The 444290-nt window shown below is 39.8% G+C and overlaps 6 protein-coding genes, 1 long non-coding RNA gene and 1 pseudogene across 17 annotated transcripts in view; 4 read left to right on the forward strand and 4 right to left on the reverse strand.

Annotated features, from left to right (window-relative positions):
• CCDC73 (coiled-coil domain containing 73) overlaps positions 1-7195 on the reverse strand; it is a 163967-nt gene extending 156772 nt beyond the window's left edge. The window contains exons 1-2 of one of the 2 annotated variants that reach the window (XM_021925933.2): positions 6566-7195; positions 6300-6428 (exon numbers count right to left, since the gene is read on the reverse strand). The gene's annotated coding sequence lies outside the window, so the exon portion shown is untranslated. Of the gene's footprint in view, positions 1-6299 lie in introns of both variants that reach the window. The other variant, XM_031653394.1, reaches the window with a different exon arrangement.
• Positions 7196-24134: 16939 nt separating this feature from the next.
• Positions 24135-68616, forward strand: PRRG4 (proline rich and Gla domain 4). Of its 3 annotated transcripts, XM_003910068.4 has the most exons (7): positions 24135-24184; positions 45293-46064; positions 46394-46518; positions 53180-53343; positions 55628-55676; positions 56882-57014; positions 67558-68097. In XM_003910068.4, the coding sequence occupies exons 3-7, from the start codon at positions 46416-46418 to the stop codon at positions 67787-67789; spliced, it is 681 nt and encodes a 226-aa protein (XP_003910117.2). In that variant the 5' UTR covers positions 24135-24184; positions 45293-46064; positions 46394-46415; the 3' UTR covers positions 67790-68097. The 3 variants fall into 3 exon arrangements, with proteins under 3 accessions (XP_003910117.2, XP_009184613.2, XP_031509255.1); XM_009186349.4 differs by lacking the exon at positions 24135-24184 and having other exon boundaries at positions 45246-45368; positions 67558-68616; XM_031653395.1 differs by lacking the exon at positions 24135-24184 and having other exon boundaries at positions 45259-46064.
• Positions 68617-108576: 39960 nt separating this feature from the next.
• Positions 108577-194963, forward strand: QSER1 (glutamine and serine rich 1). 3 transcript variants are annotated; one of them, XM_021925931.2, is made up of 13 exons: positions 108577-109097; positions 146145-146257; positions 146945-147106; positions 151025-154714; positions 167338-167660; positions 169081-169197; positions 169783-169916; positions 171637-171854; positions 180035-180172; positions 182795-182892; positions 187449-187601; positions 189927-190022; positions 191022-194963. In XM_021925931.2, exons 1-13 carry the CDS (start codon positions 108895-108897, stop codon positions 191160-191162), a joined length of 5586 nt encoding a protein of 1861 aa, XP_021781623.2. In that variant the 5' UTR covers positions 108577-108894; the 3' UTR covers positions 191163-194963. The 3 variants fall into 3 exon arrangements, with proteins under 3 accessions (XP_021781623.2, XP_031509256.1, XP_031509257.1); XM_031653396.1 differs by lacking the exons at positions 108577-109097; positions 180035-180172 and having other exon boundaries at positions 144727-146257; positions 191022-191560; XM_031653397.1 differs by lacking the exons at positions 108577-109097; positions 187449-187601; positions 189927-190022; positions 191022-194963 and having other exon boundaries at positions 144727-146257; positions 180035-180200; positions 182795-182867.
• LOC108581927 lies at positions 124734-242260 on the reverse strand. Of its 2 annotated transcripts, none has more exons than XR_002517034.2 (4): positions 242179-242260; positions 236497-236647; positions 233897-233988; positions 124734-124802 (listed from the first exon to the last, which is right to left on the reverse strand). It is a non-coding gene; the product is annotated as an uncharacterized LOC108581927 (long non-coding RNA). The 2 variants fall into 2 exon arrangements; XR_001894847.3 differs by lacking the exon at positions 124734-124802 and adding an exon at positions 198270-198775.
• A 497-nt stretch (positions 242261-242757) lies between these two features.
• Positions 242758-260296, forward strand: DEPDC7 (DEP domain containing 7). The gene is made up of 9 exons (XM_017948509.2): positions 242758-242916; positions 252450-252840; positions 254429-254556; positions 255341-255530; positions 258093-258304; positions 259050-259192; positions 259383-259508; positions 259604-259682; positions 259977-260296. The coding sequence occupies exons 1-9, from the start codon at positions 242844-242846 to the stop codon at positions 260168-260170; spliced, it is 1536 nt and encodes a 511-aa protein (XP_017803998.2). The 5' UTR covers positions 242758-242843; the 3' UTR covers positions 260171-260296.
• A 4051-nt stretch (positions 260297-264347) lies between these two features.
• On the forward strand, positions 264348-317855 carry TCP11L1 (t-complex 11 like 1). Of its 4 annotated transcripts, none has more exons than XM_003910064.5 (10): positions 264348-264703; positions 267829-268015; positions 278062-278194; positions 280601-280721; positions 281398-281618; positions 282330-282466; positions 284879-285075; positions 289197-289378; positions 292060-292232; positions 295792-296647. In XM_003910064.5, the coding sequence occupies exons 2-10, from the start codon at positions 267853-267855 to the stop codon at positions 295992-295994; spliced, it is 1530 nt and encodes a 509-aa protein (XP_003910113.1). In that variant the 5' UTR covers positions 264348-264703; positions 267829-267852; the 3' UTR covers positions 295995-296647. The 4 variants fall into 4 exon arrangements, with proteins under 4 accessions (XP_003910113.1, XP_003910114.1, XP_017803994.1 ...); XM_003910065.4 differs by lacking the exon at positions 264348-264703 and adding an exon at positions 264927-265115 and having other exon boundaries at positions 295792-296860; XM_017948505.3 differs by lacking the exon at positions 264348-264703 and adding an exon at positions 264927-265314 and having other exon boundaries at positions 295792-296166.
• Positions 298768-302893, reverse strand: LOC101020399 (annotated as a pseudogene). Its single transcript, XR_001894845.3, has one exon. The product of XR_001894845.3 is annotated as a phosphatidylinositol N-acetylglucosaminyltransferase subunit C-like (transcript).
• On the reverse strand, positions 308169-386254 carry CSTF3 (cleavage stimulation factor subunit 3). Its single transcript, XM_003910063.4, has 21 exons — positions 386036-386254; positions 365852-365953; positions 365634-365729; positions 332102-332134; positions 331633-331730; positions 329684-329750; positions 329568-329602; positions 329241-329367; positions 326788-326865; positions 325862-326024; positions 323332-323441; positions 322763-322879; positions 322419-322493; positions 320550-320693; positions 320036-320138; positions 316321-316390; positions 314147-314342; positions 310577-310730; positions 309476-309570; positions 309295-309355; positions 308169-308876 (listed from the first exon to the last, which is right to left on the reverse strand). Exons 1-21 carry the CDS (start codon positions 386060-386062, stop codon positions 308674-308676), a joined length of 2154 nt encoding a protein of 717 aa, XP_003910112.1. The 5' UTR covers positions 386063-386254; the 3' UTR covers positions 308169-308673.
• Between the last annotated feature and the right edge of the window lie 58036 nt (positions 386255-444290).

The raw sequence follows: 444290 nt of genomic DNA on the forward strand, positions 1-444290 counted from the left end.
CAGATTCTATCTTGTAATAGCAAAAGTTGCCTTATCCATTATATTGCAAATTCCTTGACCAATGACCAAGTCTTACACACATTTGTATTCTCATACTGCCAGATATAATCATTTAAAAAGGTAGGAACTAAATTAATTTTTGTTGCATTGCATATTACACTGAATTGAATACACCACTCATATCCTTTGGAAAAGGCAAGAGAAGGATACTTGAAAACCATGAATCAAAGAAGGTAGCATATACAATCAGAGTGTTCCCTATAACTGTGATAGATAAACTTTTAGAAGGATATTACAAAGCTAGAAAGACCTAAAGAAGAGCAATAAAGGAAGAGTATCCATATACGGATTTTTAAAAATTAATTAGACTTCTCATACACAGGCAATAAAGAATAACAATGATGTAATTCAATAAATCTTTCTGTTTAAGGAACTACAGATGGTACAAATTTGATGGTACAAATCTTTTTTTTTTTTTTTTTTTTTTGAGACAGGGTCTCGCTCTGTCATGAAGGCTGGAGTGCAGTGGTGTGATCACAGCTCACTGTGGCCCCGACCTCCTGAGCTCATGAGATCCTCCCACCTCAGCCTCCCAAGTAGCTGGGACTGCAGGCACATGCCACAACAACCAGCTAATTTTTGTACTTTTTGTAGAGACAGAGTCTCACTATGTTTGCCCAGGCTAGTCTGGGCTCAAGCGGTCCTCCCACCTCAGCCTCCCAAAGTGCTAGGATTACAGGCATGAGCTACTGTGCTTGGCCAAGTTAATCTTAATCTCTAGGTATTTAAAATCTAGAAAAATGGATAAAGCACATATACAAATAAGTTTAACTCAAGGCATGGTAACACCAGGCATAATATAAAAGACATGGTAGATAAACAAAAAAGGGTGCTACAAGTGTTCAAAGAGTTCAAAGTCACGGTGCCCAAGCCTTATTCACTTTATCTCTAAAATAAGAATGCTAAACTAAGTTTAATTTTTGTATTGTTAATTTTTAAATATACTATCCCCTTGCAAAAACAGTCATAATTTCAACAGCAAATTAGATAAGATAATATCTAGTGCAATTCTAGCTGTCAAATTCTGATCTAATTAACCTATGGAGACTAGATTTTAGGCTACCTATAATTCCAAAAACAGTTAATGGGGAAGGAGTTTTAGAAATATAAAGATTGAACACTTAGCCTTAGGGGAAAAAAAGAGAATAATACTCCTCTCTTTCTTAGTGAGTAGAGTGAAGGATAAGGTGAAAGGGCCAAAATACAAAAATCACTGAGTTTCCAAAGAGATCAATTATAAAATCAAGTGTAAACCTGACCTTGTTAAATAAATTTCAAAATACCAGAACTAAGAAGAAACTTAAATCCTGAAAATATTAATGTAAGTAAATAAAGGAAACAAAGAAAGATGTATTTGTTCATTTAACAAATGTTTATTAGTCTCTTCTATATTCAAAATGTAATTGATTTTTTTAAAAATACAGACATCCAGGCTGGAGGTGTTGGCTCAGTTTTGTAATCCCAGCACTTTGGGTGGCTAAGGCAGGAGGATCGCTTGAGGCCAAGAGTTCGAGATCAGCCTAGACAACATAGTGAGACCCATGTCTCTACAAAAAACAGAAAAATTAGCTGGGCATGGGTGGTGCACACCTATAGTCTCAGCTACTCAGGAGGCTGAGGTGGAAGGATGGCTTGAGCCAGGGAGGTAGAGGCTACAACTAGCTATGATCGCACCAATACACTCCAGCCTGTGTGACAGAATGAGACCCTGTCTCAACAAAAAATAAACGCAGACACCTTTTTCTCAAGGAACTCTAGTAGAAAGATACAGATATACAAAATAATTATAATACAATGTGATCATGTGTGAAGTTGGACACCCAGTATGAGAAAATCAGGGGTGGCTTGGGAAGGCCAGTCAGCCTGAGGAAGGTGACTTCTGGGCTGAGACTTAAAATCTTAAAAGACAAGACATTAGTAAAATGAAAAATTAGATAACAGTATTTTAGAGGGAAAAACAGCATAAGTAAAGGCACAGATGGAAGAAACATCATTTTAAATGAAGAACTAAAAGTAGCATAGGGAGATTGAAGTCTAACAGGTAAGGCTGAGAGAAGATGAGATGAGGCTTGAGAAGCAGGCAAGTCTTAGGGGGTCTTTTATGTCATGTTAAGGAGGCTGAACTAATACCATCACATATTCTGCTCTATTATACCAAATGCCTTGTCACATATTCTCTGTTTAAACATATTTTAAAATCAGATCAAATTCCATCTCCTCTGTGAAGATTTTCTTACAAATCCCATTCACACCAATTTCTCCTTTTCTGAACTATACTTACTGTCAGATCATATGGTTAGCACTTTATTGTGTATATTGCCCCATTCTGTTATTGTCTATTCCACATAATTTTGCACTTTATTTTACCCATTTATAATACTGCCCATAAATAATGTTACTTTTTCATTAACTGCTTCATGTTTGAAGAAGGCTTATTAACCTCCAAGTAGGGAAAAACCTTGAGAGCATAGTGAATACTTGATAAACACTTTATTAAATTGATATAAATTACATAAAATTACAAAAACCACTTTTAGTTTCTTAAAATATTTACACTATTATGAGTAAAACATTCTCTATTCATACTAAAATCTTTACCAAATTGTTCCTTGTTTTAAGAAACAAAGGGAAGATTATATATATAAATTTTAGAAATTTAGAAATAAACAAAACATTAACTGTATGATATGTGTGAAGAGATTGAGAGAATTGGATATTCTGTCCACAAAGATCATTATGAAACCATAACATAAAATAAGCTACTAAATGTACTGTAAATTCAAACAATCTAAGGCAATATACTAGAGACCTTTGGATCAAGTACATAAGCACTAATTTTGGCCACCTTATAAATAAAACTTAGGAAAATTCCTTTAAGGATTTTATAAAACACTTACAACTTTTAACTAAACTAAACTCCATTTTTTTTCAAATATGAAACAAGAATTGCCAAATAGCTTAATAAAAGTTGATTCCAACACAGCTACAAATATACTGCTCATTAAACTTAACTGAAAATAAGTTTTAGTTTTATATGAAATTAATCAGTGCCAGAAAATCTCATAAAGGTTTTTCTTGTTACTAACAGAAAATTTCCACAGGTCATCAAGAAATTAAGAAAGCTGAATGACTTCCGATGTGTTTCTCTGTCATGTCAACATTAGCAAATAAATGAATTAGGAAAATGACATGAATAATTTACAATAAAAATTTTCACCTAAATGTGCATTACAACAAAAACATTTCTGCCTTAATTAGCTACATAATTATTTCCCAAAGTATGTTCTAAGGGGCACAAGGCCCACAAGATACATTTCTAAAAAAAAGTTCCACAGTCAAATAAATCTGGGAAATCCCATACACTACCCATTTCAGAGATAAGCAGTCCCATTAGCTTTGTTAGAGCCTGTTTAACTTTAATCCATATTTACCAAGTTTACCTTGACCATGAAACACTTTTTTTCATAATTCAGAAGACAAGCCAGTATTCTGGGGAACGTGTATTCCAAAGAACATACTTTGGAAAATTCTAATCTACAAAATTGTTATGTGTTCTTCCTTCATTAGTGGCCTAAACTGATTGTAAAGAATAATTTCCAATTAAAAAAACACCATTCTCAGACAGGTGTGGTGGCTCATGCCTGCAATCCCAGCACTTTGGGAAGCCGAGGCAGTGCAATTGCTTGAGCTCAGGAGCTCAAGACCAGACTGAGCAACATGGCGAAATCCTATCTCTACCAAAACGCAAAAACAAAAAGTATACGCTTGCGGTAGTGTGCTCCTGTAGTCCCAGCTATTCAGGAGGCTGAGGTGGGAAAATCACTTGAGCCCAGGAAGTGGAGGTTGCAGTAAGCCAACACTACGCCACTGCACTCCGCCTGGGCAACAGAGCCACATCCTGTCTCAAACACACACACACACACACACACACACACAATCCCCACCACTGTTCTCATTCAACTGTTACCAGGACTGATAAAAGAACATAATCCATCAACAAAGACATTTACCATTGCATCAATGACTTATTTCAACTATAGCCCTAACACAGTTTCCCAAAGTGTGTTCCATTAATAAGCACAGCACAAAAAGAGGACCCCATGGTCTAGTGCAGTAAAACTGTAGACTGTGACTCATTCATGAGTCAAAAAAATCAATAGAATGGGTCTTGACCAGAATTTTTTTTAAAGGAAAGGCTGGACTAGTAAAAAATAAAATAAAAAACATAAGTGTACACTGCTTATGGTAAAGGTAAGTATTGACTCATGTGTAAGTATTTACTCATATAGTAAAGGTAAGTATTGACTCTTAATGTCGGCTGTAATCAGAGAAGTTTAAGAACGTTCAAAAAAAGTTAGGTTAAACAAGTTCCTTTACCGCAGGACATTTTAGAGCCCTTAAATGAATTCCAAGAGTATTTCTGGCCACAAAAACCTTTGTTTATTGAAGCATCTCACAGGACCAGTGCTCCCCGGAACACAATTTAGGAAATACTGCGTTTTGGAAATGGTGTACCTCCAACTGTCTTGAGGTACACTATATAAATAACAGTGCCCACTTTTCACCTCCTTCAGAAAACACACAATCAGACTTCTCATCTTATAGCATCCTTCACAATTTGGTCAAACTTGCAATAACTTTAATTTAGTTAGCATGAAGTGGTGGTTAAGCACCTGGGTTTCAATTCTAGCTCCACCACTTGTCGGCTGTGTAATCAGCCTTGCATTGTTATTTAATCTATTTCCCATGGTTTTCTCACGAAGTGTAAGGAGAATACTGGGAATACCTACGGTACAGGGTTTGGGGTTTGTTTTCTTAGGATTAAATGAGATAATCTCCAGCCCCTGGCGTGTAATAAGCATTCCACATATGATATCTATTGCTATTAGAATAACACTATCGCCGCACCTGTACAGTTATTACGGGCCAGAGCGAAAGAAACTAAAAACACTATGCTGCCGCCTAGTGGACACTCGGAATTTTAAAATCTGTCATTCGCTTCCTTCCTGACACTACGATATGAAGTCGTATGGAAATTAAAACGTTTTCTCAAGCTGCATTAACACATTTTATAAATCATCAAAGTGGGGAATCTAGTTTTCCAAAACTAAACAACTACGCCAAGACAACCCTGAAACCAGGGAGGGTTGTAAAGACTCAAATTGGCCGAAGAAATGGCTGAGAAAAGACACCAGTGAAGGACTACAGAGGAAACTCCACCCACAGAGTATTTGCTGATTCTCAGGTTGGGGTATGTCAGTATAGGTTTTTTCTTCAAGGTATAATACAAAGACAGCCATTGGAATTTATCACAACTAAAGCAAAATAACCAATAATCACCAGTTCGAGGATCTCAGTGTAAACAGAAGACTCCGTGGAATCTTCACATTTTCTTTCTAAAAGAAGTGCAGTGACCGTAAAGGTTCCCATAACTGACTTAAGGGTTGTCACTTATTTTCAAATCAAAGTGAAGTGGAAGATTGCAGCAATGACATGAGTGATTTATTTTATTTTATTTTTTAGACAGAGTCTCGCTCTGTCGCCCAGGCTGGAGTGCAGTGGTGTGATCTCAGCTCACTGCAACCTCCGCCTCCCGGGTTCAAGCGATTTTCCTGCCTCAACCTCCCAAGGAGCTGGGATTACAGGTGCCCGCCACCTCGCCTGGCTAATGTTTGTATTTTTAGTAGAGCCGGTGTTTTGCCATGTTGACCAGGCTGGTCTCAAACTCCTGACCTGAGGAGATCTGCCCACCTCGGCCTCCCAAAGTGCTGGGACTACAGGCGTGAGCCACCGCCCCGACCAAATAATTTATATTTATAATTCAGCATTATCAGTATTAGCATGGCAGTCATCTCATTCCCAGTGAGATTCCATTTAAATTTGCTCGTGCAAGGCACTTTGGGGGAAACAAAATTACCAGCAGAATGAAGGAAAAAATCGAGAAATGTCCTTGGGAATTTACACACTTCTGCAACTGCACTAGAACTTTCGCACTATACTTAAAACATTCTGCAAAGTAAGGTTCACCAAGGAAAAACTCGAGATTCACCAATAACAGTTCCAAATGTTGCCAACTCTGAGCCGTCAGAGTTGTTTGAAAATTTGCACAAGAACAATCGACATTACTACATTGCATTCATAAGGCAAACATGAGGTTTAAAACAAAAACCACCACCACGCAAGGCACATGTACAGAAGGCGCTTCTCCACGATGAACAGACGAGACCCTCATGACTCACCCACAGTTTCAATCCTGCCCAAGCAGAGATCCAGATGGAGGCCTGAGGGTGGCTGCTTCTCCTGGGTCGGGAGCGCGGAAGATTCTAGACACAGCCCAAAAGTCAGGAGGCTCCAGGCCAAAGCAGACCCTTGGCAACGAGAGCAAGGAAGGGCAGGTTAGGCAGGTGGAGGTGCAGGGCAAACCCGTAAGTGGACCCAGGGTGAAAAGATTACGGCTGCTTCCTAAACAGCCCAACTACACACGCTTTTGACTGCTCCGAGTTACCTCAGTGAAGCGTGCCTCTAGCGCCTGTCAGCCCTTCCGGTTCACCTTTTCCCGCGCTAGGACACTTCCGGCTTGAAGGTCATGAGCCTAAGATAGGTGGGTAATCTTGAGCATCTGGGGCAAAATATGATTGATTTTATTTTCTTTTTAAATACAAGCTTCGGAAAAGATCCCTGGATATTTGATGTTTTTCCTTGTTTAAGTATAACATGTATTGGCTTATATATTCCGGTTTTGTTGTTGTTGTTGTTTGTTTGTTTTGAGACGGAGCCTTGCTCTGTCGCCCAGGCTGGAGTGCAACAGTGCGATCTTGGCTCACTGCCAGTTCCACTTCCCGGGTTTTCACACCATTCTCCTGCCTCAGCCTCCCGATATATTCGTTTTTTCAAAAAAGCCTTTGGAAAGATGAAAGAAAAACGAATAAGTGTTACCTGTGGAGAGCAACGGGAAGCATGTGCATGAGAACAGGAGAGAGAGGGAGACTTCACTGAATAGCTTTTTATACTTTTTGATGTTTGCTTCATGTGAATGTGTTATTAATTCAAAAAGTAAATATTGGCCGGGTGTGAGGGTTCACTGGCTCATGCCTGTAACCCCAACAATTTGGGAGGCTGAGGCAGGAGGATTACTTGAGGTCAGGAGTTTGATACCAGCCTGAGCAACATGGTAAGACCCCTCCCGGCCGGAGGCGGTGGCTCAAGCCTGTAATCCCAGCACTTTGGGAGGCCGAGACGGGCGGATCACGAGGTCAGGAGATCAAGACCATCCTGGGTAACACGGTGAAACCCCGTCTCTACTAAAAAGTAGCCGGGCGAGGTGGCGGGCGCCTGTAGTCCCAGCTACTCCGGAGGCTGAGGCAGGAGAATGGCGTAAACCCGGGAGGCGGAGCTTTCAGTGAGCTGAGATCCGGCCACTGCACTCCAGCCTGGGTGGCAGAGCCAGACTCCGACAAAAAAAAAAAAAAAAAAGTTGCTTAATTTTTAAAGTGAAATATTAGAAAAAAAAGCTGTAGTTCTAGTTATACTGATAATCACACCTATTTTAAGCACCTAACTAATGATATGTTTCAGTAGTTGTGTTGAATAATTATTCAATACGAATGTAATATGTTTCAGGCCCACATTGTTTTTGCATGCTGCCAAAATGTGAAAGAACTGTTCCCTACCCTCAAATTTTTTTTTTTTTTTTTTTTTTTTTTGGAGACAAAATCTCTTTCTTGTCCCCCAGGCTGGAGTGCAATGGCACAATCTCGGCTCACTGCAACCTCCACCTCCCGGGTTCAAGCGATTCTCCTGCCTCAACCTCCCGAGTAACTGGGATTATAGGTGCCTGCCTCGACGCCTGGCTAATTTTTGTATTTTTAGTAGACAGGGTTTCACCATGTTGGCCAGCCTGGTCTCAAACTCTTGACCTCAGGTGATCCGCCTGCCTCGGCCTCCCAAAGTGCTGGGATTACAGGCATGAGCCACCGCACCCAGCCCCCTGCCCTCAAATTTTTAACCATGTTTTCCAGTAAAAATCTGTCTGAAATTCTTTTTACTCTTTCCCTTTCTCCAGGCCTTTGCCCAGATGTCACCTTTTTAGGGAGAACATTCCTGACTACTCCATAGTAACACCCATGCACATCTCGTACTTTAACCCCACCTTGTTTTATTCTCTGTAGCACAATCACCATCTCATCTGGTATATTTATTAACTGTATCCTAGGACACAAGCTTCGTGAAAACAGAGATAAATTTTGTTCACTAGCTTACCAGATTCTAGCACAATGCCTGGCATGCAAATGCCAAATAAATTCAAATGACTGAGTGAACAGACTATGACCTTTCAATCTGGTATTTACTAACCATAACAGCTATACTCTAATAATAACTAATATTTATGATAATTTACTATGTGCCAGACAATGAGCTAAGTGTTTTTACATACATCATCTCCTCTTAGTCTCCACAACAATCCTATTACTATGTACTTTTTGCATATTAGAAAACTAAGGTGTAGAGAGGCTAATGAGTTGAATGTAATCACCTCTGAATGACCTTCTAACTCTATGCAGTTTCCCTAATGATCAGTGCTATGGTTTGAATGTTTTTGTCCTGTCCACAATTCATGTCGAAACTTAATCTCCAAAGCAACTGTGTTATGAGGTGTGGCCTTTAGGAGATGATTGAGTCATGAGGGGAGAATAGGATTTGATGCCCTTATAAAAGGGTTTTCAGCCAGCTGTGGTGGCTCACGCCTGTAATCCCAATACTTTAGGAGGCCAAGGTGAGTGGATCACTTGAGGTAGGGAATTCGTGACCAGCCTGGCCAACATAGAGAAACCTTGTCTATACTAAAAATGCAAAAATGAGCCAGGCATGGTGGCAAGTGCCTGTGTAATCCCAGCTGCTCAGGAGGCTGAGGCATAAGAATCACTTGAACCCAGGAGGCAGAGGTTGCAGTGAGCCAAGATCGCACCACTGCACTCCAGCCTGGGTGACAGACTGAGACAGCCTCAAAAAAAAAAAAAAAGTAACAACTTAAAAACTTAAAAAGTTAAAGGACTTAACCATTATTTTCACTTTGGGGATATCACTTTCAAGTCATGGTACATGTGAACATTTAAAGAAACCTAACTGTTTCTATCAGTAGTTAGAAACTGCATATATGAGCCAGGAATGGTGGCACACATCTATAGTCCCAGTTGCTTTGGAGGCTGAGGCAGAAGGATCACTTGAGCCCAGGAATTTGAGGCTACAGTGAGCTATGATTGCGCTACTGCACTCCAGCCTGGGTGATAGAGAGACACCTTGTCTCAAAAAACAAAAAACAAGTTTAGAACTCTGTACATCTTCCTCCACTTGCCTGGCATATCCTGACTCTGCCACAACCAGCAGTTCCCTTCACGATTCTTTGTACATGCTGCTTCCTCTGCCTGGATGCTCTTTACTGTCAGTAGGCCTATCTAAAAACACTTTCTCATCCTTTAAATTCCAGTTCACAGGTTCTCTCTTTGAAATTTCATCAACTCTCCACTCCCATCTAAGTAGAACTGATCATTCCCTGCTTGGTACAATCACTCGACTCTACATATCTTTATTGTAGTATTTATCATAGGCCCTTGCAATTGTCTGTATACACTTCCTCTCTCCTAATAGACTGTGAACTTTTTGAGGACAGGGACTTTGTCATATTTACTTTTAAATCCCCAATGGCTAGCACAGTAAATGGCACATAGCATAGAGATTAAGAGCAAATGGCTTGGTGCAAATCCTGACTCTGCCATGTACTATCTCAGGACATTGGGCAAGGCATTTGACCTCTCTGTGCCTCAAAATCCACATTGGTAAAATGGGAATAATGATACAGTATGATCATCCCTAATCCAAAAATCTGCAATCCTAAATATTCTAAAATCTGAAACTTTTTGAGCACCAACGTGATGCTACAAATGGAAAATTCCACACTGGACTTGATATGACAGACTGCCGTCAAAACTTTGTTTCATGCACAAAGTTATTAAAAATATTGCATAAAATCACCATCAGGCTATGTGCATAAGGTGCATAGGAAACATAAATGAATTTTGTGTTTAGATTTGGGTCTCTAACCCAACATATCCCATTGTGTATGTTCAAATATTTCAAAATCCCAAAACCCTGAAATCTGAAACACCAAAGCATTTTGGAGAAAGGATACCCACCTGTAGTACCTACCTCTAAGATATAAATATGACAGATAAGGTGCACAAAGTGCATAGCACTGTGCTTGGCCGATAGTAAGCATTCAAAAAGTATGAGCTGTTGTATTAATATTAGTATTTTAGAAAGGTCTTGCTCGCCACCCAGGCTGGAGTGCAGTGGCACAATCACCACTAACTGCAACCTCACCCTCCTGGGCCCCAGGGGTTCTGGGCCCCAGTGATCCCCACTTCAGTCTTCTGAGTAGCTGGGACCACAGGCGCACGCCACCATGACCAGCTATTTTGTTTGTTTGTAGAGACAGGGGTCTCCCTGTGTTGCGCAGGCTAGTCTCAAACTCGTGGGCTCAAGCGATCCTCCTGCCTTGACCTCCCAAAGTGCTGGGATTACAGGCGTGAACACTGTGCCCGACCTTATTATTATTCATTATTATTGTCATCACAATTTTTAGGAACTCAGTATGTATAAATTGGTTAAATGAATTCATGAATGAGTAAACAAAGATATTTTCAGTGGCTAATCAGGCATCTAGTTCCAAGCACAGGTAATGGGAAGTTCTTCCTCTTTCTACCACTTGCTCTCTTCTTTCCCTTTTTTCTGTCCCCATTTTCCCCTCTTAGTTAATCTAATGTAACTTTACATATATGCAAATTAAATGCTTTTTTCCACTACAAAGTCTGTGGGTTTTTGCTTTGATTTTTGCTTTTTGGGTTTTTGTTTGTTTGTTTTGTGGGGGTTTGAGACAGGGTCTCATTTTGTCACTTAGGCTGGAGTGCAGTGGTGCAATCTCGGCTCACCGCAGACTTACCTCCTGGTCTCAAGCGATCCTCCCTCCTCAGCCCCACAAGTAGCTGGGACCACAGGAGTGCACCACCACACCTGACTAATTTTTTTTTTTTTTTTTTTTTCCGAGACAGAGTTTTACTCTGTCACCCAGGCTGGAATACAGTGGCACAATCTCAGCTTACTGCAACCTCCGCCTCCCAGGTTCAAGTGATTCTCCTGCCTCAGCTTCCCATGTAGCTGGGATTACAGGCCTGTGCCACCATGCTTGGTTAATTTTTGTATTTTTAGTAGAAATGGGGTTTCAATATGTTGGCCAGGCTAGTCTCGAACTCCTGACCTCAACTGATCTGCCCACCTCACCCTCCCAAAGTGCTTGGATTACAGGCATTAGCCACCATGCCTGGCCCCATTTTTTGTATTTTTTTGTATAGACAGGGTTTTGTCATATTTCCCGGCCTAGTCTCGAACTCCTGAGCATAAACCACCATGCCCGACCTGTGAGTTTTTTTAATGAATAGAATGTGAATCTGTATTACAATTTGGAATTATTTTTACACTTAACATAGATTAAAGCCTCAGACTATCTTAATCCAGTCCTAACCATAATCATCAGAGTGAAACTATGTCATTTTTACTTGATGTAGTAAAGGGAGTAAGCACATTTACATGTCTCCCATACTAGGTTCTCTATAATCACAGTTTTCATATCCTACACTATTAGATCTAGAGCTAGTTAGAATTGGTTGTGAATAAGCACAGTGACTCCCTAGGAGAATAACATGAGATAATATCTACATCAAAGAATAACTTATATACATGACGTAAATGAATAGGTTTCTGCAGCCTACTTAAATGCTATAGTAAAAACAAGTGAGTGCTTATAACTTGTTATAGTTACAGCACTTACCACATTTCATTATAGTTATTTCTTTCCATGCTTGTGGGCAGAGAATGTATCATATTCATCTTTGTATCTATAACCTCAGCACAGTGCTTGGCACATAACATACGTTTAATAAATATTAATGCATAAATATTTATAGTCAGAGTAGCATATAACTTTAAATTTTTCATATAATAATCGGTAGCACCACAAATTGTAGTTGAAATCTTTCTGAAATTTGTTGTATGTACTGAATTTTCACTCTAGTTTTTACTTTGTATATAATATAGTAACATGTCAATTAGCTATTGAATTTTAAGTGTCAATATTAGTATGATGGATTAATCAACTACAAATAATTATCTAGAAGATGTACTACATACACCATGGGAGAGGTTTTATGTGAACTTATGATTTATTTATTTTATTTAACCTTATTTTAGATATAATGTACATGGGAGAAAAAAACGTTATTGTCGAATTCAAAGTTGCAGTGGGCTATGATCAAGCCACTGCACTTCAGCCTGGGCAACACAGTGAGACTTCATCTATATATTTTTAAAAGTTATTCTTATTATAAAATTGGGAGTACGCATACTCTTAATAAGACTTTTGCTTTTTTCCTAATAGAATAGGTTTTCTTTTGGGTTTCTAATCCAAAATTTAATGGAAAACAATGAAACAAACTCAACACATTTATAAAATTTATCTTTTTTGGCCCCCTCAATTAACTCCTCTTCTGGACCCCTTTACTTATGTTAATGATGGCACCATCCTTTCAGTTAATTAAGATGGAAACTTCAGAGTAATAGTATACTTCTCTTTCCCTCTCTGTTATTCCTCTCCTCCAAGTTGTAGGCCTAGTCAAGGATTTTGGATGAAGTAGGAGAAGAACAGTGAAGTAATGAGTCCTGGGGTTCCTACTTAAGCACTTGGGTAGATAGTATCATCATTTAATAAAATTGAGAAGGAAAGTCAACACTTTAGGGGTAAAAACTGTTATCAGGATGCCTTTGGCTGCAAGTAACAGAAATATTCAACTTAAATTGAATTGTCAACAAAGTTATTATCTCAGATACCAGGAAGTCAAGAGATGGAGGATTCCTGATGTGGTTTGTGAAATAATTTGCTCTATTCCTTAGTCTCTTTGTTTTGCCCTCCTCCAGTGTTGGCTCCATCCTCACCTAGGCAGTGAGATTGCTTTTAGTTCTGAGCATCTCATTCATACACAACAACATAAAAAGGAAAAAGAAGGCTGAGTAGTCTAGTGACTACTTAAAAGGGAGAAAAATCTTTCCAGAAACTTCCCAGCAGACATCTGCTCATATCTCATCGGCTCAACCTCATTCACATGCCTATCTTAAACCAATCACTGTCAAAAGGAATGGGATATCCATGACTGGCTTATATAAATCAAGATTTACTCCTAGAGCTGGAGACAGAGCCATCTTCCCCAATCCACATGGTGGGTAGGGGTATAGAAAACTTAACTGGCTGGGTGCAGTGGTTCACGCCTATAATCCCAGCACTTTGGGAGGCCGAGGCGGGCAGATCATGAGGTGAGGAGTTCGAGACCAGCCTGGCCAACATAGTGAAACCCCATCTCTACTAAAAATACAGAAATTAGCCAGCTGTGGTGGCACACACCTGTAGCCCAGCTACTTGGGAGGCTGAGGTAGGAGAATCGCTTGAACCTGGGAGGCAGAGGTTGTGGTAAGCAGAGATCACACCACTGCACTCCAGCCTGGGCAACAGAGCAAGACTCCATCTCAAAAACAAAAAACAAAAAAATTATAACTCTGCCAATAACAAAGAAGGAGAAAATTGAGTTAAATAGACAACCAATAGCATCTGCTACAAAAATCAGTGGTTCTATTTTTGCAGATGTCAAGTTTAAGGTATCTATGTGACATCCACATGGAAAAGTCAAAAAGGCAACTGGAAATGTTGAGTCTGAGGCTTAAAGAAGGGTCTCAGCTAGAAATACAAATTTGGAAGTGAATAACATAATGTGTTTAATCCATGGAACTAGGTTAGATCACCCAGGAAGAAAACATAGAGAAGAGGACCTTAAATTATTCATCTTTAAATCAGAGATAAAACATTATATGTTTTATTGGATTATTATGAGAGTCAGTTGAGACAATGAATATAAAGCACTAGATACACAGTGAAAATTCATTATCTGTTAATCATATGCAAATCAATATCTCTGATAGCCAAATTTCAGTCACAGTAACAGCCTATAAAAAAGATATTTTCTATCAGGTAGGTCCTTCCAAATGTCATACTTCATAGATGACTGCCTACAGCACTAACATTTGTTGTTCTCTCATTCTCTTTTTTTCTGGTATTATTACGATATGAAATGTCTAATTAATTTAAAGTTTTATTTATAAAAAGTTACTAGTATCATGAAGGCATGACCAAAAAACACAAGAAAATGTTCTTAAAATATAAAAACACACCAACCATAATTTAATCTTAGTGAATCAAAAATTTTGTTATCTTCTCATCCCTCAGAGTCTTCATTAGTATCACCAATTGTGAGAATATTGGTTAATATGACATGACACCATTTTGCTAAGATTGTACACTTCTGTAAAGTGATAGATGATCAAGGAAAAAGCTGTATATCAAAATATAAAAGCAAGTTACAAGCATCAACAAGCAATTGATGGGCTTACATATACTGTATACAGAATTCTTCCTAACAAAATCTCATCCTACATCATAATTTAAAGATTGTTCTAACAAGCAATTCCTGGTGATTATTACACTAAAGTGTGTGAACCACTCACTGATAACTATTGCTATGGAGGAGAACCTCTTGTACCTGGCTATCACAGCTTCTAATCTGAAGCTGTTTTCTGAAACTATTTACCATAATTTTTTTTTTTTTTTTGAGACAGAGTCTTGCTCTGTTGCCCAGGCTGGAGTGCAGTGGCATGATCTCAGCTCGAGTGCAGTGGCATGATCTCAGGCTCACTGAAGCCTCTGCCTCCCAGGTTCAAGCAATTCTCGTGCTTCAGCCTCCCAAGTAGCTGAGACCACAGGTGCGCACCACCATGCCCAGCTAATTTTTCTTTTTTTTTTTTTTTGGATTTTTAGTAGAGACAGAGTTGCACCATGATAGCCAGCCTGGTCTCAAATTCCTGGCTTCAAGTGATCTGCCAGCCTGGGTCTCCCAAAGTCCTGGGATTACAGGCCTGAGCCATGGTATTTACCAAGAAGGTTTTTCTGTTTGTTTTTTGTTTGTTTTGTTTTGTTTTGAGATGGAGTCTTGCTCTGTCACCCAGGTTGGAGTGCAGTAGCGTGATCTCGGCTCACTGCAAACTCCTCCTCCCAGGTTCAAACGATTCTCTTGCCTCAGCCTCCTGTAGAGCTGGGATTATAGATGCATGCCACCACATCTGGCTAATTTTTATATTTTTAGTAGACATGGGCCTTCACCATATTGGCCAGGCTGTTTTCAAACTCCTGACCTCAGGTGATCCACTTGCCTCGGCCTCCCAAAGTGCTGGTATTACAGGCGTGAGCCACCGCACCTGGCCAGTATTTACCATAATTTTTGATACTAGTTTGTCTTCACTAATAACTAATGTACTAAACAGCATGCACCTTTTATTAAATATTAACAAATCACTTATCAGTTTAGTTCATAGGATTCAATTATTTAGTCAATTCCATAAGGGAACATATAAAATTGAATTTTTATACCTATAGCTTGACTAGATCTTGAACTTTGTATAGTGCCATGAAATTGCAGCTATCCTATATTGCCATGCCGGAAATAGTATGCGTTAATCAATTATCCTAGATAGTATAATGTGACATAATGCTATAGATTTTTCTTTATATTTGAATATTAGACTGCTAATCATGTCTGGATATCTTTAACTAAATTATGATCTAAAAGGGCAGTATGTAATTATTTTGTGGGTAATTTATTAAACCTGGTTTTTTTTGTTTTGTTTTGTTTTTGTTTTTGTTTTTGTTTTTTTGAGACAGAGTCTTGCTCTGTCACCCAGGCTAGAGTCCAGTGGCACAATCTCAGCTCATTGCTACCTCCCCATCCCAGGCTCAAGCGATTCTTCTGCCTTAGCCTCCTGAATAGCTGAGACTACAGGCGTATGCCACAGCACCCAGCTAATTGGTTTTTTTTAGTAGAGACGGGGTTTCACCATGTTGACCAGGCTAGTCTCAAACTCCAGACCTCAAGTGATCCACCCACCTTGCCTCCCAAAGTGCTGGGATTACAGGCTTGAGCCACTACACCCAGCCTAAACCTGGTATTCTTGTCAATTGAAGACATCATTTCTTTTCCGTTTTTCTTTTTCTTTTTCTTTTTCTTTTTTTTTTGAGACAATATCTCACTCTGTTGCCCAGGCTGGGGTGCAGTGACACAATCACAGCTCACTGCAACCTCTGCCTCCCAAGATCAAGTGATTCTCCTGCCTCAGCCTCCTGAGTAGCTGGGACTATAGGCGCTCACCACCACACTCCGCTAATTTTTGTATTTTTAGTAGATACAGGGTTTCACCCAAGCAGGTCTCGAACTCCTGGACTCAGGTGATCTGCCTGCCTCAGCCTCCAACAGTGCTGGGATTACAGGTGTGAGCCACTGGTGCCAGCCAAAGATATAATTTCTAGTAACTTTTCATAGTCAAGAGTTTTCTTTACAAACTAGAAGTGAGTGCTTAAAACACTAGGGGTGACCAGGAGATTTGAATTAGCTCAGTTTTCACATTAATAGCCAACTGACCCTACCTTTTGCCTATTTCAAATACTGAACTATTCCTTTGTGCAATAAGACAAGTTTTTCCCAGAGATAGTGAATGGGTTGCCCTGAGCCTTCCATATTCTCTTCCTTCTTCTTATTTTCACACTGTGGTTAAAGCTGTAGTCCATTTGTTTTATGATAGTCTCTAATGTAAAAACAAACAAACAAGATTTAGTCTATAACCTCAAAACAAAGGTTTACTTAAGCTCTGTTTGGATGCTTTTGATTCAAAGTAGGAATATTCCTCATTGAGTATTTACATTGCGATTAAAAAGAGACTCCACTAATGCCAAAGTATGTAGTGAATGTTCATCCTCTGCCCAACCTTCACCTGCTTCTTCCTCTAAAATTAGTTCAGAATATAGATTAAACACTTACCTGTTCTTTCCCTGACTCAAACTGCAGAATAAAGGAGTGGGTATAGAGACAATCCACCTTAAGAGAACAGAAAAAAAGTCATCAGAAAGTAGTTCCATCTCTGCAATCATTGATACACTAATTCGAACATACAGAATCTTATATCTCAAAGAAGGCTCTTCCATTACTCAGCCTGAATAGAGTGAGTTACTAACAATAGTGTCCCAGCCTTGAGAGTGAAAAAATGAGGCAGTTTCCCAGATAATTAATTCAATTTCCCTTTCAGTTCTCTTCAATTAATGATATAGACATATCTTCCACATCTTATTTTCTGCTTTTCATGTTAATGCTATTTGAACTTTTATTTGATGTTCATAAACAAGTAATACCATTTATATACCTAAAGATTGCTTACAAACTTTCCAAGGTCACAGACTCCCTTTATTTCAATCATAGTAAATCCCTGTGACATTAATAAGCATTCCACATAAGTAAGAAAAGGATGAAAGAGCTCTTAAAACTTATACTGCTATAAAATATACTAAAATGCTTGCTGGGCCCCTTTATTCAGAGAGTTCAGTGAGTCAAGTGTAAGAAACTGTTTCCAAAATGTGGGTCTAAGTTAAACAAAAATATAAAACACAAAGCCAACTTGAGGTAATTTTCTGAAGAACATTCTTCAGATCAGATTTATCTACCATACAAATTGATATTTTGGCTAAATGCGGCTTGAAATACCCATATGAAGTCAGTTAAAAATTTCACAAGACATAGCAAGAGAGACCTAGACCAGTCTTGGGAAAGCTATGGTATTGTTTTTCAGTTAATTTCCACATATTTATGCCTCTCCCCATTGCTCCCGATCAGCCCTCTGAGCCACCAAGTGCTTCTCTGTGGAGACTCAACTGGAGCTGACCAGTGACAGGCCTATACTGAAGTATAGCATTAAAGCATTTTAGAGCCAGAAGGAAATAAAATTCTCAATCCAAACTACAATGCCAATAATTAAAGCGCAAAGATTTCAAATACTTTTTCCAAAGTTAAACAAGCTATAACTAATTCCAAATCCGTGGTTCATTTTGTGGCCTTTGCAGGATCTAAGATCCATTTTTGGAAAGTCCTCTTTTCTTGTTATGAAGTAGTAAACTAATTTGACCCAAGATAATAATAGGTTTAACTCACATTGCCCTATGTGAACTTCCTGACTAATATGTGTATAATCTTTGCTGTAAGCAGAAAACTAGTTAAAGGAGGTTAAAAATCCAAGTTTATTTCCATTATTGGTTGTAGCTATTTTTGTGAAAGCCAAACCTCTTAAAATATCACTTAGATTCCTGTTGATTTGTGTTGACACAAAGGAGACACAGGAAAAATCATGGAGAAAAAAGCTAGTCACTGGCCAGGCACGGTGGCTCACCCCTATAATCCCAGCACTTTGGGAGGCTGAGGCAGGGGGGCATCCCTTGAGCCCAGGAGTTCAAGACCTGCCTGGGCAACATGGAAACCCCATCTCTACATAAAATATAAAAATTATCCAGGCAAGGTGGTGCACACTTGTAATCCCAGCTACTCGGGAGGCTGAGGAGGGAGGATTGCTTGATCCTGGGAGGCAGAGGTTGCAGTGAGCCGAGATCATGCCACTGCACTCTATCCTGGCAGCCTGGGTGACAGACAAGACCTGTCGCAAAAAAAAAAAAAAAAAAAAGGAGAGAAAGAAAGAAAGAAGCAAGAGAAAAGTCTTCTAAGCAGCCTTTTTTCAGGTGGTTAGCCTCCCCAGGTCCAAATCACAGAGCTGGCCTTAAAGGCAAAATGGTTAGGAAATTCTTAGTCAGGATTATGCGAGGTAAAAGGCCAGCACAGTTAAGAATTCTGATCTGATAGGTCTAACATGGGCCCCAGGCAGACAGAATTTGAAAAAGCATCTGTTTGATTCTGGTACTAAGCTGCCACGGTTTGCCACAGTTACTACGGGACTGAGTGAAGGAGACGAATGCAGAAATGAAAACTTAAGACAAAATAATTTGTTTTAAAGAAGGGGTTCAGGGAAGAAAAGGACTCCCTACTTCTAGTAAGCAAGGGCAGCCACCCTGAGCTTCTACAGCCCTTTGTATTTATTGGGTAGAAAGAGCAGGCAGGAGGAGGTAACGACTGGTCAGCTGCTTGATTGATCACAAGTTCACATTATTGCTAACAGGCTTCAAATATACCTAATCACAAGAAACACTGCGCTTGGGCGTGACTGCTCTCAGCATTCCTTCTGGGCAGCGGACGCAGTTTGTCAGTTTGCCAACATCCTACATTTATGAAAACAGTTTGCTGTTTACTCATATAGCTTCCGGTGGTATACTGAGTTGATCACAACCCTCACTCTTTCGACTTGCAACACTAACCCCTGCTGATAATGAAAGGAAATAAAGGAAAATCTCTAGACCCGTGGAAAACATTCTGAAATTGAAGAGTAAGAGCTACCTAGAAATTAGGCCAAAAAAGTTTTTCTGGAAAGGGCCAGATAGTAAATATTTAGGTTTTGCATGCCATATATAAAGCTTGTCCAACCCATGGCTTGCAGGCTGCATGCGGCCCAGGACAGCTTTGAATGTGGCCCAACACAAATTCATAAACTTTCTTACAACATGATGGGATTTTTTTTTTTTTGGCAACTTTTTTTTTTAGCTCAGAAGTTATTGTTAGTGTTAGTGTATTTTATGTATGGTCCAAAACAATTCTTCTTGTTCCAGTGTGACCCAGGGAAGTCAAAAGATTGGACATCCCTGCCATATATCCTGTGTCACAACTCTGTCCTGCTTTCTGGCAAGAAAGCAACTATTGTAGCCTGAATTGTGCAAAAGTAGCCACAGGTACTATGTAAATGAATGGATGTGGCTATATTACAATAAAACTTAGTGCAAAAACAGGCAACTTTAGTTTGTCTGCCCTGACCAAGAATAATCAGAAGAATGTTTCCCTCTAAAATAAATTCACTAAAAGCATGTTTAGAGAAAAGTTTAGAAAATTTTCTGATTCTTTTTCTCAATAAGATCCAATAATAAATTGCATTTATGCGAACAAAATAAACATTTATAAAAATGAAACAATTTGAGAACAGAAAAGATTGGATTTAAACCATGATTCCCAAAATTAAAAGCATGTGTACAACAGTTGGAAGCAGAATTAGTAGATCAGAAGGCAACTCAGAAATTTAACCAAATTAAAGAAGGGATAAAGGAAAAAAACATATGAGAATAATTTTGGATGGAAGAAATTAAAATGGAAGAAAAAGTCATTGAATAAGAATTCCTAAAAGGGAAAATAATATACAGAAAAGAAGGAATAACCAATTATAAGAAAAAAAAGTCTTCCTATGCTGATAATTTAGCATGAGTAGGGAGTAGGGAACACGTTGGATAAAACAAGATAGGCCATGTGGGCCGGGCGCAGTGGCTCAAGCCTGTAATCCCAACACTTTGGGAGGCCAAGGCGAACAGATCACTTGAGATCACTTCGAGACCAGCCTGGCCAACATGGTGAAACCCAGTCTCCACTAAAAATACAAAAATTAGCCAGGCGTGGTGGCATGTGCCTGTAGTCTCAGCTATTCAGGAGGCTAAGGCAGAATTGCTTGAACCTGGGAGGCGGACGTTGCAGTGAGCCGAGATTGTGCCATCGTACTGCAGCCTAGGAGACAGAGTGAGACTCCGTCCAAAAAAAAAAAAAAAAGGCCATGAATTGATAATTGTTGAAGCCAAGCGATGAATACTATTCTTCCTGCTTTTATAAGATAAGAAATATTTTTCTACCTTTGTAAGTTTATCTAAGAAAAAAACTTCTAAAGTATTATGGTTTTCCGTAATTATGAAATAATATATGTTAATTGTTTAATGCCAAATAAAGTACACAAAACTCTAATTTATAATCCTACTACTCAGACATTACTCCTATTAATATTTTCATTATCTATTCTGCCAGTACTTTTTTCTATTCACATATAGGTCTATAAAATTGAAATCATTCTATACAAACTGCCTTGTATCTTGCTTTTTCTTGCATCATATAATAGATAGAATTCCATTTTAACCTTATTAATTAGGCCCAGTAAAAAATATGTGTTTGACATTCTCCTAAAGGCCATATTTACAGGCTCATTATGATTTTGCAGCTAAACTTCAACTAATATGGTAGAGAAACATTTAAATGTAATGCAAAACTTAAACATTATAAGCATCCAGGACAATTTAGGGATAAAATATGATGCCTTCAACAGAAGTAAGGTTAAGGGAATGTGCGTTCCTGTATGCAAGCAACTGAAATCAGCTCTGGCTAACATAAGCAGAAGAGAATTTATTGGAAGGATATTGTGAGCTCACAAAATAAGAAGGCTGGAGGAATAGATCCAGAAAATGGCAGAAGCTAAATGAGCCTGAGCAGCAAGAGCCACAACCCAGACAATAATAGAGGAAGAGTCTGGTTAGGACGCTAGGGGGCAGAGAGGGGTCACACACAGGACTGGACTGTAGACTTGCTGTCTTGAGCATTACAAGTAATTCCTGAATTCTTTCTGCATCTGTATGTCAATCCCTGGGTTGGAGTTTCCAGATCCTGGTGCCTAGATAAGGTGCCCTTACCCTTGCTGCCACAAACCAGGGAAAAGAAACATCACCACTCTTTGGTTTCAGTAGTGGAAGGCAGACCCTGCATCCCACTAGAGTTAAACACAACAGAGAATTGCCCCTAAATAGGAAAGAAGGTGGATGGGAGGAATATATACATTTCTTTGGTTCTCGTCTTAATATTCATGACAAAAGAATTACTGTGTGATCATGACCTAATCCTTGACTTTTAATCTTCTCCTTTAAATAATAAGAACAATACTTGCTCCTACTAGCTTCATTGATATGTTGTAAAGATAAATGATTTAATATCTGCTTACCATCCTGAATACCTTAGGAAAAGCATGCATCGTAGGTACAAGTTATTTTAATTAGGGAAATAATAATTAGTAAAGATCACAACATCTGCTGTGCTTCAGACATAAATAATTATAAATGTTACTTACTCAAAGATACTGGACACTGCAGATATTTTGCTCTAACTTCATTATATTGTATGTAAGCTGCAGTCTTAAAACTGTATTAATTTTTAGTTAACTTTTAAACTTTTTAATGTAAAATACAGTTCCAAAGATTGCAATTGGAGAGGGGAAGAAAGATGCATAGATTGTTCAGTTGGTTGGATCTGTTACATTAATTTCACAATCTGTGAAGGAGTGGATTGCCCCTTGAATGGTAATGGAAAATTAGTTTCTTTATTTCTTCATTAAGACTGTGGGAGGAAAATTAATACTGTCTTCAGCTTTTCCAAATTAATAGAATATATCTTTATTAAAATGATGAATGTACATGACTACTTGCTTTTTGGTTGAGAGACTCTCTAACTCATGGAATAACTGAACTTAAAGCCAAGCTTTAGAAATCATCTTTTTAGAAAACTGAGGTTCAATTAGGCTAAATTATTTACCCAAAGTCACACAATTCATTAAAAACAGAACAAAACTAGTAAATTGGGTTCCTGACTCTTAACCCAGTGCTCTTTCTAATTCAGCACTCCCTTTAAAGAGGGAAAAAATAAATTACTTTATTATCGTTTTCACTTTTAGTTTCTATGCCCTGAGGAGTAGAAACCCCTAATATAGAATAATAAGAGAAAATATGTAACTTTGCCTGATTTTCTTTTTGTGGGATTCAAGTGGAAAGAAATAGAGCCACTATCTTAGAAATGGCCAACTTTGGATACAACCCTTAAGTCAAGTCTTTCTTTAACTACCCCCTTCTCCATTTTATACTCCTACACAGCCCCAATTCCCTGTTAACTCATTCCTCTCCCAGCATCCTTCTTCATTAAAACTCTTCTGAGGCCAGGCGCAGTAGCTCACACCTATAATCCCAGCACTTGGGGAGGCTGAGGCCTGGGGATCACTTGAAATCAGGAGTTTGAGACCAGCCTGGCCAACATGGTGAAACCCCATCTCTACTAAGAATGGAAAAATTAGCTAGGCATGGTGGCACAGTGGCATGCCCCTGTAATCCCAGCTACATGGGACAGAATGACAGAGCAAGACTGTCTCAAAAAAAAAAAAAAAAAAACCTCTTCTGAGATTTTATTTACTACTTTAAGTATATGTGATGCATACACACACATGTAGATGTACCCACAACCCATTTTTTAAGGAAATAAAGCATAACATTGGAGCCTCTTCTTTATCTTTCCCTGATTACATCTTCTCTCCCTTGCTCAGAAGTTAACTAGTCACTCTCCTGTAATTTCTTTTCTATCATTTTTTTGCTTGTCCTTACAGTTTTATTACATGTGCATGCATTCCTAATCAATACATTGTTTAGTTTGTGCATGCTTTCAAACTTTACATAATATTGGCATAAACATACATGTTCTGAACTTCCATTTTCACTCAATATTTCATTTGTTAAGAATTGTTATATACATTGATGCATACTGCCTTAGCATATTTGTTTTCAGTACTGTATTGCGTGCCATTAGATGTGTGTTAGTCTGTTTGCATTGCCGTAAAGGAATACCTTAGACTGGGTAATTTATAAAGAAAAGAGGTTTCTTTGGCTCATGGTTAGGCAGGCTATCCAAACAGCATGGCACCAGCATCTGCTTCAGGTGAGGCCTCAGGAAACTTAAAATTATGTCAGAAGGCAAAGGGGCAGCCGGCATATCATGAGGCAAGAGCAAGCAGGAGAGACAGGGAGGAGGTGCTAGACTCTTTTAAACAACCAGATCTCACATGAACACATAGAATGAGAACTCATTACTATGAGGACAGCACCAAGCCATTCATGAGGGATCCACCCTCGTAACCCAAACATCTCCCACTAGGCCTACCTCCAGCATTGCAGATCACATTTTAACAAGAGGTTTGTAGGGGACAAAACATGTAAACCATATCAGATGAATCTACCAAAATATATTCTATTCTATTTCCATTCTTCTGTTGATGGTAACGGTTGACTTTTTTTTTTTTTTTTTGGTATTACAAACAATGCTGCCAGAATATTTTTGTACCTGTCTCCTACTGAAGGAGGTGTGAGTGCTCCAGTTGCTGAGTGGTAAGTTATGGGCATCTTCAAATTTGAAATCATGACAAATGGTTTTCTGGATATATTTTTAACAATTTTGCTCCACTTAGCAGTGATTTTTAGTTCCCATTGGCCTATGTCCTTGTTAATACTTGGAAGTGTCAGACTTTTTCATTTCTTCTAATCAACAGTAATTTTATTTTATTAATACATTGATCTAATGAATGGCAGGGTGCGGTGGCTCACGACTAGCACTTTGCAAGGCCAAGGTGGGAGGATCACTTGAGGCCAAGAGTTCGAGACCAGCTTGAGCAACATGGTGAAACTCCATCTCTACCAAAAATACAAAAATTAATCAGGCATGGTGGCGCATGCCTGTAGTCCCAGCTACTCAGGAGGCTAAGGTGGGAGGATTGCCTGAGCCTGCAAGTGGAGTTTGCAGTCAGCCAACGTCGTGCCACTGCACTCCAGCCTGGGCAACAGAGAAAGAGCCTGTCTCAAAAAAAGAAAAAGAAAAAAAAAAACTGTAACTGAAATTTAACAAATCTTTCACTTATGAATGTAGGCAACAAACCACAGTCGAATACCTATGGCTTTGTCACCAAAGAAAATCCCATTTAGAAAAAAGGAATAATAACATTTAGCATGTTTTTATATATTTATTGGCCATTCTGAATTTTCCTCTGAATATTTTAATTAGGTAGTTTGTCTTTTTATTGATTTGTAGTTCTTTATATATTTTGAACATCATTGTTTGCCAATTTTCTGTTTTGAAACTATTTCTTTCTTTTTGCGAATTGTCTTTTCAATTTTTTCAGTTTGTCCTTTGCTGAAAAAATATAATTTATCAATATTTTTCATTGAGAACATGTTTTTAGTGTTTTAAAAATTCCTTCTTCCCTTGATGTCATATATGAATTTATAAATATTCTTGTATATTTGTTTCTAAATGTTTTAAAGTTTTGCTTTTCACATGAAGTCTCTTTTTTTTCCTGCAGCCTCAATCTCCTGAGCTCAAGCAATCCTCCCACCTCAGCCTTCTGAGTAGCTGGGACAACAGGGGTGCACCACTACGTGCAATGAATTTTTTAATTTTTTATAGAGATGGAGTCCCACTATATTGCCCAGGCTGGTCTTGAACTCCTGGCCTCAAGCAGTCCTCCCACTTTGGCCTCCCAAAGTGCTGGAATTACAGGTATGAGTCACTGTGCTTTGGCCTACATGAGGTCTCTAAGCAGCCTAAAATTTATTTTTTTATATCATATGAGGACTGAATTTTTTCCCATATGGATAACAAATTGTCCCAGGATGATTTCTTGAACAATTCTTTAATACTTATAATTTGCAATGCCAAATCTATTCATATGTAAATTATAAATTGTCCATGTTTCTGTTACCAGCTTCTATATTCTGTTCCACTGATTATTAGTCTAATATCACACCATCTTAATCACTATAGCTTTGCAAATCATGTGATTATCTGGTAGAGCAACTCTCCCTCAACCATATTCTTCTTCAGGAGTGTCTTAGGTTATTCTTAGCCTTTCACTTTTCCAATCAATTTTAGAATTATTTTGTCAAATTTCCATGAGTAGTTCTGTTGAAATTTTGATTGTATTATACTGATTTAGATTATGTTAAGGAGAATTGAATCTTCCTATCCTTGAACATGTTATTTCCGTTCATTTATTTAGGTCTTCTTTGATCTCTTTCAGTAAAGTTTTAATAATTTTCCTCAGAAAGTTTATATGCCTGACTCCTTAGTTAGATATTTTTAGAGTACCTTATTTATTGCCCTGAGATTCAACATTGACAATTATGTCAGATGGCTTTAACCAGGAGCCTCAAATTCAGTTATCTATGGAGCCAGGTAAAAAAGATAAACATAAAAAGCAGCTCAGGTGTAAGACAGTGGAAGATGGTGAACATTGAAGGGCCCTACTGATTTCCAACCAATTGTTGCCCAATGTTACCAGAACTTCCAAATATTCCAGGTGAGCTAGAAATTTCCGGATTCTTAAAACACTGTGCAGCCTGCCAGTTTCAATCACCCTCAGATTATTTAAAATAGAGACTGAAAAGTGAAATACTAGGTTTCAACCAGCAAGTGAGGTAGGACTTCAAAGAGCAGAAAAGAAAGAAAGCCCCTGAGATGGCCACAACAACAACACAAAACAGACAATAACAAGTGTTGGCAAGGATGTGGAGAAATTAGAATCCATGGCTAATGGGAATGCAAAATCGTGCAGCCACTTTGGAAAAATAGCTCGGCAGTTCCATAAAAAGTTAAACACAGAGTTATCATATGACCTAGCAAGTCCCCTTGTAGGTATATATCCAAGAGAAATGAAAGTATACGTCCACATAAAAACTTGTAAACAAATGTCCATAATGACATTATTCATAACAGTCAAAAAATGAAAACAGCCCAAATGTCCATCAGTGATGAATGGATAGATAAGAGGTAGTATATCCGCAAAATAAAATATTATTTAGCCACATAAAGGAATGAAGTACCGATGCATGCTACAGCGTGGATGAACCTTGAAAACACCATGCTAAGTGAAAGAAGCCAATCACAAAAGACCACATATTGTATGATTTCATTTACATGAAATGTTCAGAATAGCCAAATCCCCAGAGACAGAAAGGTGATTAAAGTAGTTAATAGGGACTTCTGGAGAGAGAGAGAGAATGGTGAATGACTGCTAATGAGTGGGGGTTATATTTTGAAGATGACAAAAATGTTCTAGAATTACATAGTTGTGATAGTTTTACAACCTTATGAAAATACAAAAATCACTGAATTGTACGTGTAAAAAGATGAATTTTATGGCATATGATTTATATCTTAAATTTTTAACATAGAAAAGGAGAAGAAAAAAGAAAGCAAGTATATGTTGGGTGTTCCTCCAACGTTAAAATCTGCCAACATAAAGCCTTTGAGATTAAAAAAATTCACTCATAACTAAAAGTGAACATGTGTGGTTATATTATTTTTGCTTTTTTTTTTTTTTTTTAGACAGAGTCTCACTTTGTTGCGCAGGCTGGAGTGCAGAGGCACAATCATAACTCATTGTAACCCCAAACTCCTAGCCTCAAGTGATCCTCCTGCCTCAGCCTCCCAAAGTGCTGGGATTTACAGGCGTGAGCCACTGCGCCCAGCCTATTTTGCTTTTCTAATAGGCGCCCAGCCTATTCACAACCGTAATACTTTTGGTAATGTACATTTAGCAAGACCTATTCTTCTGGGTGAGAAGGAAAAATGTTTGTTACCTCTTTTTGCTTATTAAAACTGTGTTTTATGTTTCCTTTGGTTGGTATCATCTTTCCTTTGCTAGAATTTTGGAAAAGAGATGGTAAGTGTTTGCGCCAGAACTCTACATAGGTTCTCACCCAAACCTGCCACCTTAGCTCTTGAATCCCATCTTCTCCCATTTTCTAAGGAACATTTTTTCCAGCCTCATCTCCCTGAAACCACGTAGACTTACCAACCTTACACACCTGCAGTTTCCCCAGACAATCCATCTCTTTTAGATCTCTATGCTTTTATACATGCTATCCCTTCTGCATGGAAACTTCTTCTGGAGTGGAGTGAGGAATGGGTATGAAAAGAGGTGGATGACTGTATTTTGGAGGCAGTGCTAACAGACTTGTTAATCAGTTGGATATGGAAAGAAGTGCAAAAGAAGGAAAGAACCAAGGATGCCTACTAAGCTTCTGACTTTAGTAACTTTTCAGATGGTACTGCCATTTTCTGAGTTTGGGAAGACTGGAGGGAAGAAGATGAGGATTAGGTTTAATGCGGTAAGTTCCAGGTATCTATGAGACATCAAGTATAGATATATTAACCTAAAGTGAGGTAATATGTCTGGAACACAGAGGAAAGATTTGTGCTAGACATGTAAATTTGAAAGTTGTCAACACATTAGTCATATTTGAAACCATGGAAATGATCACAATTACTTAGGGATTCTCATGTTGCCCACGAGAGCCAAACAAGTTTTAGGTAGTAACAAGTTGTACCAAAATGTATTTAACAAATCTCTCCTCTTCTTCTAACATATAACTGTTCCCAGTGTTTTGTGAAACTCATGAGTAATTTTTATATTTTCCACAAATATTTATAATAATTTTTTCTAAAGAGAAACCAGCTTCTTTAAAAAAGAGGCCTGTTCAGAATAGACTCTGATGCCCAAAGTCAAGTGGGAAAAAGTAACTGTACAGTGAGAGAGAGAAGAAAAGAAGGATAAGGGCTAAGTACTGTGGGGAGAAGGGTCACAGCGATGAGGATTCCAGCTCAGTGCTGTGGAGAGGGAAGACACGTCTAAGGAACTTCTTCAAGTTGTGTACTGAGCACTTTTCAATGTTATTAAAGCCTGTTTTACATCTCCCCTATGTAATCTTTAGTACATTCTACATTGCTGACTAAATGGTTTTCTTTCTTCTTTATTTTATTTTATTTGAGATCGAGTTTCACTCTTGTTGCCGAGGCTGGAGTGCAATGGGGCGATCCCGGCTCACTACAACCTCTGTCTCCCAGGTTCGAGTGATTCTCCTACCTCAGCCTCCAGAGTAACTGGAACTACAGGCACCTGCCACCAAGCCTGGCTAATTTTTTGTATTTTTAGTAGAGATGGGGTTTCACCATGTTGGCCAGGTTGGTCTCGAACTCCTGACCTCAAGTGATCTGCCTGCCTCTGCCTCCCAAAGTGTTGGGATTACAGGCGTGACCCACCATGCTCAGCCCTAAATGGTTTTCATATAGTGAGTTCTCTATGGTGAATGTAAGTAATTGCCAAGTCGTGATTCAGGTCAGCAGGTGACGAGAAGAGAAACTGCACAGCCAGTATCTGAGCTACATTTATTTTTTTTAAATGGCAATGCAATCTTCAGAGCTACATCTTTGCATACATCCAGGCTTACTTCGGTAGCATAAGTTGCTAAATACTGGGTTAAAAGGACTGAATCATTTTTAAGGCTTTTTACATGTGTTGCCAAATGGCCCTCCAGAAAAGTTGAACCAATGTATCACCAGTAGACTATTTAAGTATTCATTTCCTCATACCTACATTTTAATCTTTATCAAATTAATGGGAAAAAGTGGTTGTCCCCTGTTTTGACCAGGTATCATCCACTAAATTTTTTAACATTGCCTTGAACAGTCTCTTTGTCTCCACTCATTCACTACATCAATTCATTCTGTATGCCCCTGCCAGATTAATCTTCTTACAGTAGGGCTCCTATGACACTACTCTCCTGTTTAAAAATTTTCCATGACTCCTCACTACCTACTGACTCATGTACAAATTCTTCAGTCTGTCATTTAAAACACTCTGCCATACAGCCTCACCGCATATTGCTAATCTTATTTAAGCCTCCACTTTCCCTACACATGCCCTATGATCCAGTCAAAATCATACAGTCATTGCTTTCCAAAATATGACCCACAATTTCTCATCTCCATGTCATAATAGTCCAGTGATGAAAATTCATATCATGAGTGCTACAAATCTCCCCTCCCCTGCCCATGGCAGATCTTGTTAATTAATCATCACAGACTTTCCCACTGAGCTGGCATACAGTATCTCTACATAGTGCTACTCACTGCCACTACCAATAAACTGGAACTGGCACTTACGGTGAAACTAACTTGCCAATCCTGTAATAGTCCTTTCACCTAGTTGGCCTTTACTCCAGGTCCTCTCTTCTTGAATTTGTTCCGACCAATTGAGGTTCACTTCAAATGCTCCCTCCTCTGTTGCACTTTCCACATGAAATTTTCTAAGTACATTACATGGCTCTTACAATTCTACTTCATTTGGCCTCGTTTGGTTACTTGTGTGCTGTCCTCTGCCCTTTTGGGTCATAAGTGTATTAAGGCAGTAAAAGTAGTAAAGAGTTCAGATTCTAGAGCCAGACTACATTAGCTCAAATCCTGGCTCTGTCCTAACTAGCTGTCAGCCCTTGAGCAAGTTGTTTAATATCTTTGAGCTATAGTGCCCTCATCTGTAAAATGGGCATAATAATTGGATCTACTGCAGAAAGTTGTGAGAATTCTATAAGAAAATGGGAGTCAAGTACTTAGCCAAGTGCCACACACATATTTAGTCTTAAAAATGTTACATATTTCTCAAAACATAAACATAGAGTTACCATATGGCCCAGCATTTCCTCTCCTAGGTGTATATGCTCAAGAAAATGGAAAATACAGGTTCACACAAAAACTTGTACATGAATGTTCATAGCAGCATTATTCATAATAGCCAAAAATTGGAAACAGCCCAAATGTCTATCAGCTAATGAAGGTTGAACAAAATGCCGTATATCCACACAATGGATTATTATTTAACCATAAAAAGGAGTGTGTACTGATACATGCTACAATAAAGATGAACTTTGAAAACATTATATTAAGAGAAACAAGCCAGTCACAAAAGACTACATATTGTATGATTCCATTTATATGAAATGTCCAGAATAGGCAAATCCATAGAGACAGAAAGTAGGTTAGTGGTTGACAGGGGCTGGGGGAATGGGAAATGGGGAGTGACTACTTAGTGAGTACAGGGCTTCTTTTGGGGGCCATGAAAATGTTCTATAATTAGATAGTGGTGTTGGTTGCACAACATTGTAAATATACTGTAAGTTCCTGTGTTGTACCCTTTAAAATGGTTAATATGGTAAATTTTGTTATGTAAATTTTATCTCAGTTAAAAAATGTTTTTTATATTACCATTCATTCTTATGTCCCCCAGAGCACTTAAGGAGATATCATTAGGACAGTGATTTTTTTTTTTTCAGGAAAAGATATGTAATATGGTCTTAAATGCAAAGAGGAAACATTTGAGTAACCTCTGTTATTCAAATTATCATGATTACGATTTCTATACAGGACAAACCATAGATAAAATGATTATTTTTCTGTAGAAATTCCAAGAATAGACTAGGCCCAAATAAAAACAAGAGTTTTCACAATCTTGGGATTACACTTGGCTGAAATGCAACTCAGCAAAAAACAGAAATGGGGAACTTAAAAAAAGAACTACAAATAGCCAATGAGTGTGCAAAAATATGCTAATTTAAAAAATAAGGGGTTCCTTTTTTTTTTTTTTTTGACATAGGGTCTCACTCTGTCACCGAGGCTGGAGTGCAGTGGCTGGAACACAGTTCACTGCATCCTTGACCTCCTGGACTCAAACAATCCTCCCATCTCAGCCTCCCAAGTAGCTGAGACAACAGGTGTGTGCCACCACACCTGACTAATTTTTGTATTTTGTAGAGACAGAGTTTCGTCATGTTGCCCAGGCTGGTCTTGAACATCTGGGCTCAAGTGATCCCCTTGCCTCAGCCTCCCAAAGTGCTGGGATTACAGCATGAACCACTACACATAACCAAGAGGCTATTTTTAAACCATTTTCTTAAAATGTTTATGTCCACTATTTGAAAAGGGACAATGCTTGTGATTTATCATTATATGGAGGTGGACATATACATTTATAATCCTTTCTGGAAGTTCATTTGATAACCTGTATAATACATACATATGTGTATGGATGGGAGAAGGCCTGGAATGATGTACTGCAAGCGGTGAACTAGGAAGTGGAATTAGGCATTTTTCTTCTCTTTCCTTATCTCCTAATTTTTCTATAATAAATATAAATATTGCTTTTGTAATGGAAAATAATAGAAGTATTTCTTAACTTTTCAAAAAGTCATTTGAAAGTAGAGGGGGAGTCAGTTCACTTTGTTGAAGTCAATTTGTTATTTTTTAAAAACCGAAGAATAAACTGGAACTTTTTTTGAGACAGAGTCTCACTCTGTCACTCAGGCTGGAGTGCAGTGGCGTGCGCACTCACTGCAGCCTCGATCTCCCAGGCTCAAGCAATCCTCCCACCTCAGTCTCCCAAGTAGCTGGAACTATAGGCATGTGACACCATGTCCCACTAATTTTTCTGTTTTTTTTTTGTAGAGATGACAGTCTCACTATGTTGCCTAGGTTGGTCTCGAACTCCTGGTATCAAGCAATCCTCATGCCTCAGCCTCCCAAAGTGGTGGGATTACAGGTGTGAGCCACCACACTCATCCTTAACTTTTTTGATATATGTAGAAAATGATAAGTAAAATACAGAAATAACTGAAGAGGCATTAAATATGTAATTAGAGAATGATCATGAAATATCTTTATAAATCAGCAACACAAAAGTGCAATAGTTAAGTTCCTGAAAATGGATGAGGCAATAATCTCTTAAGTTTAAGAACAGAGTCTCCACACTTATTGAAGTGAATTACTAAATTGCCTTCTAAAATGGTTATTCCGGTAGTGAGCAGAAAGTGCCCTTTTCACCATACCCTTCCCAGCACTGAATGTGTCATTATTTTTTTCTCTTTGTCAATCTAACTGACAAAACAAAACAAAACAAAACAAAAAAACTTATTTAAATTTTTATCATTTTGATTGCTAGTGAAGCTGAACATTTTCTGAGGTTTACTAATTGGCTATTTTTATTTCTTCTTTTGTGAATCATCTATGTCTTATATCTGTTTTTTAACTGATCTTTTTTCTTGTTGATTTGTTTTAGTACTTTAAAGAGTAAAGATCTCTATCCTTTATCTGTCATATATGTTGCAAATATTTTCCCAATTTGTCATTTGCTTTAATAGTGTCTTACCATGTCTGAAAATGTTTAATTTTGATAAGGTCAAATTTATCCATCTCTACATTTATAATTTTTCTTTTGCTTTTGTTATTAGAGACTTCTTCTTCACTCCAGGAGAAGATATTATCCACACATATTTTCTTCTCGTTCTTTTATAGGGTCATTTTTTCATTTAATTCTTAAAGTCATCTGGAATTTATTTTGAAGTAAGATGTGAGAGTGGCAACAAACTTTTTAAAATGTAGTTTTACAACATTACACATTATAACAGACTCTATACAAAGAAAATATTTGCAATATTAAATGTGTCCCAAAAAATCATTAACTTAATACAACAGAATTTCCTGACATAAGTATTTAAACGATTCTACAGAGTTCATTTTTAAAAGTCTTGGGCTTTGTGCAAACTTACGTTAACAGTTTTAAAAAGTCCTTTTACTTATTCTACTAATAAACTTCTATATTATTTGGATGTCTTACAAGGGTACAAATTGCACTGCTATTTAAAAATTGCAATTTTCTTTTTTAAAAAGAAAGAAAAAAGTATACCTTTTATTTCCTGAAAAGGTGATACTATATGTCAGAGTCAGATCTTGAATTTCACCTTTTCATGACTGAAAGAGAACAAAAGAATCTCTTCATAAGTCATAGGGTATGAATCATAAGTGCAGTTACTGAATGATTAAGTAAATTCAAATACTAAGGGGGTAAAGTGGAAATCCTATTGGATAGAAACCAGAAACCTCAGTTGCAATGCTCCTCCTGATTCACTTACTAAATTTCCTTGTAACTCAGGAAACCCGAAATGTTTCCTTAATTAACATATCTTTTCTTCAGAGCTCAGCTGTTATTTCAGTGTGCATAAATTCTCAAAGGCCCATTGAAGTGAGGGGAATACCAGAGGTAAATGGTTTGGGAATAACACATATGTCATTTTACTGCTAATGAGATTGAAATAGAAATGTATTTTAAGAAACTTAACCTTCCTTTCAATTTCCACAATGTCTGAACAAACTTTCTTTTCTCTTTTTCCATAGTTCAGCTTCTTGAGATGTTAACTGTATACAGAAATGCTCACAAAAAGATGCATACTCCGTAAATTGATGTTACTAACATTCATGCAAATACATACAGAATAACATTGATGTAGGTAACCACATGCTTGCTCACAAGAGTATGTATCATCAGGTTTATCTGTAGCATGTTGATGACATGAACTAACAGAATCAGGTAATCAGCACATTTAGGAAGATCATTTATGACTAAAGACTTCTGAGTCCACAGTTGGTAAGGAGCCTTTTGCCCAACGCTATCTAGGCCCTTGGGCTCTGCAATATAAATGTCCTGGAATAGTTTGACCAAAACTGATGACTAGGAGGATTTATTTATTAATTCATTCAGTAGGTATTAATTTAGCATCTGCCAGGTCCTGAGGAAAGCAATTATGTTGAACCATATGAAACTGCTGATATTTGGCTGTTTTTTTATTTACATAAGTGACAATTTCATATGATTAAACCTAAGAAAATTATAGAAACTTCTTATGGAAAGAAAACAAGAAAACGTTGAGAATCATAAGAAAAAAAAATTTGAAGTAATGACTTAGAAGAAATAAGAGGGAAGGAAAAGAGACAGAAACATAAAATTGTGAAATAGGAAAAAAAGAACATACAAACAAAAATAGAAGAAAATAAGAGAAGCATATAACGATAAAAACTGGTACCATATTAAGAATTAATTTAATTTATTCAGTATTTATTGTGTCTATATAAACAATCTCACAGTAGATTCAATACATCCCTCAAAATAAAGAAAAGACATTGTTCTCTTTAAAGATGAAAAACAGGGCTAGGCATGGTGGCTCATGTCTGTAATTCCAGCACTTTGGGAGGCCAAGTTGGGAGGATCACTTGAAGCCAGGTGTTTGAGGCCAGCCTGTCCAACATGGTGAAACCTTGTCTCTAAAAAAGAAAAAAAGAAAAAGAAAAAAGGATGAAAGACAAATCAATATTCCCCATATTTTAAGATTCTAAATCTTAAAATATTGAAGATAGGCTGGGCATAGTGCCTCATGCCTGTAATCCCAGCACTTTGGGAGGCCAAGGCGGGTGGATCACCTGAGATCAGGAATTCGAGACCAGCCTGACCAACATGGCAAAACCCCATCTCTACTAAAAATACAAAAATTAGCCAGGCATGGTGGTGGGCATCTGTAATCCCAGCTACCTGGGGGGCTAAGGCAGGAGAATCACTTGAACCCAGGAGGTGGAGGTAGCAGTGAGCCAAGATCATGCCATTACATTCCAGCCTTGACAACAGAGCGAGACTCTGTCTCAAAAATAAATAAATAAATAAATTCTGAAGATAAAGAGAAAATTAAAAAAAATTTGAGGCAGTGGCAGAGCTAAAACCGGGAAATAATAGTAGATATACTACAAGAAAGATGTATAAATTCAATACAAACCCAAGAAAAACATAGCAAAATTGGAAAGAAATAAAGTAGAAGTTCTGATAACAGAAAAATTCTGCAATAATGTCACCTGATAACACAGAAATCAAATCAAATTATCAGAGTACAGAGGCCAATTATGGTAAATCTAAATTAAAAAAAAAAAAAACCTTTTTAAAACAGAATCTTGCTCTATCGCCCAAGCTGGAGTGCAGTGGTGCAATCATAACTCAGTGCAACCCTGACCTCCTGGGCCCAAGTGATCCTCCCACCTCAGCCTCCCTGAAAATGTTTTTTTCTTTTTTTTTTTTTAGAGTAGTAGTGCATTTATTTTATAATTATTTTACAAGTGTTAGTAATTACAATAATAAACAGAAGGTATTTTAAACCATTTTATAACATTTTATGTGTATATTTATTTAAATCTCAAGCAAAGGTTCATCACACAATTTAACAAAATTCTTCTAAATTACACCCACCCCAAATTACAGCAACTTAGAAACTCAAAGGAAAAAGTAAACAAATGAGTAAACAAAATTTGAATATAAATCATACCATGCCCAGGAATATATAGAAGTTTTCAACTTACAAACATTTTAGTCCAAATTGTTGCCTTTGCAATGAGGCAATCCCATTGGAAAACAGTTTACTTTTTTATTCTAACATTTAAATTTATAAACTAATGCCTGAGTATTTATTATCTGCCCAGAACAATTATAATTATGGATGTTGCAAACCATTTAACATATTTTCTTTATTATTATTATTATTATACTTTAAGTTCTAGGGTACATGTGCACAACATGCAGGTTTTTTACATATGTATACATCTGCCATGTTGGTGTGCTGCACCCATTAATTCGTCATTTACATTAGGTATATCTCCTAATGCTATCCCTCCCCCCTCTCCCCACCCCACGTCAGGCCCCAGTGTGTGATGTTCCCCATCCTGTGTCCAAGTGTTTTCATTGTTCAGTTCCCTCCTATGAGTGAGAACATAAGGTGTTTGGTTTTCTGTCCTTGCGATAGTTTACTCAGAATGATGGTTTTCAGCTTCATTCATGTACCCACACAGGACATGAACTCATCCTTTTTTTATGACTGCATAGTATTCCATGGTGTATATGTGCCACATTTTCTTAATCCAGTCTATCATTGACGGACATTTGAGTTGGTGCCAAGTCTTTGCTATTGTGAATAGTGCCACAATAAACATAGGTGTGCATGTGTCTTTATAGCAGCATGATTTATAATCCTTTGGGTATATGTCCAGTAATGGGATGGCTGGGTCAAATGGTATTTCTTGTTCTAGATCCTTGAGGAATTGCCACACTGTCTTCCACAATGGTTGAACTAGTTTACAGATCCACCAACAGTGTAAAAGCGTTCCTATTTCTCCACATCCTCTCCAGCTCCTGCTGTTTCCTGATCTTTTAATGATTGCCATTCTAACTGGTGTGAGATGGTATCTCATTGTGGTTTTGATTTGCATTTCTCTGATGGCCAGTGATGATGAGCATTTTTTCATGTGTTTGTTGGCTGTATGAATGTCTTCTTTTGAGAAATGTCTGTTCTATCCTTTGCCCACTTTTTGATGGGGTTGTTTGATTTTTTCTTGTAAATTTGTTTAAGTTCTTTGTAGATTCTAGATATTAGCCCTTTGTCAGATGGGTAGATTGTAAAACTTTTCTCCCATTCTGTAGGTTGCCTGTTCACTCTGATGGTAGTTTCTTTTGCTGTGCAGAAGCTCTTCAGTTTAATTAGATCCCATTTGTCAATTTTGGCTTTTGTTGCCATTGTTTTTGGTGTTTTAGACATGAAGTCCTTGCCCATGCCTATGTCCTGAATGGTATTGCCTAGGTTTTCTTCTAGGGTTTTTGTGGTTTTAGGTCTAACATTTAGGTCTTTAATCCATCTTGAATTAATTTTTGTATAAGGTGTAAGGAAGGGATCCAGTTTCAGCTTTCTACATATGGCTAGCCAGTTTTCCCAGCACCATTTATTAAATAGGAATCCTTTCCCCATTTCTTGTTTTTGTCAGGTTTGTCAAAGATCAGATGGTTGTAGATGCGTGGTATTATTTCTTAGGGCTCTGTTCTGTTGCATTGGTCTTTATCTCTGTTTTGGTACCAGTACCATGCTGTTTTGGTTACTGTAGCCTTGTATTATAGTTTGAAGTCAGGTAGCGTGATGCCTCCAGCTTTGTTCTTTTTGCTTAGGATTGTTTTGCCAATGAGGGCTCTTTTTTGGTTCCACATGAACTTTAAAGTAGTTTTTCCAGTTCTGTGAAGAAAGTCATTGGTAGCTTGATGGGGATGGCACTGAATCTATAAATTACCTTGGGCAGTAAAACCATTTTCATGAGATTGATTCTTTCTATCCATGAGCATGGAATGTTCTTCCATTTGTTTGTGTCCTCTTTTATTTTGTTGAGCAGTGGTTTGTAGTTCTCCTTGAAGAGGTCCTTCACATCCCTTGTAAGTTAGATTCCTAGGTATTTTATTCTCTTTGAAGCAATTGTGAATGGGAGTTCACTCATGATTTGGCTCTCTGTTTGTCTGTTATTGGTGTATAGGAATGCTTGTGATTTTTGCACATTGATTTTGTATCCTGAGACTTTGCTGAAGTTGCTTATCAGCTTAAGGAGATTTTGGGCTGAGATGATGGGTTTTTCTAAATATGCAATCATGTCATCTGCAAACAGGGACAATTTGACTTCCTCTTTTCCTAATTGAATACCCTTTATTTCTTTCTCCTGCCTGATTGCCCTGGCCAGAACTTCCAACACTATGTTGAATAGGAGTGGTGAGAGAGGGCATCCCTGTCTTGTGCCAGTTTTCAAAGGGAATGATTCCAGTTTTTCCCCATTCAGTATGATATTGGCTGTGGGTTTGTCATAAACACCTCTTATTATTTTGAGATACGTCCCATCAATACCTAATTTATTGAGTTTTTAGCATGAAGGGCTGTGGAATTTTGTCAAAGGCATTTTCTGCATCTATTGAGATAATCATGTGGTTTTTGTCTTTGGTTCTGTTTATATGATGGCTTACGTTTATTGATTTGCATATGTTGAACCAGCCTTGCATCCCAGGGATGAAGCCCACTTGATCATGGTGGATAAGTTTTTTGATGTGCTGCTGGATTCAGTTTGCCAGTATTTTATTGAGGATTTTTGCATCGATGTTCATCAGGGATATTGGTCTAAAATTCTCTTTTTTTGTTGTGTCTCTGCCAGGCTTTGGTATCAGGATGATGCTGGCCTCATAACATGAGTTGGGGAGGATTCCCTCTTTTTCTATTGATTGGAATAGTTTCAGAAGGAATGGTACCAGCTCCTCTTTGTACCTCTGGTAGAATTCGGCTGTGAATCCATCTGGTCCTGGACTTTTTTTGGTTGGTAGGCTATAAATTATTGCCTCAATTTCCGAACCTGTTGTTGGTCTATTCAGGGATTCAGCTTCTTCCTGGTTTAGTCTTGGGAGGGTGTACGTGTCCAATAATTTATCCATTTCTTCTAGATTTTCTAGTTTATTTGCATAGAGGTGTTTATAGTATTCGCTGATGGTAGTTTGTATTTCTGTGGGATCGGTGGTGATATCCCCTTTATCATTTTTTATTGTGTCTATTTGGTTCTTCTCTCTTTTCTTCTTTATTAGTCTTGCTAGTGGTCTATCAATTTTGTTGATCTTTTTTAAAAAAAAAACAGTTCCTAGATTCATTGATTTTTTGGAAGGTGTTTTATATCTCTATCTCCTTCAGTTCTGCTGTGATCTTAGTTATTTCTTGTCTTCTGCTAGCTTTTGAATGTGTTTGCTCTTGCTTCTCTAGTTCTTTTAATTGTGATGTTAGGGTGTCAATTTTAGATCTTTCCTGCTTTCTCTTGTGGGCATTTAGTGCTATAAATTTCCATCTATACACTACTTTAAATGTGTCCCAGAGATTCCGGTACATTGTATCTTTGTTCTTATTGGTTTTAAAGAACATCTTTATTTCTGCCTTCATTTCGTTATGTGTCCAGTAGTCATTCAGGAGCAGGTTGTTCAGTTTCCATGTAGTTGAGCAGTTTTGAGTGAGTTTCTTAATCCTGAGTTCTAGTTTGATTGCACTGTGGTCTGAGAGACAGTTTGTTATAATTTCTGTTCTTTTACATTTGCTGAGGAGTGCTTTACTTCCAACTATGTGGTCAATTTTGAAATAAGTGTGATGCAATGCTGAGAAAAATGTATATTCTGTTGATTTGGGGTGGAGACTTCTGTAGACGTCTATTAGGTCCACTTGGTGCAGAGTTGAGTTCAATTCCTGGATATCCTTGTTAACTTTCTGACTCATTGATCTGTCTAATGTTGACAGTGGGGTGTTAAAGTCTCCCATTATTATTGTGTGGGAGTCTAAGTCTCTTTGTAGGTCTCTAAGGACCTGCTTTATGAATCTGGGTGCTCCTGTATTGGGTGCATATATATTTAGGATAGTTAGCTCTTCTTGTTGAATCTGAAAATTTTGTTTGTTTGTTTTTGTTTTGCTTTGTTTTGTTTTGAGACAGTCCAGCTCTGTTGCCCAGACTAGAGTGCAGCGGCGCAATCTCGGCTCACTGCAACCTCCACCTCCCAGGTTCACGTGATTCTCCTGCCTCAGCCTCCAGAGTAGCTGGGATTACAAGCATGCATTACCACGCCCAGCTAATTTTTGTATTTTTAGTGGAGATGGGGTTTCACCATTTTGACCAGTCTGGTCTCGAACTCCTGACCTCAAGTGATCCACCTGCTTCAGATTCCTAAAGTGTTAGGATTACAGGCATGAACCACCACGTCTGGCCCCTAAAAATGTTTTCATATCTCTTTTGTCACATACAGATTTCCCATCAACTTCCCATTTTATATAATTGTGAGTGAGCAATTTATAAAATATATAATTTGTGTTTAAGATAAATTCTAAAATTTTTATTTTTATATGACTGATTTCCTTTTATATAACATACAAATTATATAAAAAGCAAGTAATTCAAGACTATCCAGAGTGAGAAAGAATAATTAGAACATTACGTAAATAGAATTTTAGAACAGGAAGGAATCTTAGAGTTCATGCAGACCAAACTCACAATGTCTCAGAAGAGGCAGAGAGAATTCAGAGAAGTGACTTGTTCAAAGTCATCTAGCTAGAGAGAAGCAGACTTAGGATTAGAACTTATTTATTGTTTCATTCACTTAACAATCAGGAAGTCCTGCTACATGCCAGCCAAGTGAGGTACTAAGCAGCAAAAATACAAACATGGGTAAATTTTGCTCCTTGGCTCTCAAGGGACTGTCAGGATTGAAATGTCGACGGTGGGTAAGGAACATCCATAAACTTTACTAAAGCCATCAGTAAGCATCAGTAAAAGAAACCATGCTTTAAAATCCACATTTTATACTTCAAAAGTCAGTTAAACCTGGTGCCGTGGCTCATGCCTGTAATCCCAGCACTTTGGGAGGTCAAGGCAGGAAGATCACTTGAACCCAGGAATTCCAGACCAGCCTGAGCAACATGGCAAGACCCCTGTCTCTACAAACAATACAAAAATTAGCCAGGTGTGATGGCATATGCCTGAGGATCGTTTGAGCCCAGGAGGTTAAGGCTGCAGTGAGCCATGAAACTGCCACTGCACTCCAGCCTCGGCGATAGAGTGAGACCCTGTCTCCAAAAAAGCAAAACAAAACAAAACTCTCAGTTCACACTTCATTTGAGAGTGTCAAGCCAGGGCAGTACATAAAATAATAAAGGAGAATCCTTCACCAAAGGAGGATACACAGATCCTGGTTGGTATATTTCCTAATAGAACTTCCATGTAATGTGTGTCTTTCAGTCAGTACCAACAACATTAACACTTCATTATTGTCTTTCTCTGATGCAGATTTTTTTTTTTCCTGAGATGGAGTTTCGTTCTTGTTGCACAGGCTGGAGTGCAATGGTGCCATCTCGACTCACCACAACCTCCACCTTCCAGGTTCAAGCAATTCTCCTGCCTCAGTCTCCCAAGTAGCTGGGATTATAGGCATACGCCACCACGCCCAGCTAATTTTGTATTTTTAGTAGAGATAGGGTTTCTCCATGTTGGCCAGGATGGTCTCGAACTCCCGACCTCAGGTAATCCGCCTTCCTCTGCCTCCAAAAGTGCTGGGATTACAGGCGTGAGCTACCACGCTCGGCCTCTGATGCAGAATTAATCAATGATTCTTAAACACTGCCAATTGCATGGCTAGAAATGCATAATTTGTTTAAACTCCTTTTTCACATGTTGTGTTTGGAAAGTACGGTTTTGCAAGTGATGCCAAATAATCTTTGCTTAGAATATCATGATTACCTGAATATGAGTTTACAAAAACATAGGCCAAAAATTGTGTGGCACTCAGAAAGCAAGACTATGATGAGAAAATAAGGCTGATAAGTGTATAATAGGTGTAAAAATGCCAACATCAGTACAGAGTGACAGTTCTGTGGCCAGCCATGACACAAGTCCCTGTCATAGGTCCCTAGGGGCAGCTCCAGTGCACTCAAAGAGCTATGAAGATTACTATATTTTCAGCATGACACGTAGGCCTTATTATTACTCACAGTGTGACATGAAATCAGATGATCCCTCACAGTGTTCTTTTATTTAATTTTTTCATTGTTAACAATCATTGTTCTTAAATGGTAGAATTAAATAAAAGTTCTGTTCAAAAGTGTCCTTAAAGGGCTTTAAGCAAATGTTTAAAATAAAATTCTTAACCCCTTTACCGATTTGTTGAATCTGAAAATACCTGCATATAGATATATAATCAACCTGGAACAGTAGGAGTCTTTCATTTCTCACTTGCTGAGTATACTGAGATAAACTAAAACAGCAAACAATTGATGTTGAAATGTCAAGGCTAAAATGTCACGGAAACAGCAAGTTCAATAAAGTTGCATCTCCTGAAGAGGCTAATGATAGTCATCGATGTGTCTTTAAGGATGTGGATGTGACTTTACTTACAGAGCTTCATGGCTGCAACCTTAACATCTCCTGTCACAGTCCTTGAGTCCACCTTCATGCCCGCACAGTAAAGTGAGTTTTCATTTCATTCTTGAATTCACACAGGTAAGTGGGTGGGTATGTGCTCAAATTCAGAGATGCATTATCACATTAATCCAAGTCCATTAATCTCATTGCTCTGATTTTTTTCTTTTTTCCTCTGAAACTAAGTAAGTCTTTACCTGCTGCCCTTTATCGCTTGATAACAACTCAAAAAAAAGAAAGAAAAAGAAAAGGCACTGGAGTCAAGAACCAGGCTACTACTTGGCCGATGACTATTCATTTACTTCATGCTTCAGTATCCCTCTTTGTAAAATGAGAATTATAATATCTAGCCCAACTCCACAGGTAACCAGAATAAGAAAAACACTATCTGTGAGAACACTAAAAATGCTTTGGAAGAAAGGCATAAGAATATTATAACATTATTATTATTATTATCATTATTATTATTATTATTATTATTGAGATGGAGTTTTGTTCTTGTTGCCCAGGCTGGAGTGCAATGGCGCGATCTTGGCTCACTGCAACCTCTGCCTCCCAGGTTCAAGCGATTCTCCTGCCTCAGCCTCCCGAGTAGCTGGAATTACAGGTGCCCACCACCATGCCCGGCTAATTTTTTTGTATTTTTAGTAGAGACGGGGTTTCACTGTGTTGGCCAGGCTGGACTCGAACTCCTGACCTCATGATCTGCCCGCCTAGGCCTCCCAAAGTTCTGGGGTTACAGGTGTGAGCCACCGTGCCCAACCAAGAATATTATAACTTTAAATAGCAGATGGCACAAAATAAAATGAATACAGCAAGGAAATAATAGAAGAAATCAGCTATCTTGGGCACTGTTGTTACTGGTTTTTCTCATTTCTCTCTTTGCCATCTAACCTCAAAATATCTTGCAGCTCCATAGTGACTGAAGTTTGTGTGCATGCTGCCAAATGCTGTAACATTCTCTAGGACTCAATGTTACGGGGAAACACACAGGGATGTAATATACTACTGAGAAACAGACTTTCATTTCTCTGTCTGCCTCCCTCTCTGTCTATAAACTCTGATGTTTGATGTAAGCACAAGGCCTCATTTGTTTTGGTCCAAATATCCAGATATGTGGGCAGACTCATTCTACCAAGGAATGTCATCAAAGTTCACAACTGCTGATTCCATAGCATGAGGCATTTGACCATTGGCCTCTCCCCAAAGTAGTGGGAAATGAAGTACTTTTCTTACCTGAAAATAAATTGCTTTCTCTCCATTAAAATGTATTCAGCATGAACGACGTAGAAAGCACTCCCCTGGGTACTATGGAGGATGCAAAAATGAGTAAGTCAGTTCTTGCACTTGATGAGAATTTTACAGGCCCACATTCTCAGACACAAGTCTCAGCCAGATTAAGTTCTCCTCCATAACAGATGCTGTGGTGTCCATCTCCCCACCAGGAGGGCTCAGTGCTGTAGCTTGACTCAATGAATAAACAGGAAAATGGGTGTTCTAGTGAAAATGTTTCCTATTCTTGTGTTCAACTGCAATAAACCATGTCTGGCCTCTTCATAGTCTGATCTCAATTGCTTGAATAAGAGGGAGGGAAGAATCCATCATAGAAATAGTTTAGACCATGAGGCAGACAAATGGAAAGTGAAGAGGGAGGGATTGGAAGAAGGAAAAGGAAAAGCACTGCCTAGAAGGAATCAGTGAAAACAAAATTTCTGCAGAAAACTTAAGAATTCAGTTGATTATCAATAATCATAATAAAATAGACAATATCCTTTGGGAGGAGAAAAACAGAATTTGGTAAAAATTGAATTAGTCAAAAATTTGAGGCCAGGAATGGTGGTTCATGCCTGTAAACCCAGCACTTTGGGAGGCTGAGGTGGGCGGATCACCTGAGGTCACGAGTTTGAGAACAGCCTGGCCAACATGGTGAAACCCCCTCTCTCCTAAATGTACAAAAAATTAGCCAGGCATGGTGGTGGACGCCCGTAATCCCAGCTACTCAGGAGGCTGAGGCAGGAGAATCGGTTGAACCCAGGAGGTGGAGGTTACAGTGAGCTGAGATTGTGCCACTGTACTCCAGCCTGGGTGACAGAGCAAGACTCTCTCTCAAGAAAAAAAAAGAAAAAATTGAAGGAGGAAAAATGTTTCCCTTGGCCCCCATCAAGTGTCAGGTGACTTTGACCAAAGCATAAATAGTGTTTCAAAGAATTGTTAAGCATGTTCTTTGGATAAAGAAGGTTGTGACCGTCACCTGGCATAGGTTCTCTGTCCACCTGCTGCATTTATTACTTGATGCAGCAGTTCTTGAAGTCTTTAATCAAGACCTTTTTACACTCTTCTACATTATCGAGAACCCCAAAGAACTTTCACTTATGTGAATTGCATTTAATGATATTTATTATCTAACATTAAAACTGAGAAATTTTCAAAATATTATTTGAAATCAAGACAACATAGCATACTTTTTGTTATGTTTATGCATAGACTCAAGGAAAAGATCAAGATTTCAAGATAATTATTTGAGAAAAATGAGGTTATAGCTATCCTAGTAGATATGAACAAAGAGAACTAATCAAAGTGCAAAAGCAGTAGCCAAGAGAGTTGGTGGACACCTGTAGTTCCAGTTACTCTGGAGGATGAGACAGGAGGATCTCTTGAGCCCAGGAGTTTAAGGAGCCAGTCGGGGCAACAAAGTGAGACTCCCTACTCTGAAAAAGAAAAAAAGAAAAGAAAAAAATTAAGTTCAGAAGTACTGAGAATGAATTTTATTAATCTCTATAAATCTACATAAATCTCTATAAAATGTACATACTGATACTTTAAACATACTGCTATGGAAAATACTAGAAAATACAAGCACGCGCACTCAGGTATTCTATTAGGAGACAGAGTGATGACGTTATTACACGTCAGATAGTCCCTGGAAATTTCCACTGTACACTCTTGAGAGAATGAAAGTGAAAATGGCAAATCATGTATTGTTACTATAATGGAAATAGTTTTGCTCTTAGAGACCCCTGGAAAAGATCTTGGAGACATCCCAGACCTGGTAGACCACCATTGGAGAACCAATGTAATCAATTACTTGTAAGTCCATTCCCATTTCTTATCACGCATAAAGGGTATTTTGTCTGATGAATATCTTGTCCTCGTCCCCGGACCACCCTTTTGAGAACAGTTGACCTAAGGTAACCACAGGACTCCTGGCCCAGTGGGACCCAAAGCGAAAAGCCCTGGACTCGCCGAGGGCGCTCTGCTTAGGACTGAGAACCGAAATGCTCCCTGAATTAGGAGCATTGAGAACGCCGAGTGCAGACACAAATCGAAAAGCAGCCACCCGCGCCGCCAAGACGGGGCCAGAATTGGCGGCAGGCGGCTGGCCCGCCTGGGGCTGGGGCAGAAGTTGGGGCGGCTGAGAGCGCAGCCTGGGCTCCGGGGAGACGCCGGCCCACTGCCCGCCCGCTCGCCGCAGGTAGGCCCGGCCCCCGGGAGGTGGGGCGCGGCCAGGTGTCCCCAGGTAGCCGCCTCCTCCCTTCCTCCGTCGGCTGCCTCCCCGGACCGAGGCAAGACGTCGCGCCGCGCTTGTTCCCCGGGCGCCCCTCTGCGGACCCCAGGCGCTTCCCGGGTTTGAGCGCTGAGGCCACCCAGACCCTGCGGAGAGCCAGGCCCGGAGCGTCGCCGAGATTTGAGGGCGCCGGAGACCTAGGGCCTGGCGGCCGAAGGAATCGCCCCAAGACGAGCCTCTGGCCCGGGGGCTGCTGGAACATGTGCAGGGGGACACAGGTGCGAGGCTTGGCGGCGGGACCTCGGCGGAGTGGGGGTTACCGGGAGGGGCCACCTCGGCGGACTGGGTTGAATTCCAACACATAGCCGAGGGTTGCCTGCGGCGACAGGTGCCCCATCAGCCCTCGGCAGGGTCCCGGGGCGCGGCGTTTGTCCCAGGCGCTGTCGGGGACTGCTTTCTGGGCGTGCGTTGGATCCCGGCGACCGAAACTGCGCGCCGGCGCTCTTGTGCCTAGGTTTTGAGTACAACAGGTTGGTGATTCAGTTCGACAGAAACTCAAAGTGCTGAGCTAAGGGCCTTTTTTAAATGTGTTTTTTGTTTGTTTTAGTCTGTTTGACAGTTGCCAGACTATGTTTACATTTCTGGTTCTACTCAGCCAACTGCCCACAGCTACCCTGGGGTTTCCTCATTGCACAAGAGGTCCAAAGGCTTCTAAGCATGCGGGAGAAGAAGGTAAGCACGAAAACGTCCCTGGAACCCGGAGCCGCGTAGCACAGATCTCAGTGAGAAAGTGCAGTATTTGAAATTACATACCCCCATCAATCACAGAAATACTAAAATATCCTTTAGTTTAATTTGTGGTATATTTGGCAAAGTTGTGGTTTTTTATGTTCTTTAACTGCAATTTGTAGAACTTGATTTCTGTGAGTTTCCTTTAATAAGTATATATGTAAGACCTCGTTTGTGGTTAATTGAATGGAAAACCTATTTCAGCTTCTGAAAATCAGTGAGTGACGTTTCTCTAGATGAAGCTGTGTGGCGATTATAATAAGCGTAATTACTTGTTCTTCCTGGAAAGGCGAACGGGGTAGTCCAGGATCTAGTCTGGACTTGTTGTGAGACCCTGGGCGAGATAACTTAATCTCGTTTGGCTTGAATGTCTTCATCTGTAAAAGTGATGGGAGTGGGGCGTAAAATGATCTCTGAGGTCCTTTTTGACTTCAGATGGTCTAGTTGTCTAGATAAAAGCAGCTAGTTGAGAAAAGATTAGGTTTGGGGCTTGCTAACTTAGAAGTCCACAGTTTTTAGGTTTCAGATCATTAACAGTTTGTTTCCTGCCTATATTTTAAAAGCCTAACCTAGTAAAACCAGAAAAGAAAAAAAAAAAAAAAGAGCCTCTAGCTCTCAGCATCCTTCTCCCTGACTATTCATGGTGCTTCCCCACCCAATGCCAGTACTCTGGATTCACGTCCCCACACGTTCCTGTCTCTTATCCCTTCTCATCAGATCCGATTCTCAGCTCATTTTCATTTGAGAAGGATCTGTTACACTAATACTCCTAACTGACTTTATTAATGATAATACAGCCGTGTGTATGTGTGTGTGTGTGTGTGTGTATGTGTTGAGATAGAACAATCCATTAGCCCAAAAGTATGAAACTCTGATGACAGAATTCTAAGCAACCGGATAGGCTAGCTAGAGGGATAGGGAAAGATTTTGGAAGAAGATCCTTTTTAGTCCCTCTCAAGCTGCACCGTATATGTAAGTCCACTTAGAATATTGCACTTTTGGCCGGGCGGGGTGGCTCACGCCTGTAATCCCAGCACTTTGGGAGGCTGACGCGGGTGGATCACGAGGTCAGGAGATCGAGACCATCCTGGCTAACACAGTGAAACCCCGTCTACTAAAAATACAAAAAATTAGCCGGGCGTGGTGGCTGGCACCCGTAGTCCCAGCTACTCGGGAGGCTGAGGCAGGAGAATGGGGTGAACCCAGGAGGAGGAGCTTGCAGTGAGCCCAGATCGCACCACTGCACTCCAGCCTGGGCGACAGATTGCACTTTTAAGATTCCATACTCAGATGCTCTTCCCTAAAATGATTGTAAGTGCAATCATTCATTCACATGACACAGGTATAAGAGACACTGTCGCCGGCATGGTGGCTCATGCCTGTAATCCTAGCACTTTGGGAGGCCGAGGTGGGTGGATCACCTGCGATCAGGAGTTCGAGACCAGCCTGGCCAACATAGTGAAACCCCGTCTCTACCAAAAATACAAAAATTAGCCTTGCGTGGTGGCACGTACCTATAATCCCAGCTACCCGGGAGGCGGAGGCTGCAGTGAGCTGAGATCGTGCCACTGCACTCCAGCCTGGGCGACAGAGTGAGACTCCATCTTAAAAAATAAAAATAAATAAATAAATAAATAAATAAATAAATAAATAAATAAAAGACAGTCTCAAGGACACCACAAGCTATGGAAGGAATTTAGAGATCATACTTGAGTGTGGAGGGCTGGAGATGTCTATGGAAATGTGAATGAGGGATCCGACACGTTTGAAAAGACAGATTGTTCAGTCAGTCACCACTTTATGAACACATGCTAAGTGCCAGGCCCTATGCTGTTGGTGGAGACATAGAAATGAAAGACTGCAATCTCTGCCCTGGAGGACATCTTCATCTGGTTGCAGGAGGCAGGGTGTTTGTTAAACAGATGATCTCCATCAACTGTATAACAGAAGCCAGAACAGAGAACTGAGAGCAGAGGAAAGAGTGAGTAGCAGTAACTCGACCTCAAGAGAGTTGCATGGCAGAGAAGTCAATGCCTTCCATCTGCAAATGGGCTATAATAAATGGAGATATGAAGAGTAACTGGAAATAGAGGACCTTTGGCGAAATTCTTTTTTTTTTTTCTGGAAATGGAGTCTCACTTTGTCTCCCAGGCTGGAGTGCAGTGGCACAATCACAGCTCACTGCAACCTCCGCCTCCTGGATTCAATCAATTTTCCTGCCTCAGCCTCCCGAGTATCTGGGATTTACAAGTGCGTGCCACTGTGCCCAGTTAATTATTTTGTATTTTTAGTGAGACGGAGTTTCACCATGTTAGCCAGGCTGGTCTTGAACTCCTGACCTCGGGTGATCCGCCCACCTCGGCCTCCCAAAGGGCTGGGATTACAGGCGTGAGCTACCATGCCTGGCCCTAAATTTTGATAAAGCATGAGGGTGGAGTTAAAATGACTAAAAAGGAGCTTATTTAGAAAACACGAGGAGATAAAGGAGAGGAGGAGAATGGAATATCTGGGTTGGTGAATTTATAGCAGCGAAATGCACAGACAGCCTCTTAGGATAGTCTAAGACAGGAAAGATAAAGAAGGGTAGAGAATCTAAGGAAGCAGAGCCAAGGCCATTGCATCCTCCAGCCATGGTCAAGGGGAAAATAGGAGCTCTTGCTGAAAGCCAAGGGTGTTTCAAGGGCAGGGAAGTTCACTTCCTTTCCATTAAAAGCAAGTTCAGGCTTACTTAGAATCCAGTAGCAAAAGACAGTATTTCTCCTGAGATCATAAGGGATGCAGGGAAAAATCTGATCTGGCACTAAAGGTCAGTCAGTGACAGAATCAGAACTTGCACACTCAGGGAAGTGGCAAACAGCAGCCCCTGGAAGGCACATTTAATACAGTATTAATCATAATATGATTAATCATAAATATCATATTTATGATATTGGCATAAATATTATTTCAGGAAAAATAAAAATATTTGTGGCTCTCCTTTTTTTTGTTTCCCCTATCAAAGTAGCTTTTGAGTTCCATGGGGGTGTATTTTTAATAACTCAGCCTACTGGAACAGAAGACTGTCATAAGAAATTTGGCACTGCTCTTTTTAGCCAATAAAATGTAAGGATCTGGACATATTTGAGAAGTATGCAGAGGCAGATATCTAATTCTCCATTCTGAACTTAGATTTCATGAAGTAAGTATAGCTAAGTGAGGCAGGCCATGCATTGTTTCATCAATAGTTTGATACTTTAAACCTATGCCGAGCTGAGAAACACCAGACTATACCTATGAATTGCTTCAACTGGTAGACTTTAGGTCCAAGAGTTTCCTCCCGCTATAGCAAAGTTGAGTTTGTTCATTCACTAAGTAATTTTTTGAGCACCTCTTATAGGCCAAGAACCAACATCCCTGCTTTAATGGAGCTTTCCTTCTAGTGAGGAGAACAGAGTGGTAACAAATATGTAAAGCATATAGAAAACCAGATGGTGATGAATACTATGGAGAAAGGCAGAGTGTGGACAGGGAGTGCCAGGGGTGGGTGGGTAGGGATGGGGGTTCAGGGTAGCATTGAACAAAATCCTGAAGGATGTGAGAGAGCAAACTGAAAGAATTAAGTTCTGTTCAGAAGAAACAGTAAGTACAAAGGCCAGAGAGAACCAGGTGTGTTGGAAGCCAGCATAGCTACAACAGAATATGTGAGGGATAGTGGCAGGAGATGAGGTTAGAGGGGTAAGGGCTTGGGGACCAGACCAAGAAGGGCCTTGTAAGCCATTGTAATGACTTTGGCTTTTACTCTGCAGGAGGTGGAATTGCTGTTAGAAGGTTTTTAAAAAGCAAAGTAGGAACAAAGTGTATCTTATCTTTTAAAGGGCCCTCTTTGACTGTTATGTTAAAAACAGATGGTAGAGCAGCAAGGAGACCCTTGGAAGACTATTGTAGGAATCCCAATGAAGGGTGACAGAGGCTTGGAAAATTTTTCATTCTATTTCCATTTAGTGGTAATATAAAATCTATAAAAAGACAAAGGAAGAAACAGAATAGAAATATTTCATCACACTAGCCCCTCTATCTACCTTTTAGAATACTTTTTAAAACAACGATCACCAATTATCCCATTGTAGCTTCCCACTTGGTTCGAATAGCCCATATTTGTTATTTATAACATAAAAATGGACACTGTAGAATAGTGCTGCTCCCCCAAAATATAATGTGAACTACTTACATAATTTAAATTTTTCTAATAGCCACATTTTAAAACTAAAAAGTAATAGGTGAAATTAATTTTAAGAATGTATTTAATTTAATCTAGTATCTGAAATATCACCATTTTAAAATATAAGCAATATAAAACATTATGGAGACATTTCACATTCTTTTTTTTTACACTAAGTCTTTGAAATCCTTATGTGTATTTTACACTTACAGCACATTTCAATTCAGACAAGCCAAGTTTCTTATTTATTTATTTATTTATTTAGAGATAGGATCTTGCTCTGTCACCCAAGCTGGAGGGCAGTGGTGTGATCTCAGCTCACTGCAACTTCTGCCTCCTGGCCTCAAGTGATCCTCCCACCTCAGCCTCCCAAGTAGTGGAACTACAGGCATGCACCACCACACTGGGCTAAGTTTTGTATTTTTTGTAGAGATGGGTTTTCACTTTGTTGCCCAGGCTGGTCTCCAACTCCTGGGCTCAAGTGATCTACTCCACCTGCCTCAGCCTGCTGGGATCACAGGCGTGAGGTACCACTCCCAGCCACAACCTACATTTCAAGTGCTCAATAGCCATCTGTGGCTAATAGCTATCGTATTAGACAAAATAGTTCTAGAACATTCAGACCTGTTTGGAAAGATAGTTCATTTGTGGAAAAAATATCTTGGACAAAATGTGACTGTCCTCAAAGGGCCAAACAACATGAGGTCCGTCACAAATCAGTATGAGTTTTCCAGACCATGATCTCTCATGAACAGTCTTTCAATTGCCTACGTTAATACATTCTTTCTTTAGAAATGGTGAGCAGTGAGAAGTATCTGCACTTTTAAATTCTTTTAAGCATTGTGATGTAGTTCTCAGTTTCTGAATTCCAGTCTCAGTAATATGATCTGAAGCAAAATCTCTTAAGCTTTGTTTGTGTGACACCAGAACAAGTTTAAAGTTTGTGGGTTTTGAAAATACTGCCATGGCCGGGCGCGGTGGCTCAAGCCTGTAATCCCAGCACTTTGGGAGGCCGAGACGGGTGGATCACGAGGTCAGAAGATCGAGACCATCCTGGCGAACACGGTGAAACCCCGTCTCTACTAAAAAATACAAAAAACTAGCCGGGCGAGATGGCGGGCGCCTGTAGTCCCAGTTACTTGGGAGGCTGAGGCAGGAGAATGGCGTAAACCCGGGAGGCGGAGCTTGCAGTGAGCTGAGATCCAGCCACTGCACTCCAGCCCGGGCGACAGAGCGAGACTCCGTCTCACAAAAAAAAAAAAAAAAAGAAAATACTGCCATGGTTGGATGCTTTGGTTTTGTGTCAACCTATTCTTAACCTGTAGTGTTTACTGTTTATCTTCCCCCGTCAAATGTAAAAGGAACCTTATAAACCATTATAGACACATATTTGGGGTGTACAGTAGAGGGAGCTACTACTTTGGAAAGGACTAAATGTCTTTAGTTGAATCTTATAATTAGCTTATAGTTTTATTGATTTAGAAGTTTAGAATTGTATGTTTTAGCATAAACTTGAATACAGTAATTTTAATATAAAAGTATTCATTTGTAATTTAAGAACTTGGCAGGGTGCGGTGGCTCACACCTGTAATCCCAGCACTTTGGGAGGCTGAGGCGGGTGGAACATGAGGTCAGGAGTTCAACACCAGCCTGGCCAAAATAGTGAAACCTCATATCTACTAAAAATTCAAAAATTAACTGGGCGTGGTGGCACGTGCCTGCAGTCTCAGCTACTTGGGAGGCTGAGGCAGGAGAATCGCGTGAACCCGGGAGGCGGAGGTTGCAGTGAGCTGAGATCATGTCATTGCACTCCAGCCTGCAACAGAGTGAGACCCTGTCTCAATAATAATAATAATAATTAATAACAAAGAGATATTAGTGATTATTTAATTTAATTCCCAATGTTATAAATGAGGAAATGGTAGCCCAAAGAATATAAGTGACTTATCTCAGAATACACAGCTGATAGCTTAAGCTAAATCAGAACCAAAAATCTGTCTTCTAACTCTCAATTCAATATGTTGTCCATGATGCCCCACTAATTTTCCTCAGTCAAGATAATAGGGAACCAACTCTTTAGAAATAGACCTGTCAATGATTGGAAAAATAATTATCTGGAGGGAAAAAGAGATATTTAAATAATTTTTATTTATACTACTAATTTTGGACATAACCAACTCCAGTGAAATTATGCTAATTTTGTATTTCATATTTATCAGAAATGATCTTCACTGATGCTTTTTCTTTTCTTTTTTTTTGGGGGGGGGGTTAGATTTTAAAGCTTTACAAAAAAGTTTGGTATAATTTAGCCATATCAAGAGAACTCTTCACTTTTTTCCACAATTAAAACAGGAATTTTTTGACTATTTTCCATGAATGTTTAAGTCTTTTTTATTACTTTATTAGTGTTTACATCAAAAGAAGAAGCAAACTTTTTCATACGTAGACGCCTCCTGTATAATAGATTTGATCTGGAGCTCTTCACTCCCGGCGACGTAGAACGAGAGTGCAATGAAGAACTTTGCAATTATGAGGAAGCCAGAGAGATTTTTGTGGATGAAGATAAAACGGTAATGTGGTTGATTATGTTAATTGGCTGCAAATGTTAAATTGTACTAAGAAAGTGGCACTTTGAGTTATTAGCGATGCTATGCCTTAAACAAAATCAGGATTATGTACCTGTTATCTCTTTCTACTTCCTTAAAATGATAATTAACCTATTTAGACTTGGCTTTACACCTAATTAACTTTACACCTAATTCATAGTAGTTACTAAATTATTGACTGTTGTGATTTTGTGTGTTTAATATTTATTATATTTAAAATTAATTATGGGGGGCCGGGCGCGGTGGCTCAAGCCTGTAATCCCAGCACTTTGGGAGGCCGAGATGGGCGGATCACGAGGTCAGGAGATCGAGACCATCCTGGCTAACACGGTGAAACCCCGTCTCTACTTAAAAAAATACAAAAAACTAGCTGGGCAAGGTGGCGGGCGCCTGTAGTCCCAGCTACTCGGGAGGCTGAGGCAGAAGAATGGCATAAACCTGGGAGGCAGAGCTTGCAGTGAGCTGAGATCCGGCCACTGCACTCCAGCCTGGGCGACAGAGCGAGACTCCGTCTCAAAAAAAAAAAAAAAAAATTAATAATGGGGCAAAGTGAATTTAACTCCAAGATTTTGTGGTTAGTGCTCTAACTCAAGCTTCAGTCATTTATGACTAATTTGTCCTATCGGTGACCTTACTTTTTTGATGACCCATATTTGTATTTGAGGTATTTACTGGAAGTCTGCTATGTGCCAGGTATTCTCCTTGGCACTGAGGATACAAAATATATAGCCCTTGTATTATTTCGTCTACCAGTGTAATTTAAGGGAAATATTTTTTAAAGTTCTTTCTTAGAATATAACTAAATTCTGTTCATCTTGATAAGGTACAAAACAGATAGCATTGTTCCTGTGATAATCTGGCATAGTCTTGAAAAATGTTAAGTAACTGAGATGATGATGATGATGATGATTATTATTATTATTATTTGGAGATGGAGTCTCGCTCTGTCGCCCAGGCTGGAGTACAGTGGAGCAATCTCGGCTCACTGCAACCTCCACCTCCCAGGTTCAAGCCATTCTCCTGCCTCAGCCACCCAAACAGCTGGGACTACAGGCACATGCCACCACGCCTGGCTAATTTTTTGTATTTTAGTAGAGACAGGGTTTCACCATGTTGCCCAGGCTGGTCTCAAACACCTGAGCTCAGGCAATCCGTCCCCATCGGCCTAACAAAGTGCTAGGATTACAGGCATGAGCCACCATGCCTGGCCCTAAATTCTTTACTTTTGTAGATTTCATAACCCTAGCTCCTTTTTCCCTTTCTTAAGAGTCCTATTTTACTTTTTGGTTAATAAGAACCTCCCTAGGTATCCTTCAGATGCAGGTGGTAATGGAACCTAGTTGACTTTTCCATAATTGTGCCCACCCTCCCATTCCCTACAAGTATTTGCTGTTTCTATTAAGGAGGAAAATGAAGCACATACTGTGTAGTTGTGCCTGTTGGAATTTTATTCTGTTTTCCACAAACCTTTTATAATTTTATCATAGTTCCTTAAAATTCATTTGTATTCTCTCAAGTAGCACTAAACTTAAAATTGTCTCAACAATGTCTTCCCAAATCAATAAATACCTTTCAATAAGATCTCCCAGAAGGGCACAGTGGCTCATGCTTGTTCGACACCAGCCTGGGCTTCATAATGAAACCCCATCTCCACAAAAAAGAAAAAATTACCTGGGCGTGGTGGCATGCGCCTGTAGTTCCAGCTACTCAGGAGGCTGAGGTGGGAGGATTGCTTGAGCCTGGAAGGTCAAGACTGCAGTGAGCCATGATCATACCACTGCACTCCAGCTTGGGCAACAGAGCAATCTGTATGAAAAGAAAAAAAAAAAAAAAAAAAATCTCCAGAGACAAACTGAGGGCTTACCTGCCATAGAAAAGTTCAGTCTCCTTTTCAAACCTGATAGTGGGTCCATGGCGTCAACTTCTACCTTTGGTACTTTCACCTACTCTCTAATGCAATAATTTCCCCCAGTGCCTTAGTGGGGGCTTCAGTCAGGTGAAGGGAAAATAGCAGGCAAAGTAGTAAAGAGCTGGGACTGGCAGTAATCCCTTGACAATTAGATGGCAGAGGCAGTTGTGGGTGGTAATGCTTTAATTAGAGTGAGTCACACCCTCCAGCTTGAATGAACTGGTCTCCTACCTATGGTACATGCCAAGAGCTTACTACCCCTAGTCTAGGTCATTAGGACCAAATGAAATATGATAATAAAGATATTGAATAAACTTGGGAATTTTACCTTTTTTTTAGATTGCATTTTGGCAGAAATATTCAGCTAAAGGACCAACCACAAAATCAGGTAAAACAAGAATTGATCAAATTTAATGCTTTTCTCACCCTCTCTCTATTGTAATACATTTTAGTTTTATTGTTTGAGTTTGGTTGTTGCTCAACATACATACCTTATAAACCCAAGGAGATTTCTCAACTATACACTGGGCTATCTCAGACAGAAAAGGACAGATTCATCTATTTACACACTGAAAATCAAGTTTGGTGAGATACTAGGGAAATGAGATAATGGGCTTAAAGCTGTTTTAAACAGCTCAGCTAAGTCAAGACTTGCAGAGAATAAAAATAGATTCTATTCGTTTCAAGATGTAAGCTATTTTAACTTTTTTTCTTTTTTACCATTAAAGGCAGATGGAACATTTATGCTAGATAAATTAAGATTGTTGGATGGAATTAAGTAACTTGTAGAGGGGGGAGATCTTTAACTCATCTGTGTTGATCATCTTTAGCTGCATTTTAGTCAGGTGTTTTTTTTTTTTCAGCTATTCTTTCATTCCTCTTAGGTAGGGCCTCCTCCATGGCAGGTTATACTGCATAGCTACCCTGAGTTGCTTAATAAATATTATCTCAGTGGTTAATACCAAAGTATATCTAGTTGAGCAGCGAATATGTTTATCCCACTTAATGCTGAATATTATTCATTTAATAAATGGATATTTTAAATATTTTAAATGAATAATTTTTAAATAAATAAACTTAAATACATTTTGAATATTATTAAAATAAAATAGTACTTTTAAATATTATTAAAATATAAATAGTACCTTTTAAATATTATTAAAATATAAATAGTATCTTTTAAATATTATTAAAATATAAATAGTACCTTTTAAATATTATTAAAATATAAATAGTACCTTTTAAATATTATTAAAATATAAATAGTAACTTTTAAATATTATTAAAACATAAATAGTACATTTTAAATATTATTAAAACATAAATAGTATATTTTAAATATTTAAATAAATATATTTAAAATAAAAAAATATATTTATATTTTAATAAATAAATGAATAACCATAACTAGAGCTTTTAGAAGTGACATTTAAATTTTTTTCAGGTAGATTCTCTAGCACAAAGAATTGAAGGAAGTCAACATCAATGATTAGATGCTGTATAATGTGTTTAGACCCAGGATTAAATTTGTTGAAATCACAGGTGATGCTATATAGTGGTTATATTTATGTTATTTTAATTATTTATTTTAAGATGGCAACAGAGAGAAAATTGATGTTATGGGCCTTCTGACTGGATTGATTGCTGCTGGAGTATTTTTGGTTATTTTTGGATTACTTGGCTACTATCTTTGTATCACTAAGTGTAATAGGCTACAACATCCACAGTAAGTACTAAGTAAAATTATTTAATTCATTACTAGACATTCTATATTATTATTTTAACAATGGGTCAAGCAAATGGCTGCCTATTTTCTTAAATAAGCCTTTTATTTTGGAAGAATTTTAGATGTATAGGGAAGTTGCAAAGATTAGTACAGAGAATTCCCATATATCCATCACCCAATTTCCCACATTGTTAATATCTTATATTACCATAGTAGATTTATCAAAACTAAGAAAATGACATTGGTTCATGACTATATAACTAAACTCCAGACTTTGATTTCAGCAGTTTTCCCACTGGTGTTCTCTTTCTGTTGCAGGATCCAGTCAAGGTACCACATTGCATTGAGCTGTCATGTCTTCCCAGCCTCTCTAGTCTGTGACAATTGTTTGGTCTCCTAATTTAACATTTACATAAAGTACCTAATGATGCTATTTCTAAGGTCCTTTGAAAGAATACAAGAAGTTTCACATATGTCAGCTTCATTTTTCAGTATTTCCTTCTTAAGCAAGAGGCAGATACCAGGGTCCTCACATTATTTCCAGAGGCAATAAGTCCTGTAGTTTACTCTGAGCCACAGAGTTAACAGATCCACATGGCTACCCAAACAGAAACAGTGTAACTGGCTTTTAAATTCAACTATTTTTATTAACACTTTAAATTGAAGTTAATAAAATAAAATGGTTACCAATTGAGGATCACAGCACATTGATAAAGCTTCAAAAAGATTCATAAAGGCCATAATTGGTTGCATAATAGAAGCTCAGCATCCTTATTGAAATAAAAAGTACTGATTATCTTCCCAGTAAGTATGGCTGAGTAGGCGTAGAAACAATCTTACTAAAAAAAAAAGAAAGAAAGAAAGAAAGCAGCAGATGCTAAACAGGCTATTAGAAATTGATACTTATTTATCCCTATTCACACTTTCAAATTCTATGAACAAGCTCAAGGTGGTGATCATGTGTACTTTTTTTTATGATAACGATCATTTTACTTATCTTTTCAGCAAAATGGGCAGTGTTTTTGTATCCCTCCAAAAGAATGGAAAGTATTATTTATCATATATATTAGAAGACTCTTTGTCTTCTAAATTAATAATAGTTTTCAATTGATATCAACTAAAATTTAAATTTTACGTAACAATTGACCTGTATTGTTCAGAAAAATGTCAGTGTCATGAAAGACACAGACAGGCTAAAGAACTAACTGTTCCAAATTAAAGTAAATGACATGACAATTAATGCAATGTGTGATCCTGGTCCGAATCCTAGACCAAAAAAATAAGTTGCTAAAAAGGAAAATTTGCCCAGCGTGGTGGCTCACACCTATAATCCCAGCACTTTGGGAAGCCAAAGTGAGAGGATCGCTTGAGGCCAGGAGTTCAAGACTCAAAACCAGCCTGGGCCACATAGTGAGACTCCTATCTCTATAAAAAATAATTTAAAAATTAGCTGGGCACGGTGGCCTGAGCCTGTAGTCCCATCTGCTTGCGGGGCTGAGGTGGGAGGATCATTTGAACCTGGGAAGTCAAGGCTGGAGTGAGCCATAATTGCACCACTGCACTCCAGCCTGGGCAACAAAAAACAAAAAACAAAAAAAGGAAAATTTAGGAGAAAATTTGGATATAGCTACATATTAGATAATAGTAATGAACCAATGTTAAATATTCTGAATTTATGTGAAGATCTTTTCAAAACACTTAATTTTGTAGTGGTTCTAAAATTCTATTGGCAGTCACAGTAAAAAACAGAAGCTAATTACAACAACATGGCATCAAAAATTATGTTTAATTGGTTAAATATTTAGAGTTTTTGTCCATTTTAAAAGAGGATTGTACAACTATTCAAGTCTAAATACAATATAAAAATGGCTTATAAGAAACAAGAAGACTTTAATCATAACTGTTTAATTGGTTTAAGGTTTTTTTCTTCATTGTTTCATATCAGATATAAATTGAAAATAAAATGACATGTATAGGAAGGGCACCAAATTCAGAATTTGGAGGCAAAAACTTTCATGTTAATTTTGCCACTACTTATGGAGCTTGAAGCAAATTCATTGATTTTTTAAAGATCTTTCCTCATCTAAAAGAGGAATGAAGGGAATAGACTGTGATTCCTCTTAAAGTTCCTTAATATTTTTTTATTTTGCCAAAGATGAGAATAAATTTTTTGCCCTTGATTATATTCTCAGAACTAGAGTTTTTAAAGTTATTTATTAAAAAGAAGCTTGGCCGGATGCAGTGGCTCACACCTGTAATCCCAGCACTTTGGGAGGCCAAGCCGGGCGGATCACCTGAGGTCGGGAGTTCAAGACCATGCTGACCAACATGGAGAAACCCCGTCTCTACTAAAAATACAAAATTAGCTGGGCATGGTGGCCCATGCCTGTAATCCCAGCTACCCGGAAGGTTGAGGCAGGAGAATCACTTAAACCCAGGAAGCAGAGGTTGTGGTGAGCCAAGATCAAGCCATTGCACTCTAGGCAGCAAGAGTGAAACTCTGTCTCAAAAAATTAATTAAAAACTAAAAGAAACTTTTACATATATACACATGTAAATGAAATTAGTAAATATAAAAGATACATTTTCCTCTAAAATTTAATAAAAATATTTTCTCTTGAAGAAAGTTTATTATCATTATCATTATTATTATTATTATTTTGAGACAGAGTCTTGCTCTGTTGCCCAGGCTGGAGTGCAATGGCGTGATCTTGACTCACTGCAACCTCTGCCTCCCATGTTCAAGCAACTCCCCTGCTTCAATCTACTGAGTAGCTGGAATTACAGACGTGTGGCACCACACCCAGCTAATTTGTGTATTTTTAGTAGAGACGGGGTTTCACCATGTTGACCAGGCTAGTCTCCAACTCCTGGCTTCAAGTAATCCATCTGCTTCAGCCTCCCAAAGTTTGGGATTACAGGCATGAGCCACTACGCCTAGCCAGAAGAAAGTTTAAAGTAGGTTGTTTCATTTCATCTAGTATTAATGGCTTAAAAAATCATTTCCATTGTGATAAGAGCATCTGAAAATGTGCTGATTATGGAGGCTAAGGTCTTTAAAAAGATTTTATCCTGTTTTTTGCCTACAAAAGTAATACATGCATTATTTTAAAATTCAAATGTTATAGAAAAATATAATATAAAAAATGAAAGTCCTCATAATCCTACTTTTCAAAAATTACCACTATTATGAATTTGGTATGTAAAACTCCAGATTTTTTCCTATGCATTTACTATTCAGTTGGTGCAAAAGCAATTGTGGTTTTTGCCGTTTAAAGTAATGTCAATTGCTTTTGCACCAACCTAATAACATATTTTATGTTTTAAAAAGAAATGTTTGTTACATGTCCTCCTTTGCAACTTGCCTTTGGCACTGAACAATATAGTTTAAATATATTTCCAGTGCAGTACATTTTTAAAAAATAGTAAAATATATGTAACATAAAATTTACCATCTTAACCATTTTTAAGTATACAGTTCAGTAGTGTTAAGTAGATTCACTGTTGTGTAACCAATCTCCTGTTTTTCTATTTTTTTTTTTTTTTATTTTGCAACAGTGAAGTTCTGTGCCCAGTGAACAAACTGTTTCCCATTCTCCCCTCTCCCTAGGCTCTAGCAACCACTATTTTACTTTTTGTCTCTGAATTTTACTACAATAACACCTCATATAAGTGGAATCATACAATATTAGTCTATTTTTGACTGGTTTATCTAGCACAGTAATTCTAAACCATTAATAGAGTCTCTTCAAAATGTTTTATTGCAGCATTTCATTTATGTTTGATGAAGTTTTTTAAAATTCTAAAATATAGTAAGATGTGATTCCTTTCTAAAATACGTTAGTCCTAGCCTAGCTCCTGTTTCTGGGAGAGACCACCAAGGTGTATTCTCCCTATCCTAGAAATAGATATGGTATAGTGGTTCACTGTGTGAGCTCTGGAGCTAGACTGCCTGGATTCAAAACCCTGATACGCCACTAACTAGCCATTTGACTTTGGATATGTTACTTAAACTTATACTCTGCCTCAGTTTCTCTGTGAGTAAATTGAAGGTAATAATCTGAGCCACCACGTTACATAGTTCCAGAGAGTTGTCATTCACATGGGCTATAGTATGAGCGGTACCTTCTGGTTTTGTGCAATATGGTAGCTCAGATAATAACAGTATGTATCTCATAAGGGACTTATGGGATTTAAATGATGTGATACACAAAGAGTACTTAAGAGAGTGCTTGGTAGCAAGAGTAGCAAGTACTCAATAAATGTTAGCTATTATTATTATTATTATTATTATGAGACGGAGTCTAGCTCTGTCACCCAGGCTGGAGTACAGTGGTGTGAGCTTGGCTCACTGCAACCTCTGCCTCCTGGGTTCGAGCTATTCTTCTGTCTCAACCTCCCAAGTAGCTGTGATTACAGGCACCTGCCACCACACCCAGCTAATTTTTGTATTTTTAGTAGAGACGAGGTTTCACCATGTTGGCCAGACTGGACTTGAACTCCTGACCTCAAATAATCCTCCTGCCTTGGCCTCCCAAAGTGCTGGGATTACAGACATGAGTCACCACGCCAGGCCCAGCTATTATTATTATGAATTTGCAAACTAAGATTTTTCTAAAAGCTTTCACTGGAATGTTTATGTATTCCCATCCAATGTTTGTATTTCTTTAAAAATATGTCTGGACTGGGAATGAACTGCAGATTCCCCAGTGTTCATATAAAATTAAAACATATTATCAGAAGGTAATATAGGTAATCAGAAAGTATTATATTGCAAATAAGTTTTCTTCAAATTTGGTAGATCTACAAAAATTTTATTTGGCATATGAAATCTCCCTGGCTTACCTGGCCTTTATGATCTTGTAAAAAAAAAAAACAAAAAACAAAAAAACAAAAAGAAAAAAATCTCCCTAAGCTGTATTTATAACCGTCTTCCACATCACCTGCTGTTGCTAACCATATACTGTACACCACTTTCACACTACCTTCTCTTTAATACTCTCACTATTTGTATAGTGTATTATGGCACATAAAGGAGATTACATGGAGAGATTACCATTTGAGTGACACAACTACATAACAAAAAAGCAACTTGGATATAAACTTGTAAGATAGAGAACACTCTTCTTATAAATGGCTAGGAATGTCAAGCAGGCATACCACAAGTGTGGGATATAACTAGTCACTTTGGCAGACATGGGTTTTAGAGGAATTAACTAGGAAGGGGTGTTTCAAGAAAGTGGACCCACAGGAGTGGGTACTACCAAGGCTCATATAGGAGATGATAAGCAAAATAGTCTTGACCAAAGATTTTTTAAAAAAATAATTGTAGGCCAAGGCCAGGCACAGTGGCTCGTGCCTGTAGTCCCAGCTTTGGGAGACCGAGGCAGGAAAATCGCTTGAGCCCATGAGTTTGAGATCAGCCTGGGCAACATGGCAAAACCCCGTCTCTGCTAAAAATACAAAACAAAAATTAGCCAGGTGTGGTAGTGCGTGCCTTTATACCCAACTACTAGGCGGGCTTAGGTGGGAGGAGCATCTGAGCCCAGGAAGTGGAAGCTACTATGAGTCGTGATCATGCCATTACACTCCAGCCTGGACACTGGGAGAGAGACCCTGTCTTCATAATAAAAATAATAATTATAATAATAATAATTATAGAGACAGGATCTCACTATGTTGCCCAGGCTGATCTGGAACTCCTGGCCTCAGGCAGTGTTCCTGCCTCTGCCTCTCAAAGTGCTAGGATTACAGGCATGAGCCATGGGGCCAAGCCCTTGACCAGAGATTTAAGAGCTGCGATAAAGAGTAGTGAGTGACTGGGGAAATTGCTGGATCATTGGAATGGCAGCCATGAATTTACATTTGAGTTGCCAGACACGAGGTGGACCACTTAAGCAGAGGATTAAAAGGAAAAATAGCCTTTGGGGAAGGTTTTTGAAAATGTGATAATATGCTAGGTTCTAGGAACACAGTGGTGAGTAAAACAAGCATAGTGCCTGCCCCCATGGGTCTTATACTCTGGTTTTCTTAAGTAATGTGTACTAGAGCTGGGAGAAACTGGAAGACAGAGGAAAACCAACAAGGATGTTGGTGTGGTAATTCAGATGTGAGGTCATGAGTTTGGACCTGTCTTCAAGGAAAAAGAAGCTGAAGAACTTGATGCCTGATTAGAAAGAACTTGGGGCCGCACACGGTGGCTCACACCTGTAATCCCAGCACTTTGGGAGGCCGAGGTGGGCGAATCACAAGGTCAAGAGATTGAGACCATCCTGGCCAACACAGTGAAACTCCGTTTTTACTAAAAATACAAAAATTAGCTGGGCATGGTGGCACATGCCTATAGTCCCAACTAGGAGACTTAGCTGAGGCAAGAGAATGCAGCTTGAACTTCGGGGAGGCAGGAGTTACAGTGAGCCGGATACGCCCCTGCATCAACCTAAAGCGACAGAGTGAGACTCCAGATCTCAAAAAATAAATTAAAAAAAAAAAAAAAAAAGAACTTGGGAGTGTTGGAGAATGACTTGAACCCTAGGCTTCTATTATGAAGAAATATATATAGGCAGGAGAAAAATAAAATTTGGTGGCCCGGTGACAATCAAGCCTGTAATCCCAGCACTTTGGGAGGCAGAGGCGGAGGCGGATCACGAGGTCCAGAGATCGAGACCATCCTGGCTAACATGGTGAAAACCCTGTCTCTACTAAAAAAATAGCCAGGCCCGAGGTGGTGAGGCCTGTAATCCCAGCTACTCGGGAGGCTGAGGCAGGAGAATCATCTCAGGAGGCGTGGGGGCTGCAGTGAGCTGAGAATCCGGCCACACTCCAGCCCTAGGCGACAAGGCAGGAACTCCTGTCTCAAAAAAAAAAAAAAAAGAAAACAAAATTTGGATTTGACAGGACAAAATGGTTCATATTTTATTTATTTTTTTGAGACAGAGTTCCTCTTGTAACAGATTGCAATGGCGTGATCTCCCGGCTCACTGCAACCTCCACGCCTCCTGGGTTCAAGCAATTCCTGCCTCAACCTCCCAGTAGCTGGGATTGGGCTGTCTACCACCATGCCTGGCTGATTTTATATTTTTAGTAGAGACGGGGTTTTACCATGTTGGTTCAGGCCACTCTTGAACTCCTAACCTCAGGTTATCCACCTGCCTCAGCTTCCCAAAGTGCTGGGATTACAGGTGTGAGCCACTGCACCTGGCCAAAATAGCTTATATTATTTTAAAGATAGCTCAAGAAAGGATAAAACAACGAAGAGACTAATAACCCACATTTTTTTAATGAAGGACTTGAATGGACATTTCTCTAAAAATATATGAATAGCCAACAAGCACTTGAAAGGTGTTCAACATTGTTAGACATTAAGGAAAGGAAAATTAAATCAAAACCACAATGAGAGTCAGCTGCAGTGGCATGCACCTGTAATTCCAGCTATTCCAGAATAGTTGGCATAATAATTTTTAAAATAACAAGTATTGGCGAGGATATGGAGAAATTGAAACTTCATATGCACATTGCCAGTAGGAATGTAAAACGGTATAGCCACTGTGGAAATCAGTTTGACAGTTCCTCAGAAAGTTAAATGTAGAATTACTATATGACCCAGCAATTTCACTTCTAGATTTGTATTCAAAAGCATTGAAAACAGGAACTCAAACAGATACTTGTACACCAATGTCCATAGTAGTACTATTCAATATATATAAGGGTTGATGAAAATAGCCCAAGTGTCCATCAAAATGTGGTGTATCCAGGCAATGGAATATTCAGCCATAAAAAAGAATGAAGTTCTGATGTGTGCTACAATATGGATGAACCTTGAAAACAGGATACCAAGTGAAAGAAGCCAGACACAAAGGAACAACTATTGTATGATTCCATTTATATGTAATGCTTAGGATAGGCAATATCTAGGATAGGCAAATTCATAGAGACAAAAAGTAGATTAGAGATTACCTTGGGCTGGGAGGATAGGGATATCTTAGTCTATTTGTGCTGCTATAGCAGAATACTTAAGGCTGGGTAATTTATAAGGAACAGAAATTTCTCTCTCACAGTTCTGGAGGCTGGGAAGTCTAAGATCGACGAACCAGTAGGTTGTATATCTTATAAGGACCCAGTCTCTGCTTCCAAGATGGTGCCTTGAACACCGTATCCTCTAGAGGGGAGGAACATTGTTCCTCAGATGGCAGAAGAGCAGAAGAAAGAGAGGGCACTACTCCTGCAACCTTTTTTTACAGCAACATTAATCCATTTATGAAGGCAGGACCCTCGTGACCTAAAAGCCTCCCAAAAGGCCCCACCTCCTAATACTGTTGCATAGAGGATTAAGTTTCAACACGAGTTTTGAGCGAGGCCGAAACGGGTGGATCACCTGAGGTCAGGAATTCAAAACTAGCCTGGCCAACATGGTGAAAACCCGTCTCTACTAAAAAAAAAAACCAAAAAACAAAAAACAAAAATTAGCCAGGTGTGGTGGCGAGCACCTGTAATCCCATCTATTCAGGAAGCTGAGGCAGGAGAATCACTTGAACCCGAGAGGTGGAGGTTGCAGTGAGCTGAGATCATGCCATTGCACTCCAGCCTGGGCAACAGGAGTGAAATTCAGTCGCAAATAATAATAATAATAATAAGCCAAGAAATTAAAAACAAGACCTTTTCATTTCTTAGTTCCTATATTTTGTGGAGGGAAACAGGCATCATAGGATGTTGCCAGTTGGAGATGATATTAGTGCATACTTTCTGATTTCAGTCATGTGAGATTGTGACGTGTAAGAAAACACTGTGTAGATATTTAATGACTGATGTAATTATCACATTGTTTCCATACATTAAATTTTGAAAGTCAACATGGAAAAATTTATTCATTCAGATGAAATATCTGTCTCCTCCTTTATCCTGTAAGCCAACAAATAGAACTTTTCGTCATGAGGTAATGAATGTGGCAAGTGACTGCCTACCATGAATACATTCCAGACTTCTGACAGAGGAGGAATTGTGTTGAGCCCTCTAAGTAAACTTGTGATCCTCTCAGTCACCTCTCAACTATTGAAGGGCCGATTATCCAGTTCCTGGATTTACACAGACCTTTTGCTTTTCTTCTTTCTCTGCAATTTTTCTCTCTCTTTCCCTCCAAATCAGATCTCATTATTACCTCAAAAGGAAAAATGGTGCTCTAAGAGACATATTGACTGATTTATTTTGGAAAAGTTGACAGTATTTTGGGCCTGCTAAACTGTTTCTTGATGGGAAGAATATTATAAATTTTGACTAGAAGTTAGGGGTTATCTATGCATTTTTTTCCCTTCTTCCTTTTTTTTGGAGTACATAGTAGGTATATGTATTTATGGGGTACATGAGATGTTTTAATACAGGCCTGCAATGTGAAATAAGCACATCATAGAGAATGGCTTATCCATCCCCTATGCATCTTAATTATTTCATTAGCCATAACTATAGGAGGTTAATGTATATATAGATACTTTATAAACAGCCTAAATAGATCGATTTATTAATGTCTAAATCATAATTTGTACTTCACAAGTGAGAAAGGAAAACCATAGGTTTAAGACCCCAGACCCATGTTGCATTTCATTGGCTGACAAGGTTTAGTGAAAATGGTGAGACCTGAGCAAGATGCATGGAAATCCATTATATATATAAAGATGCATGCTCAATCCATATATATTTTTTTAAATGTTAGGCTTAGATTAGAGTAGAGGGGAGAAAAAGATATTTCGAGAAAGGGAATGATACCAGTGAAAGCACAGAGAAGGGCTGAGAACTTACCGCCCATACAGGGGAGTGTAAAGAAGCTGCCTTGGTAGGGCAGAGAGCTGTAAAAAATAAGGTGCGGCTGCAATAAAAGAGGCTTTGAAGAGAAGGCACAGGACTTAGAACTTGACTCAGCCGGAAGTACGCTGCGGGTTTGGCTTCTGAGAAGAATGACATGAAGAAAGTACTGCTTAGGAAGGATTGGCCAGGCAGCAGGACTGCAGGAGGGAACGGAGGAGAGGGACAGGCATCAACCTGTTGTGATTACCTCTGTGACATCTATTTCCTTGGTCTGGAACTGTGCCACCTTTCAACAAAGCCTGAATTTGGTTTTGGTTTCACATCCTACTTTCAAAAAATTTTAATCCAGGAGTAAGAGAAAAGGAAATTCACTTGTTTTGAGTCCTTATTCTAGTGCACCAGACACTGCTAGAAGCTTTCCATGCATCTTGCTCAATCCACACAAACCAACTCTGTGGAGACAGCTGTTATTAGCCCCATTTGAGAGAGGAGAAAATTGAGGTTGGTAACTTGCCTTTGGTCACATAGCTGGGAAATGACAGGATCAGATTTCAAACCCATGTCTGACTTCAAAGCTCTTGGTCTTTCCACTGTACCAAGACTTTCAGAGTCTGGGGGTAAAATAAAACTGCTGTGTTAATACATTGTGTTTAATGTTTATTAAGATAGTCAGTTGGATTTTTAAATATCATCATCTCAACCTAAAAATGCTACCTTTCCTAGACCTAAATGTTGTCTCTCTGCTTAGCTCGTCAGCCGTCTATGAAAGGGGGAGGCACACTCCCTCCATCATTTTCAGAAGACATGAGGAGGCTGCCTTGTCTCCATTGCCGCCTTCTGTGGAGGACGCAGGATTACCTTCTTATGAACAGGCAGTGGCACTGACCCGAAAACACAGTGTTTCACCACCACCTCCATATCCTGGGTACACAAAAGGATTTAGGGTATTTAAAAAATCTATGTCTCTCCCATCTCACTGACTACCTTGCCATCTTGGTATAAGAAATTTGTGTTATTTCATAGGCCGGGCACAGTAGCTCATGCCTGTAATCCCAGTACTTTGGGAGGCCAGGAGTTCAAGACCAGCCTGGTCAACATGGTGAAAACCGTTCTCTACTAACAATTCAAAAATTAGCTAGGCATGGTGGGGCATGCCTGTAGTCCCAGCTACTTGGGAAGCTGAGGCAGGAGAATTGCTCGAACCTGGGAGGCGGAGAGGTTGCAGTGAGCTGAGATCACGCCACTGCACTCCAGCCTGGGCGACAGAGCAAGATTCCATCTCAAAAATTTAAAAAAATAATAAAAAAAAGAAGAAGAAGGAGAAATTCATGTTATTTGAATGGTTTGTTCTCCCTAAACCAAAAAAGACATGACTAGCCAACTTTTTATGACAAACTGCAAGGAATAAAGGAAGAATAAGTCCATGTACTATACCACAGAAGTTCTGTCTGCATCTTGGACCTGAATTTGACCATTATCAGCTTGACAAGAGATTTTTTGACTCTATATCCTTGCAGTTAAGAAGAAAGCACTTTTTTGTAATTTTTTTAATAGTTCAAAAAAATCTTTGTTATAAAGAGCATAGGTAGAATTAGTGAACTCTGTGGATCCTTTGTACAGATAAAGGTTGTAGATTTCTTGTGTTGAATATTAAAAAAGCAAGAATGTCCAACCATTAAGATTATCCAAAGTCAGGCTGGGTGCGGTGGCTCACGCCTGTAATCCCAGCAATTTGGGAGGCAGAGGTGGGTGGATCACCTGAGGTCAGGAGTTTGAGACCAGCCTGGCCAACATGGTGAAACCCCGTCTCTACAAAAATACAAAAAAAATTAGCCGGACATGATGGTAGGTGCCTGTAATCCCAGCTACTGGGGAGGCTGAGGTGGGAGAATCGCTCGAACTCGGGAGGTGGAAGTTGCAGTGAGGCGAGATTGCACCATTGCACTCCAGCCTGGGTGACAGAGCGAGACTCCGTCTCAAAAAAAAAAAAAAAAAAATTATCCAAAAATATATTGGACTCTTTCTTAGGATTTTTTTGTTGGGGGGTTAGAAATACTTCACAGAATTTGACATTTCAGTATAAATCTGTGACCTTAATATAATCACTTGGTTTTATATGTTAAATTATTGCATAGCAGTCATCATATTTTGCAGGGTTTAATTCTTAACTCTTGGTGTCAGACATGTTTTATTATAGATAGTGGGGTCAGTAGTTTTCTTGTTCTAAAAAATACTATTTGCTATGAAGTTAGTTCTTCAGAGGATACAGGGTTGCAATGAAAAGGATTTGCAAGGGTTGTTATGCTATCAAATAAACAAACAGACCTCAAATCTAGGAGACACTAGAACTTAATGAAGTTGCCCCTGTTACTGATTAGTAAATACTCCCATCTTTGTTGCAAAATTATCTCCCTATATAACTACATATGATTATTTTGAAACTTGTTAAACTTCATAAATAATAGTTTGAGAATCTGGAAAAAGTAATTTGCTTTTCTCCTCTTAAAATAATATTGATTAACGTTACCAGAAACCTTTTGCATCTCTTAATATGTCTGAACACAAAAGGAAAACACCATAATCATTTAAACCCATTTTTTGCCTCTTCTTCTAAATCATATGTATAACCAGTTTTTCCTTAAGAGTGTAGCAGCATATAAGCTATGAATTTCTGGAGTATGTGCACACAAATTTATCTGGGTGGGTATGTAGGTATATGTGAGTTTGTTTCCTCTTCCAGGAGCTCAAGAAATAACATACTCCTGGAAAATGGAATAGAAATTTCTGTGCTTTATTTTTTTTCCAGGCATTACATTTTCTTATCATTTAGGATCATTTATAAATGATCATTATTTATTTTGTTTTATAATTTTTACAAGAGTGAGACTGCAAACCCACATGTTTGATAACACCTACCAAATTAAAAGTTTAGAAAGTATAAATCAGATTACAGTGCATGTGTGAGTGTATGTCTCTCTTTTAAGATGCATCATTTTAAGGCAGATAAAAGTAAGTCCTTAATCATTACAGACTGCCAAAGACTTTATCCTTTTAGATTCTCAGTCTCTTTGTTGTGTGTTGCAAGTAAATCATCTAGCAACATTTACATTTAATTAGGAAATCTAACTTGCTTTTAAAAGTTACCCAGGTTGCGTATAAAAATCTTGCTATTTGTTGTGTCTTGGCTTTACATAAGCACTTTTGCTCATGTGACTTCGCACTTTGCACTTATTTTAATCCTCTTTAAAGGGCTACAGGCAAATTCTACTTTGCTATAATCACACTAAGGCATGGAAGAATAGCTTGCCCAAAATCTAGCAGGTTGGTGACAACTGGGTTTAGAATGAGTGAGCACACTTTTTAGTCCCATGTCATGTGTATAAAATTACACTGCCTCAAATTATGAAATTCAGGGATCTTGTACGTAATTCTAAGTTTGGGACAGAAATTTACAAGCATTTCTCATATATACGTACATTTATATATGTACCTGTTACATATATTTAGATGTATTCTCATATACATATGAAACACATTTATGATGAATAGAATTATAAGATATGTATGCATCTTTTACTGAATCATAATTTGAAATATTCCATGAATTCATTTACTTCTATTGACTCCCAAAATTCTAACTGCAAGCTAGCTTCAGAACCTGTGACAACGCCACCCACCCAAGCAACTGCCTGGATTTGTCTACTGTATCATTTTGTGTAAAGCAGTTGCTCTAACTTGATTGAGTCTAGAATTCATCATTAAGATTGTGATATTTATAAAGCATCCAATGTGGAGATCATGATACTTTAAATATAAAAAGTAAAATATGATAGAATTGTTATTGACAAATGCTTGTAATGATTAAAGGAAAGTATCTCAACATTGTATCAGTCACATATATTTCTGTTGCTTTCACCATTTGCTATTTCTGTTGTAAGTTTGGTGGTAGATTTGTTGTTTTGTTTGGTTTATCTGTTTTGTTTGTGTTTTGTCTTCCAGCAATTGATTAGTGTTAATCATTAAATCTATTTTGACACAAGGTTTTATATATAATTAGATCAGTTTTCCACTTTATGACAATTAAGAAATGAGTAAAATGTGGATATAAAAGGAGAACTGGATTGAAAAAGACAAATACACATTTACAAGGTTATACCTTCGGTAGGACAGACAATTCTATATAGAATATTCTCTTTTGATAATGAAAAAAAGTTAGAGAGCGCAAACTTTGGCTATGTCAAAATATTTTTATTTTTAAGTTTTTGCGACAAGGTCTTGCCGTGCCACCCAGGCTGGAGTGCAGTGGTCCAATCACAACTCACTGCAACCTGAACCTCGGGGCTCCCGCAATCCTCCCACCTCAGCCCCCTGAGTAGCTGGGACTACCGGTGCGCCTCAATACACCTGGCTAATTTTTGTGTTTTTTGTAGAGACAGGATTTCACCATGTTGCCCATGGTGGTCTCCAACTCCTGAGCTCAAGCAATCCGCCCACCTTGGCCTCTCAAAGTGCTGGAATTACAGACATGAGCCACCACACCGGCCTGCTGTGTCAAAGTTTTGCATCTTTTTTTTTTTTTCCCAGAAGTCTCGCTCTGTCCCCCAGGCTGGAGTGCAGTGGAGTGATCATGGCTCACTGTAACCTCCGCCTCCCAGGTTCAAGCGATTCTCCTGCCTCAGGCTCCTGAGTAGGTGGGATTACAGGCACCTGCCACCACACCTTGCAGATTTTTGTATTTTCAGTGGAGACAGGGTTTTGCCATGTTGGCCAGGCTGGTCTCAAACTCCTGACCTCAGTTGATCTGCCTGCCTCGGCCTCCCTAAGGGCTGGGATTACAGGCGTGAGCCACCGTGCCCGGCCCCAAGTTTTGCATCTTTTAATGCCCTCTGAGCGAATACATAGAGAAAACTCTCAGAACAATTAAAAACTGCAGAGCAACAGTTCTTCCATGTCTTAGGTTTCAAGTCCGCCTCTAAAATTCTGATCCATAGTTTTCTACTTCTCAGCTAATTCATGTGTGTATACTCTTCCTAGATGTACGGGAGACTTTTTAATGCTGAAAGGTTTGTCAGTGCTTAACAAAAACTTAATTTCACATTACTCATATTGTTTTTGTTTTAATTGAATGTGAATTAAATTTTTGTTAGTTATTTGATTTGGAATGTTATGTATGCCATTAACACTATTAGGGGAATCTCTAGCATTTCTGTATTTTTAAAGAATTTAATTCTTGTGTAGGTTCTGCCTGTGTGGTCATTTTAAAACAAGTGTGACATATATCAGTACCTTCATTCTTTTATATTGTGTGTCTCCTCCAGCTTTTTTTGTTTTTTGAAAAATGTTTCTCTAACACTTCAACAGTTTAAGGTATTTCAATACACGTGTATCAGTATTTTCGTGATCTGAAAAAGCAACCAATTTTTTAAATTCATATTTTTCCTAAAACTTTATTATGTTTTTATTTTAAATAAACTTTATACCAAGTGAATATTTATTGCTTGTTTCATTTAAGCATTCTTCCTCATATAATGGCATACAATGAAATATATTATATTAATTAAATCTGAACAACACATTGCGTGTTTTCCAGACAATATTTATGGCATGATATCGATGTATTTCTTTCACCCAATGGGGCTAGCATTCTATTTAGACAATTTAGTTGCAGTTGTGAACGTGGTATTTTCTTTAACAAAATTTTAATATTTAATATATTGTTTGAGGCAAATATATTACTCCTTAATACTAAAGTTATTTTTTGAGCTATATCTATACATAATTGAAAAAAGTCAGTAGTAATGTTATACTAAATTATGAGTAATACAGCAAGACTTCCAGCTTAAAAGAAGTAATACAAAGTATCATACACGTAAGTGAACATTGATTATTATTCAGTATTACTTAATGTTAAACATTTAGACCACCTTAAATTTTTTTGGATCTAAATGAGTTGACATAAATGTTAATATTTATACTCCTTAAAATTTCTTTTATCAAGAGAATGAGAAGACTTCTCCCAGTCTTCTCATTTGTGATAAGATATTTGCAAAAGACATGTATGATAAAATGTGTCCAAAAGTAAACAAAGACCTCTTACAACTCGACAACAAGAAAACAAACGAGCCAATTTAAAAATGGGCAAAAGACTAAGACACTTCACTGAAGAAGAGATGCAGATGGCAAGAAAGCATATGAAATGATGTTTGACATCATAGGGGATTACAAATGAAAGCAACAGTGAGATGTCACTACACACCTATTAGTATGCCCCAAATCTAAAACACGAACACCACAAAACATCCTGTTGGGGAGGATGTGGAACAACAGGAACTCTTGTTCATTGCTGGTGGGAATGCAAAACGGTATAGCCACTTTGGAAGACAGTGGTAGTTTCTTACAAAATTAAACATATTCTCACCATATCATCCAGCAATCATGCTCCTTACTATTTACCCAATAGAGTTGGAAACTCATGCCCCCACAAAAACCTGCACACAGGTGTTTGTAAGCAGTTTTGTTCATAATTGCCAAAACTTGGAAGCAACCAAGATGTTCTTAAGTAGGTGAATGGATAAATAAACTGTGGCACATCCAGACAATGGAACGAAAAAGACTTTTGAATTCTTTTTTAGAGACAAGGTCTCGCTCTGTTGCCCGGGCTGGAGTGCAGTGCCGCAGTCATCGCTCACTGAAGCTCACTGCAGCCTCAAACTCCTGGGCTCACGTGATCTGCCCAGCTCAGCCTCTGGAGTCTCTGGGTTTACAGGCTCTAGGAGTATGACTCTTTTAGATTCCACATATAAGTAAGATCATACGGTATTTGTCTTTCTAGGCAATGCGAGTTAGCATGTATTGAACACTATACTAGTTTTCTATTGCTTCATAACAAAATACCACAAATTAGTAGCTTCGAACAACACACATCCCACAGTTTCTATCAGTCAGAGTCCAGGCACAGCTTAGCAGAGTCCTCTACTTAAGTTTTGACAGGGTCGGAATCAAAGTGTCGGCCAGGGTTGGAGTCAAGGTGTTTTCATCCGGAGGCTTTGCTATAGAAACCTCCACTGTGAAAGCTCTCTTGAGTTATTAGCAGAATTCATGCTGATGCATCTGTAAGACTGAAACCCTTTATGGGCAGGACACAATAAGGCAACCATAGCTCCAAAAGCCGCCTGCGGTTCCTAGAAGCTACCCGTAGTTCCTTGCCACATCAGCTTCCTCCGCATGGCCCTCACTCTGTCAAGCCGGCAAAGAGACCTCTAGAATGTGCCTGCTGCAAAAATGAAGCCTTATATAATATGATGTCTTCAAGATGACATCTCATCACCTTCTATTACTTAGAAACAAGCCATGGGTTTATTAACTCATCGGGAGAAGATTCTACAAAGGAGTAAATACCAGAAGTGAGCAAGCCCTGAGAATCACTTTAGGTTCTGTCCACCAAAGGCCCTATCATGTGCCTGTTTCTAGGCCTTCATGTGCCTTCCATATGATCTTTTCTTTCATATAAGCATATTTAAAAAGTATTTCAGGCCAGGCGTGGTGGTTCATGCCTGTAATCCCAGCACTTTGGGAGGCTGAGGTGGTTGAATGACTGGAGGTCAGCAGTTGGAGACCAACCTGGCCAACATGGTGAAATTCCATCTCTACTAAAAATACAAAAATTAGCCGGGCATGGTGGCTTAAGCCTGTGATCCCAGCTACTTGGGAGGCTGAGGTAGGAGAATCACTTGAACCTGAGAGGCAGAGGTTGCAGTGAGCCGAGATTGGGCCACCGCACTCCAGCCTGGGTGACAAAGCAAGATCTTGTCTCAAAAAATAAATAAATAAATAAAAAGTCAACTGTAAAGTGATATAAATATCATATAACACCTAATGCTAATATCTTAATGTTTCTTGAAAACTTTGTGACATCTCACTATTTACTCATTTTCCCTGTTCATTTTTCTACAATTCTTAGCATTAAATAGCCATAAACTGATTAAAGTGCTTATATCAGAGACAATAAACTGAGAGCAGCTTGGGAAACTGGTCCTACTCCTTAGCTGACCAAGGCAGATTCACCTAGATGGAAAGGAGCTGAAGAAGATCTGATCAAACCCACAGTCCTAGCATATCCCTGAATGTCTTCTTTACCCCACATTTGATTTATAATATGGCTGTATATCGTGTTCTAGGTTAATAATCATTTCCTTTGGCATTTTGTAGATATTCCTCTAATATCTTCTAGCATTTGATTGCAAAAGAATTCTAACAATATTCTGATTTCATGACTTTGCACATGGCCCTTTATCCCACTGGAACTTTTCAAATATTTTCATCCCTGGTGATCTCAAATTCATGATTCTGTCCAGGCATGGTGCCTCATGCTTCTAATTCCAACACTTTAGGTAGGCTTGAGCCCATGAGTTTGAGACCAGCCTAGGCAACATAGTGAGATCCTGTCTCTACAAAAAAAATTTTTAAAAATTAGCTCGGTGGTACAAACTCCATACTACTCTGGAGGCTGAGGTGGGAGGATCACTTGAGCCTGGGAGGTTGAGGCTGCAGTGAATCGTGATTGGGTCGCTGCACTCCAGAATGAGCAAGAGAGCAAGACAGTGTCTCAAAAAAAAAAAAAAAAAAAAGAAAGAAAGAAAAGAAAAAGAAAGCTGGGTGCGATGGCTCATGCCTGTAATCCCAGCACTTTGGGAGGCGGATCTCTTGAGCTCGAAGTTCAAAATCAGCCTGGGCAACACAGTGAAACAACATCTCTACCAAAAATACAAAAAAAATTAGCCAGGCATGATGGTGCCTGCCTGTGGTCCCAGCTACTCGGGAGGCTGAGGCAGAAGGGTCAACTGAGCCTGGGAGGCAGAGGTTACAGTGAGCCAAGATTGCACCATTACATTCAAGCCTGGATGACGGAGTGAGACCCTGACTCAAAAAAAAAAATTATGATTCTGAGGCTTGGGATAAGTTTTCATTTATTGTTCATGGCACCCAATGCCTCCCTTTACTCTAAAGATCCGTGCCTTCCAATTCCAGAAAATATTCTTGTGTAGTTTTTTGCTAGTTTCTTTACCTTTGTTTTCTCTGCTTTTTCTGTGATTCTTATTGGCTGAATATTGTACTTACTGGACTGATCCACTATTTTCCATTTCCTTCTCTATTCTACTTTCGGCATAACTGTAACTGAACCCAGGTTCAACTGCTTGCTGCTGAAAAGCCAGACACAAGAGACAAGGGTTGATGGGAGGAAACCACGTTCATTCAGAAAACCAGCAAAACTGACAAGATGGTGAACTAGTGTGCTAAAGCACCATCTTAAATTTTCAAATTGGCTGGAAAGTTTTTATGGGAGGGGAATAAAGCGAAGAGGAGGAGGCTGGGATCAAAAGGTGACCGAGGACTGCAGATATCTGGGCACCAGCGAGGGTCAGAGGATGTTGGAAACTTCTTTGTCCTTGGTCAGTTCACAAGGCACTCCTGTAAATCTTTAACAAAACATAGTTAGTTGTTTTGATAGTTACCCTTTAATCCCAGACTTAGTTGTAAAAATTACATGATTATGTTTTTGCATATTATTTCAGTGCTCTAAAATTAGCTGGAATGGGGAAAGGCCACTTAAACAAAAATTGACTTAGTTATGTTAGTTCTTTGCTATTTCACTGTCAACAATTCTCCACTGTCAAAGGTTCATTCCACAATCTTGTGGAATTAGGGACAATGGGATGTTGTCTCTCATCTGGCTACTCCCTGTTGAACAGGGCTGATGTGGGGCAACTGTGAAATGAAACCATTTAACCTGGTAGCAAGCTGACGTTCAGGTCCTTGTTCCTTTCAGGTTTTTAGGAGGACCTGATCTCCCAGTTGAGAAGGATGTAGGGCCATGTTTGTGGGATAAGTGATCCTGCTAGAAGCAAACTCATGAATAGAATTCAGTATAGTGCCTAGAGTCTTAACATATTTGGCAATTGCTAAATTATTTATTTCGAGTTTGGTTCATTTTTTTTCAGTTTTTCCCATTGATCATGGTCTCCAAGATGACAATCTAAAGGTTAAAGGAAGGAGCACGTCAAAGTTTTCCCTGACATTTTCATAACCATCAGAGTCTTCTGTGAATCAGGGCATAGATAGGTATTAGCTATAGAATATGTGGCCCCCATATTCATAAGTTAATACACCTATTCCTCACTGTCAATTGTAGCCAGGGCTCCTGTGGGGATATGATGACAGGTTGGCAAAATATACATATTTAGCAGGTTACAGAAGGAACTATAAATATTTATGAAGGTGGTCCTGACACATACATATTGTACAAACATATATGTAACATACGACCCATGTTTTCCTTGGAGTGGAGACTTAACTCTTGCCTGGCATGGCCTTAGGTCTTATTTATACTTTGGTATCTTATTGCCACAAATAATTTGTTATGTTTTAATGTTAACTCTGGTCAGTTGCTGTGTCTAAACCACAAAAGGAAAGGGGTATAATAAGGTGTGTCTGACCTCCTGTCCTCTCATGGCTGGGAACTATGTTTTTTTTTTTTTAGTTTTTTTCTTGGGGGTTCACTTGGTCAAGGGGGATCCATTTGATTGGTGGGGTGCTTAGGACTTTATTTTTTAGTTTAAATTTCTGTTTTTTGATCAAGATATGCCAGAGGCAGCATCAATGGCTAAACTTTTATTTTGTCCCATGTTGTTGCCAGGATGGTGTGGCTACCTGTCCCAGGTCCATCATGTCCTTTGGTGGGATCCCTATGGCCAAGGGACTTAGAGTAAAAAACTTATAGCCAATTAATCATTCTAAACCAGGTGGGAATGGAGGTGAGTAGACCTTAACACCTTAACACCCTTTTAAGTAACATAAGAGCCAAAAACCAAAAACCAAAAGGCAAGGTTACAAAATTGACTTATCTAAAAGCTTTACATGTTGAAAGAATTAGCACTGTTTATTTGATTTTGAGGACATTTGTCAAAGAGGTAAAAATCCTCAAAATATTTGATAAAAACAGAATAGTTATTCATTTAACCAAGAATGACAGTCAAAATACTTTAAGAGCAATACAAAAGTGACATGAAGGTACAAATTTTAACCCTTTTATTTATTTTTATTTTTTTGAGATAGGGTCTCACTCTTGCCCAGGCTGGTATGCAGTGGCACAATCTCGGCTCACTGCAAATTCTGCCCCCAGTCTCAAGCAATCCTCCCACCTCAGCCTCCCCTGAGTAGCTGGGACCACAGGCGTGCACCACCACACTCAGCTATTTTTTAATATTTTTTTGTAGAGACAGGGTTTCACCATGTTGCCCAGGCTAGTCTCAAACTCCTGAGCTCAAGCGATCTGCCTGCCTTGGCCTCCCAAAGTGTTGGAATTACAGGCATGAACCACTGTGATTGGCCTTCTCTCTTTTAAAGCTCAAGTTTCCTAAGGAAGCAAAAAAATTATTACAGACAATATAGGAATTATCTTTTTAATTTTATTTTTATTTTTTTGAGGCAGAGTCTTGCTCTGTTGCTCAGGCTGGAGTGCAGTGGCACTATCCCAGCTCACTGCAACCTCCACCTCTCAGGTTCAAAGGATTTTCCTGCCTCAGCCTCCCAAGTAGCTGAGACTATAGGTACGCGCTACCACACCTGGCTCTACTCTACTTATATTATTAGTAGAGACGGGATTTTGCCATGTTGTCCAGGCTGGTCTCGAACTCCTGACCTCAAGTGATCTGCCCACACTGACCTCCCAAAGTGCTGGGATTACAGGCATGAGCCACCGTGCCAGGCCAGAAATTATCGTAATAAAATGCAAAATCTTGTTTCTTAAGCCATTTGCCAAAAAGGCAAAGAAAAACCATCTGCAGTGTGATTGCTTCTCCTTATGAGAAGCTCATTTAGATAACCTAGAAATCAAACCTGAAGAATAAAGTACCTGAACTTAATCAGACACAGGAAGAGTGTTTTCAAAGTTATGAGTATAGCATAGCAAGGGAATACATGACTCTCAGTAATTGCGTGAGAAGTTTCCTAATTACATTTAAAAATTTAGACATATCAAGAAAAGTCAAGAGTACAGAATCAAGTTATACTGGAGGAAAGCATTGCTGTTTTAGACCTTCAAGATACCACTTTTCAGCATTAGGCCACAACAACAGTTAGAACCAGAGGAAAAAAGTTACAGAAGCTGATGAAAAAGCAGAAGGAGAGATTTCTCATTTCAGGCCTTCTCAGGAGAATAAGCTGAAAGCAGTGAGACACAACAAAAGCTGAACTTCTAAGATAAGAATCTGAGAAGTTTTCAAAAGAAATAGGTTTCAGAATTAAAAATCAAAATGTCTTATAATTTCACTAAGATCGGCCAGGCCTGGTGGCTCTCGCCTGTAATCCTAGCACTTTGGGAGGCTGAGGCAGGTGCATCACCTGAGGTCAGGACTTCGAGACCAGCCTGGCCAACATAGTGAAACGCCGTCTCTACTAAAAATACAAAAAATTAGCTGGGCTTGGTAGCAGATGCTTGTAATCCCAGCTACTCAGGAGGCTGAGGCAGGAGAATCGCTTGAACCTTGGAGGCAGAGGTTGCAGTGAGCCGAGATTGCGCCATTGCACTCCAGCCTGGGCAACAAGAGCAAAGCTCCGTCTCAAAAAAAAAAAAAAAAAAAAAAATTCACTAAGATCAAATTAATACCATAAGAAAATCTAGTTTTAATATAGAGGACCAATATTACAAGGACTATTATGAATAATTCTTTTTAAATTGTAGTCAACTTAATTACATACAAAATTCCTCTTGTAAATCCCCCTTCACAAACCTTATCACAACTCATACACAACACCCATGACTTGCTTGGACACTCTGATTTGTCCTACATTTTTTTCTTTTTTAAATAATCACATTACTTTAAGACAAAAATGTGCCATACAGAATCCTTTTTTACATACAATCTTTTTTTCTTTATAATCTTTTCTACCAAAAAAAATTTTTTTTTTTTTTTTTGGAGATAGAGTCTTGCTCTGTCACCCAGGCTGGAGTGCAGTGGTGCAGTCTCGGCTCACTGAAACCTCCACCTCCCAGGTTCAAGTGATTCTCGTGCCTCATCTTCCTGAGTAGCTGGGAGTACAGCACCACCACACATGGCTAATTTTTGTATTTTCAGGAGAGACAGGGTTTCACCATTTTGGCCAGGCTTGTCTTGAACTTCTGGCCTCAATGATCTGCCTGCCTTGGTCTCCCAAAGTGCTGAGATTACAGGTGTGAGCCACTATGTCCAGCCAAAAACAAAATTTTTGTTAATTCATAACTTTTCTTATACTTTCCTCTCTTACTGGTTCCTTTCTACCTTCCTTCATAAATAACTTTTAAATAAGCTCTAAATTATATAGAATTTTTTCTCCATTAGAACATAACTTACAAAATTATGTATTAACTAGAATTTTTATTTTTAGTAACCTTAAATTTTAATGAAAATCTAGGAAGCAAGAAATCCTGAACTATTTATCAGATAATAGCATTTTATAGATGAAACTATGCCACAATTTTTAGAAACATGTTACCCTATACCACAAAACTTTCTTAGTTGGTAGTGAACCAGACATCCAATGAGCATTTGTTATTTAATTTAAAATAATTTTGAGACATTAAATTACATAAAAAGTTCACCTACAAGCACTTGTTACATTTACATGTAACAATTTTTTCATTTTTAACAGTTTATCTAGATTATTTTATTTCTAAAAACTGAGCTATCACAAAAAGCTAGTCATTACTATTATTATTATTTTTTTTTTTTTTGAGATGGAGTCTCGCTCTCTCGCCCAGGCTGGGGTGCAGTGGCGCAATCTTGGCTCACTGCAAGCTCCGCCTCCCAGGTTCACGCCATTCTCCTGCCTCAGCCTCCCGAGTAGCCGGGACTACAGGCGCCCGCCACCACGCCCAGCCAATTTTCTGTGTTTTTAGTAGAGACGGGGTTTCACCGTGTTAGCCAGGATGGTCTCGATTTCCTGATCTCGTGATCCTCCCGCCTCGGCCTCCCAAAGTGCTGGGATTACAGGCGTGAGCCACTGCGCCCAGCCAAAGCTACTCATTATTTAAAGTTATTTTCCTATTAACCATTTTTAAAATCTGTGAACATCAAGTATTCCCCTAGGTAAAAATCTTAAAGTGAAACACATGAGCAAGTTGCTAATAACTCAGAAGATTCAGGTGTTTTCATTGAACCAACAATCCTAAAATAGTCTTATGTATCAAAACACACACACACACACACACACACAAAGATTATTCTCATTTTGACTTGGTTTATACTCTTATAATCTTTGTGTCAAACCCTGACATCTTAATATATCTAGCAGAGACAAATACAAAACTGTTTGGTCAATAAACTGAGATAAAAGTGTATGTTGACAATTCTGAAGACATTTTTATCTTACCAATAATTTTTAAACCAGCTTATTTATTAAAGATTTACTTAAGTCATATGAACTTGAAAAACACTTGGACTTACTTACTTAATTTATCAGTGCTCTTTTATTTATAATCCATTTTGGTACCATGTAGACACAACTTATATCATAATACATGTACAAGATACAAACATGCCTAAACATATATATACACACACGTATAAAGATCCTATAGCTTTTACCTTGGTAATCTAGCCATGAGATAGAAAGACAAACTAACCAGTTTACAAAAGATGGCTAGATCCAAATTATTTCTGACAAAATTGGAACCCGTTCACGTGGTTAAACTTTGTTTGCCTCAATTGGTAATTCAATGAAGGCTGTAGGCCAAATTTTTGGGAAAAGTCATTTTCGTGGCAGTTTATTTTTTTTCATATTTTGTATTTATTATTTATTTTATCTTTTTTTGTATTTTTTATTTATTCTTTCTGGCAGTTTATTTTTAAAACCTCTCTTACCCTTTTTTCCTTCAGCTTCAAATGAGTTTCCAATGTTTACATTTTAGCTAGAACTGGCTGAACTGTATAAGAAAAACAAAATTTCCAGGTATCCTTGAATTAGTGAGCTTTATCTCAATAGCAGTAACTTAATAACAGCAGATTCAAAGTAGCCAGGAAAACAGCCAGGCACAGTGGCTTATGCCTGTAATCCTAGCACTTTGGAAGGCTAAGGCAGGTAGATTGCTTGAGCTCAGGAATGTGAAGCCAGCCTGGGCAATAGGGTGAAACCGCTACAGAAAAAAAGCAAAAATTAGCCAGGCATGGTGGCACATGCCTGTAGTCCCAGCTACTCAGGAGGCCGAGGTAGGAAGATCGCTTGAGCCCAGGAGGTCAAGGGTGTAGTGAGCTGAGACGGTGACACTGCACTCCAGCCTGGGCACCAGAGAAAGACCCCATCTCAAAACAAACACAAACACACAAACAAAAACCCAAAAACCCAAAGGAGACAGAAAAGAGAGAAATAGAGAAATTTAAAAGACTCTACTTAACTCTATAGTTGCAGGTTAACCATTTGAACTCAGAATTTTCTTGCCATAATTTGCCTATCAGTTTAAAATGTGCACAAAAATGAGCCATAATGTATAACCAGCTGGAGTCCCAGAAAAATCTAGCATGCCTTTGAACTTTTCTGTTTTTAAATAATTTTTAAAAAGAAGAGAGAAGATCCAAATAAACACAATTAGAAATGATGAAGGGGGCTGGGCATGGTGGCTCAGGCCTGCAATCTAAGCTTTGGGAAGCCCGGTGGTGGATCACAAGATCAGGAGTTCAAGACCAGCCCACAGCTAAATATGGGTGAAACCCTGTCTCTACTAAAAATACAAAATTAGCCAGGTGTGGTGGCATGCCTGTAATCCCAGGTACTTGGGAGGCTGAGGCAGGAGGCTCGCTCGGGCTCCTGGGAGGCAGAGGAATTGCAGTGAGCGGGGTCGCACCGCCTCCCAGCCTGGGCAGCAGAGCAAGACTTGGTCTCAAAAAAAGGAGGCTGAGCCGCGGTGGATCATGCCTGTAATCCCAGCACTTTGGGGGAGGGCGAGGTGGGTGGATCACCTGAGGTCAGGAGTTTGAGACCAGCACAGCCCAGCATAGGTGAAACCCATCTCTACTAAAAATATAAAAACTAGCTGGGCATGGTGGTAGGCACCTGTAATCCCAGCTACTCAGGAGGCTGAGGCAGGAGAATTGCTTGGACCCAGGAGATGGAGGTTGCAGTGAGCCGACACGGTGCTACTGCACTCCAGCCTGGGCAACAGAGTGAGACTCCATCTCAAATTAAAAAAAAAAAGAAAGAAAGAAAGAAATGATGAAGAAGATGTTACCATTGATCCCACAGAAATAAAAATAATCATCAGAAACTACTATGAACACTTATGTGCACACAAACTAGAAAACCTAGAAGAGATGGATAAATTCCTGGATATATACACCCTCCCAAGACTGAAACAGGAAGAAATTGATTCCCCGAACAGACCAATAGCAAGCTCCTACATTGAATCAGGAATACCAACCAAAAAAAGCCCAGGACTAGACGGATTTGCAGCCAAATTCTACCAGATGTATAAAGAAGAGCTGGTACCACTTCTACTAAAACCATTCCAAAAAATTGAAAGGGAAGGACTCCTCCCCAACTCTTTCTATGTGGCCAGCATGATTCTGATACCAAAACCTGGCAGAGAAACACGTAAATAAGAAAATTTCAGGCCAATATCCTTGATGAACATGGATTCAAAAATCCTCAACAAAATTCTCGCAAGCCAAATCCAGCAGCACATCAAAAAGCTAATCTATCATGATCTAGTAGGCTTCATCCTCAGGATGCAAATTTGGTTCAACACACACCAATCAGTAAATGTGATTTAGCACATAAACAGAACTAAAGTAAAAAACCACATGATTATCTCAATAGATATAGAAAAGGCTTTTGATAACATTCAACATCCATCATGTTAAAAAACGCTCAATGAACTAGGTATTGAAGGAACATACCTCAAAATAATAAAAGCCATCTATGACAAACCCACAGCTGATATTATACCGAATGGGCAAAAGCTGGAAGTATTCCCCTTGAAAACTGGCACAAGACAAGGATTCCTCTCTCTTACTACTTCTACTCAACATAGTATTGAAAGTCCTAGCCAGAGCAATCAGGGAAGAGAAAGAAATAAAGGGCATCCTAGTAGGAAAAGAGGAAGTTAAACTACCCTTGTTTGCAGATAATGATTCTATAAGCAGAAAGCTCCATAGTCTCAGCCCTAAAGCTCCTTCAGCTGATAAACAAACAACTTCAGCAAAGTTTCAGGATACAAAATCAACGTATAAAAATCACTGGCATTCCTATATACCAACAACAGCCAAGCTGAGAGCCAAATGAGGAAGGCAATCCCATTCACAATTGCCACAAAATGAATAAAATACATAGGAATACAGCTAGCCAAGGAGGTGAATGATCTGTACAATGAGAATTACAAAACATGACTCAAAAGAAATCGAAGAAGACACAAACAAATGGAAAACATCCCATGCTCATGGATAGGAAGATTCAATATCATGAAAATGGCCATACTCCCCAAAGCAATTTACAGATTCAATGCTGTTCCTATCAAATTACCAATGACATTATTCACATAATTAGAAAAAACTATTTAAAAATTCATACAGAACAAAAAAAATCCGAAGCAAAAACAACAAAGCTGGAGGCATCACATTACTCAACTTCAACCTATACTACAGGGCTACAGTAAGCAAAACAGCATGGTACTGGTACAAAAACAGACACATAGACCCAGGGAACAGAATAGAGAGCTCAGAAACAAGGCTACACACTTATGACCATAAGATCTTTGACAAAGCTGACAAAAACAAGAAATGGGAAAAGATTCTCTATTCAATAAATGGTGCTAGGATAACTGGTTAGCCATATGCTGAAGTTTGAAGCTGGACTCCTTCCTTACACCATACACAAAAATCAACTCAAGATGGATTAAAGACTTAAATGTAAAACCCAAAACTATAAAAATCCTGGAAGGCAACCTAGGTGATACCATCCTGGACATAGGAATGGGAAAAGAGTTCATGACAAAGACACCAAAAGCAATCACAACAAAACCAAAAGTTGACAAATGGGATCTAATTAAATTTAAGAGCTTCTGCACAGCAAAAGAAACTATCAAAGGAGTAAACAGACGACCTACAGAATGGGAGAAAATATCTGCAAACTATGCATCTGACAAAGGTCTAATATCCAGCATCTATAAGGAACTTAAATCTATAATAGAAAAACAATCAGGCCAGGCACGGTGGCTCATGCTTGTAATCCCAGCACTTTGGAAGGCCAAGGCGGACAGATCACGAGGTCAGGAGTTCGAGACCAGTCTGGCCAATATGGTGGAACGCTGTCTCTACTAAAAATACAAAAAGTAGCTGGGCACGGTGGCATGCACCTGTAGTCCCTGCTACTCGGGAGGCTGAGGTGGAAGAATAGCTTGAACCTGGAAGGCAGAGGTTGCAGTGAGATGAGATTATACCACTGCACTCCAGTCTGGGGGACAGAGCAAGACTTCATCTCAAAAAAAAAAAAAAAAAAAAGAGAGAAAAACAATCCCATTAAAAGTGGGCAAAGGACATGAACAGATACTTTTCAAAAGAAGACACATGTGGCCAACAAGCATATATATAAAAAAAAAAAAAACAGTATCACTGAACATTAGAGAAATGCAAATCAAAACCACAATGAGATACCATCTTGCACAGTCAAAATGGCTATTATTAAAAAGTCAAAAAATAACAGATGCTGGTGAGGTTGCAAAGGAAAGGGAACACTTATACACTGTTGGTAAAAATGTGAATTAGATCAACCATTGTGGAAAGCAGTATGGCGATTCCTCAAAGAACTAAAAACAGAACTACTATTCGACCCAGCAATCTCATTACTGGGTATATACACCCAGAGGAATATAAATCATTCTAACACAAAAACACATGCATGTGAATGTTCATTGCAGCACTATCCACAATAGTAAATACATGGAATCAACCTAAATGCCCATCAGTGATAGACTGGGTAAAGAAAATGTGGTACCTATACACCATGGAACACTATGCAGTCATGAAAAAGAACAAGATCGTGTCTTTTTCAGGAACATGGATAGAGCTGGAGGTTACTATCCTTAGCATACTAATGCAGGAACAGAAAACCAAATCCCACATGTTCTCACTTATAAGTAGAAGCTAAATAACTCATGAGCACAAAGAAGGGAACAACAGACACTAGGGTCTACTTGAGGGTGGAGGGTGGGAGGAGAGAGAAGCAGAAAAAATAACTATTGGGTACTAGGCTTAATACCTGGGTGATGAAATAATCTGTACAACAAACCCCCATGACACAAGTGTACCTATATAACAAGCCTTCACATGTACCTCTGAACCTAAAAGTAAAAAAAAGAGTAAAAAATAAAATAAAGTAAAAATAAAATAAAATAATGTGAGTAGAAATAAAGAACTACTTGTGATAAAATAATCCATCAATTTATGGCTCAAAATTAAAGTTTGTTTTAATATAATTTTAAGGTAAGCTATGTCTCAAGATAAACTAACTGAAATTCTTTTTTTTTTGTTTGTTTGTTTGTTTTGTTTTCCAGACGGAGTTTCACTGTTGTTGCCAAGGCTGGAGTGCAATGGCGCGTTCTCGGCTCACTGCAACTTCCGCCTTCTGGGTTCGAGCAATTCTCCTGCCTCAACCTCTGGAGTAGCTGGGATTACAGGTGCGAGCCACCACACCCGGCAAATTTTTGTATTTTTAGTAGAGACGGGATTTCACCATGTTGGCCAGGCTGGTCTCAAACTCCTGACCTCGGGTGATCTGCCTGCCTTGGCCTCTCAAAGTGCTGGGATTACAGGTGTGAGCCACTGTGCCAGGCCTGAAATTCTTTTAAAAAATAATAATTAAGGCCAGGCGCAGTGGCTTACACCTGTAATCCCAGCACTTTGGGAGTCTGAGGCAGGCAGATCATGTGGTCAGGAGATCGAGACCAGCCTGACCAACATGGTGAAACCCCATCTCTACTAAAAATACGAAATTAGCCAGGCGTGGTGGTGCGCACCTGTAATCCCAGCTACTCAGGAGGCTGAGGCAGGAGAATCGCTTGAACCCAGGAGGTGGAGGTTGCAGTGAGCTGAGATCGCCCCACTGCACTCCAGCCTGGGCAACAGAGCGAGAGTCCATCTCCAAAAATAAAAATAAAATAAAATTTAAAAATAATAATTAGGCCAGGCCCGGTGGCTCATGCTTGTAATCCCAGCACTTTGGGAGGCTGAGGCAGGTGGATCACCTGAGGTCAAGAGTTCAAGACCAGCCTGGCCAACATGGTGAAACACCATCTTTACCAAAAATACAAAAATTTGCTGGGTGTGATAGCTCCTGCCTGTAATCTCAGCTACTCGGGAAGCTGAGACAGGAGAATTGCTTGAACCCAGGAGATGGAGGTTGCAGTGAGCCAAGATCGTGCCACTGCACTCCAGCCTGGGTGACAGAGCAAGACTCCGTCTCAAAAATAAATAAATAAATAATAATAATAATAATAATTTAAAAACTAATAAACACATAGAAACCAAAACAAATGGAGCACTCCCAAACTCATTCCTGAAAAGGGACACTGGAGAATTGTCTTTAAGAATCTTATCTTACACCAAATGGTACACAGGCAACCCATGCTAGGTCCAAATGACACAAAAGCTCAAATAGCATAGACAGAGGATTTCCAGTGTGTGCCTGGTTTGACTTACCCAGTCTTGGGGCCCATCAACTCCCTTGGATACGACTTCTTGCACCACCAAAGTGTTACAGGCTGCTGATTCCATGAAGGGGACAGAAGAGAAGGTCCCAAAAACAAAAGATTTCCAGTTGCTGCTAGGACACCCCTGGAATCCCAGCCACAGGGGCAGCTAGCCATGAGCAGCAACTGGCACTCATAAGCGGTTGTTGCTCTGCCCGATAACATGAACAGGTAACCCCTGGTGCACTGCTGCCGCCAATTGCTCCATCCATGGAAACCAGGCAGGCTAGACCACCAGAGTGCACACAGCCCCACGTTGGGTGCCAAATTTTGTAACTGAACCTATGTTTGGCTGCTTGCTGCTCAAAAACCAGACACGAGAAATGAGGGTTGGTGGGAGGAAAAGCCAGATTTATTTGGATAGCCAGCAAAACCAATAACATGGTGAACTCATGTTTAAGAAATCATTGTGTACTCAAGGTTGTGAGGATTTTTGTTTGTTTATTTGTTTTTTTGAGACGGAGTCTCACTCTGTCGCCCAGGCTGGAGTGCCGTGGCATGATCTCGGCTCACTACAACCTCCGCCTCCCGGGTTCAAGCAATTCTCCTGCCTTAGCCTCCCGAGTAGCTGGGACTACAGGCACACGCCGCCACTCCCGGCTATTTTTTTTTTTGTATTTTAGTAGAGACAGGGTTTCACTGTGTTGCCCAGGCTGTTCATGAACTCCTGAGCCCAGGCAATCTGCCAGCTTCAGCCTCCCAAAGTGCTGGGATTACAGATATTGGGACACCGCACCCAGCCAGAAGATTTTTTTTTAATGTTTTCTTCTAGTCACTTTATAACTTCAGCTTTTACATGTAAGTCTAATTTTTATGTTTATCAGGTAGGTACTGAAGTGTATTTTCTTCCTTGCAACTATGTAGTTCTTTTAGAAACACATCTTTAGGCCAGGCGCAGTGGCTCAAGCCTGTAATCCCAGCACTTCGGGAGGCCAAGACGGGCGGATCACGAGGTCAGGAGATCGAGACCATCCTGGCTAACACGGTGAAACCCCACCTCTACTAAAAAATACAAAAAACTAGCCGGGCGAGGTGGCAGGCGCCTGTAGTCCCAGCTACTCGGGAGGCTGAGGCAGGAGAATGGACTGAACCCGGGAGGCAGAGCTTGCAGCGAGCTGAGATCCGGCCACTGCACTCCAGCCCGGGCGACAGAGCAAGACTCCGTCTCAAAAAAAAAAAAAAAAAAGAAACACATCTTTAGAAGGCTGTCCTTTCTCCACTGAATTATCGTGGTCCCTTTGCTGAAAATCAATTGATCACACGTATGGGGTTCTGTTTCACTCATCATTGTTTATCCTTATATCAGTATCACATTATCTTGATGACTGTAGCCTTGTCATAAGTCTTCAAAAGAAGTAGTCTAAGTTCTGAAACTTCATTCTTTCCCAAAAATTTTTTGGCTATTTAATACATTTAACATTTGCATACATTTTGGAATTAGCCAGTCAATTTCTAAATCAAAAGACTGCTGAAAATTTGACTAGAATTGCATTTAATTTATAGAAAATCTTACATGTGTTAAATTAAACAATCCATAGTATTTTCTTTTTTTTTTAGACAAAGTCTTGCTCTGTCGCCCAAGCTGAGTGCAGTGGTGCGATCTCAGCTCACTGCGACCTCTGCTTCCCAGGTTCAAGTGATTCTCCTACCTCAGCCTCCTGAGCAGCTGGAATTATAAGTGCATGCCACCATGCCCAGATAATTTTTGTACTTTTTGTAGAGACAGGGTTTCACCATGTTGGCCAGGCTGGTCTCGAACTCCTGACCTCAAATGATCTGCCTGCCTCAGCCTCCCAAAATCCTGGGATTACAGGTGTGAGCCACTGTGCCCAGCCCATAGTATGTTTTCTCATGTATTAAAATCTTTTAAATTTATCTCAGCAATGTTTATAGGTTTCAGTATATAGGTGTTACGTATATTTTGTTAAATTCATCCTTAAGTACTTAATGTCTTTTTATACTGTTCCAGATGACATCTTTAAAATTTAATTTTCCAACTTTCTTTCCAAGAGAATTCCAATTATGTTTCCAAGAGAACTGAAAACATATGTTCACATAAAAACTTGCACACAAATGTTTATAGCAGCATTATGCATAATAACCAAAAAGTGGAAACACCCAAATGTTCATCAACCTATGAGTGAATAAACAAAAAGTAGTATATACATACAAGGGGATGTTATTCAGTTATAAAAAGGAATGAAGTGCTGACACATGCCACAACATTGGTGAACCTTGAAAGCATTTCAGTAAGTGAAAGAAGCCAGACACAAAAGCCCACATATATTGGGTGATTCCATTTTTATGAAATGTCAGAATAAGCAAATCCATAAAAACAGAAAGTAGATTAGTCATTGACAGGAACTGTGGGGAGGGGTAAATGACGAACAAGTGCCAATAGATAAGAGATTTCTTTTTAGGATGATGTAAATGCTCTAGAATTAGATACTGGTGATGGTTACACAATTTTATGTACATATTAAAAACCACTGGATGGGTACGATAGCTCATGCCTGTAATCCCAAAACTTTGGGAGGCCGAGGTCAGGAGTTCGAGACCAGCCTGGCCAACATGGTGAAACCCCGTCTCTACTAAAAATACGAAAAAACTAGCCTGGCGTGATGGGGCGTGCCTGTAGTCCCAGCTACTCGGGAGGCTGAGGCAGGAGAATTGCTTGAACCCAGGAGGCGGAGGTTGCAGTGAGCCTAGATTGTGCCACTGCACTCCAGCCTGGGCAATAGAAGGAGACTCCGTCTCAAAAAAAAAAAAAAAAAAAAAAAAAACCCACTGTATTGTATAATTTTAAATGGTGAGTTTTATGGTACAAGAATTATATCTCGATTAAAAAAAATTGTTTTCCAATTGCTTATTGTTAGTATATAAAAATACAATTAATATTTGGTTATTGACCTTGTATCCTACGATCTTGCTAAATTCAACTTTTAATGCTATGGTTTGCATGTATTCCCCCAAAAGCATGTATTGAAAACTTAATCCCCGATGCAGCAGTGTTGGCAGCTAAGGCCTAATGACAGGCAATTAGGCCACGAGGGCTCCACCCTCATACATAGATTAGTGATGTTATCATGGAAGTGAGTTCATTATTGTAAAAGTGGGTTCATTGTAAAAGGGTGAGTTCAGTGCCCTTTTCTCTTTCTTGCCCTCTTCCCTTCTGCCATGAGATCACACAGCAAGAAGTCCCTTGCCAGCCTCTCAGTCTTGGACTTACCAGCCACCAGAACCATGAGCCAAATAAACTTCTGTTCTTGGGCCTCTTGTTACAGTAGCACAAAAGAACAAAAATAGAAAATTGGTACCGGAGAAGTGGGGTATTGTTATAACAAATACCTGAAAATGTGGAAGTGACTTTGAAAGTGGGTAATGGGTAGAGGCTGAAGATTTTGGAGGAGAAGCCTAGGAAAAAAAAAAAAAAACTGTACAGAGCATTAAGGCTCAGAAGAAGAAAATAGCTGTTAGGAAAGTCTGAAATTGCTTAGAGATTACTTAAAGGGTCGTGACCAGAATGTTGGTGGAAATGTGGACCGTGAAGACTATTCTGATGAGTCTCAGATGAAAATGAGGAACAAGGTACTGGAAACTGAAAAAAGGGTCATCCTTATTATAAAGTGGCAAAGAAGTTAGCTGAATTGTGTCCGTGCCCAAGGGCTTTATGGAAGACAGAACTTAAGAACCATGAACTAGGATATCTGGCTGAAGTAAAATCTAAGAAGTAAAGCATCATGAAGCTGTGTGGCTTCTCTTAACTATATGTGGTAAATTTAGAGAGGACACACATGATTTAAAGATGGTGATTATCACTTAAAAGGGAAGCAGAATAGAAAGACTTGGAAAATGTCCATTCTGGCCATGTAAAGAGTGAAAAGCCATATTTAGGAGAGCAAACCAAAGGTGTGGCAAAGCAACTGTTTACTAAAGAGATTAGTAGGGCTGGAAAGGAGTCAGGTGCTATCAATCAAGACAATGAGAGGATGAGGCTGCCCCTCCCATCACAAGCGAGAGCAGGGTATTGAGGGTGAGCTTTCCAGAGAAGCACCAGCAGATGATCAGCATTTACTACCTGCATTCCCTCAAGTCTCTGCTCCCTGCACAGCACTCCTTGGCCACCCCAGCCCTGGCTCAAGTGTGGCCAGGTGCAGCATGTGCTGCTGCTCCAGAGGGCGCAAGCTCTAAATCTTGGCAGTATTCACATGGTGCCAACTCTGCAGATGCCAAGAGGGTGCAAGCTATGGGCCTTCACCTAGATTTCAAGGAATATCTCGGACAGCCTGGGGGCCCAGGCAGAAATGTGGTGTAGGGTCAGAGCCACAGCAGAGAGTATCCTGGAGGCACCAGAGTCCCCATTAGGACATCGCATAGTGGAACTTGTTTGATTTCACAGGCTCAAGGCTGAAAGAAGTTTGCCTCAGAATGAATTGTGCCATGAGTCTCTCCCATATCTAATGTAGATGAGACACTGCACTTTGGACTTTTGAATTGGTGCAGGAATGATTTAAGACGTGGTGTTATTAGGATGAAATGAATATATTTTTCATGTGAGAAGGATGTGAATTTGGGGGAACAAGGATAGAATACTATGTTTTTAATGTATTCTCCAAAAAGCATATGTTGGAAACTTAATCCTCAATGTAACATTATTGAGAAGTGGAGCCTAATGAGAGGTGATTAGGCCATGAAGCTCCAACTCTATGAATGGATTAAGGCCATCATCACAGGAGCAACTTCATTATTTCAGGAATGGGTTTGTTATAAAAGGGCAGATTCAGGCTGGGCGCGGTGGCTCAAGCCTGTGATCCCAGCACTTTGGGAGACCGAGATGGGCGGATCACGAGGTCAGGAGATCGAGACCATCCTGGCTAACACGGTGAAACCCCGTCTCTACTAAAAAAAAAATACAAAAAACTAGCCAGCCGTAGTGGCGGGCGCCTGTAGTCCCAGCTACTCCGGAGGCTGAGGCAGGAGAATGGCATAAACCCGGGAGGCGGAGCTTGCAGTGAGCTGAGATCTGGCCACTGCACTCCAGCCTGGGCGAGAGAGCGAGACTCCATCTCAAAAAAAAAAAAAAAGGGCAGATTCAAGTTTGAACCCCTTCTCTCTCTCTCTCTCTCTCTCTCTCTCTCCTTTCTCTCTCTCTGTTGTCTTTTTGCCTTCTGCCCTGAGATGATGCAGCAAGAAGGCCTTTACAAGATGCCAGCCCCTCAATCTTGGACTTCCCAGTCTCCAGAACCATGACCCAAATAAATTTCTGTTTATTTTAAATTACTCAGCCTTAGATATTCTGTTATAGCAGCACAAAAATGAACGAAGACAATCAGTTCTACCTTTCAAATGTAGATTCCTTCAGATTTTTATGACATTCACAAATAAAAAGGGTTTTACTGTTTAATTTTTGTCCTATATATACTTTATTTATTTTTCTCCCCTTATTGCTCTGGCTAGATCTCCAGTACAATGTTGAATAGAATGGTAAGACAGAGAGCGATTGATAGCTAATATAAATGTTGATATTTAGGGAATGTTAATAACGGATACAGGGAGTTCTTTGTACTATTCTTTAACCTTCTTTATATCAAAATAAATAGTTAAAAAGAAAAAACGTAAGAAACTATGTGCCACACACTGCTCTAAGCATATTTTAAGTTATTTAATTCTTTCAACATCCCTCTGAGGCAGATATTTTTACCCACTTTTACAAAGGAGGAAACTGAGGCATAGAAAGGTTAAGTAGCTTTACCAGGATCACACAGTTTGTAGTTAGCAGAAGCAATATTTGAATCAAGGCAGCCTGGCTCCCGAGTCTTTGCCCTTATCCACTATGCTATTCTGTCTATCCAAAGAGCATATCTTTAGTTTTTATTTATTTTATGAGGACATTCACGGGAACTTTCATAATCTCAGCCCCTCTAACTTAATTTTTCCCATTAGGTTAAATTCTTCAACTAGAATTTCTCTTGGCCTCAGGTTTTGCTTGTTTGTTTATTCATTTGTTGAGGAACTTAAATGTGATAGCCGGAGAAGAACCACAGAACTTTATTGACTCTGATAGATAAGGGTCTGAAAACGTGGCAGAGTGTTGTCACTCTAAATAAGATGGCACAGAAGGTGAAGATGCTCAGGTCAAGAGGATGTCTGGTGTAGGGCTTGAGGCAAAGGGACTTATATGTAACATTAGCACTATCTAGCACTAACTGTAAATGGACCAATTATGGTTATTTTTTTTGTTTTTTTGTTTTTTGGAGACAGGGTCTTATTTTGTTGCCCAGGCTGGAGTGCAGTGGTGTGATCTCAGCTCACTGCAACCTCTGCCTCTTGGGCTCATGTGATCCTCCCGCCTCAGCCTCCCAAGTAGCTGGGCTATGGGCAAGTGCCACCATGTTCGGCTAACTTTTATATTTATTTGGGGGTATTTTTGTAGAGATGGGGTTTTGCCATGTCACACACCCTGTTCTCAAACTCCTGGACTCAAGCAATCTGCCGGCCTCAGCCTCCCAAAGTGCTGGGATTACAGGAGTTAGCCACCAAGCCTGGTCCCCAATTATGATTCTAAGCTTCTCAAAAATGTAAGGCAAACGACACAAATGTGGGTGTTGCAACCTTATTTTCTTTTTTTTTTTTCTTTTTTTTTTAGACAGAATCTCGCTCTGTTGCCCAGGCTGGAGTGCAATGGCCCGATCTCGGCTCACTGCAGCCTCTGCCTCCTGGGTTCAAGAGATTCTCCTGCCTCAGCCTCCCGAGTAGCTGGGACGGCAGGCATGTGCCACCACCATGCCCAGCTAAGTTTTTGTATTTTTAGTAGAGTTGTGGTTTCTCCATGTTGGTCAGGCTGGTCTCAAACTCCTGACCTCAGGTGATCCGCCTGCCTCAGCTTCCCAAAGTGCTGGGATTACAGCGTGAGCCACCACACCTGGCCACCACGCCCGGCCTACCAACTCTCACATCTGTGTCCTCCTTTGCTCTCCCGCTAGGCTGTAGCTGCTTGTCTAGCACAATAGTTTTCAAACTGTTTGCCTAGGGGCTTCAGAGTTCTATCAGGTGCCTTGGGAGCTGTGGTTGAGGAGCAAGAGAGAGGACGCATACGCCTCAGGATTCCACTTTTTTTTTGTTTTGAGACAGAGTCTCGCTCTGTCGCCCAGGCTGGAGTGCAGTGGCGTGATCTCCATTCACTGCAAGCTCCACCGCCTCCTGGGTTCACGCCATTCTCCTGCTTTAGCCTCCCTAGAAGCTGGGACTACAGGCGCCCGCCACCACTTTTGTATACTGAAGTAGCATGTAAGTTTTTGTTTAGAAGGATTGCAATGTTTAAAAAAAAAAAGATGGTCCTGGTGCAGTGACTCACACCTGTAATCCTAGCACCTTGGGAGGCCAAGTTAGGCGCATCACTTGAGCCTGGGAGTTTGAGACCAGCATGGGTAACATAGGGAGGCTCTGTCTCTACAAAAATAAAACAATTCGCTGGGCGTGGTGGCACATGCTTGTGTCCCAGCTACTTGGGAGGCTGACGTGGGAAGATTGCGTGGGCCCAGGAGGTTGAGGCTGTAGTGAAGTGTGAGGGCACCACTGCACTCCAGACTGGGTGACAGAGTGAGACCCTGTCTCAAAAAAGGAAAGAACAAAAAAGACCAAGTTCACTTATTTCACCCTCTATGTTGATAGCTTCTTTAATATTGTCCTAGTTCTGACCTCTTGAATATTCTTTTAGGATGAAGCTTTGAGCACTTTTAGCAACATTACTTTGCCTTGTCTCTTTATTCAACTCACAGCTGACAGAAGAAGACCCAATAAGTAATTAGACTTGAGGGCAAGCCCCTTACGAAAGGACATCCATAAAAAGTTAAAATACAAAAACTAAAATTATATATCAAACAGTAATACAAGCAATGTTTCCCCAAAAGCAGATCCCAAGACAAGGATTTAGGTGCAGGTAGCTTATTTGGAAGGAAGCAAGGATGACAGAACAGGGAGAGAGACAGTGAAAATGGACAAGCCAGGGGTATATTATTAAAGTGGCTGCTGTAGGCAACAAGCGCTCACTTCTATGAGCCTCCTAGAGGTGTAGGTTGCCTCCTAGAGAAGGGTGCAGAATGCCTCCTAGAACAGCCCACCTGGAAGCTGGGAGATTGCCGCAGTTACCCATTGACTTCCTCTATTAATTGAGGATTTATTTTGCTTTGTGGGGTGTGTTGGGAAGAAGATGCACTCAGTGGTGTTAAAGGAGAGCTCAGTGGTGTTAAAAAAAAAAAAAAAAAAACAAAGCAGCAGGCTGGGTGCCCTGGCTCACACCTGTAATCCCAGCACATTAGAGGCTCTCTTGAGGCCAGAAAGTTTGAGACCAGCCTGGGGAAAAAAATGGGAGCCATCTTTACCAAATAATTAATTAACCTGGTGCGGGGTGGCATGCACCTACTCTGGAAACTGAGGTGGGAGGACTGAGGTTGCAGTGAGCTGTGATTGTGCCACTGCACTCCAGCCTGGTGACAAAGCAAGACACTGTTTCTTTTCTTTCCCTCTTTTTCTTTTCCTTCCTTCATTCCTTCCCTCCCTTCCCTCCCATCCTTCCCTCCTCTCTCTCTCTCTCTCTCTCTCTTTCTTTCTTTCTTTCTCACTCTCTCGCCCAGGCTGGGGTGCTATGGCACAGTCTTGGCTCACTGCAACCTCCACCTCCTGGGTTCAAGTGATTCTCCTACCTCAGCCTCCCAAGTAGTTGGGACTCACAGGCATGCGCCACCATGCCCGGCTAATTTTTGTGGTTTTTGTAGAGATGGGGTTTTACCACGTTGGCCAGGCTGGTCTCAAACTCCCAACCTCAGGTGATCCACCCACCTCGGCTTCCCAAAGTGCTGGGATTACAGGCATGAGCCACTGCACCCGGCCGACACCCACCCTTCCTTTTTCTTCCTTTCTTCCTCTTTCTTTCCTTCTTTTTTTCCTTCCTTCCTTCCTTATTTCTGTTTATTTTTTTTTTATTGTTTTATTTTTTTGAGGCAGAGTCTCGCTCTGTTGCCCAGCCTGGAGTGCAGTGGTGTGCAGTCTCTGCTCACTGCAACCTCTGCCTCCTGGGTTCAAGTGATTCTCCTACCTCAGCCTCCCAAGTAGCTGGGATTACAGGCGTATGCCATGACACCTGGCTAATTTTTGTATTTTTAGTAGACATGGAGTTTCACCATGTTGGCCAGGCTGGTCTCAAACTTCTGACCTCATGTGATCTGCCCACCTTGGCCTCCCAAAATGCTGGGATTACAGGGGTGAGCCACTGTGCCCAGACCACTGTTTCTTAAAAAAATTAAAAAATGGGCCAGGTGGTTCATGCCTGTAATCCCAGCACTTTGGGAGGCCAAGGTGGGCAGATCACGAGGTCAGGAGATTGAGACCATCCTGGCCAACATGGTGAAACCCCATCTCTACTAAAATACAAAAAATTAGCTGGGCGTAGTGGCGTGCACCTGTAGTCCCAGCTACTAAGGAGGCTGAGGCAGAGGAATCGCTTGAATCTGGGAGGCAGAGGTTGCAGTGAGCTAAGATTGCGCCACTGCACTCCAGCCTGGTGACAGAGCGAGACTCCGTCTCAATAATAATAATAATAAAATAAATAAATAAATAAAGGCCAGGTACAGTGGCTCAGGCCTTTGGGAGGCTGAGGATGGCAAATTGCTTAAGGCCAGGAGTTCCAGACCAGCCTGGGCAAATAAACGAGACCCTGTCTCTACCAAAAATAATAATATTAAAATAAATTAGCCAAGTGTGGTGATGCACACCTGTAGTCCCATCTACTCCACATGCTGAGATAGGAGGATCACTTGAGCCCAGGAGTTCAAGGCTGCAGTGAGCTATGATCACTGCACTCCAACCTGGACAGCAGAGTGTGACCTTGTCTCTTAAAAAAAAAAAAAAAAAAAAAGGCTGGACACCATGGCTCATGCTTGTAATCCCAGAACTTTAGGAAGCAAAGGCAGGAGGATCACTTGAGCGCAGGAGTTAGAGAGCAGCCTGGGCAAGATAGGGAGATCCCTGTTTCTACAGAAAAAAAAAAAATAGCCAGGCATGGTGGCGTGTGCCTGGAGTCACAGCTACTCAGGAGTCTGAGGTAGGAGGATCCTTCAAGCCCAGGAGGGTAAGGCTGCAGTGAGCTTTGATTGAGCTGCTGCACTCCAGCCTGGGCAACAGGTGATACACTGTCTAAAAAAAAATAAAAAAAAATGGAGAAAGGAAAAAAGAAAAAGAAAAGAAAAAGCAGAATATAGAAAGACACATGGCAGGATCTTGAGGAAAGATGCTGAGAGTGTGAAGTAGGTTTAGAACTGTCTCAGAATTGAGCCAGGGGATGTGATGTGGGCATTCAAGGGGTCTGTTACAACATGCCATGAGCAATGTTCCTCTGAGTTTTTAAAGTTGTGAGCAAGCAGCCATATTCCATGAGCGGGAGCAAAATGAGTATACATAAATAGACTGATGGTGCAATGACACTAAACAGGTGTAATGAATAGTCCAGTGTTCACTTTGTTACTTTCATAAATGTTCTGTGTGCGTGTATTTTGGTGGAGGGAGGACTATGAAGAGGCTGAATTTCAATTTTTCCACTGAACAGAGAAAGCACTCATGGAAGCAGAAAGTTGAAGACGTATTGGACAAGAGACTGTAAGCCCCTCCAGAATTTGTAGATATTTGGGAGAGGGTTTTGGACTTCCACAAAAGCTTGAGTCTACCTTTTTGGATCTTAAGAAACAGAAAAATCCCTGTGACAAAATTTAACCTGATATCAAGCAATGATATGTTTAGCTAGTGTATTAGTCTGTTTTCACAAAGCTATAAAGAACTACCTGAGATTGAGTAATTTATAAAGAAAAGAAGTGACTGGGTGTGGTGGCTCATGCATGTAATCCCAGCACTTTCGGAGGCCGAGGTGGGCAGATCATGAGGTCGGGAGTTTGAGACCAGCCTGACCCTGGTGAAACCCTGTCTCTAATAAAAATATAAAAAATTAGCCGGGAGTGGTGGCACACACCTGTAATCCCAGCTACTCAGGAGGCTGAGGCAGGAGAATCGCTTGAACCCGGGAGGCAGAGGTGGCGGTGAGCCGAGATCGCACCACTGCACTCCAGCCTGGGCGAGACTCCATCTAAAAAAAAAAAAAGAGAGGTTAGGAGGCCTCAGGAAGTTACAATCATGGCAGAAGGGGAATGGGAAGCAAGGCACGTCTCACATGGCAGCAGGAGAGAGAGAGAGAGCAAGTGGGGAAGTGCCACACTTTTAAACCATCAGATCTCATGAGAACTCACTCACTATCATGAGAACAGCATGGGGGAAATCCACCCCCATGATTCAATCACCTCCCACTAAGTCCCTCCCCTGACACATGGGGAATAAAATTCCACATGAGATTTAGGTGGGGACCTATAGCCAAACTATATCAGTTAGTATACATATACTAAAATTAACATGCAGCCTGGTCAACATGGTGAAATCTAGTGTTTACTAAAAATACAAAAATTAGCCAGGTGTGGTAGTGCATACCTATAATCCCAGCTACTCAGGAGGCTGAGGCATGAGAATTGCTTGAACCTGGGAGGTGGAGGTTGCAGTGAGCCGAGATCATGCCACTGCACCAGCCTGGGCAACAGAGCAAGACTCTGTCTCAAAAAAAAAATTAACTTGCATGATACTTAAGTGAAGTCTAGATCTCTCCCAACAAGCTTCCTTTATCACCACCATATCTGGGGCTTTGCAATAAAGGGAACAGAGAAGTACCTAAGGAAAGGGGGAGGATATAACCAGCTGTGCAGAAGGCAGAGTGTGCTTTGGTATCTTAGGCCAGGCTGTAGCAAAGAGAAGCTGAGGCTTGAGAATATATGCTCTACAACCCTTAGTTTGGGGCTCAGTCCTCTGGAGACAAACCCTCTGAAAAATATTTGCCTCAAGCTGTGTTTTCAAACAACTGGAACAACAGGTGTACAATGAGACTGTCCTAGGTAATAAAATGTTTTTTTTTTTAATTTTCTTTGTGTGTGTGTGTGTGTGTGTAGTATGTGTGTGTAAATCTATGAAGGGTCTATACTTGTCTTGTTGGCATACCAGTTCCAACCAGGCTGAAGATGTAGACTACAGTGGGACATTAGGAAGGGCAAGAGAATGTTTTCCATAGTGTTGATCAAATCACCCTCCTGCTTAAAATGTTCTCCTGGCTCCCTACTGTGAGAAAGTACACTCCCTATTGTGAGAAAGTATACTAAAGTACTTATATGTTTGGATGATGGTCCAAATCTGGGACTATTTGAACATCAAAATAAACAAATGTGGTAATGGATTATAATCCTATGGTTGGGAACCCCTAAGACCACCTTCAATTTCAATGATTTGCTACAAGAACTCAAAGAACTCAGACACATTGTTATACTCATGGTTATGATACATTACGGTAAAAGGATGCAAATTAAAATCAACAATAGGAAAAGGCACATAGTGCAGAGTCCAGGAGAGACCAGATGCAGGCTTCCAGTGTCCCCTTTCAGTGGAGCTGTGCAGACATTAATACTATGTGACAACACACGTGAAGTATTTTCAATCAGAAGCCCACCTAAGCCTTGGTGTCCAGGGTTTTTATTGGGGGTCATTTGCATAGTCATAGTAATTGCTTCTATGGCTGACCTGAACTCTCCAGTCCCTCCAGAGGTCAAGCTGATATTATGTGGCCCAAAGCGCCCACTATAAATTGCATTGTTAGCATGAATGATCTGGTGTGGCCCAAGGCCTTAACTAAACAAAAGTACTCTCTATTAAGAGCCTTGAAACTAGGCAAGGGCCAAACCTTTCTTTGCGATGTACAGGGTTTGAACAACCCACACCTGCTGAGTTAATCCTTTACAAATCTGCTGAATAAAATAAAAATCCATGAGTACATATTGATATGAATAAACAAGGAATGTTAAATTAAGCTTAGCCTAAAGCTGCTGCCTTACATATTTTAACGTCAGCCTAAAAGTTTCTCCGTACATGGTGAACTACAACCTAACGGGATGTGTAAATAGATTGTACTTATTCTTGTGCCAGTAACTGAGTTTTAGCCAACCAAGGGTGGCCAACTGTTCAAACCACGTTCAAATAAGGCAAACACTGAGCTGTAACCAATCAGCTGTTTGTATACTTGTATTAGTCTGTTCTCACACTGCTATAAAGAACTACCTGAGACTGGGTAATTTATCAAGAAAAGAGGTTTAATTGACTTGCAGGCTGTAAAGGAGGCAAAGCTGGAGAGGCCTTAGGAAACTTACAATCGTGGGAGAAGGCAAAGGGGAAGCAAGCAATTCTTCACATGGCAGCATGAGAGAGAGAGAGCAAAGGGCGAAGTGCTACACACTTTTAAACAACCAGATCTCGGGAAAACTCACTCACAATCACGAGAACAACAAGGGGGAAACCCGCCCCCATGATCCAATCACCTACCACCAGGTCCCTCTCCCAACACTGGGAATTACAATGCAACATGGGATTTGTGTGAGGACATAGAGCCAAATGATATCAATATTCACTTCCATTTTCTGTATATCACCTTCCTTTTTCTGTCTGTCAATCTTCCACCACCACACAGCTGTGCTGGAGCCTCTCTGAATCTATTCTGGTCTGGGGCTGCCCAATCCAAGTCATTTTTTGCTCAATTAAACTCTATTAAATTTAATTTGTCTGAGACTTTTCTTTTTAACAGGGATAAGGAACAATCATTCTTGGAGAATGATAACTAATGATTGTAGAAGGAATGATGAACTTAGAAAAATCACTACAGTTGGTCCTCTGTACGTGTCTAGCAGAGCCTCCAGAGGAAGCGTGACCCTGCCAATGCCTTGATTTCAGACTTCTAGGCTTTGGAACTGTGAGATAATGAATTTCTATTGTCATGTAGTTTGGGGTCATTTGTTGCAGCAGTCATAGGAAACTAATGATATGAACAGGAGACAGGGAGATTGGGAAATTCTGGGTAGAAGAGGGTGGTTCCCTGGCAAAGGCCCCAACTTCAAGCCTGGAGATCATGGCCTTAAATGGTGACAGGCATTCCTATTTTCATGCCCAAAACACTGCCTTTTGGCCCACCATGCCCCCTATCTTTTACCCATATAAACCTGGAACCTCAGGCTCCAGAAGCAGACGAGCAGACAAGCAGATGAGGAGACAAGGAGACAAGCAGATGAGCGGTGGCACGGCACAGCAGGGAAAAGGAGAAGAGGAGGAACGTCTGAATACCAAGAGGAGTTCGGCTGAGGGCAGTCAGAGAGGAGTTTGGCCACTGGAAGGCTAAACTCTAGGGGATCATCTTCTCACTCCATCCTCCCTTACAGCTCCCCATCCATCCCACTGACAGCTACCTCCGCTACTCAATAAAACCCCTCATTCGGCAGGGCGCGGTGGCTCAAGCCTGTAATCCCAGCACTTTGGGAGGTCGAGACGGGCGGATCACGAGGTCAGGAGATCAAGACCATCCTGGCTAACACGGTGAAACCCCGTCTCTACTAAAAAAAATACAAAAAACTAGCGCCTGTAGTCCCAGCTACTTGGGAGGCTGAGGCAGGAGAATGGCGTGAACCCGGGAGGCGGAGCTTGCAGTGAGCTGAGATCCGGCCACTGCACTCCAGCCTGGGCGGCAGAGCGAGACTCTGTCTCAAAAAAAAAACAAACCCCACATTCATCCTTCAAGCCTGTGTGTGACCTGATTCTTACGGGATGCTAGACAAGAGCTCAGGATACAGAAAGCTGTCACACTGGCCCTCTGCTCTTGCAAAAAGGCAGAGGGTCCGCTGAGCTGGCTAACACTCAAGCTGTCTGCAGACGGCAAGGCTAAAAGGGCACACGGTAACACACACCCCTTGTGCTCCTGTGCCTGCCTGTCCGTGTGCTCCGCCTCCCCTCAGGGGTTTGAGCAGTGGTGGCAACCAAATAGGCAAACCACACCCCTGTCACACATCCTGCCAGGGAGATTAGGGAACACTCTTGTTTCACTAATACATATGCTAAAAGCAGAGGTGAAAGAATGATGCCTTGGGAATTTGTTTTTGTTTTTGTTTTTTTTTTTAGATGAAGTCTCACTCTTATTGCCCAGGCTAGAGTGCAATGGCGTGATCTCAGCTCACTGCAACCTCCGCCTCCCGGGTTCAAGCAATTCTCCTGCTTCAGCCTCCTGAGTAGTTGGGATTACAGGTGCCTGCTACCATGCCCAGCTAATTTTTGTATTTTTAGTAGAGATGGGGTTTCACTATGTTGGCCAGGGTGGTCTCGAACTGCTGACCTCAGGTGATCCACCCGCCTTGGCCTCCCAAAGTGCTGGGGTTACAGGCGTAAACCACTGCACCGGCCTCAGGAATTTACACAATATTCGAGTATCCACAAAATACTTATTGATCACAAAGTAAAATGTAGTAACTCTTTAGAGAAGAAATCTGGCGGTAACTCTTTAACCAAGCTTATTTGGTTTGAAGTCAAACAGCTGATTTGAAGCTCCACTTGCATCATTGTCTTCTTTTTTTTTTTTTTTTTTTAAGACAGTCTCACTCTTGCCTGGGCAGGAGTGCAATGGCAAGATCACAGCTCACTGTAACCTCTGCCTCCCAGGCTCAGGTAATCCTTCTGCTGCAGCCTCCCAAGTAGCTGATATACAGGCATGCATCAGCACACCCAGCTACTTTTGTATTTTTTGTAGAGACAGGGTTTCGCCAGGTTACCTTGGCTGATCTCGAACTCACAGGCTCAATCAATCCGCCCACCTGGGCCTCCCCAAGTGCTGGGACTACACGCGTGAGCCACCAGGCCCTGCCTGCATCACCGTCTTATATTAGCTTGTACAATGTTGGGAAAGTTCCTTAATTTCACTAAGCTTCAATTTCCCGTAAGACAGGATTAATAATAATCCATACCCACATCTTAAGGATCTTATGAGGATTGTGACAATTCCACATCAAGCCCTTAGCACAGGACCTAAAACATACATGGTCAATATGTATCAGTTATTCTTATGAGAATCACTCTCATCTGCAGAATAGGTTTAAATCTCCTGTAATCTATTTAGGGAGATAAAATATCCTCTCAGTGGAAGACTTCATGATAAGGCCACAGTCCTGTCTTTCCAGTTTATACTTAAATTGTACTCCTTTCCCAGATATCCTGGTTTCTAATCATTCAACCTTGCTTATTGCAGGCCCTTGATCAACGAAACCATTCATCAGTGCCCCAAAGTCCCTCCATATCCATAGCTCAGAAAACTACCTCTCCACACATAATTGATGATCAAGTATGTTTCTTGAAGCTCTTTCAGGGACACCCCCTAGTGAGGCTGCAGCTTCCAGAGAAGCAGGATTAAACAGCAGCTTTCCTGATTCCGTTGCTGTCTCCGTAGAGGGGTATGGCAGGCAATAAACAGCAGAGTCAAAGATGACTGATAGGGTCAAGCCTCAGAGACAGAGGAAATTATAGTGGGACTTTGTTTCTTTTTAACTTTTTTTATTTGAATTTTTCTTTAGAGACAGAGTCTTGCTCTGTTGCCCAGGCTGGAGCATAGTGGCATGATCGTTCCTTATGATAACCTCAAAATTCTGGGTTCAAGTGATCCTCCCGCCTCAGCCTTTGGAGTAGCTAGGACTACAGGTGCACCACCATGCCTGGCTAATTTTTACTTCATTTCTGATGTTTTAATTTAATTTATGATGTTGACCTAAGAGATGGAAACTAGGGCTGCTCTGGCAAAGACAGGGCTTACAGTTTCCCTCAATGACAGAAGAGAAGGGAAAAATTTTAAACCATATCTTCTTTCCCTGTTCAAATCACTTCTCACACACATATTCCTTGTATTCTCAGTGAAACTGCAAACTTGACCTTCTTGGATCTTTCTTCTTGATGGTAGGTCTATTTGTAACATAGGAGTGTGTGGACTTAACTGACTACATTTCCAGTTAGGCAACCCCAAATTCTGCATTTCCCAACAAGCTAATGAACAAGGCCACCTCAGTGAAGACAGGGTTTCCTGGGTCTCGCCCCAACTGATTCCCTCCATCACCTTATAAAGCAAGTCACTCAATGCCAGGCCTCAGTTTCCTCAACTACAAAAAGAAGGCAATGAACTATGTACTCAATAGAACTACAGTCTTTCTACCAGTTGAAATACTTATTTTCTTTTTCTTTTCTTTTTTTTGTTTTCTTTTTTTGAGACAGAATTTTGCTCTTGTCACCCAGGCTGGAGTGCACTGGCGCTATCTCAGCTCACTTTTTTATTTTTATTTTTATTTTTTTTGAGATGGAGTCTCGCGCTGTCGCCCAGGCTGGAGTGCAGTGGCCGGATCTCAGCTCACTGCAAGCTCCGCCTCCCGGGTTCACGCCATTCTCCTGCCTCAGCCTCCCGAGTAGCTCGGACTACAGATGCCCGCCAACTCGCCCGGCTAGTTTTTTGTATTTTTTTAGTAGAGACGGGGTTTCACCGTGTTAGCCAGGATGGTCTCGATCTCCTGACCTCGTGATCCGCTCGTCTCGGCCTCCCAAAGTGCTGGGATTACAGGCTTGAGCCACAGCGCCCGGCCTATCTCAGCTCACTTTAACCTCTGCCTCTTGGGTTCAAGAGATTCTCCTGCCTCAGCCTCCTGAGTAGCTGGGAATACAGGCACACGCCACCACGCCCAGCAAATTTTTGTGTATTTTAGCACAGATGGGGTTTCACCATGTTGGCCAGGCTAGTCTCAAACTCCTGACCTCAGATGATTCGCCTGCCTCAGCCTCCCAAAGTGCTGGGATTACAGGCATCAGTCACCACGCCCTGTGAAATACGTATTGATTTTCTAATGGGATGGGAGTTAGGGTGGAAAATATGGGGGGATTGTTCATGGGCATATTCTAAGGCATGACTAATTCTAAACAATAAAGTCAGAAGGAAGTGGGAGATGGAGGTGAGGAAGAAGGAAAGAGCTTTTTTCGTTGTTTTTTTGAGACAGGGTCTTGCTATGGTGTCCAAGGCTGGTCTTGAGCTCCTGGCTTCAAGCAATCCTCCCACCTCAGCCTTCCAAAGTGCTGAAGATTCCTTCTTAAGTGTAGGATTTACTCCAATTCATCTTACAACCAAACTGCCTTTGATTTTCAAATCTTGTCCCGATTTTAGAATTGAGATAGAAATAGTGTCTTTTTTTTTGGGTGGGGGGAAGGAAAGGAATACGTAAATTACTAATTGGAACTTCTGAATGGGCATTTTTTAAGTAGCACGCATATTTATTCATTCAATAAATATGCATTTAGAGCCTAATATAGTGTCAAGCATAATACTAAATGCTGCAAATTTGAGAGTAAATTTAATACAACCCCTGTCTTTATGGAACCTAAGACCTTTATGAGGGAGTAAGTAATTTATGAGGAAAAGAGGCAGACACCCAACTAATTGTAATGCAATAGGATAGTGTTAAACGTAATAGAAATTGGAATAAAGCACCAGAGGACAAATGAAAAGGAAGTAATTGATTTTGCCTAAGGCAGTTTGCATAATGTCATGATAGATGTAATACTTTATTTGGATCTTGAAGGATGAGTAGGATCCGGGCAAAGAATAAAATGAATATTTTTATTTAAAACGAGACCACGGCTGGAGGCTGGAGGCTGGAGGCTGAGGCAGGAGAATCGCTTTAATCCGGGAGGCAGAGGTTGCAGTGAGCCGAGATCACACCACTGCACTCAAGCCTGAGCGACAGAGCGAGACTGTCTCAAAAAACAAACAAACAAACAAACAAACAATCAAAAAACGGGAGACCAACAATGCTCATTCTAGAGTTTGACACTACCTAGATCAGACTTGAAGCAGTTTGGTTATGAATCATTTGAGAGATCCCGAAACGTTCACAGAGCTGGAAGTGTATTTTCAGTAGGAAAGACATTCTTCAGATACTATCATCAACTGCACAAATTTTTTAAAGATTTATTTATATATATATCAAAGCATCACATTGTACCCCATAAATGTATGCAATTATTTGTCAATTAAAAATAGTATAATAAAAAATGTAATCATGTTATTTGTAGACATGTAACATTTGAAAATAAATATAATTGTACTGATTTAGAGTGAACTAAGGAAATTTCATTTAAATGGCAAAGGAACATATGGTGACAGAGTAATATTACTAAAAATACTCACTAGAATTTTTCCTTAATATCTTTCTCTGATTTATGTGACATAAACAAACTACATAATGGTGTGAGGGACTATAAAGGTTTTATTGCCACTTGTTTGGTATTGCCTGCCTAACTCACTCTGAGTGCCAGTTGTGGGTATCTCAAACTAAGTGCCATAAAACATTTATAGCATGCCACTCCATTTCCTATACTTTTCACAGAGACAGAACTTTAGCGCTCACAAAAGTACTTATAAATATAATAGCTAGTTGTGAAAACTTTTTAATTTAGATCCCACATTTCCAGTTTGCAGGAAGAAAAATAAATGTAATGAAGAATTACCGTACTTCTCTGCAGGAACTCAGATTAGTTGGCAAATTCCTTTTCCAAGAAAAACCACTTTTCAAAGATATCCTCGGTAAATGCATTTTGTAATTAACATAAAATTGGCAAAGTCGCTGTGCCTACACGTTTGAATTCATTTGTAAATAACGACTACTCACTTCCTTGCTTACCCACCCGGGGACCAGGCTCCAAGCATCACAGGTGCAGAAAGACTTGCAAAAAGGAATGAATAGGAACAAAAGGATGTAGGCGCCAGGAGGAAAACAGGATCTTCCAGAACAAAATTAATCTCGCAAGGCATAGCAGATCCAATACCAGATATTATAAAAGTTTAAACTTTTTCAATGGTCATCAGAGATAATGTATCAAGTTTATTAGGTCTTTCACTACGGCTGTCTGATTTGCTTAAACCTTTACGTTAGGCTTATCTTGAGGGATAGATTTCTGTGCTAAGCACATAATAGGTGTTAAACCAATATTGATTTTTAAAAGGAGGTGGTCATTAAATCGAAACTTTACTGTTATTTTAACCTTTAAATTTATGGCTCAAGGGCCAAACGATGATTTGTACGATTCCCTAGTTTCACTACTCATGTGTTATTACAAGAAATACAAGTCTGCTATGCAACAGAAGAACCGCAAATAGTCATTAAATTACCGCACACCAAACAGCTTGGAAATCAGATAGGAAATGTTTGGAGAGAGAGTCCTGCTTAAGTTCCAAATCTCAAAAAAAAACCCCTCAACATCAGAGTGCATAGTGAGTTTAAATTTATTGTAATTAAAGTCATCCAGATGGCAGTTGGATTAATCAATGAAGAGGTGGTTGTCTATCTTGGGATAGAAGATTCTGAAACCCAGAGTGAGAAAAATCCTCAAGGTGGGGGTGGGGACAGTTAATAAGAACCCTTGGGAAAGGCCCTTTCAGCGAGGATTGGAAAATAATACGTTTGAATTTGAATCTTTTTGAATACAAATCTCCCCTAACAGCAGGAAAAGGCTCCTCTAGCTCAGCAAGCTTTGGGGAGGGAGTAAGCGGAACTGTAAAAGAGCCCGCTCAGCTGTTTCTGGATTGGGGCGCAGAGAAAGAAATCGCAGAGAACTGAGTACTGGAGTCCCTCAAAATAACCCGAAGAGTCAAATAGTGAGCTCCAAGCAAAGCATTGACCCGGCTACCCCTGCGCAGCGCCCTACGCTGGGTTCCGCTCCACTTCCCCTCCCCCGCGCGGGGCGATAGCCAGGCGCGGTCTCTTCCCACGCGGGACGCGGCGAGTGCGGACACCTCCCTTCGGAGCTGCGAAGGGCGGGAAGTCTGCGGTTCGCGGGCTCCGGCCGGCGGGCGCCTCTCGGAGTCCCTGAAGTCGGCCGGGCCTGCGCCTCCTCGGCCTCAGCTGTCCCTCGCGAAGCGTCCGGCAGCGGCGGAGGCCTCGCGGCCGCCCGCCCGCCCCGCGAGCGGCAAGCGCGGGGCTCAGAGGGGAGGCGGGGCGAGGCCGCGGGGCGGAGGGGGGCGGGAGGTGCATCCTGGGAAATCCACCAACATGGGGCGCAGCGGCCGCCGCCGCCGCCGCCGCCGTCGCCGCGAGTCCCGGCCGCGGGTGCCTCCGCTTCCCTGACGCCCAGCTGGGGTCTCGCCGCCCGCAGCGGCCCCGGTCTTTGCGCCCCAGACTCGACAGCGCGCCCTTCTCCCGCCTGCTCGCCGGGGCCATGTGAGGAGGCAGCTCCCTCCGCCGCCGCCGCCTCCTCTTCCTCCCCCGCCCCCTCTCCCTGCCCGCCCCCCTCACACGGAGCCCTGGAGGATCCCCCGCTGCTGCCCGCCCTCCCTACGCCACCCCCACGATGGACAGGAACTACGCGACCTCGGGCTTCACCGAGCCGCCGCCGCCGCCCGCGCCCCCCGCCGCCCCCGCCCCCGCCAGTGCCGCGGCGCAGCCCCCCGCCCCAGCCTGGGCCTACGAACCCCGAGCCGCCGCCGCCGCCGCCAGCAGCAGCTGCAGCAGCGGCAGCTGTAGCAGCGGCAGCAGCCCCAGCCTCAAGGCCAGGTAGGGAGGGTGGGCGGCGGGGTCGCGGTAGACCAGGAAAGGCCGGGGATGCGTTTGGGGCCTTCGCTCGGTTGCAGCGCCGCCCAGAGGTCTGGGCCAGGCGGGGAGCCCTCCGCTCGCCCTAGCCCAGCTCGGGGGAGGCGGCTGATGACTCCTACGGGGTGGTCGCGGGTGGGTGGGGGCACCCGGTGCAGGATTCGTGCCTGGGGACGGCGGGTGAAGGGAGAGCTGGGCGGGAGTCGTGGGGCTCCGTCACCTCTCGGGTCCTGGGCTCTCACATGGTGAAGTTTGGGCTCGTGGCTGAACTCGGGATCTGGGAGACCCAAGATTGGCGCCGGGGGTCCGAAGGGGGCGCCGGAGAGTTTGGGGCAGTGGCGATCCATTGTATTGGAACCTGGGTGGCCGACAGTGCAGTCTTGGGGACCCCGGCGTGTGAGGGTTGCGGAGGCGGGAGAGGAGGAGTCGCTGAGCCGCGTCCCGGAGACACTGGGGGACCCAGGAGGGCTGGGCTACGGGAGAACCCCCGGGGCGCAGGGCAGAAGAGGGGGCCCGGCAGGGCGCGAACGCGGCTCCAGGGCCGGGTGACATATGTTTGCGCTGGTGGCCAAGATTTAGGCGATTTCTCTTCCACTCGTTCAAAGTTGCTCTTTGATTTCCTCCCCTTTTAACAACAGCAGGAAGTAAGGAATCTTTCTGTGCCTCGGGGTGACGGAGAGTTGGGAAGAAATGGGGCGAGGGTTGGGGTGGGGGTAGTGAAGGCCATAAAGGTAGAAGAACCAAAGCATGCTTCTCCATCTCGACCTCTAAAGTCCGGGTGCATTATGTAGCGCGAGGTTCAAGAGTTCATCTTTCCTGCAGCATGACCAAGGGAATCTAAAATGTTGACTCCTACTTGATATTTAAGCTCGCGGGAAATGTGTAGTATAGTAGTGCCACACTGTGAAACGGTCCCATTTGAATGATAACTGGAAGGCGTGGTCTGGTTTGGAGGATTGGTGAGCGGGGTGTTTTAAAGCCACCTCTCCCGAACAATACAGAATCTGGTAGGTGCAGCTTCTGATTACATGGACCAGGGAATCCTGGGTTGCTAATGACTTCATCCTCAGCTACCAACAGGAAGCTTCGTGGCTTTATGATCTCATCAGATTTCTTCATTATTTTTCACGACAGAAGTGAACTTTTGTTTTAAGTTTATACATTACCGTGTTCCAGGTTATCTTCTTTGTTTTTATGAAAGTTCCACGTTCATGATTGAGCATATAAGTGTGAAGAGTAGCTGGTCTTTGTCTTAGATTGTCCATTGGGATGATTGTGAAAGAATGAGAAAAATTTGCTTCAAGAATAGGGATATAAGCTTTCTCAGAAAATTTTAGGCCCTTTGTTTGAAAGACGTGGGAGTTAACAAAAATAATGTGATGTGCCAGTTTGGAGCTAAGTAATTAAATGCTGAAACCTTTCAGAAATAGCCATAATTTTGTGTTACATACAAGTAAGCCATTTTAAGGAGTTTTATGAAAGACGGTTGGCACTTCACCCGTTATTTCTTTTTGATGGTAATTTGACTGTCCTTTTTCAAGTAGCTTTTTGCATTGACTAGGATAATTTACAAATTAAAATTACTTTCTCATCATTGAACAGCATGATAGGTATTTGTGCCACATTTTTTATGTTTTAAATGAAAAATATTTTATTAGGTAAATGAAACAAATACTACCTAGTTACTTCTGTTGGTAGAATACTTTTGAGGCAAGAAACTAAAATCTACTTGTCGTATTTTCCAAATTTATTTATCAGAGTAACACGGAATGACTTCCCAAACACACTTGAAAACAGTGAGTAGATTCACTTGGCATACATAATGTAAAGGAGATTTATTTTCTGTTTACTGGAAGTTATTGAATCTTAAATGTTACCCCCCATGCCCTCTCCCCCTGCTTTTTTAAAAAATAAGGGGGGCGGGAATCAGCTAAAATACAGCATAGAAAATGCAGGTTTACCCCCCTCCCCCGCCAACCTGCTTTGTTAACATCTTGTATTGGGATCAGGCCATCTGTACAGAGTTACACACACTTCTGAATTATACCTCATTTTATTCCTCAAACTGCAAATATTCCTCTTTGATTTCAATTATATCAACAATAGCAAATCTGAAATACGCCCTGTAAGTCTAAATATTCTACATTTCAGAAGCTTATTTATATTTTTATAGCATTTTAAAAAGCTTTTTCATAATGCACGTATCAGTTGAATGTTTTTGTTCCCCTTTGTGGCAGTTTCTTCTGAAGGTGCAAATGAGTACTAGTTGTGATGATGTAATATGGATGCTTATCCGTAAAGAATTAGCCTGTCTGACACCTTGTTTCCTGTAACCTATTCAGAAGCTGACAGATGGTAATGACATTCAGTTGTTGCCGACAGGGATCTAACATCCTACTTTATGCCTTCTTGGTCTTGAAATACATCGTTTTCATCAGTTTATGGGAAAGTACATGATAAAGAGCTTTTCATGAGTTTGAAACAATACTGTTTTTGAATACAACAGCTCTGTTAGTTGTTAGGTAGTTTTATGGTACTAACAGTTGAAAAATAGAGTGGGAAACTCGAGCATTTTACCTTAAATAGGGCTTACAGAGAGATTTGTGAATATTTCTCAGAGTACTTGCTAGGTACTTGGAAAGTGCAGGAATAAGGACTGGCCATATAAATCTTCATTTATTTGTGCTCTTTTCAGTTAGTTTTAGGAACTAAATGAATGAACATGTCCTTTGCTGAACACCACGCAGTTGGAAATACCTTTTGGGGTGCAGTTTTGGATGTTGTAAATACCTTTGCGTGGCTTGGGAAGTAAGAAGGTCATCAGGAGTCTGCAGGTCCACTGCCCCATTCTGTACTTGATACTTTATCTTGTTCCCAACAGGAAGAGGCAGGCTGTTTTATGGTGATAATCGATGTGTTTGTATTTGAATATGCACCAGAAAGGGAATGGAAATATTTTGCATTTAAATAGTTTTATTTATTTATTTATTATTTATTTATTTATTTATTTTTGCGATGGAATTTCACTCTTGTTGCCCAGGCTGGAGTGCATTGGCGTGATCTCAGCTCACTGCAGCCTCTGCCTCCTGGGTTCAAGCAATTCTTCTGCTTCAGCCTCCTGAGTAGCTGGGATTACAGGTGCCTGCCACCACGCCTGGCTAATTTTTGTATTTTTAGTAGAGTTGGGGTTTCACCACATTGGCCAGGATGGTAATTTTTGTATTTTTAGTAGAGATGGAGTTTCACTACATTGGCCAGGCTGGTCTCGAACTCCTGACCTCAGGTGATCCAACCATTTTGGCCCCCTAAAGTGCTGGGATTAGGTGTAAGCCACTGTGCCCGGCCTGTTTTTCACCTTTCTAACTTGAAATGATTTTTGGCACCGATTTTTAGAATTCCTAATGCAATTTTTTTTAGTAGGATGTATAATGAGTATGATAAATACTCCTCTGAAAAACCAGAGTAATGATTAGCTCTTCTAAAACCTGTCAGTTTCTATATGATGGACATTTGTTTGATACATTTCAAATCTAGAGTTTTCCTCAAGGTTTTTGGAAAAAGGCCTTAAAGATCATAATTTGTAAGGAGTAAGAACAATCTCAAGTTACTGAAAGGTTATTTCAGACAAACTTCCACTGTTAGAGTTCAGAAAGTTTTTTCCCATGGAAACCATGTTGTAAGTAATAGTAGCTGTCATTTACCTCATGAGCAACTAATTTGTGCTAGCTGTTTTAAGTCACATATACATACACACATTCATTTATCAAAATTCATTATAAAAATCCTTTGAGGTAGGCATTCTTTTTACCATCCTTTTATGGATGAGGAAACTGAGGGATAGAGACATGAAGTAATTTATACCTACAGCTACATAGCTAGTAAATAGTGGAGCTGTGATTGAAAACTGGGCATTGTGGATCTGGAGCCTGCGTGATGGCCAGTGTAACTACACTGCTTTATTGTAAGATAGTGGAATGCTGTAATCCACCTATATGTGAAATGAGCTTCTGTGAGCTGTCCTGGAAACCTAAGCATCATTAATATCCTTATTTCAGTGTTCTTTGTCACTGTTGACCATTTCTTAGTTGAAATATATTCCTTTTCACTTCCATAGCACTGCACTTGCCTGGTTTTCCTCCTACTTTTCTGGCCCACTGCTTTTTCCTGTTCTTCACTGGTGTTTACTCCTCTTCTGTCTAATCTCTGCGTGTTACTGTTTCCTCAGGGCTTGGGATTGGTAAATTTCTTGTTCATTCCTTGCTTTCTCCTGAGGACTCACATCCATGTCCATGCTTTTAAATACTATCTCAGTGGAGATGCCCATGTTTGAGCAGACTCTTCTGAGGTCCTCAGACTCTTCTGAGAACCTGATCACATAACCAGCTACCTCTTTGACCTTTTACTTGAGCTTAATGATACGCTTTCCCAACCCATCACACCTCTGCTTCTCTAGTGAGGCCCATCTCAGTAAGTCATTAAGTCATACCTCTCTCCACCTAGTTGCCCAGGCCAGATGGTGGGAGTTGTGTGCTTAGTCACTAAAACCTACTGCTTTTGAATCTAATGTCTTGAAACTCTTTTGTATCCACTGCTCCAGCTGATCCAAGCCACCATTATTTTTCACTTGGACAACTGCTGTAGCTTCCTAATTTAGTCATCTTGGACCTTTTCTTTCCTCCCTTCAATTCATTCTTCTTAAATCATCCAGAGTGATTTTTAAAAACACACATCTACAAGTTTGCTCTTGGTCCTTTGCTTAAAGCCTTTCTATGGCTACTCCTACATATTAAGGTCACGTTTTTAAATATCCGTAATATGGTCAGGAGTGGTGTCTCACGCCTGTAATCCCAGCACTTTGGGAGGCTGAGGTGGGAGTATTGCTTGAGCCCAGGTGTTTGAGACCAGCCTATGAGATGTGATGAAACCCTAGCTCTACAAAAAATAAATAGAAAAAATTAGCCAAGCATGGTGGCTTGCGCCTGTGGTCCCAGCTACTCTGGAGGCTAAGGCGGGAGGGTCGCTTGAGCCTGGGAGGTGGAAGTTGCAGTGAGCTGTGATGGTACCACTGCACTTCAGCCTGAGCGACAGTGGGAGAACCTGTCTCTCTCTCTCTCTCTCTGTGTCACACACACAGACACACACACACACACACACACACACACACAAATGTGCTCTGTATGGCTCTGCATTTACTGACCTATTTTTTTTTAATTTATTTTCTTTTTTATTCTTGAGACACGGTCTAACTCTGCCGCCTAGGTTGGAGTAGAGTGGTATGAACACAGCTTACTGTAGCCTCGACCTCCTGGGCTCAAGTGATCCTCCCAAGTAGCTGGGACTACAGGCATGTGCCACCACACCTGGGTAATTTTAAAATTTTTTCTAGAGATGAGGTCTTGCTATGTTGACCAGGCTGGTCCGGAATTCCTGGCCTCAAGCAGTCTTCCTGCCTTAGCCTCCCAGGAGTGAGCCACCATGCCTAGCACTGGCCCATATTAAATTATTTGAATCATCCTAAATTCCTTCTTACCTTAAAATTTTCATTCATCGTCTTTACCTTCACCTAGATAACTCTCACCCTATCCCCACCTCACACCCTGACTTCTTAAGGTATCTCATGTGAGAAACCTGCAGTATTTTCAACCCTCACTCCTTGTTGCTTTGTGCAATGGTGTATGTTTTCACAGAATATTTTATTTTACTTTCATATTCTTAGAAATATACCTATGTATTGTCTGTGTAATATGTGTCTTCTTCAGAATGGAGGTTATTTGAGGAACCCTATCTGTTTTGCTGTTATATTTGTAGTACTTAGTATTTACTTTAATCCATGGTATATAGTTGGTGCTTAATACATGCTTATATCATGAAAGCCAGAACTCTGCTTCAGTGTGGGAATTAGAAGCCGCTTTCTTCCTGCTGCAGCCTCTACTGCCATTCCCCCTCTACCCTGTAATTGGGACCAAGATGAAGGGTAAGTTTGTGATTATCTTTGGTTAGCAGCGTGGGGATATGGGCTACTACTTGTTTCTTCCTTTCCTTGCTATGTTCTCTGGAACAATGAGTAGTAAAATATGTCTACCAAAACACAGCTTTCTTTCATTCATTAAACAAATATTTGAGTACCTACAATTGTTAAGGCAGTGTTGCCTGTATTTCCTTGCGTTACTATATTTCTGCAGTGAAAGCTTGAGAAATCAAGTGACAAGCATGCAATCACTCATTAAAATGTAGTGACTGTCTCTGAGTTTCTGTTTCTCAGCTAAGTTCTGCAGGGTGCCACAAAAATGAAGAAAACGCTGTCTTGCCTCTTAAAGAACTTGTGATCTGGAGGGTGACAGGGCAATTCACTTGCTTCCTCTCTGCTTGGCTTCTAAATGTTGAAGTGCTCAGAAACTTGGAGTTCTGTCCTTTTTTCTTCTCTCTCCACTGACCCTAGGTGTAGTTGCCGTATATATGAGATGACTTTCAAATTTATATCTCTGGATTCATATCTAGCATCTGATATCTTTATTTGAATATTGAATAGGTGTTTCAAAAATGACACGTCCAAAACATGATTGTCACCCTGTCAACCTGGGCCTCCTCTAGCCTTCCTCACCTCAGTAATTATTATCACCATTTACTCCATTACTTATGTCCAGAAGGTTAGAGCCATCCATGATTCATTTCATTCCTTCCCGTATCGAGTCCCTCAGCAAATCCTGTTGGTTCAGTCTCCATATCTGTAATTTCCTGCATGGATTATTGCAGTTGCCTCCTGTTGCTTTTCTTGCTTCCTTTTAGGCCTTCTATAATTTATTAAGTATGCAACAGCCAGAATTAACTTTTCAAAAGTATAAGTCAGGTAATGTCATTACCCTGCTTAGAACCTTCCAGTGTTAATCAGTAACATCCAATGACTTGGTCGGGTGTGGTGACTCATACCTGTAATCCCAGCACTTTGGGAGACTGAGGCAGGCAGATCACTTGAGGCCGGGAGTTTGAAACCAGCCTGGCCAACATGGTGAAACGCTGTCTCTACTAAAAATACAAAAATCAGCTGGGCATGATGGCAGGCGCCTGTAGTCCCAGCTACTCGGGAGACTGAGGCAGAAGACTAGCTTGAACCCAGGAGGTGGAGATTGCAGTGAGCCAAGATGGTGCCTCTGCACTCCAGCCTGGGTGACAGAGCAAGACTCCTTCTTAAAAAAAAAAAAAAAAGAAAAGAAAAAAGAAAGAAAAATCCAATGACTTATCGTGGCCTACAAAGCCCTGCATGATCTAAGCCTCAGCTAATTTATCCAACTTCGTGTCATTCCCCTCCCACCACCGTCCTTCAGCCATACTGGCTTTACTTCTGTTCCTGAAACATGCTAAGATTATTTCCGTCTTAGGACTTTTGCACTAGCTGTTCTCTTTAACTGAAGTTTTCTTTCCAGGTCTTTGCTTTGCTGCTTCTGCTTTTGCTGATAGTTAGGTCTTTTCCCACATGTTACCTTCTCAGAAAGGCTTTCTCTGACTGCCATGTCTAAAGTAACTGCACATCACTAACATGATAATTTTACTTCCTCAGAGCATTCTCACTCTCTGGAGTAATTTTGTTGATTTATATGTATCATTTATTACCACCCTTTCCCGATACCACTAACCATCACTGATAGAATGCATGTTCCATGAGAACAGGAACTTCTTTGTCTTGTTCACATCTGTACAAGGCAGGTTAGTATAGTAGTTGATAACATAAGCTCTGGAGTCAGAATGTTTGAATTTATATTTTGACTCCGCCACTTGCAGTATGATCTTAGACAAGTTTCTTAACCTCTCTGTGCCTCAGTTTCCTTATGTAAAATGAGGACACTTTTCGAATTCTTGAAGATTAAATGGGAAAACTTAGAAAAGTATTTAGAGTGATGTCTAGCATATAGAATAGCATATAGATTATTAACTTTATTGTCAGCACTTAGAACAATGTCTAATGCATTGTGTCATTAAACATGCAATGAATGAATGAAATAACTATGCTATTAATACTTGTCAGACTATTCCTTTTCAAGAGGTACAAAAATACTTCAGGGACTTAGTGGGAAAATTATATTGAGTTCAAGGGGGATCATGGTAGCATTTGTCAGGTAGATTGCGTACAAACTGATCTGAATTATTGCTAATGTTGCATAGTGGAATAAGGGATTAGTACAAAGAAGGAACTTCCAAGAACAAGTGTTCCAAGAGGGAGGAAATGGAATCTGCTAGGCCAGTTATAGACTGGGCCTTGAAGTGGCATAACATCACTTCTGCAAGTGTGTTGGTCAAAGCAGTTCCTGGTCCATTACAGAATCGTCATGGGAGGGAAACTACACGAAGGTGTGATTCATTGGGGAGCTCAGCGGAGTAACACTGTGTCATAGAGCATTGGTACTAGATTGTAGAGGGCTTCTCATGACAGATCATGGAGTTTAGTCTCTCCACTCTAAAGGATAGGGAGTGGCCAGGTGTGGTGACTTGTGCCCATAATCCCGCACTTTGGGATGCCAAGATGGGCTGATGGCTTGAGCTCAGGAGTTTGAGACCAGCCTGGGCAACATGGTGAAACCCCGTCTCTACAAAAATACAAAAATTAGCCTGGCGTGGTGGCATGCGCCTGTGGTCCCAGCTACTCAGGAGGCTGAGGTGGGAGGAGGAGCTACTCAGGAGGCTGAGGCTCGAGCCTGGGAGGTGGAGGCTACAGTCAGCCATGATCGTGCCACTGCACTTCCGTGTGGGCAAAGGGAGTGAGACCTGTCTCAAAAAAACGACAAAAAAACCCACACAAAATCTCTGTTCTTGTGGAGTTTACATTCTTGGGTGAAGGAGGTGGGCAAGCAAATAATTGAGAAAATTTTCTCCTGGAGGAAGTGCACTTCCCTGTGATCTGAGGAAGCAGCAAGTGCAAATGTCCCGAGGCAAGAACAAGCCTGGCAGTTCCCTTCCCTGGCAGGATCTTACTGTAGCTCAGTGGTACTTCAGAACCACCTGGAGAGCTTGTTGAAACATAGGTTGCTGGGCCCAACTCCAGTTTCTGAATCCATAGGTCTTAGGTGGAGCTTAAGAATTTGCATTTCTAACAAGTTCGTAGGTAATTCTTATGCTGCTTGTCCAGTGAGGAGATTTTGAGAACCACTGATCTGGATCTCGTCAGTGTTGGCTTCTTGACATTCTTATCTCTCCTTAAATATTGTCTCTTTACAAAGACCTTCCTTGACCAACAGATCTAAAGTCCCACCAGGTTTCCTTTGTTCTAACACTTCTGTTTTCCCCAAAGTATTTGTCCTTAGCTGACAAGACCAGAGAGCTGAGTTTAGGAGTCTGACTGGACATTTGTATAGAGACAATAGTGGAATCTCAGAGATAAGGTCTTTGGGGGTGAAGAATGAAAGTCTGAGAACTGAGCCTTTGCCGTTGTAGGTGATAGTGTCTATTACATGCCTACTATGTGCTGAGCACTGGCCTAATAATTTTATAGTGTATTTCATTTAACTTCTCACAATAATTCTAGAATATAGGTACTATTGTTAGCCCATTTTATAGACAAGGAAACTCAAGCAAAGAGAGATTTATTAATTTGTCCAACATCACTGCTAGTAAGTGGCAGAGGCAAGATTTGAACCCAGGAGGTGTAACTTCAGAAACTGTGCTATTAATCATAAGCTTTCAGGGAAAAATCCTTTTGGGAAGTTGAGGGTATGGGATTAAATAGAATTGGCAAATGAAGTCAGAAAGAGGTTTAATGATAGAATACTTTGAAGAAGGATGTTGGGTCTTTGTGATTTAACATTGATGCTGGGAGGTTATATTTTCCATTTTAAAAAAAATTAGAATCATTTTCCCAGAGTGTACTTTTGCTAAAAGTTTTTGGAGAAAACGTGGGGACATGGGCTTATACCAAATTGAATAGTTGCCATAGGGATGGGTAGTTCAGAGATTTTAACTGACCTGAAGCACCTCTCATATTCTAGACACTGTTCTGGGGGCTTGGGATACATGTGAGAACAAAATCAAGTTCCTGAGGCGAATGGGGTGAGACAGTTGGTTAAAAAATGAACATAACTGTACATTATCTAGTATGTTGGGAGGTGATACCAGAAAAAGAAAAGCAGAATAAGGAAAAATGGAATGTGGATGGGGGAGGCGTTTCTGATTTACAAACAAGGTGGACTGGGGAGGCTCATTGAAATGATATTTGAACAATGACTTGAAAGTGCTAACTTTTGAAATGAGAAGAAAAAATGTTACATTGGGAAACAGAGTGCTTCAGTAAGTTTTTTATTTGTTTGTTTGTGAGATACAGTCTTGCTGTGTCGCCCAGGCTGGAGTGCAGTGGCGCGATCTCAGTCCACTGCAACTGCAATCTCCACCCCTGGGATCAAGCAATTCTCCTGCCTCAGCCTCCTGAGTAGTCAGGATTACAGATGCCCACCACCACACCCAGCTAATTTTTGTATTTTTAGTAGAGATGGTGTTTCACTGTGTTGGGCAGGCTGCTCTGGAACTCCTGACCTCAAGTGATCCACCCGCCTCGGCCTCCCAAAGTGCTGGGATTACGGGGATGAGCCACCATGCCCGGCCCCAGTAAGTTTCTTTTGCCCCTAGTTGAAATGAGACTACAAGTTTTGTAAAAAAAAATTACCTGTTCCTTGGGTTAACCTGCTTACAGGAAATCTTATTTCTTTGTTTAATGTTTATCCCTGTTGCTGCTTCTGGTGTTTTAATTTCAGCCACATGCTAGGTGACTTTCTGTTACTAGGCTGCTACTAACACAGTTTCCTTACATTGACTGAGGCCAATCTAGCTGGGGCTTTCCAGTCTAGGCCTTTCTGCAGTCAAGGCAAGAGTAAGCATTTCTTTTTTTCTTTTTTTTTTGGGGGGGGGGTGGGAAACAGAGTCTTGCTATGTCACCCAGGCTGGAGTGCAGTGGTGCGATCTCAGTTCACTGCAACCTCCAACTCCCAGGTTCAAGTGATTCTCTTGCCTTGGCCTCCTGTGTAGTTGGGATTACAGGCATGCACCACCACACTCGGCTAATTTTTGTGTTTTTAGTAGAGACGAGGTTTCACCATGCTGGCCAGGCTGGTCTCTAACTCCTGACCTCGTGATCCACCCACCTTGGCCTCCCAAAGTGCTGGGATTACAGGTGTGAGCCACCGCGCCCAGCCAGTAGTAAGCGTTTCTTAATGTGCTAGCAGTGAATACGAATATGTGTATGGATGTTGTATAATATGAAGAGGTAAATGAGAGGATGTGGGCCTGGTTTCAGTATATCCACTCGTTTTGTTTTTTTTTTTTTTTTTTTTTTTTTTTTGCAGAACCATCTTCTCTTTTATCTTTGAATGAAACACACTGTTTTTTCACTGTTCCTTGAATGGTGTTAGGAATGCTCTTATCTACGGCCTTTGTGCTTTTTCCTGTGCCAGGACCACTTTTTCCTGAGATAATCTGCATAAGTTCCTCATGTTGATCAGTGGCCTCTCCTTAGTACCCTCAAAAGAATGGTATGCACCCCCATCACCGTCAACCCTGCTTAAGGTTTCTTCATAACGTTTATCAATCCTTGATATAAATACTTCTCTGTTCTTGTTTATTGTAGTCTCTGTCCTTTAGCTTGGGTGTTTTTTGACAGTAGAACTTCAGCTGTGTTTCCCCCCACTTGCCTGGCATATAATAACTGTTAAGTGAATATTGATTTAATAAAGAATATGTTTAATGGGGAATATTCTGCTTTTACTTGTCTAATATTTCAGAGTTTAAATTTGGCCTCTCTAAGTTAAAGACTCTTTAGGGATCCTTACCGTGTAGCTTCTCCTATGTTGCTAGGCATGTAGGCATTTATGGGGTGTAACTAAATGTAAAATAATGAAATTTTCATATGGCCTAATGCCATCATTCTCATTACTGTGTGATCACTGATCCTGTTTAAGTAACTTGAGACCAGATTTGTCTGACCCAGTGAAGCAAACACAAATATGTGGATAAGCTAAAATACTTTTGCTTGGATCTGCTTAGATCAGATGGCTTAACATTTTAAAACATTTCTCATGTTGAGCAAAACTGCAAGATGAACACTACTCTGGTAAAGCAGCTGGTACTATTTTCACTTAAACAGACATTAAACTACTTCAAGTCAGAGTTTGATTTGGCCAGAGCCACAAGGCACTGGTGGAATGAGGCCAGAGTAAAAGTGTGAACCATTTGGAAGGATGGGAATTAAGTAGAACTGTGCCTATGCGGAAAACTCCAACTCCTCAAGAAACCCAAAACTTAGAGATGGTCTTTTGCTATTTGTTAATACCTTTGTATTACTTTTTTTTAAACAGCAGGTTTTTGACTCAAATCTGATCCTCTAACATGGTAATGATTAAAATTGTTTCTAAGACTCCTAAGTTGTGTTTTTGTTTTGTTTTGTTTTGTTTTGTTTTTTGAGACGGAGTCTCACCCTGTCGCCCAGGCTGGAATGCAGTGGTGCCATATCGGCTCACTGCAACCTCCGCCTCCCAGGTTCAAGCGATTCTCCTGCCCCAGCCTCCCAAGTAGCTGGGATTACAGGCGCACGCCACTACACCCAGCTAACTTTTGTATTTTCAGGAGAGACGGGGTTTCACTATGTTGGTCAGGCTGGTCTCGAACTCTTGACCTCGTGATCCGCCAGCCTCGGCCTCCCAAAATGCGGGGATTACAGGTGTGAGCCACTGCGCCCAGCCCTAAGTTGTGTTTTAATAAGGCACAGGAGTTGAAGATTCCAAACTTGCTTTAAAAAGCTAATCTAGTATACCAGCTAATTAACCTTGATCTACTGGGCTGCCTTTTAAGAAGGTCATGTTAGCACCATCCTCATAGATATCAAGCATACTTCACAGTATGTCTACTATTTGCTCTTAATAGATATGCTTATTAGGGGAAATTTAAAAGATAGTAAACTTGTGTGTTATGACATTTGATTAATATGTTATAAAATCTTTTTTAGTGCATAACTTGTATTAAAATATATACATCTCTAAAATTCATTATAATTTCTTTCTTTAACCTTTGTTGTGAATTCATAGTGCAGAACAAGAATTAGCCACCTTCAAGTTGATTTTCTCTACTATAAAAAAGACTATTTTTTAGTTTTTAGGGTTTTTTTTTTTTAAGTTAAAAAAAATTGGGGCTGGGCACGGTGGCTCACACCTGTAATCCCAGCACTTTGGGAGGTTGAGGTAGGTGGATCACCTGAGGTCAGGAGTTCAAGACCAGCCTGACTAATATGGTGAAACCCTGTCTCTACTAAAAATACAAAATTAGCCAGGTGTGGTGGCGCATGCCTGTAATCCCAGGTACTTGGGAGGCTGAGGCAGGAGAATCGCTCGAACCTGGGAGGCAGAGGTTGCAGTGAGCCGAGATCGCACCACTGCACTCCAGCCAGGGCAACAAGAGCAAAACTCCGTTTTTTAAGAGACAGGGTCTTATCCTGTCATCTAGGCTAGAGTGCAGTGGCTCACTGCAACCTGAAGCTTCTGGGCTCAAGCGATCCTCCCACCTCAGCCTCCCAACTAGCTAGGACTACAGGTGTGTGCCACCATGCCTGGCTAAATTCGGGTTTGTTTTTGTTTTTGTTCATTGTAGAGATGGGTCTTACTATTTTCTCAGGGTAGTCTCAAACTTCTGGGCTTAAGTGACCCTCCTGCCTGACCCTTCCAAAGTGCTGGGATTATCAACATGAGCCACTGCACCTGGCCAACAACACTTTTATAGAAAATTTCAAACCAAACAAATTTAGAGAGAAAAGTATAATGAACCCCTGAGTATCCATTACCCACCTTCAACAATTTTAGCACATGGTGGGTCTTTCATGTATATCCCTACATACTTTCTCTCCCTACTCCCATGTATCATTTCAAAGCAAATTTCAGGCTATGTACCTCTTTCAACCGTAGTATGAAAGAGAACTCTGAAAGATAAATACTTAATTTTTTTTTATTTTTTTATTTTTTGGAGACGGAGTGTTGCTCTGTCGCCCAGGCTGGAGTGCAATGGCACGATCTCGGCTCACTATAAGCTCCATCTCCCGGGTTCATGCCATTCTCCTGCCTCAGCCTCCTGAGTAGCTGGGACTACAGGCGCATACCACCACGCCCGGCTGATTTTTGTTGTATTTTTTAGTAGAGACAGGGTTTCACCATGTTAGCCAGGATGGTCTCGATCTCCTGACCTCATGATCCGCCCGCCTCGATCCCCCAAAGTGCTGGGATTACAGGCGTGAGCCACTGCGCCCAGCCAGACTTAAATTTTTTTTGACATAACTATAATAGGTAGGATATTTTAAGGCAATCTGTACATATTTTATTGGTTTTAGTACTTGAAGTCAGTCTTCTAATATTATAGTACAATTGAAATAGTATAAGTAGTATAGTACAGTTACAACAGGATAAAATACTACCGGTTTTATTATTAAGTCTTTGGCTTACAAATTTGTGGAATTTTCTTAGGAAAACAGAAGCATCAAACTTTTTAAGCTTCTAGATGATTTCAGATTACTTTTCTAAAAGTTTGTAAGGAAAGAACAGCACATTGAGTATAAAATGAATAATGCAATTTTGGATTTTGGTTCACCTGAAAATATTCTTTTCTACCCTAAAATGTTATTAAATTCTTGTATTAAACCAAAGATGTGTAAACGTTTGTCTGTAAATCTAGTTCATATCCAGATGTGAATTGTGATAAATATATTTTTAGACAGATTTCCTTTATCTAATGCCAGAAATCATAGACTATGTTAATAATAATACATAAAATTGTGATGTAGTGAAAAATTGGCTCTACAAGTTTCTCAAACAAGGGAGAAAATTTAATTTGGTAAATGAAAGACTAAGCCACAAACAAAAGGATACATTGAAAAAGCTGAAAAAAACATTTCATAGCACCCATACATTTGAATCATGGAAATATGAACTGTGTTACGTGTTGAGAAGTAACCAGCTATATGTTAGTTCATTTTTATTCATTCCTTTGTAGCCAAAATAAGAGACAACCATCCAGGCAAGGCTCATATAACCACTTTTGTCTATCTCTTAAATAAACATGCCTGGTATTTACAGGTAGTTAGTACATGCAAACACAAAATAATTTGCTTTGATGGATGTATTTCTTTTAAAAGAAAAGCATAGGCTGGGCATGGTGGCTCACACTTGTAGTCCCAGCGCTTTGGGAGGCCAAGGCAGGCATGGATCTCTTGAGCCCAGGAGTTTGAGACCAGCTTGGGCAACATAGGGAGACCCTCGTCTCTACAAAAAATATATAATTAGCTGAGCATGGTGGCATGCACCTGGAGTCCCAGCTACTCAGGTAGCTGAGGCAGGAGAATCACTTGAGCCCAGGAAGTCAAGGCTCCAGTGAACCATGATCACCACTTTACTCCAGCCTGGGCAGCAAAATGAGACACTTTCTCAAAAGAAAAGAAAAGCATTACAAAAAAATATTGAAATATTGGAAATGGGGAAAACTTGGGACCTAAAAATCTTATCTTTGTTCAGAAGAAAGATTGATAATGCAAATGATGACAGAAACAGAAAAGGAAGATGATGAAATGGAATTTTGGAGTTGTCCAATCCAGGCCTTGGTGGCTGTTATCATGGATGTAGCCAAGCAGATGCCATATCACCATCACATTTCATTATTTCCCTGTGAAACAGCAGACAGAAATTCTTAGCTGCCTTGACTTTGCCAGTATTTTTCTTGCGCATGTGTTACAAATGCCAACATCTGTCTCTTTTTGTTGTGAATACTGTTTGGAACTGATATATAAGTTTTTTAACATACTCTGCCACCCCACTAGATAGGAAATTCCATACTACTAATTTGACCTTGCTTAGTGAAAACAAACATCTTCTGCTTAACCAAGTTGAGTGTATCATTTGTACAAAATAAAATAGGATTTTTGGTAAAGATCATTAATGATGTATATGGCCGAATAATATTTCATTGCATAGACACAGCACATTTTGTTTATCTGAACTCTTTTGATGGACATTTGGGTTGTTTCTACTTTTTGCTTATTGCAAATAATGCTGCTGTGGATATTTGCATGTAAGACTTTGTATGAACATGTTTCCTGGGTAGATATCTGGGAGTGGAACTGTTGCAAATTTATGTTTAACATTTTAAGGAATTGCCAAATTTCTCTCTCCTAAATTGGCTGTACCATTTTATATTCCCATCAGAAATATATGGGCCAGGCGCAGTGTCTCACGCCTGTAATCCCAGCACTTTGGGAGTCTGAGATGGGTGGATCACGTGAGGTCAGAAGTTCAAGACCAACCTGGCCAACAGAGCGAAACCTCATCTCTACAAAAAATATAAGAATTAGCTGGGCGTGGTGGTACACGCCTGTAGTCCCAGCTACTTGGGAGGCTGAGGCAGGGGAATCACTTGAACCCAGGAAGTGGAGGTTGAAGTGAGCTGAGATCGTGCCACTGCACTCCAGCCTGGGCAGCAGAGCAAGACTCCATCTCAAAAAATGAAAAGAAATACGTGGATGTTCCAATTTCCCCATGTCTGTGCCACACTTGTGATTGTCTTTTTTATTATTGCTCATTCATTTCTTGAAAAGTTTAGCATGTTTGACTCATCTGTCTCTTCTACCTCTATTTTCTCTAAAATTGGGTTCAAGGAAGGGAAGTATCTTTTATCAACAGCTTTATCGATTTGATGTTTTCACTGATTTTTTTTTAAACTAAAAGACGATGTGAGATTATTCAGCAGTTGGTAGCCAAGTTCATTAAACTCTAGGTCCTTTTCTTTGAGTCAGAGTTTTGTTCTTGTGGCCCAGGCTGGAGGGTAGTGGCACAGTCTTGGCTCACTGCAACCTCCGCCTCCCGGGTTCAAGCAGGTCTCCTGCCTCAGCATCCCAAGTAGCTGGGACTACAGACACACACCACCATGCCTGGCCAGTTTTTTTGTATTTTTAGTAGAGATGAGGTTGGTCAGGCTGGTCTTGAACTCCTGACCTCAGGTGATCCACCCACCTCGGCCTCCCAAAGTTCTGGGATTACAGGTGTGAGCCACCTGCACCTGTCCTAACCTCTAGATCCTTTAACATTTATTTTAAAAGCAATTTCTCTTGAAACTTAGAGCTACTTGGGTAGTCATGTGTATATGGGGGGGTGTGGTCATGACATTATAAGGTGTATTTTGATTTTAGGATTCCCTTGGTATTGATTTTAGTTTGGAAACTGAGGTAAGTTGTGTAGCGGGTAGCTATGTTTAAAAAATGTAATTTAGACACTCCCATGCTTAAAAATCCTTTGGTTTTCCATTGCAGTTGGAATGAAATCCAGACTCGTTGTGCCTACAAGGCTTTCCATGTCTGACCCTTAACTACTACCTTTCCACGGATCTCCTACTGCTCACCCACTTCCCTTAGTACACTCACAATATGCTGGTGTTCTTTCAGCTTCTCTGTGTTCCAGACTCTTCCCAATTCAGGCCTTTTCCTAACTGTTATTTCTCTTCCTTTGGTTTGGGGCAGGGCTTGCTTAAGATCCCTTCTTCAGGAGGCATTGCTGATCACTGTGTCCTCTTTCTCCCATAACATCTGTATTTAGACTTTTTTCTTCTTTATTCATTTGATAGAGTTTATAATTGTTTTATTAGTTGGTTTCCTTTTATTTACCACCCTGCCTCACAACTAAACTGTAAGCTCTTCAAAGACTTATCCTGTCTTTTATTATATCCCCAGTGCCTTGCTTATTGCCTGGTACATAACATCTAGTATCTGTTGAATAAATTAATTTACCCTGCTCTGCCATATATTTGTTTTATTCTATTTTGTAAAATTGGCTGGACACTTGTATACTGTTTAATCCCCCATAGTTAACAACAGGTCATGATGGCAGGAACTTTGTCATTGTGTATACCTTTCACTCATGCCTTTTGCATGCATATACTCAGTAAAGACATATAGACTTAAGGTGAAATTTTCCCTTGAAAATAACATTGAGCATGTTGAAATGGATATGGTAGAAATGTTCTGCAGCTACACTGCCAATATAATGAGAAATTTTAAACAAAAACTTTAAGATCAAAGGTAAATAGAGTAAAACTCAGAATGGACATTTTAGATCTAGGCCATAAATTAGGATTTACAGGCACTTTCTTCTTCCTGTTCCCTGCCTTTTCCTACCTCCCTTATGCCACTGTTATAACTGCTTTCTTGTTCCAGTTGGCTTTTTCTGTTTTGGTCCTACCCTTCTGGTCCACAGAACTTCGTAGTGCAAGGGGTTGTGGGAGGAGATAGTACAATGTAATAATTGTACAGGTAATGTATATGTAATATGTGTGTCATAGCTATGCTTGATTTATTATTACTGTCTCCTCAAACAGTTTCTCTAACTGTCTAACCTTATTGCAGCAGTTAGTCCTCCTTTCTTGAAACTTAAGTTCCTTTAATTTTTGGAGACATTCCTGGTTTTCCTCTCAAGTTTTTAGTTAAACTTTCTTATGGTTTCCTCTTCCTCTACCTGTCCCTTAAATCTGCATCTCAGGTAATTGAGTTTAAAAGTACCAAGTTATAACACGGACACAGGGAAGGGAACAACACACACCAGGGCCTGTTGCGGGGGGTGGGGAAAGAGGGGAGGGTCTTTAGGTGGATGGGTCACCTATCCAAAGAGGATGGGTCAGTAGGTGCAGCAAACCACTATGGCATATGTATACCTATGTAACAAGCCTGTACGTTCTGCACATGTATCCCATTATTTTTTAGAAGAAATAAAAAAATTAAAAAGTACCAAGTTATGAATGATTACTCGTTGTCTTTAAATAAGATAGAATTGATCCCTATGATATGGTTTGGCTCTGTGTCCCCACCCAAATCTCATCTCAAATTGTAATCCCCATGTGTCAAGGGAGGGACCTGGTAGGAGGTGACTGGCCTATGGGGGTGGGGTTCTCCCATACTGTTCTCATGGTAGTGAGAGAGTTCTCCTGGGATCTGATGGTTTAAAAGTGGCAGTTTCCACTGTACTTGCTCTTTCTCTGCTGCTGCCTTGTGAAGACATGCCTTGCTTCCCCTTCCCCTTCTGCCATGATTGTAAGTTTCCTGAGGCCTCTTCAGCTATGTTGAACTGTGAGTCAGTTAAACCTCTCCTTTACAAATTACCCAGTCTCAGGTCGTTCTTTATAGCAGTGTGAAAATGGACCAACACAGACAGTTGATACCGGGAGTAGGGCACTGCTATAAAGATAACCTGAAAATGTGGAAGTGACTTTGGAATTGGGTACCGGGTAGATGTTGGAACAGTTTGGAGGGCTCAGAAGAAGACAGGAAGATGTGGGAAAGTTTGGAACTTCCTAGAGACTTGTTGAATGGTTTTGACCAAAATGTTGATATGGACAATGAAGTCCAGGCTGAGGTGGTCTCAGAGGGAGATAAGAAACTTACTGGGAACTGGAGCCAAGGTCACTATTGCTATACTTTAGCAAAGAGACTGGCAGCATTTTGCCCTGACCTAGAGATCTCTAGAACTTTGAACTTGAGAGAGATGATTTAGGGTATCTGGCGGAAGAAATTTCTAAGTAGCGAAACATTCAAGATGTGACCTGGCTGATCCTGAAGGTGTTCAGTCATTGCATTCACAAAGAGATTATCTGAAACTGGAACTTTTATTTAAAGGGAAGCAGAGCATAAAAGTTTGGAAAATTTGCAGCCTGACTGTGGTAGAAAAGAAAAACCCACTTTCTAACGAGAAATTCAAGCAAGCTACACAAATTTGCATGAGTAGTGAGGAGCTGAATGTTAATAGCCAAGACAATGGAGGAAAATGTCTCCAGGCCTTTTCAGAGATCTTCACGGCAGCCCCTCCCATCACAAGCCTGGAGGCCTAGGAGGAAAAAATGGTTTTGTGGGACCAGTCTGCTGCCCTGTTCAGCCTCAGGACACAGCACCCTGTGTCCCAGTTGCTCTAGCGCCAACCATGGCTAAAAGAAACCAAGGTACGGCTCAGGCGATTGCTTCAGAGGGTGCAAGCCCAAGCACTGGCAGCTTCCATGTGTCGTTGGGCCTGCGAGTGTTCAGAAGACAAGAGTTGAGGTTTGGGAACCTCCAGCTAGATTTCAGAGGATGTATGGAAATGCCTGGATGTTCAGGCAGAAGTCTGCTGCAGGAGCAGAGCTCTCAGAGAGAGAACCTGTGCCAAGGTGGTGCAGAAGGGAAATGTAAGGTTGGAGCCGTGACACAGAGTCCCTACTGGGACACTGCCTAGTGGAGCTGTGAGAAGAGGGTAACCGTCCTCTAGACCCCAGAAAGGTAGATCTTCTGAAAGCTTGCACCACACACTTGGGGAAGCCACAGGCACTTGATGCCAACCTGTGAAAGCTGCAGTGGCTGTACGCCACAGAGCCACAGAGGTGAAGCTGCCCAAGGCTGTAGGAGCCCACCCCTTGCATCATTGTGCCCTGGATGTGAGACATGGAGTCAAAGGAGATTTTGGAGCTTCAGTATTTAATGACTGCCCTATTGGGTTTTGAACCTGTTTTGGCTCATTTCTCCCATTTGGAATGGAAGCATTTACCTAATGCCTGTACCCCCATTGTATCTTGGAAGTAACTAACTAGCTTTGATTTTACAGGCTCGTAGTCAGAAGGGACTTACCTTGTCTCAGATGATACTTTAGTCTTGGACTTTTGCGTTAATGCTGCAATGAGTTAAAACTTTGGGGGACTGTTGGGAAGGCGTGATTAGTTTTGAAATGTGAAAAGGGCATGAGATTTGGGAGGGGCCAGGGGCAGAATGGTATGGTTTGGATCTGTGTCCCACTCCCCAATCTCATCTCAAATTGTAATCCCCATGTGTCAAGGGAGACCTCATGGAAGGTGACTGGCTCGTGGGGTTTCCACCATGCTGTTCTCACGATAGTAAAGGAGTTCTCATGACATCTGACAATTTAAAAGTGGCAGTTTCCCTTGCGCTCACTCTCTCTCCTGCCACCTTGTGAAGACATGCCTGGCTTCCCCTTCACCTTCTGCCATGATTGTAAGTTTCCTGAGGCCTCTCCAGTCATGCTGAACTGTAAGTCGATTAAACCTCTTTTCTTTATAAATTACCTAGTTTCAGGTCATTCTTTATAGCAGTGTGAAAATGGACCAATACACCCTATATTAGTATTATTACTCATTTATTTCTGTGATATCTTAAGTGGAAGAGGGAAGAGTGGTACTTCAGTTGAGTTGCAAGGAATTTTGAGTTGCAGATAAATAACATCCTTGAGAAGCAGGAAATTAATATTATTGGTCATATGTGTAAAGCAGTGTCCCTATAATTTCTGTCCTTAGCCCACTTCTGATGTGACTTACTTTTGGACATTTTCATTCACTTCCATGACTTCAAAAAACACTCAATTTGTAATGATCCCCAATTTTTTATTTCCAGCTCAGATTTCTCTTCTGAGTCCGAAGTAGGAATATTCATTACCTCTCTTTCAATTATTTCTCACAGTATGTCTCTTTTTAACACCCCAAACTCAGTGCTTTCAAAATTGAAACCGTCTGTGTTTGTTCAGCCTTATGGGTGGCTCACTGTCATTCATGATTCCTCTTTCTTCCGTGCAAGTCTTCTCAATTGTGTTTTTTAAGAATTCCTAAGTATCTAACTATTGCCACTGTTTTGCCCTCATAATTTCTGCAATAGGATCTTGGCCTTCTCTCTTTAAGGTTTGCTCTGTTCTGCACAGTATTTATCAGACTAAGATAGTGATTCTTTTGAACTTTTCAGAGTGAACTTATAGGGTCCTATGTCACATGTCAGAACTACTAATCAATAATTTCTGAAAGGGAGATCTGGATGTATATAGTTTGAAAAAACTAACCAGGTGATGCTGATGAGCATACCTGGTTACAAACCATTCTTTAGGCCAGGCAAGGTTTCCCATGCCTGTAATCCCAGCACGTTAGGAAGTGGAGCTGGAAGAATTGCTTGAGCCCAGGAGTTCAAGACCAGCCTGGGCAACACAGGGAGACCTTGTCTCTATAAAAAGATGTTTAAAAAACTGGCAAGGCATGGTGTCACACGTCTTTGGTCCCAGCTACTCAGGAGGCTGATGTGGGAGAATTGCTTGAGCCTGGAAGGTCACACCTAGGATGAGTTATGATCACACCACTGCACTCCAGCACAACAGAGCAAGACCCTGTCTCAAAAAAGTATAAATTTAACTCTTACTAAAATTCTTGAGAGGCTCTTGATTCCCTTGAAGATAAAATGTGAGATCCTTATTTTGGTATATAATATTCCATTGTTTGATTCCCGTCTACCTCATATCCCTATTCTCCAATACAACCATGCTGAATTACTACAGTTCTAATGTGCCATGTTAGGAATATTTCTAGGTCTTCGTATATGTGATTTTGTCTCCTTGAAACCTTCTTTTTCTTTCCTTGGATAATTTCTCCTCTTCCTTTGTTTTGTTTTGTTTTGTTTTGAGATGAAGTCTCGCTTTATCGCCCAGGCTGGAGTGCAGTGGCTCCATCTCAGCTCACTGCAAGCTCCGCCTCCCGGGTTCACAGCATTCTCCTGCCTCAGCCTCCTGAGTAGCTGGGACTACAGGGGCCCGCCACCACGCCCAGCTAAGTTTTTGAATTTTTTTTAGTAGAGACAGGGTTTCACCATGTTAGCCAGGATGGTTTCAATCTCCTGACTTTGTGATCTGCCCACCTCAGCCTCCCAAAGCGCTGGGATTACAGGCGTGAGCCACTGCGCCCGGCCTCTCCTCTTCCTTTTAATACTCAGTTGTCATGTCCTAGAGGAAGTCTTCCCAGATTGTGTTATGTTTATTTACTTATGCTGTTTTATTTCTCTAGTCCCTAGCATAACACTTGGCAGTCAATAAATGTCATTTGTATAAATGCAGACCTCACCTTTAGATGCAATAATAATAGCATTGATTCAGTATTCATTATGTGCCAGTTGCTGGACTGTGCTAGTTGCTGCTGACCATAGATGCTTTATTGTTTATTCTCACAACAACCTGATGAAGGTAGGTGTTACTATTACCCATATTTTACTGTTGAGGAAACGGAGACTTGGTTAAATCTAACTAATTATCTGTGTGGCTAGCCTCTAAGTCACAGAATTTATATAGAACTGGATTTGAATCCTGTAGCTTTGTTTGCAGAGCTGTGCTTTTATACAGCTGTTACACAGTTGTTTCAAAGTTCCCTAGTTTATTTTTTAAAATTCATGATAAATAATTTCTTAATAAGAGCTGATTATTCTTAGGCTACATGTTTTTACTTTTAACTTATCAAACTGGATTAACTAAAACAAAATAAAGATTTAAAAATATTTGGCATTTAGGTATGAATGGGATAGGTATATGCTAGAGTTCCGTGCAGACTTAATTCAGTGGACTTAGTGTTTATTTCTGTTCAGATTTTATACCAAAGAATACTGTGTGCTAAATGAAGTAAAAATATTAATCTTAACTGAGAATATTAGAACTACAAAGAACATTAGGCTTTATAAGTAGGAAAACAAGTATTCTACAAGAGTATGTATTTTGCTCAAAGTCTTGTAGCATTTATTTGGAGAAGCAGGACTGGAATTTGGGGCTCCTAACTTCCAATCCAGAATATTTATCTTTCTCACCTGTGAAAAGCTGATATACCTAAAACTGTAACAATATTTTCAAAGCTTGAAGAGAATTCTATTTTTATTACATTCTAGGCATTAGTGACCAAATTATTATTATTATTATTATTTTTTTTTTTTTTTTTTTTGAGACGGAGTCTCGCTCTGCCGCCCAGGCTGGAGTGCAGTGGCCGGATCTCAGCTCACTGCAAGCTCCGCCTCCCGGGTTCACGCCATTCTCCTGCCTCAGCCTCCCGAGTAGCTGGGACTACAGGCGCCCGCCACTGCGCCCGGCTAGTTTTTTGTATTTATTAGTAGAGACGGGGTTTCACCGTGTTAGCCAGGATGGTCTCGATCTCCTAGCCTTGTGATCCGCCCGTCTCGGCCTCCCAAAGTGCTGGGATTACAGGCTTGAGCCACCGCGCCCGGCCTAGTGACCAAATTATTTAACACAAAAAGGACAAAGTGATATGACTCCTTAAGGCAAAATCATTTATTCAGTGTTTAAGTAACTTATTACTTGTGTGCAAGTACTGGTTTGTTTTCTCAGATTTAACGTATTTTATGAAACATTTGCTAATTGATTTTTAAACCTGGAATGTGTTTTATTTCTTAAGCATCAAGGAGTAGGTTTATATGTTATTCATATCTGGATATAAACCATAAGAGCACATATTTAAAAGCGTTTTATCTTACAGTCATATACTGTCTTCACTGCATGAGTGGACATTTTAGATGAATTTTTTTGCCTTGGCTATATCTGCTTTAGAAATTAATTTTCTTTGTTATAGTGAAGTTGACTAAAAAATGTTCACACTTAAACAGTATAGAAAGTGATAACCAGATAACTAATCTTTGCTGGTTTGTTTTCGTTATTTGTTGTTGTTTTTGTTTTTGAGATAGTCTCACTCTGTTGCCCAAGCTGAAGTGCAGCAGCCTGATCACAGCTAACTGTAGCCTTGACCTGCTGAGCTCAAGCCATCCTCCCACCCTAGCCCCCTCAGTAGCTGGGACCACAGGTGCCACTATGCCCAGCTAATTATTTTTTGTAGAGATGGAGTCTCACTATGTTGCCCAGGCTGATCTTGAATTACTGGACTCAAACAGTCCTCCAGCCTTGGCCTCCCAAAGTGCTGGGATTATAGGTGTGAGCCACTGCACCTGGCCTGTTTTGGTTTTTTGAGGAAATTATAAATTTTTTAAAAATGTGACAGTGACTGAAAGAAGATGATACTTCCCTTTGCAAAATTCTAACCTTCCTTGTCCTCAATTTCATACCTTATTCATGAGTGTGTGGGGAGGAGATGCAAGATTTGTTTTATGCTAGGCTGGGAATATAAAGATTGAGACTTCGTTCATTTGGTTCATTCTTCTCTAGGATTTAGATGAGGTAATACTTGGAGTATGTAAGGTGATGGTAAAAGTTTACTATTCTCTCCCTACCATGACTACCCAGGGCTTGGGGATTAAGAAGGGCTATGCTGGGCCACCATAGGTCCTATCTTACATAAACGTACATATATTCAAAGAAGAGTCTGTACTGGTCCAAACGTGGGAATTAGAAATCGAGACCATGTTTTGAGGCATGCTTTTTCCTTTTAGGATTACAAAAAAGAAATTCTGGCTTTTGTTTAAAAAATAAGCAATCTCAACAGACCAGTGACTATCAGATTATTATTCCTGGGATTAATACCTTCTGAAATGGATTTTAAAACCATAAAGCATACAGATTTTTAAAAAACATTATTATGTGGGATATGGAGATGGGCCAACCGTAAGAGACTGAACACATGCATGACAGCAAGGCTTATCTAGAAACCACCTTCTTATTTGGTAGTGTTGCATAGTTCATGAAAAATTAAAAATGATCACTAAGGTTGGATGAATATAATTTTTTTTTTGAGATGGAGTTTCACTCTTGTTGCCTAGGCTGGAGTGCAGTGGCATGATCTCTACCTCCCAGGTTCAAGCAGTTCTCCTGTCTCAGCCTCCCGAGTAGCTGGGATTACAGGCATGCGCCACCACACCTGGCTAATTTTGTATTTTCAGTAGAGACAGGGTTTCTCTATGTTGGTCAGGCTGGTCTCCAACTCCCGACCTCAGATGATCCACCCGCCTCGGCCTCCCACAATGCTGGGATTACAGGCATGAGCCACTGCACTCGGCCAGATGAATATAATTTTTATTGATATAATTTACATGGATAAGTGACCATTTTAAAGCATACAATGCCATAATTTTTAGAATATTCACAAGGTTGTACAGCCATCACCATTATCTAATTTCTAGAACATTTTCATTACCTAATAAAGAAACACATACCCAGTAGCAGTCTTTTCTAGTTTCCCCTCTCACCAGTCCTTAGCAAATACAGTAATCTGTCTCCATGGATTTGCTTATTTGGGACATTTCATATATAGCCATGCATCACTTGACAAAAGGGGTATGTTCAGAGAAATGTGTCGTTAGGCAGTTATATCACTGTGCAAACATCTTAGGGTATACTTACACAAACCTAGATGGTGTAGCCTACTACACACCTAGGCTATATGGTATAGTCTGTCAATCCTAGGCTACAAACCTGTACAGCATCTTACTGCACTGAATACTCTAGGCAGTTGTAATACAATGGTAAGTATTTGTGTATCTAAACACACCTAAACATAGAAAAGGTACAGTAAAAATAAGGTATTGTAAGTTGTACATATAGTCTATTGATTGAAACATTGTTATGTTGGGCATGACGCTTTTTTTTTTTTTTTTTGAGACGGAGTCTCAGAGTCTCGCTCTGTTGCCCAGGCTGGAGTACAGTGGCATGATCTCTGCTCACTGCAACCTCCGCCTCCCGGGTTCAAGCAATTCTCCTGCCTCAGCCTCCTGAGGAGCTGGCACATGCCATCATGCCTGGCTAATTTTTGTATTTTTAGTAGAGACGGGGTTTTGCCATGCTGGCCAGGTTGGTCTCAAACTCTTGACCTCAGGTGATCTACCACCTTGGCCTCCCAAAGTGCTGGGATTACAGGTGTGAGCCACCATGCCTGGCCAGGCATAACTCTAAATGGAATTATATGTGGTCTTTTGTGTTTGGCTTCTTTCATTTAGCATAGTTCTTTCTGATTCCTCCAGGTTGTAGCCTGTATCAGTATTTCATGCCTCTTCGTGGGTGAAAAATATTCCAGTGTTTGACTACATCACATTTTGTTTATTCATTTATTAGTTTTTGCACATTTGGATTGTTTCCACCTTTTGACTATTATGAATAATGTTGCTATGAACATTTATGTACAAGTTTTTGTGTGAACATGTTTCCATTCTCATGGGTATATACCTAGGAGTAGAGTTGCTGGGCCATGTGGTAATGATATTTAACTGTTTGAGGGAGGCATGAGATTTTATTAATATTTTCTTAATTCAGTTAACTACTATTGCTTTATTCACAGCTAATTTTATGTCAAATGTAATCTTTATCCCATTGCACATAAGATACCAAAAAACCCTATTTTATGGCCAGGCGTGGCGGCTCATGTCTGTAATCCCAGCACTTTGGGAGGCTGAGGCGGACGAATCACTTGAGGTCAGGAGTTCAAGACCAGCCTAGCCAACATGGTGAAACCCCATCTCCACTAAAAATACAAAAATTAACTGGATGTGGTGGCACAGGCCTATAGTCCCACCTACTTGGGAGACTGAGGCAGGAGAATCACTTGAACCCCAGAGGCGGAGGTTGCAGTGAGCTGAGATCGTGCCACTGCACTCCAGCCTGAGTGACAGTGTAAGACTCTGTCTCAAAAAAAAAAAAAAAAAAAACCCACCATTTCTCTGTATTGCTCTTTGTGACTTATGATGTAGAGCTCTCTTGATTTGTGCTTCAATAATTAACATCATTAGATGGTAGCTCAAGTAGGTTTTGGCCTTATATGAAATCCTGATATAATGCCTAAAATTAATAATATTAAGTCTCAGATAATTCAGTTTTTAATTAGCATGGACTGACCTACTGGCTTAATCTTTCATTTCTGAGTCCCTAGTCCTTAGCAGAATGCCTGCCCAGTCAGGTAGGCACTCAGTAAAAGTTTGAGAGATGATTGAGCTCTAACTTGAAGGTGATTTCTCTTCCAAAACTGTACATGGGTTGTAATTATTTATGAGTACCTACTGTGTACCACATACTATTCTGGGTGCTTGGGATGTACCAGTGAATAAAGCAAAGGCTCTGTCCTGAAGGAGTTTACCTTTCAGTGCATACTGGGCAAACTAGCACACTATATATAGTAAATATATATAGTATGTTGAGTATTAATGCATGGAGAAAAATAAAGAGGGTTAGGGCATGTGGAGAGAGAGGACAGAGTAAGGATGTTGTTTTATATGAAGTAGTCAGGGAAATCTTGAGTGAGGTGAAATTTAAGCAGAGACCTAAGGGGAAATGAGGAGTGAGTTTGAGGGATGAGGCAAGAGACCTGTGTGGCTGGAGTAAAAAATAGGAGCTAAAATCAGAAGTGTAAGGGAGCAGCAACTAGATCATGTAGTGCCTTGAGAACTTTGTAAGAAGTTGTGGCTCTTACTTGTGAGGTGGGAAGCCATTGGAAAGTTTTTCGTGATTTGATTTTACCTTTCTAAGAGAATGACTCAGGCTGAGGAGGAGGGGAAGGAGGGGCAAGAGCAGAGGCAAGGAAACCACTTAGGTGTAATAATTCCTTGCCTGTTCAAGAAGTGACTGGAGTTAGCAAAGATTTGTAAGGAACACCCTCTTCGTCCCAAAAACCCTGATATTTATAAATTAGATCAATAATTATTCTAACTCTTAGGAAGTTGTGTTTAGGTTTAGCATGGCTTACATTTTTTTAAATGTAGACTTCATTTTTGGAAACTGCTTTAGATTTACAGAAAAATCAGGAACATATTATAGAGTTCCCATACACGCCCCCCCCCGCCCCCCAGTTTTCCCTATTATTGCCATCTTATATTGGTAGGGACATTTCTTACAATTAATGAACCAATATTAATACATTATTATTAACTGACACCTATAGTTTATTCAGATTTCCATAGATTTACTTAATGTCTTTTTCTGTCTCCTCTTATCTATAACAGTTTCTCCAGCTTAGTTTGTTGTTTTTCTTGTTGCAGGTTTTTTTTTTTTTTTTTTTTTTTTGGAGACAGAGTCTTGCTCTTTCATCCAGGCTAGAGTTAAGTGGCATGATCACCTATGAACTCCTGGGCCAAAATGTGTAGCTGGGACTACAGGCAGGCACCACTATGCCTGGCAAATTTTTAAGTTTTTTAGAGACTAAGTATCGCTGTGTTGCTCATTGTGCTATTAAGTACTCCTCCGGCCTCAACTTCTTTTTACTTTGCTTTTGATAACCTTCACAGTTTTCAGAAGTACTGGGCAAGTATTTTGTAGGACACCCCTCTTTTGGAATTTGCCTAATGTTTTTTCTTTTCATGTTTAGACTGGTGTTACCGGTTTTGAGGAGGGAGACCACGGGGGCAAAGTGTCACTTTCATCACATCATGTCAGTGGTATATACTATCAATGTGATTTATCACTAATGATATAGGCCTTTATCACCTCGTCGATTCTCATCAGGTTTCTACATTGTAAAGTTACTCTTTTTTTCCACCTTTCAATACTATACTCTTTGGAAAGGCATCACTGTGTGCAGTCCACACCTGCGTAGGGAGTAATGGTCTCCCTCCTTTAGGATAGAGAATCTACATAAATTAATTGGGAATTCCTCAAGGGAAATTTGTCTCTTCCTCTCTATTTATTCAATCATTTAATTATCAGTATGGACCCATGGATATATATTTTATACTTTGGGTTACAATCCAGTACTATTTTGTTGCTCAAAATGTTCCTGCTTTGGTCATTGGGAACTCTTTCAATTAGCTTGTGTGTTCCTTTGACATAAATGTCTTTGTTTCTCTTTTTTTCTCCCTTCTTTTCTGCCCCCTTTCTTTTTAGCACTTTCTTACTTTCTGGTACTACAAGATGCTCCAAACTCATCTTCTATATTTCCTGCCCCAGTACTAGAATCAGCGATTTCTCCAAGGAGCCTCGGTTCCTTTTTCTTGGAGAATGGTGTGAGAAACCCATCTGGGTACTGGGTATGTTCTTTGCTGCTGGAGTGTCATTGCTTCTGGGCTCTGTCCGCCAGAGTAAGGAAATACACATGTAGCCTGTTTTAATATAGAGAATGATTGCTATGATCATTTTAAAAGCATATAAAATTGTAAGAGTATTTTGAAAATAACAGTTGGGCATTTGGGTTTTTGTATTAAGGGATTTCTACATTGCGCTTTGAGTAGCAAAAGAATGAAGCTGGACTCCTATCTCACACCATATAAAATAATTAATTTGAAATGGATCAGTCATCCTAAATGTAAAAGCTAAAACTAAAAAGAGAAAACATGGGCATAAATCTTCATGACCTTGGATAACAAGTTATTTCTTAGATATGCTATCAAAAGCATGAGTGACAAAGGAAAAAATAAATTGGACTTCAAAATAAAAAATTTTTGTGCTGTACCTGATACCATCAGAAAGTGAAAAGATAACCAATGAATGGAAAACAATGTTTAAAATAATAGATTTTTCAGGGACTTGTATGCAGCATATTTAAAGAACTCTTGTACTTTAATAATAAAAAGATAACCCAGTTAAAATATGAGCAAAGCATGTGAATAGACCCTTGTCCAAAGAAGATGCAAGTGGTCAATAAGCACATGCAGAGATGCTCTACATTATTAGTCATCATGAGGTAAATGCAAATCAGAACCACTCCACACCTGTTAGGATGTCTGTTATAGATAATGAGAAATATAGATAATAAATATTAGTGAGAATGTTGAGAAATTATAACTTACACTTTGCTGGTGGGAATGTAAAATGGTACAGCCACTTTGGAAAACAGTTTGGCCATTTCTCAAAATGTTAAACATGAAGTTTTCATTTGACCCAGCAAATTCATTCCTGGATATATATACCCAAGAGAAATTAAAAACATACATCTATGCAAAAACTTGTACATGAATATTCATAGCATTGTTATGATAGCCCCAAAGTAGAAACAACCCAAATGTCCATCAGCTGATGAATGGATAAACAAAATGTGGTATATTCATACAACAGAATATTCAGCCCTAAAAAGGAATGAGGTACTGATATATCCATGTTGTAACAAGGTGAACCTTGAAAACATATTTAGTGAAAGAAGCCAGTTATAAAAGGCCACATGTAGTATGATTCAGTTTTTATGAACTGTTTTGAATAGGCAAATCCATAGAGACAGAAGGTAGATCAGTGATTGCCAGAGGCTGAGAAGAGGAGGCAAATAGGACCAAGTGCTCATGGATACATGTTTATTTGGGGGGTGATTAAAATATTCTAAAATTACATTGTGGTGACAGTTGCACAAGTCTGAATATTCTAAAAACCACTGATTAGCATACTTTAAAAGGGTGACCTTTATGGTATGAAAATTGTATTCCAAGTTTGTTTTTTTACAAAAACATTTAGAACAGAATAGCAAAAGATACTTAGGGATAAATTTAACAAAGTACATGTAAGAATTATACACTAAACACTACAAAAGATTGTTGAGAGAAATTAAAGACCAGAAGCAGCTATACTGTATTTCATGGCTGAAAAGATTCAGTACTTTTAAGATGGTATAGTTTTTCCCAAATTGGTGTTTAGATTCAATGCAGTTTTTTTGTTGTCATAGAAATTGACAAGCTAACTCAAATGTATGTGGAAATACCTAGCACACAAAACAGTTTTGGAAAAAGAACAAATTTGGAAGATTTGTGTTATTGAAGACACTATAAATACAATTGTATAAAAATATAGTTATTTGTGGATTGATTTATATGAACAGACATTGGTCAGTGTAATACTATAGTCAAGAAATAGAAACCCAAATATATGGTTTATTGATTTTTGACAGAGGTGCCAAGACAATTCAATAGGTAAAGAATAATCTTTTCCATATATAGTGTTGGAACCATTGCACATTGAAATTTTTAAAATGAGTATCAACACTTTACACCACATATAAAAAATTAACTCCGAATGGATTATAGCCCTGAATGGAAAAGTTGATAGTATAAAACTTCCAGAAGAAAACACAACAGAAAATCTTTGAGGTCTTAAACTTAGACAAAGATTTCTTAGGTACAGCACCAAAAGTACAATAGGTAAATTAAAAACTGATCAAAATTAAGAGCTTTTGCCCTTCTAAAGATACTGTTACAAGAATGAAAGCCACTGGGTGGGAGAAAATATTTGCAAAACATAACTGGCCAAGAATTTGCTCCAGAATATATAAGCAACTCTCAAAACGCAATAATAGAAAACAACCCAATAAAAATGGGCAGAATATTTCAGTAGTACTTTTACTAAAGATTTCTACGTGGCAGATGGTGAGATATTTATTGCACATCAATTAGAATGGGCTTTTTTTTTTTTTTTTTTTTTTTCAGCCAGAGTCTCACTCTGTCGCCCAGGCTGGAGTGCAGTGGTATGATTTCGGCTCATTGCAACCTCTGGCTTCCCAGGTTCAATCGGTTTTCATGCCTCAGCCTCCTGAGTAGCTGGAATTACAGATCTATGCCACCATGCCTAGCTAATTTTTGGATTTTTAGTAGAGATGGGGTTTTGCAATGTTGGCCAGGCTGGTCTTGAACTCCTGACTTCAAGCAATCCACCCAACCTCAGCCTCCCAAAGTGCTGGGATTGTGAGCCACCACACCCAGCCTAATTTTTTTTTTTTTTTTTTAAGTAACAACTTACAAACTAACAATACCTAGGGCTCACATGGATGTAGTTACTAGACATACATTAGTGGTGGGAATGTAATATGTTATAGCCACTCTGGAAAACATACAGTTTATCTGAGTTAAACATACATTACTGTATAACTCAGTCATCTCCCTACTCAAGTGAAATTAAAACTTACGTTCACACAAAAACTTATGCACATGGGTATAGCAGCTATATTCATGATTGCCCCAGATGTCTCTCAACTGGTGAGAAGGTTTTAGAAAACAAACCAACCGGCCAGGCGTGGTGGCTCACGCCTGTAATCCCACACTTTGGGAGGCTGAGGTGGGCAGATCATGAGGTCAGGAGATCAAGACCATCCTGGCTAACATGGTGAAACCCCGTCTCTACTAAAAATACAAAAAATTAGCCGGGCGTGGTGGCAGGCGCCTGTAGTCCCAGCTACTCGGGAGGCTGAGGCAGGAGAATGGCAGGAACCTGGGAGGCGGAGCTTGCAGTGAGCCAAGATTGCATCACTGCACTCCAGCCTGGGTGACAGAGCGAGACTCCGTCTCAAAGAAAAAACAAAAACAAACAAACAAACAAAACCAACCTTTGGTGCATCCATGCAATGGAATACTGCTCAGCAATAAAAAGGAATGAATCACTGATAGAAATAACACATAGATGAATCTCAGAGGTGTTACACTAAGTGAAAAGTGAGACACAAAGACTACATATTAAATGATTCCATTTATGTGACATTTTGGAAAAGGCAAAATCACAGAAGCAGAAAACAGATCTGGGGACTTGGTGGTAGGATGGGCTTACTGCAGAGAGACGGGGAATCTTTGTGGTGATGGAGGTGTTCTCTCCCTTGGTTTTTGTGGTTTGTTTATGCAGGTATCAGAACACACACTAGAGGGCCAGGCGCAGTGGCTCACTCCTATAATCCCAGCGCTTTGGGAGGCTGAGGTGGGCAGATCACCTGAGGTCGGGAGTTCAAGACCACCCTGGCCAACATGGCAAAACCCTGTCTCTACTAAAAATACAAAAAAATTAGCCTGGCGCAGTGGTGCGTGCCTGTAATCCCAGCTCCTCAGGAGGCTGGGGTAGGAGAATTGCTTAAACCTAGGAGGTGGAGGTTGTGGTGAGCCGAGATCACACCACTACGCTCCAGCCTGGGCGACAGAGTGAGACTCTTGTCTCAATAAAAAAAGACCAGGCACGGTGGCTCACGCCTGTAGTCCCAGCACTTTGGGAGGCCGAGGCGGGCGGATTACAAGATCAGGAGATCAAGACCATCCTGGCCAACATGGTGAAACCCCGTCTCTACTAAAATACAAAAAATTAGCCGGGTGTGATGTGGGTGCCTGTAGTCCCAGCTACTTGGGAGGCTGAGGCAGGGGAATCGCTTGAACCCGGGAAGTGGAGGTTGCAGTGAACTGAGATCGCACCACTGCACTCCAGTCTGGTGACAGAGCAAGATTTCATCTCAAGAAAAAAAAAAGCCCCAGAAAAGGTGAATTCTACCCATGCAAATTATACCTAATTTTTAAAAAGTGAAAATATGAAAAATTTGAACCTTGAACTTTACCTCACACCATACACACAAAAAAATCTCAAAATGAGTCACAGACCTAAACATAAAAGCAAAAACATTAAAACTTATAAAACATAAGAGAGTATATTATATGACTTTGGGTTGGTGAAGATTTCTTAGGACACCAAAAGCACAAACTATAAAACAAAACATCTTGATAATTCACATTGAGCAAAAATTAAAACCTCATTATTTAAAGACACTGGAGGCCAGATGTGCTGGCTCACGCCTGTAATCCCAGCACTTTGGGAGTCCAAGGTGGGTAGATTGCTTGCTTTAGTCCAGGAGTTCCAGAACAGCCTGGGCAACATGGACAAGCCTTGTCTCTACAAAAAGTTAGCCGGTGGTGGTGGCGCATGCCTATAGTCCCAGCTACTCAGGAGACTGAGGAGAGAATCACCTGAGCCTAGGAAGTTGAGGCTGCAGTGAGCCATGATCATGCCACTGCACTCCAGGTTGGGCGACTGGAGTGAGACCCTGTCTCAAAAAAAGAGAAGGAAAAAAAAAAAGGAATAAAGAAATAAAGACACTGGAAAATGAAAGAGAATGAAAAGGCAAGCCAATAGACTGGGAGAAAATACTCCCAATACATATATTTGACAATGAATTTTGATCCAGGATATGTAAAGAACTCTTAAAACCCAATAAGAAGGGAAACAACCCAGGTTTGGTTTTTATTTTAAATTCAGGAGGTACATGTGCAGGTTTGTTACAGCATGATGCTGAAGTTTGTAATACAAATGATCCTGTTACTTGGGTACTCAGCATAGTAGCTGACAGTTTGATTTCCAGTCCTTACCCCACTTCTTCCCTCCTCTAGTAGCCCCCAGTTTCTATTATCGCCATCTTTATGTCCGAGTACCCAATATTTAGCTCCCACTTATTAGTGAGAACATGTGGTATTTGGTTTTCTGTGCCTGCATTAATTTGATTAGGATTATAGCCTCCAGCAGCATCCATATTGCTTCAAAGGACATGATTTTGTTCTTTTTAATGGTTGTGTGGTATTCTAAGATGTTTGTGTACCACATTTTCTTTATCCAGTCAACTGCTGATGGCATCTGGGTTGACTCCATGTCTTTGCTATTGTGAAAATGCTGCAATGAACATGCGAGTAAATGTCTGTTTGGTAGAATGACTTGTTTCCTTTTGGATGTATACCCAGTAATGAAATTGATGACAACTTAGATCTTTTAAAAGGGCTGAAGATTTGAATAAACTTCACAAGAGAAGCTAAAAGAATAGCCTTACAAACATACAGAAAGATGCACCTCCTCGTATATTATCATAGAAATGCAAATTAAGCCACAATGGTACTCCACTGAACCCACCTAGAATGGCTAAAATTAAGAAGACTGAAAAGATCAAGTATTGACGGATGTAAAACTACTGGAATGTTGATACTTCACTTTTTTTTTTTTTTCTTGGAGACAGAGTCTTGTTCTGTCACCCAGGCTGGAGTACAATGGTGCAATCTCAGCTCACTGCAACCTCTGCCTCCTGGGTTCAAGCGATTCTCATGCCTCAACCTCCAGAGTAGCTGGAATTAGAGACCTATGCTAGCATACCCAGCTAATTTTTGTATTTTTAGTAAAGATGGGGTTCTGCCATGTTGGCCAGGCTAGTCTCGAACTGCTGACCTCAAGTGATCCACCTGCCTCACTCTCCCAAAGTGCTGGGATTACAGGCATGTGCCACCACACCAGGCTGTGTTGCAGACGTTAGTAAGGACACATTACCTTAACCACTTCAAGCTCAGAATCATCAGTAATGAGACAAACTGACATCGTGTGCCTTCTCATGTGATGCAATAAGAAGTACACAACAGGCCAGGTGTGGTGGCTCATACCTGTAGTCCCAGCTACTTGGGAGGCTGAGGCAGGAGGATTGCTTGAGCCCAGGAGTTGGAGGCTACAATGAGCTATGATCCTACTGCTGCACTCTAGCCTGGGCGACAGAGACCCTGTCTCTTAAGACAAATCCAGAATTTGGGACATCTTATAATTTAGTTGCCCTGGATTCTTCAAAAATTCAAGGGATTAGGGATTAGGGGGTGGGTGAAGGCACTGATACTAAGAGAAATAACCAAATGAAATCACTGAATTTTGATTGAATCCTAGTTAAAAAGAGCTTAAAACTTCTAGATGTTTGGCAACAATGGGGGAAACTGGAATATGACCTATATATTATATGATTATTGAATTAATGCTAAATGTGTTTAATAGTGATATCTGGTTATATAAGAATGTCCTTGTTCCTATGAGATGTACCTGATGATATCTCCCAAGTTATTTTCAAGTTGTTTAGCAAATAAAAAGAAAAGTGTGTGTGTGTGTATACAGAAAAATAAATGATGTTACAAAATCTTAATAGTTGTTGAATCTTAAGGGACAGGTATATGGGTGTTCATTGAAGTTTCGATTTTTTCTATGGGTTTAAAATACTCAAAATAAAAACATAATCTTTCCTTTCCAAGGGGAGGGGGTAAAAAATCTTGTTTTAGACTACTCTGATAATGTTTGAGCTTGAAGTTTTCTCAGTGAGTTATTGGGAAATAGTATTAATTCTTTTTTTGAATTATCTGTTATTCCATAGAATACTATAATTGGGTTATGGAGGTTATTTCATCTGGTCCTTTTTTTATACAGATGAAATTAGTCCAACAATAATTGAGTCACTTATTTAAATTACACTGTAAGCCAGAAGTAGAGCCTGTACAATGAATTCAGCTCTCTGTTGTCCAGGATATTGCTTTTTCTGCTGTACCACATTACCTCTCCCAGTAAAAAGACTCTTGTTTGAGGTAGAGTTGAATTAAAGAAAATACTGTGTATTATTTTTCTCCTAATGCATCTTAAATATATTTTCTCCATTGTGATAGTATCGTCAGACTGTGTTTGATCCACTAATCTATAGGTCAAGAAGTTGGTCAAAGGTTTCTACTACTTTTCTAGTTGCTCTTCTAGAAGTTCTTCTTTATCAAATGGTTTGGACTGTATATTTTGTTCACTGATTTTTAATGTCCTCTAGTTTAAGCTATGAAGAAGGACATCCCTTACACTCTGAAACAGATCTCCTTCAGAGACAGAGTTTTGCAGCCTCTCATCAGCTTCCTGGATATGCTCCCACACCTCAACCTACTGGTAACAATTCTCTTGTGAAATATACTATGAGTCTGGGTACATTTAGTGAATAAGAAGGAAAACCAATTTTCATGTGTTGGGTTCTGAATGTGTAGGACATACTCATGCCATGGGAAATGAAATGAGAGTATAAGCTTGTTTTTTGTTTTTGTTTTTGACACTGCTCTGTTGGCCGGGCTGGAGTGCAATGGCGTGATCTTGGCTCACTGCAACCTCCACCTCCGGGGTTCAAGTGATTCTCCTGCTTCAGCCTCCCGAGTAGCTGGGACTACAGGCGCCTGCCACCATGCCTGGCTAATTTTTGTACTTTTTAGTAGAGATGGAGTTTCACCATATTGGCCAGGCTGGTCTCAAACTCCTGACCTTGTGATCCTTCCACCTCGGCCTCCAGAAGTGCTGGGATTACAGGTGTGAGCTGCCGCACCCGGCCAAAGCTTTGGTTTTTACCAACAGGGAATATTTATATAATTAATAAATTAAAAGATCTTTTTTCATGTATCTTTGGAGATTTTAAATTATAAATATGCTTGGTCAAATTGATATGTTTACTATCAAAATAAAACTATTTGGGGTTGTAGAATGTTTTAGCCTCAATTTTCAGAAATTTTAAAATAGAGTCAGGAATATAATTTTATACAAGTACATATTTTTTTTTTACTTTGGGATATATTTTATCTTCAAATGTAGGTCTTTCTGGAATATTTGATACTAGTGTGAACAGTGCCAGCAGTAACACTAAAGAGTCTTCAGTGATGAATTTTCTGTCTACTGCTGAATCCCGAACTGCTCAGGCTGCTGCTTCAGGAACTACTCTCTTACCACAGTTCAGGGCTCCATCCTGGCAGACAGGTGATTCTCTGTTTTTAGAATTTTTAAGTCCTATAAAAATGCTGCTGAAAAATATACATTTGATGGCCTTGTCATTGTAGCTGGGAGTTTTGTTACAATATTGATTTTCCACTGAACTCTAAGACCTGGAATTTTTCAAAATTTTCAGGTGAATAAAATTCAAGAATTTATTACTGGCAGAAATTTAGTTTTAGCATTCGACAAAAACTAGTAAGTTCACATTGAGGGGTAGATAATGATTAAAGAAGGTCTGATACAAGGTTTATATCTAGCAATTACTTGTCTACTTGAAACAAGCAAATATTAAAATTTATTTTAGTGACTTCAAAATGGATAGGTGGTATAGTAAAAAAATTCTTGGGATTCATTTCACTGTTAGTGTTATATAAAGTTATCCTTAATTGGATAGATTAAATCTTTATTAAGAGCCATTACAAGTTGATATTATGATGTGCCCATTTTCCAGCAATAATTACAAGGTCTATAATGTGCTTTTCTATTTCATTTTTCTTATTTTACTTTTCAACCGTTTCTCATCAAAAGTTATATCTATATATGTCTGTTTTTTGTGGTATGACAGGAATTTTTTTTTGGAGTTTTTTTTGAGTTTCGTTGTCTTAAAGAAGAAATGTCATAGTGTATTTGAGAATATGTTTTTAAGGGATAGCTATAGGAAATAGTATTTTAACATTCTCATGTAAATTCCACTAATAGAAGTTTCTCAGTATACCTTAGTGACATTTTTTTCCTGCTTCTAAGGAGATAATTAATGATTTGGTGAAATAAAATATTTTAAAACACAGCTTTATTTTTACTGCCTGAAATAATTTTATATTTCATGTATTTTCCTATTAGTATATTAGTTAGATTTTCCTATCTGTATATTAGTGCTGAAACTTGAGAGTTGAAGAAATTTTAAAACAAAAGAAAATCTGTTAATATTTCTGTAAAGTGTTTTTACTCTTGTGTAGTTTGTTTTTAAAGTTTTTTTGGCTTTTTAGGTTTCAATTTTGTTTTGTTTTGTTTTTTTGAGACACAGTCTCACTCTGTCGTCCAGGCTGGGGTACAGTGGCACAATCTTGGCTCACTGCAACCTCTGCGTCCTGGGTTCAAGTGATTCTTGTGTCTCAGCCGCCCGAGTAGCTGGGATTACAGGCATGCACCACCATGCCCAGCTAATTTTTATGTTTTTAGTAGAGATGGGGTTTCACCACATTGGCCAGGCTGGTCTCAAACTCCTGACCTCACGTGATCTGCCTGCCTCGGCCTCCCAAAAGCGCCCGGCCTACGATTCAATTTTTAACAATTCATTTTTACAATTATTTGTTAAATTGCATTGAACAATTCATTTGTATCTGATCCTATAATTGAATTGCATTCAGAAGGGCTTGGACTCTCAGGTTAGTAGGTAGAAGTTTTTTTATTTTTATTTTTTCAGAGCACGACTGATATTACTATCATATGGACATTTAAAAGAAATTTAATGGATTTTTGAGCACATTAAACTGGACCTAAACTAATGTACTCTAAATGGGAAATAAAAATGAAATTGAGACAAAAACATACACAACATATAAATATACCATTAGTTGGAAGAAGGTATTAGTGTGTTAGGATAAGGAACATCTTCTTTTGACATGTTTGAGATTATAATATGAGCATTAGATGCATTTCAGAATAGCTTCTGTGGGCATACTGTGGTGAATTTGCTAGCCTCTGTGACTCCCTTCTACATTAATCTAATAAATCATGCAAGTAAGTCAAGTAAGAAAGATCTTTTATCACTCTACTGGATAGAAGGATTTCAAGAAATAGAAGCTCCTTACCACCACTTTAAGCCCCAAATATTCTCTGTCCTTTCTAACTAGCCTCTTCCTCATTCTAGGCATAACTGTGATAGTGTCAGTCACCATGTAATTACAATTGGTTCTTTAAATATGATTTGATATATGTGACATAAAACACTTACCTCATAATAACCATTAAAACTGAATCCATTATTTGTAACTTTACATTTACTTAAATGTCAGTTCTTTATTGCTGTTTACTTACTATGTTTTAACGCCCCCCCCCCCCACCCCAGCACACACAAAAGAACAATAGGAGTTCTCTGGTAAAGAGCAGTAGAGTCAGTTGGTTGGAGTTTCATGAATATCACTTGACCCTCAGCAAGTTACATCACCAGTCAACCCCCGTTTCCTAATTGCTAGAACAAAGGAGTTGAACTATATTATCTCAAAAGACTATTCTAGTTCCTGTCAGTTTCAGTGTATTATTTTAAACATTTCTAAGTGTTATTTATTCTTTCAGGTGCCACTAGATATTTTCTATCTTTGTAGTAGTAATTCTTTTTGGATATTTAATGGAAAGTAGGAAGATATTTTTCAAAGAGCCAGAGAATTGTTTTCCCCATTTTTCCAAAAATGAAAAAAAAAATTTAATGGAAGTTCACATAAAACATTTAAATAGTAAAAAGGCATATAAAGTGGAAAGTGATAGTTCCTAACTTTTCAAAAAGGAATTAACAGTTTGTTATTTATTTTTATTGGATATCCTTCTATGTCAAAACATATACATCCACCTTCATCAATGTTTATGGCAATAGTATTATTATTATGATATGCTATAATTATTTGATCCCTTGTTTATGAACTTTTTGTTGTTTCTACTTACTGTAAACAGTAACTATAATGAACATCTGGTACAAATATTTTTTGTATGCACTTATTTCTATAGAATAAATTTCTATAGAACTTTCAGATCACAAGGGTGTACCCATTTTTACTTTTGCTATATGTGGCTAAAATGCTGTCCTGAAATGTTAACAGTCTCTTTCTGACAGTACTTTATTAATTTCTGATCAACTTTTCATGATAAACATGCATCTGTTGTGATTGGGAAGTTGTTCATAGGAAGTCAAAGCTTGAAATGCAAGAGATTTTTAAAGTGAATATATTGTGGTAAAAGAAACTGCAGTTCACTGACTGGTTTTTTATATTTATTTATCATGTTAGATGTAGGCAAGTTAGTGTTTTTTTTTCCATTTTAATGTTATGTACATTTTAGTTTGTCCAGTGGTATTTTGCATTGGGACTTTGGGATAAATTAATCACTAGAGATAAGTACATTTTTACTGATTTCTTCATTTTCCTATGACCTTATCAAACTGCATATAAATTCTCTTATATAACAATTACAGATATGAATTGCTGATATCATTGTAACTTCATTTTTGCTCTATGAAAGCTAGCTAACCCAGGCGTGGTGGCTTGCACCTATAATCCCATCACTTTGGGAGACCAAGATAGGAGGATCACTTGTGCCCAGGAGTTCAAGATAGCCTGAGCAACATTGCAAGACTCCATATCTCTACAAAATTTAAAAATTAGCCAGGTTTGGGGGCATGACCTGTAGTCTCAGCTACTTGGGACACTGCGGCTGCAGTGAGCTATGATCACAACACTGCGCTCTAGCCTGGGCAACAGAGTAAGACCTTGTCTCTTTTTTTTCTTTTTTTTTTTGAGACGGAGTCTCGCTCTGTCGCCCAGGCTGGAGTGCAGTGGCCAGATCTCAGCTCACTGCAAGCTCCACCTCCCGGGTTTACGCCATTCTCTTGCCTCAGCCTCCCGAGTAGCTGGGACTACAGGCGCCCACCACCTCGCCTGGCTAGTTTTTGTATATTTTAGTAGAGATGGGGTTTCACCGTGAAGACCTTGTCTCTTAAGAAAAAAAAAAAGAGGATGGGAGTGGGAAGCTAGCTATTTTGAAATGTAATTTCAAAATTTACATGTAGAACTTACTGGTCAAGTTTTTCAGTCTTAAGACATTTTAATGGGTTATGTAAGTCACTACTATGAAAACATATTAAAGTAATTGTTATCATAATTACATAAAAATCTTTGTGCCTTTTCTTTATAGGCATGCATTCTTCAGCAGCAACTGAGCTGTTTGCTACTGGACCTTTGCCAAGCACTGGAACACTTCCACCATCTCTCTCTGCTTATCAACATCCCACCACCTTCAGCAATAGAAACTTTGCTACCACTTCACCTTTGGTGCTTCAGGATTCAACTTTTAACACTACATCAAATGGAATTTTAAGTCATCATGACCCTTTGCTACAAATCAAGACTTCCCAGGGAACTGTTCCAACTGCTTTGGCATTTGAGCGCCTGGGCAGTTCTGTATTAAGTAACAGCATACCACCTCAGTCTTCAACATACCGCTCAGCTCAAGAGTCTGCACCCCATCTTTTACAACCTCAATTTAGTTTGTTGCCTTCAGCACTTGGGGGAGCCCAGCAGACTCCTCAAGCCTACAGTTCAACTCTCTTTACTAGTTCTACTGCTTCCATTGAAAGAGCTCTTCTTCGAGAATGTAGTGTTATCAAACACCATCAGCGGCCTTCAGGTACCCAGTCAATTCAGGCACAACTGACTGGTTCACAGCACTCCTTACATAGTTATCTATCAAATTCAAGTGTAGTTAATTTTCAGGAAACAACCAGGCAGTCTTTATCCTGTAGCCCAATTGGAGATTCCACTCAGGTGAGCAATGGAGGATTACAACAGAAGACCTCCCAGGTCTCAGTGGAACTTGCTCAGTCTTACTCATCTGCAATTCCATCATCAGGGTATCCTCCTTCTACTACAAAAGTAAAAAGCTGTTCTACAGAACAACCACTAACATCAACCAAGACCCCTAAACCTCAAAGTATAATTCCTCCTGTGCAAACACTAAGCTATTCCAAACCTTTACATAACCAGAGTTCTGTAATATCGGGCCAAGCACAAATTTATTCTACTGCGCAGCTACCAAGCCTTTTATCAGTCAGTCAGTCCCAAAATTATGGTTTAGTACAGCCACATAATGTGCCATCTATTGTTCATTCACAGGTTTATAGGTCCAGCAAGGTTGAAAAATTGCCACCCTTGTATAAAACATTGACTTTTTCTGGGTCATCTCAGACTATAACTCCTGAAAATCAGACGCTTAGTTATTCATCTAATCAGCAAGAGGTATTGTCTTCAGTTACAAATGAGAATTACCCTGCTCAAACAAGAGATCTGTCTTCAGTCAGTCAGTCTCAAAGTTACTCATCTGGTCATTCTCAGGGTTTATCACCAGTTAGCCAGACACAGGTTAGCTATTCATCTCAATCACAAGTTTTGTCAGTTGTTAGTCCTTCAGAAAGCTATGCTTCAGGGGAGTCCCTAACATTAACAGCCCCTTCTCTTTCTTATTCTTCTGCCTCTCGGGCTCAGAATTTGCCAGACTCTAGCCCGACCCAGAATTATATTTCTATGCATTCTTCTCAAAATGTTCAGACTCAAGAGTCATCATCTCCCCAGTCCCAGAAGTTTTTGCCTGGTGTCCAGTCATCATCTTTTGCATCCTCTACTCATTGTCAGACATTACAAAATAACATAACTTCCCCTGACCCAAAGTCTTATGCTGAAAGAAAGCTTGACTCAGATGTGTATACATCTTCAAAGCAAGAAGATGGTTTTCCAATGCAAGAGTTACAGGTATTGCAGCCACAAGCATCTCTTGAGTCGTCAACCCAAAGGCTATCTGATGGGGAAATTAATGCTCAAGAATCAACTTATAAGGTGTCAAAGGCAGATGACAGATATTCTCAGAGTGTAATCAGAAGTAATTCCCGTCTTGAAGATCAAGTTATTGGGGTTGCTCTACAAGCGTCAAAGAAAGAAGAAAGCGTTGTTAGTTCAGTGACACAGCTTAACCAACAAATTGGCCAAGTCAGTAATGCAGCTACCCTTGATCTTAAGAATGCAACTAATTTAATACAGACTCCACAAATAAGGTTGAATACTAAAGACTTAAAGCAGCAGCATCCTCTTGTACTTAAGGTGCATGAATCCAAGGTCCAGGAACAGCACAATCAAATAATTAATGCTTCATCTCAGATTCAAATTCCAAATCATGCTTTAGGGCATGGCCATCAGGCATCTCTTCCTAATACACAGGTCCTTTTAGATTCTGCCTGTGATTTACAGATTCTTCAGCAGTCAATACTGCAGGCAGGTTTAGGTCAAGTAAAGGCATCTTTACAAGCACAGCGTGTTCAAAGCCCTCAACAAATAGTACATCCTTTCCTTCAGATGGAAGGTCATGTTATTCAAAGCAATGGCGATCATTCTCAGCAGCAACTCCATCCTCAAAATTCTGAAGTTATGAAAATGGACCTCTCTGAGTCTTCAAAACCGTTACAACAACATCTAACAACAAAGGGCCATTTTAGTGAAACAAATCAACATGACTCAAAGAATCAGTTTGTTTCTCTTGGATCGATGTGTTTCCCAGAGGCAGTGCTTCTTAGTGATGAAAGAAATATTTTATCAAATGTAGATGATATCTTAGCAGCTACAGCAGCAGCTTGTGGAGTTACACCTTCTGAATTTTCCAAGTCAACTTCAAATGAAACCATGCAGGCTGTTGAAGATGGTGATTCTAAATCTCATTTTCAGCAGTCGTTAGATGTCAGGCATGTGACTTCAGATTTTAACTCTATGACAGCTACAGTAGGAAAGCCACAGAATATAAATGATACTTCCTTAAATGGAAATCAGGTTACTGTGAACCTTTCACCAGTACCTGCCCTTCAGACAAAAATGACTCTTGATCAACAGCACATTGAAACACCTGGTCAAAATATACCAACTAAAGTAACTTCAGCAGTGGTTGGACCAAGTCATGAAGTCCAGGAGCAAAGTTCTGGCCCATTCAAGAAACAGTCTGCTACCAATCTTGAATCTGAAGAAGACAGTGAAATTCCTGTTGATAGTACATTAAATAATAACAGAAACCAAGAGTTTGTTTCTAGTAGTAGAAGTATAAGTGGAGAGAGTGCTACATCAGAGAGTGAATTTACCTTAGGGGGTGAGGACAGTGGTGTGTCAATGAACCCAGCTAGGAGTGCACTTGCACTGTTGGCCATGGCCCAATCTGGGGATGCAGTCAGTGTCAAGATTGAAGAAGAAAACCAAGATTTAATGCATTTTAACCTTCAAAAGAAAAGAACTAAAGGAAAAGGGCAAGTTAAAGAGGAAGACAATAGTAATCAGAAACAGCTGAAAAGACCTGCCCAAGGCAAACGCCAGAATCCAAGGGGAACGGATATATACTTACCATATACTCCTCCTTCCTCAGAAAGCTGCCATGATGGTTATCAGCATCAAGAAAAAATGAGACAGAAGATCAAAGAGGTGGAGGAGAAACAACCAGAAGTCAAAACAGGATTTATTGCGTCTTTCTTAGATTTCCTGAAATCTGGGCCCAAGCAGCAGTTTTCCACTCTTGCTGTACGAATGCCTAACAGGACTAGACGGCCAGGGACCCAGATGGTTCGTACATTTTGTCCCCCACCACTTCCCAAGCCTTCATCTACAACACCCACACCTTCAGTGTCTGAAACTGGCGGTAACAGTCCATCAGATAAAGTTGATAATGAACTTAAAAACTTGGAACATTTATCTTCATTTTCTTCTGATGAAGATGATCCTGGATGTAGTCAAGATGCTTATAAAAGCATCTCTACTCCCTTAACTACTTTGGATGCTACTTCTGATAAAAAGAAGAAAACAGGTAAAGTTTTAAAATTTAGATTCATAATTATTACTTTCTTCTTTTTCGGGCTATAGCTCACATTTTAAGCTTTTTTCACTTAAAGCAGGTCTGCAAGTATATTTTCAGGACAAAATGTATAGGTAGGTATCTTAAGGACTTTTTAAAAAAAATTTTCTTGCCTATAGGAAAGGTCTGGGTTTTAGGTTAAGTAGTTCTGATTTTTCTTGGCTTTTTGCCAAAGGCAGCATAATCTGTACAGTGTGCCATCCAGATTTCTCTAATCTGAGACATTGTGAGGTAAGTATTGCTGTAGTATAAACCTGATACATTTTCTTAGTTTGCCAATTTTATCTGAGGATTAACATTTTAGTATTAAATATGGTTATGTTTAAATATGTTGCAGTAGTCCAAGTGACAAATGATAGCTTTTTTCAGATGAGACAACAGGGATGTTACAGAGTTAAAGTCGGAACCATTAAATATGGTTATATGCAGCATGCGTATAATAATTAAGATAAAATTTAAAAATTTTGTGCTGGCTCCAGATTATATACCCAAATCTTTGGGTATGTGTTTCACTTGACTCTGTGGCTAAGGGAGCTTTAGAGGAAATATTTTAAGAAGCATTGACTTTATATAAACAATTGGCAGTAAGTATGGAATTTTCTATTGTAAGAAACATGCCAAGGAAAAATTTATTTGTAACAATAATACAACTGCCACCTCTGTGCCAGGAACTAGTAGCAATGCTGTGAGATACACATTGTTATCTCCAATATACAGATGATATAACTGAGAATAAATGAATTATGTGGGCCCATACCCCTAGTAAGTGACAGAGCTGGAATCTGAACCCAGGTTTGTCTGGTTCTAGAGCCCACATTCTTTCTCAGCTCTTTAGGATAAATAGGGTGGTGCTTGAAGACTTCAACTTTGTTTTGTAACATACTTCCCAGCTTCTCTCTGGACTTGACTACCTTTAACTTCTAAAGTGTTACGTGACAACTGGTATCCAAATAATCTGTTAGCATAAATATCTGATAATACATTTCTAAAGAATTCTCATTTCATTACACAGGGAAATTAACATGATAGAAAGTCAGTCTTAGATTCAAAGACATTACTGCCATGGATGTGTCTAATCCTAGTACGGTTTTATAACGTCTCCCCCAATTCAGAGTGCTTTGCAATCACTATTATATTCCCTCTTACATTCCCAGAATAAACCTTTTGTAATCTCGGTTCTAAAACATGAGTCTAAAACTAGTTTCTTCCAGACATATGTTATCTCATTTTTAGTTAAAATCATCACTATCAACCCAATCCTTACTATTATGTCTTTGAAGTTCTCTTATCACCATCCCTGTTGCCTCATCTGAAAAAAGCTATCATTTGTCATGTGGACTACTGTAACTGACTACTCATTACAAACATTTTTTCTTTTTTTATTATTTTAAGAGACAGAATCTTGCCCTGTCACCCAGGCTGGAGTACAGTGGTGTGATATTGGCTCACTGAAGCCTCAAACTCCTGGGCCCAGGCAATCTTCCTTCCTCAGCCTCCTGAGCAACTGGGACTACAGGCACATGCCACCATGCCTGGCTAATTTTTTTTAAAATCTCTTGTAAAGATGGGATCTTGCTATGTTGCCCAGGCTGGTCTTGAACTCCTGGCCTCAAGCAGTCCTCCCGCCTTGGCCTCCCAAAGTGCTGGGATTATAGGCATGAACCACTGTGCCTGGCCTAGAATTTTTTCTCACCAGTCTGTATGCCAGTCCATCTTCCACATTATCAACAGATTCATCTTTATGAAAAAGGAAAGCTGATTGTTACTTCTGTTTCAAAACACCTCTATGCTTCATGGGAAAAATAAAGATTATATGTAAAAATTCATTTTTCCGTGTTTTACTCTTCTTTCCACCGTCCCTTTTCTGTGACAATTGAATTTTTCATTGTTTCTTGGATGTCTCTCCCCCTTCCACAGTTGTGAACCTTTGAACACATTTTTCTCTGTGTAGACTACTCTCTTCGCCAGTTTTTAGTCTAGAAGATACTTGCTGATCTTTAAAGACTATTTTCAAAGTCATGTTGTAGACATTTTTCCAGACAGAATTAGTGCTCCTATCCTTTCAATTCCCACAGCCCTTAAATGTCAATGAAAGCATTTACTTTTGTGTTTTAATGTGTTCATTTATATTTGCATATTTCATTAGAAAGTGAATTCCTTCAAGCTAGTGCAGGGTTATGGTTGAGAATTTAGGCTTTAGAGTTAAATCACCTTGGGTTCAACTTCTAGAATCATAGCTCTGTGACTTTAGGGCATGTTCCTCATCTGTAAAATGGGACATGGTGATACAGTCAGTATATATAGATATAGTCAGTATATAGTAACCTCTCGGGTTTTTGAAAGGACTCAGGGACATAAAGAACGTAATGCACAATCTGAGTCATTAATTGTAGTTATTATACTGTATTCATCTTTGTATTTGAAAGACCTGAAATGTAGCAGGTACTCGAATAATGAGTGAGGCTATGTAAAAGAAAAGTAGAACATTGAGGTGACCGTGAGTTAAAGTAGCCAGGTTTGGGTTTTAATTTTGTGAGTAGAATTCTGCGTTTTGCACATAGGTTGTACAGTCCCAAACAGTTAAAAATGAAGTCACAGAGATACGATGAGCCTGTGGTACTCCACATTTCACAGTTCCATGGTAAATAACTTAAAAGTGAGTATATCTTCCACTGATGCCAGTTTCCAAATACTTGTAATATTTTCTGTAACATAGGCTTGCTGTTAGGTTTTTTGTGGGCTGCTGTAGCCATTCTAAGCATATGAAGATGTCTTCAGTTGCAGCTGTTTCCTCCTGTTTTTTGACTTTTAAATTATTTTTGACTTTATTCAGATGCCTAAAGGGCATATTCCTTGCTCTAAAATAATAAAGTTTTCTAGTTAAGTTTGTGATAAAATAATTATCTATAAAGTAAGAAATTTACATATTTACTTTCATTATAGGAGTTGGATTAAGAAAAAAAGGAAAAACTAATGGAACTGTATCTTGTATCAACAACATAAACTAAATCCTGGGCTCTTTTAGGCAAGATGGTGCACAGTTGTCTAACACTCTGAATTCTGTATTTGCATTAAAAAGACCAGTGGAATAGAAAAACCCACCCCTAGTTTTGAATCCTGAAATGAGGGATGGGTGCTGTTTTCACCATTCCTTACTCCTTTCAGATTGAATTAAAGTTCAGTATAAAACTAGTTTTTGCATTACTAAAATGTTTCTGAATCTGTATCAAGTAATTTACTATTATCAAGTCAGTGGAAGCAGAATGTTAGAGTTATACAGTCTAGTTACAACTTGATTTCATTCAAAGTGACTGGTACATTTTTTCAAAATGAAGGCAAAGCTGACGAACAGCACTCAGCCCCGACTTCTTAGGGGAGCCATGGGTATGCAGAACAAACTGTTAAGGACACAAGTGACAGGCACCCAGATCTCAACAATGTAATGAAACCAAAATTGGTGTTTCCCTTCAGTTTTGTTTGCATCTCTGGATAAAATGGACTTGGCTGAAATGTGTTGAAAGCTTAAAAAAAAATGTGTAATACCACTGTCAGTTTTCTGGGCTTCTTGAAGATCTTTTAAAACTTAAAATTTGGGGCCAGGCACGGTGGCTCACGCCTGTAATCCCAGCATTTTGGGAGGCCAAGGTGGGCGGATCACGAGGTCAGGAGATCGAGACCATCCTAGCTAACGCAGTGAAACCCCGTCTCTACTAAAAATACAAAAAATTAGCTGGGCATGGTGGCAGGCACCTGTGGTCCCAGCTACTCAGGAGGCTGAGGCAGGAGAATGGCGTGAACCCGGGAGGCAGAGCTTGCAGTGAGGGCGAGATTGCGCCACTGCACTCCAGCCTGGGCGACAGAGCAAGACTGTGTCTCAAAAATAAAATAAATGAAATAAAATAAACTTAAAATTTGGGTTTTAATTTTGTTTTAAAGTCTGTTTTAGTTCCTTGTCTCTGAAATTTATTTGGCATTATGGGATATTCTGGGTCTTTGTATATTGTGTAATTTTGGATTGTATCTTGGACATTTTGAGTGCTGTATTATAAAACTCTAGGTTCTATTAACATCCTCTGGAGCATATTGATTTATTTTGTTCTGTTTTAGCAGGTGGTCAGACCATAAGTTCTGTCTTACTTTGTGTGAATGGTGTTTCCAGTATCAGTTCTGTTTTCAAGACTTTTGCTTTGCTGCTATAGGTCTGTTTCAGCAGTTAGCCTGGAACTTGGGTGTGTGGTAGACTGTGTTGTAGTTCAGATCTCAAAGGCTTTCTTTTGCTAGTTTTGGTCTGTCTTACACTTGTGCATCCTAGGTATGAAACTCTGATTTGTGTGGGTCCATACATAGAATGAGAGGATCCCATTCTCCAGCTCCCTTTTCTTCCCCCCACTGCCCAGATCCCAGGGTCCCCTTTCCTAGTCATTTGCCTAGAAGGCTGGGATTGTTTTTGTTTTTGTTTTTGTTTTGAGATTTATCTGCCCATGCTTAGACATAATTCTCTGCAACTGGGACTGCCCTTGGGGCAATGCAGTGAGAGAAATGAAGGAACAGGGATTCTTCCTATTCTCTTAATGCCTTAGGGGCCTTGTTTCCAGCTTCCTTTTGCCAAAAAGACAAGATTTCTGTTAGGGTTTTAGATTTCTGGTTCCTTATTACTGCATTTCAGCTCTTTGACTTGGGCCCCTCTCTGGACAGAGTTGGGAGTGAAAAAGAGAAAAAAGAAATAGATTTTCCCCTTACTGTTAGCCTTGCACAAGGCTTCTTTACCCATTCCTCATGCCAGAAAGAGGGTTTTTTTGTGAAGTTTCATTGCTTTGGAGTTGTATAGTTTTGCTTAGGGACTATCATGATCCCTGCTTGGTCATGACAGATGATTTTAATCTGTTGAAAGATTTAACTTGCTAGTATTTTATTTGAGAGTTTTACACTTAGATTCATAAGTGAGATTAGCTTATAGTATTTTCTGTCTTAATCTGACTCACTTTTGTATTCAGGATTATGTTGCTCTTACAAATTAAACTGGGAAAATTTTTCTGTTCATCTAAGCTTTGAAAGTTTATCATACATAATAGGGATTTGATAAAACTTTCTAAGAATAGATCTAATTAACCATCTTTCCAGTTTTTCTTGAGGTTGCTTGGTCTGTCTAGGTCAATTTAAGAAAGTTACATTTTCTAGGAAAAATCATTCATTTAGATTGTAAACTCTGTGGTTGTAAAGTTATCCATAGTAATCCCTAAGTTTTAGTCTCTTCTGCCTCTGTAGTTATTATACCCTCTTTCTTCCTCTAAATAATTATTTGCATTTTTTCCTTGTCAGTGAAAGGTTTTGCCTAATAAATGGTTTTTTTTAAAGAGCCAAATTATTTTTATTTTTTTGCTCCTGTTATTTTTTACTCTTTTTCTAAAGGTCTGTTTTTATCTTAATTCTTTTGCCCTGTATTCCTTGGGTATAATTTGATAATCTCTTTCTAGCTTCTTGAGTTTAATCCTTAGTTTATTTTTGTATTTTCTGTCTAGTGGCATTTAAGCTGTAAGTTTTCTTCTTTGCACCATACTTTGACCATATCTAACGGTTTCAGTTTATAATGGTCTCACTTTCTTTTCAAACTGGTTTATTATTTCAGTTTTGATTTCATTTTTAGCCCAGGAGTTATGAAGAATGGTCAGGGGTTCTTTGTCTGTTTTCTAGTAGTTTTTGTTTTAATTATTAATTTGACTCTTTTGTATTGTGTTCAGGGAATATGTTCACATTTTGAAATTTATGGAAATGTTGTTAGTAGCTTGGTCAATGGTCCATTTTTATAGATAGTCCAATTTTTATAAATACTAAGTATTAATAGATTTTATTAATAGTGTTCAAATCCTTTATATCCTTTTTATTTAATAAATGATATTAGGCTATTTAAGAAAATGTTTACATATGAACCAAAATGTTTGTGCTTGTTACAGCTGGGTTGTAGTAGGGTTTGTATTCTCTACTTTTGTGTAGTCTAAAATTTCATAGTAATAAAAAGTTTTAAAACTCCTCTCTACCCTTATTTGTTTTTAGATTGCTTGATCTGTTGATTCCTGAGAAAGGTGTGTTAAAGTTTCCCATTATGTTATATTATTTTTCTAATACTGTTTACTTGATATTTTGAACCCATGTAATTCAGTGCATAAAATTTTACTACAGTTAAATTTCCTTTTATCATAATCTTTCTTTTTCCCACTTAATGATTTCTGTTTTTAATTTTGTCATACTAATTTTGTTATTAGCATTTTTTAGTATAGTTTCCATATCTATGTTTTCTTTTGGGATATTTTTTCTTGTGAAATACAACCCATATATGAAAATTAAACATGCATAAAGAAAAATACAAAACAAAACTTCCACAGATTTGAAAATGCAGACATTATTCAAGCTATATTCCCTGGGTACAGTGCAGCCATTTCTAGAAAGAAAAAAGAAAGGAACAAAGAAAAACTCACCCTTCTAAATAACTCTTGGCTTAAAAAGGAAACCAAAACTGGAATGACAAACTAATTGGAATGGACAGTGGAGCATTATATACTGAAACTAATAGGATGTGGCTAGAGTTTGGTGTGAAGAAGCAGATTTATAGTGTTAAATGTCATTCATTGGAAAGCAAGAAAGTATCAAAATTAATTGAGTATTAAACCCACTGTTAACCTCTAGAGCAAATCACTAACTGACTTGGATGGTAATCACTTCCTAAGGAAGTGATTTATATTTTATTATATATAAAAATATAAGTGATATATATTTTATTATATATAAAAATATAATTTTACCATGTATGTATGCATCTCTAAAGACTGTATTTTTTAGCTTGGGAAACATAGTGAGATGCTATCTCTACAAAAAACAAAAAAACAGCTGGGCATGTTGGCATGTGCCTGTCTTCCTAGCTAATGGGGAGCCTGAGGCAGGAGTATCGTATTAGCCCAGGAGTTTGAGGCTGCAGTGAGCTGGAATCACACCACTGCACTCCAGCCTGGGTGACAGAGATAGATGCTATCTCTTAAAAAAAGAAAAGACTATTGTTTGGTTTGTTTTAAAACTTCCTGTAAAGGGCATATAAATAAAGTATTGATGAACTTTCCCTCTACTAGAAGTTATACATTCTTTTTTAAAAAAATTTTTTTTGCTTTTTTCATAGAAATTTTCAAACATATACAAAAGCACAGAGATTGGCATAATGAAACCCAATTCTGGGGGCATCATCCATTTCAATAATCATTATGTGGTCAGTCTTGCTTTATTCATACCTTTATCTAGCTGCCCACCCCCTGATTATTTTGGTGAAATATTTCTGTTCTTCTCCTGGTTACAATAGAAATTACAACATGCACTTTTAGCTTCTCCAAATCTGTCAGTATCTTCCTTTTTCTGAATAATACAGATTTTTTTTTTTTTTTTTTTTTTTTTTTTTTTTTTGAGACGGAGTCTCGCTCTGCCACCCAGGCTGGAGTGCAGTGGCCGGATCTCAGCTCACTGCAAGCTCCGCCTCCCGGGTTCACGCCATTCTTCTGCCTCAGCCTCCCGAGTAGTTGGGACTACAGGCGCCCGCCACCGCGCCCGGCTAGTTTTTTTTGTATTTTTTAGTAGAGACGGGGTTTCACCGTGTTAGCCAGGATGGTCTCGATCTCCTGACCTCGTGATCCGCCCGTCTCGGCCTCCCAAAGTGCTGGGATTACAGGCTTGAGCCACCGCGCCCGGCCGAATAATACAGATTTTTGAACAGTGGAACTCTATGTAATCCCCTCCTGACATAAATGTTATTGTTACATATATTTAATTCTATCATCATTAATAGTCTTTTAAATAGTCATTTGTTTACATTTACTTATACATTTCCCAGTTTACCCTTCATTCATTCTTATACCTCATAGCTTCTCCTTGGGATTATTTTGCATCTGATTAAAGCAAACTAAATACTAAAATACCTTTAGTATTTCCTTTTCTCAGAGTCTGCTGCTGCATCTCTGTTTTTGTTCACAGATAGCTATGTGATTTGTTTTGCCATATAACTTAGAAAGTATTTGCAGAAGTCAGTGACCTTGCTATAACAAAGTCACTTTTATTCCTTAATTTGTCCATTATTTATATGAACATGGTTTCTCAGTTCTTATATCAATAAAAGTGAAGGACAAATAAAATTGGTTGTAAAATCTATCTCAATAAGTACTATCCATGGATCCATGTATGAATAATTTTAAGTGCCATGTCCAACAGAAGCATGATTTTTACATTTAATACTTGTCTAAAATGTGAAAAGATATTAATATGGATCAACTATACAATTGTATAATGTTAGAGATGTGTAATATTTTGAGCCTTCAGTTACAAATCAGTTTCCATTTACACACATATTTTTGTGACAGAAAAGTATGACAGTGTAACTATAGCATTATAGAAATATGTTAGGATAAAATAATATGGGCTCCTAACATGATTAGAATATTCATCTGTATTTCCTCAACAGGCCTTTTCCCTTGAGTGGGAAATGTGTAAATGTATGAGGATAGCTTTAATTTGGGACAGGAACAGGTAGGTTGGCTGGTAGCAATAAGGAGGTCTTTACTCTGTTTGTCAAGCACTTTAGTTCATGGATTTCCCCTGCCAGTCTGCATTTCCATTTTTTCTGTATTGGAAGTCTGGCTTTGCCTCAGGCCCTGCTTTGGTTTTCTCTCAGCTCCTCCACCATTCTAGGCAAGTAGAATTCACTTTCTTCAGAGTACAGCTTTTGCATTTTACCCTGTGGTCAAACACCCCTTCTGCCTATAGCTCAGTACAGTTAAAGGGATCACTGGCCTTCCCTTTTTTTTTCTTTTTTTGAGAGGGAGTCTTGCCCTGTCACGCAGACTGGAGTGCAGTTGTGCAATCTCGGCTCACTGCAACCTCCGCCTCCCAGGTTCAAGCGATTCTCCTGCCTCAGCCTCCCGAGTAGCTGAGATTACAGGCACCTGCCATTATGCCTGGCTAATTTTTGTATTTTAGTAGACATGGTGTTTTACCATGCTGGCTAGGCTGGTCTTGAATGCCTGACCTCAAGTGATCTGCCTGCCTCAGCCTCCCAAAGTGCTGGGATTACAGGCATGAGCCACTGTGCCTGGCCTGGCCTTCCCATTTTTATTTACTTATTGTTGTATATGTGATTATTTTAGTTCATCAGTATTATTCAGACTTAACACTGGAATGCTACATGTTCTTTATATTTGTTCCTCAGCCCAGAGTTCCTCTATCAGCTCTGGTATTTGAAGTATTTTTTAAGTTTTATTGAATTATAATTCATACACAATAACATCCACCCATTTAAAGTATACAGTTCAGTGGTTCATAGACTTGTGCAGCATTTCCATCTTTCAAAAAGAAACCCTGTATCCATTAAGGAGTCCATTCCCATACCCACACCCAGCTATAGGCAACCACAAATCTTTCTCTCTCTGTAGATTTGCCTATTTGGGATGTTTCGTGTAAAGGGAATCCTATAATATGTGACCTTCTGTAACTGGCTTCTTTCATTTAGCATAATGTTTTCAGGGTTTATCTATGTTGTAGCATGTTTCAGTATCTAATTCCTTTTTATTCCCTAATATGGATATATCACATTTTGTATATCCAATTATCCATTGATAGAGTTTTTGGCTCTTATGAATAAATCTGTAAACATTAATGTACAAAGGTTTGTATGGATGTTTATTATCTCTAGGGTACACATCCAGAAGTGGAATTCCTCAATCATATATCTGCATGCTTAATAGAGGAATGGCCAAACTATTTTCCAATGTGGTTGTACCATTTTACATTTTCATCAGTGATGTATAAGGACTCCATTCATTCCACTTTCTTGGTAACATTTGTTAATGTCTGTATTTTTAATTATAACCATCATAGTAGGATGGTTAACTATTCTTTCTCTATTGAATGGTTCTGGCACCGTTTTTGAAAATCATTTGCTCATAAGTATAGGAGTTTATTTCTGAACTTTCATTCTATTCCATTGACCTGTACCTATGTATGTCCGTGTCAGTTTCACAGTCTGTATTTCTATAGCTTTATAGTAAGTTTTGAAATTGAGAAATGTCAGTCTTCTAACTTTGTTTTTTCAAGATCGTTTTGGCTATTCTGGGTCCCTTTCATTTCCATATGAATTTAGGAACAATTTGTCAATTTTTGTAAAAAATGAAGCTCAGATTTTTATAGGAAGTGGGTTGATTCCATAGATCAGTTTGGGGAACACTGCCGTCTTAACAGTGTTGTGTCTTCTCATCCATGAACATGGGATGTTTTTCCAGTTATATAGATCTTCTATAATTTCTTTGAACAGTGTTTTTATAGTTTTTACAATGTAAGTTTTGCAGTTCTTTTGTTAAATTTATTCCTAAATGTTACTTTTGATGCTATTATAAATGGAATTGTGTTCTTAATTTTATTTTTGGGTTGTTTACTGCAAATGCATAGAAATACATTTGATTTTTATATATTGGTATTATACCCTACAATCTTGCTGAACTCATTTTTTAGTTCTGATAGTTTTTCAGTATATTCCTTGGGATTTTTTTTTTTTTCTTTTTTGAGATGGAGTTCTCGCTCTTGTTGCCCAGGATGGAGTGTAGTGGTGAGATCTTGGCTCACTGCAACCTCTGCCTCCCAGGTTCAAGCAGTTCTCCTGCCTCAGCCTCTCAAGTTGCTGGGATTGCCGGTGTGTGCCACCATGCCTGGCTAATTGTTTTGTATTCTTAGTAGAGACAGGATTTCACCATGTTGGCCAGGCTGGTCTCGAACTCCTGACCTCAGGTGATCCGCCCACCACGGCCTCCCAAAGTGCTGGGATTACAGGAGTGAGCCACTGCCCCCAGGCCTTGGGATTTTCTATATACAGGATCATGTAATCTGCAAATATAGCTTTGCTTCTTCAGATATCTTTCTTAGGGAGAAAGTTTACAGTTTTAACCACTAAGTATGATGTTAGTTACTGATTTTTTTCTAAATGTCCTCTGTAAAGTTGAGGAAGTTCCCAGGTAGTTGAATGTTTTTATCATAAAAGGGCATTACATTTTGTCAGATGCTTTTTCTTCACCTATTGAGATGATCCTGTGCTCCTATGCTGTTTTCTATTAACATAGTGTATTACATTGATTTTCAGGTGTTAAACTAACTTTGCATTCCTAAGATAAATCCCATGTGGTCACATTGTATGATTCTTTTTGTATGTTGGTGGATTTGCTAGTATTTCATTGTGGGTTTTTGTATTTATATACTAAGGGATATTAGTCTATAGTTTTCTCATGCTGTTTTTGTCAGGTTTTGGTATTGGCATAATACTAGCTTCACAGAATGAGTTGGGAAGTGTTTCCTCCTGTTGTTTAGAGTTTATAAAAGATTGATATCTTCTTTAATTATTGATAGAATCATCCAGTGAAGCCATATGGGCCTGCGCTTTTCTTTGTGGGATGTTTTGAAATTACTTTTATTTTCTTTACTTTGTATTGGGGTGTTCAGATTTTCTATTTCTTCCCAAGCCTTTTTTTTTTTTTTTTCTTGAGACAGAGTCTCTGTTGCCCAGGCTGGAGTGCAGTGGCACAATCTTGGCTCACTGCAACCTCCGCCTCCCGGGTTCAAGCAATTCTCCTGCCTCACCCTCCTGAGTTGCTGGGATTACAGGCACACACCACCATGGCTGGCTAATTTTTGTATTTTTATTAGAGACAGGGTTTCACCATGTTGGTCAGGCTGGTCTCCAATTCCTGACCTCGTGATCCGCCCGCTTTGGCCTCTAAAATGGTGGGATTACAGGCATGAGCCACCGCGCCCGGCCCCAATCTTTGTTAGTAGTTTGTGTCTTTCTAGGAATTTGTTCATTTCATCTAACTTATTTAATTTGTTGGCATACAGTTTTTCATAGTACTACTTTATAATCATTTAAATTTTGATAGCCTCTAGTGCTGTTTCAGAATGTTTTGGGTTTTTTTCCCCACATGTATTTGGTTTTTCATCTTCTATGAAGAGTCACAGTTTTGGCTGGCCGACCCTTCCTTATCTTTTATCACTTTCATGTCTTTATTTTTATTATTTTTTTAGGTAGGGTCTTGTTCTGTCACCCACACTGGAGTGCAGTGGCACCATCATAGCTCACTGTAACCCTCAAACTCCTGGGCCCAAGCAATTGTTGCATCTCATCCTCCTGATTAGCTGAGACTACAGGCACACAACACTATGCTCGGCTAATTTTTTTGTTTTTTTTAATAGGGCTGGGACTACAGATGTGAGTCACTACACCCAGCCTCTTTTAAAAATAGTTTTGCTCTACTTACATGGAATTGGCAGCAGGAGGGTAGGTAGATAGTTGCAGGTTTGCAGTCTACTTGTCATTCAGACTCAATTCTCACATCTTTGATTCTTAGAAATTAACATCTATTGTCTAATTTCTTCCTGTGGTTTTGTTTCAACCAATTTTATTACAAAATAATCAAGTCTTTCTTTTTAAGCTGTTTGAGTTTTACACAAAACAAGTAAGTGTTTAAATATTTGTAATACTGATTTCCATTTGCTTGGTTTCGTTTCAGAAGCCTTACAGGTGGCAACTACTAGCCCAACTGCCAATACTACTGGTACGGCTACTACTTCCTCCACCACTGTGGGTGCAGTTAAGCAAGAACCTCTCCACTCTACTTCATATGCAGTAAATATTCTGGAAAATATAAGCTCTTCGGAATCCTCAAAGCCCATTGAACTTGATGGTCTTCCTTCAGACCAGTTTGCAAAAGGACAGGACACTGTTGCCATAGAAGGTTGTACAGATGAGGAGAACACAGAAAGCGGAGGAGAAGGCCAATACAGAGAGCGTGACGAATTTGTGGTAAAGATAGAAGACATAGAGACTTTTAAGGTGATGTCAGTGTTCACCAGTGTAAAGGTCATAGTTTAGCCGGTGTGCCTGTGATAGTCTTTATTATGACTTTAATAGCATGCATCTACTTTGAATTATAGAAAGTTTTATCCTGTTATAAGTGTTTGATAAAATCAAAATATTAAGAGTAGATGTCAGATATCATTGAAGATAATTTTAACTTTAACTTAGTTGTATGTATATCTGTACAAATGTAGTCAGTTGCATTTCAGTATTAGTAATTACAGTAGTTTAAAAATGTTGACTTTTTTCAAGGTTCCCAACTCATTATTAGTAGTTTGGAGAAAATCGTTATTTATATAATTTAAAAGTTTAAACAAAAATAACAGAGGACTATCACATAAAAGTAGAATTAAATTTAATTTCATAATTTCAAGTTGTATAACCATGAAAAGAATGTAATAATTTTATGTAAGAAAGTTGTAGCTGTGTTTAAAATAACATATTTTGGGGTTTCTGTTTGCTTGCTTTGCTTTTGCCTTTTTATGTATTTTTTTAAATAGAGATGGGATCTTGCTATGTTGACCAGGCTGGTCTCAAACTTTTGGCCTCAAACAGTCCTCCCATCTTGGCCTCCTAAAGTGCTGGGATTACAGGTATGAGCCACTGCATCCAGCCACTTTTGCCTTTTTAAAAAACATTGGAATGACATTAAAAAGTGCAGTGAAGGCTGGGCACGGTGGCTCACTCCTGTAATCCTAACACTTTGGGAGGCCAGGGCGGGCAGATCATGAGGTCAGGAGATCGAGACCATCCTGGCTAACACAGTGAAACCCTGTCTCTACTAAAAATACAAAAAATTAGCCAAGTGTGGTGCGGGCGCCTGTAGTCCCAGCTACTCGGGAGGCTGAGGCAGGAGAATGGCTTGAACCCGGGAGGCGGAGCTTGCAGTGAGCTGAGATCACGCCACTGGGCAACACAGCGAGACTCTAGCCTGGGCGACAGAGAGAGACTCCGTCTCAAAAAAAAAAAGAAGAAAAAAGAAAAAAAGTGCAGTGAAGAATATAACATTCTATATTCTCATTATTCACAATTAACTACTTTTAATATTTTAACGTGTTTGTTTAGGGTCTTTTAAGATATGTATATATACATGGTTATAAAATTGCATATGTAACATAGGACAGTGTCATTAGAAGAAAACTTTCCAGTAGTTTAAGCTGCACAAATGGGTAATGGGCTACTTTGTGTGTTAATGAACTCCCTATTTCTGGAATAATTTAAGCAGAGACTGAATAACCTAATCAGCTTATAAGAATTATTGCAGAATATCAGATAGAGAGGTAAGATAAAAGGTTGAGCTAGGGTAGGCCTTTCAGATTCTTTTCATCTCTAACATTCTAAGATCTAAAATATGTTGCTGTGTTTTATAAAGTATCATTAATTCTGGTTATTACAGGAGGCTTTAAAAACAGGAAAAGAACCTCCAGCTATTTGGAAAGTACAAAAAGCTTTATTACAGAAATTTGTTCCTGAAATTCGAGATGGTCAAAGAGAATTTGCTGCTACAAATAGTGTAAGTAAAATGCATGTTTATATTAGCCTTATTTTGACAATGGTCCTGAAAAAAACAGAATGATTTAAATTTAGAAGTATTTTATATTGAATATTTTTGATATAAAATAGCATATAATTTGAACTAGAATATTGATGCTCTTTGATAGTCTAATATAAAAATAAAGTCATTTGTTAAATATCAGCTATTTAAAATTGAATGACCTTGTATTTAACTTTTTTTTTTAATAAAGGAAAGGGATTAATGTTAGCCTATGAAGAGTTCAGATGAACTCAGAGGCTCCTTTATATTGATTATTCTACTAGTCAAATATCCTGATATACCAGAAGACTGATGGAAGTTATTCTGTCATACTTATGTAACTGGAAGTAAGAATATGCCTAATGAGATTGCTTGTACATATGGGCTTGTACATATGAAATCAATAATGAGCCTGGGATCAGTTTTTTAGAGGGTAAAATTAGCCCGGCCAGAGCTGCATTTTAAAAACTTGAAGGTTGGCTATGTGATAGTCAATCAAACCAACAAAGTAGCATTTATATGTAGATTGAACAATTATGTAACTCAAAGTATTTCTTTCCTCAGTATCTTGGATATTTTGGAGATGCAAAGAGTAAATACAAAAGAATATATGTGAAGTTCATTGAAAATGCAAACAAGAAGGAATATGTCAGAGTGTGTTCTAAAAAGCCAAGAAATAAACCTTCACAAGCTATCAGGTATGTGTTTTCATAGGTGATATATTTGTGCATATATATTGGTGTATTATTAATGATACCAATGTACAAAGGAGCATATCAATTAAAGAGATTTTTTTTTTATTATACACAAGTCAAAAAATTTCAGAGCCTGATGAAATAAGTGATTCTTTTGAAGGCATGAGATGGGCACTGCAAAGCTCATGGCTTTCTGTGGTGGGTGGGTGCCCTTTTCTTTTCCCTGAGTCCTTTTGGTGTCACCCTAGTATTGTGAAAAAAAATTGTAGAGGCAAAAAGTTTGAGTCCATCTTTATGTGACCTAAAGAAGACAACTTCCCTGATGCTCCCTTTTTCATCTATAAAATGTAAATAACAAATAAATTAAATTTAAAATAATTTTTGAGAAAAAAACTATGAGAACTCTACATTACTGGACAAGTGTACACAGTAGAATTATGATTGTGTATTAATGTGACTCTGGGTTGTCTGGAGCATGAATCTGGAAGATAACTGACTTGACCCTGTGGTCTATATGAGAAAGCAGGTATGACCCTAGATATTCTTAATCTAGTGCCAAGTAGGTCCAGTTTCATTAACATTCCCACCTACTGGAAGCAGCTTACCTTATTTTTATGATGGAATTTTATCCACTCAAATCTTCAGACCTGGCAGAGAGCAAATCTTTTTAATTTGAGACAGGGTCTCACCCTGTCACTAAGGCTGCAGTGTAGTGGTGTGATCACAGCACTGCAGCCTCGACCTCCCAGGCTCAGGTGATCCTCCTGCCTCAACCTCCCAAGTAGCTGGGACTACAGGTGCGCACCACTGTGCCCAGCTAATTTTTGTAGGAATGGGATTTTACCATGTTGCTCAGGTTGGTCTTGAACTCTTGGGCTCAAGCACTTTGCCCGCCTCAGCCTCCCAAAGTGCTGGAATTACAGACGTGAACCACCGTACCCAGATGGCATAGAGCAAATCTTGAGGGACTCTAGGACAGATGCATTTGGGCCCCTCCCCTCCCCTCCCCTTCGACGGAGTTTTGCTCTTGTTGCCCAGGCTTGAGTGCCGTGGCGTGATCTTGGCTCACTGCAACCCCCCCTCCCAGGTTCAAGCGATTCTCCTGCCTCAGCCTCCCAAGTAGTTGAGACTACAGGCGCATGCCACCACTCCCAGCCGATTTTTGTATTTTTAGTAGAGATGGGGTTTCACTATGTTGGCCAGGCTGGTCTCGAACTCCCGACCTCAGGTGATCCACCCGCCTCGGCCTCCCAAAGTGCTAGGATTACAGGCATGAGCCACCGCTCCTGGCCACATTTGGGTTTCTACATCAAAACCTGACACCACCAGAGACTGTGAGAGTTTCTTAGGGTCAGAGCTAGATGTGGCAATTATGGTTATATCATTCATTACCTTCCTAAGCCCACTGATCATCTGTTGTACAGCCTCATAGTCTCTGGGAAATAAGTCCATAAATCAAGGAGGGGAATGAGGAAGTAGAAATAAGGACTGAACTAAAAGTCCCTTAGTAACTGAATATTGAATGCTACTGAGGAAAAGAATGTATTTTAAGAAAATTTTATGGGAATCACCATTGAGAGGTATAGGACTTGGACTGTATATTTTGGAGGTATTGGTGAGGGTAATTAGATAATCTTCTCCTGTGATTCTTTTGTATTTTTCTATTTTATTTTAGTTTAACAAGATTTCAGTGTGTTAATGAAGTTTGTTTATAACATTGCAGAACTGTTCAAGCTAAGCCAAGTAGTAGTAGTAAAGCTTCTGATCCTCCAGCATCAAAAACTACAACTACAAAAACCCCTTCTGTGAAACCCAAAGTTAAACAGCTAAAAGTAAAGGCTGAGCCACCACCAAAGAAACGGAAAAAATGGAAAGAAGAATTTTCATCATCCCAATCTGACTCATCTCCTGAGATCCATACTAGTAGTAGTGATGATGAGGGTGAGTTTTCCGTGAAATGGCTATCCTGATAACTTTAGATTATCTACATGAGTGGCAAGGAGCGGTGATGCTGACAATTACCAAAATGTATGTATTTTTCAGGGAATTTATCTACCTAATAAATTCTGTTTAGGTTTTTATGAAAGTAAGTTCACATTCCCTGAACATACCAACTGAAGCACAGTTGACCCACACATGCAGCCTTGTAAATAGAAAAGGCAGAACTTACCTTAGTAATGCCAGTTATCTCAACTCTGGATAAGATGGAGGTTAGATCAGATGATTACTAAGAATCACCTAGTTCTAAACTTTTTTTTTTTGAGACAAGGTTTCATTCTGTCACCCAGGCTGAAGTGCAATGGCATGATCCTAGCTCACTGCAGCGTCGAACACCTGGGCTCAAGTGACTCTCCTACCTCAGCTTCCAAAGTAGCTGGGACTACAGGTGTGTACCACCAAGCCCAGCTAATGTTTTTTTTAAGGGATGGGCTCTTGCTTTGTCACTCAGGACGGTCTCAAACTCCTGGGCTTAAGCAGTCCTTCTGCCTTAACCTCCCAAAGTGCTGGGATTACGGGCATGAGCCTCTACGTCCCGCCTAGTTCTAAACATTTGAGTCTAAGTTTATGCTAGAAGAAAAGAATAATTAAGCCTAGGAAAGAGGAACTCAAATTATAATATAGTAATATATTTAATAACGTATACCACTACATTATTTAATAAATGCTTACTACTGTATATCTGCCACTAGCTAATCATGTACCTGTGACGAAGGTAGGATATCCTCTGTCTTAGTTTTTTCTTTTTTTATAAAATGGAAAGGTTGAAATAATCTGTTATCAAACTTCTTGACCTTAGAACCATTTTACATTCTTAAAAATTACTGAAGATCCTAAAATGCATTTATGTAGGTATATCTATTGATATTTACTGTATTAGAAATTAAAATGGAGATAGTTGTAATATATAAGATTATACCAGCACACAAATCATGGTGTGTGATATATGTAAGAAATTTCAAGTAGTTCAGTAGTCTAGTACAGAGGTTGCCAAATGGCTTGCAGACTGAATCTGACCCTCAGCCTGTTTTTATAGTTTTATTGGAGCACAGCTGCATACATTCATTTGCGTATTTCCATACAGTTGCTTTCCCACTACAGTGGCAGATTTGAGTAGTTCTACAGAGACCATATGGCAAAACCTAAAATATTTACCTATAGCCCTTTACAGAAAAAGGTTGCTGGCCCCTGTTTTTCTAGAACATAAAATTGAATATAAGAAAAGAGTAAGGGATGATGAAAGACCTTGTATGCCATAATAAAGCTAAGAAGCTTGGGATCTTGTAAACAAATGAGAGTCCTTAGAGGGATTTATAAAGGGGAAACAATATGGTGCAACTGAATTTGAATTACAGGACATAATTCAGGCATAAATTGAGTCTGCACCTAAATAGTGGCAGCAGGGATGGAGATGAGGGGACAGTTTTGAGAAATTCAGGATGTAATCTTGGCAGAATTTGAATGGTGAATTAGTTGTTGGGGCTATGGTTGAAGTTGATGTCCAAGATGGTTTCTGACATTACAAGTATCATTGCTTGAGAGATTATCTTAGAAATTATCTGATTAGAAATAGAACCATAATTTAAAAAATTCTTCAGTGCTGAAGTCTACTTTAAATTTACTGTTTTTATTTTTTTTATTTTTTATTTTTTGAGTCAAGGTCTACTCCATTGTCTAGGCTAGACTACAGTGGTTCTGTCATGACTCACTGTAGCCTCAACCTCCCAGGCTCAAGTGATCTTCCCACCTCAGCCTCCCAAGTAGCTGGGACTACAGGTGGGCACCACCACACCCAGCTAATTTTTAAATTTTTATAATTGTAGACACAGGGTCTCACTATGTTGCCCAGGCTGATCTCACATTCCTGGGCTCAAGCAATCCTCCCACTTTGGCCTCCCAAAGTGCTGGGATTATAGGTATAAGCCACTGTGCCCAGTCTAAATGTACTGTTTTTAAATGCTATTTGTGGGCAAGTGCAGTGGTGCACATCTGTACTCCTAGCTACTTGGGAGGCTCAGGAGAAAGGATTACTTGATCCCAGGAGTTTAAGACCAACCTAGACAGACAACATAGTGAGACTCCATCTCTTAAAAAAAAAATAATACAAAAATAAAGCTATTTGTAAATGGTTGTTTAGAAATATATACATCAGGCTGGGCGCGGTGGCTGATGCCTGTAATCCCAGCACATTGGGAGGCCAAGGAGGGTGGATCACCTGATGTCAGGAGTTCGAGACCAGACTGGCCAACACGGTGAAACCTTGTCTCTACTAAAAATACAAAAAATTAGCCAGGTGTGGTGGCAGGCACCTGTAATCCCAGCTACTCACGAGGCTGAGGCAGGAGAATCATTTGAACCCAGGAGGTGGAGGTTGCAGTAAGCCAAGTTTGCGCTATTGCACTCCAGCCTTGGGCAACTAGAGCGAAACTCCATCTCAAAAAAAAAAAAAAAGAAAGAAAAAAAGGAAAAATATATACATCAGAAAATAAGGAAATTTCAAATGCCTTGAATATGCATAGAAGGCATTATACATAATTTTTGCAGTTAGCAGTCTTGCCTACTGCTTAGAATCAAAACGTTTGGTTCTGAATTTGCTCTCAATTATAGTTTCTTCAAATGACAAGATAACATTTTCTTCCCTTGGTAATTTGAGTGACCACTAGGTGTCACTAATAGTTAAGCAAACACTTTTAGTGCCTTTTTTGTTCCTTGTTTTACATTCTCAGGCTAACGAATGGATTTAGTTCTCTTAAGAAGTCAAATATTGATAATAAACATATATTCATAGGCTGGTGATTTTCAGACTCTTTGTTTCAGGACTCCAATGAAGTCTTCGAACACACTGAGGATTCTAGATACTTTGGTTTATGTGTGCTGAATCTATTGATATTTACTAAATACCAATTCAAAGTTTTAAAATATTTATTTAAAATGAACCCATTACTTATTAATGTGAGGTGTGTTTTTTAAAACAAAATTAGCAGTATTTAGTGAGATGAGTACATATCTGCTTCTACATTCAGTTCGTTATTATATGTTATTTTGGCTAAAGTATCAAGAATATCCATACTTAACTGAGAAAGCAATTGAAATATTCCTTCTGTATGTAGTTAGGAAAAGGAGGAGGATTTCAGTTGCCTTCTCAGATACTTATAGATGCTCCTGATACTGACAAGTAGTAGTTTCTTGAGTTTTCATGCTATTACATTAAAATCTATTGGTTTGTCTTAACTTTTACATATCTCTCATCCATGCATGGATTTATAACATTGTTAATTGGTCATGTGAAAATATTAGTTAGCTTGGTGATATAGATTTTCCAATATTTTATTTCACACTTTAAAACACTGTGGTTAAATATAAATTTGCCTTTTTAACCATTTTTAAGTGTACAATTTATTAGCATTATTTATATTCAAACTGTTGTATAACCCTCACCTCTATTTCCAAAACTTTTATCATCCCAAACAGAAACTGTAACCATTAAGCAACAACTACTTACTCTCTTTTTCCTCCAGCTACTGGTAACCTCTAATCTATTTTTTGTATATTGATTTTGTCCATTCTAAATGTCTCATATAAGTGGAATTATATAATATTTTTCCGTTTGTGTCTGGCTTCTTTCACTTAGCAGAATATTTTCAAGGTTCATCCATGTAAAAGCATATATTAGAACTTCATTACTTTTTATGGCTAAATAATATTCCATTGTATGTTTATACCACGTTTTATTGATGGACATTTGGTTTATTTCTTCCTTTTGGCTAACTGAATAATTGGTGTAATAAACATTGGCATACAAGTATCTAAGTTCCTATTTTCAATTTTGGAGGCATATACCTGAAGCAGAATTGTTATTGTTGTCACATATAATCCTGTGTTTAGCCTTTAGAGGAACCACCAAACTGTTTTCCACGTGGTTACACCATTTTATATTCCCACCAGGAAAGCATGATGGTTCCAATTTTTCCACATCTTTTGCTAACACTTGTTGTTTTCTGTGTGTGTGTGCATTTTTTAAAAGTCATCCTAGCAAGTGTGAAGTGGTATCTCATTGTGGTTTCAATTTGAATTTTTCTAGTGACTAATGATGTTGAGCATTTTTTCCATGTCCTTATTGGCCATTTGTGTATCTTCTTTGGAGAAATGTCTATTCAGATCCATTGCCCATTTTTAAACTGGGTTATTTGTCTTTTTGTTGTTAAGTTGTAGGAGTTTTAAAATATATTTTGGATATTAAACCGTTAATCAGATATATAATTTGAAAATGTTTCCTCCCATTTCGTAGGTTGTTTTTACTTTCTTGATAATGTCCTTTGATGCACAAAAGTTTTAAATTTAGATGAAGCCCAATTTACTTATTTTTTCTTTTGTTGCTCAGCTTTTGTTCACATAGAATCCATTGCCAAATCCAAGGACATAAAGATTTACTCCTACATTTTCTTCTAAGAGTTTTATGGTTCTTGCTCTTAAGGTCAGATATTTCATTTTACACTATAAAAAAATAGCACTCATCAATTCTACGAATGATCTCATTAATGAAGTCTTAATTGGGAAGCTCTCAAATTCACAGTAGGGATAGAAGATGTCCAGAATTCTAATTTTCACTTGAAATCTCAAATTTTATCATTGGCAGCAAATACTGTCAGTTGTTTTCCTTGAATGAACAGATTCTCTTAATTTACTTTTAAGAAAATGTCTGCCAAATACCCAAGTCTGGATAGCCATAGTGTACCTGTCAGTCATTCTTTCAAATAAAAATGGTGTTTTGTTGGGGGAAAGAATAGCTAGTTCATCTTGTAACTCACACAACTGTATGGGTGCTCCTCCTGGTCATACCCATTATACTTACACAGAAGGGCTTTATGTGTACCTGCTATTTCATCACAGAATATTAAAAGACATCTATTCAAGAGTAGAAATTTCATAAAAGTAGTAATTTTTACTCCTTCATCAAGGACTATTATTTTTTATGTTATCTGTTTTTGAGACAAGGTCTCACTCTTACCCAGGCTGGAGTGCAGTGGTACAATCACGGGTCATTGCAACGTCAATCTCCCAGGCTCAGGTGATCCTCCCACCTCAGCCTCTTGGGTATCTGGGACTACAGGCGCATGTGTGCCACCATAGCTGGCTATTTTTTTGTATTTTTTAGTAGAGACGAGGTTTTTCCATGTTGCCTAGGCTCTTTTTGTTTGTGTTTGTATTTTGTTTGTTTCTTTGAGATGGAGTCTCGCACTATCATCCAAGCTGGAGTGCAGGGGTGCGATCTCGGCTCACTGCACCACCTCCCAGGTTCAAGCAATTCTCCTGCCTCAGCCTCCTGAGTAGCTGGGACTACAGGCGCCCGCCATCACGCCTGGCTAATTTTTTGTATTCTTAGTAGAGACAGGGTTTCTCTATGTTGGCCAGGCTGGTCTTGAACGCTTGACCTCGTGATCCACCTGCCTCGGCCCCCCCAAAATGCTGGGATTACATGCATGAGCCACCGCATCTGGCCTTGCCCAGGCTCTTTTTTAATTTTGTATTTTTAGAGACAGGTCTCACTCTGTCACCCAGGCTGGAGCGCATGGTGCAATCATAATTCACTGTAACCTCAAACTTCTGGCACAAGCAATCTTCTCACCTCAGTCCCCCAAGTAGCTAGGACTACAGGTATGCACCACCACACCCAGCTAATTTTAAAGTTTTTTGTAGAGACTGGGTCTCACTCTGTTGCCCAGGCTAGTCTTAAACTCCTGGCCTCAAGCCATTGTCCTGCTTCAGCCTTCCAGAGTGCTGGAATTACAGGCATGAGTCACCGCACCTGGCCCTAAGACTACTCTGGTTGTTAATTAAGAGATGGGGTCTTATTCTGTCACAGGAGAGGAGTGGTACCTTTTTAGCTCACTGCAGCCTCGAACTCCTGGGCTCAAACAGTCCTCCTACCTCAGGCTGCCAAGCAGCTAGTACTACAGGTGCATGCCACCACACCTAGCTAACTTAAAAATTTTTTTGTAGAGATGGTATCTCGCTAGATTGCCTGGGCTGGCCTTGAACTCCTGACCTCAAGCAATCTTCCCGCTTTGGCCTCCCAAAGTACTGGTATTATAGGTGTGAGCCACCATGCCCAGCCCCTAGGACTATTCCTAAGTGAAACTGACTTTTTCCCCCTCCGAATACATGGTAGTGACATGACAAAGTCATGCAAAGTATATTACTACTAGTAGAGTTTGTTGTCATTGCCTTCATTTGTGGTAAGTAAGGCACCATCAATTTTACCCAATATTGGTTTTGCAAATGGCAATGCAGTGAAGAAAGTACATAATATCTTAATATTATCATGAATACAGTTTTGGTATCAGAGACCACTGAAAGGGTTTTGGGGTCCCCCCTGGGGTCCATGGACTGTACTTTAAGAACTGCTGTTTAAAATACATACACCTACTATAGGCAAGGCACGGTGGCTTACAGCTAATCTCAGCACTTTCAGAGGCTGAGACAGAAGGATCACTTGAGACTGAGATTTCAAGACCAGCCTGGGCAACACAGTGAAACCCCATCTCTAAGAAAAAAAAAAAAATATATATATATATATATATATATACACACACACACACACACACACACATATGCACACTATATACCCACATTAAAAATATTTTTAAACCTGCTATTTAAGGGTGTGACTTGATTATATATTTGAATACAAAAAGTCAAAATTGAAACAAACTTTTTTTTTTAGATGGAGTCTTGCTATATTGACCAGGCTGATCTTGAACTCCCGGGCTCAAACAATCCTCCCACCTCAGCCTTCCAAGTAGCTGGGACTACAGGTGTGCACCAGCGCACCCAACAAGTTAATCTCCTAGTTCTTCGCATTGGATTTGAATGAAATTTCCTCTGTGCACAGGCTGTGTTTACATTAAAATGATTTTTTTCTTTTTTTCTTTTTCTTTATGAGACAGGGTCTTTACTCTGTTTCCCAGGCTTGAGTGCAGTGGTGCAATCACAGCTCTCTGCAGTCTCAACCTCCTAGACTCAAGCAGTCCTCTTGCCTCAGCCTCTTGAATAGCTGGGAATACTGGTACATGCCACCACACGTGGCTAATTTATTATTTTTTAAATTGAAACGATGTCCCACTATGTTGCCCTAGCTGGTCTTGAACTCCTAGGCTCAAGCAGTCCTCCCACCTTGGCCTCCCAAAGTGTTGGGATTACAGGCATGTGCTACTGCACCTGGCATACTTCTAAAAATTTTAATACATCCTAGGCAAGAATTTTATAGCAATTTATGTGTAGGAATAAAATGGAAATCTGTGTGTTACTCATACATTGGATGTCATACGATTTCTTTACTACTAAACATAGAGAAACCATCAAGACCAGAGTAGCACCACCTGGCACCAGATGTCTGTGGTGGGATCCAGCGGAAGACAAATAGTTTCTTACCCAGTCTACTTTTTCTGGTGTTGGGCTTCAGAATCACCTAGGAAGGGCCAGGCGTGGTGGCTCACGCGTGTAATCCCAACACTGGGAGGCTGAGGCGGGCGGATCACCTGAGGTCAGGAGTTTAAGACCAGCCTGGCCAACATGGTGAAACCCCATCTCTACTAAAAATACAAAAAAATTAGCCAGGCATGGTGCTGTGTACCTATAATCCCAGCTACTCCGGAGGTTGAGGTGGAAGAATTGCTTGAACCTGGGAGGCGGAGGTTGCAGTGAGCCAAGATCACGCCATTGCACTCCAGCCTGGGCAACAAGAGCAAAACTCTGTCTTAAAACACACACACACACACACACACACACACACACACACACACGCCACAAAAGAATCACCTAGGAAGCTTTTTAAGAGCATAATACTTAAGCTTCGTCACCACTACCACGACCACCACCACTACCAAAGATTCTGTTTCAGGAAGTCCAGCAGTCTGGTTTTTTGTTCTATTGTTAACAAAGCTCTGCAGTCATTGTGATGTGCAAACCAGCTTTGAGAACCTCAGACCTTTTAAAGGTAAGGTGAGAAGTCTTGAATTTGAAGAAATTGTGTCTGCAATCTGCTTCTAGGGTCTCGTTATAGAGAAGTGTTTTTAAAATTGTCAGGAAGGAAAATTTAATATTTAACCCTTTCTCCCTCCCAGAATTTGATCCTCCCGCTCCCTTTGTCACTCGCTTTTTGAACACAAGAGCAATGAAGGAAACCTTTAAGAGCTACATGGAATTGCTTGTTAGCATTGCCTTGGACCCTGACACAATGCAAGCCTTAGAGAAGAGCAATGGTACAGTCTTCTAAGCAGTACTTTCTTGGTAGTAATTCCTGGAATTAAAAAAAGAAATCTTGTCCGTTAGTTATATGTTTATATGTAGTTACATGTTTATAGGTGGCTTGTGTAATATATACCTATAAATTGTCAGTTAAATACATAGCATCTTAATTCTATAAAATGGTCATATCTTTTCATGCATTCTCTGAATATTTGAACTTTTATTGCTTTCTACTTGTGGGAAAATTGTATAGCTACTAACCAGTTTCTTCCAACTCTAGAATCTAATCATCTTCATAAATAGTTTACTAAGTTTTGGTATTACATGGAAGGTCTGTATGTCAGTATATTTTATTTTCCAATAATTGAAAAGATGAACCAGATAAAAGTGGCATAAAGATTAAAATCATATACTTGTATATTTAGTAAAAGATACATCATAACAATTATTTTCTGATCAATTAGTATTAAACCAGTAAATGCACTGGGTTATACCAATTAATATTATTCCTTTTAGTTATTTGAGAAATCTCCATACTGTTTTCCATAGCAGTTGTACTAATTTACATTCTCACCAGCAGTCCCACTACTGAGTATCTACATAAAGGAAAATAAATCATACCAAAGAGACACCTGCACACGTATGTTTATTGCAGCACAGTTCACAACTGTAAAGATATGGAAAGTGACCATCAGCCGATGAGTGGATAAAGAAAATATAGTGAATTCTATTCAGCCATAAAAAAGAGTGAAATAATGTCTTTTGCAGCAACTTGGTTGGAACTGGAGGTCATTATTCTAACTGAAGTAACTCAGGAATGGAGAACCAAGTATCACATGTTCTCACTTATAAGTGAGAGCTAAGCTATGGGTACACAAAGGCAGTGTGGTATAATGGACATTGGAGACTCAGACGGGGAGAGGGTGAGAAAGGGGTAAGGGATGAAAAACTACCTATGGGGTACAATGTACACTACTTGGGTGATGGATGCACTGAAATCTCAGACTTCACCACTATACAGCTCATCCATGAAACCAAAACCACCTGTACCCCTAAAGCTATTGAAATTTTTTAAAAGTTGTTGTTAAAGAAGAAAATAAAAGGTACAGGAAGAATATGGCATTATAGTCTTATGGAACCACCACTGTATATGTGGTCTGTCATTGCCAAAAATGTCATTATGCAGTGCATGACTATATACTGTTTTATTATGTTCACATACTTAGGCACATATTCTAGTTTAACCTTAAAACAACTTAGCCATTTTGTGGATTAAGACAGGTTCAGAGAGGTTAAGTGACTTGCTTAAGGGCCCACAAACTGGAAAGTGGCAGAGAAAGGATTAAAATAAAAAGTCTTCTAATTTCTGGTCCAGTTCTTCTTACCACGTAATCAGAGACAGTAACCTATATATCAGTCATTTTCGAGTAATGTGGAGCTGGAAGGGACTTTAGATATTAACTAGTCTAAAACATTTATTTTGTAAACTAAAGTTCAAAAGAGATTAAAGTTAGATAACAAGTTAGAGGTTGAAGAACCATGATTAGAACTCAGTTAATCCCAGGTCAGCATTTTTGCTATTAAATGTTATATTCCTTGCATCATAAAATATGCTTCTCTTTGTGGTAGTCATTTCTGTGTAGTTGTATTTTGAAAGATTTTTAAAAATTGCTTATCAGTGTTTTCTGATTTTTCTCTAATATAAGGGGAGAAAAATTTTTAAGGTTATTATTTTTAAATCACAAGTGTTTAAAACTTGTTTTTGTAGAATGTAAATACAGTATTAGAACAGATTTAATCACTAACAGAAAGACTATATAAACAATCATTTTACTTAGCTGTGAAACTTGTGACCTGGATTCTGGGGATTTTTTTTTTTTCCGGAAAGGTTATTAGAAGCAGTTAGTATTATAAAATATAATAAATTACTATGCTGATAAATTAAGAGTCTAATAATCTAAAATGTTTAATGCTACACCAAAACTAATTATATTCTAAAAGTGCTTTTCTTAATGGAACTTAAAGTTCAGAGTGTTGACATTGAAAGCCAAAAGCTTTGAATAGGAATCTTTGTCATAATTTTACTCTCCCCTCTTTTTCTAAAATAACTATTTTGATTCATATTTTTCGTACTGGGTTTTGATCATTTTTCTTCCCCTACTTTTTCTTTGCTTCAAATTAAAGTGACTTAATATCCCTTGGTCATACTCAGTGTTTTGTTAGATCAGTTTGTATTTTGTAATACTACGATTGTTCAGATTGTTCAGAGGGTAAATGAGGTCTGAAGAAATTAGGCAGCTTGCCCATTGGTCACATAGCTGCCACATATCAGTTCTATTCAGTTAAAAGCCAGTTCTAGTTTATCCAGCAGTTCTAGTTCAGCTAAAACTTAGGACTTTGGATCCTCATATAGTGCTCATCCCATCATCATACTGAGCTGCCTCTTTCTCACTTGCTATTATAAACCTACTTTTCAAGTTAACCTTTGTTCAGAAAGCTTCATGTCCAGTTTTTTGCAATCAATATTTTACATATGCCAATGAATTTAGTGTATTTTAATACATGTTTTGAGAAAAAGTTGGAATTTTTATTAAGTATTTATTGATAGTTTATCCTGTTAAATTATAATGTTTCAGATGAGCTACTTTTACCTCATATGAAAAAAATAGATGGCATGCTAAATGATAACCGAAAGAGACTTCTTTTGAATCTTCATTTGGATCAATCATTCAAGGTATTTCCTTCTGATGACTTATTAGCAAAACTCAATGGCAATCATAGTCTTCAGTATAATAGGAAGGAAATTTATGAAAATCATTCACTTACAAAATTTTTCACCTAACAAAAATTTGGTTTTTATTCATTGTAAGTCTATTTAGTTTGTCTTTTTTAGTGTTAATCATTTGCTTTTCTCCACTTAAATTTATTTTTTAGGCATTTATAGTTACCTATTTTGTATCTTCTATAAAATAATTTCCAAATGTCTCTGAAAGTATTTCCTTTAAACTACTGTATTCTAATTTTTTCTTTTAACATTTCAAAATTTTTACGTTTTGTCTGTAATTAAAATTAGCTTTTCCTTAGCACAGTTGTCAAAATTCCCCTTACGTGCCTCATTTATTCAATATCAGAGGAAACATTGATTTTTATAAGGGTAGGAAATGTATATAATTCTATCTGTTAATATATCTTGGCAATATAAGTTGGTTTTGGTGTTATCAGAAATATAGAAAAGAGCTAATCTAAACTCAGATAATTTATCATAGAAGCTACTTAGTAATTTAAAAATTTCTAGATTTTTTTTTTTTTTTTTGAGACGGAGTCTCGCTCTGGTACCCAGGCTGCATTGCAGTGGCACAACCTTGGCTTGCTGCAACCTCTGCCTCCTGAGTTGAAGCGGTTCTTGTGCCTCAGCCTCCTTAGTAGCTGGGATTACAAGTGCCCACCACTACACCCGACCAATTTTGATATTTTTAGTAGAGACAGGATTTCACCATGCTGGCCAGTCTGGTCTTGAACTCCTGACCTCAGATGATCCCCCCACCTTGGCCTCCCAAAGTGTTGGGATTACAGGCGTAAGCCACTGCACCCGGCCGAGCTTTTTATTTCAATTGGAGAAGAGGCACGCAAATTTATTAACGTGCACATGGGAGAGAATCACAGAGTGATTACTCCCTAGCCTTTCTTATTCAAAGTATAATATCACATTGAGAATCATTTGGTTATATCTACTTTGGGGAACATTTTTTAATTGATGGTAACAATATTATACATTTGAGTAACTTGTTCACATCCCTATTTATGTGAACTCCATGTAAAAGTGAATATTGACTTCATTTCAATTAGGTGAAAACTGAGGCTATTAGATTGTGTTTAAAACTAAATGACACTAGGCCGGGCGCAGTGGCTCACGCCTGTAATCCCAGCACTTTGGGAGGCCGAGACGGGCGGATCACAAGGTCAGGAGATCGAGACCATCCTGGCTAACACGATGAAACCCCGTCTCTACTAAAAAATACAAAAAACTAGCCGAGCGAGGTGGCGGGCGCCTGTAGTCCCAGCTACTCGGGAGGCTGAGGCAGGAGAATGGCGGGAACCCGGGAGGCGGAGCTTGCAGTGAGCTGAGATCCGGCCACAGCACTCCAGCCTGGGCGACAGAGCGAGACTCCGTCTCAAAAAAAAAAAAAAAAAAAAAAAAAAAACAACTAAATGACACTAAACTATCATAGTAGTCATGTATTCTTCACTGCCGTGTACTCGCAGCAGGAAAAAAAGGTTAGAAGCTAGTAAGAAATCCAGTACTAAGAATTTGGTCTCCTGACTCATAGTCCAGTTTGTGTTTTTTTGTTTTTGTTTTTGAGATGGAGTCTTGTTCTTTTGCCGAGGCTGGAGTCCAGTGGCGTGATCTCAGCTCACTACCATCTCCACCTCCTGAGTTCTAGAGATTCTCCTGCCTCAGCCTCTCCTACTCAGACTGGATGTAGCTGGGACCACAAGCATGCCCCACGACATCCGGCTAATTTTTGTGTTTTCAGTAGAGATGGGATTTCACGATGTTAGTCAGGCTGGTCTCGAACTCCTGACTTGAAGTGATCCGCCTGCTTCGGCCTCCCAAAGTGCTGGATTATAGGCATGAGCCATGGCACTCGGCTCTAGCCCAGTGTTTCCTGCTTAACTGCTGCCTTCAAATAAATGAAATATTCTTTTGTGAAATATTATATTTTGTGGAGACAAGGGAACATTTTTAGATAGGTGTTTTCTAAAGATTTACTAAATTTTAAAAATTACCAGGTTTGGCTAATCACTGTAGAAACGTCAAACCAGTTCTTTAACAAGATTTCTAATTCTGTTATTAGTTATTAATTTTGATAATTGTCATATAAAGCAATTTGCATTTTTCTTTTCTTTTCTTTTTTTTTTTTTGAGACAGAGTCTCACTCTGTCTCCCAGGCTGAAGTGCAGTGGCGCTATCTCCGCCCACTGTAACCTCCTCCTCTCCTGCCTCAGTCTCTGGAGTGGCTGGGATTATAGGTGCCCACTACCACACCTGGCTAATTTTTGTATTCTTTTTTTTTTTTTTTTGAGGCGGAGTCTCGCTCTGTCGCCCAGGCTGGAGTGCAGTGGCGCGATCTTCGCTCACTGCAAGCTCCGCCTCCCGGGTTCCCGCCATTCTCGTGCCTCAGCCTCCCGAGTAGCTGGGACTACAGGCGCCCACCACCACGCCCGGCTAATTTTTTGTATTTTTAGTAGAGACAGGGTTTCACCGTGGTCTCGATCTCCTGACCTTGTGATCCGCCCGCCTCGGCCTCCCAAAGTGCTGGGATTACAGGCGTGAGCCACCGCGCCCGGCAATTTTTGTATTAGTAGAGATGGGGTTTCACCGTGTTGGCCAGGCTGGTCTTGAACTCCGGGCTTCAAGTGATCTGCCCGCCTCCGCCTCCTAAAGTGCTGGGATTACAGGTGTAATCCATGCCCAGCCTTAGCAATTTGCATTTCAAAGCCAAATTACATAATATTAAGAGTTATAATGATTTGAAGTAAAATATTACAAATAGTAGATGAAGAAAGGTTTTTCTGTTCTTTAGAAATAATTAGTGTGCTTTCCTATGTTGATCTTCGTGATGTTAGGAGTCCTGAAGCCTTTTCAAGGTAATGATGTTCTGCCTTTTTCTGAAATCTGCGTACTTCGGATCATCTTAGGCATCTTGTGGTCATTGGAAAGATTTAAATTTTCTTCTTTCATCTCCACTGACTTAGTGTGTGTTGTTTCCAAATTTAGAATGTTTAGACTTTAAATTCTGTTTGTTGCAAATAGTAATTCTGGATCCAAAAATTGTCAAGGTGCATGTTTTAAATGGAAAACACCAGAGTACATGATAAGAGCACAAATAATCTGAGAAAGGAACAAAGCTAGAACGTGATGGTAGCTCACTCTGGTAGAAAATGCCAAAAGTGTTATTGTTTCTATCAAATGAAATTGAGTTCCTTAATACACTTATACTAAGAAAAATTTAGGTTGCCGGTTTTTAAAAAGGTACCATTTTCAGGGCCCCAGTACCAGGTGCTTGGAAACAATAGATGAGTTTGGAGAAGAGTGGCCTTAAAGGTTGTAACTGTTCATAAAACGTGCTTATCGAATGAGGACTGCATTCTGAATCATAAATATTATAGGAGAACGTCAACATTTTTAGTGTCAAAATAATAAATGATGGTAGGAGCTTGATTTAATTTTTATAAAGTCATAATCGAACTAGTTAAATGTCACTACAAGTATCATTCAGTTATTGTTTGTAGCTTTTCAGTCAGGCAGGATGATTTGCCAAGTAGGTAAGGGCATAAATAGGCCAGTGGCTTATTTATTTATTTATTTAGAGACAGAGTCTCTCTCTGTCACCCTGACTAGAGTGCAGTGACGTGATATTGGCTCATTGCAACCTCTGCCTCCCAAGTTCAAGTGATTCTCTTACCTCAGCCTCCTGAGTAGTTGGGATTACAGGTGTGCACCACCACACCCAGCTAATTTTTGTATTTTTAGTAGAGACAAGGTTTTGCCATGTTGGTCAGGCTGGTCTCGAACTCTTGGCCTCAAGTTATTTGCCCACCTTGGCCTCCCAGAGTGCTGGGATTACAGACATGGGCCACCTTGCCTGGCCACCAGTGCCTTTTAAAGGATGGAGTGGAATTGGTTTTACCACATGACCACTGTCAAAAAACCCATCATACTCTGTTTTAGGATCTTATCTTACAGGTACTTGTCTCGCATTCAAAATAAGCAAGAGAAGAGTGAAGTCAGGGAAGCACTACAGTGCTGCTTCTCCTCTGTCCTCATCTTCACCAGAGGCAGATGACTTCTTTGTAGCAAGGTCCAGCCACATTTCACAGGGCGAGCAGTGGTTTAAGTGGTAGGGCTTTACTGAAACATATATGTGTCTCTTTCTCCTGCCTTGAAGCCAGAGACATTACTAGAAATTAGACATTACTAGGATTCCCAGTGTGGTGTGCTGTTGCTTAAATAAGCAGGTCATAGAGTTGGCTCAGATTCAAGGGATGGGGAAATAGATTACATATCCAATAGGAAGAGCTGCAAAGAACTTGTGACCATGTTTAAACCCCAGCTTGTGTATGTATATGTATGCATATGTGTATATATTTACCACATCCCATCAGTACCCACACACCTCTCTGCAGATAGGTGTTTGTGTGCACACACACTTCTAAATTTTAGATAGCTAGAAGTAGTTTAGGTTAGTTTTCTTCTGGTGTCAGTTATTTTACTTCATTGTTTTCCAGAATGCTTTGGAAAGTTTTCCTGAACTAACAATAATTACTCGAGACTCTAAAGCAAAGAGTGGAGGAACTGCTATTTCTAAAATCAAAATGAATGGCAAAGCTTATAATAAGAAAACTCTAAGGACCTCTAAAACAACAGCTAAATCTGCACAAGTAAGTGTAATTGATTATTAATGCAACTGTACCTTTTCCAATTGTTACTATAATTCCTACTTAAAACATTGAAACAAGCAAATATTTTACTGTTGTCATTAAGTGTGAAGGTTTTTCAGGTAGGTATAAGCAGCACTGGCCTAAGGAAGAGGGATGCATGGTTGTTTATTTTTTTTCTATAGCACAGTATCAGGCATATAATATGTGCTCACAAATTTCTTAAATTGACTAATATGGAATAAATTATCTCACGTTCGTGTTGATATATTCGTAGGTAGTTTTTTATTTTCTTAATTGCATATATTATGTACAAAATGTTATGTTTTGGCCGGGCGCGGTGGCTCAAGCCTGTAATCCCAGCACTTTGGGAGGCCGAGGCGGGTGGATCACGAGGTCAGGAGATCGAGACCATCCTGGCTAACATGGTGAAACCCCGTCTCTACTAAAAATACAAAAAACTAGCCGGGCGTGGTGGCGGGCGCCTGTAGTCCCAGCTACTCGGAGGCTGAGGCGGGAGAATGGCGTGAACCCGGGAGGCGGAGCTTGCAGTGAGCCGAGATCGCGCCACTGCACTCCAGCCTGGGCGACAGAGCGAGACTCCTTCTCAAAAAAAAAAAAAAAAAAATGTTATGTTTTGAAATGTGTATACATTGTGAGATGGCCAATTCGAACTCATTAACATACGCATTACCTGTATTATAGGTATATTTTTAATTGGGTATGCATGCACATAGATAAGTGAGTGTGCACAACACATTCCATAAAAAGATGAAATGTTTATTTCATATCTGCAAAGTCATTAAAATTGGAATTTGCTCATCTTTAAACATAGTATAAATTGTTATAACCTTTTCAGAAAACAGTTTGGCAACATATCAGCTTCACAGCAAAAATGTATTCAGGGCTAAGCACAATGGCTCAAGCCTATAATCCCAGCACTTTGGGAGGCTGAGGCAGGAGGATCACTTGAGTCCAGGTGTTCAAGACCAGCCTTGGCAACAAAGCAAGACCCCATGTACCCTGCGGGGAGAAAAAAAAATTAGCCAGGCATGGTGCCGTGCACCTGTAGTCCTAGCTACTTGAGAAGCTGAGTGGGAAGATCGCTTGAGCTCAGGGAATTGAGACTGCAGTGAGCTGTGATCACATCCCTGCACTCCAGCCTGGGTGACAGAATGAGACACTGTCTCAAAAAAAAAAAAAAAAAAAAAAGTATTCTGTAGAAACAGATTCAGAAATGCATAAAAATACATACCTTTGCTCGTTGTAGAATTGTTTGTAAGAGCAATCCAGGGCCGGGCGCGGTGGCTCAAGCCTGTAATCCCAGCACTTTGGGAGGCCGAGACGGGCGGATCACGAGGTCAGGAGATCGAGACCATCCTGGCTAACACGGTGAAACCCCGTCTCTACTAAAAAATACAAAAAAAACTAGCCGGGCGAGGTGGCGGGCGCCTGTAGTCCCAGCTACTTCGGAGGCTGAGGCAGGAGAATGGCGTGAACCCGGGAGGCGGAGCTTGCAGTGAGCTGAGATCGCGCCACTGCACTCCAGCCCAGGGGACAGAGCGAGACTCCGTCTCAAAAAAAATAAAAAAATAAAAAATAAAAAAAAATAAAAAAAAAAGAGCAATCCAATTATGTACCACCAGTGTGAAGTTAGATAAATGAAGAGCCACCTAATGTCATACTATGTGCTTTTTATAAAGAGATAGATTTGTTCATTCTTTCAAAAAAAATTTTTTGAGTGCCTATAGCATGCCAAGTACAGTTCTAAGTACTAAAGATACAACAGTGAAAACTGGTTAAAAGTCCTCACCCTCATATAGGGACAGCTATATGTACTAAATGAAAAGATAACCAATTTTTAGTTAGGTCAAAAAACAAGTTGGAAGAAAGAAAAGTTGCTGGACAATATGTATAGTGTGATTCCCTTCTCAATACAGAATTAGTGTTATTAACATACATGTTATACCTAGGGGAAAAACATTAAAAAATATATAACATGCCATCAGCTTTGTTTAGCTCTGAAGCAGGAGATTATAGGGAGCTTTTATTTTATAAATCATCTCATATGTTTATTATTTAAATTTTCCTATAATGCTTAAGTTTTTTCAATAATGCGTATTTATATTCAGGATAAAGAATAAGATTTTAAAATATAATTTAAATTCTTATTTTGAATAAGTCTCTCCATATTAACACAACTGAATACCTACCCATATATGTCATTTTTGACATTGCCATTGAGACTTTTGATCCAGTATTTTCCTCAAAGTGTTCTTAGCTCAGATACTCCATGAAATATATCTATAAACTTTTTTCTTTTTATAGGAGTTTGCTGTCGATCCAGAGAAAATACAGTTGTATTCTTTGTATCATTCACTCCATCATTATAAATATCATGTTTATCTGATATGTAAGGATGAGGTAATTTCTTCTCATTTATTTAAAAAAGAAATGTTTTTCAGAACGTTAAGGAGACTCTAGCTATGGTATTTTGGAATGTTTTAAAGAGAATTGTGAAACACCTGTGTGTATATATTTTGCCTATGTGTTCTATAAATAATGATTCGATTTATTGTTCTGAGTCTCTCTGCCATGTTTTGTGCTCAGATTTACCCTAGCCTCACCACCTCTTGTAGCAGCTATAATTGGTAATGTTTTAAAGCTGTCGATGCTTGCTTTACATCGCCATAATAAATGATGTTTTATTGCGTTTTGTTCTCTCACAGTGTATGATGATCTGCTTTAATTCACTTCAGTCACTGCTTTGACATCTCGCTGCTTTACTTATTACTTAGAAAGGCCTTATCCCACTTAATTGCAGAGAAATGGGGTTTTGTGCCTTGGCATGAAAAACTAAAAGTTAAAATTTAATTGTAGCTTTTCAGTTGTTCAGAAATTATACATGACAAAATATTACCTCATGGATGGGATATAAGCATTAATTTCCACAGACAGGTTAAATGGTTGTAGACAATACTACGTATTTAACCAGCACTATCACTTCTGTTAATTAAAAAGGGTTAAGTTGGTCCAAGGCTATATCTAATGTGTTTGACAGTAGTCTGGTATGGAAAGATGCTCATAAATCTAACCTTTATATAGCAAAAGACAAAGCAAAGATGGTGATGCAAAATAGGTTGACTACTTTTACAATGCTTTAAAATGCAGAATCGACTCCAAAATTTGTCATTTGGCTTTTAACGTAATTGGAAGAAATGGAGGAAGTTTGAAGTACATTTTCTAGCCTTCCTTTCTGCCCCCTTGGAGCCAAAGATGAGAGGATTAGATCTCACCCAAATTTATCTGAAATAATAATTCTCCATGGATAGAATGAAGAAAAAAATTAAATACCAGTACTTGTAGTTGAACTTAAGTATGACGTGATAAGTATAAGCTAATTTGGCAATTTTCTTTTTTTAGATTTCTTCCGTGCAGAAAAAAAATGAAGATTTAGGACAGGAGGAAATTGTTCAACTTTGTATGAAAAATGTAAAATGGGTGGAGGACCTCTTTGAAAAATTTGGAGAACTTCTAAATCATGTACAGCAGAAATGTTCCTAACTTTTCCACAAAAATCCCATCTTTCTGTAGCACTAATGAAATGGCAGATATGGGGCGGTCAAAGATAATCAGATGTCAAGTAGTGGTCTGCAGGCCGGCCGCTTCCATCACGGACCTGTCATCACCACCTCTGCTGAAGGACAGTGGTGCGCCTTTAGGAAGGAAGTTAGTCCTCTGGAAATGGACCTAAATCCCACCACATTTTTACCCTAATGAATGATTTTTCTATTTTGTAAACCATTGGGTAACTTGAGTTATATTTTCAGAAACATTTTTTGACAAATGATGAAGCATGCACTAAGTATAATTTTTCTTTATTGCTAGAGAAATAACACTTAAAGTAACGATTTTTTTTTCTGACTCTGGCTAAACACCAGAATGACAGAGAAGTGGCAGAAACCATACGTTTGTACTCACATCTGGCCACAAAACCAGAAATATTGTACATTATGTAAAGAGGTCTGGTGTGGTGTGACATCCTGTATGAGAATATCATCAATTTAAAATATAAAATTTGGAAACTGTTCTGCTTTACAGACTCCTTTTACTCTTAACATGTTCAGGAAACTGGATGTGGAATTGGTGCAATTCTCTGACTGCTTTTTGTGTCAAATTATATTGTGACAAAAAAACAATGACATACTATTTTCCCTATCACAAAGAAAAGTATTTTCGTTTATACTGTGTTTTTTCCTTTGGAAAATTTTCAATTGTACATTTTATTTCACTAATAGTTGTATTTTTCACAAGGAAAATGTTGTGGTTATGATTATGTTTGATATATCTCTACAACACCTTTTGTTATTTTCAGTAAATCTTATTTAGTTATATGTTGAATTTTTATCGTGAATTCTATCTTGAGGTAACCATTTTTGTTCATACAAATTTGCTTCAGTGTTATCCAGAATATGCATTCAGTACTAGAATTAGTTTAGCTTTATAAATAGAGCTGTGTTAGACACTGCAGTAATTTTCTAATTCATAAAATAAACTTCTTACTAAACTAGCACTTGATTAACTTGTCGAGGTAAAAATCTAACTACATTTACATTTTGAAGAATAAAACTGATAATTAGACTATTTGCAGTGTTAAACACAGCTTCCTTAACTCTTAGAACTGGAAGTTGTAGAGCTCTCCTTTTGGTGCCTTTCCAGCCTTTATACACACTATTGTAGCTTTCTTAGGTTTGATAGGTAGCGTTTCAAGTAGTTTAGCTGAGACAGTGAATGTATTAGGTTCAACATGACCTTGTGTTTTATTTGTGTTTGCCAACAGGATGCCTTATTTGTTTGAGAAAAAGATTTACTAGTGTCATTCTAAACTATCTCCTTTTTTAGGATTCTAAAGAAGTTAATCATCATCCTTTTGTTTATTTTACCACCGTTTAGTGCCTTAAATCCTATCAAGAAAGCAGTGTTACTGCTCAATGCCCAAATAAGACACGTGGATATTGCTATTGTCTTGCTTTTGAGTTAACAGGCCAACTTTTTATACTTAAAACCTCAGTAAACTGGCAAAGAATTGAAGGTAACGTGATTTGATTTGAGAAGAAAACATTGTAGCATTGGGTGAAAAATGAGTATTTGAGTTAAGCTTACATATTTATTTGTGATGGTTATCTTATTAAAAGCAATAATCCTTAATACTGTACTTGCCATTAGACTAGGTACTCAGTAATGGAAGTTTCTCTCAAGGGTTAAATGTTCCATTTTTGAAAGTTTTAAAAAACCTGTTTGGGTGGTTTATTTTGAAAACAAAAGTAACCTATTAGATTCATTTTGCCTAACTCATATGAGAGTCACAGAGTATCAACGGTGAGAGCATCATAAAATGAATTTTCCAAGTGGAGAAGAGTAGGAAGCAGCCATATTTCTTTCTGATATTATTGACTCTGGACAGAATTGATGTCTTTCATTTCCAAAATGCAGAGTAGGGAACTACATCTCCTAAAGTAGCATTATAAATATACATCTTTATATTACTCTTCCAGCTTATGTTCCTAAATCATTGATAATTTAAACATTTTTAAAAGCCACCTTAATTTAGGTGGCTCTTGGACTCGATGTTTGAATTCACTAGCCACATTTTCTTCATGATATGCCTCGTGGCAAACAAAGATGTTTCCTTAAGATGAATTTTATGTTTCCCATAGAAAATAACTCATTTCCTTTGGCACTGCAGTTGCCCTCAAACTGCTTGCAGTTGTATTCATTTTAGCACAACAAAGGTTTTCATAATACGGGAGGCCAAGTCTATGATACTGCCTCAAAGAGACCCTATTGTTTAGATGCATCATCTTCTCTCATTTGATCCATAGAGCATAGGCAAAGACATCAACCTCAGGCCTTAGAGAAAAGTGGAAATGTTATTATGACAACCATCCATGAGTTATCGCTTTTTATGAAGTTAAATACAGTCATGTGTTGCCTAACAGCAGGGATACATTCTGAGAAATGCATTGTTAGGCAATTCCGTTGTGTGAACATCATAGTGTACTTACACAAACCTAGGTGGCACAGCCCACAACATACCCAGGCTATATGGTAAACCTGTACAGCATGTTGCTGTACTGAATACTGTAGGCAGTTGTAACACAATGGTATTTGTGTATCTAGACATAGAAAAGATACAGTAAGAATATGGTATTACAATCTTACGGGACCACTGTCAGATATGCGGTCTGTCTTTGAAAAGTTGTTACGCGGCGCATGACTATAAATACCTAGCTGGTTAGCATTTACATTCCTTGCCAGGGAGTTTGAAATTTATAATATAGAAATAACTTTAGGTTTTAGGTAGAGTTAAAGAGGTAAAGCACATGTTGCCACAACCCAGGAAAGTATTTTTAAGAAAGACTGGATTTTCCTACCTTTAGAGATCTAAAAAAAATTTAATATAAAAAATCAGTTTGTGTTAGTGTTTATTACTAGTTCAGATGAGTGCCTGCTGAAAGGCCCCCTTGTCATTTTCATTATAACCCAGTTTCCACTTACTTGACCTCTCAGTCATAAATGTGTAATGATTTATGAAATAGCACAGTAAGTTGACACTAGAAACTGCCCATTTCTGTATTACACTATCAAATAGGAAGCATTGGAAAGATGGGGGAAAAAGTCTTATTTTAAAATGGCTTAGAAAGTTTTCAGATTACTTTGAAAATTCTAAATTTCTTTGTTTCTAAAACTTGAAAATATGTAGATGGACTCATGCATTAAGATTGTTTTCAAAGCTTTCTTCACATTTTTAAAGTGTAATTTTCCTTTTAATATACATATTTATTTTCTTTAAAGCAGCTATATCCCAACCCATGACTTTGGAGATATACCTGTAAAACCAATATAACAGCAGGGTTATTGAAGCAGCTCTCTCAAATGTTGCTTCAGATGTGCAAGTTGCAAATTTTATTGTATTTGTAGAATACAATTTTTGTTTTAAACTGTATTTCAATCTATTTCTCCAAGATGCTTTTCATATAGAGTAAAATATCCCAGGATAACTGCTTCTGTGTCAGTTGCATTTGACGCATAACTGCACAAATGAACAGTGTGTACTCTTGGTTGTGCGTTAACTTACATGTATAATTTTTGGCATCTGTGTTCACAAATGCATGTGTTAGCAAATCACCTTTATTTATAAGTGACAATATTTGAAGTTAATGATATAAAGAAACCTGCATTTGTAGTCCAGCATTTTCATTTGGTCCATAACACAATGTATGGAAATGTGAAAGACAATTTTGTACATTTGTTTGTTACTAACTCAGATCATTAAAATGAAAACAATTTTTTTAAACAAGAAAATCAAAATGTTTGAGGGTTTTTTTGTTGTTTGTTTTTTTAAGAATTGAAAACAGGTATCATATAGCCAAAATCATCATCATGTTACAGATTCCTCACACAAACTAAACAGTTGTTAGTTACAAATGGTATAGGGCCCACCCATTATTTTCTCAGATTATTTTAAGTTAGTATTTGATGAACTTTGCATCTTTAGCTAAAAATAGCAGACCATATTTAAGAGTTTCTGTTTTAAGATATAACTCTTTTAGTCCTTTTCCACCTATAAAGAGTTAAAAATCTGCCGGGCACAGTGGCTCACACCTGTAATTCCAGCACTTAGGGAGGCCAAGGAGATCGAGACTGTTCTGGCCAACATGGTGAAACCCCATCTTTACTAAAAATACAAAAATTAGCTGGGCGTGGTGGCGCGTGCCTGTAATCCCAGCTACGCAGGAGGCTGAGGCAGGAGAATCATTTGAACCAGGGAGTCAGAGGTTGCAGTAAGCCAAGATCGTGCCACTACACTCCTGCCTGGTGACAGAGCAAGATTCCATCAAAAAAAAAAAAAAAGGTATCAATCCATTGACGTATAAATCTGTTAACTTATATCTTTCTAGTTTTATCTGAAAATAGTCCATAACTAGAAGTAATTGATAATATCAAGCTATTTCTGTCATCTCTGTTGAGTAAGTTAAAAAAATAAAAACGTGTCCTGACTGGACTAGTGAGTTGATTTTCTGAATTAGATTCTGCCTTAATCTTCATATAATATTTTTAGCATATTAAGTATTTCAAGTGAAGATACTGTCAATGTGCTTGCTATCTTGTAGTTTGGATTGTAAATGCAGTGAATCTTCATGCCTTTATACAGTTAGAAAATGAATATTTAATGTAACAAGTGATCTGTATCAAATATTTATCATCTCAGTAAAGTCTGTGAAAAAATTTTTTTTTTACTTCTGTAACATCTGTTTTATTCTCCATTGGTTGTTGAAATTGCTGTTCATTTTAGTACTTTCCACAAAATACTTTAGAAAATAGTCATTATTCGAGTGCTCTATATAAACCTGAATGACAGCACATATACTACACTGCTCTGTTAATTTTTTGTTACTGTCTGTTTTTTTGTTTTGTTTTGTTTTGTTTTTGTGACAGAGCCTTGCTCTGTTGCCCAGGCTGGAGTGCAGTGGCACCATCTCAGCTCACTGCAGCCTCAGCCTCTCAAATAGCTGGGATTATAGGTATGAGCCACCACGCCTGGCTAATTTTTGTATTTTTGGTAGAGACAGGGTTTCATCATGCTGCCCAGGCTGGTCTCAAACTTCTGGCTTCAAGTGATCCCCTTGCCTCAACCTCCCAAAGTGCTGGGATTACAGGCGTGAATCATTGCGCCCGGCCTGCTGTCTGGTTTTGTTTTACCGTACTTTGTGTCAGACACACTCTATAAACTCAACCTGAACCTTCCCTAGGAAGAAGTGAAAAAGGTTACTTCTACTCTTTGGTTTTCCAAATAGAAATATTTTTTTACTCAAAAAATAGTAAAGCTACTCATGGCTTGTTTTTTAAAAACTCAAAACAATATGGAAAAGTGTAAAGAAAGAGATATAAACTACTCTCCACTGAGCCTTTTTTTAAGGTGGTGTGGGGTTTCCCTCTCTTACCCAGGCTGGAGTTCAGTGGTGCGATCACTGCTCACTGCAGCTTCCACCTCCTGGGCTCAAGGGATCCTCCCACCTCAGACTCAAGTAGCTGGGACTACAGGCATGCACCACCACGCCGTGCTAATTTTTGTAGTTTTTGTAGAGATGCGGCTTCACCGTGTTGCCTAGGCTGGTCTGAAACTCCTGGACTCCAGTGATCCACATACCTGGGCCTCCAAAGTGCTGGGATTACAGGCATGAGCCACTGCACCTGGCCATACTAAGTCTTGATACTGGCCTAAAACATGCTTTCAGTTCAATATGGGATGGGTTACAAGATTTGGTACTATGGGTTGTTCCTTTTCTGTGGCATAGCTTTAAGTGAATTCCTAAATTTGGCATACCAATGTGTAAATTAAAAAGCACGTTCTGAAGTGAAGTCAAAAATGATCTGGGTTATTGATCATTTTAGGTTATGTATATATCTCTTCTTTAGGTAGGATGAATAATTTAGAGCTGACTGGTTTCAAATTAAAGGAAGATACAATTACCAATTGGTCTATTGTTAAACCTTATCTATTTTATGATGTTAATCAGGAGTCAAGATATTGCTTTACAAAAATATTGTGTCTTGCATATAATTTACCTGTGGGTAAAGTTTACTATTTTCACCTAAAGTATAGATTTTCTTTTAATTTTACTCCTTAAAGTATTTAGAATAAGGCAACAACAAAAATAATTTAAGACATAGATTAAAAAATAAAGGGTATAGTAGAAAAGCTTTTCTAAAACCACATCCAGGAATACCTTTCACCTGCCTGCCTTCCCACCCATGGTGGCCCAGGCCTGAGGGCATCTAAATTCCCTAAAGTATATGGTTTTTTCCTTGCCTCCAGTCCTTCCTGTTCCTCCTGTTGAATTAGTCTTCTTCATGTCTCAGTCTTCAGATTTCACTTTAACTTCACTTCTACTGAACCAGATTAGGTTTTTTTGTTTGTTCCCTTGTTTTGAGATAGGGTCTCAGCTCTGTCACCCAGGCTGGAGGGTAGTGGCACCATCACAGCTCACTGCAGCCTTGAACTCCTGGGCTCAAGCAATCCTGCCTTAGCTTCCTGAGTAGCTGGGATTACAAGCACACACCACTGCACCCAGCTAATTTACAAATTTTTTTTAGAGACGGAGTCTCTCTTTGTTGCCTAGGCTGGTCTCCAACCCCTGGCTTTAAGAGATCTTCCTGCCTTGGCCTCCCAAAGTGCTAGGATTATACTTGTGAACCACTGTTCCCGGCCCAGATTAGGGTTTAATCCAATGGACCAGATCAAGTGCCCTTGGTTCCTCCAGCAAGAGCATATTTGATGCTTTGTTGTGGTTGTGTGATTGCTGGACTTTCTTTGCTGCTGGCTCCTATCCTCTGATAATAGGATTTACGAGTTTTGCTCACTACTGCATCCCCATCATCTCATGCACTGTCTGGAACATAGTATATTTTCATTAAACATTCGGCAAATAATTGGACATATGAAAAAAGTCACAGGGAATATTAAAAAGGTTAAAAACAGGAAAGTATTCATTGGATTTTGTAATAAAGACACAACTTTAGGAGAATTGCAACTTCAGAAGAAAATGACTACACCAACAAAAATTGCTGGTATTTTATGAAAGACTGAAATGCAGTAGCTATCATTTTTTACATTTTACCCTCATATGCAGAAAGAGCTCAGGGACCGGGACATACATTCCTCTATCTGGGGCTTGAGATTCTCCAATGGAATAACTGGGGAAGAAAGTACTGTCAAAAAAAATTTTTTTAGCCTGAGGTGGTGTCACACTCAGGAAGCTGAGGCAGGAGGATCGCTTGAGCCCAAGTTCAAGGTTGCAGTGAGCTATGATTCACCACTGCACTCAAGCTGGGCAACACTGTCTTAAAGAAACAAAGTTTCTGTGAGATGCACTCATGAACTAAACACTCTGGTAGGAGGAGTTCATCTACTTGAGGGTAAGGGAAGACTTCGTGGAAACAATAATGATTAGCTGAACCTCAGCGGTTAGGAAGACTTAACAGAGCTGGCTGACGAAGAAGGCATAATGCTTAGTTTGTTTTCAGGAGAATGGTTTCTGCTCCAGTTTTGCCACTAAACTGGCTCGATCCTCAGGCATGCCATGCGAAACCTAATCTGAATCCGTTTTCTCATCCTGAAAGTGAAGTAAGAAACAGTCTTTTAAAGCTATCAGTATTCTTTGATTCTAGATAGACTGGAATGTTGACAGAAATGCAAAGAGGCTCAGCAGCACCAGAAGATCAGAGCAGCAGAATAGTAAGAATGGAAAGGTCTTACTACATTTTTCACTATCTTACAAGATTTATTTCAAAACCATTAAAAGCTATTTTATACATACACACACACCTTAGCCATCTAGTTCATCTTGTGACACTACTGTAAAATTAATTAGAAACATAGTGTCGCCAGTCAATTTTGAAATGATTAGGGTCTGTATGCACATAGTCTTCATTTTTATATCTCCAACAGCACAAAGTATTTCACTCCATAGGTACTTAATAGGTATGTGTAACATAGATGGGTGAATATATAAATGAGAGTTTACTTGGAATCAGTTTAAAGTGTTCAAGCTGGCCTCTTAAAATAGGTCAAAATACCCTGTTGTCAGTGGTACATTCCCTGCTTTCCTTTTCTTCTTCTTCTTTTTTTTTTTTTTCCCAGAGGGAGTCTCGCTCTGTCGCCAGGCTGGAGTGCAGTGGCACAATCTCGGCTCACTGCAATCTCCGCCTCCTGAGTTCAAGTGATTCTCCTGTCTCAGCCTCCAGAGTAGCTAGGATTACAGGCGCCTGCCACCACCCCCGGCTAATTTTTGTATTTTTAGTAGAGACAGGGTTTCACCACGTTGGCCAGGATGGTCTCGATCTCTTGACCTCGTGATCTGCCCGCCTTGGCCTCCCAAAGTGCTGGGATTACAGGCGTAAGCCACCATGGCCAGTCTCCCTTTCTGTCTTTAAGAGAAAGCACCTCTCTTACAGTACCAATTATTTTCATATCACTCTCTAATTCTCCTCACTCTGCTTACTTCACAACATACCAGAGTCCATTCTCCTAATTTGTATTTTGAATTTCTATTTAATCCATGGAAGTGAATGGGCTATCATCAGAGAGCAGGTATCTTGGAGCAGTGAAGCAACAGAATTCAAAACACTAGCAACAGGCTAACAGAAAGAACCTGGCTTTGGAATGAAGTTTTAAAATTAACCTTGTTTACTTAGACTTTATCAATGACTTAAGAACCATTTGTGGGTCACTTAGTAGATCTTTATAATGTCAGTCCTCCATTGAGTTTATTATAAGATAATATTTGACTTAAGCAGAAGTCAGGAAGTTAGGGTTTTTCATAGTCGACACTAACGTGAATGCATTAACATCATCACAGGAGTTTGCAAACAATCCACTATCAAAAAGATTACACATTAAAGCACCTTTTAAAGGCACTACAAAACAAAAACTTGCTTTAACTGTGCCCGTACTGTTCATGAACAAATATTCTGCCATCCAAATGAGAAATACAAGTCTGCCAGCATGGTGGCTCATACCTGTAATCCCGGCACTTTGGGAGGCCAAGGTGGATAGATTGCTTGAGCCCAGGAGTTCAAGACCAGTCTGGTAACAGGGCAAGACCTTGTCTCTACTAAAAATTTTAAAAATTAGCTGGGTGTGATGGTGCTACTTGGGAGGCTAAGGCAAGAGGATCACTTGAGTCCGAGACATTAGGGCTGCAGTGAGCTATGATCATGCCACTGCACTCCAGCCTGAATGAGCGAGACCCTGTCTCAAAAAAAAAAAAAAAAAGAAAAGCCATCGCTGTGACTGCTATAGCTGAGAGCCTCACTGTTTTTGTCTCCTCAGGCTGCCCTAACAAAATGCCATAGACTGGGTGGATTAAACAACAGAAATTTATTTTCTCATAATTCTGGAGCCTAAAAATCCCAAATCAAGGCTGGCAGAGTCAGTTGCTGGCAAACAGCCCTCACATGGCAGAGAGATGGCAAGTCCTCTGGTGTATCTTCTTATAAGGGAACTATTCCCATAATAGATCCCCATCCTCATGACCTCAACAAACTCTAATTACCTCTCAAAAGTATCTCTAAATACTATCACATTGGGGCTGGACAGGGTTGCTCACACCTGTAATCCCAGCACTTTGGGAGGCTGAGGCAGGAGGATCACTTGAGGTCAGAAGTTAAGAGACCAACCTGACCAACATAGTGAAACCCCATCTCTACTAAAAATACAAAAATCAGCTGGGCGTGGTGGTGGGCACCTGTAGTCCCAGGTACTTGAGAGGCTGAGAGGCAAGAGAATCACTTGAACCCAAGAGGCAGAGGTTGTAGTCAGCCGAGATGGCACCACTGCACACCAGCCTGGGCAACACAGCAAGACTCAGTCTCTAAATAAATAAATAAATAAATACTATCACACTGGGGGTTAGGGCTTCAATATAAGAATAGCAGGAGTACACAAACATGCAGTCCATAACAACCACTGACAAGTGTCAGCTACAGCACAGAAAAGGTGAAAGCCTTGCAGACAGTCATCACTGATTGGCTTAAAATTCTCTCTAGTCTATCCAGAAGCAAGAACATCATTTATTTACACTCTTCTCTTCTGCTGTAGGATTTTCAGATGTTCACAGATAACTTTTAGCACAGACAATAAAGACTAGTAGTAGAGACTTTGCCACTGAGCAATATTCTTTGAACTTCACAAAGGGAATTGTATTCTGTCAGTTCCTAAATAAATCTTACCTTTTCCTATCTCTCTCCTCTGTCTTCTTTTTGGTCCAAACCACCATCATCTCATGCCAGGACTACTATAATAATCTCTGAACTGCTGCCTCCCTCTTCCCAACTGCTTTCCTTCAGTCCATTCTCAACAAAGCAGTCTGATTTTCAAACAACTCTGATCATGTGAGTCCCACTGGAAATCCATCAATGCTACCTATTGTTGTTAGGATAAAGGCCAAAACGCTAATGGAAACTTCTACTTTGAACCATCATGGACTAACAGGGCCAGATATATCTTTCTGCTTCATTTAAAAGTGAGGACAAAAGAAGTGAAAATTGTTTTCAAACATTGAACAATGTGCAGCACAGGACAGTAATCTTGAGAGAAGGGAAACAAATCAGTAGTAAGAAAACAACTCAATTCTTAAAAGGACAAAGGATCTAAGTAAACATTTCTCTGAAGACATACAAATGACCAGCAGGTATATAGAAAAATGATCAGCATTGGTCAGGTGTGGTGGCTCATGCCTGTAATTCCAGCACTTTGAGAAGCTGAGGTGGGTGGATCACCTGAGGTCAGGAGTTCAAGACCAGCCTGGCTAACATGGTGAAACCCTGTCTCTACTAAAAATACAAAATTAGCTGGGCTTGGTGGCCCACACATGTAATCCCAGCTACTCGGAAGGCTGAGGCAGGAGAATCACTTGAACCCGGGAGGCGGAGGTGGCAGTAAGCCTAGATCATGCTATTGCACTCCAGCCTGGGCAAAAAAAGCGAAACTCTGTCTTAAAAACAAAAAAAAAAAAAACAAAGAGAAAAAAAAAAGGGAACCCTCATACACTTGGTAAGAATATAAATTAGTACAGCAATTATGGAAAACAATATGGAGGTTTTTCAAAAAATTAAAAATGCAGGCCGGGCGCAGTAGCACACACCTGTAATCCCAGCACTTTGGGAGGCCAAGGCAGGTGGATCACTTGAGGTCAGGAGTTCAAGACTAGCCTGGCCAACATGGTGAAACCCCGTCTCTACTAAAAATACAAAAATTAGCCAGGTGTGGTGGTGTGCACCTGTATTCCCAGCTTCTCAGGAGGCTGAGGCATGAGAATCGCTTGAACCCGGATGGCAGAGGTTGCAGTGAACTGAGACCACACCATTGCACTCCAGCCTGGGTTACAGAGCGAGACTTGGTCTCAAAAGAAAAAAAAAAGGAAAAATACAACTATCATATGACCCAGCAATCCCACTATTGGGTATATATCCAAAGGAAATGAAATCAGTATGTTGAGGAGTTATCTGCATTCCTATGTTCATTGCAGCATTATTCACAATAGTGAAGATATGGAATCAACTTAGGTGTCCATCAACAAATGAATGGATAAGGAAAATGTGGCATATGCACATGGTGGAATGTTATTTACCCTTAAAAAAGGAAGTCTTGTCATTTTTGACAACACAGACAAACCTGGAGGACATTATGTTAAGTAAAATAAGCCAGGCACAGAAAAACAATTACTCCACGATCTCACTAATAAGTGGAATTGGAAAAAGCTAAACTCTTGGATGCAGAGAGTAAAATGCTGGTTGCTAGAGGCTGGGAGTGAAGGGATTGGGGAGATTTTGGTCAGAGGACATAAAATTTCAGTAAAACAGGAGGAATAAGTTCAAGAGATCTATTGTAATCATGGTGACTATAGTTATTAACAATAAATACTTGAAAATAGGCCGGGTACAGTGGCTTAGGCCTGTAATCCCAGCACTTTGAGAGGCTGAGGCGGGCAGATTGCTTGAGTCCAGGGGTTCAAGACCAGCCTGGGCAGCATGGTGAAACCCTGTCTCTACCAAAATGCAAAAAATTAGCCAAGCATGGTGGTGTGTGCCTATAGTCCCAGCTACTTGGGAGGCTGAGGTGGGAGAATCACCTGAGCCCAGGAAGTTGAGGCTACAGTGAGCCATGGTTGCGCCACTGCACTCCAGCACTCCAGCACTCCAGCCTGGATAGCCAGAGTAAGACCGTGTCTCAAAAAAAAAGAAAAAGAAAGAAAATTGCTAAGAGTAGATTTTAAGTGTTCTCATCAGGAAAAATGGTAAGTATTTGAGACAATGCATATGTTCAATAGCTTGATTTAGCCACAATGTATACATATATCAAAACATCATGTTGTATACCTTAAATATATACAATGTTTACTTTTAAATACAAAAAACTAAAGGCAGAGATTGTCAAATTAGACTTTTTTTTTTTTTTTTTTTTTTTTTTTGAGACAGAGTCTCACTCTGTCGCCCAGGCTGGAGTGCTGTGGCTCACGGCAAACTCTGCCTCCCAAGTTCAAGCGTTTCTCCTGCCTCAGCCTCCTGAGTAGCTGGGATTACAGGCACCTGCCATCATACCTGGCTAACTTTTGTATTTTTAGTAGAGATGGGGTTTCACCATGTTGGCCAGGCTGGTCTTGGGTGATCCATCTGCCTTGGCCTCCCAAAGTTCTGGAATTACAGACATAAGCCCCGTGCCCAGCCTTTGTCAAATTAGATTTTTAAAAAACTTCATGCAGCCTACAAGAAACCTACTTTACTAAGAAGATATAAATACTTAAAAGAGATGAAAAAAATATATACTATACATAGTGGGTTGAAGGGTGGCCCCCACAAACATATGTCCACATCCTAATCCCCAGAATTTATAAACGTGACCTTAGTTGGAAATAGGTTTTTTTGCAGATATAATTAAATTAAGAATCCTGAAATGAGATCTTCCTCAATTATCCTAGTAAGTGAATCCTAACTCTAATGACAAGTGTCCGCATAAAACAGAGACGAGAAGAAGAAATGCAGAGGAGAAGGTGGCGTGAAGGCACAGGCAGAGACCAGAGTTGTGCAGCCACAAGCCAAGAAACACCTGGAGCCACCAGAAACTGGGAGAGGCAAGGAAAGATTCTCCCCTAGAGCCTTTGGAGGGAATGTGACACTGCGGACACCTTGATTTTAGACCTCTAGCCTCCAGAACTGTAAGAGAAGAAATCTCTGTTGTTTAAGCCACCACATTTGTGATAATGTGTTACATTAGCCCTAGGAAACTAATATACCATGTAAATGCTAACCACAAGAAAATTGGATGGCCTATATTACTATAAAAGTAGACTACAAAGCAAAAGACTACTACCAGGATTAAAGAGAGTCATTTCATAATGATAATGGGGCCAGTGCATCAAGAAAACTTAGTAACAGAGCTCCAAAATTCACGAAGCAAAAACTGATATAAATGAAAGAAGAAAATGGCCGAGCACAGTGGCTCATGCCTGTAATCCCAGCACTTTAGGAGGTTGAGGCGGGCGGATCACCTGAGGTCAGAAGTTTGAGACCAGCCGGACCAACATGGCAAAACCCCATCTCTACTAAAAGTACAAAAATTAGCCAGGCATGGTGGCACACACCTGTAATCCCAGCTACTTGGGAGGCTGAGGCAGGAGAATTGCTTGAACCCGGGAGGCAGTGGTTGCAGTGAGACGAGATCACATCATTGTCCAACCTGGGCGATAAGAGCGAAACTCCGTCTCAAAATAAATAAATAAATAAATAAATAAATAAATAAATAAATAGAAAGGGGAAAATAACAAACCTACAACTATATATGGGTATTTCAATATCCCTCTCAATAACTGACAGAACAAGTAGGCAGAATATCATTAAGGATTTAGATGACTTGAATAACACTATCAACTACCTTGACCTAATTGATGTTTATAATATGCTATGCCCAACAACAGCAGAAGACATTCTTTTCAAGTACACACAGAATGTTTTACCAATATGGATCATATTCTGGGTCATAAAACAAAATTTAATAAATTTTAGTGGATTCAAATCATGCAAGAGTATGTTCAGTCTCTGACCACAGTAAAATTAAATTATATTATACAATACCAGAAAAATAGGCCTGGGTGTGGTGGCTCACCTCTGTAATCAGAGCACTTTGGGAGGCCGAGGTGGGTGGATCACTTGAGATCAGAAGTTTGAGACCAGCCTGGCCAACATAGAGAAACCCCATCTCTACTAAAAATACAAAAACTAGCCGAACATGGTAGCACGCACCTGTAATCCCAGCTACTCAGGGGGCTGAGGCACAAAAATCGCTTGAACTCGGGAGGTGGAGGTTGCAGTGAGCTGAGATCATGCCACTGCACTGCCGCCTGGACCACAGAGTGAGATTGTTTCAAAAAACAAAAAAAGACAAATAGCTGGAAAATCCCCCAAATACTAGTAAATTAAACAAATTAACCTCTGATCAAAGAAGAAAATAATAAAAGAAAGTAGAAAACATTTCAACTGTATTTAAATGAAAAGATAACGTCAAACTGTGTCAAATGTAGCTAGAGCAGTGCTTATGGGGACATTTATACTATTTAAACCACATTAGAAAGTATAAATTTTATGCCAGTAAATTTGACAATTTGAATGAAATTGATAAATCCCTTGAACAGAAATTATCAAAGCTCATTCAAGAAAAATAAACCATGTGATCTTTTACCCTGCAATCTCCCTGAAATTTCTTCTTAGTTGTAATAGTTTTTTAAGGGTTTGTTTTGTTCTGTTTGAGACAGAGCCTTGCTCTGTTGCCTAGGCTGGAGTACAGTGGTGTGATCTTGGCTCACTGCAACATCCGCCCCCTGGGTTCAAGCGATTCTCCTGCCTCAGCCTCCCGAGCAGCTGGGACTACAAGTGCGCACCATCATGCCCAGCTAATTTTTGTATTTTTAGTAGAGACGGGGTCTCATCATGTTGGCCAGGCTGGTCTCAAACTCCTGACCTCAAGTGATCCACCTGCCTCAGCCTCCCAAAGTGCTGAGATTACAGGCATAAGCCACCACTCCTGGTCAAGATTTCTTAGGATATTATATATTAGATCATGTCATTGGAAATACAAATAGGTTGACTTCTTCCTTTCCAATCTGTGTGCCTTTTACTTTATCTTCTTGTCTAATCACCTAGCTAGAACATCCAGAACAGTGGTAAAGTGGTGAAGGCAGATACCCTTGCCTTGTTTCTGATCTTAGGTGGAAAGCATCCAGTCTTTCACCATTAGGTATGACATTATGTTTTGGGCTTTTTGTAGATGCCCTTTATCAGGTTGAGGAAGTTCCCTTCTTTTTCTTTTTTTTTCTGAGACAGTGTCTCACTTTGTCACCCAGGCTGAGTGCAGTGGTGTGATCACAGCTGACTGTAACCTCAACCTCCCTGGCTCAAGCAGTTCTCCCACCTCAGCCCCATGAGTAGCTGGGACCACAGGTGTATGTCACCACACCCAGCAATTTTTTTGTTGTTGTTGTTAGATTTTTATTAGATATATGAACTGGCTTTTCGCATTTTGTCAAATGCAAAAACCGCAATTACTTTTGTACCAGCATAATACTTGCAGAGACAAGGGTCTCCCTATGTTGCCCAGTCTGGCTTCAAACTCCTGAGATGAAGTGATCCTCCCACCTCGGTCTCCCAAAGTGTTGGGATTACAGGCATGAACTACCTGTCCCCCTTCTATTTCTAATTTGTTGAGTGTTTTTTTTATTACAAAAGTATTGGATTTTGTCAAATGCTTTTTCTGCATCTATTGGGATGATAGTGTGATTTTTGTTTTTTATCTTATTGATATATTAATTGGTTTTTGCTTTTGTTTTTGTTTAGAGACAGGGTCTTGCTCTGTCACCCAGGCTGGAGTGCAGTGGTGCAGTCATAGCTCACTGCAACCTCCAACTCCTGGGCTCAAGTGATCCTCTCGTCTTGCCCTCCCAAAGTGTTGGGATTATAGGCATGAGCCACTACACCTGGCCTATTAATTGTCTTTTTAATGTTAAATCAACCTTGCATTTTCTGGGATATCATAACGTATAATTTTTTCATGTTGTTGGATTCAGTTTGCTATTATGTTTTTAGAATTTTTGCATTCATATTCCTAAGAGATATTAGTCTGTATTTTTTTTTCTTGTGACATCTTTGTCTAGTTTTGCTATCAGAGTAAACTGCCTTCATAAAAAAAGAGTTTGGAAGTATTCCTTTGTCTTCTATCTTTTGGAAGAAATTTGTGAGGAACTGGTATTAATTTTCCTTTAAATGTTTGGTATAATTCAGCAGTGAAGCCCTCTGGGCCTGGACTTGTCTTTGTAAGTAGTCTTTTCATTACTAATTCAATATATTTGCTTGTTGTAGGTCTATGCAGATTTATTGAATATTTATGTATATTCAGTCTATTCTTCTTAAGTCAGTTTCCATAATTTGTGACTTTCTAAAAATTTGTCCGTTTCATCTGCATTGTTTGCTAGGGCTGCCATAACAAAATATCACAGCCTGGGTATTCCAAGGAACCAGCTTTTAGATTCACTGATTTTCTCCATTGCTTTTCTATTCTGTTATGTTTCATTAATTTCCAATCTATTACTTCCTTCTCTTTGCTTGTTATTGATTTAATTTCCTGCTCTTTTTTTTTTTTTTTTTTTTTGAGACAGGGTCTGGCTCTGTTGCCCAGGCTAGAGTGCAGTGGCACGATCTCAGCTAACTGCAACCTCCCACCTCAGCCTCCTAAGTACCTGGGACTACAGGCATATGCCACCATACTTGGCTTATTTTTGTATTTTTTATATAGATGGGGTTTTGCCATGCTGCCCAGGCTGGTCTCAAACTGGAGCTCAAGTGATCTGTCCACATTGACCTCCCAAAGTGCTAGAATTGTAAGTGTGAGCCACCACACCCAGTCTTTGCTGTTCTTTTTCATGTGTCTTAGGGTAGAAGATTTGAGATTTTGTTTTGTTTTTTTTTAAGAGATGAGGTTTTCCTCTGTCTTCCAGGCTGGGTTACAGTGGTTCGATCATAGCTCACTGCAGCCTCAAAATCCCTGGCTCGAGTGATACTTCCAACTCAGCCTCCCAAGTAGCTAAGACTACAGGTGTGTGTCACCATGCCCAGGGACTTTTTTTTTTTTTTTTTTTTTTGAGACAGAGTCTCACTCTATTGCCCAGGCCAGAGTGCAGTGCTACAATCTTGGCTCACTGCAACTTCTGCATCCCAGGTTCAAGCGATTCTTGTGCCTCAGCCTCCCAAGTAGCTGGAATTACAGGTTTGTGCCACCATGAGCAGCTAATTTTTGTATTTTTAGTAGAGGCAAGGTTTTGCCATGTTGGCCAGGCTGGTCTTGAGATCCTCGCCTCAACAGATCTGCCTACTTTGGCGTCCCAAATTGCTAGGATTATAGTCGTAAGCCACAGCGCCTGGCCCCAGTGACTTTTTTCTATAGAGACAGGGTCTTGCTATGTTGCCCAGGTTGGTCTTGAATTCTTGGCCTCAAGTGATCCTCTTGCCTTGGCTTCCCAGAGTGCTGGGATTACAAGTGTGAGCCACTGTGCCTGACATGAGATCTTTTTTAGTATAGGTATTTAATACTATATTATAACTTTTCCTCTAAGCACTGCTTTACCAACATCCCAAAAGTTTGGGTGTGTTCATTTTTCATTTTCATTTTCTCGGAGTATTTTCTGACTTTCCTTTTCATTTCCTCTTGGATCCATAGGTTATTTAGGAGTTTGTTGTTTAATTTTCACATTTCACATATTTATGAGCGTACCAAGTATTTTCCTGCTATAGATTTCTAATTGTATTCCATTTTGGTCACAGAACGTGCTTTAAATTACTTCTCTCCATTTAAATGCATTCAGGTTTCTTTTATGGCCTAGAATATCCTGAAGAACCATGTGGACTTGATAAGACATATATTCTATTGTTGGACAGAGTGTTCTATAAACATCTATTAGGATAGTTGGATATAGTATTGTCCAACTCTATCTACTTATAGATATTCTGTCTAGTTGTTCTATCCATTATTGAAAGTGGGAGCAATGAGCTATGATCATGCCACTGCACTCTAGCCTGGGCAATGCAGCAAGACCCTGTCTCTTAAAAAAAAAAAAAGAAAGTGGGTATTGAAGTTTCCAACTAATGTTGTTGAACTGTCTATTTTTTCTTTTATTTTTGTCAGGTTTTTTTTTTTTTTCTTTTTGAGACAGAGTTTTGCTCTTGTTGCCCAGGCTGGAATGCAATGGCGCAATCTCAGCTCACTGCAACCTCCACCTCCCAGGTGCAAGTGATTCTCCTGCCTCAGCCTCCCGAGTAGCTGGGATTACAGGCACATACCACCACACCTGGCCAATTTCTTTTTTTTTTTTTTTTTTTTGAGAGACAGGATTTCACTATGTTGCCCAGTCTGATCTGGAACTCCTGACGTCAAGCAATCCTCCTGCCTTGGCCTCCCAAAGCACTGGGATTACAGCCATGAGCCACCATGCCCAGCTGACATTTTTTGGATTTAAAGTCTATTTTTTCTTATAGCAATATAGCTACTCCAGCTTTCTGGTAGTTGCTGTTTCTATATTTGTCCATCTTTTTACTTCTAATACATTTATATTTTTAATCTGTCTCTAGTAGACAGAATATAGTTTGATCATATTTTTTATTCAGTTTGACCACCTCTATCTTTTTTTGGAATGTTGAATCCATTCACATTTAATGGTATTATTGATATATTTGCTTCTTCCTTTTTTTTGTTTTCCCTAAATCTCATGTCTTTTTTCCTTTATTCCTTGTTATTTTCTTTTACCTTAAGTAAATATTTTCTAATGTAGCATGTAAATTTCTTTCATTATTTTTTCACTATAGTTTTTGTGTTTAGTGATTCCACTAGAGTTTGCCATATACATCTTATTAGAATCAGTTTCAGATTTATACAAGCTTTATTCTAGTGATATACAGAAATGTTACTGTTATATAGCTCTATTCATTTTCCCCACTTTTGTAATATTACTGTCACATATATGTTACATCTCAATGTAACAAACCAACAATACATTATTATAATTATTACTTTACCATCTGTAGTCATTTCCTTAGCCCAGTGCAGCTTTGTTCACACATATCTCCTTTTGCTATTAATGGCAAATATAATTCATATATATTACATTTCTGTATGTTATAGGCCCAAGAATACATTATATACATATTACACAATTGCTGTTTAAATCATTTAACAGAAGAAAGGGAAATATGCATTTATACTGTATTTTTAAATTATATAATTACTTTTACTGGTACTGTTTATTTTGGGATGTGAATTTGAATTATCATCTGAGATCATTTGATGTCAGCCTGAAAAACTTCCTTTAGTATTTCTTGTAAGGCAAGTCTGCCAGCAACAATTTTTCTCAGCTTTTGTTTATGGGAGAAAGTACTTCACCTTCATTTTTGAAAGATGGCTTTTCTAGATATAGAATTCTCAGCTGACTTTTTTTCTTGAGTACTTTGAATATATTATTGTCTCACTACTTTCTGGCCTCAATTGTTTCTGTTGAGCATTCAGCTGTTAATCTTACTGAATTTTTCTTGGAAGTAACAAGTCATTTTTCTCTTGCTGCTTTCAAGATTTTCTCCTCGTCTAAGACTTTCAGCATATTTAATATGATGTATCTGTGGATCTCTTTTTATTTATCCTGCTTGGAGTTAATTGAGCTTCCTAGTTGTGTAAGATTTTTATTTTGGGAAATAAAATTGATTTTATTTTATTAATTATCAATTAATCTGGGACGCTTTCTCCCTTATTTTTTCAAATATGTTTTGTTCCTTTCTATTACATGTATGTTGCTGTGTTTCATAGTATCTGATATTTCTCTAAGGCTTTCTTCATTTTTTAAAATTCTTTTTTCTCTGTTTTTCTTCATGCTGCATAATCACTATTGATCTATCTTCAAGTTCACTTATTCATTCTTCTATCAGCTCAAATGTCGTGGTGAGCCCTCTTGTAAGGTTTTTTTTTTTTTTCAGTTATTGTATTTTTCAATTTCAGAATTTCCATTTGGTTCTTTCAAAATAATTTCTATCTCCTTATTAATATCCTTTATTTGAAGAAACACTGTCACCATACCTTCCTTTGCTTCTTTAATCATGGCTTCCTTTAGTTCGATGACTATATTTGAAGTATTCTTCTGATAAATCTGACATTGAGTCATTCTCATAGACAACTTCTGTTGCCGGCTTTTCCTCAAGGCATGAGTCATACTATTCTTTTTGTTGTTGTTGTTTCTGCATTCTTCAAACGTTTTCATTAGAAATGACATGTTTTAGATATTATTGTAACTATATGTATAGTAGCTACATATATATTACTGTAGCCGTATATACGTGTTGTACACATATATATGTTAGAAATATGTATCTACGTATGTGTGTGTGTATGCATATATATGTTATAACCCTGGGTACTGTCATTCCTACTGGATTATTTGTTTATCACTGGCTGGGTTATTTCAGTGCAGTGCTCTCTGCCCTTCCCTCCAGTATTGAGCCTCTGGAGCAGCTCCTCAGGGAAGTGCAGTTTTGGGTATGTCCACAGTCACTGTACGATGACAGCTGCTTCGGCAGGTCTCTCTGCCTCTCTTCCACTGACTACATCTGGGTGTTAACTCCACTAATTACCGTCTAATTGCTCTATCAATTTCAACAATGGGTTGGGGCATAAACCGTTCTATAAATTAATCCAATCAATGCTCATTTGAAGAAATAGTTTCTGAGGAATACTTTCAATGCTTGATACTTGTTCTGACCCTAAGAGGGCTTCTCCCAGCTCTCTTCTTGTTCTCATCTAAAAACTAGGCAGTCCACAGTTTAGCCTGTATCTTAAATCTCTTTCCAATTGCCTTTCACCACAACCTGCACTGTTCTCATGAATGCCCTAGCCTTGATCTTCTCCATGCTCTGTTGCAAATGAAGACAGTTCCATTCTGAAAAGATTGGTAATCATCATTCTTATGAGCTGCCTGAGCCCAGGCTCTGGAATCAGGTATAGGGATCATAGCAAACTTCTCACTGAGTGACATCCCTCCTCTAGGGGCTAGGTGCTAGTTGAAGGGAGGAGGAAGTAGCAAGGGTCCTCTAAGTTTTCCTCTCCTGTCATGGAATCACTGCTTTACAAGCCAGAGCAAAGATGATGAGGGAACCCAATATTTGCAATATGTTACACTCAAGAGTAGAGCCTCTGTTACATGAGTGGGAGCTCAGCAGAAGAAGGGAGTGCCTACCTCTCAACCCTGCTTACCTAGGACTTTGCCTCACAACAGGTAGTTGGAGGCTGAATGAGAAATGTTGATAATCTGCTCTTCCCAGGAATAAAGTTATCCCAGTAGGAGCTTGTGGGGCAATGAGTCCTGTGTTCTTGGATGCAGCAGTCTGGAGTAGAATCCCTGCCTTGCTGAGCTGGGAGGAGGGGGAAAGGAGTAGTCTAGTTCAATACAAACTCTCACCTTTCTCACCCAATTTTCGGACATTTCCTTTTCTTTTTCTTTGCAAGACAGGGTCTCACTCCGCTGCCCAGCCTGGAGTGCAGTGGTGTGATCACAGCTCACTGCAGCCTCAACTTCCTGGGCTTAAGTGATCCTCCCAATTCAGTCCCACAAATAGCTGGGACTACAGGCATACACCACCACGCCTGGCTAACTTTTTATTTTTTTATTTTTTGTAGAGACAAGGTCTCCCTGTGTTGCCCGGGCTGGTGTTAAACTCCTGGGCTCAAGCGATTCTCAGTGTCCCAAAGTCCTGGGATTATAGGCATGAGCCACCATGCCTGGCCCAGACATTTTCTTGAATAGATGTTTCTTTACTTGTTGTTTGTCCTTAGGACTATTTCCAGAAGCTTTAAGTAGTTGTCATTTAGAAATAATTTTTGGAGCATAGTAGCACATTCTTGTGGTCCCAGCTATTCAGGAGGCTGAGGCAGAAGGATCACGTGAACCCATGAGGTTGAGGCTGCAGTGAGCCACAATTGTGTCACTGCACTCCAGGCTGGGCAACAGAGGAAGACCCTATCTCAAATAAATAAATAATAAAAATAATTTTTGCCAGTTCCACCGAAGAGTGGGCCAGTGGAGCTCCACTCAATGTCATGATGAAACTCAATCTCCAGCTGCTATGGTTTTAAAATGTATGTTATTATGTAAAAAATGAAATGGTCTATATTTTATATAACTGTAAGGGTCTTTGCACCATCTCTGTATGTGATAAAAATAATATCTAATACATATATAAATAATTAAATTAATATAAATAATATAGTTTCTATATGTAATAAAAAGAATAATTAAAATTTATATTATGTTTTTGGTGGCATTATATATAAAATAGCAGAAAATACATTTTTTTCTTTTACTTTTTATTGTCCCTTGGTCCTTCTTTTCAGTTCTATTTTTTTCTTGTTACATGTAGTATTTATAAATATTAAACTTAATAGAAACAGAGTCTGCTTTTATTTTAAATTGGAAAACAGCTGGGCCCAGGGGCTCATGCCTGCAATGCCAACACTTTGGGAGGCCGAGGCAGGTGGATCACCTTTGGTCAGGAGTTCAAGATCAGTCTGGAAAACATGGAGAAACCCTGTCTCTATTAAAAATACAAAACTTATCCGGGCATGGTGGTACGCACACTGGTAATCCCAGCTACTCGGAAGCTGAGACATGAGGATCACTTTGACCCAGGAGGCGGAGGTTGCAGTGAGCTGAGATCACACCACTGCACTCCAGCCTGGGCAACAGAGCAAGACTCTGTCTCAAAAAAAAAAAAAAAAAAAAAAAAAAATCAGAAAACAACAGAACCTCCTTACTTTGATTGGAAATTAAGCATTAGTTGGCATGATTAGGTTTTTATTTTACACTGAGACTATAGAAAACTGATTTACTAACTACATTGCATCCACTTCTTTAAAAAAAGATTGTCATTGGGTTGAAAACTGCCTGTTCTGAACTTTGCAGTCACAAGTTCACTCACTGTTTATATAGTTATATATGCTATTAATGTTTATGCCCTAAGTGCTGTGTATATGTGTTTATTTAAGAAAGTAGATGATTAGCTAAGTCAGTGCAATTTACTATTTCTTCATTGTCTATAAACACATTAGCTCTCAAATTAGTCATAACAATTTTATTTTTTTGCTAACTGGAAAGTATATTTATAACTCATTACCTAGTGTATCAAGTACCCACTATGTATGAGGTGCTTTGCTTTTGAGATGCAGCAATAAAAACCAAGATGAAGATATGCCAAGACGGATTATTAACTGGCAGTGGAAATGTAAATTATTTATTCTGGATACTAAGGCCATCTTTTCCTCCAGGTAAAAGAGGCCACCATCCTGGGCCCTCTTAGTAACTGGGGATCTAAGATACAACAGAAAGAAGCACTTACTAGGTGCTAAACAATTAGTCTGATAAACATACCTTGATAATTATAATATATAATGTGTAATTATAATTATATAATGTAATCATATAATTAATTTATTGTTAATAAGTATTAAATAATTAATTATAATAATTAATTATATAATTATATATTATATATAATGTATCATATAATATATAATTTAAATATATACCATATATAATATATATTATATTTTAAATTGTATATTATATATTTATATATTAATAATTTATATATAATTTATTTATATATAGTTATATAAATTTATATAAATATCAATATTTATATATAAATAAATTTTATATAAACTATAATTTATATATATTATATTTAAATATAATCTATTTATTATATTATTATATATAATAATGTATAATATATAACATATGATATATAATATATAATAACATAATTAATAGATATTAATTACATATTATATTATATTATATATGATATAAATATATTATATTATATATAAATATATTATATTTAAATTATATACTATATAGTACATAGTATATACAATTATATATAATATATAATGTACATATGCATTATATATTATATAATACATATATACATATAATTATAATTACACATTATATATTATAATTATCAAGGCATGTTTATATACATTATATATTATAATCTACAACATAATTACATATATAATATATAATGTATATATACATTATACATCAAGCACACAATTATATAATATACAATACATACATTATATATACATTATATATTATATATGATATATAATACATACATCCTATATCTATAATATATAATACATACATTATATATACACATTATATTATGCATGCATTATATAATATATACATTATATAAACATTATATAATATATAATATAATTATATATAAATATAATCTTATTTAACAAAATAAAGAGGATCAAAATTTTGCTAAAAATACGTCCCAAAGTCATCTCTCATCACCGTACTAACCACCTATTTCAAAGTTTTCATTATACGTTGTTATGATACGCTTTTAAGACAAGAGTCTCATAAATTACTGTTTTTTATTAAGACATAATTCATATATCATAAAATTCACCTTTAAAGTATACAATTCAGGCCCAGCATGGTGACTCAAGCCTGTAATCTCAGCACTTTGGGAGGCTGAGGTAGGCAGATTGCCTGAGGCCAGGAGTTCCAGATCAGCCTGGGCAACACGGTAAAACTCTGCCTCTACAAAAAATACAAAAATTCGCTGGGCATGGTGGACTGTGCCTGTAGTCCCGTTACTTGGGAAGCTAAGCTAATCGCTTGAGTTCGGGAGGTTGAGCCTGCAGTGAGCTGTGATCATGCCACTGCACCCCAGCCTGGGTGACAAAGCGAGATCCTATCTCAAAAAATAAAATAAAATAAAGCATACAATTCAGTTGTTTTTAGCAAGATTATGCAACCATCACCACTATCTAATTCCAGAACGTTTGTATCATCCCCAAAAGAAATCCCATATCCATTAGTAGTTATTACCCATTTCCCTCTCCCTCCAGTCTACTTTCTATCTTTATGGATTTGTCTATTGCAGACATTTCATATAAATGAATGGATAAATGGAATCACATAATACGTGTTGTCTTTTAGGTCTGTTTCTTTTACTTAATATAATATTTTCAGAATTCACCCATGTTATAGCTGTATCAGTACTTCATTTCTTTCTCTGGCTAAATAATATTCCATTGTATAGATACATCACATTTTGTTTATCCATTCATCAGTTTATGAACATCTGGGTTGCTTCTACCTTTTAGCTATTATAAATAATGCTGCTAAGAACAATTGCGTATCATCAGGTTCTGGTCGACCCACAAGTTCAATTCTCTTGAATATATAACTTGGCCTAGAATTGCTAAGTCATATACTGTGTTTAATTTTTTGAGGAACTGCCAAACTGTTTTCCAAAGTGACTACACTATTTTACGTTCCCACCATCAGTGTGTGAGGGTTCTTATTTCTCCACATTTGCCCAACAAGCATTATTTCAAAATATATTTTAAGTTAGCTTTTTTTTTTGGCCATGCGTGGTGGCTCATGCCTGTAATCCCAGCGCTTTGGGAGGCTGAGGTAGGTAGATCACCCGAGTTCAGGAGTTTGAGATCAGCCTGATCAACATGGTGAAACCCTGTCTCTACTAAAAATATAAAAATTGGCTGGGTATGGTGGTGCGTGCCTGTAATTGCAGCTACTTGGGAGGAACCTGGTAAGCAGAGGTTGCAGTGAGCCGAGATTGTGCCACTGGACTCCAGCCTGAGTGACACAGTGAGACTCCATCTTTAAAAAAAAAAAAAGTTAGGTTTTTGTTTGTTTGTTTTTGAGACAAAGTCTCTCTCTCTGTCCCCCAGCCTGGAGTGCAACGGCATGATCCTGGCTCACTGCAACCTCCACCTCCCAGGTTCAAGTGATTCTCCTGCCTCAGCCTCCTGAGTAGCTGGAATTACAGGCATTAGCCACCAAGTCCGGCTAAATTTGGTATTTTTAGTAGTGACAGCATTTTACCATGTTGGCCAGGCTGGTCTCAAACTCCTGACCTCAAGTGATCTACCCACCTTAGCCTCCCAAAGTGCTGGGATTACAACCACCAGCAATTGCACCCAGACATTAGCTTATTTTTCTAAACACGAGGAGAAATATTAGTTCAATATCCTGTAAATCAGGAGTCCCCAATCCCCAGGCCGTGAACCGGTACCAGTCTGTGGCCTGTTAGCAACCAGGCCACACAGCACAAGGTGAGCGGCTGGCCAGCAAGTGAAACTTCATCTATATTTACAGCCACTCCCCATTGCTCACATTACTGCCTGAGCTCCACCTCCTGTCAGATCAACCACGGCCTTAGAGTCTCATAGGAGCAGAACCCTGTTGTGAACTGCGTATGCAAGGGATCTAGAATTTTATGCTCCTTATGAGAATCTAACTAATGCCTGATGATCTGAGGTGGAATAGTTTCATGCCAAAACCATCACCCCCACTCCTGGTCCGTGGAAAGACTGTCTTCCATGAAACTGGTCCCTGTTGCCAAAAAGGCTGGGGACTGCTGCTGTAAATGATAGTAGGACCCCAGATGAATTTATATTAAATCATCTGCTAAATACCAGAAGTAATGACCCTATCAAAATTGCAGTCTGTTCAAAATGTAGCAGGACGAGCTGCAGACGAAACCCCTCAGACACCAAGTTAAAGAAGGAAGGGTGGCCGGGCACGGTGGCTCAAGCCTGTAATCCTAGCAATTTGGGAGGCCAAGATGGGCGGATCACGAGGTCAGGAGATCGAGACCATTCTGGCTAACACCCCGGTGAAACCCCGTGTCTACTAAAAAATACAAAAAACTAGCCGGGCGCGGTGGCGGCGCCTGTAGTCCCAGCTACTCGGGAGGCTGAGACAGGAGAATGGCTTAAACCCGGGAGGCGGAGCTTGCAGTGAGCTGAGATCCGGCCACTGCACCCCAGCCTGGGCGACAGCGCGAGACTCCGTCTCAAAAAAAAGGAAGGAAGGGCTTTATTCAGCCAGGAGGGTCAGCAAGACTCGCACCTCAGAAACCGAGCTCCCCGAGTGAGCAATTCCTGTCCCTTTTAAGGGCTTACAACTCTAAGGGGGTCTGCATGAGAGGGTCGTGATTGATTGAGCAAGCAGTGGGTACGTGACTGGGGGCTGTATGCACCGGTAATCAGAAGGGAACAGAACAGGACAGGGATTTTCACAATGATTTTCCATACAATGTCTGAAATCTGTAGATAACACAAGCAGTTAGGTCAGGGATTGATTTTTAACTACCAGGCCCAGGGTGTGGTGCTGCGCTACCTGTCTCTGGATTCCATTTCTGCCTTTTAGTTTTTACTTCTTCTTTCTTTGGAGGAAGAAATTGGGCATAAGACAATATGAGGGGTGGTCTCCTCCCTTAAAAACACATTACAATGCCATAGTAATTAAAACAGTGTGGTGCTGACATAAAGACAAATGCGCAGACCAATGGAACAGGATAGAACGCCCAGAAATAATCCTTCATGTATATGGTCAACTGGTTTTTCTTCTGTTCTTTTGCACAAATGATTTTTGACAAGAGTGTCACAACCACATTATATGGAAAGGACAGTGTCTTCAACAAATGGTGCTGATAGAACAATATCCACTCATGAAAGTTTGAAGTTGGAACCTCACCTTACACTATATATTTTATCTCAAAATGGATTAAATACCTAAATATAAGACCTAAATTTATAAAACTCTTAGAAGAAGAAAATATAGGAGGAAAGTTTCATGACATTGTACTTGGCAATGATTTCTTGGATATGACACCAAAGGCACAGGCAATGAAAGTGAAAGTAGATACATGGGGCCGGGCGCAGTGGCTCACGCCTGTAATCCCAGCACTTTGGGAGGCCGAGGCGGGAGGATCACGAGGTCAGAAGATCGAGACCACCCTGGCTAACACGGTGAAACCCCGTCTCTACTAAAAATACAAAAAATTAGCCGGGTGTGCTGGCGGGCGCCAGTAGTCCCAGCTACTCGGGAGGCTGTGGCAGGAGAATGGCGTGAACCCAGGAGGCGGAGCTTGCAGTGAGCCGAGATTGCGCCTCTGCACTCCAGTCTGGGTGACAGAGCGAGACTCCGTCCCCCCTCCCAAAAAAAAAAAAAAGAAAGTAGATACATGGGACAACATCAAACTTAAAAACTTCTGCATACCAAAGGAAAGAACAAAATGCAAGGCAACCTACAGAATTAAAGAAAATAATTACAAATTATATATCTAATAAAAGGTTAATATCCAGAATACATAAAGAACTCCTGCAACTCAAAAACAAAAAAACAAGTAGCCCATTTAAAAAATGAGCAAAGCACCTGAACACGTATTTCTCTGAAAAAGATATATAAATATAAACAAGCATATGGATTAATGCTCATCATCACCAACCATTAAAGAAATGCAATTCAAAATCACAAGATATCACCTCACACCCATTAGGATGGCCACAGGAAGGGAAGGGATGGGACGGGGAGGGGAGGGGAGGGGAGGGGAGGGGAAGGAGTGGTGGCTGATGTCTGTAATTCCAGCATTTTGGGAGGTCGACGTGGGAGGATCACTTGAGCCCAAGAATTTGAGACCAGCCTGGGAAACACAGTGAGACTCTATATATTTTTTAAAAATTGTATAAAGATAAAGAAAATAAGTGTTGGTGAGTATGGAAAAACTGGAACACTTGTGCATTGCTGGTGGCAATGTAAAATGATTCAGTCACCATGAAAAACAGTAAGGATATTTCTCAAAAAACTAAACATAGAATTACCTTATGATCCAGCAATCTCACTTCTGGGTATATATCCAACAGATATGAAAACAGGGTCTAGAGATATTTGCATACCCATATTAATTACATTATTCACAATTACAAAAATGCCTAAATGCCCATTGACAGATGAACAGATAAAGAAAATACAGTATATCTATACAATGGAATATTATTCAGACTTATAAATACAAGGAAATCTTGCCATATATTACAGCCTGGATGAACCTTGAGGACATTATGCTAAGTGAAATCAGCCAGTAACATAAAGATAAATACTGTATGATTCTACTTATAGGAGATATATAGAATAGTCAAAATCATGGAAACAGAATTGTGATTCCTAGAGGTTGGGAGAGGGGAAAAAAGGAGTTGTGGGATAGATACAGACTTTCAGTTTTGCAAGATAAAAAGGTTCTAGAGATCTGCTACACAAGAAAATGAAAAATAGTTAACACTACTGAACTGTATACTTAAAATAGTTAAACAGCCAGCCTGGGCAACATAGGGAGACCCCCGTCTCTACAAAAAAAAATAGAAAAAATTAGCCCAGCATGTTGGTACATGCCTGTGGTCTATGCTACTTGAGAGGCTGAGGAGGGAGAATCGCTTGGGCCCAGGAGTTTGAGGCTGCAGTGAGCCATGATCATGCAGTTTCTCTCCAGCCTGGTGACAGAGCGAGCCTTTGTCTCAAAAAAAAAAAAAAAAAAAAAAAAATTAAGAGAGTAAAGTCTATACTATGTGTTTTTTACCGAAATTAATGGCCATCAGTTATAAAAGTTCTTGAGTTTGATATATTGATAAATTAAATTCTTTGGAAATTTCCTCTAATTCTTTGACCTTGATTTTAAAAGTGAGGATACCCTCCCTATCCACAGTTGACTGGGCTGGAAATAATAGAAATCATTTTTGATACTTTCCTTCTCTGACCACATCTAATCATCTACCTAGTTCTATACATTTTCTGAGTACCATACACATCAATTAATAGGTGCAGAAGAAATATGCATAGAAGAAAGGAAGGAAGAAATCTGTTCAACTTTCCCTTCCCCACCCCCATCTGATTTCCCTTCAGTACAAACTAATAATACTTTTTAGACCAAGTCCTCATCACCTGTCTCTTTCATGCTTGGCTGATCTCCTTGCCCCCAGATTATTCTTTTTTTTTTTTTTTTTTTTTTTTTTGTTTAAGACAGGATCTCACTCTGTCACCCAGGCTGGAGTGCAATGGCACGATCTCAGCTCGCTGCAACCTCCACCTCCTGGGTTCAAGCAATTCTCCTGCCTCAGCCTCCCGAGCAGCTGAGACTACAGGTGTGCGCCACCACGCCCAGCTAATTTTTGTATTTTTAGAAGAGACGGGGTTTCACCATATTGGCCAGGCTGGTCTCGAACTCCTGACCTCGTGATCTGCCTGCCTCGGCCTCCCAGAATGCTGGGATTACAGGCGTGAGCCACTGCACCTGGCTTGCCCCCAGATTCTTAATCCTCCAAACTAATCTGCACACTGTCACCAAAACTTGTCTCCTTGATTACCAGACCAGTCATGATGTGGCCCATCTTATATTTCTCACCTAGTTTCCCATTAGATCTCCCATCTCTATAATTATAGACACAACTCTGAAGCTACACAAGTTTTTTTCTTTGTTTTTGCTGAGCACACCATTTTAAGCATGCTTTCATGCTTTTATTGACCATATTTCTTCTGCCTACCCAGAAGTCTTCCTCCTCCCCTTCCTCTTCTATCCAGTAAACATCCTTTAACACTGGAGTTTAACATAGCTCCATAGAGAAGACTATTTTCCCTCAGACAGTCTGAGAAACTCCTCCTGTGATCCCAAAGAATTCTGAGTGTCCTGTATTATATCACTTCTCGCATGACCATGGAATTGTTTTTAGACATCTAAGCTGTTCCCACCAGATGGAAATTGAAAACAGGTAATAGTGTCCTATTTCTCTTTTCACACCTCAATCCTAGCACACTGTTAAGTACATGTTAGTTGCCTGATAATGCTTATTTATTTTTAACCTATCCATGTCTTTGAATCTAACTTGTATCTTTTGCAGACAGTATATTGTTGGATCATGCTTTTTTTAAAGTCATTCTGCCAATCTCTGTCTTTTGAGTAGAGTTTTTAATCCATTCATGTTTAATGTCATTATAATAAAGTGGGGTTTCTTTCTGACATTTTGCTATTTGTTTTCTAAAGGTTTATGTCTTTTTTTCTTTTTCCATTTTCCATTATTGCCTTTTTTGTGCTAAATAGATTTTCTAGTGTACCATCTTAATTCCCTGAGTTTTATGTTTGTTTTTGTTTGTTTTTGAGACAGGGTCTCCATCTGTCACCCAGGCTGGAGTGCAGTGGCCCAATCATAGCTGACTGCAGCCTCAAACTCTTGGGCTCAGATGAGTCTGCTCCCTTAGCAGCCTCCCAAGTAGCTAGGACTACAGGCACATGTTAACATGTCCAGCCATTTTTTATTTTTATTTTTATTTTGTAGAGATAAGGTCTCAACTGTTGCTTAGACTGGTCACAAACACCTGGTCTCAAGCAATCCTCCTGCCTTAGCCTCCCAAAGAAGCATTGAAATAACAGGTGTGAGTCACTATGCCTGACTCCCTGGGGCTTTTAACTATATATTTATTGAATTATTTTCTTAGTAGTTTCTCTGTAAATGATAATTAACATCTTAACTTAAAACAGCCTAGTTCAGATTAATGCCAATTTCATTTAAGTAATATATAAAAACATTTATCCAACATAGTTCCACTTTGTTCCCTTCCCCTTCCTTTGTGCTATTGTTACAGAAAATCTATTTTTATATGTTGAAAGCCCATCAACTCAGACCAGCACAGTTTTAAAACTACTGACTATTGTTTTATGCAACAAGATCAACACAGTTTTATAATTACTGACTATTGCTTTATGCAATTTTTCTTGTTTTTAGAGATGGGATCTTGCTATGTTCCCCAGGCTGGTCTTAAACTCTGAGGCTCAAGCAATTCTCCCACCTCAGCATCCTGAGGATTTAGGACTGTAGACACACATCACCAAAACCAGCTTAGTATTGAGTTTTTAAAAATGTGTTGATTCATATTTTTCATCAAATTGTGGTGAATTTTGTCTTTGTTTTGTGCTGCTATAATAAAATACCACAGACTGGGTAGCTTATAAACAACAGAAATTTATTTCTCATAGTTCTGGAGGCTGGGAAGTCCAAGATCAAGGTACCTGTATTTGGTGGCTGTTGAGAGCCTTCTTGCTATGCCTCAGCATGAAAGAAGGTGGCGGGCAAGCTGATATGAACAATGTGTCTTTACATGGCAAAAGAATGAAAGAAAGTAAACCTATTCCCACAAACTCTTTTTATAGTGGCATTAATCCATTCATGAGGCCAGAGACCTCATGATCTAAATACCTCCCATTAAGCCCCCACTCCCAACATTGTTGCACTGGGAATTAAGTTTCCAACACATACATTTTGGGGAAAATATTCAGACCATGGCATTCTAGTCATTATTTCTTCAAATATTCTTTTAACTCCTTTCGCTCTCTACTCTCTCTCTGGCCACCCCATTAAGGGCATCTTCATACACCTGATGATGTCCCACAGGTCTCTCAGCCTCTGCTCATTTTCTTATTTCTTTTTCTTTCTATTCCTCATACTGGATAATTTCAATCAATCTATCTTCAAGTATGCTGATTTTTACTTCTTCCAGTTCAAATATGCTGTTGAGTCCCTCTTGTGAATTTTTCACTTGAGTTATTATGCTTTTAAACTCTCTCTCTTTTTTTTTTTTTCGAGACAGAGTCTTGCTCTGTTGCCCAGGCTGGAGTACAGTGGCATGATCTCGGCTCACTGCAGCCTCTGCCCCCTAGGTTCAACTGATTCTCATGCTGCAGCCTCCTGAGTGGCTGGGATTACAGGCATGCGTCACCATGCCTGGCTACTTTTTGTATTTTCAGTAGAGACAGGGTTTTGCCATGTTGGCCAGGCTAGTCTCAAACTCCTGACTTCAAGTGATCCGCCTGCCTTGGCCTCCCAAAGTGCTGGGACTACAGGCATGAGCCACGGCGCCCAGCCCCAACTCTATTTTATAATTTCTGTTTCTTGATATCCCGTATTATGTAAGATATTATTCTTATACATTCCTTTAATTCTTTAAACATCTTTTTGTCTAATTCCATGAATATATTTATAATGGGTGAATTGAAGTCTTTGGGCTTCCTCAGGGTCAGTTTCTACCGACAATTTTTATCCTATACATTTGTTTTCCTTTCTTATTTCTTTGCATGTCTTAATTTTTTGTTGATAATTAAATATTTTAAGCACTATAATGTGGTAAATCTGGATATATACTCACCCCAAGCCAGGTTTTTCTGTAGTTTGTGTTTGTTCTGGTTGCTGCTGCTATTTGTTTAGTAACTTTCCTGGTATAATTCTATAAAGTTTGTAGTATTTACCATGTGTGGCCACTGAAGGCTCTGCTCATTTAGCTCAGTGACCAGCTAATGATTGCACAGACATTTCCTTAAATGCTTTGAACCAATGAGTCTTCCGCCCTCTACCAAGGATCTCTATGTGTATTTGGGCACGCTATCAATGCTTTGCAATTTATAACTCTGCCTTCATTTTCACTTCCTGCTTGTGCAGCACCTACAAGTCAGCCAGAGGTGAGAGATTAGAACCTTCTCAGGTTTTTTTCTGGACATGTATACAGTGTGCAAATGCACATGGCCTTCTATATCTCTAGAATATTCCAGTTTTTCCTGTTGTTGTTATTCTTGTTGTTGAGACAGGGTCTCACTCCTATTGCCCAGGCTAGAGTGCAGTAGGTGCAACTTTAGCTCACTGCAGCCTCGATCTCCAGGGTTCAAGTGATTCTCCCATCTCAGCTTCCCGGGTAGCTGGGACTACAGGTGTGTACCACTACAGCTAATTTTTTGTATTTTTAGTACAGATAGAGTTCCGCCATGTTACTCAGGCTGTCTCAAATTCCTGGGTTCAAGCGATCCTCCCACTTGATCCCCCAAAGTGCTGTGATTACAGGCGTGAGCCACAGAGGTTTTTTTTTTTTTTTTTAATGTCCTACTTTTATTTTAAGTTCAGGGATACATGTACAGGATGTACAGATTTGTTAGGTAAACGTGTGCTGTGCTGGTTTGTGCAAAGATCATCCTGTCACCTGGGTATTAAGCCCAGCAACCAGTAGCTGTTCTTCCTGATGCTCTCCCTCCTTTCACCACCCACCCTCCAACAAGCCCCAGTGAGTGTTGTTTGCCCCCCATGTGTCCGTGTGTCCTCATCATTCAGCTCCCACTTATAAATGAAAATGTGGTATTTGGTTTTGTGTTCCTGTGTTCATTTGCTGAGGATAAAGGCTTCCGGCTCCACCCATGTCACTTCAAAGGACGTGATCTTGTTCCTTTATTTGATTGCAAAGTATTCCATGGTGTATATGTACCACGTTTTCTTTATTCAGTCTCATTGATGGGCATTTAGGTTGATTTCATGTCTTTGCCATTGTGAATAGTACTGCAATGAACGGACACATCCACGTATCTTTATATTAGAATGATTCATAGTCCTTTGGGTATATACCCAGTAATGAATTGCTGGGTGAAATGGCATCTTTACCTGCAGGTCTTTGAGGAATCGCCACACTGTCTTCCATAATGGTTGAACCGATTTATGCTCCCACCAACAGTGTAAAAGTGTTCCTTTTCTCCACAACCTCACCAGCATCTGTTGTTTTTTCTTTTTACTTTCTAATAGTAGCCATTCTGACTGGTGTGAGATGGTATCTCATTATGGCTTTGATGAACATTTCCCTAATAAGTAGTGATATTCAGCTTTTTTTCATATGTTTGTTGGATACATGTATGCCCTCTTTTGAGAAGTGTCTGTTCATGTCTTTTGCCAACTTTTTAATGGGGTTGTTTGTTTTTCCTTGTAAATTCGTTTAAGTTCCTTATAGATGCTGGATATTAGACCTTTGTCAGATGGATAGATTGCAAAAACTTTCTCCCATTCTGCAGGCTGTTTACCCTGTTGGTGGTTTCTTTTGCTGTGCAGAAGCTCTTTAGTTTAATTAGATTTCATTTGTCAATTTTTGCTTTTGTTGCAATTGCTTTTGGCATCTTCATCATGAAATCTTTGCCCATGCCATCTCCTGAATGGCGCATTGCCTAGGTTTTCTTCTAAGGTTTTTATAGTTTTTGATTTTACATTTAAGTCCTTAATCCATCTGGAGCTGATTTTTGTAATGTGGTGTAAGGAAGGGGTCAAGTTTCAGTTTTCTGCATATGGCTAGCTAGTTCTCCCAGCACCATTTATTAAGTAGAGAATCTTCTCCTCATTGCTTGTTTTTGTCAGGTTTGTCGAAGATCAGGTGGTTGCAGGGGCATGGTCTTATTTCTGGGTTCTCTATTCTGTTCCATTGGTCTATGTATCTGTTCTTGTACCAGTACCATGTTGTTTTGGCTACTGTAGCCCTGTAGAATAGTTTGAAGTTGGGTAATGTGATGCCTCCAGCTTTGTTCTTTTTGCTCAGGATTTCCTTGGCTATTTGGGCTCTTTTTTGATTCCATATAAATTTTAAAATATTTTTTTTCTTATTCTGTGAACAATGTTAATGGTAGTTTAATGGGAATAGCATTGAATCTATAAACTGCTTTCAGCAGTATGGCCATATTCATGTTATTAATTCTTCCTATCTATGAGTGTGGAACGTTTTTCCATTTGTTTGTGTCATCTCTGATTTATTTGAGCAGTGGTTTGTAGCTCTGCTTGAAGAGGTCCTTTACTTCTCTTGTTAGCTGTATTCCTAGGTATTTTTTTTCTTTTTGTGACAATTGTGAATGGGAGTTCATTTGTGATTTGGCTCTCGGCTTGCCTGTTGTTACTGTATAGGAATGCTAGCAATTTTTGCATATCGATTTTGCATCCCGAGACTCTGCTTTAGTTGCTTATCAGCTTAAAAAGCTTTTGGGATGAGATGATGGGGTTTTCTAGACATAGGATCACATCATCTGCAAACAAATTAGTTTGACTTCCTCTCTTCCTATTTGAATATCCTTTACTTCTTTCTCTTGCTTGATTGCTCTGACCAGAACTTCCAACACTACATTGAAGGGAGTGGTGAGAGAGGGCATCCTTATCTTGTACCAGTTTTCATCAGTACAATATTGACTGTGGGTTTGTCATATATGGCTTTTATTATTTTGAGGCCTGTTTCTTCAATACCTAGTTTATTGAGAGTTTTTAACAAGAAGGGATGTTGAATTTTATCGAAGGCCTTTTCTGCATCTATTAAGATAATCTTGTGGTTTTTGTCTTTAGTTCTGCTTATGTGATCAATCACATTTATTGATTTGCATATGTTAAACCAACCTTGCATCCCGGGGATGAAGCCTACTTGATCATGGTGGATAAGTTTTTTGATATGCTGCTGGATTCAGTTTACCAGTATTTTGTTGAGAATTTCTGTTTCAATGTTCATCAAGGATATTGGCCTGGAGTTTTCCTTTTTTGTTGCAACTCTGCTAGGTTTTGGGATCAGGATGATGCTGGTCCCATAGAATGAGTTAGGGAGGAGTCCCTCCTTTTCAATTTTTTGGAATAGTTTCAGTAGAAATAGTACCAGCTCTTCTTTGTGCCTCTGGTAGAATTCAGCTGTGAATCCATCTGGTCCTGGGCTCTTTTGGTTGGTAGATTACTTATTCACTGCCTCAATTTCAGAACGCGTTATTGGTCTATTCAATGATTGAATTTCTTTGTGGTTCAGCCTTGGGAGGGTGTGTCTAGGAATTTATCCATTTCTTCTAGATTTCCTAGTTTATGTGCACGGAGGTGTTTATAATGTTCTCTGATGGTTGTTCATATTTCTGTGGGGTCGGTGATGATATTCCCCTCATCATTTCTGATTGTGTTTATTTGAATCTTCTCTCTTTTCTTTTTCTTTTCTTTTTTTTTCTGAGATGGAGTCTCACTCTGTCGCCAGGCTGGAGTGCAGTGGCACGATCTTGGCTCACTGCAACCTCCGCCTCCTGGGTTCAAGCAATTCTCCTGCCTCAGCCTCCCAAGTAGCTAGGACTACAGGCCAGCACAACCATGCCCAGCTAATTTTTGTACTTTAAGTATTAGAGATGGGGTTTCACCATGTTGGCCAAAATGGTGTCGATCTCGACCTTGTGATCTGCCCACCTCAGCCTCCCAAAGTGCTGGGAGTCACCGTGCCCTGTGAGTCACTGCACCTGGCCCTCTCTTTTCTTCTTTATTAGTCTAGCTAGTGCCTATTTTATTACTTTCTTCAGAAAAACAGCTCCTGGATTTTTTTATTATTCAAAGAGTGTTTCATGTCTCTATCTCCTTCAGTTCAGCTCTCATCTTGGTTATTTCTTGTCTTCTGCTAGCTCTCGGGTTTGTTTGCTCTTGGTCCTCTAGTTCTTTTAGTTGTGATGTTGTGTTGTTCACTTGAGATCTTTCTAGCTTTTTGATGTGGGCATTTAGTGCTATATATTTTCCTCTTAACACTGCTTTAGCTGTGTTCCAGAAATTCTGGTTCATTGTTTCTTTGTTCTTATTAGTTTCAAAGAACTTCTTAATTTCTGCCTTAATTTCATTATTTACCCCAAAGGTATTCATGAGCAGGTTGTTCAATTTCCATGTACTTATGTAGTTTTGAGTGAATTTCTTAATCGTGAGTTCCAATTTGATTGAGCGGTGGTCTGAGAGACTATTATGATTTCAGTTATTTTGCATTTGCTGAGGGTTGTTTTGCTTCCAATTATGTGATCAATTTTAGAGTAAGTGCCATGTACCGATAAGAAGAACGTATATTCTGCTGTTTTTGGGTGGAGAGTTCTGTGGATATCTATCAGGTCCACTTGATCCAGAGCTGAGTTCAGGTCCTGAATATCTCTGTTAATTTTCTGTCTTGATCATCTGTTTAATATTGTCACGCAGCTTTGTTAAAGTCTCCTTCTATTATTGAGTCTAATCTTTGAAGGTTTCTAAGAACTTGCTTTATGAATCTGGGTGCTCCTATATCAAGTGCACATATATTTAGGATAGTTACTCTTTCATAGAATTGAACCCTTTTCCATTATGTAATGCCCTTCTTTGTCTTTTTTTTACCTTTGTTGATTCAGAGTCTGTTTTGTCAGAAACTAGGATTGTACTTCCACTTTTTCTGTTTTCCATTTGCTTGGTAAATTTTCCTCCATCCCTTCATTTTGAGCCTATGTATGTCTTTGCATGTGAGATGGGTGTCTTGAAGACAGCATACTGACGGGTCTTGGTTCTTTTTTTTTTCCTCTGTTGCCAGGGCTGGAGTGCAATGGTGCTATCTCAGCTCACTGCAAGCTCTGCCTCCCGGGTTCATGTCATTCTCCTGCCTCAGCCTCCCAAGTAGCTGGGACTACAGGTGCCTGCTACCATGCCCAGCTAATTTTTTTTGTTTGGATTTTTAGTAGAGACAGGGTTTCACCATGTTAGCCAGGATGGTCTCGATCTCCTGACCTCGTGAACTGCCCATCTCAGTGTCCCGAAGTGCTGAGATTATAGGCATGAGCCACCATGCCCGGCCAGGTCTTGGTTCTTTATCTAGCTTGCCACTCTGTGTCTTTTTTTTTTTTTTTTTTTTTGATATGGAGTCTCGCTCTGTCACCCAGGCTGGAGTGCAGTGGTGTGATCTCAGCTCACTGCAACCTCTGCCTCCTGGGTTCAAGCGATTCCCCTGCTGCAGCCTCCCGAGTAGCTGGGACTACAGGCGCACACCACCATGCCCAGCTAACCACTCTGTGTCTTTTGATTGGGACATTTAGCACATTTTCTCCTTTGCCTGTGAAGCTTAGTTTGGCCAGATATGAAATTCTGGGTTGGAAATTCTTTTCTTTAAGAATATTGAATATTGGCCCTCAATCTGTTTTCACCGAGAGGTCTGCTGTTCATCTGATAGGCTTCCCTTTGTAGGTGACCTGGCCTTTCTCTCTGGCTGCCCTTAAGAGTTTTTCTTTCATTTAGATCTTGGAGAATCTGATGATTATATGTCTTGAGGATGATCTTCTTGTGGAGTATCTTATCTTACTGGGGTTCTCTGCATTTCCTGGATTTGAATGTTGGTTTGTCTTGCTAGGTTGGGGAAGTTCTCCTGGATGATATCCTGAAGTATGTTTTCCAAATTTGTTCCATTCTTCCTGTCTCTTTCAAGTACCCCAATCCATCATAGACCCATCGATCTCTTTACATAATGCCATATTTCTTGGAGGTTTTGTTCATTCCTTTTTATTCTTTTTTCTCTATTCTTGTCTGCCTGTCTTATTTCAGAAAGATAGTCTTCAAGCTCTCAGATTCTTTCCTCTGCTTGGTCTATTCTGCTATTAATACTTGTGATTGCATTGTAAAGTTCTTGTAGTGTTTTTTTCAGCTCTGTCAGCTCAGTTATGTTCCTCTTTAAACTGGCTATTTTGGCTGTCAGCTTCCCATTGTTTTATCATGAGTCTTAGCTTCCTGGCGTTGGGTTACAACATGCTCCTTTAGCTCAGTGAAGTTCATTTTTATCCATATTCTGAAGCCTCTTTTGTCATTTCAGTCATCTCAGCCTCAGCCTAGTTCTTAGCCCTTGCTGGAGAGGTGTTGTGGTCATTTGGAGGAAAAGGGACACTCTGTCTTTTTTAATTTTCAGAGTATTTGCATTGATTCTTTCTAATCTTTGTGGACTTATCTACCTTCAATCTTTGAGGTTGCTGACCTTTGCATGGGGTTTTTGTGGGTACTGTTGTAGTTGTTTTCTGTTTGTTTGTTTTTCTTTTAACAGTCTGGCCACTCTTCCATAGGGCTGCTGTGGTTTGCTGGGGGTCTGCCCCAGACCCTAGTTGCCTCGGTTTTTCCCGTACCCGGAGGTATTACCAGTGAAGACTGCAAAACAACAAAGATGGCAGCCTACCCCTTCCTCTGGAAGCTTCGTCCTGGGGGTGCTGACCTGTTGCCAGCCTGAAGGTGCCTATAGGAGGTGGCTGGAGACCCCAGTTGGGAGGTCTTACCCAGTCAGGAAAAATGGGATAAGGGACCCTCTTAAAGAAGCAGACTGGCTGCTTTTTGGTAGAGCAACTGTGCTGTGTTGCAGATCCCTTCGGTCCCCAATTGATTTGGGCTCTCCAAGGCCCATAGGCTGGACTAGCTGATAAGCCTAAACAGCCAAGGTGGCAGCCTGCCCTGCTCTCCAGGAACTCTGTCCCAGGGAAAAATTAGAGCTTGGTTGGCAGTAGAACATGGGCAGAGGTGGCTGGAGGCCCTGGCTGGGAGGACCTGCCCATAAGGAGTGGATCAGGGTCCCACTTAAAGAAGCATTCTGGCCATACTTCAACAGGATAGCCTTGTTGTGCTGGGAACCACCTCTGCTCCATCATCTTGGACTCTTCAAACCCCTGGCTGGAATGGCTGAGTCGTCCAGACAACCCAGGTGGTGGCCCTCTCCTCCCCCAGGCACTCTGTCCCAGGGAGAGATCAGATCTCTGTCCATAGAAAATGTGTGGGGCTGGTTGGAGGGCCCTACTGGGAGGTCTCACCCAGTAAAGAGAAATGGACTGGAGTCCGGCTTAAAGAAACAGTCTGGTCACAATCTGACAAAGCAGCTGTGCTGAGCTGAGCTTATCCAGACTGTTTGGACTCTCCAAAGCCCACAGGCTGGAATGGTTGAGTCAACCAAACAGCAGAGATGGCAGCTGCCCCTCCTCCTGGGGGGCGCTATTCCATCTTAGGCAGGCTCTACCCTATTGTTAGTGGCTGGCTGGATGGAATTCAAGCCAGTGGGTCTTATCTTGTGAGGTGTTATGAAAGTGGGGCTCGCAGAACTACATTGCTTGGTTCCATGGATTCAGTTCCCTTCCTAGGGATATGTACAGGCCACCTTGCCAGGGATCCTGGGGCCAGAGTATGTAAAACTCCTGGGTCTCTGTGTGTGCCTGAGTGGCTGCTCTGCTGAGATGCCACACAGTTCTGTGTATCAGACCCAAGGCCCTGGTGGTGTGGGCTCACGAGGGGATCTCCTGATCCACAGGTTGCAAAGATCCGTGGGAGAAGCGTGGTTTCCCAGGGCCACACAATCACTCCCACTTCCCTCAGCTGAGGGTGAGGGTTCCCTTGGCTTTGTGTCACTCCCACGTGGGCCGTCACCCCACCCTGCTTGAGTTGTTTCCCTGATCAGTCCCAGTGAGAGTACCTGAATATTTCAGTTGAAAGGTGCTGTATTCACTTGCCCCTTTCATTCATCTCCATGAGTGCTGTGGACCGCAGCTACTTCCATCTTGGCCACCAGCCCTACAGAGGTTTTCAAAGCTCCTATGGACATCTCATTCCCTAGATTTTCCTTTAAAGTTTTTTTTTTTTTTTAGCCAGCTTCTTGTTTGCCCCAACTGATATAACCATTTCAGGCCACGGCTGCTAGGCTGCTGCTTTTCACAGATATTATGGTTTCAAGATTGCTGGTCTTCAAGACTACCATGGAGCTGGGAGCGGGGAGTGGATTGAAATAGGGCAAGTTAAACACTACAGATCTCACTGTCTGAGATTTCGCCATCTTTCTTCAATAAGCACTCCTCAGATTGTTAAATGTCTTTGGTTTTTTTCTAGAGTTCTGAAAAACTAGAGAATGTTTGCCAGTGACCTCATTGCTTTTATGGAGAAATAAGTTTTTGGAAGTCCTTACTCTGTCATTCTGGAAGTGCTTCCCAATAAATGTTTATTTAATTATGAGGAATCACATTACATGGAGGCTTCACTTACAGTCTCATAACACACACACACATACACACACACACACGCCAGAAAACAAGATTTACAAAGGAAGCAAAATTGCAGTTCCAATCCAAAATTGTCCAAGTCCTAATTTATAAGTTTCCTTTTAATATTTACTTAATTTACTTCTATTAGGCTGTCTTATTTACGCCATTTATTAAAATCCTACCACTACAGATAGTTAGTTACAGACCTTAGTTAAAAGCATAGAAAGAACGCCTGATTTCACACATCCAAATGACCCTTTTAATTTCCAAAGGCCTTGTCAAATATTTTGGTCAATGACCCAAAGAAATGTAAACTAAAAGTAACAGGCATTTAAACACCACAAAAATGCTAATATGAGTTACTTTGAAAAAAAAAAAAATCTATATATATATTTATTTAAATGGTTAAGTGAATTTCAGTATATTTATGTGATAAAAGAATGCCTAGCCTATAAAAATGTTTTATTAAAAAGTCTGTAATATGTTCTAGCATTAAGCAAAAAAAGCAAATGCAAAATTTTATATACAGTATGACCTCAGTTGCATAACACATCATTAAAAATTTTTTTCAATGCCTTAAATGTTAATAATGCTTGTTTCTAAATATTCTAAATAGTGAAATTTTTTTTTTTTTTTTTTTTTGCAATGGAGTCTCGCTTTGTCACCAGGCTGGAATGCAGTGGCACAACCTCGGCTCACTGCAACCTCCGCCTCCCGGGTTTAAGCGATTTTCCTGCCTCAGCCTCCCAAGTATCTGGGGTTACAGGTGCATACCACCACCACACCCAGCTAATTTTTGTATTTTTAGTAGAGACAGGGTTTCACCATATTGGCCAGTCTGGTCTTGATCTCTTGATCTCGTGATCCGCCCGCCTCGGACTCCCAAAGTGCTGGCATTACAGGTGTGAGCCACCGTGCCCAGCCTGAAATTTTTCATTATACATTTCTTTCAAATGTTCTACAATATGCAATTATTTCTGTTAAGCAATAAAAAGTAAACTCTTAAACTTTGCTTAAAACACAACTCCTTTCCTTTCCCAACTTTCAATCATAATGCTGGCTGACCATGGGGATCTGGAGAAAGAGTGATTTACCAAGTTACCATTTGTTAATGGCAGAGCCAGGACTAGAAACAATCCTCTTACCTTCAAGTCCTCATACTTCTCTGGCTAGAGCGAGCAGGTTCTTCTGTCTGTACCCACTGGTGTTTTCAGGTTGCTGGCTTCTTCAGCTTTGTCTGGGCGATATAAGGTGAAAAGAAAACTCATCACCATGTCATTCTCGGGTCCCAAGGCCCCTAGTCGGTCTGTCTTCTCTTCTCCATCCTTCAGAGTCCAGGTATGTTTGTTTTATAGATAGCAGCTAGGGTTTTTAGTTGTACTTAGCAGAAGGAATGGGGAAATGTATTTCTATTACATCTTCCTAGAAATAGAAGTCTGTACCTAATTTTCAATTTGTACTTTTATCATCACTGACACCAACCACTGTCATTGTCATTGTTGTCATAGTCCCCTCTTGCCCCTCCCCCTCTTCCCCTCTTTTTTTTCTCCCTTCCCTTCCTTATTTTTGCTTAATTTTTTAATTTTTTAAAAGCCAGTCAAATTTAGCAGTGGGGGGCTGTAAACCAACTTTAGTAACACTAATGTTAATAAGTTCTGATAACCCACTCCCATCAGACCAACCTTTCTTCTTTTCTCAAATATGGCCCACAAATCTGTAGTAAGTTTCAGGCTCCACAGAACCTGAATCCACCTCTGGTATCTGGCACATTATAAGACCTCAATGAATATTTTTTGAATGCATAAATGATTAGACCCCATATAAAGATCTCATGAAATTACAGTAATAAACAGTGAATCCTAGAAAAAATGGTTCCCTTGAAACATTAAAAAATTACAAGGAACAAAAGTCTAATTTGAAACATCTCACAAGCAGTGAAGATAACCAGGTGTCTTCAGTATCTTGATATTTTGGGTAATGCCTTTAGGCTTTGGGGAAAAAAAAAAAATCAAAAAGAATTTCCAGAAAAAAAAAACAAAAAACAGCTAAACAGTGACGCATTGAGGATGCTGCTTAAGGGTTCTCAGGTGTAGTTATTACCACTGCAAGTCGTCACCTTTCCTCTAAACCCTCATGTAAGTCTCACTGATCATCTATTCCAGCAGCCCCCAATCTACCTGCATACTGAAATCACTTAGAGAGCTCATTCCTAAGTGCAGAAGAGATGGAAAGCTTTCGAACACATCCTACCAGGAATTATTGAAGTATATACCTCAGGATTTCCAAGCACCAATTTATAACTGGCCCCTGTCAAACTACAACTGAAAAGACCAAAGGAATTTATAAACAAAGGGGGAAAATCTGCATCAATAAAGAGGATGTGAACCAAATGCTCCAAATTTTAAAATGTCTGCTAAGCAGAGTATTGAATCACACCAGAGTGAAGAAAGACACCAGATCTGATGTTTAACTTCTCTTCCAAAGAAAGCAGGATATTTGTATGGTAAGTAAATAGAGGAGATTTGACAGAATCTAACTATCAACCCCTAACTTAGAGGAATAATGAGAGGCAGAAAGGATAGGTCACACGACTTTAGGGAGCAGTCCAACTGAAACACCCTCTCCAAACTCAAAAGGCCTTTGAAAGTCACAGGAGGCAGAGGGCCTGAGTCTAAGCATGTTCACATTAAACACTAGCCAACAGGTGAGAGGGTGTTTCCCCACCCAGGAGGAAATTACGACAGGAAAGACACTGAAAACACCATATGTATGAGTGAAAACTGGACCACATGAAAAGCTGGAAAGCTGATCCTGATATAGAGATTTTACTAAACATAAGAAAGAAACTCTGAGGACGTTAGACTGTAGACCTGGTCATGTTAACTTATGCCAATGTGCTCTCTGGCCAAAGATCTGAGAGAAGGTACTCAACAACACAACAATATATAATGTGGGGACCCAAGGAGGATCTCTTTCTCCTGTTTTTAAGCAAAATTGCATAGACCTCTCCTCTTTCAAGAAAGAAAGAAAAAACTCAAAATGGAACTTGTGGGACAATTCTGCAATGTAAGAAATCCTGGTAGCAAAGGGAAAATCGTCTGCATTCTTTATTGCATCAAAGATTCATTGCATGCCTACTGTATGCCAGGCACTATTCTAGGTGCTTGGGATATGTCAATGAGTCTTGACCACATGGAGATTATACTGGGAGAGGGAGAGGACAGACAATAAAAAATAGGTATGATACTTTTTTAAAGTCAGTATATGTATTGAAAGGGATAAGAATGTGGAAAAGAGAAAAAGACCAGGATATAGAGTATCTGGAGTGCTGAGGGATAGCTGTGGGAGGTGGGATCACGGTTGCAATATTTACATAGGATTCTTAAGGAAGTCGTCATTGGTAAGGTGACATTTGAGCCAGGATTTGAAGAATATGAGTTAGCCATGGTTATTGGGGAAAAGAACATTTAAGGCAGAATGAACAGATGTCTGGAGGCCTTAAAGGTAGGAATGTATGCCTGATGTGTTAACAGATAGCAAGGAAGCTAATGTGGTTGGAATGGAATGAGGGAAGTGTAGAGTTAGGCAGTCTTTGCTGGGTTTTGAGCCAAAAAGATGATAATCTGACTTATGTTGTTTTTTTGTTTTGTTTTGCTTTTTTGAGACAAGTTCTCACTCTGTTGCCCAGGCTGGCAATTATGGCTGACTCCAGCCTCCACCTCCAGGGCTCAAGTGACCCTCTCACCTCGGTCTCCTGAGCAGCTGGAACTACAGGCGTACACCAACATGCCCAGCTAATTTTTGTCTTTCTTGTAGAGATGGGGCTTCGCCATGTGGCCCAGGATGGTCTCTGTGACTTATGTTTTAAGGACTACTCTTGCTGCTTTGTTAGGAAACTAAAAAGGGTGGCACAAAGAGGAAAAAAAGCAAGAAGACCAATTAGAAAGGTACTGCAGTAATCCAGGTAAGAGGTGACTGTTACTCAGGCCAGGGTGGTAGGATTACAGGTTGTGGCATTCACAAAAATTATTGCAAGCCAATTATGAACCAGATTCTGAACTAATAAGTACTAAGGATATAGCAGTGAAGAGAAAAGATAAAAATCCCTCCTGTCTTGGAATTTACATTCTGTGAAAAAAATCCCTTATTAGGTAAAAGGAAACTTGATGAGGTGTAAGAGGAATATCCCTCAAAATGTGCTTCTTTGAAATTCTCTATTTTAATCGTCTGCAGTGTATGTTAAAAATGATGCAGGGGGGGGCAGGGCCGGGCGTGGTGGCTCACACCTGTAATCCCAGCACTTTGGGAAGCCAAGGTGGGCAGGTTCAAGACCAGACTGGCCAATATGGTGAAACTCCGTCTCCATTAAAAATACAAAAATTAGCTGGGCGTGGTGGTGCACGCCTGTAATTCCAGCTACTCAGGAGGCTGAAGCAGGAGAATCACTTAAACCCAGGAGGTGGAGGTTACAGGGAGCTGAGATTGTGCCACTGCACTCCAGCCTGGGCAACAGAACAAGACTCCATCTCAGGGAAAAAAAAAAAAATGATGCAGGGGCCAGGCGCCATGGCTCATGCCTATAATCCCAGCACTTTGGGAGGCCAAGGTGATTACCCCTCATACAATTGCTTGAGTTCAGGAGTTCAAGACCAGCAGGGGCAACAAAGTGAGACCCTGTCTCTATAAAAAATACAAAAATTAGTCAGGCTAATTTTACTCGGGAGGCTGAGGTGGGAGGATGACTTGAGCCTGGGAGGCAGAGGTGTGGCAGTGAGCTGAGATCACACCACTGCACTCTAGCCTGGGCAACAGAACCAGACCCTGTCTAAAAAAAAAAAAAAAAAAAAAAGATGCAGACCAGGCACAGTGGCTCATGTACTTTGGGAGGCCAAGGGGGAAGATCTCTTGAGCCTAGGAGTTCAAGACCAGCCTAGGCAACGGAGCGAGAACCCATCTCTACAAAGGAAGGTAAAAAAAATTTGCCAGGCATGGTGGTACGTGACTGTAGTCTCACCTATTTGGGAGGCAAAAGTGGGAAGATCACTTGAGTCTGGGAGGCTGAGGCTGCAGTGAACTGTGATCACGCCACTGCACTGCAGCCTGGAAAATAGAATGAGACTCTGTCTCAAAAAAAGAAAAAAAAAGATGTAAATTTGTGTATTTTATCACAATGGAAGAGAAAACAACAAGAGATTCTCAGGGTTTCCACCCCAGAAGTAGTAAATCAGAACACAGTGTGGGGGACAGAAATCTACGTTTTTAATAGCTTCTATACACACAATCATTAGAAAACTTTCTTTTTGAATGTGTTTTTTAGAGTTTTTCTAAAGTCTTTGTAGACCCAGGGTCTTTGAGCACCTCTAAAAGGCCATTATAAGGATATCCAAATCTAAATTATATCTTCCAAATTATGAGCAGATGGATTTAAATCTGTTGAAATGCAGTCATTTGAACAAATATGTACCGAATAATGAAAACTATCTCTGAGAAAAATCTTCTTTCTTAAGGGACAGAAGAGAATATTTTCAGTGTGGTGTATATTTAATATTGAAAGCCTGGACAACAAAGTGAGATCTCTTTTCTGCAAAAAAATTTTAAAAATTTAGCGGGGCATGGTGGCGCACTACTACAGGCGCGACTACAGCTACTCGGGTGGCTGAGGTGGGAGGATCACTTGAGCCAGAGCCGGGGAGGTTGAGGCTGCAGTGAGCCATGTTCACACCACTGCACTGCAACCTGAGTGACAGAGCAATATCCTGTCTCAATAAAAATAAATAAATATATAAAAATAAAAAAGTCAGCCTCAAGGCTAGTATCAAGGCTTCCTTCGCCCTTCCAAATACATCCACCATATAATGTACTATTGCTCAAAATTTATTTGATGGTGGAAAATCTCACTATGTATCATCCTTTCTAGAAAACAGGCTTTATCCCTTCTGTTTTCAGTGCCCACTTGCTCCACCACTTGGAACAAAAATTGGGAGTGTATATATGAGGGGTATGTTTCCGAAACACAAATAGTCTACTACTATGGCAATTTTTGGTAGGGTGAGCCTTGATTAGGGTATGAGCCTAAATTTTGTTTGTTTTGAGACGCAGTCTTGCTCTGTCGCCCAGGCTGGAGTGCAGTGGCACAATCTCGACTCACTGCAACCTCTGCCTCTTGGGTTCAAGCAATTCTCCCTGCCTCGGCCTCCCGAACAGCTGGGATTACAGGCGCCCACCATCATGCTCAGCTAATTTTTGTGTTTTTTTTTAGTAGAGATGGGGTTTTGCCATGTTGGCCAGGCTGGTCTTGAACTCCTGACCTCAGATGACCCCACCTCGTCCTCCCAAAGTGCTGGAATTACAGGCATGAGTCACTGCGCCTGGCCTGAGCCTAAAATTTGAGTTAGCAAAAATTTGAGATGGAAATTTAAAGATTACACTTCCAATGTTTTAATAGTGAAAGGATGATATTATATTGCCATCTTAAGAACAAAGTTATAAAACTATGGAAGAGTTTTTACTCATCATTGTTTTACAGTGCCACAGAAACAGGAAGTGGGTTGGTGGTTTTTTTTTTTGTTTTTTTTTTTTCAGTGAATTTTGGATTGCATCAGGACTAGTGAATCATAAACTTTCTGCTCTGCTTCCTACCTCTTGATAGGTTTAGACAAGTTTGATCATAAACAAGCTTAGATCAAGTGAAGTTTTTCCCATATGCTAAACATATACTGACGTGACATACTTGTTGGCGAAATAATCAATAAAAGTGGTTTTAAAGCATTCTGTAAGTGAAAATAAAAAATACTATGCAAAGATTACAGCTCGGGTGTATGCTGCTGGTAGTTTTATGGCACTGAAAACAAAAAAGGCCAAAGTCTTTGCAGCTGTGCACTGATTAATGAGAAAGGGATGAAAGAAATTTCCTTTCATGTCATAAACTGGGTGATTGTGATACTTGTTAGTTATGAAAGGGTTTTTTTGTTTTGTTTGTTTGTTTGTTTGTTTTGAGACAGGGTCTCATTCTCTCACGCAGGCTGGAGTGCAGTGGCACGATCTTCGCTTACTGCAACCTCCACCTCCCTGGGCTCAAGCGATCCTCCCACCTCAGCCTCCCAAGTAGTTGGAACTACAGGCGCACACCACCATGCCCGGCTAATTTTTTGTATTTTTTTTTTGTAGAGATGGGGTTTCGCCATGTTACCCAGGCTGGTCTCAAACTCCTGGATTCAAGCGATCCACCTGCTTCGGCTTCGCAAAGTGCTGGGATTATAGGCATGAGCCACCGCGTCCAGTTGGGATTTTTAAAAGAACTTTTTCTATTAGAAGTTCCTAAACTTTAAACTTTAAAAGGTAGGAAACTGATATTTTTTAAAGCTCTGTATTTTGATGGGGACAATCAGAGCATCTATTATTTGCCCAACAATGCACAGATGCTAAAAGAAGTCCGAGAGGTTAAAATATGCTCCCTACCCTGGACAATTTTTCAATTTATTTATTTATTTTTTTGAGATGGGGTTTCGCTCCTGTTGCCCAGGCTGGAGTGCAATGGCGCGATCTCAGCTCACTGCAACCTCCACTGCCCGGGTTCAAGCGATTCTCCTGCCTCAGCCTCCTGAGTAGCTGGGATTGCAGGCATGCGCCACCCTGCCTGGCTAATTTTGTATATTTAGTAGAGATGAGGTTTATCCATGTTGGTCAGGCTGGTCTTGAACTCCCGACCTCAGGTGATCTGCCCACCTCTGCCTCCCAAAGTGCTGGGATTACAGGTGTGAGCCACCACACCTGGCAATTTTCCAATTTTATTAGGCAATTATGTGTGTGCTGTAATAATTAGAGAGTATCAATATAAGCAGGGGCTGAATAGTAATGCATTTGATAAGTGCTACAGGTGCTCAGAGGAAAAAAAAATACATCAGAGTAACCTGGAAAAATCTGTCCAGGGAAGAAAGTAGGAAACGGGGTAGGCATTTCCTATCCCATGGTTTCTAGAAAGTACCTGAGTAGAGAAGAACATCACAGCATTCCAGAAGGGGTAAACAATTATCACATAAGTTGGTGAAAAACTCTTTGAAATGTTATATAAAGTATCAAAATGGTCACTGAGGTCACCACGCTTTTTCAAATATTAGTGTTTCTCAAGATTTGTCTTCTGAGACAGATGAGCTTTTCCCCCCTCCTATGCCATGAAGGTGGACTTGTGTGTTCATTCAGTTATACAGCAGGGGATACAGTTAATTGGTATATTGGGTGCCTGAAACCAGCCCTGAATGCATCCTCTTTCTGTGAGTAGTAGCCAATTGAGAGACTACAAAGAAAATCCTTAAACAGAAGTAAAGCAGGCTTTTACCACCATCAGGGGAACAGGTCACAGTAAAAAAAGGTTGCCAACCGGTTGGCAACTTTTTTTTTTCTTTTTTGAGATGGAGTCTCACTCTGTCGCCCAGGCTGAAGTGCAGTGGCACAATCTTGGCTCATGCAACCTCCGCCTCCTGGATTCAAGTGATTCTCCTGCCTCAGCCTCCTGAGCAGCTGGGATTACAGGTGCCTGCCACCATGCCCAGCCAGTTTTTGTATTTTTACTAGGGGTTTCGCCATTTTGGCCAGGCTGGTCTCAAACTCCTGACCTCAAGGATCCCCCTGCCTCGGCTCCCACAAAGTGCTGGGACTACAGGCGTGTGCCCGGCCAGCTTTTTCTAACACTTAGCAGCAGCAACTGACCCCCACCTCCCACCCACAAACCCAGGTCCCTAGGGGCACAGCTTCTTAGTATGTATTCTCTGAAACAACCCCATGTAGAAGCTCTTTCCAATAAGCTAAATAACGAACTCCTACTTAAACACCATTCTAATTTACACCTAAATCACACAAGCGTCCTCCTTCTAAGAAGACATCATACTCGTTTTGAAAATGATTGCAAAATTCCCAGACTCGAAAAAAAAAACCCAAAAACGGGCAAGTATCTGGCAATTGGATTATTGTCTCTAAGACTACTCATCCTTTCAGAGGTATCCAGCATTGGATCTCTGGCCTGGCTTCAACTTCCGAGTAACTAAGATGTGTCCCATTAACAGCCCTTCCTCCTTTTCTCTCCCCACCTTCACTCCAAAGGCAGCAAACTGTCCCTACCCGCCCGACCCACAGTTCCTTTGGGGGCAGCACAGATTTCCTGGCAGCCAGTCCCAGGGTCATTCGCTGCTGCTCTCCTGTGACCTCTAGACATTGCTCCCCTGGGCCACATAGGATTTGTTTGTTCTGTACAGGTAGGGATGTATGAAAAACTCGGTTATTATTGTTACTATTATTACTACTACTACTACTATAACATAATTATAAGCACTTACGTTCCAGACGCAGTAACTAAATACTGAACCTGAATTGGTTCCTATAAACCTCCTTAAAAAACAAACAAATATCTCAGTGAAGCAGGTACTAAACCTACCCCCACATCAAGGTGAGGACACCGAGGCACAGAGCAGTTAGGCAGCTTGCCAGGTCCCCGACTACTTCTTTTTTCTTTTTTTCTTTTTCTTTTTTTTTTTTTGAGACGTAGTCTGGCTCTGTCACCCAGGCTGGAGTGCAGTGGTGGATCTCCACTCACCGCAACCTCCGCCTCCTGGGTTCAAGCGATTCTTGTGCCTCGGCCTCCCGAGTAGCTGGGATTACAGGCGCCCGCCACCAAGCCCGGCTAATTTTTATATTTTTAGTAGAGACGGGGTTTCGCCATGTAGGCCAGGCTGCTCTCGAATTCCTGACCTCAGGTGATCTACCTGCCTTGACCTCCCAAAGTGCTGGGAGCCACCGCGCCCGGCCTGGTCCCCGAGTTAATCTACGGCAGGCCGCGGTTCGAACGCCGCTAGTGTGAGCCGTGGGTCGCGTGGTGCCGGCCCAGAGAACCGCTCTCTCCCCGGACACCGCTCGCGTGGCTTCGCGCCCGAGGAAACTTGGATCTCTGGCGCCGCGGGCTACGTTCAGTGGGTGCCAGAGTGACACGTGACCGGCAGCGGGGGCGGGGCCTGCAGTGAGCCCCGCCCCGCCCAGTTAACAGACGGGCGCTCAGTGAGCTGTGAAGCTGTTGGAGGAGTTGGCGTCCGGGGAGCGAGGGCTATGGCCACCGTGCGGGAGAAGGCTGCTGCGCTGAATCTCTCGGCTCTTCACAGCCCAGCGCACAGGCCTCCCGGTAGGTGCCGAGGACCGCCATCCGGGATGGCGTGGGGCGGGATGGGGTGCGCTGGCTGGGTCCCGGCGCGGGGCGGGCGGCGTAGGGCGTTCGGCCGCCTAAGCCTGGCAACGGCCGGCTGGGCGAGCCCCGCACAGCTGCGACCACTTGGCCAACGCCCCCGGCGAGCGGGCGGATCGGGTTCCTCTCTGGCTGGTGGGCTGCAGGCTGCCGACCCAGCCCGCACAACCCAGCTTCTTTCTGTCTACCCAAACTCTCACCTTCACCGCGCGTTGGTCTGTGCGCCCGCTAACGTGCCAGGCACGCGCCGTGGAGCCCCGGGATATGCTCCGCGGTGCTACCAGTGACAAGTGTGATATCTGGAATTTGTGTAGTTCTTTGCCCCCTGTCTCAACCACAAACCTTGACTGCACAGTATGGCCAGGGGCCGAGCGCCTCCCTTGCCCACTTTGTTCTCCAGACTGCTAGGAGTCAAGAGTCAGCTTGTCTCCTCAGACTCTTCCTGGGAGGGATGAGAGGTTTATGTGAGTTCTACTGGCAGGAATTTGGCATAAAAGGTATTTATTAACACTCTATGTATAAGCCGTATTTTAGTGAATAGAAGTTTTTGGCTAAAAAAAAGTTACATGAAATTAGGAGAGAAGTTGGCAAATTCTGCCACCGGCTTAATCGTGTCTTTTGGGGGCAGTTGATTTAGGATCCTGGTTTCTTTAAATGTTCAAACACATGAACAGAATCGGATATCACTTCTAAAATGCTGGTTATAGCAGATCTACAACTCAGTTAATAGGGGTGAGTCAGATAACAAGATATTCAGATAACACTTGGCTTTTTTTTTCTTTTGGTTAAGTTACAACTTACCCCCTTTCTGGAGCTCCAGTCTGGGATGTTGTAGGAATTGGTTCCCTTTCTGACAAAAGCCTTTCATTTGTAAAAACAATCACAGTGAAACTGTGATTCCTTCCTGTGGGTCAAATGGGTGCTTCTCAGTGGCCCCACTCTTGTGTTTGACTTACTGATGCTCCTTTTAATCTTCAAAATGCTAACGACAGATTATGATAGAGGACCATTTTTCACTTGTCCTTTTCTAAGAAACTTCATAATATTGACCTTAGTCTGCTCTCATGTAAAGGATCCAGATAAGCACATAGTGGCCACATTGAGAATGTCTCCTTGATTTACGTTGTGAAGAGAAGACAAATGCTAAGACATTTGGGAGTTTAAAACCAAATGATATTGAGAACAGTCTTGAGAAATCTTTTGGGCCCACTTACTCAGTGAAGGAAATTCCCAGATGTCACCTGCTTAAAATAAAAACGTGGTACCCTGTTTTCTCTAATAGCTGAAATACCAATTCTGGAGCTTTGGGCATTTGTGAACAGGTTCTTAGATGATGTAAGGAAGTGTGTATTCAGAAATTAAGTAGATAACTATCAAAGGGAAGAGCTGAAGTGCTGGTTATCAGGAGTCAAAGGAAAGAAACCGCTGCCCTCGGCACACCAGCTGCAGTGGACAGAGAGGGGCCCGCTGCTGTTCTCACTCGTTTTGCTTGCTACCGCTGGAATCCCGACCTGGTAACATTTGTTAGCCTTTCTTTCACCCTTTAGTTGCCTTGTCATAGTCCCAGTGAGCAAGGTAATGGGAGACACGGTTCTTGGTTCTTTGCCATTCTCTTTCTGTGTGCTCTGGCAGGCAGCTTCGTACTTTTGTTTCTCCACCGATTAGTAACTCTCCCTTACCTTAAAGGGGCTGTAATGACCAGGGACCTGATTTATGTACAAGAAATGAGATCTATATGCCAGTCTTAAGCGAGTACGTCAAAAACACTTGTCTTTTAATATAACAAACAAGAAAGTAGTCTGTTATCCTGTTATCCCTTTATACTGTAACCTAATTCTTTGAGTTTGCCTGGTATCACTTTTCCAGGGAGCTCAGAGTACTTCCCATATGCTGTCTCATTAATCTGTGTGAATTAAAGCAGGGACGAATGTCTGCTTTCGCTGATAATTCTCGTGTAGATATTTTAAATTTTTTGTGTTGGTAGACACTTCTTTTACCTACCTGCACCCCTTTTTTCAGAGGCAATCACAGTCTTCAGCATGACACCTCTAATGCCAACTAGCAGGAAAATAAACTTTGGACTACCAGAACCAATATCCAGTAAAAGTGTTGTAATGTTGGGATCATAGTATAGAAAATTTTTCCACTCAGTCACAACTGTCCAGTTTTAACACCATAAACACAATTCTCTTTACATTTATTAATATTTTCATGAGATTTTGGTTACTATCCAACAAACGTCCTTTTTCTTTGTTGTCTTGACAATTCTTTGAGTAATATTTTAAAACCTCGTTTGAAAAAATCTGTCTTAAAATTCTCTTAAATCCTAAATGGTTTAGGATTTGTAGATGTGTTATTTTCTGATGAAAAGTTAAATCCTCTGGTATGTGTCACATTTTGTCTTCTCATCTCCTGGTGGCCTTTATGTGATTGAATACTATTCAGAGCTTGACATCATCCAGGTAGTAGGAGTAAATAAAAGGTAAACTCCTAAGGTTGGGGACTGTGTCCTCTGAGTTCAGAGGAAGGAAGAGGAAGAAAGATACCTCCCTTTTCTTTCTACTTTTAAAATAAACTTAAAATTTTAGAATAGATTCACTAAATAGTATGGTCCATTTGTCATAATTAATGTCATAATTAATGAACCAATATTGATACATATAATTATTAACTGAAGATTCCACACTTAGATTCCCTTGGTATTTGCTTAATGTTCTCTTCCAGGATCCCATCCAAGATATTGTATTACATTGAGTTGTCATGTACTGAGTCTTCTAGACTGTGACAGTTTCCTCCTCTTGTTTTTAGTGATATAATTTCTGGGCATTTTGTGAGACACATTAAAATATTATCTCATGATCCTCGCAATGAGTAGAGAAGTGGAGTTAGCTCTGTTTTGCAACAGAAAAGTTAGGCAGTTTGCTCAAGATTGTGTTATTAGTAAATGAGGGACCCAACAATGGAACTCAGGTCCCTGCGACTGCAGAGTCCACACTGGTCTAATTCTTTGTAGTCACAGCACCTAGCACTGTGTCTGCTGTGTTAGCACAAGTTTCCATGTCTGAACAGTATTCAGTCAACCCAAGGTTTCTTAACCTTGGCACTAGTGACGCTTTCTTTGTTGTGGTGGCTGTCTGTGCATTGTAGGATGTTTAGTAGCATCCCTCTGCCCACTAGATGCCAGCAATACCCACACTCATTGTGATAATCAAAAATGTCTCCAGACATGGCCTGTGGGGGGTATAATCACCCATTGAGAACCACTGGGTTAACCTTTCTTTAAAATTTTGTTTTTATGAATGGGGTGTAGTGGCTCACATCTGTAATGCCAGCACTTTGGGAGGTTGAGGCAGGTGGATTATTCAAGGCCAGGAGTTTGAGACCAGCCTGGCCAATGTGATGAAACCCTATTTCTGCTAAAAAAAAAAAAAATCCAAAAATTATCTGGGTGTAGTGGTGCACACCTGTAATCCCAGCTACTTGGGAGGTTGAGGCAGGAGAATCGCTTGAACCTGGGAGGCAGAGGTTGTGGTGAGCCAAGATCACACCACTGCACTCTAGCCTGGATGACAAAGTAATCCTCTGTCTCAAAAAAAAAAAAAAAAAAAAAAAAAGAAAAGAAAAACAAAAAAAAATAAGTTTTTTAGTAGTTAGCAATAATTAGCAACTGACAGATATTGATAACCAATTGTATTATATTGAGGCAATCTGTAAGGCAATTAAATAATTTAAATCTCTGAACTATTAGGAAATCTGAAAGAAATCGGGCACTAGCTCACCATCTCTTAAAAGTTTTATGGAGAAACATCAGCTGTCTGGATTCAGTTCCTTTTTTTTTTTTTTTTTTAAGTCCAGTCTAAAGACCGAGAATGAAAACAAAATTGTTATATGTTCATTAAGAGGTAGTGTGTTTTAGTAATTTTGTGTGTATGTTTACCTTACATTGGGATCCAATTTTATAATGTGTATATTGATCTACTTCTAAAGATTTAATATAATCTTACTATTAGAAGTGATTATACAATTGTTTTCCCTTTAAATAGGTTTTCACAGTAGGCTGGGGTTGCTGACAAGGTGGATTATGGTTGATGCTGATTATCCCTAATTTTTGGGTAAATGTAATTTGTTGACATTTTTAAGGAATTATTGTAACTTGATTATTTAGTGTGAATTCTTAGAAGCGAGGATGATTATTACTGAAGTTTAACTTTTACTGTTGGCAAATTTTTTATAGTAGAGTTCAAATACATGTGAAGGGCAGCTTTTGAAAAATAGCTATTGTTTTCAAGCAAATAAGGATGAGTCTGCTTGAAAAATGAAGGTTAACTAGCCTAGTTTTATATAGTGCTTAAGACTATGTGTTGTAGGCTAGATAATTAAATTATTTCTGAACCTCATTAGGCAACCTTCCAAAAGGTTTTGTATCTGGTACAGTCAAATTTGTCCAAATGCTTCCTTTCTTGCCTATGGATCTGCTATATTTGGTGTTCAGTGTCCTTATCTAAATGGAGGAAACATAGTTTCAGTCTTTACATTCCTATAATCAGTTTATTTAAAGATAGGATCTCACTTTGTCACCCAGGCTGGAGTACAATGGTGCAATCATAGCCCACTGTAATCTTGAACTCCTGGCCTCAAGCAGTCTTCCCGCGGTGGCCTTCCAAAGTCCTGGGATCAGAGGTATGAGCCACTGTGCCTGGCCTGGCAGCTTAGACCTGAAACTAACCTAAAATATTGTGTTCAACTATTTTATCAGTAGATGAAGAAACCTACTTACAGAGATTGTCTCTTATCCAGAGTTTTTATAGCTGATCTCTAAACTCTTTGATTCCATTTGTCCCATGATGCTTTTAGAAAATGTTTGACCAGGCTGGGCGTGGTGGCTCACACCTGTAATCCCAGCACTTTGGGAGGCTGAGGTGGGTGGATCACGAGGTCAGGAGTTCAAGACCATCCTGGCCAACATGGTGAAACCCTGTCGCTACTAAAAATACAAAAAAAAAAAAAAAAAAAAAATTAGCTGGACGTGGTGGTGGGTGCCTGTAATCCTACCTACTCAGGAGGCTGAGGCAGGAAAATCACTTGAACCAGGGAGTTGGAGGTTGCAGTGAGCCGAGATCGTGCCACTGCACTCCAGCCTGGTGACAGAGTGAGACACCATCTCAAAAGAAAAAGAAAAAAAAAGAAAATGCTTGACAAAATGTAAGGAAGCATCAAGATGTAGATAGTGATGGATTTCAAAAGGTTGTTTAGCTCATATGAAAGTGAGGTTTGAGGACAAGCTGAACCCTTAATTCTGATTGCAAGACTTAAAAAACATTCATTGTCTATTTCTGGTCTCTTAAATCCTGTTTAGAAATCACAGTAAGTCATCTTACTGGGCCATGATCTGCTATACCAATATTCATTTCAGCTTTTAGATGATGATAAATAAGTTTCAAACCAGTATATGGGGGATATGTGTTCAACTGGTGAAGTCAGCATTTAAAAAAGCAGGTTATCCTGGTATGAGTTTTGGCACATTTACTTGTCAAGTCTAGGGTACGTTGTGTATGAAAGCATCTGTATGAACATGAGCTAGTTTGGGTCTGTAGGTGGTGGTGCTTGAAGGGAAATTCTCCAGGATGCAATGGTTGGGAATTGATGGTCAGTGAGAACAGAGGGGACCTGTGAGGGCTGTATTGTATCATGCCTGGAGGACTCTGGAAGCCTGTGGTTCACAGGTGCCTACTATCCTGCTCTAATCAGTTCTTTAATCTTTTATACAGTGTTATTCAACCTGCAAAACCTCCTGATTTCCCATAAGTTAATATGGGGAAATTTATTCTTTACCTCTAATTATTCTGTGAAGATTAGCCGTTTCTACTCATTGAGGCCAACTACACCGCCCTCTTCAGCTGTCTTATTGATCTGTAATTAATAAGTGACTCAGCCTTATCATTTACGATTTGTATACTAACCTACTTGTAGCTCAAGTGTTATGACTTATGTGTTTCATCTTTTTATTATAACTAGTCCAAAAGTCTGTCTCATTGGTTCTTAAAAGGCAGTCTGATCGAAGTATGAATCTTGCATGTCTTCCTTTTCCTGTCTTACCCTGTGTACTATGGTATTATTTATTACAGAATTTATGATATCCTGCCTTATTTTAAGAGTACTGACTACTGTTTTTAAATAGCTTGATTAAGGGTCCTTAGTTTGTTTTATCTCTTGGCTCTCTTAAAGCTGTTTCACTTAATCCAAGTTTCCAGCGAAAGGTTAATGCTTAAACGACTTATCTGGTGGCTGACTTTTCATATATTTGTATTTAAGTACTAGGAAAAACTAGTATGTATTTATTAGCTGCGTAACTGAGGGCAGGTTTAACTCACGGAGCCTCAGTTTCCTCAAAATAGGATTATTAATAATCATTTCGCAGAGAAGCTTATCAGAATTAAATGCGAGAAGACAGAGCCTGTCATAGTGTAAATACTCAAATGTTAGCTATTAATAATAAAGATTTGAAAAGTTAAGCAGAAATTGTTTGTTTAAATCTTATTTATAATCTCTGGTATTTTAGGAAGTTAAGAATATTAGTCGCTCACAATGTTTAGGCATTGTGGCTGGAAACAGTACAACTACTCCTGAGTTCTGCATACCAGGAATGACCTGGACTTACTTTGAGATTCCATCAGATGCCTCATTCTTGTCCTGTTCAACAGAGACTAAATACTGTACCAAGAGTAAGTCTAATTACAGCTTGATTTATTTAGTCAGTTCTCCATAATTCAGTTCCTGAAACAGCTCACATTATATTTGGAAGACTGGCAACAATTCCTTCCATCTTTGTTTAGTACTGGCTCGTGAAATATCTTCAAATTTAAAATACAATTTTGACAATTAAAAACAATCTCGCTCACTTTGTGAGGCCGAGGCGGGAGGTTCACGAGGTCAGGAGATCGAGACTATCCTGGCTAATACAGTGAAATCCCGTCTCTACTGAAAAACAATACAAAAAATTAGCCAGGCATGGTGGTGGGCACCTGTAGTCCCAGCTACTCGGGAGGCTGAGGCAGGAGAATGGCGTGAACCCAGGAGGCGGAGCTTGCAGTGAGCCAAGATCACGCCATTGCACTCCAGCCTGGGCGACGAGCAACTAGGTAGTAAATTACCCATCTACTTTTAGTATTAGAAATATACAAACAAACAATAAAGGGCTGTGTGTTTGTGTATATGCTATTAATTTTCACTATAAAGATGTTTAAATTGCTAGTATCTACAGAATTATGCTACAAGTGAAATCAGTGTAGTGGTTCAGTGTACTCCTTGTATTTATTGCAACATAAGAGATGAATTTCAAATGACCCACTTATAATTTATGGCTCTAGTGCACTAAGAGGAGTTGTTTGTTTGTTTGTTTATTAGAGGGAGTCTTCCTTTGTTGTCCAGGTTGAAGTTCAGTGGCACTGTCTCAGCTCACTGCAACCTCTGTCTCCCACCTTCAAGCAATTCTGTCTCAGCCTCCTGAGTAGCTGGAATTACAGGTGCCTGACACCATGCCTGGCCAATTTTTGTATTTTTAGTAGAGAGGACGTTTCACTATCTTCAGCAGGCTGTAAAGGAGTTTTAATAATGTCCTTCAGGAGCTTATCTTATGCTTTCATCATCTTACACATTCTATTTTGCCTAAAAAAGTAGGAAGATAATTTCAAGTAGCAATTTCTTTAATTATAATTTCCTTTTTTCCTTACCATTGTACTCATGCATATGGTTTTCCTTTTTAGAGTATCTTAAAGGAAGTAATAACTTCAACCTCTCCGCCAAAATATCGTAAAAATAAAGGAAGTAACAAACCAAACATAAATGGGGCTTAAATTAGGATTGCTGAGTTTTCAGAGGATCACTAAAAAGTGTAACACGTTAAAGGGGAGGGAGAGAAGAACTCTTTATGAAAGGAAAAAAGGGAGAGAGCCAGCCAGCCACCAAGTGGGTGATTCGCTGTAATCCATTCCATCGGTTTTCAAAAGCCCAAGACCTGATTTCTTTCCTATTGATTTCCAAATATCTGCCAATTACAATGAGGAAAAATATAGGATATTTTTGAAAGTTTGTTTTTCTCCTTTTGTGTTTGGCAAAAATCTTGCTTTACTTCTGTGCGTACTGTCTTTGCAATAGGTCATAAGCTCCTATAGGGTAGGAACCAAATTGTTACTTTACCCTGCATACAAAGTGTTTAACTCATAAGCCTGCATCATAGGAGGCTTTAAAAATATTAGTTTATTCCTGTAGTGATTTTTTTTTTGTGTGTGTGTGTGTGTATACACAGTCATGCATAGTGTAGTGACAGGGATATGTACTGAGAAATGTATTGTCTGGTGATTTCATTGTTGTGCAAACATCATAGAGTGTAGTTCCACAAACCTTGATGGTATAGCCTGCTACACACCTAGGCTATGTGGGATAGCCTGTTGCTTCTAGGCCACAAACATGCAGAGCTGTACTGAATGCTGTAAGCAGTTGTAACACAATGATAAGTACTTGTGTATCTAAACATAGAAAAGGTACAGCAAGAGCTAGAAACAGGGATTTTTAAGCTCCATTGTAATTATGTAGGACCACTGTTATATGTGGTACATTGTTGACAGAAATGTTGTTTTGTGGTGCGTGACTGTGTGTGTGTGTGTGTGTATGACTCATAAGTGCTTCAAAGTCATATAAAACATGAGCCAAGTCCCAGTACTACCTCTTTCAATATAATATCTGGAAGTGCTATGTAACCTCTGTGACTCTGTTTTCCATCTCTCAAATGGAAACGATACCTACCTCACAGGTTGCTATTGAAGATTAGATAATTTACATAAGGCATGTAATAGAATTCTTGTACATAACTGGTAACTGCCGCAAGGTCCTACTTGATGTGTCCTCCTAACTCCCAGTCTCAAACGCCAGCCCCTCTCCCTCCTTGATCTAACTTCCTGTTCTTCTCTCCCTCCCCACACCACTCTGGCTGTGCTGACCTCCCTCCTATCCTACCAGAGCACACTCCCACCTCAGGGTATGTGCTCTTTCCCCAGATGTCTGCACAGCTTGCTTCTTGGTTTTACTTGCGTTTCCGCTCAGGTATAACCTTATCACACAGGTCTTTCCTGACATCCCATTTAAAGTAGCATTCCTTATCTTATCTAGCTTTATTGTTCTCCTCAGCACTGATCTAACACATATGGATTGTCTTCCTACAAAGTCTTAAGTTTCTGGGAACAGGGATCTTATTTTGCTTACTGTTGTATCTTAGCATATAGAACAGTATTTGGCATATAATAAGTACCATATTTTTTAATGAATTGCTATTAAAGCAGTATTTCAATAAGCTACCCTCATAGTTGCTCCTTATCAATAACTTTGGAAATTACTACATTTTTGTCTAAGGATTGCTTAGACCTTATTACAAATGAACAAGGTACCAAATCCCAGTTTCTCTATGATTTTTCTCCTAGGTTTCAGTGTAGCTCAGAAGCCATTTGGAGCCACATATGTATGGAGCAGCATCATAAACACTCTTCAAACACAAGTGGAAGTGAAAAAACGAAGGCACCGTTTAAAACGGCACAATGACTGCTTTGTTGGTTCAGAAGCTGTGGATGTCATTTTTTCTCACCTAATTCAGAATAAATATTTTGGTGATGTAGATATTCCTCGGGCCAAAGTGGTGAGAGTGTGTCAAGCACTTATGGACTACAAAGTATTTGAAGCAATTCCAACCAAAGTCTTTGGAAAAGACAAAAAACCTACATTTGAAGATAGTAGTTGCAGCCTTTATAGATTCACCACAATACCTAACCAAGACAGTCAGTTAGGCAAAGAGAACAAACTATGTTCACCTTCCAGGTTGGTCTATAATGTTAGATTATCACGGGGATATTGACAGGATTTTGTCTACCTTTTTATGAGATGCCAACTGGCTTTATATTAGCTTTTTAGCAGTACATGTGGCTAAAATATGGGTCTGTGGGTAAATTTGATAAAGTGCGATGAAATTTTGTTAACTTTATTGGGTATCTCCTAGTCATATTTTATATTTAGCAGAAGCAGTCAACAACACTTTGATTTTCCTGCTTCAGGTTATAGTTACAGTGTAAAAAATGTTTTCATACCACTTGGTATGAGAACATAGCGAAGGCAGGCAGAGAGAAACCCAGACTGAGGTGGGAGGGAAGAAGGAATCATTTAAAGGGAAACTGGGGAGACAGAATTGTGGAATCCAGTGATTGAAATGGATGTGGGTGATAATGCATAATGAACTTATAGCTATTTGTCATGAAGTAAGCCAACTTTACCTTTTCCCCTTTGTTACCCTCAGCTAAACTGTGCAGTGGTGACACAGAGGTATAGTTGAAGCTCTTATAATTCAGATCTGACGAGACAGGGTCTTACTCTCTCACCCAGACTGGAGTGCAGTGGTGTGATCTCAGCTCACTGCATCGTCTGCCTCTTGGGCTCAAGCAACCCTCCCACCCTGGCCTCCCAGTAGCTGGGACTACGGGCATACACCACCATGCCTGGCTAATTCTTTTTCTTTTCTTTTTCTGTGGAGACAGAATCCCATTATGGTTCGAGACCAGGCTAGTCTGAAACTCCTGGGCTCAAGTGATCTTCCCATCTTGGCCTCCTAAAGTGTTGGAATAATTAGAAGCGTAAGCCACTGCGCCTGGCCCATTTTTACATGTTTTAACCCAATCTAAAACATGATAAAATGTACCTCTTTGTGTAGAAAGGAAATATGAGGATAAAGTAAGGCACAGTCAACACTTTCAGATGCAGGTCCACACACTTCATCTGAAATCTTTGGGTCTGGATGCATTTAGGAATTTGGAACTTTGGAGCATTTAGAAAAGTTATGTTGTACATATATATGGTTCAACATCCCTAGAGGCATCTGGGACAACATCTGGTAATCAAGCATGATATTTCTGTGGTAAACAAAAGAATATACTACCGGGATAAATTAAAGCTATTATAGTCTCGGGACAGGTTTTGTCACTATATGAGCTCTAAATAGACCTTTGATTTTCAAAGCTTTTTGGGTTTTAGAATTGCAGGTAAAGGGCTGTGGATCTGTATTTAGAAATTCTTTGGTGGAGAGTGCTTACACTCTCCACCAAAGAATGCCCCACAAAGAGATAACTGATAAAACCAGTACGCATAATGAAGTTCAGTTATGTTTGATTGCATTTTTAAACTGGCGACTAAGATTTTAGTCATCGAATCACTTAAATCTAAGAAAATGTTCAAAGGAGAACAGAATATGCTTGAGAAAGAAGGTGGGTGTTTTTATAATTTATTCTACTCTTAGAATTTGGATTTGTTGTGGTTTTGCTCTGAAATGCATAACTCTGTAGAAAACTCTTAGCTCTCAAATACTAAAATATTTCTGTGGGCTTAGTAAATGTTCATTTCTGAAATAAATTCATTTTAGGTATGCAGATGCATTATTTAAGTCATCTGATATCAAATCAGCCAGTTTAGAGGACCTGTGGGAAAATCTGAGTTTAAAGCCTGCCAACTCCCCTCATGTAAATATCTCTGCAACCTTGTCTCCACAAGGTAAGCTAAAGATGAAGCAAAGTAAGAAGTAGAAGACTAACTTCAAAGTTATTTAAAATTTTTAAATGTTAACCTTTATTAGATTTTACATATTCAAAGTACAGAGAAAGAGTGCACTATGTATTAAAGCTGTTTATGTTAAATTTTAACAGAAGTCTATTATCTTTAACAAATAGATCAGTGTTAGAACTCTTGAACACTGACTTTTGTCCGATCAGCTGGCAAAGGTTCAGATCTGAGATGTTTTGCATGCAGATTTGTATTGAAAATATGCTTTCAGATATTTCTTTTCCTAAGATTTTATTAGGTCAAATAAAAGTTGAAAATTACATTAAAACGTTAACAGAATTCTTCAGTTCTTCCTTGTCTGTGGCAATGGAATATAGTTTAATGACTTTAATTTCCACCTTTCCCCCATTCCAGTTGTGGAAACCCTGAGTGGAATAATCTGCAGCCAATAGTTTCAAACAAGTTTTTAGCTTGAATGAATCATTCTTTCTTCCAAAGTCCTTATTAACATGTTACATGACTTGATCTCTTATCTCTGACAGATTGCTTTTTACAGTACAAAGAATGAAAAGAATTCCTGTTGTCCAAAGCCTATTCTCCTACACTCTAAACAAATCTTGGATTGTTTTACTTTGTTATAAGAAAGCACTTCATAAGGTTGACTTTTTCTTTCTTTTTGGCCACAAATTTACTAGCTTAGACCTGCTTAGAAAAATATTATGGTGAGCATATAGTAACTATTGTTACTTTTCACCTTGTCATTTTTCCTGTGTAGTTATTAATGAAGTGTGGCAAGAAGAAACAATTGGGCGTCTACTACAACTTGTAGATCTTCCACTTCTTGACTCCTTATTGAAACAGCAAGAGGCTGTACCTAAAGTTCCTCAATCTAAGAGGCAGTCCGACATGGTCAACAGCAGTAACTATCTGGATCGAGGGATTCTCAAGGCTTATAGTGACTCTCAGTATGTGGAAATACATATAATAATTTGAGTGTGTTTGTAGGTAGATTGAGATAATGGTTTTAAGATAATCTGTTCTATTCTTTTTTCTATAGGATCAGATATGCATTGTTAATATTACCAGTATTTGAGAATGTGAAGAACAAAATGACATTAGTCAAAATTAGAAAAAGATTTGTTTCATTTTTCATGTTCATTTTTGTTTCACATGTAACTTGTACATTAAGTGAAAAAAAGGATTATGCTTTAGCTTCTTATCTTTGTTAAAATGTAGAGCTGTCTGAACTCTTTAAATTCCTCAAAGGGACCTGGTAGAAACAGATTTGACAGATTCTTGAGATCCTTTGATCACGTATCTAGAATGTCTGTTACATATGTATTTAGTTAACTAGTTGTATTAAAGAAATACAATAAGGCGGGGTGCGGTGGCCCACGCCTGTAATCCCAGCACTTTGGGAGGCCGAGGTGGTTGGATCACTTGAGGTCAGGAGTTCGAGACCAGCCTGGCCAACATGATAAAACCCCGACTCATACAAAAATTAGCCAGGGATGGTGGCACATAATCCCAGCTACCTGGAAGGCTGAGGCAGGAAAATCACTTGAACTTGGGAGGCGGAGGTTGCAGTGAGCCAAGATCATGCTGCTGCATTCCAGCCTGGGTGACAGAGTGAGACTCTGTCTCAGAAAAAACAAAACAATGAAAGTAACTCTCTCATTCCAGTTACTACTCTCTTGAATATAAATCCTAAGGTTTGAAGGCTTAACTTTAGATGCTGAGGGAATTAAGACTTTTTTTCCTTAAGGAAGAGTTCTGCATTACTCATAACTTTGAGGCTCTTCTATAAAAATTATTGAAGGTTAAAATAAGTTATTGGATTTTTCTAGCTTAATTTTTTATTATTTTGCCTTAGCAGATAGTGTTCCAGTCTAGTTAAGGGGATGAAAATGTTTGAAAGGAATACAATTACATTTTTAGTACTTCACTAATTCTACGTTCCAAAGAACTATTAATACTATAAACAGTTGAATGCCAAAAGGCAGCTTAAAGCCTTATATGAAAAAGTTAATCCCAACATATGTGTTACTGAATTCTGCAGATAAAACACATTTCTATAACCTAAAGGAACATGTGAAACATTTTGTAATTACTAAATTCTTTTTTTTTTTTTTTTGAGATAGAGTCTCCCTCTGTCACCCAGGCTGGAGTGCAGTGGCATGATCTCAGCTCACTGCAACCTCCGCCTCCTGGGTTCAAGCGATTCTTCTGCCTCAGCCTCCCAAATAGCTGGAACTACAGGTGCATGCCACCACGCCTGGCTGATTTTTGTATTTTTAGTAGAGATGGGGTTTCACCATATTGGCCAGGCTGGTCTTGAACTCCTGACCTTGTGATCTGCCCACGTTGGCCTCCCAAAGTGCTGGGATTACAGGCGTGAGCCACTGCGTCCGGCCTTGTAATTATTAATTTTTATATACAAAATCAGAATTTGTGTTAGAAGTGACCTTAAAGATCATCTTATCATATAAAGTTGAAGCTGATGTCGAGAGAGGTGAAATGACCTGCCTGAGATACCTCACCTGGCTGAATTAGTTGTCCTGAGTCCATGGCAGTATGGCAGTAGAGGACATGATTGATTGCTTTTTAACAATAGATAGATAGATAGATAGATAGATAGATAGATAGATAGATATAAAAAATGGAATATTAAAAGTTTGCTACTTTATTTCTTGAAATTAACATTTTTCTGAAGTTACTCAGCAGGATTTTACTGTAGATGATAATTGATATTTAATTATTTTGTTGGTTTGTTTTTTGAGATGAGGTCTCGCTCTGTTGCCCAGGCTGGAGTGCAGTGGCACAATCTCGGCTCACTGCAGCCTCTGCATTCTGGGTTCAAACAATTCTCCCACCTCAGCCTTCCGAGTGTCTTGGATGACAGGGGCACACCACCATGCCCAGCTAATTTCTGCATTTTTAGTAGAGACGGGATTTCACCATGTTGGCCTGGCTCGTCTCGAACTCCTGACCTCATGTGATCCACCTGGCTCGGCCTCCCAAAGTGCTGGGATTACAGGCGTGAGCCACCGCGCCAGGTCTGATGTGTAATTATTTTGAAACGTTTGAAACTTTTCTGTCCTAGCTAAAGGGAGAGCTAATAGATCATACAGAACTCTGAAGTAAGCAACACTGTGTTGGAGAAATATTGGCCCAGAACTCAGATCTGGGATCTAGTCCTGCCTGAGGCCTGAGCAAGTAACTTGGAGTTTCTGGGTCTCCATTGTAAATGTGAAGAGCAAGAGCAGAGTTTGAATTTGTATGCTCTTTTCACCTCTGTATTGTGGTGGAGAGTTTGTTTTCGTGAAAAAGGAAAAAATAAAGGGAAAACATTAAACTGAACTTGTAAATGTGATACATGATCTAGCTATATATTAAAAAGAGCTATACATATCTTTTAAGCTCATGTAGAAATTTATCCTGATGGCATGAAATAGCTAGTGAATTAGGTACCATGTGTATATTTGTTATTCTTTGCCTTTTAAATAATCTTTCCCTCTCCCGTATAGGGAAGATGAGTGGCTCTCTGCAGCAATTGACTGTTTGGAATACCTTCCAGACCAGATGGTGGTGGAAATAAGCAGAAGCTTTCCTGAGCAACCAGACCGAACAGACTTAGTGAAAGAACTTCTGTTTGATGCCATTGGCAGATATTACAGTAGTAGGGAACCTCTGTTAAATCACTTATCTGATGTTCATAATGGAATTGCAGAACTCTTAGGTAAGTAAGATCTAATTGGATACTAGCATTTATCTTTTGGAGGAAACAAGAAAAAGTTAGTTCTCAAACTGAACCAAAATAGTACTACTACAAGCTGGGAGTGGATCTGGATTAATTCATGGAAAGTATGTTTGTTCAAAAAATTCTAGAGGTCATTTGGAAAGAGGCTTTAACAAGCTCTAAAGTTATGCAGAAACTTCTGGTTACCCAGGAGCATAATGCTGCTCTCATTCACCGGAAGCTTAAGCATAAAGCAGCAATTCTCTTCTTTTAGAAGAGTTACCAGCACCACCATTACTGCCCGTTCAGTCTCTTCAAAATGGCAGACTCTCTGCTTTGTCTCTCTACCAATGAGCTGCATAATTTGTTGGAAACAAATTGGAGGTTTCAGAAAATTCCCCCTATTTTTCTCAAGTAAAATTGGATATGTGAGTTTTGTACACATGGTATACTCCCAAATGTACTGAATTAATGAAAAACAGAATGGGATTTTATCCACAAAGCTGAGAGTTAGATTTAATGCCCGAAGATATTATATGACAGGGACTTAGGGTGTTAGTTGCCAATTTGAGAACAAGCTGCCTTTATGGTATCCACCATTCATTGTTAATTCCTAGTCTTGCTTTTGCTTTTGGAAATAATTTTGAATAAGTGCACTTTTTAACTCAAACTATAACTTGAGTTTTGTTCCTTTTAATATGGTCATATTTGGTCAATTAAAAGCAGTTTTTTCTTTTGGCTAAAGTGAATGGGAAGACGGAAATAGCTTTAGAAGCTACCCAGCTCCTTCTAAAGCTTTTAGATTTCCAAAATAGAGAAGAATTTAGAAGACTGCTGTATTTCATGGCTGTTGCAGCAAATCCTTCTGAGTTTAAATTACAGAAAGAAGTAAGTCTTTTGTTTAACTGTTAGTTGTATTTAATATCTTTAATAACTTATAGATTAAGTATTAGATTATTCCATCTTCAGCATCAAGTATGCTGAAATGGATAATAGCTATTAATATTTAATATTCTCTTTTATATTAAACTTGTGTCTTCAATATATACTATTGGATATATTTGTTTTATTTTTATAGAGTGACAACCGAATGGTTGTGAAAAGGATATTCTCGAAAGCTATTGTTGACAATAAAAATTTATCGAAAGGCAAAACAGATCTTCTGGTACTCTTTTTAATGGATCATCAGAAAGATGTTTTTAAGGTAAAATTGTGAAAGTAGTTAAATTGAGCTTATGTAATAGATCACTAGATTAAAATGCATTTGGATAATGTCCCATGTCCCTTCTTTTTCTTAAGATTCCTGGAACTCTACATAAAATTGTAAGTGTTAAGCTTATGGCCATACAGAATGGAAGAGATCCAAATAGAGATGCAGGTAATCTGAGAAATATTGTTTTCATGATGTTCCAAAGATAAATTTCAGGTGTTTTTTGAAAATGTTTGCTATAAGTAGTTGGACTTTAATTTCAACCAAATTTAAAACATTCTCCTCAGAGTAATTCAGACTAAGCAACTTGACAAGGGTTAGAAAGTCAGCGGTGCTTACCATCTTCAGTGCATATTACAAAATGGGGAAGAAAAACATAAAGACAAGAATATTGCTTGATTTTTTTTGGTTAAATATGAGGAATTGAGTCATTAACTGAACTTTTTACTTTTAAACTTTAAGGATATATTTATTGCCAGAGAATTGATCAACGTGACTATTTCAACAATACGCAGAAGACAACCAAAGATGAGCTGTTGAATTTACTAAAAACTATTGATGAGGATTCAAAACTTTCTGCCAAAGAGAAGAAAAAATTGCTAGGTCAATTCTATAAGTGTCACCCAGACATCTTTATTGAGCATTTTGGAGACTGAGTTTTTAATGTCTGTATATAAGTTGTGTATTTTAAGAATAAATTATGTATCCTAAATATCCAATCACATTTGTAACTCGGAAGCTCTAAATATGAAACTGTACTTAATAAAAATTTTTTTGTATAACTTTGTGTGTCAGAAGCTGAGTATTAATCATATGGTGTATCGCTGTTAAGTACTTAAGTGAGTTGATTTATAATTACTGTGCTCAATGCTTTATAGAACATAATATTTAGATGTTATGACATTGCAATGTTTGTATAAGAAAGCATTAAACAGTAAAGAAAACGATAATTACATATTAATAGGAATGGGGTTTGTGTTTTGAAAGGTACTCCCTAAAGATGCAAGATAGAAACTTAGGCTATGATAAAAAGAATTTGCTAATTACCTTAAGTTGTAGACAAATCAGAAATCAGACTGTCCTAATGCTTCCAAAAACACAATTTTTAAAGCTTATTGTGGAAAATTTCAAACATATAAAAGTGGAGAAAATAGAGTAACGAACTCTTGCTTGTACCCATTAACTAACAGTGACAACTGCCAACTCATGGACAGTCTTGTTTAATCTATACCCTGACTCATTCCTCACTCACCCCAGCAAATTTCAGATATCATATTTCAGCTATAAAATGTTGGTGTGCATGACAAAAAGGACATTAAAAAAACAACCATGATACCATTGTCATTCACATAAACCTACAACTCCTTAATATCAGGTTTGCAGTTAGTGTTGAAATCTTACGATGATCTCAAATGATTTTGACAGTTTATTCAAATGGAGATTCAAATGTCCATAAATTGCACCTGGTTGATGTGTGTAAGTTTCTCTTTAAAAATCTGTAAGTTCTGGGCCGGGGGCAGTGGCTCAAGCCTGTAATCCCAGCACATTGGGAGTCCAAGGTGGGCGGGCCACGAGGTCAGGAGATCAAGACCATCCTGGCTAACATGGTGAAACCCCGTCTCTATTAAAAAAAAAAAAATACAAAAAATTAGCCGAGCATGGTGGCGGGTGCCTGTAGTCCCAGCTACCTGGAAGCCTGAGGCAGGAGAGTGGTGTGAACCCGGGAGGCAGAGCTTGTAGTGAGCCGAGATCATGCCACTGCACTCCAGCCTGGGCGATAGAGCGAGACTCTGTTTCAAAAAACAAAAAATCTGTAAATTCTGTAATCCCAGCACTTTGGGAGGCTAAGGCGGGCGGATCACGAGGTCAGGAGATCGAGACCATCCTGGCTAACATGGTGAAACCCCGTCTTTACTTAAAAAAAACAAACAAAAAAAACACACACACACACAAAAATAAATTAGCTGGGTATGGTGGCAGGCACCTGTAGTCCCAGCTACTTGGGAGGCTGAGGCAGGAGAATGGTGTGAACCTGGGAAGCGGAGCTTGCAGTGAGCTGAGATGCACCACTGCACTCCATCCTGGATGATAGAGTGAGACTCCCTCTCAAAAAAAAAAAAAATCTTCAGCCACTCGCCATGGCTCACGCCTGTAATCCTAGCACTTTGGGAGGCTGAGATGGACGGATCACGAGGTCAAGAGATCGAGACCATCCTTGCCAACATGGTGAAAGCCCGTCTCTCCTAAAAATACAAAAATTAGTCGGGCGTGGGGGCACGCACCTGTGGTCCCAGCTACTCGGGAGGCTGAGGCAGGAGAATCCCTTGAACCCAGGAGACAGAGGTTGCCGTGAGCTGAGATTGCACCACTGCACTCCAGCCTGGTGACAGAGCAAGACTCTGTCTCAAAAAAAAAAAGTAAGTTCTCCTTTCTCCTTCCACCCTTCTCATCTCTTTGTCTTTTTGTCTGTCTGTGTGTCTGTCTCTATTGTTAAATAAACTTGGTCAGTTGTTCTTGCGTTTTCCTCAGTCTGAATTTTTCTGATGACAAGTCTGGGCTGTCCTTTATCACGTTCCTTTGTATCCTATAGTTCTCGTAAACTGGGCATTAGAGCTAAAGTTTTTAATACCTTTTTAACTAAGTTAATGATTATGTGGCATGAGTGCACTGTGAAGATATACAGGTGACCTTTCAACACCAGAAATTTGAACTGTGCAGGTCCACTTATACTAGGAATTTTTTTTTTTTTTTTTTTTTTTTTTTAGGCATAGTCTCGCTGTGTGGCCCAGGCTGGAGTGCAGTGGCGCGATCTCGGCTCACTGCAAGCTCCGCCTCCCAGGTTCACGCCATTCTCCTGCCTCAGCCTCCTGGGTAGCTGGGACCACAAGCACCTGCCACCACGCCCGGCTAATTTTTTGTATTTTTAGTAGAGATGGGATTTAAATTTAAATTGAGGAGCATCAATTAAGAAAGTACAGAGACCACCCTGTAGCATAAAGAGTGGAATGGACTGCAGCAAGCAGAGATGTGACAAGAGGAATCCCGTGTGTCCAGGAGCAGTAGCCGACCTCTAGAGTGGCTGCCACCTTTCTCCCTCCAAGTCCTATGTCCTTGCAGTGAACTCCCTTTACCTTAAGGTAATTTGAATTTCCAGTCCTTGCAGCCAAAGATCAAAATGGAATGTGTCTATATATATTTTTTGAATATTGAAACAGTACATAACATTACAAGATTACAAGTGAAATATCCCAAATTAAATCAGTGATTTTGGTACTGTTGCAGTATCCTCTCCAGGTGAAACTTGAGTGTATTCATTCACTTGCTCCTAACCAAGTGAAAATTGGTCATATTAATTTTTTTTTTTTGAGATGTAGTCTCACTCTGTTACCCAGGCTGGAATGCAGGGGTGCAATCTCTGCTCACTGCAACCTCCACCTCCCAGGTTCAAGTGATTCTCCTGCCTCAGCCTCCCCAGGAGCTGGGATTACAGGTGCCTGCCACCATGCCCAGCTAATTTTTGTATTTTTAGTACAGACGGGGTTTCGCCATGTTGGCCAGGCTGGTCTTGAACCCCTGACCTCAGGTGATCCGCCCGCCTCGACCTCCCTAAGTGTCAGGATTACAGGCGTGAGCCATTAAGCCCGGCCATATTAATCTTTTAAGGAAGGTAAGGGGGGTGGTTCTAGCCTGCTTTCCCAGAGAAGCTTTTAAAACTTGTCTGGCATCACGCCCCAGAGTTTTGGATAATAGTTTTCCAACCCCTGCCCCCGAGATTGCAAGTTGTACTCACGGCTGAAAAACATTGGAGACTTTATGGTATGAGTCTAGACTCAGAAGAACTGCATGTTTTCTTTGCAGGTCTTAACAGTTCCATTTAGTTGAGTATCTTAAGGGTTTTTGGTGTTTTTTCCTCCAAAAAAGGGAATCTTCACCTGAGAACTGTTTTTGTCTTTTTCTTTTTTAAAGCTAAAAGACTTTAATATGCAAGTCTGTAAATGGTTTGAGGGTCTGGTATTGCACTCGGCCTTCAATACGTTAGCAGTAACTACCCACATGTGATCTATTTAGCAGTGTTTGAAAACAGCAATTTCACTCCAACTGCTTTGTTGCTTTTTTTTTTTTTTTGAGACGGAGTCTCGGTCTGTCTCCAGGATGGAGTGCAGTGGCGCTATCTCAGCTCACTGTATCCTCCGCCTCCTGGATTCAAGCGATTCTCCTGCCTCAGCCTCCCGAATAGCTGGGACTACAAGCGCGCGCCACCACGCCCAGCTAATTTTCGTATTTTTGGTAGAGACAGGGTTTCACCATGTTGGCCAGGATGGTCTCGATTTCTTGACCTCATGATCCGCCCGCTTCGGCCTCTCAAAATGCTGGGATTACAGGAGTGAGCCGCTGCGCCCGGCCCAACTTTTTAAAAAACAGCCAAAATGAGAGAAGGGGAATACACTTCATGTAGCTACAAAGAGGATGGCATAATTAAATTTCAAAGAACGGACGGGGAAGGTTTCCGATGCAGTTGCTTCTTATTTCTTCTTTTGACTGACCCGCGCCTTCTCCGCCTCCCTTTCTCCTCCCGTCACCCACCCCAGCGACTGGGATGTGGCCGCGCCCTCCGCCTTTCCGTATGGAAACATGGCGCCTCCCTGCGTGGGGCGGGCTATCCCCAGCTTCGAGCCACAGCCCGCTGACACTCATCGGCGGGCACTCGGCCGCTCCTCTTACGTTTCCGTACGGAAAAATGGCGCCTCGCCTCGTTGAGCGGGCCACTCTTGGCTCGGAGCCACTGCCCACGGAGCCCCCTCAGCGGTCATCGGCCACGCTTTCCACCGCTCCCTGAGGAAACATGGCGCCGCCCAGCTGCGAGTCACCGCTTACTGAACCCCTTCGGCAAGCAGGGGAAAGAACCGCCTGCCTTTCCGTACGAAGACATGGCGCTGCCCTATATTGGCGCCTCCCGGCCAAGAGCAGTCTCCTCCTTCCTGATGCTGAGAAGCGGCCGCTCTGACCGCTGCCCACCCGAGTCGGGCTGGGAGGACCGCCCGCCGCGTGGCGAGGGATGCGGCCTCGGAGGAGCAGAGGCTGAACCGCCCCAGCCTGCCGCGCATCCCTCCGGCTTCTGCCGCGGCGCCAGCCCGCGCCTGATTCGCGCGGCGGGAGCGGCAGGAGGAAGAACGCCGACTCCGCGGCAGGTGAGGAGAGCGGGAGCTGGGGCGGAGGCTGGCGGGGCTCGCCTGGGAGGCGCGCGGTCCAAGTCGCAGGCATCTCTTCGTCTCTTCCCGTCGGATCCCGTCCCGGGATGTCGGGGGCAGGCGAGGAAGAGGCGGGGTCCGCGGGCGGGTGGGGCTCACCCCTCAAGGCCGCCCTCTCGGCGCGCCCGCGTTCTCCCTGCTCCCGGCCCTGCCACTCCCTCGCTGGCCCGAACAGCTGTTTACAACGGAATCCGGACGCCGGGCGCGAGTGGAGCTCAGTGCCAGAGGAGGTGATTCCCGGCGCCGGGGACAGAGCCCCTTTCTTTTGCTGAAAGACCCTTTCTGCTGGGGAGCCTCTTGTGTCCAGCCTAGGCCCGCGTGTAGCCCCGACGGATGACCGTCTTCTTGGCAAGTGCGAGGATCCTCCTCCCCTCGGCTCTCTTTTTAGACACAGTGGGGGTTGAATGGATGCGCGCGATATAAGCAAATTAAATGGTTCCTGGCCACATCCTAGAGCCCTTTAATTAGAGTTACCATTTGTAGAAGGCCTGCTGTGTGCCAGCCTCTGCCGTGCACGATCCCTCGTTTCATCTCCCCCCCAAACCAAGCAGGTAGGTAGCTATATTTTACAGAGGAGGAAACTGAAGTTACTCAGCTAGTAAAGAGCCAGAATTGGGGCCCAGGTGTGTGTGAAACCAACGCCCACCCCTCCCACATACAACGACATCACAGAGATGACGTAGGGATTCATCTCTATCAACAGATACTTGTGGGTGTCTATTTGGGGGATATACGGATGGAGCATAAGTGGGGAATATGACTTTTCCTGGCTTGTAAGAAGTTCGAAATCTAGGTGGAGAATTTTAAAATAAAAACTAGCACTTTTACCATCTGGCCCCAACGCATCTTTCCATTATCACTAGCCACTTTCTTTTCTGATTTTCTTGTGCCTTGGCTTCTGTCCTCTGAGTGAAATGCCCTTCTTTTCACCTCCTCTCCCCCTCCAGACGTGTTTTAACTAGGTGAAATCCTACTCCTTTTAAAGATCAGTGTAAATGTCATCTTTTCTGGGAAGGTTTTCTCAATCTCCTTCCAGGCGGAGTTAGTTTCTTCCTCTGCTATATTCCCTGGGCAATTTCATAATGCCACTAAGGCTTAAGTTTCATTATGGCTCCTTGTAAGCCTGTCTGCCTCCCCCTCTACACTATGTATTTGCATCTTTCTATTTAAATAAGCACACTTTGAATTGAATTTAAGGCAGTGACAAATGCTAAATGTCGACTAGCCAGCCCTGCAGGAGTTGAGAAAGGTGCAATCACTGGTGAGGTCCGGGAAGTGTCCTGGGAAGAGATAGGACCTGGACTCAATCATAAAAGGATGGGGTTAGTTTACTAAGCTGATTAGAGACCTAGAAATCCTGCCTTTCCTCCTCACCGCACAGAATGAATTACTTCATCCCTCCTGGGCTCCTTCTCAGCATGTGAAGAGGATAAAATTAGAAGCGTTTTGTTTGTCCTTTCTCATAGAATATGCTGGTAATGTTATGCTTTGGATCTTGGAGCATTTCCTGACCCTAATAGGATTTAGGATACAGAGGAGATGGGTGTCTCCAGTGGGGTGTTCGAAGCTGAAATGAGACTAGAAAGGGGAAATACATGAAAACAACCTTCATATTAATACAGGTCTGGGTCAGGCACAGTGGCTCACGCCTATAATCCCAGCATTTTGGGAGGCTGAGGCAGGCGGAACACTAGAGGTTAGGAGTTAGACACGAGCCTGGCCAACATAGTGAAACCCCATCTCTACTAAAAATACAAAAATTAGCAAGGCGTGTGGCGGGTTCCTGTAATCCCAGCTACTGGGGTGGCTGAGGCAGAAGAATCCCTTGAACCCAGGAGGCAGAGGTTGCAGTGAGCTGAGTCGAGATGGTGCCACTGCACTTCAATCTGGGCAACAGTGCAAGAGTCTGTCTCAAAAAAAAAAAAAAAAAGCAGGCCTGAATATTTCAATTCCAGTAACTTCATTCTGTTTAATGGAGTTCTCTGAAATTTCACATAATTCTATCAGGTGATTCTTCACCTCTCTAATATGCAGAACACAGTCTGCCAAACTCCCTAAATCAGTTGACATTTCTTTTGATCACTTGATTGTGTTCCCTGTGTGTAAGAAAGTCTAATTGACTTTCTTAGTGCTTATGAAAATGTTTTGTGATCTTCAAGTGCTGATGTTACAAATGTTGATTATTTTCAGCAAATGCAGAAACATTGTGTCTTTATTCTCTCCCAGAAACACCCTAGGAAAAGGGAGAGGGGAGGAATTGACTAAAACTTTCACTGTAATTAAAACAGGCCTTTTTTTTTTTTTTTTTTTTTTTTTTTTTGGAGACGGAGTCTTGCTCTGTCGCCCAGGCTGGAGAGCAAAACAAAACAAAACAAAAAATTAGCTGGGCGTGGTGACACACACCAGTAATCTCAGCTACTTGGGAGGCTGAGGCAGGAGAATTGTTTAAACCTAACAGGCGGAGGTTGCAGTGAGCCAAGAATGCTCAGTTGCACTCCAGCCTGGGCAACGAGAGCAAAACTCCATCTCAAAAAAAAAAATAAATAAATAAAATAAAATAAAATTCTAGTTTCTATCATCTCTAGGTGTCTTATTCACGTGATAATATCAAGGAATCAGCCCTTTAGCCCAGTATATTCACTTGTAAGCCCGATTAAAAGCATTATTTCCAAAGAGTTTACCAATCTGCTCTTAGGAATGAAAGTAAAGAATTTAAGATTGAATCACTGATTAAAATAGTAGCAGCAGGCAGTTTAAAGTGTGTCTTCTAATAGTTTAAGGCCCTGTATTCCTGTAACATGCTACTCAGGAGTAGGACAAAGATATTCCAACTAACTGCTACCTGAGATCCAGAAATCTGGTAAATTACAAATGTCATTTTACAAGTATCTGTTTAGTCATTGAAGTGGAGTATTATAGCTGGATAAGATCTTAGCAAGCTCATTTATTCTACAAACAAGAAAACTGAAACCCAAAGAGATTAAATGATTTGCCCTGAGTCACATTGCTAGTTGGTGACAGAGCTAGAATACTTTTAGTTCTTTTTTTGTGTTTTTCTTTCCTAGGAAAGTGGATAAACTTAATTGAGAATGTCTGAAAACCTTGACAAGTCCAATGTAAATGAAGCAGGAAAATCAAAATCCAATGATTCTGAGCAAGGCCTCGAAGATGCTGTGGAAGGTGCTGATGAAGCCTTACAGAAAGCAATAAAGTCAGACTCCTCCAGCCCCCAAAGAGTGCAAAGACCTCACTGTAAGCAAATTTGACTTTGATTAGATGCAATATTGTCATTGTTTTCAGGTGACAGTTTTATGAGGCCTCCTTGTGCATGTGGCCGTGAGCTAGGTTCGCATTTAGGAATGATAGCAGTTCCTCAGCTGGCAGCCTAGCTACTTGTGGATTTTCAATTGCATGGGAAATTAACATTTTAGAATAATGTCCAGTATGTGCCTGTCTTTCTCCAGCCTCAGTGACACTCCAGTCTCTGAAGTGCTCTAAGAAATAGGAGGGTGGAGTACAAATTGCTGCTTTTATTGAACGGGTGTTTGAAAAGTCTGAGGCTAATTCCTGCCAGGACTGTGCTTGTGCAGGTTAAAAAAAAATGTGAGTAAGTTCACCACACCCTAATTCTCTGCCTGAAGGCTTAGTTCCCACAAGCTTGAGGGAATTCAGTTTGCTGAATGTGTGTGGTGAAGTCATTTCAGATCCCTGGCAAGGAGCAAGCCTCTTAAATGAAAGGGTGGCAATATCTTCGGGCATTCCCAGTGGTTGCTTCAATTCATGTCTTTTATGAAGAGTACCTCAAGCATTTTGAAGTGAGTCCAAAAATGCAAGTTTTTAAGAGGGAACGTCATAGTCTAGCAATGTCGGTATTGATGTTATCCCTTTAAATTGTAGATGATCAGTAGTTGTACATATTTGGAAAAAGTACAGACATTTTTGGGTTTTGGGGTATGTTTCTTCTAAAATGATCAAAGCCCTTCCCAGGCAATTTATTAGTCAACATGGTATTCTTCTAGCAAACATTAATGGACCCTATTTTATTCTGATTTATTATCACATAGATTTTAATAAATCAACTATTAGGTCAAATTGTGTCCAAGGAAACATGTTGTTACTAGCACAGTCTATCGTGCATTTGGTAGGCCTGTCTCCAATATGTGTAGTCAGAAAACTTCTGTTTTCCTGTCTTTAAAATGAGGAAAGTACAATATTTCTTAGGGTAGCGGTAAAGATTAAATGAATTCCTGTAAGGCAGTTAGAACAGTGCTTTGCAGGTAATAAATGCTTAATAAACATTAGTTGTTGTTACTATTATTGCTACTAACATGTCATCTATTGCATTTAAAGATGCCAGGATTAGCCAGGCATAGTGGCTCATACCTGTAATACCAGCACTTTGGGAGGCTGAGGCAGGAGGATCACTTGAGTCCAGGAGTTCAAGACCAGCCTGGGCAACATAATGAGACCTCATCTCTACAAAAAATAAAAATTAGCTAGGCATGGTGGCACATACCTATAGTCCCAGCTACTTGTGGGGCTGAGACAGGAGGATCCCTTGAACCTGGGAGGTGGAGGCTGCAGTGAGCTGAAATTGTGCCACTGCACTTCAGTCTGGGTGACAAAGTGAGACCTTGTCTTACAAAAAAAAAAAAAATTAGCTGAGCATGGTGGTACATGGCTGTAGTCGCAGCTGCTTGGGAAGCTGGGACAGGAGGATCACTTGAGCTGGGGAGGTCAAGGCTGCAGTGAGCCGTGATCATGTCACCGCACTCCAGCCTGGATGAGAGAGTAAGACAAACCTCTCTCAAAGAAATAAAAAAAAAAAATAAAGAGACCAGGATTGATTGCTGTAACGTAGATGTATATGGCTAACGTGATAGCTTTACAATCTATAGTTTCTGCTAAAGAACTTTTGGTTTAGGTCTTCAGTCACTCTTTATTGGTCTGTTGGTTGTTGGGACGGCCAGACCTAACGTGGGGGTGACGAAGTCCAGTGGAGTCAAAGGAATGAGAAAAGACAAGTTTAAGAGTGCATAAAGTGGGTCTAGGGGGCTGATGCTAGTATGGAGGCTGCTAAGGCCCCAAGCTCTAGAAGCCCACGCTATTTATTGGTAATCAAACAAAGAAGCGGATGGTGAGGATGTGGGGGTTGAAAGAAAGCAGTGTATCAAGCACATGATCTACAGCTGTGACAGTTTGGCATTTTCTTTGAAGCGTATGGAACATGTTCCGCTACTTGAGATAATGGGAAACATGTTCTTCTAGTTTAAGATACAATCGATATATGAGCCTAGGAGTGCTAGAAGCAAGGAGCCAGCAAGTCTAGACACATTTCAGAGGCCACGAGGGGTTTTGTGCCCTGAGCCCTGGATTCCATTCAAGCCACGAGGGTTTTTATGCCCTGGGCTTAGATTATGGTGCAGCAGGGCAGCCTTCCACCCTTTAGCACAGAGCTTGGTGTTCCCAAGGCCACGAGGGGTTTTAGACCCTGGACCCCGGACATGTTCCAAGACTCTTTTACATTATGTCAGACATGCAAGCCCTGCCTCAGTTTCTCCCAACAGTTGGTTGATTGCTTTTAATTTTTTAAAATAATTTTAACTTTTATAGGTTCAGCCATTCTTTGGTTGATGGCTTCACCTTTGGCATCCTGTCAGTCTGATGGCATGATTCCAAATTAATGTCAAACCAGTACTAAGCTACATTATCTGAAGTTGTGTGTAGTTATGCCCTTAAGGCAAAACTACTCATCCTGGGACCTATGATCAAGATTTAGGGGATCTAGTAATAGCCAAAAAAGTACATCAACATTTGTTTTGATATGCGTGTTTTTAGAAATAAGGTCATGGAAGCTTTCATTAAGTTCTCTTAGTGGTCTGTACCAAAATAAGGTTTAAAATCAATGCCCTAAGATATTCCTTTTGTCTGACTTCCTATTTCTCCTGTAGTATTAGGTAGGTACAGGGCTATAAACCCAAAAGATAAAGCTAAGACCCCATTATTTGCGGATCAGGTAAGGAAGCATTATTGAACACATAGAGCATAAATAAGGATTTACAAACTATGGAATTAATAGTTTGCAGACATTTCCCCCAAACTCTGTAAATGTGTAGCTACTGAGTTTAACTCTAAAATCACATTTGGAATTCTACAAATTAAAATGTAAGTAGCAAAAAGAGAACATTTATTGTTTTAAATTATAACACAGAATAATACTTTAAGAGTGGAATTGCTAGGCCAGGCGCGGTGGCTCACGTCTCTATAAGCACTTTGGGAGGCTGAGACGGGTGAATCACCTGAGGTCAGGAGTTCAAGACCAGCCTGGCCAACGTGGCGAAACCCTGTTTCTACTAAAAATACAAAAATTAGCCGGGAGTGGTGGTGCGTGCCTGTAATCCCAGCTACTTGGTAGGCTGAGGCAGGAGAATTGCTTGAACCTGGGAAGCAGAGGTTGCTGTGAACTGAGATTGTGCCATTGTATTCCAGCCTGGGTGACAAGAGGGAAACTATCTCAAGAAAAAGAAAAAAAAAAGAGTGGAATTGCTGATGTAACTGATGCAGAACATTGAAAAAGGAAAAATGGCTGGCTTGTAAAAAATTGATTGGTACTGATTTGAGGTGGTGATTTGATTGTAAAAGATTATCTGTTCTTTAAACAGAGATCCTTTAAACAGAGTAAGGATCAGTCAACTGTAACTTAACAATGTTTTCTCTAAGATCTTCTACTATTTATACTTTAATGCTCTTCTCACAAAATACCCTCTGTTCTAACATCTAACCACCTAGTTGACCAGTAAAAGATGCTATATTCAGATGACAAACATCAATTGTTATTCCAGTTAATATCTCCCACTTAGGACCTTCGTTTATGAAATCGGGTCCTTGTGAATTTAATTAGTAGATCCCAGTCATCTTTAGATGAATAGGTGACATGAGAACTTACATTTCTAAAGCTCATGACTAGCCTTTGAATTATGGTGTTTCCATATTCAATCAGTCAAATATTTGTTGAGTGCATACTGTATATCAGGGATCCAGCAGTGAACCAGGCACAGATTCTCTGTCCTCATGGAGCTTGCAGGCTAGTGAGGAAGACAAATTAACAAGCAGTTTCCATCAACATAATAAGTACTATGGGTAACCTTTACCCTGGCTTTACTGTACTCATTCTATAGTAGCTGTTTGAGTGACAGTTGCCGTCTTGCCCTCCATAAATGTCCATCCACTTATGTGACTAACAGCATCTTTTCAGAGTGTAGAGACATCTCAGGATACCTTTGTAAAGAAAGAGAGTTACAACCATTCTAAATTAGAACTTCATTTTATTTTGGAATCTGTCTGCCAGCCTCTCAAAAGTCATGTTTAAACTAACATGATTTTCAGTTTCTCTAACAGGGCATCAGTGGGCAAATGCTGTAACAAAATAACAGAATTTAGCAACAACTTTAGCTTTGTGTCATATAAAATAAACTCCCGGGTAAGTTACATGTAACTTTACTTTTTTTTTTTTTTTTTAAAGACCAGATTGCTCTATGTTGCCCAGGCTGGCCTTGAACTCCTGGGCTCAAGTGATTCACCCACCTCAACCTCCCTAGTAGCTGAGACTACAAGTGTGCACCACCATGTCTGAGTTGACCTTACCATTTTTTCATGGCTCTTATTACAACTCAGGTTCTCTTCACAAATTGAGGTGAAGACATGTTGTCCACCAAATTGCATCTTTATGCAATTTTATGCAATCTTTACCAAGTTTTCATTTATGAAATTGGTAAATTTGAGAACTCTCACAAAACAAAATCCCCACAACCCTATAATTTGTATGCAATGAATAATTCCTCTATATGTACATGGGTAATATGTCCTGATCATGTCTTAGAACTGTAGCTTTTATCTTTCATGGTCAGATACCTGTCATTGATAAGTTTGATTTTAAGTAGTCTCTAACATGGACAGTTCCTGAAAATTTTCTTCTTCCTGGATGGTGAAGTTCTTAGTACTTGGTGCAAGCTGTTTTGTTCCAAGTATGCCCAAAACACTGAGAATGCACTTGTTTAAAATTTGGAGGATTCTTATATTTCATAGCACACCCTTAAGTCTCTTCTTTTTGCATATGGAGAAACACAGACCCTGCAAGATTTAAGTGACTTGTTCAAGGTCATTCTCAACAGAGTCTAGAGGAAGATAAATTTCTTACTGATTTGCCCCAACCACTGTGTTTCATGACTAGGCAGCAAAGTAATGGTGCCTATTATTACCCAGATGACTAAAATTATTGGGAAATAACAAATCCGGCCAGGCACGGTGGCTCATGCCTGTAATCACAGCACTTTGGGAGGCCAAGGCAGGTGGATCACAAGGTCAAGAGATTGAGACCATACTGGCCAACGTGGTGAAACCCCGTCTCTACTAAAAATACAAAAATTAGCTGGGTGTGGTGGCATGCACCTGTAGTCCCAGCTACTTGGGAGGCTGAGGCAGGAGAGTCACTTGAACCCGGAAGGTGGAGGTTGCAGTGAGCCGAGATCGTGCCACTGCACTCCAGCCTGGGTGACAGAGCAAGACTCCGTCTCAAAAAAAAAAAAATTCACCGAGAGGACTTGATGTGTTTCTGTTATTTTCGTAAATTTCAGATGATAAGACATTTATTATTTTTTGCAAAAGCAAAGTTAAAAACTTGGAAGTCCTAATATTAATCTGAGTTTCTTCTTAAGGGGTAAGAACTTGGTGGAGTTTAATAACACCTGATGCTTGATAATAATACCTGATGCTTGATATTGACGTACCCACAGTGGAAGTTTCATTTTCTGATAACTAGGAACAGAAATAATTTAAAAATAAGCATATATTTATACATATATATACATACAGCAAATCCCTACTGAGCCAGGCGTGCTCCTATAGTCCCAGCTACTCGGGAGGTTGAGGCCACAGTGAGCTATGATCACTCTCGAGTTTGGGCAACAGAATAAGACCCTGTTTCAAAAAACAAACAACAACAAAAAAAAACCTTTTTATTTTCTTAATAGAGTCTGTCATGGAGTGTACACTTTAAATTTTGATAAAATCCAAATTATCCATTTTTTATTTTGTAGGTTGAGCTTTTTGTATCCTATCTAAGAAATCTTTACCTAATCCAAGATCACAAAGATTTTTGTCTGTGATTCTTTTGTTTTTCTTTTTGAGACAAGGTCTCTATCTGTCACCTAAGCTGGAGTGCTGTGGCGGGATCATGGCTCACTGCAACTTCCGCCTCCTGGGCTTAAGCCGTCTTCCTGCCTCAGCCTCCTGAGTAGCTGAGACTACAGGCGCATGCCACCACACCTGGCTAATTTTTGTATTTTTTGTAGAGATGGGGTTTCGCCATGTTGCCCAGGCTGTTCTCAAATTCCTGGCCTCAAGCAATTTTTGCGCCTTGGCCTCCCAAAGGGCTGGGATTACAGGCATGAGTCACCTTGCCCGGCTCTGCAATCCATTTTGAGTTCCTTTTTGTTTACCATGTGAGAGAAGGATCTAGAGTAATTAATTTTTTTTTTTCTTTTTGAGATGGAGTCTTGCTTGGATATTTATTATATTTAGCAATATCCACAAAGCCAGATGGAGTGCAGTGGTGTGATCTCAGCTCGCTTCAGGCTTGGCCTCCTGGGTTCACACCATTCTCCTGCCTCAGCCTCCGAAGTAGCTGGGACTACAGGCGCCCGCCACCATGCCTGGCTAATTTTTTGTATTTGTAGTAGAGACAGGGTTTCATCATGTTAGCCAGGATGGTCTCGATCTCCTGACCTCGTGATCTGCCTGCCTCGGCCTCTCAAAGTGCTGGGATTACAGGCGTGATAGAGTAATTCTTTTACATATAGATGCTTAATTGTTGTAGCACCATTTGATTGAGACAGAGTATTGCTCTATCACCCAGACTGGAGGGCAGTGGCACAATCTTGGCTCACTGCAACCTCTGTCTCCTGTACTTAAATGATTTTTAGTAGAGACAGGGTTTTACCATATTGTCCAGGCTGGTCTCGAACTCCTGGCCTCAAGCAATCAACCTGCTTCAGCCTCCCAAAGTACATGAGCCACCATGCCCAACCTATCTTTGTCTGTTGACCACATATATACATATGTGTGTGTGTATATCAGTCTATTTCTGGATATTCTGCCCTGAATTTCTATATATCCTTATGCTAAAAATACACTGTCTTGATTATTATAGTTTTATAATAAGTCTTGAAATCAGTGTCAGTCCTCTAACTTTATTTTTCTTGTTCAAAATAGTTTTGGCTTTTCGAGGTTTTTTATATTTCCATATAAATTTTAGAATTAGTTTGTCAGTTTCAACAAAAAAGCCTTCTGATTGGGATTGCATTTAACCAATAGATTGATTTGGGGAAAATCGACATCTTAATAATATACACATAGAGGGGAACAACAGACGCTGGTGTCTACTGGAGAGTGGGAGAAGGGAGAGGATCAAGAAAAATAATGAGGACTAGACTTAATAACTGGGTGACAAAATAATCTCCATAACAAGCCCCTGTGACACGAGATTACCTGTGTAACAAATCTGCACATGTACCCCTGAACTTAAAAGTTAAAAAAAAATTTTTTTTAATTGAAAAGATATATTGGGCTTTGATTTTGAATATTTATTATGTTTTAGCAATATCCACAAAACCAGATTTATTTATTCTGTATTCTTATTCATATTCTCTGGAAATGCTGAGAATGTTGTGAGGAAGAATTTTGAGTTTTCCCAACTTCCCCTTGTGACCAAATAAAGATTTTTACCAGACAGGGTATGACCAGCTCTTTCATTTGGTTCCTTTTTTTTTTTTTTCCTTTCTTTGATGAGCAAAATAAAAAAGAAGGAAAATAACTTTTCACCAGCCTAAGAAGATCTTTTATAACAAACCTGGGCAAACCAGTGACGTTACTTATCTAATTTTAAGGCCAGATGTTATCACTATCACATAAAATTAATATATTCATCTTCTAGGCAAGTACTTCTCAAAACTGTGGTGTCTCAAAACTGTGGTGTTTGGAGCCATCAGCATCAACTGGAGACTTGTTAGAAACACAGATTCTAGGTCGGGTGCTGTGGCTTATACCTGTAATGCCAGCACTTTGGGAGGCCAAGGCAGGTGGATCACTTACTTAAGCTCAGGAGTTTGAGACTAGCCTGGGCAACATGGCGAAACTTGTCTCTAAAAAAATACAAAAAATAACCAGACGTGCCTATAGTCCCAGCTACTCGGGAGGCTGAGGTGGGAAGATGGCTTGAGCATGAGAGGTTGAGGCTGGGGTGAGCCATGATTGTGTGACTGCATTCCTGCTGGTGAGACAGTAAGATCCTGTATCTCAAAAAAAATAGAAAAATAAAAAAATGCAGATTCTTTGGCCCTGCTCCAGACCTGCTAAATCAGAAACCCTGAGAAGTGGGCCCAGCATTCTGTTTTCACAAGTCCTCCCTCTGACTCCAGTGTAGGCTAAAGGTTGAGAATTGCTATCAGAGACTTTTTTTTTTTTAATTTTTTTTTTGAAACAGAGTCTTGCTCTGTCACCTAGGCTGGAGTGCAATGGTGTGATCTCCACCCATTGCAACCTCTACCTCCCAGGTTCAAGCGATCCTTTCGCCTCAGCCTCCCAAAGAGCTGGGATTACAGGTGTGCACCACCATGCCCCGCTAATTTTTGTATTTTTAGTAGAGACGATGTTTTCCCATGTTGGCCAGTTGGGTCTCGAACTCCAGACCTCAGGTGGTCCACCTGCCTCGACCTCCCAAAGTGCTGGGATTACAGGCATGAGCCTGGCCTTATCATAGGCTTTTAAGAGTAAGAATTCCCCTTTGTTCCTTGGTTTAGAACCTTCTTTTTGAACGATCAGTCTTAAGCTTTATCAAAAGAGAGAAGATGGACACAAATTTTGAGGCCGTTGCAGCAGTCGATACAGAGGTAAAATCTACAGGACGTGGATAAAAGAGCAGGGGAAAGAGAGAAATCAGAGATGGCTCTTTTTCAAAGTTTTTGGTTAACTGGATCAGCATTCTAGAAAATTCTTGTGTCACACATCTTTTGATCTGTCCATTGACCACTGCAGAGCTGTCATATTCTGTCACAGTATCCTGTACAAGATAGTGGTTTTAGCATTGTTTAAACAGCACCGTCGGCACCCTAAAGGACTTGATGCTATTTTAATTTTTTACAACTTTTTATTTTTATTTTTTTTGAGACAGAGTCTTGCTCTGTTGCCCAGGCTTGAGTGCAGTGACATGATCATAGCATGCAGGTTCAAGTGATCCTCCAGCCTCAACTTCCTGAGTAGCTGGGACTACAGGCATGCACCACCATGCCCGGTTAGTTTTACATTTTTTTTTGAAGAGACAAGGTCTCACTATGGTGCCCAGGCTGGTCTCCAACTCCTGGCCTCAAATGATCCTCTTGCCTCGGCCTCCCAAAGTGCTAGCATTACAGGTGTGAACCACTGTGATTGATGCCTTGATGCTATGTTAATTTGGGGAGATTCATTTGTGGCAGTGTTAGTGGTAGTGCAAAAGTAAACTGCTAATGGGAGCAAAAGAGAAGATCCTAAATCTGGTGTCTTTTTTTTTTTTTTTTTTTTTTTTTTTTTAGGGTAGACAGGAGGCAGAAAGATTAGAAAATAAACCCTCAGCTTATGGGACAGATGATCATCTGTAACTTAAGTTTTCCTAAGTTTCAATTTACTGTAATTATTTTCATTTGACCAGTCTTAGTGAAAACCAGATGTTTTGAGTATTAATAGATGATCTCTGCTTTTAGGATTCAAGGGTTAAAACATGAATATGAAGTAACATTCTGTTGCTGTTTGAAAATGCCAGAACAAACTTTTTTTTTTTTTTTTTTTTTTTTTTTTTTTGAGACGGAGTCTCGCTCTGTCGTTCGGGCTTGGAGTGCAGTGGCCGGATCTCAGCTCACTGCAAGCTCCGCCTCCTGGGTTTACGCCATTCTCCTGCCGCAGCCTCCCGAGTAGCTGGGATTACAGGCACCCGCCAACTCACCCGGCTAGTTTTTTGTATTTTTTAGTAGAGACGGGGTTTCACCGTGTTAGCCAGGATGGTCTCGATCTCCTGACCTCGTGATCCACCCGTCTTGGCCTCCCAAAGTGCTGGGATTACAGGCTTGAGCCACCACGCCCGGCCTCAGAACAAACATTTTAATAGAGGCAATAACTGAAATTATTGTCCAGTATCAGAACCACTGTCTTCTTATTTTAATAGAAATTTGAATCTGGAGAAGCAAATCTCTTACAGTGAGTTTCTGTTACAGCTAGTCCTCCTCGCTTTGTGACAGTAGAAGAACTTCTAGAGACAGCGAGAGGCGTCACCAACATGGCTCTAGCCCATGAAATTGTAGTAAATGGAGACTTTCAGATTAAACCAGTTGAATTACCGGAAAACAGGTAAGGTGGTTGCTAAGTTATCTTGCTTAGTAGAGCACTGCCATTTCCCAGTTTTGGAAATGTTTCCTTCAGTTGATACCAATATATTCGGACATATTTTTCCTTTTGTACATTATTGCTAAAAAATATTCCTAAACAAGGAACACCAGTTCTTCAAAAATCAAATAAAAGGTCTAAAAATGTTTTGTGAAAGTCTCCCTACTCAGTAGGATCTAGCTTCCTCATCTTGTGTTTTCATTGCCTTGTTTCATTCACTCTTCTTTGAAACTATCACACTGCACTATAGTCTTTGGTTTTGTTGCACAGGCGAAGACTGTGGGTTATTCTCAGTGTCCCTAGTGCCTGGCACTTAACTATTTTTTTATTGAATCAAAAACTCTATTGATTGTAAGGTGCCCCTTTTAAAAATGTGCTGTCATAAGAAAGAGGAAACACTTCCCATTATAATTATAAAAATGCCATTGATTTTAAGAAAGATCCAAGTTTCTGAGAGATTAAAATATTGGGGGGTGGGGGAGTTTGTTTTAGAATCAAGGAAATATGTGTGCAAGTGCCCTTCTGTCAGCAACTCACTGAAGTCAGGATTCTGGATGGTGCCTGAGAGTCTCTTGGCCTGTCCTCCTGGTTGCAGGATGAATGCTGCAGCTCCAAACATCCCATCATACATCAGCCTTCTGGGCAAGAGGGAAAAGGTTGGGAGGATTAGGGCTCTCCTTTTGTTAGAGAGGAACATCTTCCCCTGGAGTCGTGAAAGAGACATCTGCTGACACTTTGTTAATCAGAATTTCGTAACATGCTACCCTTGCTATAAGTGAACCTGGAACGCTTAAGTCAGGTAAAAGGGAATGAACTGTGATGGGCTTGTTAGATCAGTCATGATTTATTGTCATAGGCAGAGTATATTGTTGCCCTGAAAAACAGTGGGATTCTATTCACAAAAGGAGGAGGAATGGCTGCTGTGCTGGCAAGTGTCTTCCGTAGGAAGCTTCTAAATTTGACTTCACAGATATTTCTTATATCTGCAGAGATAGTACTTTTTTGCATTTAATAATGAAGAATTGCTTGTTTTGTGCTCATGACAGAAAGACATTTTGTTGTTGTTGTTGTTGTTGTTGTTGTTGTTTGAGATGGAGTCTCGCTCTGTTGCCCAGGCTGGAGTGCAGTGGCATGATCTTGGCTCACTGCAACCTCCGGCTTGCAGGTTCAAGCGATTCTCCTACCTTAGCCTCCTGAGTAGCTGGCATTACAGGCATGTACCACCATGCCCAGCTAATTTTTGTATTTTTAGTAGAGACGGGGTTTCACCGTGTTGATCAGGCTGGTCTCAAACTCCTGACCTCGTGATCCACCCGCCTCAGCCTCCCAAAGTGCTGGGACTACAGGCATGAGCCACTGCACTGGCCGTTGTTGTTGTTTTTTGAGACGGAGTCTTGCTCTGTTGCCCAGGCTGGAGTGCAGTGGTGCATTCTCAGCTTACTGCAGCCTCCACTACCCAGGTTCAAGCAATTCTCCTGCCTCAGCCCCCTGAGTAGTTGGGACTATAAAGCACACGCCACCATGCCCGGCTAATTTTTGTATTTTTAGTAGAGGTAGTATTTCACCGTGTTGGCCAGGCTGGTCTTGAACTCCTGACCTCAGGTGATCCTCCCGCCTTGGCCTCCCAAAATGCTGGGATTACAGGCGTGGACCACCATGCCTGGCCAATACTGGTTTTAATGAAACGTTGTGATGTATATGTAAGTTGTTATAGTTTGGTACCTAGTTAAGCAATTGTCCCATATATCACATGGGAATATGATATTTTTAGGAAATAAAATCCTTCAACCTACTACATACTGAATTGTTATCTTATTATTATTATTTTATTTTTTTGAGACAGAGTCTCGCTCTGTTGTCCAGGCTGGAGTGTAGTGGCACTATCTCGGCTCACTGCAACCTCTGGCCAGGCTGATCTCGAACTCCTCACCTCAGGTGATCTGCCTGCCTCGGCCTCCCAAAGTGCTGGGATTACAGGCGTAAGTCACAACGCCCAGCCTAAATTGTTATCTTAGACTACCTAATTATAAACATCTTAAGAAACTTGCTAGTAACAGGGAACTAAAATTAACAGCTTTGGACTTTTCAATATTCTTATTATATGGCACTGTCATATGCTGTTACTTGGATTAATGTTGGCTGTCCAGTTAGTTGAGAGCGATTCTTTCCAATTAGATGCTTATTGCCAAAAATCACTAACTTTTAAAATAAAGTATGCCATCAGTTGAAGTATGCCTGGGAAATCTTTCCTTGATCCAAATCACTGGGATTGATCTTACCCTAAACCCATATTATTTGTGCTTTTGAAAGTGATTTGAAACTCAAATATTTTGGTTTTTGCCCTTTTGTTTGTTTTTTTCACTGCCCCAGCTTGAAGAAGAGAGTAAAGGAGATTGTACATAAAGCGTTTTGGGATTGCTTGAGTGCACAGCTAAGTGAAGACCCCCCAGCGTATGACCATGCTATCAAACTTGTAGGAGAAATCAAAGAGGTGAGGCAAAGAGTGAATTGTGATGCTTTTCTGGTGTGTTAGGAGTGTGTATTCAACTTCTTGTGTCACCACCAGAAGTCTTTAAAGAAATTGAAGGATCAAGAAGTTAAATTACTTGCCAAAAGGTGGATCAAGAGTGTTTTTGGCTTAATGCCCTTTTTTAAAAAAAGTTTTAAGCAAACCATGATAACCTGAAGGCATTAAAGACAACAAAGTTATTTCACAAAATCTAGATTATTTATAAGTTTTAATAGATGTGGACACATTCCATTTATAATGGCCAAAAAGTGACTCAGCCTTTGGGATCAAGAAAGCTTTAGGTGGAGGGACTTTTTGCAGTGCCTTTAGCAATAGCATCAAAGAAGAAATGTATGCATGGAAATTGTCATCTGTGGTTGGCTCACAGGCTCACATTACTAAACATGCTTTTCTTTTTTCACCATTAACAGTTTTTTTTCTATCCATTTAATTGCTACGTAGAGCTTAAATGAAAGCTTGAGTAGCTATTGTAAATGATTTGTAAGCATGTTTTTCTGTAGGTTTGTTGAATAAGAGGTAAAAGATGTGCAATATTACATAGCAATTGGTAAGCCCTTATTTGGATAGTTATAAATTGCATATAATTAGAAATGATGTCTAAGGAATTTTGATTAAACGTAACTGTGTTCTCTTGTAGACTCTCTTATCTTTCTTGCTGCCTGGTCATACTAGACTGAGAAACCAGATAACAGAAGTCTTGGATCTGGATCTGATAAAGCAGGAAGCAGAGAATGGGGCCCTAGACATTTCCAAACTGGCAGAATTCATTATTGGCATGATGGGGACACTGTGTGCACCTGCTCGAGATGAGGAAGTTAAGAAACTAAAGGACATTAAGGAAATAGTGCCCCTTTTCAGGTATGGAAATATGTTAATCATACTCTGGCAACTACAATTCAGAGGCATTTTCTTTTTTTTTTTTTTTTTGAGATGGAGTCTCACTCTGTTGCCTAGGCTGGAGTACAATGGCGTGACCTTGGCTCACTGCAACCTCCACCTTCTGGGTTCAAGCAGTTCTCATGCCTCAGCCTCCTGAGTAGCTGGGATTACAGGCACGCACCGCCATGCCCGGCTAATTTTTGGTAGAGATGGTGTTTCACGATGTTGGTCAGGCTAGTCTTGAACTCCTGACCTCAGGTGATTGGCTGCCTTGGCCTCCCAAAGTGCTGAGATTACAGGCGTGAGCCACTGTGTCCAGACCAGAGCTATTTTCAACTTAAACTTCCTGAAGTCTTGGTACTCATGGATTAAGAAAAAAAAGCAAAAAAGTTTTTTTTTTGAAAAAGAAAACAACATTTTCTTTTGAAAAATTCCAAACCTACAGAAAAGTTACAAAAACAGTACAATCAACACTCACAGACCCTTCATGTGGATCCATCAGTTTTTATCGTGTTGTCACATTTGCTGTGCTGCCCAGGCTGGTCTGGAACTCCTGGGCTCAAGCAGTCCTCCCGCCTTGGACTCCCAAAGTGTTGAGATTACAGGCGTGAGCCATGCGTCTGGTCCTCTTTTCCTTTAATACTATGTTTACTTTGCAAGTGTTTGGTTCTAAATCCTTTTTTCTTTCAGAGAAATTTTTTCTGTGTTGGACCTCATGAAAGTGGACATGGCCAACTTTGCTATCAGTAGCATCAGGCCTCATCTCATGCAGCAGTCAGTTGAATACGAAAGGAAGAAGTTTCAAGAGATTTTGGAGAGGCAACCAAGTATGTTTAATATTTTGTGGTACTTTTTTTGTTGTCTGTGGTTTTTCATTTTAGCTGCCATAGCTTGTTGCATAATATTATGTTCAGAACAAAACTAAAATTTAGTATGAGAATAGTCTAATTCGAAGAAGGAAAAGCACAAAATGTTAGGACTACATCTAGAGTTGTTAAGCATTGAAAAGAAAACGTGACAAGCAAAAGGAATGTGAGTAGGCTATGAGAATAGAAATTAAAAACAATGAAGTCCTAAATTATAAATTTTTTTAATGAAAGCACCGGTTTGAAATAAAATACATTCTTGGTCTTGATTTTTGAAAACATGACAGACGTCCTGTGAATGTTAATTTACTTTTCTTCTCCCTGTGTGGCATAGCAGGAAATTTAACTTTGCTTTTGTTCTGGATGCATAAATCTTCTTGTTTCATACCCAGGAAGAGTCTCATTTTTATGAACCTCTCCGATGACTGCAGAAAACAGACGACTATCAGAATGTAAAACTGTATTGTATTTCTAGGGTGCTTTTTATGGTCTCTGCATTGCTAGCTGACATTCTGGGTAAATTGCAGTCTTCAGATTCAATGTATGATGAATTCCGTTTGGCCTCTAATTTTGCTGACGACGAGATGAAAACAGCAGTCTCTGGGTTGGTTTGGTTGCCGGACCAGATTAGTTAAGTGAATGCCCCACGCAGTTGATTCATCCAGCCCCAGGCAGAGAAGTCTGAGGTGGTGCTGGGGCCAGGGGAAGTTGGGAAAGGGCAGGGTAGGGGCAGAAGTAGAAGAAGTTTGGTAATATTTACTGAGTGCCAGGCTTGTGCCAAGGGCTGGATGTGCATGATCATATGTAATCCTCACACAGTAAGCTGATGAGCCAGGCACCTTTTTTTTAAACCCCATTTTACAGATGTTGGAAACAGGTTTTGAGAGATTTTTGACCAGAATGGATTGACCACAAGCTCACACTCTCACCAGTGTTGTGAGAGTACTGGGAAGATATATATGTATATATTTTTTGAGATGGAGTCTCCTCGCTCTGTCACCCGGGCTGGAGTGCAGTGGCATGATCTCTGCTCACCACAACCTCTGCTGGGCAGAGTTTTGTAGACCGAAGAGCCTTAATATTAAGGCCTGGCCTTGGAAGCTGGGGTGCAGTGGAGGACTCACTGGTAGGGTGGAAGCAGCTACAGTGCCTGCATCTAGCACTTAACTCACAACTTTCATGAAAGCCCGGGTTTCCCAAAGCTTGCGGGTTATAGAGAATGCTGTCTGCAGAAGAGAGGGTGAAGCCAGATGGCCCAGCAGTCAGGACCAAGAGCTCAGGGCAAACTGGAGCTACATCCCCCTGCCCCAGTGAAGAGCAGACCACCGCTGTGACCTTGGCCGTCCACTTGGTTTTAAGGAAGCAGGAAGCCTCCGCTGACAGAGCTGCCGCACCTCCTGGGACCTGACAGGCGCAGCTTTTATCAGATGATGTGCAAGATCCGCCAGCTCTCTGTCCCTCAGAGTGCCCGCTGCATTACTTAGCTTAGAAAAGCAGGGGTGCACGAGGGCTGCTGAAAGCCAGAAGGGGCTTCCCTGACAGAGACAGAGTTCACTTCCCCCAGGTGGAAAGGAAGCCAGACTGATACAAGGTTAAGATCTAAACAAGGAAAAGCCTCATCGTCAGTGTAGAGGATACTTTACACAGGGAAACTCTAGCCGGTGTCTCATCCCATCCGTCTCTAGAGCTGGAGTCGCTTGGGGCCCATCTTATGCAGTGGTCAGGATGGGAGAGAAAGGAAGGAAGGTTTGTTAAATACCGGGTGAGTGGCAAGGCTTGGCTAGGTGTCATATATTCGTTATTATTATTATTACTTTAGACGGTCTAGCTCTGTCACCCAGGCTGGAGTATAGTGGTGTAATGTCACCACTCACTGCAACTTCAACCTCTGGGGTTCAAGTGATTCTCCTGCCTCAGCCTCCCAACTAGCTGGGGCTACAGGCACGTGCCACCACACCCGGCTAACTTTTGTATCTTTTGTAGAGACAGGGCCTTGCCACATTGCCTAGGCTGGTCTTGAACTCCTGGGCTCAAGCAGTCTAACCACCTCAGCCCCCCAAAGTGCTGGGATTACAGGCATGAGCCACCATGCATGGCTTATTCATTATCTTGTTTAATCCTCACAACAGCCTGTGAGGTGGGTGTTGTGAATTTCCCTACATCAGGCATCTGAAACTCAAGATACATTATGACTTGGCTGAGATCCCTCAGTTAGTCATTGGCACTACTATGATTTGATCCAAGTTTTATTTGATTCTGAAGTTCATACTTTCTACTTTATCACTCCGCCAGGACATCGATTGTCCCTTAAGTAATTCCGAGAAGCATCACTTCTCGGTGTCAAGATAATGTATGCAGCTTTGTTTTTCACAGATTCCCTGGACTTTGTCACCCAGTGGCTGGAAGAAGCCTCAGAGGACCTTATGACTCAGAAGTATAAACACGCCCTGCCAGTTGGGGGAGCAGCTGCTGGCTCTGGGGACATGCCCAGGCTGAGCCCTGTTGCTGTCCAGAATTACGCTTATCTGAAGCTTCTGAAGTGGGACCACCTCCAGAGGCCGTTCCCCGAAGTAGGTCTCCTGAGCCATCTCACTACTCATATTTGTTTTTGTGCTGCTGAACTTTTTAAAAAGAATAGCTCTGGGCAGGCACGGTGGCTCACTCCTGTAATCCCAGCACTTTGGGAGGCAGAGGCAGGCAGATTGCTTGAGGTCAGGAGTTTGAGACCTGCCTGGGCAACATGGTGACACCCTCTCTGTACTAAAAATACAAAAAAATTAGCTGGGCGTGGTGGCAGGGCCTGTAGCCCCAGCTACTTGGGAGGCTGAGGCAGAGAATTGCTTAAACCTGGGAGGTGGAGGTTGTGGTGAGCCGAGATTGTGCCCCTGCACTCCAGCCTGGGCGACAGAGCGAGACTCTGTCTCAAAAAATAAAAATAAATAAATAAATAAATAAAATAAAAAATAAAAAGAATAGCTTTATTCTGATATAATTCATGTACCAGAAAATTCTCCCTTTTAAAGTGTACAACTCAGTGTTTTTTAGTATAGTCACAGAGTTATGCATCCATTACGACTGTTTAATTGAGAACATTTTCATCACCTCCAATAGAAACACTGCACCCATTAGCAGTCACTGCCCTTTCCCCCTCCCTCCAACCCCTGAAGCCACAAATCTGCTTTCTGTCTCTATGGATTTGCCTATCCTGGACATTTTATTTAAATGAAATCATACACTATCAGCTTTTGTGCCTGGCTTCTTTCCCCAATGTTTTTTCTTGTTGTAGCATATATAACAGTACTCTCGTCCTCTTTTCCACTGTGTTTTTTTCTTTGTTGTGGTAAAATACACATAACATAAAATTTACCATTTTAACCATTTCTAGTTTTCCAGTTCAGTGGCATTAAGTGCATTCACATTGTTGTGCAACCATTGCCACCAGCCGTCTCCAGAACATTTTCATTTTTCCTTCTGTGAAACTGTCTTCCCACCAAACACACCAAACAGTAATTTCCATTGCCCCTGCCCTCTGGCCCCTGGCACCCACCATTCTATTTTGAGTCTCTATGAATTGGACTAATCCAGATACCTCATATGAATGGAATTATACAATCTCTGTCCTTTTGGGTCTGGCTTATTTTACTTAGCATAATGTCTTCAAGGTTCATTTATGTTGTAGTATGTGTCAGTGTTCCCTTTCTGAGTTTTACGTTTTTTTTAAATTTTAGAGACAGGGTCTCATTGTATTGCTCAGGCTAGGTGGTACAATAGCTCACTGTAACTTTGAATTTCGGGGCTCAGGTGATCCTCCTGCCTCAGCCTCCTGGGTAGCTAGGACTATAAGAGTGTACCACCACACCCAGCTAATTTTTAAATGTGTTTTTTGTAGAGACAGGGGTCTCGCTATGTTACTCAGGCAGATCTTAAACTCCTGGCCTCAAGTGATCCTCCCTCCTTGGCCTCCCAGTGTTGGGATTACAGGCATGAGCTACCACGCCCAGCCCTCCTTTCTTTTTTAGGCTGAATAATGTATTTTTCTGTATGGATATACCACATTTTGTTTATTCATTCATCAGTTGACAAACATTTGGGTTGGTTTTATAAATTATGCTTATGTGAATATTCTAGTACAAGTTTTTGCATGGACATATGTTTTTACCTCTCTTGGTTACGTACCTAGGATTAGAATTGCTGGGTTACATGGTGACTCTTAAGTTTAACATTTTGAGGAACTGCCAAACTGATTTCCAAAGCGGCTGCATCATTTTACAATCCCACCAGCAATGTACGAGGCTCCAATCTGTGCTGCTGCACTTTTCTCCTGTTTTTGCTCATCTTGATAGAAACCACAACAGAGGTGTGGTTGTTCACAGCTTTATCTAAAGAAACTTTTTCCCCTTCCATGCTGAACAATATTTTTTCCTTTTATGTCTTTCACAATACATACTTCTAACTGCAGGACTTCTTTAAGAAGATGACTGAGAAGGGATTCCCCCAGTGTTTCTCTAAATAGCTGTTCTGTTATGTAGACTCCCTCCTCTTTTTGGGGGGGTATATGAGTTTCTTATCACTAGCCTCAGATTCAGCTACTTCTCTAAATATCTTTCTTGTAAGTTCCTTATTTTTCCTTTCAAGAAGTTGTGAGCTTAAGATTTCGCCTCTTGCTTCTGAGTTCCCTGTTTTGTGCTGGAGGAAGCTCTAAAGAGAATGTCAAATTGGAGATGAGAAAATGTTCCCTTTGAACTGTGGCATGTTCTCTTCTGGAGGGAAGTTCTTAGCCTGACATTTCTGTTTAAAAATAGCTGTGGGAGACCATCCAATACCTCCCTTTTCCCTACCGCTGATCATCTTCCCCAAGCCTTAGATACCCCTGCTTCTTCATCCCATAAATATCCCTAAGCTCTCTCTATGGAAAGGAGGATGTGAGACCTGTTCTCCAGACTCCTCACTTGGCAGTCTTATGAATAAACCCTCTCTTGTTAAAAAAATAAAAATTAAAAAAAAAGAAAGAAAGAAAAGAAACGCTGTGGGGAAGATGGTGATGGTCCCTGGGGACAGCTGTCTACTCCAGGAATTGATCCTTGGCAATCTGCATCCTAAACTCACATCCTGCGGACTGTTGGGAAGCCACAAAGCCATGTGAACTCAGAAAACAGGCTGACGATGAGTCCTTGGGATTGTATTTGTAGCAGCAGAAGATTCTCAATCCTCAGAGTTTTTACTTCTTGGCTGTGACCCCACATTGTTCATGTCTTGATTTGGCACATCTGTTTCTGACAGCGAGAAAGGTCCTTAGAGTCCATTCGATGAGCCTGTAAACTCTCTCAGATCAGACACCCATCTGCTCAGCCTTTCCCTTCTCCTTCCCTCACCTACACGGGCAGAATCGCTGGCATGGTAGGACCCAGGGCTCCCTTTAACATGGGGGAGGCAGTCGTGGGAACACGCTTGCTTTCCGGGAGGCTTTAGGTTGTTCTCTGTCACTTCTACTCTCTGTGCTTCCTGTTTTTTCTCTTCCTCTCTATTTATTTGCCAGTTTTTACAAGCTTCCTTTGTGCTGGGTGCTGAGTGGGTACCAAGGTGAGTAAGTGTAGGCTCTGCCCGCAAGACACTCCTCCCTTCCATCGCTCTGGGATTTTTGTTGTTGTTTTAAGATGGAGTCTCACTCTGTTGTCGAAGCTGCAGTGTAGTGGCTATTCACAGGCATAATCATAGTGCACTGCAGCATCGAACTTCTGGCCTCAGCGATCCTCCTGCCTGAGCCTCCCAGTAGTTGGGACTGCAGGCACCCACCACTGCACCTGGCCTTCCATTGCTCTGTACAGGATGACTAGCTGTCCTAGTTTGCTAGGGACCGAGTGGGGGTTTACAGGACTTGGGAATTTCCATTTGAAAACTGGGACAGTCCCAGACAAACTGGGAGGAGTTGGTGACCCTAGGTCTGTACCTCATTATACTTTTCTTCCCAACAATAGGTATCACTTTTATTTATCGAGCGCTGGCTCTGCCAGCCACTTTATATGTAGCATCTTTCTTCAGCTTTAAAACAGCCCTGTGATTTGGGAGTCCCCATTCTGCAGAGGCCTGACAAAGTTGGCGATGCTTGCATGAGGTCATGATTTCTTTTTTTTTTTTTTTTTTTGAGATGGAGTTTCACTTTTGTTGCCCAGTCTGAAGTACAGTGGTGCAGTCTCAGCTCTCTGCAACCTCTGCTTCCTGGGTTCAAGAGATTCTCCTGCTTCATCCTCTCGAGTAGCTGGGATTACAGACATGCGCCACCACACCCGGCTAGTTTTGTATTTTTAGTATAGATGGGGTTTCACCATGTTGGTCAGGCTGGTGTTGAACTCCTGACCTCAGGTGATCTGCCCACCTAGTCCTCCCAAAGTGCTGGGATTACAGGTGTGAGCCACCGTGGCCAGCCAGGGAGGTCATGCTATTAAGTGTGGAGCCTGGCTTTACACCCAGGCCTGTATGTGTTCTTAGTGAGGATGCTATACTGCGTCCTTGCTCAGGAGGAATGACTCTGAGATGGAGGGGTTATTTCACACCAGACTTCCTCAAAGCTCTGACACACCAGCGCAAACCCTGAGGGAAGCTGCAGAGGCAGGTGTGGGGGCTGTGGCGCTCCTGCCCTCTGCTTGCTAGCCTGGACCTGCAGCTCAGCGATGGCCTCTTCTGTTCATTACAGACAGTTTTAATGGACCAGTCTCGCTTCCACGAGCTCCAGTTGCAGCTGGAACAACTGACCGTTCTGGGGGCTGTGTTGCTGATCACCTTCAGCATGGCAGCCCCAGGAATTTCCAGCCAGGCCGACTTTGCTGAGAAACTCAAGATGATTGTGAAGATTTTGCTAACAGATATGCACCTACCGTAAGTGGAACTTTCATGCATGGATGGGAGGCAGTGGATGGCAGAAAGCCGACTAGAGTCTCCCAGAGGGGTCTCCCACTGTAAGGCAGACCCCAGGGCCACTCTCTAGGAACTGAGAAGAAACCTTGCTGTCTCAGTTGGTTCACTTGGCGAAGACCCCAGCAGAGTTTATTCAGGGTCATAGGGTCAAAGTTAGAATCTGCTGCAGGGTTAGCAAAGCTCTAGGATAGTGGCTTTAAAATGTGTGTGACTAACCGAGTAGCCTATAGGGCCTTAGAGGCCACACTGAGGAGTTGGGTTATTGTCCTAAGAGCTGTAGGGAGCCATTGAAGGGTTTGAAGCAAGAGGGGGAACGTAATTAGATTTATGCTCTTAAGTTTAAATTTTGGCATGGGGCGCATAGTAGATGTGAGGGAGCATTTAGGGGGTGAGAGAAGAAGTGGCTCGGGCAGGGGGGTAGGCCATGGGCAGGGTGAGGAGTGCTGATATCAATGGTTGTTTGCCTTGAGGAGTCGAAGATCCTGGGCTTAGGGGTCCTGTGGCCCTCCATTGCCTGTTAGCGTGCTCCTCCCGGGGCCTGGCCCAGTGCTGAGTGCCATCAACTCATTTATTCTCCCTACGCAGGGAACAGAATGCTGTCTGACCCCTTCCTTCTTTAATGGGGTTGTCTTTGTCTCCTGACCTCCAAGGTTCTTGTGTTTGATGTTTGTTGAGTGCTTTATTCCTCTCCCAAAGCCATTCAAATGTATTAAACTCCTACTGGAACTTATGAGGAAACTGAAACCCAGAGACATTAATTGGGACAAAAATGTTTGTGACTAGGACCCGCAGTAAGAAATTCATTTTCCGTTGTGACCTAGTACACACTTAACACACATGTAACAGAAACGAGAACCTCTTCAAAATGGAACTGACCCTAACCATGTTTAATGCAGCCTGATATTTTCTACTCTATTCTTATTCCATTAAAAAAATATTGGTTGCTACCCACTGAATTGCTTTCATAACCAACTAACAGTGAAAAGCAGAGCTCTATGGGACGGTCATGAGGGAAACCAGCTGTATTCCTGCAGAGCTGCATGTATGTGGTTGAAGTGTTCTGCACTTGCGTGTTCCCCGCAGGTGTTCTGTGCTCAGTGTAATGCACCATTTTCTTACCCAGCACGAGTCCACATCTGCACGCGTGCAGGCTTCATGACCACTCCTACCATGGAGTCATGTTGGGTGACTTCTGTGGTTTCCAGCCTATAGAATATCTTTGAGTGGTTCTAAGTAATGCTCTATCTGACAAGGTCCAGTTCAGAGACTTCTTCAAGGGAAGTACCCCCTAAACATTCTCATCCTTACAAAATGCAGAAATTTTACTGCTGAATTTGCACAAAGCATGGGTATGTTCATTGCAGTGTGGGGCATGTCCAGGTGTTGTGACTAGGGGTTCAACAGTTTTGACAGTCAAACTAGTTTGCTGAGAGGCCAGGAAACTGTTTGCTCGGCTGAGGGCCTAGCCTGAGGCCTTTGCACAGGCGCAGCTCTGGGCTGTCACCTAGGTCCCTGCCTGGAGAACTACTCTGTCAAAGCTCCTGCTGAGGGAGGGACCCAGGTCAGGGCTTTCTTGGGAGCCCAGCCTTGCACTCCCATATCCACCCTGGCCCTCCAGGGGTGGGCACAGAACTGGTGCCAATGGTGAGTGCTGGGGCTTGCTCCCACGCCCCCCAGTAATTCTACATACAAAGGATCTAGACCCAGAACAGAGGCAGTTACCTTCTCACAGCATGCCTGCCAGCAGGGGGGCTCCCTGCAGGCACCCTGGGAGAACCTGGGGGACCCAGGGAATCCAGATACTCTTTTTTTTTTTAACTTTAGGATTTGACTTTTCTTTATTCTTTTATTTTTTTTTTTAATTTTTTAATTAAAAAAAATTTTTTTTTGAGATAGAGTTTCACTCTTGTTGCCGAGGCTGGAGTGCAATGACGTGATCTCGGCTCACTGCAACCTCCACCTCCTGGGTTCAAGTGATTCTCCTACCACAGTCTCCAGAGTAGCTGGGATTACAGGCACCTGCCACCATGCCCAGCTAATCTTTTTGTATTTTTAGTAGACATGGGATTTCACCATGTTGGCCAGGCTGGTCTTGAACTCCTGACCTCGAACTCCTGATCCATCTGCCTTGGCTTTCCAAAGTTCTGGGATTATAGGCGTGAGCCACCGAGCCCGGACTCTATTCTTTTAAAAGTAGTTAATACGTGTGCATGTTTCAAAAATCAAAAGGTACAAAAGGACATCCAACGAAAAGTTTCTCTCTCCCTCTTGTCCCACAGCTACCAAATGCTTGCTTTCTTGTGTATTCCTCCAGAGGTATATCGAGATATTCTGAGGTCATTCCAGGCTGATTTTTATCACAGAGAGGCTAGCAGGAAGTTGTGCTTTGGGTCGTTGGTCCTGGTATACTCTGAGAGCCCCTGCCCTTCCCACTGTCTTTTCTAGCAGAGGGAGAGAAAGAAGTCCCCCTGGTCAGGTATGCACAGCCTGCGAGGTAAGGTGGCAGGGAAAAGAGTCACAAATTGTCCATTGAACACATAAATCCAGTTATTGGTGCTGTCTTTCTCACCCAGTTGTGGGCGGTTGGAGCCGGTTAGAGGTGTATTTTACTTATAGGCCCTTTCTCCCCTCCTCTGCCCCAGCTCCTTCCATCTGAAGGACGTCCTCACTACCATCGGGGAGAAGGTGTGCCTGGAGGTGAGCAGCTGCCTCTCCCTGTGTGGGTCCTCCCCCTTCACCACGGACAAGGAGACCGTGCTCAAGGGCCAGATCCAGGCCGTGGCCAGCCCTGATGACCCCATTCGCAGGATCATGGGTACGTTTGGGGAAGGCAGGCAGCAGGGATATGCCCTCCGAGGGGCTGGAGGACAGTCTCCTCTGAAGAAACCTGAGGGCTTAGTTGGGGTTAAGGTGCTGATGGGTGAGAAGATGGTGTAATGAAGCACCACAGAGAGACCAGGGCCACCCAACAGATGGGCACAGGACCAGGCAGCCATCATTGTTCGAAGGGCTGCGACCTTGGAATCGCTCTCCTGGGTTCACAAGCAGTGTCCCAGGGCTTGCTGTGCAACTTGGGCGTGTAACTTGACACTCGAGTTTCCTCATCTCTAAAGCTGGAATAAGAGCAGCAACCTTACAAGGTTGCTGCAGGGACTGCCTGGGATGAAAAGGTAAAGTGCTTGCCATAGTGCCTGGCAGCACATAGTAAGTGCTCAATAAATAGGAGCTGTTACGAAAAGAGCTGAATAGTAAAATGAAGATGTTATTTAAAAACACAATTAAAATATTATTAAATATTAGTATATAATACTATTAACACATCAAATGTAATAAAACTGTTAAAATGGTAATATTAAGATATTGCTGTTTAAAATTTATAATAAACTTGAAGTATTAAAATATTTTAAGGCATATTCTGTAAAACATTTAAAATATTCTGTAATATTAGCTATTAGTTATCACAGCAATGGCTTTATGAAAAATTCTGTTAATTAGCTTGATTTAATCATTTCATAGTATATACATATATTTAAAACATCATGCTGTATACTGTAAATATATAGTTTTGTTTGTTTGTTTTTGAGACAAGGTCTCACTCTGTCTTCCAGACTGGAGTGCAGTGGTGCGATCTCGGCTCACTGCACTGCACCTCCGCACTCCACCTCCCAGGCTCAAGCAGTCCTCCCACATCAGACTCCCAAGTAGCTGGGACTACAAGCATGCACCACCACACCCGGCTAATTTTTTGTATGTTTTGTAAAGACAGGGTTTTGCCATGTTGGCCAGGCTGGTGTCAAATTCCTGGACTCAAGTGATCCGCCTGCCTCAGCCTCCCAAAGTGCTGGGGTTAACAGGCATGAACCACTGCACCCAGTCAAGATTTATACTCACAACCTTGGTAGGGAGGCAGGAAAGTACCTGTAAGTAGACCTGTGGCCAGCAAGTTGCTTCTCATCCTGCTGCCTGGGTTGTTTTGTAACAGCCAGTTATCAACAGATTGAAAACCAGCCCTTACTGGGAGGATCACTTAAAACCAGGAGTTTGAGACTACCTGGGCAGCATAGTGAGACCCCCATCTCTACAAAACAATTTTTAAAAATATATATAATTAGCCAGGATAGTGACATGCATCTGTAGTCCTTGCTACTCGGGAGGCTGAGGCAGGAGGATCACTTGAGCCCAGGAGATTGAGGCTGCGGTGAGCTATGATTTCACCACTGCACTCTAGCCTGGGTGACAGAGAAAGACCCTATTTCTAAAAGAAAGAAAGAAAGAAAAGAAAAACCAGTCTTTGGGTAGGAACAATACAAAGATTTCTACTTGGGTGAGGCTGCCAGCCCTGGGAACCTTAGAGAACCAAACTAACTTAAGAATAAGGGTGCTGAGCGTGGTGGCTCATGCCTGTAATCCCAGCACTTTGGGAGGCCGAGCCAGGCAGATCACCTGAAGTTGGGAGTTCCAGACCAGTCTGACCAACATGGAGAAACTCCGCCTTTACTAAAAATACAAAATTAACTGGGCATGGTGGTGCATGCCTGTAATCCTAGCTACTTGCGAGGCTGAGGCAGGAGAATCGCTTGAACTTGGGAGGTGGAGGTTGCGGTGAGCCGAGATTGTGCCATTGCGCTCCAGCCTGGGCAACAAGAGCGAAACTCTGTCTCAAAAAAAAAAAAAAAAAGAATAAGGGTGAACAGGGCCAGGCGTGATGACCCACGCCTGTAATCCCAGCATTTGGGAGGCCAAGGTGGGCAGATTACCTGAGGTCAGGAGTTAGAGAGCAGCCTGGCCAACATGGTGAAACCCCATCTCTACGAAAAATACAAAACTTTGCTGGGCATGGTGGCGTGTGCCTGTAGTCCCAGCTACTTGCAAGGCTAAGGCAGGAGAATCACTTGAACCCGGGAGGCAGAGGTTGCAGTGAGCCGAGATTGCGCCATTGCGCTCCAGCTTGGGAGACAAGAGGGAAACTCCATCTTTAAAAAAAAAAAAAAAAAAAAAGAAGGAGAAGAAAGAAGAAGAGTGATAGGGCTGGGTGCGGCGGCTCATGCCTGTAATCCCAGCACTTTGGGAGGCTGAGGCGGATGGATCACTTGAGGTCAGGAGTTCGAGAGCAGCCTGGGCAACATGGTGAAACCCCGCCTCTACTAGTAAGACAAAAATTAGCTGGGCATGGTGGCATGCGCCTGTAATCGCAGCTACTGAGATGACTGAGGGAGGAGAATCGCTTGAACTCGGGAGGCCAAGGTTGCAGTGAGCTGAGATTGTGCCACTGCACTGCAGCCTGGGTGACAGAATGAAACCGTGTCTTGAAAAAATAATAATAATAATAAGGGTGATAAGGCCCTGTCTTGTCCTGTCAGCAGTTTCTGTCTGTGTTGTGAGGCTCAGGAGGGTATAAGTTATTTGCACCTGAGAGGATTCCCCAGGCAGGAGGCAAGGCATATAGCTTGAAAAAGTCCGTTCCATATAAATATCTCTATTGTTTTTGTGATAAAATCTGCAAGAAGTGTGACTGGATCAAATCTTTTTTCATAAGGATACACAAGGGTGCAAAAGCATTGTGAAGGGGAATGGACTAGAAAAGAAAGCATCAACATAAATTATTCTTCCAAGTAGGACAAGTTTACAAATGCCCACGACTTCCATGCAGGCATCAGAGAAGGAAGCATGAGCTGCTTTCATGGAGGCTTAGTAGGAAAAATTTTGAACCTGTATTTTGAACCTGTAATTCCTGCTTGATTTTTCCACCTTTTTATGTGATTGTCTTGCTCTGTCACCAGGCTGGAGTACAGTGGCCTGATCTCAGCTCACTGCAACCTCCACCTCCTGGGTTCAAGTGATTCTCGTGCCTCAGGCTCCCGAGTAACTGGGACTACAGGTGCACACCACCACACCTGGCTGATTTTTGTATTTTTAGTAGAGACGGGGCTTCACCACATTGGCCAGGCTGGTCTTGAACTCTTGACCTCAGGTGACCCACCCACCTCAACCTCCCAAAGTGCTCAAAGTGCTGGCATTACAGGCGTGAGCCACTGCACCTGGCCACTCATGGATTCATTCTTGCATTCCAAGTGTGTTTGAGCTTCTCCTGGGAGCTGGGTCTCATGCTGGGCACTGTGCTGAGTGCTGAGGAGACATGGTGAACAAGATGAGCATGGCTCTTACCTTCATGAAACTAACCATCTAGAGTGGAGAGAAAACATTATAAATGGGATGAATGTGCAGACGTGCAAGGTGTTGTGGGTATTTGGTCTAGGAGTATTGATCGGGGACAACTTCCCCTAAGAGGTGATGGTTAAGCTGAGAACTGAGGCACAGTCAGGTTTGTAAAGTGAAGGACAAGAAACAACTGACCACTTTCTTTTTTGTCTCAGAATCTCGAATCCTGACCTTCTTAGAAACCTACCTTGCCTCGGGTCATCAGAAGCCATTGCCCACAGTCCCTGGGGGACTCAGTCCAGTTCAGAGAGAGCTGGAGGAAGTTGCTATTAAATTTGCTCGCCTGGTCAACTATAACAAGATGGTCTTCTGTCCCTACTATGATGCAATCCTCAGTAAGATCCTCGTCCGATCCTAACGTGTATGCACCCTACAGCAGCAGTATTACTCACTAGCCGCAGAATACCTGTTCTCAACTCTAATGTTGCATTGGAAAATGGCTATATAGTACATGTCTATTTAACAGCACCGATTCCAAAGGGAAGAATATTGTGTATCACTGTTGAAAAGACTTGTTGAAAAATCCAGTGAATTCTATTTTGAGAGATTGTATTTATGAGTGCAAGTTTACAAATCAAAGAAGCTTTTTGTTCTCGAGTTTTATAGGTAACACTCGGCTGTGTCTCCACTCCTCCCCCATCATGTCCTTCTAAGGAGGCTCTTCTGCAATCTGGGTAGTTCTTTCAGATGCCCCATGCTGAGCTGACAGCCATCCAAGTGCAAAAGAGACCAAGCCATGGCCTCACCTCCTGCCCTCCCTCGGACAGCCTTGTCCCTCACCCCTCCCTCCGGGTAGTTTTGTTAGAAGGGCTACATAACGTCTTATTGCCATTTTCTCCCCCTATTTATTGCTTCCTCCCTGCCTGGCCTAGCCAGGGCTCCCAGGCCCTTTTTTCTAGAGGAGAGTTATTTGTCTCTCTCTCTTTTTTCTTTTTTACTTTTTTTAAAAATATTTAAACATTCTTTCTTTTAACCGTCCCCCAAAGATACAGAGTTATTGGACTTTAAAAAGCTTGTTATTTTATACAAAATTACTCCTGCATCTAGGTGAGAGCAGTTATGACTTATGAGATCTAGTGAAAGGAAATTATTTGACTTTTAAGCCTTGAAAATCAAGGAGGAAATATTTTGAAAAATACTTTACTGTAAAGGAAGAGAAATGTCTGGAATTCTTACTGAAAAATTGACTCTGAGACAATACGCAGATGTGTTGATTGAATTAAATTCTGGAATTAGATTTAACTGTTTTCAGATAAAATAGCTTGAGTTCACGAATCTCCTAAATAAGGAAGTCATAGAAAATCCCTGGTGTTTGAGCATTATTTTTCGAGGAACTTCAGTGACCAGAATTCCTGACATGTCCTCTGAGTGTGAGTGATTTGGGTCGCATAGATGATCTGTTCTGTTTTTTGTTTTTTTTTTTTTTAAAGTGTACACGTGCATGTGTGCATTTTAGACAGAGACATTATATTAGAAGCAGAGCCATGAAACTGGAATGACCTCCAACTGCCAGAAAAGCAAGTAATATCGGCACCTAAAGCCTTCTGGACAGGAAGCTAAGAGAAACTTAGAAGCTGGCCGGGCGTGGTGGCTCATGCCTATAATCCCAGCACTTTGGGAGGCCGAGGCAGGCAGATCATCTGAGGTCAGGAGTTTGAGACCAGCCTGGGCAACATGGTGAAGCCCCATCTCTACTAAAAATACAAAAATTAGCTGGGTGTGGTGGCACGCACCTGTAATCCCAGCTACTTGGGAGGCTGAGGCAGGAGAATCGCTTGAACTCGGGAGGCAGAGGCTGCAGTGAGCTGAGATCGCACCACTACATTCCAGCCTGGGCAACAGAGTGAGACTCTGTCTTAAAAAAAAAAAAAAAAAAAGAAAAGAAAAGAAACTTGGAAGCCATTTCAGAAAGACTCCAGGAAGGCTAGCAGTCGTTCCTACACAACCAGGGGGAAGGACTACATTTTACTGCAAGCAGCTGTTTTCTCTGATCCTTCTTTGTAAGGAAATGCAGTGATTTTGTGTTTTCAAGGAAGACTTGAAGAAGCAGTTGGGTAGGTATTCCAGTAGGACTGATGGGGAGGAAAGCAGATACTCCATGAGAAGGGTATCAGACCCAGAAGAGTCAGAATACATTCTGCTTTCAGGATTTTTGAGATTGCTGATGGTCCCAGGGTTTATACAAGGACTTGGATCTGGCTGTAGAAACTCAGGTAGAAATTACATGTATGCAGATCAGAGCTGATGTTGGTTCTAATCTATAATGATGTGATAAAACAAAAAACAAAACAAAAAACAGAGCTGGGCATGGTGGCTTACACTATAATCCCAGTACTTTGGGATGCCACAGCAGGAGGATCACCTGAACCTAGGATTTCAAGTCCAGCCTGGGCAACATAGTGAGATCACATCTCTACAAAAAATACAAAAAAAAATTAGCCGGCATGGTGGCACACATTTGTACTCCCAGCTACAAGCTGAGGCTGAGGCAAAAGGATCGCTTGCACCCAGGAGTTCAAGGATGCAGTGAACTATGATCGTGCCACTGTGCTCCAGCCTGGGTGACAGAGCCAGACCCTGTCTCTCCTCAACAATAAACGTAGAGCCAGATGTATCTTTTTGGGTTCCAGACAGGAGACTGGAGAATCTGGGTCTCTGTAATCTGGCAGACTGGCCGCATTTTGTGAGGGTACTTTTATTCATATTTATTATTTTTTGTTTGTTTGAATGTGTGTTTTTTTTTAATAGAAAACATATCACTTCATTTGTTACAGCAAATGATTCAAGAGGGCCCCAGAAAGCTTTTTCATCCACAGAATTATAGAAAGGATAAGTACCCTCACCACCCAAGCCTTTGGTTCATTTTGTTGTTTTGTTTTAATCTCTCTTCTCTTACCACAATGACATGCTGCATCCAGAATGGAACTCTTATGTTCAAGTTTTTTTTTCTTTTTTTTCGAGATGGAGTCTTGCTCTGTCACCCAGGCTGGAGTGCCGTGGTGCGATCTCAGCTTACTGCAAACTCCGACTCCCAGGTTAAAGCAATTCTCCTACCTCAGACTCCTAAGTAGTTGGGATTACAGGCATGTACCACCACGCCTGGCTAATTTTTGGATTCTTAGTAGAGACGGGGTTTTACCATGTTGGCCAGGCTGGTCTCAAACTCTTGACCTCGTGATCCATCCGCCTCGGGCCTCCCAGAGTGTTGGGATTACAGGCATGAGCTACCGTACTTGGCCTGTCTTTAAGTTTTATACTAGTTACGAGGCTAGTCTATCAGAATGTCCCTAATTTAGCTGAGGAACCTGGACAAGTCTTCCTTGATTTCAGCTTCATCCCGTGGCTGGGGGATGGTGTATCCCAAGGCCCGTGAATGTTTTCTTTAAAAAGCTGCAGGCGAATGAGGTAAAATGAACAGAGACATGAGACAGAAGTCAACAGAAGGGCAAAGAGTATGGCTCCCACAGCTCTTCCAAGGCCAAAAAGGCAAAAAGCAGTGTAACCACTACATAGCCCTTGGGAGTCCATGCCTTTAGTTTCTCCTGTAACATGAGCCACAGGACAAAAATCTGGATGGCAAGTGTTACCATGATGGAGACATGCAGGGACTGGGGAAGGCATGAAGCCAAGCCTCCAGAAGCCAAGATGGCCGTGTTCAAGGATAGTTACTGGATATAATGGATACAAAGGCATCATTGGCACCATAGTTAAAAGAGATGAGGTGGTCTAACAGCATGAAGAGCAACATGGCCTAGATGGTGTCAGTGCTGACAGACTCTGGCAGGGTCTTAGCACTGGTGAAAAGCCATAAGTGAAAGTAATGAAGACTAGGGCACTCTTCAGGTCAGCCCACCGGATCCGCCCACTCTTCTGCCCTTCACTTCCATAAGTGAGCTCAAACAAAGTATACCCGATCAGTGAAGAAGCCAGGACAGTCCCAACAAGCCAGTGGGGGGCCAGAAGACCCTCATCCATATACCACCAGATAACCAGAAACACACAAATACTGCACAGCTGCAGGATCAACACACTGGAGTCAAATACCACAGCCCAATATTGGTATTTCCGAGCATGGATGTTTTTCCGGAGCTCTTCCAGGAGCTGCTCTTCCAGGAACCGCCGGTCCACACAGTTATCAGGAAATGGCTGTTGCTCATACAAGACCCTCTGCCACTTTACCTCCTTTGTGTTAGTTACAGGTTGGGCACACATTATCCTTTCATTCAAACTCAGGCCCGTTTAATCATCCCTCTCATAGAGGTCCATATGGTTCTTGTTGATGACATTTTGAAATGAGACCTCCCTGGAAATTCCATGTCTTGGTTGATATTCTACCGACCTTTCCTGGTTTTCAGAGGCAGCAATCCAGGCCAGGCCTACAATAGATGAGTTTGTCTCTGAGGCAGGATAATACAGCCAAGTTCCTGCCTGAGAGTTCCTGGGCATGCGTGGCTGGGGGATGGCAGTTGCCTGCCTTTTTCCTTGTAAGGGTATTTTTTTTTTTTTTTTTTGAGATGGAGTCTGGCTCTGTCACCCAGGCAGGAGTGCAGTGGCACGATCTCGGCTCACTGCAACCTCCGCCTCCTGGGTTCACGCCATTCTCCTGCCTCAGCCTCCTGAGTAGCTGGGACCACAGGCGCCTGCCACCATGCCTGGCTGATTTTTTTGTATTTTTAGTAGAGACGGGGTTTCACTGTGTTAGTCAGGATGGTCTCAATCTCCTGACCTCGTGATCCACCCGCCTCGGCCTCCCAAAGTGCTGGGTTTACAGGCGTGAGCCGCGCCCGGCCGTGAGGGTGCTTTTAAAGAAGATAACGTCTTCCATGGTGTATTCAATGAGGTCATGTCTGGAATTGTTCCCTTGAGGTGGAGGCTGCTTTGTGGCCGCTGTGCCTGGCGGTTGTATGATCCTGGGTTCCTGGGCTGAGAAGCCTCAGCCTCAGAATGTTTGGGGCCTTTTCGTCCCACTCCAAGACTGAAGGAGAGGAGCTTACCCCCAACTGCACAGCGCTGATCACCACTTCCTGCAGTCATTCTTCCTAAATCTCAAAAACTCTTCTTTTTTAAGAGTAGATTCTTGCAAGGTATTTTTCCCCTCCTGAGTTCTTACATTGCCAGAGTTCCATTTGTACAGTTTGAAATCTTGAGGCATGAATAACTGACTTCACAGATTCTCTTGGCCCCCCACTACCTCGGTGTCCACTGGTGGAATTCTGCAACTGGCAAAAGTCAAGAATGAAGGAAGCAAACTTCAGAACCACAATATTCATATTGAATCATTTTGTTGTTGCTCTATGAAGATAAGTAAGCTAATTTTCTTCCTGGAATCTCATAGGATTATTACTAAGGGCCAGGGAGATCCGCTTCGTTCATTTAGTCACTCAGGAAGCATTGCTAAGCATCCCCTCTACCGTCCCCTACAGCTCTCCTTCCAAAATGAAACATCCTTTGGAGTGTGTTGTCCTTCAGAATCGAATGGATTCTATATGCTGCATTCAGTAACAGGTTGTGGAGACAAGTGTCTCTTCCTGAAATTGCTAAGTGTATTTGGCAGTAGTACTTTACTACTTGTGGATAGAACTGAGAGTGAGGTCAGTATCACCAAGCCTCTTGGATTTCTTCAGTAGTCTCATGGATGAGTGAATGTTTAGAGCAGTAACTGCTACTTTGTTGGCTCTTGGTTGGGTGGATGGATTCTCAGTCCTGGGGTTTTTAAAAATCTCATTCCGGCCGGGCACGGTGGCTCACACTTGTAATCCCAGCACTTTGGGAGGCTGAAGCGGGCGATCACCTGAGGTCAGGAGTTTGAAACCAGCCTGACCAACATGGCAAAACCCTTCTCTATTAAAAATACAAGAATTAGCCAGGTGTGGTGGCACGTGCCTGTAATCCCAGCTACTCGGGAGGCTGAGGCAGGAGAATCACTTGAACCCTGGAGGTGGAGCTTGCAATGAGCCGAGATTGCACCATTGCACTCCAGCCTGGGTGACAGAGTGAGACTCCGTCTCAAAAATAAAAAAAAAATCTCATTCCGTCTAAAGCAAGCTACAAAATGTGATTATTTATGTCACAATATGACTCAGCCATAAATGTACTTCAGGTAAGAAGCACACTAACATGATATCTTACTGATCAAATGCAGTCGGTAGATATATATGAATTTTTTTCTCTGTGAAGAAAAGCTATTAATAAGTTTGACTTAATAGGCCTATAGTATGCACATACTGGCCAAGATTCTAAATGGATTGTTCAGCAGTTGTGTTTTTGTGGAGGTGCTTATTCTCATTTCTCCAAAGCCTTAAGATTCCTGGGAGTAGAGGAAATGTTGCTGCCACCAACTTTGCTGGTGAATTTCAAAGAGAATAGGTGTTTGCTGTTTGATTTCCGGTGACCTTTTGGCGAGCTCTGATGTATATGTAGAACATTTGTGTTTCTTTCCATTTTGAGGCCAGGTGGTAGAGTGGAAAGACTGGGAGCTGTCAGGAAACCAGGGCTCGGATCTCCACTCTGTTATGTACCAGCTGGGGCAAATCAGGGTCCATTCCCAACTCCTTTAAAATGAAAAGACTAGACTTGGTCTTTAAGCTTCCTTCCGATTCTAACATTTTGTGGTAGCAGGATTGTGCACAAAGAATTAGAGAAATATCTGGTTTTAGTCTTTTTTCCTCTATCGCCGCCTTACTGGTTGTACAACATTGAGCCAGTCATTCTCCCCAAGGCCTCAGTATTTTCATTGTTAATTGGGAACACTCCTAATTCACATTGTTGCTGTGAGGATTACATTTGGTAATGAATGTTAGAACGCTTTGTACACGGAAAAGGACTATACCTTTCTTTTTTAACTACAAAGGCGAACATGTAACCCCGTACCTGTAGGCGCACATCTGCTGTGGTGTTACATTCCACTGTTAGTGCCCAACCTCCCTTCTGTCAACCACATTTTACAGGCCTGTAGGGAAGGTTTTCTTCCTGTCCTCTCCCAACACTTGTTTATGTTCATCATCTCTTCTGTACTAGAGCTGCAGTCTTACGTTTGCTTACTTCCTGACATCCACCTCCACCCCAGTAATTTCTCCCCATCTCCAGCTCTATATTATTTGAACTAAATGAATCCATGAATGAACCAATGAGTGGATGAATGAATGGTAATGGATAATGGTCTATGAAGTCATATTTAAAGGCACTGTCTCATTTGTAAACAATCTAAATAAATAACTACAATGATATTTGCAAGTGTGTATCTATATTGGATTTTGCATTATATAATTATTTTAATGGAAAGTCTTTTTAGTCATAGTATTCAAAGCAACTTCAAGGGCTGGGGAAGGGGATAACCTTTAAGCCCAGGTAAGCTCTGTTTATTAAACTATCAAATGTTCACTGGTACTTTCAGAAATAGCCAGAGTTCTACAAAATATGTGTTAAGTCTAAATAGATATAATTCTACTTAAAACTGTCCCTCATGTGGGTTTCTGTCACACCTGACTTACATTTATTACCTACCGAACTTAAGAACCAGAACTAAGCTATAGGCCTGGTTCAATGGAGTGTCACTTTTCTTGACTTAAAAGTTAGCTTAAAACAAGAAGGGCCGGGTGAGGTGGCTCACGCCTGTAATCTTAGCACTTTGGGAGGCTGAGGCAGGCAGATCATTTGAGGCCAGGAGCTCTAGACCAGCCTGGGCAACATGGTTCTATTAAAAGTACAAAAATTAGCCGGGCGTGGTGGCATACACCTGTGCTCCCATCTCAGTAGGCTGAGGTGGGAAGATTGCTTGAGCGCAGGAGGCAGAGGTTGCATTCAGCCAAGATCACACCACTGCATTCCAGCCTGGGTGACAAAGTGAGACCCTATCTCAAAAAAAGAAAAATGAAGAAGGGCTGCACATAGTGGCTAATCCCAGCCCTTTGGGAGGCTGACGTGGGAGGACTGTTTGAGCCCAGGAGTTCAAGACCAGCCTGGACAATACAGGGAGATCCTGTTTCTACATAAAATTTTAAAAATTAACTGGGCATGGTGGATGGTGGTTTATGCCTGTGGTCCCAGCTACTTGGGAGGCTAAGGTGGGAGGATTATGCTGTGATCATGTCTCAAAACAAAAAGACTTCTGAAAATTTGTATTTTCTTTTGTTTTGATTGTTTTTGAGATGGAGTCTCATTCTGTTGTCCGGGCTGGAGTGCAGTGGCACAATCTTGGCTCCCAAGCTCAAGTAATTCTCCTGCCTCAGCCTCCCCGAGTGGCTGGGATCGCAGGCGTGTGCCACCACGCCTGGCTAATTTTTGTATTTTTAGTAGAGAGAGGATTTCACCATGCTGCCCAGGCTGGTCTTGAACTCCTGACCTCAGGCGATCTGCTCGCCTTCCGTGCCTGGCTGAAATTTTTATTAAGTAAAACATAAGTTCTCTTGCTCATTGTCATAGTCAAAGAACTACCATGTTAAAAAAAAAAAAAGCAGAATTTATGAACATGATGACTATGGTTTAATAAAATTGAACTCAACATTTATTAACTATAGGCCAATACTGGGTTATAATATCAAATAAATTCATAATTATTGACCAAGGTCAATATACTAACAAAAATGGTGTTTTTTTCATTCTTTTTCATTGGTACAATTTGATTGTTCAGAAAGTTTACTAGTAGTTTCTATTAACCTTTTACTGTACTAAGTGTGGCCACATAGGTGCAACCTCTTGTTTGAAGTTTAGTGGTAAAGGCCAGAGTTTAACTAATTTTTGTTTAGGAAGGACATACATACAGTCCTTGAAACTTTTGTCTAGTTCTAGAATCTTGAGGAGATGCTGTCATTGCTTTTATAAACAGGAAAAAGATGGATATCTTTTGGCAAATTCTTTGGGTCCAGCAATACTGATATGAGTCCTTGGAACTGTAGGACTGACTATCCCATGAGTCTGCACATTAGATTTCCAAAGGTAAGTTCACATGTCTAACATGCTGCTTGTTGAACTGTTTAACAAAAGGAATGATCAAATATCAGGCAGAATCACCTTAAAAACTAAAAATTCATATCTGTAGCAGTTAGAGCATTCAAAAATGTTTTCTTCTAATGAGAATCCTTTTTATGCTCAAAGAGCTGATCATTTCTAGGGTAAAAAATCTTATAAATAAATGCAATAGGAACAGTTATAATATACATAGTAGCCTTAACAATAATTGGTACGGTTTGAATCTGTGTCCCCACCAAATCTCATGTCAAACTGTAATCCCCAGTGTTGGTGGTGGGGCTTGGTGGGAGGTGATTGGTCGGGGGAGGGGGGCGAAGTTCCCATGAATGGGTTAGCACCATCCCCTCAGTGCTGTTCTTCTGATAGTGAGTTCTCGTGAAATCTGGTTGTTTAAAAGTGTGTGGCACCTCCCTCCCTCCTTTCTTCATCCTGCTCTGGCCATATAAAACGTCCCTCTTCTCCTTCATCTTCTGCCATGATTATACATTTTCTGAGGCTTCCCCAGAAGCAAATGCCACTATTCTATCTGTACAGCCTACAGAACCATGAGCCAGTTAAGCCTCTTTTCTTTAAAAATTACCCAGTCACAGGTATTTCTTTATAGCATTGTGGGAATGGACTGATAGGTGATGAAAGACACTTTTCACCAAGTGTGTGTGTGTGTGTGCGCATGCACGCGCTAAAAAACGTTTTTTCACGCATGTTTGCGTGGCTTTGTTTTATTGTTTATGGGAACACTTTTGCAGATCACTTACTTACAAGTATTTGAAACTGTTTTGTCTTTTTTTTTTTTTTTTTGAGACGGAGTTTGAGTTTCGCTCTTGATGCCCAGGCTAGAGTGCAATGGTGTGATCTTGGCTCACTACAACATCTGCTTCCCAGGTTCAAGCAATTCTCCTGCCTCAGTCTCCCAAGTAGCTGGGATTGTAGGCATGTGCCACCATGCCCAGCTAATTTTGTATTTTTAGTAGAGACGGGGTTTCACCATGTTGGTCAGGCTGGTCTCGAACGCCTGACCTCAGGTGATCCGCCTACCTCAGCCTCCCAAAGAGCTGTGATTATAGGCGTGAGCCACCTCGCCCGGCCTGTTTGTCTTCTTCAAAACACTAACTGTGGAGTCCTAATTAGGGAAAGGGAGTCAGGCTGCTAGGAACAGGGAGAAGCAGATAAATTATGAGTCTGCCTTTCTTCATGGTCCAGGACATGTAGCCGTACTGCACCCAGCTTATCACCATACACCTTCAAGTTAGCTCACTGCAACCTTGGCATTCTCAGTAGTACATAAAACCCTCTTCAGCACATAGCACCATCCTATAAAATCCCCAGCAAGCCTTTGTCTCTTTGCAGACAAGCCCCATCTCTGCCTGTTCCAGCCTTGCAGTGCATCTTCATACCTTCTCTAATCTACCTTTCTCTACCTACAATCGTCTTGGTAAATTTCTTCTTACCCCCACACCATCAGCCCCAGATAGTCGCTGCTCACCCATGACACTAACCACCAAAAATGACACTTCAGGAACAAGTCTACACCTCTATATTTTATTTTTGAAACAGGGTCTCACTCTGTCGCCCAGGCTGGAGTATAGTAGTGCGATCATGGTTCACTGCAGCCTTGGCCTCCTGGGCTCAGGTGATCCTCCCACCACAGCCTCCAGAGTGGCTGGGGCTACAGGCTTGTGCTACCATGTCCAGCTAACTTTTTTTTTTTTTTTTTTGGTATTTTTAGTAGAGACGGGGTTTCACTATGTTGGCCAGCTGGCCTCGAACTCCTGGCCTCAAGTAATCTTCAGCCTCCCAAAATGCTGGGATTACAGGCACAAGCCACCGTGCCCAGCCTACACCTCTGTATTTTAAAGTCTATGCCATATGGTACTACTTGTGTCTTTTTTTTTTTTTGAGAGTCCCGCTCTGTCACCCAGGCTGGAGTGCAGTGGTGCTCTCTCAGCTCACTGCAACCTCTGCCTCACAGGTTCAAGCAATTCTTACGCCTTCGCCTCCCAAGTAGCTGGATTTACAGGCTTGTGCTACCATGCCCAGCTAATTTTTTTTGGTATTTTTAGTAGAGACAGGGTTTCACTATGTTGGCCAGGCTGATCTTGAACTCCTGGCCTCAAATAATCTGCCCGCCTCGGCCTTCCAAAGTGCTGGGATTTACAGGCATGAGCCACCGCACCTGGCCTACTTGTGTCTTAAGTTTTGATGGTATCTGTGATATTTTTAAAAAACTCACAACTTGAAAGTGATACTTGAAAGGGTAAGAAAGTCTGAATTAGAGGCAGCTTTGTTTTGAGAGGCGATTTTAGCTTTAATGGGAAAATACTGGAAACTAAACACACTTTTGACCAATTTATATAACCTTGCTACATATAAATTTATATGAGAAAATGATTCAGGATAACTTTTTTTTTTACAAGTAAGGCTTTTGTGGGCCATTTGAAGCTGATTTTAAATGTCAGATTATTTAATCACATCTGAATTCAAATTCTAAACTGTCTAAATTGTTTCTAATATGTAAGATCATTTCTTTATAACCATAATACTTGTCCTCCCCTCCTTTTTGTTTCCTTCCTGCTTTTTAGTTTTTAACACGTAAAGAGAAGAGGAGGTAATGTTACCAAAGAGCACAGTCTATTTCTTTGGACTTAATTTGCATGACAAGTTTTTGCTCACTGTAATTAGAATTTAGTTAAATAGATGTCATTTTCCTTAATGTTATCTATGTTTAGCTCATGGGAAAAAAAAGGTTCTTGAGAACTGGCCACGTGTGAAAATATTCAAGTTCAGTATCCCTAATCTGAAGTCCAAAGTGTTCCAAAATCCAAAACCTTTTGGGTGTCAACATGATGCACAAAGAAAATGCTTAGTGGAGTTTTTTGGAATTTGGGCTTTTGGATTAGGGATGGTGAACTGGTAAGTATGACGCAAATATTCTGAAATCTAAACAAATCCAAAATCCTGAACACTTCTGGTCCCAAGTATATTCAGATAAGGGACACTCTGTGTGAGAACAAGACAGCAGGTGGTTAAAGGAATTTCCACACTTAGGTTGCTTTCAAGAGACACAAAAGTATTAACAGGATCTTAATCTGCCTCAGATTTACTGGGGAGCAAATGCATTCATATTTGAGGATTTCTAAAATGGTAGAGGCTGAGGTGGATCACGAGGTCAGGAGATCGAGACCATCCTGGCTAACAAGGTGAAACCCCGTCTCTACTAAAAAAATACAAAAAAACTAGCCGGGCAAGGTGGCGGGCGCCGGTAGTCCCAGCTACTCGGGAGGCTGAGGCAGGAGAATGGCATGAACCTGGGAGGCGGAGCTTGCAGTAAGCTGAGATCCGGCCACTGCGCTCCAGCCTGGGAACCAGAGCAAGACTCCGTCTCAAAAAAACAAAAAAAAAATGTTTTTAGTTAGCACCAAAAAAGACCAGGAAAGAGTATGTGATTAATACATTTAGTAAATACAAGATGACTTTTCCTTGTACTGACATTTATTTTTAAATGGTATTGGATAAATAACATAAAATAAGTAGTTATTGTAAATAAAATCTGAAAGGAGCAGAGGAAGCATGTTTCTGAATCCTTTTATTTTTCAAAGGACTTTTAAAATTTCAAACTACAAAACGGATTTCATACATTCTGCCATAAATAAAAACAAACAATAAGGCAGGACTCTACATAAGCAAACCAAGAACAATTGTTTTCAGAAAATGTGATAAAATGCTTTACAATCATAAGCCATCCAGTTTTTAAAATAAAACTGTTGAAAAACTCACAAATCTTCAAGCGGCACATACAAGACACCCTTGAAGAGGGAACAAAATGTGGTTCTGCCATTTTGTATTGTTCTCACATTTTTGAAAACCTAATTTTGCTTAGAGCATAGGTCTGTTCCATATTCTAAAATTCACACAGGTTGGTTTGTTTTTTCTCAAGAACCATATGATAGAGGCACCAGTGACAATACAACTTTGTTTCCAAGAACCTTGTAACAAAGCGTTGTCTCTTTTAAACATACGACTTGAGGCAAAAGGAATCCTGGACAGGAGTTTTCTGCAGAGGCGTTTAAGCCCTACCGAATCCGCTTCTGCTGCCGTGCTCTGTAAATGTCATGAACAGGGGGGACAACGGCTCCCTTTTCTTCATCTTCATCTGAATCCTCGTTGGGCCTTTTGACGGCCTTGGTGAGTACTGCATTACTTTCCACAGGGCCGTTGCCTTCTACAGCTAGCTCTGGGGCCCCACCAGTAATGATCCTCACAGCTTCCTCAACAGCTGTTAAAACAACAAAACGTAAAAACATATTCCACTATGAAAGGGTATGTATGTTCAACTGTGGACACTTTATAGTTCATTTCATAGCCTACTAATTTAGCAAAACATGGGATAGTACTACTGATACTAAATAATGAAAGAAAAAGACAAAAGCTGCTGTTAAAACTAATAATTTTAATAAGCCAAAGTACATGTTCACATGAATAGAAAAGATAAACTTTTATGACATTTTACTTAGTGGAATTCAGTATGAATAAGCCTCTCTCTGCCAAAGAGGGTTTGGGTAACTCCTGGGTTTCACTGTACTTCAAATTGGCTGGCTGGTTTCAAAAACTTCAGTGGCAGAGAATAATAATCTCTACGGCTTATGAGACAACAATGTGGAATGACACTCTGAAATGGATTTTCTGTTACTTACTATTTGGTATCTTGCATCTTCGGAAAATTTCCATCAGTTCATCCACTTGTACGAAAGGACCCTATTTTGACATGAATAAATTTTAATCCCAGTAATCTGACAAGTTAAAATGGCAGTAACTTTATACACAATTACTGTAACCCACAGAGCCAGTATCTACCGTGAAAATAAGTGAACAAACCTGGAAACAGATAGGAGGAGGGAGAAGTTTCATTAAAACAACAGCTGCAGGAGGGACTGGGAACACTCCACCAGGTACAGGGTGTAAGCCTGGAGCTGTGAGAAAAAGAAAAGTATGAATCAAGTGGGATGGAAGAATTTCTACACAGAGCTAAAATCAAGTGACTTGCACATAAAGATCTTCCATGTCTATGCTGCTTTGTTCTGGACACTGAAAATACTTTTAGGGCTTTACCAAACCAAAGTGGGTGAGACAGAGCAGTCTCAATGCCATGGCCACTGCGAGGCAGAGAAGTAGACAAGTGACTTTGTATAAGACAATTGGGGACTGAACTAAAGTCAGTTTTTGTCAAAGACTGTTTCTGAGTTACACAAGTCATTTGTTTAGCAATCCTGTTTCAAGTCAATTATTCAACAGCATATTTAATCAGAAGGGCTTTGTTCAAAAAGAATCTAGAGAGGCTACTAACCATTAGTAAGTAAAGAAACCAAATTGTATCAGTGAAGAAAGTTTCCAGCTGTTCAGGTAAAAAGCTGTTTAGCTTTTTTTTTTTTTTTTTTTTTTTTTTGATACAGAGTTTCGCTCTTGTTACCCAGGCTGGAGTGCAATAGCAAGATCTGGGCTCACTGCAACCTCCGCCTCCTGGGTTCAAGTGATTCTCCTGCCTCAGCCTCCCAAGTAGCTGGGATTACATGCGTGTGCCACCATGCCCAGAAAATTTTTGTATTTTTAGTAAAGACGGGGTTTCACCATGTTGGTCAGGCTGGTCTTGAACTCCTGACCTCAGGTGATCCACCTGCCTTGGCCTCCCAAAGTGCTGGGATTACAGGCGTAAACCACTGCACCTGGGCATAGCAGCATTTCTGAAAACCAAGTATTACTGCCAAAATGGGTTCCTGGAATCTGGATCATTGAAGTTTTGTTTTTAGGACATTCTTAGTTAATCTGTTTCAAAGATTAAAGCTAAATCACTTGTCATAGTGACCCTAAGTCTAATAATTAACCCACAATTGAGAGGCCATGTCACTTTACCCCCACACTTTGGATTTAAATCAACAAACAAACCGAGGTCTCAGTACTGGATCTAAAGTCATGGCTTACGTGCTAAATGTCGTGGCTGAAATGGAATCATCTGCTGAGTGTCTGGTTTAGGGTATTCTGGTTTTCTATCCACTTCATCTTTCAGAACAGGCACTATAGAAGGAGCTACAACTGGGTCTGGAATTATAGCTGCTAGCTTAGCACGGGAGACATCCTGAAAATGCAGAACAGAAGAATCCTAAACCTGAAAAAGGGACTACTAGAGAATAATCGTGCAATTCATAACCTTGAGGATACAGTGTGAATATCTGGGTTAAAACCACAGGAAGAAAACGGAGACGGATAAGCAAGGACTCTAATGATGGTAAAGATTGTTACTCAACAAGGAAAGCCATTTGGTTCTAAGACTCAGTGTATTATAACTTTACCCCAACACAAGTTAAAAGTCATTAAACTCAGTGTTGCCAGGTAGGACATTTGTAGGACAGATACAAGTTTTTTTGGGTAGTCATAAGACTGAGAACTAAGTAGAGGTCAGGATAATTTGGAGGAAAATTCAAGATTTTAGATCTTCTGACACCTCCCTTCCATTAGAATTGAACATCAGTTTCATTAAACGAAGCTGGATTAAGTGACGTCCTGTTTTGTGAAGGCATCACACGGGTTAAGATTTTGCTAATGCAATGAAAAGTTATTTCCAATGTGCTATTTATTACAGGGGACAAGGAATATTTATTGAGCAGACACTATTCATCAGGCAATTTTAGCCATTTATTCTCTCTTTGATGAAGCAAATAGTAACATCTCCATTTTATAGAAGGGACTGAAGCTCACAAAGGTTTTGATATTTCCCAGGTCACACAGATAGTAAGTAGAGAGAGGAGGATTGGGAGGGCAGGCCTCTCTGACCTCAAATCCATCCACAGTCTTCCTTTCAGTACACTAGCATTGCCCTGCCAGGGCTGAGACAAGATATGCCAAAGGGAGCAATACAGTCACCTATGAACAGAGGCCCTATCTCAGAGGAGCTCCCCTGCTCTAGGCAACCCAGTGTCACTCTGTCTGTCTAGAAACAAAATAACCCCTTTTTGCCACCAACGAAGGATAGAAAAGCATTCCACTTTCTCAAAATTTGTTGAAATGCAGTTGGTGACATCTGGTATTAATTATATAAGCAAATCTAAATGGTAGGCACATTGGGTATCACTTTTAAAAAATCTTTCTCACACAGATACATATACACCATACCACTCACCATAACACACAGAAGCACATTAATCCTTCCCCAAAAAACAAGAGTAGAAACAAATGTAAGATGGAAAACATCATATTCAGGAAGTAGTTCTACTCCTGAATACTTGCTATTTTCTTTTTTTTTTTTTGAAACAGAGTCTCACTCTGTCACCCAGGCTGGAGTACAGTGGCAACTATCTCAGCTCACTACAACCTCCCAGGTTCAAGCAATTCTCCTGCCTCAGCCTCCTGAGTAGCTAGGATTACAGATGCCCACCACCAAGCCCAGCTAATTTTTGTATTTTAGTAGAGACGGGGTTTCACCATGTTGGCCAGGCTGGTCTCAAACTCCTGACCTCCGATGATCCAGCCGCCTTGGCCTCCCAAAGTGCTGGGATTACAGGTGTGAGTCACCACATCTGGCCACTATAAGATCTTTCTTTTCTGTTTATTTGTATTTTTTATTTATTTATTTTTTTTAAAGACAAGATCTCACTCTGTCACCCAGTCAGGAGTGCAGTGGCTTGATCACGGCTCACTAAAGTAGCCTCAGCTTCCCTCTTGGGCTCATCTTGGCCTCCCGAATAGCTGGAACCATTGGCAGGTGCCACCACACCTGGCTAATTGTTGTATTTTTCCCTCTTTTTTTGGTAGAGATGGGATTTCATCATGTTTCCCAAGCTGGTCTTGAACTCCTGGGCTCAAGTGATCCGCCCGTCTCAGCCTCCCAAAGTGCTGGGATTATAGGCATGAGCCACCATGCCTGGCAGATCTTTATTTTAATTAACTGCCTTAATTTTCATTTTCATCTTGGAAAAGTTGAAATAGCCTTTTCTAGCAATGGCACAAAGTACAGTAAGTCCCTCACTTAACATTGTTAATAGGTTCTAGGAAACTGCAACTTTTAGAGAAATGATGGGCTAGGCGTGATGGCTGCCACCTGTAATCCCAGCACTTTGGGAGGCCAAGGCAAGTGGATCCCTTGAGCCTAGGAGTTAGAGGCCAGCCCGGACAACATGGTGAAACCCCATCTCCACAAAAAAATACAAAAATTAGCCAGGTGTGGTGGCATTTGCCTGTAATCCCAACTACTTGGGAGGCTGAAACAGGAGATCACCTGAGCCCAGGGAAGTCAAGGCTGCGGTGAGCCATGATCTCACCATTGCACTCCAGCCTGGGCGATAGAGTGAGACCATCTCAAAAAAAATAAAAATAAAAAGAGAGAGAGAGAAACGATGTATAGCAAAACCAATATTTTTCTTATCAAGGTTATAACAAAACCATGTTAAACACAAAAACATTATTTGAGGACCCACTGCATATCATTTAGCTGAAAGTCAAAGTTCTAAGAACCTATCAGTAATGTTAAATGAGGACTTACTGTAGTCTTAAAATATCTTTGACTTTTCATTGAGAAGCAGTTAAAACTAGAAGAAGAAACTAACTTATCCCTGAGCAGTAATCCTATGGTTCATACTAGGAATCTGCATCTGGCACAGAAATAGGGCTTCCATTAACAAAAATGTCTGAATATCAATTATGGGTAGTTTTTCCTCAAAATATTTTATCTGGATCAGACAGAGCAAGACCCAGGCTAAAAGAGGGCCGTGAGAAAAAGGAGAATGATGGTCAGGAACATCCTAATGGTGGTTGCCTTAAAAAGATCAACCGAGGACTTTTCTGTGAATTTCCATCTTAGTCTTTGTTCACATGTCACAGAAAGATTAAGAGATGATATAACGGTTTTCTTAGCACGGGATGTTTCTGGGGCTTTGTAAATATTAATCTCTCCCTGTGGCCCGAACAGGTTCAGGTGCCAGATTTGTTTTCTTATGACTCAGTAGTCTCTATAGAAGAGTTCCATTCATAGATGAGTTAATTCCCCCAAAGGTCACTGAAGGAGCGCTGTTTTAAGAATACAAATCCCTCAAGGAACTTTATGGATTTAATAAGCTGTAATATTTCTTCATTATATCTTACAAAATATGCAACAGGAACTATATTTGGTTTAAGATCGGTCAAAATATATGTATCAATTTGATAAGAACTATTAGAAAAAAAAGTAATACCTAAGGTAACATTCAGATTTTCTTTTGTTTCTCTTCCCTCCACACCTCCTCCATCTTGCCCACCAGATATAAGATATAAGGCACTGACAATTTCAGGGACAGAATGAAACTATTAAATCCCATTTCAATTCTCATTTTGTGCAGCTACTCTGACACTCAGCATTTCCTAAACCCCAGGAAAATCTCTGAACTTTTTTCTTGTTTCCTGCAAATCTATTCCAAAACTAGATTAATTCACATTTCAGAATTTAGAGTGCAGGTTATCAATGAACTCTTCTAAAACACTGGAAAAGTGAGGACATTCCACATCTTGATCCTAAGTACATACCTTATAACCAAGTGCTTTTAATTCACTTGCAGAGCAAGGATATAAATCCATGAACTTGTATCTATCTACTAGTAAAGCCGTTTCTTTCCCTTCATACTCTTCTTTGAATGCTGTAAACCGTCTTTTCTCCACCTTGAGTATACTAGCTAGATCACCAATATTACTTTCAAATGCTAGAAATCGGGCCCAGATTTCTCTGCAAGAAAAGAAATACAATTAATACTTTAATTATTCTGGGTTTAGGGCAGGGAGTTCATTTACAAAAATGCCTTAAGCTCTCTCTTTTCCCCATAAGTTATAAAAAGTGACTTTTTATTATAAAGATTTTTAAACTATAGAAAAATAGAATAGTATAATGAATACCTACATACCACTACCTATATTGCTAATATTTTGCCATATTTGCTTCATCTTATTTTTGCTTAAGTTTTTTTTTTTTTTTGAGATGGAGTCTTGCTCTTGTCCCCCAGGTAGGAGTACAATGGCACGATCTCAGCTCACAACGTCTGCCCCCCGGGTTCAAGCAATTCTCGTTACTCAGCCTCCCAAGTAGCTGGGATTACAGGCGCCCGCGACCACGCCCGGCTGATATTCGTATTTTTAGTAGAGATGGGGTTTCCCCAGGTTGGCCAGGCTGGTCTCAAACACCCTACCTCAGGTGATCCACCCGCCTCGGCCTCCCAAAGTGCTGGGATTACAGGCGTGAGCCACCGCACCCAGCCTGCTTAAGTATTTCAAAGTAAATTATAAACCTATCACTTCAGTATTTAAGCCCATTTTTGAGTTTTTACTTATTTAGTATATAGCTTCTTCTTTGTGGTCAACATGAGAGACTTACCTTAGAGAGGGTAAACTCTAGGCGGAGGAGTTGGAAAAGGAACCTAGGCAGATTTCTAATTTCTCCTGAATAATGTGGCTTCATTATTTTGTTTAAGTGGCAGGAATTATAATGTAGAATACATTCTTCATCTAATATATGAATAAAAATATACTCCAAAATCTAGTATGATTACTCTATTGTTTCCCATTAATGAGGATCACTGGGGACGAACTGGTGCCTCATCATTGTTCTAACAGCTAAAATTAATGCTCTGAGACTACTTAAATGTCACTATGCACCTTTGTACTAAAGTAATATATTAAGTACCTCTTATATACCAGATGTGTGGCTATCACAACAAATCCTATACTGGTAGACATTATTGTTAATAAGAAAATGAGGATTGGTATAGCTATGAAATTTGCCATCTAGTTGGCTGAGTTGGATATTGAACAAGACTCCAAAGCCTTACTATATTTCCACTGTACCAATCCACAATGTTATTCCTCTGTATGGTAAAACTAACAGAGACAAAACCATAAGTCAGAGACATAATATGTAAAACAAACTTTCAATATACAAGAAGAGTCTTCGCTTTTGAGTAAGGGAGGTGAAAATTTCAGAATGCCTAACATGTTAGTATCAATTTCTAGGGAGATATATATGTGTGTGTGTGTGTATGTATATATACATATATTATATATAATAGATATACAATATATGTATATATACATACACACACATACATAAATATACATATATATACACATCTCTCTCTCTCTCTCTCTCTGGGTTGTTTTTTTTTTCCTTGAGACAGAGTCTCACTCTGTCACCCAGGCTGGAGTGCAGAGGTATGACCATAGCTTACTGGAGCCTCAACTTCCTGGGCTCAAGCAATCCTCCTGCTCCCACCTCCGCCTCCCAGTATCTGGGACTACAGGCATGCACCACCACACCCAGCTAATTTTTAAAGTTTTTTTGTATAGATGGGGTCTCACTATTTTGCCCAGGCTGGTCTCAAACTCCTGGGCTCAAGTCATCTTTCCACCTTGGCCTCCCAAAATGCTGGGATTACAGGCATGAGCCACTAATTCTGGTTAGAGATACACAGTAAACAAGAAAGATGATAATAAATTGCTATGGCATCTCTTAAAAACAATTCTAATCACTGTGCAGAAATCTAAAAATAATCTTAAACAGGTATAAAAGTATAGCTGATAGGTAAAATAAGTCTTGAGAAGGAAAGGAAATTTCTCTTGAAACTCATACTCAAGCAAACATTCACCCCATAGACACAACTCAGGTAAGAAAGCTGTCTTTAGAAGCCGACCAACAACTTGTCACAGTGGCTTACCCAGACTTCTCAGGAGGAAGGCTTCCAGATGTTAAAACTCGTTCAAACAAAACTCGGGTATTATTGTCCTCTAGGATATTGAAAAAGATTTTAAATGTTTTTTTTTTTTAATTCACTTTTACGATGCAACAATATTTTCATATGCATTATCTCACTTCATCCTTACAAAAATCCTATGCAGAAACGTTAACTATTATCACACTTGGTTTTTACAGATGAGGAAACTTGAGCTTCAGAAGATTAAGAGATTTGATCTGGCTCTTGGTGATTGAGTAGCAGAGCAGTAACTGGAAGCCATGTTTTTTTCCCTTCTAGTTCAGCCCTCTTCTACTACACTGCAGTTCTAATGCAAAACCATTTATAACAATAGTGCTGTCTGAACCAGGTATCCCATTTGCCTTTTAAAAATAATGACAAGTACATATCTGCTGACATTAGTCAGACTACTGCATGTGGAAGGATGGCAAACTCAAACTTAGAAATAATTGAGTTTCTTATTTTGAGGCACCAGGACTATGCTATATTTAGCTACTTTAACTCTTGCAGAGGTACAATATCTAGGTTGGCAGGTAAATATGGAAATGTAAATGAATTAAGAATTGTTGACAGAGGTGTATTAAATTTTAAGAGTCTTAGGAGGTCCTCTGTAGCTGGAAGTGGAAAAATGACACTTCTTGCCTTCTTGCTAAACTCTAAGTTATCTTTTAAAACTTAAGAATCTAACAGTAACAACAACCATTGAATCTACTACTAACAACCACTGAATTGTACACCTAATGGATGGACTTACAGTATACAAATTATACCTCAATGAAGCTGTTCAAAAGAAAAATTAACCCAGCAGAGGAGTTGTTTTTTATTGCCTGAGGGTAGTTATTCAGTTTATTACATGTCCATATGCAAAATAAAACCAAGAAATTAAATATATTAAACCAAAGAAGATGGCACTATTTTTGTGGCTTCTATCTTCAATTTAACATATTATACTTTTAAAAATGTTAAACAAACCTACATTTTATCTTTTTCTGTTTTATCCCAAGCTTTGCTCCAGACACACCTTTTACCATTCCACAGAACTTTCACACTGCCTGCCTACATGTTGTGCTCTCTGCCCAGAATAATGGATTTATCTTTCTTTAGCTGGGTAACTACCACTCATGTCTCAAAATCCAACTCATGTGTCCTTGTCTATGACACCCTCTAGAACACTGCTGTCCATCAGCAATATAATACAAGCCACATGTGGAATTTAATAAAAATGGGTAAAAATAGGTGAAATTAATATATTTAATCAACCTAATATATCCAAATCTTATCATTTCCACATGTAATCAATATGAAAAATTGTTAAGATAGTTCACTTTTTTTTTTTTTTTTGGTCCTAAGTCTTTGAATTCTGCTGTGTAGTTACACATTTACACCACAACTCATTTTGGCCTAGCCACATTTCTTTTTTCTTTTTTGAGATGGAGTCTCGCTCTGTCACCCAGGCTGGAGTGCAGTGGCGCAATATTGGCTCACTGCAACATCTGTCTTCCAGGTTCAAGCGATTCTTCTGCCTCAGCCTCCTGAGTAGCTGGGACTACAGGTGCACGCCACCATGCCCGGCTAGTTTTTATATTTTTCAGTACAGACGGAGTTTCACCATATTGGTCAGGCTGGTCTGGAACTCCTCACCTTGTGATCTGCCCGCCTCGGCCTCCCAAAGTGCTGGGATTACAGGCATGAGCCACCGCACCCAGCCCAGGCTAGTCATATTTCAGGTTCTCAATATCTAATAGTGTAGTGACTACCATAATTGTGCAGCATAGCTCTATAACTGAAATTATACTCTCTTCTCTGTGCTTCCACAGTACTTCATTCAGGAATCTATTACAGTATTTAGCACATTTTTAATGATCACCACCCTCATCATAAATAGTTAACATTTATGGAATAACCACAACATTCTATATGTAAGTGAAACACATGCAAAAACTCATTTACCCTCTCAACGATCCTATGAAAGGTATTCTTATTATATAACCATTCTACAGGTGAGAAAACTGAAATTTAAGATTATACACCTAACCTCAGAACTATGCTACAATGAACCACCAAATGATGATGCAATTATATTTACACATTGGATTCCCCCACAAAAATGTTCTGGTGAATCCTATTCATCTTTGTATTCCCAGACCCTAGTAACCAGAAGGTAATGAATAAGTATTTCATGGATGGATAGATGAATGAAAGAATCATCTAAGATACTGATTTTGGAAGACAATAATGCTAACACCAGATATCCTCATTTTAAAAAAATAAAAATATACATACTAGTAACTATTCTAAAAAAATCAGGCAAAATAATTTAAGATTGATGAGGAATATTAAATGCCCCACCATCTCATTTTTTGGAGTTAAGTCTTTTTCCCAGAATGTAGAATCATTAAGCTGAAATACAAAATCATATTTCAGTTTTATTCTTTTATATTATTTAGGTAAATAGAATGCTCTTTTTCTGAAATATTAAAATTACTGATTTATACCTATGATATCTAATTCTATAATCATTTACATGACACATAATTGCATATTTCTTTAAGTCAACTTTTAGTGATGTATTTATTTTTATTTATTAATTTATTATTTATTATTATTATTATTTTTTTGAGGCAGAGTTTCGCTCTTGTTGCCCAGGCTGGAGTACAATGGCACGATCTCGGCTCACTGCAGCCTCTGTCTCCAGGGTTCAAACGATTCTCCTGCCTCAGCCTCCCCAGTAGCTAGGATTACAGGCGCCTGCCACCATGCCCAGCTAATTTTTTGTATTTTTAGTAGAGACGGGATTTCGCCATGTTGGCCAGGTTGGTCTCAAACTCCTAGCCTCAGGTGATCTGCCTGCCTCAGCTTCCCAAAGTGCTGGGATTACAGGTGTGAGCCACCATGCCTGGTCTATTCATTTATTTTAAATGTGTTTTAGAGACAGGGTCTTGCTCTGTCATCCAGGCTACATGGAGTACAGTGGCATGATCACAGCTCACTGCGATCTCCAATTCCTGGGCTCAAGTGATCCTTCCAAGTATCTGAGACTACAGGCATACGACACCACACACCTAGCTAAAAAAACCAACTTTTATACTACATCTTTTTTTGTTAAGAAATTACATATTGTGGACTGCAGTTAACTAGACTAAATGATATACATATATGAATTACCTAGCACAGTGCCTGGTACATGGTAGGAACTCAGTAAAGGATGGCCAGTGTTATTCATACAACAGAATAGGGAAATAAATACTAAAAACCAAAATGTTTCTTTTTGAATCTTTTCCCCAGTACCCTCGAAGTGTTCTACTTTACTATTTGGGCATCTTTTGAGTTTGAGTTTTGTTGGCTAGAGGGTTTTTTGTTTGTTTGTTTTCCTTCCAGGAAACAGGAGATGATTTGCCCAGAGTCATCAGAGATGAATATAAACAACTCTATGTCTCCTGACTCTGACTTTGAAGCTTTCTCCCACTACTGATGCTACTTTACTGTAAAGACAGTTCTGCAGAGTCAAAAAGCATCTACCATTGCTCAGTAAATATATTCAGGGTTATACTCAAGTATGTCTTGAGTGCCTAACAAGTGCCTGTCTGCTATGTCAAAATTATAATACATTCAAGAAGGAAGAAATCTAGCAACATAATTTCAGATGGTTTAACCATTATAGATTCTAGAATCAACCTACCATTGAGGTGAGAAAGATAGTCAATATAGGCCAGGACATACTCTGGAATGTCTCCATACTTTTTTAGCCCCAGCTCAAAAATCTTAAAGGCAACAGATTTGTCCTACAAGTAAAGAAAATAAAGTACAGATTTCCATGAAATGTCAGATAAAATACTTAAAAGAATATTAAAATTACACCTAAATATGACAAAATACATAAGAATTAAAACAAAATCATGTTAAGTAAAAATTGCTGAGCTAGAAACTATTCAAAGGAGTTTAGTGATTAGAAATCACTAGTCATTAATATAATGATTAGTAAAGCATGAATTAGAAATATAGTGATTAATAAAGCATAAATTAGCAGGTAGTTGGGGATGTGGATGATGCTCCATATAATTTTACACAGATACACTTAGACTGCCTTTACAAAATGGAGCAATAAAAGCTTAATGACAGAAGCTAAAACCACCTTTTACGAACCTCAGATGAAGGAAGTTGTTTTACCTTTACACTGGTATTTCAGTATTTACCTTACTACAGTAATATTCCATGAGTGCTGCAGTAACATAGACATGGTGGCGGGTTCTGGTATCTTCTCTTGCTTTTTTAAATATCATTCTTCCAGATTTGATGCCTTCTGCTCTCCGTGCAAATTTCATATATTGGATATATACCTATGCAAAAGAAAGTATTTGTGTTCTATAAGTTAGGCAGTATGTTTCCTGTATAAGAAAGCAATCCTCAATACCCAATAAATTAGAAAGTAGGAATTTAGATAATATTCTATTTAAATCCACAAGCTAATTTTTTTCTGGTATTAAGAGATGCATGCAAATTAATTTGTTTTTTATTGAGATATAATTCACATACCACAAAATTCACCCTTTACAATTCAGTGGTTTTAAATATATTTACAAGGTTGTGCAATCATCACCATTATCTAATTCTAGAATACGTAAAGTTTAAGAGTGAAAAGTGTGACACTACTAGAACATACTCCATTAATCAATGCCAATATCTAAAAAACTCAAGAGTTGGTTTAATACAAGCATGTTTTACAATACATGTTTTTGTTGAGACAAGAGTCTCGCTCTGTTGCCCAGGCTGGAGTGCAGTGGTACGATCTTGGCTCACTGCAACCTACACCTCCCGGGTTCAAGCCATTCTCCTGCCTCAGGTTCCCAAGTAGCTGGGACTACAGGCGCTCGCCACCAGGCCCGGCTAATTTTTGTATTTTTAGTAGAGACGGGGTTTCACCATTTTGGCCAGGCTGGTCTCGATCTCCTGACCTCATGATCCGCCTGCCTCAGCCTCCCAAAGTGCTGGCATTACAGGTGTGAGCTAACGCACCCAGCCTGCAATACATGTTTAACTTCATATTTTCTTGGTTTCTTTTTAAAGCCCACTACTCTATTTTCCAAACAACATATAATAGAACTTCATGGATAAACGATGAGCCATTTTATACCCAGCACCTACAGAATGTCCAGCACATCATGAATATGCAGTTTTGTTTAGTGAACAAATGACTAATTAGTAGGGTCCTAGTTTGCTCAGTTTTGATAATGTCTAGCTATGTTATCCAGTTTTGATGGATGGATGAATGGATGAATGGATGGATGGATGAACTATGAGTTCCTCAAGAAAAGGAATTTTATCTAGTTTGTCATTGTGTTGCTGGAGTCTAGCACAATGCATAGACTTCAGCAATATATTTGCTAGATATCTTTGTGGAATGAATTATAAGATGATGAATAAATGTAGGAATTATAGCAGTGGAATCCCAATATAAATCATTAACAAGAAAAAGTAGTGTAGCTATAATTGACTTGAGACAGATGGTCTGAAGACACACCCACAAGCCTGTCCCCTTCCTCTCCCAATGGGAGAGCACAACTGCACTTTTGCACTTGGGGCTTTGAAAACCACTATGATAGAGCAGGATTTAGAATAAAGTGAGTTTCAGTCTAATTTCTTCCCAGGATGTTGGTTTCTCCTGCCTCATTTAAAAAGAAATATTTATTAAGCAACAATTCTGTGGCATAAAGTGGCTTCAAACCATGATCACAAAGAAAGTGTTAGAGAAAGTGCCTCTGTATCTATTTTATACTGCTGCATTAAAAAGAGAAATTCTAGCAGAAAACAGATCAGTAATTGTCAGAGGTAAGGGCAGAGGGAAGGGTTATATCTACAAAAGGGTCACAAGGGGGAATTTTTGGAGGATGGTGGAGGTGTTTTCTATCTTAATTGTGGTGGTGATCCCATGACTCAATGTTATTTGTCAAGATTCATAGAACTATACAACAAAAACAGTGAATTTTACTGTATATAAATTTAAATTATTTTTTGTTAGATAAGACTGTAAAGGTGGGAAAAAAGAGATCTGTAAAGTTACTCACCAAGGTGGGGTCAATATCCTCAATTGCCAGAAGTCTGTTATATATACTGTGAACCTTTTCATACTTCATGCGACTCTAAGGTGGTAGAGAAGAAGTGAGTATCAACATATGGTCATAAATAAGCAGGATTTGAGCTCTAAGGAGTCCAAAAGCTATAACCTCCCACCCCCAATGGCATCTCCATTGAGCAAAAATATAGTATAAGCTGACAACTAATAACTGTTCATTTGGCATCATCTCTGTCTACCAAAAGCAATATGCCTGGCAAACAACCAGCCAGAAAAAAAGTTTAGTCCTGCAGTAAAAAATTGAATTATAAGAAGGCTCTAAACATTTTTACTTACCTCTTCATAATCTGCATATGCAAAATAAAGAAGCATATTCTTCTTCAATAAAGTGCTTATGGCTCTTTCATATATATTAGCAGCTTCATCACTAAATAATTTGGCATTATTCATATCCTAGGAGAAAAAAAAGAAAGCTCATCTTCAATAATTCTAATATAGTTGTGAGAGAATAAAATTAATAGTTACATCTATTTTATTTATTTATATGTGTCTAAGAAAGCATATATATATGTACACACACATATGTGTATTCACACACATACATAAACACATATGCATTTCTGGATTCTAAAAAAATTCCAAAAACTCCCTTCAGTAGTTTAACTTACAAAATAACCATGCAAGTACTCTAAATGATTCATCACTTTAATATGTTAAAAAACTGCCAGTTTATTTTAATTCTAAGGCGATCTAATTATATGAGTGTCACTAAGATTCATATGAACGTAAGCTTAAATTTTCAATACTTATGCTTTACTACCAAAATTCAGTTATATTTTTCAGTAAATCATTGCTATATCAAAACCACAAAAATATCAAAGTGGGGATAGGGAAGGAACACTTACTCCCTTTTCTGCAAGCAGTTTACTTGACTGCTCAAGATACTGGGCAGCTTCATACCAAATATCAGGGTGATGGCCCAGCACAAGCAGGCACTGTTCATAAGCAAACATAACTAAGGGAAGAAATTAACAAACAACATTCAATTAAAATAATAATTATTTGTAAAACTATCAATATAAGTATCATAACCAAATTAGGATCCTCAAAAATCAATGATAATTAGAAATAAAAACCATCATCCATCTAAGCTCCCTCCATCTATCCATCACTTATTAATTTTTTTTATTTTTGGAAGCAGGGTCTCTGTCACATAGGCTGGAGTGCAGTGGCACAAATATGGTTCACTGCAGCCTCGACCTCCTGGGCTCAAGTGATTTTCCTGCCTCAGCCTCCCAAGTAGCTGGGACCAGGTGTGTGCCACCACATCTGGCTTATTTTTTAAAATCTGTGGCCGGGTGCGGTGGCTCACACCTGTAATCCCAGCACTTTGGGAGGCCAAGACGGGCAGATCACGAGGTCAGGAGATCGAGACATCCTGGCTAACATGGTGAAACCCTGTCTCTACTGAAAAGCAAAAAATTAGCCGGGTGTGGTGGTGGACGCCTGTAGTCCCAGCTACTCGGGAGGCTGAGGCAGGAGAATGGCGTGAACCCGGGAGGCGAGCTTGCAGTGAGCGGAGATCGTACCACTGCACTGCAGCCTGGGTGACAGAGCGAGACTCCATCTCAAAAAAAAAAAAAAAAAAATCTTGTATAGAGACGGGGTTTCACCATGTTGCCCAGGCTTGTCTTGAACTCCTGGGCTCAAGCAATCCTCCCACCCCAGCCTCCCAAAGTACTGGGATTACAGATGTGAGCCACTGCACCCAGCCTAAGTTAATACTTATCAAGCACCAACTATATGACAGGGAATGTGGAAGGCACTGTGAATATACAAGTGAATAAGACTTCCTGTATTCAAGAAGTCTGCAGTAAATGGGGAGGATAGACAGAAAGCAAAGATCAAAAGTATTATAATGATGAAAGTATAGTATACTCTGAAAACTTACAGCAAGAGAACTTAACATAGTTTAGGGACTCAAGAAAGGCTTCACTAAGGAACTGACATGTAACACAACACCTGAAGAAGGGATGAAGCTGGTCAGAGGCAAATAAATGAAGTGGCGTAAGGATGGGGTAGATACAAAAATGGCATAGGCAAAGGAAACAATATTTGCAAAGACCTACAAGTAAGACAGCAAGCCAAGATTGAGGAATTCATAAAGCTCCAAATTAAGAGTCTGGCACTGGCATAGTAGTTTGTATCAGACCGACCCTCAGCAAGTAAAAATTATAAACAAACACAAATACAAAAGCAACTATCTAAAGGTACTGGAAATGACCAAAAGAAGCAGAAATCAGGATATTGAGCCCTTAAAAAGGTAGAACACCACTAGGTGAAATCCACATTTAATATGGCTTTTCCCTTCAAGCGCATGCCCATGTCGTGCACTTCTGGGATAGCTAGAACTCAAGTCAAATGCTGCAGTCATACTGTCCTGAAGTAACATGGAGTTCTGGCCTATGAGAGCAGCTGGAAATTGAGGGGAGACATCCCCAAAAGGAGAAAGCCAGAGCCTGAAAATCTGGGCATAAATGTTCTCAAATCCTCACCTGATCCCTAAAATGTACACACACAGGAAAGGATACAACCAGACCAGCAGAAAACAAAGCTGGAAGGCGGAAAGAGTTGAATAGATACCTCAGCAACTAAGGGAGATGAAGTTTAGAATTTGAGTCCCATCCGATTAGATGGTTGGGGCAAATACCTTAGACTTTTCATTGTCTTAGGAGTAAAGACTATGTCCCGAGAATAAAGTATTTAATCTGAGATTAAGGGTAAAACTAAAACAGATCTGTCTTCATAGTATAAAACCAAGCCTCCACAAAGTCCAAGTAATCTGACAGTAATACTTAACTTCCTGCTAAAATAAAAAAACATTCTTCAGAGGAAGATGACAGAATCTAGAGTCTTTACAATGTTTCATTTGTACCTTCATACAATATCTAAAAGAAAAAATTTAAACAGGAAATAGGAAAATGTAAACCACAGTCAAAGAGAAAAAACAATCAAAGAAAATAAACTCCATGGTGGTTGAAGGCCCAGATGTTGGAATTGGCAGATGAAGACTTTATAACTACTGTTATAAATATGTTCAAAGATATAAAGAAAAAGATGGTAATGAACAAACAAGGAATCTCAACTAAGAAATGGACACCATAAAAAAGAACTATAAAAATAAAAAATTTCTAACATGGATATTTATAGAACTGAAAAATATTGTATCTGAAATAAAGAATTCACTGGATGTGCTTAATTGCAGATTGCATATGATGAAAACAAAGGTTCAGTGAATATGGAGATCTATAGGAATTATTGAATCTGAAGAACAAAAGAAAAAAAGATTATGGGTAAAAAAGTTTTGGTAACCTATGGGGATACCAAGTGGCCTAACATACATGTAACTGAAGTCATGAGGGTTAATCTTGTTACCTCTTTTTGTTATAAGGGTCTGATCCTCTGTACGAAGAGGGTTGCTCTTTTCCCACTGTATATATTTCTTCCACATATCTACTTGTTGAGCTTCTTGAGGAGTATTCTGAGGAGGCACCGAGGGAGCATTACGGTCCAAGCCTTTCATTACTGTCTCATATTCCTAGACAACAAGCATTTAGAATTCTTTGGTGAGCCAGGAACAACTCAGATGTATGGGGGATGGGGTAGATCAGTTTGGAAGACTGTTCAAAATGCCTACTTTTTCCAAATACCACTTTGTTAATATAATCTGAAAACTACTTAAGAGTAGAGAGAAAGATGAGAGTATTATCCACTCAAGAACAGGTTCCCAGGAGTGGGTGAACAAAACACCCATGGGCCCTCTCTGTAAGTGATCTAGGAGGTTAACTTTACAGGATATAAGAGTTGACAGATCAATAGAATTGAAGATCTGGTGGCATTTATTATTGCCATCTTTGGAGAAACTGTCTTCTACAATTTCAGTAGTTTATATTAATAGGCTATTTTTCCTAACTTCTAAGAGTGTCAATGAATGGAAAGGTATGCACACAATCAAAATGTGTCACTGAGAGCTATGTTATTAGATCACAGAATAATACAATATTCAGACAAACCCAAATAAGAGAGGGAAAAGAATTACTTCATCAATTCTAAGTAGAGTCTTATCTCTATGTCCTGTTTCCATATTTTATAAAATAATTTCTTCTAAACCCAATTTATTATATTTTGTTCGTACAAAGAGATATTTCATTTCAATTATGTCATCTCCTCAGACTTTGCAATTAATTGCTGTTAAGATTGCTAATGATTGAAAATATCAAAAGTAATACCAGACAGGGAAGGCTCTGCTGTAAACAACAGGTTCATAATAATCATTAAAATAGATGGATGGAATTCCATACCTTTGCTACACGTCTAGCATTCATATAATCTCTACTCCGATCTTCAATCATTTTTTTAGCTAAATGAATATTGATACCCTAGAAAAAACAAAAATATTTTAAAATTAAGTATAGTTTCTTAAAAATTAGCACAATACAGTTAATTTATTCATTTACTAAATAACTTTAAATTCTTTATTTTAAAAGATTTCTTGTTTAATAAAGGTTCATACAGCTCATGAAAAGCAGGAAAAAAAAGGTTCAATCACATTATACATTTCAAAGATTAAGGAGGATGTGCTTACGTCTTATGAGCTGGCAGTAAGTTTCCATTTATCAGGAACTTTTAAAGATAGAATCATTTGAAAAGGGTCAATTATTTCATATAAGATTCTACTAAAAAAAAATGACATGGCTCATGCCTGTATAGGAGGCTGAGTTGGGTGGATCACTTGAGGTCAGGAGTTCGTGACCAGCCTGGCCAACATGGTGAAACCCCGTTTCTACTAAAAATACAAAAAAATTAGCTGGGTGTGGTGGCGTGCGCCCGTAATCCCAACCACTTGGGAGCCTGAGGCAGGAGAATTCCTTGAACTGGCGAGGCAGAGGTTGCAGTGAGCCAAGATCGTGCTATTGCACTACAGCCTGGGCGACAGAGCGAGACTCCGTCTCAAAAAAAAAAAAAAAAAAAAAAAAAAGATGTACAGATTCATCTGGGTGAATAGCCATGGTTTGACTTTGATAGCCCTTTTTCTTTTTTATAGACAGAGTCTTCCTCTGTCACCCAGGCTAGAGTGCAGTGGCGCCATCCTAACTCACTGGAACCTTAAACTCCTGGGCTCAAGTAATCCTCCTGCCTCAGCCTCCTGACATAGGACTACAGGTGTATCCTGCCAGGTCTGGCTCATTAAAAAAATTTTTTGTTGTTGAGACGTAGTCTTGCTATGTTGCCTGGGCTGGCCTCAAACTCCTGGTCTTAGGCAGTCCTCCCACTTCAGCCTCCCAAAGTGCTGGGATTACAGGCATGAGCCATCACACCTGGCTAATAGCCCTTTTCTAACTAGTTCTGTTGTATAACACTTTTTAAAGAGACAAACAGAAGTAGCAAGGAAAGATAAACATTACCACTCAGTGAGTACTCCAAGGATTCTAAGACCCTTTCAGGGAGTCCATGAGATCAAAATAGTTGTCATTATAATACTAAGACATTATTTGCGTCTCTCATAAAAATACAGGAGTTTTACAGAGGCTACGTGACATTTAGTATATAACACACTGAATGGAAGCAGATGTGAAAATCCAGCTGTTTTCTATTAAACTAGACATGAAAGAGATTTGTGAAAATAGAAAATAATGCCACTCTTCTAACTACATTTTTTGTTTTGGAAAATACAGTTTTTGGTCAGGCATGGTGGTTCGTGCCTGTAATCTCAACATTTTGGGAGGCCAAGGCGGGTGAATTGCTTGAGCTCAGGAGTTCAAGGCCAGCCTGAGAAACATGGAGAAACCCCATCTCTACAAAAAATTAGCTTGAGAGTGGTGGCGCATGCCTGTAGTCTTAGCTACCTGGGAGGCTGAGGTGGGAGAATTACCTGAGCCCAGGAAGTTGAGACTGCAATGAGCTGCGACTGTGCCACTGCACTCTAGCCTGGGTGACAAAGTAAGACCCTATCTCAAAAAAATAAAAATAAAAAATTCTTTGTGATCTTCAATAATTTTTAAAATCCAAAAACCATAAAGTTTGAAAACCACAGCTGATGCCTGTGAGGGAACAATTTCACTACCCTATATAGTTCTTCGAAATCACAATATACATACGAAGAACTTTCTTTTTTTCTCTTTAGAGATGGGGGTCTCACCATCTTGCCCAGGCTGGTCTCAAACTACTGGGCTCAGGCAATCCTTCTATCTCGGCCTCCCAAAGTGCTGGGATTACAAGTGTAAGCCACCATGCCCAGCCAAGGAACTTCCTTCGCTAGAGCTTATTGGCATGTGTATTTATGTATTCAGATTGATTAGCTCAGTTATTAAAAGCAGATACCAATAACACAAAGATCTTGGATTGTAGCCACACACTTCACAAATTCAAACCAATAATCACATCACTGTAATCAGGTGATAGAGGTGCACAGCAACTAAAAAATAATTCCCAAAAGGTACTATTGGAAACATAATTCCCAAAAGGTACTGTTTTATAGGTCAATGGCAATGTGTATGTGTGTGTATGAATGTGTGGACATGGCTTAGCGCAGACAAAAAATAGTTTTATAAGAACTATTGTTCTTCAGAGTATCCTCTAAAAAATAACACTAATATGGAGACTCAAAACCTTGCAAAAACATTATAGTGCTTTCATTACAATCAATAAAGAAATGTGTAACACTGATATAGAAAAGCTGTAATCTACAAATCCACAATGCATAAAAATTAAAATGGCTTGGTTTATAATAAACAACTACTCTGACCTAATTTACCTCTTCATACTTGTTATAGTCTCTCCAGAGTTGTTCAATGTTGATCATCGGATTAACACAACCTCGTTGATAAACTCTTCGGACAGCTGTTATTCTTTGATTTTCTGCATAAGATCCTACAGCTTCCCTGAGATTGTATAAGAAATGCCATCAATTATATTATAGCTAAATCTCATTCAACCCAGCAATCTCACTACTGGATATCTACCCAAAGAACAACTCTATGGAAAATAGTATGGCGATTTCTCAAAGAACTAAAAATTATATTTTAGCTAAATCAACTGTTTTTATATATATATGTATGTATATATACACACAAATACTTACACGCCTTTTAGGAAATTGATGTAATCCACCCAAATCTAAGAAATAAAAATAAAATGTTAATATCTTTCTTGGTATTTTCACATTGAAGTGCATATATTAAAAAGTTTTAACTCTACCTGATAGGACATAATTTCCATTCCAATTTTATCCAGTGCAAAGTCATATGCTTGAGCCATTTTTTCTCTGAAATGAACATGAAAGACGTGGTTTTTAAATTCTTTTGTTATTAAAATTTATCTACAATTAGGCCAGACATGGTGGCTCATGCCTGTAATCTCATTGCTTTGGGAGGCCGGGGCAGAAGGATCACTTAGACCCGGAGTTCAAGACCTGCCTGTGCAACATAGCAAAACCCAGTCTCTAAAAACATAAAAATTTTAAAAATTAGCTGGGCGTGGTGGTGTGCACCTGTAATCCTAGCTACTCGGAAGGCTGAGGTGGGAGGATTGCTTCAGCCCAGGATTTCAAGGCTACAGTGAGTTATGAATGCACCATTATACTTCAGCCTGGGTGACAGAGCAAGATGCTGTCTCTAAAAAAAATGAAACATAAATTATTATTTGAAGATAGGTATAGTGGTTCACTCCTGTAATCTCAATGCTTTGGGAGGCTAAGGCAAGAGGATCATCTGAGGCCAGGAGTTGGAGACAAGCCTGGGCAACACAGTGAGACCTCGTCTCTATAAATAAATAAATAAATAAATAAATAAATAAATAAATAAATAATGTACTTATAAGTAAAACGTAGCTTCTGATCACAGGATCAGAACAACATTTGAACATTTTCTATAAACAAAAATTAAAGACATCTTTGTAAGTATATAAAGTCATTATTTGATGTTAAGCTTGTCAGTATCATAAATTGTTTCCTTTATCTACTGCTTGTGAGTTTATCAAAAATAAGGCTCATGTCTTACTTATCTTTATATCCTTTAAGTTGCATAATTCTATACATAGCAGATTCAAATGTGGAAATTTGTGGTTCCTTTATTAATGATACATTAAGTCTGAAGATCTATTAGCTCTAAAGTAAAATGTAGAAATCTGGAAAGTATAATTTTATTAAAATGCTACTTATGTTAAAATGTAAAGGGTACATTAGGGAAAAAGAACTTCTACTTCAATATAACACAATAAAGTATAAACAGACCAGATGTTGTGGTTTATGCCTATAATTCCAGCATTTTGGGAAGCTGAGGCAGGAGAACTGCTTGAGCCCAGTAGTTTGAGACCAGCCTAGGGACATTAGCCTACACTTGAGACCCCGCTATGTTTGGAGTCTCAAACATAAGGAGACCCCATCTCTACAAAAAAATAGAAAAAAAATCAGCCAGGTGTGGCCGCTCGTGCCTGTAGTCCCATCTACTTGGAAGGCTGAGGTGGGAGGATCGCATGAGCCCAAGAGGTTGAGGTTACAGTGAACCTGTGATTGTGCCACTGCACTCAAGCCTGTACGACAGAGATGAAACTGTCTCAAAACACAAAAATCATAGCAAGAAATATAATCAGGAAAAGACAATAAAGACAGAATTTTAGTAATAGACATAACTTGACTGTTAGTTACATAGAAAAATGGCACCTCAGAAGAAGGTCTATTATTTAGATTTGGCAAAGATCGGGAGGTGGGTATAATTTGCAGTAGGGATGGTAACTTCACAATACAACTGTCAGAGACCCCTTAGATCACTATAATTGTCAGAGACCCCTTAGATCACTTAACTAGCATATTGCATTGTGACCTGACCTGCCAAAAGTGGTACTAGCACAAGTATGAAGATAGTTTTTGAAAAAATTTGACAAGTCTGCCAACAAAGTGGTTTGGTGTTGCAAATATACAGTGTTTCAGTATAGAAAGGGCTTGGGCGATTCAATTCTCCAGAGTAAGACTCATGGCCAGTGACTTTCTTTGAAGTACTTTTTTCAAGGTTACTAATTTCTTAGAAAATCCTGACTTTTCAAATCCTGATATTTCTTCCCAACTGGAGCTAACAGAAGGTGTGAGTTTATGTGGGATTAACTGTGTGCCTGGAGATGACTTGCATTCTTAAGATCCTGGTTTCACTTACTTGTAACTTGGTAGTTTACCCTTGGTTTCTCGGACATATGAAAGATAACACTTCCATAAATCAATGTGCAAAACCTTCATAAGGCATCTCTGAAATAGCTTTAAATACAAGAATATATTATCAGAATCCAGTTAAATAAATTTCATATGGACACAGATGAAATGGAACATTAAAAACACAAATTCAGCTCCCTTTACGAATTTATCTTCTTATAAATAAAAGGCAAATAATTTCCCCATTTTCAGTTCAGATAATTAAAATGCTTCTCATGATTTGTCAGGGGAGTATAATTATTTTCTTTTCCTTTCCAAAATTTTTATGATGAACATTTTTAAGCATATAAAAAAGTTAACTACAATTAACTTGTAAAAAATCACTATCTAGATTCAATTATTGTTAACATTTGTCTTATACATACTAGGTTTTAAGTTAAACTTCCATATAAAATTTAAAGTATTTGAGGACTCACCTTTTCAACCTTGTCATAATTTTTAGCTTTAATCTGAAGAGAAACAGAAAAATATAGAATTAATACTGTTTTTTAGAGCATCAATCTGAATTTTTGACCAATTTTTAACCAACTTTGGAAATGCATCCCTATACTTTCTTATTAATTTTGTTCTTCAAAAATAACAGAAGTGTGAAGCAAACATGGGTAAAATGCATTGCAAATATACCTGTGTAAATGGAATCTTTGTGGATTTTCATACATTCATTTACATAGAAATTTTGTGAATTTCATAAAATTCTGTAAAATAGTCATGAGATGAATACAGAAATATATACATACCTGATAGGTCTACCTGAATAGGACTTTATGTATTCACTGAAGAAAAAGTTAAGGCTTTCCTTTCCCTGAATAGCTACCAGAACAATCTGAGTGGCAAAAAAGATTTGCAAATTTGGACTACATACAACATTCAGTCACACCATCAACCTACTATATTGCAGATATTGTGCTAGGCGTGGGTGCTACCACTGTCAACAAGACAGGTCTGCCCCTGCCCTCATAGAGCTTACAGTCTTATGGGGAAAATAGAAGGTCATTGTAAGATATTATGATTAAGTGCTAAAATGAAGAAAGTACTGGGTGCTACAGGAGCATTTTGGAAGAGCAAAAGACTTAGACTCAGGGAATTGCAAAAGATTTCCTGGAAAAAGATAACTTTTTCTAGGAGATTCTGAGGTATTTGGTGAAGAAAGGGAAGAGTTATTCCAGGCAGGAGAAATAGCATGTGAAAAGACCAAGATTAAATACTATTAGATTTCTCTTTTCTTTGAGTATTTTCATCACATAGTGGTTGGGGTTAGGTGCTCAACTGTGTTAATCAGCAAATCTGTTTCACCGAGATAGGTAAATACAAATTTTGGCTGATTAGAGAAGTTTTGGTCCTTTTATCTCAAGTAGTACAGTAATAAAGTATTCCCAGTTTTATGGCTTAAGCTGCTGCAGATGAGAATGCTGATGACAGTCTCTTTTGCTTTTGCTGATAACTTGTTCTCTTTCTGGACTTTTTAATCTTGATCTTCAGAGTTCATAAATTTTAGCACACACTTAAACACAGGTCTTTGTACTTTGAAGCAGTTCAATCAAGGCTCTGGAGTCAGACCTCTTAGGTTCACAATCTGGCTATCTACTTAACCTCTTTTTCCCTCAGCTGATTAAGGGGGATAATAATAGCTACTTTGTTAGGGCTATTCTGAGGACTCAATGAGTTAATAAATGTGAAGCGTTTAGAATATTGCCTAGCAGGTTGAGCACTAACTATCATTTATTACCACAAACCTGCTTGGAACTCAGCATGCCCTTTGAACCCATATACTCAGGGCTTTTAGCTCAAGAATAAGTGTCTTTCTTCTATTTGTTCCTTTTTCTCCTTCTAGAACTATATACGTTAGATCTCCTGGTTCCATCCTTGAACTCTGTTATCTTTACCCTTCCTTTGAATTTTTGCTCAAGGTGTTAAAATAGTTTGTCCAGTAGATCCTACAGGCAATTCATTTAGGGCTCCATGTGACTATTCTCTTCCACTTAGCCTATTACTATATTTGGTTCATACATAATGGTTTTTGACTCCAGAGTTTTTAATACAGCACTTTGAATCCTGTGTTCATATTACTTTGTTCCAGTTGTATTTCTCCTCTAGCAGCTCTATTTTGTTAGGTATCTGATACTTTTAGTTTATATTCCTTTCTGGTTGCTGGATCCTTCAGATGTGCTGTTATTTTTTCCTGTCTATTCACTGAACTGTGTTGGCAGTCCTAAAGTAGCAGAAATTGACCCTTTTCTACCATGACAGCTGTGTAGCAGGTGTAGGCAGCAAACAAGCTGCTGCTAGTCCTCTGCCAAGAAACCAGAAAGAAATCTCTGCTCAAGAGTAGGGAGGACTCAGCCTGCCTGTTTTGATCCTTTTTGGTTTCCAAGAGGCCAGGCTGATGTCAACATATGTCTGGGGTAGAGACATTTGAGGGGTTCCAAATTTTCTACGGGTTAGCTTCTTAGTCCTTTCCCTAGGCTCTCTACTGGACCTCTTCTGTGAGATTCCCATAGAACCTGAGGCTTCCTTGCATTCGGTTGCTTGGCTTAGTAGAGGTAAATAGGCTGAGTTGAGAATGGGAATAAAGTAGGATGAGTTTAAGTCACCAGCTTCCCAGGTGCAGGTGAGATTATATATAGTTCACACAACTGGTCAGGAAAACCAAAGCTACCCATTGGGAAAACAGTCATAGAATATTAATAGTTAATTCCCAGAAGAGAAAATGTAAGTGGTTGAAAGCTATATGACAATGTGTAAACCTCCAATGTGAGAAAGACAAATTAAAATAATAGATATTACTTAACAACCATTAGAATGGTAAAAACTTACAAAGTTATTAACGCTACTGAAGCCATGTAATGAAAAGGCACTTCACACACAGCTGGAGGAAATATGAATTGTTACAGCCTTTATGGAAAGCCATTAGTAACAGCTATTCTAATTAAAAAAAAATGTATCTTTTGACCCAGGAATTCCACTCCTGGGATCTATATTATAAAAGTAAAAAACAGGCCGGGCACAGTGGCTCACACCTGTAATCCCAGCACTTTGGGAGGCCAAGGCGGGCAAAGCACAAGATCAGGAGTTAAAGACCAGCCTGGCCAACATGGTGAAACCCTGTGTCTACTAAAAATACAAAAAATTAGCTGGACATAGTGGCGGGTGCCTGTAATCCCAGCTACTCAGGAGGTTGAGGCAGGAGAATCACTTGAACCTGGGAGGTGGAGGTTGCAGTGAGCTGATAATGCGCCACTGCACTCCAGCCTAGACGAGAGTGAGACTCCGTCTAAAAAAATAATAATAATAAAAATAAAAGCAACAGAATAGAGAGGTATTTGTACAAGGTTATTTACTGTTAACTTTATGTAGTAGCAAAAACAGTTTAAAAATCAAATGTCCACCAGTGGGGAAATAGTTTAATAAATTATGATGCATCCACATCATGGAATATTATATATTCAGCTTTAACAAGTAATTGGGAGGGACTGCCACAAGATCTTATTGAATGAAAAGAGAGTAAAATTTATATAATCTATCTCTATAAAATAATTAAAAATAAATCCTATATATGTTTATATATATTAGCATAGAGAAAAATAAGGAATATCCACAAGGTTGTTAAACATAATTATGGTTGGCAGGGTGATATGGGTGGATGCAAAAATAGGGACAAGGAAAAAGACTTTACTATCATCTATGCATTTCAGTAAAAATTATGTCTATTATGTATACCTATGAAATAACCAAATTTTACATACCCCTCCCCAACAAAGTGGTCCTGTATCTTGGATTCATCAATTATTTCTTTAATTGGTAAATTGGTATTAGCCCAATAAATGTATGTAGAAAGACACTTTTGACTAATACAGAAAAAAATCTCTGATCTCTAGTATGTGGCCACTGATTGTCATTCATTAATGGAACCAGTAAATATTATTTGAGAGGCCTTCTACAGAACTGGTACTGGTGGCCTTACCACAATAGCTATAATCTCATTATTTTTTTAAACATCATTCATTTAAAAAATACTTTAAAAAATCATCGGCCAGGCACAGTGGCTCACGCCTATAATCCTAGCACTTTGGGAGGCCGAGGCAGGCAGATCACCTGAGGTCAGGAATTCGAGACCAGCCTGGCCTACATGATGAAACCCCGTCTCTGCTAAAAATACAAAAATTAGCTGGGCATGGTGGCGCACGCTTGTAATCCCAGCTACTTGGGAGGCTGAGGCAAGAGAATCACTTGAACCAGGAGGTGGAGGTTGCAGTGAGCTGAAATTGTGCCATTTCACTGCAGCCTGGGCGACAAGAGCAAAACTGTGTGAAAAAAAAAAAATCATCAATGTGCTTTGGAGATTAAATCTGCAATGTGGTAAAATGAAAAGAATTGATCACATTGCATCAGTTACTTACTCTCTTACAGTATCAGCTTTTCCACCTATAAAATGGGAATGATAACATCCATTTCAAAGGGTTATCAAGAATTAAAAAGAATATAAAGCATCTAGATGTTCCAGGTGCCCATAAATCATACTAGTCAACAAAGCTATGAACTAAAGGAGTATAAACTTTTCATTACATCTTCTCTAAACAGAGCTATGTAAACCAAATAGCCAGAAAGAGCAATGGTGTTACGATAATTGGCCCATTTGATGCAGAGGAAAAGTGCAGGCCATATTCAAATGCCATTATTGGTGAGACTAGCACACCAATACCCTGTCTTCAGCCATCCCACCACTAGTCCATTTTCCTTCTTTAAAATATTATTATCCTATGTATTACTTACTTCTATACGAAAAATCTTACCTATGAGTTAAGTATTCTTAAATATATTTTTCATAGTTACGTGTATTTGTACAGGAATCCATTCTACCTGATAATCAAAGCTTGGTTTAAATTCTAAAAATAAAAAATTCTTGATACTTAAGATTACTTTGTTTTGACATTTGGGATTCTCAGAACTTCCTGTCATTAATCAATAGAAAATGTCTTCATTTAAAGACCATTATAGGCCAGGTGCGGTGGCTCACACCTGTAATCCCAGCACTTTGGGAAGCTGAGGCGGGTGGAATGCTTGAGGCCAGGAGTTCAAGACCAGCCTGGCCAACATAGTGAAACTCTGTCTCTACTAAAAATAGAAAAATTAGCCGGGCATGGTGGTGCATGCCTGTAGTCCCGGCTATTCGGGAGGCTGAGGCAGGAGAATCACTTGAACCTGGGAGGTGGAGGTTGCAGTGAGCAGAGATCGTGCCACTGCACTCCAGCTTGGGCAACAGAGTGAGACTTTGTCTCAAATACATACATACATACATACATACATACAATTATGTGCATACAAATAATTTTGCAAAACTTACTAAGACTTGATTATATTTAATCTATTAAAAGTAGTGTATAATTTTCAATGACAGAGGCTCTTAATAAAAATTAACTTCAAGCCAGGTGCGGTGGCATATGCCTGTAGTCCCAAATGCTTGGGAGGCTGAGGTGGGAGGATTGCTTGAGCCCAGAAGTTTGAGGCTGTAGTGTGCTATGATCACACCATTAGATTTTCAGTCTAGGTGACAGAGCAAGACCCTGCCTAAAACAAACAAACAAACAAAAAACAAATACTGATCCTTCTGGTACACCTACTGTTTATCATAAAAATTTGTCAATTGCATTACCTTTTTAATGAATTATCCAAATTTTACAAAGATATGAAAAGTGTCTATAGAGAAAAAATAATACATTTTTAAAATTGCCAACTTCCTATTTTTTTTTAATAGAAGAGTATGATAACTAGAATAGCAATATCAAGATCAATTAACCTTTAAGTTTAATTACATTCAAATCAGTGGTTATCGGCCAGGCGCAGTGGCTCACGCCTATAATCCCAGCACTTTGGAAGGCTGAGGTGAGATGAGTGGATCTCTTGAGCCCAGGAGTTTGAGACCAGCCTGGGCAACATAGCAAGACCCCATCTCTATTTTAAAAAAAAATATCAGTGGTTATCTTAGGGAGAGTAAAACAAGTATAACATATTGAGTAAACACAAATCTTTTCCTGACACTTTTGAATACTTCGTATTTCCAGGCCTTTGTTTAACTTCCACAATTATTTCCCAAGCATTAATTGGTCATCACTTATCTTTTGGAACTAAAACTATCCTCAGATAAATTATTGGAACTAATGATCACCTATTACTTAATAGGTTAAAACAAAATTAATTATTTAATATTGTAAAGTGTTAACTTTGCCAGAAAAGGTCTAATGAACCTTTGACTAACATCTATTTTTAACAGTTTAGATTAGCCATGTCCTTTCCCTGGAATATATTTATATTGAGATCTAAAGAAAGCATGATATTTAGTTGTTCATATTTAGTTGTTCAAAAATAAATGAGTTTTTCCTGATCTTAGGAACATATTTCATGCTTCATTGGATGTTTTATGAAATGCTGATGTAAATGCCGAAAAAAATTCACATTTTTCTGACCAGAGAAATAAGACTCTATGTCAACTGCATTTTGACAGGTTTCTTCAAATTCAATTTTTTCCCTTATCCCTTAGAGAAAAAAAATCCCATAACATCAGAAGTTTTAAAAAGTATGCTGTTTCAAAATCACCAGTTATAAGAATCATTATACAATTAACTGGAAATGGTTTAAAAACGTATTTGAGGCTGGGTGCAGTGGCTTACACCTGTAATCACAGCACTCTGGGAGGCCGAGGCGGGCAGATCATCTGAGGTCAGGAGTTCAGGACCAGCCTGGATAACATGGTGAAACCCCTATATCTACTAAAAATACAAAAATTAGCTGGGCATGACAGGCGCCTGTAATCCCAGCTACTTGGGAGGCTGAGGCAGTAGAACTGCTTGAACCCGGGAGGTGGAGGCTGCAGTGAACCAAGACTGTGCCATTGCACTCCAGCCTGGACAAGAGTGCAACTCCATATAAAAAAAAAAATTGATAAATAAATGAACCTGACATAACTCTATAGAGGAACACCAAGAAGCTATATAATCTAAAGGAAAAAGTAAGTCTCTATATACTTTGTGTAGGTTTTCACACAATAACCATTTGGGACAAGTCAACACTTAGGTTTTCAGACAGTACTGGGCACATGGCAGAGGCAGGGCTAGGATCCATCTAAAGTGAGTTCTTATGGTAGTTGTTCACAATGTGATGAAGAGTCACATTCCTAATTTGTTCCCTGCATCTTTTCTACTCTAAAGTATAGCACATAAACTTTTCTGGGACTTAAGATAATCATCTTAAACTGAATTTGAGATGCAGAGAAGCTGTCTGATTCTACTTGTATTAACTATCCAAAAAGCTTATTCCAAATCCTGAAATCTGAAAGCATATGGAATCCTAAATATAAATTCATCTTCTGTTAATTTACTTTTTCACTACTCTTTTCAGCTATTCTCTAATCCCCTACAGCCTGAAAAAATGTCTTGAAAGATTACAGAATACAACTAGTTTTAAGGAATTTTGAAATATTGAAGAGTGACATTTTAAGATCTACAAACAAGCCTTTAAGTTAGATGCTGGAGTGGTTGCAGAATATTCTCCTTTTCCACCACCCACTCCCAATTTTAAGGTAAAGAAATCAGGAAAGCAGTGTCTGCAAATAAATTCATTTTTATTTGACAAATAATTATGTGCCTATGTGACAGTCCCTTTTCTAGCACTGGAGATAAAGTGGTACATTAAGTCATAACTCATGGAATTATATTTTGGTTATGTTTTGGGAGGCAGCCACTACCTAAAGAATAATTTTCTTTATCTGTACTTCCTAATTTTCCTGTGATAAATTGTACTGTTTCTGCAATTTGTATTTTCATATTAAATATATATATAAATGCCAGGTGTGGTAGTTCATGCCTATAATCTCAGCATTTTGGGAGGCCAAAGGGTAAAGGTCACTTGAGGCCAGGAATTTGAGACCAGGCTGGGCAACATGGTGAGATTCTGTCTATAGAATTAAAAGTATAAATAAATATGTAGATACAAATGTATACCTATAATATATACTGATTTAGATATAACAGGCTGGCCACAACCTCTTCATGTCCTATCAACTTTCAATTATCCAGGCCCTTAAATATATCACAGAACTACTTGTCAAAAATGAGTGTAAATTATAGACCACTGTGAAGTATATAGTCAATTATGATTAAAATTGAAATGTGCTAAACAAAACTATGATTATCTTTGAGTGTAGATTAAATTTACTTTCATTTTAATTCCTTGTACTAACCATTAGGTATAATTAGTCTTCCACTTTCCCAAGCCAACTAAAAACTATTTGTCATGTGTCCTTAGGATTTACCAAGTGGAAGTAGGGATGTGGACCTGAACTATTAAAGAGTTTATGATCCAGTTGAAAACATAAAACTAATGATGGAAACAATAAAGGACTAAATTTAAATTCAAATTATTTTGTGTATGCTCTATGTCCTATAAGATTCAGAGGAAAAGGTGTTCCATGCAAACTAGAGTTATCAAGGAAAGCTTCACTGAGCAGACAGTATCCAGGCCATTAATGAAAAAAAGGAGTCTGTACAAGTCAATGAAACAACATGAGTTTCTTTAGTTTTCGGTGGAATAGTGAGGACATCCACGCAAGAAAAAAAGAATACGCATTGGAAAAATAAGTTGGCTGATTATGGTGAAGGTCCATTACCAAGGGCATAAAAAGGCAGAGTTAAATCTGACACACAGAAAACCTTACTGAATGCCACTGAGGTTTTCCTGGCAGGTAAACAATGAGGAAAGTTGAAAAAAGATGGCTCATAAGTAGGTTAGGGAACACAGGTTGTGGAGAATACAGAGGTGACTTCTAGTGCTGTAGGATGAGACAAGCAGGTACTAGCTACAATAGGTAAGATGCTATTGCTGTTATCCTTCAGTGGGGTAATACTGGCTTTGGCTCAGAGAAGGCAGAACAGGGAAAGAAAACTAGTAATGTAGAGGGAAGAACAACAGATTTTTTTTTAATGGAAACAAGAATGAAAAGTGTTATGAGAGTTGCTGTAAAGTTTACTTTTTATTAGGTTTATTCTGAGGTGACATAACTCAGGTATAAATTGTCTGATTAAAGTTAGCAGATAGGGGGTTGGTTTCATCAATAAGACAGTGGAATTAAAGATGCATGTTTGAGTCATTTGTAAAAAAAAATTTCTTATCAATATCTAGGGCATACAATACCTAAGGCATTAAGTATATTCTCTGAAGTAGAGAATATTCAGACAAGCAAAGACTCATTTCTCCAAACTATCCATTCCCAGGCAGCAAAAAGAAAGAGAACCCCAGAGTACTTGATATAAGAAAAACAGGATAAAATAATATCTATGAAGTCAAAGATGAATATTACAAGAAAAAGGGATCTGGTGGAATATGCCACAGGTCAAAAATAAGGGTATATGAAAGGTAAGTGGATCTGGCAATAAGAAACTCATTGCTTATTACACACTTAAAAGTTGAAGCAATTCAGCTTCTTATAATTTAAAGTGACAAATACTGCTAATACTAGCAGCATTTATTAAATATTTAATGTTTGTAAGCACTGCTCCAAGATTTTATATGTATTAACTCATTTAATCCATAAACAGCACTCAGGTAAAGTACTATTATTCCCTACTTAAAGATGAGAAAACTGAGGCACAAGGAGGAGATTTAATAACTTCCCCCAGATCACACAACTGAGCTCTTAACCACTATACTATACTGCTCTCAGCACTATATATATATATGAGGATGTTCACTGAAAGAGTACACAGAAGATTTGAGAATCTATTATTACCAACAGGTAGAATGATTAAACTGTGCTTTGTCTAATTAATTGTTTTGTCTAAACAATAGGAGATATATATACACACAAACACACAGGAACTTTAAAAGCAATGATGTATATTTATAATACTGAATGGAAATATATCCATAGTACATTTAAAAAGTGAAATCTAAGGCCGGGCGCGGTGGCTCAAGCCTGTAATCCCAGCACTTTGGGAGGCCGAGACGGGCGGATCACGAGGTCAGGAGATCGAGACCATCCTGGTTAACATGGTGAAACCCCGTCTCTACTAAAAAATACAAAAAACTAGCCGGGCGAGGTGGCGGACGCCTGTGGTCCCAGCTACTCGGGAGGCTGAGGCAGGAGAATGGCGTGAACCCGGGAGGCGGAGCTTGCAGTGAGCTGAGATCCGGCCACTGCACTCCAGCCTGGGTGACAGAGCGAGACACCGTCTCAAAAAAAAAAAAAAAAAAAAAAAAAAGTGAAATCTAAAAAATATATACTGAGTAGGAAGAAATGCACACAGTAACTGTTGACCAAAACAATTTTCACTGGAAGGGTTGAGACAATTTTTCTGTCTCAGTTACATTTTATTTCCATGACAATTTCACAAAGGAGAGAGCTAGGATTTTTTTAAAATAATTGGACATTTTCTTTTTTAACTCTAATTTCATGACAGATTAGGGATTTTTTTTTTTTTTTAATAAGAGAAAGAAAATTACAGCTGGTTTTGAAGAGTAAGTTTCTCTTTGGAGTAATTCATTAGTATTTTTCTCTGATAAACATCCCCACACTAAAATCTACTTTTAAATGCTCTCAAATTCTCAGCCAGACCTATGAGGATTTAAAATGTTAAATAAATGCTAGATAAATTATGCAATACTAATTTCAGTCAAGAATCTCAAAGGTAAAACCTTGGCTCAAATTTGATTTTGTCCCAATATATAGAGCATCTATCAACAACCATCACTTAACATTTATAGACTCAGCCTATTTTACTTAATAAACATCTAAACTCTGTAAATAACTTCTCAACAGCATGCCAAACATTATCTTTCAAAGAATAATCTGTAATTTTTGAGTAAGAAAAATATAGCAGAGTATTTGCTTTTTGAGAAAAGTGAGTAATTTGGTCAGAAGTATCAAAATCACTAGTTAACATTCATGGCTCAATTGGTTTTGCTACTCTACCTCCCATTAGGTCATCTCCCCTGTCACTCCTCAAAATTGCTGGGTGGCAGAGATCTTCTTTCTAAAGGTTAATTAAAATGGAGATTAAGAAATGTGTACAATCATTTGAGATGCTCCAGCTATCAGGAAAGTCAAGAAATCAAGTTCATAAGCCTCTGATCTAAAAAAACAAAACAAAAAACTACATTAATTCCATACTGCACAGCCAGAATAGTAATCAAGTAGATTGCTAATTTGCTTCCTTCAAATGTCTAATATTAGTTTATTGCACATCAACTTATAGTCTTTTCTACCTTAATTTACAGCTTTTATGAACTGTCGTCTTAATAAAAGTCCTTCCAGGCAAACTTAAAATATTAAACAATATAACTTCTCTAGTATTATTACAGGAACTTTATACATTGTTTTAGAAAATATTATATCTCACGTCACTTTTGTTTGCTGAGTTAATCTTCCATTAGTCACATAACTATTTTTTAATGTGTAGAGGGGAAATTGTTCAGAAAACCATTTACTTAAAACTCTGTTTATAATTCATTCATCTCTTACTATACTTCTCACTACATACAAATTGAAAACTGCTGTTTAAAAATATTAGCAATTGTATTATCATTGGACAAAAGCCTTTAGTCATTTCCTCTACTTTAGATATTCTAGTTCACTAATCAATACAATCCCATTTTGATACAGATTCCTATCAGAATACTATTTCTCTTACTTAATTTTCAATGGCATCCAATGAGTTCACATATTTTTTCTATGTAACTTTCTTGTCGGCAATTTAATTCTAACTATACTTTTACTTATGCTATGAAATCAAGTATAACATATATACTAGATATCCAGTATCATGAGTAATGCTTCATTTAACCTTTCTTAAAAATCCCGTTTCAAAAACAGGATTAAGCTTCCACAATGAAGTAGATACAAATTCAATGGATTGCTTTTCTGTATTTTTTTAAGCAACTTGCCCACTCCTCTAGTTTTTACCTATCAGTAGAGAAGCGTAATTCTAGAAATAGCCCATTTCCTCATTCTATAAAACTCACAGTATATTCCTCAGACTACTTTAGTTTTTATCAATACTGCTACTCTAATACTTTTAACTTTACATCAGAAATTATATTCTAATTATATTCTGCAACTGTTTTTGATACCCTATCACTTTTTCCAAGAACATACAATCAACGTTTGTATTATGACCCAATTCTAGACTTCTCAATCCTATATGCATAGTTTATTTCTATTTTGTTGTTGAAGTGACCTAATTCCAAGTTCCTCTTTAGAAAATGCTTATCAAATAATCATCTTTTTCACCAAAATTGTATATTTATTCAACACTGTTTCCCTACTCTTGAACAAACTATACATTGGTCATATTTACTTAAATTCTGAAAGATTAAAAAATCATTACTCAGCTCAATTCAAAAGATCACACCAGCAACAGCAACCTTCGATAGTAAAATATGAATTCTAAAAGGTCTAAAGAAACAATTATGACTGTGTAAAAATATTGAAATAAAATTGTATTCATGCAAGAGATTCTTATAAAACAAAAACTGGAAACACTATAAATAAATGATAATTAGGACTGGTTAAACAGCATATATATAGGATGTACTACGGTGCCACCATTAAAAGCGATTTTATAGACTAAGCAACACAAAAATATGCTACTATGTGGAAAAAACAAGCTACAAAAAGGTTTTATAGAGTTAACTGTGATTAAGTTATAGTCCAAAAGTAGTGGGAATATGGTTTTTTTCTCCATTCTTAGATTTTTTTTTCTTATAAAAAACACATATATTACCCTTTTAAGAAAAATGTTTTCCTTTTGTAACAATCTTGACAAACTCCATTTTCCCTCCCATCTCCCAAGCTTCAATCACTTGATATTACTTCATTATGCTTGCCTTTTAAAATTCAACCATTTAAGTCCAAAAATATTACTTGTGCATGTATTTAGGTTCTGTATAAGTGTATTTTCTCAGTAGTCCATCTAGGTATTATTCTGCTTACTCAGAAAACAAGTGAGTCAACATAATTTAAAAAATTCCACAAAGGCATAACGTTTTTTATTTCACAGCACCTAGAACAAAGCCTAACATATAGCACTCAATAATAATTGCTAAATAAATGTGGATAAAAGTCTACCAGTTACTGTTTGCATATTCATTCAAAAACAGATTTTAGATTATACTGTCTTAAATATCAAGGGAAATGAAAAATGTAAATGTATAACTTTTACAGAAAGGTCTTTATGAGTCCTATAATCCTTGTTAAAATATTAACTTAAAACCTCACTTCAATAAAAAGGTTTAGAAAGGGTGCTAAGTATAATACTATCAGTAAATTCAGACTAAAATGGAGGAATAATTAAAGTTCTAATATGGATTTTGAAAGTTAGATTTTTCACAGGATTTACATCTTTCCATAAGCATACCCAAATCAATTCTATTTTCCATTGCTTTTCTTGAATGAAAACATGATTTCTATTTGAAGCAAAAATGCTGCTTCAAATAGCCATGTAAAAGATGGGAAATTACGAATTTTGGAGGTTTGAAAAATAGACATAGGCAACAAATTAAGAAAAACAAAGAAAAAATTCAGGTAAATACTAAGTTGAGAATCAAGATGATTTAGAGATGAATTTCTTTTTTCTAATGGGCATGTTTCAAAATTGAAATTTTGGCTCTATTCTAAAGGCTTCAAGCTATATACTTATATGCAGAACATTTATAAAATTATTTTATAAAATAACCTATTAGATTTTAAAACTTTTTCCTAACTTTATGAATTCCTGAGTGCATTTCTCCAAATATGGCCACATTTAAAGGCTTAACGAAAACATACCCTATTTTCTCTGGCATTTTATTTATATAGTTTGAAATGTTTGTATTTCATTTTACTTCCTCTAAATATATTTGTGATATTTTCCAAAGTGATGCCACCAAAGGTAAAGAATTAAGTTCAAATACTATATGGAAAGCTGCCATGAAGGCTTTAGTAGACAAGAATGAAATGAAAATTATATTGATATTCCTGCTGTAAGAACAGGCCCTTATGGTGCTGTCATTAAAATGGAAAGAAAGTTGAAGGGAAAAAAACCTGAACGGCAAGCTGTGGGTTAAGGTGGTGATACTTTCACCAGCAAATGAAGTGTGCAGTGGAAGGCTCCCCAAATCTAATAAACACATATGGCCATTCTTTCTAGTTGATTCTACCATACAGGTCTAATTTTGTCCATGACTACTATAACAGATCAGTAGAGATATCAGATTATCGAAAGCTGTGACATGTAAGAAATAAAGAAATAAAATTAAAACAACAACAAAAAAGTATCCTAATGCTGTTTCTCAAAGAAACTGAGCTCCTGGCAGCCCTTTCCCAATCAATACGTAAACCTGAGAAAGGAAAGGAGAACAGGCACAAAAGACTTTCTGTTCTCCCCATATCCCATCATCCTACTGCAAAATGCACAGAAACAAGATATAAAATAATCTATGGATTAGCTTTCAAATTACAATTGAGATACATTGTTGGATGGCAAAATGTGCATGTTGAAAACCAAATTCTATAAAGTATTTAATTAGTTCACCAATGGGAAAGAAAACTGGTTTTGAAATGTTTACTGTTAATAAAATATAATCTTATATATAAACTCACTTCAAAAGGATCTCTGATTGTTGAAAGAAGCCTTCATGATTTTGATGTCGCTATATACATGGCCTTATTATTCTCTATATACATGAGCTTATTGAATAGCTCAAGAAAATCTGTAATGTGAATCACGAGTTTTCTTCACAACTATTTCACAGGCAAATCAGTTTCAGGAAAAAAATATATATATATACACAAAACTATTTTCATTATATGAGTATGTGAGTCTCCTCATGTCTAATGTTGAGATGCAATATAAAAAGCTTAAAAAGATGAAAAAATAATTTGCAAACATTAAGACTTAATTTAAATGGGAAATAAGAGGTTTGGCCAACAAAAGAAATACTTAAGCACAAAACACACATTTGAAAGAAAAATATAGGCCAAGCATGGTGGCTCAAGCCTATAATCCTAGCACTTTGGGAGGCCAAGGCTGGTGGTTAGATTGAATCCAGGAGTTCAAGACTAGCCTAGGCACAAAGCAAGACCCTGTCTCTACAAAAAAAATACAAAAATTAGTTGGGCATGGTGGTGTGCACCTGTAGTCCCAGCTACTGGAGGGGCTGAGGTGGGAGGATTGCTGGAGCCTAGGAGGTGGAGGCTGCACTGAGCCGTGATCACACCACTGCACTCCAGCCTGGACAACATAGTGAGATCCTGTCTCAAAAAAAAAAAAAGAAAAGTATGTAAAAACAGGTCAGTAAGAACATCAAAACAACAAAGTATGTTCTTTTGTCTCAGAACTTATTTATCATTCCTTCCATTCTGACAATGAGAAAAACAGGTAAAGCAATAAATATAACATTATTTAAATGTTTAATCAAAATTATTTCAACTTCTAAATAGGAAATTGTGCTAACATTAAAAGTTTCCTTAACTTCCCTAATGTGCTCTTATAAAGACAAAAAAAAACCCAGAAAAACAGACTAGAGAGATTAGTTCTCAGAAAAAGAAATCCAAAGGGCTCTTAAAAATGAAAATATGCTCAATCTCATTCATAAGAGAAATGCAAATGAAAATCACATCGAGATGACCATTTTTTACCTATAAGTACTGGCAAAAATTAAGAGTATAAAATATTGTGTCAAGAGGATTTAGGAAAATGGGCCCTTTACAGGATTATCAATGGGATTTAAAACTATGACAACCTCTGTGGAAGAACATTAGGAAATAGAAAATTCGAATAAACCCCATATACTCTTTGATCCAGCAATTAAATTTCTAGGAATTTAATCTACAATAATATTTACACAAATGGAAATGATATGTATACAATTACTGGATAACCGTCTGTGATAATATAAGACGAGGAAAAAACTTAAATGTCCTTCAGTAGGGGACAAGTTAAAAGAAATATAGAATATCATGTACTTGTAGAGAAAAAGATTTCCAAAACTTACTTTCTTAAGCAATAAAAAAAGGTGTAAAACAAAATGTAATATATATTTATTAATGTAAAAGGACAGAACACATGAATGTATGTGCATTAAACATCTCTAGATTATGAACATTGTCTCTGAGGGGAACTGGTGCCTCAAGAACAGGGGTAGGTGACTTTTCACTGTAGGTTCCTTTTGTTATCTTCTCATATTTGAACCTTATTTTAATATATATATACACATACACATATGTGTATACATATATGAACACACATATATATGGAATGTCTAGGTGACATGTAACTTTTGAGTTTTTACACTTAAACATTTATCTGTATTTTTATCAATTCTCAAAACATTCCAAAAACCCCCAAACTGTTAAAATTTTAAAAACATGTACAAATAAAACATAAAATGCATTATGCATACAGAAATTAGATGTATAATATTGTTTAAACTATTTAACATTTTTTAAGGAAAAGGATTACCTTTGCAGTCTCTAAACACATAGTATAATTTAAGCATTAAAAAAAAAAGAACTATCAACCTTAACACAACTGATAAAGTCCAGAGGCACTGCCATAAAAATTTAGTTCATTTAGTTAATTTTCAAACCTAAAAAATGAATACTAATTAATGGAATCTGACACTGGCATAACTCAAGATCATTAAAAATACTCATTTCCAACCAAGTCAAGGGTTTTATAAACATTTAACAATAAAATTGAAATTGAAGTGATATATTTGGATAAAAATTTAACTGAAATTCAGCATTTAAGAAACTACTTGTTTAATGCCCGAACTATAAACTTGTGGCACTAAACCAATCAAGTGAGATTTATAGTTCTGCTTATAATAAACATAAAAATAAAACTCATAATCATTTTTGCCCTGAAAAAAGTGAAGCTAAAAACATACCAATTCCAATTCCAATGAGTCCTTTCACTTATGAAAACTTTCACTGGAACAGAGTGACTTTAGGCTAGGAAGTAAATATGAAGAGAAACCTGGATACTTAATAAATGAGCTTTGAATTTAATATATATATTTAAGTTATACCTACAATTGGACATGTTCAAAAATGCATGTGTAACTTTCACAATGTTATTTTATTAACATGACCCTGGGTACAGAACTTTCAAGTTGACAGCTATTTTCTTTCAGCAACCTGAAGAGTCAATTCCAGTCTTCTGGTTTCCCTTGTTGCTGTGAAGTTACCAACCTTACTGCCATTCTTTGAAGGTCATTTATCTTTTTGTTTCCAACCATTTATGTGATTTAAGAAAAAAATCTTTAGTTTTCTGTAGTTTCATCCTCATGTGTCTAGTTGTGGATTTTTAAAATTACTGCTTGGGATTCAATGAGCATCTTTAATCTGTTGAAGCCTTCAATCAGTCTGGCAAACTCTCAGTATTTCTTCAAATCGTGCTTCTGCCCCATGTCCTTCCTCTACTTCTAGAACTTCAAGTAGACACATTTTCACGCTATCCTTTGTGTCTCAGACATCTTTCATATTTTCCATCTAATTGGCTCTTTAAGCTCCATTCTGGATTCCTTCAGTTCTCCTTCAGTTCTCCAATTCTCTTCACCTATTATTAAACTAATCTTATCTAAATTCTAGTTTCTGAAGCCTTTGCAGGTCTGTTTCTGATATATGTGGTTTCCTTATATGCTTATTTTTAACAACTGATCTGCTCCTTTCCCTTCAAAGATTATTTCTGGAAACTCTTTGAGGCCTAGGAAGAAGGTGCATTCCTCCAGAAAGGGTATGAATAAACTATTACGACCTATTAGGGACATTAATTCATTAATTCAGGCTGAGTCCTCATACATGGCTTCAGTTTTTCTGAATCATTCTCAGGTGACGTTTATTTACACAAATCCACATAAGGAACATCTCAGGATCCCCCCATTCTGCTCTACTCAGACGGAAGCAACTTTTCTCAGTCCCTTACAGGTAGGAAGGTGGCATAGATTTACTTCTAGATCACTGTCATCCTGAGTGTAGCTTTTAAAGCACACAGTTTAAGGGGAAAGGCTATCCCATTGGACACTGTACCCTGGGCAGGCCTTGGGTTTTGATTTTTGCTGCCTGAGGTCCTGGAAGTGTTCAAAACTGAAGCTCAAGAGGTCTTCCCAGTTTGGCAGTTGCTTTCAGGGCCAAAACAGTTTAGGCATTCTGCTTATCTCCTCATGTTCCTTTTTTATCCCTCCCCACTCCATTAGGCTTTCACCTGGTAATTCCTTACAGGGCTGTAAGTCCAATGTTAGTTAAGATGTTCTTAAAATTCTATCTAGCAGCCTTAGCTGTTTTCAGTGAGAGAGCTAATCTGAGTAACCTAACTCATCATATTACTGGCTAGTCTCCATCATAAAATTTTATTAATATCAAGCTTTCAAAAAGATTAGAAAAAATTGTGTGCAAACTACCTTGAAAAGTAACTATAAACTCTAAAATCCAATGTTCACTGAAGCACTAAATTCCAAAAGTAATCTATTAAAGAAGCCAGATCTGGTAAAAATCTGGTCAGGCACAGTGGCTCATGCCTGTAATCCCAACACTTTGGGAGGCTGAGGTGAGAGGATTGCTTGAGCCCAAGAGTTCAATACTAGGCTGGGCAACATGAGACTTTGTCTCTATAATTAATCAGGCATAGTGGCCTGCAACTGTGGTCTCGGCTACTCGGGAGGCTGAAGTGGGAGGAACACTTGAGCCCAGGCAGTGGAGGTTACAGGTTACAGTGAGCTGAGTTCAAGCCACCGCACTCCAGCCTGGGTGACAGAGTAAGACCTTGACTCAAAAAAAAAAAAAAAAAAAAGTGTAAATCTTTCTCTTATGTTATACATCAACATAATTCTAAATAATGTGAAAGCAGTTTACTCTGAAATACTTAAATATTTAGGGGTATTAGACAATTCAAAAGGATAGTTTCTTTTAGTGTTCTAAAAATAAAGACATTTTTCTAACCTGTCATGGTAAAGGTATCAGCCAATCACAATTTTATACTCGTGAAAATACATCTTGCTATAAACTAAAATCATAACTCTAATTTTTAGAAATTCAACTTGTAAAATACAATTATTTCCCACTGTGGATTTTTAATTCAACAAGTATTCATAGTGCCACTGTATGCCAAGCATTATTGTAGCTTCCTGGAATATAGCAACATACAAGAGAGATGAACTATAAGTAAATTATTCAGTACCTTAGGTGATGAGTGTTATAGGGGAAAAGGAAAACTCGGTAAAGGATAAGGAGTTCTGTGGAGGATAGGAGTGGCAATTTTAAACAGAGTGGTCACAGGAGAAAACATTTTTGTAGATTTGAAGAAAGCAAAGCAGCTAGCAAAGCAGCCATCTGGAAAAATATCTTTAGAACAGATAAAAGAGCTAATATAGACAAAACCCCTAAGGGGGGAGTATGTCTGAAATAAATTTAAGGAACATCAAGGAGGCCAGTGTGACTAGAGAAGAGACTTTACTATTAATATGTGGATTATCTATCATGCAGATATTATGCACAAAATGTTATACTTGTGGGTATCCTAGCATTCAATAATTTTCTACTAATTATTAAATCAGCCTACCTGAAGGTACTAAAAAAAACCAGATTCTTAAACATACAAATGTTAGGCTTTTCGCATAATTACTAAGAATACAGATATAAATTCATTAAAAATTCATCAATTTAAAAAATTCTATCAGAACTCTAATTCAGTTGATCAAAGTTCCATTATAATCCTCCTTTATTCTTAACAGCTATAAAAACATTTTATTTCATGTCTTTTAAAAAATGTTAGTACTATTACATAAACACATTATTACGTATCACCTAGGTATGCAATTCTCCCTAATTCTTGGATTTTACAAATCAATAAAATTAGGAAAGAAAATTTAGAAACTGACATGATCTGCCAACGTTTTTGGGTTTTGTTTTCTTTTTCTGAGACAGAGTCTTGCTCTGTCCCCCAGGTTGGAGTGCAATGGCACGATGTTTTTGGGTTTTGAGAGATGTTTGGAAACTACTGTTCTTGTGCTTTTGCTTTTCTCAATTTTAGCCAGTCTTTAGGTATTCCAAAAGTATCCAGAAGACATCAAAACATTTTACAGGATTCTGTTTAAAACTAAGTTTCAAACCTTGATACTAGAATCAGTAAAATAAGTAGTATCTCTTAATCTTGGTTATTAAATATTTGTCCCTTTGGTAAAATTATCCCTTTTAGTAAACACATGCAAATTAACTTAAATATTTATCCAAAAGGGGGGAAAACTTTCCTACGTTTTTTCATTTAAAAAAATTCATATAAAATAAGCAATCTTTTTTCTGTACAAAATAAGTCAATTTAGAAACTGTGTGTCATTGGATAAGCTAGACGCTGACAATGTGGATTCCCATTTAGTAAAAACAAATTTTACTCATGGTAAAAACATTTCTAGGAATCAAACTCATGCAACTTCTCAGGTTTTACCTAGTATAGAAAATAACCAATTTTTTATCTTAGGAAATGTTTTTCCCCCTCAAAAAGTGAAAACTCTGGCCAAGTACTGTCATATTTTCCTCAATCGCTATGAAGACTGTTAAAGGGAAAATTTTATGGCTTCTTAACTGTATTAGTTTCTCAATACTCAAATAGAAACTAAAAATAAAAAGAAACCAAAAGAGAATTTATAAATCAACATGTAATTTTTTTCTTTTGAGAATTGAACAGGAAGTTTCCAGTCATTTAACTTAGAAATTTATGTAGGCATTTGAGTAAAATAAGGGCCCAGAATTATAAATATCTCAACTTAAGTTCTTCCTAGAGCAAAATTACAGCCAACTTATTAATCTAGCAATTATTTCAGATGTTCATGCTTATTCTCCAATTATTCTCCCTTATTGCTTAGCTGCAATTCTAGATGAGCTAATGACCATTAAGCTCATATATATCTATAACAAAGAAAACATGCATGTAAGCCACAAGTCATCTGCTTTAATATACTGGGAATAACTAGAAGCAAAATTCAGCTTAAAAATTAAAAAAAAAAAAAGCATTCATCTATTTCTAAAATGTAAAAAATTAAAAATCATCAAGCTAAAATTGTTTCAACTCGTCAAATAAAGCATGTTTTCTCTTTCCTTTGTTAAGGCCTCTGCACTGGCAGTTCTCTTTGCCAGGTATTCTCTGCTTAACTCATACACATACTTCAGGCCTCAGTTCACAAATCCTGTTCTTCGAGGTTTCCTTGACTCACCATCCCCCACCTTCCCATGCAGTGTCTGGCATGCATTTACTCAACAGATACTGGAAAAGTTAATAAATTTTAGAAGCAATTTAGGAAGATACTGTCCCCATCTTCCCTGAAAAATAACGTGGATGGAAGAACCTGAAAAAAGACATTTTCATTACTTCTTTTTTTTTTGAGACAGAGTCTAACTCGGGCTAGAGTGCAGTGGCATGATCTTGGCTCACTGAACCTCCGCCTCCAGGGCTCAAGTGAGTCTCCTGCCTCAGCCTCCCAAGTAGCTGGGATTACAGGTGCATGCCACCACACCTGGCTAATTTTTGTATTTTCAGTAGAGACGGCGTGTCACCAGGATGGGCAGGCTGATCTTGAACTCCTGACCTTGAGTGATCCACCCGTCTCAGCCTCCCAAAGTGCTGGGATTACAGGCATGAGCCACCAAGCCCGGACTACTTTTTTACCTATATCCATATAAAAACTTATAAATAATATACAGATGGTGGGGGGTCTGCAAAATTACTACCAGATTACTTTTTTTGAGAATCTCTAAATTCAACAGCCAACTGCACTACTGAAAAAAAGGTGTTAATACTTTGGACAATTTTACGTGACTATGACCCAGGCAAATACGTCAGTAGGCATCAATAAATTTCATTCTACTAAAAGTCCACAATTCTAGGGAACTTTTAAGGACTAGTCCTCCACATACAAAATTACGTTCCAAGAAGGTTTGCTAACAACGCAATTCTGCATTTTTAGTTTGCACAGTCTCCTAAAAATGTCAAACTGCAGCCTGTAAACTTTTCATCTTACACATAAAAGTATCTTATAAGCTTAATTGAATACACTAAAGTAAAATTCCAAAAACACTTCAGTTGTGGGATGCTTAGAATTGCAAACTGTTTTATAGGTAAATAATACAAATTCTGATGCAACATCATAGTGGTTTACCTACAATCAACTGAGGAGTATCAGGTAGCTACACGAAGATACTCGAGTTTTCAATGACATAGCCTGGAGATATGCTCAAAAAGTTTATCTTGAATCTCTAAGCCTGATGCACCACAAATTACAAATCACTGGAAATAAAGATTTAGTTTCAATAAATCAGATTTTTCCCATTAACTAGAAAAGTCAAGTTCCTTTTAGTATTTTTAAATAGAGAGCTAGATATCGTGCCCCTCTGACTTTAATTTTTCATTTTTATTTTTCATAAAATTTCATAATCTCAATTAGTAAAAATCTCCTTTCAGATCAAGCTGGGCATGGTGGCTCATGCTTGTAATCCCAGCATTTTGGGAGGTCTAGGCGGGTGGATCATCTGAGGTCAGGAGTTCAAGACTAGCCTGGCCAACATGGTTAAAGCCTGTCTCTACTAAAGATACAAAAATTAGCCAGGTGCAGTGATGGGTGCCTGTAATACCAGCTACTCGGGAGGCTGAGCCAGGAGAATCACTTGAACGCAGGAAGCAGAGGCTGTGGTGAGCCAACATTGCGCCACTGCACTCCAGCCTGGGCAACAGTAAGACTCTGTCTCAAAAAATAGATAAATAACAGATCATAGGGAATATAGTTTATCCTATCAGAAAACTTAATTTACAAAACTTCTACACATCTTTGAAAAGTATGAAAACAACTGTTTAATAAGCAGGTATTGAAAGGCTAATATACTCTACCTAAATCTTTAGTTTTGGCCTTGATTTAAGTAAATGCCATTCTAATAACACTCCTAATTGCTAACCCAGAAACAGATGTAAAAGTTACTGCTCTCTCTATAATGTGGAATGTAAAAAAAATATTCAAAGTGGTAAAGAATATATGTTCTTTGTTTGAGTCCAGGAGTTCAAGACCAGCCTGGGCAACATGGCAAAACAAAAAAATACAAAATTTTGTATTTTTGTCTCTACCCAAAACAACAACAAAACAGCCACAAAACACCATGAAAATTAGCCACGTGTGGTGGTGTGCACCTGTATTCCCAGTTACTCTGGAGGCTGAGGTGGGAGGATCATCTGAGCCTGTGCAGGTCAAGGTTGCAGTAGGCCATGATTACATTACTGCACTCCAGCCTGGGCAACAGAGTGAGACCCTGTCTCAAAGAGGAAAGAAAATACTTGCTCTTATAAATTTCTTAAAAGTCCAAGATTACAAAGATTTGCCCCTTTTGTGTACAAGATTCCTTTGTACTCTCTGAAATTAAACCCAAGTATCTACAGCTAAAAATTTAAAAACTATGGAAGTATGGACAACAATAGCAACTAGAATTTTAGAGATAAGATTTTATACAAAGGATAACCTGGCTACACAGAAGTTATTGTACCATAAAATCTTCTAAAAGGTTTGTTGAAATTCTACTGAAGCAATTATATGTGGTTGTGAGTAGCTATACATAATCCATTTTTTCAAATACCCACCAAAATACTGTTAGACCTAATACTGAGACAAATAATGAAGAATGCAAAAAACTCCTGAGCAAAGAAAAACAAAAGTCAGTTATAAGCCTACTATGTATTAATAGCTATTTCCACAACTATACTGTATTTTAGATTTCTTAGGTCAGTTAGTATAATGGCTAGTGACTAGAATCACATATGGAGGAAAAATCTAAGCATGAACTGAGTATTAACATAGATTTGAACATTATTGTTCCTTTTAAGTGTGACAATGATATTGTGGTTTTATAGGGTACTATTCTCTTTATATAAGCAGAGAAATATAAAGCATCATTAAGCCTATGCAGAGGTGTACAGGTATTGACTATATATTATTCTTTCAAATTTGTCTGAAAATTTTTATAATAAAAAGTTGGAAAGAAAAAAGATTAAATTGCTTGGCTAAGGTCCTAGTAATAAGGAAGCTGCAAGCAGAATATCCTAGGGTCCCCAGACTTCAAGTTCTTTCATTCCTATTCCTACATATATCCCTTATAGTTACCTGCAAATTCCTTGCACTGCATTGCATTTCTTTAAATAAATGAAGACATTTTTAAACATACCTTTCCCATACTACTAAATATGATCAGACCACTGTTACAGTAACACAGTAAGAAAAATTCTGACCCTGCAGTTGAGGCACAGGGCAGAGTAGTTCCCTACCCCCATAATAAAAAACTGAACTTAAATAATAATTTTTTGTGTTTTTGAAGAAAAAAGAAAAGTATTTTAGAGACAGGGTGTTACTATGTTGCCCAGGCTGGTCTCAAACTCCTGGGGCTCAAGCAATCCATGCCCACCTTGGCCTCCCAAATGCTAGGATTACAGGCATGAACAACTGCACCCAAACAGATTAAACTTCTTTTTTTTTTTTTTTTTTTTGAGACGGAGTCTCGCTGTGCTCCCAGGCTGGAGTGCAGTGGCCTGATCTCGGCTCACTGCAAGCTCCGCCTCCCGGGTTCACGCCATTCCCCCGCCTCAGCCTCCCAAGTAGCTGAGACTACAGGCGCCCGCCACCACGCCCAGCTAGTTTTTTGTATTTTCAGTAGAGACGGGGTTTTACCATGTTAGCCAGGATGGTCTCGATCTCCTGACCTTGTGATCCACCCGCCTCGGCCTCCCAAAGTGCTGGGATTACAGGCTTGAGCCACCGCGCCCGGCCGATTAAACTTCTTTTTTTCAAAGTTACTTTGACTTTGAATGCCTGTTATTTAAATGCTAATCTCCTAACTATTCTGTGAACTCAGGAAATTCAAATTTACAAAGGAACAAGTTACCTTTTTAGCAAATATTCCCATGGATAAGCAATCTGACATTTTTAATTGCTAATGGAAACTATTTCCTTTAAAGTGCTGAGAATTTCATCATTTGTGTTGCTCACAACTGAAAACTTTTAACAAGTTAAATAATGTAGCATTTGCAAACATAATCAAGTATTTGTCTAGATGATCTTTTTGACTCACTAATTTGTTTACAAAGTGAAAGATGGCATTATTTTTAAAATACCTAAATTCTTATTTGAAATAATTTGCCATCTGGTCAAGTAAATCAGTATAGGTATCAATTTCCTATATCATACAGTTTATATATAGATAATAGATATATAATATATATAACCCAATGCTTGAAGTAGCAATTTTTAAGTTTTCTTCCCCATATGATTTATGACAGAATTGACAGGCATCATTTACAGTAAATGATTTATTTTATATTTGACAAAATCCTAAACATTATCTTTACTAACTATACTCACTAGTAAGCTTCTTAAATGAAAAAAATCATGGTGGGGAGGTGAAAGCTAGGACTTTCCAATGGTTTTCAAACACAATAAAGTTTGAGTTATGAATAGAATATCTGTTTCCACTCAATAAACATATTGAAAAACACCAGATAATTCCATGGAAAAGTATCACTGATTCAACCAAGAATCAATCAAGTTTAAATGGAGTGGATAGTTGTTAGATGAGAATACAATATTTAGTCTCAAATTATCTCCCCATTATTTTTTCTATTAATTATCAAAGGAATAATAATAACTACACAGTGGACAAGCTGGTCAACACCTGAGCCACATCATGAAAACTGACATCACCAATATGGGACAAATGAACATTACTACGCCTCCGGATGAGATACACTAAACACACATGGCCATTTTGGTGGCTTTTCAGCTAAAACCTATAACCTAAATCTAATGATGAAGCATCAAACAAATTCAAATTAAGGCCGAGGGCTGAGTGCAGTGGCTTACGCCTGTAACCCAGCACTTTGGAAGGCCTGAGGTCAGGAATGAGACCAGCCTGGCCATCTCTACTAAAAATACAAATATTAGTTGGGTGTGGAGCACACTTGTCCCAGCTACTTGGGAGGCTGAGGTTGTAGTGAGCTGAGATCACACCACTGCACTCAAGCCTGGGTGACAGAGCAAGACTCGATCTCAAAAAAAAAACAAAAACACAAATTAAGGCTGAGGGGCTGTTCCACACTGAAGGACTAAGAGGAATGACAATTACATAATGGCCTTGGATTAGATAATGAATCAGAAGAAATTTAAGAGTATTACCATAACAAAAGTAGAACACAGACTGCAGATTATTCTACTAATGCTAAATTTCCTGAATTTCATCACTCAACTGTGTGTATGTATAAGAATCTTTGTTATTAGGAAACACATCAAAGTATTAAAGTTCATAATATATGCAATGCAATCTCCTATAGTTCGGAAAAAAATAAAGATTCAGTAAAGCACTTATGTCAAGATGTTAAAAAGCAGTGTAAAATATATATGGGAGTTCTCTGCATTGTTCTTGCAACTTTTTTGTAAGTTCAAAGTAGTTTCAAAATAAAGTTACAAATGGATTACAAAAATGACTGTCAGTTTGTAACCACTAAAAGCAATGCTCTTGTTATTCAACCAATACAAGCAGATTAAACCATGTGATCTCTCGTGATTGGATTTTCAACTCTGATAACCTAAATAATGAATGTTTTAAGCATTTTTTCACCTAATACCCAATACCATACCCTGAATACAGGAAGCACAAAACCTTCAAAAATTATCTTCATACACGATAGCCAAAACCAAAGGAAATGGTGGATGAGGGAACTAAAAGAAATGTACAAACACAGGAAACAAAGTTATTTTGCTGACAATCTTCCCTCTAATGACACTGCACTTCCATAATACTGAGTAGTGTTGCCATTTTGGTCATTTAAGTTTTATAAAATTTAGTCTAATGTAATTCTAAATTTCATTAGTACTTAAATTCTTAATTACAGCTGAAAAGACCATTCTAAAATTACCACTGGTGTACTTTTTAGTCATCAAATTTGATTTTAAAACTGTCAAAAGCCATTAAGGAAGCATTTGAGTTTTCATTTTTTATAAGGATATGAGTTTAAAATGGTTGAGAAACACTACAGATCTTTCTAGTGAAAAACTCAGAAATGGACTGAACCTGACTTTAGTAAGTTAGAAATAACTGGTTATTTGTGAGAAAACATCCCATTCCCCACCACCTAGAAGAATGAGAAGTACCAGTACAACACTCAAGTTGCACTGAAAGAAAAGGATGTTAGCTAAACCAACCAAAAATAAATACCAAGATGTGGCATTCTTGTTCAAACTCTACAGAGGGTACAAGTTAGCTGCAGTTAATTCTTTTAAGCCACACTCTTCAGCTCAGATGTGTCCTTAAAGGTTATCAGATTCTTAGTTTGACATTCATGTGACTGTCTTGTTAAAAAAAGTTTATGTAACCAGAAAATCGGTTTTCAAACCCAGGAATAAATTCAGTTAGTTAAAAAAAACGGTTACAGTTAAAACAGCATAACACTAACCCTGACTGTGAATCTAACAGTCACAGTATACTAAGCACATAGTAGATGCTTCAAAGATCACTTGATTGATAATATACAAAAAGCAAGCCAGGAGACTAATCATTTTATTGTCCAGGCAAGTATAGGGAATATTCTGCAAACTACAAAATTTACTAACAGCAATAAGATTCAATTACTGCCCTGCAAAGCTTCAATTCCCAAAACCAGCTGCCAGAAACAGATACTGTATGTCCATCCTCTAGAGCTTGAGTCAGCAGTGCTGGTATGCTAACTGGGAAGCTTGTATGCTTTAAAAGCTTTCCAAGTGATTCTAAAGCAGTGAAGTTTGTAAACTTTGGCTCCAGGGATAACAATGTCTTATTTTACTCACATATAAAATGAGGGAGCTAAACTAATTCATGTTCCAGCTTTAAAAATTTATGACTTAAAACATTATGCCCACTTCAACTTGAAGTATGTAACATGTGCAGTAGTCATAGTCTGGTGAATGAAAAAATTTCCAAGAAAACCATCATAACAAAATGGCCAACCTTCTTTTTTCTTCAAATCCAGTATGAAAAGTTGCAGAATATGAATCTTGGGACAAAGGAAGACTTAAAATGTCAACAGTACATGCTAGAGCTGAAGTGCTGCATTTAAATAAAAGGCTGTAATTGAACATGTTCTGTCACATGAACAGAAGTATTTAGATTTAGTTTTAAAAAGATTAAAAACAGCTTTGGGATCTTGTTATCTTTGACCCTTACTACAGTTCAATGTACTATTTCAAAACTACATTTGAATCCTATCACTGATGTCAACTTGTCTTTAGAACTATTGCTTAATTAACACTTGCAAATAGAAAATTTTTCTTTGGAGGTCTAGCATACAAAATGGTAAAACTTACCCACATTATGCTTTCCTGAGTCTTAGAAAAGCAGCTGAGTTTCTCAAGAAGTTGTATTCAAAGCAAATATTCACAATTTTTGTTCAAACTGCTGTGGATTCTGATATGTGGGGGAAAAAATCTAGATACAGACTTCAACCTATTATGCCATTATACAAACCAACTATTTGTTTTCTGCTACCAAGTTGCTAGGAGCAAACCAGTTTAATAATAAAATTAAAAGTTTAAAAAATCAGTAAAATTAAAGTAATAAAACTGAAAGTTTAATAAATTAGTTACAACTAATAAATGCATTGTCCACATTTATTTGGAGGTGCTTTTTACAGATGTCACTGGTAATATTTTAGACATCTTCATTTCCTGGAACTGCCTTGAACCAGACTCATTTCAAAGGAATAGCTGTTTCAAAGCTGATGCATTAAAGAAAATACAAACAATCCATTAGAAAATATTTGAGCTTTTGACTTAAACTGGTCCTTTTGTTTTATAAAGGAAAGTCGGTTGCCACCTGATTCCTCTGAACTCAAGTTATAACCAAAAATGCTCAACACTGTAAAAAGTCTCATGTGTTAGAATTAGTTTTATTTCCAAATATGGAGGTTTCTAGCTCTGTGATATTATGAAGGGCTTACATGTTTGTGTTGATTCATGGATGCTATGTTGCAGCATATCTTTAATACCTTTTGGGATAGGGATAGTTTTGATCCAAAATTATCCCCTATGATCCTAACGACTATAATACCCAATAATTTTAACAACTACGTATTAGGTATTATATGTTATTATGTTATTCCATGAATGTCCAGGAAATTTAGGTAAAACATTACTACCTCCCCCAAAAACTTCAAATTGTATGATCCAATAGTCCTTTTTGTTTCACCACTAATTTTATAATGTATATGCACTTTTTATAAACCTTTTTCCACAATTTCAGAATATATCATGACTCATTACACCAAAGAATAGAATATAAAAAGGCTGGGTTTAAAACATAAGAGTCTTTGCAGGGTAAAGAAAATGACCATATATTTTCAATATGTTTACTAATGACTGTAGAGATTAGTTTTGCTTTATAAAGCTGAGAAATATATCGACAATCAGGTTGATTAGAACAAGATTTTGCTTGAAAATAAATGGCTACATTTCACATAAGAGAACAAATTATCTAGAAATTATAAAGATTAGAAAATATAAGGTTTTATTTAAAGAAATGTCGTTATCTAAGTGACTACATCCTTTTGCAAATAGTTGCTTTGGCTGAGAAAAAAGTCCCAAGGGAAAAAATGTATAGACCATGTTAGTAGAAATGACAGCACCTAAACATCTCTGTTATAATAATGAATAGGGAAAAGGGATAGAATCAGATAATTCAATAAAACCTAAAATAGTTTACTACTTATCATAGGCAACATGCAAATATTTCCTTTGCTTATAAACAGTACTTTATTCAAAGCACTTTCAGATTATTATCACCCAGTTCTGGGTTTACAAGTACTTTTTTCTTTTACATCTCTATTCTACATTTATATATGCATCTAAGAAACTAGATAAAAAAGTATATTGAGTTTTTAAAGTAAAAATCTGAATAATCACACAGACATGGACCAACATTTATTACAAACAGGAAAAGTGTAGATCTATAAGAAAAGAGTACAGATTTTTTTTTTGTAAAAAGGCTGCAAGCTGAAGTATAGAAATCACCATAATCTATATAATGCAGTAACTGTATCTGCATTTTAAAATCACATTGCTCAACAGAAAGAAAACATTATAATACAGTAATTTGAACTGCTATGTAAAGGTATTAAAACAGTATCAACAGTGGAAAAGTTTATTTCAATTTAGGTCACTCATGTTGCATCCTGAGTTCACTTCCATTTTCCAAGAAGAAAGGTCATTTTGAAAAATCGAAATGTATGCTACACAACCCATTATTTATAAGGAAGGAAAAACCAAGTATAGAGAAAAGAATTCATCTTTTGTAAAAATTTTAAATAAAAAAACAATCAATTCTCTATATGCTTTTATTAAAGAAATACAGCTTTCACAGACAGCAAGATACATTGTTGCTATTACCAGCAGCATTACCTTCTTCATTTCTCCTTCAGCCACCAATAAAAAACATCCTTCAGTAAAAAAATTCCTTATGAATGTGGCCCGATTCAAAACAAATTACTTCTCTAACAATAAGATATTGTAGCTTACATGTTGTCACTCATCACCTAATTACATGAAAAGCTACAGAAACCACAGGCTGGGTAGGGGAGAACAATTTAAAAGAATATGTCAAAATTCTGTAGATTTTCTCAATTTTGTGATTATTTAGTGACCTTTTTGATCATTGTAAAAAGTAGTTCTTTAAAGAGCACTGAGGCTCTGACTGGGGCATTCCACTTAACTCAAGTGTTTAAAATCTCTCATTTATTAAATCCAAAAATATACTAAACTGCATTTAAGATATCCTTATCCGATCAAATAGCTGGAGACATATTTAAATGTTTCCTTTATTTAAAACTAAGAAGTCACAAAAGTAGTTTCATATCATACTGATATTTAAACTTTATACTTGATAACTATCACTTTAAGAACAGTCATACAATTAATGACTTGCTCATCTTATAATAAATAATATTGTTAAATCATGTGACGTAACAGTTTTGGAGTAAAGAGTAGAACAATACATTTCAGGGAGTGGAGGCAAAATGTTATCTCCTATGTATTATATATAACACCAAAGTAATTTGGCCTAGTTTTTGAAATTATATATTAAGAATACACAGAATTTTGTCCTAAATGCCGTTCACTAGAGCAAGAGAATTTTACCTGCAACAATTTCCATGCTACAGCAAAAAAAATGAAAGCATGTGACAAATTAAGGATGACATTTTAAATCCAAATTTTATATAGCTAAATAGATACTGCTCAACTCTCAGTTATGAGCCACTGGCTCATATAGTAGCATCATCAACTTTTTTTCTAAGTAATTAATATGCTCTCATTTCCAACTGATGTTTCAAATTGTTTTAAAAAGTTTAATATTTTTTTCCTTTGACATTTTGTACTTTAATAGGATTTGCAAGGAGTTTCTCTGGGGAAGCAAATCTTCTGTTACTAAAGATGTATGCATTTTCTATTAAAAAAATGTATTTGGAGTCACACAAGTTGGTTTAGCTGAATATAAAGAAATGAACATTACAATTTTCCCACCATGAAGTACTGAGTTACAACAAATGTATTAACAAAACTTTATTTTCTTGAGTGCATACAGAATGTTATGTAAACACTTAAGTATTACTTTCAACGTAAAAACATTCTTATTATCACTTTGGATTTTTAAAAAGTATTATAAATAAGTTATGTGTCTTCTCCAGAAATATTAATGGCCACATTGAGTGATATGATCAAAAGAAAACTTTAGCCTCTCATAGGCTAAACAAAAATATAAAATGTGAATATAAAAAATAAAGAGCAAACCAGGAAAGAGAAAAACACAGCTCAGAATATGCATTTCTAAAACCAGTATTCAATTTAAAACCTTAATTTCTAAACCAAAAATATAAATTTTTAAAAATATACATATATATTATTTACCATTTGTTTTTAATACATTATATATACCTATTTGTGCGTGTGTGTATGTTTGTGTGTGTGTGAAGTAACTGCAAATAGTACCAACTACATAAATCAGGCAACTGCTAGCAGCTCTTCATTTCATTGTATGAATTGAGCCTGTTATGTAGACAACTTTTAGCCCCTTGGAATAACATCTGGTCTTCCTGAAGCTTTTTTTAGGATGCAGTTTGTAACTTACAGCTACGAAATTGCAGAAACAAACCCATTGTGTTCAGAGTTACAGAATGGAGTATCTAACTGCCTATTTCAGTTTAACTTATGCTATAATAAAATGCATGAATAATGCCTGAATAATTGAGAAACAAGGAAATTTCAAAAACTCAGAAAGTTCTACTTCATTATACAAAAACAATTATATATCAATTATGTTCATTTCTGGTGTGTTTGAATTTAAGTCTAATGTGTTTGTAAAGCCAGACTAGAATGCAGACCAGGTGCAGGTGATCCAGGTTCCTTGTTAATGAGTTAATACAAAGCAGCACAGGCTTCAGCGTATTTCAGACAGGCCTCACCTGTTTCGTGCCAACCTACTTTGGTGATTTAAATATATTAAGGAAAGAAATGGTCCCAGAGGATAGGTGAGGAAACTTTAAGGATATGGTCACGGGCCAAAACTACCAGACTCCACATAAGGCACAATCTCTCTCATACATACAAACACACAAACACACAAACCACATACACAACCACACACACAAAAATAAAACACACACAATGTTCCTGCTATTATCCAGTAATTTCCCTCCCAACCAAGTAATGCAATCTAAACTATAGCACAAATACAATGAGTACACTGTAGCCTCTATTTAAACCTGCTATTGGTTGGGTCCATTCTGAGGACACATCACAGATGACACTGTGTTGTGCTGAAGTATATTCAGTACTGCTGATGACCAAAGCCCTTTGAATAGGTCCAAAACAGACCTAAATATTCTCAAATTTCAGGTACAGCAGAAAATGTTATGTTGAGGCTGCAGTGTACTTGATTATGCTGAGAATCTGTATCACAAAATTAATATTAAGAGTACTGCGTATTATAAGTTACAAAAAGAAATGCATATAATTTTCAGCTTAATGTGAATATCAGTTATTTACATCTTACCCCTTCCATCCCATTAATTTATATTAATAACCTGAAAATGATTACTTGGTGCCAACTGTTATTGACACATTAAAACTTTTATTATCATTTTTACTACTAATTCCAGTCTTCAAAAATTAACATTTTCCTCCTAACCATAATCATGAATGGGGTCCTTACTCTTTAAAATATATATGCCTGGGTTCAAATTTCAAGATATAAAAAGCAAGAAAAAAAAAGCAAAGTATCATTGGGTAAAATTAAGATTAAATAGGATTAAATAGGTTTGAATCACATTAGCTTATTCTTGCATAATATAAACTATCTTACAGAAAAATCGTTAAATTATTGAAGTGCTTACATTGATAAACCATGCATTTTCACAAAATTAAAATGTGAAGTAATTATTCCCTTAACATGTTGCATTTCACCAGACACTCAAAATACTCTATGAAAAACTAAGTTAACATTTCTATATTTTCATATACTCTCATCCATATTAGTTTGTAAGTAGGAATAAAAAGAAAAATGAGTTCTAAATAAATGACACAGGAGGCAATAAATTGACACATGACAAGTAAATAAAAGGCTAAAGCACTCCAATACCATTGAAACTGTTTTAATGTTGTTGCAACTCCAAAATGCAACAATCATCAGCTTGTAAAAGACCCAAATTTCAAAAATTCATTTTAATTACTCCTTTATACCTATTTTACAAAATAAAAGTAAGACACATTTAAATCCTCCTTGTCCTAATTAGCTATGTTCCTAATTTGTTTTCTATCACTACAGTGTATGCTGCAATTCCCATCAGATGCTGATATTAAGAAAAAATAAAATAAAATAGTAACCTCTGCTTCAATGTACAGTTTCCAGAATCTGCCAGAACTGGGGAACTGGGCAACAAGGCGTTCATAAGTCTTCCGTGCTTTGTCTATAGGTTGATTCTAAAATTGAAAACCAATAAACAGCATTTACAATGTTAGGATTATGAAAATATTATTCACTGCAGAACCAAGTAGTGTGATTGGACCCATAGAGAAGGAAATGTAATCCTATATCACTAAACCTGTGCCTCTCGAATGAGAATGCTCCAAGCATCAAGGTCATATGGATTCTCTTCTAATTTCTTTTCCGCTTTCTTCACCTTCTCTGGGACATACTCAGCTGCCTGGGGAAAAAAAACAACAGTGAACTAAAGTTACTGTTTTAAAAATCTCATGCCTAACTTAATTCATGAACAATAAAGTCCTCAGATGCAATGTCACATTACAAAGCATAAAAATATCCTCTTATAAAAGAAAACTGTGTTTTCTAGAACCTCTGTGTACAATCGTCCTTCCTTATCTGTGGGTTCCACATCCTTAGATTCAACCAAGGGTGGACTGAAAATACTCAGAGGAAAAAATAAAAAGACAGCAGTGTCTATACTAAACATGTACAGCCTTTTTATCATTATTTCCTAAACAACACAGTATAACAACTATTTAAATGATATTTGTATTATATGACGTTATTATAAATAATCTAGATATGATTTAAGTATTTGGGAGGACATATGTAAGCTATATGAAAATACATTATTTTATATAAGAGACACAAGCATACACGGACTCTGGTATCTAAGTGGTTGTCCTGGCAACAATCCCCCACAGATACTGAGGGACGATTGTATTTGTAATCAGAAGTAACTTGCATGAAGATAATGAAACCAAGTGATCAAATTTTTTTATTCAAATAAACTTATTTTTGTATTAAATACTATAAAACAGCAGTTCTCGAACTTTATGGTCTCAGGACCCCTCTACACTCTTAAAAATTAAGAACCACAAAGAGCTTTTATGTGGGTTTTATCAATATTTACCATATTAGAAATTAAAACAAATTTAAATATCAATTGATTTACAAATAAAACTTTTTACATGTTATTTTTTCTTTATAAAAATAACTTAAAATTCAGTAATAAGAATGTCACTTTTTACATATTTATAAATCCATTCAATGTTCGACTTTTTAAAAGGGAGCTGGATTTTTACATCTGCTTCTGCATTCAATCTGCTGCCCTGTCAGATCATAAAGATACTGAAAAATTCCACTGTATCCCCGTGAGAGATTAGGAATGAAAAAGGGCAAATAATGTCTTAGATTTATTATGAGACAGGTTGAACTCACAGATCCTCTGAGAGTCCTTAGGAACCCTTGGGGTTCCTGGACCAACTTTGAGAAACACTGCTGTTAAAGCATTCATCCTGCACCACAAAGAAAACGTGTGAAATGACATGGAAATCTTATTTTGATGTAAAGAAATTTTAAAAACACAATTCACAATTGTATATACAACACAATGAAAACTATAAAAGAAATCTGCAATTAAAGAGATTTTTAAAATATATTCAAATGCTTAGACTGGTCATCCTTGGAAGATGAGTAGTAGAATTAGAGGCTGATTTTTTTCTCCCTTATCTTTCAGTATTCCCCAAATCCTTTGGTAAAATAGTTTTACTTTTATTATAGAAATTTAATTTTAAAAAATGCCTAAAATAGTAGCCAGCACTTGAAGCAAAAATAAAAGTATTACTTCTCAAATTGTTGTTCAGAATACTACTGTGTACCACAAAAAGGGATGCTCAAATAAGCCAGATAAATGTTAATTTATACAGGCCAGGTGTGGTGGCTCACGCCTACAATCCCAGCACTTTGGGAGGCCAAGGCAGGCAGATAGATCACTTGAGGCCAGGAGTTCAAGATCAGCCTGGCCGATACGGTGAAACCCCGTCTCTACTAAAAACAGAAAAATTAGCTGGGCATGGTGGTGTGTGCCTGTAATCCCTGCTACCTGGAAGGCTGAGGCACAAGAATTGCTTGAATCCAGGAGGCAGAGGGTACCATGAGTGAGACAGTGCCACTGCACTCCAGTCTAGGTGACAGAGCCACACAGCACTTTGGGAGGCCGAGGCGGGAAGATCACAAGGTCAGGAGATCGAGACTGTCCTGGCTAACATGGTGAAACCCCGTCGCTACTAAAAACACAAAAAATTAGCCAGCCATGGTGGCAGGCCCCTGTAGTCCCAGCTACTCAGGAGGCTGAGGCAGGAGAATGGCGTGAACCCAGGAGGCGGAGCTTGCAGTTAGCTGAGATCGCGCCACTGCACTCCAGCCTGGGTGACAGCAGCCAGACTATGTCTCAAAAAAAAAAAAGTTAATTTATATAACGTTTTGTTTTGCCTTTTTTCTAGGACATCCTGACATCTATAAATGGCAATACATATTGATAATATCCAAGCATAAAGAAGGAAGCATTGCCCCTATCACTTTTCCCCGTCACTCCCCCACCATTTTTTTTTAGTGGAATTAGTATTTCATGGAACAATTCAGTCAAAACACCAGTTTGGAAAAGTTTTTAAAAAGTCATCTATTCAGATTTTTTTAATTACCTAGGAGAAATAAACTCTTTTCTTTGGAATAAATTAGCTTGTACCACTGGTAAGCATTCACTTATTTTTAAAAAAGACATGTTGACTACTGTAATTCAAAATTAAAATAAAGATGTTTTCCTAACATACAAGAACTTTATGAATAGCTTGCTCAAGGAACTAAAGCTGGAAAAGTTTATAAGGGACTACTGGCTCTACCCATACATGAAACTACAGGCTCAGAAAGAACAGCAAATGGAAAATCAGCAAATAATAAAGGTGGCATTTTCAAATTAGAACGGTGAATTATTCAATACATGGTTTCAGAATAACTATATAGTCATCTGTTAGAATAACTGTGAATTCAATTTTATCAAAATAAAGTTGAATTTCTACTTTACTCTTTCTGCCAAAATAAACTTGAGAGATCAAAGACTTAAATGTTAAAAACAGAAACACAAGACAGAACTAGAGCAGAATATGGTGAAATGTATTTTTGCATAGGAAAAGCTCTTCAGAAGCCTTTTGGGAGGCCGAAGCAGGAGGATTCCTTGAGCTCAGGAGTTCTTCTGGACCAGCCTGGGCAACACAGCAGAACCCCGTCTCTACCCAAATACAAAAAATAGCCAGGCGTGTGCTACACACCTGTAGTCCCACGTACTTGGGAAGCTGAGGTGGGAGGATCGCTTGAGCCTGGGAGGGAGAAGTTGCAGTGAACTGAGATTGCCGCCACTGCACTCGGGCCTGGGTGACAGAGCCCAGACCCTGTCTTTAAAAAAAAAAAAAAAAAGTCTTTAAAGAGTAAATTTACATGGTAAGTTAAAATTTGCACATGAGAAAAGTACCAAAATAAAAAAGACAAACATAAAAAAACCTCCAACACATGACAAAAATACTAAATTAAAGCACAATCAATTAACCACTAGTGGTTCAAAAAGAAAATGCAGCCGGATGCAGAGGCTCACACCTGCAATCTCAGCACTTTGGGGTTGGGAGTGGGCAGGAGGATTGCTTGAGCCCAGGAGTTTGAGACTAACCTCGGCAATATGGCGAAACCTCATCTCTACAAAACATACAAAGAATTAGTGGGGCATGGTGGCATGCGCCTATGGTCCCACCTACTTGGGAGGCTGAAGTGGGAGTATCACCTGAGCCCTGGAGGTTGAGCCATGATCGTACCACTACACTCCAACCTGGGTGACAGGGCGAGACTCTATGTCAAAAAAAATTTTTTTAATAAAAACTTAAAAATTAAAACAAAAAATGGGCAAAGCATATGAACAGTTTATAATTAACTTTTTAAAGACTCAAAAGAAATGCAAATATTGGCCGGGCACGGTGGCTCATGCCTGTAATCCCAGCACTGAGGGAGGCTGAGGCAGGTGGATCACTAGGTCAGGAAAACGAGACTATCCTGGCTAACACGGTGAAACCCTGTCTCCACTAAAAAATACAAAAAATTAGCCGGGTGTGATGGCGGGCGCCTGTAGTCCCAAGCTACTTAGGAGGCTGAGGCAAGAGAATGGCGTGAACCTGGGAGGCGGAGCTTGTACTGAGCCAAGATGGCGCCACTGCACTCCAGCCTGGGTGACAGAGTGAGACTCTCTCTCACAAAAAAAAAAAAAAAAGAAAAAAAGAACTGCAAATATAAACCAGAAAACAGAGATCTAACATCTTATAATTAAATTGCACTGGTGAGGGTAAGCAGCAAAAAATATTCTCATATTGTTAGCAAGGGCAAGTAGAAACTTATCAATGTGGCCAGGTGCGGTGGCTCACGCCTGAAATCCCAGCACTTTGGAAGGCTGAGGCGGGTGGATCACCTGAGCTCAGGAGTTCGAGACCAGCCCTACCAATATGGAGAAATCCTGTGTCTACTAAAAATACAAAAATTAGCAGGGAGTGGTGGCACACACCTGTAGTCCCAGCTACTCGGGAGGCTGAGACAGGAGAATTGCTTGAAGCCGGACCGCAGAGGTTGCAGCGAGCCAAGATCAGGCCACTGCACCCCACTCCAGCCTGGGTAACAGAACAAGACTCCGTCTCAGAAAAAAAAAGAAACTGATTAACGTTTAATATAAATGTCTGATTCTGAATTCCACTTCTAGTAACACCTTACTGCACATGTACACAAAGATATATAATGAGAGTCAGCTACTAGACTGTAGTTACATAAGACTGAAAATAAATAACTACATATAGCCAGATAGGTGATGCATGCCTGTAGTCCCAGCTACTCAAGAGGCTAAGGTGGAAAGATCGCTTGACCCCAGGAGTTCAAGGCTGCAGTGAGCTATAATGACACCACTGTACTCTACCCTGGGTAACAGAACAAAACCCCGTCTCTATTTGTTAAAATTAAATATATATATACACAAAAGGACCAGTTAAATAAATTATGGAATTTGTAGTCACTTAAAAATAAAACAAGGCATGGCAGGCAGCCACATGGAAAATAAAAAGTGATGCTGAGCAGGGAGACATGCAAACAACACATACACTTACTCTTCCATATACTCTTCTGGTTTGTTTGACTTTTTCTTATTCACCTGAGAAATACTCAGTGCCTAGTATGTGTCAGACATTGTAGTGGCCCTTGGGATACACAATAAAATAAAGAATTCTTTCAAAGGGTTTACTTCTTGAAAAAAAAATTAAAAGAAATTTTAGGCCAGGCATGGTAGCTCATGCCTGTAATCCCAGCACTTTGAGAGGCCAAGGCATGAGGACCACTTGAGGCCAGAAGTTCAAGAGCAGCTGAGCAACACAGTGAGACCCTCGTCTCTACAAAAAATTTAAAAATTAGCCAGGCGTGGTGTTGTGTGCTTGAAGCCCTAGCTACTACAGAGGCTGAGGCAGGAGGACTGCTTGAGGCCGTAAGTTCAAGACCAGCCTGGGCAACACAGTGAGACTCTGTCTCTACCAAAACAAAACAAAACAAAACAAAACAAAAATAACTTAGCCAGGCGTGGTGGCAGGCACCTGTAGTCCTAGCTACTCGGGAAGCTGAAGCAGGAAAATCTCTTGAGCCCAGGAGTTCAAGGCTGCAGTGACTTAAGACTGCGCCACTGCACTCCAGCCTGGGTGACGGCAAGACACTGTAAAAGAAAAGAAAGAAAGAGGCCAGGCTTGGTGGCTCATGCCTGTAATCCCAGCACTTTGGGAGCCCAAGGCGGGCGGATCACGAGGTCAGGAGTTCGAGACCAGCCTGGCCAACATAGCAAAACCCCATCTCTACTAAAAATACAAAAATTAGCCGGGCATGGTGGTGCATGCCGGTAGTCCCAGATACTCGGGAGGCTGAGGCAAGAGAATCGCTTGATACTGGGAGGCAGAGGTTGCAGTGAGCCAAGATCACACCACTGCACTCCAGCCGAACAGAGCAAGACGTAGTCTCAAAAAAAAAAGAAAGAAAGAAAGAAATTTTATGTAAACTAGAATTTCAGTCCTGAGATACCGACTATAAAATGATAACGATTAACTAAGAAGTAAAACTGATATGGGAATCAAAAAACATTTCATCTATACTTGAACTGCTTTAGGTAATCAGTGATAACAAACACCCAAAACCACTCTGAATCATGGATTTGCTTTGGAAAAATGCCAGGGGATGGGGTAGACAAGGAATCCTACAAGGTATGAGTTGTCAATTTCTTTTAGCCTTTCAGTATCACTGAAGAATAAACCTGATATAATCTCAAATGTGTATACTAAATATATGGTCGTTTTTTCTCTTGGTATTAAGATTTGTGATTTTTGCCCTCTGAAAGAGGGAAAGGATTGTAGACAAGCAGAATCACTGCCAAGGTTTATTGCTATAATTGTTTTTACTCTTGTTAGTAAGGTCAATTTTACATTTAGAGAGCTATTTAAATTACTTTAGTGTTCATAGGTATTCTGGAGCTCAAGACCCACTTGCTGAAATTAACCTACCAAATCAGGTAAGCTATACCATATAATCTGTAAGAGAAACTCAGAAGATAGAATCTGATATCCGACCAAGCATAATCACAATAAGATGTATATGTGCCTCCTTAATACATCAAATGAGCCACCCCTTTAGTGATTCTCAATCCTGGCTCTGCATTAGAATCATCTAAGGGAAGGAGATTTTAAAAGATGTTCAAGCCTCACCCTCACTCAACTAAACCTGAATCTCTAGGAATGTACATACTACCAAAAATTTTTTTAAACTTTTCAAGTAATTCTAACGTGTAGCAGTCGTAGTTGAAAACCATGGCTCATCGGGCGCAGTGGCTCACACCTGTAATCCCAGCATTATGGGAGGCTAAGGTAGGTGAATCAATTCAGGTCAGGAGTTCAAGACCAGCCTGACCAACATGGTGACACCCCGTCTCTATTAAAAATACAAAAATTAGCAGGGCGTGGTGGTACACGCCTGTAGTCTCAGATACTCAGGAGGCTGAAGTGGAAGAATTGCTTGAACCTGGGAGGCAGAAGTTGCAGTGAGGTGAGATGGTGCCACAGCACTCCAGCCTGGGTGACAGAGTGTGAGACTCCGTCTCCAAACAAAACAAACAAACAAACCCCCCCACCCCCACCCCCAAAAAAACTATGGCTCTCTAGTTGCTCCTTTGGTGCCACAAAACCTTTCTGCAGTCTAGTGAAACCTACGAGCCTTTTCTCAGAATAATATTCTTAAATACATAAATTCTGAGGGATTTCCAAGGAAAAAGTGTGTGTGTGTATGTGTATTGTTGCATTTTTTTTTTTTTTTTTTTAAAGAGACAGGCTCTCTCTACATTGTTGATCTAGAGCTCCTGGGCTCCAGTGATCCTCCTACCTTAGCCTCCCATGTAGCTGGGACTACAGGCGTGTACCACCGCTCCTTGCTCCAAAGTTTTTTTTATAGTAATATATACTTAATACATCAAATAACAAGCTCTAGAGGCCAACTCACTACATGAGTGATGAGTGCTGCTGCTAACACTATTACCTCTGTAAATTCTGGCCTACATTTATAATAAAAGGGAATGTTCAATTTCAGTTAGCGATTAGTGAGTCTTTTTCCCCATCCAATTTCATAGAACCCCTAAAATGCTATCCACATACCTGGGGAATTAGCAGAAGTACCAGTTACATCACTAAATGTTTTTTTCTGGCCTAGCTCCTCAGTAGTTAAATGTTCATAACACAATCTATACATGTAATTCTCAATCAACTGCATTAATTAACAGCGGAAGCTAACCAGAATGCTCAAGAGTATATCCAGCTAGTTATGATCACATTTAATTCTCACAATAAAAACCCTTTTAACATAACAGCTATGAACCAGTTGGGTAGCCAACGCTGAGAGTGTAGCATTTTTGTTTTTTGGCCTGGTTACCCTAACACCATTGGGCAAAGAAAAACTGAACAGTTTCGTTGTACCCAAAAGAAGAGAGACTGGGCCTCCATAAGGAATGAAGTTGTATTATTTCCTGAATCTGTTGCCAGAGCAGGTCACTTTGAGAAAACAGGCTGGGCACAGTGGCTCCCAGCACTTTAGAAGACCGAGGTGGGCGGATCACTCGAGGTCATGAGTTCAAGACCAGCCTGGCCAAAATGGTGAAACCCCATCTCTACCAAAAATACAAAAATTGGCCAGGTATGGTGGCTCACGCTTGTAATCCCAGCACTTTGGGAGGCTGAGGCAGGTGGATCACCTGAGGTCAGGAGTTCAAGACCAGCCTAGCCAACATAGTGAAACCCTGTCTCTACTAAAAATACAAAATTAGCTGGGCATGGTGGTGCGTGCCTGTAGTCCCAGCTACTTGGGAGGCTGAGGCAAGAGAATTGCTTGAACCCAGGAGGCAAAGGTTGCAGTGAGCCGAGATCATGCCATTGCACTGCAGCCTGGGTGACAGAGCCAGACTCCATCTTGAAAACAAAACAAACAACAACAACAAAATTAGCCAGGTGTAGTGGCAGGCCCCTGTAATCCCAGCTACTTGGGAAGCTGAGGGAGGAGAATCGCTTGAACCCGGGAGGCGGAGGTTGCAGTGAGCCAAGATCATATCACTGCACTCCAGCCTGGGCAACAGAGACTCTGTCTCAAACCAAAAAAAAAAAAAAAAAAAAGAAGAGAAAACAGGGCAAGTTTCCAGTGCCCTTCTGTAACAAACTGCTTAGTGTAGCAAGAACAGCTGTCCCATGCTTATGCATTCCAACAACTTATTACTATAAAAAACTATCAAAATCCAGTTTTGCTTTTGAAATAATAACCTATAATCCCAATATCATTCTTCAGGTGATGTTAACAGGGAAGAGGCAGGGGACCCCAAATCAAAGCAGTAGAGCAAAAACTGGACTAGTTATCAAGACATACATATTACCAATGACTTAATTTTATTTTCTCTGTGAATAACACAACCATTTAAAACTGGTCAAAAGAAAGAGGGTAGGGGGGCCAGGCACAGTGGCTCACCCCTATAATCCCAGCACTTTGGGAGGCTGAGGCAGGTGGATCACTTGAGCTCAGGAGTTGGAGACCAGCCTGGCAAAATTGCAAAATCCTGTCTCTACCAAAAACCACAAAAATTAGCTGGGTGTGGTGGCAGGTATCTGTAATCCCAGCTACTTGGGAGGATGAGGTGGGAGGATGGCTTGAGCCCAGGAGGTATTGGTTGCAGTGAACCAAGATCACACCACTGCACTCCAGCCTGGGCAACAGAGCCAGATCCTGTCTCCAAAAAAAAAAAAAGTTTGAAAGTAGGGTAAGCATATCATGTATTTAACCTTTTATAATTTCTTTTTTAGCACTGGCTTGAGACATGATTCACATGCATACAATTCACCCATCTGAAGTGTATAACTCAATGGTTTTTATTTATGAATACATTCAAGTTTACAGAACCATCACAAATTTAAAACATTTTATCACCCCAAAGAGAAATCTGTACCTGTTAGCAGTCCCTCCCATTTCCCTCCAATCCCTGAGCCCTAGGAAATTACTAATCTACTTTGTCTCTAGGGATGTGCCCATATTTAACGTAACCATACAATATGTGTTCTTTTTGTTTCTAATTTTCTTTTTTCTTTGAGACAGGATCTCACTCTATCACCCAGGCTCGAATACAATCACGGCCCACTGCAGCCTCAACCTCCCGGGCTCAATCAATCCTCCCACCTAGACCTCCCAATAATGAACTACAGGCATGTGCCACCATGCCCAGCTAAATTTTATATTTATAGAGATGGGGTTTTGACATATTGTCCAGGCTGGTCTCAAACTCCTGGGCTCAAGCAATCCACCTGCCTCGGCCTCTCAAAGTGTTGGGATTACTGCCATGAGCTACCATGACTGGCCTTGTTTTTGGCTTTCAGTTAGCATGTTTTCAAAGTTCATGTTTTTGCATATATTAAGTACTTTTCTTGTGACAATATTCCATTATGTGCATATCCCACATTTAATTTATTTATGGACCTTGGATTGTTTCCAGTTTTGGCTATTACGAATAATGTTACCATGAACATTAGTGTATAAGATTTCTTTGTGGAGCTCACTTTGTGTGTTTTCCTTTTTCTTGGATATATACCTAGAAATGGAATTGCTAAGTAATGTGGTAACTCTATGTTTTACCTTCTTAAGAACTACCAGACTTTAAAGGGGCATTTACATTTACATTTCCAGTGTATAAGGGGTTCTAATTTCTCCATATCCTTACCAACATTTGATATTATCTTTTTTATTATAGCCATCCTTATGGGTCTGAAATGATATCTCATTGTGGTTTTGATTTACATTTCTCTGAAGGCTATCAAAGTAGAGCATCATTTCGTTTTCTTATTGGCCATTTGTACATCTTTGGAGAAATGTCTGTTCAAATATTTTCTCCATTTAAAAACTGGACTTACCAGGAGTTTGAGAACAGCCTGGCCAACATGGTGAAACTCCATCTCTACTAAAAATACAAAAAAATTAGCCAGTGTCAGTGGCAGGCACCTGTAATCCCACCTACTCAGGAGGCTAAGGGGGAAGGATCCCTTGAGCCTGGGGGGCAGAGGTTCCATTGACCCAAGATTGTGCCACTGCACTCCAGCCTGGGCAACAGAGCGAGACTACGTCTTGAAAAAATAAGAATAAGTAAAATAAAAACTGGACTTATTATTATTACTTTTTAGAGGTATAGTTTTGCTATGTTGCTCAGGTTGGATTTGAACTCCTGGGATCAATTAATCCTCCTGCCTCAGCCTCTCAAATACCTGGGAATACAGGCGTGCACCACCGCACCTGGCTGGGTTTTTTCATTAATGAATTTTTACATGTTAGGGTTACAAATCCCTTATCAGACATGATTTACAAAAATGTTATCCTATTCTGTGGGTTGCCTTGCCACTTTCTATGTTTAACCTTCTGTTATGTGAAGCTAACTAACTCAGAGAAATATAACTTACAATCTTGGCTTCACAGGCACCATGTACTATTCCAACTATTCTCAAACATTTTGCAAAGGATTGCTTTACACTCTTAAAAATTGAGGAGCCCAGGCCGGGCACATTGACTCACACCGGTAATCTCAGCACTTTGGGAGGCCAAGGCGGGCGGATCACAAGGTCAGGAGTTTGAGACCGGCCTAGTCAATTTGGTGAAACCCCGTCTCTACTGAAAATACAAAAAATTAGCCGGGTGTGGTGGCACACGCCTGTAGTCCTAGCTACTTGGGAGGCTGAGGCAGAAGAATCGCTTGAACCCGGGAGGTGGAGGTTGCAGTGAGCTGAGATTGCGAAACTGCACTCCAGCCTGGGCGACAGAGTAAGACTCCGTCTCCAACAAATAAAAATAAAAATAAATACTAATAATTGAGGAGTCCAAAGGGATTCTATTACTACTTACATTAGAAATTAAAACAGGCTGGGCACGGTGGCTCACGCCTGTAATCCCAGCACTTTGAGAGGCCGAGGCAGGCAGATCACGAGGTCAGGAGATCCAGACCATCCTGGCTAACACAGTGAAATCCCGTCTCTACTAAAAATACAAAAAATTAGCTAGGCGTGGTGGCGGGCGCCTGTAGTCCCAGCTACTTGGGAGGCTGAGGCAGGAGAATGGCGTGAACCCAGGAGGCAGAGCTTGCAGTGAGCCGAGATTGCACCACGGCACTACAGCCTGGGCTACAGAGCGAGACTCTATCTCAAAAAAAAAAAAGAAAAAGAAAAAGAAATTAAAACAAAAAAGTAAAGTATTTAATTCATTTAAAAATAATAAATTCCTTAAATATCAATATATTTTTTCAAAGGAAATTTTCCAAAATAAAAAAAAAGTCAAAAGAATGGCACCATTTTACATTTTCATGATCTTTTAAATGTCTGGCTGAATAGAAGACATTATCTGCTTCTTTCAATCAAACAAAACAATGTATCTGTTACAATATATTGTTTTAGATGAAAAATATGAAGAAATTTCAGCCTCACAGTTACGTAGTTGGAAAAGGGAGGAAAGACCATTTTTAATAGCCTTTACATATAACTGTGGAGAGGTGATGTAGCCTCTGGAAAGCCCTAGGAGTTATGATTTATTGAAACTCTTAACCACTTTCTTTCTATATGAGCTCGTAACTTTTATTAGGAGGTTGTTAATGGGAGGGTGGGATGTGAAGAAGTGACAGACGCTATCATGTTAATGACTGAAATAATAATATAATTTAAGGCTGGGCACGGTGGGTCACACCTGTAATCCCAGCAGTTTGGGAGGCTGAGGTGGAGGAGTCCTTGAGGCCAGGAGGTTGAGGCTGTGGTGAGCTATGATCATGCCAGTGCACTCCAGCTTGGGCAACAGAGCGAGACTTGGTCTCCAAAAATAATAATAATAATAACAACAACAATAATAATAATCTAATTTCTTCTATTTCTACTATGCAGGCAAAACGGACCAAAAAAAAAAAAAGATAATTCTCTTTCTTCAAATAGCTACTTTCATGATAAACTAGAAGGGTGTTATACTGGGGTCATGTTGAAATTAAGTTAAAGTAGGGATCATTAAAGTGGTAACACAAAAGTATGAATAGAGGGGGAGAAAAATGGTAGACTGAAAGATTTAATATGTAACCTTTTTACTATGACCAACAGAAAAAGCAGAGCTGAGTCTCAACCCAGGTTTTATATTTCTCACTATTTAGGGTAATAACTAAATATACGGGGGTGGGGAGCAGGTGGGCAGCAAAAATCAGTAAAATACCATCCTCAAATATCTGCCATTTTTTCATCCACTTATTTATCAAGAATGTATTTTAAAACAACCAGGTATCATCTGACTCTGTGGTCTGCAAGCTTTTATTCACATAAAAACCACTGTGGCACCTGTTTCAAATGAAGAGTCTCAGCCCCACTTAACAGTTAGGTTTGAAATGAGAGTCTACGTATCCATACTTTTATAAAGCACCTAATCATGACACAAATGGGCCACGGGCTTCACTTTAAGAAATATGTACCACCTCATCTATCTGTTCCACAAATGTTTTCCAAATGTCATGTTTCATTAAAAATAAGGTGGCAACAAACTTGTCATTCCAAGTGAATTTTTTGCTAAAATATTAAGAAAACTAAATATACTATGTATTTGAAGTCTTAAGTCTCTCTCTGTGGTTAACTTTTTTTCAAAATTAAAAGTAGCCCTGAGTAGTACTCTGTAAGACTTTTTTTTTTTTTTGAGACGGAGTCTCACTCTGTCACCTAGGCTGGAGTGCAGGGGCTCTACCTTAGCTCACTGCAACCTCTGACTCCTGGGTTAAAGGGATTCTCCTGCCTCAGCCTCCCAAGTAGCTGGGATTACAGGTATGCACCACCACACTCAGCTAATTTTGTATTTTTAGTAGAGTTGGAGTTTCACCAGCCGGCCAGGCTAGTCTTGAACTCCTGACCTCAAGTGATCTGCTAGCCTCAGCCTCCCAAAGTGCTGGGATTACAGACAGGTGTGAGCCACGGTGCCATGCTGAGACTTTCACAGAGGAGTAACTTAACTGATTCCATTCATATGCCTAGATAATAAAGTACTGTATGTGACAGGTGTCACAATGAGACCGGATATTAGGACCAGATGTCAGCTTAGTTCTGTGTTCCTTTACCAATGCAACCAAACCCTACTTCATGTTTGCTGTGAATGAAACTGAACATGTATCCTACAATACAAAACAAAAATAATCCCTCCAAATCGTCCATAGATTAAAAATCTAAACATACAAACAACTCGAAAACTTAAAAAAAGAGATCTTGGGCTGGGCGTGGTGACTCATGCCTGTAATCCCAGCGCTTTGGAAGGCTGAGGCGGGCGGATCACGAGGTCAGAAGATCAAGACCATCCCGGCTAACACAGTGAAACCCTGTCTCTACTAAAAATACAAAAAATTAGCCGGACGTGAGGGCGTGGTGGCGGGTGCCTGGAGTCCCAGCTACTCAGGAGGCTGAGGCAGCAGAATGGCGTGAACCCGGGAGGCGGAGCTTGCAGTGAGCAGAAATCTTGCCAGTGCACTCCAGCCTGGCGAAAGTGCGAGACTCTGTCTCAAAAAAATAAATAAAATAAAATAAATAAAATAAAGATCTTGGCTTAACGTACTGCTTCAAATAATTATATTTATCATTATCTGCTTAGTAAACTTGCATATTCATCCCCTAGGAAACAAATAGCTGCAAAATATAAATTAAAATCTTAACCGTTTGGAACTTAAAAGACGAGACTTCTATCAAATATGAGTAATCCAGATTTAATACACTAAATAAACTAAGTCAAATATTAGAAAAACATTAATTAGGACACACAGAAGCTTTGCCCTTCTCATTTTATCCAATATTTACTATGTATCCTAAGTTGTCCATTAATCTAAAAATAGTTTAAACAACTGCCAACTCAAATCCCTTTTTTAGCCCAATTCTCATACCATTACCAACTGTCCAACAAAACAAACAAAAAGACTCAAATTCACAAGTAGGTCCTACCTAAAGAGAAAGATTCAGAGACATGGTAGAAAAGCTTAAAATCACTGTCACCAAATCGAAGGTTTATTTTTTTAAAAAAGCTTAAAATCATGAATTCATATAGGCAATTGTCCAATTAATAGGTAAAAACACCCAAATACAGATTTTGCCCTTCTGAAGGTCTATCTGGGATGTAAACGCCTACATTCCCTGAAATAATGTCGAAGGAATGCAATATCACCTAACACAGTACCTTTCTGTTGTATCTCTAAGAAAAACCCAATTTTCATTCTTTAAGCACAGAGCAATTTCTCTTAGGAGCAATTGTCCCCAAACAGAATATCTGATATGCTCCAGTTTCCTAAGAAATATCAATAATAAAGATCAAATCAATTTGCCTAACCAAAACTGTTACACCAAACAAGCATCACTAAAAATAGGAGGAAGAAAACTAGGAAAGGTTGTTACAGAAAGATTTTGGAAAAAATAAGTCCAAAAACATACATTGTCCAGCACACATAGTTGGCTCTTTCTCTGCCTCTTCAAACCCCTACACATATGCGCCTTGACTAAAATGGGCAACACTGTTACTTCTAAACAGCTTTAAGAACTAATGGTTACCTAATGAAATAAACCAGGTTTCAGGTTTCAACACTGTGGATGTTTCAACTTTCTCTTTCCTTATTAATAAGTATATAATAGGACAAATACTCTTCATATTTTCTAAATCTTCCCAAAATTATTTTTCACTAAAAACATGTATTTATGAGCCTAAATGCTCCTTTGTTAAGAACTGCTGGCAATTAATTTGTGCTTCTTAGAGTCATGTAGTTTTTCCAAGCTGAGGATCATTTGGCTTGTAATTTAGGCATTCCAAATTCTAGGATAGGTTATATATTGTTTAAAAGGTGAAATATGGCTGGACTCACACCTGTAATCCCAACAGTTTGGGAGGCTGAGGCAGAAGGATCACTTAAGTCCGGGAGCTCAAGACCAGCCTGGGAAACATAGTGAGACTGTCTCTACCTAAATAGTAAATAAATAAAAATTTTAAAAAGTAAACTATTATTTCTAAGAGTAGAGAAACAAAATTTTAGGGCCTTAAGGGTTCATATGAATTGATGAGGCCAAACACATACCTCTTCCTCCTCGTATCCAACAAAACTTTAAGAATCAACCACAACTGGAAACAGATTGAGAGAGAACCATCCACTCTTATGCCCCAAATATTATGATGCACCTGTCTTCCCAATAGTTTAAATTATTGGAGAAATTTGTAATGTACTGCATATATACAGCCTAAATGCAAACTTAATCCATTCATTTACTGAATACCTTTAAGCATCAAAATATTATTTCTTAGGTCTTTAAGACATAAAGATGAATAACACCATCTCTTCAACTCAAGAAGCTCAAAACCCAATGGAAGAACTCTAAATAACAGCATATTATTATTATGTAAGAGTAGTGCATTTACATATTACATATTATTATGTAAGAGTAGTGCATTTACATATTACATGTTATTATGTAAGAGTAGTGCATTTACATATTACATATTATTATGTAAGAGTAGTGCATTTACATATTACATATTATTATGTAAGAGTAGTGCACAAGGTTAAATGGACCTAAGAATGAGATCAAAAGCTGAATCAGGCATTAAAAAACAAAAAACAAAAAAACACCACGGGCAGGGCACAGTGGCTCACACCTGTAATCCCAGCACTTTGGGAGGCCAAGACGGGCAGATCACTTGAGGTCAGGAGTTCAAGACCAGCCTGGTCAACATGGTGAAACCCCATCTCTACTAAAAATACAAAAAAATTAGCCGGGCATTGTGGTGTGTGCTTGTAATCCCAGCTACCCAGGAGGCTGAGGCAGAATTGCTTGAACCTGGGAGGCGGAGGTTGCAGTGAGCTGAGATCGTGCCACTGCACTTCAGCCTGGGCAACAGAGCAAGACTCCATCTCAAAAAAACAAAAAATAAACACAAAAAAACAAAACCATGAAATAAATAATACAGCCATAATTCCACACAGAAATCCTACGTTTGTCAGGGGGATCAACCTATATGCGAATAGTTTTATCACCATTAAACTGGCAAAAACAATAAGCAAGGGGCTTCAGAAGAGTATCCTTGAACACTATAAGGTAATCCCAACAGCTCTCTACATGCAAAATTGAACTTTCTTACTACAGTTAAAAAACAAACAAACAAACAAACAAAATCACAGCAATAAACCTTGTAGTGATTTTGCTTGTCTGCAATAATTTCCCTCTGTTAGGGGGCACGAATCACAAATCTTAGCACCAAGAGAGAAATGACTATCCGTATATTTCAGTAAAAAAGTTAAGAATCAGGTTTATTCTACAAACTTGAACTTCAGTGCTACTAAAAGGCTAAATCTACACCTGCATCTTGTAGGACTCTTTATCCACCCCATCCCTTGGCATTTTTCCAAAGCAAATCCATGATTCAGAGTGGTTTTAATTTTTTTCTTATTATTCTTTAGTTTCATTGAGTTTATTTTTCTCATCTATGATTTCAGGTCATTTTGGATACTCTTTTCCTCCAGATTTTCAATATTGTCTTAAACATCAAACAAGGTGCAGCTCATTCATATTTTCCATCAGTCACTCCTTAAGGTGCTATTTAATGGCTATTTTAGTTGAGGCTGAATACAGCATCTAGGATTTGCTTTGAAGTAATGGGGGTGGGAGAAGCAAATGAAATCACAGAGGAAACAAGATTAGCCATAAATTGAAGCTCTATGACAGGTACTTCATATATTATACTATTTTTCTTATATGTTTGAAATGTATTATTAAAAAGTTAAAGAAAAGGCTATATGAAGATGACTTCCTTGTTGATAATCAGATGTCTAAATTGCCGTTCAGACTGAAGGAAAAGATACAGGAGCCACCAAAAAGGTTTGGACAAGTTGAGCGTGCAAAATAAAAATGGCTATCACTGATATTAACACACTAAGAGAAATCTATGAATCCATAGCGATACTTAATCTTCAGGGAGAAAAAAAGGTCTTTTTTGCAGAAAGTATGAGCCAGTAAACAGACACAGACCAATAGAATTGTGGATTTTAAAAACAAAACAAAACAAAACCACCATTGCTACTTCCAATGTAATAGCTAATTTTGTCATGATTTATCAATTGATAACTAGGTATAAGGTGATTAAAGAACATGGTATCAACTCACGGATTATTAACTGCAAAGGGGAACATGACCCTTAACAATGAGAAGATCACCCTAAACCAAGTGATCAAACAGAACCATCCAACAGAACCCAGCAGAAGCGCCTGCTAATGTTAAGTATTCTATACAAAAATACTTAACCCAAATATCAAGGTTGAGTATAGACCTAACTGTAAAGTTTTCGGGAAATACAGAAGATGAAGGGGCAAGTTAAATGACATCATCAACCCCAAACCAAAAGCAAGCAAGCAAACAAACAACAAAAAACAAATACACCCAGAAAAGCAGTGTAAGTGTCCTTGACTCCTCAAATAGACAACAGCCCCAGGGGAGAATGGTGGGACTACTTAAAGAGACAAAAGCAAATGATTCAATATGTAAATCTAGATTGATTCTGGTTAAAAAAAAAAAACATATTCTTGGGACAAGTGGGGAAATTTGAAGAAGGACTAGATTTTAGAAATATTATTATTTTCTTGGGTGGGGAAATGGTATGAAGATTATGTAACAACATTTTGCTCTTATTTATATGAGAATACTGAAATATTTGGGCTGCAAAGTGTCAACATACTTTCAAACAAACATGCATGGACCAGACATGGTGGCTCGTGCCTGTCTGTAATCCCAAAACTTGGAGACACTAAGGTGGGCGAATCGCTTGAGCCCCGGAGTTCCGAAACCAGGCTGGGCAACATGGCGAATTCCTGTCTCTACAAAAAAAACTACAAAAATTAGGCCGGGTGCAGTGGCTCACGCCTGTAATTTCAGCACTTTGGAAGGCAGAGGCAGGCGGATCACTTGAGGTCAGAAGTTCAAGACCAGCCTGGGCAACGTGGCGAAACCCGTCTCTACTTAAAATACAAAAATCAGCGGGGCATGGTGGCGAGCGCCTGTGATCCCAGCTACTCGGGAGGCTGAGGCAGGAGAATCGCTCCAAACGGGAGGCGGAGGCTGCAGTAAGGCGAGATCGCGCCACTGCACTCCAATCTGGGCGACAGAGCTTGAGGTTCCGTTTCAAAAAAAAAAAAATTAGCTGGACATGGTGGCGCGCGCCTGTACTCCCAGCTACTCAGGAGGATGAGGCAGGAGGCTGAGGTGGGAGGATCACAGAGCGCAGGGAGGTCGAAGCTACAGTAAGCTGTGAAGGCGTCACAGCACTCTAGCTTTAGTGACAGAGACCCTGTTCTCAATTAATCAGCATGGGGAGATAAAGCAAGTATGGCAAGGCTTTCAACTGTTGATTCCAGGTGAAGAGTTGTCCTACAGGTGTTCACTGCACTTTTCTTTGAACTTTTCTCTATGTTCTAAACTTTGCACAATAAAACCCTTGGGGGAAATTATTTTTCTACAAATTTTCACCACCATCTGTCTGTCCCATTGAAACACCACAGTTCTAAAACATTCAAGAGGTCATGGTAACATTTCTGTGTCTTTGTAATTTTAGATAAATTCTAAGATTAACGATGAATTTCGGAAACTTTCAATGAAACCTCAGTTAATTAATCCTTCACTTTCAGATGACAAATACTAGATCAGAAAAGAGGTAAACAGTTTTGATACGGTAATTTTAAGACTTTGCATGCTCGGGCATGCTAACAGTATGTAAAATGTAAATAGTGCGAAGATTTCTGGACTGAAACCAGTCCTCGAGCAAACACAAAACAATTTAGTCAAACTGCCGACAAAATGAAATCTACAGTCTTACAGACTATGCAATAGAACACTCCTATTTTGCCTCATCTCTGTCAACCTTCAATAACATCTTCCACGTTATAAGCTAGGGAACCTGAAAAATGAAAATCTAAGTGCATGTCGTTGCTATGGCAATGGGAAATTTCAGGAAATTGAGACTGCAGGCTACCTAGCCTCCATTTTAGAAACTGTATTTATCTAAACACACCAGGACTTAGATCGAAAAACAAATTTAATGGCATCTTTCAAAACTATTTTGTTTCCTCTCTCACACTAAAAGGTACTCTCCTACAAAATTCTGAATACAAAGGGCAAAAGAAACAAACCACACTGATCTAACCTAAAAGTCTGAATTTTTAAATATTTAGTTGTCACCCATATTTACTACTAAAACATGCTTTTATTTACAGTGGCCAAAACAGACTTCTCATTTTCAACTTATAATATACCTGCAATGTTTATGTAGCTGGAAAAAGGAAAATGAAATGTGACTAAAAGGGAGAAAAGGAAGAAAGCCACAATATTCCCAAAACCACAGCATAACTTGCTGCTTTCTTCACTCGCTCTCTTAAATCTTAATTCTCCAGATTAGCTTTGTCTCAAATATTTCTCAAACTAGTAACCTATTTCTGGGTACACTACATTTGGCTGGGTGAAAGAAACACTGTCAAGTTTTTCTAAAACGGCGGGTGCGCGTTAAAATAATTCCTATCCACTCTAATACCAAAGCGATATCAAAGGAAAGCATCCCATCTGGAGTAGTCCCATGAATCTAAATAGGACGAAGCAGCCTACCGGCTATTGTCTAAATCAAGTATTTACTCGTATTCGTGCCTAAGACAGGGAAGTAAAAAAAAATTAAATTTTAATCAGATCTTGCTCCCCATTCCCACCACTTTTGTATATACCCTGTCGCCCGGGTTCACTAGACCCAATTCCTTCCTCAGGCGAACATGTCTGGAGCAGTCGGAGGAACAGACGTGGAGAAGAGGTCGCCACGAGGCCCCACCACTCTCCTTCCTCACCTGCTCCGTGGCTCCGTCTCCTGACATGGCCTCAGCTGATTACAACGTGCGCACTGACCGTCGATGGGAAGCTAGAAAAGAAAAATTAAACTAAAAACCACCCCCAAATCAGTAAAGTTACCCCCTGCCCAGCTGAGCCAGACCGCCAACACCAATCGCCACCGCCCACTCAGATATGAATTAAAATGGCTGCGCCCCTGCCGGCCGAGGAGGGGGGGGTGTGTGGCTTCCGCATTAACTTCCGGGGCAGTGGGCGGGGCTAATTTCGCGACTCGTTGGTTATTCCGAGCGAGCAGAAGGCAGCGAGATCCCGGGGCGGGCCCAATTCCTGGGCTGACGTCACTACCCCGGCCTGGAGAGGCTGTTGCTGAGCCGGCTCTAACCGGCTGGAAGGCGGGAATCTGTTTCGTCTGGAGGCTCGCGCGCTTTTTGGAATTCAGTTAAAAAGCTTTAGAGCCTGGCTCCTCACGGTTGAAGCCTGATTGCTAGTCAGCAATGCTAAGCGTTAAATGCCTCCTATATTTAGGGGATAAGGAATCCGTGAAGGTTTTCTCTGGTCTCAGTTCCTGCTTTTTACTTTTCTTGGGGGTGGGAGGGATAGATCAAGCCCACTAAAGCTTTGAAGTCTGTGAGACCTGGATTTTCAGCTCAAAATCTCAGCATGGTTCCTTGACTGCAAAGTGGATATGATTGTTTGGAGCCCAGACTGCTTGGATTTTAACTAAGATAAGTAACTCTGGGCAATTAAACTTCGTACCTCAGCTTTCTGGCCTATAGGTGGGAATAATAGTACCTGCAACTGAAATAAATTATACATAGAAAGGTGTTAGGAACAGTATCTGGCATTAAGATTAAATGAGATTGACCGGGCGTGGTGACCCACGCCTGTAATCCCAGCACTTTGGGAGGCCAAGACGAATGGATCAGGAGTTCTAGGCCGGGCGTGGTGCCCGTAATCGCAGCACTTTGGGAGGCCGGGGCGGGCGGATCATGAGGTAAGGAGATTGAGACCATCCTGGCTAACACCGTGAAACCCCGTCTTTACTAAAAATACAGTGAGCCGAGATCATGCCACTGCACTCCAGCCTGGGCAACACAGCGAGACTCCCTATTAAAAAAAAAAAAATTGAATGAGCTAAGTCTTCTGAAACTGCTCTTCCATTTAAGCGTCATTGTAAGATGTCTGCAAGCATTTCTCACCTACAGGGGTTCGATGCCCCAGAGTAACCTGTTGAACTGTTCCCAGACTCGCCTTATTCTTTTAGATCTCCTTTCCTCTGCTCAAACTTACACTTACTCCCTTTCCACAGGCTGAAATCTTACCCTTAAAATAATCAGACACATGGGCAAAAGATGTGTATTAACAGATGTTCATTGCCCCATCCAGCAATGGAGGACTAGTTAAAAATATCACAAGATTTAGGCCGGGCGCGGTGGCTCAAGCCTGTAATCCCAGCACTTTGGGAGGCCGAGACGGGCGGATCATGAGGTCAGGAGATCGAGACCATCCTTAGTTAACACGTGAAACCCCTTATCTTCTACTAAAAATATTGTGGCCAGCCGGGATGAAAGCATGGATGCTTGGTGGTCCTCAGTGACTGGGAGGCTGAGGCAGAGGAGCAGAGGGCGGAAGCAGCAGTGAGCTGAGATCCCACACTGATTCAGCCTGGGCTTACAGAGCCAGACTCAGTCTCAAAAAAAAAAAAAAAAAAAAAAAAAAATCACAAGATTTATCTCTGCAATAGAATGTCACGCAGCAAACCGATGCTAATGTACCATGACTGGACATAGAAAGCAACCACCGTGATACAATAAAGAAAGGGCCGGGCGCTGGGCCTGCTGATCCTTGCCGAGATATGGACAATGAGGCCGAGATCGAGACCATCCTACACACGTGAAACCCCGCCTCTACTAAGAAATACAAAAAAAATAGCCGGCGAGGGCTGCTGGTCTCTGGAGGAGGCCGAGACGGCGTGAATTAGGCGGAGCTTGCAGTGAGTTGATCCGCCACCGCACTCCAAAGCCTGGCTTAGCGAGATCCCCAAAAAAAAAAAAAAAAAAAGAAAAGCAGAATATGAAAGTGTTTTACGTATATATACTTACCAGTTTAGCATCCCTAATCAAAAAATCCAAAATCTGAAATGCTTCAATGAGCATTTCCTTTGAGAGTCATGTCAGTGCTTAAAAAGTTAGATTTTGGAGCATTTTGAGTTTTGGAACATTTGGGATTTTTTTTTTTTTTTTCTCTTGAGGCAGAGTCTTGCTCTGTCGTCCAGGCCAGAGTGCAGTGGTGCGATCTTAGCTCACTGCACCCTACGCCTCCCGGGTTCAAACGATTCTCCTGCCTCAACCTCCCGAGTAGCTGGGATTACAGGCGTGCACCACCACGCCCGGCTAATTTTCTTTCTTTTTTTTTTTTTTTTTTTGAGACAGAGTCTCACTCTGTAGCCGGGGCTGGAGTGCAGTGGCACTATCTCGGCTCACTGCAAGCTCCGCCTTCCGGGTTCAGGCCATTCTCCTGCCTCAGCCTCCCGAGTAGCTGGGACTACAGGCATTTTTATTAGAGATGGGGTTTCACTGTGTTAGCCAGGATGGTCTCGATCTCCTGACCTCGTGAGCCGCCCACCTTGGCCTCCCAAAGTGCTGGGATTACAGGCGTGTGCCATGGCGCTCAGCCTAATTTTTGTATTTTTAGTAGAGATGGGATTTCACCATGTTGGCCAAGCTGGTCTGAACTCCTGACCTCAAGTGATCCACCCAACTTGGCCTCCCCAAGTGCTGGGATTACAGGCGTGAGCCACCGTGCCTGGCCCAGACTTTTGAATTAGGAATACTCAACCTGTATATATCTTTTTTTTGTTGTTTTTGAGACTGAGTCTTGCTCTTTCACCCAGGCTGGAATGCAGTGGCACGATCTCAGCTCAGTGCAACCTCTGCCTCCTGGGTTCAAGCAATTCTCATGCCTCAGCCTCCTGAGTAGCTGGGATTACAGGCTCCCGCCACCACGCCGGGCTAATTTTTGTATTTTCAGTCGAGACAGGATTTCACCATATTGGCCAGGCTGGTCTCCAACCCCTGACCTCAGGTGATCCACCAGCTTTGGCCTCCCAAAGTGCTGGGATTACAGGCATGAGCTACCACGCCCGGCCTCAACCTGTATATAGCTTTAAAAAATTAAAAGTGGTTATATCTACATTGTGTGTCACATAAATTTACTCTTTTTATCTGTTTTCTGATTTTTTATTGAACTGACGTAAGAACAACAAAGTCTTAAAACAGTATTCATACTCTATCTTTCAGAGTTTGACTCAAATGCCATTTTTTCCAGTTTTTTGTTTTGTTTTGTTTTGTTTTGACAGGGTCCCCCTCTGTTGCCTAGGCTGGAGTGCAGTGGCGAGATCTTGGCTCACTGCAACCTCTGCCTCTCAGGTTCAAGCGATTCTCCAACTTCAGCCTCCTGAGTAGTTAGGATTATGGGCACCTGCCCCCATGCCTGGCTAATTTTTTTTTTTTTTTTTGAGAAGGAGTCTCAATCTGTCACCCAGGCTGGAGTGTAGTGGCCGGATCTCAGCTCACTGCAAGCTCCGCCTCCCGGGTTTACGCCATTCTCCTGCCTCAGCCTCCTGAGTAGCTGGGACTACAGGCGCCCACCACCTCGCCCGGCTAGTTTTTTGTATTTTTTAGTAGAGACGGGGTTTCACCATGTTAGCCAGGATGGTCTCGATCTCCTGACCTCGTGATCCGCCCGTCCCGGCCTCCCAAAGTGCTGGGATTACAGGCTTGAGCCACCGCGCCCGGCCTAATTTTTGTATTTTTAGTAGAGACAGGGTTTCAGCATGTTCCCCAGGCTGGTCTTGAACTCCTGGACTCAAGCGATCCTCCTGCCTTGGTCTCCCAAAGTGTTGGGATTACAGGCGTAAGCTGTGGCGCCTGGCCTCCATTTTTTCCAGCGTTTTTAACGAATATGGAGATAAAAGTTTAAATAATAATACAATGAACACCTGTATACCTCCCACCTTGATTAACATTTTGGTGTGTTTGCTTTATATGTATGTATTTACATACATAGTTTTTTTGGCAGGGAGAGCCAGATTGTTTTTTATTTTTATTTTTCTGCCTAGAGTCTTTCAGTATTACAGTTTCAGGTTTTGTTCACAGAATAATATGAAAATAAATTACAGACATTGTGACAATCCCAAAATAGTCAATTTGTGTTTTCTGTGAATAATGACATTATCCTCCATAGTCACATAACCTAAGATATAAAGGGGCTGAGTGTGGTAGCTCATGCTTGTAATCCCAGCACTTTAGGAGGCTGAGGGGGAAAGATCACTTGAGCACAAAAGTTTGAGGCCAACCTGGGCAACATCACACGACCCCTCTACAAAAAAATTTAAAAATTAGCTGATTTTGGTGTCGCATGCCTGTGGTCCCAGCTACTTGGGAAATGGGAGGATTGTTTGAGCCCAGGAGTTAAAAGTTGCAGTGAGCTATGATCACACCACTTCTCTCCAGCCTGGGAAACAGAGAGAGACCCTGTTTCAAAAAATTTACATTGATGATTAGAAAAAATTCATAAATAGGACGGGTGCGGTGGCTCACGCCTGTAATCCCAGCACTTTGGGAGGCCAAGGTGGGTGGATCACGAGGTCAGGAGATCGAGACCATCCTGGCTAACACGGTGAAACCCTCATCTCTACTAAAAAACACACACACAAAAAATTAGCCGGGCATGGTGGCGGGCGCCTGTAGTCCCAGTTACTCCAGAGGCTGAGGCTGGAGAATGGCCTGAACCCGGGAGGCGGAGCTTACAGTGAGCCGAAATCTCGCCACTGCACTCCAGCCTGGGTGACAGAGTGAGACTCCATCTCGAAAAGAAAAAGAAAAAAACAAAAAAGAAAAGAAAAAAATCATAAATAGAAAGATTTGCTCACAATAGCAATAACAACTATAAAACATCCAGTAACAGCTCTTTTCCTGGTCACCTATGACTTCCCAATTGCCAAATGCAGCGGTCAGTTTTAGTCCTCTTTATCTTATGGGATTCTACTAGCAGTATTTGATGAAGTTGATTACTCCCTTCTTTTGGAAACTTTTTTTAAAAACACACACACACACACACACACACACACACAGAGCAAAGTCTTAACAATGAAAATAAAAATAAATAAATAAAACAAGGTCTTGCTTTCACTCAGGCTGGAGTGCAATGGCACAAATCATGGCTCCCTGTGGCCTCATGCTCAAGCAATCCCCCCTGCTTCAGCCTCCCAAGTGACTGGGACTACAGGCATGCACCACCATGCCCAGCTAATTTTTAGGTTTTTTATAGAGATGAGGGTCTCGAACTCCTGGCCTCAAGTGATCCTGTTGCCTCGGCCTTCTCAAGTGCTGGGATTATAGCTATGAGCCACTGTGTCCGGCCTGGAAACATTTGCTTCACTTGACATCCAGAATACAAGTTTATTGGTTTTGCAACTACTTTTTTGGCCACAGTTATATGTGTGTGTGTGTGTGTGTGTGTGTGTCAGTCAATATCATTCATAAAACAAATGCAACACCATTAACACATATATTGCAATATTTTTATGACTATGAATTTTGCCAATTGCAATGTTTCCATGAATCCCCCAGGTGGCAGACAAATACAATTTACATCTAACAATTAAACAAACTTGGTAAAAATATTGCTTCCTTATCATGAATCCTTCAGAAATATTAATCAGAATTTTAGAATATAGTCCATTTATCATATGATTAAGAAACTGACTTCTTATAATTTATCTGAGAGTTTATTAGTAACATAAATGGCAATTATTTAATTGGTGAACAATCATTGTAATTAAACACTCTCAAAAATACATATTTTATGTGATTCATCATCCCAAGCACTTAGAAATGTATCTGCTGGCTATGAAAACTAGCTTTGGAATTTTCTTTGGAATCTAAAATCGAAATCAGTTAAACATCACTTATAATAAAGCAAAAAGCTCTTAACCAACTGATGGGATTTTTATTTTTATTTATTTTTATTATTTTTTTGAGACAGAGTCTCACTCTGTTGCCCAGCCTGGAGTGCAGTGTTGTGATCTTGGCTCACTGCCACCCCTACCTCCCGGGTTCAAGTGATTCTCCTGCCTCAGCCTCCCGAGCAGCTGGGACTACAGGTTCATGCCACCATGCCCAGCTAATTTTTGTATTTTTAGTACAGATGGGATTTCACCATATTGGCCAGGCTGGTCTCGAACTCCTGACCTCATGATCCACCCGCCTCAGCCTCCCAAAGTGCTAGGATTACAGGCATAAGCCACTGTGCCCGGCCTGGGATTTTTAAAATTCTTTGGAGATTTCTACAGTTATTTCTTATTTAAAACTCATGCATGCCGTAGTTAAAACTGGTCATAAAAGGCTGGGTGTCTGTTCTACTTGATATAATATATACACTTGCTATAAATACATTGGTACTGTCCCCTCCTCATTCTAACAGCTGTATTTTCCTAATGTTTCTTTATATTTTGACCTATTTTACAGAAAACATTAATATGCCTGTGACTACAGCTATGTAGAGGGACGGGCAAATATTTTAACAGCTTGTGTGAGAGGGACACAGATAGATCTGGGATTTTATTTTTAAAATAGATGTAGCACTTCCAAATAATGAATTCCCCCTGTAACATGAGGAAACTGACTGGAATGACTATTGACTCATCTTCAATTAGAATGTTGGTTAAACACATCTTACACACATTTCCTAAATTTAATTGACTCTATTGCTTGAGTTTAACATTATTTGAAAAATAAAATAACTAGAGATAATCGGTTGAAAAGCATGAGCATTGCTAAATTATCTTCATTATTCTAAATGTTTTTTAAACTTTCTTAAATTCATCAAAATATTAAAACAACGTTGGAAAAAACTGAGAGAAAAAAGCTAATCATAATCTCACCACTTTGAAAAACTATTTTTATTTCTCATAGTCCCTTTTTGTCTTCAATTACATGCGTATACTTTTTTCCATTGTAGTAAATATTAGGCATATATAATTTTTATTAATGTGGAGGGCTATTTGGGGTTTTATTTTATTTATTTAGAGATGGGAGTCTCACTCTGTTGCCCAGGATGGGATGCAGTGGCACAATCATAGCTCACTGAAGTTTCGAACTCCTGGGCTCTATCAGGGGGTCCTCCTGCCTTGGCCTCCCAAAGTGCTTGGATTACAGGTATAAGCCACCCTACCCTGGCCTATTTTTGGTTTTAAAAGATGTGGGACCTATGCTAACTAGTATGACATAGACTATACTGCCTCCTATTGTCCTCCTAAGAGAAGAAGCTAAATACCTCTGTCTAGGGTGTACAGTTGAGTCAGAATCTACCCAGTAGATGCACTCCACACTGATGAATTAAACAGTCTAATGTACTTAAAAGGTTAATGCTCGAAGGAGAGAGAGAGAGAGAATATGTGGACGCTGGTGTAATCAGTCCTAGAATTGCCTTGGCTATGAAATGGCTTGTAATTTTAAACCACATATATCCTTACGGTTGAACCCTTTTTCCCTAAGACTGAATGAATGTTTGTTCTTTGGAACCCAAAGTGTCACACAGTCACATTTTGACAAATTATCAATTCATGTCCTCTTTCCTCTTCTTTTTCTGTGTTCCCTCACCTTTTATGTGGGCCTATTCACCTAATGATTCATTTGGAATAGAAGTAATTTTTAAAAACAGAAGTAATTTTTAAAAACAAATTTTTACCAACTCTGAAAACAACTTTGTGTTGTTTAAAAGTAATGAATATGTTAGAACTTCCCTTCCACAAGTTTCATTACTATTCTTCACCCTGGGAATTACATAAAGGATTTATTCATTTTCTAAGAGAAAAATCTATAATTCCATAAATTTACATGATTTAAAATGCCATGTCTGTTTTCAGTACATGAACTTGACCCACAAAGTCCTCTCAGTAAAGTATGTGTGCCTCATAATCTTTGGTGTGATAATACTCTGTACAGTAGTACAATACTACTTCTATACTCTGTATAGTGACTTTCATCCAAAGACTCTTCTAAATTCCTTTTATGAGGCAAAAAAACACTTAGACTCTATGATGGTCATTTTATTGTTTACTACTAATAGTACACAGAGGATGGAATGTGCTATCTCTGGCATGAAGAGTTCTGCTGGAAGTTTAGAGAGAATAAAATGTCTTCATACTTCAGCGACCAAAGAGAAAACCCTTGTGGAAAAGAGAGCAAGCAAAGTTCCAAGTATGTATTTATTATCTCTGTGTGGTTAGTTGGAACTCTTTGTCAATGAAGTCATAGTTTTTAATCCCAGTGTGGCTCATTTATCTCTAACTGGTTTCCTTAATCATAACATGCACCCCTGACCCCAGCCAATTGCTTGACAAGGGTCTGTTCTTGAGCAAAAGAGAATAAAATAATCTGTGCAAATCTACCACTGTAATTGGAAAAATAATTTAAAACGTTCAATTAACAATGAATTTATAGAGTCATATTTTCATCTAGACACTAGTTAGCAGTCATATATAGTAGTCTGTATATATAGGTACTGCCTATGTATACAGAAATAAAACAATTTGGCTGGGCACAGTGGCTCATGCCTGTAATCCCAGCACTTTGGGAGGCCAAGGCAGGTGAATCACGAGGTCAGGAGATGGAGACCAGCCTGGCCAACATGGCAAAACCCTGTCTCTACTAAAAATACAAAATTTAGCCAGGCATGGTGTTGGGTGCCTGTAATCCCAGCTATTCGGGAGGCTGAGTCAGGAGAATGGCTTGAACCCAGGAGGCGGAGGTTGCAGTGAGCCCAGATTGCGCCACTGCACTCCAGCCTGGGTGACAAGAGCGAGACTCTGTCTCAAAAAAAAAAAAAAAGAAAGAAAAACAAAATTTGTTTGAAGCACATCAAATCAAACAGTAGTGAAGAAAAAATAATAATAATTTTTACTCCTTTGGCTACCTTGGTCACATAATCACTAGTAAAATAATTTGATGTCATCTCTGTGTTGGAAAGGATGTACTATATTCCTTAACATCTAACTTGGAAATACAGCTATGTGAAAATTGGTCGATGACGATTGCTGTAGTACTATTCTACAATAAACCTGCCGGGCGCAGTGGCTCACGCCTGTGATCCCAACACTTTGGGAGGTTGAGGTGGGCAGATCACCTGAGGTCAGGAGTTTGAGACCAGCCTAACCAACATGGCGAAAATCCGTCTCTACTGAAAATACAAAAATTAGCCGGGCATAGTGGTGGGCGCCTGTAATCCCAATTACTAGAGGAGGCTGAGGCAGGAGAATTGCTTGAACCCAGGAGGCGGAGTTTGTAGTGAGCTGAGATCGTGCCATTGCACTCCAGCCTGGATGACAGAGCGAGACTCTGTCTCAAAAAATAAATAAATAAAATAAAACAATAAACCAAAATGTAGGCTTTTCAGCAAACTAATTGAGTAATGATTTTTCTCTTAAAGGGAAATCCTAAAAAGAAATTCACTAAGGAAGTTAAATAAAAGAATGCACAATTTTTATACGTGACAAAAACCAACAAACATAACCTGCTGTATTAGAAGTTTTTTGTTTTTGGTTCAAATTTTTGTGTAGGTATGTATTGACATGCAAGAAATCAGTCTCATTGTGTCACTGTATGATCCTCACCTATAAAATAATTTGCTTTCACATTTTGGAAATCTAAGTCTTGTGAGTGACAAGTTTGGGGACAGTCTCTACTGTCTTCTTACTCCTACTTGCACCAGGGACCATTACTATAGCTCTTTTTAGAAAGGAAAAGTAGTTGTTTCTTCTTCTTGCATCATGAAAGTTCCGTATGCCCTATTCTTCATCATGTCTGAAAACTTAAGTAGAATTATTTAAAAGCCTCATGTTTAAATATTTAATCTGCAAGCCATTATTGAGGTCCTGCTCTGTAGTTTGAATCTTTTGTACACTGTGATTCAAGTATAAGCGGCATACAGCCTCTGCCTTCCAGAAACTCTTACTAAATTCCTTTGAAAAAGAAATAAATTCGGCCAGGTGCGGTGGATCACGCCTGTAATCCCAGCACTTTGGGAGGCCGAGGAGGGCAGATCACCAGATCAAGAGATCGAGACCATCCTGGCCAACATGGTGAAACCCCATCTGTACTAAAAATACAAAAATTAGCTGGGCATGGTGGCGCATGCCTGTGGTCCCAGCTACTCAGGAGGCTGAGGCAGGAGAAACACTTGAACCTGAGAAGTGAATGTTGCAGTGAGCTGAGATTGCGCCGAGATTGTGCCATTGCACTCCAGCCTGGCGACAGAGCAAGACTCCGTCTCAAAAATAAATAAATAATAAAATAAATAAATTCTAGACTTCACTTTCATGAAGGCATTTAAACATTAGGGTGCAACTATAAAAACATTAGGCTGCAGCAGTAAGTTTTCCAACAATGTCAGATTTTTAAAGTATGAAGTTGTCAATTGTTCCCAAATTGATCTATAGTGTCAAAGCAATTACAATCAAAATATCTGCAGATTGTTTTAAGGATATTGATGAGCTGACTCTAAAATCCATACGGGAAAAGAAGAACAAAATTGGAGGTCTTACACTACCTGGTTTCAAGACTTATCAAAACAGTGCCACACTGTCCAGTGTCCTGCACACTTTGTTGTTTTGAAGACTAGTCAAGTGCAGCAGTGAGAACAAGGGAAAGAGAACAAGGAGTTCAATCTGTAACTGACTGTGAACAATCAATTGAGATAACTCACGACCTTTGGACCAGCCCCAGACACTTTGGAAAACAGTTTGGCAGTCTCTTATAAGGTAAAACATATATACTTACCATATGACCCATCAATCCCACTCATGTATTTTCCCAAGATGAATACAAATGTGTGTTCATATTAAAACCCACACACAAATGTGCATAGCAGCTTTATTTATAATCTCTCAAAACTGGAAAAGAAACCAAATGTCTTTCAGTTAATGTTGGATAAATGAACTGTGGTAAGTATCTACATAATGAAATACTATTCAGCAATTAAAAGGAGTAACTATTATATGTGGAATAGTATAGATGAATCTCAAATGCATTATGCTTAGTAAAAGAAGCCAGACTCAAAAGACTACATACTAGTTTATTCCATTTATATAACATTCTGGAAAAGGAAAAACTCTAGGGTTGGAGACTAGATGAATGGTTGCTGGGGTAAGTATAGAAGGAGTGTTTTACTATGAAGGGGCAATATGAGAATGTTTTTGGGTGGTATATATATCTTCACTGTGGGGCATTTCCAAAATTCTGGCCAGGCACAGTGGCTCACGCCTGTAATCCTAGCACTTTGGGAGGCCGAGGTTGGTGGATTGCCTGAGCTTGGGAATTCAAGACCAGCCTGGGCAACATGGTGAAACCCCATCTCTACTAAAAATACACACACACACACACACACAAAAAAAAAAACTAAAAAAAAAAAAAAAAAAAAAAAAATTCTGTGCATTTGTTAAACGCATAGAGTTATACACCAAAAAAGACTAATTTTTACCGTGTATAAATTTTAAAATACCAGCCAGGCACAGTGGCTCACTCCTGTAATTCCAGCACTTTGGGAGGCTGAGGCCAGTGGATCCCTTGAGGTCAGGAGTTCGAGATCAGCCTGGCCAACATGGTGAAACTCCGTCTCTAATAAAAATACAAAAATTAGCCAGGCATGGTGGCACACACCTGTAATCCCAGCTGCTTGGGAGGCTGAGGCAGTAGAATTGCCTGAACCTGGGAGTCAGAGGTTGCAGTGAGCCGAGATCGTTTTACTGCACTCCACTCCAAACTGGGCAACAGAGTAAGACAGGGTCTCAAAAAAAAACCAAAAAAACAAAAAAAAAACAAAGAACCAAAACATCCATTGACAGATGAATGGAGAATATTATGCAGCCTTAATAAAGAAAGGATTTCTGTCATATGTTATCACATGGATAAATCTTAAGAACGTTATGCTAAATGAAATAAATCATTCACAAAAAGACAAATACTATACACTTCTATTTATATGAAGTATCTAAAGTAGTCAAAATCACAGAAACAGAAAGTAGAAAGGTAGTTTCCAAGGGTATTGATGGATAGAGGAAGGGATAAATACTGTTCAATGGGTATAGAGTTTCAGTTTTGCAGATGAAAAAGTTCTGGAGATTTATTTCAAAACAATGGGAATATACTTAACACTACTGAACTGTACACTTGAAAATGCTTAGTGTTTTTAATGTTACGTGTTTTTGCCACAATAAAAAATATAGAAAAGAACAGTTAACTGAAGGAAGTTTAATATAAAGCAGATATTAATATAAGTGTGGGAAGGTGTTAAAGAGAACATCATAGTTTGTGAAGCACACAGGACTGGCATCATCAGCCAAAAGAGTAAGAGGAAGGATCCAATACTAGGATCTGGCAGGAACTATGGCTATGGGCAAGGAACACTCAGCAGAAGCTGTGTCCCTGGGTAGAGGAATGCAGCTATTGTCCAACATCATGATCAGAACCCAGACAGAAGCTGGGAGGACCAGGGAACCAGAATAATGCAATCCAAGGGCTTTGCAGCATGGCTGTGGTGAGCAAATGGAGGATAAGTAGCATAACCTCTGTATCAATAAGGTTTCCTTGGTGCAGGTATCAGAAGTCTGCTCTGGCTAACTTAAATAGGGAGAGCTATAGGGGAGCTCACATGAATCCAAGAAAAGGCTAAAGAAACATAGTGAGAACACCAGGACAGCTTTGGAGATGGCAAAACAGAATTTTTAGATTATCTCTTTAGGGTATTGTTGCCTGAGCAAATAATCTCTATTAATGTCATTTTGACCCTTGTGTACAGAATTATTTGTTTTTTCTCTCCAAGTTTTTTTATTATAAAAATGTCAAACACACTCATAGAAAAGTTAACAGAATAGTACGATACTGATATAGCCTCTACCTAGATGTAATACTTGTAAACTTCAGCCTCCCAAAATCCTGCGATTACAGGTGTGAACCACGAGGCCTGGCCAATTGTTGTATTTAAAGAGATTAACGAGAAACTAGAAGACAGATCTAAAGAAACTCAGAATGTCATCCGGAAAGTAATAATGGTGGAAACTATGAAAGAGAGGATAAGAAATTTGGAGGATAGAGTAAAAAGCAAAAATACATCTAAGCTGGGTGCAGTGGAACACATTTGTAATTCCAGTGGCATGGTCTCCACTCACTGTAACCTCTGCTTCCTGGGTTCAAGCTCTCCTCCCACCTCAGCCTCCCAAGTATCTGGGACTACAGACGTTCACCACCACACACAGATAATTTTGTGTATTTTTATAGAGATGGGGTTTAATGTTGTGCAGGCCAGTCTTGAACTCCTTATCTCAGTAATATTTCCTCTTACTCTCAATGTGTGTGCATATACATTTCATTTTTTGCTAATCTTCTTGAAAATAAGTTGATGACATCCTGATACCTTAGCTCTAAATATCTTAGCACAGGTCTCCTAAGAATTAGGACAATCTTTTACAAAACCACAATACATTTTCATCTAAAGAAAATTAGCTATAATTTCATAATGTAATCTAATCTGCAGCTCATGTCCAAATTGTGCCAGTTGCTCTGGCAAGATGGGTTTTATTTGAACAAAAATCCAATCAATTTCCACACGTTTTTTTTTCTTCATGATATGCGATTTGTTGAAAAAGGCAGGCCAGGTGTTTCACATTCTGGATTTGTCTTTTTTATTTCCTCAGGGTGTCATTTAATTTATACCTCCATTCCTGTTTCTTTTAAGATGAAAGGTAGCCCTGGAGGGTTGGTAATCACACTTGAGAGGTGAGTGATACTGTATACTTTATATTGCATCACATCATGAGACACTTAATGTCAGTGCTGAGCTTGATCAGTTGATTGAGGTGATTTGCTCAGGATTTAAATTTCAGGGAATTTACACACTGAGTATAAGGCAACTATAATTGTCGTATTTATTTATTTATATTTTTATTTTTTGAGACAGGGTCTTGCTTTCTCACCCAGGCTGGAGTACATTGCTGCAAACATGGATCACCTTAGCCTTGATCTCCCTCGCTCAAGCAATCCTCCTGCCTCAGCCTCCTGAGTAGCGGGACTGCAGGCATGCACCACCATGCCTGGCTAATTTTTGTGCTTTTTGTAAAGACAGGGTTTTGCCATGTTGCTCAAGCTGGTCTCAAACCAAGAGATTCTCGCACTTCAGCCTCCCAAAATGCTGCGATTACAGGCGTGAGCCACCAGGCCTGGCCAATTGTTGTATTTAAAGAGATTAATAAGAAACTAGAAGACAGATCTAAAGAAACTCAGAATGTCATCCGGAAAGTAATAATGGTGGAAACTATGGAAGAGAGGATAAGAAATTTGGGGTATAGAGTAAAAAGCAAAAATACATCTAAGCTGGGTGCAGTGGAACACATTTGTAATTCCAGCTAGTAGGGAGGCTGAGGCAGGAGAATTGCTTGCACCCAGGAGTTCAAGGCCAGCCTGGGCAATATAGCAAAACTCTATTTCTTTTTTTTTTTTTTTTTTTTTGAGACGGAGTCTTGCTCTGTCACCCAGGCTGGAGTGCTGTGGCCGGATCTCAGCTCACTGCAAGCTCCGCCTCCCGGGTTCCCGCCATTCTCCTGCCTCAGCCTCTCCTGCCTCAGCCTCTCCTGCCTCAGCCTCCGGAGTAGCTGGGACTACAGGCGCCCGCCACCTCGCCCGGCTAGTTTTTTTGTATTTTTTAGTAGAGACGGGGTTTCACCGTGTTCGCCAGGATGGTCTCGATCTCCTGACCTCGTGATCCGCCCGTCTCGGCCTCCCAAAGTGCTGGGATTACAGGCTTGAGCCACCGCGCCCGGCAAAACTCTATTTCTTAAAAATACACATACACACACACACACACACACACACACACCTGATTAGAATTTCAGAAACAGATAATGAAAGTAAGAAGAGAATATTCCAAAAATACAATGGCTGAAAATTTTCCAGGTTTGTTTTTTGTTTTTGTGTTTGTGTTTTTGAGATAGGGTCTCACTCTGTTGCCCAGGCTGGAGTGCAGTGGCGTGGTCTCGACTCACTGTAACCTCTGCCTCCTGGGTTCAAGCTCTCCTCCCACCCCAGCCTCCCGAGTATCTGGGACTACAGACGTTCACCACCACACACAGATAATTTTGTGTATTTTTGTAGAGATGGGGTTTAATGTTGTGCAGGCTGGTCTTGAACTCCTTATCTCAGGTGATCTGCCAACCTTGGCCTCCTAAAGTGCTGGAATTACAGGCATGAATCACCATGCCTGGCCAGTTTTCCAGTTTTAATGATAAATATCAATCTTTGGATTGAGAAAGCCCAATGTACTTTTCAATACATTAATGTAAAACTGCAGAACACCAAAGAAAAAGAGGACTTAAAATAAGCTAGAGAAAAAAGACAAACCACTTACAAAGAAATGATAATGTGGTTTAAGCCAGAAGACATTGAAATAATGTCTTCCAAGGCCTGAGAGGAAATAATTGTCATCCTAAAATTTTATAACCAGTGAAGCTAGTTTTCAAGAATATGACAAAGCCAAAAAAAAAAAAAAAAAAAAAAGTGGGATAGTTTATCAATACAAGTCCCTAATTAATGGAAATTCTAAAAGATTATTCCTCAAGTAGTGGGAAAATGATTCCAGATGGAAAGTCTTAATATATAAGCAGGGCTTGTGAGCAATAATATTGATGAATGTGTGAATAAATCTAAAGAAACATTCTATAAAATAATATTTGAGTTTGGGAGGAAAGTCCAGAACTAAAATACTGGGCACAGTAACATTGTAATTGGCATTACAGAGATCAAAGTTAAAGCATTGTAAGGTTCTCATGTTGTTTAGGAGAATAAATACATTGGTTAATTATTGACTTTGTTGAGAGGATATGTTAAAATAGGGCAATCATCAAAAGAAGAGAGAAAGAAAATGTAAGTCAAGAGAACAGTATGAAACGAATATTAAGGAGAAGGAACAAAATAGAATGAAAAAAAACAAATGTCAACAAATCAAAAATAAAGGAAGAAAGGGGAATGTAAAACAAAAACAAAAATGGCAGAAAACACATAGAAAACACAAAATAAACTTGTCAAGTAAAATCCAAATAAATCAAAATAAACTTGTCAAGTAAAATCCAAATAAATCACTAATCACTATAAATGTAAGTTTTTCAACCCCTTTACTTAAAAGACCAAAATTGTCAAAACATTTTTTTTTCTTCTTTTCACATGAGATGGTTCAAGCAAAACAAATTTTTTGTTTTGTTTTGTTTTTTGAGACAGAGTTTCGCTCTTAGTGCCCAGGCTGGAGTGCAATGGTGTGATTTTGGCTCACCACAACTTCTGCCTCCCGGGTTCAAGCGATTCTCCTGCCTCAGCCTCCTGAGTAGCTGGGATAACAGGCGTGTGCCACCACACCCAGCTAATTTTGTATTTTTAGTAGAGACAGGGTTTCTCCATGTTGGTCAGGCTGTTCTCGAACTCCTGACCTTAGGTGATCCACCCACCTCAGCCTCCCAAAGTGCTGGGATTGGATTACAGGCATGAGCCACCACACCTGACCTGCAAAACGTATTTTTTAACTGCAACTTAACTTTTATGAGTCATCATATCTAAAACAAAAAGACATAGAAAAATTGGGAGTCAAATTATGGGAAAAATGCATTGGCGTCTATTAAGAAAAAGACCCTGAGGTAGCTGTTTTAGTGTTGCGCAGAACAGACTTTAAGACAAAAGAGTATTACTCATGAAGGAGATTACCCCATGTTAAAAGGTTAATTTCACCAGGAAGTTATGACAGTTCTAACTTGTATGATCTTCTTTCTTTGTCTCTTTTGATGAATACTCATCTCCCAAATTTAGAATTCCCCAGGTCTCAGTTTAGAACTGTTTTTTAAATTAAAAAAAAAAAAAAAATAGAAATGGGGCCTTGCTATGTGGCTCAGGCAGGAGTGCAGTGGTACAATCATAGCTCACTACATCCTTGAACTCCTGGACTCAAGGAATCCCCTCATCTCGGCCTTCCAAAGTGCTGGGATTACAGGTGTGAGCCACTGGCTTGACCATTATCACAATCTTTTTCTTGATAATCACATTCCGTTCCATGACTTTATTTATTTATTTATTTTAGTAGAGATGAGGTCTTGCTATGTTGCCAAGGCTGGTCTCAAACTCCTGGCCTCAAGTGGTCCTCTCAGCTCAGCCTCCCAAAGTGCTGGGATTACAGGGGTGAACCACCATGCCTGGCCTCAGTTCCATGGTTTCAAATGCCAGCTATACACTAACTCTCAAAGTTATATCTTTAGCCAGTACCTCTATTCTGAAGTCCAGACTCATTAAATAAATTGCCTATGTCACATCTCCACTTGGGTATCTAATAGTATCTCAAACTTGATACAGTCTGTAATGAGGGAGGAGGACTGCTTGAGTCCAGAAGTTCAAGACTGCAGTGAGCTCTGATCATGTCACTGCACTCCAGTCTTGCTAAGAGAGTGAGACCCTGTCTTTAAAAATAAAATTTAAAAATTTAAAATTAATACAGGATGTCTAAAACCAAGCTTTTGATCTGATTCACCAAACATGCTCTTCTCCCATGCTCTACCATCTCAGAAAATGGCAACTCCATCTTTCCAATTGCGTAGGTTCAAATAATGGAGTGACCTTGACTTCTCACTTTCTCTTCCATCCCATATCTTAACAGCAAATCTAGGAAATTTTATCCTCAGAAGATTTGCTATTAAGATATGGGATGGAAGAGAAATCTGATTGCTTCTCTCCACCCCTTTTGTCCTCAGTCAGCTCCAAGCTACAATCATCTTTCACCTGGATTACTGCGATTACCTTTTAACTGGTCTCCCTGCTTCTGCCTTTGATCTCTATGATAGTCCAGGTCCTCCAAGAAGCAGATGCCAAGACAGGATTAAATGTACAAAAAATGTATTGTGGGAAACCCCTGTGAGAGAAAATGGGGAGGGAGCAGGAGAAGCTGGGAGAGCTGTCCGACTGTGAGGCAAGTCAAATGAAGGAGAGAAGGAACATTGGGTGGAAAATTCTTTTTTTTTTTTTTTTTTTTTTTGAGACGGAGTCTCGCTCTGCCGCCCAGGCTGGAGTGCAGTGGCCAGATCTCGGCTCACTGCAAGCTCCGCCTCCCGGGTTTACGCCATTCTCCTGCCTCAGCCTCCCGAGTAGCGGGGACTACAGGCGCCCGCCACCTCGCCCGGCTAGTTTTTTTTGTATTTTTTAGTAGAGACGGGGTTTCACCGTGTCAGCCAGGATGGTCTCGATCTCCTGACCTCGTGATCCGCCCGTCTCGGCCTCCCAAAGTGCTGGGATTACAGGCTTGAGCCACCGCGCCCGGCCGGGTGGAAAATTCTTAGACCATTGTGCAGTTATGAAAAATTCAGCAAAGCTGTTAGGGAGTCCTGAGCTAAAATGTTGCCTGTTGAGGAGTTCTGCAATTCCTGGAAATGGGTCTGCCCTAGCATCCCTGCTGAGAGCAGCCAGTGGAAAGCACGGGCTCAAAACCCCACATCTGGGATCCCAGTCAATTATGCTTCCTGCAGTGAGCCATCAAGAGTGCTTTCCAATGATTGCCATGTGTATCGCTTCAGTCAGTTCTCCCTAGAGTAGTCAGAGTGATCCAGCTAAAATGCTGGATCATGTCATTCCTGTTGCTTAAAAGTCTCCAATCACTTCCCATTTGATTCAGAATTAAACCAAATTCCCTACACTGGCTGCCCCACTACTTGAAAGACGTGAGATCAGTAGGTCCTCAAACCCTAAATGGAATCATTTGTGGCAGATATAGGGTAGTCTGACCAGGTAGTCTGATCTGACTTAGTAACAGTTGGAAAGTTAGAAGATGGTGATTCTTAGAAAAAATGCAATTTGATTTCTTTGGATCTGGCCCAAAATGTCCTTATAGTGTTGGGTCACTTTCCCAGAATGTGAGCTGATGGGATACTACTGATATAGTTTGGCTGTTTCCCAAATCTCATCTTGAATTGTAGTTTCCATAATCCCCACGTGTTGTGGGAGGGATCTGATGGGAGGTAATTGAATCATGGGGGCAGTTACCTCCATGCTGTTCTCGTGATAGTAAGGGAGTTCTCACGAGATCTAAAGAGTTTATAATGAGCTTTTCCCCTTTTGCTCAGCACTTCTCCTTCCTGCTGCCATGTGAAAAAGCATGTGTTTGCTTCCCCTTCCACCATGATTGTAAGTTTCCTGAGGCCTTCCCAGCCCTGCAGAACTGTGAGTCAATTAAACCTCTTTCTTTTATAAACTACCCAGTCTCAGGCAGTTCTTTATAGCAGTGTGAGAACAAACAGATACAGATACAAAAGCGATTGTATCAACATACACCACATTTACTTTTACAGTGAAAGAATGAAGAAAACATACATGTTTGAGGTTTTCTTGAGGGAAGTATCTAATGATTCACCTACAACCAGGGACTCTTCAGGCTGAAGATAGCTTATAATTTTTCTTCTAGTCCCCTAGTAGACTAATTTGAACCTGTTTTCTATTCATCACTCCTAGAGGTGATGACTGTTTTTGGAATTAAGGTTCAAAGGAGGTAAAAGAAGGAAGAGCTGTTTGGAGAAATTGTTACTAGTGGAGGGTGTCCAGGTTTCTTGGTGCTTTAAACAAAGAATTGGACAAATCACACAAAGAATGAAATAACATAGGAGAGATTTATTGAAAATGAATTCACACTCCACAGGGTGGGACCAGCCCAAGCAAGTGGCTCAAGGGCTTGGTTACAGAATTTTCTGTGGTTTAAATACCCTTTAGAGGTTTCCCATTGGTTACTTGGTGTACACCCTATGTAAATGAAGTAGCCTGTGATCAGTCTGATTGGTTGCAAAAAGTGACTAAAAAGAGGCTGAAGTGAAATTACAAAGTTACACCCTATGCAGACTTCTGATTGGTTGTGGAAAGTGACCAATCAGAGGCTAAGGTGAAGTTACAACGTTATACTCCTATGCAAATGAAGACTTGGCCCATGACCAGCCTGATTGATTGTGGGAGGGGACCAGTCACAGGTACTTTCAATTTTTCATCTGCCATGCAGAAAAAGAGTGGGTTGCAAAGGGAGCATAGCCTCTGGTCCTTTTGTTACTTGAGCATAGGAAGTTGGGGTTTTCCTTTGGTTTAGTTCTAGGAAATCACATGAATTGGCCTTATAGTTTTGGGTTCCTGCCTCCAGACCCTATTCTGCCTCAAAACGGTTGATTCTAAGGCTATGGCAAGGAAAGTCAAGGTACATTTGAACATCTTACTGTATCTGAAAGTAAAAAACTGCTGAAAAATTGGTGGGGACACAGGAGCCAGCTCGAAGGGGACTCCCATTGGTTAAACTTAGCATCAAAATAAATAATAACAGGAATGGATTATAACTTATTGATTAACCAAAAATGAATCAATGAGTCCCTGTTATTACAAAAAAAGAAAATCGCCTTTAAAAAAAACTTCAGCTGGGCGCAGTGGCTCACGCCTGTAATCCCAGCATTTTGGGAGGCTGAGGTGAGCAGATCACCTGAGGTTGGGAGTTCAAGACTAGCCTGACAAACATGGAGAAACCCCGTCTTTACTAAAAATACAAAATTAGCCGGACGTTTTGGCGCGCATCTATAGTCCCAGCTACTTTGGAGCCTGAGGCAGGAGAATTGCTTGAACCCAGGAGACGAAGGTTGCGATGAACTGAGATTGCACCATTGCACTCCAGCCTGGGCAACAAGAGCGAAACCCCGTCTCAACCCCCACTCCAAAAAAACCTTCATATTAAAAAGTATTAGTGGTGTTAATGTGGCTTTTGGAATTTGTAAATCTAGTTTTGCTGTGTTTTAATGTTCATGTGAAAGAGTAAACATTCCTATAAAATGTCCCTACAAATATTGAAAAATTAGCTTTTCATTCATAAAAGCAAAATTCATGTATCTTCTAAAGAGTACATATTTTACAAGCCTCATTAGACACCCTTGACAAAACATTCAGAAATAGAAAACTAGCATTGATTAAAAGCTGTCATATTTTTCTTTTTATCTTTTTCTTTTTTTTTTTTTTTTTTGAGACAGAGTCTCTCTGTCACCTAGGCTGGAGTGCAGTGGCACAATCTTTGCTCACTGCAAACTCCACCTCCTGGGTTTAAGTGATCCTCCTGCCTCAGCCTCCCGAGTAGCTGGGACTACAAGCACACGCCACCATGCCTGGCTAATTTTTGTGTTTTTAGTAGAGACAGGATTTCACCATGTTGGCCAGGCTGGTCTCTAACTCTAACTCTAACTCATGATCCGCCTGCCTCGGCCTCCCAAAGTACTGGGATTATAGCCACCATGCCCAACCAAAGCTCTCATATTTTTCTAGTATTAAAAAATACTCTTGGCTGGGCATGGTGGCTCATGTTTATAATCCTAGCACTTTGGGAGGCTAAGATAGGAGGATCATTTGAGCCCAGGAATTTGAGACCAACCTGGGTAACATAGTGAGACCCCCATCTCAAAAAAAATCAATAAAAAATGATCTTTCAAGACAGGTTCAGTGTCTCACAACTGTAATACCAGCACTTTGGGAGGCTGAAGTAGAGGGATCACTTGGGCCAAAGAGTTAAAGATCAGCCTGGGCAGCATAGCATGACTTTATCCCTACAAAAAAAGAAAAAATTAAAACTTAGCCTGGCATGCTGGTGCCATGCCTGTAGTCCTAGTACTTGGGAGGCTTAGGCAGGAGGACTGCATGAGCCCAGGACATTGAGGCTACAGTGAGCTATGACTGTGCCACTGCACTCCAGTCTAAGTGACAGAGTGAGACCCCGTCTCTGGAAAAACAAACAAACAAAACAAAACAAAAAAGAACTCTTTCAGAGGTGGCAAGATCACGTAAGTCTGGGAGTTCAAGCACACAATGATCCAGTCTGTAAATAGCCATCACACTCCAGCCCGGGCAATATACTGAGACCCCATTTATAAAACAAACAGACAAACAAATGAAAGATAGGTCTCGAAAGGAAGACAAAAATATAAAATTACAATATATGTAGAAAGTAAGGACTTCAGGAAATTATAGGATGTCATCCATTCATATCCCAAAGGCATTCGAATTTATAAATTATCTCAGGAAATGAGAAATTGCAAAAGTTAAATGTAAAGGAGAATGCAATTTATACATATACAAGCAGTCAAATCTGTTCTTTTAATACAGTTTCTCACAGCCCAGGTCTTGGCCCCCTGAAGTCCCTGGAATTGAGCCCTGGGCTGTGTTTCTGCCTTCTGGGTGAATGAGGAACAGAAATGAAAATTATATTCTGTGGGAGTCTGTGTGAAATTGCATCTTCTGCACAGGCAGAGTTTGAAATTTATATCCTAGTCTCCATCACCAGCACAGACATCTCCAGTTCATGCTTAGGTAAATAACCTGTTCTAATTGTAGGAGTCCCAGACATTCCAGCTCCCACCACACCCATGTGGACTCACAGGGAGGTCTCTGCCCCAATGCTGAGTCACAACTGCCACGTTCAAGACACGTCTCCAACACTTGCATAAAGGACTTTTAGGCCAGGTGCAGTGGCTCACACCTGTAATCCCAGCACTTTGGGAGGCCGAGGCAGGCGGATCACAAGGTCAAGAGATCGAGACCATCCTGGCCAACATGGTGAAACCCCATCTCTACTAAAACTACAAAAACTAGCTGGGTGTAGTGGCACACGCCTGTGTGTGCCAGCTATTCAGGAGGCTGAGGTAGGAGAATGGCTTGAACGCGGGAGGCGGAGATTGCAGTGAACAGAGATCGCGCCACTGCACTCCAGCCTGGCAACAGACCAAGACTCCGTCTCAAAATAAAAACAAAAACAAAAACTGATTTTCAACTGAAACCATAGAAGACCACCTTTTTATAGCCTCCAAAGTAATCATTGATCCATACAATAATTACCAATATATACTAAAACCATTATGTGAAATACTGTTGGGGAACAGGATACTCATACAGTTTCCAAGTGTCACTCCACAGGATATTTCTTAATTATAAAGGAAAAACATCTTTATGTCAGAGAAATCCAGGAGGACCTTAGCTAAATGTACAAAGTTTGTTTTTTTGGCTTTCGTTGTTGTTGTTTTTGAGACAGAGTCTCACTCTATTGCTCAGGCTGGAGTGCAGTGGCATGATCTCCACTCACTGCAACCTCTGCCTCCTCGGTTCAAGCCATTCTCCTGCTTCAGTTGCCCAAGTAGCTGGGATCACAGGCGTGCGCCACCACGCCTGGCTAATCTTTGTATTTTTGGTAGAGACAGGGTTTTGCCACGTTGGCCAGGCTGGTCTAGAACTCCTGGCCTCAAGTGATCCACCCACCTCAACCTCCCAAAGCGCTGGGATTACAGGCATGAGCCACCGCGCCCGGCCTGAACAAAGTTAATGAAGCAAACTGACAGGTTATGCCCCTTGTGTTGGGGATCCCTAAGATCAACCTCAGGTTTGATGATTCACTAGAAGTACTCACAAAACTCAAAAAACCTGTTCTGCTTATGGCTACAGTGTCTTCCAAAGAAAGGGCGCAGATTTAAATCAGCAAAGTGAAAAGGTGCATGAGGTTAAGTATAGGAGAAATCAGGGGCAAGCTTCCAGTTGTCCTCTCCCAGTGGGGCCACACAGACTCTACTTAATTCTCTCAGCAACTATGTGTGACAACAGGTGTGAAGACTGCTGTCCAAAGAAGCAGACCCAAGCCTTGGTCTCCAGGATTTTCATGGTGGTCAATAACATAAGCATGTGTTGTCCATGTGGCTGACTTTAGCTATTCAGTCTCCAGACTGCGAGAGGTCAAACTGATACAGCATGGTCCAGGACCCCAGGCATAGAAAACAGGTGTTCACCATAAGTCAGATCCTTAGGGCAAACTAACAGATCAAACATGTAATTTGGCCCATGGCCTAAGGCATATAGAAACACTCTTATCAGGCAGGATAATGGCTCAGAGGTTACCTTCCAGCAGCAGGTCAAGGTCCAATCCTTTCTTGGGGATGTTTGAACAATCCAAGCCTCTTGAGTTAACCCCTTACAGAACACTCCCTGATATGAAAAGGACACAAATCAACAATATAGTATACTGTGAAAATATCGTATCTAGATATAGTCATGAGGAAACCATCAGAGATACCAGGACTGATCAGCATTTGGCAAAACGATTGTCCTGCCTCTTTAAAAAAGTGTCAGTTATGGAAGACGACAAAAAAAAAAAAAAAAAAGGCAACTCTTCTAGATTAAAGGGCAACTTTTCTAGATGAAAGGAGACTTCTACTTTTTATTTCTATGGTTTCGACTGCTTTAGATACTTCATATGAGTGGAATCATAAAGTGAGCATCTTAAGTAACATGACCATGGAAGATGGGACAAAGCAAGAGGCACTTGGATTAACTTAATTAGTGTCCTGTTGAATTTAAGAATACAGTGTTTGACACATGTACAAGCAGATCAGTAGCAGACTTAGGGAATTACTATTAGGCATAATTCACTTAGCATTATATCTTTGAGGTTCATCCATGTTGTAGCACGTGACAGGATTTTTAGTTGATCCTAGAACTAGTTCCTCATCTTTTTTTTTTCTTCCATATTACAATGTGTGACCCTTCACAGATATTCCATTCTATGTGTGTATCACATTTTCTTTTTCCATTCGTCTGCCAATGGACACTTGTGTTACTTCTACCTCTTGGCTACTGTGAACAACACCAGAAGGAATATGGGTGTGCAAATATCCCTTCAAGACTGCTTTCAGGGATGAGGCATAGTGGCTCACTTCTGTAATCCCAGCACTTTAGGAGGCTGAGGCGGGTGGATGACCTGAGCCCAGGAGTTTGAGACCAACCTGGGAAACATGGCAAAACCCTGTCTCTACAAACTCAGGAGCTGATCCTGGGGAGGTCAAGGCTGTAGTGAGCCGTGATTTCTCCACTGCACTCCAGCCTGGGCAATGGAGTGAGAGCTTGTCTCTAAAATAAATAATAAATAAAGACTTTGCTTTCAATTATTTTGGATGTATATCCAGAAGTGAGACTGCTGGATCATATGACAAGTCTATTTTTAATTTTGTGAGGAATCTTAATACTATTTCTCATAATGGCTGCACAATTTTACATTCCTACCAACAGTACAAAGAATCCCAATTCTTTCAAATCCTTACCAACACTTGTTATTTTCTGTTCTTTAGATAGCAGTCATCCTAATGTGTGTGAGGTGATACCTCAATGTGGTTTTGATTTGCACTTCCCAATGATTAGCAGTGTTATGTATCTTTTCATATGCTTCTTGGGCATTTGTGTGTGTGTGTGTGTGTGTACTTTTAAAATATATGTATACTTTTTTATATATACACTTTTTTTTTTTTGAGACGGAGTCTTGCTCTATCACCCAGGCTAGAGTGCAGTTACACGATCTCAGCTCACTGTAACCTCCGCTTCCCGGGTTCAAGCGATTCTCCTGCCTCAGCCTCCCAAGTAGCTACAATTACAGGCACCCGCCACCACCCTCGGCTAATTTTTGTATTTTTAGTAGAGACAAGGTTTCACCATGTTGGCCAGGATGGTCTCGATCTCCTGACCTCAGGGGATCCGCCCGCCTTGGCCTCCCAAGGTGCTAGGATTACAGGCATAACCCTCCATGCCCAGCCTATTTGTATTTTTTTTTTTTTTTTGAGAAATGTCTATTCGAGCTTTTTGTCCATTTTTAAATTGTGTTTTGTTGTTGAGTGGTAGGAGGTTTTTTTTTTAATATATTCTGGATATTAACTTTTTTGATATATGATTTAACATTTTCTTCCTTTTTGTAGGCTTTTTTCCATTCTGTTAATTGTATCCTTTGATGCACAGGAGTTTTTAAGTTTGATATAGTACCATTTGTCTATTTGTGCTTTTTTTTTTTCTTGGTAGAGATGTAATCTCACTATGTTGCCCAGGCTGGTCTCAAGGTCCCAACCTCAAGCGATCCTACCAACTCAGCCTCCCAAAGTGTTGGGATTACACATGTGAGCCACTGCACCAAGTTAGATTTTTCCTTTTGATGCTTGTGCTTTCGGTGTCATATCTAAGAAATCATTCCAAATGCAGTGTCCTGAAGATTTTCCCGTTTTCTTCTAGGAGTTTTATACTTTTAGAACTTATGTTAGGTCTTTAATCCATTTTTACATTATTTTTTGTATATGATATAAGTTAAGGGGCCAGCTTGAATGTGGACTTCTAAGCAGCTATTTTTTTGTTGTTGTTGTTGTTTTGTTTTGATTTTTTTGAGATGGAGTCTCACTCTGTTGCCCAGACTGGAGTGCAGTGGCATGATTTGGGCTCATTGCAGCCTCCGCCTCCCAGGTGCAAGAGATTCTCCTGCCTCAGCTCCCCAAGTGGCTGGGATTACTGGTGCGCACCACCACGCCCAGCTAATTTTCGTGTTTAGTAGAGATGGGATTTCGCCACGTTGCCCAGGCTGGTCTCAAACTCCTGGCCTCAAGTGATCTGCCCGCCTTGGCCTCCCAAAGTGCTGAGATTACAGGCATGACCCGCCGTACCCGGGCAGCTATTGGCTTTTAAATTTCTTTTGACTGCTTGTCTACCAAAGGCCTTATTATAATATCATCACATGTTTACTCCTAAGGGCATGAGAGTGGTCTTTTCCTGTTTGGTTTTCCAATTTATTTTAATAGGAAAACTTATCTCGGTTTAATTATGTAAATGTTAAATGTGTGTGAATTTTCTCTCTAAATATATTTGAATACATCAGTGACAAGTACATTTTTATGTATCTTACAAATGTGTAAAAGGAAAAAAAAAATCTTCCAAGCAACTCCAATAGTTCTCTATAAGTGCTAACATATGAATGTTAGTTGATAGAAAAACAGTATTAACAGGAAGAAAGTAATTTATTAATTTGCTTTCCAAAACTAAAACTGTAATAAGAGAGCTCTTGCTTAGAAAAGGAACGTTGAAAACAACCTCATATGCTACACATTGTGCTAAGTATTCCTCCAGAGAAAAATAGAGGAATGCCTTAAATAATATGATAATGGAAGATGGGACAAAGCAAAATCACTTGGATGAATTTGATTAGTGCTCTGTTGAATTTAAGAATATAGGGTCCTACACATGTACAAACATAGAACAGTAGGAGATTTAGGGAATCACTAATAGACTGCACCTGTTGGAGTCCTCAGTGAATCCAGTCCTTGTTTAAGGCTTCCAGTTGGAGCTGGCAGTTGTTGTAGGGATTAAATTATTTAAAGCCTTCAGCTGGCTAGTGTAGGCAAGCAGTAGCTTAGAAAACACTTAATCTATTTTTTAAAATCTGTTCCTAAGTTTGCTTTGCTTAGGCTGTAAGACTACATGTACCACCCACCTGCCACATTCTGGAATCTTTTAAATTTATCCAAGAAAAAATTGTTCTTTGAGGAATATTTATCTTTTAATACAATATGCTTATTTTGAACACAATCTATTTGTAATAAACAAATCATTTGCTAAGTATCTAAAAACATATTGTTTAAATTAATTTCAAAAGGAAATTACCAAATTACCTATTTTCACAGCCATCTTCTAAATTTTATTTTTAATCATAGTTAGAGGGGTTTTTGATAACCAACATTATGTGGACCCTTTCAACAGAAGCATTATTTTATTTTATGTATTTTTTTTTAGACAAAGTCTCGCTCTGTTGCCCAGGCTGGAGTGCAGCAGCGCAATCTCGACTCACTCCAACCTCCACTTCCCCAGTTCAAGTGATTCTCCTGCCTCAGCCTCCCCTGTAGCTGGGATTACAGTCATGTGCCATCATACCCAGCTAATTTTTGTAATTTTAGTAGAGACAGGGTTTCACCATGTTGGCCAGGGTGGTCTTGAACTCCTGACCTTATGTGATCCACCGGTCTCAGCCTCCTAAAGTGTTGGGATTATAGGCGTGAGCCACTGCACCCGGCCAGAACCATTTTTCTTTAAGCCAGCTCCATATATATTACATAATTTGGTAACACATTACAATATATTTAACTTCTATTTAGAAAACTAGAATTACTTAATACCTTACTATGCTTTGGAGTCACCTAAGGAATTTTTTTTTTTTTTTTTTTTTTTTGAGATAGAGTCTCACTCTGTCGCCCAGGCTGGAGTGCAGTGGTTCGATCTCAGCTCACTGCAACCTCCACGTCCCGGGTTCAAGTGATTCTCTTGCCTCAGCCTCCTGAGTAGCTGGGATTACAGGTGTCTACCACCACGCCCGACTAATTTTTGTATTTTTTGTAGAGACAGGATTTCACCATGTTGGCCAGGCTGGTCATGATGTCCTGACTCCAGTGATCCTCTGGCCTTGGGCTCCCACGACCTAAGGAATTTGTGTAAAACCTTCTAGATAATTCAGAAGCTGAGGACTTATTAGGCAAATCTACTTATATGTAATTAGTCATTACTTAGAGGCCCACTGTATTTTTTTGGCTGATGAAAAATACAAAGATTTTCTTTCCTACTAGAAATTTTTAGCCTGGTATTATGTCACTATCATTTCTTTGAATTTGTTAGATATATGATAGATTAAATCAATATGTTTCCAAAATAAAAGAACTGATTCTGACATCATTCACTGTCTAAAGTTCTTTCTTGGCTGCCTTTAAAAATAACAAAACTTTTGTTTCCAAATGGTGGGGTATGAAGTAAAATAACTTTGGTGGGCATATTTTCTTATTTTCCTAGAGTTTATAGTAGAATTGGTGAAACAAATAAACAAAATCCTGTAAAATAGGTTTAAAGTATTGAAATGTAAAATTCTAAACTTTTTCTGTTACTAGTCTCAAGTTTGTTTATTTATAAACTAACAATTTTTATAAGCTTCTTTCTTTTTCTCCGTAAGACTTTTTATTGCTTTATTTTTAGATGCCTATGGTGGGCATGATTAAGATGAAAGGAAAAATTTTAGATATGTAGCAGAGGAAGAAAATAAATTTAGGACTAACTGCCTCTTAAGTAGAGAAAATAATAGTTGAGCTATTCTAGTTGCAATTTCTTACTTGGTTGCAAATGTACCCTCAAAAGTGGAAGATGATTTTTTGCAAAATGTAGCTGGCTGTGGAGAGTCAATTTGGGCAAATTAAACTAAATGACCTAAACGTTTATACCAGCTACAATATTGTGACTTTTATATAACTACTTTTATTCAATCAGGTACAATTTCATCATTTCTCCAGTTTAATTGCTTTAAAATGTTACCATAGGGTACCATCCCAGAACCCCATGGGGAAAGCTGTTAAGAACTCCCAGCTCTGTTCCTCTATTCTAACCTCCCTCAGCGTCTCTTTCTTGCTTTCAGCTGGCTCCCAAAGGATTCAGCACTCATTCTTCCACTCCTCACAGCTGTCACCACCAGCTCTATTTCCTGGGGTTCCTCCCCCACCCCATCCCACCCAAGACTGGTTATGGTCTGACCTAGTTTCCTTAGCATCCACCTTCCTTTCTATCTCTGAAAATAAGTATGGACACTGTTTAAACACTGAGGGTACAGAGCATTAAGAAGAACCTGTAATCCAGCTTTCTCTGTCATTATCATGCACATATCCTTTGTGGGAGACTCATCCACCCTTATGTACCTGACATCCCCTTAGAATCTGCAAATAATAGAATCGGTATGTTTATTTATCTTTTCTTCAAGAATGTGTCTTTTTAGCTAGTACCCCTTTCCCTAGAGCAGCTGCTTACTGCATACACAATGATTGTGGCATGAAATAGTTAAACAATAAAATCCCAGGCTGCTGTTGAATGGTGTCAGAAGGAGGCTGGGGCTGGGTGCGGTGGCTCAAGCCTGTAATCCCAGCACTTTGGGAGGCCAAGGCAGGCGGATCACAATGTCAGGAGATCGAGACCATCCTGGCTAACATGGTGAAACCCTGTCTCTACTAGAAATACCAAAAATTAGCCAGACGTGATGGTGGGCACCTGTAGTCCCAGCTACTCGAGAGGCTGAGGTAGGAGAATGGTGTGAACCTGGGAGACGGAGCTTGCAGTCAGTAGAGATCGTGCCACTGCACTCCAGCCTGGGCGACAAAGCAAGACTCCGTCTCAAAAAAAAAAAAAGAAGGAGGTTGGAACTCTGCACTTGGCTACCCAGACCTGCCACACACATTTACAGCCACCACCTGGCCTCTGTAGGCATTGGAGTTTCCTGTTTTTGACCCCTCTTATTGAAAGTTTATCAAGATCAGCCAATCATGTCTATACATTTCTAGTGTGTGCTACTAAAAGAGTACTACCTGGATTCAGAAGTAGCATGTACAAGCCTTGGATTTCTCACGTATTAGATGGGCAAGCATGGCACTCTCTCCACAGGGTTCTTTTAACTCTTGTCTCCACACCCGCTCCAGCGACCACTGGTAACAATCTGTGGCCATCACCTAAACTCTCACCCAGGTAAGGATTCAAGATCCCTTTCCTTTAACCTGTTTCTAACCATCTCACATATTGGCACTCCTTCAGTTCCAAGCTGGTTGAATTTGCATCTTGGTTTTCTCTTAGTTTTCCCCTGGATTTAATTATTCAGACCTCTTTTTTTTTTTTTTTGAAACTGACCTGGTAACACCATAGAATGCTGCCTCTGGCAATTTCCTTTGACCCAGTAGGAAAATTAGGAGCAGGGCTCCTTACAGGAGCAGGGCTTGTTGTATTCCTCTTATCAACAATGCCAGAATGGTGTCCGCTGTATACTGTGCACACATCATCATATTTTGTTGTTAATAATGATGGTGTTGAAGACTATGGCTTTGATGACTAGTTCTGCTTTAAGAAAACATTCCATAAGTCTTCATCCTTGCAGTGATATATATTTCCTTGCAGTGATAAATATATATTTATATATATACAGCCTACAAGGGGACAATATGGTACAGCGAGTATGATCATGAACTTTGAAGCCAGACTTTCTGTGTTCAAACCCTTGCTCTGTCACTTTCTAGCTAGGTGAACTTGGCCAAGTTACATACCTTGGCCTACTTAACTCTCAAGGCCTCAATTTCTTCACCTCCTGCTTCATAAGTTGGGGATAATGACAGTACTCAACTTCCTTGGGTTGTTATGAGGATTAAATGAGTTAACATTAGTAATGACCTTGGAACAGTGTCTGACACATCATAAGCACAAAAGTGTTTGTTAGATAAAAAGTGATTTTTTTTTCCTGCCTTAGGTTCATTTGTACAAATAGCACAAGAGGACACCAGCCCCGTGCAGATCACACCAGTCCTTCTGTCCTCACACTGGCAGACAGAGGCCTCCTCTCTGGAGTCTTCATAGGGGTCTGAGCTATAGCGGGAAATGCAGCTGGATCTGCAGCCAAAGCTGGGGCTGCAGGGCCTTGATTTGACACTTGGCCTTGGTCTTGGGTGGGCAAAAGTAAGACTCTTGGCAATGTAGGCAGGAGTACACTTCCGAGCTTGGGGTAGGCAACGTAGGCAAGTCAATTGAGCTTCTGGATGATGCACTTTGGGATTTGGGACTTAACCTCCTTGGCCTTTTTGAGGACTGTGATAGACTTGGCATACAGACACATGGCCTTGGTAGTGTTGGCCTGCTTCTTGTTCAGGCCCTTCTTGTTGTGCCTCTTGGCAAAGCACATGTTCCTCAGGAACTCGGGATCTACCCCATTAAGAGGTTTATATCTTTTTTATCAGGGTTTCTTGATGTCATTTCTGTACTATTTTTGGGACTGGTTGTGTGTGGTGTGGCTCTTGGACTTGGCCATGTCTACATCATAACCTGTGGCTCTAGAAGCTCCTGGGACCAGAAGAGAAAGAACCAAAAAGGGAATTTTATTTTTAAAAAAATGTTTTGAGACAGGGTCTCGTTCTGATGCCCAGGTTGGGGTGCAGTGGCACAATCAGGGTTCACTGCAGCCTCAACTGTCTAGGCTGAAGCCATCCTCCTGCCTCAGCCTCCTGAGTAGCTGGGACTACAGAAGCACACTACCACACCCAGCTAATTTTGAAATTTTTTGTAGAGACAAGGTCTCACTCTGTTGCCCAGGCTGGTCTCAAACTCTTGAGCTAAGTGATCCTCCTGCCTCGGCCTCCCAAAGTACTGGGGTTACAGGTGTGAACCACCACACCAGGCTCAAAAAGTGAATTTAAAAATAAGTAACTGCTAGGACCGGGCGCGGTGTCTCACGCCTGTAATCCCAGCACTTTGGGAGGCTGAGGCAGGTGGATCACCTGAGGTCTGGAGTTTGAGACCAGCCTGACCAACATGGAGAAACCCCGTCTCTACTAAAGATACAAAAAAATTAGCTGGGCATGGTGGTGCATGCCTGTAATCTCAGCTACTCAGGAGGCTGAGGCAGGAGAATCACTTGAACCCGGGAGGCAGAGATTGTAGTGAGCCAAGATTGTGCCATTGCACTCCAGCCTGAGCAACAAGAGTGAAACTTGGTCTCAAAAAATAAAAATAAAAAAATAAAATAAGTAACTGCTAGATAGTATTAAAATATTATCATTTGGAACAAGTGAAAAATATTTTCATGTGGCCAGGCAGAGTTCCAGAATGAATTTAGTTTAATTGCTTTGCTTAATTTTTTTTGAGACAGAGTCTCACTCTGTCACCCAGGCTGGAGTGTAGTGGCACGATCTCGGCTCACTGTACCCTCCGCTCACTGCAACCTCCGCCTCCTGGGTTCCGGTGATTCTCTTGCCTCAGCCTCCTGAGCACCTAGGACCACAGGGGCCTGCCACCATGTCCAGCCGATTTTTGTACGTTTTTCAGAGATGGGGTTTTGCCATGTTGCCTAGGCTGCTCTCTAACTCCTGAGCTCAGGCAATTCACCTGCCTCGACCTCCCAAAGTGCTGGGATTACAGACATAAGCCACTGCGCTGGCCTGTTTTGCTTAATATTGATTGCTTTCAGTTTCAGCTTTCAATCACAAATGACGGTCATGCAGTAGATAATTAAGTGTGTTATGGATTACTTTGAAACTTAGCAATGAGAGTCTTTTTTCTTTTTTTTACAAAATTCCTCTAAAATGAGAATATTTTTCACATAAAATTTTATGTGAAACTTAGAAAATGTGTCTAAGTATAGTGGAAGCATTCAAATGTTTGTTTTAAGGTTTCTAATACATTTATTTGTACAGATCAAGACTTACTAATATGCTAAAAAGGAACAGTTAAAATAAACCATTGTACATTCTTAAAATGGCCTACCATGCAGCTGTTTACAAGAATGCAGTAAATTTATATATACTCATGTGGGACAGCCATCCAGCTATCTTATGATTAAAAAAGGAATGTGTAAAACACTATGTATAGCAGACATATATTCCAGAACAGTGTTCTTAAATAGATATCTTAGTCTGTTTTCTGTTGCTTTTAACAGAGTACCTGAAACTGGGTAATTTATAAAGAAACAAAATTTATTTCTTACCATTTGGAGGCTGAGAAGGCCAAGGTCGAAGGGCTGAATCTGGTGAGGGTCTTCTTGCTGGGGACGCTCTGCAGAGGAGGCTGAGAGTGCTAGCTCAGGTCTCTCTTCCTTTTCTTATAAAGCTACTCCCATAACTCATTAATCCATTAACCCATGACTGCATTAATCCATGAATGGATTAATCCATTCATGAAGGCAGAGAACTCCATGGCCCAATCACCTCTTAAAGGTCCACCTCTCAGCAGGGCGCGGTGGCTCACGCCTGTAATTCCAACACTTTGGGAGGCCGAGGGTGGATCCTGAGGTCAGCAGTTCAAGACCAGCCTGGCCAATATGGTGAAACCCCATCCTTACTAAAAATACAAAAATTAGCCGGGCGTGGTGACACGTGCCTGTAGTCCCAGCTACTTGGGAGGCTGAGGCAGGAGAATTGCTTGAACCCTGGAGGCAGAGGTTGCAGTGAGCTGGGATTGTGCCACTGTACTCCAGCCTGGGCGACAGAGGGAGACTCCATTTCGGAAAAAAAAAAAAAAAAAAAGGTCCACCTCTCAATACTGCCACATTGGGATTAAATGGATTAAATTTCTGCATGAGCTTGGAGGGGACAAATATTCATAGCAACATGTGACCATAGCAATGGGTCACACTCAAAATTAGGGATATGAATAAAGCAACATTATTCTTTACTTTTACTGCCTCTTTAAACTGTGAAGGAAATTTTGTGTGGATGCCTCACAACTTTTTTGATCACTCAGATAATATGAAGTCCCCTAGCACTTTTATTTCCAATAATAGTTTCAGTGCTGTAATTAAACCGGTCAGTCCAGTGAAATAATGGAAACACTAAGCCCCTGTATGAATGAGAGCTCATTGCTTCCTCCAGCTCAGCTTTGCTTTAAGCATGAGGAAGAGGGGCAGCCCGGGAGGCTTTTTACAGCTCAGTTTCTTGGCTTTGGGCTTCTATTGCTCCTCTCCTGCTTCCCTAAGCAACTCGGATGCCCCAGGGTTGAAAAGAAGAGGAAGAAGTAAAGGACGGGAAAGGCTTTACTCAACTGGTGACCAGGTAATTCTTGTTGGGGCCTTCTAGGAGTAGCAGATTCTGGTTCTTATTCTTTCTCTCTTCTACAGTTTTCTCAAAGACCCCTCCCATTGGAAACTTCCAGTTGCAATTCCTGTGATGTGGTTGATGCTTTTCTCTGGCAGCCTACTTGCACCTCCATCCCTCAGCACTTGGATGCCTGATGGTTCACCACAAACACACATTCTTTTGGAATCCCATGTCCTTCTAGGCAGCCCAATTGGGCAAAGTCATTTTAAAGTCAATTTCAGGTTGGTTTTTGCCCATGAGTTTACTTGACCCTCATGTTAATGCAGACCACTCCCAGAGAAGACTCACCTCTCTCCATTCCCTGCCTCTTCATGCCTCAAACCATGTATCACCTTAGATTTCCCAGATGTGCCTCAAACTCTGGAGGATGCCATCCCAGCCCTGGAATTGGTGTTTTTGGTTTGAGCTTGGGTTTTTTTGTTTGTTTGTTTGCTTGTTTGCTTTTGTTTTTTTGAGACAGGTTCAGTTTTGCTCTGTCACTCAAGCTGGAGCAATACTTCCACTTCAGCCTTCTGAGTAGCTGGGACTACAGGCATCGGCCAGCATGCCCAGCTAATTTTTTTTTTTTTTTCCAAAGGCAGAATTTTCCCATCTTGTCCAGGCTGGTCTCAAACTCCTGGGCTCAAGCAGTCTACCCACTTCAGTCTCCAAAGTGGTGGGATTACAGGTCTGAACCACCATACCCAGTCAGAAGTGGTGTTTTTGAAGACTTCTTTTATTTTGTTTTGTTTTGTTTTTGAGATGGAGTCATGCTCTATTGCCCAGTCTGGAGTACAGTGGTGCAATCTCAGCTCGCTGCAACCTCCACCTCCCGGGTTCAAGTGAGTCTCCTACCTCAGCCTTCCAAGTAGCTGGGATTACAGGCGTCTGCCACCACATCTGGCTAATTTTTGTATTTTTAGTAGAGATAGGGTTTCATCATGTTGCCCAGGCTGGTCTCGATCTCCTGACCTCAGATGATCCACCTGCTCGGCCTCCCAAAGCACTGGGATTACAGGCATAAGCCACTGTGCCTGGCCTCTTTTTGGTTTAAGATGAGGGAAAACACCATCCTCTTGGCCCTCGTGAACATGAGGAAAACACACAGAGATAACACACTCCAAAGAAAATTCCCCTTCTTATGGCCACTTCAATGTGAAGCCTCTTATACCCTCAAGATTGGTCTAAGGTTCATAAGGCCAGAGTTTTATTCTTGTATTTGTAAATCCTGTTTGGGAGGTAGCCACTCTCTTTGGAATGTGAGTGTTTATGATATCTACTATTTTTCTCCCAACTTTTGAGGCTGTAACTGAAACTAAGACAGAAAGGATCTCATAACATTCTGTTTAACTTATATATCCAGAGAATACTTCTTCAAAAAATGTTTTAGAAATGAAAATTTCAACAAATCTAAGGCTCTAATTAGCTTTTAGCAGTGATTCATGAATTGGGCATCATTCTGTCCAAAATAGAGGGAGCTCTGTTGGTCATGCGGAAGAATTGGTTTTTGTAAGGTAGCTTGAGCAGAAACAAGGAAACAAAAATTTTTTTAAGTAGATGGGTTAAGATAAGTTTACATCAAGGTACTTTCACTGTAAGGATTAAATCATGTCCTTATCATGTCAACTTGTTTTGACTGGGCCCTTTCTAATTGGTTGTTGTGAATATCCTGTTTTTAGGAAAAACCAGCCTGTTTGGGGATTTCCTTGCTTCCTTAAAGTTTCAGCTTGATTATGCAGCACTTAGCATGAATGACTCCATTTTGGTTTGGTCTGTTGGGGCCTGGTGCAAGAGCTCAGTCTAAAACAATGACCTCCCATAAATTTTATTTAATAAAAGATACGTGAGAAACGGATGCCTACCTCCAGGACACTGAGGGGTTTGGGGAAAGGGTTGTGGAGGGAGACATTTCACTGTGTAGCCTTTAACGCCTTTTAAATTTTGTAACATGTTCATTTGTCACCTATTCCGCATATCTAATCATGTCCTAAAATGCTTCCTGTTACAATAGCAGAAAAAAAAAAAAAAAAACACTTAAAAAAATGAGGTTTGGGCCAGGTGCAGTGGCTCACACCTATAATCCCAGCACTTTGGAAGGCTGAGGCAGGTGGATCACCTGAGGTCAGGGATTCAAGACCAGCCTGACCAACATGGCGAAACCCCGTGGCTACTAAAAATACAAAATTAGCCATGCATGGTGGTGTGCACCTTAATCCCAGCTACTCGAGAGGCTGAGGCAGGAGAATCACTTGAACCCGGGAGGCAGAGGTTACAGTGAGCCAAGATTACGCCATTGCACTCCAGCCTGGGCAAAAAGAGAAACCCCATCTCCAAAAAAAAGAAAAAAAAAAAAAAAAGAGGTTTGTTTTAAAAGCAAAATTATAACTCAAGGCACAAAGTAAGGAATTGATGTATATATACAGTTACATACCAACAAAGGCACTTTGTCTTTAATTCTCCATATATCTTAGTTCTTTTTCTTTTTCTTTTTCTTTTTTTTTTGACTGACATTGTCACATTTCCTCACTGCTTATTTACACCTTTCTGGTACCATCAAACTGATAAATTATGGTTGATTTCATTGTGCTTCAATCTTGTTTACATCTGATTTTGAGTCACAGAACCGCAAACTTTGAAGGAAGCTTGAATATCATTGTGTAAGTGTTCTTTGGGTCATGGCTGACGAAGCTGAGGCCCTTATACAGTCATCACAGCAGAGACACTCCAGGAAGCCTTTTGCAGAACAGTGAACCTGCCTGGTTTTTGTTGTATGTGTGTTTGTTTTGTTTCCTTTTTTTTTTTTTAAGTTTAATGCGAGTGTTGAAGATAAATGAATGTACCCACTCTATTATATAACCCAGTGACAGCCTTTGTTCCTCCCTGGTGCTACCCTTAGGGTAGGATTCAGTGCTTCTCTTTATTTATCAAAAGAAAGTTCATTCTATAAGGCACTAGAGGGAATATTTTGTAGAGAAGGTGGATTGGAGAGTTACATCATATAACACACAGTGAAATTTAATGAAAGTCTCCGTTAAACAGTTTTGTTCTTCCCGTAAGTTCATCTCCAAACACCAGCTGCCCTCTCTCCCTTATAACCCTTTTTTCAGGCAGGTTGTTTAGGCCTGCCTGGTTACAATCAGGTTTCCAGCCCCAGGGATCTTCTCTCCAAACTCCTAAATCACTCCTTTTTCTCCTACAGAGTAATTTAGCTCTCTCCTGGTTTCTTCAATTTTGTATATTCACACCTGAAATTCCATTCATCTAATAATCTACATCCATTAAAAGAAAGTAAGTAATCCACAAAACTTTTTAAATATTGGTTTTTAAATTTATTTATTTAGGCCGGGCACGGTGGCTCATGCCTGTAATCCCCGCACTTTGGGAGGCCGAGGCAGGCGAGTCATGTGAGGTCAGGAGTTTAAGACCAGCCTGGCCAATATGGTGAAACCTCATCTCTACTAAAAATACAAAAATTAGCTGGGCATGGTGGCGGACACCTGTAATCCCAGCTACTTGGGAGGCCAAGGCAGGAGAATCGATTGAACCCGGGAGGTGGAGGTTGCAGTGAGCCAAATCACGTCACTGCATTCCAGCCTGGGCAACAAGAATGAGACTCCATCTCAAAAAAACAAAACAAATGAAAAAATTTATTTATTTTAAGGCTAGTCAAGTGGAAGCAGTGAAAATAGAAACAAAGAAATCTGTAACTAGTTGGGATCAATTAGTTGTAAACACCACTGCACAGCCTAAAAATATTTGTCTCAAAATAATTTTTTCTTCCTGTCACATTACAAGACAGCAACAATAAGTAAGCGCAGAGTCCGGGTTGATACAGTTCAGGACATTTGGTATCACAAAACCCCAGAATATTAGAGCTATAAAGGCCCTGACTTAACAGATGAAGAAACTGAGACCTAGAGTAATATCCTGTTAGTTGTCCTCCAGAATCTGTTTTCTCTTCTCCTACAGTGATAGATTTATAGCTTGGTGTGGCCATGACTGAATTCTCACCAATGGAATGGAGACACAGGTGATTTGTGCAGATTCCAAGTCGCCTGTTTAAAAGGAAGTTGTTGGCTGAGTGCGGTGGCTCACGCCTGTAATCCCAACAATTTGGGAGGCTGAGGTGAGCAGATCATGAGGTCAGGAGTTCAAGACCAGCCTGGCCAATGTGGTGAAACCCCATCTCTACCAAAAAAAATACAAAAGTTAGCCAGGCATGGTGGTGCATGCCTGTAGTCCCAGGTACTTGGGAGGCTGAGGCACAAGAATCTCTTGACCTGGGAGGCGGAGGTTGCAATGAGCTGAGATGGAACCACTGCATTCCAGCCTGGGCAACAGAGCGAGACCCTGTCTCAAGAAAAATTTAAAAAAACATTTTTTAAAGGAAGTTTCTTGTTCTTCATATCTTTCCCCCCATTCTCTTGAATAAGAAATCAGGCTTGATAGCAACACAACTTGGAAGATTCGGACAAAACACGATACCCTAGCATCTCGCTATTCTAAGTGTGCTCCACGTGTGAGTAGCATCAGCATCACCTAAGGACTTGTTAGAAAGGTGGAATCATAGGCCTCACTCCAGACATACTGAATCAGAGTCTGCAGTTTAACAAGATACTCATGTGATTCACATTCATATTAAAGTTTGAGAAGAACTGATTTAGAAAATAGCAGAGCCATGAGATGGAATCAGGGTTCCTGATTGTCCTGAGACAAACTACACTGACAACTTGGACCGCTTACTTTTTTTCTCCCCCAATTTTCAATTTTGGTAAAATACACATAACATGAAATTTACCACCTTAACCATTTTTAAGTGTACTGTTCAGGGATGTTAAGTACATTGCAACCATCCCCACCACCCATTGCCTGAAGTCTTTCATCTTGCAAAATGGACACTTGAAACTCTATACCTATTGTATTGTTTTGTTTTGTTTTGAGACAGAGTCTCACTCTGTTGCCCCAACTGGAGTGCAGTGGTGCAATCTCAGTTCACTGCAACCTCTGTCCCCCAGGTTCAAGCAATTCTCCTGCCTCAGCCTTCTGAGTAGCTGGGATTATAGGTGCGTGCTGTGCCACCACGCCCAGCTAATTTTTGTATTTTTAGTAGAGACGGGGTTTCATCATGTTGGTCAGGCTGGTCTCGAATTCCTGACTTCATGATCTGCCTGCCTCAGCCTCCCAAAGTGCTGGGATTACAGGCGTGAGCCACCTCACCTGGCCAAAACTCTATACCTATTAAACACCTCCCCACTCATCCCTCCCACCAGCCCCCCGTAACCACTGTTCTACTTTCTCTTGAACCCATCTATTTTTGGATTGTTGAGAGAGACTTAAGCCACTGTATTTTGGGATGTACTGCTCAGATTTCCCCTTTTTAGGACCGAACCACTCATTTCCTCAGCTACTGAGAGTGTTGGCATGACAGACTAAGCTGAGTTCCTCTTTAGAAATTGCCCTTAGCTGAAGAGACATACTTAACCCAAAGTCTTTCCAGAGTCAGCCAGTTCACATTCAATGGGTGCAGCAGCCAATGCAAGTATTAATACTAGTTGCCTTGCCCCAATTTGGGATAATTTGCCAAGGGATCGTTCCAACTACAGAGTTTCTCTTGAGTTTTTGTGATTGCATCATAGTTCTGCTTTTTCCTCTGCCTAATTCTTTCTTTCCTCCTCCACAGGATTGATCTGGTGAATACTCCCCAATAAACATCATTTTGTTTCCTTGGCCTAGGCATAAGAGCTATGCTAGTGAGGAAGGCCGTGACTCTACTCCCTCTCCCTCATGAAGCCCCAGCTTTGAGATTTTCTATACAGATAATCATGTCATCTGCAGAGTTTTATTTTTTCCTTCTGAATCTATATACCTTTTGTTTCCTTTTTCTGTTTTATTGCACTAGCCAGCACTTCCAAAACAATGCTGACCATATCTTCACTTAATTTTTCAGTTTCACCTCTTCAAAAGCCAGATGGGTCCTGGAGGATAAAAGTAGACTAAAGCAAATGCAAACAAGTAGTAGTCTCAACTGCAGTTGCTGTGCATGGTATAATATTGTTGCTACAGCAAATTAAATGGCCTCAGATACATGGTATGCAGCCATCGGTCTGATGAATAATTTCTTTTCCAAACTTATCTGAAAGAAGAATTAGAAGAAATTTGTAAACATTAGAAGAAATTTGTATACATTTAGTGGCCTTGCCCAGGCCATGTGGGCATATCACATCAGTCCTTTTTTTTTTTTTTTTTTTTGAGATAGAGTCTCACTCTGTTGCCCAGGCTGGAGCGCAGTGGCGTGATCTCAGCTCACTGCGACCTCCACCTCCCAGTTCAAGTGATTCTCCTGCCTCAGCCGCTGGAGTAGCTGAGATTACAGGTGCGCCAACACCACGCCCGGCTAATTTTTGTATTTTTGGTAGAGATGGGGTTTCACTATGTTGGCCAGACTGTTCTCGAACTCCTGGCCTCAAGTGATCTCCCGGCCTCAGCCTCCCAAAGTGCTGGGATTATAGACATGAGCCACCATGCCTGACCCACATTAGTCCATTTTATTGATTATATCATGTTAATTCAACTGCCTGGGGCAAGTACACTGGGCTTTGGTAAGACACAGACCTCCAGAGGATGGGAGATAAACCCTACAAAGATTCAGGGTCCTGCTACATAACATGTTCTGAAGTCCAAGTAGCCTGGGTTATGCTGAGACATCCCCTCCAAAATAAAAGGCAAACCTCCATTTCAGAGTCTGATTCTAAATAACCTGACAGGTGGGATGCGGTCTTTTTGCTGTAAGGGATTAGCCAACCCTAACTAACACTATAGCTAATAATGATTAAATGCTGACAATATGGATGACAATTTTCTATAACCCCTGTATCACATATGAGGAAACTAAGGCACAGAATGGTCAATAACTGGCCTAAGTTTACAAGTAAGCAACAGAGCTGGGCTTTGAATTCAGACATCTGTTTTCTAGGCTCATACTTTTAAATCATTTCATGACATTGCCTCTCCATATCCAAGGTCACGCAGCAGTCAGTGGCAAAAACCAATTCTAAGACTTGGGTTTCCTGAATGCCATTTTAGTTATCTTTTTTTTTCTGCACTCTCTTCACTACATTTCTCTAGGTCTGAGTAAACATTTTCTTCTCCAATTAAAGGTGTTCTCAGCTGGGTGTGGTGGCTCATGCCTGTAATCCCAGCATTTTGGGAGGCTGAGATGGGCAGATTACTTGAGACCAGGAGTTTGAGACCAGCCTACCCAACATGGTGAAACCGGGTGTCTACTAAAAACACAAAATTTAGCCGGGTGTGGTGGCACGCACCTGTAATCCCAGCTACTTGGAAGGCTGAGGCAGTAGAATGGCTTGAATCCGGGAGGCAAATGTTACAGTGAGTGGAGATCTCACCACTGCACTCCAGCCTGGGCAACAGAATGAGACTCTGTCTCAAAATAAATAAATAAATAAATAAATAATAAAGTTGTTGTTTTCCATCTAATGCAGAGGTCACGAGCTTGGGCTGTGGAGTCAGATAGACCTGAGTCTCTACTATTTACTAGCAGAGTGATCTTTGCTCACTGCAACCTCTGCCTCCCAGGTTCAAGTGATTCTTCTGCCTCAGCCTCCCGAGCAGCTGGGACTTACAGGTACATGCCACCACACCGGGCTAACTTTTGTAGTTTTAGTAGAGATGGGGTTTCATTGTATTGGCCTGGCTGGTCTCGAGCTCCTGACCTTGTGATCTGCCCGCCTCAGCCTCCCAAAGTGCTGGCATTACAGGCGTGAGCCACAGTGCCCTACCTATTTATTTAATTTTGTTTGAGACAGAGTCTGGCTCTATTGCCCAGGCTGGAGTATGATGGTGTAATTTTGGCCCACTGCAACCCCCGTCTCCAGGACTCAAGTAGCTGGCACTATAGACATGCACCACCACACCCAGCTAATTTCTGTATTTTTTTGGTGGAGACAAGATTTTGCCATGTTGCCCAGTCTGGTCTCAAACTCCTAGGCTCAAGTGATCCACTCGCCTCGGCCTCTCAAAGTGTTGGGACTACAGGCATGAGTCATTAATTTTATGTGTCACTTGACTGGGTTAAAGGATGCCCAGATAGCTGGAAACATATTTCTGGAATTAATTACCCAAACAGTTGAGGCATAAAGAACAAAAAGATGGAGAAAGGGCACATTCGCTCTCTTTGAGTTGGAACATTTATCTTCTCCTGCCCTTGAGCACTGGTTTTCCTGGTTCTCTAGCCTTTGGACTCAGACTTCATACCAGGACTTACACCATGTTACCATCTTATACCACTGTGCCATCCCTCCACCCCCAGCCTGCCCTTCTCAGGCCTTCCAGCTCAGACTGAATTACACCACTGGCTTTCCTGGTTTTCCAGCTGCAGATGGCAGACCATCAGACTTCTCAGCTCCCATAATTGTGTGAAACAATTCCCGTAATAAATCTCCATCTGTATATTCATATATCCCCTATTGCTTCTGTTTTTCTGGAGAACCTTGACTAATATATGGTCCTAACTTAAATATAAACGAGAAATAAAAGTATTTTATAATAAAATATATATCTCAACTCATCAATGCACAGGCATGACTACATTTCAAAACAATGAGGCAGCCACTTGTTTGCACCTATACCTACAATCATTGTGCCTGTAGCAGTTATAAATGCAGACTGCTACAGACGTGTTGAGCTAATGACTAGAATGCCACAAGAGCTGTGATTGTCAGTGATTTTTTTTCCTGAAATGCTAAAAAACTGTGTGTAAAATTACAAACCAAACAAAAGACAGTCTTTCCTCACTTTACCTAAAAGATCTGCTTCTAGAAAAGCTGGTGTATACTAAAATTGGGAGGAAACTTTGTATTTATGTGAAAAATGAAGCTAGGTCTAGGCTCAGGTTTCTCACTGATATGAATGTTTGGAGAGACATCAAGAGTTGCAAAGGACCCAGGATAAGGTTTTGGTGTGAACAGCATCCCTAGATTTTGTCCATTAAATGCCAACAGCACTTCTAATCATTGTGACATCTAAAGGTGCTCCCACAGAATCTAAAATGCCTCTTGAGAGATTTTACCTGTGTTGAGAATCACAGTTTTCTTGAAAATGTAATTGTTTTGTTTTGTTTTTGAGACAGAGTTTCACTCTGTCGCCCAGGCTGGAGTGCAGTGGTACGATCTTGGCTCACTTCAACCTCCGCCTCCCAGGTTCAAGCAATTCTCCTGCATCAGCCTCCCTAGTAGCTGGGACTACAGGCGCCTGCCACCACTCCCAGCTAATTTTTGTATTTTTAGTAGAGACGGGATTTCACCATGTTGGCCAGGCTAGTCTTGAACTCCTGACCTCAGGTGATCTACCCACCTCAGCCTCCCAAAGTGCTGGGATTACAGGCATGAGTCACCACTCCTGGCTGAGAACCACAGTTTTGATGAAAATGTTGTTGTTATGTATGCTTTTATTATATCAGGGCAAGCGCACTCAAAACTTCCCAGAAATTATTTATTTAAGTCTCTACAATAATCGTTTTACACCGTTTATCGCCATTTTATAAATGAGGAAACAGGATCAGAGAGATTAAGTCATTTGTCCCAGGTCACACAGCGAGCAAGTGACTGATGTGAACAGCTCCAGCTCTTGGCCTTACCTCACCCAGCTCACTATATCCCTTAGCTGGGAGTGCATTGGAAAACTATGGGTCTCTGGCTCAATTTCCAGTGAAATTGCTGGAACTTCAACCCCCACCCTCCCCTCCATCCCCTGGAAATGTCTGTGTTCTGGTTCCAGGGACTGCTGAGCCACCTTGCTGGTGGTGTTTACCTCTCCTCAGCCTCAGCCATCCACCCTCCCTGGCTCATTTCCATGGTCACGACTGCTCTTCAGGAAAGCAGGGCAGCCTCTGCTTCCAGTTTCCTGCAGAGCTTCAAAGAAGGCAGCAGCTGTTTTATTTGATTTGGTTTTTATTCCAGGAGAGCCTGACGTGGGCACATGGGGCTGGCCTGAAAGGCTATGTCACCTCTCGTCCATATCCCAACTAAGCTAACGTGCTCAGCTTCTCTTTCATTTCCAAGTGAATTCCTGCTCCAACTGTTGACTTGTTTGGGAACTTAAAAGGGGCACCATTATTTACCAGTTCCTTAGGTGAATTTCAGCTCTGGTGGCCTGATATCAGCCTCATGCTTCTCAAACGGGAGTCGGCCAGCCACTTAACAGTCATAACTCTCGAAATAGGCAGTGGTGTCATGGAAAAGTAATAGGGGATATCTTCTGGGACTCTCAATTTTTCTGAATGGTGAGTGATTTAAAATATCTTAATTTCATAACAAATATGAAGGCATAGAATACAAAATGTTCATGAATGTTTAGGATAAACCCTGCGACTTAGATTCCTAGCTCTGGATGTTCTGTAGCCTGTTCTATCTCCCTCTCCTTCCCACCTCCATCTTACCTTCAGACCATCAAAGCTATACATGTCTAAGGGGTAAAAGCTGGAACCACATTGGCTGAAGACATCTTCTATATGGTTATTAGGTTTTTATGGTAATAGTCCACTAATTTTCCCCAAGTCCTCCATCCCCACCCCAAACATGTGCGTTCTCAAAAGATGCTTTGCTTTGTCACTCACTGTAGGGTGCCTTTGTATGTACCCTGTGGTAGAGTTTCTTTTTTTTTTTTTTTGAGGCAGAGTCTCATTCTGTCACCCAAGCTAGAGTGCAGCTGCATGATCTCAGCTCGCTGCAACCTCTGCCTCCCAGATTCAAGTGATTCTTGTGCCTCAGCCTCCTAAATAGCTGGAATTACAGGTGCCCACCACCACACCTGGCTAATTTTTGTATTTTTAGTACAGATGGAGTTTTACCTTATTGGCCAGGCTGGTCTCAAACTCTTGACCTCAAGTGATCCGCCCACCTCAGCCTCCCAAAGTGCTGGGATTATAGGCACGAGCCACCATGCCCAGCCCAGAGTCTGTCCTTATTTCATAATTGTATCATACTGGAAACAAATATAGTGCTGGCATTGAGCAAGTGCTCAGTGTCAGTTGAATGAATGAAAAGGTGAATGAATAAATGAAAGTCTCACTCTTTTGAGTTTTGAACTGGGAATCTCTGCCTCACTATTAAGTAAAATCAAATTAAAACAAGGGAATGCTAATGATCACCATTTTATTTGGCAAATAGTTTTGAGAAGATAAAGTGTAATGTTAGTATAGGAGGGGCAACTCTGCCATGAGTACTCTGTGCACTCAGCAGTCTTGAGTGGGAAGGAAGAATGGCATCCTTATATTCGTAGTGAGACTGTAAGTTGGTGCTGCATTGCTGAGAGTAATTTGGCAACATTGACTAATATTTTTACGCTCTTCACTCCTTAATTTATTCTAGGGAATTGATGAGATATAAGTAAAAAGATGTATCTATTTATGACAGCATTATTTATTATGAGAAAAATTGGAAACAAGTGTGGAAAATGTGGTACTGGTTAACTATCACATATCCACACGATGGGTTATTATGAATCATAAAACATTTTCAAATAATATTTAATGATATGGAGAACGATTCCATAAGGTATGAAGTATGATAGTAACTAAAAACATTGCTGACAGAAATTTAAAGAGACAAATGGAAAGACATTCATGTTTGTAAATTGGAAGATAATATTGTTAACATGTCAGTACTACCTGAAGTGATCTACAGATTTAATGCAATCCCTAACAAAACCTCAATAATTTTTTGTTTTCCAGAAATAGAAAAATCCTTCCAGGCTGGGTGCGGTGGCTTACACCTGTAATCCCAGCACTTTGGGAGGCTGAGGTGGGTGGATCACCTGAGGTCAAGAGTTCAAGACCAGCCTGGCCAACATGGTGAAACCCTGTCTCTACTAAACACACACACACACACACACACACACACACACACAATTAGCTAGGCATGGTGGTGGGCGCCTGTAATCCCAGCTACTCAGGAGGCTGAGGCAGGAGAATGCCATGAACTCGGGAGGTGGAGCTTTCAGTGAGCCGATACGGCCTCACTGCACTCCAGCCTGGGTGACAAGAGTGAAACTACGTCTCAAAAAAGAAAAAAAAATTATCCCTAAAATTTATATGAAATATTTAAGCCCCCCAATCAAATAGTAAAATAATTTTGAAAAAGTACATAGAACTTGGAGATCACACTTTATAATTTCAAATTCATTACAAATCTATAGTAATCAAAATAGTGTGGTGCTGCCATAAAGATGAACAGACCAATGGAACAGAATAGAGAGCCCAGAGAAAAACCTTCACATATATGGTCAAATTATTTTTGACAGTGCCAAGACCACTTAATGGGGGAAAAGGCAGTCTCTTCAACAAATGGTTTTGGGAAAACTGAATATCCACAACCAAAAGAATGAAGTTGGACCCTTACCTAACATCATATACCAAAATTCACTCAAAATGGATAAAGACCTAAATATAAGAGCTAAAACTGTAAAACTTATAAGGAAAATGTAAGACAAAAGTGTCATGACATTAGACTTAGCAATGATTTGTTGGATATGACACCAAAAGCATAGGCAACATAGGTGAAAATGAATAGATTGGACTACATCAGAAATGTAAACTTTTGTGGATCAAAGGACATAATCAAGAGACTAAAGGCAGCCTATGAAATGGAAAAAATATATGCAAATCATATAATCTGATAGGGGGTTAGTATCCACAATATATAAAGAACTCCTACAATTCAACAACAACAAGAAAAATATTAAAAATGGATAAAGATAGCTAGGCATGGTGATGCATACCTGTAGTCCTAGCTACTTGGGAGGCTGAGGCAGGAGCATAACTTGTGCCCATAAGGTTGAGGCTGCAGTGTGCCATGATCAGGCCATTGTACTCCAGCCTAGGTAACAGAGCAAGACTCTGTCCCCACACCTTCCCCCACAAAAGAAATGGGCAAAGGACTTGAATAGGTATTTCTCCAAAAATATACACATAGCCAGCAAGCACATGAAAACATACACATCACTAATCATTAGAAAAATGCATATCAAAATCATAATGAGATAGCACCTCAAACCTACTGGAATGGCTATAGTTTTGTTTGTTTTTTTTTTTTGAGTAGGAAGTGCTGATGAGGATGTGGAGAAATTGCTGGTGGTATTGTGAAATGGTGCAACAACTATGGAAATCAGTATGGTGGTTCCCCAAAAAATTAAAAATAGAACTATACATATGATCCAGCAATCCCACTTCTTGGTATATACTCAAAAGAATTGAAAGCAAGGTCTCAAAGAGATATTTGTACACCCATGTCTTAGCATAATTATTTGCATAGTCAAACAGTGGAAGCCACCTAAGAGTCTATCAATAGAGGAATGGATAAACAAAATGTGATATACATATACAACGGAATACTCTTCAGCCTTAAAAGGGAAGGAAATTCTGACACATGCTATAACATTGACGAACATTGAGGACATTATGCTAAGTGAAATAAGCCAGTCACAAAAAGACAAATATTGCCTGATTCCACTTATAGAAAGCACCTAGAGTAATCAGATTCATAGAAACAGAAAACAGAATGGTGGTTGCCAAGGCTTGAGTGGAGGGGAGAACAGAGAGTTATTGTTTAATGGAGAGAGTTTCAGTTTTGTAAGATGAAAAGAGTTCTAGATATCAGTTGCACAACACTGGGAATGTGTTTAACATTTATTGAACAATCCACTTAAAAACGGCTAAGATGAGGGTCAGGCACTGTGGCTCATGCCTGTAATCCCAACTCTTTGGAAGGCCAAGGTTGGAAGATCATTTGAGCCCAAGAATTCAAGACCAGCCTGGGCAACATAGGGAGACCCCCACTACCCAACAAAAATTACAAAAATTAGCTGGGCGTGGTTGCTTGTGCCTGTAGTGCCAGCTATTTGGGAGGCTCAGGCGGGATTCTCTCTTGAAGCTAGAAATTCAAGACTGCAGTGACCCTGCACTCCAGATTGCACCCTTGCACTCCAGACGGGGCAGAAGAATGAGACACTGTCAAAAAAAAAAAAAAAAAAAGGCTAAGATAGTAAATTGTATGTTACATGTATTTTTATCACAATTAAAAATTAATTGTTTTTTAAAAATTTAAAAATAGGCCGGGCACAGAGACTTATGCCTGTAATTCTAGCACTTTTGGAGGCTGAGGCAGGGAAGGATCGCTGAATCCAGTTCAAGATCAGCCTAGGCATGGTGACCCCCATCTCTGCAAAACATACAAAATAAACAGGGTGTGGTGGTGCTGTGGGTGGCCCAGCCTCCAGAACTGAGGTGGAAGGATTTATTGAACCAGGAAGGTTGAGGCTACAGTGAGCTGTGATCATGCCATTGCACTCTATCCTGGGTGACAGAACGAATCTCTATCCCAAAAATAAAGTAATAAGTAAATAAGAAAAGTTTAAAATAAGAATAGCCTGGGTGCGGTGGCTTATGCCTGTAATCCCAGCACTTTAGGAGGCTAAGGAGGGCAAATCATTTGAGGTCAGGAGTTCAAGACCACCTTGGGCAACATGGTGAAACCCTGTCTCTAGTAAAACTACAAAAATTAGCTAGGTGTGGTGGGACATGCCTGTAATCCCAGCTCCTCAGGAGGCTGAGGCAGGAGAATCGCTTGAACCCGGGAGGCGGAGGTTGCAGTGAGTCAAGATCGTGCCACTGCACTCCAGCCTGGGCGACAGAGCGAGACTCTGTCTCAAAAAAATAAATAAATAAAAATAATCTAAATGTCTATCAACAGATAAATAAATTATGGTAATCCATACCATAGAATAGTTTGTTGTAGTTACAAATGAATCTATAAGATTTCTATGTATTAACCTGCAGAGAATCTTTAAGGCATAGTAAGGGAAAGACATTTATTACAAAAGAAAAAATTTTGGAGATATATATAGTGTATATGTACATATATATAGAATTTACACCAAACCCTTGAGAAAGGTTATTCTCTGGAAAAGAAAGAGGGATTTGAAGGTAGATGAAGAGAAATGTTTATATTTTGCTATATTTTTTTTCTGTTGTTTGCATTTGCATTTTTACAACAAGAATGTGTGTATGTAATAGTTGTCAAAAGATATTATTTATTTATTTATTTATTTGGGACAGGGTCTCGCTCCATTACCCAGGCTGGTGTGTGATGGCGTGATCACAGCTCACTGCAGCTTTGACCTCCCAGGCTCAAGTGATCCTCCCACCTCAGCCTCCTGAAACCAACTGGAGACTACAGGCGTAATGCCTACGCTTAATATTCCACCGACCCCAGCAGAATGAGTCTCACCATGTTGCCAAACCGCGGACTTTCAGAGCTCAGCGGTCATGCATAAACCGCAAAGAGGCGTTGCGTTACGTAAACTAAAAAAACTATTTTGCCAAAATAAATCAAGATGAAAACATTTTAGACTATAAAGATTTGTTTTTAAACTGAAGAAATCAATTCAATGGCTTTAGGAAGGGAGATCCAGTTTTTTTTAAGCAATAACTTTTCTTTCCTTCTTCTTCCTTTTTTTTTTTTTTGAGACAGAGTCTCGCTTTGTTGCCAGACACAGGTCTGTGGTCCAATCTCAGGTCTGTAACCTTCGTCTCAATACACGCTGCCAACTTATCGCTTTGGGAATCACGTTCCAGGGGACTTTGGGTGAGACAAATTATGATCATGGAATTAGTCATAATGAATTGCTGTTGAGTATTCAATGTCTTCAGACCTCTGACTGAAGAGAAAGACAGACTGTAGTCCCAGTCAAGAGAGTCTGTGGTCTGGAAACAACCAAAGTTCCAGTGACTTACGGTTTCATGTTCTCTTACTTGATCACATGCTGTTTCCATTTTTTAAGATCAACTGGGTTTGGACTTCTGAAGAACACACATGGAGGGTAAAGCAATTCAAGTGATTCTCTTACCTCAGCCTCCTGAGTAGCTGGAACTGCGGTGCGCACCACCACGCCTGGCTAATTTTTGTGTTTTCAATAGATAGATGGTTTCGCCATTTTGACCAGGCTGGTCTCAAACTCCTGACCTCAGGTGATCCACCCACCTCGGCCTCCCAAAGTGCTGGGATTACAAGCATGAACCACTGCGCCTAGCCAGCAATAATTTTTCTAAAGGCAGTGTTCTGAAGACAAAAATGTATGTTTTTGCAGTGCTGGAGACAAAACATCTTTTTTATTTTCTTTAATGACTTCTAAAAAATGAATATTTTTATAATGCACATTTGGATCTGTCCATGAAATACATTTAAGTGCATACACGTTTATTTTTGAGCCTATCGACATCTTATAATTCTCATCAGTCTATAGTATTTTCTCAGTCATTTCAACAAATGAAGTTTTTAGTGATCATGAAGTTGATAATATTAAATACCAGCCATTTAATATTTGGTAATCAAGGTACACACTGTTCTGTAAAAATGTGATAAAGTTTTAATGGTATGGAATGATATCAGTTATGGTACTTTCAGCTGCAGATAACAGAACGCCCAGCTAAAGTTTGCTTAGAACAACATTTCTAAATGCCCTATTGGCATTTTAGCAGGCTGTTTCACCCATGGGAGAATGTTTAGCATCCTTGGCCTCAGGTACCAAATGCTACTAACTCCACCCAGTCATTGAATAAATCAAAGTATTCCCCACACATTTCCAAATGCCCTTAGTTGTACAGTACAATCCCTGGTTGGGGGCTGCTAGCTTAAATAGTGAAGATATTTATTATTATCATATAGCAAGAAGCTTGAGACAAGGTGGTTCCAAGGTTTTGGATTTTGTTGTTGTTGTCATCGTCGTTATTTTGGAGACAGGGCCTTGCTCTGTTGCCTACGTTGGAGTGCAGTGGTGCAATCATAGCTCACTGCAGAATCGAACTCCTGAGCTCCAGTGATCCTCCCACCTCAGCCTCCCAAGTAGCTAGGACTATAGGCACATGCCACCACACTCGGCTAATTTTTAAATTTTTTGTAGAGATGGAGTCTTGCTTTGTTGCTTGGGCTGATCTTGAACTCCTGGCCTCAAGTGATCCTCCCACCTTGGCCTCCCAAATGCTAGGATTATAGGCATAAGCCATTGTGCCTAGCCTGGTTCCAAAGTTGATACAGTAACTCAATGATGCCTAGGAGAATCTAGAATTTTTTTGCTCCTTTTGAGCTCTACTATCTACAGTATGTTGGTTTTCACTTTCAGCTTAGCCTCTCATGGTGACAAGACGACTGCCTCAGCCCAGGACTGATGTCTCCAAATAATTGTATCCAAAGGCAAAAAAAAGGCCAATTTCTCTTTATGAGTCCCTTTTTATCAGGAAGATAAATATTTTTCAGTGGTCCCTCAACAGACTTCTCAGCTAGTCCCATAACCAGGAATGGATGACTGTGTGTGGTCATCCATTTGAGGAATCGGAGATCAGCCTGGTCAACATAGTGAGACCCTGTTTCTATAAAATTAAAAAAAAAAAAAAAGGGAATTGGTATTTGCCTATGCTGAGGTGAGGTAAATGATATCTGGCATTTGCAACCTCTGTAAAGGAACATAGGCTCAGTAATTGTCTTAATTTCTTCTATGTTGCTATAACAATACCTGAAATTTTAATAAGAAATCTGCTCCCATGATCCAAACACCTCCCACGAGGCGCCACCTCCTAACACTGTCACTTTGGGAATCACATTCCTACATGAGTTTTGGTGAGGACAAAATTATATTGAAATCATGGAATTAGTCATAATGAATTGCTGTTGTTATTCCAATGCTTCAGAACTCCTGACTGAAGAGAAAGACAGAACTGTAGTCCCAGTCAAGAAGAAAGTCTGTGGTCTGGAAACAACCAAAGTTCAGTGACTTACGGTTTCATGTGTTCTCTTACTTGATCACATGCTGTTTCCATTTTTAAGATCGCTGGCTTTGGACTTCTGAAGAACACAGCATTGGTAAATGACTGGGGCTCAGGAGGCCACATTCTGGGCAGGGAGGATTAATGTCTATAGTTCATGCTTATTGTATCTGGCTTTCTCTTCCCACTTGGTGGCCTGATTTAGGAGCAGTTATAATCGTACAACATGATGGCTCTGAATATGCCTTCTGGAGCAGTCGCTTTGCCAAATGTTTTCTGGCCGTTTGGTTTCTTCAGCAAGGCTGAAAAAAGAATCAAATATCTGCCACCCTCATGGAGCTTACATTTTAACAGAGGATGTAATAATCTATGACAGACTTAATAAGTTAGGCAACATGACAGAAGATGATTGTCATGGAAAAGTGATGAGAATCAGTGTGTCCGGGGAGGTGAGGCAGCTGCAGTATTACCAGATGGTCAGGAGCATTATTGAGAAAGGGTGACATATGAACAAGACGAAGCATGTGAGGGAGTGACGGTGTGGACATACGGGTGAAGAATGTTCCTGAGGCAGGAGAATGATGACATTTTTATGGAGCAGTAAAGAAGTTAATGTGGTTGGGTGAAGTGATTGAGAGGGAGAACAGCAGGAGGTGAGGTGGGAGGAGAGTAAAGGGGGCACAGGTGAGGTGAAGGTGGCCATTGTTGAGACAAAACTTTTATTCAGGTATGATGGGAGTCTCTGAGGGTTTTGAGCAGAGGAGACATGAAAATCTCTGACTTAGCCGGGGTTTTGTTTGTTTTGTTTTAACAGGGTGGGTCTCCTCACCACAGGCTGGTGCAGGTAGCACAATGTTGGCTCACTGCAACCTCAGCCTGGGGTTGTGATTCTCTTGCCTCAGCCTCTGAGCAGCTAGAGATTACAGGTGCACCACCATGCCCAGCTATTTTTAAATTTTTAGTAGGGCCAGGGTTTCACCAGGTTGGCCAGGCTGGTCTCGGGCTCCTGACCTCAAGTGACCCATGACTTGCCCTGATGCTTAGCTTTTAAAGGACCCTCTGGACTGGTCAGGTGGCTGCTTTGTAATCCTTTGAGAGGCCCGGTGGTGGATCTGAGTCAAGAATCAAGACCATCCTGGCTAACCGCGGTGAAAACCGTCTCTACTAAAATACAAAAATTAGCGAGCCTGGTGGTGGGCACCTGTAGTCCCAGCTACTCAGAAGGCTGAGGCAGGAAGAATGGCTTGAGGCAGGAGCCAGAGCTTGCAGGTGACGGGATGCGTACTCCAGCCTGGGTGACAGAGCGAGATTTCATCTCAAAAAAATGAATAAAATAAATTTCATGAAAAGCACTTTATGCAATACATGGAAAATAGGCTGAAATGCTCAAGCAAATATGAGCCTGCAGTGATGATGATGGTGATTTTGGTACAGTGATGATGAAGATAATTATGGTGATAGAAGATGATGCTTTTTTTTTTTTGAGGGGGCCAGTCCTCACTCTGTCACGCCCAAGCTGGGATTCAATGGCATGATCTCCTCACTGCAACCTCCACCTCCCAAGTTCCAAGTATTCTCCTGACTCAGCTTTCTCCAGTAACTGGGTTCCGGCACCACCACCACATTGACACCATTTTCAAGCAGGGCAGTTCACCATCCTTGGCTCCAGAGCTGTCTGAGACTCTGACCTCCATGAGGAGATCCGCCTGCCTCAGCCTTCCAAGTGTTGGGATTCCCAGGTGTGGTCTCGGCAATGATGATAATTGCCATGCTTTACACCTCTGAGGGCACTCTGACTCACAATTTAGCCTGCTCTAGGAATGAATAAATCTTCCTATCCTCTTAATTCAGCATAAGCGAAGTTGGATTTTCCACTACTCTACCTACATTTTTACTTACTGCAAAAATGGTAGAACATTAGAGTGAATTTTAAGAATAAATAAAAGCCTGTAATCTTACCACCTAACCATACTTTTATTTTCCATATATTCCCCCTTTTGTCTCTCATTTTGAAAACACAATTTAAAATAGTTGAATCATGAAGTATGTATACATGTGTGTCCCCAGTTACTTCAAGTGACATTATCCCATAGCGATTTTTCAAGTTACTGCATAGTTTCCATAATTTAATTTTTATAATTGCAAAATAATCTATTTAGTTGTCCCTTTTGCTATTGTTGCTCATTGGAACTGTTTGACTTCATACTGTTATAGCTAAGGCTGCAATCTCCCCACATTTAACAAGTTTTTCCTCCAAAGATATACTGCCAAGAGCAGGATTACTTTGGATCCAAAGGGCATAAATATTTTGAATTCTCAATACATAGTACTTAACTTGTGGAAAGTTTTTCCAATTTACAATGCCAAGAGTTGGATCTTTTCATAGGAAAAAAGACAATAATGAGTAAAACCAAGTATCAAACTTCAAGTCCTTGACAAAATACATTTCGATCGTTTTAATGAAGAGCTGTACCCATAGATGTTCTTACGTTCTTAGCTAGGCTTCTACCTACAGCCTCAGCTAATTTTCATAACCTACTTGGTCCTTAAGTTTCTTTCCTTTTTTTTTTTGGATACAGTCTCGCTCTGTCACCCAGGCTGGAGTGCAGTGGCACCATCTAGGCTCACTGCAACTTCCGCCTCCCAGGTTCAAGCAATTCTTCTGCCTCAGCCTCCCAAGTAGCTGGGACTACAGGCAAGCGCCACCACGCCCGGCTAATTTTTGTATTTTTAGTAGAGACGAGGTTTCACCATATTGGCCAGGATGGTCTCAAACTCCTGACCTCGTGATCCACCCGCCTCAGCCTCCCAAAGTGCTGGGATTACAGGCGTGAGCCACCGCGCCCAGTCATGGTCCTTAAGTTTCACTTAAGTTTTGGCTTCAGTTCAGACTTGCTTGCTGCTAGGTATGGTGAATGCTCTTAAATAATCTTTTTGTTACTTGTACTGAAAATTGATTTGAAAAACCATTTTTTTAAAACCCATGTTTTACATCATTCCTCTTATTCAAATGTTTTAGTTTTATGTCTGAGTACAGCCCTTTTATTGCACCAGGGAGTAATCAATGGGGGGTAATCAATAATTTAATCTGACCCTGCCTCCACTGCCCTGACCTAGGTTAGCCATTCAAAGATATTTAAGAAGGCTGGCTGCAGTGGCTCATGGCTACAATCCCAGCAATTTAGGAGGCTGAGGCGGGAGGATCATTTGAGCCCAGGAGTTCAAGACCAGCCTGGACAACATAGTGAGACTCTCTGTCTCTACAAAAATAGAAAAATTAGCTAAGTGTCATGGCATGCACCTGTAGTCCCAGCTACTTTAGATGCTGAAGCAGGAGGAGCTTGACGCTGCAGTAAACCATGATCACACCACTGCACTCCAGCCTAGGCAACAGACCCTGTCTCTAAAACAGACATAAGAAAGAAAATAAATCAAGGAGAGGAAAAAATATAGGAAAGAAGAAAACTAGAATAAATCTTGTGGGTAATTTTGAGGAGGAGAGAATTAGGAACTGGAGTAGGAGTGAGGAGTGACCTTAAGAGATTATAAACTTCTGTACCAGCTGGGCACAGTGTCTCATGCCTGTAATCCCAGCACTTTGGGATGCTGAAGCAGGTGGATCATCTGAGGTCAGGAGTTCAAGACCAGGCTGGCCAACATGGTGAAACCCCAACTCTACTAAAAATACAAAAATTAGCTGGGCGTGGTGGTGGGCACCTGTAATCCCAGCTACTCGGGAGGCTGAGGCAGGAGAATCACTTGAACCCAGGAGGCGGAGGTTGCAGTAAGTCAAAATCACACCATTGCACTCCAGCCTGGGTGACAAGAGCAAGACTCCATCTTAAAAAAAGAAAACTTTTATACTGTTTGAAACTTTTGGGGAAAAATAAAGTCAAACTGTATCTCTAAAGAGAAAGGAGCTAACTTGAAATAACTAAACTTTAAAGTGCTGCTAGTCATAAACAATACTTCTGACACCCTGAGACAACCAGATTCTTGGTTTTAAAATTAAAAAAAAAAAAATAGAGACAGGGTCTCGCTATGTTGCGTAGGCTGGTCTTGAATTCCTGTGCTCAAGTGATCCTCCCGCCTCGGCCTCTCAAACTGCTGGAATCACAGGCATGAGCCACTATGGCCTTAAAAGACTTTTAAGGGTCATTTTACATGTTAACTCCTACTGTACACCTATCTATTGCAATATTACTTCTGTCATTTAAAAGAGTCAGCATGCCATTTTACAGCTAAGTTTAGCTACCAATTTGTTTTTTCTTTTATTTGTTTACTTTCTCTAATCTTTCATTCATAGGTGTTTGGGAATTTTAAGGTCATGATTCGATAGAACTGACTTTTTTGTATTGTGTTCATGTAATCGGAGGCGTAAAGCAATGGGTGAATATTTAACAAAGAAACAGAAATGAATAAGTACAGTATAGGGAAAGGTTTCTATTATAAATCCTAAGATTAAATAAAAGCCTGAACTTTTCTCATTATTCTTGATGAGTCTGCAAGAGTTTAATAATTCTTTGGGAGAAAAGTCTCATGCTGAACTTTGCATTAATGTCACATTAGAATTTAAGTCACCTTCGATTTACTGACTAGACATTATAAATGTAAAGAAAGGGGAAAAGGAAGAAAAGATGAAGAAAGAATTTGAAAAACATACACTATCAAACACAAGGTTGTGCAATTAACTTTCGTGTGTGTGTGTGTGTTTTTAAGTAGTTTTGAGGACTTAAAGATAGTATGTAGTGGCCAGGCATGGTGGCTTACGCCTGTAATCCCAGCACTTTGGGAGGCGGAAGTGGGTGGATCACGAGGTCAGGAGACCAAGACCATCCTGGCCAACATGGTGAAACCCTGTCTCCACTAAAAATACAGAAATTAGCCGGGTGTGATGGCAGGCGCCTGTAGTCCCAGCTCTCGGGAGGCTGAGGCAGGAGAATCACTTGAACCCAGGAGGCGGTCACAGTGAGCCAAGATCGTGCCACTGCACTTCAGCCTGGGCGACAGTGCGAGACTCTGTCTCAAAAAAGAAAGAAAAGATAGTATGTAGGCAAGGCCATTTAAGTTTCTTGAATAATATATTTAGTGGGATTTGTTATCTGATGTGTTTTAAAGTCACATGCTTTTGTAAATATTTAAATTTTAGGTAACCCTTCATACTAGTTAGAATCATAGCACTCTGAGCCATCACAGGACCTGATTTCTGGCCCCCCCCCTTTTTTTTTCACTGGCCTATAGTGACCATCACATAAGGATACATAAGAGTCAACATTAATAAACACAGTAACAAAATGTACATTTAGGGAAAACATGCAAAATATGGTAGGCACCGGATGGAAAGAGGAACTTGAATTTGTAGAATGATTAAGCTTCTGCATTTTAAAATGTTAGTTTTGTTGTATTTTTATTTTTTATTTACTTTTTTAGAGACAGGGTCTTGCCCAGGCTGGAGTACAGTGGCACAGTCATAGTCCACTGCAGCCTTGAATTCCTGGGCTCAAGCCATCCTCCTGCCTCAGTCTCCTAAGTAGCTAGAACTATAGGAATGTGCCATCAAGCTTGGTTAATTTTAAAAACTTTTTGTAGAGATGGGGTCTGGCTTTGTAGAGATGAGGTCAGACTGGTTTCCAACTATAGCAATCCTCCCACCTTGGCCTCCCAAAGTACTGGGATTCCAGGTGTGAGCCACCTTGCCTCTGGCCCTGGCCTGCATTTTTTTTTTTTTTTTTTTTGAGACGGAGTCTCGCTCTGTCGCCCAGGCTGCAGTGCAGTGATGCAGTCTTGGCTCGCTGCAACCTCCACCTTCCGGGTTCAAATGATTACCCTGCCTCAGCCTCCCAAGTAGCTGGGACTACAGGCGCCTGCCACC

The sequence above is a fragment of the Papio anubis genome, chromosome 12, assembly GCF_008728515.1.
Source record: "Papio anubis isolate 15944 chromosome 12, Panubis1.0, whole genome shotgun sequence".
Taxonomy (NCBI): Eukaryota; Metazoa; Chordata; class Mammalia; order Primates; family Cercopithecidae; genus Papio; species Papio anubis.

Excerpts from the sequence above, each read along its gene's own strand:
- DEPDC7 (XM_017948509.2), top strand. The coding sequence starts at position 242,844 with ATGGCCACCGTGCGGGAGAAGGCTGCTGCGCTGAATCTCTCGGCTCTT. Across the intron at positions 242,917-252,449 it reads CCCAGCGCACAGGCCTCCCG|GTTTCAGTGTAGCTCAGAAG; the intron begins GTAGGTGCCGAG and ends TTTTTCTCCTAG. Across the intron at positions 259,509-259,603 it reads ATCAGAAAGATGTTTTTAAG|ATTCCTGGAACTCTACATAA; the intron begins GTAAAATTGTGA and ends CTTTTTCTTAAG.
- PRRG4 (XM_009186349.4), top strand. The coding sequence starts at position 45,271 with ATGGAAATAGTTTTGCTCTTAGAGACCCCTGGAAAAGATCTTGGAGAC. Across the intron at positions 45,369-46,393 it reads ACCAATGTAATCAATTACTT|TCTGTTTGACAGTTGCCAGA; the intron begins GTAAGTCCATTC and ends TGTTTGTTTTAG. Across the intron at positions 53,344-55,627 it reads TTGTGGATGAAGATAAAACG|ATTGCATTTTGGCAGAAATA; the intron begins GTAATGTGGTTG and ends CCTTTTTTTTAG.
- CSTF3 (XM_003910063.4), bottom strand. The coding sequence starts at position 386,062 with ATGTCAGGAGACGGAGCCACGGAGCAG. Across the intron at positions 316,391-320,035 it reads CTATCTTTCTCACCTCAATG|AGGACAATAATACCCGAGTT; the intron begins GTAGGTTGATTC and ends TCAATATCCTAG. Across the intron at positions 309,356-309,475 it reads CTCCTCCTATCTGTTTCCAG|GGTCCTTTCGTACAAGTGGA; the intron begins GTTTGTTCACTT and ends ATGTCAAAATAG.
- TCP11L1 (XM_003910064.5), top strand. The coding sequence starts at position 267,853 with ATGTCTGAAAACCTTGACAAGTCCAATGTAAATGAAGCAGGAAAATCA. Across the intron at positions 278,195-280,600 it reads GTTGAATTACCGGAAAACAG|CTTGAAGAAGAGAGTAAAGG; the intron begins GTAAGGTGGTTG and ends TCACTGCCCCAG. Across the intron at positions 289,379-292,059 it reads CTAACAGATATGCACCTACC|CTCCTTCCATCTGAAGGACG; the intron begins GTAAGTGGAACT and ends CCTCTGCCCCAG.
- QSER1 (XM_021925931.2), top strand. The coding sequence starts at position 108,895 with ATGGACAGGAACTACGCGACCTCGGGCTTCACCGAGCCGCCGCCGCCG. Across the intron at positions 147,107-151,024 it reads GGCTCCATCCTGGCAGACAG|GCATGCATTCTTCAGCAGCA; the intron begins GTGATTCTCTGT and ends TTTTCTTTATAG. Across the intron at positions 187,602-189,926 it reads CAACAGCTAAATCTGCACAA|GAGTTTGCTGTCGATCCAGA; the intron begins GTAAGTGTAATT and ends TTCTTTTTATAG.